We start from the raw sequence: 576,716 nt of genomic DNA on the forward strand, positions 1-576,716 counted from the left end.
TGTTTCCCTCTGGTCAAAGCAGATGAGGAAAGCAGTATGCTTCTCACAGGGAGATGCAACAGGTAGTACCTAACATGATAGGATTAATGGCTGTTGCATATAAGGACAAACATTTAGTGGGCAAAGAATCGTAGGATGGCATTATTTGCAGAAGTCCTGCTCGTCAGTCAGCTACATTTCACTTGGTCTTTTTTGGGTGAAACTTAGAGGTATACTGATTAGAAACTTTCCTTTCATATTCCCTTACCTTTGTGGCTGCGCTGAAATATGAGATTCCTTATCGTACTTGATTGCTTAATAATACAGAGATCAAACAGCTTTACATCTTTTTTGGTTCTAGCAGCACAGTGGAGAGCAAGCACCAGAATCAGACTGTAACTGTTGACAGGCAAACATCTTTCTTTCCTTGGTATTGTAGATTAGTTCAGGTTGCAGCAGATGTATTTTATCAAGAATGAAAATCAAGCGGTAGTAGAGATTGTGCATGACATAAGACTGGGAGAAAGAGAAATGAGAAGGGTAACAAATTACATATAACAGATAAATACTTACATTTTGTACACATACCAGCAGCCATGAAGCACTCTCTTAAGTACTGGAGAGAATAGCATGAACATGTATATTTGCATGTTCATTAATTTTGTTTTTATATTGTCCAAAACTGGTAAATTAGTGGCATGATAGTGTCACATGCTAATCCAGAAGACATTTTGCAAGGCTTGCTTCCAAGATTACATGATTTTATCACCATGGTTTAAAACTATGCAAAGGACTGTTTCAGGGGAAGTTTTACTAGTGACACAAGTGCACAGAGGAAAAATAACACTCATAACGGCATTCTGCAGCAGGTGTTACTGTTACTTTTTAGCAAAATTGTCAGCAAAGCTGAATTATTGTCATTATCCTTCAGCACATGAAACAGGCTTTAATCTCACAGATATCTGAATTTCCAACATATAGAGAAAATATTAGATCCCAGTTATCCCAGCATATAAGAGGAAAAAACCCACCACTTAATTGTATGCACAAATCGTACCTGAAATAGTGGGTATAATTCTGAAGGACACAAAAGAGTTGGTTTTGGTTGTACTATTGCTGCAGAACAGCTACAACGTAAAAAAAATTATTACTTCTTTCCTATCAAATGAAGCCTTGGATAAGATGTTATTGTGTTTGAGTCCCTTTAAACTCTATCAAAAACAAAACTGAGCAAAGCAGACCATAATTACTTCATTTGCCACACACAGTTTCATCTGATTTGCTGTGGTCATCTGTAAGGGGACCTTCAATTACAGCACAGATAACAATGTTCTGTGTATTGTAGCTGAATCCAAGTACCAAAGGACACACAATAAAAATCAAGGTAAACTCGCAAGAAAATACTGTCTGCTGATTTATTTGCCCTGATACATCTTGTCTCTGTTATAACAAATTAAAAATGTGAGAAAAGAAGATTTTAAAGGACTAGTCTTCTTCAGTTTAAGAAAGGTGAAAAAGTATTTTTAAAATAATGTCCTGAAAGAACTGCAAGTAACTGAATCAGCACAGACGAACTCTTGCACAGAACTCTGGGTGCTACTGCTCATTTCAGGAACGTCTGTGGATAAAATAAGAAACTAGTATTTCAGCTCAGAGAGAACAGGGGAAAAGATAACTCAAGTTTATTGAGACAGGTATAATGACAAAAGATGGGTGAAACTGCAGGTTCATTTGCAATTTTTCTTGTTATCACTTGGGAAATTATAAAAATCAAGAGTTTATGTGATTAAGTGAGCTCATAGTAGCAGTGCATTTTATGAGGAGTCTGGCAAAATTGTTCAATGATATCTGGTATAACTGGATGGAATTTTATGCACTGTTAAACAGTGTAGAAGCTTTAAGAAAGCTGTGAAAACAATTTATCTATCATTAGTGACACATAAAATGAACAGTGGACAGCTTTAGTGGTCTGCTCATAAACCCTGAAGAATGAGGGCTCGAAGAAAATGGCCTAGGGACCGACACACTGGAAAACCTGCTAGACTCAGAAAATGTTTTTGTTGTTTTAATTTTAAGGTGGAAATCCTTGCTGGCCATTTGGATTTTCCATGTGAAGAGGAAGAGCCGCAGGCTCAGCACTGTCTTTTCGCACTCATTCTGACTTTTCTGCATGTTGGGCTTTCAGGCATGACAGAATTGCAAAGGATTACTACTGATCCTTTCTTTTCCTTCAAATCTTTATGAAAGTATTCACAAGAGTTCCATGTGATAGGAATATTAAGACTAGTAGCTTTAGGAAAACTCTGCTCCAATAATCACAATTGAATTATCTACCTTCCATTTGTACCGCAAAATCAAAAAAAGAGTATTCCTTTTTCAGGTTTACAATTGTACTTAACGTCACTAGATTTCCCACAATCTCCTATAGCCTCCATTTTCTTAGATATGCACTATAAGTAGTGTTACTGTAGGTCTGACATACTGTGGTTCCTACACAAACAATTCAAAATCACTTAGGAATACATCATGAAAATAAAAATAATCTGCTGGAAAACATTTTGTGTTACATCCGTTTTCACTTTGTTGCAAAAGATATTTTCCTACACACATGCATGTACACAGACAAGGAAATAAATATAGCTTTCGCTTTGTCAGAATATGGACTTCCACTCTGAAATAAAAAAAATGAGACAGAATATCCTCATGGAGGAATTACTGATGATTTAGTTTCCTTGCGTTTTTTCTTTCAACATTTACCCATAAAAGGCACTTGTGACTTCCTAGTCCATCTTCTTTCTCTTATCTGGATCTTGCAGTGCAATCATAATAAAAAGAAGGAGAAAAAAATCCAGCAAAGGCAATTAGTCCATTTTACTGGCTTTCAGTTTCTATCACTGCTGAATACTTAAGAAAATTTGTGTTTCCTGTCATAGCCCCAGGAGAAGTGCATTTTGTTTCCAAAAACATCCTGCAGGACAACCATCATGTAATCCTGCTCAAGTGTCCTTCAGTGCAGTGTAAACAGTGTAATGCAGGAGATTTATTACAAAATAGCAACACTGAACTGCTGCGATTTTGGTCCATTTAACATTCTTGAGGCTTTTTAAGGTCACGAATCAAACAAAGTTTTATCTTGTTTGCCATAAAAAGTGGGTCCTGGGACTACCCAAACCGCACTATGCTCATCTGTATACAAAGAATCTAGCCTTTTTGCACAGATACTGTTCTCAAATGAGGTGATTTTAAATGTCATAATGGAACCAAGCAAATGCTCTTTTAGCTAGGAGACAGCAATCAGCTGACATCAGAGAGACTGTCCTTGACTGGAATTATGAACACACCCTGGTGGGACATGGTCCTACTCTCATTTGGTGCAGCTCTTCAAAAAGATGGTTACATACAAGACACGTATGCATGTTTTATTAGCAGAACAGGTGGGATGCGTTTTAGCATCTGCCCCTTCTTACAGATATCATTGGGGGCCTATTTCTGGGATTTGAAGTGCTGGTTCTGTACTTCATTTGCCCCTTTGTGTTTTATGCGTAACTCTGAAGAAAGAACTGCAACAAAAAGAAAGAGAAGCAAAACTTCTGTTCTGTTCCTTCCCCTTGAACAAGTGATTAAAATGCACATACATGAAAAAAAGACCTCGCTCCTTCTTTTGCTCACAGATACAAACATCTTCAGAGTCAAATGTGCCTGTATGGAGATGCTTTATAGTAGTCCACATACTTCTGTTCCCTCCTGTACTTAATAGTCCATGAAGAACTTGAGAATCTGTGAAAGCTGTGTCCTTCTGAAGCCTCTCGCTCCCTGCAGCATGGGTCTCTGATGTTTCAGCCCTTTACTCTGTCACATATACGCAGAAGACAATGAAAAACCAAGTTGCCTTTCTAGAAAAGTTATGGCTCACTGATCTCATTAGGAGTATACCGTATTCTTTCTCAGCAGATTCTTTGGCTCTGGCCCTTGAAGCTGTTTGAAATTCTCTGGCAGCTCAGGAGGGAGGCTGAATAGCGCGATATTTGTTCACTCCTCATTGCCAGTCTGACAAGTGAACAGCAGTTCACCAGAGTTCAAACATCTGGCACACAGCTCGCTGCAGCTCTAAGCTGTCACACATTAATAAAGACCAATTGTTCCGTCAAGAACATGTTGAGAAGTTTAAAGGAAGAGAAGAGCCAAGGCGAAACGTGCTAATTAAAAGTATCTATATAGAGCTGTAGTGAATAAAGGATGATTAATTTAACTTTCTTAAAGGTAAATCTATGTTACAGGATCAGACAGGAACTTTGTTTAGTCTAATTGAAGAGGAGCAGAGGCTGCCACCCTTACTCCTGTTGAATAACACCTTATTCATTGGGTAGTTCCATGGGATCCCTTTGGACTCTGAGATGTATTTCTGTGGCTGATGTTAAGGCAAGAAGGAAGGGCACATTTTTATACCTCTTCTTCCTCTTACTGTAAAACATACTAATCCGCTTCTGAAAAAGGACAGACACTTATCAATCCTCTTTGTTCATGTCTTCAAAATCTTTGCTACTCATTATCTGTCAATACGGTATGCGTTATATTTTACACAGAGTATTGGTTTTAAAATATGCCTTGGAAAGAAGCACGTGGAGAAGATAATGAGAAACATTCTATTTATGTTTCATGGACAGTTCATACATTTTGTATTTCAAGAGATCTAATATATGCCCCATGACTTTCCAAATGTCAATTTCTCTGCTATTTACAAATACATGGCTTTTGTGCTGCATAGTAACATTAATTTTTAAAGAAAAATCCATAGTTTTTTGGAAACAGACACAATATTTTAACTTTTAATTCCATGTCTCTGAGCACTTCTTTTCCTTACAGCTTATAAAAGAAGAAAAATCTGCAAAAGAAAGATTCTTCTCTCTTTGCTTCAGAGAGGTAAACTTCAGAAACATCTTTACATCCGGACTAATATTGTAAAACATGCTGATATCTTAGGAACGATACCAGGCACAGTCCATTCAAGAATTCTCTTGAAGTTTACCCTGCGAGAGTTAGAGATGAAGGTGGCTCATGTCCTGGGTGTGCTTGGACAGGAGTGAGGGGTGGGGGAAGGGCTTGTTTTTCCTACATCTGCTGTTAGAAGCAGGGAACCCCAATGCTCACCACCCTACATGCCCTAAGACATTTCTCATTTGCTGTAGCTGCTTGCAGGAATCTGGCAAGCACCCTTGAGACCAGTATCATGTTGCAGCCTGCTGGTCTGGGTGAATGCCTATTCTTCTGCACCTAGAGCTAGCCCTAGTGTTAAGAAACTAGAAAAAACACATCTGAATAATCAGAGGATTTCATGTGGAAAATTAGTGTGTTTTGGAGACCAGAAATGGGCAATGTATCTCTAAACCTTTGGATCACGATCTGAAACTGTGGTTTACAGGAATGATAATTTTTTGACAGTTAATGTTCTACTTGCAAACAGTTTTGTTGGGAAGAAGCTGCTTGGAGGCATAATATGGAAACTTACATTATTACTGTTGCTAAGTGTTGCACTAGTGCTAAGAATACAGAAGTGCAGTTCAGTAAACCCTTTCACAGATTTTTTTTTAAAAAGCAGTTTAAATGTGCAGAATAAGATTTTAAATATTTCCTTTCATTTGATTTTCTATTTCTCTGTCATTAATTTCAGACATACCATTTGCCTAATGAGTGATTTTTAAAATCTGTGTCCAGACTCCTTTAGGCTCTCTGAGTCATAGACCCTCACAGCTGACAGCTTCTAAGATGTTTTCATCTTTGTGCCATTTTTAAGGCTGATACAGTTTGTTTGGAGAAGTCTCAGTGCTGAAAGCATGGCTGGATACGGCCTTAAGTAGTGGTTCATGTCATCATTTTGCTGGGCTCCCTATTACAGACCTATAACAACAGAGGAACACCAGGAGCTTTGTGTTGGCTAGAGGTGAGTGTGGAAAGCTCTGCAGGTAAGACAGAGCACTGGCGCTTCAGGACTGTAGTACAGCTGCTAGTCCAGCTTCTGCTATGGAATTTCAGTTATGAGATGCTTTTAATTGGACTAGTCTTTCTGCTGCCACTGGCACATCACTGGACCACAAAATTATTGCTCACCTTCATAGCAGAAGGGCTGCTTTGCCTCCTAAGAGAAGTCCCCTGGCAAGGCAGGAAGACTGGGCTGCTCCAGCCCCTTTTAGGCATAGTTCTGTAGACCATGACACAATGCGGACAGTTCCTCCAAAACACAGAGCTACGATGGAGTGAGTCAGAGAGGGGACCCATACCCTGCTGCAGGCAGCTGCCATACTGAAGCTCTTGCCCTGGCAACTCTGAGTTCTGTTGAGGTGAAAAGGCAGCATAGGAGGCACATAAACAGATACAGTGCTTGTAATTGGAAAGAGTAAAGGAGCCAGGTGACGATGACCTTATGAGTGCTGGGAAACCCACCCCTCATCATTAATACACATGGACTTTGAGGCCTTAACATGCCCATTTGTGATGAGGCCTAATCTGCTCCAACATTGTGGGCAGCCACATGTTTTACAGCAGTCTACCTGCCAACAAGTTCTCACAGCCAAGACTAAACAATATTTGTCATTGTTGGCCTTGTGGTGATTAATTCATCTCTCCATTGCTGCAGCTGATCCTCTTGCATCTGTTCCACAGATCTTTGCTGAAGTGCTGGTTGAAAATGAAATGCTCAGATATGGAAGGAAGCATACAGCTCCTCTTGGAGAGGCTTTTTGTCAGCCTTCCCATTGCTAACCTCACAAGTCTGCTCCAGTGTATAAGACAGCTGTGAGTGGTGTCTTCACCACGAGCTTTTGAAGTCATTTGAGATGCACGGTGGAGAGACTGCTGGGGTGAGATGGGGGAACAGTTGTTCCAGGACCTCTGAGAAACAGAAATTGTGTGTTTCTGGTGGGGAGAGTCCAAAGCCTGAAGCACCTATGCTGCTCGTGAGTGTCCCCCTGAGGCATGGCCAAGATGCTTCTGTGGCATGGTGGTATGAGTGGCTGGTCAGCTTGTCCATACGGCCCTCATTGGAAGACTTGCAGGACAGTGTAGGTGCAACCTTGCATCTCTGTCTACCAAATGGCAACAGCATAAACTTCCCTACATTGTGAGAGGAAATGGCTACATATATCAAATACTATTGCAAACTCTACTATGACAATAGATGCTATATTTGTTCATAAGCTTCATGAAAATTTGCTACAGAGCAGCCTGGGTGTTTATTATGGTCCCAGAGGTGAAATTTTACTGTGAACAACTACATTTTCACAACTGTATATTAGTGGTTCCTTTTCACTTCTAAACAGCAATATTCCTTTATAATAGTACCTAAATATGAAGTATCATTTTAAAATGAGAACCGGAATTATTACAAGTTGCAATCTTTTGTGAAACATGTTGGATGTATTGTCTTTGGGTGATCTATTTCTCCCCATTTAACTTTGTAAACTTCTTGAGTTTCATGTCCCCTTCAGCAGTTGTTGTATGGGGGACTTAGAGATAGGGATTTTTGCTGTATATAAAGACGTTAATGCAGGTGGATCAAATCAATTTTAATATGGCAAACTGACCAAAAAAAGGCTAACAGGGGAGGTCCCAGATGATTTGAGGACTGCCAGTGTAACACCCACCTACAAGAAGGGCCGGAAGGAGGATCCTGGGAACTACAGGCCTGTCAGCCTGACCTCGGTACCGGCAAGATTATGGAGTAGTTCATCTTGAGTGTGCTCACTGGGCATGTGAAGGACAATCAGGACATCAGGCCCAGCCAGCATGGGTTCATGAAAGGCAGGTCGTGCTTGACCAGCCTGATCTCCTATGCTATGACCAGGTGACCTGCCTAGTGGATGAGGGAAAGGCTGTGGATGTTGTCCACCTGGACTTTAATAAGGCCTTTGACACTGTTCCCCACAGCATCCTCCTGGAGAAACTAGCTGTCCATGGTTTGGATGGGTGTACTCTTCTGTGGATAAAGAACTGGCTGAATGGCCAAGTGCAGAGAGTGGTGGTGAATGGCATTAAATCCAGCTGGCAACTGATCACAAGTGGTGTCCCCCAGGGCTCCGTTTTGGGTCCTGTCTTGTTTAACATCTTCAGCAATGATCTGTATGAGGGGATTGAGTGCTCTCTCTGTAAGACTGCACATGACACCAAGTTGGGTGGAGTGTCAATCTGCTTGAGGGTAGGAAGTCTCTGCAGAGGGATCTGGACAGACTGGATTGATGGGCCGAGGCCAACTGTATAAAGTTCAACAAGGCCAAATGCCGTGTGCTGCACTTGGGTCACAAGAACCCCATGCAATGCTACAGGCTTGGGGAAGAGTGGCTGGTAAGCTGCATGGAGGAAAAGGATCTTGGGGTGTTGGTTGACAGCCGGCTGAACATGAGCCAGCAGTGTGCCCAGGTGGCCAATAAGGCCAACGGCTTCCTGGCTTGTTATCAGAAATAGTGTGGCCAGCAGGAGTAGGGAGGAGGTTGTGCCCCTGTACTCAGCACTGGTGAGGATGCACCTCGAGTACTGTGTTCACTTTTGGGCCCCTCACTACAAAAAAGACATTGAGTTGCTGGAGCGTGTCCAAAGAAGGACAAAGAGACTGGCGAAGGGTCTAGAGAACAAGTCTTATGAGGAGTGGCTGAAGGAACTGGGGCTGTTTGTTCTGGAGAAGAGGAGGATGAGAGGGGACCTTATTTCTGTCTACAACTACCTGAAAGGAGGTTTTAGTGAGGCAGGTGTTGGTCTTTTCTCTCAAGTAACAAGTGATAGGACAAGAGGCAATGGCCTCAAGTTGCATCAGGGGAGGTTTAGATTAGATATTAGGAAAAATTTCGCTACTGAAAGAGTGGTCAGACATTGGAATAGGCTGCCCAGGGAGGTGGTTGGGTCCCCATCCCTGAAGTTGTTCAAAAAACACCTAGATGTGGCACTTTGGGTTGTGGTTTAGTAGGCATGGTGGTGTTGGGTGGATGGTTGGACTTGATAATCTTAGAGGTCTTTTCCAAGCTATGATTCTATGATTCTATGATTATATGATTCTATGTCTTCAAAAACCATATTTATAAGCGATATGTGGCAGCCTTTTCTTCTCTCCAAGATTTTTCTGTAACAGCTGTACTGGTACCACAGAAATTCTTTGGTAAATTACAATTCATCATGGTTTTATGGGGCTATTTTCCCCCTGGATATCCTTTCATTTTTATGGAGTCTCACTATATATTGTGGTTGTTTACCGTGTTCATCAAGACAAGTGATGGCAAAAAAGCCTTCCAACACATCATTCACAATTTTATTGCTGTTAAAATATTGTGTCTTCTCACTTTCTGATGAGCTAATTTTCTTCAGTGCATCTTAAGGAGGGTATATGATCAAAACATTGAGTGTAGGGTAAAAGAATGCCGTGGGTGAAAGTTGCTCAACAACAGCAGACTTCTGAAATCTTGGGAGCCCAGTTCTTTCTCTAACAATAATAATATTGTTGATGATGATGTAAAGTTCTTCTGCTATATTTATATGGTGATTATATTCAAGTGTCCCAACAATTCTTTATTATGCTATGTATATAGCAATGCTTAATCCACAGCTTTTGAAGTGTCAGAAAATATATTCAACAAAGTAGCAGTGCAAGTTAATATTTAAGACGGAAAATGACTATAATAAAAAACGAGGAAAATAAAGCATGTGAAAAGATGAAATTTACTATCTAATATAAATAAGTGAGCTGACAGAGCATCTTCTAAGAAATCAGTGCTGTGGAGGCAGCCTCATTATTTTATTATGAGATTACTCATATTGCCATTCTTGAGACTTAATTTTGCCATACGCTTTAAGGTTCTATTATCCATCATGAATTATTTTAATGCAGGACTTCACGCTATAAATTTGAGAGAGAAAAAAGCTAAAAAATATGGCCTGTGCTATATTGTATATTTGGTTCCAACTTGAAATATGTAAGTGAAACACGGGAAGCTGTTAGTAACCAGTAATAAATTTAAAGGATCGTGGTAGTTTTAAAGAATTCAGGCTTGACAGAATATGTGCTTTCAATGTCATAAAGCTAAAAGGAAAACCCACAGCTTCGAACCCCAAGGGATTAAAATTATATCAAGCAGTAGGGTTTAAAAACTAATTTATTTGCCACTTGGGGAAAGGTGATCATTTTGTTCAAGAACACCAGTATGTAACTCTCTGTTTCTCTAGTATATCACTCTATAGACAAGCACATCTCTATAGATTCAAGATTGCTTAGAGAAGGCCTGTTAGTAATTAAAACCAGGGAGTCAGATCTTCATCTGGTAAATTAATACAGCTCTAGTGATTTCAGTCAGGGAATTTTTGAGACTAGTAAAAGAATGGAGAATTAAAAGGTTAAAATTTCTACTGCTCTTGGAATTTAAGTTACATTCCTTCTAATTGTTGGTCATTTCCTCTAGCAGTATAGAAATATTTATAATAATGGCACTAAAATAATTGGCTGTTCAGTCTCAACTAAGGGAAGCTGATAACAGTTTTTTGGATGTTTCTAAATCAAAGGTGTCTAAAAGCACATCAAGTGAAAAAGAAAGTACAAAATGTACAGAATGTACAAATGAGTACAAAGGGACTCAAAACAATTTCAGATCTACACACTATGTCCTGGATCTAGTAAGACTAACCCTCCTGATAAGAAATAAATGGGAAATAGATTTGGGAAGGCCAATCCAAGATGAAATTTGGCATAGTTGTTTTTTAGGAAGTATGTGTGTGTATATATAGCTCCCCTCTCACCCACCACACATCCCTCACAGGCAAGTATCCCATAAAATTTGGTGTGCTTCCTACAGAAATCGGCACCTCTGTTCAGCCCCAGCTGGCAACACGGACCATGCAGCCACTCACTCACTGCTCCCCCTCTTCCCCAGTAGGATGGGGAGAACATTCAGGGAAAAAAGAGTAAAACTCACAGGTTGAAATAAAGGCAGTTTAATAGGAAAGCAAAGGAAGGATAACAATAATAATAATAGGAATAAGAAGAAGTGATGCACAATGCAATTGCTCACCACTTGACAAAGAGTACCCAGCCCACCTTCAAGCATCGATCGCTGCTCCCCAGCCAACTCCCCCGGTTTATATACTGAGCATGACATCATATAGTATGGAATATCTCCTTTGGCCATTTTGGGTCAGTTGTCCTAGCTGTGTCCCCTCCCAGCTTCCTGTGCACCTGGCAGGCCAGCTTAAGAAGCTGAAAAGTCCTTGATTACTTAGCAACAACTAAAAATGCTGGTATATTATCAACGTTATTTTAATCCCAAATCCAAAACACAGCAGTACACCAAGTACCAGCGAGAAAATTAACTCTATCTCAGCTGAAGCCAGGACACCTGGGCTCATGAAAATTTTTTATTTTGTTGTGTATCGCAGAACCACACATTTATGTCCACATGACACTCCTAAATCCCCAGTGGTGGCCGGGTGGGTAGGAACTGCTGCCAGTGGGAGGAAGACCTTTCCACAGGCACCCACAGAAATGCCACTCCCACAGCCCCTTTTCATCCGCTCAGTCTCACTCTTACATCCATTCAGGTTTCTGGCCCTCTGGGAGTGTCAAATCATAAATCAACTGTGTATGTCATCCTCTTTCAGTTGAGAGTATGAAAATCTCTGACAGAGATAGGAGGAGAATATTAACTGACTATTGACAATTATTTCTTGGAAGTGTTTCCTGGCTGTGCTCACAAGATATATCAGTCAGATGTACCCATCATTTTGGTGAATCCTTGCAGGTTGCTTCCCTTAAATGAAACCGTGTGAATCTTCTTGAGGAGACGAGGTGGCACTCAGCTCTTGCAAGGAGTAAATGCCAGAGGGTTCAGTGCTTGCATCACTCCAAGGGCAAGAACTGCAAGTTGTAAAGTGTGTCTTTGTTACAACTCCAGCTGGACACGTCGGTGACCACTAGTGTGCTCTACCATGTTATAATAAAAGGGCTTCTAAGCACTTAATGGTCAGTTAGTGCAATGAAAATAGCACAAGATAAAGTACATATTTTAAACTAAGTGTACAACACCACAAATATGAACCATTAGGGGGACCCCCTGTGATACAGAAGCAGTTATAAACAGATATGCTGCAGTATTTTTATATTGCTTTTGATAAAGTGTAACCAGAGCAGTATATCTTACATTTTTAATCAATTTTCCATTTCACAGCCTCATTTTTGGAAGCAGAGCTGGAGTTCTGCATAGCCATTACTCCTGCACTGTTGAATGACCTCTTGGATTTTCTTTGCCGTAACAAAAATCATAACTAGTAACTGTGTCATACTTATTTGCTGCTGATTGATATGTGCTGTTAAGCATGTTTTTATATAGATGAAAATCTTGACATCATATTAAAATGTAAGTAGGCAGAGGAAAAGCTCCCCTTGGCTGAGCAACATGTGTTGTTTGGAGGAGCTCAAAGCCAAGAACTCTGCATTTATGCCATGGCTCCTTGGCTCATATTCAAACAGTGTGCTCAGCCCAGCAAAGGCTCTCAGTTATGCAGCAGGGCCAGGAATTAACAAGGCTAAATTCTGTATATGCTGGGAAAAGGGAACTCAGACCAAAGAAGCTTTAACTTCATGGAAGGCAAAACTACCTGAAAGGCTGGTGCTGCAGCCCAAGCAGAGTGTAGACCAGAACTTGGAGAAAAGTCTCTCTATGAAGGACACAAACATTTCTGCTTCTTGATGGCAGGTTTCTTTCCTTCTAGTTGGTGCAAAACTGATACCATGTGCTTGACGTCATGGTCTTTGTTACCACTAGGCATGTAAGCCACGTTTCAGCAGGGTTTACAAGGTATAATATTGTCAGCTCTAGTTACATGATTAAATTACAGCTTGGATACTTATGGTTTCCTGTTGGGTTAAATTTTGCCTGTAGTTTCTTCTGGGTATTCTGGGCTAAACCTAATTATCCACTTCATTAGATCAATTCTTCGGAAATGCAAATTCACTCAAATCACAGACATCAGCATGGCATTCCACCGACTTGATGGACATAGGTTATGACTTCCCACCTATTCTTCCTGTTTTGATCTGTCATTTAAACTATTAATGAGCTGCTAAAAATTATAGCATCTTCATAACTTTATCATTACTTCAAGTTTTATTGGATATTCCTACTTTAATTCACTAATAGAGGCGTCAAACTTTGTCACATATGTTTTTAGTAGGTTTTCAACCTTAGAGATTAACACAGCAGGAAAAATTCCAGTTGCTAAAAGACACAGGATGTTCAATTCAAAGATGATCATGAAAGGAAGGGACTAACTCAAATTTTTTCTGTCTACAGAGTGTATGGTTATACTTTCCACTATCAGCAAGAGGAACAGAAAATTTTAATAAGGAAAGAAAAAATAATACCGATAATTAAAGATCACAGAAAGATTTCATGTGGTATATTTTCAAGATGTAATCTGCTACAGAGCTCTCTGAAAACATCTATGTTCACTTTCAATGTCAAGATTTTTTTCACAGTAGGTATTTAAATTTTAATTAAATAACAAATGCTTTTACTCTCCACATGCTCAACAGTTCTCAATCTTCAACAAGTAGGGGAAGACACTGACAGACTTAACTTGTATGGCATCACAAAGTGAAAGAAGACTTGAGATATAGTTACAGGCTACAACTACTTTGTTGGGAACACTGTAGTAGTGAGGGCACTGTCTAAACTAAAGAATGATACTGAGACAGGAACAAGAAATTATAGAAGTGGTTATTATGAACTTCATCAGAGTGTGACAAAGTTTCTGACCGTCAGGATGATGTTGTTTCCAAACACAGTAGCAAACACAAAAATTTGAATTGATTCAAAGGTGGACTGTGATAAGTTCAGGGTTCCCTGAAACCTTTACCCAGCCGGGTCCATACCACCACGAGTGCCCACCAGGCCCACACTGACTGCCTGGTACTAGCTGCAAGCGGCTGGAGGAAGCAGGGAAAGGGCCACCTGCTTCCTCTGGAGCCCAAGGAGTTTGGCTTTGGTCATTCCTCTCTTTTTTCAGATTGTAACCCTTGACGTGACAAGAGTACATTCGACAGTGGGGGTGGCACTTAGGCGTGAAAGGTATCCATTCCAGTCCTACATTCTTAGGAGCAGTCTTCTCTCAAGTCTTAGAGGTCTTTTGGTGTATTCACAATGTTCCTGGGCTTTTGGAGATCTTTTCAAAGGCTTCAGTAGCAGTCAGGCACCTAGTGAGGTTTGTGATGGAAAGTCAATGAACACTCCAGAACAGAACACCTTCCCCCTTAAGTCACTCTTAGCTGAAAGGACTTTGAGGGGATGATTTAATGTGACAGTGATTGCATTTTACTCCTGTATTACATATGCAGAGAGGACTGTGCTGTGTATTAGGCAATAAAAAATGTGCCTTTCGTGTGTACATGTTTAGACAACTAGATTTTTAGAGCTTATTTATGAAAATTCCTTTGTTCTCTCTTGCTTCCAAAGGAGACCATAATTGGATAGCTTATTGTCACTGAAAATGTAGACTTCATGGCAAGGAAATGGGACAAGTAAGGTCCTTGGAACACAGAGTGATGGCTATTATTTTTGTTGTAAATCTATTTCTTCACCTCTTTTGAAATTATTTAACCCCTGCCAGGGACAGTGAAAGGAGTGACCTAAAAGTGTGAGATGTCGATGCACTACCAATGGATTTTTTTTTTCATATTGCTAAGCTGTCATGGACTCAGCAGGTACATAAAATACAATGTTCCAACCCATTTCACCCTCCAAGTTGAAGTGAGTTATGTTCATTTTCACTCTTTGCACTCAGTCAGAGAGTCAGAGCTCATGTTGCTGTGCAATCTTGAGCTTCTTTTATGAGCTTACCTGCAACGCTGCTGGGGTCTTTCTTCACTGCAGCTTTTTTAATCTTAGCTTGCAAAATCAGAAGCTCTTTTCTGGCTGCACAGATGATTACCATACTTTAGGTAAAGTCTCAAATACCCTGAAGTATCTCACAGAAGTTCTCACAACGTCCTTTTTCTGTGTGTTTTTTATTACCAGACTTGGTGTGTCCTTTTAATTCTGTATATTGACCAATGGTGGATTAATTTTTTTGACTGTGTAGTGGCCAGTTTGTCTTTGATTCTGTTTCTTCTTCTTGTATTTCTCCTTTCTACTACCAGAGAACCATGAGAACCAGATGAAAAGATTTGCCCCATTTAGATCCTGAGAACAGTTTCAGCTGTCAAGAGAAAAGTGTACAGGGCAAATTCCAACAACAAAAACAACTATAAATTATGGACCAAATGAGCAGTTTGCTTTGCTGCACTGAATCATGATGGTTTGTTGGAACATCTAGTAAGGTGCTTTTGTAAGACTGCAATGTTATCGCTCTCTTGTTTTGACCTTTTAGAAGTGAAATTAGAAGCAAACCATAACCTGACTCTAACTCTTCTGAATAGAGCAGAAAATCCAAAATGTAAATTTTGTTATGAACTCCTACGCTGATCATTGGTCTAAAGAAAGTCTCAAATTTCAACTAGTTCACATGTAATGAGTGAACCTAATTTTGAGTGAATCTTTTGACTAACTCTTCTCTTCATCTATATTTGGAACTGTCTTGTCTTTTCAGAAGACATTAGGTTTGATGGATACCAGCCTGCTAAGTGGCCCCTGTCATTATAGAAAGTGATTAATAAATTTGTTCTTCTCTGGATTCCTCCTCCACCTACACTTTACATATGGGAAAAACAAGTGCAGAAGGATTAAACAACTTTCTTAAGGTCACATAGGAGTTTGGTGGTAGGAGTTGAGCTGTTTTTCTACATTCCATTTCAGTGTCTTGAACTCATGACCTATCATTCTCTCTGTTTTCATCTGGTGAGATATTTTGAAACAATTTTGAAAACGTGGCATGAAGTTTTAAATTGCAGCTGTCCCATCACCTTCAAAGATTTTGTTCTTACTAAGTGTTATTGAGATGTGCTGATTCCTCAGAAGCCCAAAGCAGCTTATCATTTTATTGCAGCCTGGTCAGTAGTACCCTACAAAACAAACACTATTTGCAATTAGGAGGAAGTGGGGAATCTGATGCTGTCTTCCCTGTGTAGACATATGATTTGTCAAGCTCTGATGGTTTTTGATGGCATTTTTAAAGTAGAAGCCACATTTTGGAAAACTTTAATATTGACCTGTCGTTTTTATAGGTATTTCAAACACAAGAAATCTCCAAAAGATATTATCATAGTGCACTTATTTACTAGTGAGTTTGTAAGATATTTTAATAGCCTTTTCATTGACTTTTAAAGCTTATAAATACACTTTATTGGTAATTATTTTTTTTCCTGGCTAATATATTGTTCAGTTTGGTGTAGGGATTCAGAAACTTTGGACTTCATACTAAATGAAACAAAAAATTCAGATTTCCCCATTTTTGTAAATGAGCCTGATCCTCTTGTCGGTCTTTTACTTGACTAGCTAATAAATGGACTGTTCCATTTGTGTTGATTGAGAGAAGAGGCAGGGATAATGGAGAAATTATTGAAAAGAGCATTTCAGATATGTCATGGCAGAAGATGACGAGCATTTCATTAACATTCACAGAGGAAGTAAAAAGAGATATCAGAAATGACCTAAGGAAAGTTTAGCGTTGTAGATCATTTGTTGCTTATAGCTTTATGACAGCAGAGCAGAGTTCAGTGGGAGTGCCTTAAATGATGGTAAGTCAGCCAGATTACTGTTCACTTCAGTGACTTTTGGATAATTTCCTGAAATGTTCTGTTTGCAGAAGAGCAAATCAAAAGTTTCCTATTCTGCTCTGGGAACTCCTATATTCTGCTGCTGATGTTGGTACCTCATGTGTCAAAATAAGATGAGCAAATGTTTCCAAGTCTAACGACAGCATTTCAGCCAAAAAGTTCATGAAATTAGGATGTTGATCATGTGACCCAGCCAACTTCCATGAGCAACCCTCTACTTCCGTATCTGCTAAAAACGAATTGTAACAATCTTTCCACCTTCTTTTCTGCCATAGTGAGGCTGCTCATTCCTTTGCTTGTGATGACTGATATCATATTATTATATGATATATAATATATTTTCTTGGGAAAACAAATGCCATAACTGTGAACATCCACCCCTTCTTCCTCTTTTCCCTGAGGTTTTAGTGGTGAGCACATCATCTGGGATGGAATATCCCTTTGGTCAGTTTGGTTCAACTGTCCCAGCCATGTCCCCTGCCAGCCTCTTGCCCACACCTAGCCTGCTTGCTGTGGGGGGAGAACAGGAAGAGCGAAGGCCTTGGTGCTGTGTAAGCATTGGTCAGCAACAGCCAAAACATGGTGTGTTATCCACACACTTATAGCCCCAGACACAAAGCATAGCACCACATGGGTTGCCATGAAGAAAGTTAACTCCACCCCAACCAGAACAAGCACATACATTTACCACACACAGATGTTTACTAATTGCTTTTCTGAGTATTTTGCATAATATCTTCCTCTTATGAATCTCAGTATTATCTTGATCACCTGACTTGCATAGACTTAAAGAATTTGAATTCTGAGGAAATACCAATTACTCTACTATAATTATTTCCGGTGCATAATATATTGCATACTCTTCTTTTGAACAATATTAAATAATTGCCCCTCAAATTTGCAACTGAAGGACTGTTCACATTATGCATAATGCCTTATGAAATACTAATTGATAGCTTTGTGCAGTGTCTCAATGGAATAATTTCTTGTTTAGTGCAGCACTTTCATTGAACAAATGCTTATTCTTTGCATTTTTTTCTTTGTAAAATAGTTTTCCTTCCACTCTAATATTTTCATAAAGATTCCTAGTTTGGAGTAATTGGACCTTGATCTATGATACCATTTAATTGCTGAAGCAGGAAGTGTACAGCTGTGGAGTCCTGGCTGGATGAGAGGGGACATAGCTTGGTGCCATTGAGCAACCCAGGTTCAGATCTGGAGGTGAGCCGTGAGAGCGGCGAACATGGAACCCTGTTGGGAAGGTAGAGCGACGAGCTCGGGACACTGGAGCAGGTGGACCGTCACGTTGCCTTTTCCTGCCACTCTGTCACTTCCTGCCACGCTGTCGTTTCCTGCCACAGCGCTGCTTCCACATCGAGATGCAGCTCTGCACCAATCACAGCGAGTTGCAGCAGTTTTGCCTATATATGGTTAGGGGTCTAACCAATCAGATGCTGTAATTGCTTTGCTATATAAACCTTGTTTTGCTGACTAATAAAGGTTGAACGATTAATACTCATATTGGGGTGGCATCGTTACAATGGATCCGTAACCCACGCCAGCATTTGGTAGCAGAGGATGGTTTGGTCCCTGCGGCAGAGGATGGACGATTTCCCTGCAGGAATCCCTGAGACTGCGGTGAGCAGCTAGAGGAGGGGCGTGGGAACAACGGCTGGGAGTGGTGCTGCCTGGGTGCAGAGTCGCAGGGCAGACACGGACGGCCGCCTCCCAGGGAGTAAACAAGCCCCGCTGGTGCTGCCTGGTGCAGCTAAAATTGAAGGTGGAGGCTGGGGCCGCAAGCATGGAGATAGAGGCCGCGGCAAGGTTGCTCGTCGGTATGCTCTCTAAGAGAGGAACAGATGCAACGGCAAAGCAACTCATGAAGTTGATTAAACTGGGGCAGCGATGGGGTCACTTTGCGGATACCCAGCTACTGTTTTCCGTCTCGGAATGGCAAGAGTTAGGAGAGACAATGTGGGAAAGGACAATAACGGGGCAGGAAAAGGAAGAAAAGGAGATAAAAGCCGTCCGCGAGCTCTGGCAAACAGTATTAGAGACCTTAAAAGCTATGGAAGCTGAACGAGAGGTGGCGTGTGCTGCAGCTCGGATGCTAGCTCCAGAGCCCGGGAAAGATCACGCTCCTAAGCCTGGGACATTAGCACGGTTTTTTGGGCTACCGGCCATTAGAGGGATGACTGGGATAACCTGTAAAACAATCGCCGAGCTTCGGGCGAGTGCAGAGCGTGATTCCGACGCTGGCAAAGAGGGAGGGGGCCCGCCGGAAGATGCTGCTAGAGAAACCAAGCAGAGATGTGAGCCGGATGCGGAAGTACGACCGCCCCCGGGGAGAGGGGAGGAGTTGGACGCGGAAGTACGACTGTCTTCCGGAAGAGGGGAGGAGCGGCTAGCACCACCTCCAGAGGGGGAGGGAGAAGGGGCGCAGCCTACAACATCGGCCCCTCCTCTCTATCCTCCGTTGCTGCCCTCCAGCGAGGCGTCTCCATCCCTGACTCCCTCTAATGGCGGGCAGAGTGGATTGCAGGGAAAAGCAGCGTGTAATCTTTTGCAGTCAGTTTTGCAGCATCTTCAAGACATGAGCTCGCAGTTACAGCATATGTCAATAATAGCCAACCCCCCCCACCGGGAAAATGAGGCTTCCTCTCCAAAATGTTTAGTTGGGCCTCCAGCGTCGATCACACCTGCCCGCTGGAGCGGTATTATAAGGGATGCCGTCCTAGATGGACAGTGGAACATTGCCACCACTATGGGAGGTACTCAGGTGTTAGCCTGTCCTGTGGTACAGGTTAATGGTCAAGGCAAATGGGAACCACATGACTGGAAAATTTTACAACAAGCCCGTAGTACCATATCTCAATATGGGGTGAGATCTGAGGCCACTCGACAAATTGTTACCTGGATTTACTCTGCTGACCTGATGTGTCCGTATGACTGTCGAAATTTAATGCGATTGTTACTCACCCCTACTCAGTTCTTGTTGTGGGGAGCAGCGTGGGCACAACGGGCTATGGCTGAGGCGATGCAACATCAGGACCAGCAAGATCCTTACAATGGAGTAACGGTGGAAATACCGGACAAGGAGTTTATGCTAACCTGGAGCGGCAGTTGACCTTCCCCGCCCATGTGCTTCAATTGTCGGCATGTCTTGCCCTGGAAGCTTTCCTTGCACTGCCTGGTTCGTCCGCTCCACCTTTCAGAACCGTAGTGCAAGGAGCCACTGAAACCTACAGCAACTTCATCGACCGGCTGTGGGATGCGTTAATGAATCATCCAGATTTAAATGAGGAGAGCAAGCAGCAAATATTTCGTGTGTTAGCCTTTGGCAATGCCAAAAAGGTTACAAAACAGCTTCTGGCAAGTCTGCCGAAAGGGGCGGGAGTTGAAGGCGTGCTGTCCAGGATCGAGAGGGCTGGAGCACAAAAGCAACAGGCGACAGTTGCTGCTGCCGTGCAAGGCACGGTCAGGGAAGATGTCCAACCACTTGCAGCTGTGGTGCAACAAAACAGCCCTCTACAGGTGCAATCGTCTGACTGTTGTATTTGCTATCAGTGTGGGGCAAAGGGGCACGTCAGGCGCTGCTGCCGTAGCACCGTCTGGTGTGAAAGGTGTCAAAAGAGTAACCACGCCACAAAAGTATGTTCAGAAAACGAGGGGAGGAGTGCGGACAGAGGCCGTGTGTGGAAACAAATGAATCCTCCGAGCAAAGCAAGAGTTTTTCACAACAGCCTCAAACTGCAACCAGAGGCAGCTTGGGAATCGACTTGGAAACCACAATAGACATCATCCTTAACGACACGACTGTACATGAGATCCCTAGCAATGTGGTCAAACCAAGGATTAATTTAAATGGCAGAATGAAAGGACTTTTAGTGGGACGTTCTTCTGCTGGCGTTAAGGGACTACTAATTGTTCCTAGGGTTATCGATGCGGACTATGCGGACCAGATTCATATTATGGTCCATACCCTTTGTCCTCCTTTGTTTGTTCCAAAAGGCAGTAAGATAGCGCAGATCCTAGTGATAGGCAGCTCAATCGACCATTCTTTTGAAAAGACTTCCCGTGAAAACCGAAGTCTTGGTTCCACAGACCCTACAGTTTGTTTTACTATGAAGATGGACCACCGGCCTAATATGCACGTTGTGTTGAGTCAGAAAAATGCATCAGTACAAATCCATGCCATGCTAGACACCGGAGCTGACATCACAATCTTAAGTACGGGTGTTTGGCTGGAGGAGTGGCCACTAAGTGTTTCCACAGTGGCTATCACAGGTGTAGGGGGACACTCAACTCCCATGATGAGCAAATACCCTGTGCAAATAACCTTTCCTGAAGGGCAGGAGATCAGTTTAAAGGTCTATGTCATGCAACTGCCCGAAACTCTTGCAGCTCTAATTGGGCGCGACTTTTTGAGTCAAATTGGAGTTGTACTACCTACTACCCTTTTTTAGTTATGGGCACTGGCGAGCAGTAGCCCAACCCACTGCTAACCTGGCTTTCCAACGAACCCATGTGGGTTGACCAGTGGCCCATGATGGAAGAGCGACTGCAAATAACAAGGCAATTGGTAACAGAGCAACTTGCTGCAGGCCACATCAAACCTTCAGTCAGCCCATGGAATACCCCCATTTTCGTCATTCCGAAAAAGAGCGGCAAATGGCGCCTCTTACACAACCTACGTAAGATTAATGAGCAAATGCAACCCATGGGAGCCGTACAACCTGGAATGCCATCACCTTCTATGCTTCCGTCGGGTTGGCATGTAATCATTGTTGACCTGAAAGACTGCTTTTTCACTATACCTTTACATCCGCGAGACACTCAGCGGTTCGCCTTTTCGATACCGGTAACCAACAAAGCAGCACCTTCAGAGCGATATGAGTGGGTTGTCTTGCCGCAAGGCGTGAGAAACTCACCCACGCTGTGTCAGCTTTATGTGGCTTGGGCCTTAGCTCCACTCAGGGAGCAATGGCTGAATACAATCATTAATCATTATATGGATGACATCCTCTGCTGTCAACAGGAAGCATTCAATGACGATTCCTTGACGCAGCTGAGTACTGTTTTAACCAGCAAGGGCCTTGTTGTTGCCCCAGAAAAGGTTCAGCAATCTGCACCATGGAGGTATTTGGGGTGGCGCATCTCTGATGCTAAGATCCAACCACAAAAGGTGGAGCTAACGACAAATTTGCGCACATTGACTGATGTACAGACCTTGCTTGGAGATATCCAGTGGGTGTGCAACTGTGCTGGTATTTCCAATGCTGACATTGCACCATTGACATTACTACTACGTGGCTCGCATCCCTATCACAGACGCAGCAAGCAGCTTTGCAACACATCGTACAGAAGCTTCAAACAGCCTGGACTGCTAGGCGATTGCTAACCCTACCTGTTTCCTTGCTTATTTGTAACCCTGCCGAGTCACCATATGCCCTTGTTTGTCAGTGGCAAAACAAGAAGGGGGAGACTCATTCCTGTACAGCATTGTTGAATAGTCCTGATTTTGCCACTGACAAGCCTATTAGGGGCGATGATCCATTTTACATACTAGGATGGGTGTTTTTCAGTGTGCAACCAAAGACTAGTACACAGACACGATCAGAAGCTGTGGGAGAGCTAATCAGAAAAGGTAGGACGAGGACAGTGGAAATAGCAGGGGAAGAGCCGCAGGATATCAGTATACCGGTCAAAGCAGCAGATTTGGAATGGTGGTTGAGGCATGCTCTACCCATACAGGAAGCTCTGTTAGGCTGTGGTGGGAAGATACATTCCTGACAGCCGAAAGGGAGATTGTGGCAGTACTTGAAGAGTAATCTATGACTTGAGAAGTCCAGAGTTCAGAAGGAACCGCTGGCCGAAGGAATTACAGTATATACAGATGCAGGCAGGAGGCTGCGTAAGGCAGTTTGTGTTTGGCAAGAAGGGGGCCAGTGGTGTCATCATATGATACAAGGACAGGATGGAGATTCGCTGCAAATTTTAGAGCTGACTGCTGTGGTCTGGGCTTTAACTAATTGGCTAAATGAGCCTTTAAATGTTGTAACTGACTCCCTTTATGTAGCCGGGATAGTGCCTCAAATACCAGATGCCTTGCTTAGGGAGGCAGTCAACCCTAGATTAGGCAAGCTGTTTATCCAGTTGCGGACCGTACTGTCTCAACGGGCCGTACCTTGTTGAGTCATTCATGTATGTAGCCACCAATGGGATCTGGGACTAGGGCATGGCAATCAAATTGCTGACAACTTAGTCAGTCCCGCATGCCCTATGCCTCCAGTATACAAGTTTCAGCAGGCCAGACAGACTCATGAGAATTTTCACCAAAATGCAAGAGGTCTGCGAAGGCAATTTGAGCTGTCAGAGAATGAGGCTCGTTATATTGTACGGGCCTGTCCTAAGTGTGGAAACCAGGGACCAGGTATAGGCCAAGGGGTAAATCCAAAAGGGCTGCAGGCACTTGCGCTATGGCAGATGGACGTCACGCACTTCTCCGAATTTGGGCGACTGAAGTACGTGCATGTCACAATAGACGCCTTTTCGAAAATGATATGGGCCACTGCTTTACCTGGGGAGAAAGCGCAACATGTTTGTAAACATCTGCTTTCGTGTTTCGCAGTACTGGGGGTCCCTGAAGAAATTAAGACCGATAATGGACCTGCATATGTCAGTCAAAAGCTGAGATCATTTTTGTTGACGTGGGGAATTAAGCACACCACGGGAACTGCGCATTCTCCGACAGGGCAAGGTCTCATAGAGCACACTCATTGTGTGCTAAAAGACTACTTAGATAAACAGCGAGGGGTTGAAACAGAAGCGCAACCGAGGTTGCATAGAGTTCTTTTTACTTTGAACTATTTGTGCCTCATGGGTGATCAGGAGGCACCGGCTGTTGTGGTGCATCACCAGAACTTAAAATTCAATAGTGCAATGACTTTATCGCGGTTTAAAGTGATCTATAGAGACCCCATTACTGGAGAGTGGGCTGGACCCGTACCAGTGATATTTAAAGGTCGAAGGTGTATGTGTGTTTCCACAGATCGCGGTCCAGTCTGGGTGCCTAGCCAAGCCGTGAAGCCTGCTTTGAATCAGCAAGACAAGTTAGCCGAGGAGAAACAAGCAGACTCTCACGAGCAGAGCAATCAAGTAGAAATAACCTGAATAGAGGGAAGAGTATATGACTGGTTACCAGGAGGTACTTGTCACCGATACCACCTGTGATGTTTTGTAAGATCTGTAAGCCTCGGGTTTTACGTAGTTGTTACACTTGCCAACAGTAGCGTCGTCGTCGAATATCGCTTGCGAAGCATTGGTGTGATCAGTGCCTTTAATAGGGCACAGCGTAGCTCGTGTTTTAGTTGTTACAAGGCTCAAGACAGAAGGAAGCGATGCTTATCTCTGTAGCCGCTCGAAGTGGGTAAAGTTAGCAAACAGGAGAGCTAAAACCGTATGGGTAAGTAGTTTTTTTTTAGTATAGCCAAAGTAAGCTAGAGCCTGCTGTTTGGGCCATCCTCAAAGCGGAGTGGGAAAGACGAGAGTGCGATGCTTACATCAGCTTTGAAGGCAATGGCAGGAAAACGAGCGGTTACCCTGTTAGCCGCGCTCTTGAAGTGTTGTCAGATTATAGTAGGTGAGGAAACCCTCTACTGCGTTGAGCCCCAACAAAACCTATGGGTTACCTGGGCGAACAAAACGGGCCAATCAGCATTTTGTCTGTCCCTTGCTTCTGCAACAGAACCTTTTCGCACATGTCTAATAGGGGTACCTAGCTATAGTGTTACTCACTTTGCTAATTATAGTGCAGGCAGATGTACAAAGGAGATTCAGGTGAGTAGTTGAAATCCATCCACAAGCAATTACAATGGCTCGAACAGCACGCCAATCAAATACAACAAAACCAGGGATTTTTTGATGGGTTGCTCACCTCGCTCTTTGGTAATCTGCCCGCTTGGCTTAACAGTTTAATTGTAGAAATTTTGCGCATATGTATCATGTTACTTGCTGTTGGAATTATAATGTGTATTTGCTTTAGCTGTCTTAAAAAGGCTCTCTCCAAGATGACGAAGCATAGCTGGCTTGCTCAAAAACAAGAAGGGGGAATTGTGGAGTCCTGGCTGGACGAGAGGGGACATAGCCTGGTGCCATTGAGCAACCCAGGTTCAGATCTGGAGGTGAGCCTTGAGAACGGCGAACATGGAACCCTGTTGGGAAGGTAGAGCGACGAGCTCGGGACACTGGAGCAGGTGGACCGTCACGTCGCCGTTTCCTGCCACTCTGTCACTTCCTGCCACGCTGTCGTTTCCTGCCACAGCGCTGCTTCCACATTGAGATGCAGCTCTGCACCAATCACAGCGAGTTGCAGCAGTTTTGCCTATATATGGTTAGGGGTCTAACCAATCAGATGCTGTAATTGCTTTGCTATATAAACCTTGTTTTGCTGACTAATAAAGGTTGAACGATTAATACTCATATTGGGGTGGCATCGTTACAATGGATCCGTAACCCACGCCAACATATAGCCACTGTTACTATTTTTGGGGTTCTTTGCAGGCAGCTTCTATAATTTCCCCTTTAAGATGCTTCATGCTTGTATTTTCTGCTGTAAGATTTATCATGCTTTATCTAAATCTAGCTCATCAAACCAATACTGTACTGCCTCTCTTTAGAAACCAGTTACTTCCAGGTTTGAAGGAAGACAGAATAAAGCCAGGAATCATACGGAAAAACTGTCTTCCCGTTTTTTTATTATCATAAAGAATTGCAATAGAATTGTTTCTGGTTGCAAGTAGTCTTAACTAAACTTAATTAGTGCTAACTGGCATAGAAAAATCTGCAAAATCTAGATTGATTTGGGCTCCTGCAGAGATTTTATTGTTGAACAATTTGTGTCCTGGTGGAATTCCTGTCTATGTACCCAGGTGAGCGGTCAAGTTCATCAGATGGGGTTTTCCCTTGGTAAATCTGCTTGCTTTGTACTGTAAACCTGAAGGAATGCAAAACTTCTAAAGTAAACGGGTGGTGTACTTTGTGTGCCTGCACTGAGATAGTGCCATGACATCTTGGTAGGATGCAGAAGAGGCACACAGCCAGAGTCGCTATTTGGAAAAGTTTTCTAGGTCCCACACATCAAGCATCAGTGAGCGGAGCTGAAAGGTGTTTTGGAGGAACAACATGAAAATAGCCTGAAATAGGAACCTGAGAATGGATCTGGCTTTGAGAGACTAGCTGGATAGTTTCTGATAAAGATAGTATGCCAGACACTTGTCTTAGACCGACATACAGGCAATCAGGACAGAGGAGTTATTAACTAGTACATTGTACTACAGCTGTATTTTTGCATTAAGCAAACAACATGTTCAAATTCCTGTAAACACATTTTTACTTAATCATACATTTTTTAATATTGCAACGAAATGAAAGGCTTAGTGGGTTCCCTTTGACTAAAGCTATAATTCCTTTATGAGAGTGTAAAAAGAGCTGTATGGAATTATGTCCTTAGTGAGCTGATTATAATGTAGATAATTAAACCCATAAAGATCTGGCATGCAGTTCAACAATTGTTTATTTGTCAACTGTATTTAGAAATTTTCTGAAAATGTGTTTTTGTTTTTCCTAGGAAAAGATTAAACAAGAAAAAAGAAACATTGTGACCCAGATTTAGCAGAAGCCTGATTTATGAATGGCAAGGTGGTAATTTGGATTTGCATGGTACTTCAGTTAGAAATCTGCCTGCTATCTTTCTTTCGCTTTACTTATTTCCATTGTACCCAACAATCATCTTTCCAGCAGAGATGTCATCTGGACCAAGTGGGACATATTCTGACAATACATTTCCAGTTTCCATCCACATATTGACAAAACAAACCAAAACACCATGGCCAATCATTTGTGAAAATTTCCTACTGGGATTAGTTCATTGCAGATGCATTTAGTGACACACAAGGCGCAGAATGTTAGAGTTCCACCTAATCCCTCAAGAGGTTTAATTCTAAAATAAATAGTGGGTATATTCTCATTCCAGTGACTTGTATACGATTCCACTTTGCTTCTCTGTAGATAAATATATTTTGATTACTTTGGCAGGTTCAATATTAAGTAAATGAAAAAGCATCAATGAATAAATGATAATAGTAAAGAAAATACAGACGATTTGGAGCTGAACCCTTTAATTCACAGAGCCTACATTTTAGATAAGCATGCTCCCTTATCTGTACTACAGTTTGAAAATAACCATCATTATTTCATATGCCAATAAGGAGAAAAAATTTTTTTTCACTGTCTTGGCATATGGAATGGTATTTTAAAGTTTTAGAAAAGGAAGATCTAAAAATAATTTTCTGAAAGAAGGCTATTAAAAATATATTTGCTAATAAGAAATTAATCTAGTATTACAGCCATGTTGCCAGAACATCACAGACAAAAAGGCCAAAAAGAAGATGACTGAGGACATCTGATCTGACTTTTCTTCTCCTTTATATGACATCATGCTCTTTAGTTAGAATACAAATTTCAAATATATTATGCTAGCATGGTGAAAAGAAGATAATCTTTCAATAAGATGTCAACAAGCTTTGGAACAGCATTTGTGGAACTTGCATAGTGTAAGATATTTTTATGAAGAAAAATTGCCACCACATAAACTAAAAAAATCTCATCTTCCAGCTGCGGAATTTAGCTTAAGAATGTCTTAAAGTCCCTAGAAAACAAGAAAGAGACAACAAAGATATTATTTTATGCATGTGTCACCGAAAATCTGGGAATAAAACCTCGTAACACCAATGTAGTGTTAAAAGGCAGGCATTCTTTATTGCAGCGCTGGATGTACGGGGAATAATTCCACCGAACGTGCATACCTCATACTTTTCCACACGGTTTATATAAATCAAAAGTATACATTTTTATTTTATTCATGCATATTCAGTATTATTCTCTCCGGCGATATTGGTGCAAATTTTCTTGCTTGTTACGTAAATCGTTGCGCAGACTCAGTTACCCTCTTCCATTGTTCCTTTTGAGTAGGTGGTATTACTTGGGCAGCGGGCCAGTGAGTCAGTGGTCGCAATCTCCCCCTGCCGGAATTACCTTTTACCTACTCGGCTCGCAGTCTTGGCAATCCCGGTCAGTTCCCTCAGTCCGCTTCACAAAACCACACTCCATCATTCTCTTTTGACAAAAACACATTACCTATTCTTTTGTTAACATTAATGATTACCTAAAGACTAGACTCTCAGTTCCCAGACCTAATGTCCAGATGGATAGGGCTGTACAAGGAACATAGCAGCATTGTTCATGATCATGGTTAACTGATTCCATCACCCTGGTTACACAAGCTCCTGAAATTTAGGCACATACAAAAGCTGGAAGTATTTACAGGATCTTAAACCTTAACGTGAGATTCTGTGTCATGATTTTTGTGCAGGCAGGAAGTACATAATCAGACTTCCACTCTGTTCCTTGGCAGGTTTTTACTTCTACAATGCCGTGAAGGCTTTGCAAGTTTAGAAGCGTAAACCTGAAATGGGGCTGCCCCATTACAAACACTTTTGAGCCCTCCAGATCTAACAGAACAACCCATTCTTCTTCCTCTTGAAAGCTGCTGATTCAGGCATTACCGTAATCCCACTGCCAATCCTCCTTACCAGACATTAACCATTTCGGTATCTAAAGTAAAAATAAATTCTCTTTCAATATATTTATTGTAAAGGCTTTTCTTTTATTCTTGTTCAGAGTTACTGAAAGTTTCTACTTGTGTTATCAACCAACAGCTGGTGTCCTGTGCTTGAAGTCATAGTGTTATTTTTAAAATACTATTATTACTCTTTCTATTACTATTTACAGCTTTTCTTTGCCCATTGTTTCTTTACCTATAAATTAACTTTGACAAAGTTTTTGTCTGATAAATACTTAAATAAGGGCTTCAAATAGGAAAACAAATTGGTGCAGCAAATGCCAGGTTTGAGCAGACACCATGAAAGTATACTTTGAAGCTAATTACTTCAGCATTCTTGCATGCGGGTGCTTAGCCCTGGGAAGCACTAATGTGTGAAAGACCCCCAGAAACCAGGGCAGGAGAGTAAAATGTGGAAGTATATGAAACCTTTTAAAGAGCTCCAACCTGGATTTGTTTAAACAAAGGGGGATGTAAGCTCTTCAAGGACAGGAAGCAAGACATTTACCGCTTGAAAACTCACTGGATGGGAGACTACATGACAGTGTTTCTGGACATCAGGGCAAAACACCAATCACAGAACTTTCTGAAAAAACCTTCAAAGATTCTCAGCACTTCTGTGCTACTTGTACTCTCATCTATCTGGATCTGGTGCTTCAGGGCATGAAAGAATGAGGAACATTTACCGTTTTCCCAGCAAATTTGGTGGTGTGGCTCTGTAATGAGTTAGGACCCAGCTCAGCTCCCATCAGAGTCATTGGGAAAAGTTTCATTGCCTTGATAGCATGTTAATCAAGCTCTGAGTGATCAGAGAAGTGGAACAGAACAGACCTGAACAGATTGTTTTTTTCTTATAGTGTGATATTTTGGGACCAAGAGCAAAAAAAAAAAAAAATCGCACCGGAAAGATCAGAAACAGATTACATTTTAGGACAAAGAGATAAAATGTGAAAGGTGGTCAAAACAACAATAATCCTAAGTACTCTCCACCCTGGAAAAAGGCTGTGACATGTGGCATTCTCTTCAGGAATACATATTCTTAATGGCTTGGAAAATGCCATTAGAAATTACTGTTTCCAGCCTTACGAACTCCATCATCTAAAGAGGATTATAAGATTACAGTTTTAAGACAACTAGAAGAATGGATGTCGTAGTTTAACCCAGCAGCCAGCAACTAGGACCATGCAGCCACTCATTTGCTTTCCCCCTGCAGGGGGATGGGGAGGAGAACAGATGAAAAGTAAAACTTGTGGGTTGAGATAGAGACAGTTTAATAAGACAACAAAGAAAGGAATAATAATAATAATAATAATAATAATAATAATAATAATAATAATAAAGAACATGCAAAACAAGCAATACACCGTGCATCTTTCCTCACTGCCCAACGATCAGTTGTGCAGCCAGTCCCCAAACAGTGATCACAGAACTCACAGAACTCATGGATTTTGCGGAGCATGCTGAACTCACAGAAAAGTCGAAGTCATGGAAAGGTTCCTGCCCCCCGGCCAACCCCCATTTATGTACTGAGCATGACATCTATGGTATGGAATATTTCCACCGGCCAGCTTGGATTAGCTGCCTGGCTATGTTCCCTTTCAACTCTTGTAAACCTGCTCATTAACCAAACATGGGAAACTTAAAAAAAGGTCCTTGGTTTCTCTAGCAACAGCTAAAAACATCAACATTCTTCTCACAGTAAATCCAAGACACAGCAGCTACTGGGAAAAACATTAACTGTATCCCATCCAAAACCAGGACGATGAGTTAAGTCTCATCCAGTTCCTGCTTTCATTAGTATCATTGTCTCAAGGTGAGATTAAAGTGGTGCCATTTTCTGTTTCCATTAATTGCTTAAAATGAGAAATGAGTGTCAATTTAGTATTGTCAGGTTAATTTCTCAAGGAGTGGCTGTGCTACTGACCTCTGATTTCTTTGACCTTTCTTCCATATATTTGATTGTTTTGCTACTTTCTGCTTTCCCCCATGTACCTAGTTAGGTATTTTAGGTATGTGGTGTCTGTACCAGTATTTGGTGTACTGTGGTTCTTTTTATGGTTTGTAAAGAGATATTGTTCATTCCCATTTGCTAATGCTAAGTCTACATAGCCCTTGAGTGGCAGGCGTGAAAACGACTATATGATGACCCATGCATGGGTCTGTCCCTGAAAGCAGGACTGTCATGTGGGTGAAGATGATCATCCTGCTGCCATCAAATGTCCTACTGAGTCCCCAGACAGCCTAGCAATGTAAAATTCTGTATGCTTCCAAAGCTGACTTCTGCATACACCGAACCTGTCATAGACAGTGAAAGGTCAGGAGGGGAAAACTTGCTGCAATACTTTTCCTGCAAGGGGTAAAGGTGCTTTCCTTCCACTGACAAAGGTTGCAAGGAGAATTCAGAAGGTACCTGACCTCCTGTGTGACTCTATCCTTAGGAAGAAGTAGAGAAAATAGCATTATTTTCCCCAGAACTCATTCCAGGTTGTAATCTCATGGCCTTCCTTGGCTGCTGTGCCTGTCTGCTGTGGAGAGGGATAGAGAGCCCTGAGAAGAACTGAAAGATGAATGTATTTAGAAACCCTGGTGGAAGCAATTTTCCGTGCAAAAGAATAATACAAATGTGTTACAGTTTAACAAGTTACTAAGACAGAAACTCTAGAGATAATTCAAATAACCTGCAAGATGACATCCTAAGGGAAATAAAGTACTTAAAGGAGTGATGGGAGGAAAAGGTTTTTTGAATTCTGTAAAATAATCTTACCACTAAAGGACAGCAATACTTCACTCGCAAATCATTCGAAATTTTCTGAAGCCAGACTTGAGGACATACTGTAGGGAAATGCCTAGCATAGTAGAAAAGAGCAAGGCTTTGCTTTATATATTAGAGATAAGGCTTCAATTTTTTATGTGAAGAATTCTTTCTCTGCCTTTCCTTTTCCTGAAGATTCTGAGGTATCTTATCTAAGAACACTGAAATAGCAACAGCACCTGTAACACCATTTTTGCCTATTACTAAAGAAAGCAAAACAGAGGAGATGTCTGCCTTTCATTTGAGGAAATAAAATGATGAGAATGATGCTCAGGTTGGCTTGAGGTGCACCTATGGCTGCTGAGGGATTGCAAATGCACACAGTAATCCTTTGTGCTTGCTTGTCTGAAACTGAGCTTCCAAATGCATCAGTCCCTGTAATGAATTAAAACTGCTATCTGCTTTTATTTACATCATTTACCTGAAGAATGTAGGGCAGCTAATTCAGGAAATGTCAGGCACAGGGGAGATCTAGCTGTATTTTTCTGTCTTTGAAAGCATAAAGAATCTTGACCTCATCCTCACTTCTCTGCATTACAGCTCAAGAACCACAGGCAAATTGTTGTTTAGTTGCATGCTTTTCTAAAAGTGAGGGTGAAGGAGTGGGAGAAAGAAACCAAGAAGGAAAACAAAGTAAAAATCAAAATGGTGGGCTTAAAGCACTATAGATACTCCCAACAGAGGGAACACAAAAGCAAAAAGCCAACATACATTATTCATGAATATCCATGTGCACACAGGAGAATTAAATACATGTAAGCACGTCTTTATAGCTTTTTCTCTTCAAGCTGAGAGAAGAAATAAGCCTAAAGTGAGGAAGAAGTCCACAAGTGTGCTGTTAACATTCTTAGACGCTGTGAGTGATACCTGGAGGGCAAGATCCATATGGGGCATAAATAAGTTCTTTAAACACCAGGAATGTTTCTGTAAGAGCTAGACGGAACCAAGAGTGACAGCAGCAATGGCAGCAGATATTTTACTGTGCTTTTGAGGGCGACTACTGAAATGTCATGACTGAAAATACTTGGCTATACAGAATCTACAGAAATGTGCAAATCACACTCCCTTGAGGCAATCCTTGTTACTAGTTCATCTCCAGAATTGCACGGGTAGTAATTATACTCCTCATGTATGTTAATCTCTTATCCTGTTGGAATAGAAATTCTACCTTGTGCATTTCTGTGACATGCTCATTCTGAACAAAATCTTCTGTACCACATGCTTCTTTGTGTTTATATTCTGCAGAAAATATCTATTTCAGTTGGAGAGAAGTTATTTGTCATCTCTAGCTCCAAAGCACGTCTGCTGAGTTATAGAAGAAAAGTCTGAAAAGATAAGTACTAGGTCCCAAATCTTAGGAGAAAGGTTGTTTTCTGATGTAATACAGGGGTCTGGTAAATAGTATCTCAGTTATAATAGCTGCCTTTGAGATGAGAGAGTGAGCCACTTCAAGGTGCTTATATCGGCTTACTCATGCAGTCTCATGGTTTTTCACTAGTTTAATACTACATGGAAAAGGAATTTTAAAATCCTGCCATAAATGATTGAATTTTCAGATGAACAGCGCAGCGATCTTTTCATTGAAGTTTTGGAAGAGTTTGCCAGCATTTTTTTGCTTTTCATAATATGTAAATCTCTAGGAACTGCTTTACTCAATTCAGTCACTGGAAAACTGGAGCCAATTTCAAGTGATTTTGCCAGCTCGACACAACGTACTGACCCATGATTCCTGAAGCTGATTCAGCAAAATACTGCCACCTGCATTGATATAAACTCTGAAAATACACAGCTGCTGCAGCAAGAAAGTAATTTTAAGTGACGGAGAGAAATTCTAGAAGGTTGAAAAGGTTTTTGTTGCTCTTGTGAGAGTGAGCAAGGAGCCAGAGAGGAAGTCACAGCATTGCAAGAGTGAGTGGGAACTGAAGTTACAGAGGGTGGTGAAAGAGCTGAGGCATTAAACCAACACTTTACAAGCAAGAACACTAGAAGATGCGCCAGCTGAGACTGGCTGTTGTATCCACTATCACAGTTGATTTGAAAGCTAGCAAGGCACAGATATTGAATAAGTTAAGAGAAGTCGAAATCAACAAATCATCCATGCCTCATGCAACCTTGAGGTTTTAAAAGGAGATGGGAATAGTACATGGCTCAGGTAGGCTGGTCTTCACTCAGCAGCTAGAAATGCCAGATTCACAATAATAAAGAAAGAGAAAACTGCTATAGACAAAATACCGTAAAATCTTAATTACGAACTTGTAACTACAGGAAGTGCCCACCGAGTCAGATCAGACATTTGTTTTCCCTTACAGAATTTTATTTATATATTTAGCTCTGCACGTTCCACTCACATGAAATGTGTTTCCATATTCATGCACATTTTAAGATATAGATGTGCCTTTCAGTAGCAAAGCATCAGGGGTGCTTATAGTAAGCTTTGTGACACGCACGTTATGATACACATTGCGTCAGCTGTGTCATTGTTAGTTTACAGAAGGAAAAACTGAATTAAACAGTGAGGAAGTGGCACTCTCAATCTCTTGTGGTGTTTTCTTCCTTTTTTGTTTTTCTTTGGTAGGGAGGGAGAGAGGAGGAAATCAAGAAATCAGTCTCAGAAGTTTACCTGCCATCTCCTTGGAAGGAAAGATAGACTTCCTATGAATGATCCGTGTCACCTGAGGCACTTCACTCATCACACACATTTTTTGCAAGAAAAAGCCCTGTGTGTTTTCTCCATTCCTCAGTGGCTCCTGCTAAGCAGAAGCAAGCAGTTGGCCTACTCACCATCTCCATAAGATGCTTGAGTCTAATTTGTGTAGCTGGCCATGGTGGCCTGGCAGACCTATCTCTTCTTTCTTTTTCCATTTTATGTGCCTGCATGCAACAATAAACCAAAACGTCCTTCATTCAAATGCTCAACGCATAGTAAGATGTTCACTAAGGGGGCTGTATTTTAATGCATCTTGAAAGATGGCTTCCCTTTGTCAATTTTAACTGCAGTAAGAAGAGGGCAAATGAATGTGCAGCCACATAACTAGCTGATGCTGACTAAATATAAATACAACAGGAATTAGAGTTTTGCGTAATGCAAAGGAAGGCATCGCAAAGCGCCACCGTACACAGCAGAGATTTATTTTCACTCTGAGTGGCCACAGCACAGCTAATTAGAAACATTCTTCTTTCTCATATAGGTGTTAATCCTGTAGCCCTTATTTATACGAGTGGGATCACTCTTGTGAATATGAGCTGCAAGATAAGGTCTGTAATGATTTGTGCGTCAAGTTCAAGCTCATGTATGTGACAGAAGGATGCTTTTTTTTATTTCTTGTTGGTGACAAATCATTTCCACACAACAAAGTAGTATAGAAGTCACAACTGAACTTCTTTGAGATAAAATAACTACTGTTTACTTACAGAATTAACTTACTGTTACATTGCACAATTCCTTTTAGGACAAACATTAATGATAAAGTACAAGACTAGTTTGGTGCCAGGATCAGCTATAAAAGAACCAGAGATACCATGTTAAAATTTGAACAAAGAATTTTCTGTTGAAATACTTACAATTTATCGCATAAAATTTAAACTGTCCTATTTTAAAAAGTTTTTAGTGAAGGTGTTTATGCTTCATCAGGAACCACAGATTTCCAGTCCAAAGTGAAATTCCCATAGGAGATGTGTTTTCATTTCAGAAAGTTGCTATTCTTTTCCTAAAATATTTTAGTCAACTTATTTTCACAGCTCTGGTAATGGAAAACTTGTGAGTGCTATTCTGAAACATTTCCGACTGTTTTTCTTAACTTCACAAATCTGGAGAAGAAAAACTCAAAAGTAAAGGCAGATATATGTATGTGTTTGTGTGTATGGTTATATACAGGCAATACTTTGTCTCTCAGATTATTCTTACTTGTCCTTGGTGAATCATCCTTACTGTTCTCTGGAGGGAAACAGGATAGAAATGCAGGATCCATACAAAAAGGGAAGTTTGACTCTAGTCTGTTCTTATCTCCTGCCTCTTTTCCAAAATATATTCATTTTTTAATTAGATATATAAACAGAAGGAGGAACAGAAGAGATCTTTATTATGCATAAAGCTTGGACATTCACATTGTTCTTCAGACCTATTGACATTAGAGTACATCTGTTGTACCTTGTATTATGCAGGCCAGTAACAGAAAGACTAGCCCTGCTCCAAATAATCTGTACATCTTGGTTAAAGACAAGCTACATAAAAATCACTGATATCATATGCAATATTTGCATGAGGTGAAGATTTTTGGATTACAATAAGCAAGGTTTTTTCCTTGTTTTAAAATTACTGCAACTTTTCAGCAATTTAGGTATGAACTTGTTATCTGCACAGTTCATAGGCCTAGGACTGTGTTTTTAGCAAAATTTGAGACCATTTTCTTCCCACTCATCAAAGAATAATGAGTAAAGTTAAAAAAATATCCTTTTAAAAGAGGACAAAGTCCTTCATGCCTTATTTTTCCAAAGTCTTTCTGAACTTTCCGACTTTGTGCCCTGACAATTCAGCCTTGTTTCACTTTCTTCCATGGGATAAACCAAAAAAACCCTTTCAGGTGGTTGTTTTGCTTGGATCATAATTAAGCGGAGTAATTCTTGAACCCTCATATTCTTTTTTCTGCACTCCTTCATCTTGTACATGAGAAGCAGTTTTGAACAGAACAGACTGATCCTGGGTGGGCTATATAAGCCCAGCAATGTTTCCTAGTGCTCTTGCCATCAAATGCCTCCCCTGAAATGTGTTGAAAGTCTCTGTACAGCAGTACTTAGCAATCAAAATCCATCACAAAGAATTTATATGGGCAGAATGTGATTTCATCCAGAAAGAATTATGCTAGCCTTTAATCTGATTTGCTCTCTGCATTTAAAGAAATTCCACATGTAGAGAGTAACTCTATCCATTTATAATATTTCCAAAGAAGAGCAGGCCTTTTTGCTGCTCTCATCTCTCATTTGGCTGTAGGCTCAGCTGCTGAATCCTATAAGTCAGTAAAATGCCAGCTGCCTGGTCCTTTACTCTCCTCTTCCCAGGAAAGGATTTCATACAATATAGGATTTAATATATAGGATTTAACTCATAAACTGTCATGAAAAATGCTGAAAGAAAAATACTAACATTTCCCTGTATAAAACGTATGACCATGTGAAGAGTGATATAAAGGTTTCATCCATATAATTCTGCGGTGAATCATATTTTTAGAGGTGTTATTGACATGACGAACATATAATAATCTACATTACTTGTAAGGAATAATATTACAATAAAGGTGTGCATTTGTCAGCCCAAACTAGTGATAAGCCTATCATATGCTGTCTCACTGTTATTGTTTATTGGAAATGTGGCAGTCCCTATAGGTCTCAGTAGAGATGGCAGTGTTGAACAAGCACAAACTAAGGGAAAGACCATGCCCATGAAGAGCTCCTGGTCTGAATTAGTAAGGGTCAGAATGGGAAAAGGAGAATCATCTTCTTAATTTTAACTGAGACTGTGAGGGATGTAATAACTTGTCAGGTTTTTGCACAGTGTGAACATCAGAGCCACACTCATGTTCAGCACATGCCACTCCACATTGTGCACAAAAGCTTTTAAACAAAATACCAGACTTTCTGGTTGATTTCATATTTTTATGCAAGTCTGTGAGAAAAAGCAGTGATTTACCAGAGTAAGAACCAAAATACAGTGATAATATCAGTGAAATCTTAGTACCTGCTAATGAAATCCCCAAATATGTTGTCTCAGCTTTGTAGGCTTCTACCTTAGTTTCTTCCACTCTTAGCCCAACTTGCATTTTTCTAAGCTGGAAACAATTGCCCTATAGTGATTTACCACACCTGCTGCTGTCTCAGTGCTCTACCAGTTCGAGTTACTGGTTCATAACCCTAGCAGGGCTTCAGGGATGTGTGCTGCCCATTCTTCTGGTCACAGAAGTAATTGATTGCTTATTTTGGAAGAAAGAATGAAGAGAGAAGAATTACAGTTTATGGGAATGGCAGAAAGTTAACAAAAGTAGTGATTTTAAAAAATTGTGTAGGGGAATTGCAAGATTCCCCGACATCTGGAATATGACACATTGTCTTGTCAGATGTGGATTAACAGAATAAGTTCATAAGTGCATAGAACGCAGTCAGAAGTATACAGTAAGGTTTTTTGTCACTTTTGTTTTGTACACATCTCTGTGCTTGCTCATATACAGTGTATTTGCATACAATGGCCACTTAAATTCTTCCCGAAAAAAACAAAATATATGATCCTTTTGCACTGCTATGTTTAGTAGCAGCTGTGCCTGTCCCTAAGCAAATGTGACAGACTTCCTGAGCTGCGCTTGAATTGTGTTTGTGGGACTTTCACAGGGCTGCCTGGGTTCTAACAGAACAAACAGCTGAGAGCTGGTGGGGCAGAGCTCCTTCTGCCTGCAGTGCCTCCCTCCTCCTGCGTGCATATTATGGAGGATATCTGTCTGCTCTAATACATCAGCTACACATCAGCAGAAAGGGAATTTTTTGATAATCGTATTGCAGCTGCTTGGGACATCTTAAGCACGAAAAAGCATCAACTTTAGGAGAAGAATCTAGTGCAGAATCTATAGCAAGACATAGAGGTAATAGAAAATTCAAGCAGATGAGTAAATCTGTCTTACACATGTGAGCAAGTGAAGACATGCACAAGTACATAAATACTTTTTTCTTGTTCATTTTGCTTTCTCTCACCTTAGGCTGTAAAACTCCTTAAAAGTCAAAGAATATAATACCTAAGATTACAATCCCCTTGTCAAAGATATATTATCTCAGCTTGAAAATTAGGTATATCTCACCTTACTGGGGTAGATGGATTCACGGATCAAATCCTGACTGTCACCTTGAGATGAGAGCTCTAGCTGATGGAAGGTTTGCTCAAAATAGTAATTAGTGATAAAAAATCCATGAGTGGAGATTCTTTTATTTTAGTGCTGCTTTCCCCAGCATTAATTTCCAGATCTGTAATCTCATTTATTCTCATGATTTCAGTAACCTGTGTGAGAGAATGGCTCTATTCGTTTCTAAGATTTATCATGGAGAAGAGAGTAGGGCTTTGTTTTCCACTGAATGGGTATCCACAAATAAGCTGAGTAGCTGCATCACTGGCAGAGTAAGAACTGCTTCAAAGCCTGTCCAGCAAGTAAGGTGGAGGGAGCTATCTATGAACTAGTGATGCAAAACTATGCCTGGGATCACAAGCAGTTGAATCCCCTACCTGAGATTTGCACAGGGGCATAAATCACTTTGGAATAAAACTGCTCTATCAGTTAAAGCTGTTGTTGTCTATTATCACCCTATGCTGAGGCATCATATCTATTTTGGAGCTGAAGTATAAGAGCTGTTCCTAATTCACTACGCTGCAAAATCAAACGGGTGAAGTTAAAAGACAGTGGTGTAAATGGGTGTTTTTGCTGCAAAGCAGACAGAGAGTGCTTGCACAACCCTTCCTCTTGTCTGAGATGGAGAAGCCAAACCTGGGAACAGCAGCATCTGCAGAAGCATTTGCTAGACTTAGCTCTGGAAAGACCTGGACTGTCTCTCTAAATCCTGTGGTGCAGCCCCTTTCTGAGAACAAATAGCGAATGCAGTTGCTCACTTACAATACTACTTTAATTTAAAGCTAGAACAATCTAGCATAAAAAATAAGAATAGAGGGATTCCTTAGATCCAGGTTAAGAAGCTGAGCTGCACTGTTAGAATGTGTGGTGGGAGTTTGCTCTACTTCGCTTTAAGTGCTAAATTATAAATAAAAATCTTTTGGCAGCAGGCCATAGGTAAGAGGCAAAATGCTAACTAATCATATTTAGTGTTAAAATCAATGGCATGGTGTTATGAAAGCCTGAAGGAATAGAAATATATTTTCTTAGCATACACAGTAATAGACTTTGAGGTCAAGAAATGATATATTACTATAATATCTGCTTTGTAATAAATGGCACCTATTCCTCTTATAATTTCTTTATTAGTAACACAGATTTCACCATCTATGATTATCATCATGGATGGCAGATGAAAATTTCCCCTTTGCCCATGAACATACCAGTTGAGTTACACCAGGGAGGCAAGTGGCTTGCCATGCATACAAAGAACTCCGCCACAGTGGTTCCTTTAGTGTCACACAATAGCAATTATAACCTTTACTTGACAGGTGGCCTCTACCTTTTCTAGGCTTCTTTTAGCAGAGCATCAGATATCACAGGTGAGGGAATACATCTAAATTAGGGAACCGTTTAGTTTCTGCGTGCATTTGGCATAGGGCTGAGTATCGGCAATGGACCTTATCCCGCAATCCATTTCCTTTCTATCTTGATTGAAGGAAATGTACGACTTCGCTGCAAGCTCTATTGAATTCCCTACCACGATCTCTGCAGATATGTAAATGAACATTAGCTGTAGAATATCAGATTATGGAAGTGCTGAAAGAACATTATGGCTTGAGGAAGAGGGAAAAATAGTCTCTTGCTAGCAAGACATTTTCTCTTTGAAGGAAACACTTGAGTGACATGAAGTTGAGGCTAAAACATAAATTAAATATGAAAAGCTGAGTGAGAGGTAATTATTAAAATGATTTGGATTAGATGGAGAAATTCAAGGCCTTTTTCAGCAGAGAGCTTGCATGCCTACATAAAGAAATATGTGAATTTATTGTCAGGCAGTGACTTTCCATGAATTTTCACAAAAGAAATAGTAATTTCTACAAACAGAGCATGAACAGACAGGAATTCAAATGAACATAAGGAATTCACCGCCGTATGAGTGAGCTAATATCCAGTTGCAGACAAGTCAAGGGTGACTCATGTTGTTTCCCCCTGACCGCAGAGGCTTTTATCAGTTGCCCTGATAAGAGTTTCTAGTGCTGCCTGAGGTGTCTTGGGGTGTCCTGAGTCCCCTCTCCAGGATGGTGCGGGGCTCCTGCTACTGCCATGTCACCAGAATGCTGTGGGCATCCCAGATAATACCAGGGCATCTCCAATGCCTTGTAGACATCCCTGGCCGAATTGAACACCAACGAACACATCTCAAATTTTGGGAATCTTGATTAGACGTTAATGAAAACTTAATGTTTTATAGCAAAAATCTGCAGGTCATTTACGACTCTATCACAATACGCTGATCATAATGTTAGCTGATTCACAAACACAAAACAGCTGGATTCAAATATTCATGTTACTTTCTGAAGATGGAATTTTCCCTGGTTTTATCCAATAGCTCAGTCTGGAAAAAGCTGTTCATTTTTTTCTGCATAGGTGCAAATTTCAAAATTCTTCTTGCTTCATCTAGATTGGTCGCTTTGTTCCCAAAACACTAAATTTTTTTAACCCCACATTTTATTAAACACAAGTCATCTGAATAAGAAATGAAAGCCCAAGCAGGGAAAGGTTGAGAGGTCATATTCAATAAATTTTATTCAGTGTTTCTGTATTTTGGTTCAAAATGATGGTGACAAATAGATAGAGTGTCAACATTAAAAAGGCAGAAGACAACAACTTGCATCACTGTCTCAAACTATATATAAATTCTGATAGACTCTGCCAAGGAGAATAAATTTATGTTTGCATTTTTATGAGCGTGATTGCATTCTGGATCTACAAGTCTATGCAAAGACATCTGTGTATTTTAATAGGGATCGTGATTCCACCACACACATGCCTTTGCAGAAGTAAATAGAAGAAGAATTATTTTCCTATTCCCCACTGGAATCCCATCTGGCACTACTAATCGACCAATTACCTTCAACAGCTAATGGATGAAATGATAAAGAAACTGTGCTGAAGGATTATGTTTTTGGTTACTAATCTTGAACAGAATGTCAACTACAGTTTCTGGCTGTGGAAACAAACTATTTTCTGGATAAATTTCAGTTAATCACTTTCCTGACTCTAAGCAAATAGCTTTCAAAGAAAATTTTAGATTCTAGTGGGCTGACTTGGCTTCTTATTTTGACTCTGATCCTGTTTTAATTACTTTGCCACCCTCTCTTGTCTGCTAATGAACCTGTCCTGGCCCAAGTCTCTCCACTCTGGTGGCATACGCTCTCACAAGTTTGAGTCACTGAGCTAGTACATTTCTAAATTCAACATTTCTCATTTCAAATGTTATGATACACTCAGGAAATGGACCAACAGAGACACTCAGGATACCTACCTCTCAGTTCTCTATAAATTTTAACGTACATTTTCTTGATATGATACCTTTTTGTTCCCCTGTTTGATCTGAGTAAGATATATTCACCTATAATTTAAATCCTGTGATCTGTTCTGGAAGCCTCCATAAAACCCATTAAGTGTCATAGTTTTGGCTGTATACTAAGACTGAAAAGGACTCTTACTTTAAACGATTCCTATAATTATATTTGAAATAAACACATGAAAAGAGCATACCTAGCTTGGAGCAAACATATTATAAAATGCTATTTGATCAACTTGAAAACAGTGTAAAAGAATATTTGCTTTTATCTTTGAAATAAGTATTCAGTTCATAATTCCTCATAAGTAGATGTGTTAAACCTTTTTTTGGCTGTTTTTGTGGAGTGTTTTGTAGGGTTGATTTTTTTTTAACGTATTGAATGCCAATGGATGTTAATGCTTTTTAAAAGAAAGTATTCAGCTTTTTTTTGCACTCCTTCTTAGAGTTAATCTGATTTAGAGGTATGGACAGCCAAAAAACTACTCAGTTTAATCCCACAGAATAGCACAAGTGGTTGAATGATGCCAGCCTTTATATGAGTTGGTGTCAGACCACTTAGACCTTAAGCACTTTAATCAAAGCTCTTCCCTCATTTCAGAGGGTGAAGTGTCAAGTCTGTAACTGGACAGGCACTCTGTTTTGTACTCTGTTTTCCAAACATAAATGTACTTTTTTTTGGTCCAGATGTTTAACCATTTTGGCTAAATGACTACCACCTTCCTACCTTGTTTTTGTTTGGTTCTGCGAAAAGAAGTTCCCTGCATTCACAAGTCAGCAATACTCGGTGCTCGCAGCTGTGAGCCATGCTATGCTTTATGACACTAGCTCATATTTTTGAAAATGTTGTGCTTCCTTCCCATTTTTCTTATGATGTCCATCAAACAGCTCTCAACTTATAATTTCCCATACATGTTTCTGAGCTTCTTGTATTCATTATATATTCACTAAATATTCTCACCAGCTATATATTCTGACAAGTAAACACTAATCAGTACTGAAGGCAAAAATGCAGTGTTAGTGCAGATGAATAAAGCATCCTTAAAATTCCATATTCCTAGAGAAATGGAGAGGAATCAGCAGAGCTTAGAAGCAGCATGAATGATAGAGTGAGAAGTGATACTTGCATTTGTTCTTCATTTCTCTACCAGAAAAGCCCAGGTGTTGCTGGCTTTTATCTCTGAGCTTGGGCCAATCTTTTCCTGAATAGATCAGCCAACACATGGCAGTTTGCTGATCTTCTGGGCCATCCCATATGCTGTAACCTGAATAAGACCATGCTCAAGTATTCGTCTCATTAAATCTCTTGTAGCTGATTGATTCAGGCACTCTTCTGAAAGTAGAAGATGAATCCCAGATTTACAACTGTCACTGAAATCAGGTTTCAATTCTCGATACTTTCAGACTTTTTTCCATGGGATTTATTCTGGAAAGGAGATGTGGGAGGACAGTGAATATGAAGAAAGAGGAAAAGACTGTTTTACCTTCTCCTGAGCAATTTCTGGATTCTTTGCCATAGAGAGGTAGTACACTGTTATAGGCCTTTCTGCAGAAGGAAAATAATCCCATGTATAGTTTTTTCTTCAAACCATGCTGTAAAATTATAGTCCACATAGAATTTAATTTAATTTTGGAAATAATGTAGAATGTAAATATAGATTATTATACAGAAAGAATTTAAGTCTGAGTGGCATAAATGGAGACTGGTGGACAGCATAGTAGAGCATTTCTTCTTGCAGAAATTTCTTACATCTTATCTGCCAATTATGTTGAATAGCAATAAGACCTGCTTGAATTAAAACATTATTGAAGATTACTGTATTCTTGTCTTCTTATATAGTGATAAATATTAATTACACATTTGAGTGTTGCTAAACTGGCTGAAACTCCCCAGTCACAGCCTGACACAATCTTTTCTGGTGGAATATCTCATGACTCTCCATGAAGTATTAGCTGCTCAGGACTATTGGCACACAGCTGAGCAGCTTATTTCTGTCCAGGGCCAGGTACTGCTAGCACGTGAGAAGAGTGCTGTTTGAATAATATTTAAAATCTGGAATTGACCCTAGATTTCATCAGCTTTGAATATTACGAGAAAAGAGACTTGATTCTGGGTCACATTCAACTTCAAACTGATCGTATTTTTATTGTTTAGTTTGGACATATTTAAAATCTTCCGTGAATATGGTGCAAGAAACCAGTGCTGTCAAAACAGAATGAGAATCGTAAAACCTGTGCTTCTGTCTGAAACTATAGTTGGTACACAATCCACCTCAAACCAGAACAGCTTTTCAGCAGGACCCTAACTGTTTTATTACGTACAGGAAAAACATTTATGTGTGTATACATATGATTTCCAGCAACTTCCTACAACATTTATTTTTCCACTGAGTGCAAAAGATCTTCCCGTGTGTCACAAGCTATAAAATTGTCTTATTTATTCTGCATAACCTTACTTGCATAGGGCACAAAGAACAGACCATGTGTTAAGAACTTACATGTATGTATTGCAGAGCTTACCCTACACGTAAGATCTGAATGCACTACAAATAGCCTTTAGGCATGAAAACAGTGAAAGCAAATGTGGTGAAATCCTCCTCTCTCTCCCTTTGTATATTACACATGCTGTTTTTCTAGCTCACCTGCAACATCAGGTCAAAAAGCTAAAGGTCAGAAATGACAAGTGTAAATATTTTATTGCCTGTTTTGCTATATAGCTCGTCTCTTTCTTATCTGAATAGAAGGTGTTTTCCTTCCCATAATACATTTGCTTCAAGAAAAAGAAGAATCCCAATGTACAAACCAGATTTTTCCTTTCCGCAGAAGAAGCAGTGATACAAAATATTATAATAATTAAAAAGAGAAAGGTTTTCAAAAGAGATGCTCAAGGATTTGAAATCCAAAATGCGACCAGCTCTGGCTAGCAAACCCTTGCAGTGGAACACTGTGCTGCGTGCAAGAGGACGATAAGAGGAGGCAGGAGCGTTACGGAAACCTAACATATATATGAATTTCTGCATCTATCATGGATTGAACTAAAACTGTCAGCTAGTACATTTTTTACCTAAACTAGAGGTCTAAAATTTTGCTGTTTGGGTCCACCTCTTCTTCAGGCTTTGATCAAATATACCCTGATTTTATTAGGTTGGGGATTTTAACTTTACACTATATCATAAACACCTGAAAAGGGGGAGCTGAAAATTTGTGAGAGAAGCACTAAGAGCCTCTTTTCTACTGTGACAAAATTGCTAACACCATAATCTCTATTAAGTGTTACAAAAATGCAGTGTAACAGCTCTGAAATTACATGTGACATCTGCATGAATACCAAATCGATTCATTACGTTCAACCCTATTACAAAAAACACTTACTGAATTTGTACTGATTACAACTCTTACAAATTAACAGTTGCCCAAGCCGACTTACTTCCCAGTGTACGTATATTCTTTAAAGATCTTAGTTCAGCCAAAAGAAGGTAACAGCACAAGTAATACTACTGCTTAGCACGGAATATCATATGTAAGTAAAGTACCACAATATTTTTAAGCACTTTTAAATTGCTTGATTTTTAGAAAAATCTCTTTTTTCCTTTTTCTAAAAATTTTTGATTAAGCATGTCATGTCATTCTTCCATCCAGTCTCTCAAGAAATGAAGTTTAAAGAAGGAAAAATCAAGAAAGAATATGATAAATGTTCACATTATGCAGAATTTGCCTTTTTGAAATCACATTCCCCATTGTGCAAGCCGGAATTTTATATAGATATAAATCACAAAGAAATAAGAAGCCAGTAATGAGATAGAAGTATATTTGAAATATGGATGCAAATCCTCACCACCTGCTGAGCAAAAATAGTCTGCAGAGACTGTCCTGAAAACTGAACTGCCATTAACATCTTGTAAGCACTAAATTTGCAGCAGAAGAATGCTGGAATTATATGCCTGTGAAACGCCAAAGGCCTCTCTGATTTATCTCTAAGCAGAATGTTTCAGCTACATCTACATAAGTATTTTAACAGGAATTTAATTTTCATTTTAGTCACACAATATATCTTTTTATTGCACCACATCATCTTGTCCTAAATAAGTCGCCTTTTGCATATGAGCATGAAGACTGTTGTGCTTCTTGCTGGTTTGACGAATATTGTTTGAACATACAATGTATCAGTGCACTTATTTACATAAAAACCTTGCCACAGGCAGTTTAATTTTGTCTAGAGCATCTATTCATTTAGACATAACTTATCCAATGACTATCAATTGACTTATATTTAACTTCAGCTCTGGACCTTTCAAGGGTACACTAGAATAGAACAGCAGTGAAAAACAACCAAAGGAAATCTGAAGCTGGTTTACTGGCAGATGTGCGTACACTGGCAGAGGAAAAACCTCAGAGCTTTACTGCTTATTTTCTTTTCAGTGCGTTTTATAAACAGCAGTCAGAACTCAGGCAGCTCCTGTCTGACTGAATCTTTCTTACTGTGCCTTTCAGATATCATTGCTGTTGCAGTTTGATTGTGTAGAGAAAATGTTTAGCTGATAACTTGTAATGTCTCCAGAGGACAATAAACTGGGCATGCATATCTTTTTCTGCTTGGTAGGATGCTGGAAATAAGCTCTTAATATAGGAAGTTTGTAGTGAGTAGGGCAGTCTGCTACAGAGCTACCTGCCGTTCCCAAGTCTGTTTGGCAACGTGAAGCACAAGCTACAGAACCAGAAGTGCTGACAGTGTGGATGAACCGGTGCATCTGTACATAGCCTTATTGCCACTCTCTGTGCAGGCTCTTTACTTGCTTTCTTGCTGAAAGAAGATTGTGATGGAGCTATTGTAAATCTCTCTTCAGGCACGTGAGTTCGTTCTGCACAAATCATACCACCCTGCCCGCAAAGTGATTATCATTTCTGATTTATTCAATCTCAAAATCACAGCATAGAACATTTGCTCTAGCACTCAGAGGGGCACAGGCACTAGTGTAAATAACAACTGACAGTTGGAATTAGGCTGTTAAGGAAGAGATTTTCAAAGTCTTAAACAGAAGCTAATATCAAGCAGCTCTAGTCAAGTCTTTCACTGTAAGCTGGGTGCCTGTCACTCATTTTTGCCTCTCAGGATCTTCCTATAAAACTGTCCTGTTTGATAAATTTTCAAAATGGGACGTAAGCATAAGTATATGTGCTTACAAACCTGTTGGCTTATTTTTTGAAAATCTGACTCTGAATTTTTACGCATAAGAAGTTTTAGGCTGCGAGCCAAATTGGCATAAAGAAGTTGAGACACATTATTATAGACTTCCCCAAGGCAGCTGTCTGCTCCATGGAGAATTAGGAGAACAGCAGACATTAAGGTTGTCAAGCCAGTAGCATCTAGCAGACCTAAGCTGCTTAGAAAAAATTTAAGGAAAGAGTAACTGGAAATTATGCAAAAAAACTTGGGCATCTTTAAACCTCAGGTGACTGTACTATGCATTGCACACAAATGTATGGTACATAAGCAGATAGATGACAATGGAAATGTAGGTACAAAACCAGCCTTTTGAAGGATAGTCTGTGATATAACATAGGGCACTGAAACTCAATCTTCTTTACACTCCTGGCTTGAAAGGTAATTTGTAGTTGTCTTTGTAATTATTCAGTCACTGACTTCGCTATTATGCCTGAGATTTCCTCTGTCTTATTAACTACTTTAATCTTCGTCTTGTCTTTTCCATTTCCCTGACCATCATATAAGCTGACCAGAAAAGAGTTTAGAGAGCTAGAAACAGCAGTCTATAGAAGAAAACACGCACTTCTGCTTGGACAGGCTTTTAAAGGAGGCTGATGGCAGAATCCAGGGGGTGAGTTTCCTTTAAGCCACCACGACTACCACAAGAGCTTCTCTTTTCCTTCTACAGTGCATACTGGAGAAAGGAGAAACACAGCAAATACGCTGTTGTTCTTCACACACCTTAGCAAGAAGTTCATTGGCCTACTTATGAACTGTGATATGCTCAACCATTTTTTGTGCTTATTGAATATCTGGTTGAGTGAGGTCTTTGGAGGTTATCTGGCCTGATCTCCAGCTTGAAACAGGGCTATTGACCAAGACCAGATTAAAAGACCTTTGGCTTCTTAAATTGCATCTCCTGTCTTCTGCAGTGCTACACTATAATGCTGTATGTAAATTGTCTGTCTTTCTCAAAGTCACTTGGCACTATCCATTTTTAGAGGCAGGCCACCAGCTCACCAAACCTTTATTTAGTTCAGATAGACAATGCTTAGCGCTATTGCTTTTCTCCAAGTTCCTATATCTTCTCAGAATTTATGATCCTACCTGTAGGCCATAAAGCCTTCTCATCACTGGGCCAACAATTCATGCTCTGAGAGATTGTGAAAATGCTACGCTTTTTCCACTTGAATTCATTTACTGTTATTTAGTGTAGGCATATATTCTATAATGGTAACCTATTGAGAAAGTTCAGTGCTCAATGGTTCTTATGCTCACCATTCATTTTTTATCGTACAGTGAGCTACAATAGACTTTATTGTAAAGCCTGTGGGAATACTGGCTGATTCTAGGCCAGGCAAAAGACTCTTATTCTCTCTGTTCCCCTTCAGTCACTTGCATGCAACTGCTCATTTTTGCTCTGTAAAATCCACTCCCAGCTACCTAACATATGAAGACTCTTCTGCTCTGCTCAGGTACGGCAAAAAATTCTGAGCAGATTCATCATGGAGAAGACAGAGAATTAAATCCACATTTTCTTTAGCCCAGGGGAGAACTGCTGCGGAATCAAAAATGGTCACTTAGCTGTAAAGTTGTAATTGGGTGTCAGAAGATTTTCAATACCCAGGAGTTAGCTGAAATTCCCACAAGGGAGTGCAATGGGTCCCAGAAAACAAATACTTATCAATTGTGTTGCATGAAATTTCTCCTGTCCTGAAATTCTTCCCTTTTGTTCAGCTGAGTTGAGGGATCTACTTAAAATAGTTGACACAATTAACTTACAGATCAGTCTGCTTTGATCAGCAGATCACACTTGGACTCTTATTCTTTAGATGGGATGTTCTTAACATCTTCCTGAAAAATTAAATAGTGACAAAACTTGCTCGTATTCAGAAATTCAGAAATTTAAAATCAGAAAAACTGTATTCAAATGCAAAAAATGTCTGTGGCAGATTCAGTGAGATTAGTGGACAGTCAATGACACTTTAGACCAACAGGCAGTTTATTCCTTTGAATACTTACAAATATCTGAAGGATGGGTGTCAGGAGGATGGGACCAAGCTCTTTTCAGTGGTGCCCAGTGACAGGACAAGGGGCAATGGGCACAAACTGAAGCATAGGAAGTTCCCCCTGAACATGAGGAAGAACTTCTTCCCTCTGAGGGTGACGGAGCACTGGAACAGGCTGCCCAGGGAGGTTGTGGAGTCTCCTTCTCTGGAGACATTCAAGACCCACCTGGACAAGGTCCTGTGCAGCCTGCTGTAGGTGACCCTGCTTCGGCAGGAGGGTTGGACTAGATGACCCACAGAGGTCCCTTCCAACCCCTACCATTCTGTGATTCTGTGATTCTGTGAATCTGCACAGCTCAAGTAAAACAACACTTTTTTCTCCCCTTACCTGTCTTTTATTTTAGTATAAGATTTTGAACTTGACATTTCCTGGAAAGTACTGCAAGACTACATTAATACATTCTACTGAAATACTTATCAAACATTTGGAATCCTTTCTGGGACAGATAGGGGTCACAATTTGGTAAAAATACATAGCACAAAAATGAGAAGACAGCTTGTCTCTCTACAGATAGTGGGCATGTGTAACACCAGCTCCAGCAGGTTCATAGGGAAGACGGAATAAGAGAAAATGGAGCACTGTCTCTCCTATCAATAGAAATAGCAGCACAAACAGTGGATCTGTTTAAAGTATAGTGTAACTGTGTCCTGTTTTCGGTGGGAATAGATATAACTTTTTTCCTGGTAGCTGGTACAGTGCTATGTTTTGGATTTAGTATGAGAATGATGTTGATAATACACCGATGTTTTAGTTGTTGCTAAGCAGTGCCTACGCTAATTCAAGGACTTTTCAGCTTCTCATGCCCTGCCAGCGAAAAGGCTGGAGGTACACAAGGAGGTAGGAGGGGACACAGTTTGGATAGCTGACCCATACTGGCCAAAGGGATATTCAATACCATATGACGTCATGCTCAGCATATGAACTGGGGGAGTTGGCCAGGAGGTAGTGGCTGCTGCTTGGGGACAGGCTGGGTATCAGTTGGTCGGTAGTGAGCAATTGTTTTTCGTTTGCATGATAATGCATTATTATTATTATTTTATTTCAATTATTAAACTGTTCTTATCTCAACCCATGAGTTTTCTCACTTTTATTTTTCCGATTCTCTCCTGCATTCCACCGGGAGTGGGGGAGTGAGCGAGCAGCTATCTGTTGCTCAGTTGCTCGTTGGGGTTAAACCATGACAAACTACTAAACTTCAGAAGTACTAGGAGAGATAAACAAAAGAAGATTTTCTGTGACACAAAGAAATACTTGGGTAGTACCCATTTTTGTCTGCCCCAGACGCTGTGATAGGAAAAGCCTCTTGCCTAAGAATCATGATGGAGATACCAGGGTAGAGTGCAAGGTCTCCATCAGTAAAATGACTTCCTGTCTGTCCTCCTTAAGCTGCTTTAAATTATGCTAGTTGTTATTCTGATTTCCAGCTTTGGGAAGAGAAGGACAGGCTTCCTGCTACTCCTGTTGCAAACCACAAGTCTGGCATCCTGTTTAGAGACCTTTTACCATGCAATTCCCCAAAGAAGGCTCCAAGAGCCATGAAGTAACAAAAGTGCCAAAAAGTAACATTTCTTTCAAGGACTGAATAATGAGGTTTATAGATTTCCCCTGTACGTCTCCAACAGAAACAAACTAATAGTGTGCAAGGCAGGAGGGAGAGTGAAAGAATTCCCTGGGATATATTTCATATGCTAAAGCTATTAGTGAAATATAGGTACCCATTTAGCTGAGGATCTCTGCTCAACGGAACAATTGTACAAGTTGTCTCTGACTAATGACAATAAAAGGCCTGAATCTTTGTATTCCCTGGGCAATTAAAACCTGAGTTTAATATATTGCAGTTTCATTTCTGAACTAATGCAGCTGTATAAATGATATTTTGTTTAAAAGAATGCTTTGCTGTAGAAAGAGAAGTACAGGAGGTGTGTCTCAGAATGCTACCAACTGCGGAGGCTCTTAAAAGAAGAATAATATAGGGAAGAACATTGAAATCTTCCTGTTTATCACGGCAACAACAAGCATTATTAGTTGTTATTTTTATCCATTTGGGCCATACAGTCTGATAAGACAGGAAATGCTACTGAGTGATTTCTCAGGGACAAAGAGGTGATTTAGACCTAGTCTTCTATTATTTAGAAAAATATTCATACAAAGCCAAACAGACTTACATATCTCCCACTAGTTCAGATACCATTCTGTTTGCTGTTTCTGCCTCAAGAAATTTTTGGCTTTCTCATGGTCACATTTACACCTTTTAAACCCCGTAATACACGTAGTCTCTTTACTCCTGCATGTACAACACAGCAAATGTTTCAGTGCATGGGAGTTAGTTCTGATCTGGCAAGTCTTGAGCAATAACTGCCTCAGCTGTGCCTATATTTACTACATAAAAAAGTCTGCATGCTTCTTCTGCAGTTTCCACGAGAGAATGGAGCCTACTGCTGGCTTCAGATTCCACACTGACTTAGCAGCCAGTATCACCTCTGAAGAAAATGTTGTATCATAGAACCCTAGAATTATAGAGTGGTTTGGGTTGGAAGGGACCTTAAAGTTCATCTAGTTCCAACCCCTCTGCCATGGCCAGGGACACCTTCCACTAGACCACGTTGCCCAAAGCCCCATCCAACACTGCCAGGGAGGGAGCATCTACAGCTTCTCTGGGCAGCCTGTTCCAGTGCCTCCCAACCCTCAAAATAAAGAATTTCTTTCTTAGATGTAATATAAATCTACCCTCTTTCAGTTTAAAACTATTACCACTTGTCCTGTCACTATATGACCTTGTAAAAAGTCCCTCCCCAGCTTTCTTGCAGGCCCCCTTCAGGTACTGGAAGGCTGCTGTAAGGTGTTCCTGGACCCTCCTCTTCTCCAGGCCAAACAACTCCAACTGTCTCAGCCTGTCCTCGTAGGAGAGGTATTCCAGCCCTCTGATCATCCAGCCCTCTGATTATTTTTGTGCCTCTTCTCTGGACCCACTCCACTGTATACGCTCAGAACCCAGAGGCCCTGATCAGGATCTGTACTGCAGATGTGTAAAAGAAGATCTCACCTCTACCTCAGACACTTTTGAGTCTGAGGTTGCAAGGTCTTCATAAAGGGAAGGAGAAAATTAAAACAGAGGTGTTCTTTATGTACAAATATATTCATATAAAAACCTGGTCCTCAGAAATTTCCTTAATTTGCTGACCTCATATAGGCATCACAGAAAAAATATCTTTAGAAGCTGAACTACTGCAGTGAACAGGTAAAGGTGAATTTCAAAGTATTCAGGGTTGAACACAATTTAAAAAACTCCAAAGATATGTAGCGATCCTATAAAAGACAATGTAATGGTCTTGAGTCACTTGTTTGGCGTGCACTGTGAACTGAACACCCGCTGATGACAACCTGCAGCACAGCAAGTTCCTCTCCTCCATAAAGCAAGGCACAAAAAACCTGGCAGCACGAAAAAATTTAAAAATGTGGTGGGGCCACGATATATTTTCTTTTCAGTGGGGTACACATGATGTAGTTACCAGTATTTCACTATGGAAATAATTTTGTGACCATAAAACACTTTGAAGTAGTCCACAGAAACCACCCAAATCCTCAATTAATTTACAGTCTACTCTGTATTTCACAGTCAGTGGTATGTAAGTCAGTGTTGTGTTATTTCCCCTGTCCTCTGGTCCCTTACAATTCTTCACAGTACCTGCTTTAAAAGCAATGTCAGAGTGTCAAAATGCTTTTTAAGCAGGGTACGGCTATCTATGTTCTGCAAATAAATCAGGGCTCTACTTCTCGGGTCACTCTTTAAAGGCCATGGGATTTTGCATCAACAAAGAAATCACAGCAGCAATGTAATCATGTGGGTTATATTGAACTGGACCTGTTGAAGGACTAACTGAAGCCCTGTAAAACTAATGGATGGTGCTGAACTTCACTATTCACATAAGAGAAACGTACAGTGACCTAATTATAATTTCTATTCTGTGTACTGTCACTCATTTCACAACTTCCCTGAATAACATTCCCTCAGTGATCGTGCAGCAGCAAACCGTCCCCAAAGGTCATATGTAAAGTCATTATATAGAATCTGATGAGCATTGTTTCTAGGCTCTAATTGGAAACTACATCATTTTGATTTGTCACAACCCGGTTGTGTGTGCCTATCAGTACGTGCATTCATGTCTATTAAACCTCTTGCAGTCTTAAAGACCTTACAACGCTGAAGGATCTTGCTGAATCAGGATCTCTCACATTGCATGCTCATTCACTGTTTGCTAACTAGTGAGGAAAATACACCAAATAAATCCAATGGATGCGAACTTATTCGATCATTTGTCCAACAATGCCAAAGCTCTTTAGAAACTAACTTTAATTAGTGCCCCATGGTGAAAAGAAACATAATTATCCTCATTTTACAAAGTGAGGAATATAAGATTAAAGGTGTCTCCCAATGTCATGGTGAATCAGTGAAAGGAGCTTCCAGGAACCCACTGTTCATTAAGGCTACAAACAGTGCCAGATTTTGGCGGAATGCAGCAGTAGCTTAATCTGATAGGGTTTGCCCAGTACTTCTGCTTTCAAGCCTCAGCAGAACATAACCTTCTACCCAATAAAAGTATTTGATGAAACTTTATGCAGAGCACCAAGCAGCTAGTCTCCCTGGGCAATAAAGACTCAAGTATTACCTTATTCAGCCATCTCACTAATACAGACTTGTCCCGCAGATAAGAGACTGCAAGGTATATGGTACTAGTAATGATTCTGGGCTCAGGCACCTAACGATCTAGCACAACCATTAAGAACAATAAGCACATCACATCCTCTCTCTGCAGTGATATTTCCCCTTGGACTATCCACTGTAGCCAAGTATTCGACTAGGATTGCAATTAATTTATTTTGGAAAGCTTAGATGGTGATTCCCCCCCTCTTTTCCAGTATATCATACAGCCAAATAATTTATAGTATTTGATCCCAAAGGTACTTGCATGGGAAAAGGGTTTTTTTGTGTGTGTGTATGTGCAGATGTTATGAGCACCCACCTGCCAAGGAAGTTACTTTTGAAAAAGTGATGATAAAGCAACTCCTTCCAAAGCTTTTAAAATCACTCTTAAAGTCCAAATTCATAGAATGTAATCTGAGCTCTGCTTTTAGTACAGACAAATGAGGAAAAGGAATAAAAGGTGAAAAGACTAACATTGCAATATGACAAACTTGGGGAATGTATCAGAGACATGCATGCAGATGGTTCATGAATGATTTGAAAAAGGTTTCAAATGCATGTGCCTTGGGATGTCATTAGCTGCTAGCTATCGCATGGAACTCAAGTTTGTATTAGAACAGTCAGCTTCAGTACGTGCCTGGTAGATAGTAAATCTTTATCTAACATTCGGTAGAGCCATTATATCATAGTTTCACAGCCATCCTCCTAGCTGTTAAGCATTCTTCTTCTTTGTGTCAGATCCTTAACATCAGCTTCCTCCCTGCTGCGTCAGAGGAAGGTGTTTAGTCCTTTTTGTGGTGGAGTAGGTTTTTAAAATCTACTAATTTCTCAGCATGGCTGATTCACCCGACCGCTCTCACATGCCAGCCTCCCCCCTTCCCGTCATCGTCCAGCTACCCACTCAATCAAGCAAGGTGTAATTTCTTCCAGTGGATATTAACTCTGAATCCCAACCGCACGCTTATCCACCCGGCCTATTTTTTCAGTCCAGCTTCTTGCTTGTGCTGCGGCTCCTGTCAGCTGGCCAGGGTCGGGGCTGCGCGCCTCTGACCTCCGGAAGAAACTCCAGCGCAGGGCACTAAGTCCCCGCACCCACGCTGAGCCCCGCTGAAATGGCAGCGAGAGGGAGGGGGAGAGGAGCAGAGTGTCGGGGTCTGGCTCCCTCTGTCAGCTGAGTCCGAGTTTTTGTTTACCGAGAATCTTTAAGGGGCTCCGCTGTAGATACGGCAAGAATTGTTTTCTGGGTAAAACACAGCGGGTGGGTGGGTGGAAGAGGCGGCGAGCAGCAGCGCGGAGCAGCTCAGGATGCGGCTGGAGCCGGGAGTTGCCAGGCAACGGCAGCGGCAGCGGCACCGGCAGCAGCAGCGGCGGCGGGACCGGCACCCTGCGGCCGAGGGCTCCGGGACGCCCCGCTCCCCTCCGACAGCGGGGAGCAAGGGGGGAGCGGGGGTGCAGCGGGCCGGGCGGGGCGGCGGGAGGTCGCCCCCCTTTGCAGCTGCCTGTGAGATGTCCGGGGATGCACCCGCGCCAGGGCCGGATGAGCAGCACGGGCGTTCCTAGGACGAACGATTTTGGCGTTTGGCACTGTGCCTTGAGCTTAGGGAACGGTCCTCTTGCTGTTCTCTTCAGTAAAGTGATTGCTAAAGAGCATTTATAGCTACAGTAAAGCAGTGTGCACTCCTCTGCATGATGAGCTATACTAGCTTTACAGTCAGACTTGCTTTGTTATGCCTGATGTCGACCTGACACAGGTGAAATTCTTTCAGTATTTCCTCTAGGAAAGGTAGAAGAACCATTTTCATCAGCAGAGCTGTGCGTGTATGTATCAGTGTATTTCCAGTACAGCAGTTTGGCTTAGATAAGGTCATAGATGTCACCCAAATAGTCTGGGATGCTCGTCCATACGTTCAGGCTCCTGAATGTGGTCCAAGTCCAACTCCCCAGCTGCACATCATCTATGTGCTGGCTCTTCTGTGTGTGGAAGGATAGAGGTGGTAATAAAAGTAAATAGAAATATGCAAATAAGCAGGAGATTGTGGAGGGATTTTCTGTTTCCGTCGATTTTTTGGGAAAACCTGAATAGCCAGCACCTGGAAGCATAAGTGTCAGAGTGTTAGTTTTGATGATAGATTCATTGGGTAGATTTTCTGAGAGAAAATCTGTGAAGAGGTTTTTGGCCCAGAGACAAGACTGAGATTGAAGGACAATTAACACAAGTCTCCAGTATTGGTGCTGAGTTCCTCAGTTGCTTGTGGACCAGCTGTTCTTGATGGGGCCTCACTTGTGTCCTGGATTGGGTCTATTCAGCTTTGCGCAAATCGACAGCTAGGAAGTGACACAGGCGTGTGAACCAGGCTGCCCCGTGTCCTGGATGATGTCTGAGCAGCTGTGCTGAAGCAGCAAGAGCAGTGGGCCGGTCTCTCAGCCTACGCCTCCAGCAACTGAACAGACAAGCAGGACCGTGTCTTCCACATCCCTTCAGCAGCAGCACAAGAGAGGGACACATCACTGCAACGAACGCCTGGGTCCTGGCACACACTGGGGCTGTGCTGTTACCTTGAGCTGACTGGTGTCTGGGGGTCACATATAAAGCTCTTTTTCATTCATGAATCCAAATAAAAAACACCATTTAAATATGACAAGATTTTCCAATTATTTCCCAAATTTTCAATATTCATTTTGGTGTTAACATTCACCAAAGAAAAGAAATTATGTTTATAGAACTATATATTTAAAATCTCATTCATCATCTTTTTTTCTTCTCTCAGATCATTACTCATTAAGTTCCTTATAGATTTAGACCACTGGGTGTGCTTTGTTCAGCTGTACAATTTGTATCATGCAGAGACAAGGCTTTATTTCAGGTATTCAACAAAGCAATTAACAGCCCTCTGGATACAAACGACAGCCTTACGTGATGGATGTTCACATTTGAATCTCCTCTTGTTCTGTTGCCTTTCTGAATCCTGTATATTCATTTTCCTTTACACTTTTCTGGCAGGGATTTTTTTTTGTACCACTGACTTCCATGCACAAACCAGTTAGATGTAGCAGGGAGTGCAGGAAGAGAAGTAGCTCTGTTGTATCGCTGGTGGTACCACAAGCAGAGCATTAGGGAGGCCTAAGGCAACAAGAAGCTGCCCTGAGCATGATCATTCTCTTTCAGGTCCATAAAGATATCCTCTGATATCATGTACTGCTTCCTCCTCTGCACAGCAACCTTTTCCATGATCACTCAAGGACTTGAGGTAGGTGCTACAGGAGACAGAATACAATGTGCTGGCTGCCGTGAGAAAACAGGTGCTCAGTCTCAGTTCAGTAACAGAAAATGCCATTTTCTACTCCTCTCTGCAGTTGTGGGGGACCAGACAAAGCCCATAGGAGGGATTATTTGTTCCCTACTTCTGGAGGACAGATTGGTCTATGGAGAACTTCAAGTCTGACAAATAAATCTCGTTATCGATGCATCTGACAAAAAACAAATCAATTGCCAAATAGAAGGAACTATCTGTGGGCTGTGTAGAGACCATTAGGCTGTCAGCTATTGCCTCTTTTAAGTGCCAGTGCTTATCACAGTCTGGTTCTCATCAGTCTTGGGGCATTAAAGAAGCTTCAAAGCAGCACAAAGGTGTTAAAATCTGTCTATCTATCTATCTATCTTATCTATGTCCTGAAATACCACAGCCAGTGACACTGAATGAAAAGGCTATCTGTGGTGTGGCTGACCTGGGACCATGCCACCTGGGTGAGTTCTGAAACAACAGCAAGGAATTAGGTCACTTCCACTTTGTAGTGTTTCTTTCATTTCTTAATCCTCTAGCAAAGTCCTTTGTACTAATGCAAACCCCAAAGCTAGTTCACATTACAGTCGTAATCTTGATAGTGGATGTAAACCTCTAAAATGTGAAGGAATAAGCAGTTAGTAACTCAGACCAGTTTTGAGGGGAAGTGTAGCTCACATTACAGTTGTAATGTTGATAAAGGATGTAAACCTCTAAAATGTGAAGGAATAAGCAGTTAGTAACTTAGACCAGTTTTGAGGGGGAAAAAAAATGTCGAAAATCTGGAAAATCATTTCCATGATATTCTCAGCACTTCTATCAGAAATCAAGATTTTCAGATTATGTAGTTTCACTTTCACAGAGCTAGTCTAAAATCTCAAAAATATAGGATCTCCCGTACTGGTCACATGCAAGGTCTGTTTACTTTAATTGTATCTTTAAAAAGAGACATGTAGAATCGTTCATCCCTTCTCTAAGGTGCACATCTCGATTCAACGTCTGCTGATTTCTTGGCTCTTCTCATCAGAAGCATAGCACACTCAATACCAGGCTTGGTGATGACTGGTTTGATTTAGAGGCAGTAGTTTCCCTTCATTTGTTTCCAGTGTTTTTTGAAGTCAGTAGACAGCTGGGCCTTTTTTCACATGTCATTAATCAACCGTATATTCCACTTGCTTTAGTATAGCGTGCCTTTATAAGTAAAGAAAAGATTTTGGAAAAATGAACCTGAAAGTATTGCTTACATAGTCTTAGAGCATGCAGATTAAAACAGGGAAGGCAATAAAGAAGAGAAAGATTCAAGATATATGTATTACATAGTGACTCCTTGACAGATCAAGCAATTAAAGTGAAGAGCAGCCTCGTGGAGGAAGAGATAGAAACTTCTTTCATCAGGAAACTTCAAGTTAGAACAAACCAAGTATTATTTAAAAAACCAGCTTTGTACTAACAAGGTGTGAGCCAAGATGTTTTCTTCATCACTGTCTCTATTCTTAGTGAAGATTTTTAGACACTAATCCTTTGCCACTCTAATAATCTGGCTTTTCTTGCAGTGCATATCCACTCTGGCTTTATCATGCTACCTAAAACAAATGGTACAAGAGGTTAGATTTCAGGTTGACTGTCTGGCCTGATCTCAGCGTTTGTTTGCAGCTGTGCTGGTCACAGAACAAAGATTTTATGCATGACCTATACCTTCTTTCTAATAGTGTCCAGGAACCTATTGAATACATCATTCAAAACTCACCTGCAGATCATTCGCTCCAGTTTGCCTTCTTATATGTACATTTTAAGGATGCCCCAATGCACTGGCAAGCTTGTTGTGCAATGGGGGTTTCTAGTCATGTGCTTGGAATAGTATTTTAGAACAGAGTATTTTATTGTCTTAGCATTTCTACTGCCAGTAGAAAGCACTGGCCCCTAAAATTAGGAAAGAATAGAAAAAGCAGAAGGGGCAGTGACTATGATTTGGGGCTGAAGGACTGCTGCAGCGATAGGTGAGCTCTGAGCCCACCAACAGTAGCTTTGCTGGGAGCAGAGCAGACCATCTGCTTCTGCCGTTGTGTGCTTTATCTTGGGTGAAGAAGGAAAAGTAGGAGAACTCAGGCAGCAGACTCTGTGCTGTGATTTTTTCTTCTTCATAATTGTCCCCAGTTTACCGGTTTGATGAAGCAGTTTCCAGGCTTGGCCACAGGTCCACCTCCCCTAAAATGAATTTTATCTGAGCCAGTGACTGCTAGACAGTGTTACAAAGCATATTCTCAGACTACAGTGAAATCCCACTGGAAATCCATCCCTGGCTACTCCTATAACTAGTGCTAATGTGTGCCACTGCTTTGGAGAAAAACCCCCCTTCATGCTAAATGCTAGAACAAATAATGTGAAACATTTGCTTCTCTGAAGCTCTCAAGAATTGCTAGTGCTTTTACCATAATTTTTGCCTTTTTTTTTTTGGTAAGCAAAGTTGTTGCCATTTAGATTTAGACCTAAACTAGCTGTGTGAGACTACATTCTTACTGCCCTTAGAAATACTGACGGCAAAGTCTTGCTGCTATCTGTGCATCCTGAAAAAAATACTAATTTTCTTCATTTTCAATGCACTTCTGCAAATGGATGTTAAAGTCCTGAAAGGAGCATTATTGCTTTGTTATACAGAGACTATATTCTTCTTTTATTATCCAACATATAGAAAAAAAAAATCACCACTACGTATAATAAAAAGCAAAACTTTTGGCTTTGTATGTTTTTTTTTTTTCTATATAAACAGATAAAGCAATAAAAGAACAAATGTGGATCCAATTTATTTAACATATTCTCTATGACCTCTGCAGGTCAGGGAACTGTTTCAAAGAAATAAATAACTGACGGTTATTGTTGTAGTATGTGCATAGAAGTAGCATATGTTATGAAGCATAAACAGGGCTCCTCTACCTCGTACGGGAGCCACTTGCACAAAGTCTGCAGAATGTGGCAAGAGCTTCAGTCAAACAGTGAATTGCAGCATGTGCCAGAGGATAAAGGCTGAGATTAGAACATTTAAGAGAGAGCAACAGAACTATACTTCATTTCATTAGTTCAGCACAGACACGACAACACTAAGCACAGTTGCTCAAGGAGTTCATCAGTACTGGAACATATGGAAGACTCTGCCACAATCTTATTAGCATGAGGATTTCGCTGTCCTTTGGACAGTTTTGGATGGACTTCGGAAAGCAAAGATGATACAGCTGTTAAACCTCGCCTTTCACCTTGGGTAGGGAAGTTTCTGAGGGAGCAGATGGTCCTGAGTTTCAAATCATGAATCACAGTCACAAAATCTGTGCTATGTGTGGTTGTGTGGTGGGTTGACCTTGGCTGGATGCCAGGCACCCACCAAGTCACTCTCTCACTCCCCTTCTCAGCAAGGCAGGGAGGGAGAAAGTAAGATGGAAAAAACCTCATGGATAAAGTTAATTTAATAAAGCATAAGCAAAGGTCGTGCACAGAAGAAGAGAAACCAAAAGATTTATTCTTTACTTCCCATCAGCAGGTGATGTCCAGCCACTTGCCGGGAAGTAGGGCTTCAGTATGTGTAGCGGTTGCTCCAGAAGACAAAAGTGATAATAACGAATGCCTTCCCCACTTCCTCCTTTTTCTTCGCTTTTGTTGCTGAGCAGACATCATATGATATGGAATATCCTTTTGATTCAATATAGGCTGATAAAGTTCAGTAGGTAACATTTTTATTGCTATCAGTGTCACTCTCATCAAGCACCCTTGCTGCTGAGATGATTCTTACTACTGCAGCACAAAAGTATGAAAACCAAAGCAGGAGTTAGAAAGTCACACCGATTCCGTGTCTGTAAGTGATGGAAGAAGAGTAGGAGCACAGATTCCTTGCATTTATTGCACTGTATTAATCTCTGTACCTAGAGAAGAGAAGAGAAGAGAAGAGAAGAGAAGAGAAGAGAAGAGAAGAGAAGATTTCAGATGTCAGTGACCTACAATAATCGTCTACTCCAACTGCTTGACCACTTCAGGGCTGACCAAATGTTCAAGCATATTTTTAAGGGCATTGTCCAAATGCGTCTTAAAAACTGACAGGCTTTGGCCATCGACTACCTCTGTAAGAAGCCTGTTCCAGTGTTTGCCCAGCCTCTTGGTAAAGAAATGCTTCCAAATGTCAAATCTAAACCTTCCCTGAAGCAGCTTTGAACCATTCCCACTGCACTGTTCCCACAGAACATTTCCCACTGAATCATTCCCACTGAACATTCCCAGTATATCATGACAGCCCATTTACTGTGGTTTTGGAGGAAGCGTAACGATGCCATGTGAAATGTACTTGCTCTTGGTGCATTTTTGTGGTGAACTTCTCAATCTTTAAAATCTTTTTCCCTATTAGAGGGCATACCCAAACAAGTGTCATGAAATGCAGAGAAGATACAAGTCTTTCCGGGTCTGAAACAAAAGTAGTAGAAGTGCTCGGAAAAAAAACAAACGTAAATGCAAGATGAATGAAAAACAGTGGGGAAAATTAGAACTTCATGAATTTCATGATTGCAGTCAGACACAAAGAGCAGAAAATTGATGTTGAAAAGATCAGGGGAAAAAAAACATTTTTTGAGAAAGGAAGTGTACAGATAGGAAGCAGAATAGAACTATCAGCTTATCAAAAATCACTTATAGGCATTGAACTGAATGTATGTGAATGATAAGATCCTGGATACCTGTCTGATCTGAGAAGTCTAGAATGTTTTAAATACACATTCTATTTATAAGAATTATAGCTATCAAAATGACATTTCTAGTGCATCTGTCTTTCTGTTGATAAGCATGAACCGTAGTTGTACACAGCAGTGGTCTCCAAAAGCTGAGGAATTGCCTCTCCTGTCTTGCCTTCCCTTTCCTTCCTTTCCCTTCCCTGCAAATGTCTTGTACACTGTTGGAATAATCAAGGCTGATTAACCAACCTCGTTACTTATTCTAACAATCATGTGTTTTCTCTGCTGGGAAGGAGATATGCTTTGTCTGTACAGTAAAGTGCTCTAGGGGCTCTGCTGCTGAAAACAGTTTTCCTTCCCTGTGAATGTGCTCCTGCCTGCACTCGTCTTCTCCTCTCTGGGGACTGCTTTAAATATCCCAGACGCAGTACTGGGCAGGGTTGTGACTACCCTGTGTATCTTTCGCTTAGGTTACGTCTCTGGCAGTTGGTGAAACCATCGGTTTGCCCCTATATTTTCAGTAAGTGCAAATGTTTTAGGCCATAGAAAAAAACAAAAAAGGCTGGGCTCAGGCCAGTGGCTAATCTGTCACCCTCCCCAGTCCAGGCTGTGAGTGCTGTTAAAATATCTTTTTCTTTTGGGCTTTTGAGTCAGGGGCAAGGCATGGCTTAATGAACACCATAACCCAAGGGATGAAGTCAAAAAAGCTCCAGGCTTTTGCAAGATATGAAAAGCCAAATTTGGATTTAATTTCACTTAAAGAATATGATCTGCAAATATATTGAGAGGAGCTGAACTGTATAGTATGAACCAAATCAGAAAACATGAAACTTCAAGCTAACAAAAGTAAGCGTTTCTGAATAAATTGTGTTCAGGCTACATGTCCAATCAAGTTTGTTGATGTAGCACTACAGCAGCAGGTTTGCACGGTAGGTACTGTTTGTTTGACAAGGGGTGCAGCAGAAGACAGCTACAGTTGAAGACAGTGCGTAACAGTCGGCTAAAACCAAATTCACTAACATTACAGCTACTGCAGAATAGGCTGTGTGGGGAAAGATGTGTCTGTTTAGGTGGAGAACATTAAGTGGCTACTGGAAAAATGGACTCTCCAGTAGGATAAAAAATACGGTATTACATATGCATGATCCTTTGCCTTCTTGATAGAAGCGCATATAACAAGTTGCCCGACACTTTGAAATGTGCTTGATTCATGCAAACGTACCCAAAGTGTTAGACACTAGATACACGATTTAACAACTAGGCTTTAAAAAAAGCCATAAAATAAATTTACTATTATTACATAACAATTTTAAGTGAAAAGTGTTTTTGTCTTCCAATTTACTGAAGTGAATAATAAAAACAAACTTGTTTCATGTCCATATAGACAAGATCTTTTTATGAATCACTGTTGTTTCAAAATAATAAAACAGATCTCATACTTAAAAAGAAATTTGAGTTTCTGTTATATGTATTTCTTTTGAAAAATTGAATCTGTCTCTACTAAATGTCTTTCGTCTCCAGCCAATATGTATGTACTAATGGTAGTTTGTAAAATGTTTATACATGGGTATGTGCATACACAAGATTTTGCTTCTGATATTTTTTCCTGAAAGTACAAAAAAACCTTGGCCTCACAGCACATCTGAAACTGCATTACAAATGCATGAAATAAGGCACAGGAAACCAAAGAGATGGATTGTCAAAGTTCCTTTTGATAATCTAAGTGGAAAAAATTAACCAAACTACTTTTCACCAGATTTTAAATTTTATTAATTGTTTTCCACCACATCTTCTCTCTAGTGTGACATAGATTACTCTTAACATGAAGAAGTAGCAGAAGGTTAATGAAAGAAAAACAACAAATGAACATGCTACGAACTTTACAAATTACTACATGTGCAAGAAGAGTCACAGTGTGTGAAGTCACATGGCCAGAAGATTTCTTTTGTACACTCTGTTCATTTTCAGCTATATAATGCACTTTTCAAGGGATTAAATTAACCCTATGCAGAGGGCCTGCACTTGACCAATGTTCCATTTAAATGCCACTTAAGCTCTGCCCACCCCTGCCCTTTCCTATAGCCTGCTGTGCAAGAGTTAATCTAGATCAAGAGGGAACAGCAAACCTCATTATCAGAAGCAAAAGAGAGGACAAACTTAGATTTTAAATAAGAACAGACCAAAATCTGACTAAGCAGTTTCAAAGTGATCTTAATAGGTTTTGTGCAATAAAAAAAAATCTTTATTTTGGAGCGGTAGTGAATTTCTTCTGCTTTTACAATTGAAAAATTAAATCAAGATTTTTTTTTTTAAGCAATGATTATTTAGTCCAAAGATTTCAATATGGCTGTAACATCATATCAATACAGAAATGAATACAAGATAGGGACAGATAACTGCATGTAACGGTGCCTTTATATAATTTTGTCATGTTTTCATGCTTTTCCTCCTGGTGATAATTCAAGAAATCTATCAGATAAATATTAAAATATTTGAGACGTGTTACCTATACAAGGAAAATTTTAGTGCCATCATAGGCCATGTAAATCTTCTTTTATGAAAAGAAATGCAAATGAAATGATCACCTAAATCCAGGTTTTATAAAATATTGACTAGGATTATGTTTGCTTTGGGAGTAATTTTATTTTAATCCCTCATTTGGGATTCTGTTCCTATTTACATTAGATAATCAGTCAAGAGATGTCATTGAATGGCAGGTGGGAATAAGGTCAAAACTGCAATATGCGTACTTTAGGAATGATTGGATATTTCACATAATGTTTTGAAGATTTTTTGAAGAGGTCTCAGCATCTTACATTCACTGAAGATCCAGGCTTTTATTTTGATGTCCTTTTTGAAGTGAGGCCTCCTGAGAGACCGGACTCCTTCCCACTTAGGCCCTGAGTCTACTTAAAAGAGCTGAATTTTATGGCTGTTGCATGTCTTCCACATTACAGGATGCAAAATGATTCCTGACAACATTTTATTTGGCAATAAAATGTAAACCCCTCACTGCTCTGGAGCTGTGCGATTTAGTGCAAAACGAAAGCTATCATCTCAATCCTTTCTTTTTAGTCTGTTTTAGAGAGAAGAAAGGTTTCAAGAAGCCCAGAGGAAAACAACAATCATTGCAGAATAGTATAAAGAAAGTAAAAGGCAAACAAATGTATTATACAGACAAATCCAACTTCAACAGCAGTTTTTGAGGTCTGAATTTGGGATTGTAGTTCTGCTGCTTTCACCATTTTTGCAAAGGTCTGGTCCATCTATTAGAGTACTGCAAACACACAACAGTTAAATGTGTTTCCAGCCCAATTCATGTGTTTTGAGAGTGGAGACACCAGACATTGTACCTGACTGTGGCACTAAATGCAGTATCACAATGTGGAGTGAAAGGGAAATCTTTGCTTTCACTGGAACCCAGTCTTCATCTCTCAGAAATGTTTACTTTCACCAGAGCTCAGTCTTCACCTCTAAGATACAAGCTTACATATCTTAGTTCATGTACATTAGGTTGACATTTGGATGTACAAGTTTTCAATCCTGACAACTATTTAAGTGGTGAATTCTCTGCAATTTCAATACCATCTGCAGCAAATTTCAAAGTGAAACTCCAAGGAAAAAAGAATATCTGCAGAAAGGTTTTTGCAAGTTTAGAAAACCAGGTCTCATGGCCTAAACCAAGCCCATCACGCAGCCAGCAACTAGAGAGTTTTAGTACTTAGTTGCCAATAAAAACATATAAGGCTGTGGATATGTGACTTCAGGAGGTTGTATCTCATCTACTTATTCTGAAAAAAGTAGATAACAATACTTAAAAGGTTGTTTTGAAAATAAATTGAAGTATGTTTAGCAGCACTAAAAACCTTAGCATCCCATGTCACTGCCAAGTGCTATTATCGTTATTGTGGGATGAACAATACCGTCAGCCAGAGATTCGACCAATCTAGGACTAAAAATATCCAGGCTTAAAGACTTCCAGAAGCTTCAAAAGAAGCAGCCACCAAAGCTTATGCTGAAAGGAGAGAGTGCTAGTGGTGTACTAGAAATTACCAAAGAATCTGTAACTTTCCCAGTTAATGGCTTCACATAGGTTACTCATTAGGCTTTCCTTTGAACAAAAACAGAAGGGCTTTTTTTCTGAAAAATCCTTTACAAAAATGAAGCTCATAGATTTTCTTCACAAAAGCACATAAAAGCGTTCTTAAATCTACCCTCACTTTATTTTCACCTGTAATAATTCCAGGAACATTCTTCACTTTTCTGTCTGACATCAGTTTGTAATTGTTGTCTGTCATATAGCAATTTGTACGTCAATTTCTCCTTTGTTAAAAAATGCTGGATATAAGTTTTAATGATTGACCTAAATTTGACACAGCTGAGTAGATGTATTATAATCAATGAAGTTCTAAATAATATGACAATGTATTTTTTCTGACTGTAATGACAGCGAGGAGGCAAATTGTTAGTATCTATTAATAGTGAGGAGCTTAGAGAAATAGTGATATTAACTATGCCATGCACAAAACACAAGAGATGCCAGATCAATCCTGAAAGCTGTGGCTGTGTCACACTTCACAGGAAGTTAGTAATGCTTGCCTCAATACTGTACTGAAATACCCATATTGCCAGATTTCTGTTGTCTTGAGCTCCTTTATGCCATATTCCAACATAGACAAAGTCCCTTTCTTCCCCTGTATATGACTGAAATTTTAATTACATTTCACAAGTGCAACAGATTTAATTTTTATCCTTGCCTACCTTCATCTGAAAAAGAGCTAAGGAGACAGTTAAAATGATTTAGATTGGGCCTGCAAATTTGCTGGTACAGTGGAGACTTCGTTAAGGATGGACCGCATACAGGTGTGTCTGTGTTAGTGCACTTAGTGCACATGCAAAGGCACATAGGTATGTGGTATCAGTTTGTTAACTATATTGCTTGGACTTTTGCCTGAAGTATTATAACACTAATAAATGGCACTTGTCACTGGAGGTACCTTTTAGCATAACATTTGGCACTTTTCATATGACTTTTTACTTTAATCATGTTTTCAGGTGACAGTGTATAAGGACATCGATTCAGAAGAAAAACAGATTCGAACTCACTTTGCTGGAGTCCATTTTCTGCACAAAAACACTTTTTTATGGATGATGGCAAGTTCTGGAATACCTTTAAAGTGTTGCTATCTAAGGATACTTACAATTGGATTTTGGAAGGCTAAAGGAATAATCAGTGGTATGTCCACTCAGTTCTTCCAGGAAACTCCTTTCTTCACCCCAAATAAATTATGACAAATATACCATACCTTGACAATGATTTTTGCATTGTTCAATACAATTGAGCAATAACTCACAATAGGCATTCTAATATAAGGGAAATTCTGAACAGCTAGTTACGACATGATTTATAGACAATTTAGAATAGTAAAGTAGAAAGATATGTCCTTTTTATTTGGCATATGAAAAAGTGATCAAACTCTTAAAAAAACCTTCTCATATGTCCTGAACATCCTTGAAAGCTCCTTCTGCCTCCATCTTTGAAAGCACTCCCAAACGGGCGTTTTAAACTTCCAAGCTAGTTTAAGTCTAATAATCCAATTTCACTGTGTCCGAGTAAGGAGTTAAATGAAATAGAGTCTAAAGGAACTTGCTACGTATTCCTATCTAGATACAAGTAAGGAAAACCCTTTCCTGATCATGTTTTAATACTGTTGCCCTTCCTTTAGTGATGATCCAACTGTGTATATAGACTGTGAGTAACAGTTAGCAAGGAAGTTTAACTAGCGATTTAACAGGGAGATAGCATTTTCCCAGTATTTGCAGTATTAGTCATAATGGCTTCTTCCAGAACTATTGTATAAGTATCAATGTTAAAAAAAAAAAAAAAAATCCCAGAGAAAAATGGATTTGGTTTTATGGAAGTGAAACTATTTTCATGATGTGGTCTCCTGTCATGCACAGATAAATTCAGAATGATGTCTTTGTTGCCCTGTATTATGATCTCCCTTCAGGTTTTGACTGGCAGCAACAGTCTCTTACATAAATTTCAAGCACTGAGACAAATTCTGTGCTCTTTACTCAGTTCTTTCTGAGACCTTACTTGAAAATATCCTATTAAATATAGTGTCTGAATGTTTATAGTAAGACACTTAGGGAACAGAAAACTACTAAAGATATAAAGTTAGCATGCATTATGTCACATTGGAGTCCCTTTCTGAACCCTCACAAGTACATGCCATTCATTTGCCTTAGGTTAAATGACTTAGACAGTGAGATCCAGTGCACCCTCAGCAAGTTGGCAGATGACACCAAGCTGAGTGGTGCAGCTGACACACCGGAAGGATGGGATGCTGTCCAGAGGGACATGGACAAGCTTGAGAATTGGACCTGTGTGAACCTCATGAGGTTCAACCAGGACAAGTGCAAGGTCCTGCATCTGGGTCAGGGCAACCGCTGCTATCAATACAGGCTGTAGGATGAAGGAATTGAGAGCAGCCCTGCTGAGAAGGATTTGGGGGTGGATGAAAAGCTGGACATGAGCCACCAGAATGCTGCTTACAGCCCAGAAGGCCAACCATATCCTCGGCTGCATCAAAAGAAGCATGGCCAGCAGGTCAAGGGAAGTGATCCTGCCCCTCTACTCTGCTCTGGTGAGAGCCCACCTGGAGTCCCGTGTCCAGCTCTAGAGCCCCCAGTGCAAGAAGGACATGGAGCTATTGGAGCGGGTCCAGAGGAGGGCCACAAAAATGATCCGAGGTTTGGAACACCTCTCCTATGAGGAAAGGGTGAGAGAGCTGGGTCTGTCCAGCCTGGAGAAGAGAAGGCTGTGGGGACACCTTATAGCAGCCTTTCAGTACCTGAAGGGGGCCTATAGGAAAAATAGAGAAAATATTTTCAGCAGGGCTTGTTGCAATAGGACAAGGAGTAATGGCTTCAAAGTAAGGGAGAGTAGATTTAGACTAGATACAAGGAAGAAATTTTTTACCCTGAGGGTGGTGAAACACTGGGACAGATTGCCCAGAGAGGCAGTGGAGGCCCCATCCCTGGAAACAGTTAAGCCCAGGTTGGATAGGGCTCTGAAAAACCTGGTCTAGTTGAAGATATCCCTTCTCACCGCATGGGGTTTGGGCTAGATGACCTCTAATGGTCCCTTCCAACCCAAAGCATTCTACGGTTCTACGATTCTATGATTCTATAAATACCTGTTTTGAAGGAAGTTTTGGGATCCCTGTGGGCAGTTTGGCTCATCAGGTCTGCACTGCCAGCTGTTCTTTTAGGAGAACACTGACCTGGCTGTATGTTAGGTCAGCAATGATTAAAATGATTAAGTCAGAGATAGAGCCAGGGAAGGGAGGGCAAAAGTGGCATGCCCTTAAAATATATTAGTAGCAACGAATCTGCATGTATGGCTGAAGACACTTCTAGATCACCAAGAGGAATCATGGGCAATTAAAGAAGAGAGTGAAGTAGCTCAGCAGCTGATGAAAAAATTTCTTTCAGTCCCTGTTGTAGAAGCCATTGGGGGAATTCCTATTCCAAGGACACTTTTTTAATGGAAATAACAGCATGATCTTGACAGAGATTGAAGTCTCAGAGGAGGAAGTTATGGAGCAACTCAGCAACTAGGACAGCGGAATATTCATTTGAGAGGCCTGATGTAAGGGAAGTGTGAAGTGGTAGAGTTAATGAAAAGGAATTTATCCTTAAAATGGTGACTGTGCTTGAAATGGGAAAGTCACTTCTTTACTTCCTCCAACTGAAACAGGACCCAGGGAAAATCCTGCGAATTACACCTTGGCAAATTGTAGTTTTGCTCAGGGGAAAGCCCTGAGAAGCCTAATTAAAGAGTAAGGTAAGTATGTGTAACCTGATATAGTCATGCCAATCCAGCTCCTCTAAGGAAAAGTGTGACTCATTTATCATGCAGAGTTGTTCGAAACAGTTAACAAACTGGATAGATAAATGTGAATGTTCACTGGGGTGCTGGAAAAGGTAAACTCTGGAAAAGCTTACTTTAAATGTACACAGGGAGGATTGTCATGAATTCAATATCTATGAAAATATTATCCAAAAATGCTCATAATTGGGCACCTATACAGATGACAGTCTATGCTCCAGGATTTTTACATGTTGTGGTGACTGTTTTTCTCAGGAGAGGCACACCAAGATTCAAAACTCTTTGTCATCTTCGTTGAGCTTGGTTCCCCATGGTAATCAGTGAAGTGTTGAGTACATCAGTAGGGATGATGCTCCCCACAGTTACAATGACCACAGGCTCCTCCTGGGGGAATTCTTGATGACATACATCCACTGCCAGTGACCTCATCACACTGGGGTATGCCCTCTCTCTAGGGGGCACTGAGGAGCTGCAGAACAGCACAGAGGATCAGTGGTCTTGCAGAACTCCAAGACAATGGTGACCACGGAGCCTTTGTTGTTACTGAAGTGATTGTCTCGATGCTGTAGAAGACTGCTCTGGGCAACTTTGGAATTATGAAGCATAATAAATTGGATCGTGGTGAGATCTAAAAGCAGGTATGCAGCTGCTATTGCACATGTAGTGTCATCTCTGACACAAAGGTCTTTCTGGAAATTAGTGACTCATTACTGGTCAATCTGTATCCTCTATTAGGTGTTTGTGAGGTATGCCTAGAGTTCTTGAAGTGTTATGGAGTTAGATTTAACAGTGATATTTTTCAATAAACCACAAAACATGTAATGCAGATGTGATACTGCTCAAGGTGTCAAGGCCTAAGAAGTTTGTTAGCTAAATGACATACAAAAAGTAATGCAGAACTTCCTACAATGTCCAACACTTTCCTGAATTTTTTTCTTCTTTGCCTGTTACCAACAGCATGCAGGCACAGACCAGTGGTTGAATGAGAGGCAGTAGTAGGTATATATATAGTACGGATGCATAGCATATACATATATGCATATACGGCTTATATAAAACATATGCATGAAATACACATTTATACAAATATGGCATACATACAATGTATAAATATGTTGTATATATGGCAGAGTGAAAATGAAGGTGCACTTCAAATACATTAAAGATTCCTAAATGCTACAGGGAACCCTTCTGGGGTAAAAGGTTGTATAACATATTGTGTCAGTCGCCCGCCCATACATGTTGCAGTGTTGATGTGAAAAAGCAGTCTGAAATCATCCTGAAGAGCTTAGACTTTGGATGTGACAAGTACTTAGCCAGTCCTCAAGGCTGATCATGCAGAGCTTAGTAAACATGGCCAAAAACTATGCACTTCCCAGTGAGAATAGAGACTCTTAAAAATCCTGATTGACAGCACACTTTCAGAATCAAAATTTCTGACATCCCTTTTCACAAAACAGACTGTACATCTTTTAACATTTACAAAGATGTTTTATGAACAGAGAAGGACCTAAAACAGAGAAATTTGCTGTCCCTGAACTGTGAGGAATCAGATACTCAATCCTTGACAGGTGTTCTTATTCATTAAAACCACTACATACTCACAGATGGCTTAAACCAGAAGCCTCTCTTTATATTAACGTATTCTTCCAGGCCCAGCAAGAAACATTCCTCTGCCTTTACAAACTCCATTACTGAGTTTCTGATTGACAGAATTTAAAGGAATTACTCTATTTTCAGGTCTGTGTAGTCAAATGCCATAGAATTCCTTTGCCTTCAGTCCTTCCCTCCATTCCTTTGTGATACCAAACAGGACAGGATAAGGTTTTTCCCAAGAGAAATGTAGCGAGTTTTGATGGAGCTGATAAACCTCACTCAGTCCTTGCTCTGAATGGCAAGGCCTGTATATAGCAAGGTCCTTGGCTTTGGCCAGCTCTTTCCAACAGTAGTCAGGCATTAGGTGCAGCAAGCCAGCTGGGCATAACCTTGAAGGATGTCAGCAGCAGGGGATGAGTAGGAGTTTCACAGGAGTGACAGAAAAGAGGTGGAATGATGGAGAAGGCATCCAGCTGGTATTCCCCATGTATTGCTTCTTGTTGCCCATTTTTTTCTTGCCTGTCACAAGGAAGAGGCTGTCTTGTGAGAAGAGAAATCTACGGCCAAATAAGCGGACAGTGTTCCAGTGAGGAGGAAGAACAGCTAATTGTAAACTGGGAGATGAAAAAGAGGAAGAAAGAGCTGTATGGCTTTGAGGAGTGCAGTAATGCAAATGGGATCAAATGTTGTAGTATGAAAGTAACGTACTGCGTAGGAAGGGAATTTCTGCTATGAGGTGGAAGCCGATCAGCCAGAAGTGGCAGAGTGGAAGAAAGGTGTGGGTGTATGAATCAATCACAGAATGACTCTAAGCAACCAGCACGATGTGGCTGTAGAAAAAGATTAATTCCATACTTGGGAATATCAGAAAGGATGTGTCTGGTACAGAACTGTGTATTACATATTTTGTGCAAGACTCTGGGAAGGCGTTGTGTGTATAATTCTGGCCGCCTTTGTTCAGGAAAAGCAAGGGAGGAAAAAGCGATTTAAACTAAAGGATAAGGGCAGTATCACGAGAGGTCTAGCTTTGTTCTCTTCTAAGCTATGTTTCCAAATGAAGGGCAGATGAGCAGTTTTGCTGTATTAGTACTGTCCTGGGTTCACCTGGGGTCGGGTTAATTTTCACAAGCAGCTGATTGGGCTGACCCAAACAGCCAATGGAATGGGACATTCGATACCATGTGATGCCACACTCAGTATTTAAGTGGGGAGCTGGCTGAAGGAAGAGGACTTTGCTACTTGGAAGCAAGATGAGTATTAGGTGTTGAGAATGTCATATGCTCTGTATTCTTCTTTTCTCAGCATTATTGTTGTTATTGCCTTTGCTGTTCTGTTAAACTGTTTTTATCACAACCCCCAACTTTTGCCTTTTCCTTCTGATTCTCCTCCCCATCCCACTGAGGAGGGGGAAGGAGTGAGAGGGCAACTGCATGGCTCTTTGTTGCTAACTGAGACTAAACCGCAACATGTAAGTAAGATGATTTTTCTGAATCCCTGTATGAAGCATGGACTTTCAAGCATTTATACAGTATTTTCACTGGATTTATATTCTATGTCTTAGTACGGGCTTATAATGCAAAAATATTACAGATGAATTTTAGATAATACAGACAAAACTAAAGTAAACTCCAGATAACCTACCTCTCCCACTAGTTAATGGTATTGTTCAGACAATGTCTTACTTCCTTGGGATGAGAGCAGGTGCAGTTATTAAATGCCCACTTGATGTGGGGAATTGAAAATTAGTTTGATTTTGCTATAGCTTTAGTTTAATTTTGTTATATAATTTTGCATCTATGTTAAAGTAAGAGTTAAACACTGTTATTCAGTTTAGTTCTGTTCTTTGTAATCTTGCTAACAAGGACTGTTGTGGCTCAAATGTAGCTAACAAGGACTGCTTGTAAGACAGACGAAGAGACACAAGGACTGATAACCAGAACTTTGTTGTCTGTAAGAAGCAACTCTCTAGCTGAAACTGGTTCTATGGTTTGGGACTTAGCCAACAGACAACTCAGGAATTCTTGAGCCAAAGGTGAAAGCACACAGCGAGGAAGACTACAAGCCTTCATCCAGAAGACCCCCACAGATGACCACCAGACGACACTGCACAAGTGCTAAAGGGGGGTGGAGTATGATAATGAATTCCTAGAAATAATTACAATAGTCCAGCCTACTTAGATAAGCTTTGTAATAAATAGGTGCATGCTTCATGCCTCGGTGTGCAAGTTAGGAGGAGCGATCCCCCTTCCACCCGGCACCACAATAAACATACCTGCTTTATAACTCTCTGAGTTGTGAAGTTTGATTCCACACGTCGCTATGGTTTAAGGGCATATATTCTTCCTTGGACAACTTCTACTTGGAATAAATACCATTTATTTAGTTCTCACCTTTCCACACTGTTGGTTAATTTTTGAATCAAGAAGATTCAAAGAATTATAGACAAGAGTTAATCTCTTGTTGCCCATTTTTGGGCATAAAGTCATTTACAGCACAGTCACTAAATTCAGTCTTGCCAGGCTATTTAAACAAATTCCTGTAGTTAACATGATTTCAACAAATCCTGAGGAGAAGGTGATTTCATCTCTGATTTGATAGTGAGACCTGCCCTGCAGAGCCTCCACATACATTGGCAATTACGTACTGTACAGCCTTGACAGAAGATTGTACTACTCAGTACATATGGTACCCTAGCAGGCAATATAAAAATCAAGCAGAACTTATCTTACTCTAGAATTTCATGATTTTGACAATTCAGAAGGAAGAAAACATGAAGATTTCTTCTAATGCCTGATATGGATAAGCGACAGTGTTCAGAGAGCTTGGCAGTATAGAAGAGAATTCAGTGCAAAGTTTTATTTTCACCTTGAATCGATGAACTCTGTGTTGCTATATTCTTCCTAGAAAAAAGATTGTCTGTTTTGTTTTGCTTTTTAATGGATGGATTTCAGTAAAAAAATATGAGGATGCATTCTGGGATTTGTGTTTAGAAAAGCCCTAGGATAGTAATACACCTCTTATGCTTTCACCTCTGTGTTCTAACATCCAGAAGGTCAGCAATCTGGCTTTGAAAAAGTTGCTGAATAATACGTTTGATAATACTCAGTTCAGTGTTTTCACTGACTATTCAAATGTCTATTCTGAGCTTGTTGTCTCACTGCAGTACATAACCATCCATTTCACTTCTTACCCACGTCAGTCATATTGCCCAACGTGTGCCTGCTTTCTTCAGAGTTTTTAATTTTGCTGTATAAAATGTTTATGAATTTGGATGATAAAAATGTTTGAGTAATTTACCATGCATACTGGAGTATTGAAAATGGCTTATTGTGTCTGGCTGTACCATCTGCAGAGAAAGCCACTAGACTTTTCAGTTGTTCTCATGGGATGGGACTTTTTTAAGCCTTGAGTTTGTTCTAATCAATGCATTTGCTAATGCCATGTAAACAGTTTTGAAAGTAAAAAAAAAAAAACCACAGTTTGTAAATATATTCAGGTTTAAGAACAGCTAAGGAGCTAAGCATTTGGATTAATGATGCACTAATTAATACTGAAATTCCATGCCCTTCTTTGGGAAGTATGCTGTTAATGACATCAGCCCTAGCCCCAAAGGAATCTTCCAGTTCATCCAGTATATGCACAAAAATCTGCTAGCAGCTCTTCCCTTAGATTTCAGTTCTGTGAAAGCATCTTGGTAGTGTCTAGGCAAAGACATAAGTGACTAGGCAAAATGGCATTGTGTGGGTTTTCACATTTGTTGCTGTTCTCCATGGGTTGCATACTGTCTCTGATCAGTTTACACTTCAAAAGCTGTTTTTCCCCCTATGTCCTCACGGTGCAGGATTCTCAGATTCCACCTGCAAAAATGGAATCTCCTGATGTACCGAGACCTACCAGATCCTGTAGAAAACCAATGTGGAAAGAATGTGTTTTTTCTAGTTAGCAATACATCATATTTTGAAAACATTAATATAGTCCCAAAGTGATTAAAATGATCATTTTAATAACCAAGAGATATGACTGTTGTCTTTTTTCTATATTCAGAATGAAAGTATTAATGCTTCTTTTGTACACCTCTCCGAGAAAGGCAGAGTAAGAGCTCTAATTAAACAATGTTTCTATAACAGTGTAATGTGTCTAATAAGAAAGGAGCACAAATTTTAATTCTATAGCGGACACATTTACAAATTCTGGAGCAGTGATTTTATCACTAACTCTGTAAGACAGATTCCCCTTGCCAATAGCAGTATCACCTACAGTGTTCATAAGGGCTATTTTTATTGCACCCATTCTACTAAAGAAAAAAATAAAAATGAGCATTTCAGGTTAAAATAAACACTGTAAGAAAGTGTTTTGGGCTAACTTGAGTGACTGTGCCTGGAGGACAGAGTCAATATAGAGTGAGTAACTTGGGGTGGAGAAAAGTGTATAGTATCTCCAGCTGGCACAGCAAGAGTCAGAAAAGAAAGTATACCTACAGTCCTTGTCATATAAGCTGCAATAAAAGGATGCTGGGACTGAATCTTTTGCACCTGCACTAGCATGCACGTTGTGTCTATGCAAGGGGATAGAAAAATATTCCCTGCTGATATTTCTGATATTAGCTAAACCTGTATCTGAAATTATGTATTAAGTTACCATATAAGGGAGAATAAGGCCCACCTTTCCACTCTTCTAATATAACAGGTGTGTTATTTTGAAGATTATAGGGAATGTCTCCAATCTCAGCTAAACTCTTTAGTATGCTGAATGATAAGAAATGCAGTGCCTTGTTTACAAAGCATATTTAGGTCATGCTCTGCATTAGGACTAATCTCACAGAACAGCTAATATCTGATGTACTTCTCCTCTCCTTCCAATGATTTTAGAAAGCAAAAAGATACAGAAGGCAAATGAGGTATGAAAACGCATCCAAACAATGAAATGCAGTGTTATTAAAGTAATATTAATCTCTGTAAAGTTGGAAGAAACATGTTTTTCAAGTTTTCTGCAGAATGTGTGTATACTGAGTGTGCTGTATAAAGTTTTTCATACCAAAGATATATAAAAAGGTTGGATTTAACTTTTGACATGCATAGAATATAATTGCCTGGTTCAGTTCTGACCATATCAGTTGTATTCATACAATTTTCTTCAGATATAAGAAAAAAAGAAAATTTCTTTTACACAGCTGAATATCTGCTGCAGGGTACAAATTTTGACAAATTGACACGTATTGGTCTGTAATATTTTTTTACAAATGAAAAAAAAGTCCTCCTGGGTATTAAATATTTCATGCAGTAGCTGAAATGTTGGAAGTTGTACTTATCAATTCAGAGCTAACATCCAAGGAATTAATGAATCGGTGAAAAGGATCAGCAGAGTTAGTTGCTTTTATTTAAAGTTTACTTCAAGGATGCAAACAACAGGTTACTTTTGGAGAACTGACATGGAAGCAGCAGCAGCATAACTTTATATGGGACTGCATCTGGGCTGGCAAACATAGAATGGGGAAATATCATGCAAGGAACTGAGCCTGGGTCCTTGTACTTCTTCAGGGGAATCATTTGCATTCCTAGATCCTGGGCAAAATAGTTTCCTTTTGCCTGACAGCTTTCCAGTAGGTTAAATGAATTTAGAGATGTTAAAAAACTCTAGAAGTCTCTAATATGAATGCTGCAGGACTATTAATATTACATAAGGTATCCGGGGCCTTTCCAAAGCCTGGAACAGCTTAAAGCCACCCTGGACTATCTTTCCTGCTGAGGTACCATTTTGGATAATTGGATGTCCTGCTACATGCAGACGCTAGGTGCAGATGACGCTTAGCTTCACGTCTCCAGAAGTAAGAAGGCATCTTCTGTCATGCAGATGTTGAATTGGTTAAAAAAAAGAAGCACAAAAATGAAAGACCAGCTGACATGGGCTTTCCACACACAGAAAACTGAAATACCTTTTCTTAAAAGAAGAAAATTTTTCAAGTATGTTCTGTGATAATTTCACCTTCCAGGTTGCAATTGCAGGATAGTGTTAGATTCATCACTTTCCAAGACAGATAAAAATGCTACAAAAAGTGTTTTCTGTCACCATTAGCTTGACAAGACACATGGCCTTTTTCAAGTGGACCAAGCCCTGGTAACTATGATTTATGTCATCAAAGGGTTGCTCAGTACCAGTCTAATGCTGAAAATGGTGGGAGAAAAGACAATGGTCTCTCTGCATTAACATATGTTTCCTTTCAAAAGTGAAAATAAAATCTGTGAGTGGGTTGTATAGACAAAGGCCATCTATAGAAAGAGTAATGGCAAAGGATTATTACTCATTTTGGGTAATGTAGACTGTTGACCTGTAAATGCCATATATGAGGAAAAGGACCAACCTTTACTCCTTACGTTTTAGATATCTCCCTGAGTAAGTGGCAGTTCATCATTCAGGCTGTAGAGCCTTCTAGATTATGAAGTACCAAATGTTCTTAAGGTCTGTTCTTGGAACATAAAATGAAAATGACACCAATTCTTCTCTTGCTGTATTAAGTGCAGTGAGTCCCTGAAGGCACTAATTAGCCAAATGTCACAATAAGCAGTTTTATGTTTTGCTCTTAAACTTGCCAGTCACTTAAGCTAAAGTATCAAAAAATGGTGAAACAGGCCCAGAACTTTATTTCAGGAAAACAGAAACCTCCCTTCATAGAAAGACACATGCCTTTTGCAACACTGATATCCTATGCCAAACTTACAAGCCAACTATGACAAAAAGTGGTTAGCTGCCATTCTGATCCTTTACTGAAGCCTGAATTTCTCCCCACACCATGTATGCGTGAGAATGTGACTCAATTTGTCTGTACATAATTTGATAAATATATGTCTGATGGGTGAAAAAAGCAAGGAACATTACAGTAAGCAAAATACATTAGATTGAAGAATGAATTGTGCAGCAGACATTCATATCAGTACTACAAGTAGTGTTATATGTGTACACTTGGATATAGAAATGGTCTTCAAGCTGGTCTTGGTTTGCTTTGTCTGTTTTTCATATAATGTTAGTAAATCATTAGAAATGCATTCTAACTTCGTTCTCCTCTTTGTACAAACAGTATCTGAGTGTAGCTAAGTATCTGGCATCTTCATGGGACTTTGTGAAGTTCCATGAAGTTTAAGAAGTTCCTTTTCCTCAGCCACTTCTATTGCTTTTCCATTGAAATATAATAATTTCAAAAAGTGACTGGTTAAATTCATGGAAAAGAAGTACATTGACAGCTATTAAAACAAACAAAAACACCTCTGGCTTGGACAGTCTCTGAGCCTAGGTCTAGGATGCAATTCTAAGTAATAACATAGTGTATATTTGGCCTTATAACATGGGTTATGTGAAACACTCTTCAGAGGCATCTAATTCCTTCTAATTTAAGAGCTTACAACTAAGAAACTTGAAAATTCCCATGTACCTAGAGAAACCTCAAGGTGTCTTTCAGCTTTTCAAGAGAAAGTGTTGTCTCTGTGATAAAATAAGGATCTGAAACATAGAGTAATCTTCTGCTGTTGTCATAGATCTAACAAATCACAGGATATTTATCTATCAATATGGCTCATGAGTAGTGAGATTTATTTACTTCAGATTATTTTACCTAGCTTGGTTAATTACTGTATGCAAATACTTGGAAATCAGTAAATGAAAAAAGGCTGCCACATCAAAATAAAAAGCAGTATTATTAATTGTATTATTATTTTTTGTGGCTTTTGGGTATGTCTTAGCCTACATATATCCTCTTCTACATAAAGAAATAACTTTCTCCCTGCTGCGCTTTACTACTTGATCCTACAAACTCGTTGTGAGACAATCAAGAATTTAGAAGTATGGTTTGTATGAAGGGCACCATCTCAGAATAAGAGATTTTTCTGATTATTTTTTGCTGCATCACATGAATGAATAATCAATAAATCAATTTGGAGTCTATTTCTAAAATTTGAAAACAGAATAGTTACTTTCTCTACAGTTGCCTGTTCTTTTAAAAGACTACACCACAAAGGAAAGCATTCTTCACTGTTAATGCTCAGTCAGATGCTAATTGTCTTTTTCTCTAATAAAAGAATGAGTGGCATCTCAGGTTTCATTTTGACCAGGGATGGAACCCAGCCAGAACATGACAAGTAACTTTAACAGAAAATAATAATTTCTCATCTATGAATGACCTTTAAAGACAATTGTAGTTATTACCTTAGAATATTCTTTCATTTATTACCTGTCTCATCACTGAATTCCAATGCCTTTATTTAGCAGAAAAATAGTTGCTTGGCTTCAAACTAGAGAAATATGATTTAACTATTATAATGGCTGCAGGCAGTGAAATCTAATTCATTTTTTTTCACATTATGTGGGATTTTTGAAGATGATGGTGGTTACTAGACCACGCAATTCACTGGAGAGAGTAGAATGAGTTTATATCTTATGGCTAAATTAGTTATAAAAGGGTATTTTCTCAGATCTGGCAGAAGTGCATCAAACTGAGTAGGTGTGCTTCTTGGATAGCAATCTAAGCTATTATTATTAGTGAAGTCCTTTGCATTGTAAGCAAAAAGATTTATATTGAGATAAGAAAAATTATTTGAACATTCACCCTTTTACAGAAGTGAAATTCAACCAAGTCCATCTTCGGTGGAGCAAAACTCTGTAGCAGAATTAGTTTTGTCATTTTCTACTCCCAGGCACTTCTAAATGTCTCTTATTTCCCTTTCTTGGTCACAGTGCTCTTGCCTGCAATCAGAAGCTGGGAGGTTTTACATTGTAGTTAACTCCTTGGTGGCTTTCCTATGGTTTAGCATTTTTCTACAGCTGAGCATTTTCCTGGGTTGTCAAACAAGTGTTGACCTACCTGTTCTTCAACTCAACTTTGATACTATGGTGGGTGTTGCTACTCCTAAATGGAAAAAGCTAGGAACACTTAGTAACAGCTAAAATGGAAAGATGTTCAGGAAAAGTTCATGTGGGCATTAACTTTTTGAAGGACACTTAGATTTTGTTTGTCTTCAATATTGTATCATTAATTTAATCTCTCTAACTGTACCTTGTGAGAAAAGATATAGATACAAAATTCAACAAACACTTATACCGCTGATAAATGCAACGCCATGATGCTACTCTTCAAACTGACAATTACAAATCAGAAAGTTTTGTAATCATCACTGACAGTTTATTATAACTATTAGCTCAGTGGGCAGCAATGGTTCAAAAGCAATAGATACCACCCAAATATCGAGAACAAGGCAGAGGTTGTAATCTTTCCTTCATATAGAACTTTAATGTGGCCACAGTTTGAGTGCTGTATTCAGTTCTATGCTCCACGTTTCAAGTAGTATCTCATGGGGTCAGAGACTACAGAGAAGGGAAATGAAAATAACCAAGTGAATGAAGCCCTACAAAGAGAGCCTAAAAAGACTGGGATTCTTTAAAAATCTGTAGAGAAGAGAAGGGTAAGGAAGGATGTGACTGATTTTACAAAGTCATGAAGGTTCTGGCTGTGGTGAACGCAGGATGGCTAGCCACCAAGTGCCACCGCCCTACAACTAAAGGACACTTGTCCAAACCATTTCTAACTACTGGCTTTTTTCATAGTGGCTAATGAGCTGATGGAATTTTCTGGCACAGAAGGTTTTGGAGGCATTATCAACAGGTTCAGAAAAGGTTCAAAACAATTTAAACTATGGGTGAATAAAAGAGAACAGGCAGGGTACATCCTCTAGGGCCAGGTTTGTGTGCCCTGCCTCAGTAACAGCTCCAGTGGCTATAGTCAGACCAGAATAACCGACCAGGTTGAGATGACCCATTTCTTAAACTCTTACAAGCATTATTCTGCTCACATTGCTCATTTGTTGGTTAAAGGGTTTCCTCTTCTAATTCTCCATTAGCTCGTAAAACTCACTTACCTGGGCTATCTCTTGCTGTATTTTACCATAGCTCCTGAGGGAATGGGAAGCCAGTTATACAGAATCCTCTAAACTTAATTGTAATACTCTTACTAATTCTTATATTCATAAATGTTATTAAAATATTATAATTTTGAATATGCAAACATTTGTACCTTGGATTACTCACAGAAATGGTATAGGCAGTTTAAAGATATATACCAGGAAAGCAAGTAACACATGCTTCTTTAAGAAATAGTGTAGCTACATTATTGTTGCCATAGTGTTCTCTGCAATAAATGCTGTGGGCAAAATAGACTAGTTTGATACAGAGTCTTTTCAGGAGGTCATCATGGTCTTTCAAAGGCACCTCCTCTCTGCAAACATGGTTTCTCAAATAAAAAGTATCACGTACACAGAGAACGATTTTCCAGAGTTTGAACTGAGTGATTTAAATTACAGGTTCCTGGTTAAACTTGATCAGCACTATTTAAAACAACCCAAAAGCTAATCTGCCCAAGATATTATAACCTCATAGTTAATGAGGCTTGTTTTGATTCTGATGAGAATTTTCTTTCAAGGACCAGCATAAGTTCAACAAATCATGTTAAAAACTATTTAAATAGCACACGTATGGGCCTTTGCCCTGTCTCCTTTAATCAAACTTTGAAGATTGAAGCAGTTAAAGTAGGGTCCAGCACTATTGTTTGTGTTATTACTTTGGCAATCGTCCACGTTTCTTTAGCAATTTGGAACACACTAGAACTATCCTGCTGATAGTAGACCCAGGCTAGTCTTTAAGGCTTCACACATGTGAACCATGGCAAAAAGACAAAGCATGTGGAAGAAAAGAGGACCAAGGGTGTCATGCTCAGGATGAGGTTGCTGCACAGTAAAAAGGTCATTTTCACCCCGAATCTCGTGTGCTAAAGGGGAGAAGTAAAGTTATGGGAGGCTTCACCCTCGAATTCCACATATCTTTACTGTTACAGAGCACAGTGATGGGAACCGTGCCCATCCAATATTCAAGGGAACAAAGCAGGGAAAGTTCTTTACATTTTTCTAATGATCTCAAGTACCTGCAGTGGAGTTGGCATGACTCAGAGGAAACCACGTGGAAATGTGCTGACCACTCTGCCTCATGGCATATGAGATTTCCTTCAGATATGTTGAGATCATCTCAACATAATTTGTTTCCTCAGCTCTTACTTGCTTTCCTAAACTGTGGTATATTGATGAAAGTGCTTGTTAACTAACTCTTCTTATTCATATGCCAGGGAGAGAAGAAATTATTTGTATATAGCACATAAAGTTAGTGGATTCCTCTGGACTGTGAAGACACTATTTTTCTGCTCTGCAAATATTGGTGTATGATGGGTAGCAAAGCCTGCAGTTCTGACACTTCACACTGTAAAACTTTACCCTTAAAGCCACAGTAACTGGACACCTCGATAACTTAACCTGAGCAAGATTAGAAAGAATCTGGGCTGAAATTCTTGATGCCGGGAAGCTTTGCTGGGAATATTTCAGCACTAATAGATCTGCTGTTTTCAAACTGTTTAGGGAATATACTTAAAGCTGTTTCTTTAAGAATCCATGCCATCTCCTGAAACTTTGAGCAAATATTTGACATTTGACCTGGCATGCAACAAAAATCCTCTCATGAGGATGCCTGCTGCCTTTGGCATGAAAATACAGTTAGGCTCACACTTTTCAGAGGAAAAGTTACCATTTTTCACAAAGCAGAATTTTCCATGGCTGCTTCTTTGTCTCAAGAACATTCTTTTCTTGGAGGTTCCCTGTGCCAACAAAACTGGGATAATTCATGGATCAATTATACTTTCCATATGACAGCCAATCATTGGCCAAAGCACAATCCATCCATCTGTAAATCTTTCCAAAGATCTCACAGATAGTAATAGCAAAAATTATAGCCACATTAAAATTATGTCAAAATTGTTAACTCTAATGCTGCAAATATCCTAACATTTGAGCACTTTGCTTTCCAAAAGGAATATTATTTTTTCCTTTCTTATTGGAAACAGAACATAGATCCAATTGTCTTTCTGTACTTGCACAAAGACATGCACACACATGCATACATGGTCGATGACATAAAAGATATAGAGAATGTGTTTGATTAGTTGAAAGTACTTAGTTGACACAAAAATCCCATCAATTTCCCTGACTAAAGATGGACTGCGAGATGTGAAAATTACTTCATGGAATGCAGTAAGCATTATACCATGTTTTAGAGTACTACCTGAAAAGTTGTTTTCTTCCAGCTTTTGTTGCATAGGATGAAGTACAGTATGGTAGCACAAATCCAAATGTAGCATTTAAGAATATCTGACAAACCCACTTAAGCTGAGTGTAATGTTCTGAGAAGCTATTATTCCTTTTTTGTCTCTCCTTGCTTTACCGCTTCCTGGTACTGAAAAAAATGGGGCCGTTGCTTTGCAGACTTCCATTCGGCATGCACAGATAATATTACTTTCATGTGTATCAAAGTAGCTGCCTATGCTGGTTCTTATGATATCCCTAGAGATATGTTTGTCTGTCTGATTCTGAAGTCATTGCTAGCCTTGTAGGAGAAGAAATTTGTATTTCCTTTTCTTCTGACAGCTAATGTATGTATCTGAAAATCACGGATGATTTACATGGGCTGGTTTATCATGGCAGCATCTTAAAAGCATTGACTCGCTTTACCATAAAAGCCATATCTGGCTTTAAACACAGTTTTGCTATCCACAAGAAGCATTTGGGAAAACAACTTCTCCCGCTAGTTATGACATGTATACATATGATATACATACAGATGTCATAACGTATCATATGTACACATGCCATATGCTCTATTGTATAACCATGCTGTTAGCATTAGAGCAATGTCACAAAGGCTTGAAAATGTTCTAGACAGCAGATATATTCATGTATAAACTGCACACCCATTATTTGATATTTATATAGCAAAATCTATTCCCTGTTGTCTCTTTTACACTAGTGTAAGGTTTTATTATCTTGCCAGAGAAAACACTGAAATGAATTGGAAACAGAACTAGACTAACAGCTTTTTCATATCAGCAAAACTTTTAGCCCCCAACCTCCTTAAAGGAAAAAAGATAAATATTTTCATCAACTATTGCATCTAACTTCAGTAATAAATGATCTTCCAAAACAAATCTATTGTCACTTATCAGGCACATAATTAATAGATATTTTTACACAGCTATACTTCAGAAAGCACTCAATTATGTTTCACACAACACAAAGCTTAGTACTTCTATATTGAATCTTTTTATAATACACTTAATTTAAAATGTCACTACATTTGTTCTTTCTATAGAAAATGATTTTTATGCATTCTATTTGGAAGATTTGAAATAAGAGGCCCTGTATGTACAGCTCACAGAAGAAGTATCCTGAGGGAAATATATTGTATAGCAGGCTTTCCCCTAAATGTTATCTGAATTTTTCTCACAACTGGAATCTGAAGCCTTACCTCAGACCTGGACACAGCACAGAAGTTAAAAGGTGTTTGCTGGGCGTTGTGCATGTGTGGGTGTCTGTCTAAGCCCCCAAGATTTACTACGGTGAACTGAAAATAGGATTGTCTTTGTAGAGAGGAAAACCATTTGGAAATAGTATTTTAGTATTCTTGTCAAACTATTATTTTAAAATTCTGTTATGGAGCTGTTGGCAGGAGACAAAGTATCAAGTTATGTGTCATTAATACATGATGGTGGGGCTGAACCTGCTGCCCAAAAAGTTCAAGGAGGTGAAGTCCTACACAGCAATTTTCCCAGCATTTCCTGACTCTTCCTATTGTGTGATCAAAGGAGATGGAAGACGCGTTCTAGGTGAATACGTCTTTACGCCTAAATGTTTATCTGAGTTTATATTCAGCTATCTAGTATCTCAGTTTAACATACTTACCAACAGGATTTCAACTGAATAAATACTTCTTGATATGAATATGGCCGAAAAAATCCTTTCACATGGAATGTGTCAACATGCTGTTGGAGATTGTACTTGGTTCCTAGGAGTATAGCCCAGATACAAAAGTATATTGAGATGTTGAAACACCTGTTCCTTCCAATGAGGAATCTTGTGTCCAAATAAGATTAGTTCCCTACATTTTGGATCTCTTCCCTTCTGTTGTTAAATAGTACTTTAAATACTGGTTTCATCTACATTTGGAACTTTGAGCTGTGTCACCTGCTTTTGTTTTTTTCTGTTTCAAAACAAAAAAAAAAACTTCATTAATGTTTCCACAGAAAGTATTGCTCTACATTTTCTCATAATGCCTTTCCACTGAACATGTTCTACCTAATACAAATACTTTTAAGCTGCAGTAGGGACAGCTGCTACAGGATAAACCTTATAATTCTTACATTTTCAAGAGGTACCAGGAATTCCACATCACTTGGATTAAGTTTACCAAGTGCTCAAACTTTTCTTAGTTTTCATATTCATTGACAGATTTTAAATGCTTGAAGTCACACATTTAAAAGTTCTTCAGGGCTTTTTGATTTTGACCAGTCTGTATTCTGAAAGGAAGCATGAGGTGGTGAGCCAGGAGAATACATCAAAATATAGTATTTACTGTGTCCTTTGAATGAAGGAAAGAAAGAACATCAGACCTTCATGATCTGAGCAGACTACTCATTAAACTTGACAGAAGCAAAGCGGTTGAGGCATCAAACAATGGCATTGCTACAAGGAACTTCAAATTTCACAGAACAAATTTTCTCATTTCTTTCTGGGATGAGCCACTGCAAGTTTTAATACCTCAGTACCGTTTCGGGTGACGACTCTTTCTGTCTTACCATGGCACTGAAAGTTACATGTCAGCTCTCAAGTTCCAGACCTACACCTTGTAATGTGTTTCTTGAGTTGTTCTGGCTGGTTTCATAAATCAATAAAGATTGCATATTCCACTGATTTTCTAGTATTCTTGCCACTGAGATTTCACGGGTCAGAGGGAGCTAGGAGGTCTGAATGGAGCCGGAGAGAACAGTGACAGAAATGGTTAGAGGCCTTCAAAATCTCTTTATGAGGAAAGATTATACTTAAGTTAATGTATGCCAGAGCGAAGACAGATAACATTTGTAATATTTTAAAGATGAAATATCCAGGAGTATCAGGAATTATTAAGTGAGACATAGGGAAGAGAATAAAAACAAGCTGATTAAAAGGATCAGGAAAAGCTTAAAATTCTCCTGATTTTGAAATGATTACTTGATGCTATGCCTACCCAGAGCTCATTGCAGAATTACGGTGACTGAAACATTGTGTGATTTGGACAATGACAGAAACACAGTTGTTTTTGGAGCTAGTCTGTAGTTTGAAGAATCCCTTCACACATAGTAAGCTGAATGTCATCACAAAAAGTCTGTGCACTGATACTACATCCAGAATACATCTTAAAATCATTAGATTTTTACTACTATTAGAGATATTTTTAAGTAGATTTTTGGCTGTATCTTTTCTTTATCAGATGCTCTGGACATTATAAAAATAAAATACATATATTACTAACATTAAAAATAATCCAAGACTGCTTTGACTGGCACAATGATAAAAGGCAGCAACAGTGCACACTTCTTTAGTGACTTTCGTCACAGGATTCCAAAGTACTTTGATGTGTAAACATACTACTCAGAAAACACAAAGTTATAGTGACCATTGGATTTGATTATCTTAGAGGTCTTTTCCAACCTGAATGATTCTATTCTGGGCCAGCAGTACTGCTAACAGTTTTTAGGAGAGGAGATAATTCATAACTTCTTTGACTGAAACTACAGAAAACATTAGGGAGAGAGAATGTAATCAAACAACTTGGTATTTAGCCAATGAGCTAGCACTAGTACACCCTCACTGTTGTGAAAAGTGCCATAGGATTGTCTGTAACCTCACTCCAGTTTCATTTCACAGTGTCCTCCTGTGACTTCTAGGAAAATGCTGGGAGACCTTAAATTCAGGACAGGCCAGAAACTCAGTTGTTATGCTGTTAAGACATTTCCTAAGATGTGATTAATAATATCTAAAAGACAAAACTCATTGGATCTAGTGAAAAAAAACTTGCCAGATGCGTTCATCATCTTTGTAATTCAGTTTAGTATCTGTCGACAGCAGTAATTGTCTCTTTGGAATCCCACTCAAACCAGGGAGACTTCTTTTTACTTTTCTAGAGATCTTAATGCACACCAAGACATTAAATAAAAGTAATGGCTGTGATGAATTCTTTCTTTATTGTCTTTCTGTGTCTAGTTTAGACACTGTGTCTTGAAGAACAGTTTTGACACTGTGGTTGCCTCAGAAATATTGCATTGCTTGTCATCTCCTGGCATCGGACCCTGCATTGTTGGCCTGTCAGTTGACTTCTTAATGTAACAATCTGACTCTGAATCATTTTGCTTTTCAGAAGACCAAACTGTGAAGTGTTTGGCTGGCTGTGAGAGGCACATCTTTCCCAAACTGGCAAGACAGATGTTTTCAGAGGTTGTCATTTTTTGCCTTTTTCGCTCCTCTATCAGTGTTGTTGTGATCTCTGATCCCATCCACATGGATGGTGGAGAAGCTTGTTCCTAGTGCCTGTGGCAGATTGCAAATATATCATCAAAATGAGAATAAAACAAAGCGCTCCAGATCCTTATATCAAATTGTAAACTAAGAAAACAAGCAAAGAACTATTTATGGGCAAGTCTGGGCTTTTTGTGAGGAAGGATGACAACAGGGTCGAGGGATGTTCTATGCTAGTGCACATCCTCAGTGCAAAGGAGTATAAAAAGCATCTCCTACAGATGCCCGGGATATGTCTTTTTCTTGCTTAGTGAAGTTGGATGTGGAGAAGGGTCACACTGCATATTAGTAAGCATCTTGGCGCTTCTTGCTTGGCAGTACTAGAAGGGTAATCCAGAAGAGATGCACCTTGAGCCCTATCCTTTGGCTGAACAAGGCAAATAACATATGAATGTGGTCAACTCCTGCTGCTTATCTGTGGTACAGGCCTCCAGCCAAACCTTCCAGTTTAATCCACATGTGCAGGGAGCACTCAGGCTGTCACAGCCAAGAGGTGGAGGCAGTTGGTGTTTGCTCACAGGAGCTCCTTGCTTGTTATGCATCATCCCTCCAGTGGTTTAACTCATTTGATGAAGTAAAGCAGAGTGAAGCATCTCTCCCAAAACATGTATAGGTCTCAGGGGGCACCATCCCTGTTAATATCGCTGTCTAGCAGAGCACAACAGGAGATCCCTTCATCTTCCTGATTCCTGGAAAGAAGCAGATGAGCTACCACCTCCTAGATCACAAAAAAAATGGAAATACTCTTATTATAGTCCTTTTTTAGTCTTGGCAGAAAAACTTGTGACTGAATCATTCTTTCTCATTTGAGATCAGTTTCCATTATCTTAGGAGGATAGGAGATGATGAAAGCAGATGCATTTCTGCAGTTCCCTCCCATTCTCAGCTGGAAGTAAATGCTGTTATTTGCCATGTCCTAGCTGAGCTGGGAGACAATTTTTTCCAGTGTTGCTTCTCTGCTCCTTGAAGGTTACAGAGGTGGTTAATAGTTAGAAACAGCTTATTAAAAAGCTAAGTTGTGACTTGCTATTCCACTCTGCTTTCTCATTAGATGGGCTGGATGGCCACAGAACAGGGAGGGGGGAGAGAGGGAGCAGGGAGGACTGTGGTCTGGGCTTTCATGCTCAGGACAACAGGCAAGTGGTTGGGAATAGCATGAGCGATCCTTTATGGTAGCTATGTCGGTAGTTACACAGATGGATAAGAACACAGAGAGATATACATAGGCTATATAGCTACCTTTCTAGGTGAATAGATGAATGGGTGGATGGGTGGAGGAGTGAATGGATGGATGCATAGATAGACGGAGGAAGGCAATTAGAATGAATGATGGTATCAAAAACTATACACTTTCTGGTAATGTTATATGCATAATATGTTTCTTTTCAAGTGTTTTTTTTATTGTCAGAGAACTCCAGCTACAGGAATAAAAGTTATTAATTTCCTCTGGTATTGAAAGGAGTTGTCCTGACAGAATATTTGATCCAACAGAGAGGTATAGAGGGATCTACAACATTTATCTAAAGTTTTAGAATAATTCTTCACTGAGAGAAAGAAGAGTACCATTTCTTTGTTACTCTCTCATTAACTGTATCTACCTCACCACAGCGGACAGCAATTCCATTTTCAGTTCTGTGTAACAATATCCGTGACCTCTGAAGCACATTTCTCTGGATGGATTCTTGTATGTGGCTGAATTCTTTTTCATAAGAAAGGCAGAATTTCCGTCAATCTCCATAATCATTTATTTTACTTATAGAAGTACAAGTAAATTTGTAAGCCCAAAAAAATCAGTTTCAGTTTTTCAGTGTCTCTTCCTACATTCCTCATTTTTCATGTGTTTTTTGTGAGGTTGTGTAAGATAGACTTACACTGCAAGGTATGCGCATATGATTATACTGGAAGTATGATTCTTAACTAGCACAGAGTAGTTGAACATATCTTGATTAGTTTTGCTAATATCATTGTCTTTGTTTCTGCTCTGCTTGAGAGTTGCTTTACAGTTTTGTTGCAAAGATTAGGCTTATATACTCTTCGACTGATAAAGGAGCTTGATAGGAGTACAAACAATAACTACATGCTGATGAACTTAATGAAAATTTTGCCTATGTAAGAGCTATAAGGTTGCAATCATAGCATAATTTTCAAGGATAAAATGCAATACTTGGTGTGAATCAGTGTAGTTTTAAGTAAATTCCAAACCATGGACAGAAATGGGTTAATATGGAGCACATTGCTGGAGAATAAACCTTCTTTTAATTGTCCCTGGCTGTGGGATGTATATGTGCTTTCATCAGCCTATATTCTGGAGCATCTGAACATCAATTTCAGAAATTAAAGTTTTCACTATGTTCCTAGAAAGAGCATTCTTTCCTTTTACAGTATTCTTCAAAAAGAGGATCTGCTGAATGCCTGACTTCACTGATATATTCCTGATTGCATACAGGAAAGGTTACTGCAGAAAGATTTGTCTTACAGAGGTCTGCAAGGTCACAAATGAGTAAGACTTTTACTGTTGATATCAAGCAATGCATAGTCAAATCCCAAGCAAGTTAAACCCGATGATCATTTCTTAGGGAGCTGACACTTGCATTTATATTTTTACACCATTGCCTTGATCTCAACAGTATCTAGCTCTGTTATATTCATCAGCATAGTCTATGCTGACCATCCTATCGCCGACATAATGTAGAAGGAGAGGTAGTACCTCACACTAAAGCTGTTAATGGATTTCAGTAATAGTGATAATACACTGAATTAGAATGAAAGGTTTTTATCTTTTTAAAGAAGACATTTTACAAGAAAATGTCTTATATCTATTGATCTAAAGCCATCATCAGGATAACTCTATTGAAATCAGTGAAGTTATACTTTGTAGGAATTTGACTTCAGTGATTAGAAAAACCTTTCCTTTAATTTTACTGCTAAAACAGATTTAGCAATGAGATACATATTTGCAACACACATAATTTTTCCAATGGATTGTAAGAGCTATTCATTCTCAGCCCTAAGAGGTCTTCAACATATTAACATAATTGCCACTGCAAGCATATGTCCAGTTAACTTAAATCACATTGGAGTGCATTACAGTTTCTTAAGGTCTCACTGAAATCTTGTTACAAGGTTTTAAATTTTGAAAATGTTACTCATATCAGTTGGTCTTTCTGATGGATACCTGGGCAAGTTCCCTGCTTCCAAACCTTAAATCAACAATTCTGGAATTAGAAACTAATATAAAGAGCAAAGGAGGTAATTATGATTTACAGTCTTCCGAATTTGGACTTAGGCTCCTGTTGTCTACTTCCAATTTGTTGCGAATGGGTGATTTAGAATGCTTAAAGAACCACAGTCAAAGTTATCAGCAACAGCATCTTTATTGAAATACGATGCTGTAAAAGTGCCACTTAACAAAGTTCGATGGCAAGGTTCACGCTATTACTGTAATGCACAAAGGATATAACAATGATTCAAAACTACTAATACAGAATCAAAGTTACCAGGACAAAACCAGAGTTTCCAAGACAAAAATCAATTACCAGTACAGAATCTTAGTGCACTCTAATTCAAGGTCATGCATGATGTCGATCACTTATCAAAGATCTGCACTTGGGAAGAAGTCTCTCTGCCTTGAGGAGCAGCCTTGAGAGGCGTTCCACCTCAAGGGGATCACCATCGTGCTGCCAGCTGCTTAGGAGGGAGAGCTCAAAGAAAGCTCACTTAGGCTGTCATATTCATGGAATAAAGTGCTTGTTTTGCAGTCAAATTACCTGCAATGGAAAAGGTATGCATAAGACTCCTTGTACCCATAACTTTCTTTGTTCCTTTGTAAGTGAGTCTGGGAAAAGCCACCTGTTATTCATGTGCTAATTGCACCATCAGCATTCCAAACTCAAATACATTGATGGTTACTCTGTGGCTCCATTCCTTTGTGGGTTTACAGAACACAAATTGGAGCTAGAGAAGTTCTTAGCTCAGTTATGGCTTAGGCAGTTACTTCCTTTGGAGACTGTACAAAACTACTGCTACTTTTGGTTGAGTTGAGTGCATTTGTCACACCTTCAGAAGATCTGATTTGCAAGATCCTCTTTAAAAGCCAAGAGACCCAACCCAGCGTACAATGCTTGTGTATAAGCTGTGCTACAAAGAGGTTATCAATTTAGTTGCAAAAAATGTTTATATCCCTTGTGACTTTGTTGCAAGAGAGCCTCTTAAAACTATTCCAAGAACATTATCTTGAACAAAAAATTATTTTTCAGTGTAACCAGTCAGATGGAAACCTTATTTGTTTCTTTTCTTTGTATTCCAGTTCTCTTTAAATCTTTTGGGGCCCATCATGTCTGCCCTTTCAGCAAATCTCTTTCTCAGAAATGCTGTTATTTTTTTAAATATGCAACCCGCAGCTTTGATATAGCAAGTTATAGAAAGGCTCAGGTTTGACTGGTCCTGTCAGGCATTTAGCCACACTCAGCCGCTAAACTAACCACTACAGGTGGAAAATTCTCATAACTTCCCCAGGAAATACATAAGACATAAACTGAGGGCCTCAAATTTTTTTTCTATAAGATGGTATTTGAATTTAACCAGGATCAATCATAAGAGTCTTTCCCCCCATAACCTTCTAATCATAGATATGAAGATAATTGCCTGCCTGCCTGAGTCTTCTATCATCATTACTGTTGTTGCCTTAGCTGTATCATTTGAAGGACAACGTGCTAATGTCCATTAACTATAAACATTGAACCCATAAAGTGCTGCAGTAGTTGTATACACTTGGCGTTAATCCTGTTATATATACAATGTCCTATTATTTCAAAAAAAGATAAAAAAAGATCAAATAGGTATTTTCTCTAACCCCCCCCCCCCCCTAATCCTTGGGGTATTTAAAGAGTTACTGGATTTTAAGGAACAGGATGATCAGCCTTTGTGTTATCTTTTGACAATATACAGAGAAAGAATAACCTTTTTATTATCTTCAGTCAACAAATCCTCCCCATCAGTGTGGCCCTGGAAAGAGTGCTAGATGGGTTGTCGTTGGAGGTGTTTGAAATTCCAGACAAAACATTTTCTCTGTGCTTTCTTGGTTGTATCATTTTAGAAATAAATGGCTGAAGTAGCAGGTTTTACAAGAACTGATGATCTAATACTGTGGAGTTTGTAGGCACCTTTCAAATCTTACTTTAAACGTCAGTCCAGATAGTAGCTTTTCTTATGAAAGAACATGTTATTGGTTTCCTTATCCACTTTTCCCATTTCCTCTAAAATGTGTTTTGAAAAACAGTAAGAAAGAAGCTGACCTTTGTATATACAAGTTTATATGTCATTGAATTAATGTTAGTGGATGTTAAGTTTCCCGTTGCCTTCCGGAAGGTAGGGTGACAAGACAGTCTTTGGATATAATCTTTATTAACTTGTTGCAGGTCCTTCAAGTTGTATAGGACAAATGGCTTTCCAGGAACTAATATTCTCTGCCTATTCTTGGTTATATATAGGGTCCCAGTATGCTCACAGCGTCCCAGAGAAAAATAACTGTGAACATTAGCATAGGCAATAAAACAGAGTGGAAAGTGAAAATACTAGCACTAAAAACTACTCCTACTATGAAATAATACAATGCTTTCCAGATGATGGAAACAAACAACCACCCCTCCCTGCCAAACATTCCTGAAAAAGGGGTCATAAAATTAAAATCAGAACCAAAGCCAATAACATTTGCTGTGGGTCTTCTGGTTAACCTTTTCTCAGGTTAGAAGACCAGATATACTACAGACAGCTTGGAAATAAGTGATGAAGACCTAAAAATTCTGAACACCTGTGCAGATCCATGTTTCGGGATATAGTGGGTAGTCATTGTTAGCAGAACCTCAGCAGTGTATGCTTGAAGATGCTGACACTGCCAGCTCCAACACAGTATCTCTTTGTCTAGTTAATTGGAAGAGATAAGGTTTTATTTTTTAAATCCACCTTCTTGTAATCCTAATGAAAGTTTCTGACTGAGAGAAGGAGCTGACCCAAGCATGGGTTTGGAACTGAAAAAAAAAATCACTATGAGTCCAGACTCAGATATACCAGCAGAACTGTGCATGGGAGACCTAAAGATCAGAAGCAAGAGCAAAGCTAATTTACCTTTGTGCTTTGAAGTACTGTGTTTCTATCAGTAGTACATTCACTAACCTATATGTATATCACATATATGTCTTAAAAATCCATATATTTTCTCATTTTCTTCTAATTCAAGAACTGAAATTAGTCAAAGAACCGCTTCCTGAGACACAAACTAAGCACTGACTGTTAAAAAAAGAGAATGATTTACATGATACTACAGCCCTATAGAAGGTCTTACTTCAGGCAGCCACACTGGGAGGCAAAATCGCAAGAGGGGGATCTCGACCTTCGCTATTGGTTAAAGCTGGGTTATTGATTCACTCCATATATTCCTAATAAAATACTCCTCTATTCTTCACATGCTGAAGTAAATAACACAGTAACATTTGACACCCCCCCCAGAGATGAAGACTCGTTACGCGCTATTGTAGCTATTTCATTCTGAAGGAACTGAGAAAAGCCTGAACAATCCAGAGTTTTTCCAAGGATGATTCTTACTGCTTCTTGCACAGATGCGGTTTACTTTTTGCTAACAAAATAAATAAATAAAGCCACACACTGTATAATATTTATAGAAAATAATCCCTGAAGGGGAGAACTGTGTATGCAAGTTGGTTGCTTAGATGAGGATCGCAAATTGCCTCTGTTGGAATGGGAGTTGCTTCTATGTCAGCTTCAGAAGCCAATATAGTAGTGACACTTTGTGCTCTTACAGAAGAGCACCTTTATTTAGGCAGTCTTCAGAGCTTAAGAAACCTGGTCTACTGAAATCTCCCACCAACCTTTTGAGGTAACTAATAGCAATGTTAAATGCATTTTTAGTACTAATTAGATGTCCTTTTTTTTTTTTTTTCCTGTAATTTCTCATTTTTCTCTTCATCCCACACTGAATAGAGAAGTCAACATTTTAAAATTGCCTGCAAGAAAAGTTGCAAAAAAGGCTGTTCTGGAAATGTTGAGAAGACCCTCCTGACACTTTTAATTGGCTGATTTTACTTTTATCTGTCTTTACAGAATACAACTAAATAAAATACAAAAAATCAAAGTAACTGAATTAAAATACTTCAACTTCTTTTTGAAAAATGATAGTGTTTTTATGAGATTGAAACAGAATAATTTGCCATGATAAAAAATATTTTCTTCTTTCAAATCTACAGATGTAACAAGTTCTGATAAAAGATTTTGATTCCAAATTGACATATTTCTATACCTATATTATCTAGATCTATACCTGTATCTATACCCATACCTGTATGTCCTATATCTATACGGCAATACATGTATTTGGCATGCACTTTTCAAGAGGCTGCCCTTTGTGTTATGGGTAACGGTTTGCATGTGGCAATGCAGTCTTAGTACCGTGGAACCCACTGGCAATTTTACAAGGACTTTGTTTGGTTTAGGTTATGTCATTTTGGGAAAAGAGGCTAACATTTGAATTCTTACCAAAGACTTTTACCACACCCTTCTGTCAATCCCCTTCAACCCATCTTCTGGCCTGTATATGGCGTGCAAAGAAGTAGGGGTTAAAGAGTAAAATTTAGACGTATACGCCAAACCAGCAACATTTTACCTTGCTCTATGGTTTTTACTGTAGCTTAAAACCTGAAGGCTAAAGAAATTCAGGGAGAAAACTGCCTCTGATGGATATTTCCTTTGCCTGTTGATTTCATTTAGTTTATCTGTCTTGTGTGTTTAATTTATTATGTCTCAGTCTTTCACCAGTATTTGACTAATAGCCAGCCAGTGTTAGGTCATTAGAGTTACACTTGTTTATTCGTCTGGCAAGTGTGATCCATGGAAATTTAAGTGTACAGCATGAGAAAAGGGAACAGTTATCACAAGTTCCCTGGGAAATGTTATGTAGTTCTTTTTAAGGACAGCACTTACAAAACAGGGCTTCCTAGGTAACTGTAGAAAGGTAATCAAACATTTTAATATTTTATACTTTTTAGATATATTTCTCATATCAATTGGATTTTTATTGCCGGTGCTCTGATTTTTTTCCAGCTGTCATTCATCTAATTCACAGCAGTGGCCACCCAAATTGCTGTAGCCAATATGAGAGCCAAATTACCTGTTGACATTCTGCTTTTGTCTTCGTTCTAAATATCATTCAACCCTGAGAATGTTGTCTCTGCAGGTGCAGAAGTGAGTAGGAATGCCAACAGAAATTAAATGACATTTTATCACTTTTGAGATAGGATATGATTTTTTGTAAGAGATGATTGCATTTTCTACACAAATTTCATCAACTGGCATCTCTATTGTTTCCTTTTCCAACTTCCTCTGAAGTCAACGATAATTTTTCAGAGACTTCATACAGAGCTGGATTAGGCTCAATATGATTGATAGAAAGACATCCATGCAATGCAATAAATTTAACAATTAGGCTGGCAATAATATTGCCTCAGTAGATCTTAGATGCTTAAGGAAATAATAGGTATTTAAATAAAATGAAAGTACTGATCCTTCTATGCTAGTACTCTGTTCCTGGCAACGAGCATTTGATCCAGAAGGAGACATTCAGGATTCTGCCTGCTGAGTAAGAGTATAGCTGTTTACTTCCTGACTCTTTGTCCTGGTTTAAGCCGGCAGCTGGCAACTAAGCACTAGGCAGCTGCTTGCTCACCCATTGCCTTCCCTCCCAGCGGGATGGGGAGGAGAGATCGACAAAAGGGGAAACTCATGGGCTGAGATAAAGGCAATTTAATAGGACAACAAATTAACTACTACTACTAGTGCTACTGAATCTGCAACAAACCATACACAACACAAGTTTCTCATCACCAGATGACTGATTCACAGCCATTCCTCGAGCAGCAGTCGCTGAACCTGGAATTCGCAGATTGGATGAATACTTGTGGAAAGTAGTAATACAAAGCATTCAGAAGAGTATTGCATGAATTTGTGTAGCTCTTGAAACAAATATCCGTTGAAAAATGGCTTTGGTATTAGCTCAGCTCTTGCCTGAACTTCAGGGACAGCTTGTGAACAAAAATATAGAAAGGAATAATCTAAAATTGTGCCCCTTTTCAAAAAGGGTAGAAAGGAAGACCCTGGGAACTACCGACCTGTCAGCCTCACCTCCGTGCCTGGGAAGATCATGGAACACATCCTCCTAGAAGATATGCTAAGGCACATGGAGGCCAGGGAGGTGATTCAAGACAGCCAGCATGGCTTCACCAAGTGCAAGTCCTGCCTCACCAACCTAGTGGCTTTCTATGATGGTGTAACAACAAGGGTGGACAAGGGAAAACCAATGGACGTCATCTATCTGGATTTTTGTAAAGCCTTTGACACGGTCCCCCACAACATCCTTCTCTCTAAATTGGAGAGCCATGGATTTGATGGGTGGACTGTTTGGTGGATAAGGAATTGGTTGGATGGTCGCAGCCAAAGGGTAGTGGTCAACGGCTCAATGTCCAGATGGAGACCAGTGACGAGTGGAGTCCCTCAGGGGTCCGTACTGAGACAAGTGCTGTTCAATATATTTATCAATGACATGGACAGCGACATCGAGTGTACCCTCAGCAAGTCTGCAGATGACACCAAACTGAGTGGTACGGTTGAGACACCAGAAGGACGGGATGCCATCCAGAGGGACCTGGACAAGCTGGAGAGGTGGGCCTGTGTGAACCTCATGAGGTTCGACAAGGCCAAGTGCAAGGTCCTACACCTGGGTCGGGGTAATCCCTGCTATCAATACAGGCTGGGGGATGAAAGGATCGAGAGCAGCCCTGCTGAGAGGGACTTGGGGGTACTGACAGACGAAAGGCTGGACATGAGCCGGCAATGTGCACTGGCAGCCCAGAGGGCCAACCGTGTCCTGGGCTGCATCAAGAGAAGCATGGCCAGCAGGTTGAGAGAGGTGATTCTGCCCCTCTACTCTGCTCTGGTGAGACCTCACCTGGAGTACTGCATTCAGCTCTGGAGCCCTCAGCACAAGAAGGACATGGAACTGTTGGAGCGGTTCCAAAGGAGGGCTACAAAAATGATCTGAAGGCTGGAGAACCTCTCCTATGAGGACAGGCTGAGAGAGTTGGGCTTGTTCAGCCTGGAGAAGAGAAGGCTGCGGGGAGACCTGATTGCAGCCTTTCAGTACTTAAAGGGAGCCTATAGGAAAGATGGGGACAATCTTTTTAGTAGAGACAGCAGTGACAGGATCAGGGGTAATGGTTTTAAACTAAAACAGGGTAGGTTTAGGCTGGATATAAGGAAGAAATTCTTTACAATGAGGGTTGTGAAACACTGGAACGGGTTGCCCAGAGAGGTAGTGGAGGCCCCATGCCTGGAAACATTCAAGACCAAGTTGGACAGGGCTCTGAGCAACCTGATCTAGTTAGCGGTGTCCCTGCTCGCTGCGGTGGGGTTGGACTAGATGACTTCTAGGGGTCCCTTCCGACCCAAAACTTTGTATTATTCTATGAAAATACTTTTACTGGTAACAGACACACCTTTGAGAGGTTACTGTGAAAGAATTTGAAATATATTCAGAAGTAGAAATACAGTTCTGATAGTGTTGTTTTTTTAATGGTCTACTCATAAAAATGTAGTAGAAATGGTCAAATGTGCTGCATGATATTTTGCTATTTTTTTTCAGTCAAAGGTTTCTTATTCCTCTGATTCTTCCGCTTATTTCAATGGTAATAGAAAGTTACATGAAGAGTAAAACATTTTTCAGCATGAATGAAGGTGGCAGGTTGTATTTTGGCTTAGGACGGGGAAGACCATCTGTCAGATAATGGGAGCCTTTCAATCCACAATATGATTTGCTCCAACTCTTGTAAAATTCTGAATACTGTTGAAGTGTAGATTTTTTACCACACAAAACACAAATCCATGGGCAAAACTCAAGAGAGTAGAAAACGGCCTGCAGAAATAACCCCAAAATGACAAACTAATATTTTTAAATTAAATGGCCAGTTTCTAGGAAATAGTAGACCAGATAAAAAGTGGATTTATAGAAAAGATAAGAGAGGACTCACTGATGGTCATTGTTACCAAAGAGATAATGGTTTTACATATTAGTTGTAAAATATTTCTATGAAATTTCACATCACCTACTCAATTAATGGGTAGCTGAATTAATTACAAATATATACTTCTTGTCTAAAGAACCCAAGTAAGCAATAATTTACGCGAAAACCTTCTTTGGTGGAGCTAGAATATTTACCAATAGCTATTTTGAAGAATATGCTTGCAAATAGCTCTGATAAGTGTTTACCTTGTCTGGTGAGTATGCTTGATGTCAAAAACCTATCACATAAAGGGAAGAGAATTACTGGATTTGGGAAATTCCATTTTTTGGGAGTGTTTTTTTTTTTTGTTGTTGTTGTTGGTTTTTTTTTTTTTTTTTTTTTTTAATCTGAACATGAACAGCACTAAAACTTAAAAATTCCAGAGTTAAAATATTTTTAAAGATTCATATTTTTGGTCAAGCAGACCTTTCATTTCAACAGAATTGGATTAAAACTGAGTTCCCATTTACATAAAACTGTCTCAAAACAATATAGACAACAAGTAGCTCTATTTCATAAAGATTGCAATTGAAACATTACTTTCACATGAAAATTTATTTTCAAATTTTTCAGAAAGAGAATTTAATTGAAATCATCACAGTCATACATAACATTGTTAGGTTCAACAAATTTCACATTCCTGGAGAATAACATTCCACTGATTTTCTTTTTAAATCAGCTGCACACTTCAGCTTTAGTCTTGGGCATGTTAATTCTTAAAAAAGTACAGCATGGTGGTAAAACAAATTTTATGTCATCCCTAGAGAAAAAAAACGGAGGGAATATGGACACATAAAGTAATAAAAACTCTTAGTCAGACTTACAGAGCAAAGTAGAGGGCAAAGTCCCCAGCAGATATTAAAACCAGTGTGGCTAACCTCAACCCAATTAGTCTATGCTGATTTACACCAGTTGAAGTTCAGGAGGTGAATGCCTGAGGTACAGACACGAACTACATAAGCTACTTCCAATCTTTGAGGACACTTTTTCTGTCTTCACGTCAATAGTGTTTTACTTAGACACTTTGAATGTATTCATATTTATTTCTTGCCATTTACTTGAATTAGATTGTCATGACAGCTGTTCTTCACTTACATAGCTAATAACGCTACTTTCTAGAGTTTTTTACACTAGCTTGTTTTTCCCAGTATATGCATATCTACTGTGACTTTCCAATGCCTTTCCAGATTTAACTAGCATCTGAAATGAGTCTTCGTCAAATCTGTGCTGCATATTCTAAAGGTCATAGTTAAGCTGAAGCTTTCAGATTTATGCATTATAATTCTTCTGCTTTTGCACTTCTTGCATTGAATCCTTGTGAAATATTGGATTGATTATCATAATTCTAATTTGGCTATTCTCAGAATCTTGCTAGTCTCTAACCTTAACTGGCCAGTTAAATGACTGAGTTAGACACATCTTTCTTGTAGTTTATCCAACCAAAACATGCTTCTGCATTTAGCATATTTAAAAATGGCGTTCTGTACTTTGATTTCTAACCTACAGAATATCCTCTCAAGGGCAAGCGAGCCCAAAAACCTTGTCCCTACTTGAACATTTCAAGGCCTTCCAACTTGCAGTGCTGCCTCTTGTTACTGAAGCTTTGCTGTTGGCTTAGCCGTATCAAATAGATTGAAATTTACTTTGTGTAGCTTACTGACTATAAACTTAACTATATAAAAAATAGCAAGGGTGATAGTCACTATTATTGTATGAGTACCTACTTGGATATGAGGCTGTCTGGAAATCACAGCGAAACCTTCTGAATTTTTTTTAAAGAGAAGGCACTATATCAAATATAAACAGCTGCTGCAATTGCATAAAGTAGAATTCAGTTTGCAAGAGCTGTTGAGCTTTGGAGCACAAGCCATTTACCAGCAGGAGTCAGAAATTGTTCCACCTGGAACAATTATGTGAAGTATATGGGACGTAACAGGGATTTCCATCCTGAAATGTTTAAATTTTTTTCTGTTTTGAGGGAAACACTTTCTTACCTAGCAATTGCAGGAATTCCAAGGCACTTATCTAGCTAGAACTACACTGCATCCCACACCCACTGCAAAAATAATCAAGCAGTGGAGGTACTACAAATCCCACAAAACCTTCAGATAAACCCTGTACCATGTGAAGAGTGCTCAAGGACTATCTCCATTTGACTCCATGGCTTCCAGTTAAGAACCTTCTATTCGCATGTAGTAGTGGTACTGTCTTCTTGTCCTGGATCCATGCTGTGGTCTTGAATCCAACCTTTGCTTTAATTTTTGTGCTCCTATGGAAAAACATGGGTTTGTTTTACATTTTTTTCCCCTGCACTGAAAGAGGACAAATACCAACACACAGGATAGCAGAGCTGAGCCAGGGCCCAGGGGTGTGTGCAGAGCCCCAAGATCCCCTTTTCCTGGTTCCTATCCTTCATGGTAGTGAACGAGATGTGTCCATATTATATGTTTACAACACAGACATTCTGTACGCTTTAGTACTCTATGGGGGCAACCTGTCCATGACGAAAAGGGTCCATTTGCATCGCAAGCCCCATGGCTACTAGCGGAAACTCATTTTCTGTCAGGCCATGGAGGAGCACACCTGCCTTTTTCATCCCCTACAGGGAGGTATTTGCCGCAGTGTTTACGCACATATATAGATACCCTTGCCCAGACTTGTCTACTTCCAAGGGCCTTTATAATGCACTTTGTCAAGTCCAGCATCCAGTCTTACCTTCCGTACAGCAGCTGCAGAGTCCCTGTGTTTTTGCTGTCACAGCCTAACCTGCAAGACTTAATTTGACAATCCTGTGGCATGGCTTCTTCAGTAATTGCCTTACAGAGCCTAATATCAATGGTAGCAGTACATTTCTTGCTGTTTGAAAAATGCAAGTGGCGGCAGTCACCACAGGGTAATTGAAAACAAAGTACTTCAAGTACTGCCACAGATCAGAAGAATCGGTTTAGGGAGGGTTGTAGAGCCACACATTGGGACTGCACAGTTCAACACTTTGGCTATAGAGAGCTATTTCAGAGATTTTAAATTATTTTTTTTTCTAAGTGAATTTATGACTTTTGAAAGGCTCCATGCTGATGGCCATGGAGATGGAAATCCTTTATTCACAAAACAAGTAGTGGCAGTACCAGCTTTCTAATACTAATATGCCTAAAGTGAAACTCCATCCTCAAGAAATTTTTGCAGCCATTACCTTCTTTCATGACTTTGTCGGGAGTTTAGCGGACATGTTGATAAGAGTCAGATGAGTGTTTTCTTTTCATTAGGTGCATACATGTTCAGTGTGGGTAAGATTTAGATCATCATTGCATTCATACAGCAGGCTACAGCCACCATATGATGGAAATTTCTAGCCAATACAGACTTGAATGCAAAGTTAAACAGTAACTTAAACTTGAAAGTGCTACACTTTGTGCCTTGGGAAATCTTCTAGAAGTGTCCCAAGACAGAGGTGATGCTTGTGACTGAAGAAAGAGTTGGACTCTGTACTAAAGGCAGGGCTAGACTTAAGAACAGTAATAAAGATGAAAAAAAGAGGGAACGTGACATATCAAATACTTACTACATCTTTCTCAACATTTCCATTAACATGACTTTCAGTGGGAAAAAAATTATGTTTACAACAGGATATCTATAAAGAATTTGAAAGTCATGGTTTGTGCGATCTTTATCTAGGTGTTATGATCGATAATACATGATATATGGCACATTCTGTAGAGAAAAAAAATTCAAATGCACTTGGAGCAGTAAGTAGGACTGTAGATAGTCTGTGCATTCATCTCTCTCTATATCTATATATATACACATATAGATATAGTTTGCTTAGTTCATCCAAGAAGTTGCTATTCAAAAACCTCCTCAGAGAAATTAGTTACCTCCCACTGTGACAGATGAATGTGGATGCAGGGACATGCTTCTACTCATGGTGGCATTAACAGCAGTGTTTGCTTTGTATCTTTCTTCTCTGAGCTATTTGCCTGCATAAATACCCACAGTATAGCCAAAAATCTAGGTCATCTTTAAATAGCGAGAGTCCCTAAACAGGAACAGTTACCAAGCTTTGAAAATAAAAATCGTTCTGTCCAATCTTGTCTAAGGAAGCGCCTGAAGTTTATAGCAGCAGACACCGCACTGTTTTCCAGGCAGTTAGGTTGATGCCATTCCTATTTGATTTTCAAGCAGACTTTAAACATGATGCATAGATGATTAAGTTGTCTCAGAGATCCTCAGCTTACAAATCCTAGGTTACATGCAGCTTTTCCAAGTATTTCCCCAGAAGTCTCTAACTGAAGATTACAAGACAATTATTTATTTTCTCCATATGCATCCTGCAGGGTGACTTTTGAAGCTTAGGAAAAATGAAATGAGATGAAACGAAATGAAATGAAAGAGCGTTAGTCTGTTGTGAAACTATATGAAATGTTTTGTTCAGTTGTGTCGTACAATACTCTCCATCCAAAAAAAAAAATATATGGATGGAAGTTTTTCCATTATAAAAAAGAAAATCATGAAAAATTGCAAAAATATGTAACTTTAACCCTCTGTGCAAATCATAATAGTAACTTTCGACTCACTGTGCACAGTAAAAATTAGCTACAATCAACAGTGGCACTGTTGACATTGACCCAGACTGCTGGTCATATTTAAATAGCAATCTATCTCCTTGTATCTCCCTCCATATGGACTTCTGTTCTCCTCTGACTACAGACTTTACCCCTACCAGACCATTAATATGTGCTGATTCCATCCCTCTTTCTCCTCTGCACGGGAAGACAAATGTGTAATCAGAAAATAATGACAGCAGTACTGTGAATAACCCTAACAGAAGCTAAGAAGCAGGGTGCGATGCAGCTGACTACTTAATAAACATGCTACTGCATACTACAAAAGATAAACACACGCATGCATAATGCAGTTTCCCTCTTTAACTTCTTTTTCCCAAGGTGAGTCATCACAGGGCTAAGAGTCTAGTCTCCCCCTGGTCTGATCCTGGAGAGAGGAGCCATGACAACTTTGTACCTTGGCACTTTCCAGATGCAGGACTTACCCTGTAAGGCTCTAAACAGCTAAGCATAATTTAAGAAGCCCCAAGGCTTTTCTAAATTGCACTGAGGACTGAAGAACAACAAATACAATTTACAGCTACCTTGTTTATTCCTCCTTTCCTCAGCCATGCCAAGCTTATACTGGCTACAGTTTAAGCATCTAAATTAGCTCTTTTTATGCTTTACTCATGCAATTCATGATAGGCATAAAAGGTGAGGCCTTTTTGAGGTCATTCTGGCCTTGTAAATCTCAACAAGAAAGATAAAACTATGTTATGTACATTTTATGATATTACCAATCCAGTTTTCAAAAATGCAGCTGATTGTAAATGCATTCTTTGTAATGGACCTGCAGCAATGACAACAAAATGCTCTCTGTTTTGAATGACCAGGTTTTTAAATCATTAAAATCATTAAGGATTCTTAGAGGCTTTGTAAAGAAAAAGGATTGCTGTAAGAAGAATTATAAATAGATTTCTTGTATATCAAAACTGAGGTTTAATTAGCTGAAATTTTGTGATTGGGTGCTAAATGAAGCATGTCACAATGTACCTTACAAGAACTTAATGCAAGATCAACATCTATTACATAAACATTGATGCTATTAAATTAGGTAGCTCTACCGAGCCTGTGATACCCCAAAATAACTCTATGCATACATCCGTAGGGTTGCTGTAAAGATAAAAAAGTGATATGTATTCTGTGAGCAAGAAAAGAAGTGACAAATAATGCTAAGCAAATAAGAATCTTAAGAATCTGCTAAAAATGCTATTTTGGTCCAGTTTTTCACTCACTCTTCTTTCTCTGGTCTTGTGTTCTCAGCACTTACTGATGTAAATAGCTTTCTTGGTTGTTATATTTGCCTGCTGCAATCCACAGTTAAGGCTCAGGTTAGCAGGGTCCATGGAGCATATCCCACAGGAAAATGACCCATTTCTGTCCCATTGAAGCTGGTTGACTTCAGCAGAAAAGGAACTGGGTCATGCTACAGCTGCAGGAGAACAGGTACCCTTAATAGCATCAGCTGTAACATCCAGTGGAATAAAGCTCCACTGGCATAAGTCTATAGAATATCTGTGGGTTCTGGTGACTGTAGCCTACTTCATTGTCTTGTTACCCAATTTAATAATTCTACTTTTTGCCTAAGAAGGAGAATTTCCTTCTTTGTACTGAGAGAAATGAGTCTTCAAGTAAAATGCACTTTTTCAGTGGTGAAGACTTAGCTTGGCAGACTGTTGGGTTTATTTCCTGTCTGAATTCTTGCCTAGACTAAATCATCATATAGTAATCGTCATTTAAGTGATCATCTCAGTTGTGCCATCAGACATTAAAACAATCTTAACTAAAAGACCAAGGGAAAATGAAGTGCTAAACCTTTCACATCTCTAGGCATTAAGAACTAAAAATAAAGCCATAGGTTTGCAAAAATCTTACTAAGAAATACAATGGCATTGCAGACTTTCAAGAAAAATAAATCTATGATGCATAGTAAGAAATCTGAGCGTTACCCTCCCACCCACTTTGGTAGTGTGGAAAGGTTATACCATTTCCCAAATGCTACAGATTTCTTTTCCACAAAATTCTTGACGATGGAGGGATGTACCTCATTCTATGCTGTACTTCTCAAGCATTCTGGCAAAGGCAAATATCACAGAGAAATCAGTATCAGTGGATCAAAATATTTGCTACCACAGACTTGAGGAGGTTTCTTTGGGATAACTGCAGTGCCCAGAATTGCCAGCAAAGCCCTAAAGGACTTCTCTATGGCAGAAACAATTAATATACAACACAATCATTGGCCTCATACAATCAATGCTTCTCAGAAAACTGTAAAATATACTATGCTTAAAATTATATAAATCCATTTGAATAATTGCTACTTCTACCAGCAACCCTTTTCTTGCTATTTGTCTAAATGGTCTCTGAACTCGATCATCGCCTCATCCATTTCAAGGACTTTTGGCCTTGTGAAATAATAGCATGTCACATTCAGGGATAGAATACCCTGTGAAAACCAGCTGCTCTATTCACTCAGCTCTCAGTCCGTATTATTATACATTATTCATATGTTTTCAGTGTGCTGAGAATACTTCCAAGTAAAGGCCTATTAGTTAGCTCACACTATTTTAATGAAAGTCTAAATGTGTTGACTTCATGAGCTTAACTTTGTATTTATATCCATGTCTTAGGCTCATAATTTACTCTCTGTTTGAGTTTAATCTTATCTTCCTAGCTGGAGACAACAAAAACAAGGAAAGAAGCAGTTCTTAACACTGCTGTAATCAAATGAAGTCATTGACCTCTGTGGAAGCACATCTTCTAGCAAAGGACAGATGATCTTAATTCTTCAAACTGTGGACATCTTCATCTTTTGTGTAGTGTTTTCATGGTTCTTAGGGCACAAGTTATATGAGTCCGAACTTTATGAATTAAATCAAGGCTTGAATATGTGAAAAGGCCATTTGTGTGAAAAAAGTATGAAAAGACTGTGATAGAAAAAAAGTATGAAGAATGTGCTCCAGAGTTTGAGTAGGGCAACAAGAGGAGAACTCAAAGAAATACGCAAGAGTGATAGTATCATTTGTGCTGAATAGGGGCAGCAGGACTTTATATGCTTTGTATTTTGGGATACTGGATAGAAAGAAGTCTGTGACCCCAATAGCCACACTGTGGTTTTTTCTTTGCATTTGTTCCAGATTTACCTTTTTATTGAGAGTCTATTTATGGAGAGAGAGGGTCTGCAGCAGAACTATGCTTTCATGCAAGAAGGTTGTATGTCATGCTGTGCTTTCTTTTTGGGCCAAGTTCTTCCCCTGTATGAGCACTGATAGTTCTTGCATGCCATAGATGTCAGGGAAAGGAACTGGAAGTGGATTGCTCACTCTCCTGATGGAAAAGGATGTTTTATTTTAACTATTCAGAAGCAAGAAATTATTTGGGCACAGGAGATAAATATCCTTTGCCTTATTTCTCTCTCTCTTTAAACAGACAAAGAAACTACATAAGATTCTTTTCAGTTATGTCTTCCTAGTTATGCCTTACAAACAGTTCTGTGTTTGTTAAGGATTGGGATAACTCATAAAGCCTTGAAAAGAGTCACCAAAGAAGCAGAAGCGGGAACTTTAAAAGAAAGACATTTTAAAGAACTACTATTCCATATAAGTGATACTATTTCAGCAGTCCCAAACTAAGATGTACTGGGTGGCACCGGCTTGGAGAAGTGGCTCCACTTGGTAAATAGATCTGCCCTAGGGCTGTAAGTCACCAATTCGAAGTCACCGAATCTATGTGAATTTTATGATTGAATCTTTGTGTGGAATGACAGGGACACTCTTAAATGAAAGCATAGAATGAAAGTTAAAAGCAAATTGACTAAAACTAACACAAGAAATGAAAGATTTAAGATTATGCTTGATAGCCAAAGCTTTTCCTAGCGGTAGAAAAAAATAAAGTATATAGGCTTTAGCTTTCTTCCTCAGCCCACAAAAGCCTTACAACCAAAACATTGCATCTAATCCTAGTTTCAGTTTTGGTAAGTGTGTTACACTAGCCTATTATATTACTGATTAATAATTAGTAAGTTGATTTTAGAGGCTGTTTCAGGTTAATTACTTTCTTAAAAATAATGACTAAATTTAATCTAGTTGGAAGTCAATAATTATTTTTGATATTTAATACATATACAGCACAAGCAAGTGTACTGAAAAAAACCCTATCTTTATCACAGTTTAATTAAGCTGCTGAGGAGCAGCTAGTTGCTATAATCCCTGATTTTTATCTCTTTTAAAGGAATATTCTTCATTTATAAAATTAACCGTTATCCAGTTTTGAATTTGCTGATATTAACCTGATAATTCCTTTCCTTCCCTTATTAGAATTATTTTACTGAAACATTAATGTCTTAAAACATTCACATGTAAATTTAATTCTTCAAGCTGAAATCCCAGCTCTGTGCAAGATAACAGAATAGGTCTTGTCTGTTTTAGTAGGATCAAGATTTCATTCTAGCATAGAAAATAACAAGCTTCGTAACTGAATGCATGAGGAAAGTATTCGTATTTGTGACAAACTGTCTGTCTAACCTTTATGATTTTCAAGTGCAACCCTGTCTGAATGCACAGCATTTTTTAATGAAACTGCTGTTTTCTTTTTAGGTTCAGTGTTAGCACACAGCATCAAGGATTCAAGCAAAACCTCTTGCACCAGGCATCAAAGGAGTTATGACAGCAATAGCTGGGTTATTAATTGAAAAGCAAAGATGCCTATCTGCTTTCATCTGGGCTTGGTGGCTTCGATCTCGCAAAGAATAAGGTATGTGCCAAAGGAAGGCTGAGGGCTCCTGGAGCCCAGACGAAGAGGAGACAGCGGAAGAACTGTCAAGGAAGTTACAGACATAAAAGCTTTACAGAAGTCAAGTTGCTTCATTGTGTCAATGCAGAACATAGCTCAGCTGAGGGGAATTTACAAAGGTGTAAATAATACTCTGCATGCAGGCCATTTACCGTGCTTATGCATTAGTCTGAATGTGCTGCGCCTTTGAGGAATGGATAAACCGTAATAAGTTTTGAAGAAGCTGCTTAGGCATCACTTTAGTCAACTTCTGTCGTGTGTCCCCAGTAGGAGATATTTGCAGGATCCAGCCTAGCTGGATCTGCTGAAGTAGTCATAGCTGGTATTCATGTGACTACAGTACCACCTATGGTCCAAGAGAAGATTAAGTACAGATTTCTGTTTTGGTTACAGGCTTGAGATCTGACAGCAATTCAGGGAAGAAGAAAGGAGTTGGGCAGGATCTCAAGTCAGCCATAGCTGTGCAGGGAATTTAGCCTCTTGCAGTGAGTTCAATAAACAACACCCAAAAGCTTTTAAATAAAGAAAAATAACAATTCCAGTTTTAGCAAAGTATAAAGTAGATTAATTAACTCTTTTAATACAGAAAACTAAGACAGAATAGCAATAGAAAGGGATTGTAAACGAACTTGTCCTTGTCCGCTGTGTCCTTGAAGGCTGGCCATTATCTCAGCCAGCTCAGTGGCTTTCTGAAGTGCAGCAAACCCTGCCCAGCCACTCTGGACATCTTGTACAGTGCCTAGGGCCCAGCAGTGTCACCAGTGCCTGTTCCTCTGAGCAATATCTTGGCTGCTTTTGGCACTGCAGACTCTCTTCTCCTTGACGCCTTTCTCGTGGCCCTTCTTCCTTGTAGGTCTACTTTCCTAAGAATTTGCTCTCCTTGTCTGTGCAGTTCCTACCAAACAACACATTTGGTCATCTTTCAGAGGGTTATACGTGATCTTCAACTCCCTTTTCAAGGAGCGTAATGCCTACATTAAAAAAACAAAGAAAGGGTACAGTCTGTCATACAGCTGCTCTTGCTAAAATTCTCAAAAAGAAAAATGGTCCTCCTACTTCTATTGCCATGACAATGGCCATTTTTACAGAAAGTCACACTGTGGTTAAGAAACACATTATCTAGCAGTTTGAACAAAGCATCAGTGTCATAACAGTTACCTTACAGAATCAAACTAAGAGGCTGCCAAGAACAATACCCCTTTTCTGACAGTGATTAGTACCAGATGCTTTAGAAAAAGATGACAAAAAACTAGATTTAAACAATTATGAAATAAACTATCCATAAAGAACATTTCTAACTGCTTTTAGTTAGAGATTAGTTCACAGCAGAAGTCAAGGATTTACTTTTTTTTTGTGATTAGGTAGCCTTCCCATGCAATGTAACTGCACATATTCTCACTGGGCATATAAATTCTCAGTTTTTTTAATCATCTTCTAAAATCTTATTTCCAAAGTTGCCTGTGGCTGTAAGTTAGAGTCAATAGTTTTATATTGTTTGAAAAGGTGGGTTTTTTTTATCAGTTTCTCACAGATCAACTTATTTTTTAATGACAGCTCTGTTTTACGTTACCAGAAAGAGCAAATGGAATCCATTACAATCACTAGTTATTTAGCATTTCTCTACCATATCTCACCTTACTTGCTTTCCTAATAAAACTAGACATGATCATGACTAGATAGACCATACACTTTTACATTCACCCTGTCCATATGTTGGTCCTATCTGTATAAACTCTGACCATCTCCTTTAAGTGCAGCTATGTCTCTTTGGAATGAGATCTGAACGTGATCTGAACTCTAGGTTAGGGTGTACTGACAGTTATGATAATGACATCACACTAGCTTTGGTGTTTATTTCTAACTTCTCTACATAAAACAATATAAGTGAGGTGAGGGTGTGGAAAATATGCAAGAAGTGAAGAGGTAAAAAGTACAAAGGTAAAAATGAAATAAAAATCCCAACAACTATGCCAGAACACTATGTTTTAAAAAACATAGAAGAAGAAAGTCCTTTAGTTGGTTCATCACAAGAGCATAACACTAAAACAAGCACGAAAAATCCACTGACTAAATACACACTCAGGAACCACTTAGGTCACACAGACAGCGGTTGGAGAGTGGCACAGATCATCAAATAGACCTTGACATTCAACTTGAGAAGTCATGTAGGATTTGTGTCCCTTTTTGGATCCTGCTAAAGTAATGGTGTCTTTTATGAGCAGCTGACCTACTTATTTAAAGGACTAAGTGTATTTGTTTCTTTTCCGAGTTAAAGACTAGATCATTAAGGCAGCAGCAAAAGTAGATTTGGGGGCACTTGAGGCAAAATAATTAAATACCTCTTGCCAGGGATTTATCTCAAGTTTCAACTTGATAATAAGATGCAATAATAATTTTTCCCCCTTCTAACAGAAATTGCTGTCACAGTATTAATTATCCTCTTGTACATGAAACAAAAGTGTTTGAAATAAAAAAAAGGAAATTGAAAGGCTTTGAATCAAGAATATTACTCACAAGTCAGTTGTGATTCCATTTCACAAGGAGAATAGTAAAATTTCAAGTAAAACCTGAACTCAGACTTCAGTGAATATAGGCAGGTTAAAAACTAAGAAGTGAAAAAATACTGTGGACTTGATATTTAGATCATGACATCAATGGAATTTTATGTATTTACACAGCTGAGTTATGGAGCATTCACTTTCTTCAGTACTTGAAAGACGTACATTCTTGGAAAATACGTAAACATTAAATGAATAAATCCAATAAAATAAAATACATATAATTAAGTTAAATAGACAAGCATACAACAAAACCACAAAATCTATTTTTTCAGGATTTTAAGAAGTTCAGCTTTCTTTTGCTTATATTAACTTAAAACAAATATTTAATGAGCAAATTTATGGGCAGCAGTGCATTCTGGAACAGCCAGCTACAAAATGAATATGTCAGGAAATTTATTATAAGACGATTTACAGCTTGTAATTCTTAATATTTAGCCTAAAAAATTAAGCTTGGATAGGTAAGATGAGAAGGTAAACATGACTGGTAAGGGCAAAAGTGTATTATGACAACTAAGTGCATTTGAAAGAGTGCAAAAGTTTGTAAATAAGATATTAAACACTTGGTCAATGACCAAAACAAGAGCCATGCATGAAAATACATCCATAGACATATCTCTTGAGTGCTAATTCCACATCTTAGCTGGGGAAAAATATGCCCTTCCTGCTCAGAGAAAGGATCTTGGGAAAGGTAAGAAAAATAGCATTTGAACAGCTTTTTCTGTTCATTTCATAAAGGTAATTATAAGCTGGTCCAAACCGAACTATCTCTGCCTGCTGCTGTTAGTGCTATCCAAATTACCAGAGAGTAAAGTTCAGAAAAATGGGCAGGGTTCTATTTTCACCAAAAAATGTGATGTTACGAATGTTTGCCAAAAAGCCAAAATTATCTCTTTAGTGTGCTAAAGAACAAACTTCAGAAAATGTCTAAGACACTTAGGTATTTAAAAGGAATGGAATTAAATGGGAGAGGAGGGTGATGAGAGCAGGTAATTTTCATGTGTGCTGGTTTGAATGGGAAAAATGGACCCGTAATTGATCCTGCTGAAATCTAATTCGTATTAGAGACCCAATCTCCAATCTCATTGCACAGTGCTTATGGGGGGTGATGTATTAGCAGAGCCATGGTGCAGCCTGCTTTTAAAATTTTCCATAATTGAGTCTTTTTTCATTTTTATGTAGGATTACTTGCAACTGCAGTGGAGACCTTGGTCATTCGGTAGCGGCCTGCTACAGAGAGATCAAGTGTCCAATTGAATTAAGGCAAACGTGCTCCAGAGAGGGAATTAGGAAGGAGAAATTGAACAGAAAATAGACAGAATATTATATTAACCAGGGGCATCACTTTTCTCTGGAGGTCATCATACAAACTGCGGTGAATACAATAAACTGATGTGGGAGGTGCAGTAACTGTAGGCTCAGAACAGCATACGCTGCCAGAGGGGTGTTTGCAGGGCAGAGGATCAAACAGAGGTTGAGTTTAGGATTTACAAGGGGCAGGTTCATGTGACCTTGGTGTTATCTGTCGCAGCAAGAGCATGGATGTGCATCCAAGCAGGTGGCTATCGAAAAAAGAGTTCCAGAACACAAATGCATCTTGAAAACAACATCAGAACAACTTTGTTTGTTTGTTTGTTTTTTTTTACAAATACAGTGAAATTTCAGATTAAGAATTCTCTACCCTTTTTTACTTAACCTGTTAGGACTAGGATCACTGCAATTTATAATGCTACACTCAATTTCATTGGTGAGCAATAATTATTTCTCCTGCTTGCGTGGGAGACCTCTGAGACTACCCCAGGTCATTCTTGAAAAATGCTGTGGTTGATTAAGCACTACGAGGGTCATTCTTCCTTCAGAAAGAGCACTGAAATAAAATCCTAGCCTGCAACAGGCACTGATGCTGTTTTCAGCTGAGACATAAAGCTGGAATCTAGGAGGTACAAAAGCACTTTAATAGGAGAGAAAGTGTCACTCTGAGCATCTCATTTAAATCTCATTTGTCCATTAAATCTGCTCTCAAATTCTGCCTATTTAGTAATTACAGTATTTCTCAATACAGTTCTGCTGTGTGCTGTCATTTTACAGGGGCCTTTCACCTTATAGAGGTAGGTTAGACACCAGTAAAATTTGTAAAAGATTCGTTATTATTTCTCTACTAGTGAGAAGCAGCTTTGCCTAAATTTGGATGACATAGTTCTAACAGACTTAAGTCAATGGATTTAAGTGGGCATCAAACTCAGTATTAACAGAGAATCACCTTCATATTATGGTATAAAAACTTACCACTCTAATTCCTTTATTCTGATTCATTAATTTTTGGTTTTATTTTCACTTGTTAATCTGATACCACTTATCATACTGCGAAAAAAATATTTAGGTCATAAAAGTTTTTGTTAAACATATTTAATGTAACCTAGAAACTCAGCAACTGAGTAGCCCAACTGTCCAGCCTTTTTTATTTCCAGTCCTTTCTGTCAGAGATTTTAGTTCCTCTGACACTAACAATTCAGAATAAGAAAAGCTTTTGCATTGCACCGCTGTATGAATTTCCCACTCACAACCACAGAGAGCTTGCATAGATGCTAAAGGTATTTCAGGACTCATTAATTAGCTGTTCTAGCTTTACATAATTTAAAATAGCATTTAAAACAGATATGCATTTTAAATTAAATATATCCTCCACTCGGTGATTTCCATTTTCATTTGATCATAACAATTAACTTATTACTCACCTGAATCTTTTACCTTAGATACGAAATTCATAAGATTTCCACAAGTATTATACAGCAAACAGAGCAATCAGTCCATTAAGCCAAAATAAAATGTCTCATGAAAGAAGAAATGAATCAGTCAATTAATACGTGTGCATAGCAGGATAATTTGGAATGGGAAATGATTATTGCAAAGCATTTTTGCAGAAGAGCATAAAATAAAAAATATTTTACTGTATTAGAACCTTTCTGTTAGTAAAGTGATTTCAAACCTGTGATTACATGGAGAAATTTTTTTAGAATGGTGTATTTTTTATAATATATGTGTATCTCACAGTGCACTGTAAACATGACATGCATAATTAGAGAAAGAATGGGAAACAAATAGGCTAAATAGTGAACCACACCTCAGCTCAGCGTTAGAAGCTCTTCTCTGTCTGCAGTAAAACCTATTTACTGTGGCTCCAATACTGTATTCAATATCTGTACATTTTGTGCTATAGAGGTAGAAAATCTATAAGAGTTAAGAAACAGTTATAAGTGCCAACATGGTAAAGAAGGCAATGGTCTGTAACCATACACAAAGAAAACACTGTGGGCAATGTTAAAAGCCAGATTGTTAACACTTAAGTGGAAGCATGATTAGCATAGTGAAAAATAGGTGCATAGAGAGAATTGATTGAAATTAAGACAAGAAAAATGTAGTCTTTGCTAAAAATCTTCTGATAGCTGTTATATGAACCTGTAGAATAATCTCCCATAAGACATACTAGATAACCCATAACTTCGGCTCGTCAAAACAATAGGAAGCATGTGACAATAAATGGCTGCACAGGAAGAGTGACAGATTAGGTATCTCACTACCACCAGTGCCCCTTTTCATTTCCAATTTCCATGAGTGGAATGCCATGTAGAGGCATCTCTAAAAACACAGCAGAAAATGAAAGATAGCTGAGCTCAAATATTCAGTATGGTTTTTTTCCTGCTCTTCTGTTTCTGTGTCTTTGAGTAAACATACTGCAGGATAATTAAAAATCACTTCACTGAAAGCACAATGACTACTAATACAATCAGACTGAATACATCTGACTTGAAGTTATATTAGGCTAAGACAGCCGTAGGAGTTGTGAGGAGCTGATCTTGACAGACCTTCAGGCAGGCTGTCTTCGCAGCTGTAGCCAGCTGTGCTATCTTTGGTAACTCTGCTTATGCTCAGCTCCTCTGGCCTGACTTGCATTTGCACTACTGGCCCTAATTTGCTCATGGTCATTGCACTTCTATTCACTAGAGCCAATGCAAGGCCACTGCCTGCTTCATACGGGTCTCCCTGGTGACTGGAGGGATCCTCTGAAACCTGCTCCTCTGTAGTGTGCACAACCCACAATCTGCTGCTATAGCCCGTACTGGTGGAGACGTAGTGCTCCCCCTGCTAGTGAGATCCCTAAAGGCCAACGGGTTTGTTTCAGGCTTAGCTTTTTGGGAGAGGGCGGATGCAGGAAGAGGTTAAGCCTCCTAAATCACTGCTAATGTCCCAGCAGGCAGAGTTACAGCTGCAGTTTGTTCAATCTGTGTTGCCTGGAAAGATTCTTTCGGGGGAGAAAGTAAATGGGCAGAAAATATTTGTATGAAAATTACACCCCTCCTCTGGTGCTTTGTCTTGATGTCTGCTCTAACAGCCCACGGACTACCTTGAAGACCATTGCCCATTGCCCAAAGAATTCATTAGCTTCTGGATTGTGGCTATTTGTAAGTGGACAATCATACTGAGATAGCAAAATTTATCATTCAGGTTATCGTAACAAAGTTGTGAAGTCTTTACAGATGTTTCCTCTATACTTCTGTGGCAATCATGAAAGTCATTGCTAAACATGGATCAATATCCCTTCAAAACATGGTTTCACATATTTAATCTGCTGCCTGCTCCTGAGAACTGTAACTGTAAACAGAAAAGTATATTACTTCTTTATAGCATAAGGCCTGTGAACATTCACAGTCATCTCATGGATTGTGAATACATAGGCTATACTAGATTCATGAAAGTTCTTGTGCTTTCAAAAAATAGTAATTTTTGCTTTAAACCTATTTAGTCTTAGATACTGTGAAGGCCTGGGTCGCGGGCTAAAGGCTTATGTCATGGGCATTGCCCCAAACTCTCTGCTGTTCTTGGTCATTTGTTTGGACAAAACTGGGTAAACCCTTCAAATACACACTCATTTCCTGCAAGGCAGCTGTGGAGCCTGTGTTCAGATAATTAACTAGAAATGGAGGATTTTGTATAATTTCCTGGACTTTATTGCCTTAAATTTCCTCTAATTATTATAACATCCTCTGTGCTTCATAACTTCTTCAATGGCCTCATGAAATTGTTCCAACAGGAGTCTTCTGTGATGTCACCATAAAATTATTCTAACAGGAGTGGGCTGAGTAAGTCAGGACAGCTGGATAACCATGTACCTGCACATCCCAAGAGGAAGAAACAGTTTGGAAAGCCTTTTCCAAAGGCTATGTTCACAATCACTTTAGCAAATAACTCCTTTGCACATCCATATGACTTTATATATCGCTGGTCTTTGTGATATCCTGAATCAATCCCTACTTTCTGCTATGTTTTTCTTAGGTATTTATTCCCTCATCTCTGGCCTAATTGCAGACTCTGAAGTAACAGTGTTTGTTAGATTGACTGTCTAAGACTCTGTGTGATGTAAACACTGCAGCTACATGTGGCCCTTATTCGCAGGGCTAGTCAAAGAGAATGAAAATGCAATATGCCCAGAAAAGCATAAATTGGGGAAAGCTAGTAATCTGTTGTACTCATTCCTTCAGCAGAGTGACCAAATGTCTTGCCATAGTTGTCTTTTAGCCTACAGTGAGGGTATGAGCAGTAGGAAAACCCAAAGCTCACAGGCATTTTAAATACTGCAATGGAAGCATGACTGCAAAGTAGCATCAGCGTTCTCCACCTTAATTTCAAATAGTGTCAGGATATGTTTGGTCCTAAAATAGGATAATTACATTTTCTCAAGAAATAACTATGGTGTCATCTGGGACAACATGTAGTACTACACGATGTTCCATTAGGAAAACAATTCAACAATATAGACATAAGATAGGGGTCATTCTTCCCTTGAAAGTAAGGTAGCAAAGGAAAAGCTTGAAAGTTCCTCCTTCTAACCAGAAGATAAGAATGAAGAAAGACCTTCTTGAGCTTGAGAACTTTAAAGAAGTAATGAAGATATCTGTTTTCATCTCCTCTGAGAATCCAAGGTGGTATTCAAAATGTTCAATCAAAAGAAAAATGGTCCTGTTTGTTAGATAAATTTTCCCAGCAGACCAGTGAGAAAGTAGATGTTCCCAAATCTTGGTCAGATAAATTTTGCACTCTCATCCTCTGCTCCCTCTGTCTGAAAGACACATGTCACGGGTAGCAGAGGTAGAGGAACCCCAGTTGCCCTCCTGGCTGTGGCCAGGAGAAAATGTGACAACTTAACTTGGTTCTTTCCAGAGTTGTCTGAGGTGTTTATCACTCCCCAAGTACTGTCCTTCAGGATACATCTGATTAGGTCCTGGTAATCATTCCTTAGAAATTTTTGTAATGAAATCCTAGTCCTCACAAGTGTTGGAAAAATTAAGTCACACTCAAAGTTTAAAAAATTTTCTTCTGGTGATTGATGTAAGCAATATTTTAAAATCTCACTATAAGTCTGCCCTAACAGAAAGGTATTTGCTCAGGGGACTGTTTCACCCAGCACACGATAGGAGTATCGAAGAAACTACACATATGAGCTCTTCTGAAAATTATGAGTAGCAAACTAACAAAAATTATTACTAACACATTTCCTATTATTTCGTTCCAGCAGTAAGGATGTAAACTGGCTGCCTAACTTCAGCTGTGAGCCAGAAAAAGGAAAGTTTTATAAACATCCATTATACAGGATTTTTCCTTACCCCAGTGAGGAGTTTGACGTGACTGTTCCTTACACCCTAGCACACCACTGAATGGGGAAGTAATCTCTTCCAAAGCACATTAGTAAAAGCTTTTGAAGGTACATAAGCAGTATGACACACAAACCTGTATCTCCCACAGATGATATAGTTTAAAACCTGACTAGAAACCAGAGGCTGCTACTTTGTAGTTTGTCTTAAAGTTTAATGAAAGGCTAACATTTGAAGTTAATACCTTTCTGGACAGACTGCTTTTCTACAAAAAGAATGTCAGTGGTTCAAAAGAAGATGCTACGTGGTATAGTCCAAACCCTGTACACATCTACCCCCATTTAAGAGGGATGTTGGTGCAACATGCTGTCTACAACAAAATAAAAGAAGCCTAACAAGCAGTCAGAGTGCATATATTTCTAGCATGGTATTTAAATCAGTGACGTTTGACTTCTGCAGTACAGATAGAAATCATAGGATTGTACATGTAGAGAGCAGCTCTTTTTCTTTGATTAGATGGGCAATTTTTTTTTTTAATTGCAAATTAATAGCTGACATTTGTCTTCCCTAACGTTTCTTAAGCTGATTAATTCTGAGAACTAATTCCTGTAAAGGTATCACGCCAGGCTACATTAAGTGATAAGGATTACACTAATTCATCTGCAGCATCTTGATAAACAATCATTCAGTGATGGATGAGAGGAATTTAATTTCTACCAACTATAGCCCGAATTCCTTCACAGTTTTATGACCTGCTGAAAAAGGTCTTGAATACAGACATATAAACTGACTCCAGTGACTGAAGAAACCAAAATAATTTCTGTCTGATTACCAACTGCAAATCTGCAAGCAGTAGTTTGTGCATCTGTAGTATTATATGCACAAAGAATAATATATTTTTGGGGACATATATTTTTTGAGAGGAATCTTGATAATCCTTTTTCATGGATGTGGTCTCCCGTCCCGTTCTCAAAGTACTTAGCTTCTTACAAGATCTGCATTTTTATTAGTCCATGATTCATGCTGAGCTCCAGCTAACTGGGAAAAATGACATGGAACAAGTTTCATATAGAAGGAAAGAAGATTTTTCCAACAGATAGGCAAGCCTGAGCAAGACCATCTCAGTCAGCATAAACAATTTTAACTTGATTTTACAAAAATATTGCACTCTAGTTATGATCAATTATCCAGCTAGAAAAAGGACAGTAAAACAATCATACTAGCTAATCTGGCCCCATAAATTACACAATAATAATAACTACAAAGTAATATAGAATATAGAATCATAGAATCATAGAATCATAGAATCATAGAATCATAGAATGGTTTGGGTTGGAAGAGACCTTTACAGACCATCTAGTCCAACCCCCCTGCAATGAGCAGGGACATCTACCACTAGATCAGGGTGCTCAGAGCCCTGTCCAACCTGACTTTGAATGTTTCCAGGGATGGAGCATCTACCATCTCTCTGGGCAACTTCTTCAGTGTTTCACCACCCATGCCGTAAAGATTTTCTTCCTTATATCCAGTCTAAATCTACCCTCTTTCAGTATGAAACCATCACCCCTTGTCCTATCACAACAGGTCCTGCTAAAAAGGCTGTCCCCATCTTTCTTATAAGCCCCCTTTAAATACTGAAAAGCTGCAATAAGGTCTCCCTTAAGCCTTCTCCTCTCCAGGCTGAACAGCCCCAACTCTCCCAGCCTTTCCTCATAGGAGAGACGTTCCAGCCCTCAGATCATTTTTGTGGCCCTCCTCCAGACCCATTCCAACAGGTTCATGTCTTTCCTGTGCTGAGGGCTCCAGAGCTGGACGTAGGATTCCAGCTGGGATCTCACCAGAGCAGAGCAGAGGGGAAGAATCACCTCCTTCAACCTACTGGCCACACTTCTTTTGATGCAGCCCAGGATATGGTTGACCTTCTTAGTAGTGAGCGCACATTGTCGGCTCAAGTCCAGCTTTTCATCCACCTGTACCCCCAAGTCCTTCTCCTCAGGGCTTCTCTCAATCCCTTCATCCCCCAGCCTGTATTGATACCAGGGTTTGCCCTGACCCAGGTGCAGGACCTTGCACTTGGCCTTGTTGAATCTTATGAGATTAATACAGGCCTACTTCTTGAGCTTGTCCAGGTCCCTCTGGACAGCATCCCATCCCTCAGGTGTGTTGACCACACCACTCAGCTTGGTGTCATCTGCCTACTTGCCAAGGGTTCACTTGTTCCTGCCATCTATGTCATTGATGAAGATATTAAACAGTACTGGTCCCAGTATGGACCCCTGAGGGACACCACTTGTCACTGATATCCATCTGGACATTGAGCCATTGCACACTACCCTCTGGATGTGACCATCCAACCAATTCCTTATCCACTGAACAGTCCACCCATCAAATCCGTATCTCTCCAATTTAGAGAGAAGAATGTTGTGGGTGACCGTGTCAAAAGCCTTACAGAAGCCTAGATAGATGTCATCAGTGGCTCTTCCCTTGTCCACTGATGTAGTCAGTCCATCATAGAAGGCCACTAGCTTGGTCAGGCAGGACTTGCACTTGGTGAAGCCATGCTGGCTGTCTTGAATCACCTCGCTGTCCTCTATGTGCCTTAGCACAGCTTCTGGGAGGATCTGTTCCATGATCTTCCTAGGCACAGAGGTGAGGCTGACAGGTCGGTAGTTCCCAGGGTCCTCCATTCTATGTTTTTCAAAAATGGGTGCAATGTTGCCCTTTTTCCAGTCACCAGGGACTTAATCTGAGTACCATGACTTTTTGAATATGAATGTGTTTCATTGCTCTGCAACACATACAGCCTTATTACTTTCACTAATTTATCTTCAAGTATTTCTCTGCCTTATGAAGTCAACTGTGTATATATAGTAATGTGTTCATAAGTTGAAGATAATTCATAGTCGTGTGCTTCACAATATATGCACATTTAGCTTCTGCAGCCCAGTACTTTAAAATACATTTTTCTCCATGAATAATATATACATGAGACGTTTCAGACTAGCCCTACTATCTTCTTAGCCATTGTCATTTCTAATAGGTGGATGTTCAAATGCTTTGGAAGGACAATATCAGAAGTTTTGTCTATTATACTACCCATTTTATCTGAAATCGTGTAGTTTGGAGATGGTTCTCTTTTCAGGAATAAAATCGGGAATCCTGTTTTGCATTTTGTTACTGAGAATAACATGATAATGAAAAATGCAGATGAAAGGTACAGTGAGACGTAATAAGTTAAAGAGAACTGTGTACACAAATTTCAACCATAGCACCGTGCTACCACTAACAGATTTCTATGCCATAAAAAGGAAATAAAGAATTAGTGGGTGGGAAATTCATCTAAATATCTAGTTGAATGTAGTCCTTCATTGCTTGCTCCAACCAACCTTTTATCTTTTAATATTTATATTAGAAAATTGGCTTAAATACATTAGCTGTTATGAAGTGAGTTTTCATGCTCTGTAATAGAAGAGGAATAGTTGTACTTCCACTGGCAAGGTTACTTATAATATTCCTTGCCTTGTACTCTCAGTTCTAACTCTGAATGTATTCAGCCTGAATCATAATCTCATACCTTTTACTTCTTCCCTCCCCCTCAACTCCACCTCCTCAGTTGTCTGGAGTGTCTTTTCTGGAGGAATTATGGAATTTAGGTAGAAGTATTAAAATACATCACTTAATTACCTTTATGACAATTATTATGAAAATACATAGGCTAAAAGTAACACAGTTAACAGTGGCTTCAGGAGGCCTTCAGGATATGACAAGGCTAGATTACTTCTACAAACTAGCTATTAACCAAAAAATTTTTCTATAGCTAGTATTCATTAGTCTTTTTCATTGATGTCAGTAGTATTCTGTGAAGCAGTTTCCATAGCTTCCTATTTCCTAGCGCAAAAGAGAGTCTTGCATTCCAAACAGGGCTTAAATAAATGCAATTCAAATGCATGAAATCTCAGCTATGACACAGTGCAGAGTCATCGATGTTAAAGCAGAGCTGGTGACTCCTCTCCTTTGCAAATATTGCTGAACCAGCAGTTTTGCACAAGGGTTTTTATCTAAATTAACTTTGTTTCACACTCAATTTGTTGTGCATAGTTTACCCTGCCTTTCATGCCAATTAACTTACAGAAATGCTTAGTGTACAACATGAGGAAGAGCTAAATGAATTAAATAGAAACTTAATTGTACTATGTGATAATAACTGCTTTGCAGTTTACACAGCAGTCCCCATTAATGTATGTGTGTTTTAACAAGTTGCATTTTTAATGCATTCACCTCAAAACCATCTGGGAAGTCAAAGTAGGTAGCTGTTTCAGAAGCCTGAAATCTCTTCTGTTGTTAAATCAAAGAAGAAAAAATTTTCTTGATAAACCAGCAAAGATGCAAAATGTATCACTTTGAGAAGCCCTCACATGATGTCAAGTGGGAACAAAATCTCTTGTGATAGCAAATTGTCTTGTAAATGCCAATTAGTTAGCAGAATGTCCATTCCCTTTAGATGCATTATGAACACAGCTGAGTATCATTAACTTGCAATGACTGTAATAACCTCAGAAGTAAACAGATATATTTTTCAAATGCTGACCTAAATATTAGCAGGCGTTTTCCACTAGTCAGAACACCATTCTAGCAGCCAGAAATAATGAATGTTTATGTCTGGCTCCTCCACAAACTTAATCTGGTTATTTCTGAAACTCCCCACCATTAATACAGGAAATATATATATATATATACACACACACACTTACATATATGTGTGTATTTTCACAGAGATTAATTAATTGTGAAAGTTTTTTAAGATCTGTGAATGGAAACTTCTGTATAGGTCTTGAGAAAGTGAGAAAGTGTCTGCAGAAATATTAAATAAATATTAAATAAACTTACCTGAATCTATAAATAGTTTATGAATACTATGGATTTATGTGACCTGAAATATCAGTATTTGCCCAGATATGAGCCCTTTGCCAACGTTTATATGTAAGTATCATTCACTCCTGTAAGCACTATTCTCTTCAACTGCATCTGCAATGTGAGACTGTTACACCCAATGTGAACATCACCTGTGAGTCCATATACATTAGCTGTGAATTGCCATGCTGGAGTGAGCTCCCTGCCCATTTGTCTCAAGCCCTGGTAGCATAGGACAGCTCAAGACCAGTATGAATTCCTCTCTGTGAGTAAGTAAAGTCTGCTGTCCTGTCAAAAAATGACTAACTGGTCCTGAGAATACAGAATTTCCAAGATCAGTTATCAGTCATCCATTGAGGTAGTTATTTTTCAGCATTTTGCATGTTTTTAAACAAGTCGAAATAGATCTTATAGCATTCAGGTGTTAATGTATTTTATGAGGTTTACAACAGAAGAACATATGATGTTGCTTTGTTCAGTTGACAGTCCTGAGACACTCTCTCACTGTTCCGAGGTGAAGAGGATGTATGTGTACTGGAATGGTGATGAACGTGGCATAAGCATTAAAGAGAGAAACATAAAAAGAATCAGACAGACAGATGTTTTCTTCCTAGTCCATATTGCAACCAATCTCAAATACTAGTAAATCACAGAAAAACCTGACAGAAGTTGAAGTGAGAATATAACAGAAGTGATGTTTTTGTCTCTTCTTTTAAAAAATGGAATGCAGCACACTAAATTTACCTGAGTTTTGAAATATACCATCTGTGAATGTAACCTGCAGAGAGATCTCAAGTATGTATTGATATGCGATTATGCAGTACACAAATTGTGTGTATAACACAGGTCATGTAGAGATGACTGTATTTTCGTCCATTTCATAGCACTGTAAGAAGTATACCCGTCCTATACAGTATGCCACCTGGCCACTTCTGGACCACAAAGCTCTGGAAGATGGCCATTGTGAACGTCTCTTCTAAAAGATTGCAACTACAAAATGAAAATGAGCAGTTTTAGCCTTTTCTGGAAATTCTTCAACAGGAGTTTTGAATGCTCTGTGGAGAGGTATCGCATGTTTTGCCCTGGAGCCAGAAGAATGGCTTTGTTGTGAATCAGAAGTGCTGGGAACACATATGGCATCTCCCTTGCTGCTGCACACTTTTTTGTCTGTCTCCTCTACCACTTGGAAGGGAGGGCTGGCAGCTCCCCTTCCCCCTTTGCTTGCCAGCTTTCACCAGTAGCAGGTAAAACCCCCTTGCCAGATGAACACTTGAGGAAGTCCAGACCCCTTCATCCTCAGAGTCATCCAGAAACCATCGGGGCAGCAGTGGAAGGAAGTGCTCTAGGTATTTGCACAAGTGTCCTGCAGTGCCAATGCTCCTGCTGGTACAAATGAACCAATAATTAAGCAAGAACTACAAATCTTCTCCTTCTAGATCCCATCCTGGATAGCCAGTATTCAGAAGTGAGAAATCACACAGACACCACTAAATTTAAAACACTCTAATTGTAAAAATGATCTTTAGAATGTGATATATAAGAAATAATTTTTACCATTTGTAGCCTGTTTTTAGCTTCCATTTCATACCACACAATTTTGAAGTGCTGAATAGAATGGAATTTAGCCCAGATGATACAACAGAACAATTTTCTGGGATGATTTCTGAGAGGAGTGGTAAGCTGTCTAAAAATTCGATGAAATGTTATGTAAAATGTAGGAAAGCTCTTTTGTTACCATGCTTGGAAAATAAGCATACTTTTCACTTCATGCAAAAGGAAAGAGTGTTGTGAAGCACTCCACAGTGCAACACGAAACCAGGGAGCATTGTTTCCTAATGAAACCCAGAGAAGCTGAATTAGAAACCTCTGTAGAATTTCACAGGACTTGGAGGGGTGCCCAGCATGATGTATCCTCTCAGATATCTACAGTCTCAAGAAGAATAGTTGGCGGAGTGTAATATGTTTGCTTGGAGGCGTGACCCTTATCAATGCTAATTTTGCAGGCTGAGGGACCAAGGGGTAATTAGACAAGCAGGGGCATCATCAGAAGGGCGCACGTTTTCCTTTTCTTCTTGTAAATTTCAGATGCAATCAGGTTGTTTATAGAGGAGTGAGGAGTCGGGTTTTGCTTCATTATTAAAATTCTGAATTATGTTTTGAGTCTTAGCACATGCCATCTTTCTCAAGACAAATGGCTATAGCTAAGCACTAACTCCAACCACTCCATGAGATAAACAAAGTAACTAGTTATATTCACTTTTTAGCAGAGGCAGAGGTTTATCTGTGCTTCTTTAAGGATTTACGGAAACAAAAGTGTATCTCATTTGCAGCCACAGTAATCAGCTTACCTCTAATCTTTTGTTTTCTTTATTAATAACAAAGATTTATTCGCTTTGAGCTGTCTAAAACCACAGCTACCACAGATCATCCAAAAGCATTAATCTTTGTTCTCTGCGTCTTGATTTCTGAAAACTGGAGGCAAAGCAAAGAAGCAAAGAGGTTTTCAAGTGTTTACAGAGAGTTGAATAAACACATTTCTTTCCAGATTCTGGGGTTGTTGTCACTGACTTAAAGTGTGAGCAAAAGCATTTTTCTCCCAGAAAGCTTCAGTATTTTCGTTCAAGAATGGTTTCGAAGTAAGTCTTCATTGATTCAGATTTTTTTTTTAAATCCATCTCCACAAAATTTGTTAGCAAGTTGCTGTCCTTTAATAAAACGTCTCCTCCCAGAATTCTAAACACTAAGCAAGGATTAAAACAGCCAATCAGCAAAGTCATTCATTGTGCTGATGAGTGTCAGAATTTGGCAATGCTTGTGGAATTAGGGCTTAAGCTTCAAACTGATCCACACCAGATATTAGTGACACAGTTGATACGTAACAAGCCTTAATTAATCTTATTAATTTTTTGCTTGCTTTTCTTGTAATGATAATTAATGTAGTTACGATTAATAATGGGATGGCTAATTGCTGGTTTTCCTCAGTTCTTTATAATTGTGTATCCTTTTTTATTTAAAGACAGTATTTTGTGTAACTTGTATTGCACATTTCCGAAGCCCTGATTTATTCTTCCCCCAAAGTAGTTTATTACAAATGTATGACAAAGCAGTAATTACTGTCAGATCTGGGCAAAGCATGTCACATGTTCCAGAGTGTTATTTAAATCTATGAGTGCACATGACAATTTAGTTTGTGCAAATGGGAAATTTCAGGAATAGACAATAATAATGTCAGTACAAATGACAAAAATAATGAAAACTATGAATATTATAGAAGAGTCCTAAACCAGGCCACGGGACAAGGGTAATAACCTTTACAAGTAAGATGAGGTTGCTTGCCAGAAGGCAATATTCAATTTCGTTTGACCAACACATCTGAGTATCACAAATTTACTACAGCAGTAAACTAATCAGAAAGCCAGGTGCTACCCATCTTGTGTTAACTCTTCTAGGGTACTTAACAGAAGCTTTAGAGGCTTGGAATCAGCTGAAAGGAGCATACAACATATCAGCATTTTGCTCTCTTCTGGAATGGTAGGTCTATTTCTGTCCCTTAGGAATGAGGCTAGGTTAGCAAAGCTGATCAGTGCACTCTTAATTTTTATCTTTTAGTGCCCTTTAGTATAAACATGTTGAATATTAATAAGAAGCTTTGTTTCTTATTCCTTTGAGGTCTAACAGAACTTTTTAAACATCCAAGATTTTTTTTGTTTGAAGTGAAGCTATTCCCTTTGACCTTTTCCAAACCACTTTGTTGTTTTGCTTACTGGATCATGAAGCTATCTGAAAATCAGCTGCCATTATGGATCTTCCCCACACTGTGATGTATCATTTTGGGAGAAAAGCATTATCATCACTTTGATGTCAGAGCTGCATCATGTGATGCCATTCCTGAGTATGATTATAATATGAATAGATCTCTGCTCATAAAGTTCTGACAGTTGTATAATCATTCACCAATGACAAAAGCAGGTAAGTTCCACAGAAGTTATTCATGTCCTTTAAAATAATATGGACAAATGAAAGGTGATTTCAGGGTGGCCCAACAATTCTGAGCCATTTCTCTAGCAGATTTCTAAAATGTTTTTCAAACTCTCAAGATAACATTATGCATTTTCTGGCATTATTAAGGGCTCTTTTCAGGAAAATTATTCTTCCTGAAACCCCTGTATGCAGTCCACTGTGTAAAGATACATTTGACAATTTTACAAGATCTAGTACATTTTTCCTGACAAGATGTTAAAGTAATTTTTAAGAAACTTCTTGCATCTTAGCAAACTTATTTCTTTTACTAAGAAACAACTGATGATTCCTGTTAGTTTAGCAACCAGGCTATGATGGACAATGATCTTACCAGATCTTATTCTATGCCGGATTTGACCTGTCACTGCTTGAAAGGAAAACTTTGAGGTGAGGTGTGTGTGACTTATTAAGGTTATGGTATTAATGTTATTCAGATTAGAATCAATGTTTTAATATGCAATTAAAATGAGAATTTGTGCTGATGCAATTGACATTTTCCAAATGGCTTTTAAAACAAAAGCCTTGACCACTTGTCAGTATCACAGAATGTTCGGGGTTGGAAGGGACCTCTGTGGGTCATCTAGTCCAACCCCTCTGCCGAAGCAGGGTCACCTACAGCAGGCTACACAGGACCTTGTCCAGGCGGGTCTTGAATATCTCCAGAGAAGGAGACATGAGGAGCTACTGGAAAGAGTCCAGCTGAGGGCTACAAGGATGATGAGGGGACTGGAGCATCTCTCCTACAAGAAAGGCCGAGGGAGCTGGGCTTGTTCAGCCTGAAGAAGAGAAGGCAGAGAGGGGACCTAATAAATGCTTATAAATATCTCAAGGGTGGGTGTCAAGAGGATGGGGCCAGACTCTTTTCAGTGATGCCCAGCGACAGGACAAGGGGCAATGGGCACAAACTGACTGGTGGTTGTGGAGTCTCCTTCTCTGGAGATATTCAAGACCCGCCTGGACAAGGTCCTGTGCAGCCTGCTGTAGGTGACCCTGCTTCGGCAGGGGGGTTGGACTAGATGACTCACAGAGGTCCCTTCCAACCCCTACCATTCTGTGATTCTGAGATTCCACAAGCTCCCTGGGCAGCCTGTTCCAGGGCTCTGTCACCCTCAGAGGGAAGAAGTTCTTCCTCATGTTCACGGGGAACTTCCTATGCTTCAGTTTGTGCCCATTGCCCCTTGTCCTGTCGCTGGGCATCACTGAAAAGAGTCTGGCCCCATCCTCCTGACACCCACCCTTGAGATATTTATAAGCATTTATTAGGTCCCCTGATGTATGGGAGATAAGTTATCACTTTTCATATACATGACAGTGATGACTCTAGATGTAGTGGTCTTTTTCCAACACAGACAATTGTCTTCCATTTTCTTCAACGTTAATATATGTTTTCCAATGGTTGTGGTGTTTTTTCAAATATTGTCTAAGCTGTTGACTAGTGTTTCTACAAGCTATGGAATGAGTAATGTGTTCTACCTCAAACATGGCTATATTTCAGTTATAGAAAATTGACCTGTTAAACACGCACAGAAAAAAAAGATATCTTTCAAAGCCCACTATTCTCTGCTCTAGGTAGCTGCAGTAACCATGGTGCTGTTGTACACATAACACCAAAAGTATAGTACAACATTCCCCGTGGAATGGTAAATGTTTAATTTTGATGATTCCTGCTTTATTTAGGTTGTAAAGTGCTTTGGGATAGGTATCCTTCAAGATGAAAGGTAGTACAGAAATATAAGCTACTGCTATTATGCTTTGAATTAATCACTTGCTTTCCACTGCAGAGTGATGCAGAAAAACATCTTAACATCTATTTTACTTGCAGCTTGAAAAAAGAAAGAAAACTTCACCTCATAAAATAGAATAAAGCAAGGCAAAATAAAAAGTTCCTTCAAGTCGGAGAGAAAAAACATCATTTTCATGTTGATATATATAGCTTTCATCCTGCATTTCTTGAAATTGATACTCATCTCAAGGAAAGAGAATGAGCTATGGAAAAAGGATTAAGTCCGTGGTTATTAAGTATCTTCTAACAACAGATACTGACTAACGTCTGTGAGCACCTAAAGTAGAGGAATTGAGGATATAAACCCTACCACCCACTTAACACCACTGGTGTGAATGAGCTGCTATCACAATGCATAGTAATCGTGGTAATCATGATCCAGACCCTTACTTGATTAGACTTCACTGTAATGTGTAAGGAGCAATAAATTTATACAAAATAACAGTAGGAATTATCTAAAACTAGGCTGGATAACATATTCATGCAAGTGATAATAAAATTTATGTGTATGCCCACAATAATAAATACACTTGTAAATCACTCAGAGGGGACCCTCTTTCAAGTGTGCATTGGCACACACATAAGGTTACGTATGTGTCAGTGATTAAAGGGATGTAAAGCAGCCTTCATTTGTTTGATTTCTGTCTCAGAAAAGAAAATTAGAATTGCAGAAACTAGAAAATTAACATTAAAGCAGGGACATCAAGTTATTATTACATCTTGTGGAAGAGCACTGAATAACCAATACCTACCCTTGTATTGTACAAATACCCAGGAAATTAATTGTTGCCATCCCACACAATTTATAGTCTGAACGTGTGTAGGTGCAGATGAGGAGTACAAGAAGCAATGAAGTCAGTGCAGAGGAAAGGTTTGCTGTTCTGAGGACTTTGCCAGCAAAATTGTTACTAGAGGGACTAGCCATATAATTATGTAGCTGGTGTAATTTGTTACAGTTCCTCTAGAGCAAACAAACAGTACCTTCACAGGGGCTTTTTCAAATCTGTATTTGCCTCTGCTCTTCAGTTTTAGTCACAGAGATAAATTAGTGTTGGCTTGGAACTTTTTCTTACTCCTAATTGACAAATCTTGATGAAGAAAATTTTAAAAATAAAATTATTGCTTTTGATCATGTTGGAGAATGATTTCAGCCAGTTTTTATAATCTCCTTGGTGCTAGTATATACTTCATACTGGCAGTGGTCAATGTGATGGCACTTGAAGCTAGAAAAGAGAAGAATGATCTTTTTCCACCCAGATAAATGTAGAGGTTCAATTATAGACAAGACTTCAATGTGCATCTCTGGCCACAGATTCCCCAACCTTTTCTCAGCTCCTGTGTTCTTCTTGGAGGCAATGCTCAGAGATCACCTGTTCAGACAACAGAAATGACTTCTAATCCAGTTTTAGAAAAATCTGTTAAAAAAACAATCTTTTGAAGGACCAGAATGCAGATGAACTGGAGGATGCTTCTGTGTGTGTAGTCCTCTGGATGTGGAATATCCTCTGATGAGCTATCTGTATTACATGCTGAGCACTAGAATGGTATTGTCAAGCTAAAGATCTAGCTAGTGATTTTCAACAAGATGTATCTGGTAGGCAAGCACTCCTGCTGCTGAAAGCTGTCAGTACGGCTACTGCAGACACAAACAAGATCACAGCCTTGCGTATAATATTCTGCTTCTCCCTTACTGCAAAGAGCCCCATATACTCTGTGTTCTGCACAGGTGAGATAGTCTAATCACAGATTCATGTAACACTTTGGGTTGGAAGGGACCTTTAAAGGTCATCTAGTCCAACTCCCCGTCATCTCTCACAAGTTCAGGTTGCTCAGAGATGAATGCAGCCTGGCCTTGAACACTTCCAATGACGGGACATCCACAACTTCTCTGGGCAACCTGTTCCATTGTCTCAACATCCTCATCGAAAAAAATATCTTCCTTATATCCAACCTAAATATACCCTCTTTCAGTTTAAAGCCACTGTCCCTAGTCCTGTCCCTACCAGCCTTGGTAAAATGTCTTTCCCTGTCTTTCTTGTAAGTCTCTTTTTTATACTGCAAGGCCATTATAAGGTCTCCCCAGAGCCGCCTCTTCTCCAGGCTAAATAACTCCAACTCTCTTAGCCTTTCTTCACAGGAGAGATGTTCCATTCCTCTGATCATTTTTGTGGCCCTTCTCTTGATTCGCTCTAACAGGTCCCTGTCTTTCTTGTGCTGGGGACCCAGTAATGCATGTATGTAACCTTGATTGTAGTGTTACTTTTTCCATTCTCCTGCTTAACACCTGTGGGAAAAAGAAAGATGTTTTTCGTTATTACCCAGTCACTGAGAAAAGATGTTCACCTCAGCCATGATATCCACAAGCCCACGTGGGAACTAGTGGTAGTGTAGGAAAGGAGCACAAGCAGATGTCTGAAAAGCTTCCATACTACCTTAACTGAAAACTGTAAAAGAGTCACTGGGATTTTAGATCACTCCTTTGACTGATTAAAAACCAGTGGGTCTAAACGCAGACATCACAGTAGCATGGAGGCTTATCTATACACCTACTCCATCACGGGACCCATCAATTATTCAGAGAGTCTTGAATTGGTGGGGCACAGGAAAATATGAAACATCTCTCTAGACCTGTTATTCCGTTCTTTGGGTGTTGTAACACATGTATGTTATATATATATGTGACGTAAATATGTATGTTTCTAATATATAAAAAGCTTTAGAGACTTTCGATCACCTGAGAATTTCTTCTCTGAGGAAGGTTCCAACAGCAGGTGGCTTTCATGGTGTCCTGATGGACAGAGGGCCCTGGCCTTTGACTTTGAGTTATCTGAGATACAGTTCTAAAAACGTAGGTCAATGAGTCACTGAGGACTTACACGGATTTAATGAAAAAAAAAAATCATAGAAGAAAATACAGCAATGGAAATCAATTGGCTGTAATTACATAGGTGAACAACATCTGAACTATAGTCCCATTCTACCACAGAGGTATATATTTTGTACTTGCAAAGTCATACCAGAATCAGAATTTCTGCTTGGCTTTCTAAATGGACTTTAGTCATTCCTGTACTGAACTCGACTTAGATCACACTCCTTTAATGGTTGCTTTGAGCAGGCACCTTCACACTATGTATACAATGCAAGAATGCACCAATGTTACGAGTTCAGCATACACTCCTGGCTTATTATAATTTTTCAAACACTTTACCAGTTGTTATTGCCTTATTCATCCCTTCTTCAGAGTTTAAACATGCTAATGAATGTTATTTACTATAATAAAGTGAGAGCCTGCTGTTAAATTTATAGAGCAACTCAACCAAGAAACCCGCAAAAGATATTTATCCCTGCTCTCTATGCACCTGAGCGTCAGCTAGTGTGGGTTTGGCCATCTGAATTCCATGCTGTTCCATGGACACTGCAAGAACACTGTTTAATTATAGATTGTTATCATATTAAAGTTAATTTTATATTTTGCCCTCTCTTCAGACAATAGTTTAAAGCAAAAGTTGGTAATTGAATCTCTATGTTTATTTCACTCTTTGTCTTCTTTATCTTTAAATAATCACATTTTGTCTCTTCCTATAGATGCAAGATGTGTCAATGTGACTTGAGTACCTTGTCATAAAGGTATAATCTGTTGTACCTTATCATAAAGCTAAATCCTTGTCTCAGTGATAAGCAAGTCTAAAACTCAGTTTTCCTAGATCTGGGAAGGCCTCAAGCACCTGTGGATGCTTTCCCCAAAACCACACTTAAACCTGAAGGCTGAAAGATTTTAAATCCCGTATCTAATTTTTCCTGCTACCTCTGCTCATATTTCTATTTTGCATCTGGCACTTGAGTCACAGAGGTTGTGTTTCTACTGAGAAATGGGAAAGAAGGGTTTCACAGTGTCCGCTCCTTATTAGCAGCCAGAATGTGATCACAAAAGACACGCTAGTCAGAGTGGACGTCTAAATACAAACTCAGGTATGAATAGCCAAGCAAATTTATTCTCAGAAGTCCCCAGTATTGTCTCTGAAGTGACTTTGCAGGAATCCAGCCTTCTGGGTCAAATGCTCAGGTGATGTAAATTGTTGTAATGTCATTGACTCTAATGGAGTCAAACTGAATTTGTTGAGATGAGTATCTGAATGTCTGTCACAGTTTACTGAACCAGATACCTTCTACAAAAAATTGCTTTTTTATTTTCAGACAAATAAAGATGTCATGTCTAGCAGGAAATCTCAATTCCTGTGCCAGAGGCTTTGTGAGTGTTTCTCAGTTATCTCCTGTCTTGCTGGGCTTGGTGGATGCCTTGTTAAACAGTGCATGAAACTGGTTGGACAAGTGAACACAGTGAGAACAGGGGAGAATTTCCATTTGTCAGATGGTCACAGCTTGCTTGCTTTCTAACATAATAAACTCCACACTTCCTAGACCAGCTTCCTCGAAGAACTGCACATCCAAAATCCTTTAAACATCTGAAATCTAAAGGAAGAAAAATAACCTATTTAATCTTAAAAATGATGGCCCCAGTACAGTTACTCCTAAGGATTTGGATATCCATCTGCTAGCTGAAAAATTAAACTGTTGGTCTAATAATATCAGTGTGTAGGTGTATAGTCCGCCTCTCTCCAAGCCTGTCATGTTACTATTGTATCAAGGAAAGTCTTCATTAAGGATTTTGCAGGTCTTTGAGTTTGAATGTGAAGATGTCAGCAGGATGGCTGAGGGACCCCAGCAGCTGAATGGACCTGAATAGTACTTTATGTGGACCAGAAAGAAAATTATTACGAGATTTTGTTGTTTTATAATGAAACTCATAATAGTTTAGTGTCACTGAAAGATCCAAATCCAACAGTTACTTGAGACTATCATGTCTTTTTTCTTCTATCTTTTTATTTTCTATTATTTGTGGTTGCAGAAAAAAATCCTGAATAACAATGTAATCCAAGTGAACTTGATGTCACAATGTAAAGGGAATCATAAGGACATTATTATTTCAAATCTTTTTTTAAAACCTCAATTCTCTTATATTCCCTCTAAAGTAAAAAAAAAAAAAATGATTAAGAAGGCTTGTTCTGTGATATCTGAATGCTTGTTTTTGACACTTCTTTTCATCCCAGATTAAAGGATATTCCTTCAGTGCTGTAGAATGGTGGGGCTTTTATGCCACGTTCAGAGTTTCCAGGATAAAGTTTTTTTAAAAGACTTCATGGCCGAAACGTGTTTGCACTATTCTGATTTTTAAGTGTACTTTGATTTCTTGTGACACTTTGTAGTCAGTAGAATTAATCAGATAAAACTCTCAGCAAAACTCAGGGAGGGCATTGGATCAGTTTTTAGAAAAAGAAATTGCAAAAGTGAGTTTTAGGTCCATTTCCACAGACACAATCCAGTTCTTATGTAACGCATATCTGCGAAACCAAGCTTTAAATCCTATAGAGTGTGAAAATGTTAGTGAAACCTGTTTGTTGCGATTTCCAGTGCAAAACCAGAGTCTGTTTAACAGGAGAAAATAGGAGCAATTCAGACTTTTTGTTGTGGATAGGTTCCTAAGAAGTGTATCAGGTTTAGTTTTGCAATTCACTCTGAGTATTTTGGTTTTGGCAGCTCAGCTTGGCCTAAGCAGTGCTCTTGATGTGGTTACCTGTCATTTACAAGTAGCGAGTCTCTACTGATTTGCTCCGCAGATGTCAGCCACACAACCCATCAATCACAGTTGGGTAGACAGCTTGCTCAAATAGAAAAAGAAAAGAAAAAATGAAAACAGATTTCTAATTTTCCAACCAGCAGCTCTCTCTTATGAAATCTGTAGCTCTTAAATCATAATTCCTTTGAAGCACCTTTCCTTGTCTCTGGTCACCACCACCAGGGCTTGTAGTATAGGAGTCATGTACTGGCCGTAATGCAGGTATAGTGCATATTTTCAGGTACCTACCACCAAATGATAGAAGGCAGACAGATGGGAATGCACTGTTCTCTTTTTCCTTTGTTAAAATCATGAAACTTAACTTATTCTGCTCACTGGAACTATCCCTTATCTCATTTATTTTAGAATACGTGGATGTTCTCCTGTGTGCAGTCTTATCTCCCACTGTGACTCCTGTCGCTGGATAATTGCTTGTTGCTGTGTGAGTATTACAAATCCGGTTGCATAGATGGAGTTCAGATCTTCCTGCAAGGGAAGTGCTGGCCTCTGTCCCTGTAGCTTAAGGAGCGCATCAGCTTTTAGTAACATGGAGGCAATGAAACACGAAACTGTTCTTAATTTTTCTAGGAGAACACGATACTACTCATCAACTAATAATGACAGTATTTAAGGTGCCTTTTTGCACATAGAAGAAAAGCATTTACTCAAACTAGTAATTATTGCTATTATTAAAGAACTAAACTAACTATAAAGGATGAGTCTGAGGTAGTAAGCCTTAAAGAACAAAAAGGCTGCATCTTCAAGAGAAGCAGGGAGACAGACCTTTCTTTCTTTATGAAACTGTTTGTTTATCGAAATTATTTCAGAAGAATGAACTATAGCAGAATAGCTGGATGTTACTTTTATCTGCCAGCAAGAAATTCCTAGAAAAACTCTACATCTTCTGACATTTCCCTGAGACAAGAATACTTTAAATACCTTCCCAGAAGAGATATCTGTGGTTTGTTATTAATTATTTGCCTTTCTCATTATTTGTTCCTTAGCCTCTCCTTTCAGAAGTTCTATTTACTTGAATGCAGACCAAAAATGGTATTTTCTGGGTTAATGGCCAGTATGCTAATTCAAACAATGAACTACAAGAACCTGGCAAAATGAAAATTGTTTTTCCAATGCAGAAATACAGTTAATTTATGAACACAAGCTAAAGGATAAAACCCATCAGATAATTTTTAGAATGAATATACTCAATAAGTTTCTTTTGGTTATCAAGTTAATACTACTGTACTCCTGGAAATACACATAATTTTAAGCAACTATATAAAAATGTTTGTAAACGTAACTGGAATTAACTTTTTCACTGTACTTTCTCTATTTTCAATGGATAACTTAAATCTTCTCTGACCCAAGCACACCGGCAAATCACTGAGTATACAGTCAGCTTCAGAAAACAATTGCAAATTGAGCATTCATGCATGATTTTGTCTTCTTGGCTATCAATGAATGCTTTTAAAATCCTCCTGGTCCTTTAAGTAAGAATGGCAAAGACCAAAGGCCTTCTTCACTACAGAATCGAAACTGATAACTTGGTAGCTTTCAACACAGAAAGCAAAAAATCTGATATAGAGAAGTGGAGAGGTGGGAGGATAAATATACCAATATACTGAAAAGACCAACAGTCCTATCAGAATTAATCAGGAATCTAGAGTAAAATAAAGAGATTTGAAGAAGCAAGCATAGGGTAATATGGATGTTGTATTTACTCATAACTTTGATAGTTCTAATGATTATATGAAGTAAGATATACACATTTTTAACTGACTTTTGTTGGACGAAGCAATTTACTTCAAATCTCTCCTGTTCACCCAGACCCATACCAAAGCACCTCTAATGAGAATCGTTATTTAGAAGGGGAAATATATACTTTCTACTAATCAGAATGAACATTTCCTCTGGTAACACGCTCATAAACTTCACATTTATAAACTAGTCTTAGCACTTTGTAATAAAACTACAGTCATATTATGTAAATGATCCCTACAATGGTATCTGAGAAAAAAACAAACAAAACCACCCTAAACCAAAAAACCAATTCTGCAGGTACTTAACGACTTTCTGCTAGTATTACAAAGACTAGAGTTCATTTCTTCTCGGAGACGATAGATATTTCTATCTTCTATGCTGAGAATAATAAAATATTGTTACAAGTATCAAAACACAGAAGTGTGGTTGAAGAAGAAATATGATTCTATACACTGCCTTTGTGGTTAAAGAAGAAACATGAAGCTATATACTGCCTCTCAGCACAGCTCCCAGTTACAGGTCTGATTCAAAGTTACTGAGGTCAATGGCAGCTGGTCCATTGACCTCATGCTCCATGGGAATAGGCAGGGGACCATGTAGGTATTTTGTGATTTCTTTCCTAAATGTTTCCTTTCTTGCAGTTTTCTATTTCTGATACAGTTTATGGTAACAAGGACAGATTTCACTTTCATGCCCTATTTTCTTGCTCTTTCTGAGTTTAGCAGTCCGTGAAGTACAGTTGCCCCATTCCTGACCATCCCAAGGGGCTGTACATATCACTCACTGAAGTCAGGGGTGATTTTGCCATCACTGTTCCTTATCCACCAACAGAAAGACAGAAGATAACCCCCGCTGTAACCCTGTATGTGGCTCATGCAATAAACTTCTAAAGCAGGGACGGTACCTGTGAAATGATCGCTGGATGGTCAGGGAAATTACGCTCTTTAAGCATCGTTGAGAGATAGATTGATACCTACAAGTCCTGAATTCTCACAACTGGAGGGCTCACAGCTATCTCCTCGCAGTATTTCATAGGAACAGATCATTTCCACTCCGTCCTAAGTAAAACAAGGTTGCTAAAAAACATCTGTTCTTTTCTGTTTGCAAACTATATGAAGAGATTTATTATCCTCTAAATTAATTCTGCAAAAGCATGTCAGTTTACAGATCATTTCCAATCGACTGGGTGTGAGTGTTTGATATGCAAAATGTGAGCAGTGTCACTGGGCACAGAATTCACATAACTCACTGGTACAATCTTCGTGAGTCAATTTTAGTATGCAAATGGTGACATTAATACTGATATCAAAATGAAGTTTCTGAAAATATCCTTCAGTGTCTTCTTTCCTCTTGCTGGTTGCACACACCATAATAATCTCACTGACTGCTGGATTTGCAGAAAGTAACATTAAAGGGAAACTAAAAGCAAAAATAGGGGCAAAAATTAAGACAACAGTCACAGAAAAATATTTGCAGTATTATCTGGCATTGGTTTTCAGCAATGAATTGAAGCCTGCCGAGGTCAACCTGAATTTCTCAGTGATTTATTGGACTTTTGCTGCTTCCCTTTGTTTCACTAACATACTTTTTAATTTCTGATCAGTATGGAGAATTCATGGCAAGACCCATGGCACTTCTTTGTTCTGAACTGCAGTTGATATTAAGCAGATGTATGAAGCATAAAAGCAGTCTGTTTTTGCGTAGTTGGAGAAATGCTGGATAAATTTGTAAGATATAGTCAAAGGGAGGTGTGAATTAATACGCAATGATGACCCCAGTTTGTGCTCTCTGCCAGGAATCCTTCTGCTGTTGTGAAATGTTGGATTTTTTTTTTTTTTTAACATCAAACAGTAAAAGAATAAAAGCTACAATTGACATGCATAGATCTCAGCTTAACTGTAGTTGTTATCACCTTAGTTGTCAAGAAATCCCTCTCAGAGGTCACTGTGGCTGCTGCAGGGGTATCTTCACTGTTTACAGAGGCAGGCAGACCCTTTACAAGCTATGCACCAACTGATTCTAGTAACTGCGTCTACCTCTGTTTTCCTCAACATATAATTTGCAGCATTTTATTTGCTGTACTTTGCAGCAGTTTAGTACCCTGACAGATGAGCCATCTACCCAGTCGAGTGGGGATGAATAGTTGACGGTTGGAACTACAATCAAAAATAAGCCATTTTTTCTCATCAGATCCTTCGGGTTCACAAAGCTGTCAGGCAACAAAGCATCTATAATTTTAAATAGAAAATGATGCTATGGTCGCATAAAAGAAAAATATTTTTCCTTTGTGGTGATAGTATAACATACCACTGTAGGACTGAGAAAGCTACTATTTTATTTATTTCCCAATGAAGTCTCCACTTTCTTTTTTTTTCACTTTTGTTTTTGTTTGTCAATTTTAGTCAAATTTTTTATATCAGGCAGAAATATTCAGATCGTACTGATGCTTAGGTCATAGTAATACAGGGCAGAAATGCTTAGGTCTTAGTGACATAGTTTGATTTAGGCCTGACTACTTTGTGTAAACAATGCATGCCTTACTAGCAATTATGCCCCTGAAGAGGAGCTAACAGGCTGATGAAAGGGGAACATCCAACCCAGAAGGTGCCGAAAGCTGTATGATTGCTGACGAAGAATGAAGTTAACAAAAATCTAGGGTAAACAGGAAAAAAGTAAAGGTGGCAGGGGGAGATTGTGACCACCGACTCAATTCAGAACCAAAAAGACTGCACCCCACAGCGTGAGAGCATGTGTAAAGTAAGGAAGGAGTATACCTTTGAGATAAGTGTGTAACACGATGAACCAATCAGAATGTAACAAGTTAAGTTCTTTGTTTTTGTAAGAGTATGTAGCTCTTGCAACTCTGCTAAGCAGTGTGCTAGCTTTGTGGAATTTATCTGCGCAAACACGCAATAAAGACAATACCCCTGCTCTGTGTGTATATTGGTGTATCGCACACCGGGTAAATGATCCCACTTTTTGGACAACAAGACCACTTAAGTGTCACCCTAATGAACAGACACTGTCCACACAAGAATATAATAACATAATCATTATTTTATTTTATTTTAACTGTTCATTACTCAGAAAGAGTATCTGATTGAGAGAACGCAGGAGTGAGAATGAAGTGTACTTTCTTGTGCATTGTTGTAGTGACTCCTTCTTGTAGAAATAGTCATGACAGTGTACAGGTGCATTCCATTTACAAAGGTTTAATTACACCCACATCAGCTAATTTAGCTTACAAGCCACCATCAAACAGTTTATGGAATATTAATTTAGAAATGCTTTCAATGAGGCTAGGTTTGTATTCACAGAAAGTATTTCTTCCTGGCTTTTTAATTCTAATGACTTCCAACTTGAATATTCAAGTGCTTAGCATCATCTAAAAAGTGAAGATTCACACATGAATATAGTGATTCCAACAGCACTATTTACCATATTTAATTTTTCTGTTTATATAAATACACAGTAGGAATGAAATATATACAGAAGCTATTTCATTACTGTCTCAGATCAGCTTGAAATCATATAGTAGTTTTAGGTGCAGCAAGTGGACCATGCATAGGCAAGCTGTGATGGACTGAGCAGTAAGATGCTGTTGCTCTTGCTTTTTACAGATAGCTAAATTATACTCAATGCATTCCTAATGCTACCTTTTCACATAATTTTATTTGACAACTGATGGAAGAAAAGGTGCTTTTTTTAGAACTGGCTATGGAAAAGCAGCATCTACAAGAAAAATAATTTCAGGTGAGATTTCACTACAAAAATTTTTTCCATTTTTGGAAGAAGGTACAGATTATTAAACCTTATTATTTAAATGACAGCATATATGACAATATTTGTCCTTTACATTGTTAAAAATAAGAGAAATATTCATTTTAAGAGCTTAAAGTCTAAAAGGCAGATACTGAGAAGAGAGGACACAAAAATAACCTTGCAAGTTGCCGTCACTAACATTTTTTTAAAATTAACATTAAATCACTTTGTGATAGTATCGTGAGAGTTGTATTTATCAAGCAGTCCAGATAGGAAACGTGACTTCCAGAACTGCCGAGGGTATCACAATGTCCAAAGACATCGACTCATGGACAAATGGGCATTTGTTGTGGCAAGGCACATGGAAAAGCTGTGTGTCCTCTGACAACTCAGCTCCTAAGCCTGCGCTTGGTCTGTCCATGATGTTTACTGAACAGCTGGAGGTTGTAACGAAGCTCTTGGCTATGTCTTCATTCCTTCCCATTTGCAGTGGGCAAACAGCTAAGCTCACGCTGTGATGCCTGCCTCTCATACCTATAAACAGGCCTCCTTTTCAGGCCTGTCTTCACTCTAGGTTGTTACTGTCAAACTTTCTCTAAAACTGTGGAATCGTTTTCCACAGCTGCTCAAAGATCCAGCCTTGTCCCTTTATCTGTGCTTCGCTTTCTAATTACTGCTTTGTATTTTGGCTGACAAACACAGTCTCACCCTATTAACCCTCATTCAGAGTGCTGATGCAGTAAGAATGATTCTTCTCTTTAGTCCCTTTGGCAAAACCTTGTCTCCGTTTGTAATTTCACCTCTGTTTTCCCTTTCCATTGCCTTGAAAATGAATATTTATCAGTGTCTTCTCCACCTAAGAGCTGCACTCCAGCATCAAAATGATGGCACCACACTCTTGGTTAAGTTTTCAAAGAACAGCTCCATCTCTGGAGTCCTGTTCAAGCTTAGAATGGCAGGCATGATGGTGATACAGACAACAACCGTTAGAAACTGGTCTGCAGACTTTTTGTGCTATCTCTTCCTTTCAGTGTCACAGTTTTTCCTGAACAACCTCGAGGTTCCTTGCTACTCTCTTGCACATCTTGAACTTCAAATTTATTTACCTTTTCTGTGTTTACATCAGACCTTTCACCTCATTGCAGGGCATGTTCGGTGGTTTAATTCGAAATGGAGGACTACCTTAGTTTTAACAGAGTTGCTGATCAATAGTTTAATCAGTGATTTTGCTTCTGATTGTCTCTGTGCTGCTGTTCTATTTCTTTACATTTGAATACCGCAGATCCAAAGTCAAGCTGGGGTTACACTGAGACACAGGGGCGATAGGAAAAGAAAGCAAGCATATGTGGTTGCTGAATGTCTTGAAAGCAAACAGGATCTGTAAATCCACAAACCTATACTCTTTGTCTCTGCCTCAGGAGCAGTTTATTCTTATGTAAATATTGCAAAGTGATTTTAATGAGTAGGAAGATTTCAGAAGAGGAAGCAAGAAGAGTAGCAGTGTGAAAGGAAATTAAATTGTATCTTTTCAGTCACTCTGAATGAAAAACTGGAATTCATAGTTTATTTCTCACTGAGGTGCTATGACTTACAGAGTCCAGTTTTGGAGGTGTTTGATGTTTTTTTTTAATTGATTAGTGTGAGCTACTAAAATATCTCTTCAGCAATATTATTTCTGCGGATGCATTCATTGATATTCACCAGTAATTTATGCTAACACAGAGAGCATTTACATCTGTTCGCTTCCAGTACTAGCACTTACATATGTTTTGTCAGTCACTTAAAAACATAAGCTGTACAACTGAATTACTTAATTGTTTTAATTAGTACTGTTGCTGAGAAACGATGGTGAACAATAGAACATATTTTTAAGGATTACTCATAATAAATCTGTCAATAAACAAGAATCACATCTATGGCTGCTGTACTGTGAAGAAAACAACAATCTTCAATAGTTCTGTAATGATTTTCACCAGGCTAGGGCCTGACACGCAGTGTGGTGACTATAACAAAAGTACTGAAAGTAATGCAAGATGTCTCTCTGAAATGTTTAGAATGCAAGAGAGGCAAACTTTCAAATCTTGCCATCTCAAAAAATAATCAGCATTCATTTTATGGGCATTGGTTTTGCTCGTAACAGAAACAAATGTCATTTTACACTAGCCACAGACATTTTTTCCTCTATTTTATTTTAGCTGCCTTTTTAGACCCAGTCAAACTGCTTGCATGTCAGAACTAATCAGTAATGAATTAATTACAAACATAGATTTAGTAATTGCTTCTTTGCTGGAATTTAATATTTGCCTTCCAGTAATCTAGCAAGGGAGTCAGCACTGCGTTGTTCAGCATAGTTCCAAGGGATTAAGAAGAGTTTCATAAGTACTGTATTTTTAGTCTTTTGGTTGACTTGTAATGTTTGTACTATATGCTCCGGCTAATTACTTCTTTTAAAAAACTTATTATTTTTCTGCGCTGGGAGAGGCCTGTTGCCATTTTAATCTGGTTGGAATACCTCTCTCATTCTGCAAATACCTGTCTGTTTGTAAATGCTGGTAGGAACCCTGTAGATTCATATAGATTAGAGAGCACAGCAAAAAGAAAAACAGCCTCTTACCTGGCATGTTGTTATTGCTTGGAGTGTTAAGTCTAGACCTAACCATCCAATACTTAGGCAAGGCTGCACGATTCTTAACTGTCATTTCATTATTACAGCTAATGGTCTTCATAAAAAGTGAATATTTAGGATAGCAGTAGTCTATTAATCCACACAGAAAAAATAAAAGATCATGCTGAAACAGAGGGAACAGGCAAGGTACAGGTTTGTAACAAATACAGTGTAGTATGGTCAAAGAGTTCTTGCAAAAAAGCAGTGAGAGCTTTAAAAAGGTGGCAGATCTTGTCCTGTTTCAGAAGAAATGGAGTTCTGCTATCTCTGGAATCAAAAGGGACATGGCTTGGCAAGAAAGGCAGTTTAGGAGCACAAGAAGAACTGTTGTCATGCGTACAATGGCACAAGCCAGCTATAATTCAACGAACAGCTCTTGAAGGCTCTCCTGAAGAGTCGTAAGAGACAGGGCTGAAGTCCCAGAGCATGAATGTCCCTGCAGGTTCTTCTATCAGCTTCAGTCAGGCTTCAGCTCAGAAGCAGATTCAAAATTTTTTGGAAGGGCATTTTGTTGTTTTTAGCACCATCTTCAAAAACAGCCTCCCAGCTAACTGAACAGTGTGTTCTGTAGATTTCCTTTAAGAAAGAGCACAGATGTTTCCCCAACAAAATCCTTCAGCTATCTTAATTTAATAGCCTCTATCTAAGAATAGATTTTAGAGTAAAGAGTTCTTTGATAACTGGCCTATTGGACATGCTTTTTTCTATCCTGAAGCAGCTTTTCATGCATAAGTATTATATGTTAATATGTATTTTGATATTTTTAAACTAATTTCCAAAGGAATAAAAAAGTTAAAAATGTTAGAACTTCAGTGGGTTTGCGTGGCAAGGTTTTGGTAGCAGGAAGGGTATAAGGGTGTCTTCTGTGAGAAGCTGACAGAAGCTTCTCCCATGTCTGAAAGAGCCAATGCCAGCCGGCTCCACGACAGACCTGCTGCTAACCAAGGCAAAGCCCATCAGCGAAGGCGGTAGTGCCTCTGGGAGAAAATTGTTAAGAAGGGGGAAAATCTGCTGTGAGAGAGCATTTGAGAGAGGGGAGTGAGACTATATGAGAGAAAGAGCTCTGCAGACACCAGGGTCAGTGAAGAAGGAGGGGGAGGAGGTGCTTCAGGCACTGGACCAGAGATTCCCCTGCAGTTTGTGGTGAAGACCATGAGGTCCACGGTGGAGCAGATCTCCACCTGAAGCCTGTGGAAGACCCCAAGCAGGAGCAGGTGGATGCGCAGAGGAGGCTGTGATCCCATGGGAAGCCCATGCTGGAGCAGGCTCCTGGCAGGATCTGTGGACCCGTGGACTGAGAGGAGCCCATGTTGGAGCAGGTTTGCTGGCAGGGCTTGTGACCCCGTGGAGGACCCACGCTGGAGCAGGCTGTTCCTGAAGGACTGCACCCCATGGGAAGGGACCCACGCTGGAGCAGCTTTTGGAGAACTGCCTCCCATGAGAAAGACCTCACGTTGAAGCAGGGGCAGAGTGTGAGGAGTGTGCCCCTGAGGAGGAAGGAGCGGCAGAGACAACGTGTGATGGACTGACCGTAACCCCCATTCGCCTTCCCCCTGCGCCACTCGGTGGGAGGAGGTAGAGAAATTGGGAGTGAAGCTGAGCCCGAGAAGGCGGCAGGCGGGTGGGGGGAAGGTGTTTGGTTGTATTTCTCATCATTCTACTCTGATTTGATTGATGACAAATTATACTTTTTCCCCAAGTTCAGTCTGTTTTGCCTGTGACATCAACTGGTGAGTGCTGTCCCTGTCCTTATCTCGACCCACAAGCCTTTCATTGTTGTGTTGTTTTTTTTTCGCCCCTGCTGTCCATTTGAGGAGGGGCAGTGATAGAGCAACTTTGGTGGGCACCTGGCATTCATCTAGGCTAAGCCATGACAGAACTAAGAAGAACCAAATTCAGAAACTGTCTGTTTTATCAGAAGACCACTCATCTGCTTTTGCAATTGAATTTATAGTAGAAAAAACAACTTTGGGAACAAACCAGTGTGGAGGTAAAACATTCTCTACCATTTGACTTTCTAGGATTAAGACATAAAGAAAAGAAAGATTATGGTTATAATTCCTGCTCTTTGCTTTGTTTAGCTGTCAGAATATTAACTCATGGATACGTCTGTTTGGCCATGAATACTTTTGGCCAACAGTATCGTGGTTGATTGAACAAAAAATGCAGTCAAGATACAAACTGGGCCAGATCATCAAGCAGCTGTAGCTACAATAACACCTGCCAACTGAATGTGGTGCCCAGTGTCTTGATCTGATTGAAATAAAATAAAAATTTCTAATTAAATTTAATAGGGGTCCTATCTTTTTATGTAAATTTGTAACCATAAATACATGAATTTAGATTGAAGGTTTTCTTCTTCAGGGAAAATGCAAGTTCTGTAGCATTATTTAGCAGAAGGTAGACAGGTATTCCTATTTAAATTACTTAAAATAAGGGTTTCTGCATAGAGAAGTTTGGGTTTTGGAAAATCAAAGAAGGGTGCTGACAGTACTGATCTAATTATTTTAAATTAAAATTGAGTATATTCAAATACTTGGACTGGATGCATTCTTTTACTTCATTTTCAACAGAAATGAGGTAGTAAGATGTCATTTTCAAATTGTATGCGAAGGGTGTTGGGGGGACACAAAAGTATAATGGGCTACTTCACTTATTTTAAGCACATGTGAGAAATATTAATATGAAACATCAAGGATCTTTCTCTGAGGCTTTCATAAGACATGGGCAAGGTTATGTATTATGTGAAGCTGAATACAATATTTGTTTCTGAATAGAACTGTAATTTATCACCTTAGAACTGTGCTCATTGCATAATATTAAACCATGTCTGTCTAGAACAGGAATATTTTGTCCCACATTCAATTATGTATTGTCTATTGCTGATTCTTAATTTAAGATATACAACTAACACTATACAATACTTGAAAATTTTTTCTTATCTACTTAATACATGCAGTGTACTCTGTTCATCACACTGCTAGGAGAGGCAGACAAACCCTGTTTTATCTTCCTCTAAATTTGTCTATTGCCTAGACCCAAGAGTGTGGTAGGTGAGTTTAACACCAAGCATGGGAACAGCGCAGGGAAATGGTAGCACATGGGGCCTTCGTTAATTGTTGGGCATCCAAGAGACAAGGAAACCAATGTGGGAAAATACACTCACTGGTTCTTCTGTGAAACAGGTGCTGCATTACTTCTGCCTACCCAACCATCCTTTTCCTGTGATTTATTTTGAATTCAAGTCTCCTAGTTTTGGTAGGTTTTAAGATTAAGTGTTATTACTTAGTGGTTTGAGGGTTTTTTTTATTTATTTATTTGCTCAGGCACTTTCTAACCTCCGCAGAAAAGCTGGAAAGGACTGGTTATAGCTAGAGAATGCTCTTCAGCAAGGCACTAGCAACATTCATTGCTTCCCAGTTATCCTTGATGTAATAGACAAGTAACATGGCTGTTAGTGTATAATGACCCCTACAAACAGGGATTACATAACCTTAGCAAACTTCATATAACCCTAAAAAGAATTTCTAAATGTAAATGTATATTTATTCAGAGACACTTTTTACAGATTATCAGTGTGAAAATCTCGACTTTAGAGAAAAATATATTGAATTAAGATGCGTATTTTTATTAAGATTTGAAAAAATTATTCAAGAATGCATTATGCAAAATGTAAACTAGGAAGGGCAGTCAAGAATTCTTTATAACCTTTTCCTTCTTCCATTTATTCTCTGAATTATAACCATTTCCATCAAATTGTATCATTTCTCTCTATTTTTAGGAGCTTTCTTACAAGAGCCACAAATTATGAATCGCTCCATAGTTTCAAGGAGGTAATTTATGAAATAAACTTCTCATTGTCGTAAAGGCCCAGATTAAAATGGCTCTGAAGCCCGGAAAGATGTATGACTGGAATCTTTGTCCACAGGTGAAAAGATGTTGCTTCTTCAGAAGAACAGCAAGGCAGTGGAGATTTTCTTATGCCTGATTTCTCTGCCCTGTTCATTTATAGGGGTTGCTATTGCTTGTGGCTTGTAAGGAGTTTAGGATAGCTGTGTTTCTTTGAGCATTTCTATGCTCCATTGTCGATGTGACCAAATGATTTCGAATCATGGTAGTCTTTATCTAACATGATAGTTACTGTGCCTTCATGGCTGGAAAGTTGTTGCTGTATTACCCAATCTTCAGCTTTCTTTTGGGAGGATGATAAACTTCACTGTCTTGAAAATGGCTTTCTTTTCTTTTCTGTCCCTATCATTGAACTGTTCAGGACTTCCTCTATAAATAGAAAATGTGGCACAAATCTCTTCTTTTTCTTTCTCGGCAAGATCTTGGCAAGGCTGTTTGTTTGTTTGCTCTGACCTTTAAAAACATCAGATTAAGCATGAAAATAAGGGTACTGCTGGAGACTGGTACTACTGAATACACAAATAAGTCCCAATTTAAATATATTAACAATTTCAGAAGTTTTCCTGGTATTTCCTATAATGTTTTAACTCTGGCATGATCACTGACAGTATTTAATCTGTTTGGAGTTCACTGATGACTTCTAGCTGTCATTTCTGGCATTCTGTGGTAGTATTTGGTACTTAATTCCTTTTAATATAAGGACCTCAAAGCATTTCAGAAAATAACATTACATGCATTTTGTAGGTAAGAAAACTGAAGGAGTGAGAGAATGAATGATTGGATCAGGGTCTCTGAGCAATTCAATAACAGAGTTAAAAGTACAATTTAAAAATCCCACCTCCCACTGTATTTCAAAGGTAAAACACAAGGCTATACAGAGACTGTGAAGAAGCTCAGAACAATAGAGATATGGCAGACGATGGTAAATTAATGCACAAGAACTACAGGTATCTACTGAAATCTGTAATTTTGAATACAATCAAATCACCGTGATTGATATAAACAATCTTATCATTGCCACTAAATGCTAAAACTTACTTGTTTTGGTCGTATTGAAAGAGTGTGTCTTGTTTGAAATTTCCTATCTGATGCAATGAAGAAACAGGCTTACTTTGATTATTTGCTGAATTGTCTGATCACTGATGTTTTTCTCACAAAATGTAAATTAGATAACATCTCCAATGATGTTATCTAATTCAATGTTTTGAAGTTCTTTGATCTCTAGCTACTGTGCTAATCCCTTCCTTTCTTCCATTTGCTTTACTTGCTCACACTGCCATCCAGTTTCTCAATCTGTCTGTTATACAAAGCTGATGCAGGGAAGTCGGTACATCTCTGAGTCCTCAAAGACTCCTGGCAGGAGATGGTGGGTTCTGTTGAGCACCAGCAGACCTGAGACTGACATAGGCAGAGCTGCCATCACTCTCCTGCTGAGCAAGAGTAGTGGGGATAACTATACCATAACCATATTGTGTGCCGGCTCATGGCAAGGAGGTTGGAACTAGATGATGTTTAAGAACCCTTCCAACCCAAATTATTCTATGATTCTATATGCAGGTAAATTGTATCTGCTGTAAAAAGACTACTTTAACCCAGACATCCATTAGTTGACACCAATACTCTTTAGTGCCACAAGGCTGGCACTTTACATAGCAGCAGGATTTTCAAGTGATAACATAATAACGGAAACAATTAATCATCAGCCACATAATAAGCAAAATTGTGTGCTGTGAAGTTCTGCAGCAGCTGTGTGAAATACACAAGTGTCTCCTGACAGCAGCTTCCTCCTGCCAAGACTCAGATCTTGGTGTGCACTGATCATCTCAACATGTCTTCAACATTCCAGCATTAGGGTGGATTATCCCCATTTTAAAAATTTTTGAATATATAGTACATGCTGTTAGAAATGTTCATAGCCCAATGAATATTAGATGTCATCTTCATTAGGTCTCTACCTTATCCCATTTACTCCAGCATTCGACTCACTGAAAATATATTAATGAATTCCTTAAGTGCAATTACCCTTTAATTCTTTAATGCCTATTAATCAAACAGCCCCAGGAAAAAGGACCATTCCTTGTTCAGTTTTCAAAATCCAAAGAGGCAGCCCTTATAACAAATATGACTGAATCACTGTTATGTATGTGAAAAGTGCTGTGAACCTGAAACTGCTAAGGACACTTGATGGCCAAAATCCCACACATTCAGGAATACACGACATCCACTCTTTTCACTACAGGAGTGTGCGAGGTAAATATCGCAGGTCAAATATTCCTTGTAGGTAATTTAGCATGCACTGATGCCACCCTGTGGATTTCAATGCAAATACGGTGGTATAGCTCAAGAGGAGAAGTAACACTAATACCTGCTGCTTCTTTGAAAAAAAAATTCTATTTTTACAATTATAGTAGAAATTTGTGTCGTGTATCAAAGCCTTACTGTGGAGTCTAAAATACCTTTTCATTCATGGGAATGTGATTCATTAATTTTAAGCATCACTTTAAGTTCATTGGCTGCAATGAGATTGTTTGTGTGCCCATGTATTTCTCTCTGAATACATAAGATCCTAATCACTATCACATATTTGCACTTTTAAAATATTTATAGAGAATCAAGGCACGGATAGTTTAAATGAGTGGAACATCTTTCAAAAAAATTAATTCCTCATTTAAAATTTCTACTCTATTTAGGTCTCATTTCTACTACGTGAAATATTCAAGCTAAAGAGAATGTAAGTACTCAGCACAGGAAAGACATGGGCCAGTTGGAGCGGGTCCAGAGGAGGGCAACAAAAATGATCAGAGGGATGGAGCACCTCTCCTACCAGGACAGGCTGAAAGAGTTGGGGTTGTTCAGCCTAGAGAAGAAAAGGCTGTGGGGAGGCTTATAGCAGCCTTCCAGTACTTAAAGGGGGCCTACAGAAAAGATGAGGAAGGGCTCTTTTATCACGTATTGAAGTCATAGGACAAGGGGTAATGGCTTTAAAGAGGGTAGATTTAGATTAAAGAAAGAAGTTCTTTACTATGAGGGTGGTGAGGTGCTGCAACAGGTTGCTCAGAGGAGCTGTGGATGCCACCTCCCTGGAAGCGTTCGAGGCCAGGTTGGATGGGGCTTTGAGCAACCTGGTCTAGTGGAAGGTGTCCCTGCTTATTGCACGTGAGTTGGAACTCAATGGTCTTTAAGGTCCCTTCCAACTCAAACTGTTCTATGATTGTATGATTGTATGATTCTATGATTCTATAATTCTAACTACATGTTTTAGTTTGTTCACATTCAGAGCACTGGAAGGAAACACTCTTAATTTTACTGCTATTCGTATGTGCCTTCCAATCAAAATATCCATCCCCATACTTGAATACATGTCTCAAAGACCCTTGGCATGCACACTGTGATCCATCTTCATGCCTGGCTGCCAGAACCCACAGCTCTTGGCTTGCACACTGTGGAGCTCCAGAACAGATGCTAAGCCATATTCCTTCGTGTGTGCTGGGATGTGCAGATGATCTCCCACTACACTGCTCTGGGAAAAATTTCTCTGCACTAAGACCTCTCTTCTGTTTTTCCATCACTCTCAGAAAAATACTAGCTCCTGCAGCTGCTTCCTTTTGTCTCAAGAAATAACCTTGTAGGCAAAATCCAAAATAGCCTCAAGAAACAGAAAGTGGTATTTCCTCTCTCAGTGTCTTATCCCGAAACAGCTTCAAAATTTCTCCCATATGAGGCATAGCTCTTTATACACCAGTTTACAGAGATTCTACTTTAAAAAACTCCAAAGAAATAACAGGAAGCTAAAGGATCTTGTTGACCACCAACCATTAGATTTTCTTTCTCATCTCATATACACACATCATCGTACTCAACACTGGAGCTGACACCACACCGATACTGGGAGTTCAGCTGAGTACCTGGTATCAGAGGTGACCATTGCAATCATTTGGTTTGATCTCTTATTCAACTTCAGCCACAGAATTTCCTGCAATGATCCTTGTACGAATACAAAACCTTCTTTTAAACCTGACTTTTTTTCCATGTTAATACTTCTGAAGCTAAAAGTGAGGTGAAAAGTGGAAAGAGTGTGATTGGCACATGGATGTATGTACCTACTGAAAAGAGAATTAAGATAATTAACAGGTAGTACATGTGCAAGGAATCATGTTTGAGTTCACAGTAAAGTCAGAAGCTAATTCTTATCTCTTACAATTTTTACAGTACTGTAACTGTTTTTCTTGAATAAAAGGATTTCTGATTTATAGGAGCATGATCAGGCTCATGGCTACATTGCAATGAAGCTTGTGCTCCCCAAACACTAAGCTTATTTTGGATGGATCACACCAGCAATATACTTAAATTGGAATTTAAAGAATTTATTATCTGTTTATTACAGGTAGGCTTTAGTCTTGCACCAATGTGGATGAAGTATTAGGCACGGTGCGGCATTTTTCTTGCTGCCTATCCCCTCTCCCACCCGAAAGCCTCAGTAAAACACAGCTGTGGGTTGGCGTGGCAAGGTTTTGGTAGCAGGAACGGTATAAGGGTGTCTTCTGTGAGAAGCCGACAGAAGTTTCTCCCATGTCTGAAAGAGCCAATGCCAGCCGGCTCCAAGACAGACCTGCTGCTAACCAAGGCAAAGCCCGTCAGCGAAGGCGGTAGTGCCTCTGGGAGAACATCGTTAAGAAGGGGGAAAACCTGTTGTGAGAGAGCATTCGAGAGATTGGAGTGAGACTATGTGAGAGAAAGAGCTCTGCAGACACCAGGGTCAGTGAAGAAGGAGGGGGAGGAGGTGCTTCAGGCACTGGACCAGAGATTCTCCTGCAGTTTGTGGTGAAGACCATGGTGAGGCAGGCTGCCCCCGTGCAGCCCATGGAGGTCCACGGTGGAGCAGATCTCCACCTGAGGCCTGTGGAAGACCCCAAGCAGGAGCAGGTGGATGCGCAGAGGAGGCTGTGATCCCATGGGAAGCCCATGCTGGAGCAGGCTCCTGGCAGGATCTGTGGACCCGTGGACTGAGAGGAGCCCATGTTGGAGCAGGTTTGCTGGCAGGGCTTGTGACCCCGTGGAGCACCTACGCTGGAGCAGGCTGTTCCTGAAGGACTGCACCCCATGGGAAGGGACCCACGCTGGAGCAGCTTTTGGAGAACTGCCTCCCATGAGAAAGACCTCACGTTGAAGCAGGGGCAGAGTGTGAGGAGTGTGCCCCTGAGGAGGAAGGAGCGGCAGAGACAACGTGTGATGGACTGACCGTAACCCCCATTCGCCGTCCCCCTGCGCCACTCGGTGGGAGGAGGTAGAGAAATTGGGAGTGAAGCTGAGCCCGAGAAGGCGGCAGGCGGGTGGGGGGAAGGTGTTTTTAAGATTTGGTTGTATTTCTCATCATTCTACTCTGATTTGATTGATGACATATTATACTTTTTCCCCAAGTTCAGTCTGTTTTGCCTGTGACATCAACTGGTGAGTGCTGTCCCTGTCCTTATCTCGACCCACAAGCCTTTCATTGTTGTGTTGTTTTTTTTTCGCCCCTCCTGTCCATTTGAGGAGGGGCAGTGATAGAGCAACTTTGGTGGGCATCTGGCATTCATCCAGGCTAAATCATGACAAACAGTATCTCACCCTCTTCCCAGTTCCTGTATGTTCCTCTGGGTTTGCAGCACAGATATTTGTCTCATTTTGTTTTTACAGTTACTTGCACAAAAAGCTATTTACCTCAAGTGTCAGCAGCTGACCTCCAGCATTCCCATAATATATACAGTACATAAATATCTGGAGTCTTCTGACTTGTATGTTCACTTCATGTTCCCATTCAGTGTGACTGGTAATCTATATTTAATTGTCTTCATTAAGAAGAATTGCTACCCTGCACCAGGGAAAGGTACGGACACATGCAAGAACCAGCACCTGAGCAGCCACACCACTATATGCTTCCTGCGATAAGGTGGGAGCTTGGCAGAGCAGCAAAACCCCTGAGCAATGAGGTATGTGACTCACACAGAGGGGTGGTGGAGAGGCATGTTCCCAAGGATGGCATTAGTCAGAATCACTTGCAGTGAATCATTTCTTACTTAATGTGCTGTCATCACTCAGGATCTTAAGAAACTGGACGGTTTAATTGGATATCTGTTAATGAAGGCAGATTTCTTCATGTTCGTCGAGGTTTAATTCTGGATTCTGTCAAATGAGAATGCTGCCACAGCATTAGCAATTTAAAATCTCCTGTTCAGATAAAGAGCAAAAATACTGCTCAAAATAATATATTGAACTTCAAATCCAGTACCCCAAACACGAATCTTATTTCACTGTCTGTAGTACTCTAATTCAATTTGCTTTAAACTAAGAAAAAAAAGAGATTAAAGTTAGCCTAGTTAAATTTTTTGTCATTTAATTTGGGACAGAACTTGCTGTTCACAATGCCAGTCTGAAAATGGGTTATTGCTATCATAATTTTTCTAAAGTACTCACTTGCATTAACTTGAAAAATGAAGATGTTTTAATATGGGTATATAATTACTTTATTTTACTATAAGGTACATTGTTCAGTATGCTTTTTGGAATTTAGGAATAATAAAAAATTCCAAAATTTTGTTTGTAAATGCAAAATGTATTAAAGTTCTCAAAATATTTTGGTCCTGATCAAGCTTAAAAACACATTAAACTATAAGTACTAGAATAAATCAGTGAAACCACAGGTATGATGTCCATGTACACAGAAAAGTTATTACTTTGGTTAGTAAAGCATTCTAGAGTCAATTTTTTAATTTAAGAGATTTTTGTTTTGCTAAACATAAGTGCTACAAACAGATTCATTTAAATTTTCCTGGATTTGCTTATTATCTTGAGCAATTCATACGACATGAAGTTTGCACATTAATTCAATTACCTGCAATGTTAAAACAGCTGAAGAGTGGTAGCTCTGCTTAAATTTATAAATTTGTATCCATTTTAAAGACAGAATCCTGTCTCCATTGAAATCAATGTTGTTTTTTTTTTTTATTGTCTCTGGTTTTTTGCTCATTAGCTGTATTCGTATTTCAGTTAAGAGCTGTGCCTGGGACAGCAGAGAAGTGGTACTTTCAGGCCTCCCCACCTCCCTGGCTGCTCATTGCCTGCCTGCTTCCATCTGACACTTTGCTAAACTGGGACATGACATAACAATACCCAAGTCAACTTATGGAGATGTTGTTATCCACAAGGGATAAAGTGCATCCCACATTAGTCCAAATGCCTTGGCCTCACATCATGTTTTTTGCTGGTAAGAGCAGTAAATCTGGTTTTGAGGACAGCTTACAGGCATTCTGCAGCAGAGACTGGTCAGACTTATCTACTGTCAACCGCTGAGCTTGGAGTGAGCAGGACAGCCCAGGGGGACAGGTCAGATCTGAGAACAGAATCACTATTTCTCCCCCTCCCATTTTTCTGCCCTAGCATTTTATGGCCAGATTGAAAGGAAAAACAACCAAGGCTAGGTCTGGCAACAAGCATGGTTTTAGTTTTTTGTAGGCTACAGTGTGTGCAACCAGATATTTCAAAGCCATATATTCAAACAAAGCTTTGTTGTCCTCACGATACTCAAATCATCTGGAACAAGTACAGTGATAGAATAACAAGTATATTAGAAAGTTAAATATGAAAGTCATTTGATTTTGTTTTTTTCTCCTGAAATATTTTGTAAAAGGTAGAATTGCTAAAACGCCTCTGTATTGCAGCATCCAAGGAGGACTCTAAGGACATATTCTTTAGTTTGTAAGAGGAATGGATTACATATGTTTACTGCATCATTTCTCATTCTCGCTGTGATTGTTGCCAAGGAATGGATTAATGTTGTTCCATTTCACAGCAACAATGTGGCTGTAATTCCATGTACAGAATGCATTCTCTTTGAATAACTGCTTCTCCTACTTAGAGAGAGAAAAGTGTTGCATTAACAGAAAAACTTTGTATGTGGTAATATTTTGATACTGCTTTACACAAACATTACCACACAAGATAAAGACCAGAAAAAATCAGATACAAAGATTTATTTTTTAAAAAAGATGATATGTCTTTCTTTGGTCTATTCCACTCTTTCTTTGATCTATTTCACACCAGCACAACTGAAAAAAATGTTTTGGCTAAATAACAAGTAAGAGACTCTCAGGACTAATTCCCCTAATGCTGGTTTTCAGCTGATTCTCTTTACAGTCTGTCCATGTCAATGTAAACTGATTTTAGTCTTCTCTGCGTATGGTTTTGGTTTATCCATTACCTACTATTTATAAATTTAATTTTTAGGGACAGAAATAATAATGATAGAAATCAGTAGCTTGGTAGCCAGCTTATTTTAGAGATTTTAGAATTTTTTTGCATTTGCTAGCATTAGGGTGTAGTCAATCTCTTGACTCTGCACCTATGCACTTCTGATCTAACTCAAAGTTATAGGACTGGACCAACTTTGCCTAAGATGTGGACAAGCTCTCTCTTCTGTTCAAAGCGTAGAATGAACTCGTCAATTTTTTCTTAGGGTATAAAATAAATTTTTCCCTCTTTCTTTGCATTGATCAGCTATGTCATTCTTGGGTCAGGAAAACGCTGTGTAAGTCCTAATCCCAAAAGATACACGATTCAGTGTGCATTTTCCAAGTCATTTAGATACTTGGAGATGACCACAGAAAAGTTAGGGTTCCCATGTCAACCCAGATGGATTTATGTGGCCAGTTCATACAAAGTTTAGCTGCACTTGTATCCATCCACAGTTTCTATGGCTACCCACTTTGAGGTGCTCCAGCATGACCTCACGCACAGCCACTGATGCTTCAAGGTGTACCTTCTCCAGCGTGGACTTCTCCTTGTGCCACAATCCCTTCAGAGGTATACCTGCTGTGGCACAGACATAACCACACCCACAGACACTTCAAGATGCACCTGCTCTGGCAGGGACTTATCCACAGCCACAGGCACTTTGGGGTGTCCTGCTCTCATGTGGACTCATCCACAGGTCACAGTCCCTTTGACTTGAGTTCACACTGGAGTTCCAACCTGTCCAGTACAGCAACACAGAAACAGCAGTGATGTCCTGGCCATCTGTCAGCCCAGGCACAATGCCATTGCTGTGATCAAAATGTTCCCAGGTGCAGCAGTACAGCAGTACAGACGGCAGCAAAAGCAAAAAGCAGGCACTAACAAGCATTAGACTCTAATATACGGTAAGCAAGCCCCATAGAAAGCACAGAAGCCTTCTGATTAATAGCTAAAGAGCAATAAGAGCTATAAATTTCATCTAGCACATTCCAGTCAACACTGTTGTTACCTTGAACCCTTTGAGCCCCATGCTGGGTGTTAAAAAGGACTGTCGTGCTTTAACTCCAGCTGGTAACTAAGCACCGCATAGCTGCTCATTCTGCCTCAGTGGGATGGGGGAGAGAATCAGAAGAGTAAAATTGAGAAAACTCATGGGCTGAGATCAAGACAGATTAATAGGTAAAGCAAAAGCTGCGTGTGCAAGCAAAGCAAAATAAGGAATTCATTCAGTACTTTCCATCATCAAGCAGGTGTTCAGCCACCTCCAGGAAAGCAGGGCTCCAGCATGCATACTGATTAGTTGGGAAGACAAACACCATCACTCCAAATGTCCCCCCTTCCTTCTTCTTCTCCCCACTTTATAAGCTGATCATGATGTTGTATGGCATGGAATATCCCTTTGGCAAGTTGGGGTTCATCTGTCCGGGCTTTGTGCCCTCCCAGCTCTTGTGCACCCCCAGCCTACTCACTGGTGGGGTGGTGTGAGAAGCAGAGAAGGCCGTGACTCTGTGTAAGCACTGCTCAGCAATAACAAAAAAATCTCTGTATTTTCAACCCTGTTTTCAGTACAAATCCAAAACATAGCCCCATACTAGCTGCTATGAAGAAAATTAACACTATCCCAGCTAAAACCAGCAGTCTGCTTTAGAGGACCAGCATAATGTAATATGGCTGGGAATCAGTTTGAGCCATCGGGTTTTGGTGACAGGAATGGCCCCATAGTCCTCTTTTCTTCAGCAGTACAGGTGAAACCTCAGACAGTTTAAATGCACCTCCTCCTGTGGTGATTTCCAGAACTAGAAACAGCTAGTCAGTGATAAAGAAGCGTATCCTTGATACCAGTGCAAAGATTCCCATTACATTTTGCAGACCTTAATAAGCCCAGATGACCTGTTTATCTGTGAAATTGCTGCTGTCACTAGATGGATGAATCCTGTAGATGAAAGAAGATAATAACAGTGATGAGTTTGATTTAAGACCAATATAAGGCATCTGCCTTGCTCAAGGAGACTCTGTGGAAAATCCTGTCTGAAAATATAGAAATGCAGCCTCCAGATTTCCTTGTACTGAATGAAATGAGATACGTAAGCTATAGCAACTTTTAATTCATTAAAATATTTACAATATTTAGTTTCAATTTTCTTCACTGTATTTCCTTACTAAGCTTACTTCTGTTCAAAGTCTGAAAATGATAATAAGTAAATAATCAAGTTTATTAAAAGGTGTAGTGGATAAATTATTATACCGTGATTCTTGCAATTTACTGTAAGTAATCATGTAGTCAAGGGAAATTACTTTACCGAGCTCTACAAAACTTGGTGATGCTAATGAATACGTCACTGTGATATTCTGTGGAATAAAACAATGTTTTTCAGAAACGATCTGCAGCAACCTTTAATTTGAATTTTCTTTCCTTTGTCCACAATTACTGCAGTTCTTTAACCCTTGCAATTCCTTGTAAGGCCAGGTTGTATTTACCAGCTGTTGTCAGGATTTAATACCGGCCCAATAGAAAGTAAAAATGACCAACAGTGCAAGCAAGAGGGTCTTTATCTGCAAAGTGTTTGTCATCAGAGTGGTAGGTAGAAATTCCCAGCTAGCTCTTGGAAATGGATTTAATCTTACTTTTATAAGAAATGAGCAAAGACAGAAGAGTTGTACAAAATGCACAGCCTCACAGTACCACACAGTTACTTTTTGTCTTCAAGTCACAAGGTCCTAGTGAGAAGTCTTTATGGCAAGGTTACAGTGAGAAACTCTGAAGGCATTGTGGAAGGTCAAACCAGCCCTGTGATCTCTGGAAAAGGGGACATAAAGCAGCTTTCAGGCACGATGTACGGCTGTGTAGTAGGTGTGGGGATAGCTTTTCTACATGAACAGAAAAAATGCTTTTAAAAGATTTTGCAGAAAGGAAAACAGAACAGATCTTGGTATGGCTTTGATAGGATAAATGCAGTTTTTGTCTCTCCTCTTGAAGCTTTCTCTAAGTCCAGTGCCAGTCTGGGGACAGATCTGACAGCCTGAGCTGCAGTCAGCCTTGTGGGGCCTGATTTTGCCTTGACACTGGCTCTTTGTTAGCAGGACTTTCTTGACCTCAATGTTATCTTTCTGAATGCATGTCTGATACGTCTGAAGGAATAGGTTTCTCCCACAACTCCTTGTATAGGGCACAATTGCTCCTGTAAAGCTACAGCAAACTTTCCGGGAAACCCTGGAAGTTTAACTGGGTGGGAATTGGTCTAGAAGAGTTATTTCTGGTTACAGAAGGTAGGAAGCAAACACACAGGCATGTTTAGCGTAAACAGTGTCACAAGTTAACAAAGAGGTAAAAAAAGAATTTCTTATATGGGTAAGCAAATAAATAGAACTGACATATGGTGTAATATTATTTCCTAGTCTAAAAAAGGAGATATCCAGATCCAGCAAGGCCTAATTCCCATGGGAGGTCCTGACTCCTTTATCTATTGCAGTATTTCAAATGCCCCTCTTAATATGAAGGAGTCCATGCATACACATAATTGAAAATAAATGAACTTGTGTTTAAAATGTAAATTAATCAAGTGCATCACTCATTATTTATATTTATGGTTTTCACATCAGTTGTGCCCAAAAACCCTGCCAAGAATTGATTTCACCTTGTATTCAGTCACTATTCACAGTAGAAATGGTCCTCCCTGTATAGTCCTGATGTGATGAAACATGTCTAACAATAAAGCTAGAAAATAAAATATTGTTTTCCTTAAGGATAATTCTCTATTCCTACTGAGGAAATACTCATACTAGCATATTTATTGTTCATGATGGTACGAAATATGATTTTAGGATGTTCTCTACCATTAGAGGATGGAATTTGCTCAATGGGTCTGTCAGTACCTAAGCAGCAGGAAAGCTGGTGAGTCCTGAATTAGGATGGCCAAAAATAAGTGTGTGCTGTAGAAAAAGGTATTTATTGATCATTATGGGATTATTTTCTCTTTGACTTAGTGCTACAACTGTGGCTAAAACTGTATTCTGTTTAGATCAACTCTGAAATGTAGTATCATGAACGTTTATTATTATGGTCATTATGATTATTACATCTACATTTCCAAATCCTGGGCCTATTGTATAAGCCTCTGGGTGTGTTTACCATTGTTTTAAAGACACTTTCTAATACTGAAGTGCGAAGAACTGGTGACAGGCAGAAAATACCAGTATTAGTCAGAAGCAGTCCATAACAGCACTTGACTATTAACCAAACATTGCACATTTGTTCCATAAATGAGTATACTAAAACTCCCCTAAACTAAAAATAGCAGTTTGTTCCTTCCCCCTTCCCACCCCCCGTTTTCCATGATGCTCTTCATCTTAAATTTTAAAAGCTGTCTTTTCATCACTACGGAAGATTAGCATTTACATATCATAAGTGTCCTTTACTTCTATGTGATTGGCATCTTTCACTTTCTCCTCTGGGACATGAAAGCACTGCTTGATGGAAAAGACATTCTCACGTAAAGTCTTTTTTAACAGAGGTCTACAGTGTCCTTGCATGCCCTTATTTTATTGATGATTGCATGATTAGAAGGTAGCTTTCATTCAAAGAAATTATGTAGTAATACTTTTGGCTGCCTGCCTGAAAAATCTTTATTTTTGTGGAAGAAATAACTCTGGAAGTTCAGTACTTTTGCATTGCTAAGCTTTATGCTAACCTTTCCCTGATAATGCATAAAAAAGCAGGTTTAGACTGTTTTGGAGCCACCATTCGCACTGGCTGCAAAAATTCCCATGGATTCCAGTAGAAGGGAAGAACAGAAGGTGGGCAGATCGGGATTTAAGTGCAGTATTATACAAAGAACTTGCAGAGCGCTTCTCATAAGAAATACACTTCTGAATTTGTATCTTAAAGTGACTAGAAGCAAGCAAAAGGACACTTCAGTCTTGTTATACCCAAGCATTCAAGGACCACAAGACAACTCCATAAAAGGAGGCTAATTGCAAGTCATGGCTTGCTTTATTATAACCCCATTTTATTGGCCTTTTGAGACTTCAGTTCATTTAAATTGTGTTCCCAAGCTTTTCTCTGCAGCAAGAAGCTCTGGAGAAAATACTTCAAAATATAGAAAAACAGGGAGACACAGGACAGCTCTAAGAGGTGGGAATGTAATGGCAATTACATTACAAGCATGACAGCTGGTACTACCAGGATGCAGAGCGATGAATCTGGATGGTAAGGATCCCGCTCGTTTCTTGTAGTGGTATCAGTTATGGAAGTGAAAGATAGGGAAAACATACTAATGACTTATTTCTGTTTCCAGCACAGGCTTGCTTCTTGGATGAAATTTTTAGTGCTATGTTCCCTCTAGTTTTAAAAGTTTCCAGTTATGGCTTTTAGAAGTGGAGAGCCATTCTATATCAACTGTACTCACTCAGGTACTTGCACACTATTTTTTCTGTGTGTGACTCTCATAACAGGGCACTGTCAGCTGTTTTCTTGCAGATACATAGATCATGAACGACACTTTCAAAAAAGAGAAGTAAAATTGTGATCATGCCCCATATTTTGTGTTACACTACAACTTCCAATTCTCAGATTCTCTAGCACTGTCTTCAGGTCAGGTCTTTGAGAGATCTTACAGCTATAAGTCACATTTGAAAACATTGATCTCTGCAGTTAAAAATACCTTCTTTCTATTTAATATTCCAGACTCTACTCTTTATTTTTACAAAGGGAAATGAACAGGTACTAAATATGATAGAAAGATTCATTCAGAATATATTCATGTAAAGAAAGTGCAAACCTCTTAAGACTGTCTCTCTCATTCCATTGGGGGATGTAATTAAACTACAGCAATTCAATTAGTATCCTCTTTAGTTAAACAAGAACTCATCAGTCATTTAAATAGAAAATTTCATCTGAAGAAATAGTGCAAAATATTTTAATCAGCCCCATCAAAAAATAGCCTAATTCATACCAGCTCATCTGGGAGCCCAATATATATTAATGCCTGATGTAAAACCAATTGAAATTACTAAAAATCAACTCCAAAATTGGGATTGCCCAGACCCACTGCACAACCTTGCACTTGGCCTTGTTGAGCTTCATTTTGCTTGCTTTATCACTGTAATTTTCACATCTACTTTTTCAATTTTCTTGTCAAACACAAAGTGGTGTTCATGGTTGCAACACTACAAGGAAAAAACCTACACCCACCTCCTCATGGTTACTATTCTAATGCAATTTAAAACAATCTCACGATAACAGGATTCCTCATATTTAGTGAAATAGAAAACTCAGCAAATTCATGTTATCATTGGTGTCTCATGGTAATGTTGAGAAATGTCTCAAGTGTTTTGCTTGGCATTAGAACTTGTAAAACATTGTGTAGCCTGAAGAGATGATCATTTGCAAGTAGCAAACAGATTTTACATGCTTCCCATATCTCCACCCAAGCACAAAACTGAAGACCACCCAACATGTACAGCTCTTTTTTTGACCATTCATACAACATACTGTGCAGAACAGCTGATCTAGCACAAGGTAAAAGAATATCATCATTTTCTGATAATGACCACTACAAATTACCACCCAGATCAACGTGGGTAAGAGAAAAGCAATTGAATGTTCCCTTATCTTTCTCAAACTAAAAAGTACCTATTTTAAACTGATTCTTTAAGGTGAATTTTTCTGTTTCCAAAGAACACCAGCCACAGATAAGAAAATAATTGATGACAGAAGTGTAATTATGCAAACTTATTATGGTTAAGGTTAGCATACACAGGGGAAGAAGAAGGAAGAATGAGAGGCGGGAGCAGTCATTGTAGCTACCTGGCTTACTGCAAGCTCAGAGGCATTTGGTGATGGACCTGTCACGTGAGGAGAGACGAGAGTGATTTATTTCACTCGGGTAGCACCTAGGAACTATCCATTTGTTTCCTAGATTGTGAATCCAAATTGCAATCTGAAGATACACAATATGAGAGAGGTTAAAAATTGAATGCAGGACCCAACCCATTATTTTCATTCTCAGTCATGATTATTGCAAACTTTGCTGTAAACAAGCCCCAGAACACAATCAGCTCAATCTTTGTTATTTAGGATAGTCAACTTCTTTGCTACTGAAGTGAATCACATAAATACAAACCAGCTTTGCTTCCCGTTTGGCTTGCTCACCTGTCGACTAATAGTTCCTGCACAGTGTTCCCTGTTGTGTCATTTTTAAAGGTAATTCGAATGAGAAACATGGCTTAGTTTTTGAACCACAGTAAAACCAAAGGTGAAAAGTCGAGATAATAAACTATATTCCAAGAAACAATATATTCTGAAAGAAAGGTGTATTCTCTCTATGCAAGTGTTACTGCTGTTCAGATTTAACTATTGGAAATCCATGAAAAACTAGAGATGAGGAAAGTGTTGGACTTGTGGTAGTGAGATAGCTGAAATATTGTCTAATTCGGGGAAAAATGACTCTACAGAATAGAGTATTAGTGGCAGAAGAGTTGAATGCTGAGTAATGAAGCAAAGATGAAAAACAAAAAAACAGCATGCTGAAATCCACTCAGAACTTTCATTTGCATGGAAAAAAAAGCTGGTCGCTTCCAACCAGCAGAATCCCATGGAATACCGCAGGTACATTGCAGAAATGCTGGCACGCTGCAGGGCCTCAGATAAACTATCGGGATCCAGTTTCCTCTGTTATGTGATAGAAATCATTGTTGTACTGCTAGATTTGTCTTTTTGCAGAGAAGGTGTGGAGTAACAGCCACAGAATCACAGTTAATGAGTATGAATTATACCTATGCACTGGAAGACAGAGTTTTGCTGGTGCTGTTTCACCAGGCACATTCTCAGAGTTTGCACTGCTGTAGGATTCGACTGCTGAACCACGGATCTGACCTCTTTTAGACCAAATAACCTACCATATCCAGTTATGCCCTCACCTCAAATATTTGAGCATTTAATTATACTACTGGATGTTTTTTAACCAGGGTAAATGTTTTTTAATTCTGTTTTATGACTTAATCACACCTAATACATAAGCTATGTTACTGTTTATACTCTTGCAATATTTAAGCTATAAAAGACAAATTGTGTTCAAAGCTTTATTGGAGTATATCTAGAGTAAGGACACTGAAATTTGTTTCACATTTTGGGTAGAATGGGCCCAGACAAAGTACCTTGATTTATATTGCTATTTCTGGAAGCAGTATTTGGCTCAGCATCTCTGGACAGCACTAACTTTAAACACGAGAGCAGTGTGTGTGTCATTACCAATGACTACAGTCTCAGTAGACAAATTAAAATCTGGAAAGTTAAATGACTAGGAAAAAACAGTATACAGATAAAAATGCTTCATTTCCACTCTTTATTTCATTCTTACGTTTTTCAGCAGGGAAAAACAAGCCTACAAACATTCAGGATTAACACCATCTTCATGGAAACCATCCATCATAAGTAAATCCCAGAGATGCAGTACAATATAGGAGGCCAAATTTTATGCAATAACCCACTGCAAATGCTGTACATGTAACACAACCAATAGCCTATTACCTTAGTTTTATCCACAAACCAAAGCAACAAAATTAACAGATGATGATTATGACCCAAGTCCGAAGCAAGCAAAACATGGACTATGAGTGACACAGTATGCGTAACGATCCAGAACTCTGTAAAGTTTCGGACTGCCTTGAAACTGTCAGGACAATGAAATTCAAAATTTTGGCTTTAGTGGAATATATTCTTGACAGCTATGAATGTTGCACTGCTGAGTTGCGGTAAGATCACTTACCAACATTAGATTTATAGCTCAGCTATAAGTAGCAAGGATGAAATATTGATTATTTATGAATATGTTGTTCTTGCAATTGATGTAGCTAGCATGAGTAACAGCAGTAATGGTACCTCACCAACATTTATTACATTTCATGTAACACTGGCTCTGAGGGTGGCTGGTTATCAGAATGAGATTTGGACAGAACTGCTCCAAATTCCATCATTCTCAGACTCTTGCCAATTAAATGGCAAACTCTAATTGATGCCTGTTGTATCAGAAGTTACCACTCAAGGCATAAGCTGCCAAAACAATGATTATTTTTTATTTTTGTGGAATACACCTGCATGGATGATTAAAAAAAAAAAACAAAAAAAACCTCCCCAAACCCCAAAACAATCAAATCAAAATATTTACATTATGGTCTGAGGCAGCTGGGATTCTTGTTACTGTGGTGATCATCAGCAAAAGTATGGCCATTTCATTCTGTTATCCTTTGTTCTTTCACAACAGGCTTTCATGACACATGTCAGATAAATACCATCAGAGACAGGATTCTGTTTTTCTTTCCCTGGGTGGTATATACCATCAAACGGTCCATACACAAATATCAATACCTCTCTCTTCTTTCATTTATAAAGCTTTGTTTACTCTGGAAACAGACAGGTCTTATTTACTGACAGAAAGTGGGCAGTAATCATAACTGGGGAAAGGTCAAAGTAGTCCCTTGGTGCTCCAAACAACAGAGAGAAGGAGACATCTGCAGGAGTGGACTGATGATATTTGGGTGATCTTTTCAAATTAACAAAATAATACAAAGGAAATAAGGATGATTTTCGGTCGAAGTAGAAATAGCTGACTGTGTTTTAGAGAACCAGTATAAGTGATTTATTTGTGTCCAACCAACTCAACTAATATTTAGCTAGTATATAGGTGAAACCCACACTTGTGAGAACTGATTGAATACTGTAAATAATATCACTGCCGTGCCTATTTATAAAGATCAATGTGTATACTGTGTCTCCAACTGTTATATACTTTATCTATGAATATACTAATGAATATGTACCCAATTTGCTATGGATACTGAAATAATTTTATGAAACACTGAAATAATTATAAGCTTTAAGGGAAATATAGTATATACAATTATGAGTATTTGCTCCAGAAACCTAGTTCAAGTAAATACACACATTCAAAATGCAAACACAAACACATGCTGTGACCTCCTGGTATAAATCCAGAGAACACTGCTTAAATTTCAAATGCCAAAAGGTGTGACTGATGTTCCTTCAAACAAGCTGTAGCACAAGAATTATCTATTTACATTATTTTTTCAACTAATTATAAATGGAAAGAAGTCACACTCTAATGTCAAAGGGTGACACTACGGTGGGTGTGTACTACAGGCCACCTGACCAGGAGGAGGAGGTTGATGAAGCCTTCTACAGGCAGCTACAAGCAGCCTCACAATCACAGGCCCTGGTTCTCATGGGGGACTTCAACCACCCTGACATCAGCTGGGAAGACCATACAGCTAGGCAGGCGCAATCCAGGAGGTTCCTACAGAGCATTGATGATAACTTTCTGATGCAAGTGGTGGAGGAACCAACAAGGAAAGGCGCGCTGCTGGACCTTGTATTAGCAAACAAGGAGGGACTGGTGGAGGATGTGAAGGTCGGAGGTAGACTCGGCTGCAGTGACCATGAAATGGTCGAGTTCAGGATCCTGCGTGGAGGAAGCAGGGCGATAAGCAGGATCAAAACCTTGGACCTCAGGAGGGCTGACTTTGCCCTCTTCAAGGAGCTACTGGGAGGAATCCCGTGGGCCAGGGCTCTCAAAGGCAGGGGGGTCCATGAGTGCTGGTCGCTCTTTAAACAACACTTCTTCCATGCACAGGAGCAATGCATCCCCCTGAGAAAGAAGTCGAGCAAAGGAGGCAGGAGACCTGCATGGTTAAACAAGGAGCTTCTAGCAGAGATCAGGTGGAAGAAAAAGGTCCATGGAATGTGGAAAGAGGGGCAGGCCACTTGGGAAGAGTACAGAAACGTGATGAGAGCATGCAGGGATGCGACGAGGAAGGCCAAGGCCCACCTGGAATAGAAGCTGGCAAGGGATGTCAAAAACAACAAGAAGGGCTTCTTCAACTACATCAGCAGCAAAAGGAAGGCTAGGGACAATGTGGGGCCGCTGCTGAATGAGGCGGGTGTCCTGGTGACGGAGGATGCGGAGAAGGCAGAGCTACTGAATGCCTTCTTTGCTTCAGTCTTCAGTGCTAAGACTGGCCCTCAGGAATCCCAGGCCCCGGAGGTAAGAGAAGAAGCCTACAAAGAGGACGACTTTCCCTTGGTCGAGGAGGACTGTGTGAGGGATCGCTTAAGCGATCTGGATGTCCTCAAATCCATGGGCCCCGATGGAATGCACCCACGAGTGCTGAGGGAGCTGGCGGATGTCATTGCTGAGCCACTCTCCATCATCTTTGAGAGGTCCTGGAGGACAGGAGAGGTGCCCGAGGACTGGAGAAAGGCCAATGTCACTCCAATCTTCAAAAAGGGCAAGAAGGAGGACCCAGGGAACTACAGGACGATCAGCCTAACCTCCATCCCAGGAAAGGTGATGGAGCAGCTTATCCTGGAGGCCATCATGAAGCAAGTGGAAGAAAAGAAGGTTATCAGGAGTAGTCAGCATGGATTCACCAAGGGGAAATCATGCCTGGCCAATCTAATAGCTTTCTACGATGACATGACTGGCTGGGTAGACGAAGGGAGAGCCATGGATGTTGTCTACCTTGACTTCAGCAAGGCTTTCGACACAGTCTCCCATGATATCCTCCTAGGGAAGCTCAGGAAGTGTGGGCTGGATGAGTGGTCGGTGGGGTGGATAGAGAACTGGCTGAATGGCAGAACTCAGAGGGTTGTCATCAGTGGCGCTGAGTCTAGTCTGGTAACAAGTGGTGTCCCCCGGGGGTCAGTACTGGGCCCAGTCTTGTTTAACTTCTTCATCAACGACCTGGATGAAGAGTTAGAATGTACCCTCAGCAAGTTTGCTGACGACACCAAACTGGGAGGTGTGGTAGATACACCAGAAGGCTGTGCTGCCATTCAGCGTGACCTGGATAGGCTGGAAAGCTGGGCAGAGAGGAACCTGATGAGGTTCAACAAGGGCAAGTGCAGGGTCCTGCACCTGGGGAGGAACAACCTCATGCACCAGTACAGGCTTGGGGTGGACCTGCTGGAGAGCAGCTCTGTGGAGAGGGACCTGGGTGTGCTGGTGGACGACAGGTTAACCATGAGCCAGCAGTGTGCCCTGGCTACCAAGAAAGCCAATGGAATCCTGGGGTGCATCAAGAAGAGTGTGGCCAGCAGGACGAGGGAGGTTCTCCTTCCCCTCTACACTGCCCTGGTGAGGCCTCATCTAGAGTACTGTGTCCAGTTCTGGGCTCCCCAGTTCAAGAAAGATGAAGAGCTACTGGAGAGAGTCCAGCAGAGGGCTACAAGGATGATGAGGGGACTGGAACATCTCCCCTACGAGGAGAGGCTGAGGGAGCTGGGCTTGTTTAACCTGAAGAAGAGAAGGCTGAGAGGGGACCTAATAAATGCCTATAAATATCTGAAGGGTGGGTGTCAGGAGGATGGGGCCAAGCTCTTTTAAGTGGTGCCCAGTGACACAACAAGGGGCAACGGGCACAAACTGAGGCACAGGAAGTTCTGTCTGAACATGAGGAAGAACTTCTTCCCTCTGAGGGTGACGGAGCACTGGAACAGGCTGCCCAGGGAGGTTGTGGAGTCTCCTTCTCTGGAGATATTCAAGACCCGCCTGGAAAAGGTCCTGTGCAGCCTGCTGTAGGTGACCCTACTTCGGCAGGAGGGTTGGACTAGATGACCCACAGAGGTCCCTTCCAACCCCTACTATTCTGTGATTCTGTGATTTGTTGAGAAATGTCTGTTAGGTACACAGAGCTGGAAGTGAAAAATAAACATATTTACAAACAATTGTTTCCTGAGGTCAACTTCTTCTACTGAAAAATCTCTTGCAGTTTTCTTGTAGGAGGTTCTAACTGTCTGCAGATGACAGGACTCAAAAATCAGATTTTTATCTGTACAGGTATACTTATGTTGATATTTTTTGTTGTTATATCTGAATATAAATTTAGATTGAGTGTGGATTTCTCCTAGATGTATGTAACATGAGAAGCTGGATTTGTTTTAAAAGTGGAATAGGTGTATGGCAACAGAGGGTATTGATTGTAACACCAGCAAATTTGAGGAAATTATGTGAATTTTATCTGGTATATTTTCTAGAGTTCCTGGTCATTTGTTTCCATCTGTCTTCCGTACTAATCGTTTACTCTTTTTTTATACCAGCAAAACAGACAAAAGCAACTTCTACACCACTGCAAGACAGTGATGGTTTTTTACTGGTGCCATGACTGTTATCTGGGAAACTGTCATATCCCCTGACTTGTGCTAATGTCTACCTCCCTGAAAAATGAATATGTTGAAGCATAGATGCTGGCAGTGAACGGATGAAGGAAGAATGATGTGATATTGTTGGAGGTTAGAGGTCAAACTGCTCAGCACTGGTAAGCAGTGTAGTAGGAGATCCTAAATAAAATGTACAAGAGCGCTTTTGTTTCTGACATAGACTCTCATGATCTCGAACAAATGCAATAATCTCTTCAGGCTAGGACAAGTGAAAAAATCAATCTGTGTTTCCTCATGGGAGGTTGTGTTTGAAATAGCTCCATTGTGTCTTTCTTCTCACCTGGGAAAGTTGCTACCTGGATAACTGCTCTAACAGGCCTGTGCTGTGGTACCTGAAAGGGGTAGAGACATGATCCTGCATATTTACTCCAACAATAACATGCTAAAGCAGCTTTACCTACACCTCAAATCCCAATCCAGAAAACATTAGAGAATCTGAGCTGATATCTGACTATGGTAAAATCGTAAGTTTATTCACTTTTCTTTGAATTTCCCACACCACAAAGTTAATAGCACACATCCATCCACTCTCTGAGAAGCTTTTTTTAAACTAAATTAGCCATTGGAAGACATCAAACATTTTACAAGCCAGTACACATGGAGAGATGCAAAGTATTACTGTCAATACTTCCACCTCTATACCAAAGTCCAGAATCTTGAGATGAGACATGGGTGCCCTACAGTTGTGTACCGTTTCACTTAATCTCTCCTTTTAGCAGCTAGGATGCTGTAACCATGAAGGTCTAAGGTTTGTAGATAGGTATGCTAAGTCAGCTGGTATATGAAAAAATACTGCCTTTTCCTAAAAATGCTGTGTAGCTTGTATAACTTAACTGCATTTTAAAACAAATCTAAAAAATCCCCTCTTATATTTCATGTGTCTTCAAGAAAATATACTGGGATTAGTTCAAGCTATTCAAATAGAAAACGGTATCAGTCCATAATTTGGGCAGTATGTACATTTATGACAAACAGAAAATTATTAGTGGGTTGATATCAGAATCAGGTTTATATAATGTTTAAAGGTTCATGTTTACAGAGTGTTTCTGACAGTTTGTAGACATTCTCGAAACAAACTTTAGGAGCTAAAGTCCTGGTTTTGCTAATGGTTTATGCCAGTACCTATCAGACTTGGCTATGTCAGTTTAACTGCAGTGTGACAACCTGACTGTAATTCAGCTGAAGTTCAAGGTCTGCTTTAGTAACTAATCGTATCATCAAATGTTGCCAAACGTTTCTTTCCCTTTTTTTTTTTTTGTCAAAACGAAAGAACCAACAAGATCAGGCTGTATCAGTTGGCCCAGTTACAATATGTAATAGTAAAGTGTAAGTTAGTTTCACCATCTATGTAAATCTGCAAAGAAAAAGTTATTAGATGTTACAAGGAATTTAAACCTGGATTACTTCTGCTACCTCTGAGACATAGGCATACGCAATTTACAGTGTAAACCAGATATTGCAATGCTTTCATGGAAAAATCTGGTGTTATTTTTATGTTCCAAATAATATTGTACTTTTTTCTTATGAAATACTCTTATGAGACAATATTGTCAGTGTAAACATAACCAATCTAGATGTAATATATTAAAAAGCCCAAAAAGATTGATGATGTTGTTTTGCTTTATACCCTCTGGAAATAGCCCTGAATAGAAGCACAATACAGTCCAACATGTTTTGCCACATTCTACTTATTACGGCTAAGCACTTCACAAACTAAGCCCTGCTTCCCATTGCAGTGAGTGGGAGGTTTCCCATTACATTTCATACAGAATTTCAGGCTGCTATTACTTGGCAGTTTGATAGGAATCAATGTAACTGTTACTCCACCAAGTAAAATACGCAAATTGGGCTCCACGTTACTGTGCTGTACTGTTCAATGCACGAAAGGATGAAGATGGGGTACCACGTACTCACAGAAATGTCGCAATTTTCCAAAAGTTTAGTGCATTTTAATGTAGTTATTGTTTCATCTGCACATTTATACTGGGAGGTGCAGTGTTTGCTGTTTGTTGTTCATCACATATTCACCTGTTTCAAATGTCTCAGTCGTACAGCCAGGTAGGCAAATTGATCAGTCACACAGCAAATAGCCAAAGTGAACCGTTCACAAATATCCCACAGGCTGACATTTGTTATGCAAATTTGTGGAAGAATACTTATGAACAACAAACATATTAACAGAAATCTGAGTCAGATTATAGATGTGTTGACCGGTGAATGTCACAAAAGCTCTATCCCCAGTTTATTAATTCTGATATTGCTTCTGTTCTCTACTGCAAAAATGAGTTAATTTTGACAGAGTTGCTGACAGCAATGGTTCTAATGTTTAATTTTTCTTGCTAGAGAGAAAACCTTGTTTAGCTGTGAACACTGTCAGCTGACGAGATGGACATTATACTTCCACATATATGTGAAAGTTACGTTTAAAAATTACAGCAATGAGCTGAACAAATTCTGAATTCATTAATTCTACATGTTCTTATTTCTGACATAAAACTATCCTGAGTTAAAGAAAAATGAGGAAAGTGATGCATAGAGGGTTAAGCGATTTATTCTTATGTCAGAACAGCAAAAAGTTCTCAGACTGCTATTCCAATGCCAAAATCATAAACAACCCCTTTTACTTCCAGGTCACTAAGAAACTTACTTCCTATTAGTGCACTGCATGTCTTTACAGACTATGAAAGAGTTATCGGGTTTAACCTTATGCCCTTCCTTCCTTCCTTCCTGCCGCCTTCCTGCCTTCCTTCCTTCCTGCCTTCCTTCCTTCCTTCCTCTCTTTTTCTCTCTTTATCTCTTTATCTCTTCCTCTCCTTCTTTCTTTCTGTCTTTCTTTTTTAAAACATAGCTTTGGATACTCCTAAGCACGAAATTTTAATCATAGTCTTTGCACTGACTCATGACCAAATAGGAGATCCGCTGGCATGAAGTACACAGTGCAGAACATAGACTCATGCATTTTGGAACTATGTTTGTTTGCATGTTTCCCTTTTCCACTGACTACAGCCATTATATTTGGAGTGACTCCATCTTTTCGTGCTTGCTTACCCATATGTATTGCTGTTGGACGATTACCTCAGGACAGCCCTCTACACTACTAACAATCAAAGAAATTGAAAGGAGAAAAAAAAAACCCTTCTTGCTTTTCTCTATGTAAAAGTCTCCTGTTATTTCTCTATGTAATCAACCTATATGATCAACATGGGCTTGTGTACAGTAAGCTTGAAATTTTTGGAAATATTTGAATAATATATATAACACTTCAAATATAAAGTAATAAAAAATACTTTTGAAATTCTTTATGTATAGCAGACATTGAGTTCTTTAAAACATTGACTCAGTTTCAGGCCATACTCTGATTACAAATTAGAATAACGCACAGTCTTCAAGACAAATCCATTAATAGCATGAAAACAGAACTATAAAAAACTATATCATTTGTAGTGTTGATAATGTGGTCATGACCTTACACTTTTGACAGTGTTCACCACTGACTTTTCAGCAAGTCTAAAACAAAGTGTTGGTGAAATTTAGAGGTAACTTACAGAACAGGCACAGATATTTGTGCACAGAAAGGCTTTAAGGTAATATCATGGGAACATTAAAAAACTGGGAACCATGACTTTCCATAAGAGACAGAGACCTAAATGTATTTAATTTATCCCCCACAAAAAAACCTGGTTTGGTTAGTTTAAAAATACTAACAGGAGCAACATTTGGAAAAGTATGGAAGCTCATCAACAGCCTAGTAGACAAAAACATATATTTATACCTGAAATGTGAAGTTACACAAAATGAGACTACAGTAGACTGGACAAGGTGCATATTACCTAGATTGTAGAAAATTGGCAACTAGAACACAAAACGTTGTGGTAGTTGTTAGACCCTGGTGGCAGGGTTTAAAACAAGTTTGACCATTTTTTTCTATTGCATAGTAAAATGAATGGGATTTAATTCACGGAAGTTCTACAGTCTGTATCTAACTACTCAGTGAACACTGTGGTCCTATTTGGCTTTTCATCTCGGTAATCTGTATAATATCAGGACTCCATCTTTCACAGAAACACAGAATGTTTGGGGTTGGAAGGGACCTCTGTGGGTCATCTAGTCCAACCCCCATGCCGAAGCAGGGTCACCTACAGCAGGCTGCACAGGACCTTTTGTCCAGGCGGGTCTTGAATATCTCCAGAGAAGGAGACTCCACAACCCCCCTGGGCAGCCTGTTTCAGTGCTCCGTCACCCTCAGAGGGAAGGAGGTCTTCCTCATGTTCAGATGGAACTTTCTGTGCTTCAGTTTGTGCCTGTTGCCCCTTGTTGTGTCACTGGGCACCACTGAAAAGAGTCTGGCCCCATCCTCCTGACACCCACCCTTCAGATATTTGTAAGCATTTATAAGATCCCCTCTCAGCCTTCTCTTCTTCAGGTTAAACAAGCCCAGCTCCCTCAGCCTCTCCTCGTAGGGGAGATGCTCCAGTTCCCTCACCATCCTTGTAGCCCTCTGCTGGACTCTCTCCAGTAGCTCCTCATCTTTCTTTGTACAGGACTGGGCAGCCAGCCATGAGAAAAGCCTGATCCTTAGGCACTTTGCCTAGTGCTTCGGCTGTGAGTTTTCTTCGCTTATGTTAGGCTGCTGCTTTCTTCTCCTGTCATTTTGTGACTCTCACAAATCTGTCTTCGAGTATATTTGTGTGAAGACTGCTGCTTCTACCCAAGTGCTTTTGATTGGTGATGAAGAAAGGTATGCTGTTTGCATTGTTGCTATGTGTGAAATTTTGTGCTTCAGATCATTAATGTAGAATCTATCTCACATTTCGCTGTCTCATTTTTTTTTCTAAATATTTTAGTATAGAAATTTATTTCAGTTTGAACTTTTCATGCTGGTTAATGGGCCTCTTCATGTCAGGCTGAGAAATCCAGGGAAAGGAATAAATCTTGCTTTGATTTGTCTTTTTTGAAAATGGGTTCGCTCCTCATAAAGGAAAGGGACGTCTCAAAGATCAGGGATCTTAAAATTCCATGGAAGCCACAGTTGCTTCACACTGGCAGCCATCCTGCCAGGTAGCAGAGCTCCACATGAAGCCATGTATATACACAGTCTTTCATTACTGGCTGAATACGACTCATCTCTGCACAGAAAGACAGGGGATTTTACTGTTTGGGAACAGAGTTAAAGATGTGAATATAAATACCTGTTTATCATTTAAAGAGTGAAGAATAGATACTGATTGCAATTATTTCAGTGTAAATCTGAAGTAACTTAATGGAAATTCAGATCTGGATATGCCCTCAAACTCAAAATGAAACTGGTAGTCAGACAAATTATTTCATTGACAATGAGGCCTTGAAAATAGAGAGAGATTGTAATGGTATCAGATTTTTTTTGACAGAATCAACTTGAACTTGTTTCAGCTTTTTGAAATAGAGAATAATAATTACATTCATTGGAGATGGCTGAGACTGGGCAGCCAATTCACAGGTGGAAGGAACATCTGACTAAATCCCTTTAGCAGGGAAGCCGCCAGTGCATGCACCTGGCTTTTTGTTGAAGTTATTTCCATCTGCCAAAAACATTGTTGCAAAATGATGGGGAAAAATAAACAACAAAGAAGGCATGCTGAAATTTTAACTAGAACAGCAACTTTTCTGAGTTTGGGAAAGGCTAGGGCTAGAACTGGAGGGCCTAGTGCCTTCCCACCTGCAAAACAGGGCAAGAGTAAGATTTTGGGGGGGGACTTCATCTGTGTTTCTCACAATTTTCTAACATTTTTTATTTGTTTTTCAGCAGTCATGAAAACCATATTGTTGGACAAGAGCCCTATTCGTTAAGGATTTTAAAAATGCAGACAGAACTCTGGGTCTTGTTCCAAGGAGATAATATACAGTGGTTTGTAAACATTTACAAATGATGTCCGGCTCTTGCTAATACTATTTAAGAGCTGACAAGTTTCAGTTTACAAGCTGAGCTCATAAATGAGGTGTGTCACTTGTGGATAAGTATGATGCACAAGGAGTTGCTGGTCTTACTAACTGTTCTAATTAAAGGTCCAAAATGTAACCTCAGTGCTCAGGAACTAAAGGTGAGAGTGTGCAATGAGGACTGAACAAGTGGAGAATGCAAGAAAAAACACAGCTCCTTCACACTATAAAGTTACGTAATCAGTTCTTTTCCTGGTCTGCATTAATTACTTGATTTCCACTGGAAAATTACAATAGAAATAACAAAGATTATAACCCAAAATAAGCGTAAAAGAGAACTGGGTCTTCTGAGCTTCACCCATATTGAATCTCCTACAAATCTCACAAAATCTTTACAGGCTTAGAATGGCCAACATGGCTCATTGCCACCCCAGAAGGTTTCTGTATAGAGGGCATGCCAGGCAGATTCTTGGTCCCTGTCCTGTTGGGTCATTTTTCATGCTCCATGTATTTCTGACTGCTAAAATAGGCTGTTGACAGCCAAAAGCAGCCACTGTGCCTAATTCCTTAATCTCTTTGCCAAACTCTTCACTGGCAAGAGGTGAATCCAGCTCAGCCTATAAACTAAAGCAGAATACTATAACTTACACCAATTTGTGACATGTCTGTCAGACCTCTCCAAATTCTGCCTTCCATATTTTATATTTAATCCCACTCTCCCTCTTTATTTTGTATCGCACTTCTGTACATGTGGAATGCAGTTATTTGTCACTAATAAAAAGCCTTCTCAAAGAGGGTTTTATACCATTCTTCTTTCCAACCTTCTCCTCAGAGAGGAAAGAGGGAGTCTTCCATCTTCTTGGATTTGAAGAGGAAGAGGATACTTTGCATTTCTTTTACAGAAAAGGAAGTCAGCAGAAGGGGAGAAGGTCTAAGCTACTGAAAGCTGCTGTATACAGCAAGTGCTTGCTCTCCTTCCTCTTCCTTCCTCTAAAAGGCATTGCAGGACTTGGTAGCTATCTTGAAAATCCCCTCCTTTTTGGAAAACAAGTAGACTATATCCAGGTATATCCAGATATACAAGCTCCTGATTTGAGCAGCACTGGGAACTGGAGAGCAAAAATTATCCTAGATTTCATTAAAAAGAGCAATAAAGAAGATATTTCTAGGGACATCAGCTGTAAGTCCCTGCAGGAGGTAGTGTTAGCTGAAATTCATATGCATGAAATTCCTTTTGTAGACAGTATTTACCCTGACATTCTACCAAGGGTAAAGCAACTCCCTAGACAAGTATATAGTAACTGGTTTTGAGTAGAAAGAAGCAATTGCGGTTTCATTATACTTCCCAAATTTGACCTGAGTAATTTACAAATGAGCTGTCTACTGAAACATGTTCCTTAAAAGACTGGCCCTGATTCCACTTCCTTTGTTTCCTCTGTACAACCTCAGTTTGTTTCATGCATGCAATGAGAAAGTACATGAGAAACAGTTTTCCTTGTTGCACACAAGAAAATGAAACTCGGGCATGTCACAGCCTTGAAACACTTCTTCATGGACTGTATAATGGATTGGCAGATATGAAGGTGGAGTTTTTTTAAAACTTGTATTTCTATTCATGTTCCTTTGACATATGGTTATGTTCTGTGTATATAAAAGCAGAATGATGAAATGGCTGAAGTTATTGAATACAGTTTGGAACTTATTTAAGAAATACGTTTCTGTCAATTCTGACTGGTGAACTGTGTTGGCAGGCTTAAATGGCTATAGAAGCTGGTGTCCTGAACGCAAAGATATAATTCAAGTGCTGGACATTCTCTGTCCCTTGCCAGTGTTTTGCCATGGGAACCACTACTCTAAAATCTTTTGTACCAAAGCCAGTAAGATCCTTCAATTTATGACCATATCCTATCTCCGTGAGGAGATGCACTTTTTCCGCTTTTCCTTTCTTCCCTTTTTACATTTCTCCTCCCCCCCTCTTTGCTTCTCTTTGAAAAAGCAAACAGAAAAGAAAATAACCGATATATTTGCATGCAAAGATGACTTTTGTTTTGTAAGTGTTCATCAGTTCCAGCTGCTTCTTCCACACTCCGAGTCATAATCCTCTGTCTGCCGCATCACAATTTGCAGTGGAGAAGTCTAGGATTCGATTTCAGAGGATTATGACTTTCATAGAGGAAAAGGCAGCAGGAGTGAATGAAGTATGCAGCATAAATCCTGTCTTCATACAAATATATTTAGCAATAAAAGCAAAGTGTCACACACATTAAAAAAAGAAGAAAAACATATTTGCAGTTTTCTTGCAGACATCAAGCGAACAGAAGAGTCCAGATCCCACTGAAAGTTAGAATCGTAACTCTCTATATTTTGAAAAAGTACAGATGAAATACTTTTCAAGTTTTAAAAAGTTCTGTAACGTCTGACAAGACATAATGAACTTCTTCAATAGGCAGTGTAACACAGAGAACCAGCCAGGCGTCACCTCAGGTGGCAGGAATTATGTGGCATGTGGAAAAGCACCAGAAAAGGCTCCAGACTAATAAACCTGCTTGCTGCACAGATTCTTTTAACCACTTTTTCTGCTTCTCATAAATATGCACCTCTGTGCTAAGACTGTGCAGCAGAAATGAGGGATGAAAACCATCCTTGTAAATAAATATTTTTGTCTCTCTCTGGGCTGCCAAGAAGGCCAATGGGATCTTGGGGTGCATTAGGAAGAGTGTGGCCAGTAGATTGAGGGAGATTCTCCTTCCCCTCTACTCTGCCCTAGTGAGGCCCCATCTGGAGTACTCTGTCCAGTTCTGGACTCCCCAGTTCAAGAAAGATGAGGAGCTACTGGAGAAAGTCTAGTGGAGGGCTACGAGGATGGTGAGGGGACTGAAGCATCTGTCCTGTGAGGAAAGGCTGAGGGAGCTGGGCTTGTTTAACCTGGAGAAGGCTGAGAGGGGATCTTACAAATGCTCATAAATATCTCAAGAGTGGGTGTCAAAAGGATGGGACCAGACTCTTTTCAGTGGTGCCCAGTGACACAACAAGGGGCAACGGGCACAAACTGAAGCACAGGAAGTTCCGTCTGAACATGCGGAAGAACTTCTTCCCTCTGAGGGTGACAGAGCACTGGAACAGGCTGCCCAGGGAGGTTGTGGAGTCTCCTTCTCTGGAGATATTCAAGACCCGCCTGGACAAGGTCCTATGCAGCCTGCTGTAGGTGACCCTGCGTCGGCAGGGGGGTTGGACTAGATGACCCACAGAGGCCTCTTCCAACCCCGAACATTCTGTGATTCTGTGATTATTAGTAAACCTTTTTCAATAAGGCAACTCTGCCTGATGAGACTAGTTTTAAGGATATTTTCAAAACCAGAACTGGAGCCAGGGTTATACTGACATTAGAAGTGGGTTTGAGGCAATCTGTCATGCCATGTCAGGACTTTCTGCTCATGGGTACCCCTGCACAAAATCCCATAGGCTTTCAAGTTCTGTATTCTGCATGCATCTGAAGTTAGCTATCAGGTCTCAGGTATTTCCATGACATCTGCGATGTTATGATGGGAACATAAATATCATCTACTTCCCTTTGGAGATTGCTTGCAGGAGGAATGTGGAGGCCATCATCTGCTTAGAAACCACTGATATGGGTTTCTTGAGCATGTTGTCTCGTAATGAACCAATAAACTTGCTTTTGTATTTCACCCTCCATGACCTTGCAATGAAACTTACCAGCAAAACACCCAAGTGCCTTCTCAGTGATGGGAAATGCGAATGTCTTTTTCCTACCTACATGGATTCTATTAACTGTGAAGTGAACCACAACATTTTTAAAGTTAGGAAGAATTCATCTTAAACAAATATGGCCAAATGAGCCAAGGAAAACACTCCCAGAAGAGCTAGGAGAAGTATTTCACAGATGACTAAGAAACTCAATCTGAAAGTGCATCCCATTCCCACATCATTGGGAGAGTACTTCAGAAAAGTTAACAGGCTGTATATGATACTATTCAAACAAATTCTCTTTGCCAAAAATACTATCCTAATATTTCCAATAGATATAAGAATAGCCCCATAGAATCTTGTTAAAAAGACTACATTATATAGATCTCTGAATACCTTATGAAAAGTAAGAGGGCGCGGGTCAGACCTGTTGGATACAGAGATCCTTTGTGTAGATAAAGTCCTCTAAATGAGGAGAATCATATTATGGATTTAGTAGGCCACAAGTATTTTGTTCACCAAATACATTTAGAACTTCATTATTTTACTCAGCATCACCAGCCATCATGAACTGGACTAGGGACTGGTATTCGAGTATTGATTTCTATATTGTACTATTATTCAATTCATTTCGTAAGGGTAAAACACATGGCTTCTAAGCTGGCAAAGGAGCTCTGTAGCTGTTCACAGATAATGTAAGTGCAGATCCACACACAGAAAAATTTTTTCTTACAAGCAGCAAATACACCTCTGTCCAATAAACAGCCTATTTTTACAGGTATGTAGTCAAGAGAGAGACCTGTAATGGCTAAACTTGAGAAGTGCATTAGTGAGGGTAGAATCAATATTAGCTTGCCTTGAACCCAAATATAAGCGTACAAAAATACTGTAACCAATATGTTTTGTAAAACCTTGATTGCATGGCCAGGCACAATGTATAAGCATTTTGCAGAACAACGTAAGCAATGTGACCTCCAAAGAAGGCAAACAAAGACTTGTATAGCTGCACTCAGATGCCATAGGAAAACCTGTAAACATCACTAGAGGTAATGCATTTTTCAAGATCAAGAATAAAGAACAAAATAAGCACAAAGGACTGCAAATGAGCAGTATGTTCTGCTGAACACACAGGAAGGACAACTGACCAAACCAGAAAAAAGATAAGCAGCATCAGGAACACTTGGGATCCTCCTTTTGGGAGGGGGGAAAGCAGCATAAAAACACCAGATGTGAGCCAGGACAGAAAAAGAAAAGACTGTGTTCAACTTTGACTTTCCTTTTAGAAGAGCTCTGAAGCTGGGTGACCTTGACCTCACGGACTGAGAGGCATCAGTGACCTCAGACAATCACAGAATGTTAGGGCTAGGAAGGGACCTCTGTGGTCTATCCAGCATCATCTCTGTGGTACTGTGTAGTCACAACTAATTTAATTGTAAGATCTTACTGTGTAGGAGCTAACCATTACGACAAAGTATGTTGCTAATGAATGCCAGTCTAGCCCAGTGTTGTTTAAAGTTTAAACCTGGCTTAATCTGCCAGTCTTCTAAACCCTCCTATCACAGCAATCTCTAATCCCATTATTCCTATTGACACATATGCTTATACAGAGACACACATTTATTCATTTGTGGCAGCTATGTTTTTGTTTTATGTAGTTTCAACTGTTAAATGGAGGAATCCAGCAGAGGTACCAAAGACTATTATTTATTTGGTACTTCATCTTAAACTAGGAAGAGGCATATTCGATTATTGTTTTCCCACAACGCATGAAAGCAAACAGCAAATGTCAAGAGGTGGTAGTTTTCAGAAGCAGAACCTTTGCAATAGCAGAGATAGCAGTTCTTTGAATCAAAAATCCCCATATCCAACGGTGGCATGTGTGCATTTCTCTTGGGTATCACTGGAAGCAAGAACTGAATATGCAGAAATTCATTGCTTGTTGGGGACACAGGAGCTACTGAAGGTAGGTACTGAAGGTTTCTCTAGTTATGGAGGTATGAAGTCAGACAGGCTGATCATTTTATTCATGTACCAGCATTTGCCCCTCCCAGTTGCAGACATAAAGTGAGGCTTACGCAGAGTAGAAGAGTTTCTAGCAGAGCCATTCCTGGTACAGGCTAGACCAGGACATTCTTTGGGAAACATAGACCTCAGTTACCACTACAGCCATATCAGTTTCATCTTTCAACAATAATATCCGGACATTTTACACTTAATATCACATTCTGCATCTCATTTACTGATTCTATTTGTGTTTTACTTTTTTATGTAACTACTGCCACATTTGAACAGTTCTTACTTGAAAAAGTGATTTATAGTTTTGTTTCTAGAATTGTTACTAACAATCTGCTGTAACAGTGGTCATCTTTGCTCTCCATTTAGAGGAAATGAGTTATTTTAGCTAACAGGAATACTTTCTATTTAATCTAAATTATATCTTTGTTGCTCGCAATCAAATCTTACACATGATACTTAGACCATTAGCTACAAAACTGAATTTGCTTTCTAAAAGTTGTATATTCTTACTGACAACATAGAATTATGCAGCTGAGATCTCATAAAAATTTAGCAGTATAACCAAAGACCTTTTATTTTACCTGCCTGATTCTGAGATACTGTTTTCAAGAATATCTAAACATGATCTTTTGTTTGTAACTCTAGGATGATGCTTACAAGTGAACTGGGCTTAGAATAAGATCCTGATGTAAGCTGATGTTTCTTTTTGTTTAGACATTTAATATTCCTAATTAACAGAAATATAGCAAGGTTAGATATCTTAATGTAACTCTCTCCGTAAAGCTGAACAGTGAGCTCTGTGGTAGGTTTTAGACTGAAATAGTGCCATAGGCAAACCTCAGTTTTGTTCTAATTCATGATCTAAGAGATGGGGAATTCTTTCCAAATTACGTGTCCTGGAAAGATACAAAGGAGGGCTATTTTGTTAAAAGCAATGTCTGTCAACTGAGTTTAATTTTAAAACTTTCCTGAGTCCTTATTTTCAAAAAACACTGTCCCTACCTAAATTTTCTGCATTTCCCCTGTATATTCAAACTCTTTTTTTTCATTTGAACAACATCAAGGAACAAAATGTACCCTATTCTTTTTGCACTGTTACCAAAGACATGCCTAATAATTGCAGTTCTGTAATGAAATTTTAAAATATATCATTTTATCCATACACTTCTGGGATTAACAGCTTCTCTGAAAAAAAATCCACATCCTTATTAAATGCTTTCAACATTTAGAATCCATATTGTTATTGTTTTCAGAGTATTTCACTGGCACTGGCTGAAGCAGTAGGCAGAAGGAGATGGTAGATAGGCAGATATCATTTGTTTCCTGGACTTCATGACTGTAAAGAATGAAATGCTGTGTTTGATCTGTAAGCAAAACAAAGTGGTGTAGTCTGGAGAGAATGAAGCAAATACAAGTAAACAAGTTTAATAAACATCAACACTACTGTAATTAGATAGGTGTTAAAATGTTAATTACAAGAAGTTGCAGAAGTATAATATCCATGTATGATTTTAATTCTATGTATGTCAAGTGAACAGATTGAATTCAGAGATCCTATATCTATAAACATGGATGACCACTTAGGAATAAATTTCAGTTCAAGTGGTAGAGGAACTAGCTTTAGAATACAGAATATAAAATGATGTCACTTAGTTGTTTAAGGAAGTCTTTATACTATCAGAACGGTATATACTGAAGAGTGTTGAGAAAAACCAAGAATCCCCTATTTGGAGGAAACTATATATTTCAGAAAAGAAAGAAGTCACAGGAATCTTCTGTTTGGGATGACATAACTCAACCACATATAGAATTGTACAAGAGCTTAAAAAAGTTGCCCACTGCTGATAGCATAGGCAGAGTCATCAACAAAACACATTAATTGTACTTGTGCCATGGTGAAATTCAGGTGTGAAGAGCTGATCACAACTGCCCTTTGTATTTAAGCATGTGTCTATATTACATTTGGGTGAGGCATCATTTTAATATTGTTAAGGTGAAATATGCTTTTAGTGCTTGTATTTAGTCTTGTATTCAATTGCATTTGGGATGGATGGAATTCAGTAGAAATCAGCTTTTAAATAGATAGAATAGCTAACTCTTTTTCTGACAAGAAAAACCTAGATAAATGAAACAGTAAGCATTTAAATCAACAGATATACATAACATTTATGTCTGTGTATGTAAACAAGGAGACCAAAGACATGGAGTAGGAGGCTCCCTACCACTGAGCAGCTGACTGAGGGCACAAAACAGCAGATGAGAACTGAAGGACTCAGTACATGGGCATGAAGCAAAGGCTATAAACAGTCATGTTTATGTAGTTAAATGACTCTGCATAGGTGAACTGAAAGTGAAAACAGAACTATAAAAACATTTGGGTACCAAATCTTGGTAGATAGATTCAGACTCTTCAGATTGGCTAGTAAATCACAACAGTTCCTCCGGCAGGGGTGTGTAAGTTAAGTTCTGCGTTTTCTGATCTGTAAGAACATAAATTCTGAAGACATACAAATTCAGAGAGATCATGTGTTATATCCCTCTTTGGTCTCAGTTGTCTTTTGTTAATATTGCCATCATCTAAAGGTGAAGAGCAGCAGGAACAAGAAAATCTGTTCCAAATACTGACTGAACAACAAATTAAGCATTAATGTAATGAAACTCTGTGTGACTAATAAATTCTGTATTGATGATAGAAAAGAATACGATCTAGATCAGTTTTGACTGTAGAACATGTGTAGTTTGTTCAACTTCTCTGTTTCCTGAGGGAATTGTATTGCAGTCTGATCAGACCCTCCAAAACTGTAAAAGCTAATTTTATGTTACAGCCCCTATAGGCCAAACAATAGAAAATGCTTGTGAAGGAAAACTGGGTAATGTGGCACAGAGTACTCTGAATAGAAACTTTATGCTGACAGAATCTACAGAAAACACTGTATGTACACTCCTTGGCCAAGAAAGTCATTTAATAAAACCTGTAAAAACAAGTATTTTTTGAGCAAGTAGTTCTTTACAAGGTTCCCTTTGTCAGCTTCTTTTAGATTTATCATGAGAAAATCGAAGGCTGGAATGCTGAAAGGGGTTATCAAAGGACATTAGTCACCCTCCAAGCTAAAATCTTAAAGGAGATAACAAAAGCATTTCTGGAAGATGCCAGCTTGATCTAGAGCTAAAAATATCCGAACAGGAGATTCCTGGCCCTTATAGGAAGTCAACACTGATGCTTGTCTGCTTTTATAATTAAAAAGATCTTACTCGTGTTAAATAGAATAATGCTGCATTTTAAATCATCCTTTCTTGTCCTACTCTCAGTGAATGCAGAACTACTTAATTTCCTTCTTTTTAAAGCAACTTTTATGTATTTGAAAACTGTTTTGTCTTGCCACAGTCTTCTATTTTTCTAAAGTCACCGAATCTGATTTTTTTTATTTGGTTAAAAATGGAGGTAGGCCTGAAAATGTGCAGGTATTTTGTGGTCAAAATGGACATAGTATTTCTGAGGAAGCAGAATATTTACTTCACATGACTTACAAATAACAATCTAATTATAACTGCTGAACTGCTAAATGTCCTGTAATTTTCTGTATTAGAATCATAGAAAGGTTTAGGTTGGAAAGTACCTTAAAAGTCATCTAGTTCCAACCCCTTTGCCATGGGCAGGGATACATTCCACCAGACCAGGTTGCTCAAAGCCTCATCCAACCTGGCCTTAAACTCTTCCAGCGAGCTGGCATCCACAACTTCTCTGGGCAACATGTTCCAGTGTCTCACCATCCTCACAGTGTTACAGCCTGGGAAGACCTGAGCCGTAGAGATTCACTGTTATTCCCAGAGTGAGATTAAGACACAAATGAGGTGAAATGCTGCCAATCAAAGAGGTTTATTGATCACCTATTCAAATGAAGCCACGAGGAGACAGTGACAGGAAAGAGAGGAAAAGACAGGAAAGAAAGAAAAGCAGTCAGCATAGAATCGCAAGAGATAGTCACCACCATGGATCCAGCAGTGTCCCATTGGTCCATAGTTACTGTGTGTGTCAGTGGTGGGGATCCCCTCATCGTTTGGTTGCATGGCCTTTTATAAGGTGTTTGGGGAGATTGTTCCTTAGGCAATGGCATGTACCCCACCTTCCCCCAGTCCCATACATGTGTTTTTTTTCTCAGTCCTGGCTCTGGCAGGTCAGGGAGGGGGTCGGTATCTAGACACATTTTCCACAACAAGGTACCCATCCTCCAACTCCCTTCAAAGCTGGTTTGGGGTGGCTATTTGTTCCTTGTCTGGTTTGTACTTGGCTGGCCTGCCAGGAGATTGAGCTGGACTCCAAACAATCTTTGCTGGCCTGTCAGGAGGTCCCGCAGCAAGTTCTGCAAACAAGCTTGGAGGCAACTGTCTGAAGATATGGTCTCAGACACACAGTAAAGAATTTCTTCCTAATATCTAATCTAAATCTACCCTCTTTCAGTTTAAAAACATTACCCCTTGTCCTACCACTACACTCCTTGATAAGGAGCCCCTCCCCATCTTTTCTGTAGGCCCCATTTAAGTACTGGAAGGCTGCTATAAGGTCTTTCTGGAGCCTTCTCTTCTCTAGGCTAAACAACCTCAACTCTCACAGCCTGTCCTCGTGGGGGAGTTGCTCCAGCCCTCTGGTTGTCTTCATGGTCCTTCCTCTGGACCTGCTTGTGCTGAAGTAATTCATTGTTCCTATTAAGGTACAGTGCTTTCCTATACTGACTAATATTTAATTTTTTCAAGTTTATCATGACTATTTTGTATCCTAATCCTGTGCTGCTGAGTGTTCGCAGTTTTGCCTGCTTAGTGACATTTGCAAGGTTAATATGCTTGTTTTTCATCCTGGAATTTCTTGGGGTTTAATTTTAATTTTTAGATTAGACTCCCCTTCTCTGATATGATTACATGGCACCCCATTTTCTGTCACAGCTCCCTGTACCCTCTTGCCAACACATCTTCTCCCAGCCCTACTAGTTGTGTTCTCAGTCTTCCCTATGTTTTTTCCAGCCCTTGTCATTCCAACCCATCCCTTCCCTTCTAAACAAGTATCTTCTGCAGGACTCCCTCCACTCCTTTATAGAAGTCAAACTCCCCAGCTGGCTTAGCCTTCCTGTGAACTCTTAGAAAAATAAGAAATAGTCCTGTCTGTTCAGCAGATGAGGTGCTATGTTTTATTCCTCTGCTATTCCGCATCGAAAAGGCTAATACTAGCTACTGCAAGTACAAACCTCAGAGCCCAAGCCACGCACTCCAGCTCTGCTCACTTCCTTCTCTCATTTCCTTATTATCTCATATCAGAGTCTATATTCTTTGTAAAGCTGAGGTGGGGAATGGGTACTGTCAGACGCAGGATAGGTCTTGTAGAAATCCACTGTGTATATCCTTTGAGTCTGACAAAGGTCCATTGGTAATTGTTTGAGGGTAACAGAGCAACTCTTGGAAAAACTCTCTTGTACTAGTGCTACCTAGGTCACAGCTGCTTAGTTTGTCACAAGAACACTATGTGAGGCACTATCAAAGCCTTGCAGCCTCAAAGACAAGATTATTGCTACTCTCACCCATAGGAATTTCAGCTTTGTCAGTGTCCTGGGTTTGGCTAGGACAGGGTTAATTTTCACCGGACTCCAGGAAGGGGCACAGCCAGGGGCTGGGGGCTGACCCCACCTGGCCAAACAGAGCCCGGTATTCCATACCATGTGACGTCACGCTGGGTTCTGGTGGGGGGGGCGGCGCAGCGGGAACTCACTCGTGGCTTGGGGGGGCTCTCGCCGGTCCTGTTCGGGAGAGCGGCTATCTGGGTCGTGCGGTTCGTTGTTGAATTTTCTCCTTATTTGTACTGTTGTTGTTCCTGTTTCCCTCTGTTGTTGTTCTGTTAAACTGCCCTTATCCCGACCCACCAGTTTCTGCCTGTTTCTTTTCATTCTCCTCCGCACGCCGGCGAGGGGAGGGGTGGCCACGTGGCGCTTTTGTTGCCGGCGGCAGCCGAAACCAAAACATTAAATTGGCACCCAGACGTGGGGCACGGATAACGGCAGGGCTGAGCAGCGGGTGTTAAAACTGCTTTCTTACGTTTTGTTAAATTTTGTTATACGCATTTTTCTGTGTTAAATAGTCGCCGGTAAAAATGTTTCTGTCTTTCATCAGATGGTTGTGGTTTTTGAATCCGTACTTGCTGTACTTGTTCCCTGTGGTGCTATTCATCGTCACGGGGAAAAGGATCAGGATTATGATTTTATTGTACTGTACGATATCGACTTATGACATGATAACGTCAATGTGCATGAAATTAGGCTTATATTTGCATGCGGCACTGCGGTCATTTCCGTACCTCGGACCCTATGTCTTGGAATTTGTTAATAATCAAACCCAATCTGTGGGGAAAACCAAAGGGGATACCTTCCCCCACTCTTTCGCCCCCCCTGTCTCCCTCAGGCTGGTCCTAATGGCTTTTGAGAATTTCGAGTACCGTGGAATGCTCAGGGCAGTACTCTCCTTTTGTTCTGCCTCCTGAATGGGTTGCAGGTTTTGTTTAGGGTTAAACAAGTCGTTAAGAACATCGTGCAGAGACCTGCCCCGGGGCCGGATAGCTGTGAGTGGCTGGGTGTGTGGGACAGCATGGGAAAGTACCTAGGACAGTGGACACCCCCGATGTTTTTTAAACTCACCCCTGAACACGTGCAGAATCCGGACAAACTAGTAAAATATCTGCAAAAAGTGTGCTGCCACCCTGGGAACTCCAGAGAGACACAGATCACTGCAACGTGCTGGGGTCTGGCCCACGCCTACTGAGCCCTGTTCCACCTGATTCAGTGCCCTAAAGGGGAAAGGGGAGGGAAACGAAGCGGCAGGCGCTGCGACTGGCGCTGCCCCCCCAACCGGCCCTGCAGCCCCTCCAGCCCAGCAGGCAGTCACAGCCCCCCTGACCGGCACCACGGCTGCTGCAGCCACAGCTGCAGGGTCTGCCTCCATTTCCCCAGCGGGCGTAGCAGCTGCTCCAGCCCCAGCTTCAGTGCAGGCATCGCGGCTGAGCCCAATGACCAACCTGTGCCAGTAGCAGTCGCCCCTGTAAAACTAAAGAAAGATGCAAAGAGAGCAGATCGCTCCGGGAGGGATGACAATGAGCCAGGGTCATCGCAGGAGATAGAGACAGAGATCATCACCCGGTCCCTGTCCCTGGGCGAGCTGCGAGACATGCGGAAAGACTTCAGCCGCCACCCAGGCGAGCACATTGTCACCTGGCTGCTGCGGTGCTGGGATAACGGGGCCAGCAGCTTGGAGTTAGAGGGCAAGGAAGCCAAGCAGCTGGGATCCCTGAAAAGGGATGGGGGCATTGACAAGGCCATTGGGAAGAAGGAACAAGTCCTCAGCCTCTGGAGGAGACTTCTCTCAGGGGTTAGGGAGAGGTACCCCTTCAGTGACGATTTTGTATGCTATCCTGGCAAGTGGACCAATATGGAAAGGGGTATTCAGTACCTGAGGGAATTAGCTGTGCAGGAGCTGGTTTATAATGAACCAGATGATGACCAGTTACCCACCGACCCAGATGAACTCCAGTGCACAGCATCTATGTGGAGGAAGTTTGTGCGGAGCGCACCCTCCTCATATGCCAACTCACTGGCAGTTGTAAACTGGAAGGGTAAGGAGGCACCAACAGTGGATGAGGTGGCTGTCAGGCTCCGGCAATATGAGGAAAGTCTCTCTTCCTCCCTTGTCTCAGCTGTAAATAAATTGCCCCAGAAGGTCCAGCGACTCGAACAGAGTATGTCCTACTCCCCACCTGTACGGGCCAGTGTCTCAGCTGTTAGGGGCAAGCGTTTCTCTGCTCAGGAGAGGGAATACAGAGGCTATACACCACGGGGCACCCTGTGGTTTTACCTGCGTGACCACGGAGAGGACATGAGGAAGTGGGATGGAAAACCCACCTCAAGTCTAGAGGCACGAGTACATGAGTTGCGAGGTAAAACAATCACCAAAGGGGATTCTGTTAGGAAAAATGCCGCTCCAGTTCCCAGCAGCCAGCTCTCCAGACCAGGTAGACAGTTTGACCTTGATTCCGATCCCTGGAGGGGACCTCCAAGTCATTTTTACAGCAGGTGAGCAGCAAATTCTCTGACGAGGATTAGAGGGGCCCTGCCTCCAGCCAGGTGGAGGAAAGGGACAACCGTGTTTATTGGACAGTGTGGATTCGGTGGCCTGGCACGTCAGATCCACAAGAGTATAAAGCTCTAGTGGACACTGGTGCACAGTGTACTTTAATGCCATCAGAGTTCAAAGGGTCAGAGCCCATTTGCATTTTGGAAGTGACAGGGGGGTCCCAAGAGCTGAGTGTACTGGAGGCTGAAGTGAGCCTCACTGGGCAGGACTGGCAGAAGCACCCCATTGTAACTGGCCCCGAGGCTCCGTGCATCCTTGGGATAGACTATCTTAGGAGAGGGTATTTCAAGGACCCAAAGGGGTATCGGTGGGCTTTTGGCATAGCTGCAGTGGAGACGGAAGAAATTAAAGAGCTGTCCATTTTGCCTGGTCTCTCGGAGGATCCTTCCCTTGTGGGGTTGCTGAGGGTTGAAGAACAACAGGTGCCAATCGCGACCACAATGGTGCACCGGCGACAGTATCGTACCAACTGAGACTCCCTTGTCCCCATTCATCAGCTGATCCGCCAGCTGGAGAGTCAAGGAGTGATCACCAAAACTCGCTCACCCTTTAATAGTCCCATATGGCCAGTGAGAAAATCTACTGGAGAGTGGAGGCTGACAATAGACTACCATGGCCTGAATGAAGTCACACCACCGCTGAGTGCTGCCGTGCCAGACATGTTAGAACTTCAATATCAGCTGGAGTCAAAGGCAGCCAAGTGGTATGCGACAATTGACATCGCTAATGCATTCTTCTCCATCCCTCTGGCAGCAGAGTGCAGGCCACAGTTTGCTTTCACCTGGAGGGGCGTCCAGTACACCTGGAATCGACTGCCCCAGGGGTGGAAACACAGTCCCACCATTTGCCATGGACTAATCCAGACTGCACTGGAAAAAGGTGAAGCTCCAGAACATCTGCAGTACATCGATGACATCATTATATGGGGCGACACAGCGGAGGAGGTTTTTGAGAAAGGGGAGAAAATAGTTCAGATCCTTCTGAAAGCTGGTTTCGCCATTAAGCGAAGTAAAGTCAAAGGACCTGCGCAAGAGATCCAGTTTTTGGGAATAAAATGGCAGGATGGGCGCCGTCAAATCCCAATGGATGTCATCAACAAAATAGCAGCTATGTCTCCACCAACCAGCAAAAATGAAGCACAGGCCTTCCTGCGTGTTGTGGGTTTTTGGAGGATGCACATCCCAAATTACAGCCAAATTGCAAGTCCTCTGTACCACGTGACCCGGAAGAAGAATGATTTTGAATGGGGCCCTGAGCAATGACAGGCATTTGAACAAATTAAACGGGAGATAGTTCATGCCGTAGCCCTTGGTCCAGTCCGGTCAGGGCAAGATGTTAAAAACGTGCTCTACACCGCAGCCGGGGAGAATGGTCCAACCTGGAGTCTCTGGCAGAAAGCACCAGGGGAGACTCGAGGTCGACCCCTGGGGTTCTGGAGCCAGGGATACAAAGGATCCGAGGCCCGCTATACTCCCACTGAAAAAGAGATTCTGGCAGCATATGAAGGTGTTCGAGCTGCTTCAGAAGTGGTCGGCACTGAAGCACAGCTCCTCCTAGCACCACGATTGCTGGTCCTGGGCTGGATGTTCAAAGAAAGAGTCCCCTCTACGCATCATGCCACCGATGCTACGTGGAGTAAGTGGGTCGCTCTGATCACCCAGCACACCCGAATGGGAAACCCCAGTCGCCCAGGAATTCTGGAGGTAATCATGGACTGGCCAGAAGGCAAAGATTTCGGAGCATCTCCAGAGGAGGATGTGACATGTGCTGAAGAGGCCCCACTGTATAACCAGCTGCCAGAAGATAAGAAACAGTATGCCCTGTTCACGGATGGGTCCTGTCACATTGTGGGGAAGCAGCGGAGGTGGAAGGCTGCTGTATGGAGCCCTACATGACAAGTCGCGGAAACTGCCGAGGGAGAAGGTGAGTCCAGCCAGTTTGCAGAGGTGAAAGCCATCCAGCTGGCTTTAGACATTGCCATTCGAGAGAAGTGGCCAGTGCTCTATCTTTACACCGACTCTTGGATGGTGGCCAATGCCTTGTGGGGGTGGCTGCAGCAATGGAAGAAGAACAACTGGCAGCGCAGAGGCAAACCTATCTGGGCTGCCCCATTGTGGGAAGATATTGCTGCCCGTCTGGAGCTGTTGGCTGTAGAAGTGCGTCATGTGGACGCCCACGTCCCTAAGAGTCGGGCCACTGAAGAACATCAAAACAACCACCAGGTAGATCAGGCTGCTAAGATTGAAGTGGCTCAGGTGGATCTGGACTGGCAACATAAGGGTGAACGGTTTATAGCTCGGTGGGCCCATGACACCTCGGGCCACCAAGGAAGAGACGCGACATACAGATAGGCTCGTGACCGAGGGGTGGACTTGACCATGGATACCATTGCACAGGTTACCCATGAATTTGAAACATGCTCTGCAATCAAGCAAGCCAAGCGAGTAAAGCCTCAGTGGTATGGAGGACAATGGCTAAAATATAAATACGGGGAGGCTTGGCAGATTGACTACATCACACTGCCACAAACCCGCCAAGGCAAGCGCTATGTGCTCACAATGGTGGAGGCCACCACCGGATGGCTGGAAACCTACCCTGTGCCCCATGCCACCGCCCGGAATACCATCCTGGGCCTGGAAAAACAAGTCCTGTGGCGACATGGCACTCCCGAAAGAATTGAGTCGGACAACGGGACCCATTTTTGCAACAGCCTCATAGACACCTGGGCCAAAGAACACGGTATTGAGTGGGTGTATCACATCCCCTACCATACACCAGCCTCTGGAAAGATCGAACGTTACAATGGGCTGCTAAAAACCACTTTGAGGGCAATGGGGGGGTGGGACTTTCAAAAACTGGGATACTCATTTAGCAAAGGCCACCTGGTTGGTTAACACCAGAGGGTCCACCAACCGGGCTGGTCCTGCCCAGTCAAAACCTCAGCACCCTGTAGAAGGGGATAAAGTCCCTGTAGTGCACATGCGGAACATGTTAGGGAAGACGGTTTGGGTTAGTCCTGCCTCGGGCAAAGGCAAGCCCGTCCGCAGGATTGCTTTTGCTCAAGGACCTGGGTGTACCTGGTGGGTAATGCGGAAGGATGGGGAAGTCCGATGTGTACCTCATGGGGATTTAATTTTGGGCGAGAATAGTCCATAAATAAATTGCATAAAGTTAATTGTTAAATAACCCTGTCACTGTCTGTTATCACTGTTATAATTGTTATATTTTGTACCAGTAGTAGCATAGTAAGAATTGTCCAGATTAAAGAAGGATGGACTTTTTCAATGAAAACCTAGCAGAGCACAGTGATGATGGAACTGGACCTGGTTTTCAACAACTGGCATCCAGCAACTTCATCAAGATCAACCTGTCCTGCAGACTGTGGGCACGGGCCGCACCAGATACATCAGCCGTGAGCTCCGGATGCAGCAAGTGACTGCCCATCACCACACATCACCTCTCCTGCCACGGAAGACCATTACGACAGATGGAGCCTGAAGTCATGGATTAAATGAACTCAATGGACACTTTAGAGTGATGATCCATAGACTAAGGGAATGATATCTGGAGACAGGAGAAGTGGTGGTGATCAACTGGACAATGGGGGACCTGGGCATGACGTAGATGGTATGGAATAAGGGGTGGATAATGTCCTGGGTTTGGCCAGGACAGGGTTAATTTTCACCGGACTCCAGGAAGGGGCACAGTCGGGGGGTGGGGGCTGGCACAGCCGGGGGGTGGGGGCTGACCCCACCTGGCCAAACAGAGCCCGGTATTCCATACCATGTGACGTCACGCGGGGTTCCGGTGGGGGGGGCGGCGCAGCGGGAACTCACTCGTGGCTTGGGGGGGCGCGGCGCCGGTCCTGTTCGGGAGAGCGGCTATCTGGGTCGTGCGGTTCGTTGTTGTGTTTTCTCCTTATTTGTACCATTGTTGTTCCTGTCTCCCTCTGTTTGTTGTTCTGTTACACTGCCCTTATCCCGACCCACCAGTTTCTGCCTGTTTCTTTTCATTCTCCTCCACACGCCGGTGGGGGGAGGGGCAGCCGCGTGGCGCTTTTGTTGCCGGCGGCAGCCGAAACCAAAACAGTCAGGTAAAAGCTGCTATTGATGCAGTGTATTCTGGTCAAAGATCTGATGACAATTACTTGTTTTCCTGAGGACCTCTACGAATAGCTCCTTTTCCTTCTGGGAAATTAAGGTAAAATGGTTAGTCTGGAATTCCTAAGATCTTTTTTAAGACAGGTACATTTTCTTTTATCCCAGTCACTTCAAATAGTTTTCAAGTAACAATTTTTAGTTCAGAAATATAACTGCTAGTGATCCTGGGACTGTCACAAATGCTAGAGTTTAAATTTCATGAGAAGACTTGAGAGGATCTGACATAAGTACTGCCTAACTTGCTCTTCATAATGCATGTTAAAAAAAAAAAATGAATCAACTTACTACTTAGCTTATTTCCTCCTGAACTAATTTTAAAGAGGAAAATGAGAAGTCATGATTATGTTGTCAGATGAAAGTTATTGCTGAGGAAAATAATATTACTATTACAGCTTCACCAGGCTAAAGCTTGCTTACTGCTTTGATCCAGCTAGCACAATATGTTTCAGATACTTTTGGTAATGAATTAAACTAGCCTGCCTGCTCTATAATCTACCACAACCAAGAACTAAGTCTTCCTATCTAATCCATTTCTTAAGTGTAATGAAAAATATATCGCTGAATTCTAATCACAACTTAATGAAGACCAACAGACCCTATCTATAATATTGCTTTGCCTGTAAAGAATGAAAAGCCCTCCTTTTCTGAATCAGCCTGTTCAAATCTGTTAATCTAATTAGGCTCAACTGCATCTAATTTGTCCCAATAAGGAGTCCCACTCTTCTCTAATTACAAAAGCAATTAATAAATACCAAAAATGCTATACAAAATTGTGAAACTTTACTGGTGTTTGTAAGATGTAGAACTGAAAAAACAGGAAGAGTAAAGCAAGTTTTTCATCTGCTTTGTTCCCAGCTTATACCCCCCTCTAACATTACACAGTAACTGGGAAGTTCAGGTTTTTGAAATTTGTACTTTTCAGGCTTCCTGTTCGTTTCTCCAGAGCCATATGGTTTGTGTTAGTGACTCTCCCTAACAGCAAGACACCAGAAGTTGAAAGAATCATTGCAGAGGACACTAGGCATGCAAGACAGACTACTTAATATGAATTAAACTTTAGGATAAGACTAGTCACAACGGTCTGATTACTTTTAGTCAGAAAGGAGATGAAGAGTGATAAATTGAAACCTTGAAATTTTCTCTTCAGTGGCTGTTCCTCCACAGAAGTGACTTGGAGTTTAATAGCATCAACCAACTTATCTTAAGCATATTCATTAACAACACAGATGTGATCCTCTGTCTGCAAGAAAAACAATTTTTCTTGACCTTTTATTACAATATTGTACAGTAAATGAATGACAGGGGGTAAGTGATTACACTAATACTAACAAACTTAATCTACTGTATGCAAAATGTTGTAAATTTTATGTATTTGAACTTTTGAATAGTCTATTTTACATTCTGCAAATTAACACTACGTATGTGTTGTCTTTGCACGAAAGGGAATTAACCAAAACCATCTTATACAAAGGCATAAGCAAACAGTTTAAAATGGAATTTCTTTTAATAACATCAGTCCCCCCTAAGGAAATGAGTGATTACCTCTCTAAGGATGTTTAGTAAGGTCTAAAATAGCTTTGATAAGAGCCAAATCACTACTGTTGTTTCTCTGCATTAGCCTAACTAATAAGTACTCTTTGGTAAGTGTTTGAAACAAAAAAAAATGATATGCAGATACCTTTCTTTTTCCATTCAGACATGTAAAAAAGACAAATGAAATTACACATTTGTTTACTAAGTGATTACTAAAATAAATATTTTTAGTGATGTGTTCCACATTTTGTACTACGTAATGAGGAATGGCTTTCTCATGTCCCGAATGCATTCATTGTCTAAAAGAAAATACATGGCACCTCTTGTTAGTATTAACCTGAAATGATTTTACTTTATGGCTTTGGTTTCTTAAGCTTTTTGCAAAAAGCTAAATGAAGTATGATATTATAAATGGCTGGAAATATATAAGCAAAATCAGGGTGCTTTTCTTCCTGTGTTTGCCACAGAGAGGAAGGTAAATGCTGGTAACTTTTTCTCATCCTGTAAGAGAATCTTATCTCATGTTTAGTATTTATAATGTAGGGTTTTCTAAACAGCATGAGATTTCTGATCAACAAATTCATCTCTGTCTGCAGTGGTCAAAACTTCATGCTTCAGAAAAAGAGAAGATAAATTTTTAGTTACTTTCATAAGCTAGATAAAACTAAGAGGTGATGTGCTGTTCAGAAACATATAAATTCTTATGTTATTGTTGATAATAGGATGTGAAAAGAATCTGAAGAAAAAAATCACTGCCAAAGGATAGAGATGAAAATATTAAGTTTTAAAATCTCTTATTGAACTTCTGCCATTCTTCAATTTTCAAATAGTGAGACAAAAATTTTTTGCAGATTTTTGTCTTTCAAAAATGAAATAAGCTGTTGAATGCCAGGCTTTACTTTTTTTTGTCAGAAACAGCTTTTCATAAAAATGTAGGGGATTAGTCAAATAAGAGAAATGACCAGAAGATAATTACTTTTTGTAAGGAAATTGAAGAATGAGAGCAATAAGCTCTTGGATCATGCTAAGTCCATGGTATGCTCACAATCAAAAGCTCTCTGTTAATTGCTCTACTGTCTTGTTTTTTTTTAGTCAGAGGAATATAATTTTCATAATAGGATTCAATAAAGGAGAAAATCCTGCAGAGTTTTATAATGCTTATTTCTCTATGGAAAGACATGTTGCATTTTACCTTGAAGTTCTTCAATCTTTCTTAAGTTTTGTGTGCTCTTTAGTGCTCCTATGTAGATTTCTTTGTTCGTAGAAGCAAAAGAATTTAAATTAATTTAGAAAGTATTGCATTCTCATGTGATGCACAGAAACTTACATAATGTTTTTTTTCATTTAATATTTTCCAAATTGAAAAGGTGTTCATAAACAGGTAGTTATAGAGAACTTCTGTCAGGATTCTTACTTATATGTCCATGAAATAAACAGTTCTGCTTAAGAAAAGGAGGTATTCAAGAAGGCAACAGAAGACCAGACTGAAAAAAAGTCAAAATGCATTCCTTTAAAATACCCCAATTCACAGAGGCATACCTAATAGCAGATAAAAAAAAAAAAAAGATATATAGATACTAATTTTTCTGGATGGCATGTAGCAGCCCCACTCACCAACAAGGACATAACTATTCTGTAAAGAAAGAAAGCAGTCTAAGTAAATGGGTCTTTTGGACATCACTAGTCATAAAATTGTATACTTCTCCAGAGAAAGTTAAGTTTCACTTTCAGGGACCATTTCCTTGCCCCTTCCACATACCTTCTTTCATGATGTTCATGTCAGGCTTGTCACTGGACTTTTAACATCTTTCACAAGGCACTGTGTTAGCCAATCAGAAAATCATTCTGTACATTACTTTTATGAAAGGGGAATATTAAAAGGTCAATGCTGCCTACATTATTTCAGAAATTATTTTTACTTTTGTGTTTAAGATGTCTACAAGTTCCAAAAACATTCATTCTGAACATACATAATAGCATAAAGTTATTGAAGGTGAGGAATTTAGTTGGCATTCATCATCATAACTAAGCCAAAAAGCAATTAACTAATGAGTCTCAACAAATTTTGCTGGTGAACACAGTAATGCACCTCTTTTCTCTACTGTAACAGCGAGTAGAAATTAATACAGATGTTAACTGTGTTTACAAAATATGATAGGCAAAGGGACTAAATGTGATGTTTGTGGATACTATTTTCTTTTTCACTATCCTCAAAACAAAATCAAGGGAGAAAAACAGTAGGAAGAACAGTTAAAAGAACTAATAGCTGAAGTATAAAAAACAGATATTATACACAGTTTCCATTTTCCCCAGAGCTCTGCCTGGCTTCCATGCAGTCACAGGCAATCTTCTGGAATGGTTTAAATCTTTAGCAGAGAACAGACTGAAGTCAGAAACACAGTAACGACTCACCTGTGGTAGAAGGAATTAACATTTACAGACTTGTGTAATTGTAGAATTGATAGCAAATCTTCATGGAGGTGATTAAGAACCTCAGCTGCTGAGTAGCTACTTTATCAAATAGCAAACCATAATGGAAGGTGGATATGATTTTTCTCAATGACTAGTGATTAACAATATCTCAATTTGCCTATTGCCAACATGAAAAACTTCAGAGAGACTCACTTGATTTGAAAATTCAATTTTTTTGAAGGTAAGATTAATTTAACAAGCACATACTAGTCACCTCAAAATACCAAACAAATTTGTAATGGTGACCATTGTCAATTTGGGACAAATTTAACACCACTATTAAAGCACTCACCACCTACTACACAAATACACTTGTTCAGCACCCAGTTTTGGGGATGGAAAAATTAGCAAACTGGATCACACCACAGGAACATCAAAGCCCCTGTAATGTGCAATGCCAGTTGGTTTCCAGTAAGGGTAAAGAGGATTATCAGAGATGTATGGAAGGAAAATTCTATTAATTCAGAGCACACTGAAAGTCCTCTTTTTCTTCCCCTCAATGAGATTATGATAAACATTCTGACATTGAGTTCACTGAAACTGATGACAGTAAAAAAGACCTAGAATATAAATGGAAACAAGTTAACTGATTAGTGTAGGGTCAAGGAATTGGATGAGATCGCACACATTTTTATAAAGCCTACAAACCACTGTTGGGGTAAAAGGCTTATTTCCAAGATGCAACCGTATTTATTTTACCCCGATAGACTGCCACCACAAAGGATGTTTTGTTGTTCCTTCCTCAGACTTTTTAGAGAAATGAAGTGTATATGCTCCAAAATGATTTCTATCAATAGGCAGTTTTTATGAAGCTTGAATATAAGGGACATTTCAAGAGCTGGTATATAGTAAAAAGAAATTGATTTTTGTGCCACAGTGCTTTTAATCCAACATATTTGGAATTATGATAAAGTTAGTAAACACAAAGTGTATAAGATACTAATTTCAACTAATAAGATTTAGTGTTATGGTTATGGTAAATATGGAGATGAAGGAGACGTAAAATGGAGGGATAAGATTGTAGGTGTGAGCTGTACAGGTTTATCTGCTTTTAGGAAGAGTTTTTATAAACATGTTAGGAAAACAAAAGCCATGGGAAAACCTGTACCCTTTCCTTTAACACAGAAAAAAGTCCCCATATTCCAAAGTTTGTTTGTTTTTTAATCTTTATAAGAGAGTGAGCAGAGTGAAGTCTGTTGAAAAAGTGGCTTGGTGGAAACACTAGAGGAATGGAGAGCTATTAAAATTGCAAGGCTATAAGGAAGTGATGCAGAAACAGCAAACACTACAGCTATAGAAAATTAGATACTTCAGTCAAAGGAAAAAGAATTGATAATGAGGTAGACAGTACAGATGACATATCAGTAGAAGCAGAATTAAGTTCTAAAATGGTGGCAGAAAAATCAGTATTCAGTCCTTCTGGAGAAACATTATGTACAAAACTTCTAGCATACCCAGGGAAACAGCAGCTGTAGAGAACATAATCTTTTCCCTCCTATTAGGAGAGGAAGTAGCACAACCTAACTTATACACCAGCTGCAGGCACATGTAATCACAATCAGATGCTCATTTCTTTCATCTGTGGTCATTAACAGTGTTTCTTCTGTCTCGTTAACTCTTCAGCAGCATCCAGTTTTATTTTGCCAAGGACACGAAGACCAAAGAGAAGTGTCTCTAGGCTAGAGGCTATTTTTATCTATCTGAATATTATTTTATTATATTATATCTGGTTTCTTTAGGGTAGTTTATGATGCAGATGCTTACAAGAGGAAGATACAGTGAAATGTGACTACAGTAATTGCAAGCAAGAGCTTATAAGGGAGCTTAAATTGTTGGATGCTCTTTTGTTACTGCAATGACCGTGAAATAGCTTCAAAACAGTCTGATAGTACCCAAGGAAACCTCTATGTATGGTTCTTCTATAAAATGCTCTGGTCAAATTCTATTATGACTTGAGGAAAAGGGTAAGGGAGCACTCAATGCCAGACTCATGAGGATTCAACTTGGTTGGAACTAGTGCTACATTCTGTGAAGTTTTTGTAACTTTCAGGGTTATTTGGGTTATCAGATCCACCTAAACACTTTAAAAAAAAAAAAATTGCTACGTGTATTATAAAGTAATTTTCCAAAACTGATCCTGTCATGTCAAAGTTAACTCATTCCTTTGACTTCATTGAGTGAAATATGTCTAAAGGGCTGATGATTTTTGAAATCTATAAAAGCCTATTATACTTATAAAATGCATTAATGCTAAAAATTAATTCCCCCATTTTTCTGAGGTTTAGATCTAACTATAGTTGTTTACCCACACTTACAACCCTTGACCCCCAAAGTGGGATAAAATAATGACAAAACCATGATTCTACATCTTGAAGCCTAAGGATCTCCTTCGAGTTTTTGAAGTGGACTATCTCAAGGATTGTCATTCATGAAATAATAAAGTTTTGGTTTTTCGGCAATTACTTTCACCTTTTTTTCCCCTTTTTTCTGTGTTTAATTTGTCAAGAGGTTTGGCTTTTTATTGCTGTCCCTACTTTTGTTACAATTCTGTACGTTAGCTGTTATAAACTAGAGGCAGCAATGTGTACTTACACATAAGTATTTGTCTAATGCAGATTCATAAGGTTATTTCAATTTCTTAGAAGGACAGTGCATAAAACAGTAAGATTTAAAAAAGACCCTCAACAAACCAACACAACAACAAAAGCATTTAGTCACTGTAAGGTGCTTGGCTGAAATTTTCTTCAGAATTAGTCTTATTTTCAGTTTTGAATCTAGTAAGTGAACTTTCCAGAGCATTTATCAGGCTAGCCTTGAATGTTCAGGCCTGAAAATTGTAATCCTCTCATTAAAATTAATGAAAGTAGATACTGAAGAAAGTACGAGTCAGCTAAACTAACACTAAAATTTTAACGAACATTTTAAAAATTAATTTAATGCAAAAAGAAATCCAAACTACGTGACAAACGACAAATGACTAAGGATTGACAATCTGCAGGGATTACCCTATGCTTATTCTCCAAATCTTCCTGGGGTAAAATTGACTGAAAATATCATGCAGTTGTTCAGAGTTTACTTTGAAAGAGTAAAGTAATTCTGAAGTGATGAGGACTGGGACTGCCTGATTAATACAACCAGTAATAACAGTAAATATTTCTATTAGACTGATAAATTCTTTACTGGTGATGAGTTTAGAATAACAAAGAATGGGACTATACAATCATCATGGATTAGCATATCTTATTTTGAAGCTTTCCATAACAAACAGTTAGAAAAAGTGATGAGAATAGGAGGTATAAATATCCATTTACAGCCCATGAAGAAAATGTATCCCTGAACCCTAGAAGCTTGTTCATTAGGCATATATGGGGTGGGAGGAGGGGGCAGAGAGAACTTAAAAGAAAAAAGAAAAAAATGTAGGTGTAAAAGCTAGAATTTGTCATGTTTCTTTGTTTCTTTGTTTTTATTATTCTGCTTGTAAATCAGAATTTCTGATCAATTAAATGTCATGCTCTATCCAAAGTTCTCAGAATAACAAAAGGTGCTAGTGCCAGTGAAAGACAAACAAGATTACAGCTATGAGCAATAGCTTAAGTTTCATACTTCACAAGAAACCAGAAAGTATAACTTTAAAAAGGTAGGGATTTCTCATTTAATATCAGACAATATTAAATTATTCCATCTAGCTGGTTTTCTGCATTGCCTGAACACCAGCCAACGTTTGCATGCAAAGTATACAGTGCTTACAAAGACGGTCCTCTCATCCTCTATGATTCTGGCTTTCAACATTAAAGTTGACAACTGAAAAATGGTTCTTGATAGAAGAGGTTATGTGGATTTAGTTGATCACATATTAAAGCACAGAGTGAAGTGGAAAAAAAAAAAAGAAGATAAATATGACATGGCATTTTTTATTGTTTATCAGGGGGAAGGATCCTTGAGTTCTGTTTGAGAGCTGCACTGTTTGACTTGCTGTTACAAAACATGTCAGTGTAGATCTAGGACTAAGTGTTTAAGCTAATCTCTCTGACTCCTTGGAGGCATCTTCCTATCATCTTTTTACAAGAGATGTAGTTTTTCATGGGTGTCTTTTGACATTCTACACATTCAGCTCAATCTAGTTGGAAATATGCTTTGAGAAATTGTGATCCTAAATCTTAGTTTCCTGTTAGTCTTAGGTAATAAACAGTGGTGGATACTTCTGGTTTCTGTCTGGGTTTAAGACATTTTCGCTGGAATTATCTTTAATGATTCTTGGCATGCAGTAGTCCAGCATCATAAAAGTGCTCCCTCCTCAGACTGACAATCAAATTAATTTCAATCTCATTTCTCCACTGGTCGATTCTCCTCTCCCCCCACTATCATTTGTTCAACTGTCTTATGACACAGACAGCTGGTGTAAAGAAGAAGAATTAATTTTCCAAATTTGGCACTGATATGAAGAGTTTGGAAGTGTAGACTTATAATTTTTGAAGTCAGTAGTAAAATTCCAGCTCATTGCCAACTCTAATAAAGGATTATAATTTACAGACATGCAGAATGAACTTGAGAAGATATAAATGACACTGAATACTTCATAACTGAATGGACAAATCATGACAACCAAGTGACAACAGAAAAACCTTGTGCGCATTATGAGAAATCCAAACTATGTGACAAATGACATATAACTTCAATTGTAAAACTTCCAAAAGATCTTAGAAACCAATTATTATAATTCCTGTCTCAAACAATGGGCTCAGTTTATATGGCTTTATGTGCCTGTGTCACTACGCCCATTTGTTCAGTAATCTAAATTTAACTTATTGAAGTGTTTTTTCCTTACTGCAGAAGCATCAGAATTTTATTAATCCATGGACTATATCCACAGTATGGCATGATACTGCAGTGAGCTGTATATTTTGGGATGAGTAAACCACCCTTTATATTCTGGGGACAGGCAATCAGTTTCATGTGAAGGATTTCAGCAGGATCATTACTTTCACTGAGTTTCCATGCAAACGCATCAAGAAACTAAAATGTAATGTAGATTAATCATCTGACTCCAGTAAAACTTCAAATGAGTACTTTTGAACTTTTTCTGAGACTTTATTGCTTGAGGGAAGCTCTCTTTAAAAAACAAACAAAAAACTCCCCATATTGCACCGTGGTTTTATTTTGGGGCTGAGAAACACTCTGTGAGAGCTGTGAGCAGAGCTCAGCCTGCAATTTAGTATTGTATCCTTGTTATCTTGCTATTTTTTCTCCATTTATTTCTTGTATTTGACTGTCGGGGTTTTGCTTATATTGCTGATTGCCATAAGCTGGGAGGAAGCCTGATTCCTGAGGTCAAGACAATGGGTCGAGAGCGTTACACCTCAGGGCCCTGAGGGCAGTTCATCCTTGGAGAAGTAAGATGGCTGCGCCCAGGGTCAGCTCCTTTGCTGCTGAGAGCTGCTGTGAACTAGGTCACACTGCAGCTATATCTGTGCTCAGTCTCGCACCTCCGTGATGCTGACCCCATTCCCGACTTGCTGACTTGACGACTTGGCTTGACCTTGGACCTACCTTACCACAGTGGTCTTGAACGCTGGACTGAGTGCTGCTGCTGACATAGGACTTACTTTCTCTCTGCTTGGATAGAAAGGTCTGTAGCAAAAGTGTATGGTGAGTACCATTACTTTGATTTTGCCACCAGTTCATAGTCACTATCTAAGCTGAACATGATCTGTTTCCTTGGCTTAGATGATAGGTGCCTCCCCACATAGTTCCTTCCTTTCTCAGACCTGAAGCATCCTTTTTTACAATCACTGTTAGTTCTTCAAGGAGCAATACACTGGTTTTCATATTCACCTAAGTTGCCTTTGTTACTACCCTTCAAGAAACACAGAGGACTCTACCAAATAAAAACAAAGAAACAAACTAACAAAAATAATCAAAAAGAAAAAAATCAAGTAAACTGAACAAACAGAAATTAAGAAATTACTGATAAAGGTATACTTCAAATGCCATCTGTAAAAGGAATAGTGACAATATGTGCCTGGAATATCTTATCATAAAAGGATACAAATCAAAACTCATTTCCCTTTATTTCTCTTTGTTGACAGAAGATATTGTGAACATTAAAAGCAGACAGTGAACGTGTGGAGAGACGTATTAAATGAGTCTCTGGAGTGACTGCCACTTCCGGCTTGTAGGGAATTAACTGATGAAGAGATGATCAAGTTTACTGACTTTGAGGCTATCACAGATTTGTCTTTGTTGAGTTCATAAGATGAAGATGCTGACTCAGAGTTTGATTAACAGTTTTATCTGGGAGCTGAATTATTCAACAGTTAAAAATACACTTTAAATATGAGAGATTTTTTTTTAAAGTCTTTTAAAAAGCTTACAATGCTGATTAGCAATAGGCTGTAAAATTCAAATCAGCACTCATGATTTTTTTACTTGTGTGTTTTGATAAAATGGTATTTTATCTGAAATCAAACACACACTGAAAGAAAATAATGGAGATCTGGGTGGTCTGTTTCACCTACAGGAACTCGTTAGTCTTTTTTTGCCAAGATTTCACTTGTTTCATTGGTTTTAAAAGCTGGTGAGCATTTAGGTAATGTCCACATAAATGTAAACCACAAGGACAGAACTGCTTCATGTTTAACAGATGTCAGTGTCTCAGCATTAAAATTTGTTTATTTAGAGCAGATAATAACAATGTCTCTCAGCCTCTCTCCAACTGATGGTCTACACTAATGAGTTCATCTGTGTGTTGAACAGTTAACCTTGTCTTTACTACCACATCAGCAAAGATAGACTTTGTAAATGAAATTCAAGATGTTACATCAAATTTTCTTTTTAAAAGTAAATACTTATTTCATTCAACTTCTGGTATTGGAAAAGCTGCAAGACAGGTGACACCAGACGGGAGTTTCCACAGGACATGTTTCTTCCAAAGAGTGGGAACAGCTGTTCTTTTGCAGTGCCAGCGAAGTATTTGGAGATATGTCACTAAACTGTGCTAAAGGAAGAGCACTTAGTGTCAAACTGGCCACGGTTACAGACTGATGCCATTCTTTCGTGCTGGACTTGACACACTGACTTGTTATAAAATAACTACAGCAGAAGTTCATAGAGGTATAGGATATCAAAATTCATGATTACTGACTGACCACAATGCAGACAAGTTCCTGACAGCTTATAACAACCTGAAATAACTTACTGATGTTTTCTTAATCCTAGCATCATCCTCTGGCTTACAGTTGAATCAGTGTCGGTTGAGGCCACCTTAGCGCATGTGACACCTCTAAATTCACAGCATAAGTGAAGATATTTGCAATGTTTTAACTGAGACTGGGGTATCATTGAGCATCAAAGAATATCTCTTTCTTCCATTAAAAAAAATAATAATATCAATTTCTTCCATGCATTTGTTGTAATGATGATTATGATTATTGCTGAAGTATTCCTGGGCTTTCCACAAAACTGTAAGAGCCATGGTGATGATGCATGCTTTGGCTATGCAGGCAAAGGGAACTGATGCTTTGTCTAAGAGCCAGTAAGTAGCCCATTACCCTTGCCTCTCCTTCTTTGCCCCCCTTCAATCCCCTTGACTCCCATCTGGTACCAAAGGGATGCCTGTCTCTTGGCAACAAGTTACAGTACATTACATCTCCATTCTGGAGAGGTCCTGAGGATGTGTAGCTGACAGCTCAGGACACAAACAACATACGGTCCGGTTGGTGGCAGTCTGATGGCTGGCAGATCTAATGTATGATTTTGTAAGAACTGTCTCTTCTGGACCTAATTGAGAAACAAGTCTAGATTCCTGAGAGAGTTGCTGAGGTGGGCACAATGTCTTGTTTGCCCTCCTCATGATGGAGGATGCAGCTGGGGCTCTGTGTTCAGCTCTCTCACAGGACCTCCTATTTCTTTGCAGGGTAGTTCTGCTGAGTCTTGTTTTTCATAAAGGTTTTGGTGATACAGAGATGAGTATGAGCCTTGAAGGTCTTTCTGAAGAAGTACATAGTGAGAGTTGTAATGAAGGAGTTAGCCTACATGTATAGAGCTACACAAGAAGGAGATTGAGGGGTAGTGTTACTTATCTTGCTCTGGAAACATATCTTTCACACTGGAGCAATGACCTGAGAAGATTTGTGGGAAAGTAATTTCTCCATCTGACATCCTAGAGTGCTTTCTTCTGCGCAGGCAGAGGAGAAAGATGCTTGCCCTTGAGCAGCTGAATGATGACTAAAAGCAAGCATCGAATCTGGACATGGTGTCTCACCTAATTTTGGACTACCACTTTCAGTCAGACAAACTGTACCCACAGTGAAAAAGGAAATAAAATCTGGGAGCCTTATGAGTTTTCCTCTGCATACTAAACAAAGCACAAGAGAAAGCAGATGGTGGGTATTTTAATGCTTTTCACTTGTCTGCATATCTAGGGGAGAGAGCTTCTCATCACTGTTACTTTCTGAGCAAGTCTAATAATTTCTCTTAAAGTTCTCATGGCATATGCAGGTTTGTCGGTTTTTTTCTTTTTTCTTTTTTTTTTTTTATTTGTAGGGTTGTTTTTTCTTTCAGTGCAACATATTTTTAGGGGAAAAACAAAGTTCCTTGACAAGAAAAGTTACATCTTTTATATTTTTCCCTGAAAGTATCAATTTTAGTTAAATTGTCAAAATATGTCAATCTCTTGACAGCCAGAAATTATGTGGGTGTTTCCATATAAGAAAAACTATTTTGATTTTAATTGTAGCAGCATCTGGAGGAGTGTCCGATCTTAGAAGTAGCTCATGCCTATCTAATTTAAAGAGCTGCCAGCTGGCTCAAACTATGCACATGGGCTTCATTTTCTTTACTGCAGGAAACTGAAGAATTCCGCTGGAGCAAGTCATGTCTGAACAGTGCTTAGTGTTACTCACCGGGGTATGGTGACAGCTTCATTTGTTATAATACGACGCACTTCACTGAAAGCTCTGATTAATAATACTAGGCTGACTTTTTGCAGGTATTCGACCAGGCAGCTGTTGCCTGTGTATCCAGATCAGTCTTTCAGAAAATCAAGAGAGGAATTGTGTTATTGCTTCACCACATGTATCATTCATCCCAAACTCTTTTGTTATAAATGCTGAATACTTGTAATTTATATTATCAATATGTTGCGGTCTTTTGTCTAATGCATAAAAAAAGCATGTTATTATTTTCTGTAGAATCTCTGGCCATGGTAAGACTAAACTAGTTATTTGAAAACCAGCTGAGCTCTTAAGAAAGTACTTACAAGCAAAAGCCTACTACTAAAGAAAGATTTCAGACTAAATGATGAATATGGTATTTTACATTTGTAAACTGTAACACATAAAATTAGTGAAAAAGAAAAGCAAGTTTTAAATAAGCACATGACAAGGTAACAATGCAGACAAAACTTGCTTTACGTAGGTACAAAGTTGAGCTCCTACTCTCTTTAATGCACTGATTTCTGAAACAAAGACTGGCTGAGACTTAATGAACATGATGTTAAGGAAAGTGTGCCTTGAAGTTTATTAAGTGGTAATTGAAAATTTTGAGATTATATGTTCTCCACAGGGGGAGGGAGAAACCAAAGCTTTCTGGTTTTTTTTGACAACACATTGTTTGGATTGCATTTTAGTGTTAGAAATCTGCTTTCACATCATTGGAACATTTTTTACATATGTTGTTCAAAAATATTGCTCTTTTATATCCCTGTTTGTAACATAAAGCTAAGTTTTAAAATGACTTAAAATTATTTGTAAAATATTTAATTGAAAAATTTATTTTTTTAATTTGTCCACTTGCTTTTTTTCCCCCTGACTATAGCAAAAAAACTGTTTTCAGGTAGGAAGGTTTCTGTGGACTTGTGCAATTCCGGTAAATGCAGTCAGACTAATTTAAACCTTTAGGACTAGGAAGATTAAAGAAGCCTGCTTCCTTTCTGAAACTCAAAAACCTGAATGTAAACTATTCGAATCTGCAAGCAATTTTGGAGGTTCACATAAGGAAAAGCCTGCTTAGCTCATCATTTCTATCTTTCTAGCATAGTTTCCACAAAATATTTTCTCATGTTTTAGTCCAGTCTAGTTTTAGAAGCCTCCAGAGACAGCACTTCTAAATGTCCCCACGGGGAGAATTACTCCACAGACTGGCAGACGTCTCGGTGGGGAGACAAAGTGAACCTGGGCCTCCCCATGGGATCCTACAGCACTTGATTCCTGCAGTGACTGGACTGGCAGAGCCTTGTTCTCTCTTGATCAACACCTCTGCTTCTGAATACACATAACCAGGGAGCTCAGTATGATGAACAATAGACTGAAAACTTATTTGTATCTGGGGACAAGTTGCAATGTTAGTTAAAGGTGCTCTAAATCTCTTAGGACCACATCCTTGCTTCAGACGTCATGTTGGGTGACCCCAGTGTGGGCAGGAAACATGCCTGTTCTCTGGTGGTTACAAATTCTACTCCTCGTGCCTGGATGTTTCTTTAAAACCCAGTAAAATATTTCCAAAGGCAGACAGTGACCTAGTGCATAGATTATGATTTTGTGAACCCTGGAAATAGTAAGCAACCATAAAAAAAAGACTCGTGCTAGTGCCCCTTGAATGCCATGTGCACTCTAGCCTTAAATCTATACATGTTCTAAACATTCTTATTTAAAGATGTTGTAAAATCATCAGTTTGCATCCTGACCTCTGGATTTCCTTAAAATCTAACATTAAAAAATATATTACAGTACATACACTTCTTCTGTGAGCAGTAATACATGCAATTTTTTTTGTGGCAACAAAAGTTAAGGATAATGCTGTAAATACAGTCGATGCATACAAATTGTTTCTCCACACAGTAATACATATGCATGAGCAGTTTCTCTTGTTATGCTTTAATGATCAGAATATCATACTGTAAGAAACATAATTTATTCTCATGTTTATTTGTTTATTAAAACCACAAGTCATTATACATGTTTTAACAATCAGTACTGTGTAATCTATTCCTTTATATTTTTGTGCTTGCAACTTGTGCATGAAAGGAAGACACTCGCATATTTCATGTGGAGCCTCATTAAATGTGTTCTGGATGAAGAGCCAATAACAAATGTGAAAAGGAAGGATGTGCTACTCCTCTCCCCCCTGCCGTCTTCTTGCCAAATATATATCACCATGATATTAAAACATTTAGCATGTGATAGAGAAAATAAATGATGCACAAAGAGCATTGCAGTAAGAAGTAGGAAATCAAACCTCAGTGAAGTAGTGGACAACATGCAAACTAGCTAATCTTGGAGAAACCTTGGCAGAAGGAGTAACAGCAAATATTTTGATGGTTCTGGATGGTGACTTTGCAAGTGAACCTTTGTGGAAGGTTGCATATAATGATCTATCACAACTAGAGATTTACTATCAGACTTGATTTTGGACCAAAGCTTGGAGACCATAGACAATATTTGGTTAATTATGTCACTGTCTTTGGGCAAAGGCCACCGCTCTGCTTCCCTCTTTTTATGTCACAGAGGATGCCTGGCAAGCTATGCTCCTAAAGCTATGCATTTGTCTGGTATAGCTGGTTCTTCCCTGCAGCTACCCACAGTGCCCACTAACAAAGGGAAGTACCAATGCTGGACTATAATAAATTCCCTTTCTTTGTTCAAACTTACTGTTCATAACTTTATGGCAAGAGTGAGCTTTCTCATTGATTGATGTAATATACAGCATAACTTCCAGCTGTGAACATTTATCAGTCTTATATCTATGTCCTGGGTTCGGCCAGGACAGGGTTAATTTTCACCGGAATCCAGGAAGGGGCACAGCCAGGCGGGCTGACCCCACCTGGCCAAACAGAGCAGGGTATTCCATATCATGTGCCATCAAGCTGGGTTCTGGCTGGGGGGAGCTGGGCGCAGGAACTCACGTGCAGCTCAGGAGCATGTGGCAGCAGTGGTCAGGGAGAGCGGCTCTCTGTGTTCTGGGGTTTGTATGGTGTTTTCTCCTTATCTGTATCGTTGTTGTTCCTGTTCCCTTTGTTTGCTGTTCTGTTAAACTGCCCTTATCCTGACCCACCAGTTTCTGCCTGTTTCTTTCCATTCACCTCCGCAGCCCAGCGAGGGGAGGGGCGACCGCACGGCGCTTTTGTTGCCGGCCGCTGCCAAACTATAACAATCTACCAACACATTAGGTAGTTGGTGTCAAATCAAGAGGGGCCAGACTTATTTTTCAATCTATTCAAACTGAAAGGTTAAGAAGTCTACAGCATGAGTTTGCATTTAGTTGGGTTAGTTTTTAAAAACACTAACAAGAAACCTATTTTCTTTAAGAGAATCTGGTAATTTTGAAAAACATATTAACAAAAGGGAAAAATAAGCTTTATCTTTTCACTTTAAAAGTTTCTTAAATTAAATTTAAAATATTCTTTTTACCATATTAATACAATATAGATGGGGATATTATAAGTTCCCTCTGTCTATTCCAGAATCCTGATTTCATTTGAAGAGACTGATTTATGATCAAAGTTGAGTTCAGTTTTTATAGTATTGTATGATGCCCATGACCTGTATACTCAGGAGACAGACCACAGAGATGTCAAAGGAACAGTATTGCTGGTGCATTTTATGATGAAACATAACTTCCTGCTGGAAAACACACTGATGCAATCCATTCATATCACTCTGGCAACAGAACAGCCATCAAACTAAAATAAACTTATTGTCTCAAAATGTTATTTTTTCAACACAAAACTAAACTCCTGTGAACACTTATTTAGGAAAGATTTTGCCAGATTTTTTATAGTCATGTGAATTTTCCCTGGCTATCCTTCACCTTCTTATGAATTCTCAGTGCTCCAGATGACACAGAAATAACAGGAAGTGATTTGGCTCCAGAAAAGAAGAATAAATTATCAAAAATCAAGACACAGAATGAAAGAAGCAACATAAGGCCAAAGTTGCCTACAAGAAACATAAGACCTAAATAGCATTTAAATGATCACAAGCTTGAACTGCATCCTGCTTTGTGTTTGCAAAAAGTTTCATTCTGTTTGAAGAAGCTCACTGATGGAAATCAAAGTCATTGCAGATAATTCATGATCAGAAAAAGATGGATTCAATGAATTTCTGAGATTACCTTGTCCAAGTAGAATAGTTAGTCAGACGGATAAAAAGTATGGGAAGAACCAAAGGACTAGCAGTAGGTGCATATTCTCTTTTGTATTTCTCCAAAAGGCTAGGATCCAACATTTATTCCAAAATGAAATTAAACAATTTAACAATTGCCTTTGAACATTTGTCATTTAAATGCTTGAACATTTCATAAGATAAATTATCCATGTCTGGTGGAAGAAATTCTGAAAACCAGGTTATACCTCTTCAGGTTCATTAACTCTGAATGTAACATTGTAGTATAAATCATTTCCAACCCAATTTTCAAGAACGGAATTAAGTATTTTAAAAGAATCAATTCTTATGCAGCAAAAAAACGGGTCCAGAATTACCACCACTGCTATTATTAGCAAAGCCCATCTATCTTTAGCTATCTCAGATCAGTTTTAATTAATCTAGATATTGCAAGATAAATCCCATTACAGCTGACAATTTCTATCTTCTCTCATGTCTTCTACAAAATATTTTTATTAATAAAGTCACTGATATTGATTCTTTGAATTCACAGTTTTGTCTTAAGTGGAAAGGGGCTTTGCTTTTGTGGTCTACATCTGCTCATTATGAGCAACTTATCATGTTATTAAAATCTTTTGCTGATTGCACATAATTACTGGAATTCAAGGGAGTGCCTGGAAAGTTTTTAATGTCAGATCTGATACAACAAACCTACTTACAGGATGATAAAGACACACAGGGTAGGATTCATCTCACCTAATTTTAGTTATGCCTAATCACTGGAAAGAAGTGTTTCCATAGGCTTAACCCTACTCACATTAAACAAATCATTAAAATGGAAAGAAGTATTTGGACGTAACTGCCTTTGTCCATTGACCAAAAAGAAAATTTAGGAGATGCTATAAACTTAGAAGAGCTGGATGACACCTGCAGTGCCTAGACAAGTACCAACAACATTAAATCTTATTGTGAGGAGCTATCCACGAACTAACTAAAAAGCCTGGAATGAAAGCACAAATCATCTAGCACCAATTCTGTTGCTATGATTGCCCTTTGTCATTGTGAGCAACTAATTTTGTTCTTCTTACTTGCTAAAATAGTAAGCACTTAGCCATATTAATTGATAAATTAAACTTACAACATACATGTTAATTTAAATGAACAAAATGTGACTACATAAAACATATGTGACTATCTCTCTGCATGAGAAAAACTTGGAATATGGCTTTATTTTGAAAACATAGATGGCATCAATGACCCTAATTAAAAATGTTGATTTGAAGCTTTCTGAAGTTTGAAGAAAAAGGGATTTCATATGAGAATGAGCTTCATATTGCAGAAACAGAAGATATATTTTCTTCTGCCATTATTTTTATGGTACCCATCAGCCACGTCTCCTATTTGTGATGCAAGGAATACTACTCAGACTATTGAATACCATTCCTACTCCTTTTCCACTTAGAGTATAAAGTGTTTCCAGAGTTTCTTACAGAATATTCTCTCTGGGGTCTGGATTTATTACCCTGATATACAGATCACATTCTGAAATCTTACAAGAAAAGCAAAATAAAACAGCAAATCTCCACGCAAACATTAAATAATAGAAGAGACAAAAGTAAATAACTATGAGTGATAAAATGCTGTATATCATTCTCACTAGTATTTTCTGTACTGTGTTATGAAATGGAGAATTTTTCATTTAATTTATCAATCAATAGAAAAAATGTCAGACCTCTGTAGAGCAGAGCTAAATTGGATTTCAATGAAGAATGGAGAACTATACTAGTTGTTAGTTTTGAGGAATAACTAAATTAATAACTTTCATTCAGAAGGGTAATAATAAAAGCCTTCAAAAACATCAGCTGCCTATACTTCCAGGCATAGATTTAAAGTGAGGCTTAGATCATTACTAAAGCAAGGAATAAAGGTCCAGAGACTGAATTGTCAGCATTATGTACGGTTCTTTCATCTTCACATTAAAAATTTCTTGCATTTACAACCCGTGTGGTTTGAAAGTATGTTTTCTTGGCTGATTAATCTTTATTTATGCTACAAGGGATAAACTCAGTGTCCAAAGACTCAATGAAAATTAATTAACTTAATAATTTTATCAACATGGAATTTGGAGACATGTTAATTGTCAAAGAAAAAATATGCTGACACTTATGCTGTGATTGTAACTGGAACTCATACCACTGCTCTGGCAGGAGGACAGTGTGGGTATCCCAGTCTCCTCCCATCTCTTCCCACGGTCCCTGTGGGGGTGGGAAGGGGGCGCAGACACAGAGGGAGCCGGGGACATCTGGAGGCCTGTGCTCTCAGCTCACTTGCTCCCAGGAGTATGCAGCATTTGTCGCTCTGCACCCTTGTCTTCTTCCAGGTGCCCGCAGAGGGAAGCCCCAAGGAGCAGGAGCACTCTTCCACAGAGCCTCTACAAGTCTCCTTGCAGATGCCAGATTTATCCATGGTGCCATAAACTGTCTCCACTTCCCCGTCTCTTGAGCTTTGCCCAGGGCAAGCCGCTGTTTCTATTGCTCTTACCAGACCGAAGACTATCTTGATTTAATAGATTAAACATGGATTTTAGAAAGTACGTGTGTGTTCAAGTATTTTGCTGATATAGGGCTTAAATATCATTATTTGTTCCCTGGGGACATGCTGTTGTGATTCTTGGCTGCATTATTTGTTATTTATACTGCTTCATCAGCTCGTAATAGTCAGCAAACAAATGTTTCAGTCTTATTTGAACATCTGCTTAACCTCTTCCATTACTCTAAACTTGATTGTTACAAAGAAAGAAAAGAAAAGAAAATATGAGAAGTAGATGACATCTTGGGGCTAACAATTCTGCAGCACTGAATATAGATTAGAGCTCTTGACACATCGTCCTAAATACCACATCAATATCAATAAAAATAAATGAGAGGTTGAACTGATGTATGGACTAGAATCATTGAGTCACTGCTCCCAGCCAGTCCCTTGAAAAAGGCTTTTTGTTGTCCCCTGAGACGGAAACTTCTTTTTTCTAGAACGAGAGTCCTTTAACTCCCTGTCAAGTGAGGCTGCCCATCTTGTTCCTAAATGAGCTGGGAACCTTCATCCCCAAAAGCGCAGGTGTGAGCCCTGGCAATCCTGTAGAAATTTACCATTGAAGAGTTTTTAAAAGAAAGCTTTTAAAGATCACGCTAGTCGTCTTTATCTTCAGTCATATCTTTAGTTAAAAGTATACTAATGGCTGAACGGAAGATGGTGAGCAGACCTGTCCATGTAGCAGCAACCAGTTAAGTGAGAACTCTTGTGAGCAGCACTATGTGAATGTCTCTATGTCACCATCCCATGGTTATCAGAAGTAGAAAATACAAGTTTTTATTTAATAACTACATTAATCTGAAATATTTTTACATATTTTACTGGTTTATTTTTCCCTGAAAAGCACTGAAACACTCATTAGCCAGCACCTACACATGCACATTTTTGGCAAAGCATACAGTGTTGCCAGAAGAAAACAAGCAAGCAATTAACCACCACGCCCTTCAACCTATTAGGATTCAGGTCTGATGTACCACGTTGCTTCAGTGATCTCTGCAGATCGGTGCTTTGCTTTCCAGGAGGAAAAGCTTCAGCAGGCAGATTCACCCACCTTTTCCTTGCTCTGTGTGACCTTTTGCAGCTGGGAGAGCGAGGGACCTACTACTAAGACGGATTAATACACACAGAATCTAAGGAAAGCTGTAGGTTAATAGGAGTGATTTAAATGAAGAACCTACCTGTTTTCTGCTTGGAGGTAGAGAGACCAAGCTCAGTGAGGAAAATGGAGGAACAGGCAAGATGTGCTAAACCAAGTATGTTTTCTTTATAGTTTAATCTTGGGTATCATTTTTACATGTTCCATTCAAACACAAAAACTTACAGTCCCCACTGATACAGTGCTGTCCACCCTGGGCAAAGGTAAAGGCTACCAGTGAAATCATACTTCCCTTCAAACAGGTCATCTGCACAATTTGCAAGAGAATTAATTTGTCTGGTGAAGATACTCAAGATTTCCAGCAATTCTTCGTATGTTTCTAAAACAACAAGTATGGTCTTCAACCTATAAATATATGTTCAATATAACTACTGACCAAGATAGTTTGCAGCGTCAGAGAGCGACCGTGGACTGAGCCCCAGCAATCCCTGTGAGGTATAAAGGTGATTACGGCACTTAATCCCCACTGTTTCAGCAAACTGATGTTTAAGCAGCTGCACTATGAAACCCTTAGTTGTCCTGGATGTCTCAGCTGAGGATCTTCTCACTTGGGTCCACAAGAGAAGGAGATATTCAGAGAAGTAAGAGCGAAGATGCAGGTGAAGCCTAAGCTGTACAGGATCCTGAAAGTGTGTTTTCTTTCTTTTGCTGTGTGGGAAGGTGTGGCTGTTAGGCTGCTTCTCTGCTCTGGATGAACTGGACAGGAGTGCAATCTGGAGACGCCAGAGAAAGAGAGGAAGCTCATATTGTTCTGAAAAGTATATAAATTGCATTGAGAAGCATTCTTGATTTTGTTTTCCATTATGTGTGTATATGTACTATGTTCAGGCTGCATAAATTGTTTTACTCCTACACAAAGATTGAAAACATATTTACAAAATAAAAAGTGTGCACTTAATTAGAGGAAAATATACAAGACCATCACCAAATCTCTTGCATAATTAGAATAGTAATGTAGCTGTGTAGGAGTCAATAAAACTTTAATTTGCTTTTGATAAGTCAATAAACTATATACTACATATTTTCCACTGAAAAATTAAAAGACTCACTGGAAACTGCAATCCCACATATAGGTATACATACACATGTTTCTATGTAATTTGTCAAATAATAAATCTCTGTGGAGGACTATCACATTACAGTAAACTATGTCATGCTGTTTTGAAAAAGCATCACATTGGGATGTATAAACAGGCAGACAGACTGCAAGGTACATACAGTAATTACTGTTCTCAGTACAGGTGATGCCTTAGGTGATGTACTGTGTTCATTTTGGGCACCACAATTCAAGCATGCAGTGGACTATTTGGACGGCAAAAAGGTTCGTCAAATATCTGAAAGGTATGACTTTTGGAGAAGGAGAGAACACACTGGGGTTATTAAGCTTACAGAAAAGAAAATTTAGGGGACACACTGTAACAGTCTTCAAACATGTATTGCCTTCTGCGAAAGATGAATAATCTACTCTCCTGTCCCTGCTGAACAGGCCAGGAAATAGTGGCCTTAAATTGCAGAAGGGAAGATTCAGGTTAGACATTCAGGAAAAAAAGAAAAAAAAAGAGTCTGAAGCAGTTGGAAGTACTATAATAAAGGTTGCTACAGCTAAGCAGCTTTAGCCAATGAAAATTTGTAGGGAGTAGATTAGATGAATATTTTTCAGTTTTATTCAGGGACTCCCTGAGCCTGATAGTACACATGGGTAATTGTGTTTAACAACACACAGATGGATTTATCTTTCGTGTGTTTGATTAATTACTTTAGAACACTTAAACCTGAAAGCTAAAACTTGTGCCCCAGTCTAGGACTCCAAGAAACATGAGGTTTCACGCTGGAACAGAGGCAAAAAAAGGGTATTAACAGAAAAGGCTTAATCAGCCTATTCTAAGGTTTGCTAAGTAACCACAGGCATGAATAATTTTTCCTTTTCCCTTCAGAAACCTGATGATTTTTGTCTGAATTTAGTTTGCTTAACTATTTCATAAATCAATAAAATCAAAATGAGGCAGACCAGAAAAATATACTATGAGTGTCTTTTCATCTTGCCATCACAAATGGGTGATTTACGCATCATTGGCCTGAATAGCAAAAACAAGCTTTTAAAAAAAAGGCAGATCTGTTTATGAGCATGTATGTTGCCGACCAAACTTCAGCATAAGTAAATCGGCACAGAATTGGTGAAGATGGTAGAACTGTGCCATTTTACATCGGCCAGTGGTCTGGAACTACAGGTGTACAGAAAGGCTTTAATAAAAATTAAGTTAAAGAATCTTAAATTTATTCCCTTAGAACATAAGCAGTCAAGTATGAACTGGCCATCACTGTACATCTGAGAAATTACTTGCTTCACAGAAAGAGGTAAATTTCTGTTTCTCAGGAAAATATTTTTGCACAGTATGTAATCTGAAAAATTCAAAGTGATCATATCATTGGAGATTACAGACATTTTTCAAGGTGCTCGTAGGCTTATCCTTTCTTTTATTTCCTTAGGAAGAATAATTAATGACTTCAGTTCTGTGTCTCATAAGTTGAATTTTGGACTTTTGAGGAATGGTCATCAAACAGAAACAGAATTCAGCAGTGAAGTGTAAATAGAATCAGCTTTGAGACAGGCTGGTGAAAAATGTTAACTTTGTAAGTTTGATCCTCATTGACTGAAAGAGACTAATGTACTCGTCTGGTTTTTCAATTTACTGGTCATCCTGAACCCTCTGACCACATCTTTACTTCTGGAAGTAAGCAGAAAGTGAGATTCAGAAACAATTTTCTCATTAAATTTATTCTGTCTTGAAGAAAAAATCTAGAATATATAAAACTAAACAGAAGACAAAAATTAACTGCTAGCAATACTTTGAAGGTCTTTCCTGACCTCTACAACTTCCACCTGAAAATCATGTTCCTGGATGTGTAAACCATACATTACCTTTGACTTCATAACCAAATGGGAATGGTTGATGTGCTGTTCAGAAATTATTCATTTTTACCTTTTCTCTTCAAAATTAGGCAAAATTCTTACCTGCGTTCTTATACAGCCCAGAGTTACATAAACTGATATTGCACTTTATCCTATCCTCCTTAGAAGCTGTCCTCATCTTATCCGATTAGTTCTGTAGTCACTATCTGCTATAAACATCTGGCTGAAATATTTGTTGCATGATTATATGTTTATGTATCTTGAATAGAAGTAAAAATATATTTTAAAATATGAGTGGAATCAAAAGAAACACGTGCCCTCAACAGTTTTTTAAACAATGTTTGAAATAGGACTTTTCTCTTACAAATTGCAATAGATAAATATAAATCTTTAAAAGGTCACTTTTGTCATTTTTTTATTGTTACACTGCTGAAGACTATGAGAAATGCTGAGTCCTGGATGCTTAGGCACTGGATTATCACTGCTTCTCTTTACATTGTTTTTGCATGAAGATGAATTAGATGAACAGTAAAAGGAATAAATATGTCTTTTTTGTTATTGGAAAAATGCTCATTACTGAACTAAGCAGAAAAAATTTAGTTGATTTAATAGTTAGACCATAACTCTGGAAGAACATGTAAAAGCACCTAAACTAAACTGCAACAGCTAAATATTCTGTTCTAATAATGCCTTTGACTAGCTAAATATTCTATTCTAATAATGCCTTTGACTAGGTAAAAACTGTGAAATATGCCTGGATCTATTAGTGACAGATATATTTTACTATAGGACTGAATCATATAATAAAGATCAATCATTTGTTCTCTTTTATTGTTTAAACCAGCAAGGCTTGAATGCTAGTTGAGATTCTGAGGGAAGGGGAGTCGCTTATGTCAGTAATTCAATATCAGATTTTGTGAGTAAGGCTAAATGTAGCATTTATTTTCGAAAACGAGACACAAAGGCTAGATTGCTCCAATATATGCCAGTTTTACTTCTGTTCCATCACTGAATCTGGGATGCGCTACTTTCTATAGAGCCACTGAAGAGCCTGACAATTTTCATTCTATCACAGTACAGTAACAGCATGTCCTTCCCTGTATCTTTGACCTTCAGGTATGTGTATCAGCATCTTTAATATTTTTGGTTCGACAACACAAATCCAGAAAGTGTAAGCTTATGGTATACATATATGAGTTCTTTGGTTTAAACAGATTTACTCTTTCACTTAGTGACATCACACAAAGAGTTCCAGCAACACTAAGAGAAATCTGTTCCCACATGATAACCTTCTCAAGATGGTTGAGACATTTTTGATTCATTGCCTGGCAGAGGACAGTAAAATAGATGTCAAAATGATGATACCCTCTGGACATTTTTCCTCTACCTGCATGCATTAATAATACATTTTAAACATGGCAAAGCAGCTTTGATTTCCATCTTGCAGTAACAGTTGAAACTAGAAGACGATTAGCACATGTATGAAGGAGAGCAAAAGAGATAAATACTTTGCCGTGATCGGATAAAATCAGATAGGAGAAGCACAAGAGAGAAAGCAAAACCAAACTGTGCAATATCAAAGAGATTTCTTCTGATATTTGTTTGTTACATTTTCTATAACAGGAAATAAATTATTCAGTTAACATAAGCTAAAATTCCCACTCCTTTGTTGTGCAGAAGTATTGGTGTTACTACCTTTCTCTTATAGTTTGGAAGATTAGAAGAAAGTAACAAGTATTAAAGTCACGTAAAAAATTTACAAATGGCAGTTTATGTGCTGAATGTCTGCTCAGGGTTTAAAAAGGCTGTATTCATAAATACATACCTTCACAAGCTGTTCCTTAGCATGACTTTTAAATCCTATAAATCTGTTTACCCAACATTGATAAATCACAGACAATTCTTTAAGAATATACAGATCTCTGAATATTCATGCATTGTATAACAGCTTAGTAGCTACCATCATAATTTGGTGGTGTTTTTCAAGCCGAATACAATAATACTGATAACTATGAACAAGGCTTAGGGGTAGGAAAACATACTCATATAAATTAGAAGTGAGTTCTTTCTTAAAGAATTTTACACTTCCATATGATACACGAATATGTGAATGTAGCATTGTATTTAGTATTATGCCTCTGCCACACTGTCTTGAGTCTATGAAACCAGAAGCGGATTTTACAAGAGCTTAAAATACATACTTCCAGATGTCAGCAATGTCTTAGGATTTATGATACCATGGAGTGATAGGAGTTTCCTTTCAACCTTAAACACTGCCACTGTTCCAGATCAATCCCACAGATTTAACAATGACAGCATAGCTAGTGTTACGCTTATTATGACACAACAGTTCTTGTGCATTGATTTTACATATGGTGAAGTGAGTCAGAATGTGGTTTTATAAAAGTCTTTGTGACTCTCAAACATGTTATCCCCTGTCTTTTTAGCTATATTTGCTCACGGCCTGGCAGATGGATATTATGACCAGACAGCTGGACCAAGGTTTCCAGCTACAGCTGAACTTCCTTTGCATTGTGAGCTGCTCAAAATAATTTTGATGGCAATTAGGAGAAGATTTATCTAGACAATTCAGTGCAAGAATTAAAAGCCTTGGTAACATGGCTGGTTTCTATTCAGCTGACCATAGCTAATTTTTTCTCCTTGGAAAAAATTTAGGAAGCAATTCAGTCTTCTGTATCCAAGTATGAATGAAGTCAATAGGATAGCCAAATTAATCTGCATGAAAAGAATATGGAAGGAGGTGTGGGAAAGACTGCAAGGCAGTCTCACTGTAAATGAAATAGGGACATTCAGATCTCAGAGAAATGTTTCTGTGTTTCTTGCACTCATTTCTCCAGCATCCACTCTTAGTAAAAGGAAGTAGAATAAGAATTTACCCTTAAATACTGTCAATATTATATCTGAATTAGTGTAATACAAAAATAATGTTCCAAACAAACATACATGCAACAGCGAAAAAAATAAATGAATAAAAGAGAGAAGTTTTTATCTTAAAACTAGTTTTTATTTCAGTCTTATGTTATACATCTGTCACAACTTACGTGAACTAACAGGTGGAAAGATGTTCTTAGTCTCTCATAAGTGCATGGAAATCTGTGAGGAAATGGAAATTAGTGTGAAACTCACATTAATTTACTCTGTATCTTAGCATATGCAGTATCTGTCCAAGGAATGCTATTTATACTACCATATGGACATACACGATGCTATGGTGGGCTGACAGTGCATTGAAAATAAATACTAACAACCTTCTCATGTCTGGGCCCTTCCTATGCTCTTAAAAACTGTGTGATCTTAAATCCACGGTGAAAACAAGAGTGCAATCTGACCAAAACATATGAAGTGATTAAAACATGAATGTTATGATATGAGGCAAGCTGATATTTTGCTATGTTCTTATTTTTTATTATTTTGATCATGCAAATGAAAGCAGCAGTCAAGAGAAAGAGTACGAAAATGGGGAAAAGAAAATGGAAGAATGACTGGAGGAAGTCAAAACCAGGCATACCCTAAGGCCCTTCTCAAGCAAAAGTCCTATGAAAATGTACAGATTTGATTATGTATTTCCCATAAACTCTTATTATTTATTTTATTGCAGATCACTGACTAAATGCAATATGGGTTTTCACCGCTACCAACTCAGTAGAACATCACATAACACTGACTTTACAATCACTTTGCACTCTGATTACATTGAAAGTAACATATTTGGATCAAAATTCACATACTACACACCTTTCTCAAAATGATGAATAAACATATTCTACAGTGAAAAAAAATGAAAGCAACAAACCTATCAATATTAGAATAATTTCATTTTAAAATATAAAATACTTCAGTTATTTCACTGTGCTCCCTCAGAGAGAAATGTTGAAATGAGAAAACCATTCGTGGCTTTCAAAATTAACTGACTCTCCTGTTGGCAGTCAAAGCCCAGAAGCCAGCTATTCTTTTCCATTAAAATAATCCCTCCATGTCCTGAAAGAGGAATGGCTGTATTGGTGAGGATGAGTATCAAAAGCTGCTGGTGACTTCATTCCCTCTGCTAATTGATTTTAGTCAATCTTCTGAGGACTGTCCTACTTTCTCAATTTCATAATAATTAGCTTCTGCATTACCTACCAGTATACACTAGTGACAGCAAAAGAAAATAAATTTTTTATGAACCTTGCATTAAATTTGAAAATCAAGCTGGGATGCCTTTCATGAAAGTATGGTGCTGAGAAACAAAAATTAACTGGTGTCAGTACAACACTGATGGTGTCTTCGGATGTAGAGAAGGCTATCATAGGGCTTTATATTCTACTAATCAAAGAAACACTGTCAAAACTAAGCAGGAAACATAATAGTGGACTATTGGTTTAACAAAAGAAACTGAGAAGAAAAATTACCTTATATTAATGAAATGAAGGAAAGGTATCAGTGTAGATAAAAATAAACAAAAAAAGTCAATCATATCTAAAGTCTGTGAAAACATCATACACTATTCATATGATACAGTCACACTAATGACAATCATTCCAATTCATTCCAAAGGCAGCTGTGATTAAGCTCTACTGTGTGAAGATTTCACATGACAATCACCTGAGGATAAATTAAAAATTACTGATTTATAACTTTTACACAGCAGACAGTATTTTCAGCTTTCTGAAGCTCATCTTTTTGCCACTTTAACTTTATACTGAGAATGAGGACAGCAGAAACTAACAGGGCTGATGGCACCAAGGCTTTGCAGGAGTAGACCTCTCTCACCTGGTTCCTAAATCTGATTCTGTTCATACCTTCCTGAAGAAGGTAACAAGCAATGTCCCTCTCATAGGTCATGAAATGTAACATGCAGAGAATTTCTCAGAGGAAGAATTTTGTTAATGGCAACGTTGAAGTGAGAAAACATCAAAGATGATCTGAGATAGTATTGAAAGTTGTCTTTTATTTTTCAGTTAAATTGTATATGAAGGTTTGTTTTTCTTATAAAAGGTTCAGCAGGAGAAGGTCTATCAGAGCACTTTTGAACTGTGTATTAAGGTCCTCACACTTTGAAGAGAACCTTTAATTTATATGACAGATAAAGGAATAATCATTCTTTCAGTTCCATAAATTCTTTTTATGTCAAATATGTCCTTATTATCTCTAATACCTTCAACTCAGTACAGTTTTTCTTTTCACTCATCTTAATGAAAGGGGACGATATTTTCTTGAAGTTCAGCACTATAAAAATAGTTCCTTGCACTGAAAAATCACAAATAATGGATACAGAATATGTTAAATACTATGTTGAGAAGACTGCTGCCATGTTCCTCTTGGTAGAACCATAATGCTCAGATGTATTATAGTTTACACTTTTCTTCCTAAATCTACTGACACTTAGTGCATAAACAAAATCCCATGTCAGTTTTTGCTCTTCTCTTGGATCTCTTGGAATGGATCATTAAAGCAACGGAGAAAACCCCAAAGAAACCTGTTTCCCAGGCAACTTCTTTTGGACCTACTGTAACATACTGGAAGTCTCTAATAAAACATCTGTAACTCAATCTCAGAATACAAGAACCCAGCTGCACACTTGAATTACTACTGAATTTTTGGATGCTAATCCCGTTTGTGTTCAGTATGACAAGAAAAACAGGCTTCAAATTTTAAAAGCAGGATAAGCTGAATCAAAATTCCATTCTCAAGTGCTTCTGATTTGAATGTTAGATCAAACACATTTCTGTATGTCACAGCTAATCAGAACAATATCTTACAGGGCTAGAAACCTAGATCATTTTATAGCATCAGTTAAAATCTTCGTGTACAACAGTGTTTCCCTAAGTGGTCTCTGTGATCAAGTTAAAGAATCTCCCACCACTGAAAGTTGTGAACTTTCAGGATACGAAAAGTCACACCAAGAGAAATATATCTCTGTGCGTGCTACTTGCTGAAATTTAATTAAAATTTGATTTTTCTTTCTAGTATGATCATGCTATATGGGTAACGGGTCCAAGGATGTCAAGACAGTGATTTGCAATAATAACCTGTTAAATGCCAAGAACACCATATACAGTGTCAGTACATTCTCCAACATCACAATACATCAGAACAGCAATACAAGATGTTTCTCTTATGACAACATTTCACAGGATAACTTTTCACTTACTATAGTGAATCATACCAAGATGTTACATTTCTGTGAATCAGCCTTTCTCTGGAATTCAGCTTTAACAGCCTCTGTCTCCTGTAAACAATCACGTATTCACACATGTTTATGAGGAGCATTATACCTGTCTCTTTGCTAAAAGGACAATGAGAAAACAGCTTCAGTAACTTTCAAAGCGTTCAAAGCATTCTGACTGATATATCAAGCAATCTTGGGAATGATCAAATAACATGCAAGATCGTTTCCAATTCTTTGCTGATATCATATCTTGTAGAGTCCTGGCTAGTCTCTTTGGAGTTAAAGGGCCTGGTTTAGCTGTACACTTGACTTGCACTGTTCCCTTTAGTCTGAATTTTGCGTGGCAGGTAGGAGGTGTGAGGCAATCTTCCTTTTTTTTTTGCTCAGGGTATGCTTAGACTGCTGAAGCATCCATCACTCCATCTGTACCAAGGGAGCAGGAAAGGAAAAAATAAAAACCAATAAGCAAGAAAGTGGATACACAAAAGTCCTGATTGTTCATACTGGTTTTATATATGTTTCCACACAGAAGTAATTTTGTATTAAATCTAGGCATTTGAAATCTATGCAGCTAAACATACCCTGAGTTTTCTGGGATAAGAAACAGTGATTGTTAGTATTGTGTGCCGACTTAAGCTAGCTCTGAAGCAACAATACTGTCCCTTATTAGGAACAGGACACCACTGTGAATGGACCGTTAACCTCAAACAGGATTGCACAGTCCAACAACTCACTCTAAAAGTCTGTCTGACATTTTTTTTTCTGTGTTTTTGGTACAGTTTTCATAAGAGAAACAGTGGTGAAAAACAAGACAGGATCACTTACGCTGATGAATGTGGTTTTACTGGTAAGTTCAGGCATTTTCTTTCACACTGTCTTTAACCGGAGAGCAATCACAACCAATTGTATCTCCTGATTTTTCCTGCCAAGGCAAACAGGCTTCACAGTTTGGAAAGCTGGACTCTGTGCTGGGGCAGCAGCCTTGCCCTCTGCCAGTTTTGGAGATTTGAAATTATCCTGAGCAGTGACTGGAGCGAGAAGAAACATCAGGCATGGTGTAAACCCATGGACCACAATCACAGAGAAAACATACCATAAAGGTTCAGCTTAGGAGAAAATCATAAAGGCCCTGGGTCTTCTACACAGCACAGGTTGGCACCATCCCTGCTTTCCTTCATTTCGCCACTGAATCCAGCTGTGTTACCCAGCTTCCAACAGGCTTTTGAGCGATAGTAGTTTTGTAGCTCTGAGAACGGAATGCAAATGTTGATAACATTCTGGCAATGGCCATAATGCACCCTCTCCCATGCGGGCAGTGAAAGCCTTAGACATTTTGTGCTCTGGACACTTTGAGATGCCAAATCTTCAGATGCTCCTGATTTCTAAGATAAACTGAATCAGTGTGCTGCTATGGGGATTGTGGCTTGCAGGACTGTGAAAATGTGGAGTGCAATTAGCTTATAATCCAGTGGTCAAGCTATGTAACAAATGTGTTTTAGCCTACCAGTTCACCAGCAGCACGTCCAGCAGCACTCGCAAAACATACATCTTCAGCTGGCTTCCTGCCAGTATGTCTGAGTTGAGCTACCAGTTATTATTGATGAGAGAGCAAAGTCCTTCGAAGCCGTGCCACTTGTGCAAGTATGCCCTTATATACAGCGGCAAGGAGCTGACCTTTCTAGAGAAAGAGGTAATTGGTGTCTCTGGCAGCTGGGTGAAGGGACCTCTGCCTGCTGTCGCCTCTGCTCCTAGAGGGACAGTCCTACAGTCAGATATATCTACCTCCTCTGTCAGTCTTCAAGAGGGTCATGTTGTATGGGTCATCTCAGCCGGTCAAACAGGGAAATCCTCATTTCTCATTCTTTGCACCATCCCTGCTAATCTCTTATACTTAGTTTTAACTTTGTCTTCTCTCCTACTAGCTAGAGCTGTATCAATGTATTTAACTCTCTCCTAGAAAAATGAAGCCCTGCACCAACCCCCTTTTCCCTGCTGTTGTACTATAAAATAAAAACCACCATTTTTTTTGTGAGTGGGAAAAGAAGGAAAGGAAACAGGGAAATAAAATAAATTTTGGTATTAGGACAGGCTTAAAATGTTGAAATACCCTTTACCGTTCCAAATATTTCCCAAACATTAACATAAAAGTTTAGCGTTGTTTAAAACAAAACAACAAAACACCTGCATGGAAACTCTTCAAAGGGAAGAAGAAAATATAAAAACAAATCCACTGATACAGGTGCCTCTTGTAAGTTTTGAATCACAGTGACGTGCTATTAATGGCTGTCAAAATATTGAAGAAAATTGCTTACCTGATTTGAAGTCTAAGCAGATGTTTTAATCAAATATGGTGGCACTTTTAATTCTATCATTCATTAATAGGAAGTCAGTTTTATCTCTCACTTCCAAACAACTGTTGCCTGAGTGCAGCATGCCGCTATTCAGGTGTCAGAGCTTTGCTCTGGCCTAGCCTTCAGTTCTGCTCTGTGTCTGTGCCTGGTGATTTCCAAAAGCTCAGAAGGCAATTCACGAGGAAACAAAGCGGCATGGTTTTAATGAAAGGGGATTACAGATTCTGGGTCAGGCAATCAGAGAAAAAAGGGGTCCCTTCTGATTTTGATGAAGTTTCTGGGAGCTAAGTGGTGCAATAAAGAATAACTTTTGCAATTGCCTCTCTCTCTTATCATTAGATTACTGCTGAAAAAAGTGACACTTTAAAAGGTTTATTGCTGTGCTTAGAGCTGTAACGCTGCTGCTAAGTGGATGCTTTTCTTGCTGAAAGAGCAATGCAACAAGGAAACTCATGTTGCTTCCTTTCTAAATTGCAGGTTTATATCCATTTATAGTTCTAATTCTAGGCCATTATCAGGAATAGAGGATTGTCTTATCCCCACAGGCAAATATTTCATTTTCCGTGACTTCAACGGCAGACATTAACAATTCTGAGTCAAGAATCAAGTCTTCTTACACCTCGTGTGAAGAAGTCCTTTCACACAGCATCTGCATTTCACTGTCTTGCTATAGGTTTCGATCTTGTTTGTACACATTTCAACAGGATGATATGCTGCATGTTATCTCTTTATAAACCATCTCTTCCTTGTTATTTGTCTAAAAGAGATGAAACTGGTTTCAATTCTCTCTCCCAAGAAGCATGAGCTTTAATAAACACATTTAAAAACTCTTTATGCTTCAGAACTATATCCTTTATACCACATTTCTAGAGATATTTTTATTCAAGGACCTTTTTCATTGAAAGGTTGACAAGAACAATTTTTGGTTCAAAGCAGCTCTGTCTCCTGATCACAATTCTCTTTAATGTTGGCAGCAAAATTCTAGTGCTCATGTTTCAAACCAATATGAAATATGGGCAATGGGTTATAAGAAAAAGACTACTCTTTGAGTCCACTGCAACAATGACTGTGAATGAAACACAGAAATGAAAAATTTTAAACTACGCAATATCATAACAGCAAAACCTAAAACCAAAAAGACATATACCCTCCAGGCAGTATAATGTGGTGGCAGGATACAGTCATTCTTCTAGGGATGTTTCAAAATCACTTTGATTTCTATTCCATATGTTAAGTGTACTTCTGTTTCTTAACTATGCCCCTATTTGTAGAAAGTTTGTGCATAAGGTCTTTGTCTTCATTTCAATAAGGTCTGAGTTTTCATGGAGAGTGGGAACAGGGGGAAGTGTTGGTTGAGAGAGGAGGAGAAATAGTGGAAACCTCTATGTTGACTTCAGTAGAGATAAATGAGCTACGTTCAGCAGAAGTGAAAAATAATTTTGGTTTAATAGTTCTAATATCTCATACTTAGGAGGAAGTGTATAGCTTCAAGGAACTAAGTTTTATTTTAAGCTTAGGAAAACAGCTTGTTTTCATAAGAGGGAGCATAATGACTTGCTTGATAACATTCTGTATCTGAACAGAAAACAAAAATGCAGCTGTCTCCCAGTGATACGTTCAGGCAACCAGGAAGAGTCCTACATGGTTAAAATGTGCTACTCATAAACCAGAATGTCAGCACCTTCTCTCACTTCTACAGCTTCATGTGCTAAACAGGTTAGTTAATGAAAAGAAAGAAAAATCCCTGTCAATGCTTTGAGATTGTTCAGAAAAAGGACAAAATACTTTTTTCTTGTACTTTGCTCTTCCTATGGTGTAGGTAAAGAAAGCCCCTATCCATTTTGGACTTTGATTTATATTCTTTCCTGTGACTTCTTCATCTCAGTCCATAATGTTTTCTCATGGGCATATAAGAGTTTAAGTCAAGATCCCAGTCCATCATGGCAGTGTGTGCACACATACTTTAGAATAAGCATGACACTAGTGATCCAGATATGCAGACCTTACATCTACATCTGACCAGCCTGTGCCTCATACGCTCTAGCAATCTAATGGCATTCATGCAGTTCAAAGAGTTTGATGGCTTGCAGCGAACGATGAAAACCCCACTGAGAGAAACAGGTCTCACACAGCTTTAAGCTTTAAGCAAGAAACTCTTTTATAGTTCGAAGTTACTCACTTAATTGAATCAGCTATGGACATTTTAAAGACAGTTTACTGATAATTTACTAAAAAAGAACAAATGTGGAGTTAATATCTGCAGATCATCACTAAGAGCTTTTGTTTTCATTTTTTTAAGCAACACTTGGAGATGCTACAGCAGTCACTGAAGTCAGTGCAAATTTCTTTCCTAATTCAATCCAAGTAAAAACTTGGATTGGATTTTTTCCTTTGTTAACATTTTGGACCTCATTCAAGTTTAGCATAGGGGTAAGCATGACATTGATCAGACGTAGCAAGCCTATAAAATGAACAATTTTGGTTTGCTTGTTTTTAAGAAGTCACAAAGTCCAGCAAAAAGGTGCTAGGATTAGGATATTAAAAGCCAACCTGCAATACAACCTTTCTTTCTAATCTTGCTCAAATTAGCCATTCTTGGCTTGCCTCCCTTGTGCTGGGTTCCCTCCCCATACCTATGAAATAGGAGCAATAAGCTCCCAGAAGCAAAACTGTGACCCATTATGTTGTGACTCCCACAGTAACATATTGCTCCACTTCAAAGAAAGTAGTTTCATCCTTTATTAACATGAATGAAATGAAACAAGACAACCAATAAGGTCTCAAAATACTGTCATCCCCTCCCCCTCAAAAAGACAAGAACTAACTTGTCTGAAATTAGAATTCTTTGTTAACAATGGTGTAAGTTTCATGCTCTGGATTTCATGCTCTGCATTCACCTTAACCTGATGAGGCTCCATGTCTATCCATAAGCTTCCCTGTCAATTCCCCTCATAGCTCAAAGCTTAATGGACCATTCAGGGGCTAGACTGCTCTTCACTGGCCCTACAGATAATAATTTCTATAAGCCAGGGATTTTTATCCACAGGTATTCCCCTCTGTACAGACTGATAATTCACCTCCAGTTACTGCTGTATGAACACCACCGTTCTCTCAGGCTCAATTCCATATCCTTTCTCCTCTGTGCTACTCAATACATCTGAAAATCAATAGATGGGTAAGGCAAGCTCTCCCACCACTCTGCCTTCCCCTGATTTAGCCCTCCTTAGCAATTCTAATGCCTGCTTTTACCTCCTTTCCCCAGCCTGTGAGAGTTACCATTGTTATTCCCTGTATCTGGTCTGATTTCAGGTGTTTTGTGAAGTCCCTTGAATTTAACTCTTCTGTGGCCGTATGGAAGTTCAAAATCCGGTCACAGATTTTAGAGTCCTAATTGTTGCAGAAGTGGTAAAGCATTACATTGCATCAGTCCTCACAAATGATAATCAGACGTATTTCTGTGTATAGCTCAATTACAGGATATTCATGGAAATTATAGGAATAAATGGTAAAAAATGACCAGTAAAATTATGATTGTAAAATGTTTAGTCATAGCTAAAAAGGACATTTTGGACAATCAGGTATTTCTCATCTATTCTTATGTAAAGCGGATAAAGTAAAATGAAACTAGATGTATAAATTCTTTCTTGTAATAGGGATTACTTATTTTGCAAGCTCAAATGCTTCTTTTATGCATACATATTTTTAGTAGTCATAGTTTAGGTTCAACAGTTCTAAATCTGAAGGCCTAAAAGTAAGCCATTGAGGATGTTAATTTTAAAAAGTAAATTTCTAAAGAATTTCCTCCAAGTAAATAAATTCATACAAGGAGTTTTAAATTAACAAAGAACTAACATACTTTATTGGGGTAATACTTACATCTCAAATCCTGGTAAAGGGTCTCATGAAGTCTGTATTTTTTTGTGTAATATTTCCTATGATATACACGTATGTCTTCAGCTAGTAACTATTAAAAGACCAGGTAATGCTGAAACAATTCTGATGCATTTGTTTATGGATAAAGAAAGCTTTACTGTTCTGCTGGTGTATCTAGGATAGGGCTTTCTCTGTAAGACTAGTACAAGCAGTAATTACCCGCCTGAGAGAATTTCTGATATCGGGTTTCCAGCAAACTGGTTGTATCCTATTATTTCCTCTAGCGCTCTGCAGACACATGTTTTGTGTCAATGCATTCTGCTCAAACAAGTGAGATCACACTGAAGCGTCTTGCCTGACAGGTTAAGATCTCCGTGCTGTGAGAGGATGAGCGGCCCTAGCAGATCAAGCTGCCTCTGTCCTCCATTGTCTCCACAGAGAGAGCAGCCCAACCCCTTGCAGACTGAGTCTTTTCATGAAGATCCTGGACAGCCACCTCTTGGTCCTAGCTGCGTACAAATAGTCTAAAAAATGCCCCTCTCCCCCAGCCTGTTAGCTGCAGATGAGCTTAACCCCTTACTCTCTAGTTTATCATTCACAAGGGAAAAAATACATTTCTGTTCTTTTCCTGGGCAGATAAATTACAATAGTATTTGTAGAGATGGGGTCTTAAGTTATGAAAACAAAATCTGAAAAGCATAATAGAAGAAAAAACATCCAGAAAGAAATCTTACATGGTAGAGAAGAATAGAGCAAGTGTGATGAGGAAAATCTCAGTCGATAGTGAAACAATAAAGGCCACTAAATCAAATAAAACCATAAGAGCGCAATCTCAGTAATGAATAGCAGATATACTGTGCAATACTGAGGATGAAAGAACAGCCATATTTAGAACTGATCTATTCTTCCTCAAAATGTTACAGTGCTTTATTGTAATCAGAAATTTGTTATTTTTCTGAGATCAGTGAGATATTAATGAAAATGGATACTAGTTTCCTGGCCAGGAGCTTCCAGACTCATTGTACGTAGTGGATGCCTCATTTCTGGATGTCTAACTGTGGACTCTTCTTTTGAACTGAGTTTTATTGAAATTACTGAGAAAATGTGGTTTGAAAAAAAAGTCCTTTCAAGGGCCTCCATTTGTGTAAATAAAAATTAAAGTAGTTGCAAGCACCAAAGAACTATTTTGAAGCAGCTACCAAGAATTAAGGGGCATTTGCTTGCTCTTCAACAGTATTCCACTCACAGCTGGGAAACCAAGAAGTCTTTACTTTAGTTGAAAGACAAAGCAAATCAGGAAGCCAAGCGCCAGCTGCTTATTTATTTGTTCTTACTAAGACACAGATGTTATTTTCCTTGCACCTGAATTGCTATTCCTTAACTTAAAGGATATGTATGACCCAGATGATATAAATACAAGGTTCTTCAGCAGCCACATCAGGTTTGATCTTCAGTTAAGCAAAACTTTGTACAGGGCTTTCTAAGCCCTTTCCAGTAAAATAGCTATCTTTTTGGTGGAAATAGTAAGAAAATAGAAAATAAGAATATTTCAAATCAATAAATCTCAGGAAACTGCAAAGCCTTCCAGGACTGCGTAGGTATATTGACAGAAAATGTAACATTCTGGTGAAAAAAAAGTTAAAATGGCAAAAAACACTGTAAAAGCTATTGAATTTGTTATGCACTCTATCTACCCAGTTACCTTGGCCATACAGAATTTATTTTTCATTCTACTTGAGTGAAGAACAATTTTTATTCTCATATTTAAAACGAACAGACACTAGGTGGATAGAACTTTTCCCTGTACGTATTTGAGATCCATATGTTTTAAAAAATTAATGAAAAATCGTTTAGAATTTTTTTTCAGGAAACACATAGAAACCACAGAGAAATCTTTCATCTATAGGAGTAGAACAAAAGGACTACAGCTGGATTCCATCACGGAAATATGGGGCTAAGCAACCAGGTCAAGAAATAGATGAGCTTCAAGAAATTTTGGATCAAGCCCTTTCAGACTTCCTCCAGGTTGTGCTGCAAGCCTATGACAGAGTTAGGTAAATACTCTGTGGCTCAGATCCTAGTGTTCTACCTCCAGTCTAGCATTCTCCTGAAAAGTGATCTGCTGAATACTGTGTCTTCTCCAAGGAGAAGTATCTCAGGTATTTTCAGACTGATGTGCTGTACGCTTTAAACATTGTTGTACATTTCACCAAATATTTTAGAGGTACCAGAGAATCTTAATGTTTTTCACAATTGCTGTATGGCAAATTCCTTGGTACCTTACCAGATTTTTCCATTTATATCTGATTTCTTGATTAGTTTATTTTCAAAAATATCACCTCCTTACATCACAGCAGATGCAGAGAATATTTTTATATTTTAATGGAAGATCCTATTCTATAGAATCAGTGTTTTAATTATGCATTCTAGCATAACCACATATGGGTCACTAAATACTTTGGTATATTGACTTTTACCATTAAGAATAAGAACACTAATATGTCAAAATAGTCTTTAATGAGAGAGAAAGGTAATATCTGCCTATTTTTTACACTAAATATCTTCCAAGCATTTTGTTTTGCAAAAATATGGGGATTAATTTTGCTACCTTCTCCGCAGATTTCCATCTACCTCAAATACTATTGGTAGTTTCAGCTGAGGGAAAATGTGGACCATTCTTCAACTCCCCTTCCCAAAAATCAAAGAAAAAACATTTCTGAGTACATTATGTAACACAGAATTATCTTGCGAATTACTCAGAAGTGGCTGCATATCACTGGCAGTGAATAAGCTTTATATGGCTGAAATCTGAAAAGCAATTTCTATCTGTATCCATTTTTATTTTTAGCACTGCACCTTTCACTGGACTTTGAGTACATTGTATTCCTTTAGAATTACAGTCCTTAGAAAACTGAATTTTCATTTTAATGCCCTTTCTTCGTGAGAGAGATGAAAGGAAATGCTAACCAGAGCCAATTTGTCCCACAAAGAGAGGCTATAGTCTAGGTTAAACTCATCAGATGAATGTTAAATACAAGGTGGATAGGATACTCATCTGACTGCTTTCACAAAAACCCTAATGCAGCATCTAATCCTCTTTTCATTGTATGGTCTGCCTCCAGCTTCAGAAAGCAACTGTTCAAAGTTCCTGCCACAGTGCTGTTTCAGGTAGAGTGCAGCTTCGCTTTTGGAGGGTGACACGAGTCCACAAACTGCCAGCTCTCCCTGCCAAGACCCTGCGGTCTACCCAGATCCTGATGCAGCAGGCTCAGGCGAGCTGTACACCTGCTCATGGCACCACAGGCTAGCCACCTCAGGCCCACAGTACATACATATCCCATATAAATGGCTGTAAGGAAAGCTGCTGTTAGCCGGAGCCACAGACCCCAAACCAGGGATGGAGACAAGTATCACTTCTGGGCTACGTTCACCTCTGGACTGTTACAAATGAAAAGTGAAGGTCACTTTTTCCATTTGATTATTTCGGGCATGAATGCATTGGTATGTGCATATTTTGAGACAGTGTCTGAGAAAAGTGTGTAGACTGGCAGGAGAGGAAACAATGGAAAATTCACAGTTGGTACGATTTTAAATTCCCCCCCTTGTCTTCAGAATAATCACTAAAACATAACTCTGAAAATCTGAGTTAAGGAAATGTGTGCACACAATTTGTTTAGGATAAAAATTATATTGTGTAGTATAATAGTCTATAGAGCCCATCATATGTAATATTGCAATATTACTGCAATGTTACTAAACTGGATATTGTAATTAAATTAGTAATTATGTTAAACATTACTTATATTTTTTGGGGAAGTTATGTTCTGTAATAGAGCTAGTGATTTCCTGTTCTTCAGTTAAAAAGGAAAATTCAAATATGCCATCAGCAAGATTCATAATAAAATGACTTGTCCAGTTCTTGGTATAAAATCATGAAATAAATATGAAACAGGAATAAATCCTTTTATAAAATGCTCGTAAGAGACTTCATATCCTGAAGTTGCTCAGTTTCTGTAGGGGGTGACTTTCCTTTTAACATCTGCTAGCCTTCATTGTCATATTGCAGAAACACATCTTTATGTAAAGCAGAGAAAAGAGACTGACAAGGTCTTTGCCAGTATGAAAATCTCTTCTTTGATCTTTCTGCCCACAAAGGGTGATGAAAAAACAACACTAATTTGCCTTTTGTACTTTCTGCTTGATGAAACATTACCAGTTGTCAGAGGTTTTTTAACTATTCATGAAGACCAGTGCTCTACAACATGGATAATACAAGTGTCCTCGATTATTTATAAGCCAAGATGTCAAATTGGAGGCTCTGAGCCAGCCAAGTGTTTAGTTTACATTCTGACTCTTTATTCTGTTTTGTTTTTTGCTTATTTGTTTCTCCCAAAGAGATTGCCTTCTGTTCCTGAAACTAATTCATTGCCAAGCAGCTTTTGTAAATCAAAGAGCCGTCTTGTTTCCTTGCTGTCTTTCTCTCTCAGTGTGTCGTTTTAGGCTGACTATGCTCTGCTTATATGCGTTTGAAGTTTCTCTTCAGCCATGCCAAGTGAAGGGGATGCCATTTTCTACATTCAATAGTGGGTCTGTGCTTTTGAAACCTGCCAACTAGTAAAATAAGTGTCTTACTTAAAAACTTCTATTTTATTTCTCATGAATTAGTAATAGTCAAACATACTTATAAAATACTGTTTTTTGGGGGTTTGATGTAATTCAAAAGTCATTCCCAGATTCTATAATGATACTATTAGATCACAAAATGCAGGACATATTTAGTTGGGTCAACAGCTATGTCCATGATCTAGCTGCCCAGTGTAAGCTGCTAATGTTCTTATTTTTCTCCCTATGCCCCTTGGTAATGTCTCTCACCTTTAGGACTTTTATAGTCTACTTACGTTTGTCTGTTTGCATGATATCTTAAAACTGAAGTTTGTAACTCTGATCTTTAGGGCCCTTTCAACTAGCTTGTTGTTTTGTGCTGCCTGCAGCTCCATTATTAATCACCACGATTATTTTCTAATGCAGTCACTATAAAAGTGCCAGAATCTTTCCTTTTATTTCTCTGTTTTTATATCTTCAGTTCTGAATTTTTTTTCCCTTATGGCTGATGGTTAAGAATCCTGGTATCATCTCACCTTCTTCACACTGATGCAACAGTTCCCTTCATCTCTTTCTACTCTTTTTGAAAATCTTGTCTCAACATGGAATTTGCTAAGCAATCCTGATTTCATTCAAGTGCGCCTTGCAGTTACTTGGTAGACCCTGCTCAAGCTTCTTCCGTAATTAGAGTAATTACAAGTTTTCTCCCTCTCTCCTCTGTGTACTCTTCAGTGCTTAATACTGTATGAATTTGCAGTGCAACTTTTTTTGTATCATCTGAAGCGCTCACCTGAGGAAATCAAAGCACCCAATTTGTATCTATAGATCTAGTTCAGGAAACCTGTACGACTAACTTATCTTTGGGGAATGTTATTGATATATCGAATTTGTTCAACATTTGCTAATGGATGTAGAAGTTACTCGGACAGGGGCAGAGGGAAGAGAGAAACAATGGCCGAGAAGGGAATTGATATACAGCAAGACAGCAGCCTGCACCATGACCACATATTTCTCGTTTTAAAAAAAAAAACGGATTTGTTTCTATTCTGTAACACTCATTAAAATCTATTCATATTTTTTGCCAAGTTTTAATATTGCATTTCTATTTACTAGCTTGCCATGTTCTATTATGTTTTGCTTCATTTGTAGGCTGTTTTGTTTCAGGCCTTTTTACACATTATTTTCATCTTGCAGTGCCTGAAGGCAGTCTGTTCTACAATCATTCCAGAAAACAGCTGCTTAATTAGTTGGCTATATCTCTTCATCCTCTTCTTCCCTTTTCTGTCTTTATCTCTGATAAACCTGATACATCTAACAAAAAGCAGAATTTTGATGCTGTATATGATTTGATAGAGCTTCATTTCCTAAACAATATTGTGAGACACAATGGGATCTTCTATTTGCTGTTCAGTCCTTTTAAATACCGGAAAGATTACTACATAGGCTGAAGCTGAAAAAGCTAAAGGCAGTGGAAGTGAAAAGGAAGGGGGAAGGAGCAGTCGAGTTGGAAGGTGGTAGTAAGTAGACAGATAGGGTAGTTCTCACAACAGGTGACCGGCCAACTGAGAATAAGAACTAATGTTAGTGAACTCTTGCAGATGAAAGAGTACGTGAGCCCTGAAGAGCTAAACAGAGGAAGGAGTGAGAGATTCAGCTCAGAGAAAGCAATCTTGAATATCGATTTGTTGCAACATGGTAGGAACAGAGTCCTTGACTGGTGAATACTACTTTCAATTATACAGGTAGCTGAGCCTTTTAAAGTAAAAGTTCAGAGATTCCACGTAGATGAGCATTAAAAAGATGTGTAAGTCTCTCTGAGTGTGCTATATGTTCTGCTTTGCAGGGCAGTTCTCTCAGCATCAATGTGTGAGCTGAAAAACTGCTCGGATTAGATACTGATATGAACAATAGTCCAATAACATCCATAGCCATGGGAAAAAGTAGCTGTGTAGGAAGGATTACTGTGGCAGCAGCTGATGGTGTAGCCAAGGGCTATAGTAAAGCTTACGGAGCAGAGCTGCACTGCTCGCATATTAACGGTTTAGCTTGTGTATGTATCCCTGTATCCTGGGGCTGCAGAAATAAAAATTCCTTATAGAGATGTATAGGACAAAGAGATTTATTTGCCATATCCGCACCATCTGAATAAACTCACTTCTCTCAAAATCTTAGAATACTTCATGGCATACATAATGCCAAGTGTGAAAGGGGAATGGATTTCCAGGGATCTTCTGGTTCTTTTTTTCTGGGTCTTTTATTCTTGGTAAGGACTCACAAGAATGTTCTCAAGCCATTCGATCTGCACAGCCCCAGACCTGCTGACTCCATCACTGCTTTACGCACAGTATTGCTAGTGAGTGGACCCCTGTCCTCCCTTTCATGCTCCCTCTTCCTCTTCCTCTTCCTCTTTTTCTCAAAAGGGGCACAGATGGATGCAGTTGTCTCCCCACATCAAGGAGAGACTTGATCTCCAACGGAGTTCTCAACTAAGTTCTATTAGTCTGAGATCTGTGTAGGGAAATGGTACATAACTGAGCGTGCTTTAATTTTTATAGATGAGTAGAAGTTTACTGCAAATGGGTTTGGAGAAGTACTTTATTGGCCTGGATCACTAGATAAAGTGGGAAGAAAAGAAGTTTGTTTTGGAAGCCTTTCAACTCTTTCTTTTCATCTAGGTATGCTAAGCTTTCCAAGAGGATTAGTCAATCCTATTAAAAGGTGAAAAAACCCTAGAATGTGTACACAGTATCTGAAGGAATTGATGTCTAGTGTATTTATTACAGTACAATTTATCCACTTAATAAAGCCATATATTTCTGTACAAGTGTCCTGGTTTCAGCTGGGATGGAGTTCATTTTCCTCCCGATAGCTGCTATGACAAGGAAAAAAGCATTCAGAGTAGAGACGTGTTCAGGCGTTTTAGATTGCAAATATTCAGTGTTAGCAGCTTGCACCTACAGATACAAGTTTTTATTTCCTGCTTTGAGCTGAAATTATACAGCATCATATTTTTTTTGCCAGAGACAACGGCAAACTTTAATGCTTGAAAGCATTTGTCCTAGTCATAGTGTCTGATTTAAATTTGAAAAAAATAGATCTGTTCAGTGGAGATGGAAACAGTTGTTTTATTAAACATGTAATTTGATGATGTTTACAATTGAACCTCTACTGTTTATAAAGAAGATATTAAATGGTCAAGCAACTACATGCAGAAATCATATAATATTGTGGCCTTGTAATTTTAGTGTCCTGCCTTTGCTCCCTTCAGTAAAAATTTAAAAATTGTTCTGTGTTCAAAACAAAGTTTCATCAATACAGCTTACTGTGTGCACTTGCATGTTATGATGTGACATCTTTAAATTTTGAAAGATATTAAACCTGGTTATGTACCTTGAAAGACACTAGGCCAATTTCTCTCTCAGCATAAGTCAATTCAAATCCAAATAAGAAAACATTGCAGATAAAAAGGGCTAAAAATATTTTAAACAGTTAGATTTGTTCTGTCTCTTAGAGAATATTTACACAGGAAATCGAGTTATATCTCAGTCATCATAGTGGGAAACAAGAAGACATCCCTTTGTGGATGTGCTAAACAGCAAAAAAGGAAGCAAACAAACAAAATATACAATGAAAAGAAGGGAAAAGGTAAAGGGAGAAAGAGTCATATGTAAGCTCTGAGCAATCGACAGAGCCAGAAATACTCTCTGAATCCCTTGTCATTGCCACGCGGGTCTCTGGCTCTGACAATGAATGAAGGATGGCTTTGAATGCTGGCCACTTTGTATTTCAGATGGTCGATATAGTCCAGTTTAGCCTCTCCAGTAATAGAAGCGTGGGATAAAAGACTGCGCAGCTTAGATTCCATAGCAAATAAACTCTGTTTTAGCACTGGAAAAGGATAGAGGGGATGCAGAGTCATTATTCATAATTATTCATGATGTCCTTTATGAGATTGGTTACTGATAAGAAAGTACAATAAATACCTCATATGTGTAAAAATCAACCATAAAGAGCCTTAAAAGAAGACATGAATGATGTCTTGGAAGGGAAAGGAAGAACAAGCTGTCCCTCACTAGTAGTCCTGATGTGCCAGTGCCATGGTCTGGCTAGTTAGCGCGAACAAGAACTGAGCAAGTTAAAATTGGCTGCACTGAGCAATACGCATTTCCAGATGGAAAATTCTTTTTTTTCATAGTAATTAGGAGGTCCAGGTAAACTCAGGCACCTCTTCTAGTCTTTGTCCCCACATAAGAATACAGCCGAAAGTTGCAAACTGTCTTCCATTCAGGAGGCTGTTTGCCCTGTTATCTCACAGGTGAAGAGTTCATTACATTTCCTTATGAATAGGCACCTGAAATTGTTTTTGTCAAAAATAAAGGTGTAAAATGTAATAGTGAAAGAGAAAGTATGAGTAGATTTTAAGTCAGAGTTTTGAGCACTTTAATCTTCATTGAGAATAAATATAGGTATGATTTTCTAAGTGCCTGCTTATTGTTGCTGAATGGATTGTGACACAGAATGCAGAGTACTTTGAATCAAAGCTGTATGAAAACAGAAAGCAGGATGAGAGGACACAAGAAAGGAGGATGCTGCCTCAAAGCCGCTGAGCTGCTTGGAAGCCTTTCATGTGACACTCTGCAGCTGCTGAAGCCACAGCAGGTGGGACCCTCTGCAGAGCCATGTGTTACCTGTAGCAGAATATCTTTCACAGCTGGAGGTTTCCAGCCTGTACAGACAATTACACACTGTGGCAGGGCCACGTGCACTAATAACACTGCTGGAAAGGGGATGGCTGCAGGGAAGAAGACGAAATGGGTCTTTGGCTGTGATAAGTTGAGATACATTTTTTCAGCAGCAATGAAAAAGTATTTGATTGTGTTGTATCCTTTTGCTAGAGACCTAGTGTTCAATGCAATGCGCTAAATCACAGTGGGCATTGCTTTATCAAGCCAACTGACATGCAATTTGAAACATGAATTCTGAAATTATTCCAGTGGTACTAGGAGGATTAGGGAAAGGAAGTACAAAGCAAGAACAGAGATTTCTACTGTTCCTCTGCTGATACAGTTTAGTTGCAGTGCAGCTAAGTAATACAGCTGCTTAAGTTTTCAGAAGTGCCACAAATGGACAAACCATTTCTAGAATATGTGTGTACACAATATGAAACCAAGTACCACAACGGAAAGGGGAACCACTGTGACATGCAGCTTTGTGGGCTCATCCAAAATCACTAGAAACCTTTCCTCTTACTTCTTTAAACACTGAAATTAAGTAGAGCACACAGAAAATTTGCCTGCTGAGTTACTATGCCTAGATTTTTTAAAATTCTTGATATCTAGTAGTACCAATGAGATTTAAGAGGTTAGGAAATAATTATGGTATCCAGGGAAACATTTACTTCGCAAAAACATTCTTTAGGGAACAACAAACCTTCAAATCTTGGAAAAGTATCTAAGAATTAAACGGCAGTTATATCACCAGAATCGAAAGAAACAGCTCTAACATTAAGTCTTCCAATATGAAATTGTTGAATTCTGTATTTGGTATTTTCAAAATTCCTTGATCAACTAGTACTCTGTTTACAAGTGATGATTTTTCTCATCGCTGAATCCACAAACTCACTATGGGTCTGAAAACCCTGTAACATAAAAAAAGGTTTTATAACTGCAGCTATCTCCTACACAAAGAAAGAGGATAGACAATACCAGCATTCAAAAAAGTGTTTATTCATAAATGAGTACTTATTTGAAGTTCTGTAATACACTAAAACTTTTACCTACCACTGATTCGTCAGAACATTCTCCAATGTGTACGTATCTTTCCACGTGACATTTTTTCCTCGGGTTGCTGGAACCGTGTTCATGGTTAGAAGACCAGATCAGCTGCTCTAACCTCTTAGAAAACTGGAATTCAGGCTTGTTTTTTCTGCTCAAAATTAAACAATGTGCTCCAAATGAAAAATGTTCTATATAAGGAAAAAGAACTATTCATACAAAAATGATGGAAAATAACACCTGTAACTACTCTATGAAGGTAAATAAACTTTCCTGTAAGTCTATGAGACATGGTATTTGCTGTGTAAGAATGGAGAAGCCTTATGTGAAATGAAGTTTGAGAGTAAAAGGAAATTTTATCCTGTGAATTTTTTTGTAGCTAATGAAATTTTAATAGCCTGTTGGGGAGGCTTTTAGACAAACTAATATGACAGCTTATGAAAATAAGAGATGTGAAAGCAATAAAAAGTGCATTTACTAAATAGTCTTGGATCATATTGGTAAACTTGTATCAGGTGGATTTGAAGAAAATTTCTACTTGTTATATACATTTCATACAGTTAAAAAAACCTTGCAGTATGGCTTATTTTACAAGGCAGAAAAATTTTATTGCTGCATCAGCAGCACAGATTTGACTAGTCAGGAAGAACTGCAGAAAATCTGACCTTTTTACATCTCCATAATTATAACTTTCCTTTCAGAACTACTTACTTCCAACAGGAGTAGTCTGACTACCCATTTGCAAAATGTTTGTCAGCTCTAAAAAGTCATCCGATTGCTATTTGTACACTGACCTTCAGGTCAGAGAAGGTTTACTGGTCCTAATAGCATAAGTAAGATCAATGAAACAGTGAAATATTGTAGGTGGCTAACATCTTCCATCAGAAAATTCCTGGTATTCACAGCTACCAAGTCCCATCGTTACAAGTAAAGTATTTGAGTTACAAGCCAACAAAAGGTATCTATTACACATAAATCATGTTTTTAATTTCTGCTTTCTTTCCTAGATAAAACCCTCCCTTTCCTTCAAAGGTGCTGCCAAGCATGCATTTAGAGTAGCATTAATAATGAGATCATTAATCAGGTATCAATGTTTCAAGACACTTTGTTGATCAGTAATTCTTTAAAAACACTAGGAATCTTATAAGAAAACACTGAACTGAATGTAATGCATCCTGTCCAACAGCTTGTAAGCTTGATCAGTTTTGTAGACTAGATGATGATGTAGCAATATTTTCGAAACACTGAGCACTAAAAACACATTAATTGTGACTGCCTTTTTCTGGTCAGTGAATAGCTTAGTATGAGGGGGATAACATTCCCAGCTCTTCATCATGCAGATCTCCAAGTGAGTGCACCAACTGCTGTGTTCAATGTAAACGTTTGTGTAGTAGTTACTCTCTGTCTAAACTGTTGGAATAGGAGGAAACAAACATAGAGAAGGGGATCAAAGAGAGTAAATGGAAGTCACAAGAAAATAAACAAGTTCTGAATAATGAGCCTGATTTATCATTCATTTCATCAGCCTTACGGTAATGAATGAAACAAAATCAAGAGTTAGTCTTGCTAAAAGTTTTCCAAAATTAAGGATTTAAGGTTTGCCAGTTTCTTTCTGGATCAAAGGTTGTATTGAAGGATTAAAGGCTGGCTTTGCCACTGAATAAACATATTTATTGTCTTTTTTGAAATTATTATTAAAAAAATTCACTTCATGCAAGCACCTCTACAAAAGGATTATAGGCAGAATGAGGATGCGAGCTCCTTCTGCCAGTATCCAAAAAGTTTTTGTTTTTCATTTGGGGAAGCAGATTAACTGTCACTAAGAACAAGCATTCAATCCTCTATCCTTAAGCTGATGCGGGTAGCTGATTAAAGTCTGTTGTGGTGATGCTGTTTGCAAATGAGGCACTTCACATTTTCCAACGCACATGCCTAACATGCTTTATTTAAGCATCTGAATAAAGCAGGGTAATTTTCAGAGGAGGTTAGTTCCCACATACTCATGGACACCATACCGTCATCTCAATTATAGTGTCAGGAGCAGATGGCATTTCAGTGGGGGTCTTCTACAGGTGACCCAACCAGGAAGACTAAGTGGTTGAGGCCCTCTATAGACAAATAGGAGCAGCCTCATGTTCACAAGCCCTGGTCCTTGTAAGAGACTTCAACCACTATGATAACTATTGGAGGGACAACACAGCAGGGCAGAAGCAATCCAGCAGGTTCCTGGAATGCATTGATGATAATTTCCTACTCCAAGAGATAGAGGAGACACAGAGGAGAGATGCTATGCTGGACCTTGCTCTCACCAGCAAGGAGGGACTGGTGGGGATGTGAAGCTCAAAGGCAGACTTGGCCACAGTGCCCATGAAATGGTGGAGTTCAAGACCGTTAGGGCAGCAAGAAGGGCTCACAGCAAGCTTACTGCCCTGGACTTCAGGATAGAAGACTTTGGCCTCTTCAGTGATCTGCTCAGTAGAGTACCATGGGACAAAGCCCTGGAGGGAAGAGGGGCCCAAGAAAGCTGGGTAATATTGAAGGATCTCCTCCTCCAACCTCAGGAGCGATTCATTCCAACAAAGCGAGGAAATCAGGCAAAAACATCAGGAGGCCTCCATGGATGAACAAGAAGCTCCTGGACAAACTGCAGCACAAAAAGGAAGCCAACAGATGGTGGAAGCAAGGACAGGTAACCTGGGACGAACACAGAGAAATTGTCCGAGCAGCCAGGAATCAGGTTAGGAAAGCTAAAGCCCTGATTGAATTAAACCTGGCCAAGGACATCAAGGGCAAAAGGAAAAGCTTCTAAAGGTACGTCAGTGATAAAAGGAAGGTTATGGAAAATGTGGGCCCTCTCTGAAAGGAAACAGGAGACCTGGTTACCCAGGACATGGAGAAGGCCGAGGTACTCAATGACTTTTCTGCCTCAGTCTTCATCGGCAAGTGCTCCAGCCACACTGCCCAAACTGCAGAGGACAAAGGCAGGGCCTGGGAGAATGAAGAACTGCCCACTGTAGAAAATGAACAGGTTTGAGACCGTCTAAGGAACATGAAGGTGCACAAGTCCATGGGACCTATGGAGCTTCATCCGCAGGTCCGGAGGGAACTGGAAGATGAAGTGGCGAAGCAACTATCCACCATTTTTGCAAAGTCATGGCAGTCCAGTGAACTTCCCACTAATTGGAAAAGGGGAAACATAACCCTCATTTTTAAAAAGGGTAAAAAGGAAGACATGGGGAACTACTGGCCAGTGAGTCTCACCTCCGTGTCTGGCAAGATCATGGAGCAGATCCTCCTGGAAACTATGCTAAGGCACGTGGAAAAAAAGGAGGTGACTGGTGACAGCTGACATGGGCTCACTAAGGGAAAATCATGCCTGACAAACTTGGTGGCCTTCTATGATGGGGTTACTGCATTGGTGGATAAGGGAAGAGCAACCAATGCCATCTACCTGGGCTTGCGCAAAGCACTTGACACTGTCCTGCATGACATCCTTGTATCTAAATTGGAGAGATATGGATTTGATGGATGGACTACTTGGGCAATAAGGAATTGGCTTGATGGTCACACTCAAAGAGTTGCAGTCGACAGCTCAATGTCTAAACGGAGACCAGTGACGAGTGGTATTCCTCAGCAGTCAGTATTGGGACTGGCACTGGTCAACATCTTTGCTGCTGACATGGAGAGTGGGACTGAGTGCACCCTCAGCAAGTTTGCTGATGACACCAAACTCTTGGTGCAGTTGACATGCTGGAGGGAAGGCATGCTATCCAGAGGGACCTTGACAGGCTTGAGAGGTGGGCCTATGTGAACCTCATGAAGTTCAACAAGGCCAAGTGCAAGGTCCTGCCCTTGGGTAGGGGCAGTCCCAGGCACAAAGAGAGGCTAGGTGGAGAATGTCTTGAAAGCAGCCCTTTGGAGAAGGACTTGGAGTGTTGGTTGACAAGAAGCAGTGTGTGCTCGCAGCCCAGAAGGCCAATCGTATCCTGGGCTGCATCAAAAGCAGCATAGCCAGCAGGTTGAGGGAGAGGATTCTGCCCCTCTACTCTGCTCTGGTGAGACTCCAGCTGGAGTCCTGCGTCCAGCTCTGGAGCCCTCAGCACAAAAGAGACATGGAGCTGTCGGAGCGAGTCCAGAGGAGGGCCACAAAAATGTTCAGAGGGATGGAACACCTTTCCTATGAGGAAAGGCTGAGAGAGTTGGGGCTGTTCAGCCTGGAGAAGAGAAGGCTCTGGGGAGACCTTATAGCAGCCTTCCAGTACCTGCAGGGGACCTACAAGAAAGCTGGAGAGGGACTTTTTACAAGGGCATGTAGTGATAGGACAAGGAGTAATGGCTTTGAACTGAAAAAAGGTTGATTTAGATTAGAAATATGAAGTTCTTTATTATGAAGGTGGTAAGACACTGGAAGAGGTTGCCCAGAGAAGCTGTGGATGCCCCCTCCTTGGAAGTGTTCCAGGCCAGGTTGGATGGGGCTTTGAGCAACCTGGTCTAGTGCTAGCGGAAGGTGTCCCTGCTCATGGCAGGGGGGCTGGAACTAGATGATATTGAAGGTCCCTTCCGAGCCAAACCATTTTATGATTCTGTGTTCTCTGAGAAAAAGACCACTTTCATATAGGAATACTGAAGAATTATGCATATAACACTAGGCACCACTTTTTGAAGAATTTGAGTCCTACTGTTAGATTTTACACCCACCCAAAAATTCAGGAAATTCTGTGTCAAGAATTCAGGGCCCATAATAACAATATATCCATTAGGGAGTCTGAAGTTGTATCATATATGAAGCTAACTAGGTAGGTATATATAGGTGACGATGTTTTCCGGGAATCCATTCAGTTTGGGTCTGTCAGGTTTTTTTTATTATAAACATGTGCTATAAGTACATATTGAAAGTAAAAATTATGAATAAGATTTTATAGCCTTCACATTCTGATAACTTTAGATTCCTAATGGGAGCCAAGATTTGAATAAATGATATACATAAAATGGAGAACTTCTTTTAAATGCTAAACTACCTTAAATCATCTTCTAAGCATTTAAGTAAAGATTTTTTTTTCAGTCTGAAAAACAAAAAAGCAAAACAGAACCCAAACTTGAGGTGATCTGCACACAGAGAAAAATGATGGGAATACTTTGCATTGTTAATGTGACACAAATAGTATCTCATTCATTTTCCCATCAGTTTTTCATTGATCCCATTCCTATATTTCTCACAGGGAAGCAGAACATCTGATATGATTCTGGCTGCTTTAATTTCTCTCTATTTGGAATCTGATAAGTCATAGGACAGGTGTGTACTCCAGCTTGTTTTGAATTTCTGATCACAGAATATCATATTGAAATAAGTCATTTATAACAGATGTTACAGAACACAAAATGTAAGAGAAATTAAACTCTTGCAGGCAGGTTTGGGATTATCCTTCCCCCCAAAAATGTTTCTTTGATGCAATTTTTGTTGCATTAAAGGCAAACAATTTGATGAAGAACCTTTATGGTTCAGAGAAAAAAAAAAAAGTAGGCAAATGCATATTTTGAAATACACAGCTTTTGAATTTTATTTTACACCAATAGAATCCAAATATCTCCAGACTTTTGGAGCCTTTTTAGCACACTGACAAACGTCAGCATATACACATGTCAGTCTTCACCCTAAACACTCAGAATTTGTCAGGAAGAATGGATATAAATAGTATTAAGAAATTCTAATTCTCACCTGTATGTCTTCAACCACTTCAATGGTTAAGAGTTAAAAGACCACTGCAGTACATATATTTCTTTCTAGCTCAATAGTACCGATACTCCAGATAGATTGTATGACATGAAATGTTGAAGTTCCTGAAGTCCATTGCTTGCCCCAGCTTTGGGGTCCACCTAGTGTTTTTCTTCTGTCTTCTCCTTTGCACCTGCCAAAATAATTTTTTATTGGTCAGCATAATTCTTTATTCTTTCAGCTATTCAATGAGATGAGAATAAGTCAACTTTTTCTGTAAAGAAAGAAGCCTACAATGACTTCAAAAACTCCTCAACAAACAAAACCATGAAAAAAAGATTTTTCACATGATAAATGTGAGATTAAAATAGTACAGTATTAGCTTCAATTGGTCTATGCACTGGGCTAGAAGGATTGGATGGCATTGTAGCACTTAAATCCTTAGAAATACAGTCCTGCCAGCTCTACATTTTATAATATATGGATAGTTTGCTGAAAGGTAAAGAAAAAAAGAACCCTCACCTTTCAAGACAACATTACAGAATATTTATTACAATGGATTAATACTGTGGTTTACGGTTTATGGACCATGAGGGATAGCCCTTCTCAAATTATCTTTGCCTGATTCACCCCCAAAAAGCTGATTGAAATAACTACATGGGTTGAACAATAGAAGTCAGAATGCAGAATCTAATCAAGATTCCTAAATAATGTACGCACATTGCTACATTACTTCAGTGGGCTTTTCACAACAGCACTTTGCCACTATGTGAGTGAGAAGACAAGTACGTTGTCATTAAAATTAAATGTGAGGGCTCCTATAAGAACTTGATTACCATTCTTGACAAACACCATTTCCAACACTTATCAGTTGAACAATTAACAGCGTTTGATAATCAGCTGATACTGCTAAGAAAGAAAAAAAAGGTTTTTTAACAGTCATACCCATAAAAGAGCCTTGATGCATAATTTTTTCTGTTGGTGGAGGTGCACTAGACAAGCTAGGAGGCAGCCGAATGCAACATGCAAAAGATGAGAATGACCCTTACATCTGTGATGCTAGCTCCTGATGACAATCATTAGTATTGAAGAGTCAGGAGAATTTCAGCATCATCTTCATTATAATTCAAAAAGGGTAATTAGTGTAACAATCCTTAACACTTCCATTACAAACAGGCATGGTTTCACACTGATGAAAGAGAGGGCCATACATGAAGAAGAAAAGGGGAGTGGAAAAGAGAAGACTTACAACCATTATATCCACTAGCAATATAATAATTCAGTCATATAAACCTGTAATACAAATGAGTGAGCAAGGCTCTTCAGTAACTCTCCTCTCTTAGAGATGCATACATGAAGTATCATATGTGAATTTCTCATTCATAACAAAGCTCTCAGCCCTTCATGCAATAACAACACTGTGTCATTGGTAGCAATAGTGAAGACGGATGAGAAGAGCTACTGTTTTTTCCATTTAGCAAGACTTTTCACTTCAAAACAGGACCACTTCACCTTTTTTAATGGCCTGGTCTCTCATTAGATGCAAATGTTTCTGTGAAGATTTACAGCAAAGGACTCCAGCATTTAGTAATTATCAAACCTTTAAAAATATTATTGGGTTTTCACAAGTTACTCAAAAATCCACTCTACTTACATAGCACACAATTAGTATCTTTTATTATTTTATAAAAACTGCAGCAATTTCATCTGTTATACAAAAAACCCTGTCTAACATTAATTTTCTACATGTTTTCATATAGAATATAGCCTCCATATGCTGCCATTCTGGAGTAGGAACAGAATACATTGAAAAGTATTTTAATTCATACAATTAAAATTAATGGATTTTTCACTGCTTGTTATGAGTGTGTTTGCTTATATATGTGTACGTGTGTGTGTGCATATAGACAGATTATCATATATTTAACTGTGCTTACTCATAAACAGCATCATTCTGAATGTGGATTTATACAATGGAAATAAAGCTAGATAGAAATAAAATTAAAGCTGACCAACAGCCATTTTTACTTCCTAGGAGGTTTGAAATGTTGACAGTAAATAAGATGCAGCAGTATGAAAACTTGCTATTTCATGACTTCATGAACAAACTATGAATTTGGTTTACAGACAATAACATTGAAAAATAAGTACCTTTTTAGATTATTTCTGTTTCTTTTGAGTTTCTGAATATTTAGGTGTACCTTTTGAGACATTTTAAACTTCTATCCATAATTGAGAAGGTTAGAAATTAACAGAAAATATAAAATAATTGCATAATCACCTGACACTCAAAGACTCAAAGAAATCGCTTTGAGAAAAACAACAGATCTAGAGATTTAGAAAGCTGGCAACTAGGGGGAAAATGGAAATAATATATCTTTAAATGACAGAAATATTTTCAGTTTTAATTAGTAAAAGTTTATTAAAAATATACAGAACAAAATACTCTTGCCTACATCAGAGGAAGTACAGTAACTCACAAACCGCTTAACTTTATAACTATGTATGAAACTTGAAGATGCTTGATGAAAAAATGAAAAGAGATAGAGATGCTGCCTTTGCTCAATGATGTAGAAACTCCTTGAAGACTGCTGAGTGTAGGGGCAACAGTAGTAAAAGCTTCCTGTCTGTCTCCACTCTTTCTTCTGCTTGGTAGCATCAGTCTCATAGCATAAGGCCCAAGGAGCTCGGAAGAAGATAAATGGTTATGCCATCCACTGCCTGGCTACAACATTCATATCCTTTTCGACATGTACACTAGCACAGGATCTACCATCAGGATAACAGGACATACGCAACACATTCAGGAGAGGCATGTTTTTGTCTTTCATTGGCTGTGACCAAATTATTTGTGCCTTTAGTTTTGGATCTTAGGAACACCTCAGTTCATGTTTCTCCATCAAAATTCATGTAAGCACCTAGAGTTTTCCTGTTTTTTTTCGATTTGGCCAGTCTGCCAAACTACTTCTATTAAATTGTTCCTTATTGACATTTTTGGACTAATACCTTTACTGAACTTACAAGCTAAAAGTTTCTCATTTGATTCTGTTCTTGCACAGTGGACATTGATATTACCAGTTAGCTCTGGCAAGAAGAGAAGAATTTATTAAGTGAAACATTATGTTTAGAGTTCAAATCATGCTAATAAGTGTCAATATGAAAGAAGCATAACACAACTATGTGACCATATAACATGAATTTACCAAGTCCCTATGGTTTCTAAGGTTTCCTCAGGCATGACAGGACTATTTTGAACATTTTATTTAGAATTACAGTGTATATTTAATATGTGAAAGCAACATTACATCTTGTGTGCGTTGCACCAAATGCATTATATGTCAGAACTAAATTGTAACATTTTCTGCTGCCTCAGCAAATGTCTGTTTGCACCTACAGCTTTGTCAAAAGGCAATAAAGTAAAAAGCTTATTCATCTCACTATGAGGATGGAAGTTCTATTTACTTAAAATGAAATTCTAAGACATGCGGTTTCTGTTTTTGAATGAACAGTTTATGGTTGTCATTTAGAAGTAGCAAATCTTCACCTTCAGTAAAACTGCCTTCCAGACGAAAAAATATGATGTTTACTTAGTGATAAACAATTTATAGAGGAGAGGGGGTGTTATACCTAAGATGAGTCATGTGAATTTTGAAAATGAAAAGGTACTACCTGCATGTATGTACAAGGGATGTGTTTAATAGAACAAGTATTCTAAGTCTGTGGGAACATGAACTTTTCCTGGAGTGTAAAAATCAAGCTTCTTAGAAACTGGCTTTTCAATTAGAAAAGAACAAAACATTTTACATTGCATATCAGCCAACTTGAATCTTCACGCAAAGCTCAAGAGGTTTCTTAGCAAAGTACTTGGTGCTAGACTAGAGTGATGAAATGGGAAATGCCAGGATGATGGTACTTTCATCGTCTGAATGTGTTGTGTCAGTCAAGTTGGTGGCAGCGGACTTGCTATGGTGTTAGACTGAAAGGGTTAGATGAAACAACAAAGCTGAAATTTTTAAAATGTTCTAGATATCTTTAAAGAAAGGGAGCTGAGGAATCTGCGTTTGTACCTAGGAGTGTCAACAAATTCTGTGGCCAGAATCAGGCTGAGATGTAAACAGGACAACTGTATCTACAGGCAGAGAAGGAAGTTAGATTGACAAAGCTGGTAAAAAAAATGGAACACCTAAGATCAGGCACACAGATGTTAATTGGTTTTAATTTTTGCTATCCATCCTTCAAATCTCAGAGGAAAGAAATAAAACTTCTCCATTTTGAAGATCTTGTCCTTGAGTCACTTTAAACAACTTGCAACTCACAGGTCTCAGCAGAGAAAGGGTTTACAGGACCCTGTATTGTGGAGCCTGTCTCCCTAGCACAATTAGGAAATAGCCAGAACCTTAACTGAAAGATACAGTTCTAAGGAAAATAACTCCCTGTCAAGTCCAGAGTGTTAGATAATGTCATGGTTTAACCCCAGCTGGCAACTAAGCACCATGCAGCCACTCACTCACCCCTTCATCCCCAGATCCCTGGAGGGAAGGGAGGGAGGAGAATCGGGGAGAAAAAAGTAAAACCCGTGGGTTGAAATAAAGGCAGTTTAATAGGACAGCAAAAGAAGAAGAAATAATCACAGTAATAATAACAACAACAACAACTATAATAATAATAATAGAACACACAAAATGAATGATGTACAGTGCAATTGCTCACCACCTGCAGACTGATGTCCAGCCTGACTCTGAGCAGCGATTCTCCCCTGTGATGTGGTCAACTCCCCCAGTGTACATACTGAGCATGACACCCTCTGGTATGGAATGTCCTTTCGGCCAGTTCGGGTCAGCTGTCCCGCCTATGCTCCCTCCTAGCTTCTTGTGCACGTCCTCAGTCAGTGAAGCATGGGAAGCTAAAAAGTGCTGGACTTAGGATAAGCATTACTTTGCATCATCTAAAACATCAGTGTGTTATCAACATTGTTCTCACATTAAATTCAAAACACAGCACTATACCAACTACCAGGGAGAAAATTAACTCTATCCCAGCAGAAACCAGGCCAGGCAAGGAGGACTGTGAGGCGCAGGTCATTATATAACCATGACAGCAGCTTGTAATGTGCAGTTTGATCCAGGAGCCAAAATCTTTGTTGCCCTGTATATTACCTAATGACCTCTTGATTTCACCCTTTGCTTTGGTATTTTTCCTATCTTCCATATGGTTCATAAGTTTCAAGGAACGGATGCCATGTGCATTTCACACGTGCAAGACCCCATCACAGCCTGGGACCATGAATGTATGGTGACCGCACTGCAGCATCCTTCAGGTGTGGTGGGAAGGACAGCAAAAGCTACCAAAGTAGGAACTCCATCTAATCTGGCCCTTTCCTTTATCCAAGAATCAGAAATGCCTCTGCCATACAAGAAAAATCCAAGTGTTTCTTGTTTTCTGATGGGTGCATAGCTGCCAATATTATGGAGGATGCCTACACCTATGTCAGGGCACAGACACTGTTCCAGTCGTGTGATATACTATATAGCAGTGCCACATTACAGAGCACGGAAGATGTCCTTACTCTATGATTCACTGAAAATCAAAACCCTGGAAATAGAACTGTGTATTCCTATTCTCTTGCAATTTCATAAGACAGTGAAAAAATTCTTACACGGGGTCTGTGTAAGTAAGATTAAGTACATTTCAGTTAACAATACTCATTCACCTGGTTGAAAATCCCATCTTCCTCTTCCAAAAAAGGGTCAGAGTCCATTAATCTGAGATTAATTAGTAAGTATGTCCTTTGCAAAATCTAATAGGTATTTTCGTCAATTAGGAGAATTGTTTCTTTTTTGCTTTGTTTCTATCACAGCTGTGATAACAACAGTTACAGGTGGACAAGTGTTAACAGTATTTAAGACCCCAGTCACTGTAGTATTAGCAGTATTAAGGGTATTAGGAGTATTCAATTACTGACAGATTAAATAAAATAATGAAGAAATTATGTTATGTATGAGATGAATAGCCTTTTGTTATTGAACTTTCTGTCCAATGTCTGGGTTACAAGCCAAGAAGACGTCCTATAAAATGTAGAGATTCTTCAGTCTGCAAGTGTCACCTCCGCTGTGTTCTGCTTCTCTTTTTATTGGCTTTTTGCTTTCAAACTAAAATTTCATTAACATCTAATTCATTAGATTTAAAAATGTAGTCACAGATATTCTCTCTCCTTGTTGTCACAGTATAACTCGTACCTTTATTTTACAGTCTGTCACATCTATGTATTTCTTGTATGCTGTCCACAATACTCAAGGGTTTAAGTGGATTTGTATCTTTGTACAGGTATTAGAAGAGGTAAGAAAGAGAGAGAGAATGTGTTATATGATTTGCTCAATTTAACCTAAATGGATTCTAAATATATAAATGGCTACATTTGTTTGTGTACGGTACCAAATAAATTGTTACTTCCTTACATCTCAATTTAGATTTGCATTTGGCAGTGTTTGTCTGTTTGTTTACTATACCTTCAAGGACATCTCCAGTGGAGTGCAATCTCCATCTTAGTGGAAAACAAGGTCTGAAATCTCTGATATTCATCCTTTATTATTCACCCACTGACTAGACATAAAATAAATTGACAAACTGTTATACAAAAGGGCCGAACCTTCTACAATTACTCTGTCTCTCTCTCTGAAATTGCTGTTCCCAAAGTAGCCTGTTATTTCTTGACCCCCTTGATCACAGTGACCCACAGGATATCTAAGCATATCCATACTGAAGAAAGCTTCACAAGAAAACTCTTCATTAATATGTTGCCTTTCATAGCATATACCTAATGAAAACTTTGTTTTTCTTACCTTAGGTTCTGGTTATGTCATTGTCTACCACAAAGTACCCTGCCTCTTTCTTGGCAGAAGGGAAGCAGCCCAGCTCATTCTTACAAGCCTGAACTCTTTTGACTTTTCTGGAAACAGAAAATTTTCAACTTCTCTCAAGATTGTCCAGTCATCAACACTTGCAAAAGCTACCCAAACAAGCTTCTAAATGTTGATTATAGTGAAATTTGACTTCTATATTGCTCGTATTTATGCCCAAAAAGGGGAGCTCCAAATTTAAGTGATGGAACCTGCGTTGTACCCACTTGCTTTACTCTCATGGAGGAAAACAATCCAATGCTTTAGTGGTAAAAGAAATACGTGGGATAAATAATTTGGAGGCACTGTAAATGGCACCTGTAGTGTAATTTTAACTCCCTTTTATACTAATACAATTGAGTAATCCTAAACTCAAGATTTTTAGACATGCACAACTTCAATCATGATGCTTCAATGAAGTCTTTAAGGACACAGAAATTGCCACTGTGTAGGCCAAACCCAGATGCCAGAGTAATTACCACCTGTGCTAGGAGCCAGATAAGTTGGCAGACGTTTTGTTCAAAGAATAAAAGAAGAAGATATTTCATGGAACCTGAGGAGAAGGTCAAAAAGCAGACTGTCTGTGTATGCCAAGCCTAAAGACACAGATAAGAGTGTGACCGGGATTAGGCTGAATGGATAATTTATAGAACAACCACAGAATCTGAGGCAAGAAACCGGCAGGGTGGATCAAGAGCTGGGTTTGAGGTCTAGAAGCAAGATGAGTCAAAGTGAAGACTGCTGCCTGAAGCAGTTCATTGGGCAAGTTCTCCCAGTTGCTGTCTAAAAGAGCCATACTTGGCCTGGATGGAGAGGACTGTGCAAGCAGCAGCTGGTGATGGGCTGACTGACAAATGACTCTCCCACTTCAGTTTGATGGATGACTCAGGATAAATATACTGTTTATTATTTCTTAGTAAGTATTTGTAATATATGTGTCATATACTAACATGAAATAGGAGGTAAAATCTTAGTCTTTGCACCAAACAGCTTCCTTTCTTCATATTTTGTCATTAAGGAACCATGTCATTAAAAAGGATAGAGAAAAATGTCTTTTGCCATTTTCTTATTCTCATTATACATAAAGGCGAGAAAAAAATTCTTACTCAAACCCTCAGTTTGCTTTTAAAATCTTACTTGCTTTTAGTTTCATATTGATGTTAATGCTTTACAAGTATAATACGTGAAATAGCTTTGTCATAAATCAGTGCCTCCATTTTGTCTTTTATTTCATTTCAATTTTTTCTTCAAGAGCCCTGTGTGTAAATAATGATCGTATATTTTGTGCCAAAATTTTTTTCAATACTTTCATATCTCTGGAATAAATTTCAGAACATTATTGTAGATGGGGAAGAAAAAAAATAGGCTTGATATGAATTTCACTCCACCTTACAGTGTGTGTAGTGTAGTGAGTAAAATATATTTGTAGTTGGTGGTGAATTCCTGATGTCTGGAGCCCAGCACAAGTGCCAGTCTGGCTACAGAAGAAGCACATGTTCTGATGTTTCAGCCTCTGACTCGTATACATGTGACAACGAGCTAATGTCAGCCCCTCTTCTGCCCTAATCAGGTACAAAATTGACTAAAAGAACAAATCCATGTCAGTTAATGAAGGGTATTTCCAGCTGAATAACAGACATGAAGAGAGATCTGATGATGTCTGACCGTAAGTTCTGGGGTTAGAAGTTATAATTAGCCAGGTGTGATCTCCATGCTACCAAAACTGGATTATTTTAACAATTTCCCAAATGGAATTTTGACAGTCTGGTGATAATGCATTTCTGAGTAACTATGATACATGGGGTTAGGGATGACCATGGCTAAGAATTTCTGATATTCTTTGCATTGCATCATGCTGCTTGCTATTTGGTCCTGAGACATACCTGTCATAGCTTATGTCTGGTTTAGAAACAGAAAGCTCAATGTATCTCTACATTTTATTTAGACTGACTAGTGAGAAAGAATATGAGTCAATATCTCTCTAATACAATTTGCTACTTTTCTGTTCTGCACATTTTGAAAGGTGCGTAGGTGCTAGAGGTGTGTCTGCCACAGACTTCTTCTGTGAGTGTTCACAAGGTACATAGACTATCTCTTGCTTCACTGAAGTGAAGATATTATTTCCTTACCTAGCAGAAGAGTTGTAAACATAAAAGACACAAATTGTTGTGAGGCACTCGGATACTAACCTGAACTGGACAGTCAGTGTTTTGTCAAGGGGTAAGAAGTAAAGCACATTAAGGAATGCGAATGCTTTCAGAAGTTAATGGATGCATAGCCAAAGCCACACAAGATCCGAAATGAATCTGTAGAATTAACACAGTGTGACAAGCACACAAACATATTCTCATCATATTGTCTGCTCTACATTTTAAAAGGACACATCCTATAAATGAAGTAAGGTAGTAGAGAAGGATAAAATACAGCATCTTTGTAATTCAGTAATTGTAATATCAGTAATTGTATGTCTTCAAAATAAGTTTTGTTTCTTCAACTCTTAAAAAGTATTTTCAGTGACTTTTCCCATGTTTTCAGTGATTTGCTCCAATGACAACCTCATGCTTTAAGAAGCAATTGAATGTCAATACTATTCTCCTGTATATATAAGCTGTGTGAATATACACTGTCTGGCATGGAGCGATGCAGTGGTGTGTTTTGTTGCTGTATGTCCTTCTGGTGTTTTAATTTACAGCCTGTGCTTCTTGGTTCTACCACTTGGCTTGCTGTTACTAAAACATTTGTCTAACATCACTGCTGTTCATGACTCAAGTATCCCTTTATAGGCAGCACAGAGTAGAGTGCTGCAGATGTTGCCTGCAGTTTGCTTGAGGTAGATACAGTTTTAATTCTACCATTGAAACATACTTACTCATTGTTATCACTAGAGGAGAAAATGAGGCTAATTTAATAAGCAGCTTAGGTCTGCTTTTTGCACAAATGTGCCTCTGTACACGATCAAGATGTTATTCACTAAAGGTAAATAAAAGATACTTATTTGTAACACTTCAAAATTTTTATCATTTGAATTTTGGCTGTGCTCCATTATTAATTCTGATGTCCATGTTAAAGGGAATTTGTACATAGAAACGACTACAGAGAATATTTCTTCATTTCATTCCTAACCAACAGTCTATCTGTGTATATGTGCACATATATATGTGTGAATATACACACTCTCCCCCTCCCCAAACAACAGGTTTTGCATGGGATCAGATATAATTGGCTAGACTGATAACAAGCCCCCCAGGCATTTACAGTTTAGACATGTGATGAAGAAGACAGGCTTTCAGCTGTGTGTAAATTTTGCTGCACACGCTCTGTTATGACTTTGCCTGTCACTATGCCAGCCACCTTTGAGAATGGAAAAAACCCCCAAAATATCAGTTTAATGATATGTTTATAACCAGTGGACAAGACTTTTTGCACTCTGTTTCTTGTTAATGGCAGTAAAAAGCCAGTGACTCACTACACTGTATATATATTCTGTCTTGCTTTAAAGCATCTCTGTTTTAAGCAACTGAATGTGATTCTTTTTTGTATTTTAAATTGAATAACCTACCTGTAGATCACAAGCAAGGAAATTAAATACCTGTTGAAACCTATATGCTAATCTCACATGGATTCAAACTGCAAAAGCCAAGATCTGAGGTGCAATACAAAATATTCCCTCCTGTTCAAGTGTCTGCAGCCAAGTTTTCTGTGACTCCATTTCCGGAGCTTGCTATATCAAGCAATTTTAAAATCGTTAAATATGTTCAAAACATTTTTAAGTTGTGTGTGTGCATAAGACAAATTTGGTAAAGGTTTTATTATGTGAAGATGTCAGCAAAGAATATGCTTTTTTTACTGTAAGAGATCAGTCTCAAATATAAAAGCAATGCCATTTTTTAATGTGTATATAATATAATATAACGACAAAGACCGTCAGAACTAGATGTCAGCTAGTTGTAATATGCCTGTAGTTGGAATTATTAATGAACATTTTATTAATTGCTTAGTGCAGTTGAAAATATACATACTCTTCCAATACAACGTCTTGTCACATCAACATTGCTATATAATAGCAGGCTGGTTTAGCACCTGTAGAAATCCCAAGCAGTGTCTTAAAAAGTCATATTTGAGCTATTAAGTATACTACAGTCTTCCATGTAAGTCTGGCATTTGCTATTAGCACCAGTACTATGAATACTTAATCTCTGCTATCCATTTGCCTACTTCTGAGGATGCAGAAGGGAGTTTGGCAAATGTTGCTGACAATTAAACAAGTAGCTGACATTTTCATATCATAGCATCTCAAGTAAAATGTGCTCGTCTGCAGCCTCGGCAGCACAAGGCTTTGTTTCCTTTCTGACACTGTTCTGTTGACTAAGCAGTCAAATACCATGAGGTATTTCCTCTGATTTCTGTATGAAAATAGAGCTACATACCCAGATCTTTACATTTTCTCTTTGAGCCAAGATATTCTGAGAAGCTGATCCCAAGCCAACTTAATTTGATAAAATCTTTAATCCACTCAGTGGTTCCTGGATCATGTGCTTAATTAGCGTAATCCATGAATTCCTTCAGCTCTTTATCAATATTTATTACAATAATTTACCCTTAGATTAATCTTCCAGCTCACACTGTAATTTATATTATATGTTAATCTCACCACTTGTGTTTTACAATGTAAAACTGAAATGTAAATCCCGGTGCACGTTATCACTAAGAGCTACCGACTTTATTGTGTGTAATAAAATGCATTCATCTCAGTGCTTGACTCCAATGAGTGATATATATACAGGAAAAAGGCAGCACGCAAGCGCTGGCTGGCAAACAGGTTTCCAGTTAGAAACAGCGAAGGCAGTTTCCCAAAGGCTTACAGTTGCCAGAGAGGAATGAGCAAGCATCTGGGCGATCCATGCAACGGATATGCCACAACATGTAATGAATCAAGGGCACAGTCACATCGGGCGACGGGAGCTTGTTTCCTTTGTGGACAGTGAAGGGGGAATTTATGTGGTATTGTCAGGACATTCATGTCACCAAGAGGTGAATTACAGTTTCATTTCTGTTACGAAACAACTGCCAGGAGGGTTGATAAAAAAATACAGAAACCTAACAAAATGAAGAGTCTCTTTTCCTCTGCAAAGCTTTAGTAACATTTGGAAAATCAGCCAGCTAGGTACATTCAGTGTAGGTAGAGAAGTTTATAAAAAAAGGGAAAGAAACCTGCAGGCACAAACAGACCTCACTCTATTTCTAATGGTGGCAGCTCTTATTCTACAACCAGAGCCATCTAAGAATTGACATGCTATTCATTTAATATTAAAAATTCCAGCAGCTGGGTCAGGACAGAGCCTGTGTAGTTGCAAAGGGAAGCCACAGGCACTGACATAAAACTCCAGCCAAACTAGACCTTTGCAAAACTACATCAATGTGCTACGTAAATAATTCAACAACAGCAAATCACTTGAATAAATAAATAAATAAATAAACATCCACCAGCATGTAGCATAGCCATATTCTGAGTGTAGTGAAGGAAAAGGGTGAACCAGAAGGAGTAAAAGGGAAGAACAGAAGAAAAGGACTAATAGTCACATGCAGCTGGCTCTTACATTGACGGATTACATAGCTATATTATATCTATTCTATATATAGTTAAAATGTTCAGAGTTGAAATCAGTGGGGGCTAGAGTAGAGAAAAAGATCATTATGTTGTACAGATGACAGCATCTGCAGGCTGCCTCAAGCAGACCCATTTGTTTGGCTGAACAAATCTACAGCCACAGGGAATATTTCCCAGAAAATTTACGGATGCTGCCACTTGTGTTACAGAAGCAAAACTGAGGATCAACTTATTACATGATACAGATGCCTGCTGAAGGAATATGGCATAATAGCTTCTTTGATATGAATTACCTGAACTACTGGTGTAGGTTCTGAAGTGACAACTCTGGAAGGGATAACTGAATTGAATTTTGTAAGGAATATACCACTACATTATGCATAATGCAGCAGGTTTCCCAAAATATTTCAAAAGTAATTCAAGGCTCTGCTTAATTACTTGCACTTTCTCCTAGGCTGTCCAAAAATGCAGTACTTGATCATTTTTAATTGTACATGTTAGCATGATCTACTCTTCAGCAACCTAGATATGGAAATTTATGTGTGCTGGCAAATTACATCAACTTATTTGCTGTGGCTTAATTTCATTAACACATACGATAAGAGAGATCAAGCTCAACATCCCTCATTTTAAGTACAAATAAACCCCTGGGTGACATATCATATGAAACCCAATTAGTGCACATAATAAAATGACACCACAAATAAAAACGTATTTCCTAATTCAGTTATACTCAGCAATGAAGAGTTAGTAAACATACATTTGGCAGAGAGTCAGTAACCAGCACCAATTCCTCAGTTATGGAATAATCTAAAGCATATGATCTCTGGTAGCAGCAGGAGGGGGTGAGAATACCATGCTGGTTCCTGTCCTGTTTGCTCCTTCCTTTGGGGCAAAGTGAGGCCTGCTACAGAGCAGCTCCCTGGGGCACTCCTGTGACAGGTCTGGGCTCTACACCAGCTCTCCACAGGATAAATTTCCAGTGTTCCTCCAAAACTGAAGCCAACTGATTTATGAAGCCATCTGTTTGGGACATGCAGATGCAGGTTTGGCATCCATAAAATAAATGTGCTTCCATTTATTAGGAGCACTTGTCATTTCTATTGTAATGCAAGATAGGTTAGTGATTTCTTGTCTACAGACTCTAGAAACTGATTTAAGCAAAGCTATTTCCTGTTCCAAAGAGCTTACAATACACGTATTTTCAAGCTGCTTTTTAGAGGACCATTGAAAGGACTGACACTGGTGTGAAATGGGCAGTCGAGCTGTGGAAGAACTGAAGTAGAGAGATGTGCCAAAGCATGATTGCTTGCATCTCAAGCAGAGGCACTAAGCAAGCCTGGCTGCGGGCTATGTAGCAGCCCTGGCACTAGGCTGTGTGGGGAGTCAGACTGACTGGAATCTATTTTCTCATGGCTTTGAAATAATTCTTCTCTCTTTGCCATTTGCTTCAGCTTCTCCTTATGCCCCTTATCAATTTAGTTATTTCTGTGTGCAAGCTAGCACTGATAACTGCAGTTAGTTAAATGAAAAGTGCTTCAAAGACTACTGCAAGCAGTCCAGTCTTTACAGTCCCTGAAGCTCACCTTGTGATTCCTTGAATAAACATCACCAAGATACTGGTCCTAGCCGAATCAAGCTTAAACAGAAATGTACAGTGTAAAAGTGAATAAAAAGATTATTTTTCTTTTCTATGTTTTCAATTCTCTCTCCTCACATTATCTGTAAGGCAACATTTGTCTTCCATATTTGCTTCCAGAAACATGTACATAGTTTTAGATTCATTGAAAATACAGGTCAAATATAAATATTATTATTTTTTAGCCTGCATGGAAGTAAACTTGATAATCCTCTGGAAACTGTTGAACTGCATCTTATTATTACTAGTAATAAACATTTTCAGACCTCAAGGAGTTAATGACAAAAGAACAGATACCAGCAATTGCCCCCTAAGAGTTAACTGATGTAGTAGCCTTTGCTTGTTGTTCCAATCACTGTTGCAGAATGTCATGATTTCATAACCTTACATACAGGATCCAAATAAGTACATTGCCTTCTACATGAAAGCAGGACCATTTATCAACCCTGAGGATATTGTCAGGAGAAAATAAGGAAAGCCAAGTGCAGTAATGCTCTTGGTATACTGGTTTACAACACCACAAGATGTAAAACACAGTTTGGAAAAAACAGATACAACAAAGGGGTCACTTTTCCTCAAGGCTAGCCCTCTCAGAGATGTATGAAATAGCCTTTGAGAACTTTGAAAAGGAGAGAGCAAAATTATATATGGACATAAATGAGATACAGTTTCTTTATCCTTTTCTCTGCAATTTAGGGTATCAAAAATTGGCACTGCAGGAAATGTCAAGCACATATTGTGTGAGCAAAGCAATTATTTATTGCAGAGTTGAATCAACACGAAAAGATTCTGAGTTTGGACTTGGTTCTCAGAGAGTTTGATAGTTTAGGAACTTATAGGAACTTAACTGCAGCTTTTGGCCAAAATCAAGCATGCGTATGTTTATCTTGCGTACCTCTAACTTGCCTTTGCAATGGGACAATGAAGCAGACTAAAAAATTTTTCAAGATTACAGCTGATTCTTAGATTCAGAATAAAAGCAGGGTCAATATGTCATATGGCATTTCATATTTTACTTAATAACACCCTACAGGGTGATTCAAGATGTTGAAGGTATAAGGTATTGATAGAAGGTGTGACACAGGAAAGCTGGCTATGATTTGCCATCTTTGGTATTTAGCTTTCAGCAACAGCTTTTCTTTCAGCTAGATTTATGTTTCCGATTCTATTTACTAGCCAGAAAAAAAAAAAATCAAATATTCTAAAAGAATTAATGATAAAAACATACTGTAAATATTTTATGCAGCAGCCAAGAGGCTTCAGGTGAATGTCCTTCAATAAAAGAAGACTGAGAAATGGATTTATGCTGAAGCAAAATGCTCATTTCTTAACCAAATTAAAAAAATATAGCTCATGATATGCATCTGTATGTGCCGTATAAATATGTATCACCCAGATAAATTTTACATTAATTTTCTTAGTGTTTAAGTAATTCTGTCCTTGTTAATACAATTGCTATATTAACCTGACATTAACATAAGTTTACATAAACTTCCCCTTTAAAAGCAACAATTTATATCGTTCTGCAAAGCACATTGGCTTGCAAGTGTCACTATGCAAAATACATAAACATACATGCCATCTAAAGAAAATTAATGTGCTGCTCTATTTTATACACGCATTTTTCATTCAAACATGAAAAAAAAAGGCTTGGGTGAAGGGAACAGTACTTGAAAAAGCCATAGCTTTCTTGACGTATTTGTTCCTTTATGAAATAGTCTGTCCTACAGAAGTGGTTTTATAATCTCCTTTTCTGCTCTTGCATCTTATAAAAGTGTTTTCATGTTTTTTCTCATTATTTATAGTTTTCTATACTCTTCTGAGAGCTTGCTTTGAATTTCCAACTTCAGGTCTTTTTTATTGCACTACTGAGATTGCAGTTAAACCCCATTTTCCTGTAAGCCATCTATACTGTGCATGTAGGAATCAAATAATTTTAGGACAATTTCTAGATTCCATAGATTCCAAAATTGCATAAATAAAGAAACACACTGTTAAGAAATAATAACTGAATCTCTTCAGTAGCACTTTTAAAAAACACTGCATCTAACAGTGTATTCTGCTGTTGCTAAACTGTTTCTTTTGAACCTTCAGTGCTACAAAAGAGAAACAGGTGGCATTCTGCAGTAGAGTCCTGTCTAGGCACATGACGATTTTCCATTTTGAAGAATCCACATTATTATATAGACAATAAGAAAAAGATCATTGATTAAAGAAAAATTGATCTTAAAAGCTCTGAAAGTGTGTTAGAACATTTTTTTTTTTAGCAAGATTATATTAGGGTAATACAACAATTAGAGAAAAAGTACTTTGCCTACGTCTTTATTTTTACAGAAATTCAGTTCATTAATACCTCTAGCTGATGGTATTTAGGTACTGACAATCAGTTGAAATTCAGAAATCCTGAGACATTTCTGTCTTTGAGGATTTGGGCCTGACAGCATGTCCAACACTTCAAAATACTAAGTACCTGTATCTGAAAAGCAGTATCTCTTATTTCCCATGTGGCACTGGAACAACACTCTATATGTGGGTCTGTGTTGTATGTGTGCATGTAAGACAGAAATTGTTCTCTTCTCTTACCCTTTCATCACGCTTTAATTTTGAGTGGAACTGCCGTCTAGCACTGCCAGCACTTGCTCATTTCTATCAAGTTGTAATAGTGGATCACTACAACTCTATAGGCCTTTCCATCTCTTTTATTATTGCAATACAGGTAAAAATATATGGTGTCTGAAATAGTTTTATTATTGTTCTTCTTTTTCCTCCATTTTTTTCTTTCTTTGTTTTGTTTTTTTTCTTTTCTATAGAGAGAATTTAGTGGAGAACCCAACAGAATTATGTTTCTTGCCAGTATTCTGGTTTTGGCTCTGCCACTGAATGTGAAGTACTTCATTTCGCTTTCTGCTGATGTTTTTCCTGGTAGGTCAGTCAGATAGTGAGAACTAATTATTCTCTGTTTTAAGCTAAGTGAAGTAATAGCCGTGTGAACTATCACTATTACTTATTTAGTTGCCGGTCTTTAGCATATCTTTTTTCTAAGAAGATTATATAGCATTCCAAGTGAAGAAGCGGTATGAGGTATGATAACAATGAATATTGCAATATATTCAGGGTATGTTCCAAGCAGCTGAACACTACCATCAAAGCAGACAATGAAAATTACTTAATGTATCAAAGTATTTATTCCTCTTTAACAATGTATGAAACAATTATTCTAACAGGTAAGCGCACAGTGAACTGAGTGGAACTTATCTAATTTACCTAATATACTAAACACTTGAACACATAGGCATACATAACACATTAACTATAAGATTGTATTTGTAACAAGGTATCACTTTATGCTAGAAAATACATGAGAAATTGGGCAAGTTTACCTATTTTAAAACAAGAAATGAAACATAGGTGTCCAATTTTACACTTAACATGTGGAAGAAATGTTATTTAAGATAAAGCAAGAGTTCTCTGCACACACAAAATCTATTCCCTAGGAGGACTACACTACTCAAGTCCCCATTCATTAACTTGGATTTCTTCAGAAACTGGGGGAAGGTGGGAAGCAGGGAAAGGGATGGACTTCACAATAATAGCAATTGTGCTTCAATAATATGCAATATACTCTTTTTAAATGACAATTTTTATTTCTTTTTAGCCATCTAATGGTTATTTTTTTGTGCTCCCTCTTCTCAATAGTCCGTTTATTTGGCTCAGGAGACAAAATCCATGAGTATAAACACAAATGATTTATCTTAGAATAATGTGAGACAGCTAATTGAAAATTAAATCACTGTATGTGTTTTTAGTGTGATCTCAGAATAAGTGAATACTAAATCTCTGAGCCACAGTAGATAAGTGGAAATCTCAGCTACAGTTTCACTCTGAAAGACTTTTTAACTGAAGGCCAACGAGCAAAAGACTGTCAAAACAGACATTTAATCACAGCTCTGGAGGAATGTTTACATAAGCTTTCAAAGCTATGTCTATCATGGTCCTTATGAATGGGATTAAAACATTGTATTTACGTAGTCCAAAAGCTTTATTTAATCCTTCTTTGTTAAGATAGTGTGATTTAAAAAAACCAAACCAAACCAAACCAAGCAACCAAACAACAAATATTATTAGAAAAAAAGGGATATCTCATTGCTTATGCAGAGCCCCTTTTTAACTTCTACTGAAAATGTCTACATCAATGGCTGGGCTCTCCTAGCAATAAAGGGATTTTATTTTAGCAAATCTGTTCTCCAGGCATTTCCATTACTATTAATTTTATACCACCAGTTTGACAGGTCTTGACATACATATTTAAATTCTGAATAACAAAAGGATAATTTCAGATAGTGGAGCAATTTTTTAATAGACAAGATACAGAGATCTGTGTCTTTCCCAAACTTTCCCAAAGTTTTTTTAAATTGTCCACCCATAAATAATTAGAAAAAAACTGACAAATAGCCTCAGAGGTTGAAATCCTGCTTCATCCATGAGATCAGCACAAAGCCTTATTTTGAAAGCTCAGGTGGCACATCAGTGGTACATAAGTCTTAAAAAAAAGTTTTGAAATAGGATGAATTCCAGCCTAGAAGAAATACAGCAGTAATAAAATGATATTGAAAAATTAGGCAATTATACAAAGAATTTCAAATATAATATACAGCTAAATGGGATCTTGACAGGTCTGGTAGACAAATCTGACAAATACTGTGAGGAAGTCTAAAAGGAGATTGTATCAATACACATGAGTATAAATCATTTAAATACTTGTAACAAGTAATGCAGCAGGATTACTTATCCTCTGAAGTTACAAATATATGATGGGGACAAGGAGCAAAGCCTAAAAATACTGCTGTGGTGAATAGCCTTATCTTCAAAGACATGAATAAAAATTTTATCTATTTTAAAAATTTATTCTAGTGGCAATTGGTTTATTGTAAAAGGCTAGTGATATATCTGTAATGGAAAAAAACACAAACTTAAAGAGAAATTTAGAAAAAACTTTAAAAGGTATATTCATTTCTTCAGTTCACAAAGTTTGTACTTGGAAATATCTGCCATCTAATCAGCACCTTTGTGTTTCAGCCATCCTTATATTTGACCCATGTACTTCTTTAATCAACTCAATAAATTGATTTTGGTTAAGACGTGACTCTTGTGTGGCTGAAGATTATCTTTCAGAAAGAGATCCTGCCTTCATATGTAGACAGTTGCAGAATCCATGCTTTATTTTGGCTGAGTGGCTAATTATTTGCACCAATAAAAATAACTTAATTTTATTTTTAACTTGGGATTCAAACAGGGATCCAGCTTTCAATAATTACTACCTATTAAATGAAAATTGACTTTGCAATGCTTCTTCCTTTTATTTGCAAGCTTCATTCAGTATGCCTTTGTTGAAAGTGTAATGAAATCACACGGTTTACTTTTCTCATCGCCACCCTAGAATCACTTGGCTGGTTATCTGTAGAGTCTTTAGAAGCACTGGACAGCAAGCTGAATAAGACATGTAGATATTAATAAATATTAAAAATGAACCAGAAAATGTGCAATGCTAAGTAGAGGTCAGGCTGATGTTTATAAAGCTCTCTTGAGGTTTTAGCTGAGATTTGTTCCTGTTTGAACTCTGCTAAACGTTCAGGGCTATTCTGTTGAACTAAAGATATTGAAAATCAGTTATGTGCTTTCCTAGAAGAGTGTCTTCATAAAATTTTTAAATTTTTTCTCTTATATTTAATGTAATTCTTCTTTCCTTCCATAATTTTTTTTTCTAAAATAAGTGAATTTTGGAGTTCCAGGATGTGCAGATATACGACAGATATATATTGATATATACTTTAAAATGATCAAAAAGATTGTGCAATGACAGACTTGCTTTTTGTTCCTCTTTTTTTTGACTGTTGAGTAATTTCCCTAAGCCACACTTCAATAAAAGCAACAAAAGTCATAAACAAGTTTTAGACGTTGAACACAGACCTTTGACTTAGAACAGGAGCTTCAGTATGTGACAGACCCTCTTTCTGAGAAAGCAAAAAAAAAGGAAAAAATAATTGTTCCTTGGTGAGTATCCTCAGATGAAAGAAGGTTCCATGCTGTGGGTCTTGAATTGGATCACTTGACCTTCTTTTCAGCACCAATTATGGTATCACAGAGCAGCATTTTGGGGACATGTTTCCTGGGAGTCACCTCTTCTGTTCAGGTAAGCAGTTCCTTGCTTGGTCTGCAGGAGCCCTGAAAATCAGCACACCAACTTGCAAGCTGCCTCCAGTTACACAAAAGTGAGCACACTGACTGCAAACAGTGGCCAACAGTAAAATCTTTGGTCACTAATCATATAGTGTAATTAGGACTGGGAGAGAAACATGCTTTAGCTGTATGTTTCTGATATTCCCTGTAAATTTGTGGTACTATGAAAATGTTTTAAAATAAATTAAACAGGAAAAACATAATGAAAATAGTTATCCGTATATTTTGCTGACAGTTCCCCTAAATGTAAACAAGATGTGATTTGCAGAACTTGAAACGTTTCTGGATATCTCCTGGGTTATGGCAAATCCTTTGGATGAAGTGGGAATAGACTACATGCATTATTTTCCTGCTTGCAGTTCTTTGCAATGAATTTTAATCTTTATGATTTGTAGTTATTTTATGTGCTACACAGTTGCATTTTTAAAGGCTTCCAGCAAAGCTGCATTTCATCAGATAATGTAGAAGAGATCACGAACGATTGGTATCACTCAAACACATTTATTCCAAATGTGCTGCCATGGTGGTGCACATTAACTTCTTCCATAAGTTGATTAGGGATCATGGAACGTTTTTCTAGCTAGTGAGAGGCCAACCCAATCACTCAGCAGTCTTTTTAAAAAGTAATCTTAAGTAGCCAGCAGGTTTTAAATGCATACTAATTTTAACATATCCTGAATATTTACTAGATACCTAGAATGTTAAACTGGTGATTATGATTTTTCTTCCTTTTATCTTGTATTATAGAATCACAGAAACACAGAATAGTAGGGGTTGGAAGGGACCTCTGTGGGTCATCTAGTCCAACCCCCTGCCGAAGCAGGGTCACCTACAGCAGGCCGCACAGGACCCCGTCCAGGTGGGTCTTGAATATCTCCAGAGAAGGAGACTCCACAACCTCCCTGGGCAGCCTGTTCCAGTGCTCCGTCACCCTCAGAGGGAAGAAGTTCCTCCTCATGTTCAGACGGAACTTCCTGTGCCTCAGTTTGTGCCCATTGCCCCTTGTCCTGTCACTGGGCACCACTGAAAAGAGCTTGGCCCCATCCTCCTGACACCCACCCTTCAGATATTTGTAGGCATTTATAAGGTCCCCTCGCAGCCTTCTCTTCTTCAGGCTGAACAAGCCCAGTTCCCTCAACCTCTCCTCGTAGGGGAGATGCTCCAGTCCCCTCACCATCCTCGTAGCCCTCCGCTGGACTCTCTCAAGTAGCTCTTCATCTTTCTTGAACTGGGGAGCCCAGAACTGGACACAGTACTCCAGATGAGGCCTCACCAGGGCAGTGTAGAGGGGAAGGAGAACCTCCCTCGTCCTGCTGGCCACACTCTTCTTGATGCACCCCAGGATCCCATTGGCCTTCTTGGCAGCCAGGGCACACTGCTGGCTCATGGTTAACCTGTCGTCCACCAGGACACCCAGGTCCCTCTCCGCAGAGCTGCTCTCCAGCAGGTCCACCCCAAGCCTGTACTGATGCATGGGGTTGTTCCTCCCCAGGTGCAGGACCCTGCACTTGCCCTTGTTGAACCTCATCAGGTTCCTCTCTGCCCAGCTTTCCAGCCTATCCAGGTCACGCTGAATGGCAGCACAGTCTTCTGGTGTATCTACCACACCTCCCAGTTTGGTGTCGTCAGCAAACTTGCTGAGGGTACATTCTAACTCTTCATCCAGGTCGTTGATGAAGAAGTTAAACAAGGCTGGGCCCAGTACTGACCCCTGAGGGACACCACTTGTCGCCAGCCTCCAACTAGACTCAGTGCCGCTGATGACAACCCTCTGAGTTCTGCCATTCAGACAGTTCTCTATCCACTTCACTGACCACTCATCCAGCCCATACTTCCTGAGCTTCCCTAGGAGGATATCATGGGAGACTGTGTCGAAAGCCTTGCTGAAGTCAAGGTAGACAACATCCATGGCTCTCCCTTCGTCTACCCAGCCAGTCATGTCATCGTAGAAAGCTATCAGATTGGTCAGGCATGATTTCCCTTTGGTGAATCCATGCTGACTACTCCTGATAACCTTCTTTTCTTCCACTTGCTTCATGATGGCCTCCAGGATAAGCTGCTCCATCACCTTTCCCGGTATGGAGGTGAGGCTGACCGGCCTGCAGTTCCCTGGGTCCTCCTTCTTGCCCTTTTTGAAGATTGGAGTGACATTGGCCTTTCTCCAGTCCTCGGGCACCTCTCCTGTCCTCCAGGACCTCTCAAAGATGATGGAGAGTGGCTCAGCAATGACATCCGCCAGCTCCCTCAGCACTCGTGGGTGCATTCCATTGGGGCCCATGGATTTGTGGACATCCAGATTGCTTAAGCAATTGTAATAATATCTTATACTGCACTCAAATATGTGCCTAATTTGAAGCTTCTGATAATAAAAACAACTTATACGAGTGAGTAAAACCTAATAAATGAATTAGAGGTAAGCAGACCATAATCTTTCAGTCCTTGAAATGATTCTGAATTTTCCCTTTTTTATTTAACAACTTTTTTTGTGACAATAAGGGATTTCCTCGAAATTTATCAGAAACACTGGAATATTCTTAAAGTCTTATTATCTCCTCTGCCCATTTCAAATAAAAATAAAAATTTTAAAAAGCATGTTTTTCCAGCCAAGAATATTTTCCCAAAACTTATTGTCCAAAATATAAAAATCTCAAAAAAAAAAAAAATTTAGGTTAACTAGTTTTCAGATTTGTAAAGATATTTTTAAGAACTTAGATCTCACACGCTTGATTTTTTATTAAAAATCTGGCTTTTCATACATACGAGAGACTAGAAATTCATGCAAAAATGTTTATAACTGTGTTAACTATTTAAGATTACTTTTATCCTTTGCTTTATGATCGAGGAAAATTTAATCAGATGCCTTAAAATGAATATTGGTGGCATGAATATTACTCATTTTTCATCACTGCTTAACTGTATACTCATATCAGAAAGTCATTGGGAGCAACAGCCTACTCAAGTTCTTCACGTGGAATTGATGGTGATTGCCAACACAGTAATTACACTTTCAAAAGAAAAGAATCATCTTATTTATGTGCTGAACTTGTCAAGTCAATCTTTTCATGCCATCAGCAGGAAGCCCTGGCTATCGCCACACATGGACATAAATATTTACCAGTCCCTACTGGCATATTTACCCTGTCATGTCACTGAGATGTAAGCGTGTTACATTTTAGCAGCTTAAAAGACTTTTTCCAAGGTGTTTTCCACACACCTTGGTACAGCACTGAGGTTAAGAGGACTGAAAATTAGATTTTATCTGATCACAGTGGGGGCAGAGGAGAAAGCAGAGGTTAAGTCCCTCAGTCCTCGGCTGTTGTAAGGGAGCTCCTGCCAGTGATGTGCCTCTGTGCTGCCCCAAAAGAACCATCCCAAAATGTCCCTCTTTCTCTTCGGGTCAGTGACAGCCTGTGACAGGCTTCTTCTTACACACCTGGGACTGAAGACTTAGGATTTTTGCAGTGATGATTTTGAGGCTTAAAATGTCTGTTCTTCCCTTTGTTTGGAAGTGCTGATTAAAAAGCAGACAAGAGAAAGTTGGTGTTTTTTCTTCTTCTAAGTTACAAAAAGCTTCAATAATAATCACAAACATAAGTCTCTGTAGCTACTAGAAGACATATGTAATGTGATGGTCAAAATGTAATAGATTCTGACTGTTAATTAGTTTAACACTAAAATTTAATTATTTCATCTTTCTAATGCATAGTAACATTTTTTTGTTCACACTGAAATTTTTTCAGCAAGAAATTGTGTGTTCTTCAGTGTTTCCTATATTTTTCTTCTTGCATATAGAAAATGAAAGTTCATATTGTCTCGATGTTTTCTGTGGACAACTGTGGCTACAAAAAAATCAATTACAACCCAATTTTAAAAACAGTGTGGATTCCCATGCAGAAATACAGAGGAGAAGGAAGACATGAGGTATAATTTTTATATATTTTTTTTATTTTTTTAAGAAAAGCTTCTGGAAGGAAGTATAGCCTGTTTAATGTCAAAGCAAGCCTAATGCTTCTGTTTGCACAAACGCAGGTCTCTGGGAGGGATATCTCTTCATACAGAAATATTTCTCATTCTGTAGAGCTTCATGTGCCAAGAAAGTTACGAGAAATTCAAGTTGCTATGCTTGGCTTTAACATTCTCTTTGAATTCCTTGGCTTCTGATTTTAGACTTCATAAATGTCAGCTAAGCATAAACTTTTCATTAACCTGCAAAGGTATTCCTGATGGACAGTAAATCAGAGAAGAAAACTGCTAATAAATCATGTCCACTTACAGCTACATGGGACAATAAGGCTGAAACTAGCCCTAGACCACCACACTTTTATGCTTTCAAAGCAGGACTGTGTTGAAGACACCTTTTTGCCATCCCATCTTGGGCCTTACAGCATATTAGAGTTGCTGAGAGCTAGTCTGGTTGGGATTGACATTGCAACTCCAATTTCAATGCTAAACATGGGCACCTGACTAGACAGACTGTATTAGCTTTGCGTGGCAAGGTTTTTGGCTCCAAGACAGACCTGCTGCTGGCCAAGGATGAGCCAACCAGTGACTGTGGTAGCACCTCTGGGATAACATATTTAAGGAAAGGAAAAGGAATCTGGACAATTGCAGCAGGAGAGAGCAGTGAGAATATGTGAGAAAGAACTCTGCAGACACCAAGGTCAGTGAAGAAGGAGGGGAAGGAGGTGCTCCAGGCGCTGCAGCAGAGATTCCCCTGCAGCCTGTGGTGAAGACCACAGTGAGGCAGGCTGTCCCCCTGCAGCCCACGGAGGTCCACAGTTGAGCAAATATCCACTGCACCCTGTGGAAGAGCCCACACCGGAGCAGGTAGATGCACCCAGAGGAGGCTGTGACCCTTTGGGGACACCATGTTGGAGCAGGCTCCTGGCAGGACCTGTGGACCTGTGGAGAGAGGAGCCCATGCTGGAGCAGGTTTGCTGGCAGGGCTTGTGACCCCACAGGGGATCCACACCAGAGCAGCCTGTTCCTGAAGGACTGCACCCCATGGAAGGGACCCACACTGGAGTGCTTAGTGAAGAGCTGCAGCCTGTGGGAAGGACCCATGTTGGAGCATTCCATGGAGGACTGTCTTCCATGGGACATACTCCATGCTGGAGCAGGGGAAGAGTGTGAGGAGTCCTCCCCCTCAGGAGGAAGGAGCAGCAGAGACAACGTGTGATGAACTGATCCCAACCTGCATTCCCCACTTGGGGGAGGACGTAGGAAGTAAAGTTCAGGAGTAAAATTAAGGCCAAAAGGAAGGGAGGGGTGGGAGGAGGTTGTTTTAAGACTTAGTTTTTATTTCTTATTATCCTACTCTGATTTGATTGACAATAAATTAATTTCCCCAAGTCAAGTCTGTTTTACCTGTGACGGTAACTGGTGAGTGATCTCCCCGTCCTTATCTCAACCTACAAACCTTTCCTCATATTTTCTCTCCCTTGTCCAGTTGAGGAGGGGCAGTGATAGAGCAGCTTTAGTGGGCACCTGGCGTCCAGCCAGGGTTAATCCACCACACAGATGAACAACAGAAGGCTCCACAGTAATGTTTATCAGTGCCAAGCATGACATAAAGTTGTAAAATAATATATGCTTGGTCATGGTTTACCTTGAATAATTTTATCATCTGCATGTTTTAATACAATAGAAATTGTGTAAAAACAATTATTTTCTCAAGAATTTCCACTTTTATTTACAACTAGCAAAATCTGATATTAATGTCTTAGATTTTTTAACAAAATACATGGGAAAAATCCCACTTGAAGACTGAAATAGCAGGAGGGCAGTACGTTTAATAACCCCTAGGCAAGGCCATCCCTTAATGCATATAATACCATCCAGAAAGTAAAGATAATATAAAATCCTGGCTGCTCAGAGAAAGAAAAAACACTCTACCATATGAATTCATTACTTCATTATTAAATTAATATTCACTTCAGATACATATCCATTTGAAGGTCACAGTGCTTAGCTATAAAACCTTAAGCAAGTTAAGCTCTCTTGATGCCAAAGACTTCTGCATTTTCAGTTAGGCATCTGTATTTAATGGAGATTCATCAGCCTCTTTTCATGTGGGTGAGCAGCAGCTTATTCTCAGCATGGTGACCCTGGCTGCAAGCTTGTTATCGTGAAGGGCTATACTGCACCCATATATAAGAACTCTGAGGGTGAACTTAAAGGCTTTCATTTCTCCTGAACTCGTTCAGCTGAGCTATGGGGGCAGCCCTTACTACCGATATATTTAAATGTTGGATTATTAACAACCCTATCCTCACATTGCCTGTGCTGCAATTACAGTGCTTTATAAGAGTGTGAGATTGCCTTAAGAAATAAATAGCATTTCTTGAAAACTAACAATGTCCTTTCAGTGGGACAACATAGACAGATTTGTAATTGTTGTAATTGCATAGCTTGATGAAAATGCATAGCATATTGTATACATTTCAGAGGAAAAAAATCAAACCAAACCAAAACACCTGATTCTCTCCTGTCTTATCGCATTTACTGGCACCATTGCATCTGATATGTACAGAAATTTCAGTATCATAGTAGTTTGATTTATAACCTCGTTGCATTTCTTTTGTCTAATTGAGTGGTTAATATAAGCTCAAAGCTGTTTAGAAACTTCTTCACATGTCTTCAGAACAATTAAAACATATACAAATTTTCTTGGAAGCCTAAACATTTTATTTCCTTCAAAGCAAGAAGCCTCTTGAGAACAAAGACTGGTTTTGATTCTCAAGTAAATGAATATGAACTTAGCTTTGAACTCCCTAAGTTTTTCCTAGAATGCAGTATCTTATTCGGATAACAGTGAATGTGGTGCTCAGTCTTCAGTGAAATCTTCCTAAATAGCTGCAAGCTCAGTCTTCTGAGGAACAGGGAGAGGAACATCCTTAAATGCACTCAGAAGAGTTTTGTGGTTACACTTGTAATAAGTATACACTTGATTCCTGTGCATGTTATAAGAAATACTGAATTTCTTCGTACATTGCACCAAGGAGGCTAAATTGGATGGTTATGACTTGTAGAAAAATCAGAGACCTAAAATCAGGAAGATTTAAGAAAGAAGCTGAAGAAGAAAATGGAAAATTCTTGCCATTCAGGAGAAAACATAAACACAGGAGGGAGCATGGTGAATTGCCAAATCATGGGAATGAGTGAAAAGGAGAGTGTGAGAAAAAATTAGGGCAGAAACGTTTGCAGAAGACTTGAAAAACCTGGACTATGAAATCAATTACTCCCCAACTAAAGCAGAAGTGTTCAAAGACAGTCAAGCATACAGAATTCTCAGACGACACAGGTCACTGCCAAAGCAGTAACAGAAAGCAAACACTATGTGCTCTGTTTATTTTTCAACTGTATGTATTTTGTCACTTCTCCCATCTCTCCCCTCTGTCTGAGTGCCTTGGGGTTAAGTCATCTTTTCTATGACAAACTTTATGGAAAAGCCAAACAATGAATTTCACAGTCTAGGACAAGCAGCGGAGGGGATTCCCCTCCCATAACCTGAGATAAGCGCTTGCCTTCTACTTTCATTCCTCAGTTCTTTTGTACCTTGACGCCCCTATCTCAGATAGCTTTTTACAGTGACTTTTCAGTGCTTTTAAAGAAACTAGGCAATGACGGGGTAAGAGAGAAAACTCTGTCATGGGTAAATAACTACTCCAAAGACAGGAGCCAGAAAATGAACATAGCTAGTCAACTGTTTAAATGGAGGGAGGTCACCAGTGGAGTTCAGTGGGGTGTTGGTTTGGTGTCTGTTCTGCTTAACACATTCATAACAGTTGTGGAAAAGTGGATGAGCAGGAAGGTGACAAAACTTTCTTCTGATAAAAGTTTATTCCAGATAGAAAGGATAAGGGCCGACAGTGAAGAACTGCAAAGGGACTATAGGAGACTGCTTGAGTAATGAAAACAACATGCGAAACTTAGTGCAGAGAATTATAAAGGGATAGACATGGGAAAAAAATATTCTAGTTTCACATATAAAATGATGGGTTCTGGGCTGACCATTTCCACCAAGGAGCACAGTTCTTGTTTTATAGTAAATAGCTCCATGAAATACCCACTTTCTCCTCATGCTTCTCTATGGACTATGGCAGAACAAGCCTTTTATTTTCATTCTTTCATTTTACTTAAAAATAATGCTGCCAAAGATGCCCCAAGAGTTATCTCCAGCTGACTAGCCTTTTAAAATACTACTTATTTTTCCAGTCCAGGAAGCCTGCAATGTTTGCCTTGTGCCACATTAATCTAAGACCATTTGTTCTCCTGATAATTAGCGAAAGACACACATGGTGCCCCCTTAGTGTTGTGAAATGCATTTTTATATTTGTGACACCATGTCGAGTGCTCACAGCACTCTGTTATCCAGCTTCCAAGATGATATGAATGTCAGGATTTATAGTGGAAGATGACAAGTGCGCTTTAGAAAAGCCATAAATGTGAAGCCTGTGGCCCACTGTGTAACAAAATGGTCAGTGACTGAGGTCAAAGGTTAACAAGGTGGAAACAATAAATCTGATTTAAGTGAAGGGCTCTTCATATCTATCTCAGTATCATATCTTAATTTAACAGTGTTTTCCACACCACATGAGATTTTTTTCCTTCCTTTTCAGTAATTAGATAGATACTTGAAAATATAGTCAAGAAAACAGAGTGGTATAATAGAGTGCTGAATTGCTGTCTATTATTTTTCCTTCATTTTCAAGGCATTTCAAGACATTTTTTTCTTTAAAGATTGAGCTTAAGATTGAATTTGAGTGGATATTGCACAGATCTAAAGATAGGTCTTTGGAGAGTTACATCTATGATCAGTTCTACCAAGTGTTCAATGCCTTGAAAATAAACCTGCTACCTCTTAGAGACAGAAGAACTTAGGACTCAAACTTCATTATAACCCGTACTGGAACATAAGTTTTTAAGTATGTCTTATCTGCAGTCACTCAGAGAAAAACGGCCTTAGACGTAACCTCATTTCAGTCAACAGGTTGGCTTTGGTGTAAATGATTCCACTACCACTGCTTACTGAGTCTCAGTGGTATAAAACAAAAAATTATATGAGGATTTGAATAATTCAAACTGAACCAGAAAAAAACCCATCTGTTTCATTTTGTCTATAGGGGACTGGGAGTTAATTGAATGTGATGTACGACCCTTGAATGAACTGATTCACTGTATTATCAACTGTGAAAAACAAGGTTTTGTGTTTACAAACTTGTAGATATATGCACGTTTCAGCATAAACTTTTGGCATCCGTGATGGTCTATTTTCGTAGAACATACACAATGTTCAAATATTTGTAGTCGGAACAGTCCCATGCTTTTTTTTATTCACTTAGAATGAAACTATGTTAAATAATAACGAAACCTCATGATGAACACCAAGCATGAAAAACCTTCAACAGAAAAAAAGCATAAGAAAAGGAGACAAAAAAATAGAAGCAAGACGTAACAGAAAACTGCTGGAGAAAAATAAGAATGAAAGCTTAAATACATATCTATCAACATAAATGAAGAACCTGTGTAATTGTCTTGAAGTTCACCTGTGAACTTTCACAGGACAGCTGCTAAGAAATTAACAGGCATCAATGAGTCCACTGAGAATTTTGCTGAATGTAGCATAATCCAGCCAATAGGACTCAGAATTCATTACCAGAGAACTGAGGGTAGAAATCAGTGACTACTTGCTTTAAAGCGTACCTAATTGCCCTTAAAACAAAAAGCGAACAAACAAACAAAAAAAATCACCAAGACAAACAAACCAGCAACAAAATAACCCACTTTGCTTGCACTGAATTATTGCCAGTGTGGACTTATGACCCAGCTGACCTGTTCTGATTATGTCTAATACCTAAAGAAGGATTTTTACTGTATACATACACAGAGTCAGAGCATTATAAGAGTTAAAATACTGCTAGATCTTTTTAACAAGAATGCACTATCATCACATTTTTAGACCCTTTCTATTCAAGAGTGACATTGACCTCTGGTAACTATGGTTGGTGCACTGGGCAAGAGATACTTTTCCATCTCTGTTACATTATGTCCTTGTCTATAGCTCTAGATGGTGAGACGTGCTTTGTGACAATTAGATTAAGACAGAGGCAACCAAAATCAACAAGACTAAGGCGGCACATTTCAGCTGACAGAGCAAAGGATGAAATATCAATAAAAGAGAAGAGCTGTCCCACAATTCATTCAAAATGTTCTCTCCTTTGAAATAAAACTAGTACTTGTCATAGTTTGGCAGGCCACCTTGACATTAAAGATATTGTTGGGACATCCAGATCATTTTCCAGTTAACAGTCAAAGAATGGTTGTAGCTAAAGATTTGTAAAACTAGGATCTCCCAGCATCAGGTTTCTTTTGCGTTGTGTGTATGTGCTCTGAATTGGCAGGTTTTTACATTTTTCAACAGCTGTACTTCAAAGTGTCTAGGTTTTCTCCCTTGCACATACCTTATAGTACTCACTTTGCTGTATGAATTTTCAAAACTGAGAAATTAAAAAATACAGGAAATGCAAGTTATTTGGATGAAAATTTCACTAAGGTAAAGTTTTGGCTTTTTGATGATTCCTTCATTTTCAGAACTGGAATCAAAAAATTACTGAGTAGATTGTAATTTCTCTTCCTTTCTCTCACCCTTTCCAATCTCTACCCTCAGCCATTTTTACTGTAGCTTTTTGGTTGCTGTTGTTGAGGCTAACATCAAAAACATTTTTAAGGAACAGTACCAACAAGTAATGTCAGAGGCTCAATGAAAAGATAAAAGAGAGTCTATCAACTGCTAGTCCTGCGAGTGCTCAAGAATTCAAGCACTGCGACTACTGCTTTGTGGAAAAAGCACAGCAGCCAAGACTTTTAAACTCATCATCAAAGCACCAAAACACAACAAAAGCATTACCAAAGACAATTACAATCTGTGCTTTTATACAGGTTTTCATTTAAAGACATATTATCTTTGCAAGCTAAAAATCATGATCTAAAGCTCATGTTGGGGACAGGACAGAGGATAGCAAACGACCTCCACACATGATGCTATGAGCAACCTGCAAATAATCTCTAGTTGACAAAAAAATCAGTGGTGAAAAGCTTTTTCTAGGTTTTCTGCTGCTGAAGGCTTGAGTGACCGAGCTTTGCCCATCTGAGTGCTCCTATGAAGTACATGCAAAGGAAGGAATACATTTTGCAGGGCTCTACAGTGCCCAGTGGAACAGGAGAGGGCACTGTTCCACATGGCGAGAAGAGCTCTTCCACTGCTCTGCCTGCCCTGGAGCCAAATTTGACTGGAAATTGGACAATGATTGTGGTTTCTATCCATGAACAGGACATGATAACAAACAGATGTGGAATTTGCTCCCTATAATTTGACCGTTTGTGAGCTGGGACTGCTGGACCCAGCCAGGGCACGGTAAGATTGCTCAGTGCCTGTATGCGTGTATGAAGTTTTTGGGGTGCTCCTGTGCAATACAGCAGACCACTGTTATTCTGGCCTAGCCTGCAGAAAGTCAGCTTGGATGCCTCCAGAGTGTTTACATACCCACTCTCTCACAGCTGTGCATACATTACACACACAGTGTTCAGAACAGAAAAAAAAATGAAATGTAATATTCCATAATTCAGTGTCTTTTCTTTTGAAGTGTTTTATTTCATGATAAGAGATTCCAAGCTTTGATGTCAAACTTTTTTCCTGGATTATGGGTCAGTTTTAAGATCTGTGAGCAATGGACTCCGATTTACCAAATAAAGTAGGTTATCACTGAGACTGTTACATGCAGGGAATGAGCAACCAGCCACCAGACACAGCACTGCCTGGTCACACACAGCTAAGCAGCCCAGTTTGCTTTAAAATGTATGGCATATAACCCCACCTGGAGAAAATTTACCTGAACAATGTTGTGCCAGGGCGGTCACAAGGTCAGTTCAGATAGAGGAAGAAAATCAAGGGCCTTCCCTCATAAATATATCTAGCGTATATCTTATTTAATTACACACTGTTTATCTTGTACTATTCCTCAAATTTGTCAAGATCATGTTAAATTCAAATCCTCTCTTCTCCATGCTTGTAGGCCCCCTCAGCTTTGGGCCACATGCAAATTCAATAAGCTGTTCTCTGTTCACTAAGAATAGAAAAGGAGAGCAAGGATGAGCTGAACTGCTGCCAGGGCTGCCCTCTTCTTGCCCTCCCACCCTGACACTGAGCATGCACTGCCAAGCCGCATGTAGTTTTCCAAACAAAATTTCACCACAGTCGCTTCCTTTGCTTGCTTCTAGGAATGTTACATAAGAAAGTATCAAAAACCTTAGTGAGGATACATGGCACTGGCTACTTTTCCCGGTCCACGAGGTCTGAGCCTCTGTCACCGAAGGGAATTTGATTACCTTCGCGTGATTTCTTCTTGATATATCTGTGGCAGCCATCACTAATCTCCTTGTTATCCTCTAGGAGCTTGCAGACTGTTTCTCTGATTATTTCATCCAGTCTGTGTCTGGGAAATGTGCACATTTTCACTCAGTAGATCTTTCCTTTTTCCCCAGCAGGACGGGCACCATCCAGACTCTTCGCCAGGCTTTGCTCAACTTCCATACATCCTGGCAATTTATTACGGAATACAGTAACAGCCTCTTGTCTAACTCAGTAAACATGAATTATGAATAAATTATCATCAAAAGCTGTTGAAATATCAGGAGATTATTCTTATTATCTCCTTTTAATTATTCTTTTTGTCTGCAAAAGAAGTTGGTTTGTACACTGCTGAAACTTATTATGAATGATAGGAACTTTTTGTAAATAATATTTCTGGAACTAAAATTCATGTCAGTCATAAACTGTATTTGTTTGCAAGCACTCATATTCTGTGTTACAGAATGGAATAAACAAATATGTATTTAACTACTGCAAAGGAAATGTTACAGTGAAAGGTGATTATGTGAACTAGTGGTCAGAGCAAAGGAAAACACTTTAAATCCTGTCTGATACTACAGCTTCAGTTCTTGCTAGGCTTATGTGAATCTCAGACAAATTTAAAAGAAATGGAGGGGATGAGGAGGTCTTTGGTGAAATTGTACTTCCTTCAAAATAAGTATTGATGTGACAACAAACTGTGCAATATACAGTTTGAATTCCACGGTAAAAAGTAGAAAACAAATCTCAATAACTGTTAATTAATCTCTCTAAAAAAATCTAAAGAATGCCTAGAGATCATGTTAGGCTAGTCTAGATGTACAGAAAGCATTCAAACATTATGATATACAGCAAAAATGTAAGTTAATTGAAAGCTCTGGATAAGAAACCTGCTGATCTGATAGCCTATATGAAATTATCTGTAATGTCACTTCTAACACTGTTTGTTTTCTGTCTAAAAACTTAACTTCCATGCTATTCAACTCTATACTGTTTTTCATGTGGAACTTCTAGTGTGTTTATCACAGGACTTCAGAAAAAAAATCCTTGAAATAGTATTAATTAAAAGACTTAAAAAGATGGGGGTGGGAAGAGATAAAAAATTACTCATTTCAAATAATGGAGGGAAATCAGTTGTCCATGTATCTTTCCTTAATTGTGAACAAATAAACAAAATACATGTGGCCAGCAGGTTGAGGGAGGTGATTCTGCCCCTCTGCTCTGCTCTGGTGAGGCCCCACGTTGAATCCTGCATCCAGCTCTGGAGCCCTCAGCACAGGAGAGACATGGACCAGTTGAGGAGGGCCAGAGGAGGGCCACGAAAATGATCAGAGGGCTGGAACACCTCTCCTATGAGGAAAGGCTGAGAGAGGTGGGGCTGTTCAGCCTGGAGAAGAGAAGGCTCCAGGGAGAGCTTACAGCAGCCTTTCAGTACTTAAAGAGGGCTTATAAGAAAGACGGAGACAGCCTTTTTAGCAGGACCTGTTGCAGTAGGACAAAGGATAATGGTTTTAAAGTAGAAGAAGGTAGATGTAGACTAGATACAAGGAAGAAGTTTTTTACAATGAAGGTGATGAAACGCTGGAAGAGGTTGCCCAGAGGGGTGGTAGATGCCGTATCGCTGGAAACATTCAAGGTCAGGTTGGACAGGGCTCTGAGCAACCTGACCTTGTTTAAGATGTCCCTGCTCATTGCAGAGGGGGTGGACTGTATGTCCTTTAAAGGTCCCTTCCAAAACAAACCATATGATTATATAATTCCATGAAATAACAAGCTGGGAAAATTCTATTGCATTTGGAACAGATACATTTTCTTTTTTTGAATCAATGTTAGGAGGTCTTCTTTGTACTGCTCCTTTTCTTCATTAAATTGTCTACACTGTATTCTGTCTAAATCAGATATTCCAGTTTACTTAAAATCAAGGCACAAACACAGCACCTTTGTTCACCATACTGTGAAAAACCGCACTCTAGTGTAAACAATCCACAGGTAATCTGTGCAGAAATCAGAGAACAAGTTTTCGATATATATTCTTTTATCAGTGAAAATTTCAAAACTAATATAACTTCTCAAATTCTTATCATGTTGAAGGAAACTGAAGGTAGACTTCTGAACAAAAAGGTAAAACAGGGAGGTGGAACTGTCTTTGAATGTAGTCATGTTCCTACTATAGCTTTTTTTTCTGAGGATGAAACAAGAAAAAAGTTTGACAGTACTGAAACACGTCAGGAAAAGAACTAAAAGTTTATCATTTTCCCACTGAAAAGTGTGTCTTTCCAGTTTCTAACTATAATATACTACACAATCAATTTGAGCAACATTTAAAATATTAAAATAAAAAACAAATTTCCTATTAACCTAAATTACTTGTACTTTAAACTGTTCAAAATTTGTTTTGATGTAGAATAAAATGAATCTCCAAAAACTTCATGTTCTTTTAAATAAAATTATCTTCTTCAGACTTATGGTGCTTGATTTGTGTTCTCTAACACAATATTTCTAAAGATGATGGAAAATCTTGATTCAGGAAAATAAGGTTCGTTGTTACTTTCTTTAGCAAAAGCCAAGCTGTTATTCTTTCTCAGATGTATAGCAAGATTTTCTGAGGGAAATTTTTAAGGTGTTGCACTTCTGCAAACTTTTAAATAGCCACTGAAATACAAATACCAATGTACCTTTTGGAGTCAGTGACTGTCAGACACTGATTACCCTGCCTAAAACAAAGAAGCCTTGGTGTTGATTGGTTGCTACACATTGATTTAATAACGATATTGTTATTACATGCCACCTTCTTTTAGTTAAAGAGTTTATACCTTTAATGCACTGATCATCAAAAGCTTCCTGAGGTGAAGAAATATGATAATTGCCATTTTGCAAAGAAGAACTGAACGTCATACAGGGAATTTTGTCCCAGAGCAGAGAAATAAACACAAAGTCTCCAGTCACAGGATGAACTTTAGTTTATGCAATTTTCTAGGTATTAACTGAATATTTTGACCTAAGATACTTGGGAACAAATCTGAGAGATAAGTGTCTGGGAATGTAGAAATACAGGGGATGTTTTGGCTATGCTGACTCGTATTTCTGGTCTATAGAATCTGTCTTGAAAGATCTAAAATAAAAGCCATATCAAAGCTGTTAGGAGAAGTGTTACATATTGTGTTTGTTTTTATTAAGCTTTCTTTCTGTAATTTTATGAAATCTTTCTACATTTTCATTGCAGTAAAATGATAAGTGAAGAAAATACTTAGAAACTCAAACCCATAAACCACTTAGTAGTGAACCAAGTACACTGAAAATTCTAAGTCAGTGAAATTATTCAAAGCCTTTTGGCTCCAACTCAGGAAATTCTTAACAAAGTGCTTTCCTGAATAAGACTATGTATTACATGTAGAATCAAGGCCTACAGGTAGATGAGAATTTAAAACCTTATGAAATAAAAAACCTCAATCCTCTCAAAGCGTAAACAAAGACCATTTCTTCAAACTTATGTGGGATGTGGCATACATCAAAACGATTGATGGAAGTGACAATTACGACTATGCATGTCTCATTTGACAGGAACCCCACCTTCAGTAGAAATTATATCACTGTTGTTGCTACATAATTTATAGTTTGCTCCTTAATGATAGTCTTGGTAGACACCATGAAAAGAAAAAAACAGACTGGCAAATACAGGTGATCTAAGTAGATATCTTGAATTCTGGGAGCAAAAGTTGGATTTGTTTAGTCACTTTTGACAGTGACATTTTTCTGAGTAATAACAGAAAAATAACATTGGTTTGATGTTTGCATTCACTGCAACCATTTTCTTTTTATTGTGTGTGGAAGATGCCATCATCAAACTGCAGGTTTACTACAGACATTGAAGTCATAGCAGATGTGGACCTGGGCAAGACAAGGCCTTGTCATTGCCAGAGCCATGTAACCTACTGAAGTTTCAGATTGGCAAGAATAAACCTTCCCTGGCAAAACAGCCGGGAATGATTCAACTGGGATTTGCTCACAACATTGCTTTTCTTGGCAAATATCAACAGAAGCCCTCACTGTTAGCCATTACAATACCCTTTAGATGGTGCTACAAGGAGTTAGAGAGCTGGTTCTGGAAACAACCTTGCCACTCAGATGTCCAGCCCAAGTGAGTGATGGCAGCTGCTGCTATGGGTGATTTCTGTGTCATTAGAAATGTGCTGCTTTTTTCAACTGCTCAACTCATTAAGTCCATTCAGACTGGTTTTTGTTGATTAAAACTAGAAACCAAAGTTAATCTGATTCTTTATCATAGCAGAAATAAGACCATGCACAATGGTTTTGACATCAGGGTCATAGTTAACCAGAGAGAGAGCGACCTGCTTGAGAAATTGCACACAGGAACACTCTGCAATCGTATTACAGCATGTTTTGTCAGAGTGGCTGAGTTCAGTTGATGCAGACCTTTTCAAAACATCATAGACCTAACTCTGTAATACAGTACAATTATTTTCACCCATTTTGAGGAATGTATATAATTAATTTTGAGAAATATAATTAAATTTTGTAAGAGAACCTGCAGAAAAGGTTTCTTGATCTTACCGTTTTGATAAACAGAAGTCAAAAATTCACAAGTAGTAACTGAGTCTGCTCCATTAATTGAACAAAGACATTGCTGAAAATAGCAAGCACCCCTGCCCCACCCCCACAATTCATTTGGATATTTTTGTAATTTTTGTAAACATGTCACCAAAACCCATGTCACCATTTCTATATTCAGGCACATGTGATTATATTCTCTCCATTCTCTGGATATGTTTTTTATGAAGTGACATTTGTCAACAGACTATATGTGATTGATGATGTGGAAAAATGTGTCCACATACAAGGCACCTGTGCAGTTAAAACCCAAAGAAGCATTTAACACCTCCCATTACGGATAAAGGTTGCTGTTGAAGACCTGCGGAGATTTTTCAGTATGTTCATTTCTATTGAACTGTTGTCAAAATTGACTGCTGGATCAAGATGGACTTTCTTCTGGGAATTAAAAATCTCTAAGTTTCTTCTTGGCTGGTTGTTAACATTAATAAGTCCCTATTTCATGTTTCTACTAATCTTACTCCCTCAGATTTTCTACAAATAAGTTGTTGGCCCACTCAGTCACATGTCTCTGGTATGTTTATCCAGCAAAAATCTGCACATCCAAGTGATACAGCCTCCAGGGACAGGAACAAGTTCCCCTTTTGCTCACAAAACATGCAGCTTTTCTATTGTGATACAAATGTCTTGAAAGACTGTTAAATTATAGCATTCAGCAGTGTTTTAGACTACTATAAACTAGATATGAGGATTAATATTTTGAATATTTTTGTGTGTGTACAGTCCAGCAGAGCCATTTGAATATTTTTGTGTGCGTACAGTCCAGCAGAGCCATTTCATTTTCAAAAAAAAAAAGTGAAGATACTCATATTATAAGTGGGAAAAGTAAAGAAAATACATATTGAGATCTTTACCATACAGGCTTATTTCACGTCTAAATATAAGAAATTTTAAGTACAAATAGTAGGATTGTTTCTCAATATTGTTCACAGATATTTAATTTCAACAATATCATGTGCAGCACCTGCTATAACCCAGAAGCTTTTTATTATATAAATGCATCTATTTTGGAAATGTCACATGTACATTTGACTAAAATTTCAGCCTCCTTAGAAAGCCTATCTAAATGTCCATTTGATATGCCATAGAACATTTAACAGGTTTTTGTCTGATCTTGCATGCACAAGTTCTTGTAGGGTTAGTTTCCATAAAGACAAAACGTTAAGAGTTGGTAGGATGAGGTAGAGGGAGACTTCAGGGAATAGTTAAATGCTTTAGTCTTAACCAGCTCATTTTATTAACTTTCTCAGTTGTCTCATAAATAATGCCAGGTTATTTAACAAGACGTCGAATCTAGTGATGAAAGAACATAGACTGGTGTATTTATACTCTTCTTAGGCTGGGGCTTGCAATTCAAACATTTCACCACTTTCTCCCCAAAGGCCATCTTGCCATATCAAAGACCATAAGAGATCATTAGATGCAATAATATGTAAGAACTCAAATATTTTTTCTGTTAAGTCCCTGTTAAACTGCCCCTTTTGATTTCATATCCTTTCTGTCTGAGAAAAATATTCCGTCTTCCTGTTTGTGCAGATGGCCATATGTCTCTTCTGTCACAGAACTGGAGCTTCCTTCAGTAACAGATTGGGCAAACATGGAAAAAAAACCCCATTATACTCAAAAGTTTTTGGTATCTGGTTGAAGAGATAATAACCATCCAAATCTAAGAGCCAAACTGCATCTTTCTCCCCCACAAGCCACATTAGATTTGTATATCTTCCCTATGAGCTGTGTATGTCAGCAACTGGACAGCTGGTGCGGATTTTCTTTCTTTTTATTAATTACTGTCTAGGGGCCAGAACAGTGTGTTGTTTAGGTTCCAAAAATGTAAGCTGGTACATGGGCTGGTATGCTGACGTAAGCACTAAAACATCTGAGCAGCCGGGTACTGCCTCCTCATAGAGCTAGGCTACCAGTTTCCGTATGCGTCACAACAACGATTTCATTTCTGAGCTCTGTATAGGCCTTTCTCCATATAATTATGTCCTCCTGAGAGAAGCTCTCAGTTCTTTTTGTGGGTCAGGTTTTGGACAGCCATCTTGCTGCCACTCCACAGGCTTGCACTGCTTCTTCTCCACATTGTACTTTCTGTAATAAATCCTGATTCTAAGCCATAACGCTAACACAGTGAATTCTCCTGTGTGAAATGGAGGTGAATCTGTGGGTTAAAACGCCCAGATCATGAAAATGTATGGATTTGTTTGGCATGAAATTCTGTGGACTATTAAACAATTTCAAAGTTTCTCGGTTTCGTGTGCAAGCTTTTGTTATTCACTGTCAAATCAATTTCTATCTTTCTCTGGATTACTTGCCTTAGGATGAAATTGATGCGATAATCTTGGGTCCTGCTGACAACAAAGATGTATTTGGTAACTGGACTGTTCATAAAAATTCTCTTAAGATGCCAGAGAAATTTTTTCTGTAAACTTGCCTTTCCCCTACCATTGCCTGTATATGATACAGAGATGGGTCATAGAAACCTATCTTACTTAGGCTGCTCACCTGGCTGCTGTTCCTGCCTCCGGGGAGCAGAAGAAAAGAGGAAGCAGAATCAAGGGAAGGCTTAAAATATCTCCTCTGTCTGATAACACTCTCTTAGCTTATCTGTCTTGGAAAGGCAGAAACTGAAGTTGGATTTGGGCCAGTCCTTCACCACTCAATATGGGGTAGTTCAGTCAGATTTTTGAATATTGTTTTATTTCAGTAAGTTTTTCCTCCACATAGTTTAGGCTTCTTCTGCTGTCTGTCTCAACATGTGGAATTTCTTTATTATTTTATCATTATTTAATTTTACTGCTGATGCTAAAGTGATGTATCATTTCTTGATCGTATTACCAATAGGGATATTCCACATACTCCTTTTTTCCTCTAGGTTGTTCTTGATATTTAAAATTTGTTTGAATTGTTGTTACCAATTTTTCTTCTTACTCTAACTTACTGAAAATACTAACTGCATGCATACACATTCACGCATACCATAGAGAATGTACACTATGTACGACATAAGAATGTCCAAATTGAAGCAACATTTGATCATGATTCACCATCTTTTCTCTTGGTTTCACAGCTTTGGTAAGTAGCAGTAAGACTTTAAGAATTCCCACGTTTTCCTTCATCTTTTAAGGGGTCAACAGTTTCAGTTATGGCAAACGAACTGTACTGTTTGAGTATTTATCCGCCTGAGGGTCTTAGTCATTCCAGATGTAAAATGAAAATAAAGCGAGACTTTTCATGAACTGTATTGCTTTTGTCATTGTGATATCTCTAGTGGAAGTATTTGACACACTCAGCTTCTAAAAAGCCATGAAGTAATTAATACTTCCTCCAAGTGCTTTAAGGGCATATCTCTGTCTTTAGTTCTATGAGAAGCTCCCCAGAGCCTTCATGACTCATCTGGTTCCTGCCTCTTAAAAATAGAAAGGCAAAGTTAGTAAGCATGCAGCTGTACATATTTATTTCCAGAGGGTGAAGTCTACTGATATGACAACCTATATGTTCAAATTTTGGTAACAGCCAAGCAGTATTTGGAATAAAATTTGTAACAAGAGTTTCGACATGACCACTTATCTTTTTTTGGGGAGATAAATAGATAAAAACTAGTGATACCACTGAGAAACGTGGAATATATTGCGAAAACTGTCTGGTTCTTGTTAAAAAATTTGCCTTAGCTGATTTTTTTTTTTGCTGTGAAAAAGATGAAATAACTTGATTTTCCACCCTCTCAAACTAGAAAAGGTTTTATTCAAGAGAAATGTCTTCAGATAGCCTCCACTTTCAAAGCTGAATAGGAAGTGTCAATGACGTAACTATATAAATGCATTGCTGGAAAATAGATTTCATTTCTGCAATACACATTCATTGCTTCATAATAGAATAATAGCAGAAAATGAAAATGAAACCTCAAAAGAAAAAAATTATAAAAAGACTCTTTTTTATCTATTTACATTATCTCCTTGAGGTTTATCAGTCTTGAATAGCTATGTGCTCTTTTGTGCGTCTGTGTTTCAAGCTCTGGAAAAGAAAAGCTTTGGAATTTCTTGGGCTCAGAATTCTTTTTTAGTAGCTTTCAAAATTTACAAATCAAGTAACTTCTATGTCTACAACTAGAAAATGAAATAGAATTTAATAGCACAATTTTATTGCTCAAATAGATCATAGTAAGGCAATGTTTCTATGATGACAGACATACAGCCTTTAAATCTTTGTGTAAGTTCTGAAAATTCATAGAATCATAGAACAGTTTGGATTGAAAGGGACCTTACAGATCACCTAGTTCCGCACCTCCCCCTCCATGGACAGGGACATCTTCCTCTAGACCAGGTTGCTCAAAGGCCCATCCAGCCTGGCCTGGAACACTGCCAGGGAGGGGGCAGCCACAGAGTCTCTGGGCAACCTGTGCCAGTGCCTCACCATCCTCACAGTAAAGAAATTCTTTCTTGTATCTGATCTAAATAAAACCTCTTTCAGTTCAAAGCCACTACCCCTTTTCCTATCACTACATGCGCTTGTAAAAAGTCTCTCTCCAGCCTTCTTGTAGGTCCCCCTTACATTCTGGAAGGCTGCAATAAGGTCTCCCCAGAGCCTTCTCTTCTCCAGGCTGAACAGCCCCATCTCTCTCAGCCTCTCCTCATAGGAAAGGTGTTCCATCCCTCTGATCATTTTTGTGGCCCTCCTCTGGACTTGCTCCAACAGCTCCATGTCTCTCCTGAGCCGAGGGCTCCAGAGCTGGACGCAGGACTCCAGCTGGAGTCTCACCAGAGCAGAGTAGAGGGACAGAATCCCCTCCCTCGACCTGCTGGCCACATTGCTTTTGATGCAGTCCAGGATACGGTTGGCCTTCTGGGCTGTGAGTGCACATTGCCAGGTCATGTTGAGCTTCTTGTCAACCAACACTCCAAGTCCTTCTCCAAAGGGCTGCTTTCAAGACATTCTCCACCTAGCCTGTCTTTGTGCTTGGGACTGCCCCTACCCAAGGGCAGGACCTTGCTCTTGGCCTTGTTGAACTTCATGAGGTTCACACAGGCCCACCTCTCAAGCCTGTCAAGGTCCCTCTGGATAGCATGCCTTCCCTCCAGCATGTTGACTGCACCACACAGTTTGGTGTTGTTGGCAAACTTGCTGAGGGTGCACTCAGTCCCACTCTCCACGTCACCAGCAAAGATGGCTGTTGGGACTTCGAATTCTGTGTCTTATTCCTGAATATAATTAGCTGTCTGATTTTGCATCAATATAGTGTATAAAGCTTGCATTCAGATCTCTGTATGTTGATCCCTGCTACTGATATAACATTGTCTTGAAAGGAGATACTGACATTTATATAAAACCTGAACTAAAAAAAAATTAATGGATGAATATTTTAATCAGGGTTTTTGAACACTGTATTGCCTTCGGCATGAACAGACAGGGGAGACCCAAAAAGGGCTATATAACAATTGTTAAAGTCTTTATTTTCCTCCTGTATAGCAATTGCTGGAGTGTCTGTTTTCCAGCTACAAAAGATGGGTTGGATGTTTTAAAATTGTAATTCAGATGCAATGCAATATATGCATCTGAATTACATTTAAGAGCTCACTTTTTTAACAAACATGGTGCTATCTTTTACTGAGTTAGAAAATTAAATTTTAAAAAAAGCTGTATGATTGTAGTGCAAAACCATGTAACCAAGAGACTCAATTATGCATCAAAAGCTTTGCCAACTGTCTTATTAAAAATAAGTAAAGAGATATGATTGAGATTTAAGTGAATTAGCAGAAACCATCTTCTAACTTCTCTCCTGTCTTTTAAGATTCTGATACCCATGTCTCTAGAACATTTGAGGATTGATTTATTTTAATCCTGCAACATTACCACTAAACATGGCAGCTTTCATCCTAAACAAATATGCATGTGTGCTGCAAGTCAGAGTCTCTGGAATTCCTATTTGTTGATATTCAACCTGGTGCGTCATTCAAGAAAGATCATTTTGGAAAAGGACATCTGCAGATACACTACACAGATAAACAGGCAATTGGAGAGTCTGACTTAAGATACTAAAAGTGTTCGGCCTGTTTAATCTTGAAAGAGGAGACGGGTGTTTATTGTTCTCTATCAGTTCATCAAGTAAATAAATGCTAGGGAAAGCCAAGACTTATTAACATGTAAGGATGATTTTGGCAAAATAATAAATGAGTATAAATAGACTATGAATAAGTTTAAGGTAGATACTAGAGAGGTTTCTAATCGTTAATGAACTGATGCTCTAAAAAAAGCCTGTGAACAAGAATAACTGTGGAAAAAATGTAATTAGTTACAATAAGGAACTACTGCTTTTGGTAATCAGCATTTCCGCTGTTGCCTGCAGTTTCCAAGGACTGTAATGACTCAGAATTTCTTGTCAAGCTCTGTACCTGCCTTCTCCTTGGTTTGATATAGAAAATGTGCATTTCATATATACTGTGAGACCCACTCACATGTAGGTCTCAAGCCTTCACTTCAAACACTAGGAAAGATTTGTAGATGCAGGGAAACTTCAGGATATCATGCATTTTGTGTAGTAGCACTCACTGTTTTGCAGTCTTTGTACAGAAATACATATACTTTTAATGTAACACACACCTGTATCTTACCCATTAATTCTATAGCTGATAATCCAGCATATTCACACCACAAACACTTTTCAGATTGATCCTTGCAATGGGAAATTAATTTAAAAAAATCTTGTTCTGCTGGATATAACATGCAGTTTAGCCTATAGACTAGTGTTAACTTTGCCATCAAAAACTTGAGGATATCTGTAGCAAGTCCCTTTTTCTCATAAAGAAATATATAGGACAAGTTGGTCAGTCACCTAAAAGATTCCAGCTCTGCAAAGAAAGAGGTGGAAATGACATGTAACATTCTTCCCATAAGGAGTCTTCACAGACACACTGATGCAGAGAAAGAACTAAGCAATGTGTGAATTCAGGTTTGCAGAGAAAACTGCACAGCCAAAGCCAAGGGCCCTTGAAACCTAACACTTTCCTCTCCCTCAGCAACTTCTTATACGTCAAATACCGCAGTATTGACACACTGAAATATCTCCTATAAAAGGCATTAAAAGTAAGATTGAAACTAATGTCTGAGTGACTATTTAATGTTCATGAAGATGGAATTATCAGGAAGTACCAAATAACTAAATAAAGCTCTCCCAGAACTGAACACTGAAGAAAGGAGGTACAGCTGAACGTAAGAAAAGACAAGACAAAATATTTGTCGGTGACAGAAAAAAAGTTTATAAACAGGATGATGTTACACCATATGACACTACCTATAGAAATACAAGCATCAAAGAGAAAGTCCCATAGCTTTGAAAGCCCGAGAGACTGCAAACAGAACAAATATTTCTAGCATTAATAATTTAACAAATGTTAACCAACATTAGCTTTACTGACCTTATCACTTCTATTGTGATTGTTCATTTTAACAGCTAAAGCAAGGTAATGCATACCACAACAGAGAGTGATTTATTAATTAAACTTCATGAAAACTGTGACTGGTGGGTAGGAATGAACCAAAGGAGAACCAGGATGTTTTGAATTAGTGACAGAGGTAAAACAAACTGGAAACCAAAAGGGTAAAGAGGTGATGGAAAACTAAAAACTCTGTAGCAGTAAAGCTTTAATAAAGTGACCTGAGAATCAGCTGAGAGAATGAATAAGCATAAGCCAGGACCAGATTGCTTTTGGATGTCACAAAATCAAGGAACAAAATTGTAAGAGTTGTCATGGAGGCACAATAAGACACTTAGAGGAGTCATGATTGGCTCCTTTCCTTAAAATAAGACAAGATTACAAACCAAACAAGTACTATAATTAAATTATTGGAGAAAACAGAACAGAACATGAATTAAGGAAAATTGTATGAGATGTCAAATCCTTTGTAACAATGCATTTAAAACATCAAGTTTTAGAAATCTGATCTTATTTCTCCTTATTTAAGTGGAAGTTCTTCAACGGTCTCTGGAGAAGGATCACTTTCCTGTGCCAAGAGCACTGAAACACAATTTCAGGCATGCTGCACGTAGGTTTCTTTTTTGCCAGTAGCTCAATACAAGCCCATGTCAGAGCACTAGGCAGAAGCTGGCAGATGAAGAGCGGTGACTACCCAACTAACTCTGGAGAGAATAACTTACTGTGCCCAGTGCCAGTCATGCACTTTGTGTCATTTGAAATAGATATACCCTCCGGGCTTGTCATCTTTTTGTGTTACCCTCTTCAACAGAGCACAGCAAGAGCAATTAAATTACATTCATATAGTCAAATTAAGTGTATGCAACGCTAGTGCAACATGACATAAAGTTAAACTTCCAAGTAGCATATGCAGGGCTTGCTCTCCAGTGGAGATGTGAGTCTTGCTGCATGCCTTTCTGTTGCTTCCTACTCATAACAACACTGAACTTCCTTTTAAGCCCACCAGGAGACTGAGCCCTTTGCTTTCAGGTGAGCCTTGCTTGTGAGTTTATGATACTTTTACTTGTGATTTGAAGCTTAAACGTGCTGCCTCTGGAGGTAGGCTGCAAGTGAAGCTCCTGCTAGTGCATAGCAATACCAGCGTCATGTAATGAAACCAGTGAGAAAACAAGCACGCAGCTTGGCAAAGATCACATGATGTTTTAACTAGAATTGTGCATTTATATCTTCTAAATGAACAATGTAATAAATAAATTGGGACCGCTGTCAGGACTTCTTTTAATTCCAGTGGGAGCGGCATTGATTAATGCAAAAATTGTACACCTACAATTTCCCCTAGATCCACAATAAAAACATGTGAATTTGTGCTGAGAGTTTAAATCTTTCTGCAATGTCCTTTGGCTATTTCTCTACACTTTTTCTGAGGGCTTCAAGTAAAATCCTGGAATATGTGTACTATTCATAGACAGATTGGTCCTTGACTATCAGCCCAGGAAACAGGTCGCTTCACTGTGCTTGCTCCTGGGCTAATTTGATGATGAGTTAGTTTGTCTAACTGCTCAGTACTGCTTTTCAAGACAACTTATTCTTTGATGATTTTTCATCTTCATTTTAAAAAATATTTTATAAAAAAAGTCAAAATGCATAGTGTTCAAGCTCTGAGTATTGAGACAATTGTTTAATTGCTATATTTGTCTCTAAGAAAGGATACACTATGTTAGAATGAAAATTTGCATTGAATGATACTATATCCAGTATTATAGAACAAAGGTAAAAAGATTCATACAGAAATTAAATACTTGAGAGAAATTAAAATAAATGCTTTTTATAATAGAGATGTCTGGAAGTCTAGAGAATTCTAAAAAGAAAAGATGCAGAAATCAGACAACCTAAAGTCAAGGGTAAAATAAGCAAATATGGCTGGAAATGGGATAAACAATAACAACTAATTTGCTGTTTTAAAAAGTTCCCTGATTATTAACTAGAGCTAATATTTGATCTGGTTAGGAACTGAAAAAAACAGCCCTATTAACCAAGTTTTTTCAAGCAAAAAATATTTATGTTCACTCAGGATCCATTTCTGCAGCAAGAATCTGTAAAGGGGACTTGAAGTAAAATACAGAAGTAGTCCTGCAGTGTTTTCTGACTACTGCAACATGTCTATTCTGCAAGAAATGAAGACAGAGGAAAAGTTAGACAAGAAATATAGCAGGGAAAGGAAAACAGAACGGAATAAAGATTTTTCTATATGTGTAATCTATCACCAGATACTTAGTCTGTGCACTGCGAGCCCCTGTTGCTTCTAGCAAAGCCTTAAATTCACCTGAAAAGATCTCAGTTTGCTCATGATGAAAGGTCTGATAAAACTGAGGTCTTAAACTGAAGGCTTAAATACTTGCTGAACTGCTTCATACGGCTTTACGCTTTTTACAAGAACTTCATTTGAGGTCTCTACAAATGATGTGACAAACATTTCATAGTTCAACCTCATTAATATAGTAAACCGGTACCCTGGGAGCAGGGTAAGAGAGTAGTAGGAATGTAGAAATGACAGAAGATACTTCAGGGTTCAGGGAGAGCAATTATTACTCTGTTTTAAATCAGGTGTTTTCTTGGTATTAAACACTACTGGAAATTTCACCATCGCTCAGATTAGCTATACCTCCATATATCATATATTAGAAGTTATGAATGCAGAACTTCCATGCAGTAACCTACAAGTGAGAGTTCAGAAGAAATCTAGAATCTCTTCATATTACTTGTGTCCAAAACACCTTTCTCAGTTGTGGGCTCAGATGTCTCTTGAGAGGTACTAATGACTCCATGGCATTTTGCTGAGAGATGTGAACAGAAAAATACACTGAGGAAAGGATTGCCTGAGAGCCCCTGCAAAATTAAGAGACCAGAGGAAGTATATCTCCTAGGAGTCAATAACAGGTAACAAACTTTCTCTTATACCACACCTAATATATTTTCCTTTTTGCTAAAGCTCTTCCACCACAGTTTCCTACCTAGGAACACTTAATAACACTCACATTTTTTCTCTATTCACTTACATCAGCAACAGGAAACTCAGACCTTCACTTAGCTTTCATGTACAGGGACGAAAAAAAAGCCACGTTATTCCTGATGTAAACCACTCTCTCTGTAATACATGCTCTATCCTTTGCACTGCCCCCTCCCTTCTGCCTGTGAACTGAGCACCAAAGGCTCAGCTCTGGTACTGCACAGATCCATAACCTTGACTCAAACTGCTGAGGGAGAGCTGTGAGGAAGTTCATAGAGGGATAAGACACCAGAGAAGTTAGACTGTTGAGATGAAATCGTTAGCAGATCAAGGAGTTCAAGAAACATTCTCGCACGGGAAAATATAATATCTACAGGACAAAACCTGTGAGCCTGGCAGAGGTTGTGTTATTGAGCCATCACATCAAGTTATCAACATCAGCTGTGCTGATGAGCTGGTGGAAAATTACATCTCAGCAACACGGAGGAGCTAATTCACAGAAGCTGCAGAGGCCAGTTCTTTCCCGCTTGGCTTGGGTTCCCTGACCAGCAAAGACTCTTCAGATGCTGTGTCAGAGGAGTTGAGTACACTAAGGCTTAGCCTAATAGATTGTTAGATCCTAGCCATCTTTTGTACATTAGCCAGTAAGTAATTGCTTGGTACTTTTAAGTTCTGTATGTTCTGCTTTCAGACTCTCTGTGCCCCCAGCTAAAGCAGCCTGAACAAATCGATCCAGAAGAGCAGAGCTATCACTGGAAAGCTACCTTGTGACCTGCCAATTCTGTTGCACTTGTGAAAAAAATCAGCCATATTTCAGCTATATCTGTACTCCTGAAACACCAAATATATTTGGAACTGACTGGAGGATGGCAGATGTTTAGTATCTCCTATGACTTGCACCAGCGAGCGCATCTGGAGAGGAAGTGAAGATTATTACACCCTGATGGAGCTTCCTCATCAGAATTTGCTCAAGAGGGTACAGTAGTTAATAACACTTCTGCTCTTTCAAAGAGTGCCATTTTTTTTGCCATTTATTTTCACTACTTTACACGAGAGAGTTTCTGTTTTGAGATTAAAGATTGATCATAAGGTGCTCAGAAGTACTGAGACAAAGAAGAATGAAATCACATTATTGGTTCAGCCGACTAACAAAATGCTGTATCTGTTATCACCATCTTGCTTTTTTAGCATCATAAAAGAAATTAAAAAAAAAAAACCACACTCAAAAACCACAGGCAAAAAGGCTTTGAAATTTTAGCAGCCCCCCAAATTTCTTGGAGGCTTTTCTGAGAAAAACAAGAGTTCGAAACAATGCTTAAGTTCACATTTCGATCTGTGCTATATTAAACTGCTCAAAAGAAAAGTAGCTGAAATGTTTGAGAAGGCCAGTTATTAGAAATGTATCCCAGCTCGTGACAAAACTCCATTGTGGTTAACAAAATGAAAATATTTACCCTTACCATCAGTCACATCGTAATATTCTACCTATCGAAATTCTCCTGCATCAGGTGGTGAGTATTGTTTCTTACAGGCTACAGAACATCTAAGGTCTGGCTGACACAGAAAAATCTGACATCCATAACTTTATTGAGTTTATTACAGCACCATAATATATAAAAGCAGAAAGACAGAGAAAAAAAATGAAAGGCAATATATTATTTACAAAGTTTTTATGCAGAAGAAAGAGCCCCATATATTCTCATTTTTACAAAGCAGCACTGCTCACTTCTAAAAAAAAAATAATCCTTTCTTTAGGGTTGCTGTAGATGTAATAGCTCATTATTCTTATGACAATTACGATTGTCATTTATTTCATTCAAGAAATTTACTGACTTCTCTTTTTCCTTTAAACATTTTAACTTATTCGATGTCTAAATATAACCCCTTTGAAAACTCTGCTTTTATACTGTATATGCTAAATAAATAACCATGCTTCATGAAAAGCACTTTACATGTTCAAAGTGTTATGTAAACATTCACTACTGAAATTATAGACATTAGAGCTGGAAAGAGCACTGTGGATTTTTTTTTCCATAGCACTTTTCTTCAATTAGGTGCCACCTGAACCTATTTCAAAAAATTGTTTCTGTCTGACAACCAGTCTCCTCAGCCTCTCAAAATGAACCAACCTAATACAAAATAATAATCTGTTGAACACCCAGCCTTGCTACATGGATACTATATTTTCCTTCAACAAGCTTGCTCCTTTAAGAGGCAGCTGCCAAGGATATCATGGAATAGATTCACAGCTGGAGGCAGGAGATGTTTATTTAAATGTTTTTTGTTTTCCCCTGCAAGTTGGCCTTCAGTTGCATTTGACTTCAGAACAATGAAAAATTAGCTTTTTAAACAGCTGAAATATTACAATTTTTACTGTATGCCTACTGAGGGGTTTTATACAATTTTGTAAGTGTAATAATACATCTTCCACTTGATGTATAAATTCCTCTGTTAATCTAAAGACATTTTGTGTTGGTAAAAAGTTACTGAGAAAAAAACAATCCAGTAGAACAGAGGCCATTTTGTATATGCAGGATGGGGTCCAACACAGTTGACAGTAATTCTCAGGTCCTTCAGTATTCACTGTGGAAATTGCTCCACAGTGCTGTGGCAGAATTTCCTTCAGAAGAAGAGACTAACCTGGGCTCTGTACATCGTCACACCTTCCCGTGCTTTGGGAGTTACCAGCAGAATTGCCACCAAGAAAGGACTGTCGTGTGTGCACCTTTGTACCGAGAAGTTACATGCAAAAGTGTTAGTCTGACATAAATGAAACTGATGCGTAAGGTTCTTCTAGCACTAGATTAGACACAAAACTGCCAGGATAATGTTGATTTCAGGACCAGTGTTTGAACCTTCCCTCTGTCTGAATTTTGAAAGACTCTTCTGGCAGTTATTAACAGGCATGGCTGTGAGATGGTAGCTGTTTCTGGTCACTGTCAGCAGTGTTTGGTTACTGCAGAAAAGCAGTTCCTGTTCTGGAAATACAGAAATGCCATTATCACTTCAGTGTCTCATTCAGAGCCACCGCTGGAAGCTTTCATCCAGAATACTGCGGTAGTATGATGTTTCAGTAGTGGTGATCTTAAGTTCGGATCCTTTCAAAGAAAACTGATGAATTTCTCAGAAGGTAGTTACTAAAAACAACTAAAAAGTCAATAGAAAAAATTGAGTACTTCTCTGGCAAAACTGAAATGTTTGAAAGCTGCTACACCCAGATGCCCTTGCACCAAGCAGTCGTCAAGCAGCTTCTTAAATCAAACAAAAATACATGAATGTAAACTTTCTTCTAAATCCCCTTCTACAAAGAACATATAGAATCCACCAATAATTTTACAGTCCTGTAATTGCTGTGACTTGTTTTAGCAGGCTCTTTCTCTTACAGGAAAATTGCCATGTACTGATGCAGCTGAGGATCACATTAATTAGAGCTTCTTTGGATTTCTCTTTGTTATTTTCTTTTTAGTCGATAAATGCCATCCAACCATTTCTGAGGACTTGTCACTGACAATTTGGGTGACAAATAAGGAAAACTATTTCAGTGACATCCTCTCTTTCTCCAACAGACCTAACATATAGCTGATTCTGACTTCTCCATGCATTGAATTTCTTGTATACAAATTATAGACAGTCTTCTACAGTTCAGGTGTAATGTAGACACACATAGAGTGAAGTGGAATCACTCACAAGTATATGAATTTGATTTGCCTTTCAAGTCTGTTCAAATAGTCATCAGATTGGATAAAAGGATGGAACAGGCTCAACCTGGGTCCTATCTTTAAACTGACTTCACAGAGCTACCTGCTCCCATTCCAGTCTGCGCAGCTGCAAGAAGAGTAACATCTTCCCTCTTAAGGAACCAGAACCTGCTGCAATCCCGTTGCGTTTCTTTCTACTTTGTCATGTTAGTGTTGAAATGGTGATTTTAATTTTTTTTATGAGCCTGTATAACTCTTGACCATTGTTATAAGACATACATGTTAAAATAGGTCTTCTAGTCTGCATAGCTAGAACTGCAGTTTCTACCACTAGCACAAACCAATTTGTGTGACAAATGTTCTAAGGTGAAGTGCCATTATTTTTAGAAATCAGGTCAGTGGATAATTATGGAGGAGAAAAAGCCAGTCTCATCCGTGTTAGTTTACTTCAGATGTTTTCCTACAGCTGGCTGCAAAATCTTTAAAATGCTAATAGGAATTCAACACTTCAATAAATAAATAAAATGAAAAAATGAAATATCAAAGGGAAGGAAGAGTGAGCTCTTTTGCTTCAAGGGATTTTATATTTTAGTATTTTCCATTGTGATAGGTAATTCTCTAATCTTTTGTACCAGCATCCAAATTACATTTCTTACACACCTATATATATTAATTTTACTAGGAAACCAAAATAATGAACAGCACTTAAGAGGAGCCTTACAAACCTGAGTAAATGGGGGGGAGGGGAAAGAATGAAAGAAAAGGATTTTCTTTAACTGAGGAAATCCATGCTCCTTCACTGAGTACAGAATCTGACAATCTGTCTTGACAATATTAATATATAGTCCAGCATTGAAGAACAAGAAAACATGGTTTCTTGGGATGAGATTGTTAGTGGAAGGGTTGTAGTACCCCTTGCCCCATTTAAGGTCCAAGAGCAAGCTATGTCTCTATTTCCTGATTAGTTATAACAATCACCTGTAGATGAGGAGCTGGTATGTGTTTCAATAGTCTTGGAATATATTTTCAGCAGAACTGTTGTTGTGTCTCATACAAAAATAGGATATATTTTATACATACTTTTTTATTTTTAAACAAACACACACACATATATGTGTGTGTATGTATGTATGTGTGTATTTGTGTGCCGTGTCCCCCCTAAGCCGCGAGTGCCTTCCTGCCGCGCCGCCCCCCCCCACCGGAACCCCGCGTGACGTCACATGGTATGGAATACCAGGCTCTGTTTGGCCAGGTGGGGTCAGCCCCCACCTCCCGGCTGTGCCCCTTCCTGGATTCCGGTGAAAATTAACCCTGTTCTGGCCAAACCCAGGACAGTATTTCCAGATGAATTGCTACAGGTGGCACAAAACCCACAAGCTGCCATGCATTGAAACTTCGCACCTGCCCGCTAGTGCACCAATTTCAGGGGATACTGCTGCATGGAGAACCCCTCACAGTCCGGCTCTGCGCTTGAATAACCCTGATCAGCTCCTGAAGTATACGTCTTTGGAGTTATCCACACTGATAGATCTGTGCCACTGAATAACACAATGCTCGTTGATTTTTTTATTCTAAACACTTTGTAAAATGTTATTCTCTTTTAACCTTTACATATCCTCTAAGAATGAAGATATTAGGTGAGGTCCTTGTGAATTTAAAACAATTTTACCTTACTCTGGCAGAATGAAAAGACATTAAGGAGGAAGTAGATGAAATCCAGATTGCCTTTATATTTCCAGAACAAGGTGAAGTACCTGTGGCCTTAATGAGATTCTGAGCCTTCAAATTTTATTCCTTTTTTTAGTGTGATGGTGTGAAAATTAGAAATGCCCTATGTGTGCCCTGAAAAGCTGCCTAGGAAGTGGGTTGAGTTCACTGGCATATTAACAAGGATAAATGAACAGCCATGTTCCCATCATCTGCTTCACCTTCTTCCCTTTGGCCAGCTGCCCAAGGTTATTCACCTTACTAACCTGATTCCACTTAAAAGCATGTTGAACCAAATGGAAATTTAAGCAGAAGGCTCAAAGTGAAGGCAATCATTAACCATTACCCTTTGGCTTAGGAACAACAATGTTCTCTTATCACTGTGCAAGTGACTTCTTCCTGGTTAAGCTATGTCAGAACAGGAAACCATATAGAAATAAGAAACAAATGTCAGCAGGACTAGAGAATATCGTATTAATAAGTTCAAGTTTGAAATTTGCATTTAAGATTCTCTTCAGTCCTGGAAAACACTGGAAACAGTCACATTCAAGAGAAACCTTTGGAAGTGTGATATTCTGACTCCATAACATTTCTGTAAACAAAATTATTTTACAAATATTTTGTCCATTCTATTTCCATAGTAGTCTTTTTAGAAAAAGTATCATAATATTATTAGTGCAGTAGTTTTAAACTTTATTTTCAACCCTACAACTTTTTTTTGCAATCCCTTGTTTTAATCTTACTCAGGGAATTTTAACAGCTTGGATTTTTCGCTTATATTGTATCTAAATTACTGGTTCAGGGCGTAAAACGTGCTTTTAAAGTAAATCTCAGAGTTGTCACCAGATCTCAGGCTTTGATTTGCATTGCAGAGTAATCTGAGCTGGGTTACTTTCAATGAAACCAGAGAGAAAGTTATGGACCATCTACTAGTGGGCTTTTTGTCTGACGGATGAGTGTAATGGTGGTCCGAAGTCTATTCCCAGCCTCCTGCCTTCAGCCTGAGTGTGCCTGTTGGGTCCTCAGCTCCAAGTCTTTCACTCTGCATATCTTTCCTGTTGTGCCAGACTATTTGCTAAAGCAGACGTCACCTTAGTTATCTCTTGTAAATACCAGGGTTGAAGACTGCAAGTCCAAAGACACTAATACAGACAACCAAGATTGAGGAATGTATTTGTTACTTCAGTCCCCCTCTCAGAGAAATATTGGTGAATGGCTTCCTTTACTCCTACTTCAAAGACTGACCGGAAAGTTGTTTGAATATCTGATTGCCTTCTAGAATAGACAGATTTTTTTTTTCATAAGAGATTCAAATGTCAAAATCAAATAACTGATTTTCTGGTAGTGAGGAAGAGATGCGTTATTTTAGAACTGATTAAACTTCCAAATTCATATCACATGTGAGGTAGTACAAATCCTGCCTAAGATTAATTGGAGAAACTCTGGTTGTTTCCCAACTCTGACCAGAAAATTGCAGAAAAAAATGAGTGATACTGCAGTAATCATGGAGGAAATGGACTGTTCAAGACAGGCCAAAGAAAATGCATGATTGTCAGCGTGGAAATTTGTCATTTGTCAGCCCACAGACACCATTGGTCCATAACTACTTTTTTGCTTCTGTTGCCTTATATGCAAAGCTGGGAGTAGTCAGCATGGATTCACCAAGGGGAAATCATGCCTGACCAATCTAATAGCTTTCTACAACGACATGACTGGCTGGGTAGACGAAGGGAGAGCCATGGATGTTGTCTACCTTGACTTCAGCAAGGCTTTCGACACAGTCTCCCATGATATCCTCCTAGGGAAGCTCAGGAAGTATGGGCTGGATGAGTGGTCGGTGGGGTGGATTGAGAACTGTCTGAATGGCAGAACTCAGAGGGTTGTCATCAGCGGCGCTGAATCTAGTTGGAGGCCTGTAACTAGTGGTGTCCCCCAGGGGTCAGTACTGGGCCCAGTCTTGTTTAACTTCTTCATCAACGACCTGGATGAAGAGTTAACATGTACCCTCACCAAGTTTGCTGATGACACCAAACTGGGAGGAGTGGTAGACACAACGGAAGGCTGTGCTGCCATTCAGCGTGACCTGGATAGGCTGGAAAGCTGGGCAGAGAGGAAACTGATGAGGTTCAACAAAGCCAAATGCAGGGTCCTGCACCTGGGGAGGAACAACCCCATGCATCAGTACAGGCTTGGGGCGGACCTGCTGGAGAGCATCTCTGTGGAGAGGGACCTGGGTGTCCTGGTGGACAACAGGTTAACCATGAGCCAGCAGTGTGCCCTGGCTGCCAAGAAGGCCAATGGGATCCTGGGGTGCATCAAGAAGAGTGTGGCCAGCAGGCTGATGGAGGTTCTCCTTCCCCTCTACATTGCCCTGGTGAGGCCCCATCTGGAGTACTCTGTCCAGTTCTGGGCTCCCCAGTTCAAGAAAGATGAAGAGTTACTGGAGAGAGTGCAGCAGAGGGCTACAAGGATGGTGAGGGGACTGGAACATCTCCCCTACAAGGGAGCTGGGCTTGTTCAGCCTGAAGAAGAGAAGGCTGCGAGGGGACCTAATAAATGCTTATAAATATCTCAAGGGTGGGTGTCAGGAGGATGCGGCCAAGCTCTTTTCAGTGGTGCCCAGTGACAGGACAAGGGGCAATGGGCACAAACTGAGGCACAGGAAGTTCCGTCTGAACATGAGGAAGAACTTCTTCCCTCTGAGGGTGACGGAGCATTGGAACAGGCTGCCCAGGGGGGTTGTGGAGTCTCCTTCTCTGGAGACATTCAAGACCCGCCTGGACAAGGTCCTGTGCAGCCTGCTGTAGGTGACCCTGCTTCGGCAGGAGGGTTGGACTAGACAACCCACAGAGGTCCCTTCCAACCCCTACCATTCTGTGATTCTGTGATTCTGTGGGATAATCAGCCATCTGCTAGGGAAAAATCCCAGCCTGGTTTTAAAACGTGCTCCAAGACTCTTGGGTAGAGGATGATATGGAAGGTATTACTATGCATAAAAATATTTAAAATTGGAAAATTCATTGCCTACTTTAAATTATACTCTCTTGTTGATATTCTTACAGAGATAGACGGAATGAAACAAACAATACCCATAGAGTCTAAAGATAGTCAGGCTCCTATGTGAAAAGAAAGATAAGACATATGGTTACCAGTCCCACTCACCTGCTTTCCCCATTTGCTCTACTGTACAGATCACTTCAAAGCACACAGAACATATCTGGTGCCCCTGTTGAGTGAAAGGGTTATTTGTGTATGAGTGGAGAAAGCAGGTGCTTTATCTCATTTGTGAAAACCCCTTTTCACTCCCAGCTGGAAATGCTGAAAAGTGGGAAAAAAGTGTCAGTTTTGCTTTTGGTACAAAAAAAAATCTCATTGCTCTTGGCAGTGACCTCCGCTTCCAAGAGGAGGTGTCAGCCTTGCACCACTTCACAGCACCGGCTGATCAGGAGTGGCATTAACCTAACTTTAGTAGAAGCCCGTTTTAGCACTCTCAGCCAGAAAAGAGTCAAAGTGACATGACACCTATGAATGGTACAACAATGGAGACTACATTAAAGAAAAAGAAAAGGAAAAAAAAAAAGCTAGACCTTCATGAAGGCTTAGGTCAGAATATATATAGATGGAATATTAAGTGTAGGGCTGGAAATCGTTTGCCAGCTCCAGTTCTTATCCAAACTGATGCAGCTTGAGACCTTAACATTGTAGTATAGAGACACCACCATAGATCCACAAGTAATTAAAAATCATAGCTTATTTCAACATAATACAATAACAAGCAACATCATACCTTAGCTAGGAATTGTTTTAACCAAACATTTCAAGCTTTTCTGTCTAGGCAAAAGAAAAAGGAGGTACTTTGATGTGGCAGTAGGATTTTTTGTAAGATGTGAAGCAATTTTTTTTCTTCACCAATGGTGTACTATTGAAAAGTACTTTGATTTTACGTTTTTTTTCAAGCACATTCAATTTTACAGTCTTTCTGATCTTTTGAGTTCAATAGTTGTATGTGTAATTAAATATCCACCCTGAACAAATACTCCAACATTTATATAGTTGCTAGCTTATAAATAATTAATTTTATAAAAAAGTACTCAAGACAATTTAAAATACTGTAGTTTGAAATATATACTTATTTTATATACAACTACATATTTGAGCGTGAAATTTTAAATGAAATATTGGAACAAAACACCATAGCTGATTCCACATTTTTGAAAGTTTTATGACTTAAGAAAAAAAATACACAACTACCACTCTTTCCATTCTGAATTGGATTCTCTTTGATGAACAGTGATGCACTAGGCAATGTCACTACAAACACCACAAAGCAGTGACCAAACAGGACTACTCTGTATGAATTTCAGTGGTGAGATTATATCTGTGCACAGACATGCATTAGTACTGCAAATACGTATGTGATATGCATAATGATGCATTTGCTAGTGTCTTTAAAAGTAGTACACCGGTATACAAGACATTAGGTGGAGGTATAGCACTATTCTACTTGTTCATATTGTTCAGTCAAACTCTGTAGGTATCAAGGATCACAGAATCAGCAGAGCACGAGATGTGCCGAGAAACTTTCTGAGAGAAAGCTGGGATGGTGAGACGGCTAAAAATGATTCAAGCCCTCACTGAGTATCTGATTCCACAAGGTCTTGCAAATTATTACATGGACCCTTGCATTTCTCTAAGGAAAAATATAGGCATACATCTGTATGTTAGCTGGTTTATACTCTGTCTTTCCATTTTGCACTATGTTTTAACACAGCCAGTATTTAACTTTGCAGTTTAATTTTTTTTTTTTTTTTACTGGATTCGTTCTTAAATGCATCATGTTGAAATAGCTGGATTACTATAGTACACAGAGTACACTAGAGATAGAGAGCCTCTTGTTTGATATTTAATGAGACAAAGTTTGTATTTCATTGCATTAAAGATTAGGGGTAGCACAGATAATGTACTGACTCTGTTAATGCTCTTAACTCCTGAATAGCAGCTGTTTCAGCTCTTGCTAATTCCTCTTCTAATCCCCCTTCTTCCTTACACAACTTTGAAAAAACTTTGCATTCTTACCATTTGTATTAGTATTGTCTTTACATGAGATTTCTTTCTTGTGTAAAACTCTCTCTCCTTTATTTCTGCAAATAATTACAGGCTCATTACTGCCATTGCCCTCTCCTCTGCTTTCATTGCTTTCCCTGAAACCAGCCATTTGTTGAATTTCATTAGCATTAATAAATACAGGACAAAGCTTAAGAGTTGCCATTACCCCAAGTAGGACTAGCACATTACACTCTGTAGGAGGTCAGAGAGAGTGAGTTTCTTTAACAGAATTTGCCATTAATAAAATGAATATGATCATTCACTGGAAAAAGCTGCTGCTGAAAGCCTATTCTGTGTACGTTACACAGGCAACAAGCACTAGGTAAATTAAGTGTGTAGGTGTAGTACTTTGCTTTTTCTGAGTAAAGCACTGATTTCAGAACTGCCAAATTTGAACAATTCCTGTTGGATTTCTGTGGGAGCTGTCAATAGCAGCAGTGAAAAAACTAAGCCAGATCTGGCAGGCTCTCAGCATTAAGACTGACCTGTGAATGGCCTTTTGCAAGTAGCACTGGACAAATATCAATGGATAGTAAATTCCCTGGAAGGGTTTTTTTTAGTTTTTCTGCAATTATTCTTGGAATTGAGCTGAATTTAGTTCTGGCTGAAAGAAACCTCTTGAAATAGGAAGACTCACAACAGCAGACTCAAAGGTTAGAGAAAGTACTTTGTTAGAACACTCGGATTTTTAAATTTTTTTAAAGAATTCTTTCATCTACATTAGGTTTGATCAATATTTTGAAAAAGAAATTCCTTAACCATGAGTTTACAAAAGGTTTTCAGTATCTCTCACTCTCAAAGAGGAGGTAATACACAAATAAAATCTTCACTGATGTTAGAAACACACACTAGGTCGATATATTCTACCAGGTCAATGAAACAATCTCAATAACCTTTTGAGTAATGAGTACGGAATAGCACACTTTCTCCAAAACCATCTTCAAAGAACATGCTTCAGAGGTAGGATGCATGTTGAAATGTATTTATGCAGTGGAAAGAATGGCCAACTTTGAGTGATAATTTTGGTTGTTTCATTCCTGAACTTCCAGACCACACAGAGCATGGTTAGCAGATTTTGAGCCATTTAGTGATGTCGGCAAACACCACCTCTGCATTTTGCATATCTGAAACAGAAGGGCTATGTTCATCACAGACTCTGTCATTATAAATAAAAAGCTAATTGCAAAATTCAGGTTTGGAGGCAGATTGTAAAAGCCCAGCAACAATGAAAAATCACATAAAATATTACAGTCTGGGCTGATGTAGGACTTTGAGCTAAAACTACAGTGAGGTCCAATAGTTAGTAAGCCACATAAACTAGAATGCAGGCTGGCATGAAACTCATGGACATCCGCAGTGTTTTTTCAGCTCTTGAAAAGCCAAGAGAAAGCTCTTGTGTGTACAACTTTGGACAATGGTCTATGGTTTGTTAGGAGGGATGACAGTGGCTTTGTTAGGCACCAATTTCCATATATTTACTTTCCTGTCACTGAGTTCAAAAGGGTTTGTCCTGGCATGGAAAGCTGGCAGAGCAGAAGCAAACTAAAAACACTATTTGGCAGTTTGACTACTGTTTGCTTCTGCTTGTGAATAAAATTCCTGTAATAGATGTGATAGTGACTATACAGTCTATGGCACCTTGTGAGAAGAAATTGAGACAAACTAGGGAGAACTCAACTGCATTCATAAAGGTGTATGGCATGTCAAACTTTTATTTTTGTTTTCACAATACTAGTCTTGACATTAATGCTCTCAAACAAAACCTACTTCCATTCTACAAAAAACAGGGGGCTAAAAAGCTTTCCCAGCTATCTGATGGGGCTTGAGGAATCTGGATAATTATTTCTGCCAGCATGTCCTGTGTACCAACAGAAAATGAAAAGTAATCCTCTATTTAATTCACATCTCTCTTTCCACACTGAAGATTTTTGTCAGTTAGTGATATGTTTCTGCGTGCACTGGGAGTAAGGGTTGAGTAGTTCTGGGCAAAATCCTGCAGCTTTTTCTTATTCTGCATGACTACATGGAGAATGACAGTTGCTTCGCATTTTGCTCATTTAGCAACATGGATGCTTGAATATCAACACTTCTAAATGAGATTCCCTGTAGAGTTAAATAGGTACAATCCTTAGTCAATTTTAAATGTTACTCCTATGATAGCAGGGTCTCCTTCACTTGGATGAGGAGAAGAAATCAAACTACAGTTACCTACGTTGTGGTGCAAAGTGTTAACCAAAACAGGTATGTCACAGAGTCTTTTCATTTTTGGTTTTGATGTTCTTGAGAATCATCTTTTTAGTGGTATATGTAAATATATTGTAAAGTTTAATGATCCAGGCTATGTTGAGAGCTTGTCACCGTGCTGTTTCTCTCAGATAATGAAAGTAGATTAAAGCTAATATATTTATGATTGCATCTCATGTAAAATAAAAAGCACACTGTATTTAACAGTGCATGTTCTCTATTTCCTCTGGTATCCTCGTTGGTAAATTGTGACTGCTCCCACCTGGACTTTGGGATTTGTAACCAGAAACAATTTTGTTTTTCCAGTTCACTAACTCAAACAACACAATCAAATTCATATCACAGATTATATCAAGTTGAGTGGTGCAGTTGACACGCCAGAAGGATGGAATACCATCCAGAGGGACCTCTACAAGCTCATGAGGTTCAACAAGACCAAGTGCAAAGTCCTGCACCTGGGTTGGGGTAATCGCCGGTATCAATACAGGCTGGGGGATGAAAGGACTGAGAGTCACCCCATTGAGAAGGACTTGGGGGTGCTCTGGACACGAGCCAACAATGTGTGCTTGCAGCCCAGAAGGCCAACTGTACCCTGTGCTGCATGAATAGCAGCATGGCCAGAAGGTCAAGGCAGGGGATTCTGCCCCTTGCTCTGCTCTGGTGAGACCCCAGCTGGAATCCTACATCCAGCTCTGAAGCCCTCAGCATGGGAAAGACATGGACCTGTTGGAGCGGGTCTAGAGGAGAGACACAAAAATGATCAGAGGGTTGGAACACCTCTCCTATAAGGAAAGGCTGAGAGAGCTGGGGCTGTTCAGCCTGGAGAACAGAAGGCTCTGGGGAAACCTTGTTGTGCCCTTCCAATACTTTAATGGGGCTTATAAGCAAGATGGGGACAAACTTTTTAGTAAGGCCTGTTAGTGATAGACAAGGGGTAACGGCTTTAAACTAAAAGAGGGTAGATTCAGACTAGATGTAAGGAAAGAAACATTTTACAATGAGGGTGGTGAAACACTGGAACATACTGCCCAGAGAGGTGGTAGATGCCCCCTCCCTAGCAGCGTTCAAGGCCAGGTTGGACAGGGCTCTGAGCGACCTGACCTAGTTGAAGATGTCCCTGCTTACTGCAGAGGGGTTGGACTAGATGACCTCTCAATGTCTCTTCCAATCCAAAGAATTCTACAATTTTGTGATTCCAAATTGGCATGTATTTTGGCAATCCAAGAAGAAGAGATTTACTATTAACAGATTGTACATCTCTGCTTCAGCAATGTAAGTTGGCCTCCAGGGGACCTCAGAAAAGTGGAATAAGCACTACGACTAGAAGTTCCCAAGAGTCTGTGAAAGAGAAACTCATCTCAAAAGCAGAAGTCATAAGCATCTTGCCCTGCAGAAGCTGTTCATTGTGGATGAACTGTAGCAATATAAGCTCTGTCAAGATCCTCTCCTGCTTTGGGTTGACTTGGAACACTATATACGTTGACATCTAGAGTAAATCAAGCAACAAATAAAATGTTCCATCACCACTTTTTCCTATTGTGACTTTTAAATGCTGATGACTTGGTCTAGAGGTTTATTTTGGTTTCCACTGGTAGATGACTACTGCTAAAACTGGTCCACTTCCACTGTTTCACTATCCTGATTTTTGGAAGCTATGAAGTGTTCCAAAACCCAAAGATCATGTATTATTCTTTGTACTCTTACAGGAAATAACCGAATCATGTTTATAGAGTCATTGTATGTACATTGAAGAAAAGCAGAAAGACAACAAGCTGAATAGGAGAAGGTTTTAACTAGCACAGAGAAACAGCAAAAATCAAAATATGAGCCAAATATGCTTCCATTTGCAGAGAAGTGCACTAAAATAATAGAAGGGGGAAAGAAACATTTTAAGAAGTGATAAGGAATCAGAACTGTTATTCAGCTGAAGATTCATTGTTTCCCATAAGTTGTGGAGTACTCTATCATCTTAGCCAGGCTGTATGACACAGCTTAAAAATTTAGAGGAAATGTACTTAGGGAGATATCATTTTATTACTGTTATAAATAGAACATCATTTGGAAGTTTCTGCATTTATGAATATTTCATGGGGTTTGATGGTGTGTTAGAATGAAAACAGAACAAAGCCTTAGGGTCAGAGTCAACCCCCAAGGCATCTCTTTGCAGTAGCAAAGGCTATTCACCCTGGAGAAATACTCCTTTCAGAAAGCCAGACTGAGAAAGTGGCTATAAGCCTGGCTTTCTGAAGGGTACTGCTGGCAGAGGAAATAGTAGAATTTCAGTCTTCTAACTGCTTCTAACTGCAGTTGCGAACTGTGTTTGCTAACTGGCCTCAGCTCGTATCACTCATTTTTTGAGACAAAGTCCACCCTTTCTTCTTTCATGAGCTCTTGGCAGAGAACAGTGCATGGGCAGTTTGTATCCTTGCTGTCACACTACAGCCTGACACAACCTTTAAAAATCAAGGTCCATAAATTATGATATTTGAAAAATATTGGCCACACTGACTCTTGAATGAATACAGCCTGTATGGAACTCAAGGGTGCTGAGTGAGAAGCCCTTCTAGGGTGAATCCTTCTAAACAAACCTTTTGTATTAAAAGAACCATGTAACAGTCTTTCAAAGCTCCCCTTCATAGATTTTCCAACAAATGACTCATTTAAGACAGATGCTACTGTGCTCTTTATATCCCATATGCTAGAGAAGTTATTTTTCCCATTTTTACTAGGTAGCTCATAAAATATTTAAAACTTACACAGCACCAGTTGTAGGATTTTTTTATCCCCCCCCAAACTTTAAAAAAAGTAGTGAACCCTTATTCTCTTTTCATTTCCTATAACATGGAAAAAGCCTAGTTTGTAATCACTGTAGAGAAATGACTAACTTATTGCAAAGATCTTTTCTAGCCTTTTGATACTTATTATTTTATATCAGCAATGAATAAGTCTCTATGTGGCAAGATTCTTGTGTGTAGGGGGAGAGAAATGCAATCTTTCACCTCACTCTGACACATAACCACCACAGCACTGCTTTATTAGTTGTCAACTGTATCACCCTTAATTAGATTCAAAGGTCCAAGACACCACTTTGTAAGACAACTGAAGTGTGGGAAAGAGAGAGAGATGGCAGTAAGTGATTTCCTGTGGTACAGAGCATTTCATGAATTACCCAACTGTTGTTGGGATATGTTTTTTTCATGCATTACCCTTACGTTTAATAAAAAAAAGGCTCAGATGATAAAACACATGCATCAGTGCGGGTTTTTTTCATCTATATACAGATGATTATTATAGGTTTAGCAGTCTTCATTAAAGCTATACTTCTTTCAAAATACTTAAATTATTATCATCACAGAAGTTGAATCAGTTATAAAGGTACAAACCAGCTTTATACCTATGTATGTGTGTGTCTGCAAGCACAGAAGCACCTGCACTTGTAGACATGCAGCAATCACTATATTTGCTCCCTTAGCTAATAATGGTATTTAACTACAGTATTACAGTCTGTGCATAAAGACAAAGAATTGTCTGATTTTCCTGAGAATTTTTGTTTCTCAAAAGAAATTTTAATTTCCAATGGGTCCAGTCCAATCCTAGCACCAAAAAATTTTGTTTAAATTTACAAAAATCAGAATTTAATCATTTGGCTGATTAGACTACCTTAGGTGTCAGGAGGTACCACTTGCAGTGTTCATCAGTCTTTTCTCGTCTCCTAATAATAATTTTTTTCATAAACATTAGTCATCCATGGTATATTAGCAATTTGCCCTATGCTTAATAGCTAGGAAATTGATTTTGTAAGTGATTTTAATGGAACTGTACTTGATTGCAACATTTGCCCTACCATCGTCACTCTAAAGACCAGAAGCTAAGCTAAATCTTGTATTTTATTATTCCTTGATCCCTGCTAGGAATAATACTCTTGTACACAGTGGCATGCTTTCAGAAGCACTGAATAAAGTCTGACAACTTCAGAGCCTGCTCAGCTTCATTGCATTGACTCTACATCACAGCTACTGGTGACTTCCACAGAAGACAAGCAGAAACTTCCACTGTATTTACACACCAGTAACTTTCCGTTCTCCCTTGTTCTACAACGTTTAGATTTTGAACAAGGCCTAACACCAGCTAATATATCAATGGTGACCAGAAGTGATACATCATACCCTTCTTACTTCTATAGCAAGTTGCACTATGTAATCCTGTATTATAATAATTTATGAGTAAACTTGTAGTTAAATGCTAGGAAATTATATCCTATGGCTTTGTTACTTATTTACAATGTTTATGTAACTGAAAAGGAGCTCCTGATGTGTAATACTTTATCTAAAAAATTATCCTGTCAAGTAAAGCTATTTTAGCAGGAAAAACCTCCTCTCTCACTCCCTACTTCTCAAGACATTCAATAAAGACATTACACACTAGACTGTCTATTATTAAATATTTTTAAAAAACATTAAAGGTAAAATAAAATTGGTTAACAAAATTTAGGAATGGTTAATCATAATTAAAACTGGTTAACAAATTCCATGATTCCATCAGGTTTCACTGACCTTACACTGCAGGTACTTAGAAATGAAAATTTCCAAAGGGTAAAAACCAAACAAAAAACCAAACCAAACCACACCCCAAAAGGTTGTATCCCAGGAAGTACCACTAAAAGAGTCAGGGCGTGGGACTGTTTTCGCTGAGCTGATGCATCAGCAGGGTACCACAGCACTATTGGATTCAGTATTTACTATCCCTAGGCACAACTTTTGATCTTTCCCTTCTTTTGATTTTTGTATCTGATGCCAAATAGCATATGGATGACTGTATTAATCATTCACAGAACTTACAGTTAACTTCCTTTCTGAAAGAAATACACTTTAAAAATTCTTATTGCAAAGTTTTTGAAAACAAAACATTTAACTTACATCTGGCCAAATGAAGTCTGTGTTAAAGTCATTGAGTAGTTCGCTTACCAATCCCAGTTTCTAAAAAATGGAATTTTCTCATTGAATCTACTAAATGCTACAAAATTTTTTTAGCCAAGTAGTTTATAAATGCTGCTATTAGCTAATCTTACACAACAAAATTAATGTATTAGGTCTTTTTTTCCTAAGGAGCCATGGTATGTCCTCTGCTTTCTGGTGACTTAATTTTTTATCACGAAGAGTAAATACAGTCCCTGGCCTGCATCCCCACACAAGCGATTATTCCTTCCAGGTTCTTTCCACCAGCAGTGACTCTCTGAATGCTAAATGAGAATAACTACTAATCAAAATCAGGCTGCAAAGATTTTTTTAGTATTCTTATTTTACTGTTGCTAGTCAGCCGTTCTAATTAAAGCGCTAAAACCAAAGTCAGATTATATTATGATTCTCAAGGTATTTTTTAGATGTGCTTGATTTTGCCATGAAAAAAACCTGACAGGTTTTTTTCTGCCTCTTCATGATATACTCAGTTTTAATAAAAAACAGTCCAAAGTCGACAAAAGTTCAAGAAAGCTCTCTGTGAGATGGTCTTGAAAGTTGTGAGAAGCTTTAGGTTGAGAGATTCAAACTGACAGAAATAGCAGTGAAACCCATACAGAAGAATAGCAGTCAAATGGACTGTAGCCTGTTTGGCATGACAGTGGCTTAGGATTCTGGAAACCTTTCTGTGCATTCAAAGAGACTCTTGACTTAACCTTTGGTGTAAGACAAAGTACTTAACGTATTTGTATGTGGGTTTCCAATCTGTATGTCATCAGTAGCTGTACCAACTTCTAGAATGCATCTGTCCATACCTAATAATCTTTCCCTATTCATTCTGTGTGTATAACCTGATTCAGACCATGACCGTGGACAATTCACTGCATATTTTTTTCACTGCACAGAGGAGTCCGTAAGGACTTATTGACCAACCTGAGTTTTAAGCAGGCAAAAAGTTGAAAGTTATGTTTGAAATGACCTGTCATGGATATGGTGCGGCTTAACTATTGCAAGTTAGCAAATTGCAAGTGAATCCATGGTTAGGGCAAGACACGGAGAGAAAAAAACAAAATACAGATTTTGTTCTGACAACTTTATGATAACTTCTACCAAATATGATGAAAGGTTATGATTTAAAGAAAATATACTCCATTGTTCATGGAAGTAGTGCTCACTACTAACTAGAAAGAGCATACAAAAATAGGTGGACTTCACTGCCTAGATTTCAGATGATATAATGTGCTCATTCCATAATCTCCTGGTAGCTTCTCTCCTTTTAATACTGATATCCATGCCACCCAACATTTCAGAATGAAATTACTTGATTGCGACACTATAATAACTGCTGGCAGCAGAAAAACAGTCTCTTTAAAAGGATTTATAGATTTCACAGAGTGCTATCTGGACTGCTACCCCTGCCCACATCACTGATTCATGAGTTCATCTCTAGTAAGACAGCAACAGAATTACTTTGCCACAGAGAAGTGACAACATCTTACGGGAGAAGAGGGTCACATTGTCGCTTGGTGAATATCATACAACACAAAACTCCAATGCTATAGCACTGTAAAAACCCATCAGGTATCTCAGAAAAAGAGGGCCTTGCTGCTGGGATTCTGTCAGGCAGCAATTTTTACTTTGATTACCTAAAGTCACTTCATCTGTCTCTCAGCATTACATCGTCTTGCTCTTTCTCAAAAGGTTATTGAATGAAGCGCCAATCTTTCTCCAACTGTATGCACAATCTCAAAAAATCAGCAGTTTGTCCCTTTATTTTACATCCCAAATTCCAGTAAAGTTTTCCAGAAAAAAAAACTTACGAAAACATTCAGACATGTATGTTAATCTATTTCCAGAATAATGATATTGACCTTTACATATACCAGTGATAAGTTCTTGTGTTAAGGAGAATATTCTCATGTCATGATCCTATCTCACAGGAACAACTATACCAAAAAAAATCATACAGTTTCTTCCAGGAAAAGAGCAAATGAAAGACAGGGTTAGGGCTGGAAGAGATCTTTCAAGATAGTGCATGTAATTGTAATCATGTCTTTCGAACTGTAGATATATACTTTATCTTGGCAACTTCATTTCTCAGTATTGCCAGTGACCATCATTCCTTTACAAGGCAAGAAAATATTTTATTTACATTATTGAACTTGTTTGATTGTTGCTGGAAAATGGTTTCTACTGCTGTTTGTATGCACCGATTTAGCACTGATCTACTCACCACTAATATTCTGGTGTTTAAAAACACTAAGTATTATTTTTTTTTCATATTTAAATTCCTGTTCAGGCAGTAACTGTTATGCAAAACAATAGTTGCAATGATCTTCTTCCAGTTTCACAGGTAGAGAAATAGATAGGCAGAGAAAGTTGTATGTCCAAGGCCACAGACTGAATCAGTAGCAATACTGGTATTAGTGGTTTTAAATATAAACCACTTTAAAAAGATTTAAGAGTGAGAAAGCTTAAATGTTCAGCATTTAAGAAACAAAGCCATTTTTATCTCCTTAAAAATGTTTGCATAAATTACTTTAGGGATTAAAAGGTGCTTAAGTACTAAAGCCCCTTTAAAACCTTAAGCTCCTAAAACGTTTTATGAACGCAGAGATGATGGGTCACCCTGAGAATACAGAAATGGACTTTGATTTGGTAATGGAGCTTGGTTCTGGGAAGAGAGAGCTTGTGCTAAAAATGGTCAAAGCCTGATTCTAAAAAAGAGACAAATCGGGCCTGTGGCTTTGTGATTCTTGGTCTGGATGTGCTGACTATGGGCTTGTGAAAGGGCCTAAAAAGAGGTCTTTCCAGACTGGCGGTCCCCATGGAGACATGAGGCAGACTGGTGGAGGGGTCATCTGCAGTGGAGAAAAAGCAAACAAGAAAACAGTTGAGCTCAAAGATGGAAATTGCCATTGATGGCACCAGCGAAGAAGAGCTGCACGAGGCTGGCAATGTTTGGGAGAGCGATTCTCCTGAGTGGAATTTCTCCAGAAACAGGGCTTTGGACTCACCAGACTTGGGTTTGGGGAATGATGTCTGAATTAATTTTAGGTTCCTCCATATGGCAATGCCTTTAGGTTCATTTAGCCCAGGCCACGTTGCTGTTACCACTGTAACAACAGCTGGAGAACTATCCTCAGAACTTCCGTAGCAGCTGAGAGAGTTTCAGGTCTTTGAGGTCAGTTTGTACAAACCTCCTATATAAAAGGAATTTGTTTAAACCAAGATTAAAAATAGATTGAAACCCTGTTTCAAACCACAGAAGCAGCTTGCATACTATATTTCATTTGAAGACAGCAGGGCAAAAGCTTATACTGAGAAAATTTTCTTTTCTGCATTGCAGGAAACCCCTCACCCACAAAAAAACTCTATGTATTTGGAAAGTTAATGTTTTGAACTTGCCTAGTTAGACTTTCCTCCTTATAAGACTGTACTTGCAGACATACCTCTTTGTCTGTGCCTGCTTAGTAACTCCCCTAGTCAGAACAGTCTTACTCATTTTTAATAACAGCTCCTTGCAGATAAAACTCTCAGTAGAAGTTCTCTTCTACGATTTTAAGATAAGGTTTAGAAACACTCAGAGGCTATATTTCAAAACCATAATCCCACTAGGGCATGTTACAGATCATTACACTTACCTGCATCTGTTTATTTAGCTCTCTTTTCAAGGTTTTTTACAGTTGTTTTTTACTTTCCATGAAATAAAAATTCAGGATAGACCTCATTCCTTGCCATATTATTTGTTTCCCCAGGTAGTTACTCCTGTGTCTGAGTCAAGAAGGATAATGTACTTACAGAAAATATTTTTGTACTTTTTTTGTTTTCACTGGATCTAAACCAAATATTTAGTTGGGAGACTACCCACACTGCTATTTGAAATTGCTTAAGAAACGTATCAATGAATAATGATTTCTAACTAATGAGAAATAAATAGGCTAATCTTCTTTAAAGTCCCTGACCACAACAGTCAGCTGAACAGCTGATTTCATCTGCAATTTTGAATAAACAGAGGATGGGGTAGGAGGGACGGGAAGAGACTACCAACTGAAAACTTACCCTTTTTTTTTTTAAAAATCTTTTTTTTTTTAAAGGCAACTCTTGTCATTAAAACATTAAAAACATCTGGAAACAAATCCAAGTTCTGAAAGATATGAACTACATAACAGATACTTTTGTTGCTAGCAACAACTGTCGTTTTCCTCAGTAAATAAATAAATTACTTGTACATACATAATGCACTGATAAACAAGAGAAATATCCACACTTGAGCTGTTTCTAGTAAGCTGTTTAAATTGCTTTTGCTGCAAGATAACTACCTTTCAGGTTTTCTAAAGTTGTACATTTTGGATAGCTAAACTGACAAAATGTTAAAAGCATTTTAAATTAATTCTTTTTGTCATTACCTCTTTGCACACAGTCTGTTTCCAGGAAAAAAAGAAACCTTTCAAGCTGTTGAAAGATTACTTTCATTTTAAACTGTCATACATTGCTTCCAAAAGGTGGTGTCAACCTCTGCTGCATGTGAAGAATTAAGGAGGCTATGCCAGCTTTAAAATGTCATTGTCTGATAGGAATGCTTTTTCCTAACCAGTTGAGCCCATAAACTCTGCAGAAATGTGTTTGTATGTACGTGGCAGCATGAATACAATTAGCACTTACGATACCTTCAGGAAGAAAACGGCTTTTGATTTTTTTCCGATGACCTAAAAGAATTTAGTCATCTTCTGTCAACAGAAAGTCACTTGTCCTAGTGCTATTAATCTTACAAAATGATTTTTTAGGCTTTTCTGCCACTAGAAGAGAGCTTACATATTTACTGGAATGGGCTCATGGCAGACAGCATCCTCATCATCCTAGAAAGGTGCTTAGCTGCTTGAATAAAAATCAAGAAGTAGGCATGGTCCAGTGGACAGTGTAAAGGACTGAATGACAGGAAACCCATTTACCAGGTTTGCTGCTGATTCACTTTCAGGGAATTTTAGCATCTGTGTACATAAGTTTCTATGAGGGAAAATGAGATATAAAGTTAATATATGCTATCTGCTCTGTGCTGTTTGCTTATATGTGAAAGGCATAATGAGAAAAGGAGTCAGGATGTCCTATTTCAGACCATTGTTTTGTATATCTTTCTATTGTTAATTTCCTTTCTAAAATAAATCTCTTCATCATTTTTCTTGCCTATGTGTCTGAAATCTTTCTAGCTCTGCTCCATTTTTAGTACATATACATATGTGCATGTGGTAAAATTGCCAAAAGCTCCACACTAGATTTCCAGATTCCAGTAAACACATATTAGAGATTCACAGAGCTCTTTTAATATTCCCCAACTTATTAATTATTGAATCCTAACATTCTTGGCTTTTCCTAAAATGAAAAATGTTACAGATTTTTCCATATTTAGGTCATAACATTGAAATTCTGGTAAAGGGAATCATAATGGCAACTGCCAAAATGTGGCAGGAACAAAAACATGGAGAGACTGAAGTAGGAAAAGACAGAAGTGTAGAGATGGAAGGTTATATGATTTATGGAAAACAGCACTAGAATAAAATAAAAGCAACAGATTCATGAATTTGGCCTCAACAGGTAAGCCTCTGTACAAGTTTGAAGCATTAAACCTCTAATAGAGTAACAGCACGATACCCAGTCATACTAAGACATTCTTCAAGAATATTTTCTGTTTCCTGAATGTCACTTTGAATCTCAGCAACAGTACAAGTTCATGTTCGTGATCGCTCAATGAATACAAGTCATTTTTCATCCCCTTCCTTCAAGGTCTATCTCCTTACCAAGAATCTCAGTACTTTGACAGCAGTAGCAGCATTTGCCAGGCCATTTTGAGGTATAGTTCTCACTGCTCACTCCTCCTCAGGATGCAGTGCTTCGGCTGGTACTTGCAGTGACTCTGAGAGCACGCTCTACTCTTCCTTAGACACAAAAACAGCAAGGCAGAGATCATGCCTCTGCCTGTTACAAGACAAAAGAGACGAGCTTTTGACTGAGGCCCACAAGATAGTAGTTAATTTTCCAAAGAAACTGCTGTCAAATCTGTCTGTAGATGTTTCCCACATCAGTGTCACCTCTCCCTCCGATAAGGTTTGATGCGTTCTGCCTACAGCTGGGCTTGTCACTGAAACTCCTGTTGTTTGGGAGTCACAGAAAACTCTTCTTATCATTTCCCTGGCCAAAAGTGCTCCTGTCAGCGTGCCTGTTGAAACATGTTGTGTTAACCTACTAACTAGTTACCTATCAGCTAATCTGGACAGGTTTTATCACATTTGTTTTGAGGGAGGAACTACTTTTCAGTGAGAAATAAATGAAACTGGGAAACTAAAGGAAAGCGAATGTTAGAAAGGAAGACAAAGTTCAGGGATGAAATTGGATTAAATTTTCTGCTTCCATTTAATAACAAAGTCAAACTTAGGCTGTGGATCAATTTTGACACCCACACCATGTCACTCATATGCTTAGACCTTGAAAATTATGTCCTTGGCTTCAATATTTATGGGTGTTTTTTTCTCTATTACAGCGTCTTTTATTTTTTTTTCTTTTGTTTTGATTGGTCTGTATCTTTGGCTTTTTGACATATAATTTGCCTCATTCTCCTCTGTAGCCATCCAAGGCTGACCTCAGCAAAAAAAAATAGCAGTAAGCTGAAGGTGTAGGTAGATCACATTACCCAGGAGTGACAAAATTATTGGAATTAAAGAATGACTTCCCAGTGAATTTTCCCACACACCGTACTCCCTCAAATGTTTGACATGAGAACTGAGAGTATGAACAACAAATGCATACCTCAGAAGACAATATGTTTCAAAATAAAGCTCCTATGATAGTGAGAGACAGGAAGAGTGGTTGAATTTTCTGAAAAGTGGCTGCTTCAATTAGGGCAGTCAAAACAGTGAGACATTCTGGGCAGAACAGCATTTCTGAACTGCTACAATCATTGCAGTCAGTGTTCAGAATCAGTCAAGAATGACATTTTTTTTCTTTTCTGAAGCAGGGGAGGTCAACCAACCTACTATCTTTACAGTAGAATACTTTCTAGTGCTACAATCAAAGCATTTATGGCCATTACTATCTACTTGGTAGTTTCTTAACTAACGCTAAAGCAAAACCCCAATACAGTATGTTTTGCACTATCCATGCTACTTCTAATTAGTTCCTATCAGGTAGTAAAAAAGCAAAGAACAGAATTGCTACCAGTTCCTGCTGCTTGAATAGCCTTTCCCTGAGTCCAAGCAAATGGACTGCAACACCACTGGATTCTCAGAGGCAAGGATGTAATTCTATTTGAGTTGAAAAATGTGATCAAAAAGGACTATTTAGGCGGCAACAATAGGAACAGGAAGCCTGTTCACTTACTAGAGAACCTAAATGTGCTTAATTTATTCAGTAATCAAGCTTAGGAATCAGCAGGAAATTTAAAAAAAATCAAACCCCTTCTAGCTATGGCATACACACCCAGGATAAATTCGAGCAAATCATCAGGAAATATCAAAACCACTGTATTTGCAGTGGTGCTTCATTTTATAAACTTTAAAAGGATTAGTTCAGTTTACGTAGCAATTTTTTATTACTGAGAAGGGATGTTCTGTTAGGCACTAGCTACTGTGAGACCTCACAAGACTGGCAAAAAACATTTAGTCATGAATTTCAATCCAGGGTCATCACTCCTTCAAGGAAGTTGGTAAAAGCCACTGACATTTTTAATGATAAAGATTTTAAGTGATCACTGCACATCACATGTCTGTAAACTTAATCTTGTAACAAGTGTTAATACAAGTGGATATTTTTCATATTCTGGACAGCTTGTTTAAAATCACAGTTTACAGCAGGAAGAGTTTGGAAATACACTTCTATTTCTAGTTTCATTTGCACATAACTAAAAAGCTTAAGATTTTGCCTAAAAAATATGTAGGCACTTGTGCACACTTAGTACAGGGGCAGAGATTGCATTGCATCCCATTAAAATATTAACTATAGAAATTTTAACTTAGGTTACTTCCTAATTTTCATTTTTGAATTTCTGAAAATAATTTATCAACGTGCTTCCTTTTATAGTCTTATCTGTTAATCTTTTGTTGTTTTTTTTTCACCCTCGGACATCTACATAGTCCTTCTGGTTCAACACAGAGTTTTTTATCCAAAATTACTCTTCTTTTTTCTGAATCAAATTTTCTTTTGCATCTTTGGTACTGACCTAAAATCAGTCACTGGACTATTAATGCCTCTTAAAATTTCCCAGGCTGGAGACAATTTATGTATTACCATATATTGCTGGCAGGAGCCTCTGCAGCTGCAGCCCAGTACAAATTCACAGTGACATTTTTGCATTTCTAGGATGGAATAAAACTTCCTTTGTTTTCCTATGATGTAAAAAAGCTTCCACAGTATTAAAATGAGAGAAAATTATGCAAAGACACTAAGAATCTGAATTACATCATGTTTATATCCAGTCTCATTACTGACCCACTGGAGGAATCTGACCACATCATAGCCTCGTGTAAAATTATTTGACTCAGTGGAATGTTGTTAAGCTTAATTAATGTGCTGTGAATTTCTGAGATACTGAGTGCTATAGAAAAGTGCAGAATTGTTTACTAGAGGCTCACAGTAAGAAAGTTCGTACTTTTTTAAGATTTTCTGAAATTTGATGCTGCAGAATTTAGAACAAACTATGACAAGCTGTGAGTTTATGAACTGCTTTTTCTTAAAACATTTTCATCATAGACAGTGTTTAAAAGTACTGTAGAGGTAGCCACAGAGATTCATGAAACTAATCAAGAAGAGATGTAAAGATGAGAAATCTAACCATTGTAATTAATAAGTATCAAAATGTGATTACACCTTTTGCCATTAGCCCACAGCAGCGCTTTCTAGTTAGACTTCTATCTCATTTCCTCTCTGATGTGATTCAAATGTGAGAATCACATTCCCTTCACCTCAATGAATCTGTAGAGATGTAAATAACCTACAGGTTCTTCAGAGCCACAGAATAATATTATAAAATGTGAAACGTCAAATGTAATAGCCATAGTGAAGAATCTGATAACATCACAGAGGAATTTCATGTGTGAAGTGCAAGCATAGAAAACTGTTCTATATCTGCCATGCTGTTTTATTTCTCTATTTTGGCTTTCTATGCCTTTATTTTTTTTATTCCAGTCAACAAATAACATATTGTTTGACTGTAACTCAACATTTTTTTTTGTCTATTTTGTCACTATCATATCTCACCTGACATGAAAACCTAAATCATGGGACTTCCTGTTCTGATCAGCAGAGGGGTTCCATCACTTCCAATCCATATCAGGGTGTATTACACATCAGCATGTAAAGAAAGTGCATGGATTCAGAATGTTGATTTCTTCCTCAGATTTATGTTAAGATTTTCCTCACAACAGATCATAAACTTCTTTTTCTACATACAGAGATGGTGTTGAAAAATTAAGACACTTGTGGCTCACATTTGAGGAAAAGTCCTCTACTACACCACTTTGAGACATTTGGCTTTATTATTCACTGTATTGAACATTTCAGATTATTTCCTCAGTGGGCTACTGTGGCACCTTCAAATTAAATTTTTTCATCCTAAAAGGAAACGTGGTCCAGTTAGTCTAAAATATACATTGGAATAAACTGTTACGGAGACACGCAAAATATCAATTTCACCAATAAAAAGGTCAGATGTGTTTCCTTTTATTTACTCTCTGTGGAACTGGAGTTATCTATGGACATCTCAGAGGCTCACAACTTTAATTTTTATCTGTGATGCTGAAAAACTATGTAACTATTTTCATAAGGGGCAAATTTCAGGAAGCTAATTGTAATAATCAGTTCAGAAATATCCTGTAACAGCTACTGTTCCACTTCATTTTGACCATGGTAGGATTCACATATGCAAACTAACTTTGCTGACATTCAGGTAAATAGTAGATAAACATTAGTGAATAAACGTGGAAAGATGTCCTCCGACAAGAGTCCACTAATCGACTTTATAGAGAAAGAAATAATGATTTGGGTAAAGAATATTCTGGAGCTCTTTCATATCTGCCTGCTGTTTCAGTGACTAATTTTTAGCAGTTGTTTTGAAGTCTGCATTCAAAAAACATATACAGAAGAAACATTCTATGGCTTACACATTTTTAGTAGTTAGGAAAAGAGCTCAGTCGTCACCTTGTCATTATCTTACAGTAAACAGGTAATTATAATTTTGAGTTTCAATTTGTCCATGATTTTGGTTTATTTTCTGCCTGAATCTGTCAGAGGCAACTAAATCTACAGAACAGAGAAAGTTCAAAGTTCAGGATTCAGAATTTGCCTGAGGTTAATTTTTCTACCTCAGTAGCTTTTGCAAAATAAGCTTGAAAATGTCATAAATGTTGACTTTTACTGCATTAATTCTCTGGCCTTTATCTGTAAACTGTAACTTACAGTTACAGATGTAAAGGAAGAGGGAAATTCCAACACCTGGTGCTGAGAAGACACCATAGATGTGTTGGAGAAGATGCTACTACCTTAGGACTTCTGTTTGTATTTAATCATAAACTTACTACTGACTTGCCATTAGAAAAATGAGGAAAATACTCCCTGGCCCAAATGACGGATAAAGACCTTTAAGACCAACGTATCATAAAGAATGCTTGCATTGTATCAACTTGAGCCAAGTCTTATCTATAACTAGTTTTACAAGCAGCACAACTCACAACTGAGATTCTTCTCCTCTGTTTTTGGACTAGTGTCCACTAGCAGTTGAAATGTACAAACAGTCCCCTTTCAAACTTAAAACCAAAGCCAAAACAGCCTGCTCCAAAATGCTAACCCTGAGACCTTTTCATGGTTTCCAGATTCAGTGAAGTCAGTGTATCTTGCACAAATTATCTAATTTGAGTAGAAAATGAATTAGAGTTTTAAACCATGACTTGAATAAGCATTGTAAACATAAACTTTTATGGACAGAGGCCTTCGGCCATCAGGACTTCAGAGATTAAATGATGACAGAAGAGCAATTTAGAGTATGAACAGAGCAGTTGACTATACAGCTCTCTTGAAGTCAAGACTGATCAAGCAAAATATTTGTTGTATACAGTTCGTCACATCCACCAGGAAATAATTGCTGCTCCAATCTCACAATCATCCCTTACACTCACTAGAAAATCAGCCAACTGGCAAGCGTGACATGAGCAAGGGATAAATTGAGTACTACATTATATGGAAAAAGAATGAAGAACACTGTATTATTGCAGTACTGAACACTTTAAATACAAATGTAAGAAACAAAAAAATTGTTAGCTTTTACTGTATGTAACAGACATTTCCTCCTGCTAATATTCTCTTCATTCCACTTACTGGAATTGAACAAATTATAGTGGAGAAAGTGTATGTGTGAGAAGAATCAGATATATTCAACTATCTCCATTCCAGAATGCTATCTTGTGGAGAAGTTTCTCCCTTAGCTGAACGTTTTTATATTGACAGAGCATTCTCCATGCACAGACAAAAATTCCTATTTGTCAAAGCATTTAAGTTAATGCCTAACTCTAAAAACATGCCAAGTGTTATAGGACCTGCTAGGTATTCAAATGACACTAAAAGAGGAAAGAGTGCTATTTTAAATATTAGAGTAGCTAAATCTGAAAAATTCTAAACTAGAGCTATGTTTGACAGGGAGTACTAATGTGTACGCCCTCAACATTTTTTTTTTCCTCAAGTCTGTTAACTATATCAAATAAGTTTATGGGGTTTTTTTTTAGACAACTTCTTTCATCTTAAATTACTGATATGAACTATGTCTATCTTTATCTAAACATTGTTTATGTAAGACAGATAATTAAAAAAAAAAAAAAGAAACCTAAAGAGACTTACTGCAACTGCAGTTTTTACGCTCAAGCTTTTGGGACACTGAATACAGATTTGAAACTAGTTGAATTTTTCTAACTATTAGAGAAGGATTTTTTTACTACCTGTTCACATCTGTGTTTACACAAGATAACTGCTCCTGTACATACTATATCCATGTTTACTTGTAGACTCTGTATAGACAGAAAATAGGAAACTGAATTACAGCTTCTTTAAAAATCAACAGCACAATGTGTGTGCTCAAATACTAAAGAGATGAGTGTTATAAGGCACCTACAATAAATAAGGTATTTTCGAAGATTTTAAAATTAATTTTTAACCCATCCATGGAATCTATCCCAGATGAGTGACACAAAAGGAAATTTGTCATTGGCGTTGGTAACCTGTATTTCCGCTATTCCTTTAGTCAATTGAGATGAATGGCTCAACTGGCTGCTTAAAATTACGTTAGCAAAAGTAATGTTACAAGAGATCACTAACAATGCTTATTAATTGTCCCTACGATCAAGTGTATTGTTGAATGGATTAAAAGAAAAAAGACCACCACCTGAGGCAAGCATCACTCTGAACCAATGACTGTGAACATTTAAGTCAAGGAAGCAGCCATAAAAAAGTCAAACTTGTCTGCAGTAAGTTAAGCTAAAGACCTTAAGGCTTGATACCACATATTCAATGGCTTTAGTATTTGAACCTGTGGTGGAGCTTTTCAGGGATGGAGGATATCCATATTCCTATTTGTTTGGATACAGGATGAAGTGACAGTGTTATCCACAGGAAGACACAAACAAGCACTGACTTTCGGTATTGGTCCCCTGAGCCAGACAACTGCAGGCTAAGGATTATCAGGTTTGAAGTCAATGTGTAGGCACTAATGAGAACAATTAACCTATAAGTTTGTCCACAGCCCTGCCGCCTGCAAGCAAGTGCCTTGTAATGTTCTGTACATTACAGAACATTAATGTCTGCCAAAGATCGAACCCTTTGCAGTCAGGTTTTCCCCAAGACAAGAATTGACAGAAGCATATATAACTAATGCCACGTTCAGAAAGAAAATAATTACTTCTCACAGCTGACATTATGCCAGAGCCTTCACACCAGTGTGGAAGACATTAATGATCCTGAGTATGGCATGACTAGCAGTGAGTGCGTTTTTTTGATAAAAGGAAACTACACCAAACCTTCTGTCCCTTAAAGTATTGCTCCTAGCCTATTAACATAACCTATTTCTCTAGATCTTTCTTTCTTTAAGTTTCAGATATTACTCTTAACCCAATCACTTGTTCAGGAAATGAACACAGATAGTGAAGAACACAGCAGATAGTGAAGAAAACCTAAGATGAAAAATGAAGTAATTAAAATGTAGAATTGACCAGTTGATTTAAATGCTGCCCTGTAAGTAGGATTTTTACATCTTTTCAATTCATATTCCTCTGTGAAATTAAATATATTAATTCTCAGATCAGCTGAGAATATTGCTCAATCCATCTAAGACAGCTGCCTTTCACTTCTCAATTTCAGCATGACATGGTAGCTTTATCAAATTAGAGGCACTAAGGAACAGTCTCATAGACAGAGACACATAACCCCAAAATGATAAAATTACTTCAGTTGTTTATTTCAGACCTCACTCAATTTTTTGAAATCAGTCCAACTTCTTCCATCAACTTAAGTAGCCTTTTAAAGTTTTTCACAGAATCACAGAATGTCAGGGGTTAGAAGGGACCTCTGTGGGTCATCTAGTCCAACCCCCATGCCGAAGCAGGTTCACCTACAGCAGGCTGCACAGGACCTTGTCCAGGTGGGCTTTGAATATCTCCAGAGAAGGAGAATCCACATCCTCCCTGGGCAACCTGTTACTGTACTCCATCACCCTCAGAGTGAAGAAGTTCTTCCTCATGTTCAGATAGAACTTCCTATGCTTCTATTTGTGTCTGTTGCCGCTTGTCCTGTCACTGGGCACCACTGAAAAGAGTCTGGCCCCATCCTCCTGACAACCACCCTTCAGATATTTTAAGCATTTATAAGGTCCCCCCTCAGCCTTTTCTTCTTCAGGCTGAATAAGCCCAGCTCCCTCAGCCTTTCTCGTAGGAGAGATGCTCCAGTCCCCTCATCATCCTTGTAGCCCTCCGCTGGACTCTCTCCAGTAGCTCCTCATCTTTCTTGAAGTGGGGAGCCCAGAAATGGACACAGTACTCTAGATGGGGCCTCACTAGGGCAGAGTCAAGGGGGAGGAGAACCTCCCTCGACCTACTGGCCACACTCTTCTTGATGCACCCCAGGATCCCACTGGCCTTCTTGGAAACCAGGGCACACTGCTGGCTCATGGTTAACCTGTCGTCCACCAGGGCACCCAGGTCCCTCTCCACAGAGCTGTTTCCCAGCAGGTCAGCCCCGAGCCTGTACTGGTGCATGGGGTTGTTCTTCCCCAGGTGCAGGACCCTTTTTTGGAAAGTACTAATCAGAATGCAGGTGTTAGTTAAACAAAGCATCTCTATAATATATAGATATTAAATACTAAGATTATGTATACATAAATGCAAAATTACTCTGATGCTGTGATTACTGACTCTAAATAGCACTATTACTGGAGAAAAGAGAAGCAGCAGAAAAGACAATATCAAGAAATTTGGATCGAACTCTGTTCTGTCATTAATTTTGAGGTGACATGCAGGAAATGACTTGTATTTTTGCACCTGCAAAATGGTGTTACTTATACTACTGAGGCGTTTCTGTGAAGCATTTCAAAGCCTGTGGAGAAGAAATGCTACAAAACGTATAGTTAGACAGGTTAAGGCTTATTATTTTTTAATGTTTCAGGCAAATAAGTCTTTTGGGAAGATGGAAAACAGCACCAAAAAAGAATATTGCTCCATATACATACTTCTCTTTACAAGAAACAGGTACCATACCAGTGAAAATTCTACAACTCAAGCTCTGCCTAAATCACCAACAAAGTGCAGATTTACGACAAGTGATTTACAACACCTTCTCTAGGGAGAAATAAAAAGGTGTATGACTCATTCTTCCAGAACATATCACTTCCTAAACATAGAAAACATGACTTTTGCAAAAAAACATCAAGATCATTTTTATCTTCACATATTCTGGGAAATTTAGAGAAGAATAAAAGCATCCAGAGACTGTGTTATTTTTGAAGAACGAATGGAAAAAGTCCACTGACATGTCTTTTCTACCTTCCACTTCTGACCCAATCAAAATGAATTTTGTGCAATTAATCATAGAATCATAGAATCATAGAAAGTTTTGGGTCGGAAGGGACCCCTAGAGGTCATCTAGTCCAACCCCCCGCAGTGAGCAGCGACACTACTAACTAGATCAGGTGGCTCAGAGCCCTGTCCAACCTGGTCTTGAATGTTTCCAGGGATGGGGCCTCCACTACCTCTCTGGGCAATCCGTTCCAGTGTTTCACAACCCTCACTGTAAAGAATTTCTTCCTTATACCCAGCCTAAACCTACCCTGTTTTAGTTTAAAACCATTACCCCTCGTCCTGTCACTGCTGTCTCTACTACAAAGATTGTTCCCATCTTTCCTATAGGCTCCCTTTAAGTACTGAAAGGCTGCAATCAGGTCTCCCCGCAGCCTTCTCTTCTCCAGGCTGAACAAGCCCAACACTCTCAGCCTGTCCTCATAGGAAAGGTGCTCCAGACCTCAGATCATTTTTGTAGCCCTCCTTTGGACACGCTCCAACAGTTCCACGTCCTTCTTGTGCTGAGGGCTCCAGAGCTGAACGCAGGACTCCAGGTGAGGTCTCACCAGAGCAGAGTAGAGGGGCAGAATCACCTCTCTCGACCTGCTGGCCACGCTTCTCCTGATGCAGCCCAGGACACGGTTGGCCCTCTGGGCTGCCAGCGCACATTGCCGGCTCATGTCCAGCCTTTCGTCTATCAGTACCCCCAAGTCCCTCTCAGCAGAGCTGCTCTCGATCCTTTCATCCCCCAGCCTGTATTGATAGCGGGGATTACCCTGACCCAGGTGTAGGACCTTGCACTTGGCCTTGTTGAACCTCATGAGGTTCACACAGGCCCACCTCTCCAGCTTGTCCAGGTCCCTCTGGATGGCATCCCGTCCTTCTGGTGTCTCAACCGTACCACTCAGCTTGGTGTCATCTGCAGACTTGCTGAGGGTACACTCAATGTCGCTGTCCATGTCATTGATGAATATATTGAACAGCACCGGTCCCAGTACAGACCCCTGAGGGACTCCACTCATCACTGGTCTCCATCTGGACATCGAGCCGTTGACCACTACCCTTTGGCTGCGACCATCCAACCAATTCCTTATCCACCAAACAGTCCACCCATCAAATCCACGGCTCTCCAATTTAGAGAGAAGGATGTTGTGGGGGACCGTGTCAAAGGCTTTACAAAAATCCAGATAGATGACGTCCATTGGTTTTCCCTTGTCCACTCTTGTTGTTACACCATCATAGAAAGCCACTAGGTTGGTGAGGCAGGACTTGCCCTTGGTGAAGCCATGCTGGCTGTCTCGAATCACCTCTTTGGCCTCCATGTGCCTTAGCATATCTTCTAGGAGGATCTGTTCCATGATCTTCCCAGGCACAGAGGTGAGGCTGACAGGTCGGTAGTTCCCAGGGTCTTCCTTTCTAACCTTTTTGAAAAGGGGCATAATGTTTCCCTTTTTCCAGTCACTGGGAACTTCCCCTGACTTTTCAAATATCATGGAGAGTGGCGTGGCAACTACGTCAGCCAGTTCCCTCAGGACTCTGGGATGCATCTCATCAGGTCCCATGGACTTCTGTACGTTTAGGTTCCTCAGGAGGTCCCAAACGTGATCTTCACTTACAGCTGGAGGGATTTTACCCTTCTGGTCTCCTTCATGCCATTCATCGACTCGGGAGGGGTGAGGAGAGAGGTTGCCAGTGAAGACTGAGGCAAAAAAGTTGTTGAGTACCTCAGCTTTCTCCTCATCTGCTGTTGCTAGTTAGCTGGTCTCGCTCATGAGCGGGGGTACGTTTTCTTTGACCATCTTTTTCCGGCTGACATACCTGTAGAAGCCCTTCTTGTTATTTTTCACATCCCTTGCCAAGTTCAGCTCCAGCTGAACTTGGCTCCAGCTCACTTCTTTTTCAATGCAAAGATAAGGAAGAGCTGGAATGGAAATCTGAGGCAGAAAGTAGTGGAAAGATGGTAAAAAAGAAAGAAAGGAGAGACAAGTAAAGCAAAGAGCTCATCCTTAATACAGAAATAGACATACAGTTGGACTTCCTGGTCTTCAAGGTCCTTTCCAACCTAAACGACTCTATGATTCTATGAACCAGAAGCAATGAAAACTCTAAGTAAGGTAAAGATACCCAGGGTGAAATTCCGACTTCAACTTCAAAATATAATGCCCCCGGACTTCACTTGAAAATGGACTTAATAATTTTTATTGAGGAGCTTACTAAATTAATACATCCAAGGGCTTTGGAAGTTTACCATGATGTCCAGAGAAAGACAATCTGTATGGAATAAACTAGTCCTCTGATATGAGGCCAATACTGTGGGTAGGCTTAAGACGAATGCACAAAGTATTAGAGGGGAAGAAAAAGAAAAGACAAGAGAAGAGAAGAGCAATTTGTAGCTTGATAGTGAATGAACACAAGGTAATGAAATAATCTGAGACTGTGGATTACACAGCTATTGAAAGACTAATGGATTTTTGCATTTAAATTTTATTTCATTTTATTTCTGTGCTATAAATGCAATCCTTAGCTGAGCTTGTAGAGTAGGTCCAATAATTGATCTAGAGATTTTGGCATTAATAGAAAAGAAATGTACACTTTCACTTGTGTGGACTTATTTTATGGACTTTGCAGAGAGATTTAAATTGATGAGAAAGTAATTTCTGCCAGGACATGATACATTGTAAGCTATGCGTTACTTGCTATATAGGACTGAAACCATCTCCTGAATAAATTTCTAAGTCATCCTTTTACTTTTACAGGCTTTGAGACAGGCTTAATGTAACTAAACCATGTCTGAAAGACGTTTGTCAAACTTGACTTTTCAAATATCTGCAAGGTGTGGGTTACAGTGTTTTGACAGGTTTCCACATAAGCATAACAGGATATATCAGAAATGTTTTTCTCAAATCTCATCTAAAAACCACCTTTTAGAAATTAAGTTAACTTCCACTTGTTAAACTCCAGTTTGAAAAGAGTTGATTGTTGTTCTCTTTGTAACAAATCTTTTAACATGCATTCAAGAAACAGACAAGGACAAAAGGATTTGAAGCATGGAACAGCTGCTATTGAAGGAGAAAGTGAGTTACTTAGCAGTGAAAAATCACGAAATGAAAGAAGACCTCAGAGTCATGAATAATTTGGAGAAGGTGCTCTGACACTGAGGAATGCTTTCTGGAGATCAGAGGAAGACCTGGTCTCCGCTGGTGCAGCACGGCCATATGTCTTTCTCATTCTCACAGGTGGGAGGCAGTTGCCCTCTGGAAGTCAAGCCTTTTCTAAAATAAACCCATTTTTTGAACTAAGGAAGACTAAATATCTTTATTTTCTGTCAGGAATAGTATCTTTTAATTTATAATTGAGATATTTTCAGTTGATCCTTCATGAAAACTGGATGACTGATTTTGAGAAATAGTAACAAGCATATTTGACTCTTTCAGTCACTGAAGTGGCAATCACATAAAAGTTGAATCTGCACATATCCCTTCAGTTCCAAACAGTTTCCAAAGGACTGATTGAAACCTTATTCTTCTCAAATCTAGTAAAAGAAAAAGTTGTATTGCAATTAGTTTTAACATTCCTAGAATTAACAATAGTCAAGATCTGTCCACAAAGATCAGACATTCATGTAGAAGTTAAATCACCATGAAATGCATGGAATATGTTACCTGCAGAAGGGGTTCCAGGAAAAGATGAATAGCTATTTAACAATTCCTCAAACAGTCACATTTTGTAGATTTTCCCTGCAGAATAATCTCTAAAGTTACTCTAAAAATCACAGTATCATATATAACTGCACCTGTTGACATACATGACTGATTCAGAAAACAAAATTCACAGAACATGAAGGCTGCTAAGGTTGTTTTTATATAAAGACAGAATCACCATCCATATGATATACCACTTTACCACATTGCATATTTACCTGATTTTGTTTAAACCAATGACTCACAACTCTTATAGTAAATATAATCATACTTCTTCCTCTACAAAGCTAATTAGGTGCCAATCTCAATGCACCTTAAAAGTACCTTCATTATCACAAATCAATTAGTGGTTGATTTATCAATTACTTTTGTCACTGATGGTTCAAGAAATATCCTGCATTGCAATGCGGCTCAGTTTAATTACATCAGAGTCTATTGGCACAGCCTTTAAGGCACTCAGAGTCTCTGGTGGTTAGTAATAATAAATTATATGCAGGTTAAAATTGAGAAGTATAAATTTGGACTTCCAATGTTAAAATGGCATAGCAGAAGAGTATAATGCAATACACTTTCTGATACTGATATATTTATGTTTCAACTCTTAGTTACTGGACTTTGATATGCCTTTACCTGTCTAATAGTCCATAGTAATGTGTATTGTTGAGCAACTTACATCTCAGGAAGCTGCATAACCAGAAGATCAAATTTTGAAAAAAGATTGCAGTATCATGATTCATAGAATCATAGAATCACAGAATGCTTTGGGTTGGCAGGGACCTTTAAAGGCCATCTAGTCCCATTCCCCTGCAAAGAGCAGAGACATCTTCAACTAGATCAGGGTGCTCAGAGCCCCATCCAACTTGGCATCGAGTGTTTCTAGGGATAGGGCCTCCACCATCTCTCTGGGCAACCTGTTCCAGTGTTTCACCACCCTCATTGGCAAAAAATGTCTTCCTTATAGCCAGTCTAAATCTACCCTATTTTAGTTTAAAAAATTACTGCTTGTCCTATCACAACAAGCCCTGCTAAAAAGATTGTCCCCATTTTTCCTGTAGGCCCTCTTTAAGTGCTGAAAAGCTGCAGTAAGATCTCTCCGCAGCCTTCACCTCTCCAGGCTGAACAACCCCAACTCTCTCAGCCTGTCCTTGTAGGAGAGGTGTTTGAACCCTTAGATCGCTTTAGTGGCCCTCCCCTGAAAACACTCCAATAGGTCCATGTCTTTCCTGTGCTGAGGGCTCCGGAGCTGGACACAGGACTCCAGGTGGGCTCTCACCAGAGCAGAGCAAAAGGGCAGAATCACCTCCCTCAGTCTGCTGGCCATGCTGCTTTTGATGCAGCCCAGGATACGGTTGGCCTTCTGGTCTGCAAATGCACATTGGTGGCTCATGTCCAGCTTTTCTTCCATCAGTACCCTGAAGTCCTTCTCCACAGTGCTGCTTTCAATCCCTTCATCCTCCAGCCTGTATTGATATGGGGCTTGCCCCGACCCAGGTGGAGAACCTTGCACTTGGCCTTGTTGAACCTCATGAGGTTCACACAGGCCCATTTCTCAAGCTTGTCCAGCTCTCTTTGGAGGGTATCCCATCCTTCTGGTGTATGAACTGCATCATTCATCTTGGTGACATCTGTAGACTTGCTGAGGGTGCACTTGCTGTCTCTGGCATTGATGAAAATATTAAACAGCACTAGTCCCACTACAGACCCCTGAGGGACTACCCTCCGGATGTGACCATCCAACCAATTACTTATCCACTGAACAATCCACCTGTCAAATCCATATCTCTCCAATTTAGAGAGAAGAATGTTGTTGGGGACTGTGTCAGAGGCCTTACAGAAGTCCAGACAGATGACATTCATTGCTTTTCCCATGTCCACTGATTTAGTCAGTCCATCATAGAAGGCCACTGGGTTGGGTCAGGAAGGACTTGCCCTTGGTGAAGCCATGCTGGCTGTCTCAAATCACCTCCCTGTCCTCCATATGTCTTAGCATAGCTTCTAGGAGGATCTGTTCCATGATCTTCCCAGGCGCAGAGTTGAGGCTGACAGGCCTGATCCCTCCAGCATCCTCCTTTCTACCTTTTTTTAAAATGGGCACAATGTTTTCCTTTTTCCAGTCACCAGGGACTTCAGCTGACTGTCATGACTTTTCAAATATCATGGAGAGTGGCTTGACAACTACATCAGCCAGTTCCCTCAGGACTCCGGGATGCATCTCATTGGGTCCCATAGATTTATGTATGTTCAGGTTCCTCAGGTGGTCATGAACCTGATCTTCTCTTGCAGTGGGAGGGGCTTTACCCCCCTGGTCCCTGTCTTGTGGTCCACCAACTCAGGAGGGGTGAGGAAGAGAGGTTGCCAGTGAAGAATGAGGAAAAAAAGTTGTTGAATACCTCAGACTTCTCCTTGTCTGTTGACAACTAGATTGCCATTCTTGTTCCTCATGGAGGGTGCACTTTCTTTAACCTTCCTTTTCTGGTTGACATACCTGTAGAAGCCCTGTTGTTATTCTTAGCATCCCTTGCCAAATTCAGCTCCAGCTGCATCTTGGCCTTCCTGACCCCATCCCTACACAACTGGGCAGCATACCTATACCCTTCCCGGGTTACCTGTCCCTGCTTCCCCTGCCTGTGCATTTCCTTCTTGCCCTTTAGTTTGACCAGTAGGTCTTGACTCAGCCATGCTGGTCTCTTCCCTTACTTGCCTGATTTCTTACACTTGGGGATCGAGAGCTCTTGTGCTCTATGGAAAGTGTCCTTAAACATCTGCCAGCTCTGTTCTGCTCCCTTGTCCCCGAGGGCAGTTTCCCAGGGGCTCCTATTGACTAACTCCTTGAAGAGATGGAATATTGCTTTCCTAAAATTTACAGTCCTGACTATACTCCTCACTATTTCCATATCCCTCAAGACGGTGAACTCCATCAATGAGCGATCGCTGCAGCCCAGGCTGCCTTCAATCTTGATGTCACTAACAAGCTCACTTGCATTGGTGACCAGCAGGTCCAGTATTCAACCCCTCAGGTAGGGGTGTCAATTACCTGGCTTAAAAAATTATGCTCGATGCACTCTAGGAGTCTCCTGGATTGCCTACAGCTCTCTGTGCTACTTTTCCAGCAGATGTCGGGGTGGTTGAAGCCTGCAAGCGCGAAGCCTCCTGGAGCTGGAGGAAGAAAGGTTCATCAGTAGGCTCCCCTTGATTGGGTGGCTTGTAGTAGACACCAACCACAAGGTTCCCTTTGTTGCCTTGGTCTCTGAGCCTTACCCATAAGCTTTCAACCTGCTTATGGCTGTCCTTCAGAGACAGCTCTTCACACTCTATCCACTTCTTGATGTAGAGGGCAATGCCTCCACCCCTCCTTCCCTGCCTATCCCTTCTGAACAGCCTGTAGCTATCGATAGCCACTCTCCAGTCATGGGATTCATCCCACCAAGTTTCAGTAATGGTAATTGGGTCATAGCTTTCTAGCAGCACGGTAGCTTCCAGCTCCTCCTGTTTGTTTCCCATGCTGCGTGTGTTTGTGTAGAGGCATTTCATCTTGGCTGTTGGCCATCCCAGTGTCTTAGAGGAACACCCCTTATTTCCCTTGGGGTGTTTCATGCAAGCTTCCCTGCTGGGTCCTACAACCTCAGGAGTTACCAGCTCACCTCTGCAAGACTTTCACTGTGCTGCAGTGTCTCCAGCATGTCTCTGCGCAACAGGCTGAGGGCCCATACTAGCACCCTGTCCCTCTAATCATTGTGTTTCATCCCACAGCTTGTCATAGGCAAGCCTGATATGTCCCCCCCTCCTCCTTCATACCTAGTTTAAAGCCCTCTAAATGAGCCCTGCTGGCTCCTGAGCAAAGACCTCTTTCCTACTTGAGAAAGGTGTCTCCCATCTGATGCCAGCAAGCCTGGTGCTGTTTAGGCCATCCTATTGTCAAAAAAAACCAAAATTGTGGTGACACCAGCCATGGAGACACCTATTAACAGTTTGGGTCTGCCTGTTCCTTCCAATGTCACTGCCCACAACTGGAAGAAGGGAGGAAAAATTAACCTGTGCCCCAGATTCCTTCAGTAACCATCCCAAGGCCCTGAAGTCTCTTTTAATCACCCTTGGGCTACATACTGCAGCTTCATCACCAACCACATGGAAGAGCAGTAAAGGGTAGTAGTCCAAGGGCTGTACCAGGCTAGGAAGTTTCCTAGTCATATCTCTAACCCAGGCTCCTGGGAGGCAGCAGAATTCCTTATGAGGAGGGTCTGCCCAGCACATTGGACCCTCTGTTCCCCTCAGCAGGGAGTCTCCTCTCTTAACTTTACTAAACACTAATAGGAAAAATCCTTTTATGGGATACAACATCTTTTAGTAACACGTCCTGACAGAGTCCTGGTTGTGGAGACCTAAGAGGCAAATCTGTCACCAGCTCAGCTCTAAACCATTTATAGGCAGTCAGATGACTTCTTATAACTTCTGTCCCAGCTCAGCATTTCTGTCTGGGTACTTTTTAAGCTAATCCATTCTCTTGTGAAGAACTGAGTCTTCTATGTGGTGTTTAATCATAAAAAAAAATGGAGTCAGGTAGGAGGAAAAGAAATGGGGAGAGTGGAGGCAAGACATCCATCTTGCTCTCCACAGCCTTCTGCTGCTAAAATGTTTCCATACACTGATTAATCATAAATTATTAATATCAGTCTCACTGAGATAGAATGCATTTCCTTTATTGAAATCTGTCTCCCAGGCATTCTGGCAGTGTTTTTGACTGATAAACCAACAATACCTCTATTTGCATCATCATGCTGTCACCTGGCTCCGTGGCTAACTTACTGTAGTGTTGACACAATGGCATATGATATATTTGTGCCTGGCACAGTCTTGATGGTTCACAAACAGTACTTCTGCATGAGAAGATTATAAATAAGTCACAGTTTTAAGTTATAATTTTTTGTTGTTGTTAATGCTCAGTTTTCATGATAGGCCACCTAGAAAGAATGAAGTTCATTTTTGTGTGTATGAAACAGTTTCAGAATGTGTTATTCTAGGAAAGTAGCTGCAGAGAAGATTAAATAAATACAGAAAACCCATTCTGGGTTTATCACATCGGAATATTACTGCTTCTAACTTTTTTTTAAACTGTTATCATAGATACAAACACTATAGAAACACCATCTAAATTCTCAGCAACACTGAATCATAAATACTTGACTTCTGTCTGAAGACTGTTACTTCATTTTGTCTAAGGTTGCACATAAAGAAAGAGGTTCTTTACAATAGCCACAGCTTTACTGAAGATAGGTCCTTCCTATTTCTTATATAGACTGACTATCTTACATTAGAGATTCTTAAAATTGAAACAGCAGAGCCAGTTAGAACTAAGTAATATTTCTGACCAGAAAGTGAGATTTTAATGATAATCTTAAAAAATTTATTAGGTAGTGGCAATTGTGACAAAAATGCTTGCAAAAGTTAAGACTGACTCAAAATCACTATATTTTTTGGCATCAAGATTTTGAGGTTTTGATTTCTAGCACTTCTTTCCAGAAAGATCATCACTAGCACTGATATACAGAATGCCCTGTCTCTTTGGCCCCTGTTTCTAGTTCTGTTAGAGAGTTTTGAAGACCACATTAAACTGAGTTGTCAAAATGTTCTAGTAAAGTAGAGAGAAGTAATACAATATTCGAAGTTCTTCTGCTATTGGTTCAAAACACCTTCAAAAAAAAAAGCTCTCGGACATTCAAACACCTATTTGAAACAAGCAATAGGTGAGTCTGCACCATTTTTATGTCTTTCCAGGCTATTGTTTTGCACTGAGAAGACATGATATTTGGAGATCATTTATAAACTTTGAAAAGGCAGAGTTATTAATGGGTACTAGGCTTCCTGTGGTAGATTAAAAGTGACTTAACACAAAACAAAGAACTGTGCATACATTATTTACTCTTGTGAGTTAACTTCATTTACAAACCTGCAACATTTCCGAAGAAACATGTTGACCTACTAGAAATTCCATCAGTATTTCACTCCTGTGACCATTAAAGATTACATACAGAGACAATATTGTTCCCCTAGTAAATATTTAAATGCATATGAGTCCTTGCTCTCCTTTGTGTTGGCAACGATAAGGCAGGAGTGCAGCTACTGAAAGCCTGGAAAGGAAAAGTGAATGTTTTTAAACAAATAAGGTTTATTAGATATCTCATCCACTGATTTTTTCAGGCTTTGCATTTTAAATATGTATATGTAAATATATACATGTATTCCAATTTGTATATATGAATTACATATCTATATATAGAGAGAGAATTCTTACAGTTTTTAATTTAAATAGACATTATTATTTTGATCTCAGATACTCAGAAGGTAGCAGCTGTTTGTATATTTATATCTCAGGGTTGCAAAGCCTCTCAAAGGTGATGTCTCTTGTCTTTTCAGTGCATAGCTAAATTTATATTCTTTTTCTTTTGGAGAGTTTCTGTGTCAATATATAGAAAAGATCATTGAAACTGGGAATGTGGAACCATTTGGGCTGAAAATTTTTACAGATCAAATACAAATAGATAGAGAACTAAGTATTTTTCTTATGCCTCATATCAAACATCTCATGTAAGACTTTTGTGAGTCAATTTGCCACTGTAAGGCTAAGTAGTAAACTTGTTCCTTGTTGGGAATTTATTTGGTTTTCTACAGAGACTTCTACCAAAACCTCAGCTATATTCATGATGCAGATGTCTGTCTACTAGAAAGCGCTCTGAGATTGACTTATGTTCTGCAAGGCCATAAGTACAGATTTTGCAGAGTGAAAAAGCCAGTATCAATTTGTGATACTTATAGTTCATTGTCGAGGAGAGAAAAGGTAAAATAGAAAAGAACTTGAAATAATTTAAAAGCTTAAGAAAAACTTCAGTGAAATTCATGTGCTTAAATCTCAGAGTTGAATAAATTACATTTCTGTCTTTTTAGTGTCTGAAAGATTATGTTAATTTCAACCTTTTTCAGCTATGTTCCAGGGGAACATAGAGTTCTCCTCTGCATGTCCAGAAGCACTTCCAGTTCAACAGAGCTGGGTAACTCAGCAGCTAACCCATGCTTAAATCCGCTTCAGATTAACAAACCAGGTCTTGCCTAGCACCTAAACCTGAAGAAACTATGTGAAAGATGTCTGGTTTGAACATGACCAATACATGCTGTCAGCATTCATCAGCACAAAGCCTGCCAGCTTTACACGGAGGTCATCTCCTTAACCAACAATAACACATGTTCAGCAAATGGGAAACCTTTGCACCGAGTGTCTTTCTGAGCCTGAAGAAACACACTCTGTATCATCAGCACTTCAAAAGTATGTCCTAACCATCACCCTGGAGCTAATGCCATGGCGAAAGTACTGTCTACGCTTCTATTTCACGCAGATCCTTGCACAGGTCTAATGGACTGATTCACAACACCAGAAACAACCTGAATTTAAATATACAGTCAGCTGGTTTTAAAGGTCAACAGTTGCTTATGTGTAGTTTCAATAGGATGTTATATGATCATATATATCATATAACAGAAAATAAAGCTTCAAAAACACTTCTCTGTGACTGTGTGCTTTACTGCAAGTAACATGTAAAGTACTGTTACCTTATATCATGCTGAACAGCATCTTATGAAAAATGAATGACATTAGTTCACTTGAAGGTAATGTTATTTTACTTTATGTTTAAAAATATTTTTGTTACCACACTCTCAGTTTGTAAATGACAGAACTTTAGGAAATCATATAAAGTGAATGTCAAAATCTGCTAAACATACATTCTTGATACTCACTCCTCAATTTACTGAAACACTGAGAGAAAGCCAATATATTTTATGTGAAACTGTTTTGAGTCAGAGTTAAAAGTGGAGGTTAAGGGCTTTTTAGGAATGTATTTTAGAAAGTGAGAAATCCCTCTAAAACATTTATTGCTAGCACAGTTTACAAAACGACTACAAAGATGGTAATGATTGCACATTTTCCTTTAGGCCATTTGGGAGCCTGATGGGAAATCAGATGTCATTTATTTGCCATTCCAGATGCAGAGATAAGATAGCAGGGTAGTGGGGTCATCAGAGAATGTACCACAAAATTATGAGTCTAGAGATTACATGATATAGAGTTTTGGTTTGTTGTACTTGTCACTCTTGTTACAATTGCCTTTCGAAAACAGATTCACGTGATGCTATTTTCTGTACTTGTAGCAATTTCTCATCAAGAGACTTAGCCAGCAAGTAGGTGGGAATAAGAAACATTTTAAGAAATGTAAAAGGTCATTGTGCTTGACAACATAGCTGTTTAAATGCAATTCTCCAAAAAGTGCACAAACGCAGTAGTAGGTTGTATTTTCACCCTCTACTGCATTTGGCCAGTGATGGCTCAAGCTGGAACCTAGAAACGCGAATGCCTCTGCGCTACCCCCAGCTCTGCTGTGGAGCATGACTCCAAGCAAATCACAAGCACTTCTGGCACGTACTTCAGCTTCACTAGCTGGTAAAAGTAAGATTTGAATTCTGTATAAACAGAATCTGAGTAATGATCAGAGCGTCACAGAAAATAAAAATGGGAAAGAATTGTTTATCAGTCCATACCATACCATACACATTGTAGAAAAGAACTTAGGAAGTGGGTTTTGAAAAAACAAGATGAAGCAAGCTGAAGATCTTAGAATCAAAAGTGTTGATATTAAAATCCTCACTCTCAGCAGAGGGGCTACTTAAGCAAGAGAAAAATGTTAAACAGCAAGTTGATAGAAAATAGCAAATTTTCTTTGAAAATGGAAAGTTTATGAGCCAAGCATGTATTCCTTAGAAACAGAAGATCCAAACTAACTCAATATCATGGTCAACCATAGTCATCCTACCTGCAAAAATAGATGCTGCAGTGTGTCTCAGGATACATTGAAAAATAAAAGTGTTGAGGTGGGTAATCTAGCAATATTAAATAAATGAATGAAAACAGATATTTAACATTGCTTCTATTATATGAGAAAATGGCATTTGTCAGTAATATTTTTTAAACAGTGGATGATATTAATAAAGAGAAAAATATCTGTATATGTGGTCTGCAGAATGTTACCACAAAAAAGGGACTAAGGGTAACGTTAAAATGGATATAGATAAAGAAGAAAATAATAAGCCAAAGGGAACTGCCAAAAATCTACATTTTAAAAAAAGTAAAGAATTTTACCCATTCCTTTTTAACCGTGAGTTCCTTGAGATTTTCTCTTCAAAATCAGGTATTATCTCTGCTATATTGTTTTATATGATCAGAAGAAATACAGGTTTAAAGTATTTGCTGTTCCCTGTTGGATTTGGACTGTGATAAAAGAAATGGTGGAATTACTCAGGAAATAAGTATTGCACCATATTAAAGGTCATAAGAGTATGAGGGATGATAGCACTGCATAGGGCAGAAAAAAAACTTGATCTATAATAAACTTGCTCGGTAGGAAAAGCAAAAAATACAACACACTTGTATGACATCCAAACTTCATGGGAGATTTTAAAATAATAGAAAGTACTTTGATCAAAAATGAAATGTTCCCTTTAATCACTACAAATACAGTTTTTGAGCAACAGCTTTGTCTTTGTTTGAATCTATGATATCCCTTTAAAAGAATCCCAATGCATATAATTAGTCTACTTTTCAGCTTAGCTTTTGAAACATTTTTCAGAAAAACAAAACAAAATAAAAAATATCCAACTGAGCTGCACAGAAATGTAATGTCAATAAAGTGGCAGCCTATTCACACTGCAACCAGTTTGAATCTCAGTTTTAACGGATACACCGAGCCACACCACATAATCTAAAGAACTGATTACAGAATGACCCTCAATCTGCTTGTTTGTTTTTAGAAAACTATTTTGAAAATCATAGTGAAAAGAGATTGGTTGCATTTACACATGATAAAATAAGGCATGGACAGGGTGCATGCTGGGTCCTGTATCATATAATGCATAAGAATGAGACAGAATAATACGAACATTAAAATGTGTTTCACGTTCTCCTTTGTGTGTTCTGACCAGGGCCAAGCAGAGATTTAGGCATTAAAATCCCATTATGAGACAAGAAATCAGAATTTTAGCTACATTTTTCTTTAAACAATAAAAAATTACTAGGCTTGATGGCTGAAGGAACTCTTTTGGAATTATAAATGATCTTCATCAGACAACCTAGCACTCCAGGAAGGGCAATGTCAAGGTCAGAATGGCAACAAAATAAGTGTGTAGTAGCAGATCACCTATCACAGTATCAAACTGAACAGGATACATATTTGGCTACCACGTTAGAGAAAAACGATAGGGCTTTGCACTGATGAATGTCCTCCTTCAAACCATGGATTACCTGCTGTCTGCACCACTCTTCTGAATCAACATTCATGGGCTAAAATCACTAACAATGCAACTCAATGGAGGCCAGTTAGGTTGGTCACTTTGTGTATACACTTTGTCCTTGTTGGTGTTTCCTGACTGTCTCTCATCCCTAAGCAAGCCTTTCTCATTTCTGTGGATTTTGCTTTTCCTGTGAATTCTAACATATTTTCTAGCTGAACAAAAGTGGCAGCTGCACTAAAGTGAGATGGAACAGTACATTTAAAATAAACACCTTATCTGAAACAACGCGTGAGTTAAAAATTAAATGCTCCTGTAATGTGGTTCTATTTGTAGCAGGATTTTTTTCAAGACACAAAAGTAGGTATTTCATTTTTGTTTTCCTTTAATAATGAGTGCATAGGTTTTCTTGGTACTGGTGCTTTTTCCTACTGTGACACTGATAAGGCAAAGCCAACAAATAGATCCGAGTAAGATTAAAATTTACGCCGCTTGTGTCTCTCTTCAAAAACGTTTATTACTGAACATTAGCAATGGCCTCCTTGTGTGGTATGGGTACCTGCATTACCTTTCAAGTGGTAAGGGAGTGGTATATTCACACCCTTCCACTATCAAAGAATTAAAATGTTCAACCCAGCCATGCCTGGTGCAAGCTGCAAGAAACAGCTTTGTTGCACATACACAGCTTCTGTGTTCTGACGGGCTATGGTGATGCAGCATGACGGGGAAAAAGTTAAGGATCTCTGTGAAAAGCAGCTGATCCCATTGCGATAATAAACTGCCCAGCCTGAAACCTGCTTCCTAGGTGTTCTTAAATTACCTCAAAGACGAGGACCTTCAGGATCAGACCTATGCCAGATGAACTATTCTGATAAACTACAAACAATCCACATGTCAAATGACCTTTGCTTTTCAGGAAGCACTCAGACGTAATGTGGTCTTTGTGATTTTTTTCAGTTGCTTTGCACCCCAGTGATTAAAAAAACCCAAAACAAACACCTCCAGAATGTCCCGCAGCCTCAAAGAAGTTTGTCCTGGTCTTTAGTGTAACAAGGAGATGGCAGGAGTACTAAACAGTTATTTGGACTTTGAAGCTAAAAAATTGTGCCCGAAGTTTAAGCTAATTGCGGAAGTAGCCAGAACTAACCCAGGAAGTCGTGTCTATACTTCTATTTCCTATTCTGCAAAATAAGTTTTGTTATAGATTCTACAACAGAAAAGAGTTCATTTTTTCAATTAACTACAAATATTTGTCTAAACAGCAGGTGTATGGGGACACAACCCCGATTTCATAATGAACTTTTGCATGGGAAAATCTTCCCTAGAAGCTAGTATGCTATAAGGTGGGCTGCAATCTCTTTTCATCAGGAGTTTCTTTCTCTTAAAGTATTTAAAGGGACCTATTTGAAACATCTTACAACTCATTTAACAAAAGTATCAAGACTGCTCTTATTGCCTGATAAGTGAGACAGTAACATGCACAGTCCCTAGAAAGTTCTTCTTAATCTCAAGCAAAATTTTTTGCCAGAGATGGACACTTCTTTTCCAGCCTATTACCTACAGCCAAACATTGACAGCCAAGCATGGTAACCCACAGGTTCGACTAAAAATAAACCACACAGGGAGCATTTTATCTGTCCTCTCTTACCCCTGCTTAGGCTGCAAAGGCAAGACAATTTCCATGTGCACCTAACAATTAAATAGAGACTTCTGCTATGATTGTGTAGATCTCTTCTCTTCCTAGTTTGGCTGCCTTCTATTAAACTACAGAAAGCTATATACACAATTATACATATACATACTTACTTACTTAGACGAAATTTCATTTGATCTCTGCTTTTAACTACAGTGAACCCTCTTCTGCATGCTGATATTCATGTAGCACATTGCAGGTGTGTTTTTGGAAGATAGCACAGAGAAATATACATCCACAGAGAAAAATAATTTTTCTCACTTTCAGTGAGAAATTGGTAAAGTTTTTCTTTCTTCTCAGAGTGAAATTGTCATTTTAAATTACCTGATAATTTAGATTACACACTGATATTCTATATGCAGCAGTATAAGCTTTTATACTGAGAAAGAATAAGGGTAAATATTTACCTAACACTATTCAACTTCAAAAATCTGAAGTTTATTTCAATATTACTGTACTTAGTTGATATTATTGTAATCAAGTTGATATTATTGTAATCATCTGTACTACTGGTATTATTGTAAAGATTTCTGTTCTTAGTAAGCATTAGATTTTTGTCTCATGTCTTCACAAAGCAAAGAAGAATGTTTCCAGGACACAAAATATGTTATTCTGCCCTCAGTTCTATATTGGTGCCTTTTGAAATGGAAAGGATTAATGTATTTTCTGAGATAGGGTATTTAGCAAGAGAAATACACTGAACCACTTTGTGTAAATGAATTATCAAGAACTTTTAGTATCTGAATGAAACTGCCTTGTAAAAATAATATAGGGGAAATGCTCAAAAAATAAAAAAGCAGCAGATCATGACACAGAACTTGGTACGAAGAGCAGAGAGCTGGATACTCTGATAAAAAGTGGCTACCCGATACAGAGGAAGGAGGATTGGATATTAAATATAATATTTGTTCACAATAATAATTAAGTGGTAGGGAGAAATCTAGGACTAACAGAGTTCAATGCTATACACTCTTTATAGGGGTCACAGTGAAGGTAGATGGGGTTCAATACCATGAGCTGACAGTTGAAGACTGGCTACACCTGGGTACCTTAAGGTCGCTCTATTGCATTAGTAACACTGTGCATGAAGTCGGTAATAAGTCATCTGAGCAACTCAGGCTTGGTGTTTTCTTGGGACGGATTCATCTTTATGCCTCTGCAATACAGAACACAGAACATTCAAAGCTCTCTGTTACTTTATGGTGTTAATAAAGCCATTTTTATATTACCCCTCTCACTGTTCTCTCCTTGCTCTTTCGAACAAAGAACATTCTCTATATTTTGTTGAAGCTGATGTATTTCTGATGCACTAAATGCCAATTTCTACAACATTCTTTTACCTCAAAAGAGTTCCAGTTTGAGCTACTCACTAAAACCAGGCACAGCAACTTCCTTGCAGAAAACTACCTTTTTGATTAAAGCTAAACCCTGTAAGCGGTAATACAGCTTGTTAAAGGTGAAGTTTGTTTTTTTGGCTATTGTTCTCAGAGCTGTTGCAGAATATCTAGAGTTCTAAAAACATCTTTATGTGGTCTTGGTGCAATAAAATCATGTCAGATGAATATATGGGGGGAAAAATGCCCCTATCTTGGACTCTTTTCCAACATTTTTACTGAGATTTATATAGTATTGAGCAAGCACTCTGTTATCTACAGAGGCACTACTTGTTCTTAGCTTACATTAGAAGTTATGATTTTAAGATAGCTGTTTCCTGCTGACATTTTCAAGAAGAGATTTCTTCATTCTTATTTCTATTGATTTGCATGTTTGACAAGAAATGAAAAGTGTCTTTATCAGTGACATCTAACATTTCTATGTAATCGTTCCTGCACATGTCACTTTGAGGACAAAACATCTTCATACATGCATTCTATCTGAACCTCACCTAGAATAGCAACAAATTTTTTTAAAAATTAAACTTTTGGAAGGCACTCACATCAGTAAATATGCGGTAGTGAGAGCCTGATGTACTTCTGTTTTAGTTAAATCCTGTGATAGATTTAAATGGCTATATTTATACTTAGGACAAACAGAAAAGAAGAATTGTGAAACTGGAAATGAGTTTTCAGGACATAATAATTTTCAGAATTATTTGTTGTTGTTTATTCCAGAGCAAGCAGGTATTACTGAAGGAGATACAAAGATTTATCACAGAAGAAAACCTGGGAACTATTTTTCTTTTGGTCTTAAAATTAATTAAAATTGCAAAGTTATCTGAGGAGCAGCCTGTGACATTATTTTCTTAAAAATGAATTAATTCCAAGTCACTTTTAAACGTGGATGTGGAAAAAATGAAGGAAAATTGGGTTCCCAGAATGGTCAGGTGGTAATCTGATTTTGAGATATGTTTTTGTTCTGCTTTTTTAAAACCTACTTGTATTCCAAAACCCAAGAATACCGTGGTGGAAAGAAAAGAGCAAGAAGGGTATGCAGAAGTTTGCTCTTCAAACGATTCCCTTGTGCTTCCATTTTTACTCCAACTCATTCTCTGCTAAGATACTCTTTCTAGACACTTTTAAGTCCCCTTCTATTTAACAGTGGCAGGTATGAGAGAAGGAATGAAAAGAGGTCTATTCATAGTACTTAGATGACTTTGAAGATGTTTTAGCAAGAAACAGATCTTTCACATATTTTTGATTTGACACAGTTACTATGTCAAGTTATTTACTACATAAAAGAACCACTCCTCTGTAAACTTTCTTGCGTGAAGAAAAATGTCATACCATACGCTGTTCGAGTCTATAAATCAAAAATGCTTAACTTCTACTTTTTCCAGTTCTAGTAGAATGAACAAAGGACAGGTATGTTGGGGTACCCCATCCCAACCTTTTTAACGCGAACTATAGAGTGAAAATGCTGTAAGCAGAAAAACATATACGGAGCAAGTCAGGTACAAAATACTAACTTAAATAACTTCATTTGGATTTTCAGTACAGCAGCTGAGAAACTGATCTGAGGCTGAATGCAGAAGCTGCTTGAGAGCTAGTTGCTTGTTGTTTCTTTATTGTTGTTCTTGTTTGTTGTTTTTTTTTTAATCTTATACCACCCATTTCATCTGATCAATACTAAATGTAGGTGTGAGATGCATACTGATTAGAAAAGTCTTCAGAATTAAGAGACATTGTGATGAATTCCCTACTCCAGGGATTCTCAGCATTTTACACTAAGTATTTACCTTTTGAAAAAAATCCTTGAACTATGTAATGCTCCTATATTGGCTTTCATTTACAACAGAACAACCTAGAAATTTAGCTGAACTTTTATTTACTTTTATTACTGTTGCTTCCTCCTTTTGCCCTTTTCTGTATTTTTTATTTCTTGCATATGTAAAAATACTCCTTTTTGCAGATCAGCTATCCAAGTCTCATGGACCACATAATGAGAAACATTGCTCTAGATACACTAACTAGAGAGAGTATCTAGCTGATACTTTTATCAGAGAATCACAAGAGCAGTTCTGTAATCTTCATAAGAACAAGAAGTTCAGTAAAAAATTCTAGAAAGAGAGGAAAAGAGTCCTGAAAATGTCACTGCATTTGGACTAAAATATTTCAGTTGAAAAGCTGCTACATAAGTAAATTTGAGATGACAGTCTTTTAAAGGATAAAAAACTGGAAGCATTTGCGTCCCAACAAACCTCAATTTTGAACCTCGGGCTTACTAGGAAAGTCAATGGAAGCACTGTGACTTAGAGACAAGTATAGACTACAGTGGCAAAGGACATTACTTGCTCAGATTTTTTTCATAAATAAATGCCTCTTTTGTTTTGAGCTATATTCTCCTACCAGTTGATGTGAATGAAAGTTACATGCATCAAAAATAACTAAGAGTCATGGACTTTGGATATCTCAGTGGTAATGTACTGATAATTAGTAAAATAGGAAGCATCTGCAACAAAGAACTAACAGATCAATCCCTAATTTTGACAGCAGTTCTAGAATGAATATTTTGTTTTCTAAGATAATATGATATGAACAGAAGAGAATAAACCTAGCTGTCAACAGATCCAGAATTATTTACGAGGATTTCATTTGAACAACTTTCTGGCAGCTAAGGGAGCAAAGTATGACACAGAAACCATACTTTACAAACACATCTGTCCCTGCTGACTGTGTTAGCACATGTGAAAACAGATAAAATGTTATCAATGCATTAAGAAACAGATAGTAACTAAGTATCTTTCCTCACATCTCCTTTTTAACTTCAGATCACTTTCCAAAGTATTCTAAACTTCTAAATTTCTTTGGAGGATCAGGGTGTATTCTTATAATAATTTTCAGATGCTTCTCTAAAGAAATCTATCACATTCTAAACAATTTTACTCTCTCACACCTAATAAATGGTAAAACCTGAAAAAAACAGCCTGGAAATAATTTGCAAATGCAAAAATGAAGTGACAAGACAGTAAGAGTGGAGCAATTCCTCCTTAGCTGTTCAGTAACATTTCAGTATACAGAAATATATCACGCAAACCCAGCAATTTTGGACAACCTCCTGTAAACATAAATGCAGACAAGATAGGGAAATTAATCTCAGCTACAAGACATGGGCTTTGAAGGCAGTCATTAGGAGTGTCTTTACATTGGCAAATGTTTGAGTGCTATCTTAATTACTATGGACTTTCAGAATTGTAATGTGGGGTTTAAAAACTAGGTGCAGTCACGTAAGAGATATAGAGACAGAACACACCAGAAAAACCTACAAGCCATAAATACATGTATATTTTTACACTTGATGTAAAAATATGAACTTCTACATTCAAACAATATTCTATAGGAATTATTATACAAACACTCATCAGACAAGGAAATAGCTTGTAGCTTTTAATCCCTAAAAGACCTTTTTGCACTTGCAGATACTCATATTCAAGAAGTGGAAAAAGCTTGTTCACTGCCACTCTTTCACAGAATATAGTGGCTGATAGCTGAGCAGAAGCTGCAATTCCTAGCTTCTTACACACACACTTAAATTTTTCACGAAAGCAGTCCAAAAAACCCGAGAATGTAGATCTGTGTATTTCTAATAGTTCATAATCATAAGTTATCTTCATACTAGATTATTTATTAAAATGGCAAAGCTAATTTATCTTTTGGGAAAGCTTCTGGACTGATTAGTTAGCAATCGGCTAAGTTTTGTACTTTGTTATTTTTTAGGCACTGCAATGGGGCAGGTACTGAAACTAAATTAAAAAATCTGTGGTTTGAAGATCGTTTAGCAAAAGCACTCTACATATCAGTAATATACCACTACATAGTATTTCACATCCCTGTTTTCTAGACATCATGTCTTCTTCCTGGTCTATATAACTTCAATAGTCCATTGGGATCTTAGAGTAGAAGCACAATGAGTAACAGTAGGGGTTTAATTAAGATTAGAAGATACAGCAAAGATTTAGTTTTATATGACCAACGAATGCTGTAAGTGCAATTTTAAAAGAAAATTTAGGAAAATTGCATATGCCCACTCTTAGTCAAATTACTTATTCCCCCTTCACCCCGAGACAGTTCACATAGAAGAGACTTTCATTATTTATCACAGGACATGTGCTGCACAGCTTGTCGGAGACAAAAACACACAGAGCACTGTGCACAAAACATACAATCTTTTCACACATATATTAACACCTTGGAAATCATGGGGTAAAGGAAATAAAACAGTATTTCCATGCTTCATCTGTTTAGGTTTGTTGACGGATATTCCTTAAAAGACAAAATGTTAAGAATTGGATTCTTAAGAGTATGCTTTTTCTATATATGGCAGATATAAAGCAACAGGACCATGAATTTGGTTAGAGATTTTAAAAAACCCTACAAAGATAATCATGATTATTACCGAAATCTTCGCACTCATGGTTACAAGGGGAGGAGGATCAGTAACCATTCTGAAGTCAAAAACATGGCATCAGAAAAAATAATTCTAAAAATTCTCCCAATCAGCTAAAAATGTTGAGGAAAGAACATGCTGAAATTAAAAAAATAGACAACAGTCTACCTGAAACATCTTTAACTGTAAGTTTCCATTACCTAATTGCTTTGAACTCACTGAAAATCTTTAACAAAAAAGACTTTAACTGAGGAGATTTAATTTTTCCCATGTGAATGACAGAAAGCTAGGGGAACTACCTCTCCACCTAGAGAGGAGAGGTTACCAGCACTACAAGAAAAAAAAGCCCAAAGGAAACAAATATCAAAAATGGAAGTTACTGTGATCTTTAAAGAGCTTCTACTACAAATACACTAAGATCATTTAGCTGTCCCCAAAATATTTGAAAAACTGACATGCAGAGATGTCTGTTTCAAGGAAAATGTTCTTGGTGAAATAATATCACCTGTTTTCCATCTCATCAAGTTTACCCTTGTCTGTGCTCAATACTTTAATCTTGTTAAAGATGCAGTGAACCATCCAGAGTTCTCATTTAGAATGCATTTAATAAGCTGCATGTGAAATATAACAGGTCTATCTTGTGTTTTTAGAACATTTGACTTAGCTTGAGATACGCTATCAGTAGATTACCGTTTGAAAGCCCAGAAAAATCACCATTTTAGATCAGAATTAAATAGAAATGACTTAGGGTTTTCTTGATTCCTTCTTCAGGGACATCACTTCACTGAATCAGCCACAATGGCAGCTTTGCTGTACAGATTTCATTATAATCCAGACAAATTTACAGACTACTTTTAGAATTTTCTTTTGTTTCCAGTCACAAATACCTACAAAGACTAGGACCTATCCCATCTATGTGGCAAACATACTGGTATAAGCAATTTGAGGTGACATAGCACATACAGTAGGTTTAATCTCCTCCAACTTTTTCACCGTACATTTTAGGATTAAAAAAATCCCATCTAGAGGTACTTATTTGTCTTCATAGACTGATTAAGCTAGATGACTAATTTTTCACCAGCAACTACCTTTTATATAATGCTTGTTCTGAGCTTTGATTTTATGATGATAAACATTTAAGATTATGTCCTTCTTGGTTACACTTTTTAATTTCCAAATTGTAAAATGGTGAAATGAAAGAAGCCAATATAAGCCTTAAGCAAAACTAAGAAAAATCATCAAACCTTTTAAGAAATACAGCATAGCTGATTTTTTTCTTATCATTTTTCATATATTTGTGATTTCCCTGCTCTTAGCTGTCACCAGAGGCCCAAGCAGCTAATAGCATGCCACATGCTATTCTCCTTCTGAAGTGGCCAGGTTAAATGTCCAAATGGGACAAGCATTGAAACAATGAATTTTGTGCAGCAATGATGTGCTCAAAAGAGAAAAGCAATATACTTTTTTCTTCTATTCCTACTTTTTAAGAAGGCTGGGGTCACTCAACAAATACTCTGCAATCCTGTTACAGATCATCACTATGTGGAGCATCACAGCAAGAGCAGGAGTCGAATTCTGATCTGCCTCTGATGAACACACAGGCATTTAATGATAAAGATTAAAGAGACAATCTTATCTGTGTGTGCTTAACATCAAGAACAGGTAACTGAGTAACCTTCAATCCGTCCAGCAGAAGGCAGAAAATATATCTCATAAATCAAGATTGCTGACTTTACTTTAGCATCATCAGTTTTCGTGTCTTTCCACATCCCACAGTAGTTGCACATTTCTTGTCTCTAGCCTTTTTAGTTGCAAGTTTACCCGCAAAGTCTTAATTCTGTTGTGTATCCTGATGAGTCTCATCTGTGATCACATGCATTTCCTTTCGTCTGAGATATAAAATAATTAACAATAAAATAATGCACTTTATCTCTTGAAAGTGATGTTCAGATATCAGCTAATTAAAATCAGTGATCATTTTACTCTCACAATACTTTCTGTAAGTGTCAGAGCATTAGCCCTGGTGTCTTGGCTGAGTGTCAAATGTACAATTATATACCACACATCTAAGTTTCCTTGAAAGTTTCAATAAGATGCACTTAGAATCACAGAACCATTAAGGTTGGAAAAGACCTCTAAGATCATCCAGTCCAACCGTCAACCCATCACCACCATGCCTACTAAACCATATACCGAAGTGCCATGTCTACACATTTTCTGAACATCTCCAGGGATGGGGACTCCATGAGTTCCCTGGGCAACTTGTTCCAATGCCTAACCACTCTTTCAGTAAAGAAATTTTTCCTTATATCCAGTATGAACCTCCCCTGATGCAACTTGAGGCCATTTCTTCTCATCCTATTGCTAGATACTTGGGAGAAGAGGCCAACACCCACCTCACTACAACCTCCTTTCAGGTAGTAGCAGAGAGCGATAAGGTCTCCCCTCAGCCTCCTCCTCTCCAGACTAAACAACCTCAGTGCCCCCAGCCACTCCTCATAAGATCTGTGCTTTAGGCCCTTCACCAGCTACTTACATCTCCAGTTTTCCCTCCCCTTAAACGGTACTGTTTGAAGACTGTCAATTTGCATGGCAAAGGTAGAGTTGCATTTCAGTAATGGAAGAAGTTGTCCTTTTCAAGTAGTATTGGCTAATGTGAAGATTTTGTATTTATAATTTTTGTAAGTCAATCAGCTAATAAACAATTTTAAGCAAAATGTACCTTATTTTTTTTTTTTTATTTTGAGTCTGTAGATCACCCAGTAGCACAGATCAAAAAGGAAATCCTTTTTCTGTTTTTTTTAATTTCTTTTTTCTCAACTTATTTCAGTGCAATCATCTGGGCAGGTCATATTATAATAGTGTGAGTATGTGCACAGAGAAAGAATTGATCAATTCATTAAGAAGATGGGTTAAGCAAGGTATTTAGCAGACTAGGGGATTTCTTTTTATGTAAAAAATTCTTTTTTAAGTAGTTCACAATTCAGAGATTCTGTCTTTGCAACATGCAATAAGATTACCTAAAACCCAGAAAATTTTTAAACCCTTTTTTCATGGAAAACATTTCAGAACTACATGTAAGACTTATCGGTTTAATTAAGATTCAGAATAGGAGGGAAAATTTTAAATGTGAGTGCACATTAGCATTTTAGTTTGGAGAAGGAATGTGCTTTTGAAGCAAATCTCCAATCACCTCCATTTGCCATGCTTCAATTCACCCTGTGCAGAAATCTTGGAATGCATAAACCGAATTTCACTCAGGAAAAAATGGATTGAAAAATGCAGTCCCAGAGCATATGAATTGTGTTCCAAAGGCTAACAAGCATTCAGTGTCCTGTGTTCTTCTCGCAGGAAAAGGGATACCATAATTTGTAATATTTGAGGAAGGTACAGGATGCCACAGTCATATATGTACATGTATTTGAAGCTACTGAAGGTGAAGGGCTCTGGAGCAGAGGCTCGCGCCGAGGGACCCTTTCTCCAGTGGCAAAACCGCAGCGGCGAGGCGGCAAAAAGCGCCGAGAGAGAGAGGAGACCCCAGCCCCCCACCCCCGCCCCGAGTGGGAAAGCGGGAGGTGCCAACGAGCGGCAGCTCTGACTCAGTGGGGGCGGAGTCGAGTGTGACAGCGGCCAAACCCCCTCACGGATAAGAGCAGCCCCCAGGGAGCGCGGGCGACCAGAGGCGGCGCGGCAGCCCGGGAGCGGCGCGGCAGTTCGCGCAGGCAGGGCGAGCGGGGAAGGCGACAGGCAGGGTGCAGCCGCCCCTCCTGGCAACTCAAGTAGTGGGCATTGCCTATCCAGGAGATATTCTAGCCATGGTTACCACCCGTGGTAAAGCTCTGGCTAGAAGGAGTGTGGGGACCCAGACAGAGCTCCCAGGCAAGAACGCAGGTGTCCAGGTCTCTGGCTGCAGGGAGTGCCTGAGCCTGGCGCTCGTACCAGAAGACAGCAGAGACAACTGCTGTATTCGGTGCAAGCAGGTGAATGACCTGCTCAGCCTGGTGGCAGAGCTGAAGGAGGAAGTGGAGAGGCTGAGGAGCATCCGGGAGTGTGAGAGGGAGATCGACTGGTGGAGCTGCACCCTGCCCTCCCTGAGGCAGAAGCAGCAGGAGGCGGCTCAACAGAATGCAGAGAACCCCCTACCCTCTTGCCACCGAGCAGAAAGAGGGACCAAAGAGATGGGGGAAAATGGAAACGGGTCCCTCCTCGGGGTGGCAAGCGAATCTCCCCCCGGCCTCCCTCACCTGCCCAGTTGCCCTTAAGCAACAGGTATGGGGCTCTGGAATGTGAGGGACCTGCCACAGAGGATGTGGGTGTAGGTGAAGCTCCATCCGGGGGATTGCCTAGAATGACTCAGACAGCCCCACGTATTACAACTGCCTCAACTAAGAAAAAAAGGAGGGTCATTGTCATAGGTGATTCCCTTCTGAGGGGAACAGAGGGCCAGATCTGCCGACTTGACCCATCCCACAGGGAAGTCTGCTGCCTCCCTGGGGCCCGGGTTAGGGATGTTGCTAAGGAACTCCCTGGTCTGGTGCGGCCTTCTGATTACTACCCCCTCTTGGTAATGCAGGTTGGCGGGGACAAAATAGCAGAGAGAAGTCCCAAGGCCATCAAAAGGGACTTCAGGGCACTGGGACGACTGGTTGAGGGATCAGGGGCGCAGGTGGTGTTTTCCTCCATCCCATCAGTGACAGGGAACAGCACTGAAAGGGGCAGGAAAACTCACCTGGTTAACAGATGGCTCAGAGACTGGTTCCATCAGTCAAATTTTGGCTCCTTTGATCATGGGGAGGTGTACACAGCACCGGGCCTGCTGGTGCATCGCAGCTGTCTCAAAGGGGAAATAGGATTCTTGGCCATGAGCTGGCAAGGCTCATTGAGAGGGCTTTAAACTAGGTTCGAAGGGGGAAGGGGACATCGCCCAGCTCACTAGGGACGAGCCCAGGCGTGGCGTGCCAGGGTCAGGGGTGAGATTGACAGCCCAGCTCAAGTGTGTCTATACCAACACACATAGCATGGGCAATAAACAGGAGGAGCTGGAAGCCATTATACAGCAGGACGGCTACGACTTGGTCGCCATCACAGCAACGTGGTGGGACAACTCCCATGACTGGCATGCTGTCATGGATGGCTACAGACTCTTTAGGAAAGACAGGCCAACAAGGAGAAGTGGTGGAGTTGCTCTATATGTGAGGGAGCAACTGGAATGCATTGAGCTTGGCCTGGGAGCAAATGAGGAACAAGTTGAAAGCTTGTGGGTTAGAATTAAGGGACAGGCTCATAAGGGTGACATTACAGTGGGTGTGTACTACAGGCCACCTGACCAAAAGGAGGAGGTTGATGAGGCCTTCTACAGGCAGCTACAAGCAGCCTCACAATCACAGGCCCTGGTTCTCATGGGGGACTTCAACCACCCTGACATCAGCTGGGAAGACCATACAGCTAGGCAGGCGCAATCCAGGAGGTTCCTACAGAGCATTGATGATAACTTTCTGATGCAAGTGGTGGAGGAACCAACAAGGAAAGGCACGCTGCTGGACCTTGTATTAACAAACAAGGAGGGACTGGTGGAGGATGTGAAGCTTGGAGGTAGACTCGGCTGCAGTGACGATGAAATGGTCGAGTTCAGGATCCTGTGTGGAAGAAGCAGGGCGATAAGCAGGATCAAAACCTTGGACCTCAGGAGGGCTAACTTTGGCCTCTTCAAGGAGCTACTGGCAGAAATCCTGTGGGCCAGGGCTCTGGAAGGCAGGGGGGTCCAAGAGTGCTGGTCACTCTTTAAATGTCACTTCCTCCATGCTCAGGAGTGGTGCATACCCCTGAGAAAAAAATCAAGCAAAGGAGGCAGGAGACCTGCATGGTTGAACAAGGAGCTTCTAGCGGAGATCAGGTGGAAGAGAAAGGTCCATGGAATTTGGAAGGAGGGGCAGGCCACTTGGGAAGAATACAGGAATATGGTCAGAGCATGCAGGGATGCAACGAGGAAGGCCAAGGCCCACCTGGAATAGAAGCTGGCAAGGGATGTCAAAAACAACAAGAAGGGCTTCTTCAACTACATCAGCAGCAAAAGGAAGGCTAGGGACAATGTGGGGCCGCTGCTGAATGAGGCGGGTGTCCTGGTGATGGAGGATGCGGAGAAGGCAGAGCTACTGAATGCCTTCTTTGCTTCAGTCTTCAGTGCTAAGACTGGCCCTCAGGAATCCCAGGCCCCGGAGGTAAGAGAAGAAGCCTACAGAGAGGACGACTTTCCCTTGGTCAAGGAGGACTGTGTGAGGGATCGCTTAAGTGATCTGGACGTCCACAAATCCATGGGCCCCGATGGAATGCACCCACGAGTGCTGAGGGAGCTGGCAGATGTCATTGCTGAGCCACTCTCCATCATCTTTGAGAGGTCCTGGAGGACAGAAGAGGTGCCCGAGGACTGGAGAAAGGCCAATGTCACTCCAATCTTCAAAAAGGGCAAGAAGGAGGACCCAGGGAACTACAGGCCGGTCAGCCTCACCTCCATCCCGGGAAAGGTGATGGAGCAGCTTATCCTGGAGGTCATCAACAAGCAAGTGGAAGAAAAGAAGGTTATCAGGAGTAGTCAGCATGGATTCACCAAGGGGAAATCATGCCTGGCCAATCTAATAGCTTTCTACGATGACATGAGTGGCTGGGTAGACGAAGGGAGAGCTGTGGATGTTGTCTACCTCGACTTCAGCAAGGCTTTCGACACAGTCTCCCATGATATCCTCCTAGGGAAGCTCAGGAAGTATGGGCTGGATGAGTGGTCAGTGAGGTGGATAGAGAACTGGCTGAATGGCAGAACTCAGAGGGTTGTCATCAGCGGCGCTGAGTCTAGTTGGAGGCTGGTAACTAGTGGTGTCCCCCAGGGGTCAGTACTGGGCCCAGTCTTGTACAACTTCTTCATCAACGACCTGGATGAAGAGTTAGAATGTACCCTCAGCAAGTTTGCTGATGACACCAAACTGGGAGGTGTGGTAGACACACCAGAAGGCTGTGCTGCCATTCAGCGTGACCTGGATAGGCTGGAGAGCTGGGCAGAGAGGAACCTGATGAGGTTCAACAAAGGCAAGTGCAGGGTCCTGCACCTGGGGAGAAACAACCCCATGCACCAGCACAGGCTTGGGGTGGACCTGCTGGAGTGCAGCTCTGCGGAGAGGGACCTGGGTGTCCTGGTGGACAACAGGTTAACCATGAGCCAGCAGTGTGCCCTGGCTGCCAAGAAGGCCAATGGAATCCTGGGGTGGATCAAGAAGAGTGTGGCCAGCAGGACAAGGGAGGTTCTCCTTCCCCTCTACACTGCCCTGGTGAGGCCCCATCTGGAGTACTCTGTCCAGTTCTGGGCTCCCCAGTTCAAGAAAGATGAAGAGCTACTGGAGAGAGTCCAGTGGAGGGCTACAAGGATGGTGAGGGGACTGGAACATCTCCCCTACGAGGAGAGGCTGAGGGAACTGGGCTTGTTCAGCCTGAAGAAGAGAAGGCTGCGAGGGGACCTAATAAATGCTTATAAATATCTGAAGGGTGGGTGTCAGGAGGATGGGGCCAAGCTCTTTTCAGTGGTGCCCAGTGACAGGACAAGGGGCAATGGGCACAAACTGAGGCACAGGAAGTTCCGTCTGAACATGAGGAAGAACTTCTTCCCTCTGAGGGTGACGGAGCCCTGGAACAGGTTGCCCAGGGAGGTTGTGGAGTCTCCTTCTCTGGAGATATTCAAGACCCGCCTGGACAAGGTCCTGTGCAGCCTGCTGTAGGTGACCCTGCTTGGGCAGGAGGGTTGGACTAGATGACCCACAGACGTCCCTTCCAACCCCTACCATTCTGTGATTCTGTGATTCTGTATTGGAGTGGGACACAAGGTTCTTCTGCCTGGATTCCCTGCGTGAGATTAAAGGTGTTTAATCTGCACATTTGGGCACTGCAAGACTGGATTCTGCATTTTTACAGACAGAAATGGCCCACTATAGACAGAGACATACTCTTCTATGAAATGTAGTACCTGTAATTAAAGGTTAATCCTTAACTTGCCAACAGGAGTGTTGCAGTCAAAGGCAAGTAATTGGGGACTCAAAAGTGCTTTCTGCTCAGAATAGATATCCTGTAAAAGAGAAATTGGAAAGAGAAACCACTAGCTTTGTAGACATCTATTATAGAGAACAAACTGGAAAGGATCTATTCTCTTGCCTGAAGGCAGGATTAATTATGCCTGTGTCATTTCTACTTAATAATTGTCTGAACTCTTCTTAAAAGCCTCCAATGATTGAGACTTCATCAATAGTGGCTGCACAGTCTCACAAGAAAATTCTCTTTCTACATTTTAGTAGTTTCATTGATAGGACTATTTTAAGTGTTTCCTTTAATCAAGCCTCTTTTATTATAATTTAAGCCACTTCCCTCCTACCCTTCTGGAAACACTGTTTTACTCCATAAGCTACATTTTATGTATTTTGAAAATGTTTCCTCTTTCAATTTTTCCATGTAGGCCATATTTTCTAGTTCTATAATTGCTCCAGCTTTCTAGTGTAACTTCTGCAATCTTTTTCAGTCAGTTTACAACCTTCTGAATTGCAGAATCTAGACACAGTACTTCAGTTTAGGAACTCACTTGTACGTTGTAGAGGAAAGTTACCTTATCTATATGACAATTTTCCTGCTTGTTACTTGGTTAATTTCCTGAAATGTTAAAGCTTCTAAATGAGGTGAAAGCAAAACAGTACGTTTACCTGGATCAAGCAGTATGGGAATAGTAAGTAAAGCAGTACTGGTTATCTTCTGGTAAAACAAAAAGAAACTTTTGCTTCATTTGAAGAGTATGGCTAAATATTTTGCACTCTATTTGACACAGTAGTTTTTCATTCTATGTTGTGACATAGGCTTACACGCCTGCTTATCTAGTCCTGGAGTCTTGCCCTAGGAACACAAGATCTCTTACTGCTTCGTTCATGAATGCACAGTACTCATCCTCTTCCAGATGACATCTGCACCAAAGCATGCAATCAAGTCCTTTTTTGTGTGTGCAAATCAAAGTAAGTCTGTATGGTTAGCAGTAATCTGCTGTTTAATTCCTTACATATTATTTCATGTACTGTGACTGCTGATTTTGTATATAGTCCTATGTGTGTGCAAATCAAAGTAAGTCTGTATGGTTAGCAGTAATCTGCTGTTTAATTCCTTACATATTATTTAATGTATTGTGACTGCTTATCTTGTATGTAGTCCTACATCATACTCTTTCTTATTTCGCATACAGTGATTAGCATCAAAATTTTGACTCAAGCTACAGTAGTTGTTTTGGTGTATCTTTCCTTTTTCATATTAAACATAAGAAATTTTCGTTCCTACCATAAAAACAAATGCTATTTAATCTTAGGACTTAATGAACAAGCTAGATTTAGGAAAAGATCATTTATACCGATAAAGAGAAACTAAAAGTACAGAGAACATTGGCTGACAAAATATAGACAGCAAAGAAACAAGGGCTTTGATACTGGAAAGTCTGTATTTTTTAAGAGAGCAGTATTGTGTTTATGGCACAAAAGCAGACTGGAATGCTTAACAACAGATGAAAACTGCCAAAAACGCATTAGATGATTTCCACGGCAACAGGAGAGACTAACACAAAAAGCTGCTCTACAAACACCGAAGTCCAGGTCCTGAGCTGCGTCCTGGAGGCACAATGAAGAAAGAGGATGGATAAAGTATTTAAGGCACATGAATCTTCAGTCCTCGTGCACAGGCCTAAATTAAAAGACCCTTCCTTTCTTGAGATCCTTCCAGTAGATGGGGCTCATCCAGAAGAAACTGGGACAACACTACCAATCAGAAATAAAGAAAAAAGCAGCATATATGGAAGTTTACCAGCTCTTGTCAAGCATCAGTCATTGCTTCATTAGAACATTGTGTTAGCTCTTCTCTTTCATGTGCAACCATATTTAAAACCTAGATCTCCTAAAGGCTCATAACTGTAATATTTTTGGACAAGATGACAATGCTGTGAGAATACACTGTGTAAAATAATTGTCCATCATTCTTCTTGCAAGTAATAAATCTTCAAATAACAGCAATATTCTGCAGAGATCAAAGAGATTTTTTTCATGTTGTTATTGAGGAGTTCTGACTTTGCCCTGGCATAGAGACAGGCTACTGCCGATCAAGCTGGACACATGTGGAACGGGAGTCACTGAAATGACTGGAAACATTGCCTGTTGTAAAGTGCCTAGCTGTGTTGTCTCTAACACATGCCACTGTCACTTCTCTTATGTTGCTTTGGTGATGTTTTCTACTCCTAATAGCAGACAGTAAAGTTAAGAAACTGAGCAGTTTATGCTGAGGTGAAAGTAATTTTTGAATCCATTCCAGTAATCTCATTATATTTTCCACCATAATTCTGTTACAAGACAAAAATCTCGTGACAAATACAGAGAAGCAGTTTTCCACCTAGCAAGAATGCTGCTTTGTGACAGTTTTGGAGAAGATACTTAATTTTTAAAAGACTTGACAGTTCAGGTATTTCTGAGATGAAACATTACATTTCAAACGTTAATTTAAATTAATTTCAATTAACTTTAAATTGAACTTTAAATTGATGTAGTTTTATAAATAAAACTTATTTTTAAAAAGAATTTAATATTTATATGAATTATTTCAGCAAATCCAATAAATGAGAAAATAAGGTTGCCCACCCCACTAGCTCTTCCCCTAAACTTTTAAATATATTTGCTATTTGTCAGAAAAAAAATACAACTTTATTAATAACCTTCCATTGTAGTAAATAGAATAGTTCTACATTTTTTGAAATGTCCTTGACTTTGGTACCAAAAATTCTCTAGGCCAAAAGAAGTCAATCTTATAGATGTTTACTTCAGTCATGTTTCACTGATTCAACACTTGTATTTACACCAAATCTATGGAATTTCCTGATCTAGAAATTTAGTACATTAACCTCTGCAGGTCAATGCATTACAACAGAATATTCAAGCCATACTATGACTATTCTTATTCAGTAGTGTAATTACAAATCTTGTTTATGAACACCAGAAATATGAATGTTTTATAGATTTGATGTTTGGGATTTTAATTTAAGGTTCCAAATAATTTAATCAATCTCATCCAAGAATAATTTCTCAGCTTTGAGTGAAACAGGATTTCTTAGAGGCAAGTGCTTGTAAATAAATATTCAGTCTGAAACTTCTAGCTGCTCTGCATTTTGTCATACATCGATGAGAGGCCGCTCATAGTCTCTTTCTGTAGTATCATGTCAAAAAATGCAGAGCACTACTGATAGATACCAGGAAATTATAGACATTCAGAACTCTTCTGATCTGACCTAGTTTAAATTATAATTTCACTGTGAGGGAAAGTGGGATTAGATTAGATTAAATTTAATTCCAACCAACTTTTCTGTGATTTTATTATCAACTGAACTACTGACGTGCTTGTTGCTTGTTGTTAACATATTGCCAAACCTGGAAATCTAGTCTGGTTTCCTTCCTATCATGCAGTCAGAATCCTGTTTCACTGCAGAAACTGGATAACATGTTTGTGTTTCTGCATTTGTAAGACTTTGTATTTCTAAACCATGGGTATGCCACAGTCTCTCACTACATTGATCTCAAATTCTGAATCTTCTGTATGAATGAAAACCCTCCTAATCTCCATGCCCTAAATGTCCTTCCTGGATAGCTTATAACCACATATTACAGTAACTCATTGATTTTTACCAAACCACTTTGCCATCAGTAAAGTCTATTATGCAATCAATGAATAACAACATTGTTAAGGATTATGAATTATGATCAAAAGCTTTACCTTGTCACAGAAAAGAAAGGCTTGCATTGCCATGTACTCCTACTGTTTACATTTTCTATGAATTATTACACAGTATCATAAAGACTCAATTTCTACCAGGGTAAGAGAACACAACAGACAACTAAATGAATCCAAATATTTTATGAAACACTTGTTCTTTGTTTTTTCCTTATCAGTTCTGTCACCATACTCTTTCTAATCACTCCTACCTCATATTTACATACCTTCTCACAACTTCTTTCCTGTGTAAGTGTTCCCTTTACTATTTCATCACCCACTAAACAACCTTCTTTCTGCTATGTATCCTTACTTTCAATATTTCCTTATTTTCCTAAATTCTTTCAGTAGAGATATATCTGTTATACCTAACATAGCAGACAACAAGATCCTTATCCTAGAAACAACATTCAGCATTTTGACTGTACAGCAAGAAGCACAAAGACTGTTTGGGGTTTTTATAGTTTATTTTGTTTTTTTTTTTAATCAGTACTTATTAGGCGAGAGGACAGAAGAACCAAGTTCGGAGTTCTTCCTAACTATAAATTGAAATAGGCCTCTTTGTTGTGGAAAATTATCTGTGAAAAAAAGATACATTAAGATCTTTTCACTTGCCACTGAATCAGTTCACTCCAAGGAAGAAGTGTGAAAGACTTCTTGTTAATTCTGAAGGGCTTGGATGTCTCGGAGAAAGAAAACCTCTTTATTTCCCTATTCAGTTCTGTTCAGTATCATAACCCTCTCCAAAGCAAACAGCTATCTGAACTTTTCAGGTAGTATATGGAGGTGATGCATTAGAACGAAAACACTCAAAGACTCATGCAGAACTGTTGAATAAGAACTAGGTTAATATTTAAGTATCTAAGCTTCCAGGCACTTCTTTAGACATGAATGTAGGTTGCCAATAATTTTAAAATAAAAATAAAAAAGATACTTGCAACTCAATTTTTTTTAGCTAAGAAAGCTGCTACATGATTTAAGAACTAATCACCACAGCAACTGACTCTCTAAACTAAATATGTATTTGTGTTGTCAAAGGAAGAAATTTTGAAAAGCATTGAATTAAGCCATTCAAATTGTTATGCTACATGTACATTTTTAAATTGCTTGGGGAAACTGCTACAAAGAATTATTCTGTGTTGAAATAAATGGTAATTCTTAGACTTCAAGAATCACTGTTGCTCTTCACTATCTAATACTAGAAATATCAGTCTTTCAAAACAAATAGGAAAACCTGCTCCATACTACTATTAACTTTTAGAATTTTCCAGTCTTGAAAAACATTTCAAAATACTTATTTTGTATGTAGATGTCTTAAGACTTGCTAATAATAAATACTATAATAAAATCAGTGAGCAAATCTCTAGTAGTTTGTAAGAACACAAATGACAGACTATATTGTGTCTTTCTGGAGAAAAAGTATAAATACTTTTTTCAATTATCAATTACTTGCCTGCACATATACTTAGGACTAGATTTAGAGTGGTTACAGCCATGACAAATGAACTGAATTTCAGTGAGGTGGCCTGCAGGGGAAGAAGAAAAGAAGTTTTCCAAACTGCACGGCAGATGCTATTGCACGGCTGCTGTAATAAACCACTTCTAGCCGTATCCACTCTTACAACTTCAGGCCCCATCTCCTTTTAGAACTTACTTAGTTTATTTGCAAAGTTATAAACTCAATGACCTTGACTCCATCCCAGAATGCAGATGTGGACCCAAGATAAGGACTCTACCTCACCCATCATAAAACAAAACAGTGGTTCTGGTGTGACCTCCCTAGAGGAAGAAGACAGGAGTGAATGCCTCACAGCAGAACATCTCCCTCCTGACTCTCCATGTATGCTAACATATATCTCAGAGAACTGTAATGGGGCCACTCTTGGTGGAGCCTTGTGAGTGTACGGACTCGCTGTCTCTGTAGTTGCATTTCTACAGATGCAGATTTAGGTACATGTAGGAGCAGGTCAGGATTTATTTATCATATCATGACCTTTCAGATGAGCTTACCCTGATCCCATAGCCACTCTGGTGACTTGTCTTCAAACAGAAGGTGTACAGAGGCAGCAATGAAAAAACAGAACTGAAAGAGACATCTGAAGTAGATTCTGTCTAATGTTAGCCAAAAATACATCTAAAACTGCAGCTACATATTGTTATTTGTGAGTAGAAGCAGCCAGTTTTCTCTCATTTTTAAAACCTGTAGCATATACGAACTATACATAGGAACTTTTTCTTCATTTTTTTTTAATATAGGATTTTACAATTGTCTGACCTTACTAATACAAAGGTATTAAAAATTTCTGTGCTAGAAATCTAAGAATAGATTCAAAGAACAGCATTAGGCACAGAAGAACATGACATCACTACACATAAATTTTTTTTTGCTTTTTCAACAGCAAACCTTTGTCAGAGAGCACACTAAAAGGGTAAGAAAATACAGTCAGTTTCCTTAGGGAAAAAGAAACTAAGGCTTTTGGTAGACTGCTGTCTTCCATGTTGTCTCTTGCAAATATATATATTTGTAACTCTTGTGATCTTGTTTTCTGCATATATAACCTCTGAAATATCTGCAGTTCTGTCTATAGATGAGGCAGCTGACCTGAGAGGCAGAAAATTCTGCATAAAAAGTCTTCTTTGTTCTTGCCCTTATCTTAAATATAAAAGTCACCAAGATAATAAATAAGTCTGTTCTTCATGTAATAACAAAATTTTCTTCACAAAAATAATGGAATTTAGAAAAAAATAATTGGGAGAAATTTAAAGAGGAGCACCATGACAAGATCTGAAGTTTAAAAGAAGAAAAATATTATGGAAATAATAGACATCGTTTGAGAAAATGAAAAAACGGAAATGTTAGTAATCATGTTGTTTGATAAAATAACAAAAAACAGTGGAGATTTTATATTATTTACTTTCTCCTTGTGTTTGTTCTGAACCTTACGTTTCATTTAACATAGCCGAATTCTTGTATTAGAAGATATAATTTAAAAAAAACTCCCTTCTCACTCTTTTTCACTCTGGATGTTACAGACTTCCAGCAGCTTATTTCCCCTCGGTTATCTCTTTCCCAGCCTGAAGAGTCTTGGAACATGCAATTGCTCCTTTTATACATGTTGTTCCTTATCTTTGACCATCTTTACTGACATTTTCTGAATCTTTTCTGCTTCTTTATCCTTCTTGAGCTGGGGTAACCAATACTGCACATTGTATCCAAATTGTTGCCACACTGAGGATTTATAGTGTCTTAGCTATATTGTCTGTCTTCGTCATCTTTCCCAATATTCTCCACATTCGATTTGCTTACTGACCGCTACTGATCACCAAGCTAACATTTGCCTAGAATTCTACGTTACAGCCTGTAAATTTCATTCTGCATTGAAAATCATTACTTTTTTTTTTTCCATCTGCATTAATCACTTAGTGTTAGCCTTTTGAATTTCAGCTACCATTTTAGAGCTTAGCCATGCAGTCTTGCTTGGACCTCCTGAAGTTCTTTCTACTTAGATTTCACCTTCATTATTCTGCATATCTCAGTAATAGTTAATTTTGGTATCTCGTTTGCTGCTCCTTTTCCAGATTGTCTCAGGAATTCCTACGTTAACCATGAAAATTATTTACTTATACTCTTAATTTCCTATATTTCAACTAATATTTCATACAAGAGAGATCCTTCCTTTTTATCCCATAATTACCTCATTTTTTTAATGAGCTGTGTGGTCGATGGCCTTGCTGGACTTGTCAACGACATGCTCAGACTCAGGCACCAAGAGCCAAGGAGTTAACAAAGGGAGCAACTGACTTGTGCTTATCTTATCAGACAGAAGAAACAGGGGATAGCCCATCATTGCAAATCAAGTACTCTCCGGGAGGTGATGGAGGCCGCACAGCCAGATGTTGCTTAAACATTTGGCCCCCCTGAGCACATAACAAGATGCCTGCTCCATAGGTGTGTCAAACTGTCAAGTCCTGCTTGTAAGGACACAACTTTCCATGCCAAGAGCCAATGGACACTTAATAGCTGACTTAGTCCCACCTCGCCAAAAGATTTTCAAACGTATAAAAATTGGCACTCACTTTGGGAGGAGGAGCCAAACGAGCAACTTACCTGACAGATGGGTCAACGGGCCTGCACCTCTCTTCCCCCCCCAAGAAGGGACGCCTTTTTGGTAAGAGTCGCGCCTCTGACTTTGTCAGACGTATCCCCGGGAACACATTGTTAACTAAAGCGCTAAACCATTACCTTTAAGCTCAACTTTTATAGACAGTGCATTTATCAACAGCAATCCCAAATCTGTGATACCTGTCGCTTGAATAAATTACCTATTGTTTCAACTTTGCAAAACTGTTTCAGTGAAAGTCCTTGAAGGGGCTCTGACGGATAAGTGGCTACACACTTAACCCTTTAGACATAAACTGTTGACCAAGTCTGGGACTAGAAGTAGATCCAGACGCACCTAGACTCCTCTCTGAGAGAGTTTAGAACGCAAGGGGGTCTGCTCTGAACATCATGACTCAATGGGAGGGTTTTCCTTTTGCCGCTTATCAGACTCCTTTACCCCTTTTAATGCGACAAGCCTTCAGTGGTGAATTTTGTAAAAGACATTTTGGAAATCCAGCTGAACACAACACTACTTATTTACTTTCAGTCATAAAGAGTGTGGGGAACCTAATGCTTTGAATATAGGTTCTGCTGGTAGCTCCGCAGAACACAGATGAAGCTTTGCAAGCAGTAGGTTCTATCTCTTCTACCAGATTTTTGCAGTAATTGATCCCAGATACCACATAAACTATCACTGACATTTTCCTACCTACAACACTGCACAGTCCTGACATGAAAAATACAACATTAAGCAATCCGAATAAGGCTGAGACGGTCCACCAGTGACAAAAAGTGCTACAATCAAGCAAGATAAGTCTTATTGTAGCTGGGGACATTATTTTAGGAGGTAGGAAAAAAAGAAGTAGGGAAAACTCAAGAGATCAGTTTTACTCTCCTATAGAATTTTTTTCACACACAGAGTATTCCAAATCATTGTATTTAAAAAAAAAAAATCTACGTACTTAAGGGAGTCTGTTAATTTCCTATTAAAATACAGCCAACTTAGGAATAGAACAGAGTATACCGAAGAATTTAAAATTGCAACTGGGAAGGAAAATACAATTTCCCAACTGAAATTAGAACATAGCACTGAGCAGCAATGCACTTTTCAAATCTAAACGCCAAGGGAACGTGAAGATAGGTAATTGTTAGGACGGCAATTTTGCTATTCACGCTTGCCATTTTGTCTCTCTCTTTTACAAATACTTTCTTCCCCATATATCTTCTCTGTGCTGTCCTGTAAGGAACGTGTGTTAACATCTTCCTGAAGAAGTAATTGAGAATCATGATTTTACACTACAGAAAAAACTTGTGCTCCACACATATCATTGTAGGGTAAATTATTACTGTTGTCTTGGCTAAATGATAAAGATTCAGTTGTGAATTGTGTTCATAATCAGGCAAGAAGTTAAATCAACACTGCTATTGGCTAGTTAATTGTAGCCTTGAAAAGCACCATTCTACTGCAGTCCCCAAATACCATCAATGTCTGTGTATTCTAACGACAAACAGAAGACTGTGGAAAAGAAAACACAGCAGATGTGTTTTCTGCTTTTACTTGTGTTGGGTTAAGTACTCTGACACTTGTTTGTAAATGTTGAAGTTGCTAATACAATAACAAACTCTCAAGGCAAGCCTAATGCATTTGCTGAACTTGAAGGTCTTTTTCTCTTTGAGTGATAGAGTTTAATGCTCTTAATACCAAACAAGAAAATTTAAATGAGCAAACCAGGTTTCTGGTTTCACTATGAAAATCTCTAAAACATTCTATGTGAATGAAAAGAAGCTATACTTATGAAGATCTTAAGCGACATTAGCTGAAGCAGCTCAAAGCAGCTCTTTCTGACATTAGCTGAAGCAGCTCAAAGCAGCTCTTTCTGAAGAAACCCTCATTTAAGATAAGGTTCTCTTCTTCACATTTACAATCCCAGGTAAAGTGGAGCCTTGGAAGAAAGCTGTTTTAATCACACATTTTTTTCATCTGTATTTCTGACTTCTAGCACAGCTCACAGTTTTCACAGGTGAGATGAGCTTGGAATTATTACAAGTTTAGTGTTACCACCTTCTTGCTTTCAGCCCAGAAGCAGAAGATCCTGGACTTATGCAAAGGTGGTGGGCTATCTTCATTCTGCCTCTGAAGCATCTTCCAGTCTGCCTGCGTTCTAGGTTAAGAACATGCTTGCAGTTTCACTGAGTGGGTGGTAGATAAATCTGACTTAATTGAGATGTGTTCCCTGTAAATATAATAATGGCATTCTTGATATCAGATGGTGAATATTCACTAGTTTATAAAAATCAAGTTCTTCTAACTAATATAGGTGGGAACTGGTTTAGAAATCTTTCTGGAGAACGTTAGCTAACACTGTAACTACTACATTACAGAACAGCCCATTAACCATTGATGAGATGGACTAGTTCTGATTCTGAAGTCTCCCCAGGATGGCTTAGGTAAATTACTCCTGTTCAATACTGTGTCTGTGAACCATTCTTTTGATTTTCAAGTGCAGAAAGGAGCTCAGGCCTGGTATATATTTTGTTCAAACTCTCAAAAATGTGGCAAGACCTTTAAAATGCATACACTTGCAATTCTTCATTCTTATTTTAAGAATATTAGAATGATTCCATTATGTCCCTGCTGTTTCAGGTGGGAAATATTCAAACAGTAACTCTGGATCTGAAGAGTATCTGTTGGACCTTTACATCATTCCAAAAGGCTCTGTAAACCATGGTGATTGAAACCCGCTTTACTATCACTTTCTTTTTATATTCAAGTAGTTCTGTCCATTCAGGTATTACAGATGGATGAGCAGAGGCAACAGAAAACCCATAAGGCATTTAGCCAAAATCAGTGTCATAGCTGGAAACTGACTTCAAGAGTCCTCATAACAGGAGCATTTTATCCCTTCTATATTCTTAGTACTTTCAAGACAGATATTTGGAAGCAAAATCCATGCTTCATCCATCCACTATACTCGAAAATTAGGCTTCAGATACTGAGTGTTACTCGAAGAAACAAAGAAAACGGACGTAGCAAACTGCAACTACATTCATATTTGATATCTTTAAATTAAGAGTGTATGGACTTACGTAAGTTGTCTTTTTTGATTCACAAGGGTAACTGAACAAACTGTAACAGCCTGCAATAGTATGCAGGGACGAGATGGGATGTTGGCATGATCCCTTCTGACCCTATGCACAGTGAAATCCATAACTGTTTATAAAACATGGAGAAAGGTAGGACAATTACAGAGTAGCAAAACTTTGGTGAGCATCCTCTTACAGCAACATACAGAAAACTACTTCCAGGTTTGCTGTCCTCAGATAGACTCAAAGAAAGTCAAAGTTCTTTTATGCTGGAGTTTGGAGGGTGGGTCTTTGCTGCTGACAGCCCAGGACAAGGCATGAAACAGGTACTTGCATAAGAAGCATCCATTTCCAATCTGAAAAGGCCAAGATAACTCTGTTCAGTGAGCAGCAGAGAAACCCATTTGCCCCCTTGTATATTTGAATACCACTATAAACTGCGATGGACCAGAAGGTGAGAACAAAACACGTGAGTATGAAAAGCACCTACATGCTTTGGACATCTGGAGAACGAAGCATATATACTTTAGCATGAGATAAAACTATCTGATGCAATTATAATTTCAGCATTATTGTACTGTGGCAAACTTGACAACTGAAAGTCAACGATAACAAGAAGCCTAATGAAGCATCTGCAAACCATTCTCTGAATTACCGACATCATCAAAGAAGTGGTGATAAAATGTGAAAAAATGCTGGACAAGTATCTGCTGCTTCCAAACTTTGGAGAAGATAACTTAAAATGAGCTTGGCATAGCCTTATGGAGATATGTGAATCAGTCCTCCAAAAAGGCAAGGTAGAGGGCATCTGGAAAACAGAGAAGGAAAAGACAGACAAATTTACGCCATGTTCCAGCACAGTTACATTAACTGGCTGGTAGGACTTGCTTCTACTCACACTGAAAGGACAACAGAATACCCAAGACAAACCAGTGTTCTGTAATACATGAGATGATCCACGACCAAAATATTATATAGAATGTTGAATGCAACTTGAATGGTTTATTTGAGAAAAAAGACACTTAGGGAACATTTAATGACTTTCGGCAATGCTTATTCAAGCAGGCAATCTCTCATTAAACCTTCATGTGCCAAGGGACGGAAAATAACTGTCTTAGGCTATATGACAGCAGAAACTAATTAATATGAGCTCTAATTTAAAGGAATGCTGTCAATTCATACATGAAAATTACTGAAGCTTGCTTTTATTTTCAACTATTTGCTACAGTCAACTGTTACTGACAAGATGGTAACCAAAAGATTAGAGTAAAAGGCATTTTGTTTCCTTTCACATGTTTTCCAGCAAATTTCCTTGTTATTTCTCCTGCTTGTGTAGGTGTTTTACATAAAAGCAGAAGAAAAAAGATGTTTTTGAAAATGAAGGCAAAAAGCTATATGCACACATGAGGGATACTGAGACACACATATGGAATCTGAAATGGAATTTAACAGTAGTTTCAAATCAACTAATTTCCCATCTGATACTGCATTTTGAACCTGCAAAATATTGGCCATATGCTACGCTTCAGTCATATACGTAAAACTTACCTTAGAGGTATGTTACAACTGATGAGTAAATAGGCTCTGAAAAGTTATTTACTAATCAGTATTATGAACAAAGAAAACCCCATGGTCTTCCTCTCTGCATCACAAGGTTTTGCCTTGCTACACTACCATCATATTAATTTTAATTTCTCTTTCACAAGTATGCATAAACTTGAAGGACTGAGAGCAACAGACAGAACTAAACAGAAAAAAACAGCCAGCTTCCTACTGAGACAGGCATTTTCAAATATTCTTCTTTGCAAAGTAGCAGCAGAATATCTCAAGTTGGAAGGGACCCCTAAGGATCACCAAGTCCAACTCCCTGCTTCTCACAGAACTATCTAAAACTAAATCACATGACTAGAAGCATTGTCCAGATGCTACTTGAACTCTGACAGGCTTGATGCCATGACCACTTCCCTGGGGAGTTTGTTCCAGTGACAGACCACCCTCTCAGTGAAGAATCTTTTCCTAATGTCCAATCTGAACTTCCCCTGGTGCAGTTTCATTCCATTTCCTCGTGTCCTATTGTTGGTCATCAGAGAAGTGAGATCCGCGCCTCCCCCTCCGCTGTCCACCTTGAAGAAGTTGTAGGCTATGATGAGGTCACCCCTCAGCCTTCTCTTCTTCAAGCTGAAAAAAACAAGTGACCTCAGCCACTCATCACAAATCTTGACCTTGAGACCTTTCACCATCTTGGTTGCCCTCCCTGGACACACTTTTAACAGCTTAATGTCCTGCTTATGTGGAGGAGCCCAAAACTGCACACAGTACTGAAGGTGGGGCCGTGCCACTGCAGGACAGAGTGAGACAATCCAGTTGCATCCCTTGACTGGCTAGCCATGCTGTGCCTGATGCAACCCAGGAAACAGCTGGCATTTTGGCTTCCAGGGCACACTGTTAACTCGTAATCAACTTGCCATCAACCCAGGCCCTCTCTTTCTGCGGGGCTGCTCTCCAGCCTCTTGTCCCCTAATTTGCATGTAGAACCAGGATTACCCACCCCAGGTGGACCATCTGACGCCTGCTCTTGTTAATTTCACACACATGGTGATCGCCCAGCTCTTTAGTCTATACAGATCTTGCTGTAAGGCCTCTCTACCCTCAAGAGAGTACACAGTTCCTCCTAATTGAATATCATCATCAAAGTTACTTAATGTTCATTTGATTCCTGTGTCTGGATCATTTACAAGAACTCTAAAGAGCACTGGCCCTAAATTGAGCCCTGGGGAACCCCACTAGTGACTGGCTGCCAGCCTGATGTGACTCAGTTTTGTATAACTCTTGAGCCTGACTCATTAGCCAACTGTTCACCCAGCATTTTATGGACTTGTCTAGCTGTATGCTGAACATGTAGTCCAGAAGAATACTGTGAGAGACAGTATCAAAAGCTTTGCAGAAATAAAAAAAGACCCTCCACATCTACTGGCTTCCCTTGGCCAACTAGATGGGTGACCTTCTTAAGTTAGTTAAATTTAGTTAAACAGATAGTTATAAAGAGGTTGTAAAGAAAGAACTGCCATGTAATGAAGTATTAGCAAATATACCTAGCATGGCCACCAGCTACTTGTCTTGCAGCTGATGGCCTACCTTTTGAAATAGGAAATATTTATTTAGCTAATTCATCATTAACAGTCAATCTTCATGTATCTATATTCCTAGCTTTTATGGTCTGACATAAAATTCAGGTTATTGATCTGAAGCAAAATAGATTTTATGTTATTGGTTAAATATCTTTATTAGTGGCTTTATTAAACAATTACTAATGTTTAATTTTGAAATGGAGATGATTAAAGATATATGTTTATATGCAGCTGTAGCGTCCCATACATACTAAGCCAGGGCAGCACAAAGGAGCTCCAGCCACTCCAGCCAGTAAGACAGCTTTGTCAGAGGCCCAACTTCAATGCCTCTATGCTAACACACGCAGTATGGCAAATAAATGAAAGGACTTAGAGATGTGCGCAAACCTGCAAAGCTATGATCTTACTGGCATTACAGAGACATCGTGGGATAGCTCCTAGAACTGGAGCATATGAATGATCTGGGGACTTCAACTGCTCTGATATCTGTTGGAGGGACAACACAGCAAGGTAGAAGCAATCCAAGAAATTCCTGGAATGCATTGATGATAACTTCCTTCTCCAAGTGACAGAGGAGCCACCGAGGAGAGATGCGATGCTGGACTTTGTCCTCACCAACAAAAAGGGGCTGGTGGGGAATATGAAGCTCAAGGGCAGACTTGGCCACAGTGCCCTTGAAACGGTGGAGTTCAAGATCCTTAGGTCAGCAAGGAGGGTGCACAGCAAGCTCACTGCCCTGGACTTCAGAAGACCAGACTTTCGCCTCTTCAGGGATCTCCTGGGTAGAGTACCACGGGACAAAGGCCTGGAGGGAAGAGGGACCCAAGAAAGCTGGGTAATATCCAAGGATCACCTCCTCCAATCCAGGAGTGATGCATCCCAACAAAGAAGTCAGGCAAAAACACCAGGAGGCCTGCGTGGATGAACAAGGAGCTCCTGCACAAACTCCTGGGCCCAGTCTTGTTTAACTTCTTCATCAACGACCTGGATGAAGAGTTAGAATGTACCCTCAGCAAGTTTGCTGATGACACCAAACTGGGAGGTGTGGTAGACACACCAGAAGGCTGTGCTGCCATTCAGCGTGACCTGGATAGGCTGGAGAGCTGGGCAGAGAGGAACCTGATGAGGTTCAACAAAGGCAAGTGCAGGGTCCTGCACCTGGGGAGAAACAACCCCATGCATCAGTACAGGCTTGGGGTGGACCTGCTGGAGTGCAGCTCTGCGGAGAGGGACCTGGGTGTCCTGGTGGACAACAGGTTAACCATGAGCCAGCAGTGTGCCCTGGCTGCCAAGAAGGCCAATGGAATCCTGGGGTGGATCAAGAAGAGTGTGGCCAGCAGGACAAGGGAGGTTCTCCTTCCCCTCTACACTGCCCTGGTGAGGCCCCATCTGGAGTACTCTGTCCAGTTCTGGGCTCCCCAGTTCAAGAAAGATGAAGAGCTACTGGAGAGAGTCCAGTGGAGGGCTACAAGGATGGTGAGGGGACTGGAACATCTCCCCTACGAGGAGAGGCTGAGGGAACTGGGCTTGTTCAGCCTGAAGAAGAGAAGGCTGCGAGGGGACCTAATAAATGCTTATAAATATCTGAAGGGTGGGTGTCAGGAGGATGGGGCCAAGCTCTTTTCAGTGGTGCCCAGTGACAGGACAAGGGGCAATGGGCACAAACTGAGGCACAGGAAGTTCCGTCTGAACATGAGGAAGAACTTCTTCCCTCTGAGGGTGACGGAGCCCTGGAACAGGTTGCCCAGGGAGGTTGTGGAGTCTCCTTCTCTGGAGATATTCAAGACCCGCCTGGACAAGATCCTGTGCAGCCTGCTGTAGGTGACCCTGCTTGGGCAGGAGGGTTGGACTAGATGACCCACAGACGTCCCTTCCAACCCCTATTATTCTGTGATTCTGTGATTCTGTGAAAAGGAAGCCAACAGATGGTGGAAGCGAGGACAGGTAGCCTGGGAGGAACACAGAGAAATTGTCTGAGCAGCCAGGAATCAGGTTAGGAAAGCTAAAGACCTGATGACGAATTAAATCTGGCCACACACATCAAGGGCAAAAGCAAAAGCTTCTAGAGGTATGTCAGCGATAAAAGGAAGAATATGGAAAATGCGGGCCCTCTCTGAAAGGAAACAGGAGTACTGGTTACCCAGGACATGAAGGAGGCTGAGGTACTCAATGATTTTTTTGCCTCAGTCTTCATTGGCAAGTGCTGCAGCCACACCACCCAGGTAGCAATAGGCAAAGGCAGGGCCTGGGTGAATGAAGAACTGCCCACTGCAGGAACAGATCAAGTTCGAGACCATCTAAGGAACATGAAGATGCACAAGTTCATGGAACCAATGGAGCTGCATCCACAGATCCTGAGGGAACTGGAATATGAAGTTGCTAAGCCGCTATCCATCATATCTGAGAAGCTGTGACAGTCCAGTGAAGTTCCCACTGTCTGGAAATGGGGAAACACAGCCCCCTCTTTTAAAAAGGGAGACACAGGGAACTATAGGCCAGTCAGTCTCACCTCCATGTCTGGCAAGATCATGGAGCAGATCCTCCTGGAAACTATGCTAAGGCATATGGAATATAAGGAGGTGACTGCTGACAGCCAACAGGGGTTCAGTAAGGGCAAATTGTGCCTGACAAAGGTGGTGGCCTTCTACAACAGGATTACAGCATTGGTGGATAAGGGAAGAGCAATCAATGTCATCTACCTGGACTTGAGCAAAGTGTCCTGGATTATCATACGATAACTTATGTAGCCAAGGATACTGCACAAAATTTCAGCAGTATTTACAACACCAAAATTGATATATGTAACGCTGTGTACTATCAAGATGGATGATAACTGAAACAAGAGTCTTGAAATCAAGGTTAGACCAGAAGGTAAAGCGAGTAGCAGAACAACTGGCAATGGTTGTCTGCGTGAAAAGCATGCATCTTCATCAGCTGGTTTCTACTATAATAAGAGCACACATAAAATGTCTTGATTTCAAGAGGCAGAATATCCTCCCTTGCTTAGTTTCTCAGCTGATACAATTAGTTTAAAGGTTAATATAGCTCTATACTGTGAAACAGAGTGCAAAGGTGCGAGTGGATCCTAACGTCAGAAATAACTACTGGTTAAGCATTGCATGTTTTAATACAAAGAGTACTCAGCTACATAACATAGTGATTTCTCTCTCCATTTGTCTGTTCCAACTGCAAAAAATGAGAAATTATTGTTTTGATCATATACTCAAATGGTATATTTATAATCAGTATCTGTGTATTCTGATTCACTTCTCAGGACTTGGAATAACCAGGTGAGCTTCATGCAGTCAGAGAACAAAGGCATAAAGCAGAGAACCTGGCTTCTCCAAGAACAGAATAGGCTTCTCCCTGCTGTACCTATTTGGCAATCAGTAAAGCAATGCAAAACTACTGGTATCTGGCTAAAAAATACAAATCAATATAAAACATGAAAAAAAGGCAACATGTATGTAAAGCACTAAACGTTTTGCTTCCACAAATATTCTAACACATCTAGATCCTAACAGGAACAGAAATAACTATTGTATTTCATTTCACATCTTCTCACATCTGTCTCAACGGTAGAAGATGTGAGAGTACAGGAGAGTGCCTCAGCTCATAAGAATGAATTTTGCTTCTCAGCATTTTATTTCACAATATTTTTCATTATGGAAAACGCCAATTACTTTGCTATCACTGCATCTAAAAAAGATATTTTAATTACACTGAAAATTCATTGGCACTGTATTTGTCATGAAAATGACAACATTTCACAGCCTGCAGGACTGGCAGAGTTGTTACATAGTTGTGTTTTGGTTTGTTCTTTTTTAAATCAAGGACTTATCCATATGTTTGGGTCTTTTTTTCAGATATTTCAGGGCTGGTAAAGGAATCACACCTCCTTACTAGAAGCTCATCTAATCTCCTGTGAAGCCTCATTAGTGTCTTTCTTGAAAAAGACACCACTTGCTATGAATTATCAACCACTGATATCTTCTCTTTCCTTTTTCTCTCTTGCTTCCCTTTCTTTTCCTTTAAGTGTATGTAAGAGCCTTTTAGTGGGTGTTTGAGTAAGTACTTGATGTTACACATAGAGTTGCATGATCAAAAGACAATTCTGCAATTACTTAGAAAGATGTTTAGGCAGCAATCTGGCCATAAAACATCTGGTGACAAGGCAGTAGATAAATACATAGTACCATCAGGAAAAGCAAAACATAAAAAACCCTCACTGCTGAGTGGTGGCAGTATAATGAAAGAATAATGCATTAGTTTTGTATTGTGCATTGTAATGACTAAAACACAAAACATTGACTACCTGGAAGAAATGATACTATCACTTGTTAACTCAAGGACTGCTTAATTAGCAGTCATGGGAATTTGCATTTTTGGTGCTGTTAGAGAAGACTCTAAATTAAAAAGTAGCAAAATGAAAAAACCCTATCTTGTTTTCTCTGAATATGGGAGAACCAAATGCAATTAGATATATAGGCCTAGGGAAAAAGAGGGACGAAAACAAAGCTCTTGAGCCAGCTTTCTACCACTAGAGGCAACTGTATTAGAGATAACACCTTTCATAAACCGAGAAAGCTCTATCTTAATGCAAGGGCTTTTTGTATTAACCTGACTTTTATTGGAAAACTATTTCACTACCTCAGTATTGATGGCTGGAAATTCTCTTTTAATTTCAAGCCTTTGATCACTTTTGGACATTTTTTAATCTGTTTGTACTTTCATTTATAACATTGAACTTTGTGATGGGATCCTATAGTCCTCCTAAATACTGAATGCTGTATGCAAACAGAAGGACTGAAATGGCATAGGAACACAACTATCTCGCTAAATAAAATACCAGTCACAAGAAAACATAGGAGTAAATATCTTGATCATCCTGAGCCTTACTCTGGACAGATCATACCAGCTCCCTTTCTGACAAAACTGTGTGCAGCTTTAGGAAAAGATCACTTAAGAGTCCATGTCCTAGAATCAGTATGGCCTTGCAGCAGGTAGGTTTGTTCCACACAAGGCACAGTCCTCCAAAACTACACCAGCAGTTGGATTTATGTCGTAATACCGCTTTGTGTGTCCCCATATTATGGTTCTGGGCATGCCACACACAGTTCCAGCATTGCACTTAAAAAATCATCATTGCCAGGAGTTTTAAGGCAGTATTTCATTTTTCCAGTACATCGTGTGCCAACCACACAGAAGTACGATGTCCAGGCCAAAGAGATCAAGAATAGAGGCATGAAATGGCCCGGGAGTGAACAAGTTTCACCTCTACCTTGGTCAGCCTAGCTACATGCACAGAATTAAAAAAGGAGTAGCAGCATTATCTCAAAAATCACCATGCCTTTAATAGCAATAGACATTCTGGTACAGTCCAAGCAGTTTTTGCCAGGTCAAGCTGCACTTGACCTTGGGAGCACTTGGGAGAACCATAGTGGTGCACAGCTTTCAAATCCTTGTGTCCAGGCCTCTCTGTTTTCTGGGATGAATTTAGCAGTGAAGCATTCACCTAGACTGCCCTACCTGCTCCTGCCCTAACATCTGGAACAAGAATGCAAGGAAGGTCCCTTCTGCCCAGACCCCTGACAGACCCCTCCCTCTCCAAGTGGAGTCAAATGCAGACTGCTAGAGTTCATGCTGAGAAATGGGAGGGAAAGAAATTCAGTAATAAACTTGGACCTGAAGACCAGGTAAAATTATCTCAAGATCTTTTAAACAAATGTATGAAACACTATCATTTAATAATCTCTTAGACAGCAATCATGTCAGGCACTTTCTTCTAGGAACTTGTCTGTTTCCAGTGTACAAGAATGAATACAGGGACATAAACTTCTAAACTACAGAAAGATCAACTCTTTTGAAGGCAAGCTATAAGTGGAAAACATTAAGAACTTTTAAAAAGCATTTGTTTATTCTCAGATATTCTTTCTATTCATAGAATGGTTTGGGTTGGAAGGGACCTTTAAACATGATCTACTCCAACGCCCCTGCAATAAGCAGGGACATCTTCAACTAGAGCAGGTTGCTCAGGGGCTCGTCCAACCTGACCTTGAATGTTTCCAGCCATAGGGCATCTACCACCTCTCTGGGCAACATGTTCCTGTGTTTCACCACCCTCATCATAAAAAAAATTCTTCCTTATATCCAGTCTAAATCTACCCTCTTTTAATTTAAAAACATTACCACTTGTCCTATCGCAACAGGCCCTGCTAAAAAGTTTGTCACTGCCTTTCTCATAAGCCCTCTTTAAGTACTGAAATGCTGCAACAAGGTCTCCCTGGAGCCTTCTCTTCTCCAGGCTGAACAGCCCCACCTCTCTCAGCCTTTCCTCACAGGAGAGGTATTCCAGCCTTCCAAACATTTTTGTGGCCTCCTCTGGACACGGTCCAACAGGTCCATGTCTTTCCTGTGCTGAGGGCTCCTGAGCTGGACACAGTACTCCAGGTGAGGTCTTACCAGAGCAGAGCAAAGGGGCAGAATCACCTCCCTCAACCTGCTGGCCCCACTTCATCGCCTTACTGTCTACCAGCAGGAAATCCCTTTCCACAACTTTAGCTGTTCAGCTAATTTGAAGTTGTTTGTGGCAATCGGCTTCAAACAGCCACAGGTCAATGTTGATCAAAAATGGTCCGGAACACAGCACTAAGCACCTTGTGCAAGCAAATTTAAAGAAAAATATATAAAGAACCATTTCTATATTTTTTCCCTGCTTTCAATATGTGACATCCAAAATTCCATTAAAAATAGCTGTTTCATGAGAACAATCTGCTGTGCTCTGCACTGAGTTATGACACAGTTTATGCAAGAACTTTGTAACTGCAAGGATAAATCTAATTTAGAAGAAAACATAAATATTACAGTCACTGAGCAATTATGGAGCAATTAGGATGTAATAAACTACAAAGAGTGTACACATGTGAATACAATAAACAATTTTTTCATGTTTATGAATGTTTTTTAAAGTTATTGAATATGCCAAAATTGAATAATTCACTTCAAGAATTGCTGTTGTAAATTGCTCACACACCATCTACTTATTTCTCACAATTATTCATTATGTGAATGAGGTTTAAAGATCAATCAGTAATCTACACAAACAGTTGATGCAGTCTAAGTTCTGCTGTGACAAATCAGGGGTAATATTAAGACCAGAGGTTTTCATTACACAATTATTGTAGAGTGATTGCACTCATAATTTTACTCCACAAGGACAGAAGGTCAAGAGTTATAATATGTAAATAATCATTCAAAGTATTCACTGAGTTTAGAAGTATAGATCTTTAAAAGATATGTGTTATGTTAAGTATTACCCAGCAATAAACTTCCATTTACAGAGAACTACTTGAACGTGTTTACACAATGAGGCAAAGTGACAGGCTGGTGCCAAACTTAGAAGCAGGATGGAAAAAGTGTGAAATACATAACATATAATATATTAGCATTTCACTGTCTACTGAAATTGTGCAATCAGATTTTAAAATGTGTGTATAACTGTCTGTAACACTGTGGCAGGTGCACCTGCCCTGACAACAAACTCCAGACTGAGTTTTTGTGCAAGCCAGGCGAGATGGAGATGGAGTTTTGTGGCTGTCTCTTCACCAAGACAGGGGCTTGCATATTGTTGAGTGCTGAAGAACCAGGCAGATTCTGCGGATGAGGAGTGCTTTTGAGCAACGGACCAGCGGATGATCACTCCATAACATCATGAGTAGCTTATTGGGCCAGGGACATGGACCCCAAAGAATGAGAGGAGCCTGTTACTATTCAGATCAAAGGACTGTCAGAGCTGGCGGAGAGGGTACAAAGGGCTGCTTGTGTACAGGTGATGTAGGATAGAGGACGGCAGGGCAGACCGATGGCCACGCTGGTGCATCCCCGTCACCTCAGGCCTCTCATGAAGGGCCTACTGGATGCCTTAAAAATACATGTCCACTCCCTCAGAGAAAGGATTCAAAGGGGTATAGAACGCAACCAGCAAAAGGCCCAAAATCCGCATGTGCACGTGCTAATCTCCGCTGAAATACTGCATGATATAGGCACCCGCAGGCGGAAAATGGGGTGGGCAGGCCCAGGGAGTGGGAGAGTCCATTAAGCCAGCTGCCAGCCTCGCCAGGATGGCCCCCACCTGAAACAGGAAGCGAAACCTTAACACTTTTGCGTCTTTGCGAGGGGAATTAAATGAATTAAAAAAACTAGAAGCTGTGGTTTGGGTCTCAGGCCGCCCAACCTGCATGGTAAATTCTTGTCAATGGTCTGCCACTAAGGAGTCCTTTATATATAATCCCATAGGTCCAAAGTGGATAAGTTTAGAATTTTTAACCGCTACAGGGGCCCATTTTGAATAAGCTGCAAGCTGATGAATTGGGGATTGAGCTGTCTTGGAAAGCCCTAAATATAGTAAGAGTCACAGGAATAGCAGAGAAATATCCCCTAGCCCAGACCCAACTCTGGTTAACATGGAGAGAAAAGAATGACCACCAGAGAAGTAGCTTTGAGCCCCTATAAGGGCAATATACTGGGGTTTGATGTGCTAGGGGGTAGGCAGTGGTGTTTGCCTGGCAGCAGGGTGTGGAATTTCAGAGGCAAGGAGGTAGAAGTTGTGTGGGTAATGGCTCTGCAGACTTCTCCCACACTACCACACTCCAAACTTAATTGTGTTCCCCAGTACGCTCTGCCCAGTGCAGCAGAGTGGGGTATTACTACACTACCTGACAAGCAAACGGTGCGAGTGCTGCATACGTGGTTCAGTGCTTTACCCACACCTGAAAGTATTCAAAGTGATAATGGATCACAATTTACAGCCCCACTGGTCAAAGACTGGGCTCAAGGGGAAGGTATTAAGTGGGTCTTCCATATGCTATTATTATCCCCAAGCCAATGGGATTGCTGAGCAGACCAATGGTCTGAACAGAAAGCATGATAATGTCTCGCAACCCAGCTGGGACGCACAGCTAACACAAGCAGTCCTCATCGTCAGTAATGGTTGGGGCAGTTATGGGAGCCCCAGAATGAGGACATTCTGCCCTGAGAGGCTGCCAGCAGGCAATGACCCTGCACCAGGCGATGAAAAGGACCAGCATGTGGGCCAACCTGTCATGGTGAAACTACACTTCATCAGCATCATGCCTGTGACTCTGCCAAAACCCAGAGGCTTGCATGCCTTGGAGGCCCTAAACAGGAATGGGAAGGCTCATTGCACCAGCTCTTGATGGATAATCCCTGACTTTTAAGACCCAGGCCCAAAGTGCACTTGCAGGACTGTCAGGAAGCAGATCATTCCAACAGTGGATGCGGACAGCCAAAGGAGAACAACATAGCAGCCAGACTGATAGTGGGATTCGCATGTACAATAAACTTAACTTTGATAACTGCCTGTCTGCCCATCCTTAACTCAGTGGAGGACCCCCTACAATCTTTGTTCAACATTAACATATCACTAGTCCTTGAGCTTACCTGGATGGTGCAATAATTACAGCTGAGCCTGGGGAACAGATGGGAAAGGTGTAGTCTACACCCATACCACCTATAATTGGTCACCAGACCCGTTAAACACCAGTTCAGTATGTGAGGCCAAGTGTAACAATCTCTTGCAACCCCCTGACAAGGCCACAGTATGGGGTTTTAACAGTACAATAGCCTGTTTTAATGTCCCCTGAGGAACCACTGGATGTAACACCCAATGGAAAATAGATGATCATTCCCTACAATACACCGAACCACTGAAGACCACCTGGTGTATTAGACACCCTGAAAACAAGAGTAAGGAATACCCCCACACTGGTCAAGAACCAGGGTTCAGGGGAGGCTAGGAGAATTGCCCCCTTGGTTGCACGTAGGTACATAGTTGGATAGGGTAAAGGAGCTGGGCACCCCCAATAGAAAAATCCCCACTTTGGGACTGCCAGACAGCAATTCAGTGCAAACATATAGACAAAATGCCACTATTATGGTTATACTCTCCCATTTGGGAAACCTTGATAGAGGGCTGCCTGTGTTGTAACACCAGCTATACTCTGCCTACTGCCCCAAAATGTAACACCTGTGGAGACTGCCCTCCTCCCGCTCCCACCCAAGGCTCATGCGAAGCATCCTGTGTGCCTGCATCTCCCAATCTAGTATGGGCATGCTCCGATGGCTGTTCATATTCACGCCCACACCCAGCTGTTCCCAAAATGGCGTGTACCTTCGTCCTGCCTTCACAGAATCACAGAATCACAGAATAGTAGGGGTTGGAAGGGACCTCTGTGGGTCATCTAGTCCAACCCCCCCGCCGAAGCAGGGTCACCTACAGCAGGCTGCACAGGACCTTGTCCAGGCGGGTCTTGAATATCTCCAGAGAAGGAGACTCCACAACCTCCCTGGGCAGCCTGTTCCAGTGCTCCGTCACCCTCAGAGAGAAGAAGTTCCTCCTCATGTTCAGACGGAACTTCCTGTGCCTCAGTTTGTGCCCATTACCCCTTGTCCTGTCACTGGGCACCACTGAAAAGAGCTTGGCCCCATCCTCCTGACACCCACCCTTCAGATATTTGTAGGCATTTATAAGGTCCCCTCGCAGCCTTCTCTTCTTCAGGCTGAACAAGCCCAGCTCCCTCAACCTCTCCTCGTAGGGGAGATGCTCCAGTCCCCTCACCATCCTTGTAGCCCTCCGCTGGACTCTCTCCAGTAGCTCTTCATCCTTCTTGAACTGGGGAGCCCAGAACTGGACACAGTACTCCAGATGAGGCCTCACCAGGGCAGTGTAGAGGGGAAGGAGAACCTCCCTTGTCCTGTTGGCCACACTCTTCTTGATGCACCCCAGGATTCCATTGGCCTTCTTGGCAGCCAGGGCACACTGCTGGCTCATGGTTAACCTGTCGTCCACCAGGACACCCAGGTCCCTCTCCGCAGAGCTGCTCTCCAGCAGGTCCACCCCAAGCCTGTACTGGTGCATGAGGTTGTTCCTCCCCAGGTGCAGGACCCTGCACTTGCCCTTGTTGAACCTCATCACGTTCCTCTCTGCCCAGCTCTCCAGCCTATCCAGGTCACGCTGAATGGCAGCACAGCCTTCTGGTGTATCTACCACACCTCCCAGTTTGGTGTCGTCAGCAAACTTGCTGAGGGTACATTCTAACTCTTCATCCAGGTCGTTGATGAAGAAGTTAAACAAGACTGGGCCCAGTACTGACCCCTGGGGGACACCACTTGTCACCAGCCTCCAACTAGACTCAGCGCCGCTGATGACAACCCTCTGAGTTCTGCCATTCAGCCAGTTCTCTATCCACTTCACCGACCACTCATCCAGCCCACACTTCCTCAGCTTCCCCAGGAGGATATCATGGGAGACTGTGTCGAAAGCCTTGCTGAAGTCAAGGTAGATAATATCCACAGCTCTCCCTTCGTCTACCCAGCCAGTCATGTCATCGTAGAAAGCTATCAGATTGGTCAGGCATGATTTCCCCTTGGTGAATCCATGCTGACTACTCCTGATAACCTTCTTTTCTTCCACTTGCTTGATGATGGCCTCCAGGATAAGCTGCTCCATCACCTTTCCCGGGATGGAGGTGAGGCTGACCGGCCTGTAGTTCCCTGGGTCCTCCTTCTTGCCCTTTTTGAAGATTGGAGTGACATTGGCCTTTCTCCAGTCCTCGGGCACCTCTCCTGTCCTCCAGGACCTCTCAAAGATGATGGAGAGTGGCTCAGCAATGACATCCGCCAGCTCCCTCAGCACTCGTGGGTGCATTCCATCGGGGCCCATGGATTTGTGGACATCCAGATCGCTTAAGCGATCCCTCACACAGTCCTCCTCGACCAAGGGAAAGTCGTCCTCTCTGTAGGCTTCTTCTCTTACCTCCGGGGCCTGGGATTCCTGAGGGCCAGTCTTAGCACTGAAGACTGAAGCAAAGAAGGCATTCATTAGCTCTGCCTTCTCCGCATCCTCCGTCACCAGGACACCCGCCTCATTCAGCAGCGGCCCCACGTTGTCCCTAGCCTTCCTTTTGCTGCTGATGTAGTTGAAGAAGCCCTTCTTGTTGTTTTTGACATCCCTTGCCAGCTTCTATTCCAGGTGGGCCTTGGCCTTCCTCGTTGCATCCCTGCATGCTCTCACTACGTTTCTGTACTCTTCCCAAGTGGCCTGTCCCTCTTTCCACATGCCATGCACCTTTCTCTTCTGCCTGATCTCCGCTAGAAGCTCCTTGTTTAACCATGCAGGTCTCCTGCCTCCTTTGCTCGATTTCTTTCTCAGGGGGATGCATTGCTCCTGTGCATGGAAGAAGTGTTGTTTAAAAAGCGACCAGCACTCATGGACCCCCCTGCCTTCCAGAGCCCTGGCCCACGGGATTCCTCCCAGTAGCTCCTTGAAGAGGGCAAAGTCAGCCCTCCTGAGGTCCAGGGTTTTGATCCTGCTTATCGCCCTGCTTCCTCCATGCAGGATCCTGAACTCGACCATTTCATCGTCACTGCAGCCGAGTCTATCTCCAGCCTTCACGTCCTCCACCAGTCCCTCCTTGTTTGTTAACACGAGGTCCAGCAGCGCGCCTTTCCTTGTTGGTTCCTCCACCACTTGCATCAGAAAGTTATCATCGATGCTCTGTAGGAACCTCCTGGATTGCGCCTGCCTAGCTGTATGGTCTTCCCAGCTGATGTCAGGGTGGTTGAAGTTCCCCCTGAGAACCAGAGCCTGTGACTGTGAGGCTGCTTGCAGCTGCCTGTAGAAGGCTTCATCAACCTCCTCCTCCTGGTCGGGTGGCCTGTAGTATACACCCACCCTTTGTGCTGTTTACCTAAAGGGAACTATACCCCACAAGTGTTGGGATTGCAGCCACCAGGAGATACAACTGCTTAAAAGGGGAATGTGGCAGAGAGCAAAAATGTGACTGGACTGGTGGCTGGAGTCACTAGTCAGGATGGGAACTGCTTCTGTCAATTATTGACAGACCGTTCATGACCTAACTTCGCAAGTATCATTTCTAGCCAACAACACATCTCACAGCTTGGAACTCTTAAATGAACAGTTAAAGCACACCACCAAAATAACCATCCAAAAATGAGATGTGCTAGACCTAATGCTGCTAAAAGAACATAGCATGTGTGGGATGCTCAACTTATCCATAGATGACTGTTGTGTTTACATCCCAAATGTATCCATATCATGCAGAGACAAAACTGACAAAATGAAGAGTGTCCCCCAGGGGTCAGTACTGGGCCCAGTCTTGCTCAACTTCTTCATCAATGACCTGGATGAAGAGTTAGCATGTACCCTCAGCAAGTTTGCTGATGACACCAAACTGGGAGGAGTGCAGATACACCAGAAGGCTGTGCTGCCATTCAGCGTGACCTGGACAGGTTGGAAAGTTGGGCAGAGAGGAACCTCATGAGGTTCAACAAGGGCAAGTGCAGGGTCCTGCACCTGGGGAGGAACAACCCCATGCACCAGTACAGGCTTGGGGTGGACCTGCTGGAGAGCAGCTCTGTGGAGAGGGACCTGGGTGTCCTGGTGGACGACAAGTTGACCAGGAGCCAGCAGTGTGCCCTGGCTGCCAAGAAGGCCAATGGAATCCTGGGGTGCATCAAGAGGAGTGTGGCCAGCAGGTCGAGGGAGGTTCTTCTTCCCCTCTACTCTGCCCTAGTGAGATCCCATCTAGAGCACTGTGTCCAGTTCTGGGCTCCCCAGTTCAAGAAAGATGAGGAGCTGCTGGAGAGAGTCCAGCGGAGGGCTACAAGGATGATGAGGGGACTGGAGTATCTGTCCTATGAGGAAAGGCTGAGGGAGCTGGGCTTGTTCAGCCTGAAGAAGAGAAGGCTGCGAGGGGACCTTATAAATGCTTATAAATATCTTAAGGGCGGGTGTCAGGAGGATGGGGCCAAACTCTTTTCAGTTGTGCCCAGTGACAGGCCAAGGGGCAACGGGCACAAACTGAAACATAGGAAGTTCCATCTGAGCAGGAGGAAGACCTCCTTCCCTCTGAGGGTGACGGAGCCCTGGAACAGGTTGCCCAGGGAGGTTGTGGAGTCTCCCTCTCTGGAGACATTCAAAGCCCACCTGGACAAGGTCCTGTGCAGCCTGCTGTAGGTGACCCTGCTTCGGCAGGGGGGCTGCACTTGATGACCCACAGAGGTCCCTTCCAACCCCTACCATTCTGTGATTCTGTGAAGAGAGTAGTGAAGGACTCAGAGGTGAGTGCCGCCACACTAAACACCAGCTGGTTGGGGAAAGATTTTGACATGTTTGGCTTTTCATTGTTGGGGTGGCTAACTAGCCTCCTTCAATCTTTGGTAACAGTTGTAATAGTGATTATTGTAAGTTTTGTTACAAGTTACATTAAGAGCACTATAACTAACTCTATATCCACTGTGAAGTATGCTCCCTTAAATCCTGCCCCTGAAATTGTGTCCCCTTAAACCCTACAGGTAACATTGATGTGCCCCTAAAGTCAAGCCAGGCAATTGACATTCTCCCCCAGACCCTGCCCGCATGCTAAATGTCCCAATATAGCCCTAGAATAGTGCTCATTTAGTGCTACTGTTAATTGTTACTGTGATGATGTGTGGGAAACCATATAACCTGAGACAGAACAGCACTGTCTCATGACCCTGAAGAATCAGCGCATCCTGTGCCTCCCTTCTCTGTTCTCATGAGATAAGCTGTTTTCACATATCCAGCTGCAAAAGATCCTGGAAAACAGCAACTGTGAACTGGCATTCGCAAAGCCACGAATCCAAAGCTGACTGGCTCTAGTAACTATTGTATCAGTATATAAGGTATTCACTTGAGCAATGAAATGATTCTGATTGAGCACAAGATTGGGGTCGGTGAAGTCATTCACCACAAATGGCGCCCGAACGTGGGTTTTCAGACACGAAGATATTCGGACATAAAGATATTTGGATATAAAGATATTTGGACATGAAGATATTCCAAGTTGGAGATTATTACCAGCAGTGAACCGCAGCTGGGACCAAGAGGAGACACATATGCACGCTTGCGCACACACAAGAGGAGACATCACCCTTTGCTGGAACGATAAAGGTGAGCAGCTGCGGATTTATAAACTGGGACAGTCAGCTACAAAGGAGCAAAAGCTCCATCAAGACATTTTACAGAGAATTTTGAAAGAACAGGGTTTTGCAGTATCAGCTACGAAGTTGGTTAAATTGTTAGATTGGATAAGAGACTATTGCTCGTGGTACCCTTCTCAGGTTCATATGATAGCTCGTTGTGGGCAAAGGTGGGGGAGGAATTGTAGACAAAAAAGGACTTGTGGCTTGAAGTCCCTGACAAAATTATTATTACTTGGAAAACAGTGTATACAGCTTTAAATGCTCTAAAACCCGCAGAAACTATCCTACAAGGGTCGGCTGCCCCTCCTCCATTCTTGAAAAAGCAGGAACAGACTGAGCTGCAGTCTTTTGAAATACTTAGTCCTGTGTATGATGAAACCCCTAACTCAACACAGGAAATGCAGGGGGTAGATCTGCCAGAACTTGACGATCCTTTTGATCCTGGAGAAATAGACACTGAGGACGGACCTGATCTATACCCACTGCTAACTCTGGTGAAGGTTACAGCAACCCCCACCCCCACAGCAGATGAAATTTTACAGGCGCAATGACAAAAATCAATGTCGTGTATGTTACTTATTAACCCCTGCCTTGTTGCTCCCAAAGCGCTCCCTTCTGCTCTTACACCCCCCCCCCCCCCCCACCTTTTGGCTCCTACACAGCCTCTGACTCTTACGGGACTATTGAATGTTGTCAGCAGCCGAATGTATAATTAGACAAATGTAGGATTGATGCGCTCTGCAAAGGAGATGTTTCTATCCATCAAGCTATGCCTGTAGTATATAAGCCTAACCAAGTCCCAGAGTACGCTTACTTACCATACGAGGTTATTAAGGAAGTTCGGAAATCCATACAAGAATATGGTCTCCAGGCTTCATTTACCATGAATCTTATACAGGCTGTAGGAGCATCTTCTGTCATGACCCCGTCTGATTGGTGATCAGTACTTAGCATGGTTCTATCATCTGCACAATATACCGTCTGGGCATCAGAATATAAGGAACATGTAATTGTGCAAGTTACGGAGAATATTTCTGCTGGATTAGGTACTGGAGAAAACGAGTTGCTGGGTCGAGATAATGACGCCACGGAGGAAGTGCAAGTGGCGCTACCAAGAGCAGTATTTACGCAAGCCGCGGATTGAACTCTCAAGGCCTTGCGAAAGGCGCCAGATCTTGGCCGGCGACAAGCGTCTTTCCTATCAATTCGACAGCGATCTCAGGAACCCTATGTTCAGTTTTTAGATAGGCTACAAACTGCTGTTATGAGGCAAATTGAACAAGAGGAAGTTGCTGAGATCTTACTATTTCAGCTTGCAACTGGAAAACGACAACAGGGTCCCTCTACAACAGTCGGCGTACCCGACCTGAGATCAAAGCAGGGTGAACTCCAGCCTAAAACTGTGCAGCCCCTCCAACGCAGCACAGCCCGCAGCACCAGCAGCCACCACACCGGATGGGTCAGCAAACCTGGCACTGCTGGGACCTGTGGCCCCGCCCCGGGCCGCGCCTGCCGCGCGCCGCCCCTTTCCACTGACGGGCTCCCCTCGCTCGGTAACCAGCAGCCCGGCCCGGCCCCGGCACGCCTGCCCGGCCCGACACAGAAGTGGCGCGACGAGAATCATCTTCCTTACATTCAAGCCCTTGGTTGGAAAAAGTTTATACAGTTCAGTTACTGCGGTAGAACTCCTTAGGGACAAACAGCTGGCATTAGGTCACCTGGTACCGTCTGCTGGCCCACGGAACACCCCTAGATTCGTCATTCAAAAAAAGTCTGGTAAATGGAGATTACTGCAAGATCTGCAGGCTGTAAACGCAGTGATGAGCCCAATGGGGCCGCTAAAGCCTGGTGTCCCTAACCCAACTATGATTCCAGAAGACTGGCCTCTTTTGGTTATTGATTTAAAGGACTGTTTTTTTACAATTTTTTTACACCCTGATGATTGTGCTCATTTTGCATTTTCTGTGCCTTCAATTCATAGAATCATAGAAAGTTTTGTGTCGGAAGGGACCCCTAGAGGTCATCTAGTCCAACCCCCCCGCAGCGAGCAGGGACACCACTAACTAGATCAGGTGGCTCAGAGCCCTGTCCAACCTGGTCTTGAATGTTTCCAGGGATGGGGCCTCCACTACCTCTCTGGGCAACCCGTTCCAGTGCTTCACCACCCTCACTGTAAAGAATTTCTTCCTTATACCCAGCCTAAACCTACCCTGTTTTAGTTTAAAACCATTACCCGTCGTCCTGTCACTGCTGTCTCTACTAAAAAGATTGTCCCCATCTTTCCTATAAGCTCCCTTTAAGTACTGAAAGGCTGCAATCAGGTCTCCCCGCAGCCTTCTTTTCTCCAGGCTGAACAAGCCCAACTCTCTCAGCCTGTCCTCATAGGAGAGGTGCTCCAGCCCTCGGATCATTTTTGTAGCCCTCCTGTGGACACGCTCCAACAGTTCCATGTCCTTCTTGTGCTGAGGGCTCCAGAGCTGAATGCAGTACTCCAGGTGAGGTCTCACCAGAGCAGAGTAGAGGGGCAGAATCACCTCACTCGACCTGCTGGCCACGCTTCTCCTGATGCAGCCCAGGACACGGTTGGCCCTCTGGGCTGCCAGTGCACATTGCCGGCTCATGTCCAGCCTTTTGTCTGTCAGCACCCTCAAGTCCCTCTCAGCAGGGCTGCTCTCGATCCTTTCATCCCCCAGCCTGTATTGATACTGGGGATTATCCCGACCCAGGTGTAGGACCTTGCACTTGGCCTTGTTGAACCTCATGAGGTTCACACAGGCCCACCTCTCCAGCTTGTCCAGGTCGCTCTGGGTGGCATCCCGTCCTTCTGGGGTCTCAACGGTACCACTCAGCTTGGTGTCATCTGCAAACTTGCTGAGGGTGCACTCAATGTCGCTGTCCACATCATTGATAAATATACTGAACAGCACCGGTCCCAGTACGGACCCCTGAGGGACTCCACTCGTCACTGGTCTCCATCTGGACATTGAGCTGTTGACCACTACCCTTTGGCTGCGACCATCCAACCAATTCCTTATCCACCGAACAGTTCACCCATCAAATCCATGGCTCTCCAATTTAGAGAGAAGGATGTTGTGGGGGGCTGTGTCAGAGCAACAACAGCAAACCTACACAGCGATACCGTTGGGTCGTTCTGCCACAAGGCATGGTGAATAGCCCCACGATTTGCCAGATAGTCGTGGATACAGCACTAAAAGAAGTGCGGCAATCTTTTAAACAGATTTGCTTCTATCACTGTATGGACGACATCCTCCTTGCTGCTGAAACACAAAATGTGCTGCTCACTGCTTTCACTAAATTAGAATCATCATTAAAGAACTTCAGGTTACAGATAGCCCCGGAAAAGGTGCCCTGGAAGTATCTAGGATGGAAACTTTTTACTTCACGAGTGTTCCCACAAGTATTGCGCATTGTTGACTAGGCCACCGCTCTTCATGATCTACAAAAATTATTAGGAACAATTAATTGGGTACAACCCCTTTTAGGTATTACGACTGAAGAGTTATCCCCTCTATTTACCTTGTTGAAAGGGGACTCAGATTTGTTATCTTCCAGGAGATTGACAACAGAAGTGAAAACTGTCTTGCAGAAAGTTTCGGATAAAATCGCAACTTCCTTTGCCTCCAGAATCAATATTAAGTTACCAATAGATTTGTATATAACTTATGCTTTTTTCCAGCCTTATGCTCTTTTAGGTCAGTGGCGTGTTAACTTGCAAGAGTTGAAGCCTCTGGAATGGATCTTTTTGTCTCATATGTCTATGAAAACATTAACCACAAAGGTAGACATGATAGTGTCCTTAATAGCACAAGGTCGGAATTGTTGTCAGCAATTGACAGGACATGATCCTGATACCATTTACCTGCTGCTGGCTAAAGATGACTTTGTGGTATTAAACAGGGAATCCTTATCGCTGCAAGCCGCTCTAGCTGGTTATTTAAATGACATACGTTATACCCTTCCACAACATAAACTGTTACATTCCCTCTCTCAAATTCCATTGCAGCCAAAAAACTGATGTGTTCCTGTTCCTATTAAAGGAGCACGAACAGTGTTTCCAGACGGATCAGGGAAAACACACAAAGCTGTAGTTGTGTGGAAACAAACAGATTTGTCAGATTGGCAATCATCTATTTTAATCGTTGAAAGATCCACACAAATTTTTGAACTATCAGCAGCCTTGCATGCCTTTGAATTGTTTTTGACTGAACCACTCAATGTTGTTGCAGATTCTGCATATGTTGTGGGTATTGTTCAATGCATTGAGGATGCAATGATAAAAGAGGTCAATAACAAACAACTTTTTTCCTTGCTATTGAAATTAGCTACACTACTTAAAAATCGTGCACATTTATATTTTATAATGCATATACAGTCACATACTACTCTACCAGGACCAATAACTGAAGGAAATGCTGTAGCAGACCAATTGACAATGACGGCAGTACTGCTGCGCAGTTTTGAGCAAGCCCGACTATCTCACGACTTCTTTCATCAAAATGCCTCTTCCTTGCGTAAACAATTTGCTTCGCCCCGAGGGCAAGCCACAGAAATTGTTCGTGCATGCCCTGATTGTCAATGTATTACACCCGTATCATCATATACAGGAGTGAACCATCGTGGTTTACAAGCTAATGAATTGTGGCAAAGTGATGTTACACATATATCAACATTTGATCAAATGCGTTATGTACATGTTAGTGCGGATACCTTCTCAGGATTTCTGGTAGCCACTGCACATATGGGAGAAAAGGCACATGATGTGAAATGCTGTTTTGCCACTATGGGCATTCCAAAAACAATGAAAACTGATAACGGTCCTGCTTACGTTTCACAGACAATTTTTATCTTCCCACAAGACTGGGGTATACAACATGTTACAGGTATACTGCATTCTCCCACTGGACAAGCCATTGTTGAACGTGTCCATGGGACCCTCAAAGCTATGCTAAATAAACAAAAAAGGTGGAATCCTATGGGCAGTATTACCCCACAGGAACAGCTACACAAAGCATTAGATGTACTTAATTTTTTAAATTGTTCTGATCAACAGTTATTTACAACAGCAGCTGACTGCCAGTTCGGATGGTCCCCCCATTTGTGGCTTGACCAAAAGTATGGTATAAAGAATTTGGGGGATCATAATGGACAGGTCCTGTAGCACTAATAACGTGGGGAAGAGGGTATGCATGTGTTCTTCTTTCAACAGGCCCTCAACGGTTACCAGCAAAATATGTGAAACCATATCATGAGCTGAAAGAATGCAACACAGAATCCAATACCAGAGATGACCATGCTCACTCTCAAGGAGCAATCTCTGACGCGGAAGCAGAAGAGATCCACTCTGGATGATCCTATTACGCAGGGAAAACTTAAAAAACTACAGCAAATGCAAGTACTCTGATGGCTGCAGTGGGTGCACCACCCACTCTGATTAATACATTTCTTGCATATTTGGCAATTATCTCCCACAACAGCTTTTGTATAATGAAGCAATCTTGGAGGACACAGTATACGTGATTTTAGAACTGAGTTTGCACAGAAGCAAAAGTCAACTAGCAGACACCGTGAGGAAAAGTATGAACCTTCATCTGAGAGCTCCCAACAACTGCTCAGAGGTGCCAACAGACATGAACAAAGGATATCAATACGTATAAAAAAAGGGAGGGAAATGATAAGCGCTTCTCAGAAATGTAATGATTATGTATGTTAACATGGCATAACTATCTAGTAGTTGTGTCTTTTCGGTGTGCACATTTGCGTGGTGCTATGCCCTGTGCGTCCAGCACTGCAGTAAAGAATGCCTGCTGTCTAGAATTCCAAAATTAAGTTCTAGAGAGTGAATTATTTTGCCACTTTTCGGTAACAGATTTTGGCAACCTAGATGGGACCCTGCTCCTGAACCTCAACGATCCTTGGACCAAGCAGTTCTGAGCAAGGACCATCAACAAGGTAAAGGCATTCTTCTAGTATTATTTCTTGTTGCCTGCCTGTTAGTCATAGTGAAAGCTTCACAGCATTGGGCTATATCCCTGGGGAGAAGGGAAAGCACCCTTCCTAAAACAGATTTGAAAAGAAAGTACTCTTCCTGAAACCGAGCCTTGGGAATTTGTCTGTTAAATGTTTAATATTATTGTAAGTCTCTGTCTATTTGTAATATTTGGATTTATGTTGAAAACTTGGTGTGCTTATGCGGTTTTATGTGTTTGTTGTCACAATGTTTATATTTCTGTGATCTGATGGATTTATCTGGTTTGTGTGATCTAACGGATTTGTCTGGACTAAGTAACTGCCTCTGCGTCTTCAGTTTGGCGAGATCTGCAGGTATTGATTATTTCTGGTGTTTGACTTTAGATTGTTGTATCTGGATTCTGATTTCTCGGGGCTGCAGAAGCATTTGATGCAGCAGGGAATAGATGGGGTGAAGTTTGCAGATTTATGCTTTATGTACATTGATTTTAGCTTATCTAGTTAATGAGTCATACCATTAGATACATTGATCTTAGCCTAGGTGATTAATATGAATATCCAATACTAACTGTTATGGATGTTTGTATGTGTGATGAGTATACCTATAAGCCAAGTGCAAGTCTACTGAGCTTATATCATTGATCCACCATTATTTCAACTCCTGACATGGGGCAATGCATCCCCTCCAATTGGCAATAATGATATGATGTGGTCAGGCGGTGCTTGGATCCTACCATCCACACAGAAAAAAAATTGGATGCAAGTAAATCAATCTACACCCATATGTTAGGTAACAGATTTGCCATCAATATGTATCATTCTCAGGCTAATTTGATCTTTCTTTACACCCAGCAGCTTATGGTATGCACTTCACATCTCTTTTTATTAGCATTTGTGTTCTTATGTCTGTTTTTAGTACTGTAGTTTGTGTGGGCCTCTTAGAAGGTTGTAGAAAGCTGAAGGTCTAATTATGTCAGCTCTTATCATCAACAGTGCCTGGCTAAACAAAAAAGGGGGAGATGTGGGAAACCATATAACTTGAAACAGAACAGCACTGTCTCATGACCCTGAAGGATCAGCACATCCTGTGCCTCCCTTCTCTGTTCTCATGAGATAAGCTGTTTTCACACATCCAGCTGCAAAAGATCCTGGAGAACAGCAACTGTAAACTGGCATTCGCAAAGCCACGAATCCAAAGCTGATTGGCTCTAGTAACTATTGTATTAGCATATAAGGTATTCACTTGAGCAATAAAATGATTCTGATTGAGCACAAGATTGGGTTCCATGAAGTCATTCACCACAATGATGGTTATCGTTACATGATTGCTAGCTTCTGTTGTTGATTGACTCTTGATGGGCTGATTGCTAATGATGCTTCGTAAAAGTCCGAAAGACAGGCGAAGAAGGGTGAACTGCGGTGGGTATAGTAACTCTCTAACATCATGTCCATTTTTAACCTTGGAGGGAAGAGGTGACTGCATCATGACTCCAAAAAAACCAGTTGGATCATGACTGTGGTCATGGAGTGTCGCAGGTGCACCCGCCATGGCAAGAACCAGGGCTTTTCAACATGGCAACCACCAGCTTTTTCATGCCCTTATTTTTGCCTGTGGCACTCTGCCACGGCAGTGGTCACACACTCTCTTTGTCCGGCACCAACCACTGCACCCTGGCGGGCATGCCTTGACCTTGGCCACATACTCCTCCCCTGTGGTGGGAAAGAGAAAGGCGGAACCCCTCAGTTGACAGACAAGGTCCTAGCCAATGACGGGCCTCGACTGAGAGAAGTTTCTAGACCACTGACCATAAATGACCACACATGAGATCCAACCAGGCTATAAAAGGGATGCCACCAGAAACACCCGGAGGCAGCTCTCAGGAGCAGTGAGCCTGTGACTGGGGACTCTCCCTGTGGGTTGAGACGTCTCCCACAGAAACTTCCCAGGTTTGATTGCCCACACCCTTTTGGTGAGTGACTTCTTCTGGATATCCTTGAGTGAGCCCTCGCCCCCTCCTGTCTTCTGGATATCCTGCAGTAAGAGTTTCCCTGTTGTGAGCAAATCTGTGCACACCTTGGACCACCATTCTTGCATGTTGTTGTGCAGTGATAGCATTCCCAGCTGTTACACCGGACCTGTAATTTATTAAATATTTTTGGAGTTAGCCCCCTGCCTTGTTTTGTTAGTTTTGGTTGTTTAATTTCAGTCACACACTAAAGTTTGAATAGATCTAACTACACACTGTGTAGTATTAGCTCTCAGCTGACATCCTGAAGCTGTAAATAAGCTCTGTCCACTGAAGTGTTTGTAATGTAAGATCCCAGTTCAATTCGACCATTCTATTTTTGATACCATTAAAACTGATTTTTGGAACATAGTTTTGTCAGTCTCACACTTCCATGACAAATACCTCTTGTTAAGTGGAATAACTCATTCATTTATACTGAACAATATTTCCCCTTTTTGCAACAGCACAATATTGGGAGCCACTATGCCTCTGCCATCATCCATTCCCTAACCAGCTCTTTCCTCATCTTGTATTTGTGCAAACCGTTGTTTCTTCCTTAGTGTAAAACCTTGCACTAGTTCTTGTTAAATTCCACTTTATCCTATTTTATTAGTGTATTTTTTATTCCAATACTGTACAAGTCTTACATATCTTAATAGTTTAATACCATTCACATCTGTATCTTATATAGAGTACATCCATCCTCTCTATTCCATCATCCAGACCATCAGTGAAATCACTGAATAGCACTCAATCCACAGCTACCTGCAAAACTTAACTGAAACATCCTTCTCTTGTGACAGTTTCTCTCCAGTCTTGCATTATGACAACCTTTTCCAGAACTACAATGAAGAACAGCTCTTAAATAATGGTATCACAGAGCCAACACGCTACCTAAGATTCATAAATGACATCTTTATCATCTGGATTGGAAATTTGGACTCCTTTATTGATTTTTACCACAAATTCAATAATCACCACTCTCCATCAAACTGCCACGGCAACACTCATACACTGGCACCAGTTTCCTGCAGAAACAGCAGCAGTGATAACCTGTGTGATAAATAGAAAACTAAAGGCCAACACATCTGCAGGCATCAAAAATAGCTCCCTAAAAGCCTTTATATACAGTTGAGACTTGTGCCTCAACTACTAGAAGAGCACTCGTGGTGCTTCTTTTAGCAATAAAGAAGATTTTTATCCATCAGCAATACCCGTGTAGAAAAGAGTTTTTGAAAGAGATGTGAAACACTATGTAAAGAAATGTTTAAGCACAAGATGACACTTCCACCCGTTGCCGAATGTACATCTATTGTCTCATCCCATCCTACCCCAGAACCTATACAAAGTATTATTCAATAATTACTACTTGTAATACAAGAAACATCTTGCTCTTTAAACAGCCCTGCAGCCTCACTAAATTCACTTTGAAAGGCAACTCCTTGTACTCTCAAGCACACTAAATGAATAAAGGTTTTTCTTGAGTAAAGAATAGAAAATGTACCAACATATCTGTACTGTACTGCAATAAATATTCTCAACTGCAGAACAATTAGTAACAAACAAATCTTACAGCTGCACACTTCATCCAGTACACCATACTCTCATAGTAAAATTAAGCAACTTTTCCATATAAGAATAATAATTCACACAGAAAATCTGCATAGAAGCACACACTTCTAATGGAGGAACAAGTCCTACAAAATTCACATTCAATATGCCTTTAGGCTTGAATGCAAAGAAGAACCTGCAAAACTTCTGAAAAAGATACTGCAAATTAAAATTCATAATTAATTTCTGTGTTTTTTTCATAACTAGAAAAATGAGAATTCAGGCTTTTTGTACATTCTAGTCTTCCTATCCTCTTCTACTCTTCCCATTTTGCATGCTATAAGCTGTTGTCTACTTTCCCTTACATAATTTATTAACAATTTCTTACCCCTCTCCCCACTCTTGTTCTGATCCCTACACACCGGTCATCTTTATTCAATACTTACTCTTACATTTGGGTAAAAAATGAACCATTATCCTCAGTTTACACTGAAGTTTGAAATCTATTTCTTCTCTTTTAGACTGCAAGAATGTATGTCTTCCTAAAAGGTTGTCTAATTATTCTAAGTATATCAATGGAACTAAAAAGAGTTACCAACTCTACTTTCAAACTTTGTCTGTCTGTTGTTAGACGCCCATACTTTCAAAAAAACACCATTTCTCTTCAGGAAGCTGGCATCTAAACAGTGTTAATTTCATAAAGAACATATTTCCCCTCCCTGGGTTAGTTTTGAGACTGTTCTGAGACAGTTTCAACATAGAAGAAAAGACGACTTGCTTGACAAGATTTGCTCAAGTCACATCCTTGCTATCCGTCACCTATGACCTTGCTATCGTCCAGATGCTTACAGTTTGCTTAATTATTCATTCCCAAATTACCTGGAAATTGAAAGTCACATAACACATATAATGTATTCTTGGTAAAGACAGAGGGTAAAATGTTGCCATGAAAGCCTAGCTAGCAATAAAACTGCAGGAATTCATCACTAGTTGTGTTAAAGGGTCAAGAGAAACCAAAAAACATAATCATTGTAATACGGTCTGAATTCATTACTATGAAAAACATTTTCAGGATTAAGGCGGCATTCTCTAGACCATTCATTGTTGGAAGCTTTATTCTACAAAGCATTTGTTGTAATAATAGATTGCTGAGTATTTGCTTCCTTCCATTTCAGTAAGTTTCCTTCTCATTTTTTGGAAGGTGAATTTTGCATCTGGGTTTTGACCTGAGGAAACAGTGTTTTTCCCAGAACTTCACAGATGTACTGTTTCTTAACAAAAAATCACCTCACTCAAAAACTACATCTGATTCTTATTCCATTTCTACAGCGAACAAAACTACTAGCTATGGAGACAGAATGAGATGCATCATAAAACAATCTATCAGCTAAACTCTGCAAAACATGCAGCTTCTTTTCGAATCTCATCTTATTCTTTCATGTCTCAAATTTCAATGACATTTTGTAGAGTTTGAAATGCAACTAATTTCTTTTTGGAATTATTATAATTTAAAAAACTTAAATTATTCCAGATCATTGTAATGTTAAGCTTAGCACCTTATTTTTGCTAAAAATGTTTGTGATTACGTTGTTTTGATAAGCAATAACATTATTATAACACCACTGTCACATAAAGCATATATTTCTCAAAACAGTGAAAAAAATAGATCCAGAAAAACTCCTTTGCTATTTTCTTTATATTTTAGTCTAAGATATTTGATACAGATGAATGGAATAGGGGTTGAGAGCATTCAGTATCTGGGAGAAAGTGCTTAGAGTCACACAGGATGTTTTCTAGATTTTCTTGTCTCTTTCTGTACTGCACACATATACCAATATGGCAGGGCATCTCTACAGACAAAGCTGTGATTAGGTAGTAGTTTACAACAGCATTCTCTAGAGCTCTTCTGCATGAGGTAAAAGTCAAATTGCAGTAAAAACTGTTCAGGGGATGAGGGGGGTAACTGAACCCATCAGCTAGCTTGTGGACGGAAACACAGCTCCTGCACTTAGAATTTGAGTGGTGTGTGGAAGGAAGAACAGCTTTACACATACACTTATTTCAGAGGAAATCTGCTTTGAGCTAAAGGCTGCAGAAAAAGTGCTTGGCATAGATGAAATAATTCTGGAGATCCAGACCAACTGAGCAGAGATGACAACGAGGATCAATGACTTCGCAAATATCTGGTTTTTACTCTGCAGAAGAGAGAAACGTCAGGCACTTTTCAGATTCTATCAGGTGGAGAGCTGTAACTATTTCTGGAAATAAGGCATATGTACATTTCTCTTCTTGATATCATTCCTTGCCTTCACTAAATTGCTTTATTCTTGAAATGAAGTATTTCATTCTCTTTTCCTTGTTCTCAGAGAAAGATGTTAGTGGCCAGTGCAAGGAAGGTTGCCTCAGATGTGAGCAATAACCTACACTTCACCGATTATACTTGGAATTCCCCTTGTGAAGCTTTAAATTAAGCTCTGCATCTTCTGGGGCTCATGTATTGCACTTAATCCTATCCACTTCTCATATACTCACTAGCTGCAAGTATGCAGCATCTGGATGTCAGCAATATTTTCAGTAGTCCTCTGGATTTTGTGGGTCAGATTCAATTTGTTTCACACAAATAGACTCCTGCTTTCTTTCTGGCCAGCCTTTATATATCATTCTTTTGGATTCCCTGTCCTGGGAATCTGTCTGACAGAGGCTTGCATATTATGCAAATTTGCTGCTGAAGCAACAAAAATGTTACTGCATCTTTAGACTGAGTTTAACCTTTGTTCCATTATAATCTTCTTTCATACAACACCAGAATCTTAACGCAAAATTTACCCACAAAATCTTATGTTTTCATAAATTAAGCTTTTGAGACATGCTGCCCCTCATTTGAACAGTGTTTGTGTTCTAGCTAAACAGAATATGGAAATGACACCTTCAGAAGAGACCCTCCATCTTGACTTTCACCTCTTCTATCATTCCAAATAATTCCATCTTCTTTCTGGTATTATTTCAAGGTTTTCTTGACAAGTGAGTACAGAAACAAAGAGATAAAACCTGACTGACTCAATTTGTCTCAGGCCCTTAGCCTACCGTCACAGTGATGAGATTAATGCACTACAGTAAACCACCTCCTCGGCATCCAAATCCAACTTGGGGGCATCTTTTCAAATTATTTTTTTTTATTTTTGAACAAACATGAAGACAAAATGAAAATATACAGTCAATGCCTTTTCTCCCTTGCTCTTCTCAAACTGCATCCATGCTTTGATATTCAAGGTAATATGAGTTGCAAAAGAGTGAGCTTCCTAGAAGTGGTATCTTCACAGTCCATCATGAAACAGATGCTCCTCAGACATGAAGGTATTTTAATCAACATTTTAATAGTGCATCTCTATTCTGAATAACATTGGGGCCAGTTTCTAAGAGTAATCTGCACAGACTTTTGTGTCATTTGAACTGTGGAAGTCTACAGTACATTAAATTTATAATACATAAGACATATGCCAGACGCTTAGGTTGTTTGCTGTTGGGCTTCTAAAAATAGTAGATATAATTTTGCATGATAACAAGATGTTGTTCAGGAGTCAAAAGCTGCAGGTTAGCAAAATCTTCTCGTTAACATATTCAACAGCATACTGAGAATGAAAAGTGTCAAAGAATTTGTTTCCAAAATGCAAGCACAGGCTCAGTTCCTTAGGCTATAAACTGCATTCCTGTGAGTTTCCACTGAATTTTCCCCTACGAGCTTCTAGTTTCTTGTTATACATATTATGTATACACTACAGAAGCCATTTTAAGTGCTGCCCCACACAATCTAAGACAGACAGTCTTCTAACTTGAAAAACCAGTGAAACACCGAGACAGATATTTCCTAGTAAGTGACTCAATAAGATATGGTAATAGACATCAAACCAAGGGTTTTTAAATTAGATGGCAGAGGTGCTGTTCAAAGCGCTGCATCCTGGCATTTGTCTCATTTTACCAAAGCATCTTTCCTGAAGGGCAGCATGTACTGCCCTTCTGCTCTGTACCCTCATGTTTATGTCATCCTTTTTAACCCCAAGGAGTTTCATAAACTACCTGTATGCAGCAAACAGTGTATTGCTGCATCAGAAAGAAAAGAAAATTCTGTTTCTCTGAAACTCACAAGATACTAAGTTGCCGTAGCACATGCATTCTACTGCCTGGTTCCAACACATGCATTAAAATCCAGTTTCACTAACTTTTCCACCAACGTATACAAGTAATCACTCTGACAAAGTCAAAGCATCCATTCGAAGACAAGGGTCTTTACCCCTAGGCTCAGAGACTTCTTCAAACGCAGTAAAGACAACCCTTGAAAGAGTCAAAACTACATAAAATAACTTATGCAATCTACTTGTGGGTGAATTTAAACTCAAGTAAAGCACTCTTTGGGGACAGAATGACTTCAAGGTTAATATGAAACAGTTTTACAACGGAAGAGGAGACTGAAGAGGAAATTATAAAGTGGTAAAGACCTACTGACAGAAAAAGTAAAGGATAACTCCTTCAAGCTATATGAAAGAAGAAAGAGACAGCTGCACAGTAAACATTAATAATGTGGTTCAAAGTGGTTTTAGTATCTTCACTCTGTCTTCACTATTGATTTTAGAACCTCATCCTCACCCTTCCCCATAAACCTCCAACATGTACATTCAGTTCTACAAGCAGAGGTAATAGCAGAGGGAAAAAGCAAGGAAAGAGGGTAGCCTGTAGTGATGGCAGCGCATTTGGCAACATGCAGTGTCAGAGCGCATGGCCGTGCTGAGAAATAACTAACTCCCAAGGGGAGCATGCAAAGGCTCTAGGCTAGGTGCCCCTCCAGAGGAGTCTGAAAGGCTCATCAGGGGAACATCAAACCACAGGGATGTAGCACGGTCAGTGCAGCTCCTTCTCCAGCTCTCCAGTCCAACCCTGGCGCTGCAGAAAAGCCCTTTCCACTAGGCACAACAGTCATGCCATACTCTCAGAACAGACTGGAAGCCCATTCTGTCCTGATTTCTTCCGAGAAGTAATCTGCAGAGGAATGTAACGTCTTCTACTATTGTTGCAGGTTTCAGCTGGCAATGCAGAGGTTTGTAACGGATGGGTATTGAGAGCACTGTACTGCACCATGCGTGCCCTATGCAAGAGTGGCTTACTCTTTCTGCAGAAAACAACAACACTGTCTGGAAAAGGCAGGGGAGATGTTTTTCATGAAACCTAACAACAGCAGCATTAATAGCAGGGCTTTCAAATATTTGAGATCTCAAGGTTAAATAAGAGCTATCAGCACTGAGCACTCTGACACTGTTGCTCTGGGGGAAGCATGTATTAGGGTCCCTCACAGTGACTACAAAAATGCTGACACATTCTGTGAGGCAGAAAAGAAAGGAGCCTCTGATGCTGGTATGACATTTGAGCACAAAAAAGCCTATGGATATATTCCTTGTCAGGCATCATTCCAGCTAGCTCATGCTTGAGACATAACTGCCTTGTTTTGAAGGCTACTGCATTTACCAGCACAGGTGCAGGTCCATTACACGCCAGATCATTTATATACCATGACACCTCCTAGATGCCTAATTTACTAGTGTATACTCAGACTTCTAATTTTACCATAAGTTCACAGAATCACAGAATAGTAGGGGTTGGAAGGGACCTCTGTGGGTCATCTAGTCCAACCCCCCTGCCGAAGCAGGGTCACCTACAGTAGGCTGCACAGGATCTTGTCCAGGCGGGTCTTGAATATCTCCAGAGAAGGAGACTCCACAACCTCCCTGGGCAGCCTGTTCCAGTGCTCCGTCACCCTCAGAGGGAAGAAGTTCTTCCTTATGTTCAGACGGAACTTCCTGTGCTTCAGTTTGTGCCCATTGCCCCTTGTCCTGTCACTGGGCACAACTGAAAAGAGCTTGGCCCCATCCTCCTGACACCCACCCTTCAGATATTTGTAGGCATTTATAAGGTCCCCTCGCAGCCTTCTCTTCTTCAGGCTGAACAAGCCCAGTTCCCTCAACCTCTCCTCGTAGGGGAGATGCTCCAGTCCCCTCACCATCCTTGTAGCCCTCTGCTGCACTCTCTCCAGTAGCTCTTCATCTTTCTTGAACTGGGGAGCACAGAACTGGACACAGTACTCCAGATGAGGCCTCACCAGGGCAGTGTAGAGGGGAAGGAGAACCTCCCTCGTCCTGTTGGCCACACTCTTCTTGATGCACCCCAGGATCCCATTGGCTTTCTTGGCAGCCAGGGCACACTGCTGGCTCATGGTTAACCTGTCGTCCACCAGGACACCCAGGTCCCTCTCCACAGAGATGCTCTCCAGCAGGTCCACCCCAAGCCTGTACTGGTGCATGAGGTTGTTCCTCCCCAAGTTCACCACAGTACTTAGGGTTTACATTACTTCAACTACATTAATTACAAAAATTTATACATATATGTATATAACTGTACAGGCTATACACAAATATATGTATACATACGTACGTAGTAGGTATAACAACTACCCATAAAAACTTTGTATTTCTGTCATCTCTAGAGGAATTCATGGGAGTTTCAACTAATGGTGAACAAGACCTGCCACCTCCCTACCATGTTTCACTCAGGGATAAAGGGTACTCACTGCCCTGAGAAACACCAAGAACTATATGATTTTCCCAGACAATGATGAAAAAAGCTTCTAATCAAAAGGTCCTTAGGTGATTAAAAATTGAAGAAAAAGTCAGCTGCTTGTCTTAAGAAACCAGACAGTAGAACCGTGGCAGAATCTGGGAAACTTGGCTACAGTATCCTATGTTTTTCATTATTAGGGCATATGCTGTATCTACTTTTACATCAACTCTTTTGTTTCTGTTTGTTGACAGGAAGCTCAGGTTTCTGCCCTAGAGACAACATGAAGATACGCAGCATGTCCCTTGAGAAGGGAATCTTCTCAACAGCTTCATCAGAAATTGAGAAGTTAGAGTTGTTTCTTGCTATTTCTTCACTTGTGGTCTGTCTTCATTATTAAACTGTATGGCAATCAGCACTGCTCTGCCTTTGATGGGTGTGCTTATGCAGCACACATGAACAGTAATTACGACAAATGTCAACTGTGTAGACTTGAGAGGTTTTAGATAGACTTCATTGTACAGATCTGTCTCAGGTATTTCTAGAAATGCTGCAAGAGGGGCTAGATGATGTGAGGCTTTATTTTATTATAAAATAATTTTGCAGGGTATTTACTATATATTTATTACAGAATTGAAATAATCTAACCACTTTATTGTACTAAGTGAAAAGCCTGGTTGACATTTAACTGAAAGTTTCCAAACTGTATTATTTACTCCCTAATGTAGTTGTATTCCACAACCAACCCCTCCTAAACTAACAAAACAAAGATTGTTCTTTTTAAGATACAAGTGTCACTTGGGGCTCAGTCTTTGATTTCTTTGAAATCTGAAGCACTCCACTGTTTTCCCAGCCAAGCAGTCTGGTGGAGTAAATAAGCTGACCTGAATTTCACCCAGGGTGTAGGGCAAAACAGTCAGCTGGCACCAAACAGATTTCAGAACATCCGATGCACTTAACTGCCAGTAATGGAATTTCAGGAGGAAGACATAGCGCAGAGGCATCTGGCTCACAACTTCCCCCCCCTTTCCGATCCTGTTTTGAGATCTGTTTAGATTCTCAGACTTTACAACATGATTATTGTATTGCAAATCCTGTAACTTGCAATATAAAATTAAAAAATGGTTACTGTAAGTCAACCCCAACAGCTAGGAGGTGTGACTACGCAGATGGTCTCTCTTTACTGTGGATGTTAGGGATATAAACAGCACACCTGAAAGTTATATGAAAGGTGTTTCCTTTAACAAAAGCATTTTGTTTCTTAAACTGATGCACATGAAAGGTTGATTTGAAAACCCTAATCATTACTGTTTAATGTCAAGTTGGCATGAGAAATCAAATGTAGCATGTTCCAGTAACTAACTTTGTTAGCATAAGAACGTATAAGAAGCTGGTGAAAATTTTTGTTGAATTTATAGATTTCATAGAGCTTAAGACAAGAATAAACTAACTCAAACTAGTTGTGATTTGCAGAGGATACAATTTCATCTGTTCATCTCCTGTTAGAGGTAAGTTTTAAGAGAAACGAAAATCAGTCATTGAATAACTATTGCTTCAGGCACATAGTGGAGAAGATTATGACACTTTAAAATGCCTAACAATGAAAAGCCTGTGAATGGGTGTCCTGGTTTTGGCTAGGATTTTCACAGGAAGCTGGGAGAGGACACAGGACAGATGGCTGACCCAAACTAGCCAAATGGGATATTCAGTACCCTACGATACCATACTCTGTACATAACTGGGAGAGCTGACCAGGGGAGGGGATTCACTGCCCAGTAGTGCGCTAGGCATTGGACAGTGGAAAAATTGCACTGTGTATCCCTTGCTTTGTATATTCTTTATCAGCATTACTGTTGTTATTTTTGCCTCTTCCTTTGTTGTTCTGTTAAACCATTTTTGTCCCAACCCACAAGTTTTGCATTTGTCTTCCGCTTCTCCTCCCCATCCCACCAGGACAGAGGAGCAAGCAAGCAGCTGTGTGGTTCTTTGTTGCTGGGTGGGGCTAAACCACAATGGGTTAGATGAGATACACAGAAAATCCTAGTAGGTAAAGCACTTCTATGCAGAAATACACAGGGCAAATGCACCGACATTTTCTTAATTGGAAATGCCTTCCTTATCTCAGATCTGCAGATCAGTGTCTCTGCACAAGTTAGAAAGACGTACCATTAGATAACCAAGGAACACATTACTGTGTCCTCCTATAAACTTGTCTTATTGCATCCAACCACCTACCGACAGTCATTAGCAGTCTGGAGAAAGAGAAGCAAGGGACACAACCCCAGAACATACTTGGCCAGGTCTACATAATAAATACCGTCCTCCTGGATTATCCTAAGGTTGACTGAAGCCAACTCCTGAGAACATTAAGTCCATGAACATATCGAAATAAATACCATCACTATACCTATCTATATTTTATAGAGTCCTTCACATTCTCTTATTGATTATGTATTTTAAAACACTTTGTAGATTAAGTTCTATTTACTATTCAAACCTCCTTACTGTTCACATAAACTTAGTGGTAATCATCAGGGCTAACGTGTTTATCAGCACTGATTTTAGTGTTTTAGAAAAAATTTCATCCTTCCAGGTTGTTGACAAAAATGATATTTCTCTAAATCACAAAATCAATTTTAAAATCATATAGCCGTTAATATTTAAATTTAAACTAACATATCTCAAATATTACTGATGAAAATACAGAACAATCTCGATTCCAGTAAGCAGTTTTCAATACAAATAGGGTTAACTCTTTGAGTTACATTGAAGTCATCACTAATAAAACAGTGCATCTTGTTGCAAAAAGCCGTAACACTTCACAGACTTAGGGAATAATTTAGCTTGTAAGCCATGTCTGGAGGGCGTCTGATCCAACTCTCTGTTCAAAACAGAGCTTTTGTAGAGTTGGCTCCCACCTATGCCACAACATGCAGAGAAGTGTTGCACATGGATTTCTTCCTTGCAAAATTCTTAGAGATGAAAAATTCTACCCCTAAGTACAATTGCTACTGAAAGCCTCTTTAAAGCAGACAAATGTGCAATTGCTTGGAATTGGTTTATTGTTGGTTTATTTTATTTTTACTTTGCTTTCTTTGGAGAAGGAATATATTTTTAATTTTGTAATTTAAACATTAAACCATATTCCAATTATATATGTTAATTACATTACACTGCCTGTAAAATATCAATTATCATTATTTCATCATGTAATGTTACAAAATGCTTTTTACTAGGAAGATACCTGGTAGACATCCACTGGTCATGTAAGACCTCAACTGACATTGTTTGAAACATCTTTCTTGGGCAGTAATGTTATTAATCATAACGCAATCTGACGTATTACACACCAAAACTAAAGGCATAGCCACGGTAGCTTCCTCTTCCACCCAATCAATATTTTATTGCCTCCAAGAGTAACTGTTAAGGAGAAGAATTTTCTTTCTGATAGGAAATAAACAAGTGTAGGCAGATACAAAAACCTGACAATAAACTGGCTGAATGAAGTCAGATTTCTACCAAGGGAAAGTTACCAAGCTGCAATGCTAGCTGATCTGACATACTTCAGATAGGCATAGCATTTGAGAACCATTTATATTAAAACAGCCTCTCCTTACAGCTGTCTTCTGTGTCATTTCTTTTTAAGGGATACATAATTCTTATGTTGCACAAATCAGATCTCAATTGAAAATTCATTAATTTTGAATATATAAGAGAATTTGTAATTAATTATAATTCCCCATTTAGAAGCCAAATGACAGATGACATAACTGACAGTGAGCAAAGATGAAAAACCTTGTTTCATGTGTACATAGATTATTGCACCAAACTTGTTCTAGAGCATATTCTTTTGCTGTTGACATTGTTTTACTAATCCACTCCAGTTCCAGACATAATTCATACAAATAATCCCCCCAAATCCTTGTTTCCTGCATTTTCTTCTTATTTACAATTTCAAAGCAGATTAATTACTGCATTAAATGTCAAAGATAGATATGCACATCATTAATATATATTGTAATACTTTACCAAACATAGTTAAAGTAAGGTACTGAAGCAAATTTACATACAGCATCTGACACACAATACAAAACAGCATTATATTAATGTGCTAATACCGAATTGCATTATTTTTTTCTCACAACTTCTGTTATAAGATGGGGTCTTGCATAGTTTTCAGGTCTACATGATTGTAAGCTACTTTGTTACATGTAATTTGATTGAAAATCAAATCTTTTTATGTGCTCAAAATGATAATTTCTGAAAAAAATGTAGGTTTCCTTTAAACAAGACATCCATAAATGCAAACTCCAGCACACACTGAAAATCAGGACAGATTTCACCTAAAGAATCAGTAACTGCATTAAACAGCTGTGATGTTTTTCTGATCTACAGGGGCATTAAAACTATATATAAACTCTTCCATATCACCACACTGCTGAAAAAGTTACTATCCAAATGTCTTTACTTTCTACAAAGTTACATGCTATTCTGATCTGCACATGCAGGTAGTATGACATTAAGCCATTTGCTTGATGATCATACTCACAGGAGGCTGGTTTCTCTGTGAATTGAAAGATGTCAGAACCCCATTTCAATAAAACTTGTTTCTAAATTTTGAAGTTTCAGAATATTATCTAAATATAGCCTGTTCAGTCATGTCAGATGGAGGTCCCAAGTAACCCCAAAAAATAGTTCCCATGTATTTTTATCTTAAAGAGGTGTTAAGTCTTGAAACCAACCAATGTAAATCCAGGAGAATCCTGAGAAGGTCCTTATTTTTACCATTTCACTGTAGCTTCAGTCGAATACTGGTACATCTCCACAGGATCTGAAGGAGTAAAACCAGCCGCCTCCTTTAACTGACAGCACTGTAGAAAGAACAAAAGTGCCAAATGCTGTTCCTTTTCCTTCCCATGACCTTCAAGAAAAGTCAAGGCCATGACACAAGAGAAGAGACCTGCTATAGTTCTGTAACTGGTACATCTATGGATCCTCAAAGATTTAAATGAGGCTGTATACGCAGATGACACTGACATTACACAGACTAAGTTTTGAATTTAACAAGTATGCATCATGTCTCAAGGAATCATTTCCACAGGTTAAAATTGGTGCTCCTGAACTGGAGTATGCTGCTTAAAATATTAGCATGACTTCATACATCACATTTGTAGATGACTAGATTCTTACTATATGTGTACTAAGATTAACAGACACAACTTTAAAAATCTTTAGACACTGTCAAAATAACAATCCCCCAAGCATAATGCTGTATGAATACATGTGATTACAGATAGTTTTAGAGGACTGATGCAGTAGTTTGTGTCATTTTCTTCTGGAGTTTCATTAGAGAAGTATAAAAAGATACTGAAAAAATATCCCGCAAATGGCTCTATAGAACAAAAAATTTAGGACAGATAGTATCTATAACTACTATTCCCTTTGGTTTCATAAATTCCAGCATTTCACTGTGTAATTCCCTTCTCCAATCAAACAGCATGGAAGACCTTGTTTAATAAATTAGGAGCTTGCATAAACATCTAGAACAATGTGGCAGATCATCCAGGAGGAAACAGATACAGAGCATCTCTTCTCAAAGCTCTCTTCGGGTATTGAGACAAAAAGTCTGCATTTGTTTTGCACTCTTTACTATTTTCCAAGTACAAAGGGAAGGTATTCAGACCTGAAGAAATGATAGCACTTTGTCCAACAGACAGAAATAATTCATTGGACAGTAAAGTAGCCTATTACTCCTTATTCAGCTCTTCAAAATTTATATACTGTGTACAGCTAGACTTTGCAGACACTGGCTAATGTGGCTGCAGAGAGTCTCCATAGACAGGTTTTCAAACTGGAGTGTAAGGACTTATTCTTCTCCATCCTTTAGTCCTGCCTAAACTATGTCTCATGTCCTCGCTACCCGGTAAAATTTTAAGACATGGGATTCTGGAACTAAATCCATTAATAGCTGCTAGTTTTAAAAATCCAACACTAAACTCCAAGTAACAGCAACTTTTGCTGAACCATAGTATTTCCTAACCACTCAACTACATCTTGAAACCTGGCAGACACTGAGCAGCTCCACTTTCAAAGGAGGAGAGTAGATGTTACTAACAACATGATTCCTGCTAATACACATTCCTGTCAGTCTGGTCATATGACTTAACCTTAATACGGCATCTATAAATGAAGTAATATATCTACACAAGTATATTAACATACATGCACAGAAACATACATATATAACTAAAGTTATGTAAATAAAGATATCAACTATTCCAGCTAAATGTAGTTTCAGAATGATTTATTACTAAACTTTGTAGATTGTTTACTAAACTCTGAGAAAGAATGAGATTAGCAAAGTTTTGTTATGTTTTCGCTTAAGTACTCACGATTGATCACATGGTGGAAGAAAGAAAAACCAAAACCAGTTACGATTCTTCAGTAAATGGGATTAAATACAAATAAAACTACATTTCATTTTTTTCTATGTATATGGAAAACAATAGTTTTACTGATGATTATCTAAACAAACATCCTATTGTAGGTGAATTTTTTGTACAAATGCAATATAATTTTGCCAGAAGCCTAGTTATCCATTTGGACATCTCATTATTGCTAGTCTGGCAGATTATTACTGGTAAATAATCAAAAAAGATCATTTTATAAAGCTGCTCTAAAAGCAAAGTTTAACACTTTTCAGTGTGAATAGTGTTAAGAAATTATATCCCTCTATCAGTAAAAGGAAAAAATTCATTCACTTCCTTATATATTTTTATGCAGTTCTTTGTGAGGGATGAGCCTCAGATCTGCTAGGGTTTTAACATTGATTCATACTTCTTTCTATTTCTTTGTGAGATTCAGTAATGTAAATTTTGCATTTAGAGAGCAAGTAGATCCAGTAAAGATTTTTAAACCTTTATAGAAATTCTGAACATTTTTCCATGAAGTCTCTTTTCATGAAAACTTAACATGTAAGTCTTTCGTAGCAGCAACTGATCTAGCTAAATGTAGCTAACATTCATGCATAGTCTATGTCTGGAAAACCAAGAAGATAACAAGTTCTACTCACCAACTTCTGAAAGTCTGATAGCCCAAAGTATTCTTCTGTCTGTAGTTCCTTAGATTATGCCTGCAAGTGTAGAATAATACTTGTAATACAAGTAAAAAAAGGGCAGTATGATATACCTGATGACCCGTTTCCCAAAGTTTGAGTTCAGAAGTTGTAGCAAAGGCTACCAAGCACAGAACTTTAACAGCTGTGCCTGCTCTTGGGTTCCGTTTACTGGCTGATGTGTGCACATTCGATTTTAACCCCACATAACTACAGTTAATGAATTTTTGGATAATGAATAATTCCATAACATATTAGAAATTGATTTGTACATTCAAATGCACATAGCCTTAGAGCCTATAATTAGAAAAGAAGATACCATTATGTACTCTAATAGTTACATCTAACTTTACCATGTTCAGTTTTCTAGTTAGCTATTAAGTAAGGACAATAAAAATATTAACTGAAGGATCACCAAGAAATTTGCTGTCAACAGTATGCATGAGAACATTTGCCTTTTTAAAGGGAAAGAAAAAGTTCTAGAAAACTGCTGATTTTGCAGACATTATACAATTTTCTTGTCAGGAGAGTAAAAGAGTATCTTTAGCTAAGCCTTAAATGAACATACTTGTCAATCTGAATTACAATGTTTCACTTTGGAAAACTGACACACAAATCCACACTTTCCAGACTTGTGGTGAGCAAACTCCTCACATTCCTGAGCAATGACTCCCCATTATCTACATTCAGGAGCTTTATCAGTTCTGAAATGGATTGTGTGATGTTGTTACCCGTGGTAAAATGGAACTGTAGCTGACATTCAAACTTCCCTACCATTTCTGAGATACATTGGTCATGCTACATATGCCATGATGAATACACAAGCAGAGAATTACCTTACCCAAGTCCCTTTAAGTACAGGACCATCCACTCACTATGTTACAATCTAAAGGGGAACTTTAGTAACAACCTTATGAATTAGTATGTATAACAAATACAAACTAAAATGGCAAGGAAAAAAAAAGTTATTCATGCTCCAAAAACACTCAAGAAAGTCTTGAATTCCAGTTGCTTTCCTCTATTAAAAGAAGACACATGAGTTGGGTAATATATTTTGATTGCCTCTTGGAGCCAGTTTATTAGAACACATTTCTATGTGTAGTTAATGTTGCAAACTTTTATGAAAAAGTTAATTACCTTTTCCCCGTCATACTTACACTATAATTAGTAGAAGTGCGATACAGTAAAGAATGTTTCTGAGCAAAACTGAAGGTATTTTGGTGGTATGGAAGAAATATATTTACCAAAAGCAGCTAAGCAGCTAGGCAAAATTAAAGGCTTTGTTCTGCTCATGCTAATTCAACATGCCAGAACTTCTTCCTGAATTGTGTATCTTTTGGCAGACTAAAATAAAGCAAGAAAGGGACTTGGGGACAATTTAACAGCATGTGATTCTGATCTGCAGCTTGCACTACTAGCCATGCTCTGCAGAGTAATTTTCCAGCTCCATCTGCCCTTCTGCTGTGCAGACTACTTTCTTTAGACATAACCAAACTGAGCAGAAAAGCACAAAAATAAGTAAATTTGGTTTTTCTGCAATTTTGTGCTTGGTAAAATATTAGCAATAACACACAAGTGAGTATACCTTTTTCATATGTGCATTTTGTCTTCTGTTATAGATAGCAAGTAATGACAGAAACAGTATCTGAGGAGGTGTAGCTGTTGTACAAAAAAAAAACAACTGTTTTGGCCAAAAAGATATTTCTTTCTCTTGTATATAGGTGCTCTGAAATGAATCAGTCGGATATTAAGGTACAAGCATAGAATTATTTAAATTTTTCTATTGATCCCTGAGATAGCTGCTGTTACAAACCCTGATAAACTGGGGAGAACAAAATTCAGACTATCCACATAACCTTGCAGAAGCTTGAACATTTATATACGCAAAAGATGTCTCTGGAGAAGATTTGAATACCTATGGTTCCCTGCGTACAATATCAAAACTTACTTGCTTCTTCATCCTCCGTCTCAAACTCTGCTTAGTAGAGGAATATAATATGAACAGTAAAAGGAATACTGGAGAGCTTTCAGTCGATAAAAGAGATTGTATTAAATACACCATAGTATCATGATGAACAGGTATGTCTGTGGAGGTTCATTATTTGCCTGAAAGTCAAAAATTCTCTAACAAATGGAACAACGGTTGTCTATCAGTGGAAAAGTACAAAGACTAAGGGCTGCAATGTGGGTGAAGAACAGGAGAGAAAAAGCAATGAAAAGGAATGCAGAAGAGTATTTTTTTCCATCCATGTTGGGTTATGGGCATATAACAAACAATATGAAGCAAGCTGAACAATTTCCTTATTTTTAGTCTTCATAGAAGTCATTAAAGTAACCAGATAGTTAGAAAAAATAATTTTATAGGAGAAGAAAATGAAAGCTAAGATAGGGAAAGAACAATTCAGGAATGTTTAGATAAGCTATATATATTTATATTGGTACAGCTTGCCAAAACACATGCTTAGAATTGTCAACTTTCTGAAGCAGTCGGAGCCACTATCAGCTCTTCACAAAAACTCATGCAAGGTAAGGTTCAAGAGAAAGAAGAGTGAGCATGGTAATATACAAAATTTGGAAAAGATACATCTGAAACTATAAACCTATCAGCTAACCTTCACATTTGAAAAAATACTAAAGCAAATCACCAGGTACTTCACTCAAACATGGTGAAGTATCAAAAGCAGGCTTTGTTTCTTATTTGGAACAGCACCCTGCAGATTCTCTGGTGTCTAGTAATATGTTTAGGACTCACTGAAACTTCTCCAAGGTCAGGGAATTAGTAATGCCTTTCCTGTATGGATTCAACAGTATTTCTGGATAAGTCAAATCTTCAGTCTTTATCTTACAGAAGGCACTTTTCGTTTACCTAGCTGCCTGCTTCCCTGCAGCGCACAGGGATTTAATTATATTTGAGACTTCCATCCCTCTGGTCAATGTCAAATTTAGTTGGAAAGAAGTTATTAATCAGGAAGACTAGACACAGACTGTGATTGCAGAAGCCTAATTTCCTAAGGAAATTAAGCTAAAAAGTAGCTGAAGAGGATTTCTCAAAGACAAATCCCATCAAATCAATCTGATATTTGACATTGTCTCATAAGACATTTTTCTAAGAGAAGGGGAGAAATATAGCTAGGTGAAATAAGGTATTTGCAACTGCAGCAGGCTGGAAATCCAGATTCAAGCTGTAGTCGGTAACTCTGGAAAGCTGGGATCCATTACAGTTTTGCCCTAGTCAAATTCTTTTGTGTTCTCAATGGTTTTGCACAATAGAACAGAAAGCTGTGAATGTCATCCAGCTGACAAAACTTCAGCACTTCCAAGAAAAATACTGGGAATTCAAAATGGACTTGATAAAATAGTCTATAAGGAAAATGCAATGTAAGAGTGTAGAATTCTGTATCTATTGAAAGACTACTCTAAAAGAGAAATACAAAACACCCATCTGATCATATACACTGTTGAAGAAGTCTCCAGATTTCAGTGTGTTGCAATGCCAATTTAAGTGATGAGTGGTTTTGTCCAGGAGAAAAGGTAACTTTAGTTCATGGATATGTCAAGTTTAAGATGCTTGAGGGATTTATTTTGCCTACTCAGCCCTAATGAAGTCTCAGTGTGTATACAATCCTCAAATTTTTCTACCACTCTAAGGTATAAATAAATTAAAAAAAAGTTGGAAAAGCAGCAAAAAGTACATGCAGTAAGTTTCCCCATACATAGAAAGGTGATTGTTATGGCAGCAATCATCTGTTTACATTAGATACAAGAAAAATTCTGTACTACGAGGGTGGTGAGGGACTGGAACAGGTTGCCCAGAGAAGCTGTGGATGCCCCCTCCCTGGAAGTATTCAAGGCCAGGCTGGAAGGGGCTTTAAGCAACCTGGTCTAGTGGAAGGTGTCCCTGCCCATGGCAGGGGGGTTGGAACTAGATAATCTTTAAGGTCCCTTCCAACAGAAACCATTTCATGATTCTATGATACTCCACATTTACAAAATAGCATTAAAGCAAAAATTCAAAGTAATGTTGAAGAAGACTTAAGTTACACATTAGGAAAACACTTTTAAACTGAAAAATTAGTAAGCAATGGGTCAACTGGAGATATTTGGACAATGTATATTATTAGAATTTAAGAAAATTTTCAAAAAACAATAACCACATGTCAGCATCAGTGGTGTAGAGATCCAGCTAGCTGATCTTCCTTCACTCCAGGCATTTCTGGGACTTTACAGAAGAGAAAGGTACGGTAGATATCAGTTAAAAATTACAGCTAATAAATTCTTTGCAACTGCTGCATGTCAGACTTCACCAGATGCTCATTCACCAGGGGAGGCTACAACTTGCATAGTAACTAACTTGGACAGCTCCTATTAAAATGTAACATGCTGAACATTTTGATGAGCAAGTCAGTACATTGCACATCCTTCAGTCTAATTTGGTTCTAGGATGTGCATTAGGAATTTTCTTTCTGTTGTGGTCAAAGATATCAGCTTTAGCTGTTCCATCAGCATTAATTATTCATCTATCCTGAATATAAAATCATGCTATGTAGCATCAAATAGCATTTCCTTTATATCCCTGTCATCTGAAAATGTGAGACTTTTCAAATCCTATGTAATTATAACTGTCTTGTTACTTTGTATTATTGTATAATGCCTATTTTCACTGAAACATGCTGGCTACTGCATCAAGAACTGAAAGACAAGAATAGAGTAGCCAAAACAGGCTTTTTCCTATTTGTATTTTAACACCTCTCTCATATGCATGCTTTTTCCTATAGGTTTCAGAAAAAGTAAACAAAAAATCCATTATGTTTTTGGACATTTAAAAAAGATACTAGGAAAACATTAATTCATTTGTAAAGTACACTTCCATTTTTCCTATTGAATTGGACTTCAGTTTTTATAATTCATGTTAATGTTGAAATTATTATATTAAGAACATCTCTTAAGAAGATATATTATGTCTTCATTAATCTATGGAGATATATCCCCACGATATTGTTTAACAGTTCCTACCACAGTAAGACACTAAGTAACAACTAGTTTTGTTACTTTTCTCTTTATACATGCCAGTCACAATCATACGTGATTGATTCTTCAACCGTAAAGTGTTGTATTTGAAGAGGTTTATTTACAGCACTCAACATCCATGTCTCTAGCCTTACACACCAGTCAACACATTTAATAAACAGCTAACTGGGATCCAGATAACATACCATTCAAATGAAACCCAAGCAAGCTTCCTCATGTTTTTAAAGTTATAAACCTACTGTACATCACCTAAGGCTCTCTGGCCTTCATACCTCCACTCACGTGGAATCAACTCTTTCTTATCACTCAGTCTCCTCTAAGTTTACACAGTTGTAACATTAAGAGAAACAGATTGCTCTTTCCATGCTAGGACGTATAGAAGAATCCTATGGATTTGGCTTGTCAGTTACAGATTTCAGTACGAGTTTAAGGTTTTCACAGATCATAACTATGAGACTGATCAGAAAAACAGGAGAAAACCAAACAACGTACACAATGAAAAAAGCACTTGGCACTTTGGACTAAAAACTAGGCTCTGTCTGACATAGGAATAAAGAATAAAACAGGCAGCACAACTTAAGTGTACTGACATTTATAATTTTGTATAACTTTGAATCTTTAGCTTTCTGATCGCTAAGGTTCAGATTTGCACTTCAGAATGAAAAGCAACTACTCCAAGTTTCAAGAAAACCCATGTATTCCCAAAATAGAAGTCAGTTTGACAAGAACAGTATTTTGGTTTTCAGATCTCTAGAGATTTGCTACTGCTGTCTGATAAAAGAGTGAACTTGATGGACCAGAGTTCTACCCTCATTTGTCAAGCTACTTTTATGAATGGTTTAGTATTTCCTTGTTTGGAAAGGGTAAATTTTCATGTATGCTGACCACAGAAAACAAATACAAGCCATAATTACAGCAGCAGGAGATCAATTTTGGATATTTTGGAATACATTTATTAGATGTGCAAGCATTCTAGTCTAGTAATATTTACAGGGAAATATTACTATTTTTAAAACCTATACTTACATCTTAAATAATTGTTTTAGGATCCAATTTAAATCCAGTAACAATAAAAGCGTAAGACAGCATCTGAAAGAACAACTTGCAGGTTTACCCACTGCCAAAACTGAGTTACTTCTCCAAGAATGTCTATGGAAAAGGGCATTATAAACACTAGAAAGGATTTACAAGGCTGAGAATAGGTCTAATAAAAACCCTGCATCTTTGTCTCCAAACTTATTATACATTTTTCATTTAAAGTAACAGAAGCAGAAAAAATGTCAACCGTTATAGAAAAAATAGAGCAGATAAACACTGACAAGGAAGAGAAAATCATCATGGTTATGTAGGTATTTGTCAGATAACACTCATGCTGTCCAGTAAAACACTGATCAGAAGTGTCCCCATACTCTGATTTTGTAACACTTGTATACCCCAGTAAGAAATTCTATTTTGTTTGACACTTAAAAAATACAACTAAATAAATCTATTACAAAATACTGAGGCAGAATCCTTAACCAAAATTAGGTTGTAGAGAGGCACCCAGCACAGTGGTTTTCCATTATCCATCAATCTTAAGCTGAATGGCTCACAGAAAGGGGAGATTGTTGTTCTGAGCCCACAAAATCCATTTAGTGATCTCCCTGATTGTTCTATCTTGATATCTGCTCCTCACAGTGATATATTGCCTTTTATTTAAAAGGAGTGAGTCTCTTGAAAAAGTATTTCCTTTGGGAGTTCTTTCATCAGATTCAATCCTGGATTTGATGTTTAGACTCAATTTTAGGAGGTTTTCCAGAAGTGATATAGTTATAGAATAAGATAACAAAAGTGCCTTTTTGATTGGAGAATAATTATATTTACTATTCATATTTACAGCATATTTTCTGTACTGTTCTAAATCTCAGGTAGCAGGACTCCCTTCTGTGCAGTCATAAAACACTGGAACTGAAGACAAAAATGTGTTATTGCTACCAAAGATTTGAATTTTCCTTCAAGTTTATATACAAACACACCAATGAATCAAAAAGAGATGATCTGCTTTTACTTGAGCACACTTGCAGCTCCTTTGTTACTTATTCGTTAGTTACATCACCATTTTATTGAAATGTATTGTGGCATTCATCCCCACTCTTTCAATCCTACCATTTAAAGGTCCCTTCCAACCTGAGTGATTCTGTGCAGCAGTAGTATCAACCAACTTTGAAATAAGGAAGGTTCCAGACATGCATTGTCAAATATTTTTTCACCTTAACTTTTTCTGCTCAAATTCTAATCAATGAAATAGACGAACAAGCTGACTTAAATATTGATTGTGTTTCCAAGTGCTAATCAAGCTCATTCCCAATGGACGGAGGAGAAAGGAAGGCAATTCTATTTTCTTGCTAAAGTCATGTTCAAGGTGATATGACAATGCACTGCAGTAATTAGCAAGTTATACCAGTATTCTCCTTCAGTTCAAATTATGCTGCTAATTTCACTGAAAAGCAATTTTCAAGTAATAAAGATATTTAGCACAGTCTGCTAACTGGAAGCAGACAAAAAACCTCCTAGTGTTGTCTTATTCTGACTTTACTAGAAAATTTTCTTTTTTAACTTACAACCTGAAAGTATTGCTATATCCTCTAGAAAAGATTGCTGAAATGCTCTAAAGAGTTTGTAGCTTATTTAATGGCTGATTCAGAGAAATAATCTATTACTGATAACCAGGTAGATAAGTGGTGCTAAAATATTTTATTCTGATTTTTCTTGTGTTATGCAAAGACTTCTAGTAAACACGTATTTTTCCCTTCTGTAAAATGATCCTAACAGTTTTTAATAGTGTTATTTCCATAAGTAAAAAGACTTCTAAACAGATGTAGATAGGAACTGTAGACATACTGTTCTACTCAGCTCATTGAGACACTTGTCATCTTACTTAAGGCAATGGAAGGGAAGCAAAGAAAACCACAGGCCAATCAAGTCTTCAAGTTGAAAGTTTAAATAAAGCCTTGTGATATACACTGGTTTTGAGCAGTAGAAGGCTAAAGAGATGAAAGCTCACAGCAGAGACTGCCTCATCCATATCATGAAGGTTTATTAAAAGTCCAATTGTTTAGAATCCAAAAATGTAATGAAAGTTGTATCCACACAATAAGGAGAAAGACAATGCCTCCATAATGCAAATTTTTAAATTACAGAATCTCACTAGAGGATAGTGTCATAAATATTATCAGTGCACTTGTCTGTTTTAAAATTCATCATTACGCACTGAGACTGGAAAGCCTTTTGTTTCCAGAAACAGCTGATGATTCAACAATATCAGTTACAAATGCCCTCCATTTCATAAGTTAGATATAAATGCTTTGATACTTGGAACAGAAGTCTTCAAAGATGTCCAGGTAATTTTTAATTGGTCTGTACAGTTAATATTTGTCTGTATACAGAGCTAAGGGAATGACTGGAGTACATACTCTCGTCCTTTGGGAAGCATTACACATTAATCGCTTATAGGCAACGCATAACAGACCTCTGTGAGGTCATTTTCTAATGACTATTTTTCCTCAAAGAGAAAGCCATAATCTTGGCAAATACACTAAAACCAGGGGAGGTGGAAAAGCAAAGTCGAGAAGACTGATTTCTGTTGCAACAATTTCAGCAAAACTATCATTACTACTAAACACTAATACATTCAGGGTCCCTTTGCTATGCAACCGTGAGCAAGTTACTGTATACCTGCTGTAGACCAAATGAGCAGGAGAAAAGCCAACCAATCGACAGGAGATATACCTTTGCTTTATCAAACAAAGGAACAACCCTTTCAACTTTCATTATATTCTGTCACAGTTTATCATTTTCAAGAGCTTGCATCAATTCATCAGCCTATGATACTCCAATAGTCCCACCAGTTTAGTACAGTGTGCATCACTCTCCCAACTGTGAATCTGTGCTTGCAGTAACCAAGCACCATTACCTAGGCCATTTTCATCACAGAGTCTCTATTTTGTAACTTCAAGCTTTTGCCTTTTCTGACTCCACATTCCCACATCTCACCCTGTGTAAAATGTACAGTGAGCTGATTCAATAATTATTTTTATCTTTTATCTTACTATTCTAGTGATGAAAATATTTTACTAGTACTCAGTAAAGTAAGTTCAATAGATTGTCTACATGGCTAATAGCAGAGACTGAAAAAAATGATACACTTCCCAAAAGCTTTACAAGCAAACAGTTTACCTGCTCTCACTTGGTACAGCTTCTGCGGCAAAGAACATACTCCTGGGTACATTCGTACAAAACAAAGCCATCCAACAGTCATTGAGCTAAGAAAGTTATGAAAGCTTCTTACAAAGCAAAATAACTCAACTAAGCTAACCTACACTCTATATCCTACACTCGCTCTCTCCTCATGCTCCCTTTATAACACCCCTTAATAAGCTTGTTACTATCAGCCTGGGCTACCTGCCCCACTTGGCTGATTGTTGAAAAGGCCCAGCTTGTGCATAAAACTCTGCATAGGCTGGGAAAAACACTCATAAATCCTAGGAAGGGTTTCAGGTCCTGATTTGGAATGCTGATTCTTAAAAGGTCACTGCTGACTACAGACACAGATGTACTACAGTGTACATGTATCTCCAGCACAGAAACAGCTGTGAGCCCATCTTCTAAGAATTCACCTATGAATTATCAAGTTTCATACTCTATTACAGTAGCATTCTACTACACAATAAATAGCCGCAGACTACTGCATACTAAGTTGCAAAACACCTTTGTAATTTTCAGGAAGTCTCTTCACAGAATCACAGAATCACAGAATAGTAGGGGTTGGAAGGGACCTCTGTGGGTCATCTAGTCCAACCCTCCTGCCAAAGCAGGGTCACCTACAGCAGGCTGCACAGGACCTTGTCCAGGTGGGTCTTGAATATCTCCAGAGAAGGAGACTCCACAACCTCCCTGGGCAGCCTGTTCCAGGGCTCCGTCACCCTCAGAGGGAAGAAGTTCTTCCTCATGTTCAGACGGAACTTCCTGTGCCTCAGTTTGTGCCCGTTGCCCCTTGTCCTGTCACTGGGCACCACTGAAAAGAGCTTGGCCCCATCCTCCTGACACCCACCCTTCAGATATTTGTAAGCATTTATTAGGTCCCCTCGCAGCCTTCTCTTCTTCAGGCTGAACAAGCCCAGTTCCCTCAACCTCTCCTCGTAGGAGAGATGTTCCAGTCTCCTCATCATCCTTGTAGCCCTCCGCTGGACTCTCTCCAGTAGCTCTTCATCTTTCTTGAACTGGGGAGCCCAGAACTGGACACAGTACTCCAGATGAGGCCTCACTAGGGCAGTGTAGAGGGGAAGGAGAACCTCCCTCGTCCTGCTGGCCACACTCTTCTTGATGCACCCCAGGATCCCATTGGCTTTCTTGGCAGCCAGGGCACACTGCTGGCTCATGGTTAACCTGTCGTCCACCAGGACGCCCAGGTCCCTCTCCGCAGAGCTGCTCTCCAGCAGGTCCACCCCAAGCTTGTACTGGTGCATGGGGTTGTTCCTCCCCAGGTGCAGGACCCTGCATTTGCCTTTGTTGAACCTCATCAGGTTCCTCTCTGCCCAGGTTCCTCTCTTACACATACATCTATCGGAAGTGAAGCTAAAAAGAAAATAAAAGTAACTTATGGTTGCTAAGTCTCTATCATTAAATGAGGTCGAAAAAGTAATTTCACGATAGAAAGTATGAGTATTGATACAAAGCTGGATTTTTTCAAACCTTAACTCTTAATGACTATATTCCATCACATCTTGTAGAAATCTTCATCTAGATGAATAAGAAAACAAAAAGGGGAGAAAGAATAGAAGAGTCAAACAACGTACTCGGGATCTCAGGTATATGTGATGAATTTCAATTTGTTCAATATGTTTGGGCATTTTTTTTTCTCTGCAATGGAACACTGAACATATATTTTAAAAATGAAAATTAATGCAGACACTTAGAAATATAAATTCTGACATCAGCAGGGTATTTTTCCAGCAAGAATCTTCTTCACTAGAAATACAATACTGTCCACTGGGTAGAACACATATTAGAATTTAATTCTGAATTTAGGTAATACTAAATACATAAAGAACAGTTACAAGATTTAACACAGAATTAGTGGACCTCAAGAGCTTCAGGATTACATCTTTATCATGACTTCTGTATAACTCTTTGAAGAATAAAGATCTTTTTATCCATTACTGAAGAATACGAGCAATTACAATCCATTTCATGATAGAAAAATGTCTGTTGAACTTAGAAAAAGTCAGATGACAAGTTTTTTCACTTTGCTTTGAGTCCCTGTGAGACTACTAAGAATTGACTTGATCTCTTGACACTTAGGTACTTGCAGTTAGGATAACAATCTAAACATCTTTAGGATTTATGGCCTCTGTGAGGAAAACATTGCACAAAGATTATGAAGGAATAGCAACCAGATAGTTTGCCATGTCACAGAGTGTAAATAATGGCAATATCCTTGGGTTAAAGGAATTAATTTAATTTCTATGCCACTTCTAACTTCTATATGTTGACTTCTCATTACCATCAGTCGCATCAGAAATAATTCATATAAAAAATATTCATTTTTGTTGTCATCAGCCTTGAGACCTTCAGCAGAATGGCCAAATCTTAAGAGGATAGGAGGACAAAATGACAACCTTTCTATTCAGGTTTAGAAACTAAATACCCCTAGGGGTCAGGATTGAGTTACAGTGAATGGACATAAAGCAATAATTGTCTGATACGCTTTTTAATACTCTTTTGTTTGGAGAATGTAGTAAGGCATTACTTCATATTCAAATAGCTTTTGGAGGCAGTAGAATTCAATCTGAAAAAGAGAATGCATGTTAATTACAGTATGCAATAGACCAGAACATCACTGTGTACAGCACAGAAGAATATATGTTTAGGATATGAATCATGTATATTCCAAGAAGTAAGATAAAATTTCTCTATATATATAATCTGTAATTACTCATTTTCCAAGCCATCTATATTGCTTTTTATTTAGAAATACACAGATTAGGTGAGATTTGACAAATTTGACTCCTTTTCCTGTTTGTAGATTACTTACAGCAATTCACTTTTCTGCAAATCAGGTTAAACAATGGTTCCTACTCACTATAGTGAGTGACAATTCATAATTTGCATGCCATATGCATTAATATTTTCAACCTTTTACCTTGTCATGAATGTACTTGCCAATCCTTTTCTTTCAAAATTGTTCATGGAGAGGGAAAAGGTGGCAAACATCATGAAAATAAACGCAAATGCTAATTTAATGGCTGAAGCCATTTGTTCAGGATTGTCTAGTTTTGATGTGGAGAAAACTTGCAACTCTTTACAAGCTATTTTTACACTTCCACAAGGGCTAACAACCCCCACCCCCCCCCAAGCCCCACAAAATGAAAACCAAAACAAACACAACCTCCCACCACCCCCAGTCAGATAAAGAATTATTTATGGTTGTTGTCAAAAGTTAGGTACAGCGGAAGCAAAATATACATACACCAATGCACGTAGCATGGGCAATAAACAGCAGGAGCCAGAAGCCATTGTACAGCAGGACAGCTACAACTTGGTCGCCATCACAGAAATGTGGTGGGACGACTCACGTGATTGGAGTGCTGCGATGGATGGCTATAAGCTCTTCAGAAGGGACAGGCGAGGAAAGAGAGGCGGTGGGGTGGTGCTGTATTTTAGGGGCTGCTTCGACTGTATAGAGCTCAATGATGGTGATGATGAGGTCAAATGCTTATTTTTGGGTGAAGATGAGAGGGAAAGCCAACAAGGCAGACATCCTGCTGGGAGTCTGCTATAGACCACCCAGTCAGGAAGAAGAGGTAGATGAAGTTTTCTACAAGAGGCTGGCAGAAGTCTCACAATCGCTAGCCCTTGTTCTCATGGGGTACGTTAACTTACTGGACATCTCCTGGAAATACAACACAGCAGAGAGGAAACACTCTAGAAGCTTCCTGGAGTGTGTGGAAGACAACTTCCTGACGCAGCTGGTAAGTGAGCCTACCAGGGGAGGTGCCTCGCTGGACCTGCTGTTTACTAACAGAGAAGGACTGGTGGGAGATGTCGTGGTCAGAGGCCATCTTGGGCTTAGTGACCATGAAACGACAGAGTTCTTGGTTCGTGGTGCAGTAAAGAGGGGGGCCAGCGAAACCACCACCATGGACTTTCAGAGGACTGACTTTGGCCTGCTCAGGACACTTGTTGAGAGGGTCCCCTGGGAGAGAGTCCTGAAGGGCAAAGGGGTCCAGGCAGGCTCAACGTTCTTCAGGGAGGAAGTCTTAAAGGCACAGGAGCAGGCTGTCCCCACGTGCCGCAAGACAAACCGGCGGGGAAGACAATCAGCCTGGCTGAACAGGGAGCGCTTGCTGGGACTCAGGCAAAAAAGGAGGGTCTATCACCTATGGCAGAAAGGGCAGCAGACTCAAGAGCAGTACAGGGGTCTCGTTAGGGTGTCCAAAGAGGAAATTAGAAAGGCAAAAGCCCAGCTAGAACTCAGGCTGACCACTGCTGTAAGGGACAACAAAAAATGTTTTTACAAATACTTTGACAATGAAAAGAGGGCCAAGGAGAATCTCCATCCCTTATTCGATGCAGGGGGGAATACTGCCAACAAGGATAAGGAAAAGGCTAAGGTACTGAAAGCCTTCTTTGCCTCAGTCTTTAATAGTCAGACTGGTTATTCCCAGGGTAGTCAGCCCCCAGTGCTGGAAGATAGGGAAGGAGAGCGGAATAAACCTCCCATAATCCAGGAGCAAGTAGTTAACGACCTGCTCTGCCACCTGGACACTTACAAGTCTATGGGGCCAGATGGGATCCACCCAAGAGTGCTGAGGGAACTGGCGGAGGAGCTGGTCAAGCCACTCTCCATCATCTATCAGCAGTAACAGGGGAGGTCCCAGATGACTGGAGGATAGCCAGTGTAACACCCATCTACAAGAAGGGCCGGAAGGAGGATCCCGGGAACTACATGCCTGTCAGCCTGGCCTCAGTGCCGGGCAAGATTATGGAGTGGTTCATCTTGAGTGCGCGCACTGGGCATGCGAAGGACAACCATGGGATCAGGCCCAGCCAGCACAGGTTCATGAAAGGCAGGTCGTGCTTGACCAACCTTATCTCCTTCTATGACCAGGTGACCTGCCTGGTGGATGAGGGAAAGGCTGTAGATGTCATCTACCTGGACTTTAGTAAAGCATTTGACACTGTTCCCCACAGCATCCACCTGGAGAAACTAGCTGCCCATGGTTTCGATGGGTGCACTCTTTGCTGGACAAAGAACTGGCTAAATGGCCGAGGGCAGAGAGTGGTGGTGAATGGAGCTAAATACAGCTGGCAGCTTGTCACAAGTGGTGTCCCCCAGGGCTCAGTTTTGGGTCCTGTCTTGTTTAACAACTTTATCAAAGATCTAGATGAGGGCATTGAGTGCTCCCTCAGTAAGTTTGCAGAAGACACTACCAACCAACTTGGTGGGAGTGTCGATCTGCTCACAGGTAGGAATTCTCTAAAGAGGGATCTGGACAGGCTGGATCGATGGGCTGAGGCCAACTGTATGAGGTTCAACAAGGCCAAATGCCATGTCCTGCACTTGAGTCACAACAACCCTATGCAATGCTACAGGCTTGGGGAAGAGTGGCTGGAAAGCTGCCTGATGGAAAAGGATCTGGGGATGTTAGTCAACAGCCAGCTGAACACGAGCCAGCAGTGTGTCCAGGTGGCCAAGGAGGCCAACGGCATCCTGGCTTGTATCAGAAATAGTGTGGCCAGCAAAAGTAGGGAGGTGATCATGCCCCTGTACTCGGCACTGGTGAGGATGCACCTCGAGTACTGTGTTCACTTTTGGGCCGCTCAGTACAAGAAGGACATCGAGTTGCTGGAGCGTGTCCAGAGAAGGGCAATGAGGCTGGTGAAGGGTCTAGAGAACAAGTCTTATGAGAAGCGGCTGAGGGAGCTGTGGATGTTTAGTCTGGAGAAGAGGAGGCTGAGGGGGGACCTTATGGCTCTCTACAACTACCTGAAAGGTTGTAGGGAGGCAGGTGTTGGTCTCTTCTCCCAACTAACTAGTGATGGGATGAGAAGCAATGGCCTCAAGTTGTATCAGGGGAGGTTTAGATTAGATATTAGGAAAAATTTCTTTACTGAAAGAGTGGTCAGGCATTGGAATAGGCTGCCCAGGGAAGTGGCTGAGTCACCATCCCTGGAAGTGCTCAAAAAAACGTGTAGATGTGGTACTTTGGGATATGGTTTAGTAGGCAAGGTGGTGTTGGGGTGATGGTTGGACTTGATTATCTTAGAGGTCTTTTCCAACCTTAATGATTCTATGATACATTATAAGAGAATTTTTCCTTTAATTCAACATTTTTCAAATAGACCCCAGTGGTTTCTCAATTCAATTTTTGCTTTGCTTACACAGGCTGTGAATATACTGCAGAGAGACTGTTCTCGCTTTCAGCCTTATGACATTTGAGATCTTAGGCCTTTGTCTAGGTAGGGATCTGTGTCTCCTGTCTTCTTCATGTTTCTTTAACACTAAGAAGTGTCCTATTTCTTACAAACTCATCGCTACATCAGTACCATAGCAGAAGCCTGCAGTGTGGATTCCATCCACCCTGCAACCACTGCATTGCGCTTATCATCCTTCCATACATACAGCTCAGGCAAGCTTCAGTGAAGTGACACAGATCTACATTAGACAAATATCCATCTTATTTTTATACATCTTATTTTACTACATTTATTTGTCTCAAGCATTAAACAAGTCCTTTAAACCAACATATAGTAGAGAAAGCAAAGTATTTCAATCTAATAGAGGTAATTTTCTCCCACCTTACCCAGTTCTTTGAGCAAAAACATATTCCACACAGTATGCTGCTTAAGTCAAAGCACATTTTTCTTGCAATTTATCTGCTGGATTTTTACAAGCCATAAATTGTCTCTTTGTCACTCTCCTGACTGACAGCCCATCCCACATTGAGCTGCAATATCCATTTTTTTGAACTGACAGTGTATTACTGTCTAGCATCAGCAAGTCCCAATTGATTTGAGTTGTAAATTAAATGCCCTGATAGTTGTAGTATGGTGATTTATCACTAGACTCAATGGAGGTTTTTCTTTGCAGTGGATATGAGCATGTGCACAAAAATACAAGTCCCCAGAGTCCCACACTGAGTGTGAATATTCCATAATTTACAAGCAAACCACAGCGTGAAACCTGGTCAACAGGGAGTTTTGGGGAAATTTATGGAACCAGAAGACATCGGCTGTGAAAAGCAGATGCTGAAAATGTTCCTGGTTGGTGATTCCCATGTTTTTAAATACTGAGACAAAAGTTCTCATTAACTAACTAGTAGCAAACCTCATAAACTTGATCTGGAAGAGTAGCTGAAACAGAAAACACAGAAGAAAAACCAACGGAGATTATTTTTTAATTTAAAGAGGCTGTTCAGTATTAAATGGTCATATAAAAAGGTTGAATTCCTAGTCTCTTTGAATTATCAGATATCGGCCATGAAGTTAGCACTTTTTTTTTTTTTTTACAAATAAGGAGTAAAATGTTAAATTAGTTATCACCATTCCTGTTGACCATTTCGTTTCTATAGTGGAATTCTATTTTTCAAAAATCAAAAGGAATACATTTTACATCCTGGACTTGGCAGAAGGTTGGCTTGTTTCTTTCTTTCTCTTTGCTTACAGAAAGTATTTGTTTTTTGGACAGCGTACCTGGTATCATCTTTTAAAGCATAACAATAAATTATAACAGGGTGATACACATAACAAGAGCGCATTTATCACCTTTCTCTGTAAGCTTAAACAGTTCAGCTGAAGACTTTTCCAAAATTCTTGTGGCTCACATGTTCTTTGCCATTCTAAAGTTGCAAAATTATCACGTTAGCTGGAAAGGATTCAGAGTGCAATGCTTCACGGAGTATTTCCCAGGACAACTTCCTAATTTCACTCTATTAATTTCCCCATAAGAAGCCCCTCTAAGTGTCCAATGGATTGCTGAGAAAAGACAAGTGCCTTTCACAGAAGAAAAGGAGGCTGGGCAAGGAGCACAGAAATTCTTACTAATGATCTGATTTTGTGTTAATGAGCACAGAATGATGCTCACAAGAATCATTAAACCTGATACCTGATGTTCACTTTGATTTGGCCAGAAAGTCAGGCTATTTCACACAATTTTTATGACTGTAAATTAAATAGTATTTTACTAACATCTTGTGCAATGCCCCCAGGGTTCTGCAAGATTTCCCTTCTGTTCCCACAGGGGTTGAATGTATACCCGTTGTGAAAGACAATTTGTTCTAACCATTCACAGCAAAAAGAGACTTTTCATCTAGTAGCGGAAAAGCTTTAAACAAATATTAAAAGACTGTATGCAACCTGAGCCCACAGTATAGATGCAATAGGAAAACTCACTTGCTCTCTATTAGAATAACTTTTGAGGACTGGGCTTCCAAGACATGAAATCAAGTTTTCTAGCTAAATTTGCCTAGACCCTTCTAGTCAAATGTAGAGCATCAAGCAGCACTGTATAAAATCTTTAATAAAGAAAACAGGAAAGGAGTGAAAACATGCGTAACTGTACAGAAATCTGAGCCCTTCAGTTGGCATTAATTACATTTAATACAAGGAATTCAAAGGTAGAAAAGCGTGCAGACTAATCATTTAGATCCCTTCCAGTCAATGGAGGGAACAAGCAAACTAGAGACAGCTTATTCTATCTTGTGCCACTCCATGGAAATGCTCTTCTATCATACTGACTGTAGCTGGAGTAGACTCGATTAACTGAGATTAAAAGCCTACTTTTTAAGTGGGTGAAAAAAAGAATTCTAGTACTATACTGTAACAAAGAATGATATTTGACAAATTCAATCCAGGAAAAAATCTTACAAGGTTTGTTTTCTATTATGGAAAGTTAATTAAAAGATGTATTTTTGAATACTAATCTGATTAATTAACTAGGAAAAATCTATAAACAGTCAAATATTCAATGTTCAAGGAAGTCATGACTGGCCAGGTAAGTCACTTAACAAAGTGATGTCATTTAAACACTTAATACAACTTTTCCTCAAGTAGACACATAAGACTAATTTTTCTTAGCTGTATGTTAGCTCCTGCAAAGTTTGTTTTAATTTCTGTAAATAGTGTGTTTATTTAAAAAAATAATTTCTAATGAATATTCATATTATGCATTCAGAATGAACCAAGCTGCTCATAACCTTGTGTATCTGTTCTATCTATCCCATCTTCTACTTTAAAAGGTGCGTAAGAACAATACAATAATAATAGAATTAAATTTAGTTACTTGAACCACACCTGAGCCTCTATTCAGCTTGTGTGCACAACAATATTCCACTTACCTAGAACTGCAAGGTAAGGATCAAAATATTCCTTTCTGAATAGATTTCCTTCCCAGGAGAAAACAAGCATCAGCAGGAATTGGATGCCTTCTTTAGCATATCCATTCTGGAGACAGCTCATCCAATAACCAAATGTCAAATGTGCCCACTCAGCCCTTTGCTAGGAAGTAGACTTTGACTGGACTAAGCACAGCAGAAGACAAGATGGAGTCACGGAAGAGAGGCTTTTAGAGATTACAGAGTTAAGAAATTAATAAAGCCTTGCTGCTCCTTTTTTCAAAGTGCAATCATGTCTGTCCCTGGGCAAGTCAGGCTGCTCTGGGCCTCTGACAGGCATTCTCAGAACAGAGCAGTGGGTCAGAGCAAAACCACTGAGAAGTCTGTATGGGCCACCCTCTGTTTAGCGCTTACACCGTCTGCCTGCCTGCCCCAGTATATTATAAAGGAAGCAAAAAAGACAGGCCTTCTGAGCCAGACTCCTGGGTAAGAAATTCCACTCACCCGTGAACAGCCTGGATCTCAAAATCATGACAGCATCAGGATTCTGTTAGAGGCAAGGCCGAAGTTGAAAATGATGAAATGTTCATAATTTCTAAAGTCTTGAATGACCATAATTTCTGCTTCTATGATGTATTTTTTTCTTATGCAAGAATAATTTTTTCTTTATAGCCTCATTTAATCATCCCCAGTATTAATATACACTGTATGTGTTTTAAGGGGTCTCTGAACCTCATCTGTTGGTAATGAAATCAGTTCTAGCCTTCATTCTCTAGGCATCCAAAGTCATGTGTTTTAGTTCTGTGGATATAAATTTCTCACACATTAACGAAGGCAGCAACTGCTTCTTATAACAGACAGAAGCTGTCTTTAAAATACTGGGATTACCTTATTGGCCATAACAAAGGAGACTTTCCCAAAATTAAACAATGCATATTTGATATGAAAACTAACGGACCATTTTTGCAGAAATCCTGACAAGTGTGGGATCATAGAACAGGATCATTAAACCAAAGTACATCTCATCAGAAAAACGAGCACACTCACATACAACCTAGTATTCTGAATTAGGTTATGCATGGTTGCCCTGGATTACTTGTGTTTACTACCAAAGACTGTACATCACTGAGGGCGAAAAGAAAAGCATAAGGCAGTTTTAGTTTCTGTTACTATTCTTTTTGGACTAATATGGGATAATGACTGCTAATGCTCTATGGATTTATTTTTCCCTAATGAGTGAACAAAGCATCCTGTTAACACCCATGACAGTACTATGAATGCTTGAGGGTAGAAAAGATCATGTGTTGATTAGTGCCTCACCAACATTTCAACTGTCGATTGTACAATCTTTTTCTTTTTTTCTATGTGGCTTTGCATTCACAATAAACTCATCTGAAATTAATCTGCTTTCATAAGACACAAAAGTTTTAACTGCTGTAGTTTTGATTCCTGCAATAGATGCAAGCCATTTTCCATTCCATCTTAAAACTAAGATAGAAAAGCACTGCAAATAGACTAACATCTTAGACTTATTTTCCAAGAAAACGAAGAGAAACTTTTCAGAGCCAAATGACAGCAAATATTGAAATAATGAAACCATTTTCCTATGATATCATACATGCGTATAATGAATTTACAGAGCATATTCAAGACAAAACAGTCAGCACTCTCAGCTAAGGGGTTAAGATTAGCAAGGAAAGAGGATAGAAGTATTTAATTTATCTTTCATTTAAGTTGTTCAAGTGTATATACCATTAGTATCACACAAACTACTACTACTAAAAAATCTGGAAACATAGTGTCACATAGAGGAGTGTTAGGGTTTAAGCTAGCTATATAATTTACATGAAACCAACATTATCACATATAGTGTCTGTAAAACGAGTTTATTTAACTTTAATCCAGTAAATTTGATCAAAATACCTTGCTGGGAAAGTCAGTAATGTACAAAGAGGCTTACAAAGTCCTTACAGGTTTCAACTTTTCTGAAACAAAACTAGTAATACAAAAGAAACTGATTATGCCCTGAGAAATCAGGCTCTGAGGATGATTTACCGTACTTGACTCAGCTCACAGTGAAAGAAGCACCAGCTGATATTGTCACTGGAAGTGTTTCAAGAACAGGCTCACCTGTTGAACCCTGAAATGACAGTATAGTGCTGAACTTTTGCTAAGGGCTTGTCTCAGCTAGGACAAGGGCTCCTAACCCTGAGAGCACCTGTCAGGGACAGAGGCTGCTTGGCTTTTTGCAGTTTGGGAAAGTCTTGCAGAATGTAGTATCTATCATAATTTTTCTTTTGTTGTTCCAAGTGATTATGTGCTCCGTCTTGGAAATAGCTATGACAGGTATAACTGTTATAAACCTGGAAAAGGGTGTATTTGCCTTTCTTTTTTCCCCTCCTTCCCCAAATACCTTTGTAAATGCAGTGAAATATTACCTCTCCCTAGGAACTTTGCCTTGTTAAAAGCAATAGGTGGTTTAAATAGCAACAGCATTTGTGAAGGAACAGGATCACTGGGGAGACGCATGGAAATGCACGAGTTAGTGCCTTGGATAAACTGCCATTCTTCTTTAAGTGGACTGGAGGGGTTTACCGGAGCCTCTATGAACCTACTGCTTTGTGAACTGCCATGACTGGAAACAGCATAAACAAACACAGTAAATAAAGAACCTTTAGGATTCAATCATGTCTTTATCACTATAGGTCCTTTCTTGGGCAGTGTGTCTGAGGAAAATAGTCTTCATTGGCTAAGTAACATGGGGTGATGAAAGATCTTCAGACTTGTCTAGTTTAATATAAATACAAATATTTGTTGGACATGACAGAAGTTCTTCTTGTGAAACATAATGCACCTGTTTCTGCCAAGGGAATTTAGGAAAGGTTAATGATACTGCCTCACTTCTTACAGACATCATACAACACCACAGCTCTTGAGAGCACTGCAAGCTGCTGTCTGCCAAACAGACTTTAGGAAAATTTTCGTTCTGACATACAGAGTGATGGTCAACAAAAGCTTTTCAGATCAGTTCATCTTAAAAAGGTAAACTTTTCCATGCTACGCATTTGCTGAATAGTAAAGGCTAATGTGAAATTAGTCCTACTGAGAGTTCTGGAAAAGATGATGATATTTTGGCTTGCTTCACTGACCAATTTTGAGCACTTCTTAAATCTGTGGCTAGTCATAATATCATGATCATATTTTACACATTTTTTGGCTTTTCTCCACTCACCTGGCTTGGGCCTTCGTCTTCCTCATTTTTGATTCTAAAATTGGGTGAATTTCCTTAAACCTAATGGTGTAGATAATATTTGAGGTCTGAACTTATAAACTTCATTTCACCAATAAAAATTAACAGATTTTCTTGCATTATCTGGTTACTTATACATGGATTACTCCTATCCCTTCTTACCAAAGAAAACACATGTGTATTTCACTCTATGACAAAAAGTATTTCATTGCTAATACAACATACTCCCTCGCCAATCTAAAACAGTCCTAACAGAGGTATTTTCTACTGTAAGCCTCGCACACGCGCATGCTTGCACAAGAGGTTGTCTGAATGCAGGTAATTTTTTTACATCTTTGAAATTACTATTTCTCTTTCAATATTTTTTGTCTGAAAGAAGGCACCTGGGTCACAAAGTAAAAAAGCAAGGTCTAAATGAGTTTTCAGTTAGTGCCTGATCCTCTAAAGGAACAAACACTGAAAGTATGTACTCATATGGCTTTGTTGCACATGCCAGCTGGCTACAGGATACATTTTATCCTATCACTAGTAGCAGGCTGCTGTAAAGAGTAATGTTATAATTTGTCATATAATCTGATATATGTCATATGCAGCCATAAGATCATATCATCCTTTGCTGGCATTTGTCTGAAAAGATGTGACCTCTCCTAGAGTCACTGTTACAGTAATATTATATCCCATTTTAATCCAAGGCAAATACATCCTTTTTTCATAGTCTTTCCTTACAATTCCAGATCTGGGTTCTTCCATTATTATTACAGCTAAATTAAGCTTACATTGCAATTTTGATTATATTTTAATCACTTAAGACGAAGAGATAAAGTTTTGCTTAAGAACTGTTATGCTAAATCATTGTTATTTAAGACAGAGACATGATCTTTGGATTAGAAGTCTTTTGCTATGCGATAATTATTCATTTTCAGGCAGTGAATTGCATAAATAAGAAACCTGAATGGCCTACTCCTTGTGTCATTTAGTCTATCTTCTTCTGTCACTGAAGTTATTCTGTACACCATATTCTTTAATATTCTTCCACTGCATTGTCAACTGATTCGGATGATGGAGTATCCAGCAACTCTGTCTGCATATGAACATATATCTTGCTCTATTTTCTTGATACTCATACTGAAATTTCTTGTTCTTAATTTCACCTTGTTACTACTATTTTAGCTCTGTGCATCGACCTATTGATATCAATGCCCCCTTATATACCAATTTATTTATCCTAAGCCATACTAATGAAAGAACATTTACTTGAAAGGCAATCAGTGACTATGCTCCATATATTGCACTTTTTGTTTTTAACTCTACCAAAACATATGTCAAAATATGGGGAAGAAAAAATGGTAACTAAGTATAATCTAGCACAGGAGAGACAGTAAGAGTTTATGAGACCTGAAAGATAATAAAAAGAAAAGTCATTAATTATTTAAAATTAATCAGGTTATTTGTAGAAATAATGGGATTCATTTAATAAAGGGAACATTTGAATATCAGGAGAAATTTTTGTACACTAGGCTTCCTGTTGGGATAGAAGAACATTTCAGAGTAGAAGACCTGTTGCTTGGAGTGATAGTTTTGTCTGGGCAGTAGGACTGAATAAGTGCTATACAGCAGCCCCCCACTGACAGCAAGATGAATTTACATTCAAAGATGTAATTTCCTATCTCTTCCGTAGTTCTCAAAAAGTGTATGTGTCTCCTTGAAAACAAGTCTGCCTTTCAGTCCTTTCTCAGTCAGAGACACAGTCTACCACCCTTATCTACTACTGTCTCCACTCAATCGAATGTGACCTGAATACAGACCAAGGGTCATCATCGCAAATCACAGCCTACACATAATCTTGTCTGTAGTCGTCCCCCATAATCCTAGTGGAACTGTTCAGTATTGTAACTGAATACTCCTCATTAGCGGTATGACTACAAAATAAGAGTTTTTAATTGTGCATGCTTCTGTACAGACAGCTCTCTGCAAAAATGACGATGTTTCCCACTGAAGAAATATCATCTCTGTCGCTGATTGAATTTGATATTAAGGATAGATCCACTGCATGATAACATGATATTGATGACCTCACCTCACCCGGAAACTAACTTTTCCTGTTGTGTGACAATCTCTTTATTTAGTTCTTGTAAAAAGTGGCAGAAAGTAACCAGCAGCGAGTGAGTTTCAACTGAGAAATTGACCTATCACATTTTATCTTCCTTTACCTCCATTTCTTCAGGTATCCATACAATATGAAAATACTGCTTGTGAAGGTAAGAAATATTGTTGCAATTTATATTATGCAAGTCATATCACCAGTTTAACCACGAACAGCATATAAACTGTTATTAATACTTTGCATGACATACAAGCATAGCCTCTGGGGAGCAGAATGCTAAACACATATAGAATCACAGAAACATAGAATGGTTTGCGCTGGAAAGGACTTTCAAGATCATGTAGTTCCAACCCCCCTGCCATGGGCAAGGACACCTTCCACTAGACCAGATTGCTTAGAGCCCTATCCAACCTGGCCTTGAACACTGCCAGGGAGGGGGGCATCGACAGCTTCTCTGGGCAACCTGTGCCAGTGCCTCACCACCCTCATAATAAAGAATTTATTTCTTTTATCTAATCCAAACCCACCCTCTTTCTGTTTAAAGCCATTACCATTCTTAGATGAGTTATATGAATTTCCCACAGATTTGTAAGGGACAACAATATCTACAGGGTGGCTTGAGAAGAACAGAAGATAAATGGAAGGAACTTTTCTCATGCAGATTTTACCATTTCAGCTGCAAATAATTAAAATTAGTTAGATTTGTTTCAGGCTTTTAAGAGTACAGTGGTGATTTATTGTAAAGTATGAAACATTATCTAAAGAAATAAGGAATGGTAGGCAAGATTTTAACAAATCTCTTGGTAAATCTTCAGGATTTTGACCGCAATTAAAGTTTTGATGACCAGTTAGATACAATAACTGCCATGATAAATAACTCCCCTGCTATTCAAGAAATAAAGATTAAAAATTTAGGTTAGAACACAAACTTAAGTCATAAACAATAACGACTAAACTTTCATTCATTTCTTGTCATTCATTCAGGAAGCTGAACTTACATGTGTGAATGAGTTCAGTTGTGGAGGTGCACACTTTTTCAAATAAATAAGATTAAAATATTAGAATAAAATTAGAGAAAAGCAGTGAAAAGACTGCTAAAAAATAGCCAATGCTATCTTCAAGGCTATAACAATAATACCAACAACAATAGCAATAGTTCTCACTATTACATTAAAGAGCAAATTAATCACAAATTTGAGGTAAATTTAAGTTTTGCAAGGGTAAAGAGTATTTGACCAAACATCATAAGCAGCAATTTACATAGTTTTATTGATAGCCACTGTTTCAGCATTGAATGTTATCTCAATTGTTGGTGAAACTAAATTTCAAATCACTTGAATAATTCATTAATTTTCTGGAGACCACTTCCATTACTACGCTTTAGGACTATGAAGTACAAAAACATCTTTAGAGTAATATTCTACCTCTTGTGATGTCCTCTGGGAAAAGTAAAAATACGGTGTTGCTTATTGGGCATGACTGACCATTTGGGCATCGGGGAAAGTAAATCTGCATTGCATATTGAGGCAAGACAAAGGTTCACTCAAATTACGCCGCAAAAAAAAAGACAACCAAAACAGAAGTGGCTGCATTTATGAATTCCCAACTCTGACTGAAAAATCTCTGCCTCTTATTCTGGGTAAACCTATCTACGACATTGTATTTTTATATGTCTGTTATAAAGGAAAATAAAAGTATTTCACTCACTGATACACTGCTATTAAATTTTTTAACCATTCCGATTGCATATATCTGATGTTGGCTTTTGCTATCCTTGATTATGTTCAATTTACATTACAAAATAGGATATTAAGGTATAAAGACAATCAAATATTATTCTGACTTCTCTTTGGAATACAATATTAACTATATTGTTTTTCCAATTTTCAAGAAGGGTAAGAAGGAAGACCCTGGTAATTACAGGCATGTCAGTCTCATTTCAGTGCCTGGTAAAATTATGCAGAAGATTATTCTGACAGTTATTGAAAAACACTTGAGAGACAACGCAGTCATTGGTCATAGCCAACACGGGTTTAGGAGGGGAAAGTGCTAACTAACTTAATTTCCATTTGTGATGAGGTCACCCATCTAGTTGGCCAAGGGAAGCCAGTACATGTGGGGTTTAGGGATTTTAACAAAGCTTTTGATACAGTCTCTCACAGTATTCTTCTGGACTACATGTCCAGCGTACAGCTAGTCAGGTCCACAATACACTAGGTGAACAACTGGCTGATGAGTCAGGCTCAAATGGTTACAGAAAACTGGGTTACATCAGGCTGGCGGCCAGTCACTAGTGGGGTTCCCCAGGGCTCAATTTTAGGGCCAGTGCTCTTTAGAGTTCTTGTAAATGATTCAGACACAGGAATCAAATGTACATTAAGTAACTTTGCCAATGATACTCAACTAGGAGTGGCTGTGGACTCCCTTGAGCATAAAAAGGCCTTACAATGAGATCTGTATAGACTAGTGAGCTAGGCAATCACCTAGCATGTGAAATTTAACAAGAGCAAGTGCCAAATTCTCCACCTGGGGCAGGGTAATCTTGGTTCTACATACAAATTAGGGAACAAGAGGCTGGAGAGGAGCCCTGCAGAAAGAGATCTGGGGGTTTGGGTTGATGGCAAGTTGAATATAAGTCAGCAGTGTGTCCTGGCAGCCAGAAGGGCCAGCTGTGTCCTGGGGTGCATCAGGCACAGCATGGCTAGCCAGTCAAGGGATGCGACTGGATTGTCCCACTCTGTCCTGCAGTGGCACGGCCCCACCTTCAGTACTGTGTGCAGTTTTGGGCACCTCAATAGAAGAAAGAGATTAAGCTGTTAAGAGTTGGTCCAGAGGAGGGCAACCAAGACGGTGAAAGGTCTCAAGGGCAAGATCTATGAGGAATGGCTGAGGTCACTTGGCTTGTTCAGCTTAAAGAACAGAAGGCTGAAGGGTGACCTCATTGCAGTCTACATAACTTCCTCAAGGGGAGTGTTTGGTTTCAGCTGGGATACAGTTAATTTTTCTCCCAGTAGCTGTTGTGTTTTGGATTTAGTACAAGACAAATATTCATAACTCAGATGTTTTCATTCATTGATATGAAATTGAGGACTTTTTTCCAGTTTATCATATTCAGCTAATGAGCAGGTATGCAGCAGCAGGAAGGAAGCACAGACAGACAGACAGCCCAGCTGGTCAATGGAAATATTCCATACAATAGATGTCATGCTCAGTTTATGAATGGGGGTTGGCTGCAGGGCAGGAATCTGCTCTCTCTCCTCTCTTTTCCCTGGGTTTGAATCCTCTCATGTCTGGGAATTCAAACTTCTCTGGAAGTTCAGGTTTTTTTGGCAGTTTTGCAAAATTCTCAAAAATTCATGAGTTTGGAGTTATGCGATCTCTACTAGCTGTGGATCAGTCATTGAGTGGTGAGAAAAACTATTGTATATAGTTTGATTTGCATACTCACTACTATAGAATCATAGAATGGTAAGGGTTGGAAGGGACCTTAAAGATCATCTGGTTCCAACCCCCCTGCCATAAGCAGGGACATCTTCCACTAGACCAGGTTGCTCAGAGCTCCATCCAGCCTGGCCCTGAACACTGCCAGGGAGGGGGCATCAACAGCCTCTCTGGGCAACCTGTTCCAGTGTTTCACCACCCTCATGGTGAAGAATTTCTTCCTAATTTCTACTCTAAATCTGCCCTCTTTTAGTTTACAGCCATTCCCCCTTGTCGTATCACTACACACTCTTGTAAAAAGTCCCTCTCCACCCTTCCTGTAGGCCCCCTTCACATAATATATGTACTGCTATAAGGTCACCCCAGAGCCTTCTCTTCTCCAGGCTGAACAGCTCCAACTCCCTCAGCCTGTCCTCATAGGAGAGGTACTCCAGTCCTCTGATCATCTTCGTGCCCCTATTATCATTATTATTTTCATTATTAGCATTAGTACTAGCAGTAGTATTTCCTTTGCTGCCTTATTAAACTCTTTATCTCAACCCATGAGTTTCCCCTTTGTGTCCATTTCTCCTCCCCATTCCCCTGTGAGCATGCAGCTGTCTATTGCGTGGTTGCCAGCTGCCGGGTTAAACCACACCAGGGGGCAGCAGAAGGGGAGGTGGTGATCTCCTCTTTCTGGTGACCAGTGACATGACAAGAGGAAACGGAATGAAAATGCACCAGGGGAAGTTCAGATTGGACATTAGGAAAAGATTCTTCACTGAGAGGGTGGTTGGTCACTGGAACAGGCTCCCCAGGGAAGTGGTCATGGCATCAAGCCTGTCAAGAGTTCAAGGAGCATCTGTATAATGCTCTTAGTCATATGATCTGATTTTAGATAGTTCTGTGAGAAGCAGGGAGTTGGACTTGATGATCCTTATGGGTCACTTCCAACGTGATATATTCTATGAGTCAATACACAGAGATTACCAATGTATATTTGTGTTTTCTCTTATAACACTGTGTAACTCTGAATTCAGGTCCAAACTCTGTTTGATAACATCAGGATCAGATTTATGATCATAATCCTTACCTAAGACAGCAGTAATGTGTTCACATAATTAATTTCTCCTAGGCCCTATCTTACATTAAGCAAGTGATTCAGAAAATAGACAATATCACATTAAAATCATAGAAGAAGCATTACCCTCTCAATGAGTCATCATGTATTTCAGCAACCAAAAAGAGCAAAAATCTTCCTATTTGGAGATCACAAGATAAGCAGAGAAGAAAAAAAAATTAAGAGAAAACAATAATTTGAGAGCAGTGACTTCCAATCTATAGTGCTAAACTCCCTTGGTTTAAGAAGACAGAAAAAAATAAAATGCAAGAAAATAACTTGACGTTCCATTCCTCTGTTGAATACTGATGTGCTGGTAGATAATCTGCTGTCTTTTCATGCCTCCTGCACAGTAGAGTCATTACAATTGTTAAATATTGCAATTGCCATGGTCTTAATTGTGAAGGCATGTGTATAATGTACAGTGCTAAACAGGCACTGCGTACAGGCCATGACTCAAACTCAGAGGCGACAATAGTGATGACCTAAGTTATGAAAACTGAAAGCAAGGTAAAATGGTACTGTGATGACAGGGAAGATGCTTGTCACATAAAAAAAACATAGGTGAATGGAAGACAAAGCTCTCATATCACAGATATTATCCCCTTTTCTTCATTACTTAAAGCACCCTTCCAAAGCCTCAAAGACATTGCATAGCTCTAAAAAAAGCTTTCAAAATAAAGCAAACATGAAATTAATAGGACACACATTTTCATAAATCCATGGCATAAATGTAAAAAAACACACAAGCACTTCTGACAATGAGTGTATCCAGGTCTTCACATGCAAGTATTTGACAGCTACAGATAAAGTGTTCTCACGCAACAGAAGTCCATTCATATCAGTTCCAAGATTTTATACTACAATGCAGAAAATTATGGGTTTCTGTCTTTTATGGGGACTGGGGTTCTTTCATGTGCCTCAAATATTTTTTTTTCAATATCCTTATACCAATACCTATCAGAAACAGCAGAGTGACTTTGTGTAAATATTTGAGTACATAAAGCAGCTCCTAAGTTTTATGCACTACATTTGTAAAAGACTTAGAGTGCATGCAACAACAGGTTTTGCCTTTGCATTTATTGCAGGAATGTCAAATATTGTACTGACTGCTGCTTCTACGGAAGCTCATGCCAAAACTCTTAACTTCACTGGGAGCAAGATCAGTTCCACTGGGTAATACTGTAGGCCTTACCTACAGCATTAGGTTGCTCACATGTTCAAGTAATTGATTATCCTGAGGGTTTATCTTAACTGATGGAGGAAAAATAAAGAATTATTAATATACATGACTAATACAGTTTTTCTTGGATATCTGGGCTTTAGCCTATACTGTAGTGGATCAAACTGAGCTCTGACTTCAGATGCTTCAGGATTTGTACAGCTCTACTTCATTTTACATGTAAGAACAGCCAATGCTTTTCAGCTTTTTTTCTAAATGTAGAAATGCCATGATGCAGTAACAGTTGACATCTGACTTTGTAATCCTCATATCTTCTTGGGTGTAAAAATTAGAAAGAAAGACAATTTCCACGCACAATGGGAAAACTTTCATCTTCACACACAGAGCTAAGTGGAAATTAAGAACGGGAACTGAGGAACATCTGCTTCTATAACACTACTGAGGGGTCATGTCCATTTTTCATGAGATTATATTAATTAAAATAATTAAAATATTTTCACTTTATTATAATTAGGAACTGGAAATATTTATCTTGCTGCAGCTAGAAAATACCTGGCAAGAAGCAAGAAAGGTACCTTGGATGCAAAAATTCTTGTTCATCTACCTGTCTTTGATCTTGTTCATGGCAGACTCCGAAAGTGTATCTACAGCTTACCAGCGGTACTCTTTAAATCTGCCAAAAAAAGAAAAAAATGAAAACTTTGTGAAGAAAGATAAGCATCAAAAAAACCCTCAAAACCTAAAAAAAGAGTATGTAAATTACCAGCCCATTCCAAAGCAACTTTGAGTCATGGCTAATGTATTACACATCTGATTATTAGCTATTTATGGGGTGACAGGTATGCATCAAGCCTTAAAGCATTGGAGCTAACGCCTACAGTTGTCATCACAGGCTTTAAAAGAGTTTGTGATAATTTTCATTTCTCATGTCAGTGAGGTTCTCTTGAGCAGAGATTGTGTCTGTAGCAATTCTGCACGTGGTCCCAAAACTGCTTTGAACACCCCTATTATTATATCCATTGTTCTGCAACTGTCTTCTGTAATAAAGTCTGTCCTGTGGCTGAGAAGTACACTCAACTCTTCTTAAACTAGTAAATAGCCAATAAATACTAGAAGTTTTTACAAGCGTGTGAAAGTGTATCTCTAAACTACATTTGGTTGTTCCAGTCTCCAAAATTATATAGTTTTTCTGGCAGAATCGTGTGTATCAACAGAGGCTATTTATACGCAGCATTTTGTCAATGTTGGGTTCAACTTCAGTTTCATTGCCACTACGTGCTTTGAGAAACTGTGTTCTAGTGTAGGTTTCTAGCTTGCTTAGTTTAGCAGTACTCCTTATGCTATGTCTAAGTATGCCTGTATTTGCAGTGTGAAAAAAATGAGTGCATTTTGCCTAGCTCAGTGACCATAATCTAGACTATTATAAATAAAATATCTATTTTGTACGTGAGCAGAGGATAGGCACACAAAACTGCATAAACTGTTTTCCCAAATTTTAATTGTTGACAACACAACATCAAAGTGATGTCACCATCAGGACATTTCTAGAATAGTCCTGAAGTCAGCTGATATAAGACAATATCTGCTCTGAATCAGGGGAACAAGTGCAGTTGTGCTAGAGATGTCCTCCAGATTGCAAAATGGAAAAATAAAGCTGCGCATAAGTGCTAATCTGCCTTGAGTGCACCTCGTCATTGAACATCTTACGTCAGTGTGGAATGTTTCTTATTTCTCATCGATCTTTAATATGAAATTCTGCCATCATCTGTTTTAAAAGCAAACACAAAATATGTAATTATTTTGTGAGCCCTAGCTATGATGTCTGCAGTATTTACCCCACTCTGACTATATGATGCTCCTCTTTTTTCACTGTTCTCTTACACACCACTTGTTAGTTCTTTACAGGGTCTAACGCATCATTGCTTCTGCCATTTTTCACTTTATGCTGTTACTAATCTCGAAAACACATTTTTCTTTCCAGATCAACAAAGTAATCTGAAACGTCTAAAAGTTTAGTCAAAATTTTTCATTTAGCTAAAAACAGAGAAAAAAAAATTGTTTCGTGATATCTCAACCAAAAGTAGTTTTATAGGATCACTTTTTTCCTTTCCAAAATCAAAACCAAAAGTACTCTCCTTTGTGGATTCAGCAACTGCTTGGCAAAGAAGCCTCTCTCTCAAACATTTAGCTCGCCTTTTTAGTTGCATTAATTTCTGATCTGGAAAACAAAATCTTTTATAGCTAGGCAAACCTTAATAAAATTTATTTTCTAGAAGTACAGAGCTCTTCAGTTATACACAATGCAGTCCCCCCAAGGCCCAGAGAAAATCTAACCAGATCACAGTAGAAGTTATTTTACCAGTCTTATTCAGAGTGACTAGGATTCCTGTCTATACATAATCCAGAGATAACTGACCGTCTCAGGCATGATCAGAACTGTATCAAGATAAAATCCACAGAAGTTGGTTCACCACATTTACAGCAGTTCCTCCCCTCTTCTGGTGGTATCAGCAGACCATGAGCAAAAAAGAGTGGAAATGCCTCAAACAAACTTGAGGGGGAGGAATTTAGATACTAAAGCATCTTACTACAGTTCTGAATGTCTTTGTTGTTTGACTGTTTTTGCTGCATTATAAACCTGTTCCTCTTCAGTGACATAATAATTAAAACAGCATTAGTTTTACAATAAAAACTTAATTTGTCCAAAATTAGCAGCTACTATACAACACATTTTGGAAGTTACCAATGTGGACTAAGTATTTTGGTTAGTTTTTTCATTCATTTCATCAATGTACTGTGATAGAAAGGTCTCTAATCCACCCGAAAGAGACCACAAACACCTTAGAAACATGAATGGTAAATACAAAATTGGGGATCTGCCGAGGTGACATCTGAGAGACCGCTAAGCTGGGGAAGAACTGGTGAGAAGAGGACAGAGCCATCAGCTTTCTCAGAACGGCAAGCTTTTCGCTATAAGTATCACCAAAATGCATAATAAGGAGGAGAATATCTGTCAGTAACTGTTCTTCTGCTTATGTTTTTCAGTCTCTCAGTATCTTTTTGCACCCTAGAATGCATGATCCTGTTGACCTCTTCAACTGGGAATGAATGCAGTGATGCGACATTTTACTGAGCCCTGCCTTGCCATGTGTTGTCCTTCTTTCCATCAAAGGGGCACCTAATTCATACAGAAAAGACTCAAAGGATATGTGAAACCCCAAATACTATACTCTGCTTATGTAAAATGCATTCTTTGGGGGGATTTATACAAGAGTTTAAATACTGTCTCAGCCAAAACAAAACTAATTTTTGTATGTCTGAATACAATCCCATGGATTTTCCTTTATCTGTACATGTCAAATTATTTTCTTCTCCCTTCATCCTACCTATACCTCGTGCAAGTGATCTGCTTTCCTACTTTGTCCATCAAGTCTCACCTTATGCAGGATTTATGTCATGGTTTAGCCTGGCTGGATATCAGGTGCCCATCAAAGCCGCTCTATCACTCCCCCTCCTCAAATGGACAGGGGAGAAAAAATACAACAAAAGGCTCGTGGGTTGAAAGAAGAACAGGGAGAGATCACTCCCCAATTACCATGACAGGTAAAACAGGCTCAACTTGGGGAAATTAATATATTATTACAAATAAAATCAGAGTAGGATAATAAGAAATAAAACCAAATCTTAAAAACACCTTCCCCTCACCCCTCCCTTCTTCCCAGGCTCAACTTTACTCCCGAATTCTCTACCTCACCCCGACCAGCACAGGGAGACGGGGAATGGGGGTTGGGGTCAGTTCATCACAGGTTCTCTCTGCTGCTCCTTCCTCCTCACACACTTCCCCTGCTCCAGCATGGGGTCCCTCCCACAGGAGGCTGTCCTCCACGAACTGCTCTAAAACAGTTCCTTTCCACACGCTGCAGCTCTTCATGAACTGCTACAGCGTGGGTCCCTTCCATGGGGTGCAGTCCTTCAGGAACAGCTTGCTCCAGTGTGGATCCCTGTGGGGTCACGAGCCTTGCCAGCAAACCTGCTCCAGTGTGGGCTCCTCTCTCCACAGGTCTACAGGTCCTGCCAGAAGCCTGCTCCAGCACAGGCTTTCCATGGGGTCACAGCCTCCTTTGGTCATCCACCTGCTCTGGCATGGGGTCCTCCCCAGGCTGCAGGCAGAGATCTGCTCCGCTGTAGACCTCCATGGGCTGCAGGGTTTTTTTCCCCTTCTTAAATACATTATCACCAAGGTGCAACCACTGTCCCTGATTAGCTCAGCTTTGGCCAGTGGCAGGTGTCTTGGAGCCGGCCGGCATTAGCTCCGTCAGACATGGGGGAAGCTTCCGCCAGCTTCTCACAGAAGCCACCCCTGTAGCTCCCCTGCTACCAAAACCTTGCCATGCAAACCCAGTACAATTAATCAGCTAAAGTGCAAGACAATCAAATTAGGTCCAGCATGCTCCTGCTGTCAAAAAATCACCCATCTGTGATTAATTCCTAGAAGAATGCATCTGATTTTGTATTGCAAGTCCTTCCCTCAATAAATTTTTAGTTGTTTAACATGTTTTTGTCAGCAAACCTTCTCAGCTGACAATCTATGGAACAGCCATCTGCTTTTGAGGATTATAAATACTTTATCAAAATATTTATGACATATTTCTCCTGAAAGATAATATCTTCTCCTTTTCAATAGATTAATGTCTTAGGGCTAACTGCAAAAGCTAAGTATACATTCATAAAACAAACTTTAAGATTTATCTAATTCACCAGCAAATGACACAGTCCATAACCCCACTCCATTTTTTACTGTCATAAGGGATATTAAACTAACATCAACACTTTCAGAGATGCTGTCATTTTATTAACAGACTTAAAGGTCATGCTAAATCAAAAATAAATAGAATTTAAAATGGTTAATTTGAGGTTGCATCTATCATCCTATGCCTCCTCTTGATTTACCACCCATTCTTATATTTCTTGTCTTGACTTTTTTCTGTCATTTCAAGAAGAATTAGAATTCAGATATTTTAGGCATCTGTCTTAGAGATGTGGAGTAGTGCAGACTCTGTGAAGACTTGTGCTTTGTTGTCTTGCAATTATACATAGAAATAAAATGATTATTATTTATCTTTTATTTTTCTGCAGTGACTAGAAGCATTAGCTATATCAGGACCCATTTTGCTAGACACAAAGTAAAGCAATATTCTTTGCTGTAGGATTTTATAGGCTCAAAGAGAAGGCAGAACATGTAAATGGGTAAGTGCAATAGGGCCCAAGAAACAAGGATGAAGTAAGAAGAATGATTTTGTGTTAAACAATTGCATATGCAGTTTGAATCTGTTAGTAGATCAGGAGAAGTAATATCAGGCTCCCATCCACCCTGTCAGGTGGATATTTTTTGCAGGAAAAAATTTTGAAGGTGAAGTTAGTCACCACATTTTTTTAAAGTGACTCTTAGGTTAAATTTGTTAAAAGGCTTTACTTGCTTTCAGCTGCTTTGTACCGCTGTGACTTTGATTTTGTCCTCCTGTGTAATACATTTTTTGAGATACATATATTTAGGAGAAAATACTTTTGTAACTGTGACTAGAAGGCATATAAAAATAACGCCACCAAAGACTGGGAAGCTACTCCATTTTTCAGAAATACCTTGTGGTTTTCACTAAGTTATTTCTAACCGATCAAATTATTTCCTAATTTATTTAATTTTCTTTTTTTGTCTTTTAATCTCAACCCTTTCAGTATGGAATACTGAAGCCTTTCACACTGATCGTCTCTTACATGCATTTAGTGTTTTGCATATATATACAAATAAAATGCTACCTGAAACTGATAGTATTTCCTTTTCTTCCAAATCATTTTAGATCTAAAGATTTTTGCCATTATTATCTGCTCTGTAAATACTATAATTGTCTTTTACAGAGATTGTATTATGAAAATATGTATTTACTGGAAGAACAAAAACTCCATTCCATAGCCTCCCTGACATCAGTCATTTTCATCCTTTGTTAACAGATACGACACAATTCTGTGATTAAGACAAACATGTGCCTCACATTACTCCTTTGAATAAAACTTGGTGCATACAGAAATATTTGCAAAACTAAGATCTGTAAATTCAGATTTTAAAAAGAATGTGTTGGAAGCATTGCAGAGGACAAACTGTATTGTTATGTATATGGCACTAATTGCCTCCCAGGAATCTTGGTGATACTATAGGATTTCAGTAGTTTCTTTAGACACAGATCTGACCCGCAGCTGATGGGCAGAAATTCAAACTATATATGGTTAACCCTCACAAGCATCATGGCTTATCTCCTACTAATCCTTATTCTAAGGTTAAGCTGAAGTGCTGAGAAAGGGAAAGAGAAATTTCTTGCAGCTCTTTGCAGAGGTCAGTATTACCTTATATTGAAAACAACCATAAAATGGATGCAGCTCTGCTGACAAAGAAAATACGTATGCCTGAAGAAAAACAAAAGTATCTAATATTTCTTCTTTAAACTGTAATAAAAATATAGATGAGAATAAACTATTGAAATAGAGTTTGGAAATTTATTACATTTCTGAAAGGAAAGCCCGTATTATACAACTGTAAATGTAACGTTGGCTTCACGAAGTCAGTGAAAGCATCTACTAGATTCAATGAGGCCATGATTTCCTCCCTCTATTTTTAGTATCATAGGTACAAACACATGCTGCCTAACCACAGATCCTACTGTTTAACTCTGGCTGTACAGCACCGCTGTACTGGATGGTGAGCAAGCATCACCCCACATCCCATGGCTCTGATCCTCTGGTTGTTCTCTGTGGCCTTTAAGTGCGCAGTGCTCTGAACGCACTACGTCCACATGCACTTTTATAATGGGATAGGGGTACAACCGAGCTTTTGAGTCTGTTAAGTTAGGCATTGATTATGAGATTCCATTTCTGATTGAACACCTTTTTCTTTCACTCACAGGCAGTGTTCCAGAGAGATGCAGACTTGCCAGTGTTTCTCATATGTACCTAGGTTTGAATTCAGTGTATCCCTGGGTTATCCGAATAACATTTCTGAAACTGAGATGGCTTCCCTATCACACGTTGCTTTCTAAACTTCTGTGCTCAGATCCAAACAACGCTAGCACATTATTTAGTGCCTTCCAAAATATCTGTGATTGAAACCTAGTAGAAAGAAATGTCTCTTTTGTGAGACTAAATAATATGCTTGCACACACAAGACGCATCAAAGGAGTGCTTTTTAAACTGTCATATTTTTCATACAGTCTTTGCATAGGAATTGGATAAGTAGTTCAGCACCATTAACAGGCAAAGTGTACAGTTCTTGTCATATGGGTAGAGGAGGGCCAGAGGCAAGTTTGTCCCTGTTTTGTTTCAATCCAGCAGTGATGATTGACTGTTGTTGTAGAAAAACAAGATTATCTTCAGGGAAAAAAATTATATAACACAGGAAATTCTTGGAAAGGTTACAGCAGATATGTGTTTCAATAAAGCTATCACATTTCAGCTCTGGTTACCGTATGCAATTCATGGAGCTCTATTATATCACTCATAGAGAATGGCTGCCACTTTGTGAAACAAATATTTTTGTACCAATACATACTACTAATTTTGAACTGTGCCTATATTCTGTGCATATGTCTAGTTTCCGAACCAGACAAATTCTAGCAAGATTGCAGGTTGCCCAGTAAACAGGCAGTGGACAGCAGGCAGTGAAGACCAGAGAGAACTAAAGGTATCTAATCTTCTCCAATGCAATAGACACCAGGTAAATTAGAATTAGATTCTCAGAGTTTAAGCTAACTCTTCGAATTTGCATTACAACTAAGATTTAAAAAAAGAGTTTGGAGAAAGTTTGGAATTGGACATAGAACCACTTGACAGAACAAATGAGAAACCAAGCCATTGGTAAAGGGCTTAATACTACTGAATTTAACTCCAACCCAAATCTTCTGTTGGACTCATCTTTGTGCTGGGATGCTGAGGCATTATTTTAAATATAGCATTCTTAACAAAATATTTCTGATCTTATCATTGATAGAAATACTTTTAAATAAGCAAGAATAACAAAGAGAAGAAAGAAAACTAAAATTATTAACATACAGTGTTATGAAAAATTGAAGTGAAGATCACAGCAGATGATAAGTTTCCTAAGTCTAAAAAGTGACTGTGGATGAAAAAAGAGGAAAGTGCTGTCATGGGGTACAGTAACAGTAACATCACTCACAAAATAAGCCAGGTAATTACACTCCTCCGTGCAATACTGAGTACATCTCATCTGAAATATTACAGTGAGCTTTGGGCTTTCCATTTCAAAAACTTTATCAATAAAATGGAGTAACTATTCTGAGGAAATAAACAGGACTAAGATTTGATAAACGTAATCCATGAAGAAAGAGCAGATATAAACAAGACTTGCACAAACAAGAAAAAGGAAAAATAAGCTGACAGGAAATTAGTGTCCAGAACCATCAACAAAGCATAAATTACGTTATGAGGAAGATAAATATTATCATGAGAGAAACTTGACAGTATAAGAAACAGACAATTTAGTGCCTGAACAATGGAAATGGAGATTTATGCAAAAGAACTAAAGAGGAATACATTATGCAGCCCTACTAGGGATTGTATTTCTTCTTTGTGCCTCATTGTATTGGAATTTGGCAATGCCAGACTTTCTGGGGGAAAGGGTTTCTATGACATAAGAAATAATTTTCTACTCTGACAACACAAGATATCCTGCAAAGGAGTCTCAAACAGCCCCTAAATGCTCGAACACTTGTTGGTGTTTTGAGAGGGACTAAATGACAAAATGTTTGTGACTTTTTACCAAAAATGTTGCAAGTTGAAAAATAACCTTTTACCCACACTACTAATGGCAGAAAAAAGGACAAGATACAAAAGATTTTTAAAACTCTTACCTAACCCTAATGGTTAAAATAGTTCCCTGAGGATTAGATTAAATTCTATGTTTTTTCTTGGCATTGGGTTCCGTAGAATAAAGAACTATAAAACACAGTCTTTTTTAAAAATACATCTCTTAAGAGGACAAGATGTTTAACGCAAAACTTGAGTTAAATCTATCCTGACAAAATGAAAATTTTGATAGGCTATTAATTTAAATTATAGCAATTGTAAACTAGGCTGATATCAGTTAAGTCTAACTGTTCATACAGGGAGATGCCTACCCAGGTAAATAGTCTGTAAAAACTGATATTTGAGAAGAAATGTTCAAAAGGCAAATCCATAATCACTGATCACATTCATGAGACATACCTGAAACAGCTTAGTATAATGTCATTTTCTAAAGCAAATGTATTTAGAAATTGCCAAACTGTATGAGCAGGCAATTATTTTAGCTTAAGAATCAGAAAAATTTTAGTAATATGTAAGGAACTTTTAAAACTAGTACATAGTGTGCTGACAGTTCAGCATAATCTAGAATACAATTACAGTATTCCAAAACATTAAGAAAAACGTTGAAATGACTGCATGTAACAGGTTGAGAAAGACAATATTACTCATATAGCTATTCATATAAATATTTCTGTGTTTTCTCAGTAATTAGTGATTATATATTGCTGCTGACTAACTCAAGCCTTCAAAGTTTTCCAGCACTATAAAACCAGAAGATAAAAATAAAGGAGACAGAGGAAAGTAAATGTACAATCTCTGAGAGCAGCAAAGCTTTAAGAAAAGATGAGAAGCTTTGAAAGGATGCAGAATTCAAAAATAAATAAGTAAAATTAAATAATTGACCCTTCCAGCTTCCTTTTCATTTTTCTAAAGAATACTTCTTACTTCCTCCTTCTGCAATCTGTACATTTTAGATTGGAAGTAATCATCCTTCATAATTCATATAAGAAGTTTTCAATTAAAATGTCATTATTTGTAATCAGCTCTACAGTAAAGAACAGAGAAAGGCACTGGGCATTTATTTGCTTAAGTAATTAGCATTTTGCCTTTAGAGTCAGAAGAGAAAACAAAATACCTTTTTCAACTATTTTTTATCACAAAATGAGCTGACTTAAAGAAAAAGACGTTGATGTTCCCCTGTGTAAAAAATTATTTTGTTGTGATAGCAGTAAAGAATAACCTGAAGAGATAACTATTGCACTACATTTCCAGCTAGATTTCACAAACTGCAAGGCACAAGTTAACACATCAGTTTTTTCTATAAAAATGAAACGGTTATATACCAGTTGGCCTACCTGAGGTTCGAAAAACATGATTAAAATACAGTTGTTAACAACCAAAAGAACAAAATAATATCTACTCAGGGTGGTCAATTTTGTTGAAAGGGGAGACAAAAAATGAAGGGATACCAGGCAAGGGAGTATAGGCTATTAGTGGAAGATTTTTTAAACTATGTTTCTGAAAGCCAATTCACTCTTAGGTAGAAAGGAAAGAAAAAAAGGAAGGAATTCACCAGTCAAACTCAGCAGTAGTTTTGAAAGTCTAAATTTTATCATGAGCAATGTAGAGGAAGAATGCAATACATCTCTAGTGAAACACAGAAAGTAGTAAACCAGGATAGTGATTATGCAGAGTAGTAAAATTTTCTCAGAGGTAGTAAGAACAGAGAACAAATACTGAGGAATTGTGTAAAGTGGTGGGACAGAAGGGAAAAAATGCAGTAAATTTACTGTTACAACTTTCTTCTTAAACTTGTATCTGTATTTTTTCTCATGTTTGTAATCTCTGTCTCGGGCAGGAAGATCTGCACCTGTTATAGACAATATATTTTTATCAAACAATAAATAAGATTATTAGAATCATGTAATGTGAGTATGCAGGTGGAAAAAATATCAGGTGAACAGTCAACATTTATGCCCAGTGAACAGTCAACATTTATGCCCAGAGCAACTTTAGAGAGCATGGGCAGTAACAAAGAAAGAGTATAGATTGCCTTGGATTCATCAGCCTCATTGCATGGATTTCTAGTTAGAAATATTTATTTATGATTGACTTATCTGGTTTTTTTTTCATTAACTCCATGTGATACAGCTTGCCAGCTCAAATATTGATATGTCCACTCTTCCATTCCTACTGTGGATGCACGTACTTCTGCTACAAAGATCAAAACCTTTCTTCATTTATTCCTGCTCAAATGCTCCTGGCCTTTAACTGAGACTTACACAGCGATACAGGTGTGTAATCTTAGAATTACCTCTAAGCCATGGAAAGTAACGGTAGTAATACAAAGTAGGATGTACCTCCCAGTAGTCTGTATCTTTTTTAAGGCCTTCACAACAGTTATGTTTTCTGTTGTATACCTCTATTTTCACTCATCAGGTGTGGTAGCACTTATAGCTTCCCCAATACCTAACCTGACTATATCAAAGGGGTAAAATTCATAGGTTCCTATTTCTAGCTCCTTAGTGGTGCTAATATAAGCACCACTAAGTGGTGGAGATATAAGAAGTGGACCTATCAGTTTCTTTTTTTAAGGAGTTTTGTTCATGCACATTTCTTAAAAATATCACTCCCTAGAAATGTTAATGTTTATGGAATGCTTACTTCCACAGAAATAAAGATATATTTGCCATGAAATTAGAATAATGAAAGAATGAAAAAAATAAAAAGAAAAAATGAAGGAAAGAGAAAGAAAGAGGAAGTGTTTCCAGCTATCGGTGAAAAAGACAAAATTTACACGGGCAATATATTTTGTAGTAATCTGAGGGACAATCAAAAAGAAAACATTGCTGTTGTAGCAACATTGGTGTCAGCTTTTAACAAACAATATAAAAGTCTATCAAGGATATAAATTACACTCTGAAATAGTAGCAGTTGTAATTGGACCTGACAATATATATATTAAGAGTGGGTCCCTTTCAATGTTATGCTTTGTGATGCTTTGAGAGAATATTGTCTGAATTTATGAAGTTTCATTTGTCTTTTTCCCCATATACTTGTAAATATGCATCTTTGCCGTCTGCACCAGAAAAGCAAAGCCATCTGCTACTTTAAACATCTGTTTTTCACAGAAAGAAGAGAACTGTGTAAGTAGAATCGATAACAGTTTTTTTCTAATTTGGCCCCTTCAGTCACTAAAACATTCTGCTATCACGTCTATAAGCCTTTGAACACTATTTACTCAATCAGGAAAAGGCTATATAATGTGATAACTAGAGGTAAACTATGACATCTCCTCCTTTCACACTCCAGGGTTCCCTAGCTTTGTATATAATACTTTTAGATCTTAAAAAAAATCCTATCATGTTTATTGATATATAATCATTGCTCTGTGCTGAACGAAAATGGCTTTTCTGAGGCTGAAAATAGTTCATTCTGCTTTTACCCTCTCCCTTTTTCTCTTTTGAGAGAGGATCATTTTACAGCAATAAAAGCCAATTACTGAGACCATGAATCTGTGTGATTCTATTAAATATTTTACTTCCTTATCTCCAAAGATCTCAAAAGCCTTTCAAATGGAAAGTTCTGTTTCATTGCTTCCACAGCATGAAAGTAAAGGGTGATTCTAATGCAATTCTTACATGTAGGTGTGTGTATGTGAGGGTGTCTGTGTACGCATGTTTCATGTACAAAAACACAGACATGCACATACGTACACATGAAAGCGATCCAAATCAAAGATTTACATTTTAAAAAGAAGAAACTAGACTTTAGACAGAATATTTCTGTTCTAGTCATTTCATCCGAAATATTTGTGCCAAACCTATTCAGAGAACTGTTTAAAAAAAAAGCTCAAAGGTGTGAAATATAAACTGGGGCCAAAGTGCAACCATAGAATCACGGAATCATTTAGGTTGGAAAAGACCTTTAAGATCAAGTCCAACCGTAAACCTAACATTGCCAAGCCCACATTAAACCATGTCCCAAAGTGTCACATCTCCATGTCTCTTCAATACCTCCAGGGATGGTGAATCCACCACTTCCCTGGGCAGCCTGGTCCAGTGCCTGACAACCCTGAAGAAATGTTTCCTAATATCCAATCTAAACCTTCCCTGGTGCAACTTGAGGCCATTTCCTCTCGTCCTATCACTTCTTACTTGGGAAAAGAGCCCGACACCCACCTTGCTACAACCTCCTTTCAGTCAGTAGTAGAGCACGATTAGGTCTCCCAAGAAGTCACATTACTGTTTGTATTCTGCAAACTTCTCCAATCACAGCAAGAATTGTTCTCATTTCCAACAATATTTCTCCAGGGAGCAAAGTTCACTACACTCATATACAGTGGTATTGCTGCCTACAAAGGAATCAAAGAGTGACTTGAACTTCCAGGACAAATTATCCTAAAGATAGCACCTGTCACAATATTATTCCCTGTACATATGGCAAAGCTTTTGGCAATCAAGAGTGCATAGCTGCTTTTCTTTATCTGATATTCTTGAATGTATGCTCAAAATTATGTGGTGCCTTTTTGTCCATTGTATTTAGTGTGGCATCCTGCTTTCTAAAAATATGGCAAGAATGGACGTTTCTATCTTATCCTAACTTTGGAAGTCTAAAATAAACAAAACTAGAAAAGTCAGAATCAGGTAAACTGAAAGTTTACAATGTTTGAAAAATGTAATACACTTTCCATCTTGTAACTTCATCTGTCTCTATCAAACCTTAATTTTTCCAATTTGCCTTATATTCTAGTTTGATAACTCTGTAAAGTAAACCAAGGAATAAGAAAACAGGAAAACGAGGAGCAGGACAGTACAGCTAGTATTGGTGAAATGAGTGTCCTGGGTTTGGCCAGAACAGGGTTAATTTTCACCGGACTCCAGGAAGGGGCACAGCCCGGGGGGTGGGGGCTGACCCCACCTGGCCATACAGAGCCGGGTATTCCATACCATGTGACGTCACGCTGGGTTCCGGTGGGGGGGCGGTGCGGCGGGAAGGCACTCGCGGCTTGGGCGGGCGCAGCGCCGGTCCGGTTTCGGGAGAGCGGCTGTTGTACGGTTCGTGGTTGCGTTTTCTCCTTATTTGTATCGTTGTTGTTCCTGTTTTCCCTCTGTTTGCTGTTCTGTTAAACTGCCCTTATCCCGACCCACCAGTTTCTGCCTCTTTCTTTCCATTCTCCTCCGCACGCCGGCGGGGGGAGGGGCGGCCGCGTGGCGCTTTTGTTGCCGGCGGCAGCCGAAACCAAAACATTTAATTGGCGCCCAGACGTGGAGCGGGGATAACGGCAGGGCTGAGCAGCGGGTGTTAAAACTGCTTTCATAGATTTTGTTAAAATTTATTATACGCATTTACTGTGCTAGTTAAAGTCGCCGGTAAAAATGTTTCTGACTTTGATCAAATATCTGTGCTACGTAAATCCTTACTTGCTGTATGTGTTTACTGCCATGCTGTTCATCATCGCTGGGAAAAAGATCAGGATGATGATTTTGCTCTACCTTACGATATCGACTTATGATATGATAACATCACTGTGCATGAAATTAGTCTTTTATTTGCATGCGGCTCTGCGGTCATTCCCGTACCTCGGATCCTATGTCTTAGAATTTGTGAATAATCAAACCCAGTCTGTGGGGAAAACCGAAGGGGATACCTTCCCCCACTCTTTCGCCCCCCCTCTCTCCTTCAGGCCAGTTCTAACGGCTTTTGATAATTTCGAGTACCCCTGGGATGCTCAGGGCAGCACTCTCCTTTTGTTATGCCTCCTGAATGGGTTTTGGTTTTTGTTTAGGGCTAAGCAAGTCGTTAAGAACATCGTGCAGAGACCTGCCCCGGGGCTGGATAGCTGTGAGTGGCTGGGTGTGTGGGACAGCATGGGCAAGTACCTAGGGCAGTGGGCACCTCCGGTGTTTTTTAAACTCACACCTGAGGAAGTACAGAATCCGGACAAACTAGTAAAGTATCTGCAAAAAGTGTGCTGCCACCCTGGGAACTCCAGAGAGACACAGATCACCGCAACGTGCTGGGGTCTGGCCCACGCCTACCGAGCCCTGTTCAACACTGTTCAGTGCCTTAAGAGGGAAAGGGGGGGAAATGAAGCGGCAGGCACTGCAGCTGGCGCTGCCTCCCCAGCCGGCCCTGCAGCCCCTCCAGCCCAGCAGGCAGTCCCAGCCCCCCCGACTGGCACCACGGCTGCTGCAGCCACAGCTGCAGGGTCTGCCTCGATTTCCCCAGCGGGCACAGCAGCTGCTCCAGCCCCAGCTCCAGCCACAGGCACAGTGACTGAGCCCAATGACCAACCTGTGCAGGTAGCAGTCGCCCCTGTAAAACTAAAGAAAGACGCAAAGAGAGCAGATCGCTCCGGGAGGGATGATGATGAGCCAGGGTCATCACGGGAGATAGAGACAGAGATCATCACCCGGTCCCTGTCCCTGGGCGAGCTGCGAGACATGCGGAAAGATTTCAGCCACCATCCAGGAGAGCACATTGCCACCTGGCTGCTGCGGTGCTGGGATAATGGGGCCAGCAGCTTGGAGTTAGAGGGCAAGGAAGCCAAGCAGCTGGGATCCCTGGCCAGGGATGGGGGCATTGACAAGGCCATTGGGAAAAAGGAACAAGTCCTCAGCCTCTGGAGGAGACTTCTCTCAGGGGTGAGGGAGAGATACCCCTTCAGTGACGATTTTGTATGCTATCCTGGCAAGTGGACCAATATGGAAAGGGGTATTCAGTACTTGAGGGAATTGGCTGTGCGGGAGCTGGTTTACTGTGACACAGACGATGAGCAGGTACCTACAGACCCAGATGAACTCCAGTGCTCACAATCCATGTGGAGGAAGTTTGTGCGGAGCGCACCCTCCTCATATGCCAACTCACTGGCAGTTGTAAACTGGAAAGGTAAAGACGTACCAACAGTGGACGAGGTGGCTGTCAGACTCCGCCAATATGAGGAAAGTCTCTCTTCCTCCCTTGTCTCAGCTGTGGAGAAACTGGCCCGGGAGGTGCGGCAAATCAAAGAGAACATGTCCTACTCGCCACCTGTACGGGCCAGTGTCTCAGCTATTAGGGGCAAGCGTTTCCCTGCTCAGGAGAGGGAATACAGAGGCTATACACCCCGGGGCACCCTGTGGTTTTACCTGCGTGACCACGGAGAGGACATGAGGAAGTGGGATGGAAAACCCACCTCAAGTCTAGAGGCCCGAGTACGTGAGTTGCGAGGTAAAACAATCACAAAAGGGGACTCTGTTAGGAAAAATGCCGCTCCAGTTTCCAAAAGCCAGCTCTCCAGACCAGGTAGACAGTTTGACCTTGATTCCGATCCTCTGGAGGGGACCTCCAAGTCATTTTTACAGCAGGTGAGCAGCAATTTCTCTGACGAGGATTAGAGGGGCCCTGCCTCCAGCCAGGTGGAGGAAAGGGACAACCGTGTCTATTGGACGGTGTGGATTCGGTGGCCTGGCACATCAGATCCACAAGAGTATAAAGCTCTAGTGGACACTGGTGCACAGTGTACTTTAATGCCATCAGAGTTCAAAGGGTCAGAGCCCATTTGCATTTCGGGAGTGACAGGGGGGTCCCAAGAGCTGAGTCTACTGGAGGCTGAAGTGAGCCTCACTGGGCAGGACTGGCAGAAGCACCCCATTGTAACTGGCCCCGAGGCTCCGTGCATCCTTGGGATAGACTATCTTAGGAGAGGGTATTTCAAGGACCCAAGGGGGTATCGGTGGGCTTTTGGCATAGCTGCTGTGGAGACGGAAGAAACTAAACAGCTGTCCATTTTGCCTGGTCTCTCGGAGGATCCTTCCGTTGTGGGGTTGCTGAGGGTTGAAGAACAACAGGTACCCATCGCAACCACAACGGTGCACCGGCGACAGTATCGTACCAACCGAGACTCCCTTCTCCCCATTCATCAGCTGATCCGCCAGCTGGAGAGTCAAGGAGTGATCAGCAAAACTCGCTCACCCTTTAATAGTCCCATATGGCCAGTGAGAAAATCTACTGGAGAGTGGAGACTGACAATAGACTACCGTGGCCTGAATGAAGTCACACCACCGCTGAGTGCTGCTGTGCCAGACATGCTAGAACTTCAATATCAGCTGGAGTCAAAGGCAGCCAAGTGGTACGCTACAATTGACATCGCTAATGCATTCTTCTCCATCCCTTTGGCAGCAGAGTGCAGGCCACAGTTTGCTTTCACCTGGAGGGGCATCCAGTACACCTGGAATCGACTGCCCCAGGGGTGGAAACACAGTCCCACCATTTGCCATGGACTAATCCAGACTGCACTGGAAAAGGGTGAAGCCCCAGAACATCTGCAGTACATCGATGACATCATTATATGGGGCGACACAGCGGAGGAGGTTTTCGAGAAAGGGGAGAAAATAGTTCAGATCCTTCTGAAAGCCGGTTTCGCCATCAAGCGAAGTAAAGTCAAGGGACCTGCGCAAGAGATCCAGTTTTTGGGAATAAAATGGCAGGATGGGCGCCGTCAAATCCCAATGGATGTCATCAACAAAATAGCAGCTATGTCTCCACCAACCAGCAAAAAGGAAGCACAGACCTTCCCGGGTGTTGTGGGTTTTTGGAGGATGCACATCCCAAATTACAGCCAGATCGTGAGTCCTCTGTACCACGTGACCCGGAAGAAGAATGATTTTGAATGGGGCCCTGAGCAACGACAGGCATTTGAACAAATTAAACGGGAGATAGTTCATGCCGTAGCCCTTGGTCCAGTCCGGTCAGGGCAAGATGTCAAAAACGTGCTCTACACCGCAGCCGGGGAGAATGGCCCAACCTGGAGTCTCTGGCAGAAAGCACCAGGGGAGACTCGAGGTCGACCCCTGGGGTTCTGGAGCCGGGGATACAAAGGATCTGAGGCCCGCTATACTCCCACTGAAAAAGAGATTCTGGCAGCATATGAAGGCGTTCGAGCTGCTTCAGAAGTGGTCGGCACTGAAGCACAGCTCCTCCTAGCTCCACGATTGCCGGTCCTGGGCTGGATGTTCAAAGAGAGGGTCCCTTCTACGCATCATGCCACCGATGCTACGTGGAGTAAGTGGGTCGCTCTGATCACCCAGCGCGCCCGAATGGGAAACCCCAGTCGCCCAGGAATTCTGGAGGTCATCATGGACTGGCCAGAAGGCAAAGATTTTGGAGCATCGCCAGAGGAGGAGGTGACACCTGCTGAAGAGGCCCCACTGTATAACCAGCTGCCAGAAGATAAGAAACAGTATGCCCTGTTCACGGATGGGTCCTGTCGCATTGTGGGGAAGCAGCGGAGGTGGAAGGCTGCTGTATGGAGCCCTACACGACAAGTCGCGGAAACTGCCGAGGGAGAAGGTGAGTCCAGCCAGTTTGCAGAGGTGAAAGCCATCCAGCTGGCTTTAGACATTGCCATTCGAGAGAAGTGGCCAGTGCTCTATCTTTACACCGACTCTTGGATGGTGGCCAATGCCTTGTGGGGGTGGCTGCAGCAATGGAAGAAGAACAACTGGCAGCGCAGAGGCAAACCTATCTGGGCTGCCCCATTGTCGCAAGATATTGCTGCCCGTCTGGAGCAGTTGGCTGTAAAAGTCCGTCACGTGGACGCCCACGTCCCTAAGAGTCGGGCCACTGAAGAACATCAAAACAACCACCAGGTAGATCAGGCTGCTAAGATTGAAGTGGCTCAGGTGGATCTGGACTGGCAACATAAGGGTGAACTCTTTATAGCTCGGTGGGCCCATGACACCTCGGGCCACCAAGGAAGAGACGCGACATACCGATGGGCTCGTGACCGAGGGGTGGACTTGACCATGGACACTATTGCACAGGTTATCCATGAATGTGAGACATGCGCTGCAATCAAGCAAGCCAAGCGGGTAAAGCCTCAGTGGTATGGAGGACGATGGCTAAAATATAAATATGGGGAGGCTTGGCAGATTGACTACATCACACTGCCACAAACCCGCCAAGGCAAGCGCTATGTGCTCACAATGGTGGAGGCCACCACCGGATGGCTGGAAACCTACCCTGTGCCCCATGCCACCGCCCGGAATACCATCCTGGGCCTGGAAAAACAAGTCCTGTGGCGACATGGCACTCCCGAAAGAATCGAGTCGGACAACGGGACTCACTTTCGCAACAGCCTCATAGACACCTGGGCCAAAGAACACGGTATTGAGTGGGTGTATCACATCCCCTACCATGCACCAGCCTCTGGAAAGATCGAACGTTACAATGGGCTGCTAAAAACCACTTTGAGGGCAATGGGGGGTGGGACTTTCAAAAATTGGGACACCCATTTAGCAAAGGCCACCTGGTTGGTTAACACCAGAGGGTCCACCAACCGGGCTGGTCCTGCCCAGTCAAAACCTCAGCGCCCCGTAGAAGGGGATAAAGTCCCTGTAGTGCACATGCGGAACATGTTAGGGAAGACGGTTTGGGTTAGTCCTGCCTCGGGCAAAGGCAAGCCCGTCCGCGGGATTGCTTTTGCTCAAGGACCTGGGTGTACCTGGTGGGTAATGCGGAAGGATGGGGAAGTCCGATGTGTACCTCATGGGGATTTAATTTTGGGCGAGAATAGTCCATAAATAAATTGTATAAAGTTAATTGTTAAATAACCCTGTCACTGTCTGTTATCACTGTTATAATTGTTATATTTTGTACCAGTAGTAGCATAGTAAGAATCGTCCAGATTAAAGAAGGATGGACTTTTCTCGATGAAAACCTAGCAGAGCACAGCAATGATGGAACTGGACCTGGTTTTCAACAACTGGCATCCAGCAACTTCATCAAGATCAACATGTCCTGCAGACTGTGGGCACGGGCTGCACCAGATACATCAGCCGTGAGCTCCGGATGCAGCAAGTGACCGCCCATCACCACACATCACCTCCCCTGCCACGGAAGACCGTAACGACAGATGGAGCCCGAAGTCATGGATTAAATGAACTCAACGGACACTTTAGAGTGTTGATCCATAGACTAAGGGAATGATATCTGGAGACAGGAGAAGTGGTGGTGATCAACTAGACAATGGGGGACCTGGGCATGACGTAGACGGTATGGAATAAGGGGTGGATAATGTCCTGGGTTTGGCCAGAACAGGGTTAATTTTCACCGGACTCCAGGAAGGGGCACAGCCCGGGGGGTGGGGGCTGACCCCACCTGGCCATACAGAGCCGGGTATTCCATACCATGTGACGTCACGCTGGGTTCCGGTGGGGGGGGCGGTGCGGCGGGAAGGCACTCGCGGCTTGGGCGGGCGCAGCGCCGGTCCGGTTTCGGGAGAGCGGCTGTTGTACGGTTCGTGGTTGCGTTTTCTCCTTATTTGTATCGTTGTTGTTCCTGTTTTCCCTCTGTTTGCTGTTCTGTTAAACTGCCCTTATCCCGACCCACCAGTTTCTGCCTCTTTCTTTCCATTCTCCTCCGCACGCCGGCGGGGGGAGGGGCGGCCGCGTGGCGCTTTTGTTGCCGGCGGCAGCCGAAACCAAAACAATGAGATAATATTGGGGGGGTTGAGTGGTAATTGTTGGAAACTGGAGATTAGTGATTGTAGTGGTGGCAGACTGTAGTTAATAGCAAAAGACACTGCAGGCAAGGTAGACTGTTGTTTTCTGATTGGGTTAGGCTTCTGTGTAGTTGGAAGACAGAAATATCATCAGTGACGTGCAAAGAGTATAACGGAAAGAAGGATTATTAGGAAGGCCTGGAGATTCTGCTTTCTGAGGGTTAAACTCCTTGCAATTTCAAAAAAAATGGATTACTGCTCTAAAAAATGGATTAAACAAAGGTAAAGAAACATAGGCTAGCAAAAGACAAGACCTCACTGATCCAAAAGTCACCTTCAAGACATATTCCCACAGCTATACACAGAATTCTGAGCTAAATACTTCACTTGCGTTACACCAGTGCAAGCTCAAGCTCATCAAGTGCATGTAAAATTTCAGCTGCTGATATTTCAAGACCTGTTTCGCAGTTTTTTGGAAGAGCCTTAGTGACTCTTACATAACTGTCATTCCAAAGTAGTATAAGTCGTTCAGTGCAATTAGTCTTTTCATGGCCAATTGATTCTCTCAAAAGTTAAGAGTATTCTAGTACTTAAGGTAAGCTGATTGTTAAACTATCTTTCCTCTTCTCTTCCTCGTCTTCCAGGCTAATAACATGAACAGAGAGCAAACAGCTGTCATGTCAAAAAGAGTAAGAACAAATGTTTGTTTCATTCTTATTCAAAGTTTAGAATATTCCTCATATTTTGCTTGAAAATCTATAGAAAAGAACAAAACTATATTTTGCACAACTGAGGCAGAATCTCTATTTTTAATCAATTTTTACCCTCTAAGAAGTTTGAAGTTTAGAAATATATTAGATTACATGAAATCCATATTCCTTTCACTAAGTTCATTACAGCACTTTATTACAGGGTTTTTCTGTCCTTTAGTATCACACTTGATGCAGTTCTCACAGCTTTTTTATAGACACCACTTCATTCTTCTGGAGTTATCATGAATAAGAGATGTTCTTCCTTAAAAGACCTCCCTTCAGCAATTCAGAGTACATTTGTTCCACTTCTTACATATTTCCCTCCTTTCACTACTGTTTTCATTCCCTAAAGTATTACACCAAAGAATTCCATGGTAGTTGCACAGCTCAAATGATCACGGATATTCATCACATTTTCTTCTATAGGTCTGTGCTTATAGTTCGTAAATATTCAAAAACTTTTCATCATTCAAGATTATTTGTATTTTATTTTTTTAAGAGACTACTTCATTTCTAGTGATTTGTTCTTGGCAAATGATTCTTAATGAGATTATGGAAACGGTGAAAGAAGCATAAAAGTCCTGGAGGGCTTTTCTTCCTAACTTCAACCTTTACTTTTTATCAACAGACAGTAAATTGTGGCAGCAAGCAAAATGCTTTTACTCCAGTAATTTTTTATGTAGAGTGTGAATGGAAGCAATTGATAATGGGACATTTGAAAAGATCAAGTGAATTTAGTGTTCAATACACATGAATTACTATAGGAAAAATCATGAAGACACTATATAAGCTTTGTCGCTAAATTTCCTTTAGAATGTGATGGAATGATAAAAAAAAGTAACAGCATTGTAGCAAATGTTAAAATACTGTACTGCCACAATTTAAAAATCCGTACATTTTCAGATCAGGCTCTTCACTGCACAGCTAAATTGAGCCAAATCTTCATCTCATAGCTAGCATTAGAGGAAGACCTAGTTACTCTTTGAGCAGTGATTTATAGTATCCAGACTACTAGGAAACCAGCATGGTCTGAATATGATATCTAGAGATTCCTGAACATTTCCTTTCCCATGTCTGGAATTCATGGTTTTGCTGGAAGTGTCAGTGAGCAGCGAAGAAGAGCAGTACATGTCCTACTGGGGAAAAAAGGCATGGGGGAAGCGAATACAAGAAAGCATTTCTATCCTGCAGAGACTTCATTTTTTTACTGTTTTTAATGTGAATTGCAGAAGAAAACCACTCAGAATTTTTGCCTCTGAAAACTACATGTGCTATGGACAGTTTTGAAAATGACTTGGGCTCCCAAAAGATGAGATCTAAACTCTTTGCACTTAAAATAAATTTTTGAAAACACACAAGAAAATGAACACTGAAGAAGAACATGTTCCACTATGCTCTCTCTGACATGACCTCGTGGGTCATTGTGTCAAAAAGACTTTTTGAATGACTATACTCAGCACTGGCTCCTTTTGGTTATATTGCATTATTTCTTCTCACGAGGCAGAGAAATGTAGCTATTGTAAAGTAAAGGATGGTACAATGAAGTCATGGTGCTTTTCATACTCTCAAAGAAATATTGACAAGTATTGAGAACAAAAACTTACGTCTTTAAACACATAAAAAATAGGAAACTATTAAAAAATTTTTTGTACAGTACTTTTCCTTTCTTGTTTACCCACTTAAAAAGCAGGTTGTTACAATGTCAAGGCTGTGGCTGTCAAATCTGCATGCAGTATTTTCTCTCCCACTCATGAAGGTTATCCTCAAACCACCCTCCAGGTTCTTTAATTTCTCTGTGCAAGATCCTTAGCTAGGAGGGCTGTGAGTTTCTAGATGCAAAAGGTGCATCTACATATTTACCTCTGCTTCGTGTAAAGATTGGTATTTATTATTTATCTGACAGTAGTTGCCAAAAGACCCCAGAGAAGACCAAGAAGCTATTGCACTGTCCCCAGTACACGCAAATGAGGGCAGCCAGTTATTTCTTTAAAAGCTTCTGATCTAAATAAAAATGTAGACAAGAGTGAGAAGTGATAATAATGATGTAAGACACTTAGCAGGATAGCCAGTAATAGAGCCAGGTTCCCTGAAAGTGGTCCTTGACCCTGTTCATAGTATCTTGTAGAGCAACAGGTTACTTAGAGCACTGTTGGGTACAGAATATATTTACAGCTGCTTTCCTCATAAGCTTTCCCACATATGGCAGACACACAATGATGTTATCGACTACCTATTTTTCAGCTGTATTCAATCTCTAGGCATCTATTATTTGTCACATTTTCCTTAGTCTGTATTACAAATAATGACTGTCAGGAGTGTTGAAGCACTCTGTTACATACCTACAGTATCCATCAAATTCCTGTCAGCTAAAGACTTTAGCTACACACAAATAACAGCCATTAGGCCTTTCTTCTGAGGTCTTCCAACAAAAAAAAACAGCTGACTACATGTTTATGAAAGCACACAAGGTTGGTTGAGTCTTTTCTAGTAGAAAATGAAAGGACCAGATTAGGAATGACTGAATCACCTTTAAACACATTTAGGTCGCAATTCAAAGCACTGCTCAACATATGACCAGATCTGTTGTCACATTTCTCACCTTATACTTTTTCTGCTGCAAAAAGCCTCCTGCTCTGATTGTAAAAGAATAGGCCTTTCCCTGATACTGCCATTTACTGTTATGGTCCACCTTCGACTAGATTTATGTTCTGGATTACATCCTTTAAACCTTAAATATATCTAGATAATTAGAGGAATAATCCAAATTATTCCCTCAGTAGTAGTGCAGTTCCTCCTCCAATGAAAACAAAGAAATATTCTTATTAGTGTCAGCAGAAATAATTCACTTTGGAATGCTAGGGAAGCTAGGAGAATGAATGGACAAACTGGAAAGCCAGCTGCATTTACGTTCTCTGGCCTGTCTCAGCAAGCCAGGCATGCACATAACATTGCCATTATCACATTTTATTACAAAAAAGTGGAAATTTCACATATGAAATAGATTTTTTAGACACAGAATTTAGAAGTTAGAGCTAGAACTTTGCACTATATACCTGGAACTTTTCCATAGTGTCTTTTTTCATTGACTAATGGCTCTGACACCGTCCACCCAGAGTGTTTTCTTGGCTTCTGGCTACACCAGGTGATAATGGGTCTAAATCAGAAACTTCAAAAATAATTGGGAGGGTCATTTGTTTCATTGAGGAGAGAAAATAGAGTTTCTAGTCAAACAAATAGCTGATGAGTTGCTATGCTGTTAGAAAAAAAAAAAAGAGAAATGCTGGAGGTCATTGCTCTTTGTGATTTCATCCAGAGCGCCAGGAGAAAATTCTTCTGTGCACTTTCTCTCCCTAACCGTGACAGAGTAAGGAAAATTCAGCTGAAGAGAGATCATACCTACTGTTCTTATTTTGATGATTTAAGATTACACTGAAATACAAATACGGGGGGGGGAGGCGGCAGCTGGTACAAATATGACATTTTTTTCTCTAGTATTGTCTTTTCTGCTAGTTTTTCTTTTCCACTAGAAAGAATAAACACATTTCAGGAGAGGAAATTACAGCTTGGGTTACTATTGCTGAATGAAGATCCTTAGGATGCTCGGAATATTCACAGTATGGAGAGGTGATGCTGGCTTTATATGCACACCAGTGACGCAGTATGCCCAGAGCAGAAAATTTATTTATAAGGAGACCCTTCCAGCTTTGCTTCTGGAAGCATATTCGATCCTTGCGCACATAGCTATTAAGGTTACTCTTTCTTTTTGCTCCTATGCCACAGTTCTCACCTTTCACACCAAGCTGATACTCTGGAGAGGAAAATTACCAGTCCTTTCACTGTATACCATGAACTATAGTTTTTCTTAGGACCTGTTTAGGCTGATAAATCCGCTTATTCCCCGAGTAAAGCAGGACAAATCAGTCTGACATTTTACTTTTGGGAATACTTTAGGGAGTAGTTTAAATATGATGGTGGTTTGGATCTTTTTTTTTAATCTTTTTTGACAATTCTCAAAGAAGGAAAGAAACATGGCACCTTACTGGTTACTTCCTTTCATTCTGCAATATTGTTTTTCTAAGGCAGCCCATTTCCTCCAACTTGCAGGTGGAGGTTTTACATGTAGTAGATCTATTGCTTCCTTAGTTCTAGCAAGAAATGCAATGTTAATCCAAGTCATGTATACTGATGCAAATAGGAGTTTTTAGTGAGAATTCAGATGTAATATTTAGGTTTATTTATATTGTTTAGAAAAACACAAGAGACTTCATAACAGCTAATGTATATTTATTTACCCCTAATGAAATAAGGCTATATCAACAGGAAGGACAGAGAAAATTGAAAAAAAGTAAGGAAATGGCAAATAATCTACATGTTAGAAATGGAAGAGCAATAATTCTGTGCTGAAGAAACAGGAGGCCAAGCCAATGCACACACTTGAAGACAGAATCTAAAAAGAATTTCCCAATGTAAAATGAAGTTGGATTAAGAAAGGCTCTGCTGGGGAAAAAAAAAAAAAAAAGGAATCCCTCACAGAGGCTGCCAGAGCTGGGCTTCCCAGCATGCTGTAAAAAATGAAAAAAGCAAGCTACACAATTTCATTTCCACTAAATGGAAAGTCAGAAATAAATGGTTACAGTTGTTTGGAAATCTCTTCTACGTGTGAAATTGATTTAATTTGTACTATAAACTCCTGTTTGGACCTACTTAATACCAGGAAATAAAGTAGGAAAAAAGAAGAAAAAAATATGGGAAGTGTTTAACCTAAGCCACAGTATTCATCATGAGAGGTACCAGCTGTGCTATGTTGTATCAACTGCTTGCTACAGAAACTTGAAGATAATGGACTTTCTGAAATATACCAAAATAAATTAAAGTATAATTACTAAGCCTGCTGATGCACTTGTTCTCTGGGAGACTCAGATATTAGAAGTTGCTTGAACTGCATGATAGTGAAGCAAAGATTGTGGCTACAATCTTCATTTTATCAACATAAACATCCATAGAAAACAATTCAGAGGTTCTGCTCTCTTATTATCCAGCCCTAAATTATTTTTATAGTAAGACTGTATTCACAGTTTCATATATGTCAAAAAAATGTATTGTGATATTTAATCACAATAACCAACAGCTGTGTTTGAAAATTACCAAGATTAAATTCTACTTTCCTACACCACTCAAATTTGCAGTTTTGAGGAATACAGACAAGCTCTAAACAGAGGCTTTGAAATACACATACCTTGAATAGTAGAACTAATTGGGAAGTTGGAGGAAAGACATATGATGACAACCTTCTTTCACAAATTCAATTGTTTATATATTTTAGAGCAGTCTGGATTTTCTAAAAAGTATGTTGACCATGGTTATCACATTTTCTAAAATTACTTTTTATATTAATCATTTATTACCTAAATTTTTGCTCCATTTTGTCTTGAAAAATCAGTCACATAAAGATTTCTTTTTCCACAAAAATTTTGTTTCCTAAAGACTGTTTAGCTCTCTTTCCCTAGCAGTCTGCCTGCTGTAACTGCCACTGCAGTGACACAAGAAGTAAGATATTTTCATTACTTCATTTGTGCTTCACTTGGTAAAAAATATTGGTTCACACAGATAAAGGAAAAAAATAAGTCTGTAAAAGTAATTTGGACATATTCCTGATATTTTTGTTTATAAAATCCAACTCTGGGAAAATAACCAGAGGTAATATTCAAAAGAGTTAGGCTACAGAGTGCTAGTATTTATCTAGCCTCCAGGTTTTCATCTTTATTAGGAGAAAATCTTGAAATTATAAGCAAATCTCATGCGCACCTGAGAATAAATGTATGTCAAGTGACTACCTTGCTTAGTTAAGGTCCTTAATTTAAAGCTCTTCTGGCAAGCCCTTACATTACATTTCTCTGATTACAAACATATAACAGAGACTATTTAGAGACATTAATATACCTGGAGTTGTGCAGAAGCAATTGTCACAATTTCAGTCTGGATGTAGAAAATCTGAAACAGAGCTGAAGGTAAAAATTGTATTCCATTATAAGCCAGAAGCATTTTACTCTTCATTTAAACAACCATGCTTTTAAAAAGGATAGAAATGTGATCTGACTCTGCTACTGAACTTCACAGTGCTATTATTTCCTCAAAAATTACATAGAAAAGGTTGCATTTTAATAATCTGCAAGCTTTATGATTTACACACGAACTATCTCCATGTTCCCTGCTTCTTGGCAAAGGTTTTCTAGCAGCATGCTGCCGTGTTTTATTGTGTGCAGTGCAGAATTTATAAGGCTTTGTTATTTTCATAAAATACACTATAAAATATTTATTACTATGCTATGAAGGCATTATCATAAATAGTTAAAACTTTAGTTCAGTTGTCAAGATAATTTAATAAATCATATTTTGTGGTGTATCAACCTGCAGTGATGCATCACCATTTTCCTTCTGTTCCATTCAGTTATTCACTAATGTGGCAAAAAGGAAAATTTCTCAAGAGTTCACACTTTGAATTAGAGACCGTCATCTGAAAGCAAAACTGAACTAAGTCTATTCTGTCAATGTAACTCACATTTAAAGTTCCTGGAAGGTTTCTTAAGAAAGAAGCTATAGTTCTTCAAAAGAAATACTTTCTTACAGATAATTTTATCTTAAAATCAGCACAACTCAATTGCTTCTAGACTTTGAGAAGACACTTGCTTCTGTTTGATGAGTGGCTAGAAATGTACAATTTAATTCTTTGTTTTAAGCAATAAATGCAGAACAAAGAAAATCCGCATGTTGTAAACCATAAACAATGGAAAAATGCAGAACCGAGGGAAAAGCCGCATCTCCAGAACATGACAAACTTTCACTGAATCAAAGTCCTTACCTACTAATTTAAACACTGAGAGCAGATGATGTTAAAATAGTTCGAAAATAACATAAACACAAGGCACCAATTTTGAATGCTGCTAGAGCTAACTACAGGTGCCCATTAAATTTTACACAAAGGTGAAATCTCTTCTAGCTCTGACAAAATCAGAACTTGTCCACAAAGAAAGCTGACCAATAACATCACTCTGATTTCAAACTGACCTCAATAATACATTCATGTAGACAGTAAAAAGTACTATTATTACCTGTATTTTCCATGTTAGGTCCTTTTTAAGAGTTCTGTGTTAAAGCCAGGGCTGTGTATCTGCATCTTAGATAAGGAGCTCTGCAAGCATAGCCTGTCATTTTTTAAATAACATGTGTGAGAAGTCTCACAATAAAAATTATTCTACAGCACCTGTTGTGAAATACTCAGCAAAGAAATGCCTAAATTTAACATACTTCAACAGCTAGGCACTATCAAAAGTCAACATGCCTCTGAGGATGTTTTACAAATGCTAAGGCAGGAAGTCGAAATGTACCTGGTACAATGATTTGAGAAATTCTTCTGCAGCAAGAATTACTCCATTTCTGTTGTTCCAGTTCCTCTCATATGAGGTATTGGAGCTCCCTTTGAAACTTGTAAGTCAACCAAACTTCTTGGCTCCAGGTCTAATTTTAATATCATCTCTGATAACACTACAAAGCTAGACAGTAGATCAGCCTTGAATAACAATGGTAATCTAGTGTTTATGGGGTTTAAAATTCTTGACCAAAGTTAAATATGCGGGCTGCCTATGTCATTCACTGGTACAAAACCCAAGAACTGCAGACACAGCCAGCACACTAATCAGGGACTTATCTACGTGAATTACTACCAAACATTAAGAAGTGTGTTTTGGCTGGGCTGAAAGCAGAGTTGCATAGAGAACATCTCAAAAGTATGTAGTGTTTGACAACACAGACCCAGGTAAAATAGTTTATTGTTTTTTTGTTATTAGAGTAAGACACCAGAAGCAGTTACCAGCCCGAGCTACTTGTTTCTTTTCTGGAAGCTGTGGTCCACACAAGGAGGTATCTGAATGGCTTGTGAAGTAGTTCCTGGCTTGGCCACTCACAGATTATTGAATCACAGTAAAACAGTACCAAATGTGGTTTAATTTAATAAACTGGTATAGACTGGAGTGGTTCAGAAGCTCCTTCATAAGCCACTTAGACAAGAGAAGTTCAGGTGGATAGACCAGAAGACTCTGGTCTGATTATTTTATTAATCTGAGATTTTAAGTTCCTTTTGAAGAACTTCAGCTTTAACTATATTCCCACTCTTCAGTATTTCCATGTTCAATTTTTGAGAGTTGCTTCTACTCTAGTTTTAAATATTCTATTCTTTTAATTTTTGTCTTAGAAATGTAACTTTCCATGCATTGTTTAGCAAGCTTCACAACAAATTATTGCAAAAACATAGTTGAACAAGAACAGGTGGCAATTTCAGGCACATAACTTTAATGGCCCTATGGAGATCACCATCTGCAGTCCCTATCTGAAAGTCTGAGAGAAGTATTCTCTCACTGGGATTCAAAACCCTTAAGACTTTAAAGAACAAAATGTCTAAGCTCAGTCTCACAGAAACACGAAGGAAAGGAAGGAGAGTTGCTGCCTTCTTATCTACATCTCAAGGAGTCCTTTGACTACCTTGTCAGAAGTAGGCAGGGAAGGCATGCTAGGTGTTGCAGCATCACATGGCAACCTTCCCGCTCACATGTCTTCACTGTTGAAGGATGATGTTATCACTGACATATTTCTTTAAGCAAATGTAAGCCACACTTATAATTAATTATGACTATACTGTGAGATTATTTTCTCCCTTTTCTGACCTTACCCCTTATTCTACCATAGGGTTAGTTTGCAACTATCCCAACACACAATGCATGAGAAACAAGGATTTCAAGGTCACTGAAGTATTCCCTAACTAACACTTCAAATTACTGTGCTAAAATCTGAGCTTTCTTTCCTCCTAGGCTGTCAGAATTGTTGTGGTGGGAGAGAGGCAGAAAAACTGTCCTTGGATACCACTGAAGATGCAAATTAATTTAAAGGTATTCAGAAGGAAAAAGTTATTACTCAAACCACACATCAGAATATGATGATTTATTTATTTATTTTGCTATTGTTGTTTTCAACAGGAAGGGATAAAAGCCAGGCTCTGGGGACCTAACAGAAAGTGCATCTGTGAACTGTAAAAACAAAAATAAGACAGAATTCAGCAAAGTTAACAGCAACTTCCAATATCTAGTGTGAAGTATTTGGAATTTCAGTCCATCTGCCAACTATTAACTATAGCCAGAGAGGACAGTATTTCGTGATTGATAAAGGAGGTCACTATACGAATCTTACTTCTTTCCGAACTGTAGTGTCAAAAAGGCACTGTATTTGTGTGGTGCATTTACATCACAAACATGGTATCTTCGCCCTGATTATTTCATATGTTTGCTATCTGAGATGAAAAATTAATGTCACACTTGACAAAATGCTGAAAAATTTAAAAATTCCATGCTAGCTGGAGGACAGACTACATGACCTTATATTTTGCTTTCTCTCCGTACTGTTAATTCCGTATTCAGTGATTCCATAACACCACGGGCTTTGAAATACATGCTTTAAAGGCATATGAAGAATGGTTTTATTCTACTGCAAGCCTTGCTGCCAGGCATGGCCTAACGGCCATTTCTGGGTGCCAGTGACCTTGGCTTCTATTCTTTTTCCATGACTGACTAGCAAGGTCATAAGCTCTTTCAATTTTTGCAATGTCACTTCAACGTTTCTAGGCCTCAGTTTCTCTATCACTTTCAGTAAAAAATCAGGAATAAGAATATTCAGCTTTGTAAATCACTTGATGATCTATTTGGGTTTGAGCAGAAAAAGAATGAAGCACATTCTTAAATATCCAGGCCGCAGTCCAACTTTTCTGTATTTTCAAGCATAAGGTGCCATAAGAAGACTTCATTTTTAGTGGGCACAGATGAATGCAATAGATGAAATGGTTTTGATTTATTCTGTAATATATTTTTGAGATTTTAAAAATATGTACACTGTTGTTAAGGACTGACTGTTCTTATAACAAGCCAAGAATTAGTTCTGCTTTGTTTAGGCAGGGATCAGGTGACCACAAGGAAACCATTTAATCAATCTCGATATGTCAGCTGATCAAACGCAATGATAATATTTTTACACTGTGTCTTAGACGATAGCTTTATTTAAAACTAATTTGGTTATCCCTGAATGGCACTATACCATGCTATGCTGAAACACTTCATGTTTCATTTTAACTATATGCTCATAAAGGTACAGCACCCTTCAAGCTCCACTTGTAAAGGTTCTATAAGTGCTTTGTGAAATATTCCTAATAAACAAACTCCACTGTCACAGTTTAACCCAGCAGCTGGCAACAAAGCACTAGACAGCTGCTTGCACACCCCTCCTCCTCCTCCTCAGTGGGATGCTGAGGAGAAATGGGCAAAAGGGTAAACTCATGGGTTGAGATAAAGACAGTTTAATAAGGCAAGAATGTAAATACTATTACTAATAATAACACTAATAATAATAATGACAACAACAATGATAATAATGAATATGCCAAACAAACTATATACACGATACAATTTTTGTCACCACTGATTCATAGTCAGCCCTCAAGCAGTGATCATGGAATGCCAAACTCACGAAAAAGACTGAAGTCCAGGAAAAAAAGTTTGAACTCCCAGGCAAAAAAAGAGCCAAAAAGCCTCCTGCCCAACCCCCCTCATAAACTGAGCATGACTTCTATGGTATGGAATATTTCCACTGACCAGCTTGGGCTATCTGTCTGGCTATGCTCCCTCCCAGCTCCTGCACACCTGCTCCCTGACTGAACATGAGACACTGGAAAAAAGTCCTTGATTTCATAGCAACAACTGAAGACATCAGTGTTATCAACATTCTTCTTGTACTAAATCCAAAACACAGCAGCTACTGGGAGGAAAGTAAACTCTATTCCAGCTGAAGCCAGGACACACATAACTTGTGTTAAAAAGTGAAAATGTATTCCAGGATTGTGTATAGATCAGCAAGGATCATCAAGCTGAGATTTGTTTCACAAGATGGAGGCCTTGTTCACAGTTTGTAAAGTGACAATTGCTAGCTTAACTTAAACAAGGATCATCACAATGTACTGGATGAACTTCTCTTATCCTGACCTTCATGAGTTATACTAAAATTGGGCTTTCTAACATATGTAAATTACTCCCTTATCCACACAAACCTGCTATAACAAGTGTACAAGGTTACCTAAGCTGAAAATTAAGCTTTCAGTCTGTATGGCAGAGGTAAAGGTTAATGTGCCCACACCACACATATTTTGAAAGTAAGAAAGTTGCAGCCTGATTTGCTATTGTTCACTCCATTCTGTTCATTTGGAAATCAAATTTGTATGATTTCTTGCAAATGAACAAATGGAATGAACAGGTCAAATGTAAGTGTTACTAGACTCACAAATTATGTTTTGTGCTATGCTGGACCCTGTTCTCAACCACAAGGAGGGGCTGGTGGGGGATGTGAAGCTCAAAGGCAGCCTTGGCTGCAGTGACAAGAAAATGGTGGACTTCAAGATCCTTAGGGCACCGAGGAGGGCGCACAGCAAGCTCACTGCCCTGGACTTCAGAAGACCAGACTTTGGCCTCTTCAGGGATCTCCTGGGTAGAGTACCATGGCACAAAGCCCTGGAGGCAAAAGGGGCCCAAGAAAGCTGGGTAATATTCAAGGATCACCTCCTCCAACCTCAGGAGTGATGCATCCCAACAAAGAAGAGATCAGGCAAAAACTCCAGGAGGCCTGCGTGGACGAACAAGGAGCTCCTGCACAAATTCCAGCACAAAAAGGAAGCTAACAGAGGGTGGAAGCAAGGACAGGTAGCCTGGGAGGAACACAGAGAAATTGTCTGAGCAGCCAGGAATCAGGTTAGAAAAGCTAAAGACCTGATGATACACCTAAATCTGGCCACGCACATCAAGGGCAAAAGGAAAAGCTTCTAGAGGTATGTCAGTGATAAAAGGAAGGATGTGGAAAATGTGGGCCCTCTCTGAAAGGAAACAGGAGACCTGGTTACCCAGGATATGGAGAAGGCTGAGGTACTCAATGGCTCTTTTGCCTTAGTCTTCACCGGCAAGTACTCCAGCCACACCACCAAATTCACAGAACGCACAGGCAGGGCATGGGAGAATGAAGAACCGCCCACTGCAGAAGAAGATCAGGTTCAAGATCATCTAAGGAACATGAAGTTGCACAAGTTCATGGGACCTATGGAGCTGCATCCACAGATCCTGAGGGAACTGGAAGATGAAGTTGCTAAGACACTATCCACCAGTTTTGAGAATTTGTGGCAGTCCAGTGAAGCTCCCACTGCTTGGAAATGGGGAAACATATCCCCCACTTCTAAAAAGGGTAAAAAGGAAGACATGAGGAACTACAGGCCAGTCAGTCTCACCTCTGTGCCCAGCAAGATCATGGAGCAGATCCTCCTGGAAACTATGCTAAAGCACATGGAAAATAAGAAGGTGTCTGGTAACAGCCAACGTAGCTTTACTAAGGGCAAACCGTGCCTGGCAAATATGGCCTTCTACAATGTGATTACTGCATTGGTTGATAAGGGAAGAGCAACCAATGTCATCTACCTGGACTTGAGTAAAGCATTTGACACTGTCTTGCATGACATCCTTGTCTATAAATTGGAGAGACATGGATGTGATGGATGGATGGACCACTTGGATGATAAGGAATTGGCTGGACAGTCGCAGTCAAAGAGTTGTGGTCAACTTCTTGATGTCCAGGTGGAGACCAGTGATGAATGGTGTTCCTCAGGGGTCAGTACTGGGACTGGCACTGTTCAACATTTTTACTGGTGGCATTGACAGTGGCATTGAGTGCACCCTCAGCAAGTCTGCTGATGAAACCAAACTGTGTGGTGCAGTTGACACGCTGGAGGGAAGGGATGCCATCCAGAGGGACCTTGACAGGCTTGAGAGGTGGGCCTGTTGAGAACCTCATGAAGTTCAACAAGGCCAAGTACAAGGTCCTGCCCATGGGTAGGGGCAATCCCAAGCACATACAGGCTGGGAAGAGAATGGATTGAGAGCAGCCCTGAGGAGAACATCTTGGGGGTGCTGGTTGACTAGAAGCTCAACATGACCTGGCAATGTGCACTCGCAGCCCAGAAGGCCAACATGGCCAGCAAGTTGAGGGAGGTGATTCTGCCCCTCTACTCTAGTGAGGCCCCACCTGGAGTCCTACGTCCAGCTCTGGAGCCCTCAGCACAGCAAAAACATGGACCTGTTGGAGCAAGTCCAGAGGAGGGCCATAAAAATGATCAGAGGGATGAAACATCTCTCCTGTGAGGAAAAGCTGAGAGAGCTGGAGTTGTTCAGCCTGGAGAAGGCTCTGGGGACACCTTATAGCAGCCTTCCATTACCTGAAGGGGGCCTACAAGGAAGCGGGAAAGGAACTTTTTACAAGGGCATGTAGTGATAGGACAAGGAGTAATGGCTTTCAACTGAAAGAGGGTAGATTTAGATTAGATAGGTTTAGATTTAGATCAGATACAAGAAAGAAGTTCTTCACTATGAGGATGGTGAGCCACTGGAACAAGTTGCCCAGAGAAGCTGTGGATGTCCTCCCCGGAAGTATTCCAGGCCAGGTTAGATGGGCCTTTGAGCAACGTGGTCTAGTGGAAGGTGTCCCTGTCCAAGGTAGGGGATATGGAACTAGATGATCTTTAAGTTCCCTTCCAAGCCAAACCGTTTCATGGTTTATGTCATCTATGTCTATTTAAATAAAATATTACTGATTCTTTAAAGGGAAGACCATAGAGAGTCAGTTTTCTCTTTGCAGCTTGATTTTCATTTATGAGGCTGAAGATCTCAACTTCTTACCAGCTTTTATGAATGCACTAAAAAGAAGCGGGAAAAAATCAATCACATATTCATCTGGCCTCTTTTTGATGCTTGGTTTTGGGTCTGACAGGAATTTCTTTCCAATAGAATGTTTATCTATGAGAAACTGGGAATTCACCACAGCTAGGGCTTTTCATGTTTTAGGTAAGTCTTAGCTATGATTCACTTAATCAAGATTTAATTTCTGGACCGACAAAAGCTACTCCCAGAGCAGAGAAAACCCTTATTTGTAACAGGATTGTGAATCACAACTAGAATGAGCAGGTTATTAAGTTGCATTCAAGAATCCTCCAAACTGATCAGAATTGAGTGGCAGGATCTTTTCCCATAGCATAAATAAAAGCCAACATCTTTCTTATTGCTGTAGTAGTTGCGTCTTAGAATTTCTCTCCCATCTCAAAACAGTATCTCAAAAATGGTTTTGGGTGTCCCCTAAAATCTGTGCTGAATCTTGGAAATAGGTGGTTGATACACATAAAGGCTTCTAGAGAACACACCACTCTATAATGTTTTATAGCCTCCTCCTCACCTCATCATCCTGAGAAAGGTGATTTATGGCTCTTATAACTGGTTACTTGCTGGATCTGACTGTCATAATTAAATCTTTCTCAAAATTATATTATAAAAGGTTTTCTCCAGGCCAAGAATTGTCTTGGAAGAGAAGCCAACCAGACGATATAGAAATCTGAATAAGCTTAAAACAAAGTAAGTGACATGGAATAAAAAGAATTTATAACTTCAAACATGAAACTAGATAATAGTATTTATAAGTCTATAAATTTTAAAGCTCACAGACCAATTTAAAAGCAGTTTGGTGATACTGCCAGATGAGAAGTGCATAAACAGAAGGTTCCTTTGATTATCAGTGTTTGCTTCTGAAAATTAGAACACAGCCATTTATCAGAGGGTGTCTCAAGGCTATAATCAGTTAAAGATATTCAAGAACTGAGGTAATTTAGTGTGCTGAATGTCAATCAAGCCAGGGCAAAACATGAAGCAATGTGTTAATGTAAATGTGAAATATACATATGCTAAGGTGATGGTGAAGGAATAAGTAAGTCACATTCCTGCTGTGTTATAGTATTCTGAATACAGTAGAGAATGTGTGAATTCAAAGGATGTTCCTGCAAGCTTTCAAAATGCAGATCTATATGGATTGAATGGTAAGTTTCAACGGCAGATTACTATTATTCTATGATGACAGATATCAAATAATACATCCATTTAGGCACGAGTTGAAAAGAGTATGTAGAAGGAGGGCATGGCACTTCCACAGTGTCTTTCTGAATTTCATATCAACATCAGGAGACACCTTGATGTAGGAGCTCTGTTTCATGGAAAAATGATCTTCTAAGGAATTTCAATGAAACTGAAAACAGGAAAAAGCCACAATAATACAATTATATCGGTATACAGGCAAAGAGAAAATAAGCTGACAGCTCAACTCTCCACAAGGACAGACCTTGCCAACATCAGCTTTCTGTGGCCAAGAGCCCTGTCATTTCTGTCAAAGAAAAAAACCTGTGTTTCTACATGAGCTAAAAGTTTCCTTTTCTTTGTATATGGTTTTCCAGACATCTTGATATAAATCTTGGGATTACTATCTGACAATGACATGTTCATTTAAGAGGTATTGAGAAATTAATATTACTATGTCTTGTGCTATACCTTGGGTAATTATTACCGAAACTGCCTTTTTGACCAGCCATGTAAGACAACATATTTTTTGTAATGGAAAACTTGTTTTGTTGTATACAAATTAATTAACAGTTGGATATGAATCTTTTGGGTTGGTTTACTTGTACTTTGTTTCACTCTGAGTAAAAGATGGTGTAGCTGCTGAAAGTTTTGATGGACACAGGGGACACTGATCAGAACTGAACTGAGGGTTACTAAATACATGAAAATCCCCTCATGTATGTCTTGATGTAAATATACTTGGAGGTCAGAAGAGTATTATTGGAAGCTATTATTAATACATGCTTTCCCTTTTCTTATTATTCTGTCGGCACCTGCTTGCAGCTATGTATGACATAATGCTGCAGACTGACCCACAACAGCCATTCTTATATTATCTGAATAAGGACAGAAAAGATTGAAGATACCTGCTACACGCTATTTTTCTGATAATGAATAGAGTTGAAAGAAGCATTTATTATACAAGCAATCTGTGAATCAACAACAGCAGATGAAGAAAACAAAAAACAGGCATCCAGACTTATAGATAACTATGCTTATGGGTAGTACCAATTTACCTGACAGTCAGCTAGAAGGGCAATCAATTTGTCTGTTAATATTTCCTATCATATTTAAATGGAAATACTCCATTAGAAACTCTTAGGGAATCATTTATGTGTAGCAGCTTTATTGGACTTTCAAGTAATTAAAATTAGGGAAGATTTAAAATTAGGGAAGTTTAAGTTCTCCTTAACCATAAGCACAGCTGTTACAAAACTAATGCTGAAAAGCAGGGTATCATTTCATATTTTCCTTTCCCATGTCTAAATATTTCATTTTTGGAAAGTTATATACATTTATGATTTTCTATCAAATATTTGGAGTTGACAGTGCTATGCAAAAGAAAGCATAGGATATAAAGGGATATAAGCTCAGAACATAAATTGATCACTGCAAGACAAGAAAGAATACCTTCCTCTATATGTGGCAAGCAAAATTAACTAAGTACACAGTAAGAAGTTTCTAGCTTCCTTTGAAGAAACAAGAGTTGGTCAATAATGGAAGTAAGGCACTGTACCTGATGAATCAATAATAACCTCTGTCTAGCAAAAAAAAGTGCTTTTTTAGAGCCTTATGTATCTATGTAAAGCGATACATAACTTTAAACATCTTTTTCTCTGGAATTTACTTTCTGAAACATTTCATTCCCTTGATTATTTTAAGCAGAGAAAGAAGAATACATCCTTACGCATAATTGTCTAGCAAAACTAAACACTCTCTCAGTAAAATATTAAATATTCACCCCTAAAGAACACATCTAAACTAGGATTTTTTACATCGTTTTTCCATGTATCCCTCCCTGGATGCACAAAGAAATTGTAAGTCACAGATTTTTAATAAGTGAAAATCCAAAAGCAGTTATACATACTGCATAGTTCAGGCTCTCTTTACTCTCACCTTCTTTCTCCCTGTTTGTTCAAATACAAGATAACGGTGAAAAAAGAATTAATGGAAAGAAGGTGAATTTTATTTTAATCATTGCAGTAAATTGTACATATTCTTAATCCTCATGTTACAATATTTGAACTGAAATTACCTGTGTGCAGTTTTCAGTTAATAAAAATTAAACATCAACTCTTCAGTTAAAATTTAAAATGCATATTAATAGACCAAAATGCATACAATTTCTCTTCTATATTTTTAATAAGCATTAGTTTTATTACTGCATACAAGTTCTTCCACCAAGACCAACACTGTATGAAACAAGATACACTTCATGTATCAAAATGCCTTTGTCTCAGAGAATTTAGACAAGGCAAAGGTTAGAAGGAAAGACATGTTATTCACTGTAGTTTATTCACAGATAAGAAACCAAAGACTGTTCATTAAACAGAACTAAATTCCAAGATTTCTAAACTTTCCATAGCTGAGACATGAACTGAAGGTAGAGTGCTCGATTTAGGCCAGTTAGGTAAACATAAGCCCTCTCAAAACCATACTGTAGTAGCTGAAATTTGACTTGCCATTCAGCTACTCTTTTTACAATTTTCTCCTCAGTCACCTGAGTAGCTGCTACCCATCTGTTACAGCTGCATTGTGCAAAGAGTCATTCTGGGAAATAGTGCAAATTTCTCTTGGTACTACTATACTTATCCCCTATATTTGCCTACAAACAAAGGCATTTATGCATGAACAAACAGCTTTTATTCTGTGTTGTCATTAATCGTATTTTCATTGAACAATTCCATTGTTCGTTTATAGAACAGAAGCAATATCATGTACTGTAAGTGAGCTAATCAATAACAAATCATGCTGTTGATGACAAGGTTAATACTCAAACTCTTTTTTTTTTAATAATTACTAATTACACCAAATAACAATAATGTGTTCTATTTGTCTGTTGGGTGCTCCCTATCTCACAGCAGAATGTTGTTTCAGTTGCAATGTAAGTGTCAGCAACAAATAATACACCTTTGCTTCAGAATGTTCTCTGGTATATTTGTAAGGGATTACATTCCCATGGCATGCTATAAAAACAGACACAGGAAACACACTTGTTTATACTTTCTGAAGGAAATAGGTTCCTTTGTGGGAACATTCTATACCAACGAAGCTCATGATGTCCTTGAGAGTTTCTGAACAAGTGAAAAATAAGGACGTTATCATTTACAACAGACAACTTTGGCAGAATGCCCAGAGCAAACGAAGGAGAAATCATGTTTAGAATAGGCATGTGAACAATGTATGTTAATCAATAAGCATTTGGGTTGGGGCGCGTGGACAGCTTTGTAAGGGTATAAAACGCAGACTTCTGATAAATAAAGGGTCTTCGATTTGGATATCGGAGTCCATGTCGTCAATCTCCTCATTCCTTGACAATCTCTCAGTTAAAATTCTGATTTTGCCTTAAGTTCACATGGACAATTGTTGCTTTCTGACTGAAAAGAAACAAAGACTTTAATATAAATGAGGCTCCAAAAGGCTACTCCTTCCAAAAGCACTAAGGACACAGTTGTTAGAAAATATCACCACTATTATTGTTGCTATGCTGTTATAAATGAATATAACGTGATCAAGCATAACTTTCAGCATTGTTTTGCACACTTAAAGGCTAAAAAGGGTTTGGCCTGGATGGTATCTGAATAGGAGATTTCCCAAGAATATGTAATTGCTGTTTGAGGTAGTAACACTAATCCAGTAGCAGAGAACAGTCTGAGTCTACATTGATCATGCATTTGTGAGATATAAGAATACAAAAAAATAGGTTCAAAGACTGAATTTAAAACGTGCTCATTCAAAAACTACTGGGCTTCAGTTTAAATGTTGGAATCTTGACTTCTATTTTTCAACCAAGCTGTAGTTTGAGTGATAAAGTTCAACTTGCTGAACAAATTATGTCTGAATTTTCTAAAATGATGGCAACATAAATTTCTTCCTAACCAGTTATTTTATTCTACTTTGTACCAAAAAAACCTTTGGGATCTTAGGGGTTAAACGGTGCTCTTATAATTGGAAGTAATTATTATTTATTCATGGTGAGCTGAGGTGTATGACCAGAGTTGTAGGGAAGCTTCTGTACGAATTGCTTTTGCAAGACGTCTTAGTTGAAGCTCAGTAGGTTCAGGTAGTTATCATGAAGCCAAGGATTAACAAAAGAGTTGGAACATACCTGAGAATCTCGTTAAACTTCACTTGCGGGAAGTATCTTACAAAGTCTTTCTCAGAGATCAAAACAGGAAAAACACTTAGAAATACACAGCGTGAGCAAAGACTGATGGCCTCTAAGAAAGGAAAGGCAGGCTTCACCATCTGGTTAGGTTTCTTTGAAGACAAAACTACCGCAGGAGACAAAAATGGGATTCAATGGACATAACATGTTCAGATTTCCAGAAAGGGTCTGACAAAAGTCCAACTCGTGTTGCTCTCTTTTACTGCAAAGTGGCTCAAAAGCACATGGGCTAGCTGCCTGTTAGTGGTGTGTTACTGTTCAAAGTGCAGTGGAAAATGGAGGAGGAAGGAGCTGGGCTCTGGGGGCATCTGGGCATACTAACTGCTGTGAAATGTCATGCATTGATGTTTCACATAGTAACATCAACCGTATTTAACCCTGTCTCTGCTTACTTCTAATGAAATGGCCAAATTGCCTGCTGGAGCACTGATTTTCTTCTGAAATTCTTATTTTGAGCTGCAGGGCTTTTTGTCTTATGTATGTTAGAAGGCATTCCGGCCATTGCCTTTAAGACCTACTATAAATGGCAGGTTTACGATTACAGAACATATGTAAATAAGGTGACGCTTCACAGCAACATTTTAGAGTTTGTGTGCTTCAGCACAACAAGCAGATTAAGAGGTTACTGTTGAACTGGGACCCCATCCAAAATACAATGAAGTCAATGGAAAGGCTCCTATTGATTTTAATAGGTCTTGAGAATGACATGTGACCTTCAAGTTACTGTTCTCTTGTAGCAGAAACAAAATTAAAGTTAGCCAATTTTATAGACTAAAGCCCCTATCTCTTCAAACATGCTAAATCTTCATGTATATTTGTTCAACTAACTTCCAGGTTCTGTGAGGTAACAACAGACCAGCTGTGTACATGGCTTTCCTTGTGAAGGAATGCTTGCACCAACACTGTAACTTGCTTCTTTCCTCACATGGTTTGAAACAGGAATGAGCAACACTCACATGTCTCACAGAAAATAGCCCACACATGTTAGTGATCTAGGGCCTAGTGCCTGCATATTTGCTAGTCTACTGAGTATTAACTACTAGAGCAGGATATGATGGGATTTATTATGGATTAAATAAGAGAAGTGTTACATCATGTTGTGAACACCCCTTCAGGATATCTTTAGAGTACTGAGTATCGGCATCTGATTGTTGCCGAAAATCCGGGAATAAACCTCGTAACACCAATGTAGTGTTAGAAGGCAGGCATTCTTTATTGCAGTGCTGGATGCACGGGGGATAATTTCACCGAACGTGCATACCTCATACCTTTTCTGTATAGTTTATATAGATCAAAATATACATATTTATTAGGTTACGTAACTTATCCCTTTCATAGTAAAATTAGTTCATTTTCACACACTCCTCCCACCCACGCTTGCGCAGTGCCTCCTAGTGGTGGTCGTCGGGGGTCCCAAGATGAAGGCTTATCCTCTTCATCACAGTGTCCGCTGGTTGACCCCAGCTTCTGCACATGCGCAGTCCTCTTCTGGCTCTTGTCCCGTAGTTAGGTCACTGTAACTAGGTCGCTATAGCCAGGTCGCCTTGACTGGCTATAGGCGACTGCTAACATTCCAGGTGGGAAACATGGGACTTTTTGTTTCAGTTAATTTAGACAATAGATAAAAACCACAAACACACCTGCAACCATAGTAATGCTATTTCTATTAAAAATCCCCCTTTACCGTTATTGTTTATCATTGATAATTACCTAGAGACCAAACTCTCTGTTCCTAGACCTAACGTCCAGATGGGCAGGGGCTATAGAAGGGACATAACCAGCAGCATGGTTTATGTTTATGGTTAACAGATTTCATCCCCTTGGTTACATGATTATGAAAAAGGCTTTGGACAAGCTGATCTTTTGAGATCCTTTTCATTATACATTTTTATAAGCCATCAGTAGGCCTATGAACCTAATCTAAGTTTATTTAGATTTTCCTTCCTCCAGAGAGCTACTGTTTACTCCACTGACACAAATTCTATCAAATGCATTCATTTAGTCTGTGAGAAATCAAACTCTATTGTTATCAACATAGATTGTACAGCTTCTATGGATTTGGGCCTTATCTCTAGCAGTAAAATTTTTTTCTTACAAGGCTGTTCCTTCTCATCTTCTGTAAATGTACTGTTTAACGACAGCCATTATTATGAGATAAATTAATGACTTCATAAAACCTCCTATAAACAATAATCCAAAATAAAAAATCTTACTTAAATAAACAAATAGTTTAAAATCTTTGTTCAGGGACTAAAAAGTTTCTTAGAGCCTGGAAATCAATGATAATTTGTATCAGTCAAATGATACCAGTCATACTTGACAGACAGCATAATAAGCTCTATGAGAAATTTAGATCATATATGTTTTTTCTTTCTTTATCTGCCCTCATTTTCAGCAGCTACAGTTATTTTATCGCATTATACATTCTTATCTAGTTCCTCCTCAGAAATAGTTCAGTCATCATGAAAAATCTGTACACCTTTTAGAATTCATGTTCCAAAACAGTGAAATAGTTCTAAGGTCTTTTGTGCCTTTTTCTTTACTGCTTAAAAAAAGAAAACAGTTATGTGAATAAATAATAAATACAATTAACTGAATAAAATTTCCAATACTTTAAAGGGTACAATACCTTCAGAGTTACCAGATTATCTCCATTGTGGTCCACAATTACAGGCACAGTAGTACTTCTTGATTTTAAGCATAAATGCAGCATTTTTTTAAAGCTGACAATCCTGCTCATGTGACCAAAGTTAACACATATGTAATCAGTTTGCTCTAGAAGATCTATTCATTTTATTATTCTTGTGCAGTAGCCAATAAGGTGGGAGTAATTAATGACTGTGATGGCAAACACTGGAGATGAAACAAGATTTTTTCTGGTAATATTAACATATTTCTCTTATTCTTCTGAAAGATTGGCAGGGGAAAGGGGAAGGCAAAAAACCTTTTGATGCCTTTGCACATCGTCAATGCCACATCTTAGGGTCATTTTGAGCAATCTCTAACACATCCTGGCTCAGAGCACCAGTTGGTGGGGGTAGTTTTATCAGCTGATGATTTGGACCTGGATTTTTATTTAAAATGACCAATGAAATGAATGGCATTGGAACAACTATGTTACTTAAGGTTACTGTTTTTCTAAGCTATCAGTAATATTTCTTTTCAAGATTTACTGTAGTAAAGCACCTACATCATCATGAAAATCTATTAATTAAAACATATAAAATGTGCAATGTACAACTGTGCTTTGCTCTTTGTATCTGAAATTCTGAAGCAATGATGCGAATATAAACCATAGTTCAGCACCAATTTTTCAAAAGCCTCTGGAAAATCTAAGCATGTTTTAAAAAGTGCTTACAGGTTGTGTTGCCACACTAGTCACTACTACAAAATCCACACAAGGAAGTGAGAAAACGTTTGAGTAGGTCGCTTGTTCTTAGTTTCTTTTTAAGCACAGATGAACTACTTTCAGTATCCATGATAACTAGCTCATGTGAGACTGCACTAAATCATAAAATGTCTCTTTAAAGTCCTTTTTTGAAACTGGATTTAGATTTTAAATTTCCTAAATATTCTCAAAAATGTAATCCCTCTAATCTGAAGTACAGTGGGATTAAAAAAAACAAACTGAAAGACGTCCCTGGTTTTAGAGATTTTCATAGAAAACTATATTGACAGTGTACTGCTTTGTTAATGACTACAGCAATTAGAATTAACACTAAAGTGTAATATATCTCACTAGACTTACTCTTAGTGACTTGACATATGTCTTGGCCAAATATGTGTGGGTAATCATAGTCTTTTTGTTTAACTGTCTATTACAGGTTTATTTTTTCCCAAATATTATATAAAAAGGTATGTGTAAGCTCAGTGGATTTATTATATCTGAGCTAAATATAGATGAAGTTAATTTGTGACTAAACAAGATTTTGCAAAAATCTGCATACTGAGGTGATTACCCTCCTCCTGATGAACTAAATGAATGTTTTTCCTTATGAATATACATATGCTATTATTGAGTCTCTCAAAAAGCTACAGTCCGCTGTATGAATCCAGCCTTCCTCCTTCAGTCTCCAGGTACTGAAGACTCTTACAGAAGAAAATTAAAATCTTGCTAGACACGTGGGTTTTTTTCGTTTTTCATGACTGAAAATATTTCTAGGAATATTCCTTCAAAGATAATTCTAATGCTTACTTTTGTGAGTTTACTTGGTGAGATAATAAAACCTCGGAAATCAATTTAAATCCACAAGGTGATTGCGTATTAGAAACACAATTCTTCCCAATGTTGAAAAGAAAGAAAATAAGGTTCAATAGTTATTTTAAATTATCTGCCATTTGGCAGAACATTCTTTATTAAATCCAAACTTCTGGTCATTACAGAATTAACTTTAAAAAAAAATATTTTTTAAACAAATTTTCTGAATAACTTATGACCATTAAATTCTATCAGCTACAAATATAGTGTGGCTTTTAAATGAGTGAAATCAAAAAAAAAGTCTGGTAAATAATAATATTGACAGGGTAAAAAATATAGTAACGATTATGACCTCACACTCATTTATCCACTTCAGCCATCATGATTCCAGTTTGAAACTGTTCTTAAATTTTACTGTCTGTGGTTTGAACTATTTTATCTAGTACACACACTGGCTTTTTTACTAGTTACAGAAAAATTTAAAAAACAAGACCATGAATCTCCTTTTCCTTCTCTACTGATGGTAATGGTGTAACACAGCTGTACATGTGAGGAAGCAACCACTTCATACTACGATATATAGCAGTGCTTCTCTTACTCTTCGCTTGATAGTGCTTTTCCCACTTGACATTGCATACTTCTTTCTCAGCAGCTTTTTCAGCAGGTCTCACACTGCTCTGCTCCTCATTTTCTATCAAGCTGTGTCATATATTAAATGTATTGCATTATCTTAGGATGGTACCATATTTTTCACTCTCTCGTAAGTCCAGTATCATAGCTGACAGTAGCAGTGTTTCCATTTACAGTTTCATAGCACTCTGACATTGGAGAGGTTTGTTACCTCTCCTTAGAGGCTCCTATTTAGCAGATAATTATCTGTACCTCACCGTATAGAAACACTTCAGAATTCAACAGCAATTGTTCAAGTGGTGAAGTACTCCTGGTGTACATCCAATACCAGACTGTGAAGATGAGGCACATCTCTGTTACTAACAAGGGAGTAACATTGAGGAGTAGCAGCAATGAACAGCAATCGGATACCTTTAAAATAATGCTAGAGCAGAGAATTACAAACAATAAAATGGTGAAGCCCAGATCCTCAAAGATATTTAGACAAATAATTGCCATTGAGATCTACCACTGATTAATTCTTAAAACTTTATGACAGTTTATCCTGTCTAACTACATATCCCTGATTTCTGTTATCGGCTTTTCCTTCAGCATCCCCTGCAATGGTCAGACCACACATCACCATATGTGCAGAGGAAAATCAGTTGTACAAACATTAGAAAACCATCACTCTTAGCTAAGATAAAAGATTGGATGGATTATTTTCCAAATGCTACTAGAAAATCACATAATAGACTCACCTGGGATAAACTCAAAAGACAAAGCAAAACTAGAATGGTCCAAAATACTTATTACATGACAGCTTTCACAATGTTTATTGCAATAATAGTATACTGGCTGTATTTTCCAATTCTCATGCCATTTTCATCTGTCACCTTTTTTTCTCTATTACCTTTTCTAATTTAAACTGCCTTTGAAATAATTCCATTTATAAATTCTCATTGATAGATTGAGAGAAGGAGAGGAAAAAGAGTTGACATTAGTCTTCTTACAAAGATCAAAATGAGATTTATTGCTGAAAGTATTCAAAATGCGCCTGCATTACCTGCTGCATGTCATCAAAGATCACAAGCAATTTGTTCTACAATAAAACTGGAAAAGTACAATTACTGTTAAGTAACACCTGTGGAAATCAAGGTGACACTGGTAATTTTGGAGAAGGCCTCTTTACTAAGCATTTTAGACAATGGAATGTAACTGGGAATAGATGTATAACCAGCTCCTAAATCAGTCAAGAGTTTATGATGATATCATAAATGGAGAGAGCAAAACTTGGATAGTACAGGACCCCATCTGAAGGCATAATGAACAACTGCCAGTAAATTCTTCATGTGTCTCCTCATATCAAAGAATAGGGAAAAGAATACCTACTGAGGAATCTGAATAATTATCTAGTACATTGTACCAAGTATTCCAAATAATTATTTAAAAGAATTTACCAGAATACTGACAAATAATGTAATAACATGCCTAGTCTGCAATTATCAGATTAGATATTTTTTCTAAAATAACATAGTATTCAAAGCCCACAGATTCAGTGCTGCTGACAAATAATGAATATAAAATAAGTAATGAACAAATAATAAATAATGAACTAGCGTACTCCCATTCTTGTATAAATTATTCTAATGTAGATATATAAACCAGATAAGCATGCTTATGCCAAGCTGAATAAAGAAAAAAATATATATTGTGTTCATACACTTTCCAGAAAAAAAAGGAGGAGGATGTTCACTGATAAAGAACAGGTAGGCTAGAGATAACCACCTGACCTTCACATAGCTTGTGAGCACCTGTACTGACACTGGTTCTGTTACAGCAGAATGCTTCCTCTTTAAAAAAATGTAAGTGGAAAACAGCAATATTTAGATTTCAGATCTTTTGAGCCTTGGAATGTGTTCAATGCACTTTTGAGATAAACCTTGAGGGCTTCAACAAATCAGATTCTTGAGGACAGTCCATGAAAAATCAAAGTGTGTTTGTATATGCACGCACATGTGTGTGCGTGACTGTGTCTTCTTCCATTTATACAAAAACCTGAAGGCCTTTTTTAAAACTTAGAGTATTTTGAAGCAAGATGAAAGGAAAAAACCAAAGGTAATAGTTTTTATCTGTAGGGATTATGTCTGTAAAGTCATATAAAGTTTTGAAATTCAAGGTTATAAACAATTTTTAGAATTAGAAAATATAGCTCTTATAAAGACTTACATATTTATACCACACAGTATCTTAGTGCACAGAGAACTGTATGCATATTAGTCTTGGGGAACGTGTATATTTATGGGTAAATTAGTATTCAGAGGACTCAAAGCATTTGTTTTATGAGGTAAATATTGCTAACTACAACCATTTAAAGGAATGAATTTATAAAAGATTTTCAGCAATAATGTAAACAATGTGTAACTCCTTCCAACCCAAGAGTGTGATTTGGGGGGGGGGGTGAGGGGGAACAAAACCATGCGTTAGTGCTTAATGAGATTTCTGTAAAAAAGCTTTAAAAATGCATTTGTAAAACATTAATGAAATAATAGCATAAAACTTGAAACAGAATTCCAAGTATGGGCTAATATTATACTTTAAAACATTATTCCATTCATTCTAACCTGCACATTGGCATGGATTATGTACCATACTCATCCCTTTCAGATAAATCAGTACCTCGGGTAGATGACAGTTATGTAAGCACATAGAAATGAGGGGCTATACGTCTCGGCCACAAAGCAATTCCTTACTCTTTCTCATGGTTCCAGAGACAGTGCTTTAATAGGACTAACTGTTGCGAAATGTCCACAAACACTTTGTACTGAAAGTCAGCGTGACTCCTCTTCAGTAATGCACAAGTAGCTGTTGGTTTTGGCATTCACAGGCCCAAATGTAGTTTTCTATGCCCACTCCTAGCCCTGCAGAACTTGTCCATAGCTCAGGCCAGAACGCACCATTATTTTTTCCTGCTGTCTTTTTGAGAATTAGGGATGTTTGTTTGTTTCCACCTCCTCTATGCTACCTGAAATTTAACAGCTATTAAAAAGGCAGAATGGCCTGATTTTCTTTCAACATAACAACTCAGCTTTTTTAAGATACTTATGTGGAGAGAATCAAGCAACATATGTTATGTTCAGTATTGTGTAAACCATTCCAGAGCACAAACACTTATAACTCTCTCCTGGTGCTGTTTTTAATCTATTACCCTTTTAGATTAAAAGTGCACTGTAAAATATTAAATTCAGTATTTTTCTAAACAAAGAAATTGGGAAATGTGTAAAGATAAGCATAAGATTTCACATACTTAGTTACTTATGGCAACCAGTCTCACTTTTAAAAGGTTGAGCAATCACTGTTTAATGAAAAATATCCTAGCATTGGGAAGTATACTTTTTTTTTTCCCATACCCATGGTGTATCATTCATTCTATAGGCTGATTATCAGCATCCAAACACCACTATGCCTTCAATTCCTTCTTTTATAAATGACTTTTTTTACTTTCACATACCATTTCAGGAACTGAGTTTCAGCATCAAACATTTTTTGGCGGAACACGTCCCAAAGTCCATCATCTCCCTCCCTTCTTATCTCCTAAATACTCGTTCTTTAGCTTCTGCTGCAAATTGATTCCTCTCATGTCTGTCTGATCCACGGACCATGCCAAATTCTTCTGAGGCTTTAAAGTTGGATTTAAGGGCACACAATTAAAGTGAGGTGCCAGCTAAGAAAAACGAATAAATAAATTGAAAATTTTAAATCACAGATAAGAGAGTATCAAATTTTTTTGTCTTTTCAAGCATTATTTTTACATTAAAATCTCTATCAGAGAATTAAACATACTTTTTCCTTCCTTTTTTATAACACAATCATTTATAAATAGAACAGCTGACAGAAAAAGATCCAAGCATTTGCCTTCTTATGGTCAGTCTTGGTCTCTACAAATCTCAGAAGAGGCTGGGAAATTACTTTCTTGCTTCTATTCTTTAAAGAAAAAAGTCTTTTTGACTTGAAAGACTTGGTATGGAAGCAGAAATGGGTTAATGAAAAAACATGCAAATATATACACTCAACTCATAAGCCATCTGGAACAAAAGACAGTGAGGTGTAGTATGATTAAAGCAGAAGACAATTACTTTCTTCAAGTTCCTAACAAATTTCACTTTTAATGACTCATTAAATATGAGTAAGGAAATATTTGTAACAGTTTCTTCCAATTTAGATAAAGAGATATCTCTGAATAGAGTGAAACCTTCAAAGAAAAGCTCTTAAGGTATATCTCTATCAGGAAAGAGAACTCAAGGGACCCTGTTTCCCATTCAGGACACCAAACTGTTTCTGATATCAGACAAAGATGTTATTACTTGGTAAGATATTTGGCTCTTTTGTTTATTAAATACTCACTGGAAATTATATAAAATTGTCACTATTAGGCTATTCACGAAAAAAAGTGGTGTCAAATTTCACTAGAAAACAAATGAGGAAATGTTTACCTTTTAAAAGACTACAAAGCAAGGTAATTAGTTATTCAGATAAAAATATTACATCTTCTTTTTATCACACTGAGCCAAGAAGATTTCCCCTGCTTAAAAGATGTATTAGATAAAAAAATCTCAACGCCAAAAAACCTTTTTTCTTTTCAAAAGGATGGAAACTCACCAGAGCTTACTGATTTATATGAGAGTTTTGTCATCATTTTTTCACAATGTACCTATGTATGTGATACTTATTCGTTGAATTAATGTTATTGCAGAATCACACTCCACTGTGAACCACTATGGTTGTACTTTGATATTGTGTTCTGATTCCCTGTTTCAGTCTCAGCTCTAACTAGTAAATTTCCATGGCATCAATTTACCAGAAAGTGAACACAGATGTAATACAAGAGCAAGTTAAAGTACAAGGAAAAAAATTTACTGGTGATATGCAAGTGATCAAGAGTTCAAAACCTTAAAAGGGAGATGCCCAAATGTAGCTGACATACAAGTCCATATGCTACAAAGTCTGGAAAAATTTCTTAGATGAACGTTTATTGGTTCCAAGGCCAGTCTGGGAGTGACCATAAGTTACTACCGTGTTATTTTGCAGTAGTGAAACTTTCCACTTTTATCTATGCTTCATATATGTGAAGAGTTTTGTATAGACTGTGTAGCCTATGGACAGCCTTTCTCCTTGTGCAATAGTGCCAGGTTTTCTTTGTGATCTCATCTGGAATTATTATTTAAGACTTCTGAAATTTCACTATACTGTAGAATTAGCAAAGCTATTAGGGAGTCTAAAGTGTTTGGGTTCAGTTTGTTTTACATCTTTATGAATGTATGAAAACATATAAAACTAAGGATTTTTGTTACTTTTACTCCAGTCCCAGTAACGTTCTAATCACAGAACCTGTTTTTCTCAAACAACAGCAGGAGATAACTCATTTACTGAAGGCAATAGAACATAGAATAAAATTTATACTTTTGTCCTTATAACCCCATCTCCCAGGAGTTTATTTTGTTGAGGTTAGGACAGAGGCAGAGTGGTGGCACAAGAGGAGGAAAGCACAAACCACCTTTTGAATAAAATGAAATTATAAAACGAAGGCTCCAACTCCAGGGCTCTCACTCCACTACTTTTGCAAAAGCAAAATGTTTTTATCAAAGAAAGATCGAGTTTCCCAGTTGACTTGCAGCCCTACAAACCTTCACATACATGGTATGCTTTATTCATGAGCTGTAGATTCAAGTCACAAAGTCACTCTCTACTGAGATAGAAAGACTCAAGGCAGCATTTAAATGATGATTTAACGACTAGGTCTTTTGAAATACATTATTGTAAGCGAGCAAAGTTTCACTAGCCTTCTTCATGCACTCAGAGCAACTGGTTAAAAAATATTTCTCTAAGGTTTAACGTATTTAATTCAATGAAGGATCCATTATGAAGAGTCATAAAATAATCATTGGTAGTGTTGCTTCAAGTAGCCTCTGTTTTTTTTCCCAATCACATTCAGAGTAATATGAAAATTAATTTAAAAATCATCCCAGGCTGCCAGGCAGACTATTTAAAGGAGCTACAGTAAAGGACTCTTCATTTTAAAGTACACTGAGACCAGCATTACTGCAAATATATCAATCCAATGCACAAGGATGTTATGGAAGGCTTCCTCCACAACCACACCACCTCTATCAGTTAGTTTGTGTAGATAACTATTTTTATAAACTCAGAGCAAAACTAAGAAAAAGAAGTGAAATTATTAAATGACTGCAATGATCATCATATCCAGTAACAGTGAACCTAAAATTTGCACTGTAATACTTCAATTTAAAAAAAAATCAGACAAAAAAATCCCAAACAAACAGAAAAAAAGACCATTGTTTATATGAAAGAACATTTTTATCCAAGATGTCTTTCTCTCTACAGTAACTCTTCTTAACTATCTCAACAGTTGTGAACTCTAAATCTAGGAGATATATCTTCAGCAGGAGAGTAATCCACAGGATTACTTAATAATAGCACAGGTTTCCAATTTAGTGTCAAGTTAATGTTTGAAGTATTTGTCATCAGTGTAGCTGTATCAAGCTTGATTACTCTTCCTTCAGGGTTAATAAATCCAAAGCAGGTAAAAGGGGAGGTTTACATTTCTGCGTTATCCAAATACATTTGGAAGAAGTAGTGGTTAGGAATAACAAAATAAAGAAATGAACAAAACAGATGCACATGCACATTGTTTCAATTCTATCATGGAAATATACCATGTATGTATCATTGTATTATATATTTCTAATCTCTACACATGGATTATTGCAGAATAAAAGACTGGCAGAATTTTGAAAGATTTTTTAAAATCATATCTTGAAATAGTGTCTTGCATCCTCATGCTGTGCTTTTTTGACAATGGTTCCTCCACCAGAACAGCTTAAATTGCAGAATTTCAACTGAAAGCAATATTCAGTACCTACAGGAGTGCTCAGCTGTTTTTCAAAATCACGTTCAGTAAGTTCACAGAAACAAGAGTGAAATAAATTAAAAACATTCTATGTCTGGGCTTCAGCTAGCATGAATTGATACACCTCCAGAAAAGCCAGTGAACTTTGATTATCTTGTTTAAAATATGTGAAAAATATCTAATGTCATTTTTATAGCTGTAATAATGTCAGAGTTTAAAGAGCAAGGCTGGTTTGACTTCCAGAGCTAAAAAGCTAAGAATGCAGTCTAGCTTGGAACACAGAATACAGTTTACTACAAATATAACAGTGTAGTTTTTGGAGCACCCCAATTCCAAATTTATACTAATATATTACCCAAAAATATACTGCAATTGGAAACACTGCAAGAGAAAAAACTGCCTAGTAATTTGGAAGAATAGGGCAGTGCCTCTTTCAGAACATTTAAAGTGCCTTGTAATGTCATATGACCTATTTTCTAAATAATATGATGCATTTTTCTGCTTATGATTACAACTGGGGGAAAAATATCAGAGCAGTCTCAAAAGGAAGCTGAGTTTGAAACTGGAGTCAAGAATGTAGATCAGCACTGGAGATGTGTTCCTATTTCCATAATGAGTTTAACCAGAGCTTTCAATCAAAATGTTACAAAACTGTAGGGAAGTACAATTATAAATCTCAAATGTGAAATTCTATCCTTTCTTTAAATGACAGGTTCCTAATCCATCTCATCCCCTTTTACATTATCCTTTTTCACCTTCATATGTTTGCTACTAATTAATACTGTCATCTCTCAACCACCTTCCACAACATTCAGTCAATGTCAGCAGCTAACCTTATGCTCTGTTGCTGCTTATAGATTAATTTACTGAGCCATCTGTCTGTTTTTTCTACACTAAGTATTTCCGCATTGTGTGATATTGTAATAAGCCAAAGCCATTCAATCTAAAATATTACTTTAATCTATGAAAGATGGAATTATTTGCCTGGAAATTGTAACTGGCTTCATGCAAACATCAGTGGTACCATGATGATGATCTCTCACTCCAGACAGAAGAGACTAATCAGCTTTTTATTATCCTTATTTATACTTTCATTCTCATTTTCATTACTTATTACTTCCTTTTTTTCAGTCATATCCTCTCTTTCTCCCTCTTTCTCCCTCTCCTTCCACATAGCCTGACATATTATAGGACAATTCTATTTATACTATACTAAGGAATAATCAAATTGTCTTAAAAAAAATGTAATATAGGTACGGGCTGCTAGAAAAAAAACAAGTCTTGTCAGTCTCTGCTGGACAAGATTGTATAGCAGAGTCATTTAACAAAGGCCTGTAAAAAGAGATATGCAGCTACCTAATCTTAAAGAGCCTGAATTCCACATTGACGCTGTACATAAGATGATGATGGATGCAACATAACCATATGACTGAATAGTAATAGGTAGCTCTCAGGAACACATGTACCTAGATAACTCCTAGAGTGCTTTATAAACCTTAACAGCTCAAATGAAAAAAAAAAAATACTTCCAAGATGCAACTGGATCTCAGATGCATACAGTTATACAAAATATTAGCACTGTCTATGAAAACAGGAAACTTATTCTGCATTTACTTACTCCCATTTTTCAATTGCAATTCACTTTCCCTCTTGTTGTGCCGTACATTTTGTGGGACCACGTTGCAAACAAAACAATAAAAAAATTATCTAGGCTGAAAGTAAGTATTTAAAAATAAGCCTGTCACTGTTGGCAACACCTGAAAGTAAATCTCCTTAGACTTGTTTTTAAACAGGATGGCCTTTCTAACACTGAATTCACACATCAAATTTATTATGGACTTGGTAAATCTGAAAATACCTTTTAGAAATACGATAGAAGAAAAAAAATGCCTACATTCGCATTAATTTCCATTAAATGAGCAGAGCAAAAAGAGCAGTAGATTAGATGTACAAAAGGACTGGAATCTCCAATGTGAAGGAATTTAACAACAGGTTAGACAAATCGCTGTCAGGTTGTCATGGATAGAGCTCATTCTGCCTCGGGTAGAGTGAGTGGATGCGTGCTTGATAATCTTTGAGATGAGTTCAGGACTTATGGATTCTGTATTATAAAATTGTTGCTGCTATTAAGTAATATTTTGCATAGGCCTTTTTTTTGATCATACTCTTCTATGAACCGGAAAGAACACTTTGAAGTAAAATTAATTTCTCAGTGGTATCAATAATAGGAATATTTAATCCTCAGACTCCACACTATATAATGGCACAAGATATGAGCACATGTGGTGAATAAAAATAAAAACTGGCAAGTGCTTGGAGATCTTATAGCAACACTTAGGTGATTTCAATATCCCCTTTGCATTGCCATAGTTCAGCTATTACTTACAATAGCATTAAGGTATTAAATACATCTGCAAAGTTTTTTTGAGTTAGACTAGTTTTCAATTGTTACAGTCCTGATCTGGCAACCAAATGGTCTACAGACATAATACAGGCAAAATCTGCCAGAAAAAAATGTATGTTTTTTTTTACTCATCTATCCAGTTGGGGCAAAAAAAGCTTCCAAGTTCTCAGTCATTTTCTCAGGTTTCACAAGAAGGACAAAAATCCAGACTCTATACAGGACTGGACACTACCGTTCTTAACTTAATCTGGCTGTGTTACATAATGAGAGAGGAAGGACTGGAGAGCAACACTGGAAAAGACGAGCGTGTTATCAAGGAGATACGTGATATATCATTAACTCACCTGGAAGAGCGAGAAAAGAGGTTTCAGAGTTTGTGTAACAGATGAATCAGAGAGACAATTGTACTGGAATATAAAAACTGATGTTAATTCTACTGAATTCAAGATTTCTACCTTCCAGAGTTATAAAAGCTTTATTTCCCAGGTTCACCTTTGGGGAATATTTTATAAAGGTTCCCTTGAGAATCAAGACTGGAGAGGTCAGAGACGTTGTTCTGTGGAAAAGTTCCCCCCTGTGGTCATTAGACACTCCTGTCCTTTATTGGTTGCTTGCACGGTTCACTCTGGTGCATAGAGTTATTTCACTTGTATCACTGGAAAGCACTCAAGCCCATGAAACAAGTAATATTTTATAGAAAAGATTTTTTTTATAGTAATTGCTATTTAAAAATTCCTTCTTCTGCCATCTTACTGATCATAAAATTGTGGAGGAAACCACGGATCTTTTTAAACATGATAAATAAAATACCAGCTATATATTTTCGTCTCCTCTCTCTACCATCATATCACTAGAGCCTCTCTTCCTCATGTCTTCATTTCAAACACATAATGCTACAAATTTTTAAGACTAAATGAAAGGTAAGATTGACTCTTCTGATGTTGATCCATTCCTCAGCTTCAAACCAAGTCTGAAATGCCCTCTTAACAATTCCTGCCCGTTAACACAATCTAATCTTTCATTCAGACAAATCTATTCAACTTTTCTGCTGCTACTTCATATTTTTTTTCTTTCTTCCTTTTCCAAAATTATAGCCACTGTATTAATGTTGAATCCAGTGTATATGGACTGGACTGGCAACGTTAATGAATGGCTTCAGCCACCTGGCACTCAGGCATTTTGTATTTTATTAACAACATAGCATCTAGACATAAAATTGTATAAATAAGATGTTGATCTTGCAACACTTAAATGTTGAAGATACCGTGAAGTACCCAGCTTTCCTACCGTTTATGCTTTCCTCAAACAAAAGTAAGGCTTGGAACACAGATAATAAACATATGTTACTTCCTACATCTAAAGTGGTATTACTTGTGATCTGCTCAGTACCACAAGACTTTTTAGTTTACAAAGTTCTGATGAAAGGCATCCTAATATGACTTGGAGAGCATTTGGCATGACTGCCATCTCATTTGTGATAGACATATTCAGGCAACAGCACAATAGGAACATTCATTTGAGCTGCACAGGTAGTTCAGTAGTTCCACTGCTCCTTAACCCCAACCAAGGTTACAGGTACACGTCAACTAATTGTTCTTAAAATCACAAAGGAGATCTTTTTCCCATCACAGGTCACTTTATAAATGAAGGCAATGCTTTAACTATGCAGATACTTTAGACAATGAGACAATAATAGGATACTGAGCACTCTGTACGAAACACGCTGCAGAGCTGTTGGAAGAGTATGGAGACTGTGAGAAGCTGCTTATCAGTACTTACGAGGAACAGATAGTGAGCCAGTGCTTTGCCATCTCTGTTTCCTGATGGCACATACAAAAATAGTAGCATTTAGGCATTCTGAAAGTCAGGTCTGTGAGTTAAATACCAGCAGCAAAATTTGGTGTCTGTACAACCTCCCTCACTGCCTGTGAACTGTAATGACTACATATGAATACACACTGTGTTTTTTAAACATACCAACAAATTTCACAACATTCATATAATATTTGAGGTTCATTGAGGATATTTTAAATGCCTTTAGTCTAAAGCATGGTTAAAGAGGACAGTGGTACTAAGACAAAGCAGGGTGGAGTGAGGCAGAATTTTATCTTTGCCTCTTAAAAAGCAATGTAAAATGTAACATGTATTCTCTAACCCATGTTCCTGTGTATTATTGTCATTTAAAAGAATGTGTACAGAAGTGCTGGAGCAATACTGTCGTAGTTTTACCCGGCAGCTGGCAACTACACACTAGACGGCCACTCGCTCACCCCTTCCCTTCCCTTCCCTTCCCTTCCCTTCCCTTCCCTTCCCTTCCCTTCCCTTCCCTTCCCTTCCCTTCCCTTCCCTTCCCTTCCCTTCCCTTCCCTTCCCTTCCCTTCCCTTCCCTTCCCTTCCCTTCCCTTCCCTTCCCTCCCACCAGGATGAGAAGGAGAAATGGACAAAAGGGGAAACTCGTTGGGTGAGGTACAGACAGTTTCATAATATAACAACAGAAATACTAATACTAATACTACTACCACTAATAATAATAATGAATATGCAAAACAAACTATATACAATACAATGTTTCTCATCACTCGACGACCAATTCACAGTCAGTCCCTGAGCAGTGACCGCGGAATGCTAAACTTGTGAATTTTGTGAATTTAGCAAAACTCCCAAAAAAGTTCAAACTCCCAGAAAAGTTTAAACTCTCGGACAAGACAGGATTCGAACTCAGGGAAAAGAGAGGAAAGAGAGGAAAGAGAGCAGTCTCCTGCCCACAGCCAACCCCCATTCATAAACTGAGCGTATCTATGGTATGGAATATTTCCATTGACCAACTTGGCTATCTGTCTGGCTGTGCTCCCTCCCAGCTCCTGCACATCTGCTTATTAGCAGATGAATACGAGAAACTGGAAAAAGTCCTTGATTTCATAGCAACAACTGAAAACATCAGTGTTACCAACATTCTTATTGTACCAAATCCAAACCACAGCAGCTACTAGGAGAAAAATTAACTCTATCCCAGCTGAAACCAGGACAAATACAAAGTAAAAGACAAATTGAATTAACAGGAGCAGATGGAGCAACTGCCTTCAGATGTTCTGACAGTTAAAGTACTTTTCAAAACATTAACATTGTTGTATTTTCTTCTGTAAATACCACCTGTGGGAATAAAAAGATGGCAGGCTGATCAGCAGAGTGGTGGGAATTAATGCAGCCTCTTTCTTTCTACTAAATCTCTGCTAGTACTCCTAATTAGCACAATAGCTGATTAGGAGTAGGTGCTACCTGTAGGAGGGTAGGGTGCTAGCTATAGTTCATCTCTGAACAAAGTTTGCATGCTGCTAAATAACATTGTTACTAAATGCCACAGAGGAGTTATTTGGCTAACAAAACTTTGTATGTGAGATTTCCCAGAAGAGAAAGATTCACCTGCTTGCTGTAGAACACAGTAAGAAAAATAACTGTATGATATGCATCTATTCCCCCTGAGGAAAGTACCTTGATTTGACTTAATTTTGTTGACATTTTCCTCATCAAATTATAATCAAAAATAAATTATATGAAAGTAAGACTTCACATAAAAGTTTTGTAATGTAAACATGGGATAAGGATGGAATCATTGCTTGAGAAAATACTTGCAACAACACTTTTATGAGAATCTTCTTGATGCATAAGGTTAGGTCTCAAATGCAAACTTCTGCAGATGTTTTATTAGTTTAATTTTTATTTAAGGTCTGGAGCAGAAGCCTACCCAAAGCTATATTTATCAGTTTCAGCCAGAAATTAGATACAATTTGAGCAAGGACAGCCTTTTCTTTACAGCAAAGAGGAAGAAATCCAGACTCATGTCTATAGTTCTGGGTACTACTGAAACTTGAGTACCATTATCGACTGCTGTTTTCATTTCAGGTATTTGTTCAAGCTCGCTGTAAAATTAATGAGGTACTAAATTCAAAATGGAAATGTCTCCTGGAAAAAATATGACTAATTCAACATATTCAGAATTTCATCAGGTTACAGATTCTGCTAATGAGGATTTGATGGCCTTGAAAGACATAAAGAATGCTCTGCCTTTTCTGACACATCACTTCTTTAGTAACTCAGGGAGTGACTCTGACCCTCTGATGTTCTTCATGAAGAAGGGATAGACCACAGAAATGGATAATAACTCGCCCACTTTTGCAGACTTGTTTTTCCCAGTAGCCTAGATAGGATTACACAGTACTAATCTTCTAGTATAATAGTGAAGAGAGAAATATTCTGCTTGAGAGATCAAACGGATATTGCCATACTGTTAAGGATCCTTGTACCTACGTAGTCAACTTATGTCGTACCAGAGCATTGTATAACTATTTTTGAACGCATATGCCTTAAAAGAACCTGTGAGAGGGCTAGATGTGGCCAAAAAGAAGTTGTTAAACATCAGCTAGAGGTATATCACTGCTCTAAAGTATCCAAATCAAAATAATTCAGCGCAAAGAAGAAATTCACTTTAGTGATTCGCAAATGCTTCCCAACTTTTTAGTTCAGTATAGAAGGTCACATTGATCTATGGCCTCTGATATTATTACGATTTTAACTACTTCCTTTGCATTATGGCCATAGCATTACTTCAAATTACTTTCCTAACCACATTTTGTATCTCATAAATTCAGGAGACAAGTAAAACAGAAAAGTTTTATAAAGCATAAGCTCCAGTGTCTTCGGTAATGAAATTATTTCCTTCTAAGTTCTTGCTTATACAGCTAAGAAAAGTGTGGTAAAAAAAACCAAACTTCCAAACAACCAAGCAGAAACACAACAATTCTACCCACTCCAGGCATCTAAATACTTTACTGAATCATACTTTTGCATGTGATACGGGCTACGTTAATATATGGTGCTATTATTTTGCTTTTTATGCAGCAATTTTTTTTAAAAATTCTAAATTGATTCAGCTATATGTATAAGAAAAGTTATATCTGTATCTTTACCAGTGATCTGGATGAGGGGATTGAGTGATCTCTCACTATATCTGCAGATGACACCAAACTGGGTGGGAGTGTTGATCTGCTCATGGGTACGAAGATTCTGCAGAGGGATCTGGACAGATTGGATCGATGGGCCAAGGTCAGCCGTATGAGGTTTAACAAGGCCAAGTGCTGGGTCCTGCACTTGGGTCACAACAACCCCATGCAACACTACAGGCTTGGGGAAGAGTGGCTGGGAAGCTGCCTGGCAGAAAAGGACTTGAGGGTACCGGTCAACAGCCGGCTGAACATGAGCCAGCAGTGTGCCCAGGTGGCCAAGGAGGCCAAAAACATCCCGGCTTGTATCAGGAAGAGTGTGGCCAGCAAGAGTAGGGAGGTGATCGTGCCCCTGTACTCGGCACTGGTGAGGCCGCACCTCGAGTACTGTGTTCACTTTTGGGCCGCTCAGTACAAGAAGGACATTGAGTTGCTAGAGCGTGTCCAGAGAAGAGCAACGAGGCTGGTGAAGGGTCTGGAGCACAAGTCCTATGAAGAGTGGCTGAGGGCACTGGGGTTGTTCAGTCTGGAGAAGAGGAGGCTGAGGGAGACCTTATGGCTCTCTACATCTACCTAAAAGGAGGTTGTAGTGAGGCAGGTGTTGATCTCTTCTCCCAAGGAACAAGTGATAGGACAAGAGGAAATGGCCTCAAGTTGCACCAGGGGAGGTTTAGATTAGATATTAGCAAAAATTTTTTACTGAAAGAGTTGTGAAGCATTGGAACAGGCTGCCCAGGGAAGTGGTAGAGTCACCATCCCCGGAGGTGTTTAAAAAATGTGTAGACCCACGTCCATATCGCCTTCGGGATATGGTTTAGCAGGCATGGTGGTGATGGGTTGATGGCTGGACTTGATGATCTTAGAGGTCTTTTCCAACCTTAATGATTCTATGATTCTGTGACATATTACGTTTGGAAGTCTGGGTACAAGAAAAGAAGCTTCTGGACTTTGTCCTACTTTTTCCCATGTTAATCAGTGACCACCTGAGCTGTATTTGGGGCATGGGCCATGAGTTGACTTCACGACCTGTACTCTCTAGCCCTGTTCTTCAGTCAATCTGACTAAAAGGAGTTCTCTTCTGTTAATGTTCACTATTCTGAAATGCAGTTTTCCCCCCACACACCTTTCATTAAAACACTGAAGCATGCATTCTATTTACAGTATTCGAAATTTTGCATAAAATAACCTCATATGATAAATTAAGAACTGACATAATTACTCTGGTGTGCAATCCTTTGATTCTTTGTCATATGTTTTCTTACCTGCATGTGTAAAATATAATGCCTTGAGCAGAATTGCTATAGTTAATTAATATCAAATATATAACATGAAAATCAAGTTACAAAATTTAGTTTTTTTTCTGCAATGTTTAAAACATCTTTTCACAAATGTGGGGAATGCAAAGGAAAAGGTTTTCTTTCTGAGTGGCATGTGCAATATAAATGTTTGAAGATTTATTATCTTGCAATCTGAACTCTGAATTTTGATATTAACTTCAACTCAGAATGAATGTCTTCGCTAGAAAATTGGCTGCATTTTGATTAAAAAGAATTAAGGTAAAAAGAGTAAAACACAGCAAGCAGACTGAATTATATTTGGAACAAAATACAGAAAGCTAAGCTGTTAACTGCAATCTGGCTGGTGGATATTTCATGCTTCATTTGTGATAATTACCTTAATTTGAACTAATGATGCTACGCTGTTGAACTCGGTAGTACAAAACTATTAAATTAAAATAATATAGCTTCGAATTTAAAAAATTATGAAATTTCACAAAATATTATTACTTCATTTCAGCAGAACCCCAAAACTCCAATTGCAGTCATAAAATTAATATTCAAGTACTTGCACTTCAAGCAAGAATTAATCTCAGCCCTGAGGCATTGACTTTGTAAAACATGAATTTAGATAGAATAGCCTAAATGATTTTTTATTTAAAAAATTTCAAAGAATCTTAACAATACCAGGTCCTAGTATACTGCGGAATATATATTTATTTTGGACTGTGTACTATAAACCCATAATTAGGACCGGATCTGGTCCACAGAGCAAGCAGAGGTTAAACCTAAGCTGTAAGCAAATTCCAGTGTTCCAATGAACAGTAACAGCTACTCAGCTCCGAAACCATATGAAATTATGCTACTAGATTTAAACACTAAAAATAATATTCATATATTAATTGGTCTAAAACTTGAGTAAATGTCCTAGGATAGAAAATGAATATGGAACATTTAACCTGATTCAAATACAGCTGAATGCAAATGAATTTGATCGGCTTCAATCATAAATGTAATTAAATCTAAAGTGAAGGGACACGAGCCTACAAGAGGGGAATTAAACTGAAACGACTATAAAACAAATCTGGAAAAAGAAGTCTCAGTGATAGGCGTAGCAAAGAATAGTCATTTTCAAAGTACATAAAAAACCACAAACAGATAGAGGCTTACATTAACACTGTATATTGTGACTACAGTATAATGTGAAATCAATGTACAAGCATAGAAAGGGAGCGTTGAAAGAAAGCAACCTGTAATCTCAAGCCATTTCCTTTCCATCCGGAGCTGTTGAAATTGATGCAGACCCAAGGCATGTCAATGAGACTGCAGAGAACAAGGCTAGTGAATCCAGATTAAAGGAAATAAAGTGCTATAGCTGAATATGTTATGATGAATGCATAAATAAATTATACTAATTAAAGATGATGGGAAATTAACTCATCATGACTGAGCTGCAGTCAAACACAACAAAAAACAATGCGTCAGTGTTAAAACAAATCAGAGCAGCTATGCAATGAACTCTTAAAATGAGATATGCAGCAAAATGTAGAGAAACTTTACAGAAGGTTACATGTAAGATGGTTTAACAGCCACTTCATGAATGTTACTGAACATTACGTACAAGATTGCACAGAAAATATAGTCTGGAGAATTAAAACAAAAAAACCAACTAAGATTTCTATAACAAATTAAACGTTTGTTTTAAATGCATAGAACAGCAAAATAATAAAACATAGCCTGAAGGAGCACTCAGCATTTTTGTCATTGAAAATAGCAGTTAGGCGAAACTGTAGCAATGGAAAAAAGCTAACCAAAACTCCAACTCCATATAACTACTTAAAGCCAAACTAGGCTTTATTGAAGAATGAACACAAGAATAACCTGAGTTTACCACCACTCAACTCCATATGCTGAATCTCAATTGCTTTACTCCAAATTCACATAATAAATTGCTCATCTGTAAAATTTGGATAAACATTGGAATTTCTTCAAAGCTTACGGATAGCTTATGTCTTGGGAGCTGACTTGGGTGCTAACTACTGTTATGGATATCGTGTACATGCTGGCATGATATAATTCCCAAATACACTCCACAACGCACAGGGTTACATGAATTATGAATGCTAGGAGAGCTTTTATGTTGATAGTTTAACAGTACTTGCCACAGATGTACAAAGGATAGAGAATATTTGCTTGCGTTCATCTTGGGGACTGGCAGGTGCAATAAAAGAACCACTGACCAAGTCTTCTTTTGAAGACTGAGTTAACTTGAGAATATATTAAGACCTGAAAGCTGAGCATTTCAGATGAACTCTCAGCTCTGTTAAAATCATCGGAAAAGTTTGTAATAGCTTCAGTGGGACTAGGTCATCTGTTGTTTTAAATGTTTCTTAATTCATTGGTATTGACCAGTAAATAACAGAGGTAGCTGTTTTCATGCTTCCATACTTAAAACCACACCAAAAAAAGGGATACACAGCTTTGCTCTTCCAACACTACTCACTCCCTGAAATCTTTATCCCATAAATACCAGCTTGATTTCCATAAGACTGTGACTAAGGATGAAGGATATTATGTATGGATGTTTTTATGATTCATCTATCAGCTGTTTAAAACCAAAAGATATTTTCTTGTTACATATTGCAAAATCTCTCTATATACACTTACATATGAAGAACTGTGCTGGTAATTAGTGGATGATAAGCAAGTCCTATACAGCAATCACACCAGTATGCCTGAATTCATGTTGCATGGATTATCTATTTCAGGTTTTAGCTGGAGTATTTCAGCTGACACATTTCTTGAAAAATGGGACAAAATTTTCTGTGTAACTCATGTTCCTTTTATTTCCTGTGTAATATAAACAGCGAAGACGTTGGCTGTCATTGTGAGACAAATGTTCAGCTTTCCATCACTGTAAGATCTGATTCTCATTCTTTTTTCTGACATTTTAAAATGCAGTACTTCAATATAACAAATTTTCAGAGTTGCAATACCAGTAGATTTTACATACTCACTGTAAGAGGCGATTTTAAAACAAAACACAGTGAGGGCCCTGTTCGATTTGAAGAGAAAACATCTACCTAGAAATTGGATGAAATCATGAAAAGAGTAAACAAACAAGAGCAATAAAACTTTCTCAAAAGCTTTTATTATCTATATACTGCAGAACCTCATAAAATGCTATAAACCAGGGCTCATAGTAGTCCTAGCTACATTCATAACATGCATGAATACATCACCTGTCATGTAAAGGAATCCCCCACGAACACACTTACTCATCATTAAATAGCAATTATTTCACTAAGGGAATGGGACAGTTTTACAGTATCCAGGAGTCAAAAAAAACCCCAAACCCTAAAAAACCCCCAAAACCCAAACCAACACAAAACCTGCTTAAGAAAGGTTTTGCCACAGCTAAAATGGTTGTAAAATTTTAGAAAGATTGCATCTAGCTTCAGTAGAATTTCATTAAGCCAGCTGCAGTCACTTCTGAAAAGGTCAGAAAACCTTTATCAACATTCTGTCTTAGGAAACTGTTTAATGCCAAGATTTAAAAACATGCAGAGTATTCAGTCTCGGATAAAAAGCAGCTAACCAGCAATGGCACAATTCCATGGTTCAAAGACTTATATCTGTAGCCATATTTAGGCTCTTGATAAACAAAATTTATTTTCACAGTGCCAAGCCAGCAGTACCAATTTTCATCCACAGTAGCCAGATGTACTTCTATGCAACAGATCAAGAAATTTTAACTTCTTTTTTTTTCTTTTTTATTTAAGCAACTGACTGAAAAAAATTACTAGATTTGAGTGGTTGAATGTCAAGTAAGTCATTTGTCCAGGGTCACAGAGCAAATTTGTATGAGAATTTCATATGGAAGCCAAGCCTTCCAGTTCTTAGCCCTCTGGTCTTAACCACAATCAATACTAAACTGTTTCCCAAGAAGCGTGAAGTTTAACGAACTTTCCCATTCATGGATATAAACTAAACTACTTTCTCCTTTTGGATTTCCAGATCAGGAGGAGAACCACTGTTTTAGCATAAATGTGTGAGGTCTGTAATTCACCACATTGCTTTTTTTCTTTCTAGATGTTTTAAGCATTTAACTTTCTCTTACTAAGCAACATCGACACATTAAAGTTTACACATTTCCAAGGAGGAACTCAAGAATAATAATAAACAGTCTGTTACTTAAATGGCTAAACACTGTGTTTACTATATATACTTGAACTCTCATCTATCATCTAATGTAGCTTATATAGGCATATTAGGTAACTAACCCACATCTTTGCATCATATCTTTCATTAGTATAACAAAGTCCTGTAACTTACTTTGTTTTGAGTTTTCTAGCTGCAAAATTAGAAGCGGGAAAGGAATACAAGTGAACTCCCAGGAATAAAACCAAAGTGGGGAAATGAAAATACCTTTTATTTCCTACCACCACAACCTTTGTCTGCTTTTACTGTAAAATAGATAATAAAGATGGAAGCCCATACTGTAAAGTTCAGTAGAAAGGGTTTAGTTAACTGTTTAGTTAAAAACCTCTTCTGTTTCTCCATTCTTTATGCTTCCACCAAGAGCTAGAAGTACATTTAGGTTCCAGATCTAAGCAAAGAAAGAAAATGAGCCTTAATAAAGCCATACTTGTTTTTTGTTCCTCCCCTTTTCACTTTGTTTTTCTTTTTCTTCACATTTCACCCACTGGTAATTCAAGGCTAAGGAAAAAAATGACCTCACAAATTCAGCTTTTTATTGGAAACACCAGCGAATCAGCAACAGCGACCGGGAGGAAAAGCTTATTTTATCGCTTCTTAGTGCATAAAACCAAAAAGCAGGCTTTAAATTGAAGGAAAATATGTGTTAGTCAGACCTCTTGACTTATAGCAATTTATCAAGTTTCACAGAGCTATTCCTCTGTATACTACTTCTCTCAGTTTCTTTAACTATAATAACACTAGGGAATCTTCATTTATTGTTTCTCCTGCACTGCTTGCTGAAAGTTATTCAGAGCTGTGATTGTCCAAAGCTGCCCTCAGGCTATATGAAGTGTCCCTATACCAGCTGGACAACTGTCTATCCTAAAAAAGGCAGTATTTTCTTATACACTTTCTTTGTAGCGAAAGCTTTAAAAGTGATAATACAAACACATTAAGGACATTTTACTGTATACTTGAGAAACAGCATAACATTGCTGTGCCTCAAGGTGACTAGATAGTGTGCAGAGAGTGGTGATATTTCCAGGGCAAGCAGTAAATCAAACTTCAGTTTCTTTTGTCCCTCAAGCGTGTCCTAACCATACAGTTACTGGCTATTCTGCAGGAGATCTCTCCTTAAGAAAAAAAAAAGGCATGGGATCCCCAGTCTCATAAAATTTCTGGTATGTTTTCTTGAACTGTTTTCATTTTGATGACAGGTTTTTTCTCACAAAACCTCATCCTAGTTAAAGAAAACAAAAGCAGTAACACAGATAACAAAAAAAGTCATCAGAATAGTTAATTCTGAGGCCTTGTCATTGTTAGGAATACCAACGATTTTACTACAAGTTGTATTCCCAATAATATTCAATATTAAAGAAATTACAATGTTTGTTCTATTCAGTTATTCTAAATGGGAAGCTACATATTTGGTCACGGCTGCCCTTTTTATTAGATTCAGTGCAATATTTAGATGTATTCCTTGCTGACTGTACTTTTCGTGAACTACTTGGTGTTCAGTCATTAATTTAAGATTTATATACATTAATCCATCTGTAGTCCTGTACCTAAATCCATTTTGACTTCTAAGTTAAAATCATATTTAAATACTGTCCTGACCAGAATCTTAATTCCCTTTACAAATGCTATTATTATACTTTAGATGCTATCAACCAACAGAAGTTTCCTGAGGATTCATCTGAAGTTTAAGTGATTTGCAAATGCTATCTGCAAAGCAGATACCAGCAACATTAGCTCAGAGGACAGTGTTCCATGTATGAATTGTTAAGTACATAGGTGCTCAGTGCTAATTTTGAAAATACATGTCCAACAGCTGTCAATATCAAAAGTTGCAATGCAGTCTGCAGGTTTTGTAGCTCCCATCTTGGTATTGGTAATAGTAATTAAGAGAAAGAGAACAGAGACAAGTTGGAAAGTCTACCAGTCATGTTCTGTGATTAGTAGACTTAAATGCATCTGTTTCGTCTCTCTCCCACCATATAATGGATAGAACTCAATAGGATTTTTCTGATGAAACTGAGCTTTTGTCACAAAACACCCATCTGCCAAACTGAAGCACTTTGCAAAAGCAGACTGTTGTTGATGAATTGCTTATGAAACACAGAAAGGCTGCAAACAACCACCTGACTGATTTTCTGCCTGCTCACCTATGGGACTAGCAGAGTCCAAGCACATTTGGAAAAGCTGAGAACACTTCAGGCATACATCTTTGGAGACAAGTGAGTGTTTGGTACTTGTGAGGATATGGATTTAAAAAAGAAATTCTTCCTCAACATAAACAATAAGTGGAACATAATACAAGAACAACCAGCTATATCACACACAAATATCAGAGTTTTGTATGCATTATAGCTACAAAGACAAGAGATTTTATACAAATAAAATTCCACTGAATTTAGAGTTGTTAGGTCATATGCTAGAAGTAGCATCTCTGTACTTTGTGAAAAGTCCTCCAAGACTTCTATAGTAGAACCAAGTTTCCTTTTATGTGACCAGACAGTATCAAGCATGCATACAGTGCTCATTTAAGAAACTGTCACATATAAAATATTCCACCTTCTCTCCTAAGTGGTATTGCTCCAAATACCTGCAGGGTTCTAAGTATCCAAAGTTATATACATACAGGACCTGAATGTTTCATCCAAGGAATATCCGCTCCAGATAGCACAAGTCAAGTCAAAATTGTCATGATGTAAAAATGTTCATTCTGCATTGGTACTATTTTTCACAGGAAATTTTGAGGAAAAACCTTGATACTATGATTTTTATTATTTATTTCGACTCTGCTTAATGTGTGAGAGCTGACAAAACTGTAGCAAATAGTGATGGCAGCTAATTGCTACACAGATATTTACTTCTAGCAAAATACATGTCTCTAGGCAGTACTCAGAGTGTAGTAGTCTTCCAATCCATCATATATTTGCTGGGAAATACACTTTAAACTTGTCATGCCTCCTGACCGTAAGTAGAAGGCTGCTTGCTGAGAAGACACACGGGAGTGTTCTGCATCTAACTAGTGACGGATGAGCGCCCCAGCAATCAGATAGTGGCTTGCTTTGCATGGCTAATCCCCACACTCAGACCTTGCACTCTCTTCTCTCTGCAGTGAGCAGTTTAAAAACCAACACGAAAGCAGGCCCAGCTGCTATACTGACAAGCTGTAGGAAAGCTCAGTTGGAATTTGATCATTCAAGATCTAAAAATACAACTCAAAAAAGAAAGCATTTCTTTGTCGGTGTTGCTTCCGCTGACACAGCTTAGAGATGGTCAAAGTTAAAATCAGATGAGCAAAAATAGAAATAATCACAGCCTGTCCAAACTAGCCAGTTCAAGTGAGAAATAGAACTAAATACTCAAAAGATGAAAAAGGCAATCTAGCTTATGCAAACCACTTCCTTTCAGTGCCAGACTTCTTGTTGTTCCACATTTTTTATTTACCAATCTAGCTAAAATGTACCAAATGCCAAACTGACCATTTCCCAAAACATTTTATATAAACTGATCCTCTAGTGAACAAAAAATTTCCTTTCTAATTTCATTCCACTTTTCCTACCTATTTTCTCATTTGCTACATTAAAAATATCCTCACTCAAGTCTGCACCTTAAAGTGTGCATGCAGCTATCAACTCGCTATCCTCTACTGCTAGCCTGTCTGTAATTTCACCTTTAATTACATTTCTTCATACCTCTCACCACTTTCATAGTTTACTTATGAAATAGCTTAACTTTGCCATAGTAATTCTGAACTTGGGTTAGTATAGCTGTTTTATAGAGAAACTTGCAACTCTATGTTTTTTTCCACAGAAATATGCAAGAGAAGTATTATCTTCTATGCATAAGTCACATACAGGTTTAATGGTCATGTACACTGATTCTTTTTTTCTGCCTTCTTCCTACCATTACTGCTTCTCACTTTACTTCAAAGAATCTCTCTCTGCGGGTGAATACTGACGTTTACAACCCCCGACTTTTTTCTTTTACCTATATTACAGCAGAGAGCAAGGAGACGTAGACGTGCAAAGCAGCACTCTCTCACTTGCAGTGAATCTGCACATGGGCTGCACAGCCCACACTTTTTGTGTTGCTGTGCTAAGTTTGGCCAGAAGTCACTCAGGAGAGAGAAACACTGCTCTCCAAGCCAGAATCCTATGGAAGAGTCACTGAAACACAGTTACTTTGTAGAGAAACTGTCTGTGTTGTTGTGACAGGCACTTTATTCTCTTAATGCTTTATTTCTGAAGCATGAAATGTGATTTCACTCAGCAGGAACAGTTCTATATACTGTTAATTATTTTAGTGTTATCTGCCCTAGGTAGTCCAAAGAATCCTAAATAGTAGAAAGTGATAGAAAGTGAGATTAAATGTGCTCTCGTAATGAAAGAGAGACGTAGTATGTACTTGTGATTAACTGTGTCATAGTTTACTTAACAGTCTCAAAATGCCAAACAATATGCCACCTACTGAAAGAACTTACTGTGTGATTTTCACAAATAACAGGTGGAATTTCATTGCATCTTAACACTAACCGAATTTGTCATACCCTAAGGCCATCCACTGAGGCATCAGCAGAGTAGATGAAAGGCTGCCTAAATCCCAGTAAGAAACACAAGCATTCAGAAAGAACCAATTTTAATTCTCTCCAAGCCCTGTGGCACTTAGGAGTCCATCCTACAGGTAGACATTTAATATTTAACAACCAATGTAACCATTTTTCTAAGAGGATTTTCTTTATGGGTCCCAGGAGCTACTTGCATAAGGGCTACCAGATAGTCAGGTGAAGTGTTTATAGACCTAGAAATGGGACAAATATAGGTATGGTCTACAACTCTCGTAGCTTAGCTACCCCCAGGGCTTTCTCAGAGAGTTCTCGTTAGAATTCACTGAGAGACATACTTTTGTGGATGACATTTCTGGAAAGATGAAATAGCTTGTTCTAATTAATACCAAGTTTTACTATAATTTAAGTTTTAAATAATTAAAAGCTTTTTCTTTTTTATTTCAGCATGATGCTGCAACGCTATCTACTATCTGGTTAAACAAGCACATGTCTAGATCACAGAAGTCAATTCCTCTGGCAGATCAACGGCTGTTCAGCTACAAAAGCATGAAAAATCTCATCTTGTTTTAAAAGCTTGGTACCTACCCAGGAATCAAAAAGACAGGCATTCTAGTAGTAACTTTCTAATTGTAAAATTGAATTGGGAGGTGGACTAGAGTCCATCTTTCCAGTTTGGCCTTCCCCGAACAGAACATCTCTAAAGCAATCAGATATTTAAAGAACTTATATTACAAGTGTTAAGCCCAGTTTCCCACCAACAAATTTGTACTTTGAGAATGGTAAGTCTGTAGGTCCTTCAAAATGTACTTAAGTCTTTCAACTGTATGATTGTCCAAAACTACTGAGTGAAAAGGAAAAGGAAAGCCATTTTGAGGTCTTTTACAGAAAATAAGCATCCTATATGAAATAAGCTGGCTATGCTTTTCAGCTTTTTGGTTGTCAAAGGATCTATCATAAAATCCACTTGTATCAACCAGCACTCTTCTGGCAGCCACATTAGAGATACAAAGAGTTGAATAGACACAAATGCTGTTATGTCTTTCCTCACTAACATGTCCCTCTAAATAGGGGTGAATATAAATTTTCTTTCAGTGCAGACATAGCTCTATAGTTAACAAACACAGGAGCTCACTCCCTAGATATGGCAATATAGAATTTCTTTTGCAAGAGTTACACAGAAGACAGACTAATAATTAGTTCCTGAGGCTCAAGAGGACTGATCTCAGCTCCTTTGCCTTTGAAAGGCACAGGCAGGTACATTTTTCTCTAAGCCCATCTGTAAAAGTGAAGTAACAGTACCTACTTTTCCTCACCAAGGATTTGTGAGAATAGAAACATTAAAATAATAGGGCCTAGAAACTGTAATAATAATGAACATTTTAGCACCATTTGTATCATCAGACAAGGGTGAACATCCTCTAAAACTGCAGGGCAGGATTTTAATATGTTCATCTTTCATATTTGTACATTTTATAAAATAACAGGTGGGGGAGGAGGAGTTCACTATAATTCTATAATGACAGTGTTCTATGGCTTTTATCAATTTCACATTCTGAAGAATGCTAGGCTTGTGTTACTGACTATTTGAGACATTACATTTGTTTGTATATAGAAAAAAGAAAAATATTTAAACACAGGTACTAATTCATAGCATTACTTTCACAAAATGTTTGCAATTTCCATACAAGAGAAGAAACATAGCTGTAAAGACAAGATTGGTCAGCACAAGAAACAAATCTCTGTATGCTAACAGCCTTACCCACTTAGATTTTTGTACATATCTTGGCCAAGACAGGCTTAAAGGAGGAAAATTGTGAATATCTGCTAGAAACTCCTAATGTAATGACGAGCATGGGGAGCAGTATAAAGTCCTTGGCTAGTCAGGTGATATTTTAGCAGTGAATGATGGAGGACAAAGAGAATACAGCCTGAAAGCCTTTAAGTTTATCTTTAATGTGACAAACTAGGAAAAGGACTATAGAGGGCAATGTCTCTGACAGTTTAGCCAGGGTAAGGCTGTGTTTGAGGCTGGGGATGAGAAAGTCGCACGAACTGAAAATATATAAAACTCAATGAGGATACTACGTAAGATGTATATTTGGTATTTGCACAAAAGCCACAGGCAAGACTTAGACAACTGTTCTCTGCTCAGACTCATTTAGCTCATCCACTGAACTGCTACCTCACTATACATTAACAATGTCTCATCTAATTTTCCTTCACTCATTAAAAACATTCAGTATGGACTAAAGCAAAGACATTCAAGAAAATATGGATGTTTCGATATGAACACCTCTGTGAGGTTTGTATCTGAGTTGCACTTGGCTTAAATATTTTCTATTCATTCTGCCATAACTATATTCTGCTAAACTGACATTTCATATAAATAATTTTACTGCAAAGAAAGGACTGTCTGCCCAGGCGAACTTTAAGACCTAAATCTACTTTTTATATTAATGACACCCCATAATGAAATTTTTTAACTTGATATCATACTAACAATCACAAATGGAACTTGTTACCCCTATTTGTGTCAGTCATACTAAAAAGCACTTTACATTTTTTCCCCTCATATATACCTCAGTGCAGTGCATGACATCAGTGTGATTTCCATAAAGCTTGTCCTTATTTAAAAGACAGTTCTCTTAACAACATTACTTCAGGAATACTATATTGCATATAAATATAGAAGCTGAAATTAATCAAAATCAGATTTTTTTCTGAAAATAGCATCACGTGTGCTGGATTATTTAATTTCACAGAATCACAGAATCACAGAAAGGTAGGAGTTGGAAGGGACCTCTGGAGATCATCTAGTCATCTTTTTCAGATGCTGGTTTATTACTTTTTTTCCAGCTGTTGGACTGGATACAATAGGAGCTACTGCTTATGTCTAACTTATTTCACTTCATAATAGCCATATACTTGCTGGTAATTCTTAGAAGGTCAAGTATACAATATCAAGCAAAGAAACAGATGCATCATGTAAAGGTCACCTCATTAGGGTAGGGATATGAGGAAATGTTCTCCTAAGCATAGCAAAAAATCATTACTGTATTTTGGCAAGATTGTTTCAGAAAATGAGAACAATAGGCTAGAATTGTAGATTTGTTCCAGTCAACTCTGCTTCCAAGGGGAAATGTGGGCCTTTTTTGTCCACTGATCAAAGGAAGCTCATCCCTAGTATAAAAAGTCCATAGCAGCTGATACACTAGATTAACATTTTTCTTAATGTAACATCTGCTATTCCGGCCTACCTTTGAATATGAAACTTCCAGAGTTAAAGCTAGAAACCTGGCACTCCAGATAAAAGTTGTAATAAATTCCCAGCCTTGTCGATTAAGCAAAAAAGGGAAGGTAGGATAAATTGTGACCACCATATACATACACGTGAAGGTTCTGCAATTATAAGGTAGATGAATTCAATTTCCCAACCCACTGAAAAAGAATATTACACTTCATATCTACATGCAGCAGTATATATAATAACGATATTAAATACTGTTGAGTTCATAGTTAACAATTGTGAAAAGGCTTCCATTTGTTTTATTGAAGTGTACAGTGAACACTGATAGCGATATACCTTCAGGTTGTTGTACCATGTTGGGAATCAAGTGGCATATGATCAGTGAAATGAAAAGTGAATGCTACAGCACCCATTATCTTCACATAACTGCTGTTACTGATCTTATTTATAGGATTCCAACTAATATTTCTGGGGATTTCTTTTTTTTTTTGGGGGGGGGGTCCTTTAGTCATAGAGTACATACAATTCTTTTGTTGCAGAGCTGAAGCTAAGTGTCAAATTCACAGAGCTAATAAGTGATTAAAAGGGCCAGATGACAATCTACAAATAAACACAGAACCGAATAATTTATAAAACTTCAGAAGGTCCAGATACCTATCTGATGTCACCTCCAGACATTTCTCAAAGTTGCTTAGGTCTAAAAATCACATTCTTGTTGTCCAAGTTGACTGAAACTGGGGATGAAATATCAGGGATTCAGTATCACTAGAAATGATTGAGAATGCTTACAATGAAAAATAACAAAACTTTTCAGCTGTATTGTGTTCCATCACTTAGGGAGACTCCAAGTAAATCAAACACACACAAGAAGACTGCAGATATTTAAGAAATATACAAGTCTCTTAAACAGTAATTTGAAAAGCTGTTGTCAGTTTAAGTGCAAGTTTCTCCATTAGCAACTAGCATGGTATAGCAGGATCAGATCTGTAGAACAAAATAGTTGATGCTAAAGATCCAATAGCTATGTTTTAAGCATGTGCGACGTTTTCCCTCAATACCCAATATTGTCTGCTCCCGTGCACCCTTCAGCTAAGTTCCACCCGAATACTCCAAGAAAGCTCTATGATGTAAACCAAAGCACAATACATAGGGACAATAGTCAGAAATGCATTCCTAATCCAACCTAGGAACAAAACCACAGAAAGTATAATTCACAACACTATGTCATTAACACTAATTGCTATCATTTCTATAGCAAAGGGAAGACAACAAAGATGACCAGAGTTTTGATCAGAAATAATATTTTCTTAATTGCAAATTATATCTGTCCTAAGACTTCAGAGAAGAGAATACGTACACCTGTGAAGTCTCTTGGAAGACAACACTAAAACACTGTGCCAGGCAGCATTAAACAGAAGCAATATTTGGATAACATCTCCCAAGTCTATGTAGACATGGTTCTCAAGTGTCCAGAAATTTGTCAATAGGAATGTTTTTCCTAAGGGAAATTTGGAATCAACAAAACACAAATAAATAGCCATTCAAGTAGATCTAGTTTACAGATGAGAAGTGGCACCACAAGTACATGGCACGAAGGGATTGTGGCCTCCTCAATCTGAAATACTCACTGATGGTTCTAACAGTATGCCAAGTTCGATTAAGTACTTTATACAATGAATGATAACAAGATAGAAGGAGAAAGAATGAACAACAAGTAACAACTCGTTCTAGTGCATATGAAACTTTCTGCTTCAAACTAAATTAAGAACTGTGAGGAAAGCTAACTCCTCAGTTTAACAGAAGCAGAATCTATATTATCTCCTATGCACTTCATGACTCACACAATGAGTAATACTACTTCTGATCTTTCTGAATATAAAGTTGACCTTGAAATCGAACTTGGATTCAGCAATACATTTTCTTGCAAGTATAAAAGAAAGTGGGAACTTGTGTCCAGAGAAATTGGAATGCATCCAAAAAAATAACAGTTCTGCAAGAAGCAGTCACAGAACTAGCGCTTTTACAAAGGAAAGTTGGAAATATTTAAATGTATACAAAGGAATAAGGTATCACAGACTTTTGCAAAGTTAGGAAGTTGTAAATGCTTTTGATTTTTCACCAACTGGAAGATTCATGAGGACAGCTAAGAGTCCCTAAAAATGTAAAACTAGGTATCAAAGAATTCATTATGAATAATACCAAAAGGAAGACAAAATTGACTGCAACTGTATTCCTCTAGGCAAGGGCTATCTATTATAGCAGTCTACATATAGTATTTCAGGAAAGAATGTGGGTATGACCCCAACAATGTGTCTGCTGCACTTGATCCAATGAATTATTGCTAGATAGCTTTTGCCAAAGAGAATTTGGACATACAGTGCATCACTCATGACCCGCATGCAAAGCTCCCCTTAAGTGCCTGAAATGCAACTGTGCCAATTCCCACCAAAGGAACAAATACATATGCATTAACAAAACTCCCGTGCACATAAATGTGCAAGCTGCAAATCTATGAAAGCAAATCTTCCCCCTACAAAAAATTACAGGATTCTAATTTTATTGCTACAGAACCTGCGCCTACTGTTTCTTAGAAGTAATGTATGTATTTCTAATGTGCTAAACCCAGAAGATTTTGTTTCTGGGTCTTTAGTAATTACTATTTTCTACATTCTTGCATTCTGAAACCATTTTTGGCCAATAAAAAAGAAAAATTCAGTGTTCTAAATAAAACAATACTTAATTACAGATCAAAAGGTACTATCAATAAGAATATTAATACTGTCACAAAACCAGCATTCAGTGAATGCTTGAGCATCCAAAGTCTAGCAGACTAGATGTCTTAAAAAAAAAAAAATAATTACAATCCACTCGTTAAACGTAATTGTAGTATCAGGATTTATATCTCAGATAAAACTACAGTTAGCAATAAAAGACTTCATCGAATAGCTCTTAAAATTGAGGCCTGTTTACTGACTACATTATTTTTCAAAATGTGACACTGTCACAAACAGGTATAGAAGGTGCTTGCAAGTGTAACACCACAAAATGAAATAAAATGCACTGATGTCTAAAAGACAATTATCAACATTATTCTTATTAAAATCAAGAGGATAGGGCCAGACTCTTTTCAGTGGTGCCCAGCGACAGGACAAGGGGCAACAGGCACAAACTGAAGCATGGGAAGTTCCATCTGAACATAAGGAAGAACGTCTTCCCTCTGAGGGTGACGGAGCACTGGAACAGGCTGTCCAGGGAGGCTGTGGATTCTCCTTCCCTGGAGATACTCAAGACCCGCCTGGACAAGGTCCTGTGCAGCCTGCTGTAGGTGACCCTGCTTTGGCAGAGGGGTTGGACTAGATGACCCACAGAGGTCCCTTCCAACTCCTAACATTCTGGATTCTGTAATTTTGTGATGTACTTGTCAGTGCACACTAGAACTGCATACAATTTGTCATGTCAGCAAATTTTTTCATAAATTCACGTTTACACATTTTTAGGAAAAGCACAATAATGTTGATATCATTTCTGTAAGTGTAGGGAATGGAAAATAAAATTTTAGATAACTAGAACTTCTGAAAATGTAGCAAATAAACTTACTAGAGTATATGACGGCTATCAGCAGTTCATATGCCCTGTGGAGTCAACGCAATCTGTGAAAAGCTTATCTAGATTTCCAGATCTTCTGTGATGTTCCTTAGAAATAAAGGCATATCTCCTTGTACTGCTACTCCACAACACTACATCCTCTGTGTCTGCAGACACGTGCAATAAAATGTTTCATATTTTCAGACTCGCTTATGCTTTTATAGGGCACTTTGCTTTTAATCATTATTGCTGAGAATTGATTTAAGTGTATTTGTCACATACTGAGATTTGAAAAGACTTGTTCAGCGTTTTACTCAGTCCTCTGCATAGCTGAAGTCCTGTGGAGGTCTCCGCATGTGCTGCTGCATGAGAAATAAGTATGCCCTAAAATTTGGACCAAACCTCTGCAAGGCATTACTAATTCAAGTAATCATTTGGATCCAAACAACAAAACAATGCACAAAATGATAAATGCATTAATTTAGAAATACTCAGAGCTCCTATACAAGATGAATTATTCCTCTCTCTGCAACTCTAATAAACTACATTTATTATATATTTTCGGTTTAAGAAATGTCCTTTCTTTGTGTCACACTAGGTCTTCAATTGCCTGTGACAGCCACAGCAATGCACAGATTTGTTCTTTGTAGGCTTGCTCATGCTAACTCTCCTGAAACTGCTGATCCAGAAAAACTCCATTGATTCATTATACCGTGGAAAGAAAGCACAAAGATATAAGCATAGAACAAAATACATATGTTTTCAGATTAACAAATTGAAGTCTGATTGTGATGAAGTAGCATAATATAACATTCAATGGTTTTACAACAGTACCAGTGAGAACCAAATAAAGTCTACAAAATACATCCAAAAAGAATGTACCACAGGTGCCAACTTCCTCCACAGCTTTTAACAACATGCCGCAAAAACATCACAAAGCTTACAGTGGGTAAACTGTGGAAGTGAGAAAAATAATAATGCAAATGCTGGAGTTGCAAGTCTGGGAGCATGTTCCATATTTCTTCAATAACACAAAAAAGTTTTAAACCAACTTGGAGTGCTCAGTGACATGTTCTGAAAAGTGGAATTGTTAAAAGGTGGGCATGAAACCAAGTTGCTGCAACATAAAAGAGGGAGGTTAAAAAGGCTCTCTGACATGGTCTCAAAGATTTCGTGTTGTAATTCTCATTCTCATTTGTATCCTGATAACTACATGGATATGCCAGGATATTAAGGGATTTCTCAGCTGCATTGTTTTTTCTCTGAGCATGGTGGTTCAAATAACAGTCTAAAAATGCTGTGTGAATAGTTAGAAAGATGTAATCATTCAGATCCAGAAAAGAAGTATAATAATTAACGTTTCCCAAAGGGATTGGCAATAGGTAGGTTTCTTTGGCTTCCCTCCAGTGATCCCTTCCCTCTCCCTCCTTCCTTCCTTCCTTTTTTTAGTCTTCTAATGAATTACACAGTAGAAAAAATTCCTAGCAAAAAGAACTAATTTGAAGAATTGATTTAGCAGCAACCTTTGTCCTCCACCCAGGTAGGGGAAAAGGTAGTCAAGTTACAGTGATTATTTTTGTGCATGGTATTAAAATTGAAATTAATCTTGGAAGATCTTCAGGACTTTAATAATCCTGTACACAAAGAAACTTTTCCTCTCTTCCTATGCCTCTACTACAATCAACAGAGTTTTACATTCTAAAAGGAAAACAGAGCACACAACAAAATGAATGCACAACTGAAAGCAAGTATGTGAATATCCAAATGGGCAGGTCTGCAATCTGAAAAGAATTTTTGTCTTGCACTTATGGAAGAATCAGCCTAGTTCCTTTGAAATAGGATTTCCTCCTGGGCAACAAATTCAGCCTTGTATCAAATACTTCAGGATACTTACAGCATCTTCACTACCATAATATTTGAGTACAAATAATATGGGTATACTACACTACACACTGTTCATTAATAATACTCTTGGTACATTTTGCAGTACAGGCTTATTTTAAACAGTCTTACTCTATTCATAAATTTATTAATATCTCCTTTTTTCACCTCGTATAAAGTTTAGTTTTAGAACACTAATTAATGTAGGATGTTTCTTTTCATAAAGCCTAGCAAAACACAGTGCTAATATGTATTTAGCATCTTTTTTTTCAATCCACTCTCCAGTTCTTTGTATCATTATGTATGTACACTAAGTCTTTTTGATACACCTGGTAACCACACACTAGTGACAGGAACAGTCAAGATGTGAAATCAAAACAAAAATCCTTTGGCCATAATTTATTTTTAAATCCACTAGATAAGGGGTAAGATAAACTAGGTTTCAAGAAGTGGTGCCTACTTTAAATTCATTTCTTATAAAAATAGTTTGATTTTTGTTTTACGTCTCCTAGAACAGGATATTCACATGCATGTTGTTAGCAAACTTCATTATTCTATCAGCACAATATGTGCTTTCTTCTGAAAACAGAAACCAAAAACTGAATGAGGAACTGGCTTTTGGTGTCTAGTTCTCTCAAAAACAGACTGAAACTTTTCAACAATTAAAGAAGCCTAAAGAAAGACAAACAGAAAAATCATGGCTAGGCAACAGCAAAGTACATAGGCAGATAATATTGTGTCGTTTCAGTAGATACAATACTCACATGAAGCTATCAGCACTAAGAAATCCTATGGCATTTCTCACCAGTGTCTTTCAAAATTTCTACGTAAGTTAACATATTCAGCCTGTGCAAAATTCCCCTACAGTTCAGTGCACTGGTCCTCCATATTTGATGTGATATACTGTTGTGTAATACCACTCAGTTGGTCACAGAGATAACCATCAAGGCATCAATGTTTAAATATTTACCCGCTGCCTATAGTGACTAGGTATAAGGGTTGAATAATGTGCTGCATTTCAAATTCAAAAATTCACACCTTACTGAAGCAATGAAACTTCTGTTATTATTTAATGAGTTTGTCAGCCTACCTGGGATGCCCCCAGACTTTGATAGCAGCTAGAAGCAAACAGTCCCTTCTGCAGATGCTATAAAGCACATCTTCCCACACCTGCTGCAGAAAAGAGCAGCAGAAGCAAGGACTGAAGAACTAGCTACACCAGTTTCATGCAAAGGCAATTCCCATACATGTCTTCCGTTCACTTTCCCACATCCTTTCTACTGGCAGAATACAACAATTTGGAAAGAAATGGGGATCAAGATGTAGTTCAGTCATTAAAATACCTATGTTACAAAACATTTGTTGCCAAATATACAAACAATATTCAACTTAGACACAACACTTGTTTGATGCAAATATGCATAAACTACCCATTTATTTTTATGCCTTCGTATTAAAACTGAAACATAATAAGAATATAATTTCAGATTTAAGTACAGGACAGATTTACTAGAGTGTATTTCTTCACGAGATAAGAATGAAATTTATTAACTGTCTTTTTCCTTCGCATTCCTCACTTCTTAGTTGGCACTGAGCATTCAGATCTGTTGAAAAAGGAAAGCTAATTAATACTGGGAGGGAAAAAAAACCCAACAAAAAGAATCCAACAATAAGAGCTACAGAACAGAGTCAAATACATTTTCTAAAAGCCTAAAGAAAGAAAGCAAACCCAAGAGACACACATCAGATAGCAAAGTACATCATAATAACCTAAAAAGAATCCAGTATTGCTTCATTTGGTCTTACGTTGCAGTGTTTTTCTTATTGTACTGAGGTTTAAGACTGCACCTCACTTATTAAGCCCACTCTTTTGGTATTCTTGCCAGATGCTGATGCAAAGCAGGTGGTAAAAGCAACTCTAGAACTGCAGTGATGTTTGTTCAGCACTCTCAGATCCATTCCAGGATATTTTTCTGTCCTGAACAGAACACTGGTTTGGCTGAATCACTATCCACAACAGGAGAAAGGAATTGATAACAGTTGGCTACTCCTTTTGTCATTGGGAAATCACCATTACACAGGTATGACATCAGCAATCAACAGCTGATCAACAGGAGAGCAACGGGGGAGCTGACTCTGCTACAGATAAAGATACATATATGCAAGGAATAAATGTCTCTGACGTGAACGGAGGGTCTTGGTACAGAAAGACTTTGTATCTGCTTGTCTGATCCTTTTGTTCTTACTCAAGCAAGCATTTTTAATTCACGTAACTGCTCCAGTATAATTCTGCAGGGTCCTGTCATTTGAAGTAATAAGAACTCTCCCACTAAAACCAGTAAGGCCAAAAGTTCACAACAATGTGTAAAGGGGTTTTTTTTTGTTTGTTCTGGCTTGGGTTTTTTGTTTTGTTTTTTCTTATTGTAAACAAATCACCAATCTGGAGGAAAGCTTCTACCATACTGTCTAAAATCATAAAATGAAACTGAGAACACTCTGGCATTGGCACTTTGGTGGTATGTGCTCTAGAACACAGAGACTGAAAGAGGATTAAATGGGCATTCAAGAATTATCCACCTATTGTAGTCTAATATGGCAGCTGGCAACTAGGACCTGACAGCTGCTCGCTCACCCCTCCCTTTCCCCTCCAGCGGGATGGGGAGGAGAAATGGACAAAAGGGGAAACTTGGTTGAGATAAAGACAGTTTAATAAGACAACAAAGGAAAAATACTAATAATGACAATAATACTAATAATATTAATGATAATAAAGAATATGCAAAATATGCTATACACAATACAACTTTTCTCACCACCCGACAACTGATCCAAAGCCAGTCCCCAAGCAGCAATCACGGAAACTCAGAAATCACGAATTCACTAAATTTGTGAAAAAGCTTGAACTCCCAGATAAAAGAGGATTCAAATTCACAGAACAAAGACGAGCCGAGAGCTCCAGTTAACTATTTCCTTAATATTTTTTGTATAGGTACATGTATATTGTGTAGAGAAAAAACATTAATGGTTTTTAGTCATATTTACTACATCCTTAAGTCAAAGATAACTGACTTAATATTGATTATTAGATATCACATTTCACCAAAAAACTTTTGCACATTAGGTTATTTGAATTCTTTGATGTTTGAGAAAGCTGGAAAGAATAAACCTAATGACACAAAGACCTCAAAGCAGCAGTCAAATACTTATTTTTCAGGTCTTCATCAGGCAAGAACTAAAATATGGTAGTTACCAGAGCATCACAGATCGCCCTGACTCAGTATCTGACTCAGAACTGACTTCCATGAGAAGCACTGAGAAGGGAGGTGGAGCGGTAAAAAAAAATGATGATCCTTGTCAAATAGCCATGAACTGTATTTTATTATATTTTTCGAATTTCTACTGCTCACAAGAGTTTCCAGTCAACAGGTCACAGAAAAGACACAATAATTTTTGTCCTCCAGAATTCTGAAGGAGGTGCCACAGATCCATGTTTGCCACCCCTGAATTCCAGTCTGCAGGACTGCAGTTATGAATTCATGAATATTGCTTCCAGTTCCCCCCACTGGCAGAGAAAGAGTTGGGAAGAGAGTAGTAAAGATCAGCCGGAGAATTATGTAGCAGAAAAGCCTCAAGTCCTCTGGAATCAAGGGACACACACATGCTAATCAGCGTAACAAATTACTGCAGTGCTTCATGCAGTGATGCATTTGAACAATACTGAAATGATTAAAAGAAAATCTTTGATTTTTAGGAATAGTAACTTTCTTTCTAACTCTTATAAAATACCTTATTTCACACATGCCCAACATCAGATAATGCCTTCAGGGTGAGATCCGATAATCCTTGTCAAATCAGCTTGCAAAGCAAGAATTGTCTTGAAAGGATTTAACTCTTTCCTAAGTTAACTTCATTATTTCACTCTTACATCCCCCTGCTTTTTGTTTTCCCATATACACTGTAATGCCCAAGGAAGCTTACCCACATTACCCTTTTGGTTTATTCAGGGAGGACATACAATGGTTTCCTTGGATGGCATGGAGCTGAACATTTTAAGAATATTCTATTATATGATAGCAAATGGCATTACATCTAGCTTCTCTGTTATAAACATTCTATTATCTCACATCCTTAACAAATGCTAAATATATACCATACGCTAGAATTGAAGCTAATCCAGAATGGTGAATTGGCATAAACTATTGCCTGTCAATTAACAGTAAGAAGAGAATAAATTTAGAACAAAAATCTCCTTTGTTATAAATAGAAATGCAATGACCTAAACAAAGAATTATTGGGTGAAAAAAGTCCACTGATTTTCACAGACATGAATAACAAAAACTCAGATGCTACAGCCCTCAATCCACCTCAGTGCATGCAGCATTCATACACCTGTGGCTACCAAAGTCATGTCATATGCATTACTGAATGGTCTGGCCTAAAATAATTTATACCTTTTTTTAATTGTGTCTTGTTTTGGAGGGTGATAAGTATGCAACATGTGGGAGGGTGCATGGTTTTTTGTGTTTTGCTGTTGTTTTTTTTTGATAGGTAGGTATTTTAGAGGTAAGCAATAACAGAACAGAACCACATGACCAGCATTAAAAACCAAATCATTAGATTTCAGGAATAGATAAATTTCTAATATTAATCAGTGTATGATTAATACAGCAGTTCTTGGTGTGAAATTTTCTCATTTTTACATGTACATAACTGTCTTACATTTTTAAAAGGAGCATATAACTTTCCATTTGTATTTTAGACAGAATAACTGTATAACCTTTATAATCTTTTAAAAACTAGTGACAAAAACCTTATAAATTTGATGTGTTTTAGTGAAATAATCCAGAGACAACAAATGCAACTTGCTTAATTTAAACCTGTCTCAAAACATCTAAGAAAGTAAAAAAAAGCTGTTAAGGAATTTTAAAACCCCCACACATATAGCTTTTATCTTCTTCTAAATATTTCAAAATATTGTGGTGAGGCTTGAGATCAGAGGGAAAAGAGAACTCACAGTACTTGTGTTGCCAAGTTGTCTTTTTAATTTTTACGAAAAGCAGGTTTGTATCAAAAAATACCTGATAGCTATCTGCCTGGGGATATTAGATCAGATACCTCCATTCACCAAACTACAAGAAAACTAACTGGGATACCTCTAGCCTTTTAGCCAGACGTGTTTCAGGTCAAGGTGTTCCAGGCAAAAGGCACAGTTCCAGGAAGCATGACTGTACAATATGCTATTGAGCCTTTTGCTGCTTTCCTCAATGCTTTGTCAGACACCTAAAAAGAATCATAATTAAACTTTTTTGCAAAAGATTTTGCTCCTCCTTTCCTCTTTTTTAGAGTACTTCCCTTAGAATCTCTTCTGATTCTTGCCTCCTTGTAACTCATCTTCTGTCTCAGAGCAAAAGCACCTCTTTTTGAATGGCCTTTGCCCACTACGGGCAGCTGCAGCAGCCAGGAGGATTTTGACACTTTGCTATCATCGGGCAACCCTCCCTAAAGACGCCTCCAACAGACATCCCCCTCAAGCTACTCTTGCCAAATCTTTCCTCGCCTTTATGCAAGCACTTCAGGCAGGCACGAACAGTTTTGCAGGTACCAAGCAATACAGTGACAATTCCTGTTCTCACCAAAAGCCATTCATTTTTAGGATCATACTGATGGATAGGTGCAACTCATTGATACTGCCCACCTAGTCTGAAAAATGCATTGACATTGGCATCTTTTAGATTATTGAAAGGCTTAATTTACACAAATATAGGTATGTATGAAGACTTTGCAAGTATCTCCTCAAGCATATTTAATCACATATTTATATAATCTGCAGTAAGCAAATAAGACACACACAGAGCCTTACATATGTCAATAAACAGCAATAGAAATATCGTGGTTTACCTTATCCAAAAGTCTTCTCTCAGCTACATTTTTCCAGGTTTTTAGCAATTTTTCTCCCCACAATCAGCAGAGGGCATTGTTCACTCAATGTGCAAGCAAGAAGGTTCATACTTTCGAATGAGACTGCTTCCAAGCTTTCTCTGTCCCGTGTTAGGTACTGATTTTCATTATTTTATTATGATCATATTTAATAGTAAGCACCTATATAGCAGGTTTTTACAAAAAGGTCTCAATAGCATATCTTAATATGTACATTTATATCACAACTTTCATACCCATTTTACGGGCAGGAGGCATTCATATTGGGCCAATTATCCAAAATCACAGTTAGTTAGTGATATAATCATGTTATGAGTCCTTCCTCATATAAGCTCACAATATAAGGACTTGGCAGTTCCCCTAATAGACAGACACCATATCTGTGCAAGATATGCTATATTAACAATGGGTTGCATAAGCATAAGTGGTAAAATGAAAATATTTCTTTCACAGTGTTAGTAAGAAAAGAAAAGCAGCTTTCTTCCACAGCCTGAATATGTTTGCTTGGTAAACCATTTTCAGTCCCTCACAACATTCATTTTCACTGTACAGCAGCAGCAAAATGTGCTGCCTGCACCACGGTAAGACACAGCTGTTCCTATGGTCTGTCCCACAGGGCTCTTTCTGTCTTTGTTCAATGTTTGCATTGCATTAGGTGCCCTTAGTTATTCAGCAAGCACCATCATCTGCTTTTCACCAGCAGCCCCAAGCCTAAATCACATTTTCTGTACAGTACTCAGTTTCACAGCTTCAATGAACAATCGCTTTCAAGCAAGCTGCACAGTTCCATCAAAATTTTAAACCGTCTTGTGAAATGTTCTCCAATACTGAGGACCCGACTTGGTAGGAATTGTATCTAAGTAGCGCTTCCTCTGATGAGATGCAAAGCAAAACTGAGATTTTAAAACCACCCCTCTCCCTCATAAGTAAAGTCCATTTTCAGAAAGAACAGAAAGCCCATTATTCAACCATCCGTCTTTAAAAGGTGGTTAGTAAACACCCTGTCTTTCCTCAGAAATATTCTGACCAATAAGGATGTCAATGGAATGAAAGGCAATGTTTTCAGAAAGTACCTTAACATATAACTGAAGGCTCCAAACAAAAATAAAAGGATTTATGTGAAACAAGATCAGCAGAATGCTACAATATTCCATGAAATAGTTGGCTTTTTCCCCTCACCTTGTTAGACAATTTTAAACAATTTACTATTTAAAAATATTGTTTCCTTTTTTTGTATTGAACACTGGGAAAAATATCCGTGATATTTTCTTCAGAATATATAACAAGAATATAAAGTCTGCTCCTCTGAAAGACATTCTATCAGGGAAAAGGCAATTGAAGGAAATCCCATGAGTACAGAGAAGATCAGGAGGTGCAGTTTGGGTGACTGGGCCTCTAGTAGTTTTCACACGAATGTAATTTCATGATAGCTATCATTTGTGATTGAAGCTGGGTACATTTGCTATCGTAACCACATCCTGATGACTACTCCTATGCGAGTTCTGGGGAAATAAATATTAATCACTACAGTAGACAATTAAGGTGGAGATATTAACCACTTCTCAAAATCTCCCTGAAAGCAAGAAGTCAAACAGCCCCCGCAAACTGAGAACATGGGAGAGCACAGGGCTACCTCTCACTACATGTTGCCACCACCAGTTCCTAAAACTCAACAGAATTTGCTGACTTTCTGAAGTAGGTTATAAGGGCAATAGCTGCCTTTGTTTCTAGACGGCACAACCACATACTTCACACTATAAACTTCAAAACTTTCAAGGCCACTGGGGTCTTTTTGTTTGCTGCTTTACTCCTCCCTCCTTTATGCCATTCCAGTGAGAATTCACAACATGGAACGACCTGTTCTCCTAAACTAATTGTTTTAAATTAATGGCTGAAATGATACTGTAAGTATTTTAGCAGAAGTGATGACACATATAACACAGGTTAATTTTACTACTACGTTTTCAGTCATATTTCTGCTCTGAAGTACTGCTGACTCTTAGATTAAGCTTTTTTGGACCAAGCTGAGGTATAACACACTGATTTTGGTTGCTGGAGGACATGTCAGTAGCTGTTAAACACATTTAGAAACAGGTACATTAAATCTCTTCTATTTAGTTGCATAAATGCCAGGACAGAAAGAAGGCGGCTAAATGCTATTCATTGTTATCTGTCTGAACTAACGGACAGAGACTACATGAGTTCTCGGCACTTGTCTTCCCTCCATTTTACACCTGTCCTTCCAAGTACTACGTTTGTAAGGAGATTCCAGGACACTAAGCAACGTCACTAAGCTAAACTGTTCTCCAGACCTAGCTTTCAGGAGCACAGAATCATAACAGATCCGCTTCCCAGGCAACACCATGCTGGCACCTTTTGTATAACACACATGCTCCACTGCTTGCAGAGTTGGACAATGGATGGCTTTATTACAAAAATTATGGGAAACAACTGAGCAGTACAAATAGTTGTGTTCCATCTAGCACTTGTTTTAGAGCCTTGGACTGCACCACCATCAACCAGATCATTTGCTCAGTAGCTGATTAGTGCCTGTGTATTTGAGGATTGTCATACACAAAGAAAAAAGCAGATCAGTAAGGAAATAGCTGAAACTGCATGAAGAGAAGCAACTGGTGGTAGTGGCATGTGAAAGAACACTCAGAGAACACCAAGATGGCACAGGTCTGCACAGAATATTCAAGATTTTGAAACAGTTTATTCAGAAACATCAAACTACACATGCTGAAAGTTACACAGTGTGCTCATACCACCAAAGCTCTCATTTTCATTCCCTAGCAGTTCTTGTGTATCACTTATGTTTAGACAAAATCTTCAGAGCATACAGTGTCTTTTTATTTTATATTATTGGTAATACAATGGATTCTAGTTTTGGCAGCAACCCCTAAATGCTCTTACAGGTCAAATAATGATTTTTTTTTTTTTTTAAGCAAAAACCACTCACTTTCCTGTTTCCCTCCTACCTGTGTATATTGACCTTAAATATGTTATAAATAAAATGAAATTGAAATGAACTATTAGTTCTGCCAAAATAAAATATGTTAATATGCTTTAATTGACATGCTTAACTATTTTTTTAATGTTGATCTACTTTAAAGTGACTCTGATAAGAAAAATGTATTATGAGGTTTAACATCAATCATTTCAGCAACCACAAATCAAGTATGCTCAGCTTCAGTGGAGGATTTTTTATTGCTGTCTTAGCCAGTAACTCAGCTCAAACCTTAAAACTGAACTTTACATTCTTGTCAAATTACTATCACTGATAGAAACGCTGTAATTTAGCTGGCTATTTTTCTGATGATGAAGAAATTGAAGTGGAATGAAGATTGCTCTTCTACAGATGTGTTGGGCCTACAGAAATAAAATTTTATCCCTGGCACCAAAGTCATCAGATATTTTTCAAAACCATAGGCATGGAAATTAAACTGAACAATAAAATTCTGTTTTTTAAATGATTTGTGTTTTAATCTTGACAATTTCTACTCCCTGAGCACACTGTCTACACTGAGTCCTGGTGATACAAATGATTGATAAATTAACAGATTGAAATCTATCACTACTTTTTAAAATAGAAAATACGATTTCTTACAGAGCCAAAATTATCATTAGCTACTGTCTGCTAGAATGCATATCGTCATGCAGTATGAACAGGAATATCAAAACATGCCCTAGTTGAACTGGAACAATTACTTATGAGGATTAATATCCCTGTCACTTTAGATAAGTTAGATAAGTTATAAGTTTGAAAATACAATACCTGTCTTTTGAAGGATGCAAATTTGTTTGAACTTGTATCAGATAATTAACTGGAAAAAATCATGTATTTGCATACCATCACACTTACACTGGAAATACGGCCAAGAATACCATATGAACACCTATTACAAAGAAAGACAATAGTTATCAGACAGGAAGAAAAAACTACTACCACTTGGTCCACCTGGTCACAGATTTGGTTCTCTTTTTCCCAGCCCTCTCAGTCACACTGGCTCATACCAGTTTCATCAGGTACCCAGGAAGACCGAATCTATTCTCTGTCTGTCAGTTATACTTCCATTGTAAGATAACATACTGTTTGGGTGTTTACTTTTGTGCCACATCTTGTGTCATTATTTTGCTTTTTTTGTTATTGCTGTGTTTTGCTTTGTGTACTATAGCTAGATCAGCACTGTTCCATACACATATTCCAGTAACCCATTCCCACACACACTCGTGGACTGAGCAGATGAACATCTTTCACAGATATTCTCATGTCTCAGACACCTGAAACTTTTAAAAGTAACTCTAAGTAAATTCAGCATTATCACACAAGGCTTAAGAGTATCTTTTTCCCTCAGTGTCTTCTAAGCCCCAGCTATGAAGTAATTATGATCTCCAAAGCTGCTAATTGTGCTGTCCACAAACAAAGGATTATGCTTTCCGGTGGAGAATAAGCAGCAGGAGCAGATGAACAACTTCCTTTTCGTGCAATTATCACTAGTAATGAATAGCTACGCAGAAGGGCTAGATGACTTTGAGGGTTTTAAATTACAATTATGTTACTAAGAGGACTGACTTTGTGTCTGTAGTGACCAAACTCATTAATATCTCAGAACTCAAGAAGAATGTGAAGTTATTTTTTCTTCTACTTCTTGGTAGACAAATGTCAATATTTAACAAATTAACCAACACCCCCAGCAAAAAATATAGAAGTTGCCCTTTTCAGCATCTTTGAAACCTTGACATGACCTATACTTGCTAAAAATATCCCTTTAGGCAAGGATAAGTATAAAGTATTTTGTAGAAATTCATCTTGCTCTACTCGAGTCATTCTTATTTTCGGAAAGAACCGTATTTTAATATCAGAAACAGAAAAAAGAAAATTAAATTCTTCAGTACCTAAGAAGAATTGTTTTTCAAAATAACAGCTAAAAGATTATGACTAAAAGTTGCCAGTTTCTCTTGTAAAAGTAAATATTGCTTTATTTGAAAATGCTTTTTCCAAAAAATTCTCAACCATTTATAAAAACAAAAGAAACTCAAAGATATGAGACACAATCTCTTAGACATACAGTCTAAGTAAAATGTTAAACATTTAAACATCCATGAAAAAGAGCAGCAGGCTTCCAACACTGCTGTGAAAGCAGTTATGTCCCATATAATTTAGTCCATTTCAGATGCATTCTGAAAAAGGAACATTGCAGTTACGCAAAATGTGGATGACAGCATCTGAAGAAACCAAAGCTGTTATTCAGCTGAGTACTGAATATACATAAGGCAGACAAAGAACGGCAATGGAAAAGAAAATTCATGAAAAGTAAAGCTACAATTTGATGAAATTTTACAGAAATAAAATCTTCTGTGAAAAGTTTGAAACATTTTCCAAATGTCCTTTGCAGTTAGCCTTTTCTTTTCTGCTTTTTTAAGGGTACTAACTCTGGCGTTCATATCTGACCACAGAAAGCTGCTGTCTTCTCACTTAAAATAAGAACTGAAGGTAATAGCATACCTGCTTCAACATTAGACCCAGGTTCCTGAAAACCACAGCTCTTCTGATTCAAGGAAAAAAAGAGTCAAAATAGTCTTGACACACATACCATGAAAAGTAGCTGATAAGACAGACTCACTAACTGCTGGATCTTAGTCGGGAGATACAGTTTCTAATCTTGTTTGGCCTCTGACTTGACTAAGGACTTAATTTTCTTTGCTAAAATTTTCCTAAGAATGCTGTGGAGATGGCATTTACTACAACAGAGATGTTGCAAGACTGTCTATGCACTAAGCCCTTGAGATTCTGTATTTAGAAGTGCTAGAGAAATACAGGGCATTCATATATACCATTTATGTAATTAAATCAAATAGGCTTGTGGTGTTAATATTAATAGCATAGCAGCAGACAAGATACTTTATCAAGTAATCCCATAATCCAGTCAGTTGTGCAGGCCACTTGCCATACAGATCCATATAAACACTTTGAGTTACATTACAGTATTTATTATATCGTGTAAGTCTGGAGAATGTCTTTTACATCACAAGGCTGTTCAACAAACTGTAGCTGCCCTGAAGGCTGATAATTTACACACTGATTCACTCAGCTTTACTATTTTAACACACTGAACATAAAGACTCTTAACGCAAAGACTTAGCTGAGTATAATTTGAGTTGCCCGGTGAGCTTCTTGCGGACAGAACTCAGAGCCCCACAGATGGCAGGGGACCACCCAGGCAGAAACGCAGATTATCTTGGTCAAACTATATTGAGTTACCAATTAATGCAGGTTTCCTGCTCAGTGTAATTTTGTTTCTCTAATTGCAAGGATTTCATAAGGAACTCTAAGGGAATAAAGCTCCCAACTCCCACTAGAAATCAATACCAGCAGAAATACTATTAGCAAGGAGACTGTCAAAAAAAAAAAAAAAAAAACAACACACAACTCAGTTAAGCTTCAAGGACTACATTCTCTGATAAATTAGTCTCATCACGATGCACTACTGTCAGAAAGCTATCAGTGAAAGTTTCACCTTCTTATATCGCAGAATAATGTGGCCTGTGAGATTAACATTCAGCATCCACCCAAACTTCTCTTAATCACTCCTTAATTTAGACAGCTTTTAACTTGGTTGTTATCCCTTCAGTGCATCTGCACGGGATAGAAATGACGGGTACGGAGTGGAGAATGCCTGGCAAATCCATGCACATTCAGCAAGTCAATGAATATGTAATACAGTTTGTAATACCCAAGTAATTCTTCCATTCTGAACTCAATCCAATTGTAGTATTTGATTTCACAAATGGATTTTGAACACAGGCCTGTTTGACTAATCGGATCCTCATTTTTCTGTTCTTTTCTATTCAAATGCTGAGTGACATAGTTGTGTTTGGGAAAGCAGTGATTTCACTACACCAACAGAGGGAACTGCCATTCCAGCAAAGTGACAAGAGCCAAACTGGCCAGAGGAAAGTATTCCTTCCTAGACTGAAGAGATCCACATGAGAAATTCAAGCAAAATGTCACCTCTCAAACAACGACAACAGGATTACAAAAATCTAATTAGCTGTTTCATTAGCCGAATCCTATCTGTGGTGACAGCAAACAATGGTTATTCGGAAGCTGTCCATCCATTTTTAATACAGGTGCTGTCATGGAGATACCGGGTCTAATACATTCTCAGTATTACCTCTGTTTGTAGAGTGACTTCAAGGAGACATTTCATCTGGTTTGTAAGAAATGGCAAAGATTTAAAGGTGCAATGCATCTCCAGGATCATTGCCTACGTCCTGCTGAAACAGTCTCCATTTCCTACTTCCCTACCTCATTTAATTGATTGCACTTCTTTTTCAGTCTGTTTGGACAGGAGCACCCGAAAAGCTTCAGTGCTAAACAAACATACTTATATCTCCTAATAAACAAGTCTAATTAAGATTAATTGAACTGTTTGAGGTAAATGAAGATAGCATCCACAAGAGACTATTCACTTTTGAATGAACAGGGTAGAGCAGGTGCCCCCTTCCTTCCCCTTATTAACTTCATTAATTTAATTTCCATCATAACAATCTTCATTAACCCGTTATCAAAATATTACTGCTGGAAACAAGCACTGAACTTGCAGGCTGAAATAGCAGGGTATGTCATACAAACATATACGTGTATAGGCCTCTCCTCACTTTGGACTGTGCCTATTTACCTCCCTTATTCAAAGCTCCTGGATACTCCAGACATTGCTGCATCTCATGCAATTTGTGGTTGTAGTAGCTTTTCAGATCGACAGTGTAGGCTCCAGTATTTCAGGCCAACATCTACTGCTGTATCAGTCAATGTTATTTTCTGTTCAAAGCACTTAGTGATACTACTATAATCTTTGTAAAATGCACTTTTGTACGTGAGTAAGCCCTTCTATTACACAATTTAAAGCATATTATAACATCACATAATCAGGTATCTTCTCAGCTGAATACCTCTGAACATAATTTACCTAGCAGTGGAGACCATCTGACTTGTCTGTTCTCTTCTTACTTCGACAATAATCAAGGCTGACTTTTTTTTTACCTTTTTTCTTTTTTAAAGAGATAAAAGAAAGTCAGGTATGCAAAACTGAAGATAACTAGCCCAAGTTGCAGGGGCACTAATGCTACTAAGGAATTTTAAACAAATCCCAGCAGAAAAAGCAGCTACTAATCTAAAAGGAGTACTGTGAACTGAAGCTAAATGCCTAACTTTGCAGTAATAACAATATTTCACCAAACAATAGCAACACATAAAAGGTTCGACAACATTCATATTGGTGAATTTCATTTTTATTGTTTCCTTCCTCCATGAAAGTCTATGAGCTTATCGGAAATAAACATTTTCAGTGAAGACACATCATAGCAAACAGTCCTACAGCAACAGCAAGATTTTAGAAGTGATGTGGCTGTCTACACTTCTGTAATTTCAATATTATTTTCTCAAAAGCACAGAGTAACTTGGTATTCAAGAATAAATTCAGTCTTTCTCAAGGAACAGACATACAATAAACCAGTAGCTGAAGGAAGAAAATGTGTAGTTTCTACTTTGGGTGAAAACAGAAGCCTGCCGTCATAAACATTTTTGTTGTATTTTTCTTATCAATATTCTGAGGAAATTAAGGTAAAACTAAAACTGATCCTGGGAAAGAGAAGGAGGGCATTTAGACAATATGTTAACAAAGGCTTCTCAAATGGATCCAGTTACAAGGAAAAAGCAACAAAAATACCCCAGAAATGTTATCTCTGTCATCAAATGAAAGAAGTATCTCAGGAAAGTAGTTTAACTCTTAATAAACTCAAGTGTGGTAGACGCTCAGTGCCATACATACAGGAGAGAATTTCATCTGCCCTAAAAGGTAAGATAATATGGTGCATCTGTGCTAGGTTTAGCGATCTACGGAAAACTTTCCTTCTGCCCCTTGATCCCAACCTAAGATACAAAACTGCATTCTGTGAAGGTTAAAGACAATTACTGTCTCCTAACAGACAGGATGAAAACAAACAGACCAGAAAGAAATCAGAATCAGACTGAACTGAAGTTGGCTTTGTCTTCATTTCCTAGAAAACCTCCTTCTACCACAGTCCAAAAAGAACTGAGCAATTAAGAAAGTCGGTCCCATGTAATTCCTTACAGGAGGTCCCACCATGCCTCAATTTAAAGGGACAGTCACTCCTGCCTTGCCAAACAACACAAATTGGATGGTCTAGTAATAACCAGTGAAAGACAAGAATAACTGAATGGAGGTGTGTAACACAGTATGTGTGTGTTTGTGAAATGGCAACAACCCTCTTTCGGAAAAACAGAGGTGTCTAAAGGAAAAGCCTATGCATTTATTCTGGAATAGACTGCTCAGATTCACACAACTTCTGGTCTGAAAAAGAACTGCAACTAACAAATTTTAGAGAAGGAATCAATATTTTAAGTACTGCTGCTACTGCGTAAGTTAAAACTGGCAATGAAGGGGAAGACAGTGTAGCCATGGGTATGTAAAGACGGAGAGAGCAAATTAAAAAGTAATTATGGTTTCATAGTGTATTTTATTGGAGACAAAACTGTCTCGCCTGGCTGTTCTGATGAATTGTCATCATGATGTTTATGCTGTGTTTGAACAACGTTTCTACCAGCTTTCCTCTGTACAGATTTAGCAATTATTCAGGAAATAGTTCCTGACAGTCACACAAATTTTCAGCCATTTTCTTTGCCATTAGGGGCTTTTTAATGCAAGGCAGTAACTCTTTTTTACTTTGCCCTTTGAATGTAATTTCAAATTACATTGATTGTGGAATCCGTTTTCCTAGTTTAGCAAATGTAATTTAGAAAACAGTTTTAGACCACAAGCATGCTGCCACTGGAGGTCTTCTGCTATCTTTGCTTTGAAGTTGCTTGATTTTTTTTTCCCATTTAAGTGGGAGCTGTGGGTTTTGAGTAGAACAAAAATTTCTAGGATCCGAGACTCAAACATATAGTCTTAAGCATTCTCAACATCTAGTACTTGTAATTCACATAGGGACATCAAAATCTAACCAAATTGTTTATTAATGCCTTTAATATAATTCCCTCAAAATGATTCTGAAAATGAGAATTTAGCTGTTAATTCTGTAGGTACTGAGACAGAACAGAATCCAGCTCATTAACTTCTCTAGCTCTACAGTGCAAACAGAAGTGAAAACTCTGTTTTGGAAAGAAAAATAAAGCTTGCAGAAAGACCTGCTATTGGAAATGCATTAACTCTGAGTCTACTTCTTCCACAAAAAACTGTACTGTGAAACTTTACCATGCCTAAATCATAGGCAGAGTGCTTAACAGAAACCAGTTCAAGATAGATGTATAAACATAGATTCAGCAGTGACTTACATGCCCAGGAGTGAAATGCCATATCCAGTTTTTAGCTTTTTGGCTCTCAGAACCAAGTCTAAAGATAAAGGTTTTCTCTAAAGATTTGGGGAGAGTTATATCTTCGAATGATGATTCAAAATAGAGGACACATTAAGCAATGGATTGCCTGGGGGCTAAACATACTGCAAGATTCATGGAGCCAAGCAGACAGCAAGCAAAGTTTAGGGCACAGTTTAGGGCACCGATGTGGCATCCTCCATTTTGGTTGTTTACTACAAAGTTGTTCATCTTTTTTGTGCAATAACGACCGTCACAAGTACAGACTGGGAAAGGGAACCTGAACAGATTTGAATCCCTGAAAGCATTTTAGTGGCACTTGTGGAGAATTTTCCCTGAACTATGAAAAGTCATCTTTCTGTTAATCAGCAGGGCTTATTAACAATAGAGCAGTGCCGCAGAACTACAGTCTGAGAAAGCTGGTGCTGAGTAATGCAGTCTTTTCACCAGGGATCTCCTTACAGCTTGATCCAAGATACAGCCTTAGTACCTTCTGTTGTGAAAGTCTCTTCTGCTTACAAAGCACTTATATAAAAAAAAAATAATTAATTAAATTGATGGAGGAAGAAACAAGAACACAGGTCTCAATAACCAACAGGAAACCACACCTGACTACGTCATTGAATAGACTACAGATTCTTCCTTCTCCCCTCAATACCCTGAGAAAGCAGAAATTGGCTGGATTTGCGTAATGTGCTTCATAGTAAAAAACAGCCACAGAGAGAAGGGACAAACCCATCATATAGATGACACAAATTAGAGGTCATAAACAAATGCCTTATCCAAAACATCACTACCTACTCTATTTTTCTTCAAACAAACATTCAAAACCTACTGTTTTCATTTGGACAGATTTACAGTGTCAACATGCCCCAAAGAGTTCCTCTTGTTTACGACATTACCAGTTCTTTTCCTTGGATATTCTTTAAGTGACATGGTTTTGTTATCTTATGAGTCAAAATAGCCAGCATATAAAGAGTTCCCAAGAACACAGTAATGCCTGTCAGCTCTACATCCCCACAGAAAAATCCAGTAACTTTTCCATGTATCCACAGAATACAATCAATGCTGTGCAATAGAACAATCATACAGGAAAAATGAGCCTGTTCTACTGTAGGCAGAGTCTGCAGCACTAAAAGATTGCATGTTTACTTGCCATGTTGAGCCATTTGTACATCCTTTGTAAAATGTCATTACAGGTGCCATGTGTATCAAGCAGATATGACAGTAAAGTATTCTAACTTTTGCAGAAGGTTCTTAGTAATACAAGGCTCTTAAACCGACGAACCTGAAATGGAGAGCTGAGCAACATCTTCCAATTATAAGCACCTATCAGTATTTTTATCTGCATTAATTCAAAATTTTCAACTATGATCTAGGGTTTGAGTAGCCAGCACAAATGCATATTCTCTCTTAGTGTGTAACTCTTGAATATTTCCATCCCAGTATTTTACTCAGTTGGCAGTCAGTTTAAAGCAGAGTAGGAGAGAGGGGTTTAAAAAACATGTGGAATATAGAATATTGATCTACCAGGGGAAATAAAAAACGAAAAAAAAATCACTCCTTCAAATTCAGTCGTTAAACCAAGCTGCAAAGTTCCAAAGCATTTATAGACAGAAGCAGAATTAATTTAATTTTGGGTGCTCAGAAGCACATACAAATGATCCAGCTAATAATATGATTCCCTTTCTGCCTGTAATAGTGTTTCCCTGGCTCTGTACCCAACTAAAATGAAGAAATTCACCCAGTAGAAGGAAATGAAGCCACAGTTGTGATTTCAGCATTCTCATCTTTAGTCTTGTTAACTGCAGACTTGAGGTCAGCAAGTACTCTTCTCTTTGTTAAAAAGAAAAGTACAAAAAAAAATCCCAAAGGAATCCGATACACTTTGCAAAAGGTTATCAGAGAAGTAGGGCCATCAGTCAGGGTATCTGAAATCAAGATTGCAATGGAATTAGTAGTCCCTACAAATGTTTCAATTCATAATCAAATTAGCAGCTCAGGGTTTAGGGAGTGAATTCAAATAGATATACTCAGTCTGTGAGGACTTCATAATTTTTAATTCCTTCCTTTTATTTAGGAGATAATAATTAAATGTGATTCGAAACTGAATGTAATAAAGTACAGCTCAGAAGTATTTCACAATTCTTAACAAGAATAATTAGATCCTCTGATATCATCTGAAACCACACTACTATAACCTCTATTAAACTTTAAAAAAAGGGAAAAAGAAGACGAGAAAGATGAATTTGTCTGGTTTATTGGAATCCAGAATGAAACTCTCTTTAAAGAGATACATTCTATTTTTATTGCCTTAGCTTAGCTGTCCAGGGAAATCTCTTTCCATGCCTCTTCTACTTTTCACTAAACTAAGATTTGCTAAAGAAATAGCTTCCAATGGCATTTGTTCAGTGACAAAAATGTAATGTGAAACTTAAATCTCAGGGAACTGAAGGAAATTGTCAGTGCCCTCAAGTAACATGGAATGGAAATGTAAGATTAGTTAGTAGGACATCTGGATCACTTCTAACACAACAGTACAACCAAACAATTAAAACTGTCCCAAAACTATCTTAAGTGCATTGCTCTTTGGGTGCTGGAGTTCACTGACAGAGAGGAGTGAAGGAGAAAGGACCTGCAGGCAGCAGTCGCATGCCTGCCAGCCATAACCCTCTGAATTCAACGGCTGGCCACAGGCACAGCAGCAGCAGATTTGTAAGCTGCCTGATATTTTATGAAATATAACAAGCAAGAAAGTTAAAAGGAAGACATGGAACTATATTTACGTATAAATATATAATTTCAAAACAACTCTAAATAGACCAATTCTCTAGGTTAATTAGGCCTGATACAAGCAATAGCTCATAGCCACTGTTAAAATTCTGATTTCTTCATAGACAGATTTGTATGAAGAGATCTTTTTCTTCTCATTTGTATGAGAACAGTATGCTCTTTGATGACTTTATTGAAGCTCCTATATCTGTTTCTTTTTCTTAAAAAAACACTCTCCTTTATTCAATGATAACAAGGGTCACACTGGGGAAGAGATGCTGCTATTCAGATCTTCAGAATGAAAAGTAGCAGGCCTTGAAAGTGATCACTTTAATTCACGCTGGTAAACTGAGGATTAGCCTTCATTCTTTTTTCTATTTCTAATTCTTTCTTTCAGCTGCCATATATTTTCAGGAACATAAAGCCAAAGTTAGAGTTGGTCTTTTTAATAAAAAGAACAACTCTCTTTACTAAGTTCTTCTGTCCTTAGAGAAAGAGTGACTACTCATATCTGTTTCTCCATCATAAGCGAACAAGGCAGACTGACAAAGAGGTGTGTAATGCATCTGTTTTTGGTGGGGCAGATTTGGTACCTGGTTAAAGTGTAATGCTATTTCAGCCTTTTTGAAAGTTCCTTTTATTTTTCATCTGTATTTTACTTTATGTGAAACATGAGAACTCATTTTCATTAAAAATGTTGTGAATAAAATCTTCAAGTACTTTGACCTTTAAAAGTACCACACTTAGAAGTGACAACTGTTTAAAAATAATTAAAAAGCACAAAGTTCTCAGTTGACTTCTGCTAAGTGCTAGTTGGCCATCATAACTGTACTTTTGCTTGTGTACAACCAGGTGAACAGAAACAAACATGGTAAGAGACAGGGTAAAATCTTCAGCTGCATAAGTTTTCCTTACTGGAAATTGGGGGGGTGGGGGGCAGATATGGATATGTTGTAAAAATAGAGAAGTCTTAAAACATAAATGCTTAAAAGCAACATGAGACTAACGTATCTACAGGATACATTGCTCTGTTTCACTCCAGAAAGAAGCAAAACAAGGGACACTGACGTACACTACTCTCGCACTGCTCCATCAGAAGAAGCAGCCTGTGGATTTTGTTTCCTGTTATACAAGCATGAGAACAGACCTGCTTGCTAGTACAAATGCACTCTAATACAAATTCTGAGTCTGCTTCATTAATTAAGTTTTCCTCTTCATATATTTCCTCTAATAGATTCAGAAAATGCACCATTTACAATTTTTACCTTACATTTTTTTACCTCTGTTCCCAATATTTCCACTAGTAATTTGCTAGTTAAGCTTACAGTTATTAGAAGTTCTCCTTTTTCTTAAAATTGATAAAAAACAAAACCAGCGAAGAGGCCCTTTAATCTGACAGATAAAACCATAACAAGATCCAGTGCTTGGAAGGTAAAGTTAGAAATATTTAAACTAGAAACAAAGAAATATTTCATTTGGAAATAGTAACTTGTTAACATTGTGAAGAATTAAAAAGTATTAGAGCTTCATATGGGAAGGGTATTCCATCATGACTTGAAGTCATTTATCAGAGACTTGATACATTTCTAAAAGATAGCCTGTAGTTCAGCCTCGAGTTGTTGAACTCTGTCCTTTTCACATATTAAGTAGTGAAGACTAACGCCCTTTCTTCAAGAATTACCAAATAAAATACTAAGGCTTGCAAAATCATCATATTATCAAATCCGCACCTTTCAATTATCCATGGACAGGTTATCCAGGCTGTGGGTTAACAGTGCTAGAGATTTAGAAACACCTGAACTGGCTGCCCAGTAGAGTCAGACTGGATCTGACAAGGTTTAATACCTCAGTTGTAGTCTATGGCAGAACAACTATGGTTCTCCTAAGGTGTGAAGAACAATCTGAGTTAGAGAATCTTATTTTATCTGTGCTGACTTCCTGCTGGACCAGCTTGGCTATCTATGTATCATGTGGCTAGGACTCTGCAAAGTGATGCAGAGACATGCCACTTATGAACTTCAGGTCTAGTAACTACCAACCCAGTGGCTCAGCTACGTGGCTCCAAGCTCCAGTTGGGATATAGCACAGCTGCAAATTCTTGACTCAAACTTCCAGGAAAATCACTGAATTGTAAGAAAGAACTGCGAGAAGGTACATAGTATATCCCTCTTCCCCACCTGACCAATGACCATCTGGTCAAAGATTCGTTAGGTATCCTACAGGGCTGGTGAACATTTAATGCCTAGCAGCTTGCTAGTTGTAGCTACATGATGTGTTGTATAATCCAGTAACTGTTTCGTATTTTTAAATTACGTACATCTTGTACATGGTTTTGTACATGTCTAAAAGTAACCCAAAGAGGGAAGGTTGCAGTCTGGCTGTTTAGGTCATTCAGGTGTTCACATGAAATTTGGTACTGCAGGTTCAAAGAGAACTAAACAGTTTGATAGGAACACGTGGAAACAATGTAGCTGAACTAAGCCAATACAACCACCTGGTAACTAGGCCTGGAGAACTCAGTGTAGGAAAGTACAGGTAGCTCTTCCAAAGTCAGATCAAAGTCAGAAGAGCCAATCAATAGCTCAAATGATCTTGAATCAATAAATCTTGTTGTATCATATCAAGTTAGACTAAAAAAATATCTTATACAAAGACACTCCCAGTCATATCTGTGTTCACCATATTGTTTGGCTTCTCAGGTAGCCCAGACTCCAATAAACCTGGTTTGTCAAATAAACCCCCAGCACAGTCTGTACTGGAGAAAGGATAATGAAGTGGCTCTAAAATAAAGGTAACTAAAGAGGGCAATGTGAACACCATTCTTCAGAATATCCCATGGAAGCCATGTCTCAGGTAGAGAGCTTGACGCAAAGAAAACAATAAGCAGGCAGATACCCACCAGTGTGTGGTCTTGTCATTGATGAGCTTTGTAGAAGTGCGTCTGTTTCCTTTGCTGTCTCTTTGTGGCAGGTTAGTCTCATTTCTTAATGATACAAGCAGGGTACATGACTAATCTTTCAGTTCATCAAGGAAAGGGTTCAAGGAAAGGACATTCAATCAGCTTGTTTTTCAAAAGGTAGTGTATATTTTAAAAACCTGCTCTTACAGGTCTTAAACATGACACATGAGCAATATGCTCTAAGGACAAAGCCTCACTCTTTCCTCTGAGCCCTTCGACTTCAGCCAATGAAGACTGATTTTGACATTATTTAGGGAGAGTTCTTTAGTAAATATTTGATTTGTAATATCCAGTGGAAGAATAAATGCAGACAGATCAGTAAATATGTTTTTAGGCAGTACTTGAATTACATATTTATTATGTTCCTGAGAGATTGAAATGGCTTGCTTGGAGCTGTTCCAGTCTGTTACGCAGATCTATTCTTAATGTGTTTTATGAAATAGCAGAACCATAGGACTAAGAGATGGAAAAGACCTTTTAGGTCATCCTGTCTGTCTCTCTGGCCACGCAGGATTGTTTCTACACGTTACTAGTCAAAGGCAAAGCAAATCAAAATATATTCAAATGATTCCTTTTCTGAATGTACCTGCAGCTTCTGACCATAATCTCTCTGCTTAAGGTCAGAAAATAGTTAAGTTTCCAAAAATTATTTAAAACTTTGTCATTTGTATCCAAATGAAAAGGAATCTTGTAAGATTTAAAAACAAAGTTCAAAGGCACAGCAGCGAATAAAACAGGAGTCCAACACACTGTACTTTTATAACCCTTTCATACCACTATCTTCTAGCTGTTAACCTTTAATTACACTGAATGCATGGACAGATAGAGCCTGCTGAACTGCCCATATACCAGCTCCTCTTTTTCCAGCATTACACAGGTCTAAAGTATTGGTGAAGTACTATGGCAGAGCACTAGGTAAACTAATTTGGGTGTAACTGCAGCTTAGGATAGTTTAGAGCAACCCTCTGGCTGCTCTAAATTGTACCAGAAGATGAACTGGAACTTGCAGACCTACAGAAACCCAGCCTGGCCCCACCCTCATGGCCCACCCCAGCAGTCCTGGGGCTGTGTCTGACCCCGGTTCCCCTCACCGGGCCTGATCCTGTGCCCCACTCGCAGGCTGGCATCCCAGCCTGGCCTCACCGTCCCTGTCCCCACAGAGGTGCCCGGTGTCCTGGGCTGAGGCTGCCCTCGAATGCCCCCCTAGTCCTGCTCCCTAACTGAGGGTGGTGGGACAGGCCCCGGACCCCAGGGAACCCCCAGTCCCTGCAGCACCCTGGCAGTTTCCATTTGACCAAGCTTGAAAAGATGAACGATCTGTAATTTAATCCATATCATTTTTATGAATTGAACTATGTTGTATTACCAAGTTTATGAAGAACTTTACAAGAAATAATTTGTACTAAAAATCCATGTAAAAAAGAAAAATAAGTAAAAGCCGGACTTAATCCTTTTGCATTTTCAGTCAAGTAAAGTTAGGGATAAATAGTGTAGATTAGGACTACTGACTTCCTCATTTATTTTTAGTTTATTTGATTTAAAGAATCTTAGCCAATGCTGATGATTACCGATGATATTTATAACGCCACTAAGTATGCACACATTTGAAAATCATGACTGATTTCTATTTTAATTCTATTCAATTTCATGGTTAGGTTTTCATGGCATAGAATAATGTAGTTTCTAGTTCTTCCCACAATTATTGTATGTCACAACAGAATGAGTAAAATCAGGATGACAATGACATTTATCTATAAAAACAAAAATGGCAGAGATTATGTAGTTGGATGCACTTACGAGTTCAAGCTGAGTAATATGTAACATAAGGCAAACTTTTTTAGACTATGAACAAATCCAGAAAGGATTATTTTTAATGTATTAAAAAATGAATTCAAATCTTTACATGTTTGAACCTTAAACTTTTTATGATCAAACTTTGGTTTTCCCTTAAATCATTCAGGACATGAGTTTGGACTAGAAAATGGCCACCAGTGAGATATCTTTTGCTATAAAGTGGGTAACTGAAAAATATGAGTGCTTCACTGCCACTGACTCTGGCCACTCCAAACAATTCATGGTACTTAATTCAGAGTGATGAGGACAGTTGTAGCCATTACTTCATAGACAGTTTGTGGTGAGTTGACCTTGGCTGGCCACCAGGTGCCCACCAAGCCACTTCCATCACTCACCCTCCTCAACTGGACAGGGGAGAGAAAATATAACAAAAGGCTTGTGGGTTGAGGTAAGGATAGGGATATCACTCACCAATTACCGTCACGGGCAAAACAGACTCAACTCAGGGAAATCAATTTAATTTATTGCCAATCAAAAGTCAAAGTAGGGTAATGAGAAATAAAAACAAATTTTAAAACACCTTCCCTCCACCCCTCCCTTCTTCTTGGGCTCACCTTCACTCCTGGCTTCTCTACCTCCTACTGCCGAGGGATGCAGGGGTAGAGAGAACAGGGGTTGCAGTCAGTTTGTCACACATTGTCTTTCCCACTCCTTCCTCCTCACGGTCTTCCCCTGCTCCAGTGTGGTGTCCTTCCCACAGGAGACAGTCCTCCATGAACTTCTCCAACATGGATCCTGCCCATGGGCTGCAATTCTTCACAATCCAGTATGGATCCCCAATGGGATCAAAAGTCCTACCAGAAGACCTACCCCAGCATGGGCTCCTCAGGGGTCACAACCTCCTTTGGGCACATCCACTTGCTCCAGCATAGGGTCCTACCTGGGCTGCAGGTGGATATCTACTCTATTGTGGACCTCCATGGGCTGCAGGGGGACAGACTGCCTCACCATGGTCTTCTCCACGGGCTGCAGGGGAATCTCTGCTCCAGCGCCTGGAGTACCTCCTTCCCCTCCTTCTTCACTGACCTTGGTGTCTGCAGAGTTGTTTCTCTCACATAGCCTCGCTCTTCTCTTCCAGCTGTTGTTGCACAGCTGTTTTTACCTCTTCTTAACTATGTTATCCCAGAGGCTCTTCCACCTTTGCTGATGGGCTCGGCCTTGGCCACCAGAGGGTCTGTCTTGGAGCCGGCTGGCATGGGTTCTATCAGATATGGGGGAAGCTTCTGGCAGCTTCTCACAGACACCAGGCCAGCAGCCTCCCCGCTACCAAAACCTTGCCACACAAACCCAATACACAACTAAATCAAAGGTTTTTTTTCCCTGAAATGTTTAACTTACATAGCCTATTTCTGCAGGTCTCTTTTTCCAAAGGCTTCTCCTTCCCTCTTCAGAATCACTTTCTGAATGGAAGCTGAGCTTTTTTTTAAATATTTACCCCTACGGTATGAAATATTTTGAATGCATTTTCGCTCTGATTGCTTTATTTTACTCAATATACCTAGATTCAGCTGCATCTATTTATGGTACTTGATGACTTAGCAAAACATTTAGGGCAATAAAACTCGAAGCCAGACAAGACATTTTGCATTTTAATGTTACAAGATTATTATTTTGTAAATTTTAAAAATTCTATTCAGGTAAAACTATCCTGGAGGTCAACTAGCTTCATCGGGAGGTTTAATGCAAGAAAGTATTGCCATCATGCTTAAAAAAAAAAAATCTCCAGTTTAGTTTTGACTCTTGTAGCTGTCTTCCAAGGTCATTCATTCTTTTTCAGTGAAAACAGGAAAATGTTGTCATTTTCAAGCAGTTTTATTTGGGCTTCATTATAGATCTATCACTAAAAGGTAATGAAAATACTATAAAACCAAAATAACATTCAAATTAAGAAAAAATTATTTTTTGCAGAATAGAGTAGCTCTTATTAACAGGAAAACTAGAGTACCAAAGCAAAAGCATAAACTATCTACAGAACAGGCTCTAAGTAGACCATAAAACTACACAGGTAGACAAGCTTTCTCTGCAGATTTCCATATAATTAAGAGCATAATTTTAATTACTTAGATTCTTTATTCCCTGTTGTACAAAGAAAAGCATACATAAGTGCATATATAAATTGTAAGATTCTCTTCTCCAAGTTTTCATAGTGAATAAGATGGTGACTAGTATAAAATACTCATAAAAGGATTTTTGTCCCCCAAGTACAAGCACTGGTAGCCAATTGTATGAACACTCCTTAGAACCCACTCAGCTTTACTCTGCAGAGAAAAATGGAACTAAATGGTTTGTCGTGAAAGCCCTTGGCCTACAGAATAGTGTGTTAGTGTTACTTGGCTATCTGGCAGCCCAGGGAGTTTGTAAAAATGTTTCAAAGCTTCAGAGCGTAAGGGCTAAACCAAGTTTGATTACACGTAACTGGACTAACTTGCCTACCTGAATACCTCAGCTGTGTATCTGTGCCAGTGTTTAATTCAGTCTGTAAAATTTGCCTAATATGCTGAATAAGTCCTCAGGTGTTCATGCCTCACTGAGTGTCATGTTACCCTAAGTAAACTTTCAGGAATATCTGAGCTAGCAGATACAATACTCTACATTATAGTCAGAAATGTGACTTCATTTTTACATCCTTCAGGGCATGTATGCGATCTGGTGTCCAGTGTGAACTGGTTTATTCTAGGGTGAATAAGTACTGCTGGATGTTTAAACCTAGGGCCAGAACTAGGAAGCCAGCCTTTTAACACTTTTTTTCCCACTTCCATCCTCTTCTCCCAGCTTCTGGCTTTGCAATGCTTACTAAAAATGCTGCAGAGAGTAATACCTACAGTCTAGGACTTTATTATGTGAATAAAATAGATTTTTTTCTTTTTAATAAAGATAAAAGAAAATTAACTATACTTTGTGCTACGTTCCAGACTAGCTATTTCCACTTCTCTTTTTTTTTTTTTTTAAATAATTATCTCATCCTAATAGGAATTTTCTAATGTATTTCTATTCTGTCAGACAACATGAATGTGTATGCACAAATACAATCACATACACAAAACCCATGTGACACACACAACCCTCCTTTCTTTATGATGCTTGGTATGAGAGGTGGTGGAGATACAAAGAGCATAAGCGTGTGTAACGATGAAGGAAAAGTAAACGAACTCCAAAAAAAGCCCATGACCTGACTTTGATCTTTGAAATGAAAAATAATCATGGTGAGCATCTGCCACCCTTGTTATTTTTTCCTCTTCTGTAGTCTGTTCTTTATCTGAGACTACCTGTGGACCAGCTTGATCAAGAAAGGGTAAGTTTAGACTTAGTTGGACAGGTATTTGAGCACTCTGGTCTAGTGGAAGGTGTTCCTGCTTCCCCTCCTCCTGTGGCAAGGGAATTGGAACTGGATGATCTTTAAGGTCCCTTCCAACTCAAACCATTCTATGATTCTATGACTGTAAATCAGTAAAAAATTTAATGTGTAAAGGAAGCAGGAGCATAGGAAGGAACAAAATCTATTTGTTTCCCAATTGCTATACACATTGAGTTTTAACTCATTTCAGACTTAGTTCCTTAGGTAAATAAACCGGAATTTAGCCTGCTGCACCTGTGCCAGCACTTGCTGCATATTACTACTTGCTCATGCATTTTCAGTGCAAGTATGTAATATAAAGGAGTGCCGAGTCAGGTTCTGAGGGTTTCCCATCAGCAGAGTCACTTTTTTTAAAGCAAGAGAGGATGGAAAATGAATATTGTAATGACTCAGTAAGCTCAAATGCAGCATTTTATCGTGATATAAAGTTCTTCAGTTGTACTAAGGCACCGCAGAAACCAAAGAAATAGTCCTTTAACAACAGACTGTCTAGCACCCTTCCATTAGCTCTAAATGATCTATGTATCGGGGAAATTAAAGAATCACAGAATCATGGAACCACGGAATCACAAAATGGTAGGGGTTGGAAGGGAACTCTGTGGATCACCTCATCCAATCCCCCCTGCCGAAGCAGGGTCACCTACAGAAGGCTGCACAAGACTGTGTCCAGGCAGGTTTTGAATATCTCCAGGGAAGGAAAATCCACAACCCCTCTGGGGAGCCTGTGCCAGTGCTCTGTCACCCTCAGAGGGAAGAAGTTCCTCCTCCTGTTCAAATGGAACTTCCTATGTTTCAGTTTGTACCTGTTGCCCCTTGTCCTGTCACTGGGCACCACTGAAAACAGTTTGACCCCATCCTCTTGACACCCACCCTTAAGATATTTATAGGCATTTATTAGGTCCCCTCTCAGCCTTCTCTTCCTTAGGCTATGGAAGCCCAGCTCCCTCAGCTTTCCTCATAAGAGATACGCTATGGTCCGCTAATCATCCTCATAGCCCTCCACTGGACTCTCTCCATTACCTCTTCATCTTTCTTGAAGTGGGGAGCCCAGAACTGGACACAGTACTCTAGATGGGGCCTCATTAGGGGAGGCTAGAGGGGGAGGAGAACCTCCCTCGTCCTGCTGGCCACACTCCTCTTAATGCACCCCAGGATCCCATTGGCCTTCTTGGCAACAAGGGCACACTGCTGGCTTGTCGTCCACAAGCACTCCCAGATCCCTCTCCGCACAGCTACTTTCCAGCAGGTCCACCCCAAGCCTGTACTGGTGCATGGGGTTGTTCCTCCCCAGGTGCAGGACCCTGCACTAGCCCTTGTCGAACTTCATCAGGTTCCTCTCTGCCCAACTTTCCAGCCTGTCCAGGTCACGCTGAATGGCAGCACAGCCTTCCTGTGAATCAGCCATTCCTCCCAGTTTTGTGTCATCAGCAAACTTGCTGAGGGTATACTCTAACTCTTCATCCAGGTCTCCATCCTTTGATGAAGAAGTTGAACAAGACGGCCAAGTACTGACCTCTGGGGGACACCACTAGTTACAGGCCTCCAACTAGACTCAGCGCCGCTGATGACAACCCTCTGAGTTCTGCCATTCAGCCAGTTCTCTATCCACCTCACTGACCACTCATCCAGCCCATACTTCCTGAGCTTCCCTAGGAGGATATCATGGGAGACTGTGTCGAAAGCCTTGCTGAAGTCTAGGTAGACAACATCCACAGCTCTCCCTTCGTCTACCCAGCCAGTCATGCCATCGCAGAAGGCTATCAGATTGGTCAAGCATGATTTCCCCTTGGTGAATCCATGTTGACTACTCCTGATAACCTCCTTTTCCTCCACTTGCTTAGAGATGACATCCAGAATAAGTTGTTCCACCATTTTTCCAGTGGTGGGGGTGAGGCCGACCAGCATGTAGTTCACTGGGTCCTCCTTCTTGCCCACTTGAAGACTGGAGTGCCATTGACTTTCCTCCAGTCCTCAGGCACTTCTCCTGTTCTCCAGGACCTTTCAAAGATGATGGAGAGTGGCTCAGCAATGACATCTACCAGCTCCCTCAGCATTCATGGGTGCATCCCATCAGGGCCCACGGATTTATGGGAGTCCAGATTGCCTCACACAACCCTCCTCAACCAAGGGAAGGTCTTCCTTTCTGCAGGCTTCCTCTCTTACCTCCAGCGAGTGGGATGCCTCAGGGCCAGCCTTAGCAGTGAAGACTGAAGCAAAGAAGGCATTCAGTAACTCTGCCTTCTCTGCATCTTCCGTCAACAGGACACCCACCTCATTCAGTAGCGGCCCCACATTGTCCCGAGTCTTCCGTTTACTGCTGATGTACTTGAAGAAGCCCTTCTTGTCTCTTACATCCCTTGCCAGATTTAATTCCAGATGGACCTTAGCCTTCCTTATTGCTTCCCTGCATACTCTGACAATATACCTGTATTCCTTGAGGTGGCTTGTCTCTGTTTCTACATTCCATAGACTTTTCTCTTCCATTTGAGTTCCACTAGAAGCTCCTTGATCATCCATATAGGTCTCCTGCCGCCTTTGCTAGATTTCTTACTCAGGGGTATGCACCGATCCTGAGCATGGAAGATGTGATGCTTAAACAGCGACCAACTCTCTTGGACCCCCCTACCTTCTAGAGCCCTGACCCATGGGATTCCTCCAAGTAGGTCCTTGAAGAGGCCAAAGTTAACTCTCCTGAAGTCCAAGGCTGTGATCCTACTCATTGCCCTGCTTCCTCCATAAAGCATCCTGAACTTCATCATCTCATGGTCACTACAGCCAAGGCTGCCTCCAACCTTCACATCTTCAACCAGTCCCTCTTTGTTTGTCAGTACAATGTCCAGCAGAATGCCCCTCCTCGTTGGGTCCTCCACCATTTGCATCAGAAAGTTACCACCAATGCTCTGTAGGAACCTCCTGGACTGTGTGTGCCTGCCTGTGTGGTCTTCCCAGCAGATGTCAGGGTGGTTGAAGTCCCCCACGAGAACCAGGGCCTCTGATCATGAGGCTACTTTAAGCTGTCTGTAAAAGGCCTCATCGACTTCCTCTGCCTGGTCAGGTGGCCTGTGGTAAACACCTACAATAGTGTCACCCATTTGAGCCAGTCCCTTAATTCTTAGCCATAAGCTCTCCACTCTTTCTTCATCTGCCTCCAGGCAGAGCTCGATACATTCCAGTTGCTCCCTCACATAAAAAGCAACTCCACCACCTCCTCTTGTTGGCCTGTCTTTCCTAAAAAGTACGTTGGCATCTGACAGCATTCCAGTCATGCAAATTTCCCATATAAAATACTGTATATCAAATCTGATTCTCAGAGGCTATACATATAGTAAATTGTTGCCAAACCATCACAGAACAGGCCATTCCTATGCTAACAAACTCTAGGACTTAGGTGGCTCCATGCACTCTGCTTACTGCAGTAGTCCCAATAATGCTGTGCCGCCCTCTACCAAAAAAATTCAGACCTACCCTATTCTCAATGAAAACAATGCCAAAACTCTTATCCTCTTTCTGAAGCCCTTTTTTCTGACATCAGCATTTAAACAATCTCCTTCCAAAGTTAAATATTACAACAGCTAATGAACTGTAACATGCAATTCTCTATTTATTTATTATCCTTTAAGCTACCTTTCACTCACCCACCAAATACACACAAAAGCCCTGTACAGAGATCTTCATCACTAAAACGTATTTAAAAGGCCACAATAATTACTGTAACAAAAATAATACAAGAGCATACTAAAGAATATGTACAGTAGAATCACTGAAAGTGTCATATGTGGGAACAAGGGACTTATGAGTCAAATTATGCATTTCTTTAAAGTCAGCTATGAATTGTATAATTCACTATTGCATTATTTGAGTAGTAATTAAAATGGGAACTTTATTTGAAAAATAATTTTTTGCCTGAGGAATGGATGCCCTGAGGTAGACATAGCTATAAGTAACATCCTTCAAGCAAAAAAGAATACCAGTTATGTACTGGTTGAAGTAGTCACCTATAGTATCTCACTAAAGGGATGAATAATCTTTCAAGCCAAGGCAATTTTTTTTTTTGTGAAGAGATATAGAACCTTAATAACCAGAGCTGTATTCAGTGTGTCCGTATTATGCAGTTCTCCCTGAATTAAAATTACTCCATCTCACAACTGAGGGTTTTTTTTAAGTCTTCCTTATGCTATCAGAGATGAATGCACTGAATGCTCTTCCACACTATTGGGCAGAAGCATGTAGTGCTATTCTTGTTTTTCTCCTTTCACCTTTAATCTATTAAAGTCTTGTATCTCGTATCTCAACTAAAAGATGTGTATAATTCCACTCTTCACACCATTCTTCCTAGTTTTTCACATATCTCACTTTATAACCTGGAAGATTTTACTTAGTTTGTATTTTCATATTTTAGCAGGTCTGATTCATACAAAAAAATCTGATTTTCAATAGCCAAAATAATTCAGTGTCTAAAGATGTGCAAGTGAAATGGAAAAGACATTCATTTCCAAAGCACATTTATACTGTAACTTTAGAAAACCATTGACATTTTCTGACCAGACACCAGTCTTGAATGAATTTATGAAGCATTTCGTTTCTCTTATGTTCCTGAAAATTTTGCTTCCTTCCTTCTCCGCCAGTTTCTGATAGCCTATTGAGCCAATAAAAATAGTGTAAAAATTAAGTACCCCTCTGGAGACCAGCTATGCAAGCATTCACTGCTGAGGGAAAACCTCCCTCAGTAACTGGAAGTCTTCCTTAAGGAAGGTAAACAAATCCCAATCAAAAAGTGCTTAAGTATGTTTTAATAGATTCTCTTATCCTACATAATGGAGATCTGATAGTATATAGCTGCTCTAAAAAGCATACAAACGTGTCTACATAAGGAATTCCAGCTCACAGCAATCTTAGTGATTTATAAAACATGTGAACATGACCCAGATATAATTCTTTATATCATAATGATGATACTTACTAGTGCTTAATTGATACCATAGAGCTGTAGCCTTCAACCTTACCCATTCAGAATCAAGATTCACCAGCAGCATCATAGCATCTTGATCAAAGGAACACCAATGTAACAAAACCACCTGTTTCAGTGTGTTCAGAGTTACAGAAAGTAGTCTTTATTGGGAGCTATGTTCAATATTATAACTGACTCATTTTCATGTTTGCTTCAGTTCTCCTATGCTGAAGCTATTTTGGGTACTGATCTGCAGGGACTTAAACATGCCACCAACTGTATTGGAATTGCTCTGTGTGCACACCAGTCACATGCAGATTTTGTTACAAGGTGTAGCCTTAGGCCAGACGATGTGACATTGGGTCATGCAAGGGCTACAACAGATCACATCCACTTAGCACAATAATGTATAACTTATCATGAGTCATATCAAAAACCTGGCTTTATTCATACAATTATTTCTTAAATTTATCAGCCTGATGAAATGTGTTGATGTCTTCCACGTGTACCTCTGAAGCCAGTGCACGGTACATTGCTCTTGCTTTTGCAAGTTTTCACATTTAAGTTTTACTTCACTTTGGTATATCACATAAAAGCTATGTTGGTTGTCACTGATATGTAAATTATATCTCCTGAGCATTTTGTACCTTTTGTGACACTGAAACAGACTTCAAAGTGTTCTACTTCAAGTGCTGGTATCTGTAACCCTTTGAGTTTCAGTTTGTTTCCCATCTACTCATATACTTTTACAATGAACCAAGTAAAATGAAGTTAACAGGGGAGTTGCGTTGTATATGTTATGTATTATTTCCAGGTTGTGATCCTCAGAGATAGACCTGTATCTTAATAGCCATAATTTAAAGTATTACCTAAGTGCAATGTCATTGTGGTCATTATTTACCATCCACTGCTATTTAGGATCCTCTTCCATTTTATTCTTGTAAAAATTGGAAGCAATTACATGGTTGTTAACAACAGACATGAATCGCATTTGTATCAATAGCCATTTTGTATATCACTATTTTCATAAAACTTTACGTGTGACATTATTCCAAAGTCAGTAATTTTTCGTAATTATATTTAAAGTATCTAAAAACAGTCAATGACACTTTGTTCTCCTACTGCATAGAATTTAAGAGGAGAAAGCCTATCACAGAAGGCAGTGAACTCCATATTTTGAAGAACTGCTTATTTTCAGAGGTTCAGCTGATTCCAGGCCACTGAAGTGAAAGTCTCTGGATAGGTTATATTTTTTACTAGAATTTCTCTAACAAACATCTAAACTGCAAGAGTTGTAATAATACACAATAGTTACCCTTCATATCTTATAAATATTATTGCAACTTACTGTCCTGGGTTTGGCCAGGACAGGGTTAATTTTCACCAGAAGCCAGGAGGAGACACAGCTGGGCAGGCTGACCCCACCTGGCCAAACAGAGCAGGGTATTCCATACCATGTGCTGTCATGCTGGGTTCTGGTTGGGGGGAGCTGGGCAGCGGGAAAGAGTCGCGGCTCAAGAGCGTGCGCACGGCAGCAGGCAGTGACAGTGGCTCTGTGCATTCTGCTGTTTGTGTTACGTATTCTCCTTATCCGTATTGTTGGTGTTACTGTTCCCTTTGTTTGCTGTTCTGTTAAACTGCCCTTATCTCGACCCACCAGTTTTTGCCTTTTTCTTTCTATTCTCCTCCTCCACCCCAGCAGGGGGAGGAGCAGAAGAGCGGCCCTGTGGCCCTTTTGTTGCCGGCCACAGCCAAACTGTAACACTTACTTAGTACCTGATTACAAATCAAATCAAACAAAAATACCCTGGACTTCAGGAGAGAAGATTTTGGCCTCTTCAGGGATCTCCTGGGTATAGTACCACGGGATAAAGCCCTGGAGGGAAGAGGGGCCCAAGAAAGCTGGTTAATAATCAAGTATTACCTCCTCCAACCTCAGGAGCAATGCATCCCAACAAAGAGGAAGTCAGGCAAAAACACCAGGAGGCCTCCATGGATGAACAAGGAGCTCCTGCACAAACTGAAGCGCAAGAAGGAAGCCAACAGAGGGTGGAAGCAACGACAGGTAGCCTGGGAAGAACACAGAGAAATTGTCTGAGCAGCCAGGGATCAGGTTAGGAAAGCTAAAGCCATGATAGAATTAAATCTGGCCACAGACATCAAGGGCAAAAGGAAAATCTTCTAGAGGTACATCAGTGATAAAAGGAATGTCAGTGATAAAAGGAAGACTACGGAAAACGTGGGCCCTCTCTGAAAGAAAACGGGAGACCTGCTTACTCAGGATATGGAGAAGGCTGAGGTACTCAACGACTTGTCTGCCTTAGTCTTCACTGGCAAGGAGGTGACTGGTGACAGCCAACAGGGCTTCACTATGGGAAAACCATGCCTGACAAATTTGGTGGCCTTCTACGATGGGGTTATTGCATTGTATAAGGGAAGATCAACTAATGTCATCTACCTGGACTTGGGCAAGCATTTCACACTGTCCCGCACGACATCCTTAAGTCTAAATTGGAGAGACATGGATTTGATAGATGGACCACTCGGTGCATAAGGAATTGGTTGGACGGTCACACTCAAAAAGTCAGCAGTCAACAGCTCAATGTCCAAGTGGAGACCAGTGACAAGTGGTGTTCCTCAGGGGTCAGTACTGGGACCAACACTGTTTAACATCTTTGCTGGTGGCATTGACAGTGGGATTGAGTGCACCCTCAGCAAGTTTGCTGACAACACCAAGCTGTGTGGTGCCACTGACATGCTGGGGGGAATGGATGCCATCCAGAGGGCCCTTGACAGGCTTGAGAGGTGGGCCTGTGAGAACCTCATGAAGTTCAACAAGGCCAAGTGCAAGGTCCTGAACATGGGTCAGGGCAATCCCAAGCACAGATACAGGGTGGTCAGAGAATGGATTGGGAGAAACCCTGAGGAGAACAACTTGGGGGTGTTGATTGACAAGAAGCTCAACATGACCGGGCAGCGTGTGCTCATAGCCCAGAAGGCCAACTGTATTGTGGGCTGCATCAAAAGCAGAACCAGTTTTGTATTTCCTGTGGTTACTTTGCATTCCTAGTCCTGTTACGTATAAATGAGTCATACAATACATAACAGTTCCACTTAATAGCTTGAGTTAGTAGTACTCTTAGTCATTTCTGAGTTTACATATAATTCCTAATAGTATTTTAGACCTCTTTGTATAGTTACTGTTGCCATCATTACTTACGAAGGACAAAACCTATTAATACCTATTTTAAATATGTACTTTCAATACATATGTATTATGCATTAAATAATGTTTTCAAAACATTGGTACCTGACTCAAGCAGAATGTTTTTGTTCCCTTAACTGACACGCCCAAATGTTTTACACAATCAACAAAAAGTGGCAAGTACTATACAAAAGAAGCTGAGAAAACATAAAACATTTGGTAGAAATTGACCAATAGGAAGCCACAGGGGAAGTGTAGCTGGGAGGAAACCCTAGGCATAAGAGGTCTATCCCAGTTTCTCTTCCTATCTAGACATTAGGATTTTTTTCTAAATTCATGACTCAGCTCACAAGCTCCTCTTCACAGACCGTTTTCTCAAGAGAAAATGTAAAGACATGTGAATCATGACACATCAAGCTAATCTGGGTGTCCATCAGACAAATGAAAGATCTTGATTTTTTTCTCAGAGTACTTCAATGCACCACCTACCATTTCCCAATAAAAATCTAATTCGCAGAACAGTTTAGACAATGGTATCACATGCCCCTGCCACTGAAGCTGGGCCATGCTACAAGAGAACTGAAAGCACCGGGACAGAAAAAGCAGGCAAAATACGTTATACTTCTAGAGTTAAGGCTCTGACCTGGGAAGGGACATTTTCAGTGTGGCATTGTAGAGCTTAAAAAAAATGCAGAGGTAAACAAAGGCTAGGATGGAAATTCAAATATGACAAAACTAATTTTTCTTGCGACTTGGGTACTTCTTACTGCATCTCTGAAAGAAAGACTGGAAATCCTTTGTACCTTAAAGAACTTCTAAAATAAAGCACTCTGACAATGAGGGAATATATTCTGTGATAAATCAATACCTCCAGTTTAGTCAGTTGCTGATCTTTTTTAGAATAAGGTGTCGATACCTGTTTCTCAAAGAAAGTTTCTACATTGCACTGTCACTGACCTTGGGCATTTCATTCTCTAAATTGGCAAGCTTCTTCTGTTGCACAGGCATATCACAGAGTGAATCATTGCTGTTCTTATGTCATTGCTTCAAGGAAATTACTCAAACTTAAGAATTAGAAGTACCTTCAGCTACAATTACATAAGAGGTCAGAATGGGGATTTCATAATGACTAAGGAAGAGTGTTTGGCTGTAGTCACTCAAGCTTGTAAATACTGGTGAGATGTGCTGGAATAACCCATTTGCAGAGATTCTTTGCAATTTATTGTCATGCTGACTCAGCAATGTCCTCACCACAAAATGACAGAAATGCATGTCTTTGAGGTATGTAGAATGGAAAAAAAAAAAAAGGTCAATAAACCTCAAACCACCAGTGGTCAAATCTGCCAGAATTTGGAAAAACTGAACAAATACATTACTATAAAAGGATATTAGAGAATATAGAACTACATCAATGGATACACATCTAAAAGATCAACACAGAAATATTCCCGATGTTGCTCTCCGTAGCTACTGTACAGCATATTTCACACAATCTCCTTTATGTTCTTCACAACAAGACTAGCTGCACCTGGATTTTTCATACTGAAAAGCACCTTAAACTTTACCTGCAGTGTTAGTCTCTTCAAAGAATAGTTTTAGAATTATGAACTTTGAAAACAGCACCTCTGCCTGGCAGTGAAAATTTTACATACATCCAAAATGAAGATAACTCAAGTGTTATTTAGGGGAAAATTGCTTTTTGGGTGCCATCAGAACAGATGCAAAGCAAAACATACTGACTAGGTTTGGGGATTTTTGTGTCTGTAAGAAAAACACTTGTATGGTTATAGGTAATTAAGTTTCTCACCAGAAAACGAGTATAAATAAGGACTGAGAAGGGACTTAAAACATAATGCATACAATTAGATAATGCATAAAATGCATATTACATTTAGCTCATTTAGGTATTTAAAGTAGGAGCATAAGACTGTATTTGAATGTGCATATTATTCTTCCTTTTTTATTCACAGATTAACTGTTCTTGTTCTAATATCTGAATACCTTTGAATAGTGCATACAACACCGTGACTGGCATTTACAGTGCATTCCCTTTCTCATTCTATTTCCCAATGGGAGAATAGTGTGTAATGGGTTTTTATTTCACATAGCTTTGTTTTGGATTTATTTGATTTATTAATAAATACAATGTTTTCTAAAGTCAAAAATTTTAAGACTCAGTTATTCAAAAATAAAGCTACTTTGAATTTATTAATAAGAAGTCACTAAGCAATTGCAGCATTTAAGGTATAGTATCACTGATTTAAGAGTTGCATTGCATGCATGAACAGCTAAATGTTTGGCTATAAGCATTTTATCAGGGGAGGAGAAAAAATTTAAAAATGAGAAATGATTCAACTTTCAGACACTGGCATATGGCAGTTTCCTCAAGCAGAGGAAGACTTGTGAATCACAAGGTCAATAATCTTACGAATCAAGATCTTTATCAGCACTGAAATTCTAATGTGGAACAACTCAGCACCATGGCTAACCAGTATGAGAGAGCACTAATTCAGAGAAAGCATATTTTAGGGACTTCCAGCTTGTCAAGTCAATTGGTACAAAGTGACTGCAAGGAAAAAAGATGTTGCACAACATAAAATTATTGTCCTTCTGTTTACCACACAACATCTGCAATTTTTCCTATTCGTTAGACAGCTTTACAACTAAAAGGCAATCAGAAGAAGGCAATAAGAAGACCAAAATTCATTAGGTTTTCCACTTCAGTGCTTATCAGAGTTCAAGGATGAATTGGATAAAGGCACTACTTTAACTACAAATCTAGCAAAAATATTTTGTAAAAAGACATGATATTTGCAGCTAAAAATGACTGACCACAGCATGTTATGCGAAAGCCCATTTGGGCATACAGCTCATCAATATAAATCCCTTTTCAAGATAGGTGGCAAGGCAACAAATCAAACATACAGTGGTAAGAAGCAAGGAGGAAAAAAACTAAGGGCACAGTGTTGTAACAGAGATGTGAGAAATTGGAAGCTATACATTAACAATTCTTATCTGATGTATATATTAGAACTTGCACAGAAAGTATCTGCACTGAAGTGTGAATGTAGTGAATTTATATCACACAGAGAAACCACAATAAATTGCTTCAGATAATACAATGAACTAGGTCAATAAAATCTTGGTATCCATATAAATATATGGATATATTATATAATATATGCTTGCTGTGCCAGTGAAGGCCACTTTGTCTTTGTTATATTTCCTGCAACTCAAAAAAAAAGCAAAGAGATGGAACAAGAGAAATATCTTAACTCAGATGATTACAGTAACCCAGATTAAATAAAATGTATTTCTATAAGAAATTAGTATTAAAGAAGTGGTCACAGAAGAAAAACAGAGAGAAGGTTCTTTCGCACAGCATTATCTGCAAAGCTAGCAGGTTGCCTCCAAGGTAGTTCAGAGGCAGAAGGCCACTAATGCAGTGGTGTGAAAACAAGTTCTGACAAATTTTGTTCTGAATTCACGTAGATTAGAATGCAAATACCACAGCAGGAAAATACATGTGGGAATCGAGCTAGAATACATTTTGTTCACAACGTCTGTAACTCTCATCTCACAAAAACAAAATTTGAATTTATATTGAATTGAGTGAATAATTTGATCAAAAAGGTGAGGCTATGAAGTATCTTCTCGTGTAAATGAGACTTGTTTTAAGTTATAATTTTCAAAGTGAAGTGTTCAGTATTTTGAATATTCAAAACATTATCTTCCAATAACATTTTCTTGTATGTACCTTAGTATACTGTTTTTAACAGTATTCCTCAAACAAACAAACAAGAACTATGTTCTGGGAAAAAAACATGCTCTTTTACGGTCCCTAACACCCTGAAAACTGACCTGCCTGGATTCGCTCCATTTCCCTGCTCAACTAGCAAATAAGAAATTCAATTACTTTTACAACTGGAAGAAAGAATAGACACACATACCCACTTGTTTATTCAATAAAGCAACATCCTCTACAGTATTCCACCAAAATAAAAACTTTGTAAAGACAAAGACCATTCTCTGTAACACTGTGCCTAAGGTAATGAGGTTTCTGAGCTGTTAGTATAATGCATTTAATAATAAGAGAAACACATTACTTATTTTTCATAAAAGAATGAAGACAGACCTCCCTGTCATGTCATGCCAGGTGGGCATACTTCCTATGGTGAATATCAGCTATGCCTCTAGTGAAGTGCTATAGCAAGATCACAGCCTATACTCACTTTAGAGACTCTTCCAAAATATCATTGACAGATTGGGAAGAGATATGATCTCCAAGAGCCTGGATGACTCAACACTTGCCCAGGATGACGAACCCTTCAGTATTTTGATAACCTGAAAAAGACTTGAAACAAGCATGAACATAATGGGCACATGTGCCTATGTTCATGTGCACATCCATACATACAAACATACACACCTGTTCTCCTTTATCTGATAATACAAGACCAAGTATCTAAGTTCTCCTGAAACACTGGCTAAGAGATAGGCCTGTCTCCATAAAGTGGCACTGATGTTAATGAGCCTTCTGTGAAAACCTGGAAGACCACTGTGAAAAACTGACCAAAAGGTTAATTGACAAATAGAAAAGTATCAAAAAGTTTACTCTGTAGATACTTCGGCAACTGAACAAAACTGTAAAATAGTAAGAAAGGAAGACAGAATTCTCACTGATATCTTCAGGAAAAAATTTCTAGGCCCAAGGCATCTTTTTGTTAAGAGCTCAGTACTTCACAGTGTATAAAGAAGAAAATCTTCTCTCTTTACATCCTCATACTCAGTGTAGTTTAATCTTCACCATAAACAAAACATTTAACATTTGGCAGTTAAGGATGGAATGCAAAGCAGAACTCCAGCTCTGCTCTCTAACTCAAGGATCACACTGCAAACATATGGTCAGATGAACGATGCATTACTATCATCTTTTTCAGGCTGAAGAATGTTATCCTACACCATTTCAAAGCTGATAAAGAAAAAGATAAGCATACATAGTTTCAGGAAGCTAAATATCACCAAAAGGAAGAAAAAATCAAACCAAAATAAAGTCTCAAAAATGATCTGTGCTTAAGGTAAAAGTACATCCTCCCACAATGATTTCCATACATGCATGACTTCTAAATATGTTTACATTTTCTTATGAGAGAAGTATTAATAATGCCTTAATATCTCTAAATGGACTGGCAATCCTGTAGACAGTCACATCTACATTTGTGATTTGAATATAGTACTAGAGAGAGATCCCCTTTTCACGCATATTGGGAAATCAGCAGGAAAAGAACAATTTAATTGCCAAACACAAGAACAATCAGAATCTATTTCCAGAAAGGTACATCTACACTTTGCTTTCCTCAAAGCAGAGGACTATCATAAATAGCTTGGTTGTTAAGTGCTGCCATTATGTAGTATTGCATATGACAATTGAGCACTATTGATTTACCATCAATTCCTTTCTTTTCAGCTCAGCTGCGGCAGAGAAACTGATGACAGGTTGTGGATTTGCCAAAGTGTTTGTTGATGGCAGAGTTCCCTAATCCACTTTACTATATGACCTAAAATTGTATAAAGTAAATTGACACTGACACACAAGCTTGCAGCTTGCCGTCGGTCTGCACTCTTGTCTTGAAACATGCTTCATTTGGTCTGTTAGTCATCTCTACCGCTAACAATAAAGTTTTCTTTAATAGAGAAGACACTGCTAATGCAACTGCAGAAGGCACTGGTTTTGACAACCTTACTCCTTCCCACCTCCATTTGTACCTTTGCCTCTCTGTAGTTAGCTGAAAGCTTCCATACAAAATGGAGACTGAAGGACAGGAGCACAGGATAACTGAGGGAAAAAGGGAGCCACAGCACAAGAAGCTGAGGGGGAGGGAAGGGATGAAGGACAGCAGAGGTTATTGCTGCTGATGAGCATAAGGAAGGACACTTACTTGCTACTGGGCATAGCTAGCACATCTGGATCAGACGGTAATCAGAAATCAAATACAAAATATTAACTTAGCACCAGTTAGATGTTTTATAATCAGAAATATCTGAAATAGTTCATAATTGGGATTCAACCACCATTACCCTCATGTAAAAGTGACTAACCTGGACTTTTTTTAGATTTACACTCATTTTAAAGGCACTGTCTGACATTTTGCTTTCACAAAGAAGTTATACAGGATTACTACACCATATTTCAGTATACAAACAACACAATTCATGATCCACATTTGTATTGTTCCCCTCAAAGGAAACTATTATGTACCCTACAAATTACATCTCATGTCCTAAATGAGCTAAAAAAGAACACAAATCTAGCAAATTAATTTTTCCTCTGAAATGGATAATGACAGTTAACGAGTGGCATTAGGCCACATTACCCACGTTTCTAAAACGTGAAGTATTTATAGATGTTATGTTTAAATATGAGCAAGCTAGGTTTCATGTACTTGAAACACTGAATCTGTTTTACATGTTTGTCACCTTCCTATTTTTAAGTAAATTGTGAGAATAGCATTTTGGGTAACTGTAATTTTACAGACAATTTAAGAGCTTACAGTGGAATAAAGAAAAAAGTTTGCTAATATACTGTCAGTCTCAGCATTAGACTAGTCTGTGAACTTGCAAACCGATGTGATAAAACAAGCTCTACAGTAACTAAAATCTAACAACCCCAAGACCAATCCATAAAGTACTATCAGGGACCATGAATAACTTTGTTTCTAGTCCTCCCTATGTCTATACCTGTAATCGACTTTATACCCTGTAAGTAATCCCACTCACTTCAAGGTGAAAACCTAGCCCTAGCTAAGACACTGGCAAAACTCCCATTGATTACAGCACAGTCAGAATTAACCTGGTATGCAAAATCTAAATACATGAGTAAGCCTTTGCGAATAAGCATCTTCAAATCACAATACACGTATCATCATTTTTGTTTTCACTGACAGAGCACAAAATCTGAACTTCATTAAAACAACTTGCAAAATCCCTACTGACAGTCTCTGAAGAGAGGGTTTTATGACCTGTCAGAGGTTTCTCACGTTATGTCCAAAACCTTTGTTCATCAATGGCAGGAAACAGGCTGAAGTTTGCAGCGCTCCCCAATAGCTGTGTGTATCCTAACAGAAACACAAAGAACAATCAGTGCTCCTAGAGTGAGATTCATCTGATCTCTTCAGATAGCTCAAGTGGAGCTTGACAGAACTAGCTATCAGGACTCAGTGGGGAGAAATAGCCTTTTCTCAATGTAATTTTTTCAACCTGAGGTAAGCATCCAAAGCAGTGCTAGACTGCGCATCTGCACAATCCCCAATTCCCAGAGCAGTCACATTCACTGCAAAACAGCAGAACAGGCACTGTGTCACAACTTGTATATTCAGACAAGTAACTCCAGAAACTTTGAGTCATTATCTTGGATACACGCTCAAGTTTTCTACTTCAGCACTCTCCAATGCTTGTCTGCAGAGTCCACAATGGAACTCTGCCTTGCAATCACACAACATGGGTGTGTCACAGTCAGTGCTGACTAAGGGAATTTCACTTAATTTATTGTCAATTAAAATCTAATTACTGATTAGGGTAAGAAAAGATAAGAAATAAACAAAAGAAATAAACAAACACTTAGGGAAACACCTCTTTTCCTCCCTTCCTAGTCTCAGCTTCTCTTACTTTCCTATACATTAAACTCAGACCCTTCCAACTCCATTGGTGAGGCAACAGGTGGAGCAGGAGGTTGAGGTCAGCACATAATGGTTTCTTTCTGTTATTCCTTCATGCCTCTTGCTCTTTTCCTCCACTGCTCCTCAATTCTTACTGCTCCTTTCCTCCAGCATGGGTTCTTCTATGGGCTACAGGCCCTTCAGTGCAGTATCTGTTCCAGTGTAGCTCACCTACAGCCCACAGCCCCTTTCGGATTGTCCCTGCTCTAGCATAGCTTACCCACAAGGATATCCATGCTTTGGCATGGGTCACCTTTAGAGTGCAGTCCTCTCACAGGCATTCTGCTGTGGGGCACCTCCTTCCAAGAGCGCATCTGCAGCTGTGCCCCAAACAGTGTCCCCTTCCATGCCTCCTCTGCTTCCTCCTTTTTCTCCAAATGCATCTTTAGGTCTCCTTGCAACTCTTCCCATCTTTCCTTTTTTATGGCCTCAGGTCTTTGCCTCCCACCCCTAGCAGCTACTGAGTTTTCTGAAACGTATCTGAGCAGCTCCGTGTGCTCCTCTGACTGGAGGGAGCTTTGGCATCCAATGAGTTGTTTTCATTTATTTCAGGCTGGAACTAGCTGTGACTGGCTCAAGGCAGTTCACAGCCTTTTCCCTGACATGGAGCACCCTGCTATTTATACTCCATGCATTCCACTCTTCACACCTCTGTGAAACAGACTGTTCAATAACACTTTGAATATCTATCCATTTTAAGTTCTTTTAACATCATCACAAGCTTAACACATATGTGTTATCAAATCTTCCCTTCTTGTCAGACAGTAACTGACGGTGGTACTGTGTGCAGCAAAATTCCATTCCTTGCCCCAGTAAACAGGTTACCGGGGTTTACCCTATTGTATTTACTCCTGAGAAACTCCATCCCCTCACGCTTGCAGACCAGGCTACAAGGGTAACACGTTGCAAAACCAAACAGGTTACAATAGTGGAAACACATCCATTAGAATCTCCTTATCTCTAAAGTCTAGATTATTGGTTTAACGTCATAATAATCGGTACTCTTATTATAAATAGTTCAGGCCTTGTTCTTGACTGCGGAGGACTAAAGGTCCACTGGAGCGGAGGCAGCCTGCAAGAGCTCCGTTGTCCATCTGCCGGGTGGGAGAGGCCCGGCCCGGCCCGGCCCGGCCCGGGGAGACCGCTCCCAGCTCGGAGGCTACTCCCGCCGCAGCAGCAGCAGCCGCCGAATCAGCCCGGCGCCCCAGCCCGCCGAGCGGCCGCCCCAGCCCGCCGAGCGGCCGCCCAGGGTCCCCCTCCCGCGCCGAGCGCCGGCCAGGGCGCCCCTCCCGCGCCGAGCGCCGGCCAGCGGCCCCTCTCCAGCGCGCGGCGAGCCCACCAGCAGCGCAGGCAGCGGGCGCTCGCAGTGGTGTCGGAGCCCGCGGTCGCTGCCCCGCACGGGGTGAGAGTCCGGGCACCGGGCCACGGGCTCGGAGCGGGAGCAGCCCCAGCTCTTCCTAAGCAGCTCCCCGCCGGGCCAGCGCCCGCGCCGGTCCCCTCAGGCTCCTCGTTTCTCGCTCGCCCGCCCACGCCTTGCGCGCACCTTCCCCCACGCACAGCCACGGCCACGCGGCCCCCAGCGCCAGGGCCACGGCTCCCTCGGGAGCCTCCGGGCCACCCCGGCTGCTCCCACGCCAGGCCAGGCCCGGACCGGCTGTCGCCCGCGTTCTCCGCCCGCTGCTCTCGCACCTGCCCCCGACGTGGGTCCCCCGCGGCAGCGGCTCTCCCGGGCGCGGAGCTCCCCCGCCGCCCCGGCACGTGGCTCCACCAGCAGCCCTCAAGCGGCCGTTACCACCCTTTGTTGAGTAAGCTGGCGTGAGGCGGCGGGCGCTGCTCCGCGTGCCTGAGGTTTTCCGCGGACGGTGGTTGCCCCCATCCCCTCAGAAGCGGCCCGGGTGGGGCGGGTCGTGCCTCCCCAGCGCAGGGCAGGACGCGAGCGGGGCCGCATCTTCGGGGGGAACAAGGGCCAGAGACCTATCTTCCCGGCTCCCTCTCCCCGTGTCTCCACCGGGTGTCTGGGGCAGAAACGCAGCGGCCTACCCGCCCTGAGAGCCTGCTGCCGCTCCCGCTGCGTGGCTTGGCCGAGGCCGTGTCGGGGTTCTCCGTACGCTGTGTATCTTGTATAACCATGCTACCAACAGCGAGGTATAGCCATTTACTTTTTAACATAACTTTAATTTAAATACCAACTTTTAATCTGTGTTTCTGGCAGTCGGTTATTCCCAGGTTTTTTTTGAAGTTGCTAGCTGTTACACATTATTAAAATTTTTACAGTCACTTTGCAATCAAAAGCAGACGTTTTGCTGCGCAGTGACTTACCCAAAAACATGTATTCACATCTCCTGCTGATCATGTAGGAGAAAAGATAGCTAAATATTTGATCTGAAGTTATTTTCTTCCCATTTTAATCCCCCCAACTGGCTGCCACTCAATTTTATCTCAATGCAGGGGAGAAAAGAGAGAAATAGAGAAACCTCTTTCTGCCTCTTTAGGAAGCTTAAAGAAGACTCTTTGGAGCATTGCACACAGGGCTAGGGAAGAAAAGAGGCAAAAAAATAAGCCATGATAGTTTTTGAAGAAGAATTCCAGTGAAGATCCAGTGTCTTTGGAAACAGAGTTCATAGCTTGGAGAGTTGAAAGGAGTTTTGTTATCTGTACAGAGTGCTGAGAGACCAATACGCATAACCGTTCAATTCAAATGAATGGAGATGAATGGCCGGAGGATTTGTGTACCTGTATGTCTGTTTTGTTTTTAAAACAAAAGTGAGATTGCATTTCGCAGCTAAGGAAGGCAATACATATATTGGTCAGTCTTCTACACAATTCACAGGGACAGTTTGGCGGCAACCTGTTTAAAAAGGTGATTACGGAACATTTTCCATCCTTTTCCTCTATTACTAAGAGATATCAAGAGTGCTATAATATGACAGCTATTGTTCTGAAAAATAAAATCACATTTTTCATTAGCATTTCACTTGCTGCCATTTGCGAGTGCCACATATGAAATCCATTTTTTTCCAGAGTGAGATCCTAATGTCTTATGAAATCATAAGTCACATAGGCATGCAAAGCAATCTTTTTTTCTGAAGTTCTTTCTCCCTTTTTTTAATTGATATTTAACTCTTCAGATACTTTGCCCAAGCATACAGGAAAAAGAGTAGTATCTCTTTGAAGTGTTTCTGCAGTGCCATGCACTTAAAATTAAGAACTAAGAAGAACGGACTGACAAGAAACGATGCTTTGGATCTTGGGCATCCTGCTCCTCATCTTTTGTAAGGGTGAAGAACAAAGAGAAGAGGTGGGGTATGGATTGGGAAGGGATTATTTACTTACTGCCAATATAGAAAGGACATGATTTTTCTTCTTTTTTTTGTTTGTTTTAATTTCTTTCTCGACAAGTCAGTGATCTAAGGCAGTTGATTAAGGGGTTGTGGTTGAGTTGCTGTGATTTCATAGGTGGAACTTTCTTATGTAAGTACACGTTTATTTGCATGAGGAACTGTCTCCTGATAAGCTAAAATTGAAAATGAACTAAGAGGAAGATTTTGACTAAGGAGTTGAAATTACTTCTCTCTGACACAGCAAGACAGCAAGAATGTAAAAACACTTTACCTCACTGTCTCCTATAACTGTGTGTGGTGGGAGGCAAGAAGGGTCCAAAAATGGTCTAACTTTGTCTTTCTGACAGGTGGACCGTGTTTGCAGTATATGAAATAATGCCTGGCAGTTGTCTGATAAATTACATTAATAAATATGCTGTCTAATTCAGCTATGTTCTTGGCATTTGTTTTTCACCCAGCTGTCCTGGAGAGTGAAAGTTATTCACGTTTCTTGAGAAAGTCGACATCTTTCCATTACCATAGCTGTGTGGTTATGTAGGTGGGAGGATTCAGTATAGATCTCATACCACTGAAAGAGGAGGATAGACTAAAGGAACTATTTCACATTCACATTACCAAGGGTCCTTTAATGTATGAGTTTATTTTTCAGTCCATTTAGTAAGTGATGCAGTATAGCATTTTAATGAACAAGTTACTTCCACTTGTTTTCTTTCATGGACTTTTATTTTGTACTAATGCGCCCTTAAAAGTTGTATGTTGGATGAGGTAAGTGATTGTGTCAGTGGCATCCAAAGTGCTTTTCTGTGTATTTGAAGATATCTTTGATCAGCTGACATAAATCATTCTTATACTCGAAGTTTGGCAAAGCCAGTATACACTCGTAGGTCTAGGGTCAAATACTGCATGCAGATCTCCTACTTCAGAAATCTTAGGTTTGAGCCAGAAATATCCTTTGATTTTTGGCTCTTGTGTAGTATTTACAGAGCCTGCTTTCAAAATAGCCATGCAAGAGTGTAACTGACAAACAAAAAACACATTCTTTTGAGATGCTATTTTAGAGCCAGTTAAAACCTGTTCTTCTGGTTATGTAGGTAAAACACAAAATGCGTCTTTTGGCATATTGGAAAATAAAGTTTATAGTTGATCTTACATGAATATCTGTCATTTTAATATACACATAGCAAGATATCCCAAGACACATCTCAGAAATTTCAGCTCATAAATATTTTGCGCAGGTAAATGAGAGATTAAAAACTGGATATTCTAGTTCTTCTTTATGAAAATTCTAATTTGCATCAGCACACATAATTTGCAAATATACAGTTAATATGTATGAACATTTTCAGGTACAAACTTACAAATAAAGTTTTGAAAACCTAATTTTCCTCAATTTCTTTCAAACAACAAATTGTATTTCCTAGTATTTCAGGATAAACATGACTTCTAAATTACCATAACATTTAACAAAATTCTGGAATCTCACTTAGAAGAGATCTCTTTTAGACTATGAACAACTACAATTAAAATCTGGTACTTTTTTTTAATTATTTTTTAAAACGGATTTGCATAATAAAGATAATAAAAAGTTGGCCTTTGAGACCTTATTTCTATGTCCACAAGTTAACAATACAGTATACATTTAGGTAGGGAATTGACTGAAGATCTGGACAGATTTGATTTTGGAAATATTATATAGAGAGAAAAGACAGAAGGGAGATGATCATCTCCATTGTTATGTATGTGCATGTATATATTATATTATTTTGAAGGCTCTGCCATGTGTTCCTGCAATTACCAGGAGGGTAACTAGAAACGGCCAGGCAGAATTGTCCAGTTACCTTTTTCTTATTTTTGGAATTGCTTATTTTTTCTTGAGCTATTTTTCTGACATCAAGCTTGCCCTTAAAATTATGTGAATCACTATCTTCCTACTCTTTCAATACATTTAAAGCAGAGGGCAGAACACAACACAGTCAATAATGCCGAAGCCAGCTAGAGATTTTGAGAGTCTCAGCTCACTTAGTACTGAATGAGAGGTCCCTCACATCCCCACTTTTTTCCTTTTGTTTGTTTGCTTGTTTGAAACAAACATATCATGTTAGTGTTCTGGCTGGAGAAGCCTAATGTACCTTGAAATAAGTTTTATTATGATGAAGTAGTGAATTGAAGTTAGAATGCTTCTGCAGGCCAGGGAAGTTTATAGAGGTTAGTACATCATGAAGGATGAAATTTGAAATAAAGGCATAAATCTCAGGGAACTATAGATATTGCTTCTGCTGAAACTGCAAGGATTTTATAATAATAAAAATCCCCCAAAATTAATATAAGTCCTATCTCAGTGCTTCTAACAGCTAGCAAGGATTCCCTCAATTTCTATGGCAATATTTCTTGCTAAGGATATATCTAGTCAGCTTTTGGCTCCCTAGCACAGATTCCAAACTTGATTTTGAATCATAAACTAATTTCCCACTGCTTATTATTTAAACAGATTGCCCTCCTTTCTAGGATTGGGGGCACTGATCTTCCTATAACTGAATGAGGGAAAAAAAGGGAGTTCTGATGCATGCTAGCTTTCCAAAAATTGAATAATCCTCCCTGAAAGCAGTGCACCCAAATCCCTAGTCTCTGAGGCACAGAAAAATTTGAAGAGGAGCCATTACCGAACTCACCATTAAATCACCTTGATTCTGACATAAAGGATTTAATATTTGCTTTCCCTGCAATAATCTGTGGAGGGATCCAAGTGAATGATATTGGGATCATACCGTAAAGCTGTGGTCATGGACAGAAAAGCTTGGCAGAATCCTAAATGGCAATGGTCGTGTATGACCAGTCCATGCTTTAGCAGATCTGCTTTTATGTCTTACAAAACCTAATGCAATTCCAAGCATGTATTTCTTAACAAACAATTCATTTTATTTTGCTTGTTAGAGAAAAATTGTAGCCTCCAAAAATGCCAGCAAGATTTTTTTTCACAGCTAACGACTTAGGAATCAACACAATAACTTTCAAGTAGCCTTACAATAAAAAGCAAATGGATATGTACAACACAGAGAACCAAATACTAGAAAGAAACCAAGAAATCATTGAAACATTGAGGAGCATCAAATGATTAAGGTGTATGCTTCGCTGCATACAGAGATAACATGTTAAGCCACGGAGCAGAAGTGTACTTGCAATTCTCATTTTTATAGGACTTAAAGGAATTATGGCTTATGAAACCCTTCTGGATCTATTTGTTGTCTAATTTAAGAAAACACACCTATCTTGGACTGACCTGCTAGCATGTTCCTCCATGTGACCTATTCTTCATCTTTCCTCTCTTCCTTCTTTCTTGTTTTGTGTCATGCTTTTCTTCCTCTGTCCTTCTTTTCTTCTTTTTTTTTTTTTTTTTTATTTAATATTTGAATGAATCCAGGTCATTTCCACTCAGTCCACATGTGGATATTGTGGAATTTCATCTACCACTCCAAATTTTCTCTGTTACTGCTTTCCATATTTAAATGTGTGTGTAACTGGCAAAGTCTAGTCCCATGAATAAATTCAGAGTAACAACATCTCACAGTTTGTCCTATTTTGAAAATTAAATTGGTCACCTAAATGAAGCATCCTCTTGCCTCGTGAGAAATTAACAATGGACACATATCCAAATAAAATATATGAAACTGAAGACTAAAATATTTATGTGCTTACTAACATGGATGACATCAGGGCATTAGTTTCATTCTGTTTTGCTTTCTTTGAGTATCTTGGAGACCAGCGTCCATTCGTCATCACTTTCTATGCAGACAGATGCATTGAATTAAATGCCCAACAACTGCACTTGCTGCCCCAGAAGCATCATGGTTACCAGCATGCTAAATCCCCAGTGAGGTCCCCTGCCAAGCTTGACAGACCCCAACAAGCTGGTCAGCTGTGCACCTGCCACCTACACATGCATACATACACAGAGACATGCAGACATGCAGACACACACAGACACGCACAGACGCATTACTGCTGGAGGGATCTCCTAATGCTGTTATACCAGGATTCACTGATCCCATTCCTGGCGCCACTTATCGGTGGGATGGAGTAAACCACAGCCCATAGAGGAGCCGGATACTGGTGTGTATTTAAGAATCAGCAAGATCTGAGGTTTTATTCTGCTTGACTATCTCACGCAGTCACTCACTCACTCTTCCCCAGCTCGCTAAGTTTGGACTTCCAGCAGGGAGGTCACTGCTGTCCCAGAATGGTCAGGCAGAAAGTCATGTCAGCTCCTGCTACACTGGTGCTTACAGCCACCCGTCTCGGACATCAGCGGCCAAGGTCCCTGGGTGGTCCTCAGCATTTATTTCCATGCAGCTGTCTGGTCTTCAGGATCTTCCCTCACTTCCAGGATCTTTCCTCCAGCCAGGATCTTCACCACCTTCTTTCCATGTTCCCTTCTTCTTACGAAGGGAGCTCTTCTTACATTTAGGGAGCTCTCCTTTTCCACCACCTGCTCTTCTTTTCAGAACCCCAAGTCCTCCATTAACCCTACCTGAACAATCTGTATGTAGAAACACGCTGTGTGAGCAGCCTCCCCTGTCTCACGTCCCTGTTAACTGGAAGATTCGGGACATGCCACTTCTGTTGAGACCTAGTGTTCTCAAAATTTACAAGCAGTCCATGCCAGTTGCAGCTCGTTAGCAGCAGGCTCTGCTTGAGAGTTCAACAGTTTAATTTCGGACATTCATCCCTACACACAGCTGTTAATGTTTACAGTTTAAGTTATTTTTTCCCCTGTGATGAGTATAAGATAGGAAATTGTCACAAGAAAAACTCAAATGATTCAGAAGCCATTGTCAAGTAAGCATCTTATTTTAGAGGATCTTTATCCAGTCTTTTTATACTAAATGCTAAGCTGTGTAGCCCAATAGGGCTTTAAACTGCAGTAATTGACCTCAAATGAAGACCTTGTTTCTCTGGAGCATTTAAAACCAGAAATCTTACTTAAATATGTCTTCACATAGAATTTGTAGCACTTTCTGTTCTATAATATAGTTATTTTATGAGATAGATAGAGTGAAGAAGTGCCAAGGTTCATGCTGGTGGACATATTTTAGACACTACTTTTTGACACTGCTTTCAGATATCTGTATCCTTTAAAAATACTGTTTCTTGTAAGTAATTACTTGTACAAAGCCCTACTTTTCAAAGTGAAAAGATCAAGAAAACACTGCCTTGTATCATACTTTTGTTTTAAGCTTGCAGTTTTTATATCCTCATTTCATTCTAACAGGGTGTTCTACCATTGCTACAGATGGGTCAAAATCTTGTCTCTGAATAATGTTATACAATATAATTATATTTCAACTTAAATCTTGCTATAACATAAAAATCACAAACTTTGGGAAAAAGTAATCGTAAAATTGAAATTCTTGTAAGCCTGTTTTTGGAAGGTATCTCACCACCGGGTTAGCTGTGGAGGGGGCACCCTTCTGTCTCTTGAATTCTGGCCCTAGTGATGAAGTGAAAAATATAAAGTCAAATGCACAGATTCAGTTCTTTTCTAATGACAGCTCTATCTGCAGCTCAGTTGATGCACCAAAGGGGACTAAATTTTTTGTCTGATTTTGCCTCAGCTAGATGGACTGAGCAAATTGCTAGATTCTGTTACCTGACTGAAGTATTTGTGTACATCATAGCAGCTAATAGAGTCTTTTCCTGGTGACTGAACAGAAGAACATGAAAGAATGAATCCTGCTGTGGTTGGGTGAAGTACCAATTAAGTCAGCGGAAAAGTAGCCATTTGCGGCAGTTTCACCACAAGCACAGTATTTCAAGGCGGCTGCTGGTTCTTCAGAGCTGTAGATTTGCTGCCTTGTGCTCAACCTTTTAATAGCCTTGACTTAGCTGTCTTTCTTCACAGAGAAAATAGGTTTCGCTGAGTAATATTTCTGCATGTAACAAGCTTTTCTTTTTTGCAGATGGGGGGGTGAACAAAGTGTAAAAAGGGGAGGCAAGCTATGTTGCAGAGGAATGTAGGCAGGGTGATATTCTTAAAGAAACATTACCTGAATCACATGAACAAGACCTGATGGCCAGACGTGATATGCAGCACTTCAGTAGCTTCTACTAATTCAGCAGTATGCTTAAAATGAAGTACACTTAAACTGGCAAGGTGTCGATCTCTAAAAAAACTGCTCATGCCACGTCTGGACATCACAGAGCAGCATCCCTTGAATCTTCTATATGAAATGCCCACGCTTTCTGCAGAGCGAGTTAAAGAGTATTAGATGTCCTAACACTGCTGTAGCAAAATGTAATTGACTGCAGTACGGTGAGAGCAGAAGCACTGTCGTTTCTTTGCAGTCAATGCTTGCAGTGATCATAGACAAAGAGTGGGTATGATTATTCAGGCAGGCCTTTTGCTTTCTACTCTAATTGGACAGACTGACCTGGCTGGAAAACAGTAAGAACCAAGACCCTTTCATCCAGAACTCACACCAAACATTTCTTATGAAAGCGTTTGCCTGAGATTAATATATCCCCCTCAGGAAGGGGATGTAAAGTCCCGACTCCCCTCTTAGAAGAGGAAGTAGCCAAGAATAAAACCTTTTTGCAATTACTTAAGGAACTACTCTGAATTAGATTTATGAATTCTGTCCAAAGGATTGATGTGTGTCTGAAAGAAATAACCATAAATCCCACAGATTTAAGCCACAGAAATACCACTGAGTATAAGGAGTCTGATTTTCACACTAAACTCATATAAATACTTCTGGGCTGATTTTATTGGATTAATTTCTGGTTTGCTTCAGCATAATGACATCTCAGAATCAGACATAAAATTTTTTACCTGTTCTCAGTATGTGAGCTACAAATCGAGTGGCCCTGACTGCAAGTCAAATGGTGAAGCGTGAATGGATTAACATCAAAACATTTTTTCTTGCTTCCTTTCTAACTGAAACTGCTTTCAGCTTGCTGAATTTCTAATGCATCACTTCCTCAGTCTCCCATTCCCTCTTTGCTCTCTCATCTGCTCAGCTCTGATGATCATGTACCATGCAGAGGTATGAGCTGTATTTTTAGATGCAGAGACATTATAATTGATTTTTCCCCTTCACTTGCTATGAGGAGTAACTAGATACTTTGTCACTTTTAAGTCTAGAAACTCACTATTTCTTTACCTCCACCCCATTTCATCATACGTCAATGAGGATTGTGCCAAAGGGATAGAAGAACCCCTCTGGCTGAGCCAACAAGCTAGCTTTTAATTGGCTTTTGTGAATCATTTTCAAGATGTTTGAAATTGTAGAAAAAAGTCTAAAATAATTTGAAGGGGGTGTTGATGCCTGTTTTGGCTTGTATTTTTTTGAAAAATCATTTTACAAACGTGCTTAGTTGCATCTTAAAGAGTTTTGCTTTCTCAGAGCAAGTCTGGTTAAATCCTTGAATTGATGTTTGCAGTTAATGAACATGGAGGAACTGTTGTCTATTAAAACGTTACTGTAAACAGAGTAAACCCTCAATTTTTTGTTAAAGGCAATATGAAAATGAGATCTAAGTGCTATCACGTGCTACCATAATCGATTTTATAGTTCTTAGAAGTCAAGTCACAAGCCTATTGGCAGTGCTACTGCACTTAGTAGCAGAAAGTTTTCATGCCATAAAATGTAAGTTCCTTGATAGCACTTGCCTCATATCCCACCTTCCATATTATCCAGCAGATACTCATACTATTTTTTGCTGCTAATGGAAGCTCTGTGAATAGAATGGCAAAGAGCAGTGCTCCGTCAATACATTACAAAGCAACTACGCTATTCCACTTCTACCTTTTTTTAAAAATCATTAAAATATTTTCCTTCTCTCTTCGTGCTCTGTAACACAACATCTATGTTTCTGTTTCTTTAATACAACAATGCATAAGCATTATGGTTTTTTTTTAAATCTGCATTTTTATACTTGAACAATTATCCATCATTAGCTAGCAAAATCATATATGGTACACTGGAAAAAAATTCCAGGGAATTGCTGGATTTTTTTTTTCAGGGATAAATTTGTATTCTTTTTACTGATTCATCTGAATTTTCCTGATCAGTCAGGTGGAAAGTCCAAATTCAAGTGATGGTGTAAGCGCAAACATGTCTCCTGAAAGTCATAGGATTGCAACTCTAGCGCCCAAACGCAACACAGACTTCAAAAAGAAAAGTAGTCATGCAGCATAAAAACTACAGCTTACAAACTCTGATTTCCCCTGATGTGAGTCTCCTGTTATTTGTTTTCTGTGAGAACATTACATATAAAACAACTGAGACTTGAGAACCTTGAATGTTTCTATTTAATCCACTACAGATTTAATCTTAAGCAATGGAATGAAGCTGTTTGAATTAAATTGCCTGTATCTAATACAGTACATCTTTACAATAGAAGTGTCATTTCTGTTCATTTAATATGCTCAGTTTCCACTACACGACACTTCGTGTATCTGTAACACCAGAAGGTTTTCTACTTGCTTGCTCAGTCTTTCTTAGGCAGAATTTAACTCCTTCTGTTTGGAAAAATTGCATACTCGTAGAAGTTTCAAGTGTCTTAACAGGAAAATATGGAGAAATGTGGAGTTCACTGATGTGAGCTTTGGGCTACGTATTTAAGCATTTCAGATTAAGAAATTACATTCACTTAATATACCCATAAAATGGACAGCTACTGTTTTTTTCCCTGTGATAGCCAATTAGCTTTCTAATCCATTATTGCTATTAGTAGTATCAGCTGTAATATCACTCCCTCTCAATTAAAAAAATCACTTGGAAAGCAGAAGAAGGGAAAAAGCAAGAGAGCATCTAGGAGTAAAGGTGGGGTTTATTTTATTGGAAACAAAGGAACAGCTGAGTTTACTAGAAAAATGGCATCTCAGGATGAGCAAAGTAGTGTGTTTCATATTTCCCAAAGTGTTTGGTACAAGCCAAAACATGTTAGTAAACTTTCATGGGAAACTTTGTCTCAGAACATTTTTTGTCAGTATCAAAAATAAATATTTAGACCTAATTGTTTGTTTCTTTTCGGTAAGTACCATTAACCAGATTTACTTTGAAATTGTTTTCTTGACTTGAAACTGTTTGTCAGACTATTCATTTTAAAAAACAAACAAACCCAACTAAAACTTAATAACCTTAAGTAAGGAGAGGCAGAGGCAGTGCTAGAGTGCTGTAAATTTTCCCTAGGAGACAGCTGGCCCTTTGAGAGCTGCGCAGTAGGATCAAGTTGATATGATCCAAGATGGTTATCCTGAAAGAGAATGATCAAAAAAAGACAAGCAGAGGACATGGGCTGCAGACATTGTTCTTATGCTAAGATAAATCTTCTTCGTTTTCCGTTTTTACCATTCATAAGATATCAAAATACTGGTTCAGCTGCCTCACTGACTCATGTAAATGCTCATATAAGTGAAATCAGCTGTTGGGAAGTCCATCCCTCCACAGAGGTAAAAGAAAATTTCAGTGAAGACCAAGATCAGATTAATAAGAGAAAGTGAAGGTTCTTTTTATGGAAATAGTGCTGCTGAAGAAGTACTATTCCAAGTCTTCAGGTGCAAATTGTATCTTTCTGGAGAGAGGGAGATCTGTTTGTTTCTTGAGTTACATCTCGAAAAGTTTCTTTGGTACCAAAGAACCATACTTCCAGGAAAGTACAGTTCATCAGCCAAGGGAAACCTCTGGCCAGTTTTGAACAGGAGGGTCTGCAGATGATAGCAGGTGAATATGAAGCCTGCTACAAAAACAGAAGATTCAAATGAAAAAAACACTGTGGTTGTAAATTACTTGACTAAACTGCTAATTGCTAAGGCTTACTAGCTGGACGCCAGACAGGCAGGCAGGTGTATAAATGTGAATAAACTGAAGACATGGTTTGAACAATATTACCCTGTAACATAAGATGAGAACAAATGGCAGCATTAGGATTGTCAAAATGATCATCAAATGTGAGGTTAACTACTAGTCCAGAGGCTAATCAAATGAAATGAAATTTCACACATACAGAAGAAATTTTAAGGACAGACCTACAAGTATAGTATTGGTAAGGCAGAACTCAACTAACCTCCAGACCTTTTCTTGACTATCTGTAGCAAATGGATGTAGCAAGCACACCAATGTAGGTGAAGGTAGTTCAACAGCAGCATACTCAAGAGAATGTGTATGCTAGGAAGTATGTCAGTGGTAACAGAAAAACATTAGCACAGAAAATTGTTTTATCCTGGCCATTTAGTTTCTGTAAATTGTATAATTTGAAAAAACATTAAATTCCTGACTTTTGGGCTTTAAAGAATTTTATAGAGCTACATTCAATTTACTTTCTCCTTCTGGTTTTCTGATGGTGAGGATTTGCTCTTTATCTATATGAAATGTTAAGAATCTGGAACTTGTCAATATCTCCTTACTTAAAAAAAAAAAAGAAAAGAAAAAGAAAAAAGGAAAGAATCAAGCAATATGAAGGGAGGTATTGGTTTCCTATGTACTATTTCTCTTACCTTCTCACTTCTCCCCCTTGTATGGAGAATTATGCTCTGGTACATCAAGGTGAAATCACAGAATCACAGAATAGTAGGAGTTGGAAGGGACCTCTGTGGGTCATCTAGTCCAACCCTCCTGCCGAAGCAGGGTCACCTACAGCAGGCTGCACAGCACCACATCCAGGTGGGTCTTGAATATCTCCAGAGAAGGAGATTCCACAACCTCCCTGGGCAGCCTGTTCCAGTGCTCCGTCACCATCAGAGGGAAGAAATTCTTCCTCATATTCAGACGGAACTTGCTGTGCTTCAGTTTGTGCCCATTGCCCCTTGTCCTGTCATTGGGCACTACTGAAAAGAGCTTGGCCCCATTCTCCTGACACCCACCCTTCAGATATTTGTAAGTATATATTAGGTCCCCTCACAGCCTTCTCTTCTTCAGGCTGAACAAGCCCAGTTCCCTCAGCCTCCCCTCGTAGGAGAGATGTTCCAGTCCCCTCACCATCCTTGTAGCCCTCCGCTGGACTCTCTCCAGTAGCTCTTCATCTTTCTTGAACTGGGGAGCCCAGAACTGGATGCAGTACTCCAGATGGGGCCTCACTAGGGCAGAGTAGAGGGGAAGGAGAACCTCCCTTGACCTGCTGGCCACACTCCTCCTAGTGCACCCCAGAATGCCATTGGCCTTCTTGGCAGCCAGGGCACACTGCTGACTCATTGTTAACCTGTCGTCCACCAGGACACCCAGGTCCCTCTCCACAGAGCTGCTCTCCAGCAGGTCCACCCCAAGCCTGTACTGATGCATGGGGTTGTTTCTCCCCAGGTGCAGGACCCTGCATTTGCCCTTGTTGAACCTCATCACGTTCCTCTCTGCCCAACTCTCCAGCCTGTCCAGGTCTCGCTGAATTGCAGCACAGCCTTCCGGTGTATCTACCACACCTCCCAGTTTGGTGTCATCAGCAAACTTGCTGAGGGTACATTCTAACTCTTCATCCAGGTCGTTGATGAAGAAGTTAAACAAGGCTGGGCCCAGTACTGACCTCTGGGGGACACCACTAGTTACCAGCCTCCAACTAGACTCAGCGCCGCTGACGACAACCCTCTGAGTTCTGCCATTCAGCCAGTTCTCAATCCACCTCACTGACCACTCATCCAGCCCACACTTCCTGAGCTTCCCTAGGAGGATATTATGGGAGACTGTGTCAAAATAACCATGGAAATTAAACCTTTTAAAAGTCAGTATTAAATTCTGAGAAAACACAAATAAGCACAGGAGGTGTCTTTGGATCGAGTCCATTCTTGGCAGTTCTTGGCAGCCTGAGTAGATTTAACGTGATCAGAACCTTCCAGCTTCTTTAAAAAAAAGACTGTGGCACTTCTGATTGAATGTTTCTTCATGACTGTACTGAGGAACATTGAAAGAGAAGTTAATCTTCGGTACGATTGTCACAGTCATATATTTCTGTCTTAATCTTGCCATATCCTGTTCAAAGTGGGGAAGAAAGGTGAAAAAGGAGCTGAAACTCGAATTTTTAAAATAGTAATCTTGCAAAATTATTTGCATTGATATTCATCTAATTTAATGCAGTACATCTGCAAGCTCCAGTCAATTCTACACCTTGCATGAAAAACATATTTAAAGCCTTCTCTTTCAGAACAGTATTTGACTGTTGCTGACTGACATTAGATTCCTTCTCAAAGACCAATTGACAGAAAGGGTAGCCTAAATTAATAATTTCATTGTAAATCAGTAGCCGTCTTCCCAGAGCTTATGGTTATTTTGCACCCAAACTTAGAATCACTTCTGTTAAGTTTATTAGTTACTTACAGGAATAACACCACTTTCAAGCATTTCTTATGATTCAGTATATTCTCAGAAAGCTATCCAACATAAAACCTTAGAACAGACATATTTGATCTCCAAATATGAACAAAATATCAGGAAAAAAGCTAAAACCAAATTTATCCCACACTTCCATCTTTTTTCTTCCTCTTCTTTGAACAGGAAGTAAATCTTGCTTTTGCTGTTTGAGCTCTACCTTACCCAGTCAATTTGTTTAGAAGACTGCAGCATTCACTGAGCAAAGATCAGTGGCCGAGACTTTCAGATTGCCTGCCAATAGTGTTAAAAATGCAAGCCTTTCTACAGGTCACTAAATTATATAACCGTCACTGCCGCGATTGAGAGACGGGACACCTGCTTGATGCAAGCAGAATGTTCGTTTTATTGCCGTTGTACACATATATTTATACAGATCAGAAGAAGGCGTGTTTTAAACTGATTGGTTAAGTTTCAAACTAGGCATTCATTAATTGGTTAACACAAACGCTGGCGCAGACACACATTTTTTAAGCTTATCTTAACAGACACATTCCTTAAGTTTATCTTAACTAGGGCAATACTTCCTCCTCCAGGATGACTCGGCACTATCTCGTTTCTTCCCAGGGCTTGTGGCCAACGAGTTCCAGCACGTCCTCCTTTATCAATTGCGCCACACTGGGGGCCCTGCTGAGACCTACATCTCCCCCTTCCTGTTGCACGATAAGAACCCTTTTTACCGAGTGTGTTAGTTTTTGCAAACACTGCAACAGGCATGGAAGGAGCAATAACAGAAAAATAAAAACAGCCAAAGCATACACTGCTGTCTTTATAGCATTTACACAAAACCCATGGTTCACAAGTGTTACAGAAAAGACACGAAACTTTCGTGACTGGTGTCTCTGTACACTGGTTCATACAGTCCTTCTATGTTTATGATTCAACCGTCCTGATTGTCCCCGTCCTCGTGAGGAGATTCACCGACTTGTTGATCAGAAGGTTGGTCCTGGGTGCGATCTGATTCGTCCTCAGATGGTTGTGGCAACGATTCGCGGAAAGGCCGCATGCTTTTCACTGCAATCCATCAGGGGCCTCTTTCTGTGGAAACACAAGCATAACCTCTGCCCCACGTGATAAGGGGGTAAGGTCCCATGATCTTACCTGTTTCGGGATCTCGAATGAATACTGGAGCCTTGATTGTTGCTTCAAATGAAGCGTTTGTATTAAAATGACGAACTATCAGAGGGTTGTTGTCTAACAGAGAACAATTCAAAAAATTAAAAACATATAAGGCTTTCTGTAGACGCTCCTCAGGGGTAGCAGTCCCTACTCCCCCTTTTTGTTGTTGTAATAAACGTTTTAGAGATTGATGAGAGCGTTCAATTAAAGATTGGCCTGTAGGGGAGTGAGGAATGCCAGTAACGTGAGTAATCCCCCAGGAGTTAAAAAAAAGCTTTCGTTGGGGCCGACACGTAGGCAGGGCCGTTGTCCGTCTTGATTTGAGAGGGTATACCTGAAGTGGCAAAGGCACGCATTAAATGTTTTTGAACATCACGTGTCTTTTCTCCTGTGTGGCAGGAGGCAAACAAGGCACCAGAAAAGGTATCAATGGAAGAGTGAATACATTTTAGATGACCAAATTCTGAAAAGTGGGTTACATTGGTTTGCCACAGTTGTAAGCTCTGCAGTCCCCTAGGATTAACCTCTCCCGTTATCGACGGAAAGGAGTGTTTTTGACAGTCAGGATACACGGCGATAATATTAGTTGCTTGCTGAGTAGTGAGGCCGAATTGTCGTTTAAGACCTCCAGCATTCTGGTGAAAGAAAGAATGGCTGAGTTTAGCCTGTGCTATGCGATCTGGTAATACTTGCACTGGTAACATAAGTATATCAGCTCGTCGATTCCCTTCTGCAATAAAACCAGGTAAAACTGTATGTGCCCTGACGTGCATAACAAAATAGGGATGAGGGCGCAAGTCCAAAAGGAAAATAAGCTCCTGCAATAAAGCAAACAATTCAGAATGTGAGACATCACGTAACACAGATGCTTCAGCTCGTTCAACAATTCCTACAACATAAGCTGAGTCAGTAACTATGTTAAGTGGTGTGGACCATTTTCGAAAGACTCAAACAACCACGGTCAGCTCTACTATCTGAGGAGAACCAGGCACAGTCTCTATATCCGAGTTCCATTGTCCACGCTGGTCATCCCACCATAGGATGACCAATTTATGCGACTTTCCAGAGCTATCCGTAAACACGGTGAGGGCCTGCAGGGGTTGGCTGCTTCTTTTTGGCCTGGACAGAAGATGAAAGTCAGCATTGAGTAGCTTATGAGATGGCGGGTGAGAGGTAAGTTGGCCTGTATAGCCAGCTATCGCTATACTGAAGGCGTCGGATTGTTGGTGGAGCCACTGTAAATAAGTACTTGTCACAGGCAAACAGATGCAGGCAAAGTCCATCCCTGATAGTGTCAATAAACGTTGCCGGGCTCTAATGATTAAGGACGCAAGCATCTCATGTTGTGTTGAAATAGTCTTTGAAGATTGATTGGGTAAGAAAACCCATTCAATAATCAGCAGTGGGTCCGGTTTCTGAGAATCCCACTGAAATATTAGCGCATGAGGTTGCCGAGCGGGGTTTAAAATAATCAGAAAAAAGGGTAGCTCGGGAGACCATCGATGTGCTTGTCGGAGACTAATTGCTGTAGCAACCTTTTGCAGGGAAGTAGTGGCTTCAGGGTCAAGACTGCGGGGGGAGCGCAAGTCAGTGTCCCCTTTTAGCAGTCTAAATAAAGGACCTAGGTCCGCATTAGAAATCCCCAACAGTGGTCGGACCCAATTGATTGTTCCCAACAATTTCTGTACATCATGTAAATTTTGTATGTCTGTCTGTATCTGTAGAGGTTGGGGAGTTATAGTCTGGGCCCTGATGCACCAACCTAAGTATTTCCATGGAGATATCTTTTGAACCTTTTCTGGCCCAATACAGAGGTCTGCCGAGTTAAGGGCAGCCATGACAAGAGCTACAGCTTCCTCCATGACCTTGTGAAGTTGTGCAGCCACTAGGATGTCATCCATATAGTGATACAACAAGACACTGGGCATCGTAGTTCTAACAGGGGTGAGTACTTTAGCTACGTACCACTGACAAATCGTAGGACTATTCTTCATTCCCTGTGGCAGCACAACCCACTGGTATCTTTGCAACGGGGCTTGCATGTTGACGCTTGGAACTGAAAAGGCAAATTTAGGAGCATCGTCTGGATGCAGTAGGATATTAAAAAAGCAGTCTTTGAGGTCAATAACAGTCAAGTGCCAATCTCGAGGGATCATAGTAGGGGACGGGAGTCCTGGTTGAAGGGCTCCCATGTCTTCCATAGCGTCATTACTTTTCCTAAGGTCATGGAGTAAGCGCCACTTGCCAGTTTGTTTCTTGATGACAAAGACAGGTGAATTCCAAGGGCTAGTGGAGGGCACAATGTGCCCTCTTGTTAACTGCTCCGTGACTAATTCCTGGAGGGCGCGAAGCTTTTCCAGAGGTAGGGGCCATTGATCTACCCAAATAGGGTCATCGGTTTTCCAAGTTAATTTCAGGGTGTCGCGCACTTCAATGGCCCCATCTAAAAATGGGTCCGAATGGACATTCCCCACTGAGACAGTACGTCGCGCCCCCACAGAAACATAGGAACAGGCAACACAAAAGGCTTAACAGAAGCCGTATGCCCTTCCGGACCTTGGATTTGGATTAATTCCACTCTCTGGTGACTTCTACCAGTTCCCCCAATTCCAGCCAATGTCTGGGAAATGTTAGCCAGAGGCCATTGTGGAGGCCACTTGGCCTGGGATGTTACTGTAACATCAGCTCCAGTATCAATAATCCCATTTAGCATTAATTTCTGCCCCCCACAAATAAGGGTACATTGGTACACAGGTCGTTTCTGGGAAATAGACTGTACCCATAAAATTTGTGGGTCCCCCATAGATCCAAACCCTCCCTGCCTTTGTTGAGGCTGGTTAGGAACTGGGGAGTCCGTCATTGTGGGAATCAATACCAACTGTGCTATACGGCTGCCTTTTGGCACCGTGCAAGGAGGAAACGGGGTCCATGCCATGATTTTAATTTCATCAGTACTGTCAGAATCAATGACCCCTGGTAGTACAAAAAGTCCTGACAAGGTGGTAGATGATCTTCCTAACAAAAGCGCTTGAGTTTTTGGGGATAGGGGCCCCGAAACGTTTGTTAACAATAAGTGAACCGAGGAATCGAGCAACGTTACTGTGTGGGAGGTTGCCAGGTCCAATCCGGCGTTACCGGCTGTTGTTGGATGGAGACTTGAGACACTGCTGGTTCCCTCTGTGGGGGTTGGAACGTCGGC

The 576,716-nt window shown here is 39.2% G+C and overlaps 1 long non-coding RNA gene across 3 annotated transcripts; it reads right to left on the reverse strand.

Moving 5' to 3' along the window:
• Positions 1-212,031: 212,031 nt before the first annotated feature.
• LOC142361964 (uncharacterized) lies at positions 212,032-463,619 on the reverse strand. 3 transcript variants are annotated; one of them, XR_012764553.1, is made up of 11 exons: positions 463,541-463,619; positions 435,923-436,020; positions 405,828-405,887; positions 403,498-403,626; positions 243,256-243,445; positions 237,546-237,690; positions 223,908-224,047; positions 221,765-221,967; positions 220,922-220,999; positions 217,830-217,881; positions 212,032-212,569 (listed from the first exon to the last, which is right to left on the reverse strand). It is a non-coding gene; the product is annotated as an uncharacterized LOC142361964 (long non-coding RNA). The 3 variants fall into 3 exon arrangements; XR_012764551.1 differs by lacking the exon at positions 403,498-403,626; XR_012764552.1 differs by lacking the exons at positions 403,498-403,626; positions 463,541-463,619 and adding an exon at positions 462,372-462,436.
• Positions 463,620-576,716: the final 113,097 nt, after the last annotated feature.

The sequence above is a fragment of the Opisthocomus hoazin genome, chromosome 7 (assembly GCF_030867145.1).
Source record: "Opisthocomus hoazin isolate bOpiHoa1 chromosome 7, bOpiHoa1.hap1, whole genome shotgun sequence".
Taxonomy (NCBI): Eukaryota; Metazoa; Chordata; class Aves; order Opisthocomiformes; family Opisthocomidae; genus Opisthocomus; species Opisthocomus hoazin.